Source organism: Serinus canaria, chromosome 19, assembly GCF_022539315.1.
Source record: "Serinus canaria isolate serCan28SL12 chromosome 19, serCan2020, whole genome shotgun sequence".
Lineage (NCBI taxonomy): Eukaryota > Metazoa > Chordata > Aves > Passeriformes > Fringillidae > Serinus > Serinus canaria.
The window spans coordinates 3,397,231-3,847,602 of record NC_066332.1 but is presented as its reverse complement, the minus strand read 5'-3'; the positions used below and the strand labels follow the sequence as shown (position 1 = coordinate 3,847,602).

Here is a 450,372-nt window from a genome sequence, read left to right as displayed (position 1 = left end):
AGTTGAGTGACTGTCACTCCTGCAGAATGTAATGGCTCAAAATGCCTCCTTGGGGGTGAAGTCAAGAATACTAAATGCTGCAGAAAACCATGGAGAACACCACAAGAAAATGGAGCTTAAGCCACAGCTTTTCATAGGAGGGATCTGATCCAGCATATCTTCTTGAGCTTGATAAGTGTCCTCTGGACCAGGAAAGGAGCTGTTCAGGATACATTTCTGCAGTGTGCCAGGCTTGGTTGGAGAATATTGTTTCTTCTGAAGGGGAGAATGAAGTAGGCACCAAGTCTGTGTTGTGTTGGCAGATTAAATTACAAATTCCTAAATATTTGATTGCATGTAATAGATTTTTAGGAGTTCAGCTAAAGGTGAAAATGCTTGAAGAAAGATAACCATGTCCACTGCTGCTTTCTCTCCATAGCTTATCCTTTCCTACACTGAACATGTTTCAAGTGACAAGTTCCAAGAAATCGTGGAATATCTCCAGAAGTGTGCTGAGGACTTCCAAGAAGCAACAAAACATGACACACGGAGGCAAATTTTTATTGGCCTCTTCCGAGTTTGTGATTATGGAAAGGTAGGCAAAGCAGCTCAGCCTCATTTCAATGTGGGCATGCTCCCAGTTTGGTATTTCTCTGGGTCACTGCTTGCTTTTTCTTTTCCTCAGCTCTAGATCCTCTCTTTGTGCTTGCTCAGCAGTATTTTAGAGAACAATAGCTGCTGCACTGTTGTTAAATTCATAGTTCTTAGACACAGAAACATCCAACAGTCTATTAACTGATGGCTAATTAGAAACTGAATTACCTAAACTGATGACTTGGGACTGAAGTTTGGTGATTCTGGAGAAGAAATTAACCATGGCCTTTAATTCTGAAAAATTACCTGCTTCCACAGCATGAATATTTGAGTGCTAATTTATCTATTCAGCCACATTTCAGCAAAGCTAATCTGATGTAGATTGACTTTAACAAATGTGCACATTATTTCAATAGTAACATATATTGCATTAATTATGTTGCAGTACTTAATAGATCTGAAGGGCTTCTATCAATAAATCTCATAGTTAAAATTTAAAATGCAAAATAATCCACTTTTACAGCCTCTCTGAGAACAGTGCTGTGAACTTCAGCCACAGTTTATGGACAGGAAATTAAAATACAGTAAGTCAGTTACAGAGCTGGAAATGAAACTCAAAAGCCATAATTTGGTTTTCAGCAGCTTTAAACTCTATCTATCATCCTCTCAGTACACCTGCATCTCCATTAAAAAGCAAACAAAAAAAGTGCTAGACTCATTAGAAAACCAGTAAATAGTAAGAACTGAAGAATCAATGGCATAAACTGTTGCTAAAAACTTGGGCTTCATCCAAAAAGTGTGGTACTTGTTATGAGTACTCTCGGTTTGGCAGTTGCTGGCTACTACAGAGCAAGCAGTTGCCCTAACCTTAGTTTTCTCCCCTACATAAATTTTATATTCCACCCAGCACTCCTCCAGCTATGCTTGCAGAGCCTACCCAGAATGAACCGTGCTCTACAATGTCATGCTAATAATGTCATTACTGCCAAGAGAAAGGAATTACAGGGCTCATTTCAACAGCAATAGTGTGTTGTAGAGAATAGCAGGCAAGCTGCTGTTTCAGGGATGAGGGAAGAAATGTGTCTGCTTCCCAGCTAGGAGACATTTGACTTTCCTAAGGCTCTGTCAAGAAGGGCTGTGATGGATCCTCCTGGCTTCAAGGATATAGAAACCTGATATCAAATCTTTGCCATGGCTTTCCAAAGGATCCCTTCTTTCCTTTCATGTTTTAAAGTGACTTTCTTCCTATTATTTCTGTGGCATTAACCACCAACTCCATGCTGCTAATCCCAGTGGAATCTCAGAGGCAAAGAGCCAGAAATACTAACACAACAGGAGTGAGCAGCTATCAGCAATGACGCCACTGCTGCAGAAAAAAAACTTGATCCGAGCACAGAGTTGTGGTTTCCAGGCTCCGAGGTAGCCCTGCCCTGCAAATTGAGTTCACTAAAGTGTCGTGTGGGCCACGCAGCTCTTTTAAACCTGGCCTGGTTTTTTTTGTAAAGTTCTACTGTACCCACAGGGGAGATAAAATGCAAAGTAATCCAAGGACTTCTACCACTTGAATGTGATCCATTACCTGTAGAGCCCATTCTACAAAGCACAGCAAAGCAGTTGTTTCAGTTCCTAATTTCCATTTGTTTGGTAGCAGGCAGTTATTCCAGTCTGCATGGTGAGTGTGGCTGGCTGCCTCAATGAGCTGCAATTAGGGCCAGGGAGCTGAGAAAGCAGTGTTTAAATTACAGTCAAATTAGAAGGTATCCACGTGATCATTATTATGATTTCAAATGCATCCAGAAGGATGGCAGCTCAGAAGGACAGCCTGGACTATCCACTGCAGCAGAAACCTCCCAAGACAATCCCAGAACACAGTTGGATCACTACTATAATACCCCAAAAGGCAATGGCTCTGTGAATTTTTAACTTATTGTCCATGTGCTCACTTGTATCAGTTTATTTTATAACTCTTCATTAATTTCCAGGGATGTTTTAAACAAAGGATTTTAAAATGAAATTTAATTTAGTCAGAGATTAGTTTTCAAGGCAATGTAGTTTGAGACACCCCTGATTATCTTTCTTGCCATACAGCAACAACAAAGTCTGCTTTCTCATGACCTTTTCTAAGTGTCTGTTCTACCCTCTTGCTCACTAACAAGCTCATTGTAGGGTTCAGGATACACACATCACATTTCCAGAAAAACAATCAAGTGGTTAAACACTGACCTATCCCTGATTAAATGGCAAGTCTGGTTTAGTCTGTGTTGCCAAAGGAATTACTCACAGGTCACAGAACATTGCTGAAAACAGCTGAGAATCATCACCTGCCAATATCTAGGTGACAAAAAAATTAGGTCAATGTGTTTCAACTCCCTGGGCACTGAAGCTGCCCCGAGTTTTGGGCAGTTGTACAAACACAGATGGTTTTCTGTTGTGGAGAGGAGAGGCTGTACCTGACCTGCTCACAAGGTGCAGCACGAAGGGCAGGTGGGCAGGAATCTGTCATCAGCCTCCTAAGTCACACACCAAGTGCAAAGAAAAGTCACCTTTTCTACTAAATTTAGGAACTGGGAAAAATAGCACAGCTGGGGAGAGGAGTTGGAAATGTTTCTTGTTAAAGTGCTCCTCTCTTCTGGAGGTGGCTGTACTGTGACATTTTCCTCCCAGGGTAAGTTGTAAGGAAAAGTGTCCTGAAATAACAGGAACCCCTGCTAAAATGGCAAATCTGTGCAAATTTGGAATGTTTAAATAATTAAATAAATCCCTATTAATATTTGACAATTTCAGCTATTTTATCTATTTTTATATATTTACCTATTTTTATATAAAAATAAATTTTTTTGATCCAAAGAACAAAATACTCTTCAAGAATTTGAGTTATCTAAATCCTCCAATTATATTATTTTAATTTGACAAAAAGGTAACTGAATCCCAAAACAACATTCTTATTTTCTTTTTAATAATACTTCATTCATCTATTCCCATTTTAATGAAATAAAATTATGCATTAGTACTTCAAAGTTTAGGGCAACCAGCAGATGATTGTGACGAGTTACAGCAGAGGAAATTTGAATGGAAAATTAGGTGTGTGCAATGGAAATAGTGAATGGAGGATCCAAATATTCCACAGTGATCTGGGAACACCTTTAAAACGTTGTGCATCTCCTAAATGGATCAGAGCACAATCTGATATATTCAAATAAAAGACAAATAACAAGAAGAAATATTTGCACAGGGGTGTGTAAGGTATGTTAATGCCAGGAGACTGGGAATCAGGGCCTACATCTTGTAAATTTAGGGACAGAATTCTGTGATGACATTTGTTGTTCCAAACCCACCCATAGCTGAAATTCAACCCTGACTTCCAGCATTTTTTTTACCAGCAGGAATTAAATTACCAGATACTGAAGCACTAAAATTGTACCAGATGGCTTCTTACATTTCAGTTCTGGTCCTTTCTGCAGAACTGGCAAAACTCCTTCCTTGTAGAGGAAGGTGCTGATGTACCAGCAAATGTGATGTGTTCACTTAGTTCCAGAGTTAACTTCACCAGTAGGTGAGGTGTGTATCTCTGTGTTGTTTCCATACCCTCTGTTTTTAACTATTGCTGCCAATAGTTACAGTTTCAGGTTATAAACAATGCAGTCATTTTGAGCTAATTTCCAGAAAAGAACAGCAAAGTTCTTCCTTTATTTCTTTAGTCTAAGGGCAGACAAAGTTCACAAGGAATTAAAAGCCTGGTGAAATTTACATTTTGCAGTTTTTAATCTATGAACAAAATGTGAAAAGGAAATCAATAATTCAGATGGAAAGGTACTCACTACAAATAATGAACTTAAGTAAATCTGATTCCTAATTAACTACTTTATTTCACTGATGGAAGGGAGATTACAAAGGTGGCAGGACTTAAATAATGACAACAGGAATACATCATAAAATGGAAAACTTGCAATCATTTAGGTTTGCTTTACTTTTTAAACCCCACAATTTCCTGATTGGAAATGACCCATTTCATTGCCTTTTCCTGGGTTTATCGTCTGTGTACACTCACCCTGAGCAACAAGGATTTAATAAACTCTGCACCTTCCTCTGCACTGGAACTGCTGATACCTCTCTCACCTCTGTGGTCAAATGTCTATGAATTTTTAAAGGAAATTAGGAAGGTTGTCATAATAGCTCAGTTGTTTAGACTAATTATGTTTCCAGGCCAATACATCACACTTCAAAGGAGATGAAGGGGCACAAAACCAAACTACAATGTGCAGTCACTAAGGTAACACAGCACAGCCCATAATACATGGAAATTCTTCCATGGTACTGTCAGGCAATCAATATCTGTCCTTAGAGTATGAAGTGTTGAAGCTTTGATCTTTACACTAAGAACTCCATTGGCAGAACAGCTACAATTATCTCACTGTAATTTGTCAAGGACATGGAAAAGGAAGAGCCTGCAAAGTAATATGTGTGGAGAGTTCCAGTTCAGCCCAGAAGAAATTTTTGCCTCCATGAAATAAATTAACTTCTTTGGAATTTGTAGTGATGTTCTGGTAATGGATAATTATCAGCCGCAGGTAATTCTTGGCTGATGGTGCCTTTGTAGTGCTGCAAATGTTGATGTAAGTCAAAGAACCACAGGAAAAACCCAATAATTTTAATCTTTTTGTCTAGGTTGGTGTCTTGGATAGACAAAAAATACTGGCCCTGCTGAGACACTTCTATGACAGAAGGTCCGTGACTCTTAAGTCGGAACTCTGGAACCCCAGAGAATGTGAGCACATGGGATGTTTCAGTTGTGGTTAAAACACTGGGAGTCCACACAAGGCTGGACGGTCCAGATATGTTTTATAATTGTTACCAGAAATGAACAGAGCCCAAAAAAGGGACCCAAATGACTGCTGTGACCTATACACCAGAATTTGCAAGCAGTTTTGGCAAACTGTGATGCAATGTTCAGAAATGCTTCAGCATCCAAAAGTTTTCCTTGCTACAAATTTCTGAAGTACTTTTTGGGAAATAGAATTAAAGAAAGACTCTTTCTGAAACAATTGTTCCTTCTTACTGGCTAATATCAGAAGTTAATTTTACATTTGCACTAAAATACCTCCAGAAATGGAGGGAATCATCTTCATGAAAGTAAAATATTTTAAAGATATCAGACATTAATTAATTGCTCAGATCAAATGCAAAGTGAATTCCATCTCTCCTTCTTAGTGTAGAGAATGATGAAATACTTATTTCAAAGGAAAAGTGGTGTAATACATAGCCAGAAGAGGAGATCTCTGCAGGCAAAGACATTATTCTGAAGTTTTTTGTTTGTATTTATTTGGCATTACCTTTTTTCTTTAAATTTTCTTATGCAATACTAGAGAATATAAAACCAGTAGACACTATCAGCTTACACATATCTTTTCTGTTTTAGGGCCAATAATTGAGCTGCAAGATATTAATCTTACAGATTTCTGGGGAAGCCTTGGTGACCAGGAAGTTTGTGAGGAACTCAGTGAAAGTTTGATCTTGTCTGAAACGGAAATTTCTGAGGGAGAGCTTTTAGGATATGAACCTGTAGATGATGATAGGCAAGAGTCTGACAGAACGAGCACCAGTGCTACTGAAGGAGTTGTTGAAGAAATGGGGATGAGTGAAACTGAGAGTGGAGGAATTTCCAAGGAAGAAACTGAAGCAGCAGAGCCAAGTGCTTCTGAAGTGAGCAAGGAAGGTGAGGATGCCATGTCAGCAGTGGAAAGCACTGGCCTTGAAGCTACTGATCTGGATGGAGAACTTAGTTCTGAAAAACCAGAGGAATCCATCCTGGGTAGTGACCCTGAGGCAGAAACAAAACCAGAAGAAGATTATACCTCAGACAGAGAACCTGGATCAGAAGGACAAGTTAGTCAAGAGGACAGTGGAGTTACAGGTACATCACCTGAAGCGACAAGCACAACCTCAGGAGAGGGAGCTGTGACAGACACGGATGTCACTGATTCCCAACAGGACACTTCAGCTGCAGAGGCTGTGAGAGAAACCTCTGCAAGCAATGCCAGCCAGTCTGACCAACAGACAGTCTCAGAGACAAGACTGCAGGATGAGAACCTTCTGCATGACATGGGTAAAGTACTTTCTTTTTTCTGACAGACCTTAATCATATTCTATGTATATGTTTAGATTGGTTTAACTACAGGGTGTTTTAAATCCATTTCAAAACCATGTGAGTGATTTCTGAGTAGAGAGGACCATAAGCTTTGCTATCTTCTCAGCATGGTGTTTTCTGCCAAGGTTTCAGAGCTTATTCCTCTCACAGGAGGTAGGTGAGTCACTTTGCTGGTGATCTGTATTCAAGGCCCTGAGCAGACCCTTTAATTCAAATAGGAACTTTGTGAAGCAGCAGCATTTTTATAATAAGGAGAAACTTTATGTTCTGTTTCACTCTGTAATATTACCATAGCAAGACAGGAACCTGAGCACATTAAATCTAGAAATTACTTGAATAACTTTTAGACTGTGACTGCCTATAGGGAGATGTCCTATGAGATCATCTAGCAGGAACCTTTTATTTTAATCTCTCATTGTGTTTCCAAAGGATGATCCTACTTCATTGTCTACAAAGGCCTTTGTTCTTGGAAGGCTGTGATCAGACAACTGTGTTTCAAAGAGGTATTTTCTTAAACATCCTAGAAGGGCCAACCCCTTGCTAGCACTCTGTGAGCACTCTTGTGTCTCACAGTTTAGAACCCTGCAAGAACTGGGTCTGCATTATCTGAACAACCCAGTGACAGGTTCATAATGTAAAGCTGATGGTACAGCCCCCTGGTACCTACAGCTTACTGTGGTAACTTCCAGTGCACAGCATTACACTGTCCTTCAGTCAGTCCTTGGATGTGCATCCTGTCTGTCTGGGGCAGCAGTCCCTCAGTGTGGTCTTTGTCTCAGACAGCCCCCTGCTGAGTAACAGCAATTCCAGCTCACCTGTAGTCAGGGTTTGACCTGGCTGTAGGATGGCATCCATGCCAGACTGGATCTGCAGAGCTACTATTAGAGCAGTATAAGCAGATTAAGGCCTTTACTCAGCATGGAGTCAGTCTGGATTCAGCTGTAATTTCCCTGGATAGGAAGTGCAGGATTGAGGGCTGTGTTGATAGCTGCCACGTGGTTGGCTTTAGGGCAGCATTTGGCTTCCTGTGACACACTGTGCTTTCTGCCTTTCAGACTCAGATCCCAGCGTGGCAAAAAGGTTTGCTGCAAGCTGCCTCACCCTGCCACAGTTTATACAGCTCATGGACAATTTTGTTGGTGAAGACATTTCTCTGCCTATTGTGAAGAGGCTTACTGCATTTATCAAAGGAGAATACAAACAGACAAAAGAGGAAAAAATGAAACAACGAGAAAAAGTAAATTTGATAGGTTTTGCTGATCCCATGTCCAAACAAAAACCAAGCAAATGCCCACAAACTCTTCGCAAAGTCAACTGTTAAGCTGGTGCTGGCAGAGCTCTCCACTTTCAGCCTTGCATCCCCTGCTCCTTCAGGAGACCTTTTACCCCTTTGTTTTCATACAGATGCTCCCTCCCTAGCCCTCAGCTCTGGAAGTGATGACAGACTCATCCTGTTAGAGGTTGTCTGTCTGTCCTAGAGCTGGACTCAGTGAGACAACAGTTGATAGCTAATTGTGAAAGAGCCCAAAACATTCCATTCTGCTTATTCACCTTTATAATAGCCAAGAACCTGATCTCTGACCTACTGCACTGGCATTACATAGGAGGTTGTGGATGTTTCGGGAGGATTTTAAAACAAGTGTGTTTGGGTTTGCTATGTGCATGGCTGGATGTGAATGTGCACAGGCTTATTTGGTTTTAAGTTACAAGGTGCTCTTGCCATGAGTTGTAAAAAAAATATTCTCCTTCCTCATGCCCAGCATCAGTGTGCCTCATATCACTTCAGGTCTGTTTTGTGGTGCATTTCTCTAGCCGTGTTTTCCTCAGACCTCCTTCTGGTTTCCCTCAGTGCTGCTGACCTAATTTGAATGAGATATTGGATCTGACGGCTCCATAGTCCTCACTGAACACAGCACACACTGCCAGTATTTTGGCCTTTGAGTGGGTTCCACTCCAGCCAGTTATCCCTCTATGCTGGGTTTAGAGGACAAATGGTAACGTGTGTTTGCTTGGAGCCCACACACTTCAGGGCAGCACCAGCAAAATCACAGTGTACAGGAATATGAACTGTCACATCTCTGGGTGTCACTGACAAGGCTGTGGTTAGCTCTTGCTGGGGAGACATTTGTGTTCTGGGAAATTTGCACTTACCTGAGCTGACATCACCTTAAATCCAGCACAGGCTTCATTTGTTCACCGTGAAATAACTCTCTGCAGTGCTGGTCCTACCTGGTAAACTGAACTGTCACCTGTGTTTAGTGTTTCTAAGTTATCTCCCAGGTTTAATGATTCATCTCTAGGTCTGAGCTGTGTATGTACAGATTTGGCCTGGCCCATAGGAATGATGTGACTGGCACATCCACACTTGTGTAGTGTCCCCATTTGTGTAGTGTTCAGCATCAGTGTCCAGGAGTTACCAAACACCATCTGCTCCTCTGTTGCAGGTTCACCGCATGTCTCACGTGGCCCAAAGGAAACAGCTTCTGGAGGCACTTTTTGAAAAGTGGGACAGCAAAGCATGTGGGTCTCTGGACCTGGAAGAGGTGATTGCTGCTCTGAGCAAATTCAAGGGACACATGGGAAAAGAGGCCTTGATGAAGGGTAAGGAAAAATCTCAGCTCTGGGAGAACAACACAGGAGGCCTTCAACCATTCAGTGACAGGGCTAATGAGGCTGCTGCAAGCACCAGTTTGGTTTTGCAAGCAGTCATAAGCATACACAGTATGAGGTGTAAAATGGGAAGGAACCCAGACCTATTTGTTAATGCATTGCTCTATCCCCTCCTCCTGTGCAAGATTCCCAGGCAGAGAAGTAGCCCAATGGTTTAATGACACTGGGATGAGTTGAAAAATTATTTCAGCTGTAACATGCAATATATACATGTGATATGGCAGTGAAAAAGCACACATAAAGCCTGAAGACATGTTTGCACTTTTAGTCCAGTCCACCTGTGTTATCCAGCTATTTTTAATAGATACATTTTGCTGTGCTTCTAGCAGCAATGTACCTCACAGGAGAGAACAGCTTTTTCCTTATAGATCTCAAATAGCCTGTAGTTATTCACACTGTCACACAGCTCTTATGAATTACAGAGCAGCTTTGAGTATCACTTCTCTGTTGGTTATTTCACTGCATAAACTTAGCACATTTGGTCCTTGATAGAAAAGACTTTAGTCCAGCAGAAGTGCTGCAGGTTCACCTGAACCTGTCTGGCAGCCTTATGCATATTAACATGTGGGCATAAGGTGCTCTGAAACACTGTATTAGCAGTTAAGAACATGTCTGCATGTGTGCTTGGGTGGACAGGTCTGTTTTTTTCATCTCCATGCTCATCTTCATATTGCTTGTTCTGCTGCAAATCACTAAAAATGGCTCACTTTGGCAACCACCAAAATCTCTTTATCCTTTAGCTCACTGAAGGCAGCTGGTGGGGTGGGGAGCAAACCAGTATGTCACTGTTAATAATCTCCAGGCTGTCCAGCCAGGAGAAACTGGCAGTTCACTGCTCTCTTGTATTCAAAGCATGCCAGAACATACCATGGAAATATGGAAGGACACAGTCCCTTCCATGAAGGGCTCATAAACTAAAGGACAAATAAATAGAAAGGGAGAATAGCAAAATCAATACCACCTAGCAGTAGCATGAATTATTTCTAGCAGCCTCAACCTAATCTCTCAAGGGTGTGTGACAAGCAGGTTTGAGGGAAGAGTTCAAGACATTGCACTTCTCCTGGATGGAAACACAGAGTAAAAAGTGAATAAAATTATTTGATTGTCCTTGCAAGTGAAAAGTGTAACATTAGATATAAAGGGGAAAATAATTCATTATGCTGTGGCTTAGTAGTGAAGAAAGTGATCATAGCACATTCAACTCCATGTCTATTTTTTTCTGCATCCCTTTCTTCAAAGTGAGGAAAAAGTGGAGGTAAAGATCCAAATATTCTATATGATCAAAAAAATTCTCTATCCTAGTTCTGTCAGAAAATCAGAAATTAAATTAGAATACTGAATGTTCCTTAGATGATGGGCTGGATAAGACAGCATTAAGCATTATGGCCCCACCGTGATTGAGACCAAGTTAGTACTTGGTACTTCTTCAGCTAAAATCGGTGATAATGATGATAAAATGGTTTGGATTGGAAGGCATCTGTAAAGATTATCTAGTCCAACACCCTGCCATGAGCAGGGACATCTTTGGGTCCAACAGGATTTTAAAACAGGATGCAGAAAGAATGATGGAAGCATCAGTCACAGGGACCGCGTGAACCCCGGGCTCCCGGAGCCAGGCAGCGCCTGCACGTTGCTCAGGCTGTGCAAGAGCACCCCCGTGAGCCCAGAGCCGGGGCTGGGCAGAGCCTGCGCCGCGCTGGGACAGCTCAGACATACCGGCTGCGGAGTCAAGCAGCACCAGGGCTGTGCGGGACTCTTTGGCATAGGAGGGAAGCAGGCATCTAGAGAAAGGGATGCTTCTAGTCTGGAAACTGGAGATTACCTGCTAGTGTGCACATTTCCATGTAGGAGACACCTAAAAGTGACCTTGAAGGTTAGGCTGGATGAACTCCACCCAAAGTCTGTTTAGGTCTTGTTTCATATTTTGCAAAACTGATCAACTAAATTTTCCCTTATTTTCTATTTTTTTTTTCCTACTAGCAAAGGAAGAGCTTTGCTCCCGATACCCACAGCTCAGTAAAGCGGGGAAGCTATCCCCAAAGGCATTCCAGATTTTCCTTGATTTAATTGCTTCCAAGTTCACTGGCAATGAGGATGAAACTATGGATAACTTGGTGAGTTTCCTGACCACAAGTGTGGAACAAAGTCACATCAAGAGCTTGCAAAGCTCAGCCAGGAGGAAATGGCTGCAGGATATCCAGAAAGCGGCTGAGACCTGTGGAACAAGCATGGAACCAGTGTACAAAGCAGTGATCAAGGCCCTGTCCCAGGTAGGCATCCTTGCTCTCCCAGTACTGAAGGAATCTCAGGGACAATTTTGTCTCACTTATGGAAGAGCTGATTCAGGGCAGAGCTGGAAATCCATAGTTGTAGTTTTGGTGCTTCTGAAATGAAACACACCAGAGTTGTTTTGGGGCAAAGATGGTTAATTTATAGTGGAAATAGTTTCATTTTTAATTTACAGCTGCAACTTTAGCTGTTTTTCTCACTATAAAAGACCTCCTCAAAGCCAAACTTCTCTCAGTGTAGCTAAAGTGCTCTTTCAGTATTGTCTAAGTTTGTAAATGTGGCAACTCTGGTATTTGTTTGGTTTTTTTCTTAAAGGAATCTCCTGTTGGAGAAGAAATCCATAGGACTTTTTATTAGGCACAAATTATAGTTAGGGATTATTTTTTCTATTTACTCCTCCCCATTAGCAACAGGAAAAAGGAAATCAGTTTCCCTTGCCAATCAAAATACCGAGTGTTTGTGCTTGTCACAGAGTGCACCGGGCAGAGACACAGCCACGTCATGGGGTTGGTGACACACAAACTCGGTGACCCAGAGCAGCATCTCAGCAAAAATTAAACAAGAGCTAAGTGCATTAATTAAGTGCCAGTGGCGAATGTACAGACTGTAATGGGGAACATTTGGTTGCTAGGACATGGAAGCCCATGGGGGTAACAAGACGGTCAGTGCATATATTGCCCTTTTGGAAGAGAACCAGCTCTCCCCAGAGCAGGGACAGGTTCTCCTGCGCTACATGGCCTGTACTGCTGACGATGCTCCCTACATCCTAAACAGAGTACTGCACAGAGAGATGAAAGGAATCAGGTAAGAAAAGCTGCAAATACCTGTTCCTTTTCCTCTAAACTGCTTGGAATGTATGGGGCAATGTTTGGGATGCTCTGGAAACTGAGGCTGATGGACTACTCCAGAGAGGAAATCTCCCAAAAGACTGTTGTGAAATGATCCAATATCCTATACATATTCCACAAGGTCTGCTTAGAACTGCTCTGTTTGGGATTTCCTTGGGGACATTAGCTCACAGTCTAATAAATCTCATCCTTTAGCAAATGTCTGTGGCATTGGGCCTACATTTTCTTCTTTAAAAATTAATTCCCTTATGCCAGTTTATATCCACAGGATATTTTTGAGAACAATGCCTTTCCTTCCCTAGTGTTTATGCTATAAACAGCTTTCATGCTTCTTCACTTGTCATTTCCAAAAGCCAGACATATTTGTCTGGCTTTAAACATTGCTGCCTCTAACCTATTAAATGTAACTGCTGCTTGCTTCTTGTATTTCTTTTCATTCCATTCATTAGCTGATGTTTTTAAAATGTCCTAAGGATGAAAAGTGCCTCTTTATTACCATTGCCTTTGGGATGCAAGTAGTAAATGTGGTATTGCTGAGTGTGGTCAGGGTATGGAGCTCACACCTTCCTTCTCTGATGCCAGAAAACAGGGAGGGATAGAAGCTGCAGTATTTACTGTTTCGCTAAAAGTTTTCTGCTCCTCCTGACAAATCTCGTCATAAAATTATATTTCAGCTTTGCAGCCATTGAGCAGGGAAAGCCAATCTATGTTCCAAGAGTTCAGCACCATGGAAACATTCACTTCTGGAGCTCTGACGACCCTGAGGAGGATAAGAAAGGTTCACTCCTGGTGCTGCCCCTGTATGATGCTCATTGGAGAGTTTTTGGCATTCTAGGACTTGACACTCTTCGGGACCAGAGTCATAAATCCATCTTTCTGACCCACGAGATCACTTTCTATGAGGTGGGCACCATCAGAAAGCAGTTTGTTACTCTAGCCTGCAAAAGAACTTGTGAATTTTACATGTTTGTTCTGGGTAAATGTAAGATGTACAACTAAAAATGTATCTGTGGGTCCCCTTCTGCAGTATATGGTGAAAGTGGTGTAAGGAGAGCACCTTATCCAAATCCTGCTGATTAGGATCTTATCTGAAATGTATTATGAGGTATCACTTCATCAATAATTTATTTAATCTTCTCCTGACTAGGATGTTAATTGACCTTTTGTGCAAAGTCCAAAGGTAGCAGCTTTTATTTCCTGAAGCTCTCAATCTCATATTTGTGTTCATTTCTAGAAAATGACACGAAACCTTACTTTTGTTTGGAATAATTAAAAGTGACAGCTCTCCGTATTTCTTTGGGATGTTCTTTGGGATCAGCCTCACTGTGGATGCATCATCTGGGCAGCAGGGAGCGCAGCAAGCCAACCTTACCGGTCCATTTGGCTATTTCCACTAAAAGTCAGCTCTGTCTGGTTAAGGACTTGGCTGTGACTGGGTACTGAGTACTTCAGGGCATCATTTGATAAGGGACATTTCACAGTCACTTTTCCGCTTTGCAAATTCTGATTAAAGCAATTTGTTACAACATGAACATTTCCCCAGCTTTTTTCTCCAAAATGTGTGAAATTGTCTGGCTCACTTGGAGGATTCTGCTTTCACAGGGAGTTTGCCATGCATTCAGCAAAGCCTACCACCACGTCTGCATGCGGGAAAATGTCCTGCAAGTGGCTGTCACTGCTCTGGACTGGTTGTATCCCAGGACACCCAGTATCCACGCTGTCACAATCTATCTGGTGGAGCCTGGCACAGATAAGGTACTGAAGAGAAAAAATCATCAGGGGCTCAAAGGCTGCTTTAGAGAGAAAATGCCATCTCCAGCTGCCTGTGTTTTTCCAGTGGTTTTATCATTAGAGCTGAAGCCTGCACAAGATTCTTGTGCTTGCTCATGCAACAAAAAGGCTACAAAGGTAGAGATGGAAGATTCCCTCGTAAAGGAGATTCCTCTTCATTCTTTTCATCTTCCCATGTAAAAGAATTCAAGGGCACTGCTAGGATAACTCTTTCTCCATATGAAAAGGGTGTGTTCTCCTACTTCAGTGCTCACTGCTGCATAGCAACCAATAGAGCAGAACCCCACACCCATCCATCCCTCCATCCATCCATCCATCCATCCATCCATCCATCCATCCATCCATCCATCCATCCATCCATTGCTTTCCTGTCTGGGACTTCCACAGGTAAATGCTTCTCTCTGGAGGTCCTCTGCATGTCAAAATTATGGTATTTTACAAGGACAAGAGAATGTTCCAGCTAATATATTAGCTCTTTCTTCTGAACTTATATCAGCAGCCAAGATATAGATACAGCTCAGGAAGTGACTGGTTCCCAATTAGCCAGCTTGTAAAGGCAGCCCCATCCCATGCAGGTCATGTTCCAGTTGTTCAGCAGGCACTCAGGCCCTGGGAAGCTTGTCACTTCATGTACCAGTGAGTTAAGAAGACAAAAAGTGTATGCAATATTTAGGACTGATCCCGTGTCATCCCAAAGTCTGTATGACATCTGCTGCAGTCATAATTCAGCTGCTTCCTCTGATAAGCATGGTTTATGTTGGCCGTGTTCTGTTGTCATTCCAGGCTCAGCACTGTTCCCTTGTTAGCTGCCTGATAGCCAGGTCATTCAGTCCCCTTTGTGCTTTTCATGTGTCAAGACACACTGACACAAACATGACATGAGAAAGGACTCAAGAGGATGGGAAAAAGAATGGAAACCTCTAGGCCTGTGGGTGTTCCTCAGTGCAGAGCCTGCGGTGGATTAAACAGTCTGGCTGAGGGAGGTCCAGGGCACATTCTTCATCCATCTCTGAGAATAAAACTTAGCAGTGTTGGGAGATGTCTTTAAACAATCTCATTGCTCTTGAATGTACATGTGAGTTTCCTACAAGAAATCATTTCCTCCCTCTCCAAGCTTCAAAATGTCTGCTCCTTTCTTGGATGCAGCTAAACCTTTCTTTTGTCTCTGGCAGAATTATGCTCTGTGCAAGATGATCACTACAGATAACACAGGACAAAAGGAAATCCACAGGTCTCCCATTGTTCTCCTCAGAGAGGAAAACCTCCTCAGGTAGGCTCCAGCACCTGCAATGGGACTGGTCCCCTCTGCTCCTTGACTCAACCTGCACCAGGCTGACCCACATTACATGAAGCCCCTGGTAGAGCAGCCCTGAGAGTGTCTGGCTGCAGCTCTCTCACCATCAAGGCTTCTGGTGTGTATGCACAGGGCACTGAACTGTGAAGGGCTGAGGTGTATTTTCTCTTTGACCGTAGGCTGCAAAAACTTCTGACAATGCTTACCAGCTGAGCTGCCAAGGTTTGCAGGACTGCAGCCTACACTGAACCATTTTGCTCTTTAGAATAATCTGTATTTTTTCCTGGCCATATTAGTCTCATTTCCTTCAATTCTCTGTTTCCTTCCACTGCCAAGATCCTTAGATTTGTCTTTTAAGCATATCATCCTTGTTGTCAAAGTTGCTTGAACAGCCACTTGCAGTTCCAGCAGCTGTTTTTACTTTTTATAAAACTGTCTAGAACAAACGTCAATGCAGTTAAAAACAGCAAACTGCTTTTAAAGCAAGATTTGTTAAATTCTCATGATTTTCAGCAATCACCTTGACTAAGTAACATCGTGTTCCAAATGCTATTTTTTCCTTTGTGTACATGCTTTGAATGATACTTAGAGCTGTGCAAATTTCAGTTCAAGGAAACAAACTATGATTTAGTAATGTAATACATTTATTTTAACAAAAAGAGACAAATGGCATCTTAAATACGCTAAGTAAATCACCAAAACAAACCAGGATTGTAAACCCTAGCACATTTCATTTCAGAGATTACCTGTTCAAGTGCACAGACAGTTCAGAGGTCACTCTCACTTCTATCTATGGAGAACACCACATTGCAGTGCCTCTCCATGACCTATCAAGACAAACTCTCGGTATATTTGATATCAGCATCGGCCAGCACAAGAAATTACCACCTCAGGAACAGAAAGACCTGCAGAAGATGCTAAAGATGGCTCAAGCTGCCTGCTCAGAGATCCTGTGGAGGTTTCTAGAGGAAAGAGAACCAACACAAGTGCTGGGTATTGTGCATACAGATGTGAGATAGCTTTTTGGGGTGAAATTAGGAATCTCAGTAAAATTATATTAAAAGTATCCTTCCTACAAGTATGGAAAGACAAATACAAATCCTTGGTATATATAAACTACTCCCAAGCAAGTCTCAGAGCTTAGCAGAGTAGAGTTAAAGAGAATGGGCAGATTTTAACTCTGGCTCACAGGGTACTTGGTGCTGAAATCAAAGGTGTGAAGCAGACACCTTGTTGCCCTCAGGGATCTAGCACATAGACTGTCAGTCAGTAATGTAAGTCCTGAGTAGCAGATGTTTCTGAGCAGCTTCTTGAGAGGTTTTGTTTTTGATTGCAGAGGCAGAACATGTAGCACATTTGAGGCATGCAGGGATTCTGTTCCACCGGTTCATGCTGCAGGAGCTGCGTGAGTGTGTCCTGAAACTCAGTGCTGAGAGCTTTGCTATAATAAACAGCTGGGTAGAACCCCCAGCTCTGGTACACGAGGTAGTTAAGGCTGTGCTGCTGCTTTTGCATCCAGACTGGAAGGACTCAGAGGAGATTGAGAGCTGGAGTCAGTGTAAACTGGTGAGAATTCAAATTGTTGAGAGTTTGTTTTCTATTCTTCCTCCTCCAAGAAGACGCAGTAGAATTTGCCAAGGGGGAAATGGCAGTGAATTAATTAATAGCCCACAGATTTCCTATATGGTTCTCATCTATTTTTTATTCTGTAAGCTCTTCACAAACACCCTAATCTTTTTGTTCTCTGCATTGCAGAAACTCGATGACAATTTGATTCAGGAGATTTATTGCTTTGATCCAACTGCTTCATCTGTGCAAGTTCAAGCAGAGCTGCTGCTGGACCTCATCACTGGTAAATATCATAAACTTATTGGGAGGTTACCAGGCACGGTTCAACAATGAAACTGTATCAATGGCAACGTTCAGCTGAGTGCTTTTAAGGGCCTTACTTCAGAAATTACTTTGATTTCACAATAGATTAAACAAAAGGTAACGGGTCCTCAATATCGGCAGTCTTTTGTGGTCAATAGAAATCAGCCTGTTAAATTTAGACTCAAAATTCACTGCCTTCAGGAATAGGGGAGCAGATCAGCTTTGAAACCTTCCAGAACAAGTGATCTCATTGTAAACCTCCCAATAAGCATGAAGAATGAGGGTTCTTTTGGCAAGTAGTATGTAAAGACATATGAAGAATGATGGTTCTTTTGGCAAGCAAGTCTGCTTCAGACCTCTGTGCCCTGCCCTAGGGACTGACCCATCTCCAAACAGGAACACACAGCGTGAGCCCTCCTCTTCATAAACACCATCTGCCAAGTGCTCAATGTACTCACGGGCCATAGACAGGAGCTCTTTGTCAGTCTGTCTTTTTCTCCTTTAATGAACGTGAGCCTGTTTTGGTGCCAGAGCAGTCAAGAGGCTGTTATTATTATTTGCAATATCTCTGTAAGAGAAATTACTTGTTCTTGTTGAGATCTCACTCTTCATGATCTAATACCAGTCTGAGAGGCCTGTTAAAAGCCAAATGTGGACAAGAGTTATTGCTTTAGCTGGGGATATTTATCAACAGTACCCTGCCTGCTGATAAAGAGTAAACACTTGAGGCAGTGATAGTTCCTTTTCATGTGTTCTCCTCATATATATTAAACTAATTCACTGGAAAGAACAAAACAGGCCTAGAGCATCCAGTTTTCTGACAGTTATGGATGCTGATGTAATTAGATTAAAGAATGTAGCTTTGGAAACTGCAGATGTGCTAGGAGAGGTTGGTTTCCCAGGATGGAACCTCTGCTGAGAGAGCAGTGTCATATCAGGGGTGTGAAAGCAGGTATAACTCACAGTTAGGGGAATTCCTTTAAAATGAACATCAGGTAATGTCCATATGTTCCAAATATAAGTGCTGGTTTAGCATTAAAATATAGCAGAACACCTTGTACAACAATCCACCCACCACAAAATAAGATAAATTATAGTGGAAAGTCAGCACTTGACAGGTCACTGTCACAACATAGCTGTGTGCTTTTCAAAGCATCTCCATTCTTGGAATTACTGGATTCAGGGTAAACTCTGCTGAGGGGATGATTTTCTGTTCTTGCAGCAACACTGCTCGTGGTTTTGACTTTCCCTGTTGTATTTCCAGCTGTTTTTTTGTTCCAGGTGTCCCTCAACCAGCAGCGTGGCAGCAGGACTCTGCTCCAGCCCAATACCTGTACCAGTGGCTTCAAACCTGCCTGGCACTCATGGAGATCACAAAGAGCCAACACACTGAACAAAACCATCCTTAGCCTCTTTTGGCGTCCAGTTCTACTGTGCCTCCAATTAAATCTCTTAATTTCCCATCTAACCCTTGTGATTCTGGTGTTTCACATCTTTTATTAAATTAACTGTTGATTTCCTATTTTTTATGCATAGGCACTAGTATTTGTTGTTAAAATTGCTTAAATCTGTTAGGATTATTAGTTAAAATGATAGGGAGCCTGTTAAGGATTACTAAGAAAAAGCAATAGGAACATTAAAAGAAAGAATTTTGCTAGCATAGCTACCAAATTTTACAGGCTTAATAACAGTTTTACGGGTTTTTAAAATTAATTCTGATGGGAAAACAAGAGGCAGGGACATCTTTATGGCTCCCATGTTACAAGGCTCATAAATGATACAGCATTAATTTCAAAGGTTCAGTCTCCTTAAAGGACCTTTTAGGAATAATTTAAAATAAAGACTGTTAATCAGCATTTTGTAACGCTCTTCTGAACACATTGCAGAACGCATAACACTATTAATATAATACAAAAAGCTTTCTTATTGGGAAAAAGCTTGAGATTACAGCAACTGCACTGTCTACAGTGAGATTTAATCTTTCCAATAAAGTCCCTTTTGGCAGAATCACTTTTTTAATAACATTTTGGGAAATTAAACTCCTCTTTCAGTCTTTAGCGGGAAACAAGCGACAGGTGGGTGATGGGGGGAGGTACCAGCGTGGCTCCTCAGCCTCGGCCCCAGGAGCGTCTCGGGGGCTTTTCCCCCTCAGGGCTTCTCCCTCCTCAGGACCTTTCCCGCTGCTGCCCTCAGGCGCCCCCGGCTCCCCGCGCTGCTGTCCTCAGGGAGCGCCCGCCATCTCCCTGACCTGATCAGCACTTTCGCCCCTCAACAACGAGCTGTTAAAAAAAAATCCCCTGCCGCCTCCAGCCCCCTCCGCCCGCTCTCCGCTTCTCTCCCGGAGCGGGACCGCGGCACGGTGCCGTGAGGGTCTCCGGGGCGGGCGGGGAAAGTGCGTGGGGAGGACTCGGCCGCGAGGAATCTGCGGCCGCGGATCGGCAGCGGCTGTGCGGAGGAGGCGGCCCGACAAGATGGCGGCGCTGGGCAAGCAGTGAGTGCCGGCAGGGCCGGGGCGGGCAGGACCCGCCGGGCCGGGCCGGGGGCAGCGCTCGGGGGGTTTTGGGGCCGGCGCTGAGGGCGGGGGTGAGCGCTGGAAAACTCATGCCCAGGGACTCGCTTGTCCCAGGTGTCCGCCGCGCGGCCTGGCTGTGTTGGCCTGACTTTAAAACTGTGTTTATTAAAAACAAGCAGAACTCAAGCAGCGGGCAGGCGCTTGAGGGTGCGGGGGTGTTTTTCACTCATACGGAGGAGAATCTCCTCAGTGTTCCCTCACACCTTCCACCCTCGGGCACCGGCCGGGGCTGTTGCTCGGCCTTCGCGGCCGGGTCAGGCGGAGCTGAGGGCGAGCTCAGGGCTCACGGAAGCAAACAGCGCTCCCAGGAATTGTGTGGTACCCCCAGAATGGGGGGTGTTCCAGTCGGTTCAGCCGTGCACCCATCCTGTGGCGAGCTACTGACTCAGTGATCTTGTGCTTTGCCATAGCACATATGGTTACATTGCCAGCAAAACATGAAATTACAGTACTGCAAACATAGGCATGGAATAGCGCTTGGTATGGACTGAGACTAAATCCCTGCAGATTAAACAGTATTTTCTTACTTCTCTGAGAGAGAAAAGAACTCTGGGCAGGAGCGATTTGTCTCCTAATTTAGGACAATCATCGCATCCAGAAACTTTGCATGGCAAAAGACAGCAGTAGCTCTGGGAGAAGCTGTCCGTTCGCTTTGCTGCAAAGGCTGCTCACATATAACTTCCATACATTATGTTGATCCTGACCTTTTACTTCTCAAATGATAAATAGCAGGTCTTTAGTTTGGAATGTGCTATATTGTAAGTGATGCTAAAGGTAACATTTTTTTTCCCCCCCTCTAGATATGGGCTTATTATGCCCAAAAAGTTGCCGCAGAAAAATCTTGTTTCAAAGAAGCTGTCGGTGTTTGCAGATGAGTCAGATGAAGAGGTCAGTTCAACAATTTTCTTGTGAAATTTGACCTGTATTCTGCAAATTTATTTGTGCCCCACCCTTAATGGCTGCATCAGGTTTTGGCAGTGTCATTAGGATATGTGTCAGCATTTTGGATTTGAGTGTGAAATATGATCTGTATTTTCTTTAGTACACATTACATGGAAGTGATGATTTTTTGTTACTTTCTGTCAACTCTTCCAGAAATTCAGCACATGTGACAGCCTGTTTGCCAGAGTTAACTGTAGCTTGTGAAGAGATTTGTTCGCTGTCACTGGTGAATGCCTGCAAATAGAAAAACCAGTAGTAATCAACAGGTCTCATATAATAATACCAAGTGTGATAGTTATGTGTGTTTTATCCTTTAGCTCATTCCACCCAAATTTGGTGTAATTTATTTTATGATGTTCATACTGGGAACAAAAGCAAAGTTGTACAACCCAGAAGTTCTGCAGCAAGGGAAGATGTATGATATTGTGTGAGAGTGTTCTTTTCTATAATCCTAATTTTTAATTTCTTTTAAAGTATTAGATTCAAAATACTCTCTCTGTACCTGCCCCAGCAGAGGGCACTGTGTGCTGTGTAAATCCCACCTGGATGTGCTGCTGGAAACAGGGGAAGTGCCCAGGAACAGGCTGGGGCCCTTACAGAACCCTATGCTACAAACATGTTCTTTCATCTCTAGAGCTTCACTCCGTGCTTGCTCTTTTGTGTGGTCGAGAAAAACAATGCTAATAAAGCATCAAATAATTTTGGTCGGTTTCTGACTCGCCAAAATATTTACTTATAAAATCTGTTTTTATTTTAATGAACTAGCAGTTGTTAATTTTATGTCACAGAAAGCCTGAATTTAGCAATTCCCAGACCATGTGTACCTGGTTCCATTAGAACCAGGTACACATGGGCTGAAATGTTGCTGTTGAAGGTCTGAGCTCACGATTTACAGGGCAGGAAAGGGCTGAGAACTTTTCTTGTGATGTCCACTCAACCCTCAACATGAAACTGCCTCAGTGCAGCTTACAGGACACAAATGTGTTTTAAATCCCTTCCCTCTCTTAGCCCCTCAGAGGTGCATCCCTCCACTGTGGCTCTAAAGAGAGGCTTTCCTTTAGGTACAGCTGCTGGAGATGGCAATGGAGCACTTCCCCTCTTAGATGGGATTTGGTGTCATTCTCTGCATTAAGGATATGACCCCACATTTTGCAGATCCCAGGAATAAACTTCATTTAATCTGTTGTTATTAAATGTTGTGTGGTAGGTTTGGGAACCTCCCTAGGGGATCTCTTGTATTTTTTCCCTTCTTCATTTTCTCTTAATATCTAAACATTGAAACAAAAGAATGAATGTTAGTAATTCTAGTAAAAATAATATATGATGTTGTCTGCCAGCTTTTAGCTTAGCATCTCAAGTATCCTCCCTTTCAGAAAGGCTGACAGATTCACTGTCAAAGTCTGTCATAAAAGCTCTTAAAAGTTGTTGTGCTCATCAGTATGGTACATACCCAGCAAAAAGTAATAATCTCATAACTGCCTTTATCAAAGAAGATTGTTTTTTTAAAAAAAATCAGAATTACTTTATTAGCTCAGTAATGATTTTGGAGCTTTTCAAGATAAGGAGCAGCATTTGGGAGGAGTTTCATTTCCTGTCTGCTGCCTTATCAGTCAGAACTACATCTCAAATGTCTGGAGATTATGTATTTTTAACTGAACTCTAATAAAGTTTGTGCTGGGAAATCTGCAGACCTGACTTGTCTGTGATTATATATTAGATACCAAACTTCTGCCCCCTTTTTTTTAACATTATGATGCATTTTTCACTCAGATTTTGCCTCTACTCTTGCTGAAGGAATTTGGATTTTTTTTCCTTGTAGTTAAGTACGTTAATGGCTGTTAGTTGCTGAAGATGGTCTTTGTGTTAGTTCATAAGAAACAGAGCATCTGGGATGGAAATTTTCTAGAATTTAGTGTTGACTGGGAAAAGGTGGCTTGTCTGTGTGATGTTCATTGTTCCTTTTTACTTTGGAGTTTAGTAGAAATTATCTCTGTGGTACAGCAGATAAAATTTCTGTTTTGTGATTGCACCAGAATTACCCAGTGTATGTTCCTGTACTGTACCAGTCTTTCAAAACTGATTTGTTAATACAGGATGAAAAAAATAACTGTAAATAGACCTCAGTAGGTGCTAAATTCGGGAGGGAAATTGTGAAACCAGCATGAAGAGTTCTGTGAATGTATCAGCTGGATTTGGTGGGTTTTTAGTGACCACCTACAAGACAAATGGAGTGTTTAAGCAGGCAGAAGCTGAAAATAAGCAGAAAGCTCTATCTTTTTGTAGGCTCAGATTTTTAGTTTTGCTTATGGATGCTTCCATTCCCTTTGCAACTTTTCAAAGGAAGAGTCTGACTAAAAGGATTTGCTGAATAATTGGTGTTGCAAAAACTCTGCTGACCAGAGTTTTTGCAACAGTTTGCATGCAAAGTAAGGCTAGGTAGACTAAAGGGGATCCTAGAAAAGAGTTTTCTGAGAAGGAGGAAGTGGAAAAGAATCAAGAATAATTCAGAGAAGTAAGGTGATGTTGCTATTTCTCATAATATGAATAGTAGGTTGTGTTATGGAATTACCAAGTAACTGGTTTAATCTAAACAAAAGGAAATTGTGTAGTTAAGGTGTGGAACTCCTTGCCACAGGATGTTGTGGCACGGCCAGAAATAGAAACGGATTCAGAAGTGGATTAGTCAAATTGAGGGATGCTCTTGGTGTCAAACAATGGTTCAGGTGCATCCTTCAGTTTAGGAAGTCCTTGATCTGGTTTCTGGAAACTAGGATGGAGTGCTGAGAAAAGCTAATTCTGAGTACATGACTTTTTTCATGTTCATTCTCTTGATCTTCTGCTGGTAGCCATGCCTCATATTATGTGTTAATCGAGAGGAATCTGTTGCCTGGTGTGATTTTTGTTTTTTAGCTCCATGAAGACTGGAGTCTCATGTGCAGGTTGTACTTGCATTGTACAGTTCTCTGTGAGGGCAGGCCATAAGGATTCACTCCTAAATCCATGTACTTGAGGGTGTAAGTGGCTCATTTTAGACTGAGAAGGAGCTAAAAAAATTGAGAGAACCATGAGAAATGTTAGCAGATTGGGGTAATTTTTTTTTTTTTTTAATAACCTTCAGTTGTGGACAAGCTGTCTTCCATGGTCTGGTAGCAGTGGTAGACTGGAGAGCCTCATTTTTCAGTTCCTTGATTTGCATGGATTCTATGTCCTTTCACAGGATAGGGTTAAAACGTTTTCTCCTTTCAGAAAATATTGAACTATAAGCTTTGTGCTTCAGAAGAATAGCTTGACTAGAGGGAGGGAAAAAGTATGAGACAGATTGCTGAGCTTATAGGGCCTTTAATAAATGGGCAGTTGATAAGTAAAACAATACAAAAGGACGGGAAGTTCTCATCTGTCAGAGCTCACAGCACAACAGGAAATTGTCCACCATAAACCATTGGGGAAGGTGTTTGTTTTCTCTAAACTTACTGCCAGTCTGGAGAAATGGCAGATGGACTTCTTTACCATCATATGTCCAGTAATGAGGATTATGTATTATATTAGTGTTTGCCTAATCTTTGTAGATCAGTGCATTTATATGTAGGCAGGCAAGGAATACATTCTAAGCAGGGTTTCAAATATTTTGGTGGAATAGAGCTTGTTCTGTAAATGTAACTGCAGAATCTGTTTTGTTTTTCACTGAGCCCCTGCTTTCTGGAATAGTGCAGGGGAGATTCTTCACTGTTGAGGTACCTTTTTGTTAAAACAGTGTAAGAGTTTCCCACAGAGGAAACCTTCAGGGTCGCCCCTAACGTATCAAACAAAGGACCATCTTCTTTCTCAAGAACCAGGAGGAAATGGAGGTTTTCTGTGTAATGCTGATGTGTATTCTATGCTAATTTAAAATGCCTGTTTATGGTTTATACTGACTCATTTATAGCCTTTTCAAAAGAAGGTGTATGTTATAAAATTAACTACCGCATTGTAAACTATTTCTGAATATTAGTTCTTCAGAACTTAATAGTTCTTCTTGAGAGTGTTGAAAGCAGAGGTAAACATGAGATGAATGAAGCCAGGATTCTTGTAGGTTTTAAACTAAATAATCCACTATCTACTTCTCCCAGTCAACCAACCAACCAACCAGCTACATAAATAAATAAGGGACTGTATCCAATTCTAGTCCAAATAATCAGCAACAACAAATTACCGAATCTCTTTGCCTTTTTAAAATGTGACACAGAGCATGTTTTAGTCAAAGTTGCAAAACTTGGGAAGTTGCCAAAATGCAAAAGGATTTTTCCTTCCTATTTCTGCTTTTTAAGATTAAGAGATATTTAACTACACAAACAAGGATACAAGTCCTTCCATTATAGTGGATCTGTTTAATAAACATTATCTATTATCTATGGGTTGAGAAAAGATAGATACGTAGTTTAGGTCAAAACTAATTTAAAGAAAAAAGTAAATAAAATGCAAAGCATTTTTGTAAAAGACAGTATGATTAGAAAACATATTTTCAGTAGGGATCTGTTTCTTCTTAGGAAAGATTAGTATTGCTATTTTGTAGCATGCTTATCTTGAAAAATTAAACAGTAACATTTGAAGTACATGCTGTTTAGCTGTGTTCTTATTTCTGAAAATAAACACATAATGATACAAATGAGACTTGAAATAAATACCAAATCCTTGCAGAATTTTGTATTTAACTATGAATACACTTTTTCTTTTTCATGTGATAGTCAGTATCTCTGCTTGTGACTGCTGCATCTCTGATGGACATGCAGAAGAATTCAGTATTTTCTGAATCACACTGTCTGTAAATGGACTATTATATATTTGTTTATTATAATGGTAGAAAGAATCTGTGACAATGTAATTGTTTTTGTTTTTGCAATGCATCCTTCCTACAGCCAACTGTTGGAGAAAGTCTTCAAAAAGAGGCATTGAAAAAGCAAGCAATGAAGCAGGTAAGGGACTATTTTTAATTTACTCTCAAAGTTCTGATAGGCAAATTTATACTATAGATTTATATTAAATTATAATATAGGAATCAAATATTTGAAAATAGTAAAGATTACATTATTATTATTTTGACATCTTTTCTTCTCCGTCTCCCTGTTTTTGTTTTAGACTAAACTGGAGATTCAGAAGGCCTTAGAAGAAGATGCTACAGTATATGAATATGACAGTATTTATGATGAAATGCAGCAGAAGAAGAAAGAAAGCAGTGCCAAAATGTTAGCGGGAAATGATGACAAAAAGGTCAGTACCTGAGAATGTATCCTGTCTGTTCAGCTCTGTCTGCTTGGGGTAACCAAGACTGGTTAATTTGTAAAAAGCATTGCTGGATTATCCTGGCAAGTGATACTTTCTTTGTTACTTATTCTAGATCATTTCAAGGCTCTTGTAAGGTTCTGGGGATCAAAACCTTAAAAGAAGGGCAAGGCTGTTACCGTTAGGAAGACAGAAGGATGAAAAATAAACATTTATTTTCATTTGGAGTAAAAATCCTCCTAGTCAAAGATGGGATGACTGTTTTGATTGAATACAGCAGCCTCTCTTGGTACTGGGAAGCCTGCTGTGTTAGGGGTCTGAGAGGAATGGCAGTTTGTTTTGGCTAGCTGTCAGTCAGAGGAAGAACGTTAGAGTAACTCCTGGCAGTTTTCTTCCATTACCAATTTAATTCAACATCTCCATCAATCCCAATTTGTGTTTTCTCAGCCACTACAATTACCCCTCAGCATGGTAACTTTTTTCCCTTCTACCTCAGCCCAGATACATCCACAATATCCTCAAAGCAGCCGAGATTAGGAAGAAGGAACAAGAAAGGCGAATGGAAAGAAAAATTCAGAAAGAGCGTGAAATGGAAGGAGGAGAGTTTGCACACAAAGAGGCTTTTGTGACTTCAGCCTATAAGAAGAAGCTGCAAGAAAGAGCTGAGGAGGAGGAGAGGGAAAGAAGAGAATCAGCTCTCGAGGGTGAGATTTATAGTGAAATAATTGTCCTGAAAATGGAGTAGGGCCTTGTACATGATGTACAATATATATTCCTCTGGTGGTCTCTGTGTGAGGGATGAGATAATTAAAATCAAAGAGGACCTGATCAGATCAGCCTCGGTCTGTTACTTTCCTTTGCATGTGTTACACATGTAACTGAGGAAGCTCCTCTGTTACTTGTCAGTACTGTTTGGGTTAGTGCGTTAATTTTTGAGGCAGGGTCTGTTATTGAAGGAAGATTTATAAGCCTGGGGTACAGTGATGTTTCCAGTGATTACCTCAGACATTCTGGCCAGGGTCAGGAGTAGATGGGAAGCACAGGATGTAGAATCATTAGATAGATTGGGCTGGAGGGGGACCTCTGAAGGTCACCTGTTCCAGCTGCCTGGTCCAAGCATGGTCTGCTGTGAGGCCAGATCAGGTTACTCTGAGGTTTTTCCACTTTGGATTTGAAAACCTCCAGGATGGAAATTGCAGTTGTGGTGGTGGGTACCAGTTGTGAGCTGTGTGTGACGAGTATTTGTGGCACAGTAAATCCAACCTCCCTTTCTTTCAGCATACCTGGATGTGACCAAACAGAGGGATCTCAGTGGATTCTACAGACATCTTTTAAACCAGCGTGTGGGGGAAGAAGAGATGCCTAAATGCAGCTTCCGTGAAGCCAGGTAGGATGTGATTCCAACAGGGTTTCAGGTAGGAAAACCAGCACCTGGCTATTTGTGGTTCTGTATTCACTGGAAGATTAGACAGAGCACTAAAGCAGTGATAAGGTAAACTGGTAATTTCATACAGCTGATCAACTGAATTATTTGGTAAATAACTAATGATCATCAGTGACACAGAAATGAAACAAGCAAGACAGGGATGCTCTCTGTAAGGTATCAAGAGGACAGTTATGATTGTGATCCTGCTTGGTATTATTCTAACCTACATTTTATTTGGTTTGCATAATATTTAGCCATCTGTATAAGTTACACATTTTGAATTATGAGGAAGACAAGAGGTAAAATAGTGAGCATAGCAGTAAGTCATAGGAAATGAATATGCTATGAATTTCCTGTAAAGAATGTGTCTCTTCACTTTGTACTTACTCCACATTTAGTTGCATAAAAACTAAATTGAGTGTTGATACTGTGGTAAAAGGAAATGAATCAACTAGTGGAAGTATTTTGAAATCTGAATATGTGAACATTCCAAAGCAAAGTGATGAGATGAGACTGAATTATTTAGTGTGTTTAACATGGTAACATTCTGCCTTGTGGATAAATGTGATGAAGGGGATATTTTCTGTATGCAGCAATTGATAATTTGAGACAATTAATTCAGGTTAAGCCTCGTTTGATAGAGTTTTAATGCATGGATGTCACTAGTTAAGTGTTTACTATCACAAATAAAATGCAGCTTTCATCAAGAGATCTTCTAGGTCTTAGATTGTATTGTTAGAAAGTAAATTCTTAGCCCAAGTGGAGAAAGTGATCACTGAAGTTTCTCAGCTGCCTGAAGGAAGGGAGTGTTCCATGAAGTCTTCAGGATGATGTAATTTTGTATTGTATAGAGAGCATTTGAAATGATGATTTTTAATCTTACAAATTAAGGAAACTTCCTTTAGTGGCACATACGATTAATCCAGGGGAAACAAATTGTCCTGTAGATGGTGTTTTCAGCAAGGCTTTCAAATAAACTCGGTGTATATTTTAATTTTGTTTTTATTCATGGTGATACAGCAGGGTACAGAGAGAAAACAACTCCATTTTTAGATCTCAGAAGTGTCCCTAAAGTGAGTCCCACCTTTGAGTTGGATTACTAAGTAAACTACCAAACTTTTAAGTGTAATTTTTAGTCGTTGTTCATAGGCTGTGCATGCCTTCAAGCATTCAGCAGACCCAGAATATCACTGGTGGTGTGCTGACTCATGAGAGAGCCCCACAGGCTGTTCCTGGAGCTGTGTGATTAAATGGAAGAGACGTGGCTTGTGTGAGTGAGCATGGATTTCCTCATCAGCCAGAAGAGAATGACAATGCATAACCCCTTCCATGAGTCAGCATTTTGCATGTAAGAATATTTGAGCTGTAAAAAGTTACTAATTTCTGTCTAGCCACAAGTAAGATCTTCAGAAGTACTGGATCAAAAAAAACCATGCTCCTCTCTCTGTCCCCAAAACACACAACCTGCTTCTTCTCTGGATAATTATTTGATGTGAATAGAGGACCAAACACATAGGAAAACATTTAACTTGCCAGCAGGCTTACACAGGAACACAAATCAGTGGTTTTTCCTTAGATGGAGGCTGCACATACTTTACCATAGTTATACTCTTTTAAATAAATTCCTCAGCTCACATTCACCAGTGAGACAGATATGGATACTTTGTGCTGGAATCCTGGAACCTGAGCAACAGACAGATTTGCTTTCTTAGACTTTTCAGCAGCATCTTTTGCCTAAGTCCTGACCAGAGGTCAGTTTGTAGAAAAGTCCAAGATTTCAGGCTTTTTAATGTTGTTATTCTTTTCTAATGTAAAAAATATAGGATAAAGGAAGAAAAACCTGACACTCAGGATGAACCCAATGAAAGGAACAAAAGCCCGTCAGAAAGACAAAGAGTGAAGCCCTCTAAGAAAGAAAATAATCCAGATGCTGATACCGACCTAGGAACTGATAGTAGTGATGATGACAATAGACACAAGCATAGTAAAGCAAATTTGAAAAAGAAGAAAAGAAGGGAGAACTCTGTGAGCAGTGAAGAGGAGGTTAAACATCACAAAAGCCAGAGGCATTCCAGGTCACCAAGTTCATCCAGTGTGGAGGAAGAGCCACGCACCAAAGCCCAAACAAGTCACCAGAGGGGAGAGAGCAGGCCAAGCAGAAGGGGAAGTGATGAACAGTACAGGGAAAAGGATTATGAGAGAAGTAGGACCCATGAAAAGGATCACCAGAGGGAAAGGGAAGAGCGACACAGGCATGGGGATCACAGTAATAGAGATCACTACAGGAGGAGGGAAGATCAAGATGATAAACAAAGGGGGAAGGAAAGGAAAGAGAGGGAGGGCCATGGCAGAGAATGGAGGAGGGCAAAGGAGAGAGAGGAGAAGGGCTCAGAGAAGGAACGAGAGAAAGAAAGAACCAGAAATGATAAAGATAGATATAATGACAGAGAAAAGGAGAGAGGAGAGAAATACAGAGAAAGGGAAGATCATGCAAAGGAGAGGAGAGAGAAATATGGCAGCGAGGAAAAGAAATACAGAGAGAGGAGAGAAGGTACTCCTACATCTTTGGAAAAAGATGGAGAGAGTGATTTGGGAAAAGAGAGAAAGGGAAAAGACAGAGAGGTGAATGAGAAGGGAAGCTCCAGTTCTGGAGTGTCTGAGCAGAAACGTAAAGCAGGAGAAGAAAGGGAGAAAGATGAGAAGGAACAAGCACAGAAAGCACCTGAGACCCTGAGCAAATTTGCCAAAAGGAGCAACGAGGAGACGGTGATGTCAGCACGGGACCGGTACCTGGCCCGGCAGATGGCCCGGGTCAGCACCAAACCCTACATCGAGAAGGAGGAGGATTGATGGCCCTGGGCTGGGCACAAACACCTGAGCTGTCAGCCAAGAGCAAAGGCCACTGCTCTGCAGATCCTTGTACAGAAAAGGTTATCCTACCTATTTATTCCTGGCTTTCCTTTGAGAAGTTGTGTGTCCCTTAAGAGAACAACTTTTGGGATGGATCAGTGGGACTCTTGACACACACCCTTAGTCTGTCTGTACAGGGGAAATGTTAAATGTGGCTGGCTGTCCACCCTGCCCTTCAGTAGCATGTCCTTGATACACGAAGATTTTGGACAGACCTGGGAGTGTTAAACAGTGTAAGGTGAGAATGCATCCCCCTGCTCCTTTCAGCAGCCAAAACAGTGAGCTCTGCTGAAACAAAAGTGTTCTCAGCCCTTAGGAGGGCTTGTTGCCCACTACTGCTCTCAAAAATAGGAAGCAAACCTGTAAAAGTGGGTGAAAAAGCAAGAAAACCAGCCTGAATAATGATCTAGGAGTTTTCTGTATGTAGAGTGGAGTTTTGTAAGATATATGCATATATTGAGGTATGAATTTTGTATTATGTATGGATTTTGGTCTGGGGACCTGATGTACAGAAACAGTTAATAAAGTGTAAGATACATATTCGATTAAATGTATAGGGGTTTTTTGTGTGTAGGTTATTTTACTGCATCTTTTTTGCATGGAATAAGGTAGGTGAGTCTGTTTTATGTATTACAGTTGTATCAGTTTGTTAAGTGATATTTTAGATTTGTCATATGAACCTTCTTTTCAAAGGTTCATATTCAAGAATAAAATTATCTTCCATCTAGGTAAGTAGGATGTCTGACAGTGGTCATAGCTTTTAGAATACATTTTCAACACTTTTATAATTGTTTTTTTGATTTTGTTTTGTTGTAAGTTTATCACTTTTATGCTAGAGTAAGGTGTACTTCTATATATAAAAAAAAAAAGGTTTTGAGATTGGTGTTTTCCTAATGATTTGTTCAGCAGACTGAGAAATGATACAAAGTGTGAGCTAAATTAAATGCAAATGCTGCCACTTTATAAAGGCTTGGAATGAGTTATGTCAGCTAATTAAGTAGTTAAGCACATACTCCAATGTGGAGCAGTTTGGTGTTGCTGTTCTGTGTAAACAACTGTAATGAGCTTTGGTTCTTCTGTTGGAATGGAATGAAAATGTTAAGCAGTGGGCCAGGGTTCAAACACTGAGGGAAATCCTCTGCTTTTTGTCAGAGGCCTTGCTGGCATTTTAAACTGGACTAGATATTCTGCTGTTACTTAATTCTTGAGATTTTTATCTTTGCTCTTCCCAGAAGAGAGAGGCACAAGAGATGTCTGCAGATGGTTTATGAATATTAAATTTATTACAGTAACAGTTTACAGTACAAGGCACATACTGATGACTTACAATCAGCTTGCAACACTTGTAACTAAACAGCTGCATAAATTAATACAGGTGCATCATGTACAAGTTGGAGGGAAAACTTAGTTCTGTACAGCTAAAACTCCAGTTTAATTCTCTTTAAAAGGCAAAGATGGTCCTGATTTACCAGGTTCATGACTTCCTTTTCACTGTTCAGAACAGAGGGTAGGATATACTCGTGGTAGATGAGTGGAAGGTGAGCTGAAGAGAAGGAATTTTTTTTGCCTCAAAACACTTTGTAACTGCAGTGCAGTTCATTTGGTATCAATATAAGAAGTTTTTTTACAAAACCACTGTTTAAGGTATGGCTACTTGCTGAGCTACCTGATAAATATTGGTTGCTTTACATGTTTTCACAACCACTCAGCTAAATAGAAATACTAAAAAATGAACTTGCCATAATAAAATATTTGAACCAGTACACCATGTAACAGAAAAGTAATGAGGACTAAACTGCCTTTCAATTTCAGCATTTATAGAATGAAAACATGGATGTATTTTATCTTTGTCTTATTCAGGGAAGAGAAAAGCCTTTTTAATCTACATTGCTTTTTTGTATCTTCAAATAATTCTAAGAATTTTCATCCTCTCTCAGTATCTCGGGACTCAGAGCACACTGGTCTCACATTTCAGCTGTTGCAGAGCTTGTGTTATTATCAGGGCTTCCTGGCTGACTTAGTTCACTAGAACATGTGATATTTCTTGGGAAATCTCTCTGAAACCTCCCAGCAAGCCAATGTCTATCCTATGTCTTAAAAATTACAATTTTATTTTGTTCACTAAACCCCTGTCTGAAGAGGAAAGAAACGGGGTAGGGTTCTCTCCTTTATTTCCCACACTTTGCTGTTGGATAGGTACAAATACCTCATTCATCTTACACTGACATTTCATGTGTTTTTTTCAGTTAATGAACTCAGAAAATTTAACTTTCGGAAGTGGCTTTCAAATACACTTGAGGCATAAGCTACAAAACTTTCACATGAGGAACTGTCCAGGAAGATTTATAGTGTTTTTCTAGTGGCAATTAAAGAACACAGTCCCTTTTTAAAAATAGTTCAGGAGTCTTCGTTCTGAAAGAACAGGCCTTGTCTCTCTTAAGTTATTTCCTCATTGGAAGTTGGGATTGAGACTTAGATGAACTCAAAAGTCATTATCCAAAGTGGAAGTGGAGGAGGCCTTTCTCCAGGTATGCAGAGGGGGAAAATTTTGGCAGAGGTGATGGAAATGTTTTCAGAATGCAAACACAGCATCCCTGCTTTCCTCTCACTTGGCAAGTGCTTCATACCCAGGTCAACACCAACAGGTTCCTTAATGCCCTGCTCTGGCTGCACAGAGAACCTTGGCAACTTTAGCAAAGGGATACAAAAGAGACTTTTATCCTCTATTTTATTTTACTTTCATCATAGTCTGTGTGCCAGAGTACAAATACAACACAAGTTTGTGCAGGAATGATGCCTTCCTGGGTTTGTCTGCACTCCCACTGCAGCAGAACTCGTGTCCTGCAGGGGCCAGGGCAGCTGCAGCCAGGCTGAAGGGCAGCTGCATTTGGGGAACACCTGTGTGCATGTCATGTGAAGAGCTTTGTATGGACATGGGAGTTAATTTGTGTGTCAGTGCCTTGAAATTTAATATAAAGTGTTCTGATGAGAATCAATCCTGCTGAACTCTACTCAGCTTCTTGCTAAGAAAAAAAAAAATTCCTCTCTTTTTCTTCTTCAGCTTGAAAACCCAGTGCAGTAGCTTAGAGTATGAGCTACTAAACTTTCAAAGTAGGTTTGGATAGTTGTAAATGTACTTTTGTCAGCCAGCCAAAAGGATTATTTTAAATTTTACTTCTGTACTAGGAAAGAGGAGGAAAACCCCACAGGCTGGCTCCAGCAAATTTTAGGTGCAAAATTAACTGTAAAAAAAAGGGAAGTGAAGCAGAGAAAGAGACCTTTAAGATTGTACTTTTTGGCACCAGAACTCAAAAAGATTCATTGTTGGTCTTTAGTTTCTGTGGTTCTGCCAGGATGATGATTGGTTATGGAAACAGTACAGTAAGTGCTGGCAGCTTAAGTGGCTTGTCAAGTAACTCACGATGAGTTTTTGTGGCTTGATTGGGTCTAAAGGAAAGTGAGGCCTAAAACATCACAAAAAATTATTTTTGTAATTTTCTTTATGCAAGAAACAGTAGAAATTGTTACCACTTACAAACCAGAGGAAATGAACATGAAGCCAGTGCTACCAGCTGAGCGTGCTGATGTGTGCAGAGCTGTGCTGCTCAGCATTTTTCCTCTCCCTCTGTCTACTCCACCACAAACCTAGGGAACTTCCTATTTTTGTTTTCCTCGTGTATAAACCCCTGTGTTACTCGAGTAATGTATGGCTATCAGAAATATTTGTGCATTTTCCCACGTAGTTGAAGCAAGTAGAGAACCTTAGAAGCGAATACGACATTGCCCGGTACGAACAATCACACGGAGGGAAGAGATACAGGAGCACTGCCACACACTGGGGGTCTACACCTAATCCTGCCGTGCCTTGCTCGTCCTGGAGGGGCTGCTGCAGGCACTCGGTGCCACTCCCGGAGCAGGGATGTTCCCTCGTGTTCCACAGTGAGTGCTCAGTTCAGCCCGCTTGGAAGTGCACAGTAGGTGTCATTGAATTGCTTGGATAAATGTGCTGGAGGCATCACCTTTCCCAATGGTGCCAGTGGTGCAGCCTCCGTGGAAAACTCTGTTTGTTGTCTCAGCTGGAAAGGAGGTTCTTTGGGGGAGAGGGGGGGAAAGTGACATTTTGTGATCCTCTTCCCTCCCCCAGAACCACATCAGCTTATACTGCGTTCATGCGGATGTCTCCAAAGGGAATTTCTGTAGCTGTTTCTGGAGTAATGCTTTTCAGAATACGCTGTGGGAAAGAAATCAGACATGGATTGATTTTAGAGGCAATACATCTCATGTCAGCCATTTAGAAAGAGATTAATAACAAAGTATGACTTTGAGTTACACCTCTTGAGCTACTTAAGAGTGTTTCAGGCCTCTGTTAGCACTATGAAGATGGAAAGTGCTATAGAAGGTCACAGCAGTATTTGTAAAATTATTTGTAACCTAATTGGAATCAAAGCTTGGCAGATGTCATATTAATGATTTAGGACTTTGCAGTTTTAGGACTTGGATACCCTGAGCCAACTAAATATATTCTTTATGAACTGGTATTTATTTAAAGTTAGAATAAATCGCAGTATTGTCATTACAGATTTATGGCAGAGAAATTTTAGTAAATGTGTGAAAGCAAAACAAGCTTTTCTTACAGATACACACCAGGAAATGAGCCTTTCACTGCCTCATTTGCTTGGCTGAGGGATTTTGAGTGTCTGGGGTGAATTTTAGGAAGACTCTCCAGTTCATCAGAGCTTAAAAAATTACTCGTTGTAACATTTTATAAGAAATTGTCAGCAGCCTCAGTAAGAACTGGGGAGATTTGTGAGAATTTGGGAACAGAACAGCCAGTCATGATATTTTTAGGAATCCCCTCCTTCCTAACAGTCAAAGAGAAGCAAGAGAACATCAGGGATACCTCCTTAAGTGTCCCTGGGGTGATGACCAAGCGATAGACCATGTAGATGGGAATGAAGATGATGGAGGAGGTTCCTATGCAGTAACCCACAACTGTGGTCCAGTAGGGATAATCATAATCAAAAAGCCTCAGCTCAGGAGGGCTGGACAGAAAGCTGCAAGTGACAAACTGAAAGAGAAAAAGGAGAAAGTGTGAATATGTGGATTTTCATGGCACGCACTTTGGGCAACTCTGTTAACACTGAAAAAAAATCCTAAATTACGTGAGTGTAGATTGAAAACAAATCAACATCAAATCATGAAACAAAGACCAAGAGGATCCTTCCCAAAACAGGTGCTCTCCATTCTACACTGCTCTTTGTCAGAACAGGAAAAGGAAAAAAAGTCAGCTTAGTTACTGCTGTTGGATCATATTCCTGAGCACATCATTCATGACTGAAAAATTCCTTAGGAAACAACAAACACTTTTAGTTGAATATTACAGGAATAATATCTGTGACTGTCCCAGGAAGGATCTCTGACAATTTTTTTTCCAGAGTATCATCAGAAGCTCGGGATTTACCAGCAAAACTTCCATACAGAAATGACATCCTACATCCTGAGCTTTCCTTATTTTAGGTGGGTTTCCACAGGGAATACAAATAGCTCTGCCTGGTAGCCACATCCCCAGAGCTCTGTGCCTCTCTATTTTGCTGGTTTAGGATTACAAAGAGGACAGAAGTATAAAAATTACTGTGGTATGACATTTTAATAATAAGACTTCTCTTTCTAGGGGTAATAAAATCAAAGTCTGTTAATTATGCCTTGATCATTACAAGTGTTTTGAATTCACTCTGTAGGTCTTAAATCTACATTCTGTGCTTCATAAACTCCATCTTGACCTGCTCTGCTCCCACTAAGGCCAGTCAGAATAAAAGATAGCATGGACTAATTTTGAATCAGGAAATGAACACTTTGTGTTCAAATGTTATTAATAACACTGCCAAGCCAAACACTGGGACAGTATTTCCAATTCTGAATTATAGATTTATAGTGGTTGCAATTAACTGCTGGAAATTTTAAGTGGAGTATTCTAAAGTTGTCCATCAGCAGTTGCTGAGACAGTGTATTTACTTATCTTAGTTCCTCCTCTGACAGTATGTTTCATCAGCTTTTATTGCTACATTTTTCTGAGGTAAACAGTGCAGGGGGGGAGTTACTCAGAATCCAGACTTATTCAGCTAATTCAACTGCAAAAATCCTTAAAATTGTGATTTGGTAACAAGACCTTGCAGCATTGTATTAGGTTTGTCATTAATTGAGCCTTTTTTGTTTAACAAAAATTGTTACTAAAGAACTTCACAAGAGAATTCTGGAATTAAGCTTTTAGAAGGAGCTGCATTATTCAGTGGTGATTTTCTTGGTGCTGGAAAGAAAACGCTCTAAAGAAAACTCACCAGAAGGAAAAGTGGACTAATTGCAACCCAGCAAACTCGCCAGTACCAGCCTGGGGCAGAGCCCAGCATTTCTTTCACGTCGTTGCAAAACTGGGTGATGCCTGTGGACACAAGTGGGAGAAGAGGGATGACAGCAGATCTAAGATTTTCTTAAGTAGATGCTCAACACTTTCTAATGCCCAGCAAGTAAATTCAGGAATCTATCCCAAAAGACCATTTTGTTCCTGTAACTCTTAATTTTACAAAATCCTTCATTATTCTAAATTATACCTCCTGTTACTTTTAGCTGTCTGTGTACTTCTCTCAGAGAGCAATTTACACTAATTCTCACTACTTTAGTTACCAGTGAGGCTGTAAAAAGCTTTTGTAAACTTTTTTCTGGGGACATGGGTGGTGTTGTCTGCAGAAACAGAGGCAATGCTGAGCTGCAGGAGCTCAGGAGTTTGGGTTCGGGTGTTTGAAGGTACCATAGAACCAGGACACAGCCACTGCCTCCAGGAACACGACGGTCAGGACAGCTGGACCCGTGGCATATTCCTCAAACAGCTTCACCACATATGCTCCTCCCTGGAAAAGAGATCAAGCTGTCAGTGTGCCCAGGATGCTGCCCTGCTGCTGGTTGGTGCTGCCTTTGGCTGGAGCAGAACATTCACAAGGGAGGAATTCACCCAGTTCTGTCACTTTGTGGCTGTTCCTACCAGGGAAACCTGGTGAGCTGCTCACCCTCTGTGGACACGCCTCACCTGGGGGCTGCCATGAAGAGAAGCTAAAATCTGCTGGCTCTTCTGACTGGATTTTAGTGAACAAAGGGGATTTTACAGGATGGCTTTTTGCATGCCCTCTTTCTCCACCAGGGATCATAGCTACTGAACAGCAAATAAATAAAATGTTTCTTTGCTTTCTTTCCATTTGGGATCTAGAACCACGGAGGAAGAGACCTCTTGCAGAGGAACTCAGAATCTTTGTACAGCAAACACTTCACATAAGAGGGAAGTTACACATAAGTGAGCAAGTGGAGTGAAACATGACAGGAAAGCCAAGTATTTCTTTATATTTCCCTTGTGATCATCACACTCATTATTCAAAAATTGCTTGTTGTGGGAATGAAATCCACAAGCCCCATGGGAACAATTTGATGTGACTAATGATGATTTCTGCCTTGAAACAGTGAGAAAGGGGCAGGAAATCCATTACTAGATTTTTTTAAAATTCAAAATACATTTTACACATTGTGAAGATTATAATAACTATTCCTGTTATTTTTAAACACAGAGATTTTGGGAATAAGAAATAAACCACATAAAAATGTGGCTGGTTGTCTACTGACTGATGATCAGCACCATTTATGATGTGTAGCACGTAATGAGTTGCAATAGGATCATTTTGCAACATATTTCCTAGTGAAATATCATTCAAATTTATTCCAAGTAATAGATTTCTAATGCATAGAGAAAACAGCTTGGAGGTTCAATCTGATTTCTTGAAACTCTCTTCAAAAAACCCTCTCCAAGGTGTCACTGGCAGGAAGCTGCCAGTGAGGGAGGCTGAGGGTGGGTGAAGTACTCACAAATGTCAGGGTTGCCAGCGACCCCAAAAAGCAAACGATGGTCAGACCAAGGACAAACAATTCCCTGCGTTTGCCCCAGACATGTGGGAATTCATCCAGGACTCCAGTAATCACTCCCTCTAGTCCTGCAAACTGAAAAGCATGGAAAAGTCACTGGGAAATAGAGGGCAGTGTTACCTGCTTAGAAGTATGTTTGAGTGCTTAAAGGAGCATTGCAGCATTGGTGCTTTGTTCTGTTGTAGAGTTGGTGTGGGGTTTTTAGACAAGTCTTTCCTTCTTACTTTCTAAAACTCTTTAGGGTGGGGATTTATTGTTCAGGTATCTGTGGGGTGCACTGTCATCCAAAGGCAGTCCTGTGCTACAGGCACCAGGATGTGGAGAAATCAGAGGTGGTTCAGTAGGACCAAGACTGGGAAATCAGCTGAGTTCAGCCCTGCTTGAAGGAGCTGATTCTCCACCTGTAAAACCAGACTCACACGACAATTTTTTAGTGTATCTCCAGTTCCCACCTTTTAAATCCTAATTGTGTGAAAAAACTCCAGATTTGTAAGTTTACAAGAAAGAAAGGACTCTGGAAGGCTGCATTCAAGCAGGAGAGTATAAATCTGGTGCTTTGCTTGTATTTCAGGGTCTTATTAATTGTGACAGCATGACAGTGACAGATCACTTGATTATATTCAAACCTATTCAGATAAAAATTGGAATAACAGTTGCTGTCTTACAGAAGGCAGCTGGCACTGCCAGTCCTGCTGCAAACCCCTCAGTGCCAGTGCAGAGTTTGTATTTCTGTTTCTGTGGTGCCTGAGGGGGCCAGGCTCTGTCCCCTGCTGGCTACTCACCGTGCTGTCCAAGCCCAGCGTGAGCAGCATGAGGAAGAAGATGATGGCAAAGAAGGTGGAAGCTGGCATGTTTGCAATGGCCTCTGCGTAGGTGATGAAGAGCAGGCTGGGTCCTGGAGCAGAGAGATGGGATCACTGTTAGGACAGGCTGTGCATGGTGTCTCCCAGGGAAAACTTCTCTCCCCAGGCTGCTTTGCCATGTGCAGTTACCACCATCTGTGAAACTGCAATCTGGCTTTTATACGTGGTATTTATAGGCTAATTTCTTTAGCTGTAACAGTGCCCAATAAAGTCAGCATCCTGAATAATATACTAAATATTTCTCATCACTTGGGCTGCTCTCAATCTAGAAGTACCTATACAAATATATTCTATCTTAGAAGCAGTTTGAGATGTTGAAATGTTAACCTACCTGTGTCTTTGGCAACCTCTGAGACATCTTCATTCCTCATCTCAGCCATGTACCCCAGCACGGTGAAGATGACAAACCCAGACACAAAGCTGGTCAAGCAGTTCACGGTGCTGGTGACCAGAGCATCTCTGCAACAGAAGACCTAACTCTCATCAGGGACCTAACTCTCATCTGCACCTGCTAGAAAGGGTTTACAACCTCTTGTTCCACAATCTAGACAGACTCCTAGAAAAACTAGGGGAATACAAGGAAAAAATGTGTAGCAGTTTTGAAAGAAAGAGGAAAAAACCCAACAACCCATGACTGCTTTTTCTTCTCAAATCCGTACAGGTGCTGTAACATCAGTCTGCCACTGGATTAATGCTGGCTGAATCCTGCTGTTTTAAAAGAATAGGAAATACTACATGGATATTAAAGAATTGAGAATTTTATTTTAGATGTTAGAAATAGATTTTTTTTCAGGTAACAAGGAAAAAACATAAATTGCCTTTCTGCTTGAGACTATGAAGTTATTTTTTAACTGACTACTGAGATTAAATAACTACAATGTGATGGCTTGGCAGGGGTTTAGTCCATTTTGTTGTGGCAGGTTTCTACATTTTAGACCTCTTCCTGTAAAATTAGTAAAAATTATCTTACTTTAAGGTAGGCAACAGAGGAGAGATGAATTAAATGTAACCTGCTTGAGATTGCAGGTACTCTGTTACATTTAATTCTGATTTCTATGTACACAGGTCTGACAATTTAGTGCCTGTTTCTTTTTCATAAATACCCACAGTTATATCTTTAAACTCAATTTTACTTATAGAATAAGGTAGAACTCACTGGTAGCAGTTGTTGTGGAATTTGTTGTAGCTGGAATAAGCCAACAGGACCCCAAACCCAGGTCCCAGGGAGAAAAAAATTTGAGCTGCTGCATCCACCCAAACCTGAAAAATATAGAAGGCCAAGAAAAAAAAATGCCATGAAACAGATTGAATGAGTTTGGCATATTCAGAATATCACTTAGGGCTACAAAAGGGTTTTTCACTGGTCTGCCTATGTCCTAGTCCTGGTCTAACAGACACTCTGTTGAGAGAGCTGTTGAAATATGAATGTTTGTTGTACAACTGTTGTGGCTGTTGTACTTGTGACAGCATCTTAGATTAATTCAGTCAATTGCCTGTAATCAATTTAACACAATTTTGCAGTGTATGGAAAACTTTATACTCATTATTTTGAAGTCTTCCAAATCTTCCTCCAAACTCTGTGTGCTGTGGAATAGCCCTGTGCTTGGCAATGTGTCCTCCAGGCTATGTAGACTTTTCCTAGATTTATGGAAATCCACTTGACTGTGTGGATGCAGTTCTGGTTCTTGGGGCTCAATTTAGCTTTGTTGTAGCTGTGACAGATGCAAGTGTGATGATCTTGTTATGAAAAGCTTGTTGTACTTGAAAAGTGGCCACAGCCCTAATGAGTAATGTTCTAAAGTACAATATCAGCTCTCTTTCTGAAGGTGAAAGTCCTCATTCATTTATTCTCTTTTGATTGAAACATGGAGTTCATTACAACTCATTTCTAATATTCTCTCCCATCGTGTGAGGCCATCCTGTATCACCCAGACAGAGCTCTGTCATCACCCAGCACACAGATTGCAATCTGCTGTCCTCACTCCAGATACATCCAATACAATATCAATGTCCTTTATTGCTTTTTCAGAAGATGTGGTTCCTTATTGGAGATGCTGCTTTATCAGAGACTGGTGTCTTTTCATTTCCTCTTCATTCAAAACTCTCCATATCAGCTGGGCAGCAGCAGACTTGCAAACACTGGAAATTTTTAATCTTCGTGTTTGTAGTGTTTATTGCATTGGGGTTTTTCCATCACCCTCCTCACAAGACACTTTCACAGGCAGTGGAGTGAGCACAGCCTTGAGCCTGATGGATTGCTTGTCATCCACGGAGTCAAGGCTGGATCAGACACTGGAGGGCCTGGGGTTTGTTGGTTAGCTCAGTCTGTCCTCATTCCTGCTGTCCTGTCAGATTTTGGTGGTGCATGCAGGCCTGACTGATTTATTCCTCCTCCACAGGCACTTACATGAGTTACTGGGCCAGGGTTTAGTTGGTATACATGGGCTCATCTGCCAAAGCTTGTTACAGGATGGAGGCAGAAGTTTCTGTTCCAGAACCTGCACTATTTAAATAGGGGCAGCTGTGGAATGTATAGAGCTGTACTCATCCCCTTAAGCCAAAAATCTGCAGCTCCACCACTTGTTAGGGTTTAATACACTTTTCTCAGTGTGACTCTCACAGGGGAAGGATTTTGTTGCAATGTAGGAGCACTCACAGCTTCTCTCTCAGTGTCAGCCTGGTCACCATTTTCCTGGTGAAAAAGTGTTTGTTTTCTTGTTTTCTTCTAATCAGATCACTCATTCTGTTCAGCCACTGTATGGGAGCTCTGCCTGTAGTTCAAGCTAAATTGAGGGTGGACTCTTTAAAATTCTTTATAATTATGGAAAGAGCATGGGCTTAGGCTTTTAGGTCCATGCTAAGATATCTGTTCAGTCATGCTCTGTGCATCTATGGTGATACATGGATAGGCTGAAAGCAAATCTCCCTTTTATAAAGTTCTTTACCTCAGTGGCCAGGAGTTTCTGCCAGTCAGGTTTCAAGTAGTAGAGGACACCTCTCCAAGCCCCAGGCAAAGTTGCACCTCTCACAAGCAGGATGAAGAGGATGATGTAAGGGAACGTGGCAGTCACCCAAACCACCTGTGGGGGAACATGGGGAGAGAATTTGCCAAAGTTAGCAGGGATAATAAAAATTAGTTCATCGTATTATATGTCTTAGCATTTATAGCATCTTCATGTGAGCTTCTCTGCAGGTCTGTAAACAGGCAGTTTGCACATCTGAACCCTTTCCCTGGCAGGGTTGGTCCTGCCCAGAGAACAGTGGTGTCACTTTTTGTTCTTTATTGCTTGGATAAGAGTAGCAGTCACTGTACAGCGAGTGCTCCCCAAATACATCATCTGCCCATAATCCTGTCATGAAAACAACCTGAGCTGATCCCCTGGCAGTTAACTGGCTCAGGTAGAACTGCCTCTAGACAAGCTGTGTGTCTTGCTTTTGCATTCACCTTGCCAGATGTTTTGACCCCTTTCCAGATGCTGAAGTACACAATGGTGAAGATGAGCAACAAGCAGAGGGTCAGCTGCCAGCTAATGCCCCCCAGGTCATCCAGCCCATTGGACCTGTGCACCTGCAGAACCTGGCGGCTGCAAGAGGAAAGAAAAACACAGTAGAGATACTTTTTAAACAAATGCTTACATTAAATATGCATTTAACACTCCCATACTGTGATCTGAGCATTACAAGGAAACTTGAGATCTTGATAAGCAGCCTTCAAAGTCATGACATTTTGGAATAATTTTATTTTACTTAAAAGTTTGATATTAACAGCACACCAGTGATGCTAAATGACAGCAGACAGCAACTGGGAAACTCCTAAAACACAGAGCACCCCCCATGCACCCTAAGCTTACACCTCCCTCCAAAAATCCAGTGATTTGAAGAGGGTGCCATCAACAATCAGCCCTGCTGCCCTCTGAGGAAAACCTTGCTGGTGTTCCAGCAGTCTGGCTACCACCACCGTCCTCACTTACATGCACTTACGTATAAAATTCTTCTGCAGGAGAGATGGAGTGCAGGGACCAGCTGACATTGTCCTTGCTGAAGTAGTTGGTGCAGTTTCCTGTGTTCCAGGGGTTTGTGCAGCTGGTCCAGGGCAGCTCCGCCGTGAAGGAGGAGATGAGGTAGTAAAAAGCCCAAGCCATGATGGTGTTGTAGTAGGAGGCTACGTAAAGATCTATGATACAAATGGCAAAGCCAATTCCTGGAGAGGCAGGCAAGAATTGCATTCAGTCAGTGTAAGTTTTAGGCAAAAAAAGAAGAGAAAAGGAATTGGTTATCACATCAACAACCATTTGTCTAAGGCAGCTCTGCAGGAGGAGCACACTCCCAAGTGTTTACAACACTGGCATCTCTTGTGACTTCAGAAATACTCTGATTCCAGCAAAGCATCCTTAATTGAGACAGAACATTCTTATAAAGAGATGTTTTCTATCTGTTCCTAAATTTCTGCAATTTAGAAATATGCATCTTGCAGTCTCAGTAAATATAAAGACAGGATCAGAGCTTCAGCACTGGGAACCAATGTAAGTGAGGATATGGAACAGTTCCTTTGATTCTTTATCATTTTAGGTTTGGTCAGCCTCTCTCTAATCAATTTGAGTTGCATACTGTATGTGTGTACAAGAGTCCACAGACATGTACAGATATACCTGGAGTTTTAGTAAAGCTTTCTTTATAAAGCCAAAATCTTGTGTAGAACAAGGCTTACTTGGCTTTATGAGATTTTCTTTTTTCCCCCCCCAAGATGCCACCTTTATAGGAAGATTTTCCAGTTATTCAGAAAGTTCAATTTCCCTTTATTACCTTTGAATATAGGACATATTTTTCTCCAAATGGAAATACAGCCATTCCTGTGGTATTGTCCTAGTGCTAATTCCATATAGAAGAGAGGAATCCCTCCAAAGAGGGCCATGATTGTGTAAGGAATAAGGAATGCTCCTGCAAGAGAGAAAGTAGATGATTGTAACTCTTCACAGACTTCTCCTCCAACATTACCAGCACTCCATAAACAGGAGTTCCTTTTATTTCACAGGGAAAATGCATATCCCCTCCCTAGCCAGCAAACCCCTGAGTTACTGTGGGATTTCTCATGAGAGTAACTACTCAGCAGTGTGAACATGAAGCATCACCCAGGCCAAATTTCTCACATTTCTTCAAAACAGGATTCACCAACACTCCACTGACTCTCACAGCTGTGAGATGGGCTACAGATAAAATTATAAAATAAATAATAAAATGCATTTATTACATCTGAGAAACGAAAGTCCTTTCTAAGATCTCCTTGATTAGATTTTAGATTTGTATTTTGTCTCTTATGTCAGTGAGTCAAAGACCCAGCCTTCCTCATGAGTTGGTTTAGACATGTTGGTTTATCAGATTTTAAAATACCCCTTGGGAAAGGGATTGAGGTGTTGGAGTGTAGGTAGGTACCTGGTTCTCAGCTTCTAGTTGTGCTGTGCTAAACAGCTTTTCTGTGATTATCCTATCCCAATATTTAGGTTTTTCAGTGAATAATTTCTCCTTGATCATTTGTTACATATGATATTTTAAAAGCCACTAAATCATCCATTTATAAACCAAGAAATTCAGCACTAAGGAACAATGAGCATGAGTGGACACTGACCTCCTCCATTCTGATAGCAGATATAAGGAAATCTCCACACATTTCCCAGATCCACTGCATATCCAATGACAGAGAGGAGAAAGTCAATTTTTTTACTCCAGGTCTCCCTGTCCTCCAGCTCCATCAGCTGCTGCTGAGCCTCGGCCCCGCAGGTGGTGGACGTGGTGGTGGTGGTGGTGGTGGTGGCTGCTGGGGCCGTGCCCTGGGCATCCTCCACCTCTCCATTGCAGGGAGCTGAGCTCTGAACCCCTGAATAACCATTGGAGATCTGAGCTGCCTCCCCTTTATCCCCCTGGCTCTGGTGGACTTTGTTGCCATCCTCCACCAGCCGTAGGGCAGATTTAGGGTTCCTGACCAGAAGTCCATTCTCTTTACAATCTTCTCCTTTGCTACAGTCTGAGGCATCTTTCTTGGAAGTCAGGGGCTCTGTCTCATTGCTTGTGGTCTTTTTTTCCATTTTTGCTGAGATTTGTTCTGGTCACTTGCAGATAGGCAGCACCACAGGGTCCCTTCGGGGTTTGTCTTCCCACACCTTTATTCCCAGCACTTTTAGAATTCCTCTTCCATACTTAAATCCATCAGATGGAAGGCACAAGCACCATCTAAGAAATGAGAAAGAGTTGAAAATCCATTACAAGCTTTACTGGTGTTGGTAATTTTCAAGTTACAGCCAGCAGATTCTGTGATTAAAATACAGAGGTAATTAACCATTACAGCATGCAGTGTGAATCATGGAGCAGATAATCTGGGATTTTGTCCAGAGAAAGGCAGGTAGAAATCATCCTCTTTGACAGCAGAACCTGGTGTACCTGGATCACACCCTCTCAGGAGGATCTGCTGGCATTGCTGGACACCTCACACCCAGTCACAGTCCTGCTGTCTTCTGGTATCACCTTCTCCTCTGAACACGGCTGGACTCCCAGTTGGCAAGCTGAGGGCAGAGCTTAGTGGGACTTTTATTTTCATTTTCCTAAGTTCATCCTGCAACTCATCCACTCATCTTGTGGCAATTTCTAGATTCACCCGGTATGAAGGGGAAAGAATTCATTAAACAAATATGAGATAACCATGATATAAAAATTACATTTCATAACCACCTTTCTTGAGAAATCCCAGTGTCTGCTTTGTTAAACAGCAGATGTGGAAGGCTTAAATGAAACTTTAGAAAAGTATTTAAATCTCAGTGGTTTTGCATCAACTAACTTTTGAGTTAGTCAATACCAATAACAAGAAGGAGAGGTCATAAACTTCAATTTGATTCTTCTCATTAAGATCTAATATGTGAGTCTAAAGGACAAAAATTATCCCAATTTTATCTGACTCCCTGGCAAATAAAGCATCTTTCATTCAGTTTGGATCTGCTGGTCCCAGTCCTGGGAAGGGTGGTGGGCACTGCTCCTGTGCTCCTGCCCCCTGCCAGCAAAAAAACCCCAGGCACTGGGAGGATCCCTGGCTTCTCTGCCCTCTTCTGATGTGCTAAAAACAGAATCCAAAGGAGATAAACCATCCTGAAATAAAGTGTAACACAATTAACTTTTCCTGCAGAACAAAGATAACAGAGAGGGAGTTGTGATTCTGTGAGCAGATCATGTTTTGTTTTCTGCTGATTTGTTCAGGTAAACACCCAGCTGCCTTTACCCAAGAAAACCTTGGAACAGGAGCTGATCCCCTGTGCTGTAAATTCCCCAGGGCAGTAACCCTGCTTTATTGCTAGCAAAGAGTCACACAAGCTACACCATGCCAAGATTAAATTTTTACAATTACATCTAATTTTTCCCTTTCAAAACATTTCATCATGGTAGTAAATATCATTGTCACATCCTAGCAGAAAAAAAAAAGCATTGCTTCACTTACAACTACAGGAAAAAACTAAAGCAAGAAGGGATATGATTTGCTTATTTCTAGAATTTGCTGATTATCAGAGCTATTAAAACTCAAGTTTTTCCCAGCTTTCCACCATTTGCAAAGACAGTTTGTTAAACATTTTCTAAACATTTCTCAATGCAAGTAGAAAGAGAAGGAAAGTTATTGAGCTGCAGAGCAAACAAGAGGATGGTTTTGAGATAAAAATCACTTGAAAATATTGCTTATAACTTTCAGAAATATTTGGTTCTTCAGGTTTGCCTTCTGTCTCTACCCAAATAGTCTTTTTTTCTGTCATACAGCGAGCACTGCATCATTAATGTGAATTCTTACAAGAGCAAGTGCTACACTGCTGTTAATTAACCATCCACAAAGACTGAAATATCTTCAAGTTCCAGAGAAAAACACCAGGGCAAAGAACAGGAGGTTCTCTTTTACCTGCAGGACTATAAAACCTGAATGCCTTTGCAGTCCAAAACCTTCCAAATGTCCCAAAAGAAGTTCTGGAGATGGAAACAGCCCTGGTGGCCACACAGAAATCCAAAGGAAGGCCAAAGCCAATCCTCCCTTTGAATAGAGCATGGCAAATACCAGGTGGGAATATGGAAAAGTAACCTGAGCCCTTCTGGACTTTACACCTCTCACTCATAAATGGGAACACAGTAAAGGGTGTTGATTTAACTGCATTATCTCATGGGACTAATTTTTCCATACCTGAGGCTTAAACTCTCACTGTGTTTGTAAAACTCTTTATTTCTGCATATTTGTAATGCTTTCTTTACTAAGGGGAGGTCAAGGAGTGTATTGTTGATATCCAAGATTTGTAACAACCAGGATTGTTGTCCATCCAGACCTAAACTCCTCCTGTTCTTCTGCACACCACAGGAAGAAAAAAAAAATCATATTATTTGAAATACTTTGGTTGAACTTTCTGTAGTTCAAGCCTCAAATATGCAAAATTACATGTGAATTTTCAGGGGCTCCAGCCGAAATCAGAACTATTTCTTTCTGAAAAGGAATTACAGCTTGTCAGCTGTCCTGGGAAATCTCTGGAGTGATGAAGTCCATGGCTACACAGTGGAATTCACAGGGGCATAGTTGGCACATGCAAGCAGAACAGTTTCAGATTATTTCATTACACCATAAAAAATTGTGGGAGAATGTACATTTTTCTTTGCTTTGCTACAAATCAAGAAAAAAAAGAAAACCTGAAGGCACTGTAAGCAGTACAAAAAGTGTCAAGATCTGCAGAGAGAGCTCTTGGGGTGGGAAATATGCCTGGACACCAGGGTAGATATCCAGGGGACAATGACCCCAATAGTGAAGGATTTTGCCCACCTCATCCTCCACAGATCCCCAATTCAGGTGAATGAATGATGACAGCAGTGATCTCAGAAATAACAATTTATTACCTGTTTTCAATCTGTGCTGTCGCAAAGGTTGCTGTTACATAACTGCACCTTGGCTCCTTATCAGCCCTAATTAGCTGCAGGAGAAAAAGAGATAAAAAAGGGAAGAAACCAGAGCTGTGTGCTTTCGTTTCCTTTTGATCTGTGCTTGGCAGACTTTGTGACTTTGTTCCTCTGGGAGGCCCTGGTGCCCTGAGCTGGGGTTGTTCTGCCGGGCAGCTCCCTCCAGGAGCACGTGGAATGTGCCAGCCCTGGGAATGTCACCCTCCCTGAGCAAAGAGTGACTAAAGAGGAGTGACCCTGGAGTCCTCCACAGCTCTCCCAGCTTTGTTGAAAACATTTGGATGGATAAGTGAAGACATGTGTTTCCACACATGTTGCTGCAGCCACCAACGCAGTTCACATCAGTCAAACATTAATTAAATTATATTTATTTATCTCCCGCATGGAGATGAGCTTGAACCAACACTGCAGAAGTAAAATCCCTGCATATTCCTTGATGCACAAATCCGGGTCTTTTGCCTGTCGCAGAGCAATCCTCGAGGAGCATCCCTGGCCTGGAGCCCGCTTCCTGCTGCTCCAGTGTTGGAGCATCTCCCGTTTATTTCTGGAAGCTCGCAGTGACCTCTCCTGGCAGTGTGGGAATCCCTCGCCTTTCATGCTCTGCCACAGAATAAACAACTCTTCCCAGCACCACAACAGCGGGATTTTCCTGCTCTAGGCACTTTTTAAAGGAGGAATTGGCTTTTAATATGTCTGGGAGAGCAAAGCGATGGGGTTGAGGTGCAGCAAAGAGCACATGCAGCAAGGGAGGCAAATCCGGAGTCACCGGGAGTTGCTGAGTTTGAGGTGGGGCTGCAGAGCCTTCCCCAGCCCTCACCCACCCCCTGTGCCTCCCATTTTAACCCTCACAGCTGCAAAATGTGTAGGTTTGTACAAATATCTCTTCACACCAATGATGTTCTCATTTCACGTGCTGATTCCATGGAAGTGGGGAAGCAGCACTCGCTGGGCTACAGGAAAACTCAGCTCCCACCTTCCCTCCCCCTGCTCCTCCATCCTCCTGCCTCCAGCCTTTCACATGCAGGCACTTGCAGGGAATTGAAGAGCTTTGAACCTGAAGAAAAGTCAGCCCAGGGTGTTGGCAAACAGAATCAAACGCTGGGATGATTCCTGTTAACTTGACCTAAATCTCACATTTATCACAAAGAATTTGAGATGGTTGAAGTTACAGCTGACTCACACGACACCTTGCAGCTCTCCCAGGCAGTTGAGCAGAAATGGAAAGAGTCCAAGGACATTACTTTTATCTCAAATATCAAGGAAGAAGTTTGTATGACAAGATAGAATCACTCACCCCAGGCAGGAGAGGGCTGTGCTGTTTGCCTGGACCTGTTCTCACCTCTGAGCCACAAATGAGCCAGAGAGGTTTCATGATTTTCCTCTGAGTTTGCACAGGTCAGGAGCAACCCTTAAATCAAAGTATCACAGAATAGATATCCCCATACTGTGAGGACTTGTTAAAAAATTTAAAATTTCAGCCAATTAAATTGCATTGCTCTCAATTATGGTGGATTTTACCTGCTGTGTGTACTACACAAGTCATATTTAGGTTCATAATGCTAAAAAGAAGTGGTGCCTTTTGGTGTTGAATGTGTTCAGTTTTACTGATTTCTTTAAAAAATGAGTACCCAAAATGTCCTTTCCTGTTAGCTCATTAGCAAGTGTGACAGTCTGTATTTCAGATTTCAAAACCTGATAATCGAAACTGCTTGGGAGCCACAGAATTGGGGCATTAGGTTGTAAAGCAGATCTAAGCTGATATCCAGACCATCCCTCCACAACTGAAAATTGATTTATTCAGGTGATTTTTTTTTAGAAATTCTTTCTAGTTGAAGAGAATCAAAATAAGGAGTGATCAAACCCCACTGAAATTAATGGTCCAGTGAATTGTAACAGGTTTGATCCCAGTGCCAATTTAAATGTTACAAAAGTTGGGTACTTTGGCACAGCACTGTGACCTGGGAGTGTTTTAAGAGGAATCTTTGAGCATGTAGGTGACAAAATGGACAAAATATTCTTTGTGTGGATATTTGCAGGGCTCCAAGGGCTCCCTAAAGTTCCTACTAAAGCAGAGTGAGCTCAGCAAGTCCTGCTGGTGAGACAATGGCCCTGAAAGCCCTCAAAGGCTGCTTCCCAAAGAGTGGCACAAGGAGAGGTTAACTCCTGTATTCCCAGAGAAGGCTGCACATGGGTGAGATGGGAAAAGAATTCCTCTGAAAGCAGCACTTTGGGGGAAATAGAAACCTGCACTGAGAGTTGTACATCACAATCTTGTCCCTGTCTCAGTCTGAAATTAAAAAGTCGTCGGGAAAGAGAGATTTTTACCTTTACAATTCTGTAGAGAAGACAGGCACTGTGCTGTAGTGGGAATACTGCCAAACTGGTGTCAGTCATTTAAAGAGCAGGGAGGAGGGGAAATGCATTTTTTTGGCTTGAGAGTGTCTGTGTGTAGTGCAAGGAAACAGATAAGCTTGGAGGGGATGATATTGCTTTTGTATTCTTCCTCCAAATATTTATATAAACTTGAAGGAAGGGTCATAAGACATCACTAAATAAATGGAGCACCATCTCTTGGTAACAGATGATGTTCCTCTGAAGGGGATTTGTTAATGGCTATCTCCAAATTACAGCCCTGAATTCAGGCTCCAAGTTCTACTCAAGTTCTGTATGAAACATTTATCCCACAGGCAGGGCTCAATGTGTTCTGTCAGTTCTACAAGATACAGAGCTGCAAACACACAGGCTGGGAAAAAGAGTTCAAACATGAGCACCAGGAAGGAGATCAAGACACAGAATTAATATTTCTTTAGGCTGTTACTAATGAAAACTCAGGTAATTATATTTCCATGGAAGAAAGCAGGAAGGAACTTTAACACACTGCAGGTTTCCGTGTGTGGGAATAATTTTGTGTTGTTATTAAATTCTAGTTTTGGGGTAGTTTTTCTTAATTTAACCATCTGAAATTCATTACACCCTGTCCAATTAGAAAATGCTCACAACAGTCACATGCTATATGAGAAGTTTGCAAAGTATTCCCCAAGAAAATGATGGTTAATTCACCATCAAAATCACCAGAAGATGCAGCCCAAGTGTTTGAGCCCTTCCCTGGTAAATGTCTACAACCCACACTAAAAAAATGCCACAACATTTTCAAGAATCCAAGTCCATTAAATGCTTGATCCCTTTTCCCCCAGGCTTTCTTAACATATCAAAACATGTTTTCCTTGCCTATTTATATATTCAGTTGCATTTCATTCCTTAATTAAACTCCATATTTCTTAGTGAACTAACCCAGCAAGCCAGTTGGTTTCAGTAAACGTGATTGACTATAAATATATATAGGACATACTCTTCAGATTTATTACTTGCAATAAATCTGCCCCATTGAGTTCAATAATTTACTGTGCTGGAACCATTTACCTTTTAAAATATAACTTAATATTGTTAATAAAGCTCACTTCACCCTTTCAAAATAAATAACAGCCTAAATTGCCTATTTCTTCTTCTTTTTCCTTTTTCTGCTGCTTTCCTTCATTTTTCCTTATAGTTTAATGCTTTTTTTTAAGCTTTAAATGACTTTACATCTGTAATGCAGTTATGTGGACTGCCAAAACTCTCAAGTTTAGATTGTCAGAACATGTTCTGCTACAGGCATTTGACTCCCAACATTCATAACTGCTGGACAAGTGCCTGAACATGACAAAGTATGGAACAGCAGGAAAGAAATAAAAGGCACTAAAAGTTTTAAAAACTCAAGGAAAACTAGAACTAAAATCAATGTATCTTTTTTTGCCCCCAAAGCTTTGTTAAATGAAAAATGTTTTAGAAATTGTCAAAGACCTTAAAGCTGATTTAAAAACAAACAAAACCCAGAGTACAGATTTTACCCTGTCTCTCACACTTCAGATTTTATAACAGAAATGCAACGAGGAGGGAAAGTTAATGAAACTCCAGCGTCTGCTGCTGCAGGGGGGCAGCTCTGAGGAGCAGCTGTCTCTGTGCCTGTCTGAATTTCATAAAAGTGCCTCAGCCATGGCTGTGTAAAGACAAAATGATCAAGTACCTGTGTGCGGGGTGGGTCCGACGCGCTGCCCTCGCAGAGATCCAGGCTCGAGTCCCCTTCAGCCACATTTACCTCAGCCTGTGGGCACCTCAGCATCCTGGGGAGCTTTTTGTACACCAGTCCCCCTCACATGGTCTGATTTCCAGATAATCTGCTGCCAAAGAGCTCTTTAAGAATTTTTGCGTCACTTTAGTCAAATAAACTTTATGTTTCACCAGGGCTGCAGCTCAGTTTTCCTCCTAGAGGTGGGTGGCTACATTTGCCTGCTCTGATCTGTGAGCAGCATCCAATGAAGGCAGAGGCAGAAGGAAGGGGAGCTTTCCTGGGAAGGGACAGCTTTGCTGGATGTTGTTATAAATATAAATAACAGGATGGGGATGAGGATGGACACAATGAAGTTTTGAGGGAGTCAGTGAATTATAAATTTGTGTAGATTACAGGGGGATAGGGAGGACTGGGACATTATCACAATAAAAGGGCTTGGAAAGAAAAATTTCTTTTCAATAATCCTGAATAGGTTCACTGTTTTAATAAAGAAATAAGGTTTAGTTTGGTTCTAAAGCTTGAAGCACAAATTCTTTACAAGTATTTTGCTCCACAAGTAATTTCCTTTCTTCCTCTTACTTCTCTAAATACCTCACTCCACTTCTAACACGTTTTTTTCTCCAGTGTTTTTCATCCAGGATTTCTTCATTCCTGCACTCCATGACTTGTTTATAAAAGGTCATAAATCACAGGTCAATGCCATAGTTTAGGGGGCAGATTGAGGGGAAAAAAAGGTGGAAAAGCAGAATAGGGGCAAGTAAGAATAGCTTTGCTGTAAGCAGTTGCCAGTTTTCAGAATCTTCTTCCAAACAATTGAAAAGAAAATAAACTGGACACTGAAGAGCTGTAATTTGCACTTTCCTCTGCTGTCCCTGGTCCCTGACAGAGCCGCGGCCGGGCAGGGCGAGGCTCCTGCACCATCTCAAGGAGAGCTCGGGCATTGCAGTTCCACACACGAGGGACGCTCTGAAATCAGCTTTGTTTCTCATTTACTGCCCTGGGCACTCTCTTAAGGCCGTTTCGTCAAATTGAGCTCTTTTCCCTTCGCTTGCTGTAGAAATTCATTGATCTTTTCATGCAAACAGCAATACTCACCTCCTGTCTGCTGGGCTGGATTTCCCTCCTGTGTCCTGCTTTCCAAAAGAATCAGGATCAGTGCTCACCTCCCCTTGGCTGCAGGCAGGAAAGCCCCCCAGTTCGTGTCCTTGCCGCTGATATTCCTCCACGACCTTCCCTCTGTTTTGTCCTGTTCCAGACGGTTTGCAAGGACAGATCCTGTCACGCCTCACCCACCAAACCTTTCTGGAGGTCACAGCACAGTGTTTAATGTGCAAATATCCAGCTGTGGGTCAGACCACAGCTGGAGAGCAGCAATTTTTCTTTCTTGGGAGGATGAGTGGCACAAGGAATCTGCACCTTTACTTTCCAAACAGATTTCCAGCTCACCACTGCTGGGAGACTGGAAGGGGTTTTCCACACTCACTTTTTCTATCTACTTACAAGAAATAAATTTTCTCTACTGAAAGCCCTTCTGCTCATTACATAATTATATCTTGGGTTTTAAAAAATTTTAGAGGGATCATGATCTTTGTCTGAGGTTTTTCTCCATCTCAGTCTCTGCTTAGAGTAGGTTCTTTTATGCCTTACCCAGGCCTTTTGGTTCAGGTGTTTTTTTCATTATCTTCTGCAGCAGTTATTGGGTTTGGTTTTGTTGTGCTGGGTTTTTTCATTTTAAATTTCTTGCCAAATGGTCTGGAGCCTTTGGGACATAATAGAAATAACAGACTGGAGATTTCAGGCCAAACTCTTTAACCTTGTAACACCTTATTTATCTCATAAGTGAAAAACTTTCAGGGGCTGTAACTCATGAAATCTGGGCATTGGTGGGTGAAACTCTGATGATTTAGGGAAAGTATGAAAAAAAAAAAAAAGAGTAAGAAAATGGACTTTACACAAGACACACAGACAAAGCAGCTGCAGATTCCAGCACAAGGATGGGAATCATCACTCAAATGACCTCATAAAAGTAGTACCAACTGTACTGTGAGATCAGCAATGGCTCTGCAAGTGGCTCTGATTCACTGCCAATAAAAGGGTTGGAACCATTTTCCAAAGAACACAAACCAAACAAATCCTGCAATATTTGTTTGTTCCCATCTTTCCTTAGTTAGCAATCAGACTACGTTTAGAAGATATTACAATTGGCTTTGGGATAAAAGAAATTCTGATTGCCCTTCCCTGCTATTTTCCACACTGCTGGGATGCACATCTGGCAGTGGGATGAGTTTTGGAGAGGTTTTGTTATTTCCACTACAACTGTTTGAAGAGCACATTCCAATGGGGAAATCTGATTCCTAGAACTCACAAACCACCACTACACATAACCTCTCCTCAGTTCCCTCATTAGGAATTGTTGTTATTTTCTGCCACTCAAATCTGAAAGAGTTGACTTTCATAATATTAACTGTCAATATTTATCACCTATCAGGGGAAGTCTTTGAATTCTCACATGAAAACTGCATGGTTTTGTTGACAAACTGGAAAAGGAAACTATTAAGTCAGCTGGTTCCTCAGCAATCTAAAGATCAAGCTTTGTAAAGGATATATATGTATGAACTAAGGGAGAAATCAGCATTGAAATATAGCAGGCACTAATTGTTTTTTTTTTATTCTAACCAAAGCATCTTTTTAGCAGTTGTATGTTAACTTTTTCATAGTCTGGATTTACAGTTCACAGAGCTTTCTTTGCTGAGTGACAACAAATCAGCAAACCAGGCTTATTCCCACATGACTTCCATTCCATCCCTTGGAAAGTTTAATTTTTTATCATCTCTGAACCATCTCCTTTGAACTGACAGGGGTTAAATGGCTTGTTCCTCCAGCACACCCTCAGGAGAATAAACAATTCATTGGGAGCAATCCCCGGCTGTGAAGTCTCTCCACACACCTGGGGAGAGACTGAGGCTCTCCTTGGATCCAGCTGTGCCTTGTGCTGTGCAGGACCCTGAGAATTCCTCATGGCAGCTCCATCCTCACCCAGCTGCCTCCAGCCTTATCTCAGGGCTGCTGATCTCATCAGTGAGCTCTCCCTCAGGACAGAAGGGCAGAGTGACCCAGTGAAAGTCACATCAGCAGGGAATCCTTTCATGGGGAATCATTTCACCCACATTTCAAACTGCAGGTTAAAAACAGCCACCTGTAAAGTGTTTATGGATAACAAGAGCCTGCAGGCACCAATCCTTACCAATGTTTCCATGGCTGTCCTCCCACAGGGAGAGGAATATCCTTGACTTGGTGGCACCAGCACAAACCTCAAAACACTTTGTTCAACTGCCTGCAGAGGAAAAACCACAGCTCTCACCTTGGTATCTGCATTCCCCCCCCTTCCCCTTTCCAATCCCTCCATGGAAAGAACTTGTAAAATCACAGGGCATGAAGGCAGAAGTGTTGCTGCCAGATTGGCTTCGTTCCCCATAATGTGTTTCAGCCATGTGGATTTTCTGTGCTTATTTGAAGGAAAGGAAAAAAAACCACAATACTATTGTATAAAGTGTACAGGGAAATATCTGGGCAAGAACTGGGGAGATAAGCACAGGCTGGACAATACTTTAAAATACTAAAACCAGCAAAAACTGGCTTGGAATCAGTTTTGAGTTTATCAAGCTCAATCCTCATAGGTGCTACCACCAGCAACAAAAATGTCAGTTAAACTCTGGAGAAAAAGTTAATTCTCCTTGGCTGATATCATACTCAGAGATAGCATAGAGGAAACAGAAGAAGTGGTGGTAAAGTCGTAAGTAGAAAAATCTTGAAGGACTAAAATTACTGACCTTTTGGAAGAGGAAAAAGCCCCCAATACAAGCCATGCATTAGTCATAATGAAAATATTGTGCATAGCACAGCTTTCCAAGAGATCTGGCTCCATGTCAGAGCCACCAGGGAGTACAAGAACTGTTTGCTTGCCTTCACTCAAGTGACAGCACCAAGTGGAGACTGTGCATGAGACCCCAAAAGGATCCCTGGAGGATCATCTGCTCCATCCCCCTGCCCAAAGAAGGATCAGCTCCACCAGTGCCATTTCTGACACTTCTGTACCAGGTCTGTGATGGAGGCACCACACCCTCCCTGCAGCTCACCAACATCTTCTGATTCCATCAGCTCCATGCACCTCTTTAAAAGAAGAAACCAGAACTGTCCCAGTCACTTTAGAAAGTGTTTATTCAAAAGCTTCATAGCACCATCTTGTTTTTTAAAACAACCAAATAAAATGCAGCAATTAAAACGTTTGTTTTTCTGTTGAGCATGACACTAACTCCACCTGTGAACATATTTATGGTTGTTCTTGCTAAAATAACTGAAAAATAGCGCTCCTGTGCACACAGACATAGCACTGGCCCCTGGGGGGGTTATCCAGTCCCAGCTCAATAATGGAAGAATAAAACCAAGTGGAACTGGATACCTCAAGGAAACCATTCCCCTTCCCCAATTCTGCTGGAAGTTAAAATTTTCTAAAGGTCATTTTTAGCAGTTTCAATTCATATGTCCCCTCCAAAACTTCAGCAAAGCTAAAACTGTAAATATATAAAATATTTTTGGGGAGTTCTTTTATAGGACAAGCCAGACCATAATTGGTTAATTATCTCAATATGTTTGCTCTAACAATCACCTGACTATTAATTCTAAAGGGCCTTAAATGCCCATTTTTTCCTAGGGAAAACATCAGTCAAGATAATTTTACTACGTTGATTCACATTAAAAATTCAGGGTAAAATCAAACTGCCATTGACAGCACTTATCATCTGCTTTCATTCTGAGGTTTTTTTCCTTTTCCCTTGTGAGTTTTGGAGCAGCCTGTCTGAGCTGGGATCAGTGAAGCGCTATTTCCCAAGGATCCTTAACTTACATTTCAGGAATAGGGACCAAGCCGAGGGCTCGGTCTCGTTATCGTTTGGCTATGGCTTCCGACCACTGGAATTTTCTATTGCAGCTACTTCTGATGGCCATGGGGAGGCAAATGCCCCGTGCTTCACTTGGCCAAAGCCCCCATGGGGTCCCAGGCTGGCAGCACAATGGGCTCCTGCTGCATCACAGCCAGGATCTCCTCGGGCACGTGCTTCTTGTCCACCACCACCTCGTACACGTACTCGGAGAACCAGTCATCGGTCATGATCAGGTAACCTGGGGGGGAAAAACAGCATCACAGCACAGAGCCACTGCAGGAAAGCAGCCACAGACAAGCCTCAGCTATGAGTGATGCATTAAACAGGGCCTGGTCATGCTGGTTATCTCTCAAAACACAGCAAAAAATATCTCGAGGAAGTTAACATACAGGGTGTACTTTGTGTGCACCTAAAGGTCAGGCAAGAAGCCCACCAGGAAAAACAAGAGCCAGAACATCCATAATTTATGTTTGCTCTGTTAAAATGGGCATTGAGACTATTCAAGGGAAATACAAAGCCTTTTAGACAGAATGTAACATTTGAATCTATTTGAGGCTTTAGATTTTTTTCAGGTGACTATCAACCTGTTCTAAGAAAACTTTCTTGGTTTAGTTTCTGCAGTAAGAGGCAGCCACTGCTTTCCTGAAAGTCATTTAAATCACACTAAGGCTGAAGCAAATCCTAATTGTCTCCCTTAATATGAAAATGACAGTGAACACCCCTTGAACTGAGAGTGAGAGAAGTCACTTCAGAGGTTTTAGCAGAGAGCTACCACTGGAACAAGCTATTCCAGGTGAAATGGGAATAAGAGTGGCTGTGAGAAAGGAAGCATTTAGGAGAGAGATGAGAAGGCTTTATGTAATAAAGTTCCTCGTGTCCTTATATTGTATCATCACACAATCAAATGAAACAAGAAAATGTCCAAAGAATATGGACAATAAATGCATCTATCTCCACCATCTTGTTTCTAAAGCAAGAGATCAGATAATCCCATAAATTAAAACCCCTATCAACTGTAACCCGAGCTAGAAGCCATTCTAGAAACACTGCCAAAGGGAGCTGCCTTGATTATCCTCTCTTCAGGATATGAGTTCTTGGGACACACAAAAACCTCTCACTCCCAAGAGCCAACAAGTAATTGCACCCTGAGAGGATTAATGAACTCTGCCTCTGACATCCTGTCCCTCGGAGCTGATTGGGATCGCGGTGTCTGAGCGGGGAGGAAGCGCCGAGCACGACTCCAGAACATGCAAATACCTCAGCTCTGGGGAGGTCTGGGCAGTGCAGACCCCCACCCACACCTGGGAAGCCCCTGAAAGTCCCCAGAGGGCCTTGGAGGAGCCACATTGTGCTTGTGCAGTAACTCCTGCCCAGCGCCTCTGTGCCAGGGCATTTTGGGATGAGATGCACAGACAGACACAGGGTGCCTACAGTTAAATCCTTGAAATGCCTTCCTGCAGGAGAGCAACAGCCAGTACAAAACATGAAAAGCCCAAAGGGTGCTGACTTCTAGCTGGAGATGCATCCCAAAAAAGCTCCTTTCATGCCAAAACAAGCAGATGGACCCCTCTCCACAGTGTGATTTAGTGCTCCCCTCTTCCTTGCTTTTAAAAAAAGATATCCGATGGGATAAGCTGGGTTCAAAGTTAGGTAATAACGTCCTGTGTGTCTCCAGAACAAAAGACTACACAGAATAATTAAACTTGCCTGTGTGGCTGAAAAAGAGCCAATAAAACAGAAAGGAAATATTTGATTGGGAAGTGATTTTTTTACCTCAGAAAACAAGCCATGTTTGTCAGCAGCTGTGTTCATTCCTTGAGGAAAAACACACAGGGTTCCAGAAACTCTTATACAACAGACAAATGTTATTACTAAATATTTAGGAGAGGCAAAGCTGGGGTTCCCTTTCTCCAGGAAAAGCAGTACCACAAGATTTCAGTTCTGCCCACTCTGAAGTGTGAACATATAACTGACTCCATCCCATAATTCCCAAACCAGGAGTCCCAATCTTTCCAGTCTTGCACCATTCCTGTCAAAGGAAACAGGTGGCACCTGGCACCCGGGACTGTACTTGGAAAAACAGGGAACCCCACATGAAAAAAGCCTGCTCTTTCCTCACAAAAAAAGTAATTTCTTTGCTCATTGTTTAATGGCTCAAGTGCAGTCCCTGGTGTTCTGCTGCAGGCTGGACCCTTGATCACCCTGTCCAAGAAGTCCTGGGAGTTGGGGCTTACTCCTGTCCCCACGCCCAGCTGGGCCCAGCTGGGATGTGCCAAGTTTAGCATCATTCTTGGCTGACTCTTCACTGATGTGGACTCTGATTTCTTGTGCTGGACTTACCCAAGCACAGCTTCCCAATTCCTTAACAAGGCAGATAAGATAAAAATCTTAACTCTTATCACAGTGAGACACAGACTCAGTGGCACTGCAAGACAACTCAGGCAAACTCTGAGCCCTCACCCTCCTACACAGCTACTACTGGACACTGCAGAGTGGAAAATCAGGGCAGGAAGGAGGAAAAACCCCATCAAGTTGAGTCACAGTCCCTGAAGGGATTTAAATGATGGGAAGATGTGACATTTGGGGACCATGGTTCAGTAGGCACTTGGCAGTGCTGGGTGAACAGTGGGACTCTTTTGGACCTTAAAAGGGTTTTTCCACCCTAAATGGTTCTGTGACTCTCAGTTACCTCTCCCAGTGTTTGGGAAGGAGCCCTGGAGGACATGTCCCATTGCCTTTTGCTCCAGAGCAGCTCACTTGGTCATACCCAAGAAAATCATTCAGGGATTCAGCTCCCTGGAAAAATAGCAGTCTGAAATAGAGGCAAGTTTCCTAATTCTGATGGGATTTTCTGTCAAGGCTCTTTTCCAGGGAACTCCCAGAGCAAAACAAAGCACAGTCAGGGAGCAAGACTTTCCAGAGAGCAGGGTGTCCCCTGGTACATAAGGCACATAAGGGACAGTGACTCACCCTGCAAAGTCCACACAGATGCCATGGGGACAAGATAGGGCAGGGTTTATTCAAGTCACTCTGGGCTCCTATTTTATTTATTTTATTTCAAAGGAACAAGCAGCTCCTCTTACACAGCTCTAGACCTCATTCTTGAGAGGTGAGTGTGGGTTTGGATGCTGCAGCACAGAAGTGCCACAGCTCAGTCCCAGCTCAGCAGGCACCACTTGCAGCAGTGTCAGGGTTCAGCTCCTGCCCTGAGCCATTGATGTTACCTCAGCATTGATTTGGCTTCTTAACTTAATCCAACATTCCAAAGAACATTTCACTGCTGTCATATTGCTGAGCCTTGAAGGCTGAACATCAACAGTTTCATTGTTCTGTGAAGTCTGAAGATTTTTATTGGAATACTTTGCTGTGAATGGATACAGTTAACTCAGAACAGAAACTACTGCAAGACCAAGAGGGCACAACATAAATTAAGACACTTCCAAGAATATTCTATGTTTTCCTCTGAGTTGTTCATGTTATTGAAAAGCTTATAAATAAGACCACATCCAAAAACAGAGTTCTCCAAAAATAGTCTATTCCCAGAAGAAAATCAAGACATCCTGGGAAAGTTCTGCCACACCAAATCTTACAAGCACAACATTTGGGATTAATGTGCAGCAGAAAAATGTGGTCAGCAGTGACTTATTCCTGGGGACAGAGTCTGGCCTGGCACACTCACCACTGAGGCTGTGCCATGGCTGAGCCCACGTCTGGCCTGTCTCACTCAGGAGATAATAAAAATTATGGAGTTCTCCTCCACTCCACATAGCAAAAGCTGCCTCATTGTCCTTGCCACATCCTTATTTCTAAACACTCAGCTTTCTGCTCTCATGACCATAAATTACCTTTATTGCCACGGTCTTCACCCCAGGAGTTTTCCACTCTCCATTTTTCAAATGCATCTTCTTGCCCTTCCTGTGCCAAAACAAGCCCATGACAGTCAGTGGTGAAGGAGAGGCCACACCTGAGCAGGCAACCCCTTCCAAATCCAAATCCAGCACCAGGAACACACAGAGCTCCACTCCTCAGAGTCCCAATGGCTTCTTGCTAATGGCTGGAGAAATGCCATTTTATAAAATACTCATCCTACCTACTTAGATAAAATATGGTGAAGAAGAGAGTCTGCAATCAATATTATATTACCAGGCAGCTGAAATTTAACTAAATTCTCATTTGGACTAAACTGACTCACAGAATCTAAGCTGCTGTCCCTGCCTCCCATCAGGGAGTGAGGGAAATTAAACACAGGATGCACAACTTGCCTGAACTGGGAGTCAGAGGAAAGGAGCAAGGAACTGTCAGAATTCAGAACAGCATTGGTAAGAGCAAGTGCAAATCCTGGAAGAATCCAGTTGAAGGACACAGCTTCAAGTCTGGTGCTGTGCAATTAAAATATTTTAATACAAAAAACTATCCTGAAAAACACCCCATAAATCCATTTTTAATACTGAATGGATTATTGTTGTAATGCTTCTTTTTCTGCCTTGAAAAGACAGAACAGTCCTTAAGATGGGACACTCGAGAGCTCCCAGACCAAGGATGTCAACTCTGGATGCTCTCAGAAATTGGGAAGAGCACATTCATGTACAGTAATTTTTTAACCAAAAGGTGCATTTAATCCAGATCAATTTCTGATGTTGTAAAATTGTAATATGATTGTTTTTAAATCTTCAAAGCCTTTTTATGAAAAAAGTAAATCTAAAATATTACATTTTACCACTCAGATTCTCAAAGCACATTCAGGTTAAGGTTTTTAAGTACCAACTACAAAGTTTTCCTTGTTTTTCAGTTAGATATTTCAGAGGTGTTTGGGCAATCTGATACACAGTGGAAACATTAAGAGCTCAGAATGCAGACAACAGGAAAAAATTGAGCTGTAAAAAGTAACTTGGAACATTCTTATGACTCAGCAGTTCCATCTCAAGTCTCAAAACTCCACAGCTCAAGCAAACTTATTCAGAGCTGTGCAAGCTGCTATTTCTCAAGCCAAGGTCAAGCTGGACAGGAAGAGATCACTTCAAAGAAACTTTAATAATGACAGCTTCTGGAAATAAATGGAAACATCAACTTTGCAGATAACCCCAAGCTGTAAGTTTTTGCATACTTCTTTTTACTTCATTATGTGCTTTGTTATAGTGCCAGGAGCAGATCTAGCTGTGGATTCATCTCAGCCTGCTGTTTGCCACAGAGCTATGCTGGACACCATTTCCCTTCCCTAATTAGAGGTCAGAGATCACATGCCAGGGAGCTGCAGGAGGTTAACCCTGCTGCAAAATGCCTCCTGCCAGCACTTTAACAGGAGCTTCAGGCTCTAAACCAGACTGGACTAACCGTGCAGTGGTTGTCCAATCCAAGTTAGTGGGTAAAAGGAAATAAGTCCTTTGAGATGTCTAAAATTCTTCTCTCCTTGTTAAACATTTATAGTTCTGAACACTCAGACAAAAACAAAGGGAATAAACAACCAGCCTTGTGCACCAGGGGGTTGTGGCACACTCTGAGTGAGCCCAAAGAACACAAAGAAGCTCCCAGGATATTCCAACACATCCCTGCCAGCACCAGAACTCCAGCAGGGAGACCCTACCTTCTCAGTGACAGCTGTCAGGACCATGGCATGGGTCATCAGGGACTCCCCAAAGATCAACCGTTCTGCTTTGTTCATGTTCTTGATGGAGACACCAAACACCAGCTCATGATTAAATCTAGCAGAAAGACAAATAAGCCACATGAGAAAGTCAGAACTCCCCCTGCATCCTAAGTCAGGGAATCAGGAGACTGCCCTGTGCCAGGAACATACGAGTTCAACCAATTTTAATGTCAGAATAAATGCAAAACCTGATCCCTTCAGGAGTTTCTCTCACCATATATTAGACATTTAAATAAGTAAGAATATCTAACAACTACTCAGAGTGCATCTATAAAGGATTCAGATAAAATTAACAAGTAGAAAATTCTGCTGCTGCTGAATTACTTAAATATACTCTTTTGGGGTATATAATCCAAAGTATGTAGAAAGGACTAAAGCACTGTTCATGTCCTCACTGAGGATCCCAAATGACAATCTGGTTTGATTCTCTACTCACATATTCAGGTCATTGATTCCCAGCTTGCCATAGAAGTGCTTTGCCACATCACAGCCAAACCACACAGCCTGCAAAGAGAAGGAAGGGTCATGTCTGGGCCAAATCCCAGGAGCTTTACATGGCATGGGCTGCACTGTGCCACCCACAAAGAGAAACCAAACCTCGCCATCCTTAATAGATGCTGCAGCCAATTTCTTCAGGACCTCCACAGGCTGGTTGTTGTAGAGAGTTTTCCTCCCTCCAGCCATGTTGCCCAGGTACTCCACTGTGTAGAGCCTGCCGTAGGGATTCTGGGGTCGAGGATCATTCACTAGACAAATCTGCCAAAAAACCAAGATGTCACAAAATAAGGTGCAACATAACTGAAATCCTTGAAGACTGAATCTAGAAGGATTTCAGGGAATGGCTTTTGTCCCAGCCAGCTGTCTATCCCATTAGCAAACAAGCCACTTGGCTGAAATAAGAGGTTTCTTAAGGTTGTGTTTGTTGGGGTTTTTCTGCTTTGTTTCACAAGTTCACCTCGTAACTGTGGCAGAGCAGCCCTGCGTGTTATTCCTTCTCTAATGTCTGCCTTATGACCTATTACAACTGATTAGATCACTGCATATTTTATCATTACAAAACCATCGTGGACTGCAACACAAGATCCCAGATAATTGAAGGGTAGAGCACAAACAGCACAACAGGGAGAATAAACACACTGACTTGGGCAAGCAGTGCCCATCCCAAGTGCTGCAGCTATAGGGGGGACAGATACTGGCAACAGTAGAAAATAAATGGCTTAGCAGCAAAAAAAAAAAAAGGCCTTGGAAAGTTTTCAGCATGCCCAACCTTGTCCTCCATGTTGAAGTAAGGCTTCACATGCTCGTTGTAGAATTGCACCGGGGTCATGGGGCCGTATTTGTGGTAGTTCTTCTCCTTGTCCCGGAACTCCCAGCAGAAAGTCTCTGGAGGGCTGCCCAGGCAAGTGCTCACTATTCTGAATACCTGCCCAGAGAAGCAAACAGCTATGAGCCTGCTGGAACATGCAGCTGTGCCTCTCCTACCACAGCAATGCCACTGGATTTCTCCATGTGAGAACCAGCTGGAGAAATGGGATCTTAACGGTCACTTTTGAACACACACACATCAATTATCTGCATGCAGCTCCTGAAATCTTGGTGTTTCAGCAGTTCAAAACCAATCTGAAAGGCCTGAGGAAAATCAACAGAGCTTCTTTCTCCACCCTCACACTCCATGTTCTCAAGTAAGCCACCAGGCAAAAGAGAAGCTTACTGATTCCAGGTTATCCTAGGAATGCAGCAGCCCAAAGCAAAAACAGGACACTTTCCAGCCTTGTTACAACATTTCATCAGTAATTCTGCAGCTCCTTCAACACTGCCAGAGAAACTTTATCAAATTGATTCTCTGAAGGCTTAAGAACAGCATCACCTGTTCCACCAGGTGGTTTGCCCCATGCAGAGACAAACCAGACCTTTTAATGTGGGCATTTTATCCCAGTGTTTCCCCTGTACTAATTCATTTTTTACTGTAATGTTCATTTCGATTTCAAAGATGGGCCTTTGCTTATTTTCAAAACCCCAGAATAATCTCCTCATCTCTTTCAATACATTTAACATCTGTTTAGGGCTGAGCTGGCAGGTTATGCAATTTAATTCCATCTCCCTGCCTGCTGCCTGTGACATCCTTTGCAGCTGGCAGCTATCTTTGGATTTTTAGCACAAAAAGTTGACCAGATTTCAAGTCATCAGCCTCCCTGTAGATCAGAATATAAAGCTGCACTTCAGAACCACTACTGTACTTTCTCACAGGGCTTATCAGAAAATGTGCCAACACAGGTAGTGTAACCACACAAGTGTCTTTAGAGATACAGAGCAGGACCTGCCACAGGTACTCTGGGGACGGGGAATTTAATCACAGTTAAACAGGTTTGAATCTGTTTTATTTCAGCTGACACTGATCTTCAGTCTGTCCATGTCCTGAGCACAAGTCTCTTTTAATAACCATCAGGTTATTTAAAATAGGAGAGGGAGTCAAATCTCAGCTGCACCTTCTGCACTGGGATCCAGCTCCTGTGGTCTGTGCCAGCCTTCCCAGCCTGGCAGTCTTCACACTTACACAGCAGAACAGACACAATACCGTGCCCAAAGCTGATTTAACTCTTTCTGGAGCTGAGCCATAAGAACTGGCTGTATGTTAATGTGCTCTTTGTGCTGGCAGCAAAAAGAATGCAATGCTCCTGCTAAATAAAGGTGTTCTTGCTCCAAGCAATTTAGGAAAACAGTGAAAAGTGAAAAGATTAATTACGGGTTGAAACAAGGGTGTGGGCATAAGGTTTCTACTGCAGGAACTCACACATTTCTCAAATATGGTAAAGAGCAAATATAAACCCCTGAACTACTATAAATATTTAATTTTGCACAGACTGCACAAAAGGTGCCATTTGCTGTGGCTACACCCACATTACCTCAGATAACTGCAAGCACTGAGAGATGAGGCCATGAACACAAAATAAGCCAGAAAAATGCCTAAAAGGAGAACAGCAACCAAATGGGCTCCAGCCAGAGGAAGGAAAATGATGGAGACAGAAGTCTCCAGTGAACAGAGGCACTGGAGCCTGGAATGGCCTCCCTCAATTGTTTTGCTACCACACCCAACATAGGCCCTCTCTTCATATCTCCCAAGCTTCCTCTACCAATAAATAAAATAAGCATATTTAAACTAAAAGGTGACTTACATTGCCCTAGTGACAGCTAGAAGGAAGATAAGGCAAAGATAGAGTGGCTTGTGCTAAACCCCAAAACTAATGAGGAGGGGAAAAGGAGGACACTCCTGATAAGGAAGAGTCTACAAACAGAACAGCAAAGGAAGAAAAATTCTATCACATGAACTGCACTGATTTCAGCTTCTGACCTGCTGTGCACTGGTTTGATAAGAATGTTTATACAGTTCTGGAGTGAATATTTAATCCCATGTTCACAACAATTGCCCCATTTCAGCTCGAGTGCTGCTCCCAGCAGGAGCAAACCAAGATTTTCTATGCAAACAGAACCTCCCAGAACAAAACCAAGCTCTGCTTTGCCACACAAATACAGAGGCAACACCACTCACACATCTAAACACATGCAAACCACTTTTACTACTGCAGCAGAAAATGCTGTGTTAACCTCAGAGAATTAAGCACAACCATCTACAGAACAGACAAACTGCAATCAGTAAAGAACCTTTCATGTCAGTTCCAGCATCTCTTGTCAGAGGGCAAGAGGCTCTAAATAAATGAGGAAACATTTAGCAGTGAACTGTGTGTCCATGCCCTAAGAATGACCATCTCTAGGAAACTTTTGATGTTTGCTGCAAAATCCCCCAAGGGCTTTTGGACACACACTGCATGTAAATTATATTAATTCACCTTTGAACTAAGTGCAAATTTGCAACATTTGCACAGCATTCTTAAGGCATGAATTTCATAAGAGATTTGATGAAACCCAAGGAACACAAATCAGTTTTCTTCTTTTACCCTAACCTTAAAATTCGATAAAAGGAAGCTATAGAATTTTACATGAAGTGCAAAGATGAATTTTCAAAACCCAAACCAACACATTACTATAGAACTAAAACTCTACAGAGATAGCCCAAGGTAGGTTCTGCCTAACAGTGATGTTGAGTGGATTGCAGAAAAAGCTAACAAACAACAAAACATTTGATTTCTTGACTCATCTAAAGACATACATTTAACCAAGGGGTCACTTGGCATTGTATGTTTGAGAAATAAATTAAATGCATACTTTTTTAAAGTGCATGGACTCGGTCACACTAAAATAGCCCCAAGTTTAAGTTATTTTTGGCAGTTTAAGAATCAAGTATGAGCAGCAGAGAATGAGAAAAATGATGTGTGTTTATGTGAGCAGGAGGAGGTTCAGGCACTGCAGACACAGTGACAGTGATGGAGTCAGTTCACAGCCAAACCCAGGCTGCAATTCATTCCTCTGCTGCCCCCCAGGATGAGCCCTCAGCTGGGCTCAGCCTTGTGCAGGCACCTCCCTTCTGTGGTTCTTTTCTGCTCTCTTGTGGGGAATCCTTGCACAACACTTGTGCTACAAGATTTGCATTCAAAGCCATCAGAATGCAAATTTCAACCTTTCCTGTTACTTCTAAGAGCCAGACAGGCCACTCTTTTGATCTCTCAAGGGACAAAATGCTGCTTTTCCTACAGCAAGGGGCAAATGTCTGTAATATCATTCTGAAAACTATGGATTCAAAATATTTGTCTGGAAGGATTAGAAAAACTCTAAATGAAGTAAGCAACAAGCCACTGCAAAACAAATTCACTTGGATAGCTCCACGAACACTTTGTAAAGCAACAAGAGGCACTTGTTTTGGCTGATCCAACAGCTACACAATGAAAGTAAGGAATCTCATCCATTCCAGACCTGTGTTCCAAAATTCATGTCACACCAGTTTATTTACCTCTTCTATCATCATGTCCATGGCAGCACAAATTTCTCCTTTGCTTCCTCCACTTTCCACCATATTTCTTAGCCTCAAACAGTATTCTCTCATCTGTTTAAAGAGAAAGTCACTTTGTTATAAGGGGTGTGAAAGGTGTCACCTGATCATTTTCAGGACTTCCTATCTGCTTGTTTCCAGCACCTCTTTTACTCTTCTCAACATGTTTTCAAAATGAAAATATCTTTCAAAAGCATCATTAGAGATTGAGTCATTACAAAATAACAAGATAATTGAATGCTGTTGAAGTAAAACACAACCAAAAAATTAACAAATAGTCACAATTCAATAACCATTTCCAAGCACTGATGTGAGGCTTGCAGCCATTAAGCTCTTAAAGCTTGATTTCCCTCAGTCCCACAAGTGATGCCACAACATCCACACACACCAGCACGTCTGTGACTCACAGCACACACTTTCTTCATACTGTCACATTTATTTTGCAATTCTAATGCATAATTGATCTCTTGGCTGATAAAAAGAAAGGGGCATTTCCCCACTGCATGCACAGGCTTCCCATTAGTGTCACCATCCATAAGGCCAGGAAGGTGATGGGGCTCCCTCAGGACCAGCTGCTTTGCCATGCTCAGGATTAGAGCAACATTAGCAACACTTAAAATGTCCAAGCTCATTCCACCACGTATTTTGCATTTTTTATGTCGATTTCAGCAGACAGTTTTCCCTGAGCATGCAGCATATGAACTGGAAAAAATGTAGCAAACTGTAAAAAATGTTTTAATTGCCTTTTTCATCTAGCTACCTACACCAGCCTCTTCCCAGGCTAATTCATTTCTGCAGTTCAGGGAGTGAGTTAACACCTTCCTTCAGACAAAGCTGTGCACTTCTATAACGAAACCTGATTTTCAACATGCAGTGTTTTTAAAATACATTTTTTTTCCTCCATCTTTTTCACCACATTTGGCAGTCATCTCTAGAAACCTTGGGACAGAGGGAGATGAGATACTGAAAGGGTGGGAAAGAGATACTTAGACACCATATGCTGGCTTTGCAGAAACAGATTTTAGCAGCCACATGTCAAGACATCTTTGGAAATCTGAGGATTAGGAATAACTGCTACTAAAACCACAAAAGGTACTTTCAAGCTACTGAAGCCTGACAATGGACATCTTCCATGATCTCACCTTCCCGCTCCATGTTTCAAGATTAACATCAGACTTTGCTGAGACTTTAGGCTGCTTGTAAATAAATTTAAGTTGCTGAGATGCACTTAACATTTTGGTCAGTAAGGATAAAGTGGCTAGGAACATTTAGAGCAGGTTCATTCCCATCCCCTCCCTTAAGTTTTATCATCTAAATAAATTTTACCTTATGATTCAAGATCTCATTCATCCTTCTGGTAGCCTCTGTGGTGTGAGACTCTGGGAAGTATTTCTTGGGGACAACACCATACTTCTCTAAAATAAATAAATCTACAGGTTAACAATTGGCTTTTTCACACAATAGATGCTCCTACTGCTCATACTCATAGGAAAGACAAAGATAGTTTGGGTTTGTGCAGAGATTATAACAGAAAGGCTCTTATTTAAAGGTTACAAGTACCCAAAGTTTACTTTTTAATTTGTGACTGAATCTTGACCTCTGAGCTGCATTCCACAGGGATCTCAGTAAGTGGAATCCCTGAACTACTCAGTATTATTTAACTCAACACTTAAACGTTCTGAATTAATTAGTGCTTTAGGAAGTTCTGCTCACCAGGAAAAAAAAAAAACAAAAAAATCTTGATTGCTTTAAAATTAATCTCCTGAAATACCTTCTAAAGAACTGGGCCTCCTGTGAATCACTCCATGTAAATTATCTAAGGTTAAAACTGACTTCCCAGTCTCCTTTCCTGCTCAACATTTATAAAACACCAGCAGCAGCTCATGGCTTCCTACATTAGAGTACCACTGACAGATCTCATCATGCAAGGCTCTGGATGTAACAGCAGCAGCCAAAATCTCTGCCCTGATTAAGTATTTATAGCAATGGGATGAGGAAAAAATGAACCTCCAGGCTTCAAAGAAACAAATTCCTTTTGTGATTCTAAATTTGTATTATTGCCTTGTTGATTTACAAAGGTGTCACATTGTTTCACAACACAAATGAGAGCAAGTGCTGGTGTAATTAAGTAACTCCAGCAGCGTGGGATCCCATTCCTCCTGGAGCTCTGTAAGACCAGCAGTGCCACATTCCACATCAATTCCTTCTCACTGATCTTTACACCAACTTCAGGCTGCAATTCCAAGCAGTTTTGCTTTGTAAACATACCCTGATCCAGCAGGGGCTTTTGCCTTACCATGTGCCCTAAAGACTGTACATGGCTATAAATAGATGAGGTTGAGTTGATGACTGAAGGAAAAGAGTGTTGAACCCAAGGGCTATCTAATTATTTGTTGATTATCTGAGCTTTTATCATCAACAGGACTATGCAAAAGTGATGCCAGACAAGAATTGAGCAAAATATTTATAATCTGGCCCCAAAATAGTCTTTGATTAAAAAAAAATGCAGTTAATGGCATCATGTGCCTTAGCCAATTCCCAGGTCTCAAGCTCAATTTTTTATTCGAATCCATTCCCTATTTCACAAAGCAGGCTGCAGTTTCAGAAAGGGCTCCTTGTGACCAGTTCTCTCACCAATAATGTTGACCAGCATATCCCACTGTCCACCATCATTCGTGGGGTTGGAGAGCAGGAATTGCACCAGTCTTCCTTCCACTGGCTCCTTCTTCTGAGCTGTTTCCACAAAGGCATTTAAAAAGTAGTAACAACGCTCAACCTGAAACACACAGATAAAACAACACCAACCCTTTTAAGTCTGATATATTATGCATTAATTAATTGCTGAGTATGCAGATCTTTGCAAACACAGAATAGATGAACCAACTTTCTGCTCATCCAATGATGTCCTCATTTTGCCATCTAGCATTCCAGGGGCTACCCTATAAAATGCTTTGTTAGGCCAAATATTTAGGAGTGACTTCACACAGAGCTTGAGGACAGGGGAACAGGAAGTGGGGAGCAGAAGATATGCAGTGAAGCCTGACCCAAACTAGCACTAGATTTGCTTGATTTCCCCTAGGGGGAGAGGCAGGCATACACCTCACAAGCACAACTGAAACCTCAGAGCTACAGTAGTGTTTCCCCTGAACTACCAACAAGTAACTGCTGAAATATATAGAACTCTTGAAAAAAAAGACTTCTACTACTCCAAAACATCAACATCTTGACAACTTTCTTCTCAAGCTAAAAGTCCCACTTTGCTTGACCACCTGCATTCAAAACACATTTTAAAGGAACGTTTGAAGTTTCTTCTCATACATGCTAAAACAATGCAGCCTAAAAGAAGCTCTGTCCCAACACTAACACCTGATTGCATAAGCAATCCTATAACAACCTACACGACTGTACCTTATCCCAGAAAAAGAGATAGGACTGGCTGAACTCAAACTCTTCAATGTTGTATTTCTTCATGAAAGGAAGACGCATTGCGTTGAGGCAGGAAAAGATCCAGCATCTCCCTGAGAGATCAAAGGAACACGAATTAAACTGGAACACCTGTGCTCAGGAGCTGCACAACAATTTCTTTTACCACGAGATTCATGACACAGTTCTGCCTCGAGCCTTTGGCCGGGCTTCTGCAACACCAAAAACCTCTGAAGGTGTTCTGAAGTCTTTCATTGCAAGCACATCTCTCAGTTACACCATGCAGACGGGAAAAGAGGCAAACGCTGCAGGTCTAACGAGTGTTATTAACTCAAGGGATGCTGTAGGAATTCCACTTTTCCCCGAAGCCCGGACAAAGGGCTCTGGAGCAGCAGCCGCTGCCAGGAGCGCAATCAGCGTTAGGAGTCAGCCCCCAAACACCGCCCCCGGCCCCGACCGCCCTCACCGGAGTTCTTCTGGTTGGTGACGGGCTTGCCCTCGGCGGGCACGGCGTGCTGGAACACCTGCACCGTGTCCTGCACCACCTGCCGCTGCAGGCACACCTCCAGCGGGTCGTTGCATGTCGCCACGTTCTGGGCCAGCAGGAACTGCGGCTCGGCCCGCAGCCGCCGAGTGAAGGCGACGGCCTTCTCCGTGCTCAGCCCTGCGGGACAGCGGGGCAGGGTCACGGCCGGGCACGGGCACCTCTGGGCGCGCACCCCGGTAACACACACACACCCCCACACCTCTTCCATCCGCCGCTAATAACGGTGAGGCTCCCGTCCCGTAACAATGGCCACGTTATCCCTGTCCATAGCCCCGGTAAGGTCCCGGAACACCTCGCTGCCCCCGGTAATTCCTACCCGCCCGACCTATTGCTGAGGTATCCATGAGTCTCCCACCCCCCGGTAAGGGCCGGTAACCCCCTCGTTATCCCGGTAATTTCCGTCCCCTGACCGACTGCTAAGGTACCGATGAGCCCCCCCCCACCAATGACAAGATTCCCCCCTCCCCGGTACCGCCCTCCATCGCTGAGGTACCGCTGTGCCCCCTTCGCCCGTACCCGCCCCTCACGGACGGACCCCCCGGCCCCCCCCTCACCGCGGGCGTTCATGGCGGCACCGGCAGCACGATCCCGAGGCGGAAGCGGCTCTTATAGCGCCGGCACCGGAAGCCGGAAGAGGGGCCCGGGGCCGCGGCCGGGGGCGAGGGGGGGAGCGGCGACGGGAGGGCGGACGGCGAGAGGCGAGGGACACGTTTAGGGCCGGTGGGACGACCCCTCACTCTGGCTCCTGACTTGGTGCCTGGCGGCGATCCCGAACAACGACCTCTCACACGGACCCTGGCAGCGACCCCTAAAAACGGCCCCTCACACGGACCCCTCTCGGCGGCCCCTCACAGGGACCCCCTCGCACAGATCCTCACACCGGCCCCTCACAGGGACCCCTCAAACGGACCCCTCACACCGGCCCCTCACAGGGACCCTTCACAGGGACCCCTCACTCGGACCCCTCACACAGATCCTCTCACCGGCCCCTTTTGTCAGCTCCTCACCGGGACCCCTCACACCCACACAACCCCCGCTCCAGAACCTTCCACACTGCCTGCAGTCCATGGTCTCCCCGCCCCGAGGAGGGTCAGTGCTGGGGGCTGCTTGTGGCACAAGGTCGTGTCGGTGCCAGGGGCACAGGCTGGGCTCTGCAGGGCTGGTGTCACCCTTGGTGAGTGGCACCCATCCGGAGCACCCCCATCCCGCTGTCCCCAGCTCTGTCCGTACAGTGTCACCCCCTGCACTGTGGCACATCAACAGGAGGGTTTGGGACAGCTCTCCACAGCTGGTGGTGTTGAGGCCAAGTGCCCAGGAACATGAGGTGGTACTGCTGTGGCACCTTGAGGAACCTCCCTGAGCACTGGTGAGTCACGGACCTGCTCTGGATCACACTCCAGATCAGGCTGCTGAATTTTCCTCTTGAGGAACTGCCCACTCCTCTGAGAAGAGCGCTGGTGCTTCACTGTCTCAAATTGATTTACAGCACGCAGTGTTTATTGACAGTATTAGTAATGAACTATTCCAAGGTATGATGAGTCCTCATCAGCTTGCCAGGACCTTGAGAAAAGTGCTTGAGTGGCACATTTGTTGGGGGAAGGGATGGATGGAGATGTTTTCCACCCATCATGGTGCTGGAGCAATCACACTGGAACTTCACTGTGTCATTGAGCGCTTGGGGCTGCCCCAAGCCCTGGTGAGCCACGGAGACAGAAAGTGCAGCAGCAGTGCTGAGTGCCAGGCAGTTTTTGCCCTGGCAAGAGAAGCTGAGATGCCCACAGGATCATTGGGAAGGAGCAGAGAGTTGGGTAATCACCACCCCAACACTCTGTGGAATGGCCTGCAGCACAGAAAGCAGCTGTCAGCCCAACACCTCCCTTTATTTGTGTGCATCAGCATCACAATGCAGTAGAGATTGCTCTGCAGACTGATCCACAAGCCCGACGGCACATGCATTCCTTGTTGGAATAAACTTGGAGAGCAAAAGCTGGCATCATCTCATGCAGCCCACCCTCCTCAATGGTGCTCCAAGGAAAGGTTCCCAGTGACCAGTTCTAACAGTTCTCACCCTCTAAGCAGCAGCTTAGAATCAATAGATGCAAAGAACCACTTATATTTTGAAAAAACATATAAACTTGATCCCAAAAAAACTGTTTCAGTGCTTTATCTCATCATCTCACACATGGCTTTTGTTGACCACTAGAAATGATGTTTTCCGGGTGTTCTTTACCTGCAGCAAAATGAACAGAAGAAACGAAAAATCACCTCCTAGAAAAAAAAAACCACAAGTAAGTTGAACTCATCTGGGCTGTGTTCAGCTCCAGAAAGCTGCCAGCAGGCTGAGGATATGACATTAGAGGTTTTTTCCCTTCCAGTGGTTACACACAGGGGTAGCCAGAGCCCTGAGATGGCCAGGGAAGGGCAGGATTTTTGTGTGTCCTGTCATGTTCCCAGGGACCCCTCTCTGCTGGGACAGGGCTGATGTTCACCAGCCAGAGCAAGAGCAGGGTGTGTTTATTATACTGATGAACTTCTTCAGGTTCTGCCAATTTTACAGAAGAAATTCATTTGGAATAAGTGTGAATAAGCAGTCAAATACTTACAGAGCCGTATCTTTTGGTTTCTTGAAGCACTGAAAAGAAAAGAAAAAAGCAGCCCTGTTATCATTCATGTTTCCTGGCTGTGGGGATATTGTTACAAATATTGCAAGTACATAATGCCTTCCACATGAAATATCTAATACTTGATTTATCTACTGGTAATTCTAAAGCAGGAGGTAGTTTGTAGCAGTTTTCTAAAAGAGAAAAGCAACATTATGAAATAGAATAGAAAAGGTAGAAATAAACAGGGCACTGCAGCAAACAATACTAATTTTTTCTATGAAACTAGAGCTTTCCATACCTTAAAAATTTTATCTTTTTGAGCCACGATTCCAAAAAGTATTGTGATTGTAACCACCACGGCAGCAGCAATAATAGCCTCCGTGGGAAAAACAGGTTTTTTATCTGTCAGGAAAGAAGAAGTTGGATATGAGAGAAATTTGTGCAGTAACATAACCCAGAACATTTCACAGGACTGTGGAAAGACATTTCTTTTCCCACAGCTGTCACTGCTGAGTTAACTGTTGCTCTCCCTGCTGTCCACAGACTGACTCTGTGTGTTAGTCCCTTGGAGAGAAAGGAGCTGAGCCTGTATTTTAGTGAACTGAAGAAGGACTGAAACATCAGCTCCTGAAGAAGAACCCCCAGGCACTGTTATGCTCAGAAATAAGGCAGTCCAGAGGTACCACTGACACAGGTAACATTGCTTCCCTCCCTGTGCCAAGAGGACAGAAATGAAAGGGGTCTGGACAGAGGTGATTTAGTGTCATCTGTCTGAGCCCTAAGCACCCAGCCCCTGGAGGGACCTCTGGAGCACAACTCGTGCCTTAAGCAGCTCTTTGGGCATGACAGAATCCTGTGGTCACAGTAAGATGCTTCAAGCAAGACCTGAGGTGCTTTAAACCACACTTGAGTGTGCCCTGTCAGTGTGGGAAGAGCATGCCCCAGGTCACACTTGCCAAATGCTTTTGAACAACAGGTAGAGCAGGAGAGGCCCTTCCTGGTGCTGTGGTCCCAGGCACAGGTGCAGGGAGAGCTCCTTGCTGTTGCTGTGCCCTCAGAAATTCATGCAGGGAATTTACCACACTCCACTTACACTGAGTAATAGAAATGGATCTTTGTCATTATAGAAGAGAACAGAGAGTTATTTGTAAAGCTTATTAATCAGCAGCAGCCTTGTTACCTTCAACAAAGAGGTGGAAATCCCTTGTCCCATTTCCCAGGCCTGATTCCACCACGCAGGTGTAGGTCCCATTGTCAGACTTCTCCACTTTTGTGATGGAGAGCTGAAAGACCTCACTGGTCTGGTACAGCTTGTGGCGACTTTGCTGCAGGGTCAAGATCTGGTTGTCCTTTAACCAGATGCTTTGGGCTTGAGGGTTGGCTTTGGAGTTGCACGTCAGAGTAACATCTTTCTCTTCTTCCACATGGAGGGTCTCCTCTCCACTCAGCTGGGGAGGGACTGTTCACCGGAATGCAGTTCAACATGTCATTAATAATGCTGCTCATAGAATCACCGAACCATTTAGGTTGGAAAAGCCTTCTCAAATTGAGTCCAGCCATTAACCCAGCACTGCCAGGGCCACCACAAAACCACGTCCCCATGTGCCACATCTACACATCTTTTAAATCCCTGCAGGGATGGTGTCTGCACTGCTGCTCTGGACGGCTTGTGCCAGGACTTGATGACCCTTTCAGTAAAGGAATTTTCCTTAATACCCAATCTAAGTTGCGTACAACTTGAGGCTATTTCCTCTTATCACTTTTTACTTGGGAGAAGAGACTGAAGCCACGTTGCTCCAGATGAATGCCCACATTTAACACAAAATAAGTGTTAAATAAGTGGGCATTTAATAAGTTAAATGCCCACATTTAACACAAAATAAGTTCCCTTCTCACATCCCTCGTGCTCCTTGTTCAGTGGTCTAACAGATCACAGCAGTGCAGCCTTTCCTGATCCCTGGGAATGAGGAGGGCAGTCAGTGGCAGAGACTGTCACTCCAGTATTTCCTCTGCCCTGACTTGTATCCTTGGGAAATAACCTAGGTGGAGGCAGGGACATATCCAGAGTATCTTTCTTAAGGGCCCACCCACTCCTATAAAAGAGCCCTTAGATCAGCCATAAGTACCACTGTGGGAAGGGAGTGTCTTATCACGTGAGTTATCTCCTCCTAAACGCATTTTTTCTCGGTGAAGACAGCGTACAAGGGTGCAAAACATCGCCCAGACAGAGCTGCTCGGCCCACGACTCCATCCCACCCCAGCCATTCCCCACAGGAATCCACCACGGCGACTCACACTGCACATCCAGGGTCACAGACACCTGCACAGCCTTGTCCCGTGCCAGCCTGCACGTGAAGGTGACTCCGTTGTCAGACTCGTTGACCGGGGATATGCAGATGTTGCTGATGTTCACTTTATTCCCATCTTTCAGATCCACTTGCCCAGTCCCGCGGTACCAGAGCAGCTCCTCGGCCTGGCTGCTGTTGTGCACGAGGCACGAGAGGGAGATAGCAGGGCTGAGCCCTGTAGACAGGGTGAAGTCAGCAGCATGGTTATTTACAGACAGCTCCAAACCTGCAGAAGAAGGAGGACAAGGACATTTAAGCATCCTAAGTCATACTCTTCCCACAAAAGCTGCCCTGCTCACTTCTCCAGGCCTCCACCTTGGAGGAGGGATGAGACTTTGAGGTTTCAATCTGTTTTCAGGTGCAATGCTAGTTTTTGAGACACGAACCTGTCTTCATCTCAAAGCTCCTTCCACAGTTATTTAAAATAAAAATCAGCCTTTTGCAGCTGACTGCCAGAACACCAAGGCTTGACCTGTGACAACAAAATGTCTGAAGCCAGGACTGACCGTGTGACACCCAGCAAAAGGTCACTCCCATCCCATCACCCTCCTGCTGCCAATCACTGCTGCAGCACCACTGTGCTCCCTGTTTTTGATGCTCTGTTTTTCAGTTGGAGCAGGATGCCCTTGGGAGTATAAATGAGTTAATCAGCCCCTCAGCTGTATCCTGGCTGTTGCAGAGCTGCAATTTGTCAAAGGTACAAACCTCAAGCCATCCTAAATGAACAACCAGTATGGGAAATAAATTATTGTAATGGGATGAAACCCGCTACTGCAGCCTGAGCCATAGAATAATGAATGAAAAATATAGCTCAGATTGTAAAGGTGTTAAGGTCCTGTGAATATAAAGAAGTCTGAAGGTCCTGTGAATATAAAGAAGTCTGAAGGTCCCTGTCTGAAGGTGTTCCCAGGTGGCCAAATCTATCACACTTATCACTGCTTAGAGCAGGTTTGGAAACTGTGGCCTCATTATCCCTGCTGCAATAATGCTGGAAAACACTGACATTTCCCCATTCCCTTCTCTGCTACTCTCAAATCAGAGGTCAGTTTCCAGACAGTCCTCTGGGGATGATCACCAGAGCACTCAAAATGCTGCTGTGGCACATCACCCAGCCCTGGGCAGTTTCAGTAATTGCTGTGATGGGGCTTGGACAAAGCCAGGATGGGTTTTTCCATTGCTTACCTGTGGCCACACATGCCAAGAAGGAAACAGCAAGGACGGGCGCTCCGTAGGGGATGGCAAGGCTGCGTCTCTGCACCATCTCGGGGCAGAGCTGGCTCTGTTGGAGAGAGGGTCACAGCACTGCTGCCTCTGCCCAGGGCTCGCAGGGGTTAATCCCTACAGCCATCAGACAACCTGGGGAGAACCCCCACAGCAGGCACAGGGTGACCAGGGAATAAACTGAGTCCATTGTTGCAGGGTGTTTTCCAGTTCAGAGCAGATTCAAAGGGGTTTTATGTCTCTAATCTCCATTATATGAGTTTGCTGTCCCTGATCACCTGTCAGTCTGGGGAACCCGTCTCTGGATCAGGTAGCACTGGACTTACCTTGGGAAGAGTCTCTGGAGAGGCTGCTTCTGCTGGGAAATGCACAGTTCTTTACCCTCCTTATTTATAGGGTCTGAATTTTAATATTTTATGGTTGTTCAGGAAGAAGTGAGTCTATAAAATGGGTTCAAGGCCTCGTTCAATTCCTGGATTTCTGAGCTCCCACAAGACTGAAGTATTTGCTGGGCTCTGCTGGCTGTTTTATGAGACTTTCTGAGGCAATGAGTAACTAATGAGAGAGTTCCTGCATCAGCCATAAAGACTTTCAGCCAAAAATAATACCTTTTTTCCCCCAGCTTTCTGTGTGTTCACAGCACTATTTTGAGCCACAGGGATTTTATCCTAGATTATCCTAGAGCAGGAGTAGACTCTGATTTGTCCCTTTCTGCCCAAGGCTCCATTGCCATGTCCTCCTTTGAGTGGAAAATGAGAAAATTCACTGATTCAGACTTTGAACTGCATGTTGACAGAGGAGAGAGCAGACATTGTCCTGCTCACCAGTGTGTACCCCAGGCTGCTCTTGTGCTTAGCTCACCCCTGGGCACCCCCCAGCACAGGGCAAGGGTGTTTGTCCCAGCTGTCCCCTCTGTTGGGACAGCTGTGTCCAGGGCACAACTGAAGCACTTGGCTATGTGGAAATCTGTCTGAGATTGCTGTTTGCACCTCAGCAGGGTGATGGTGACGTGGTCACAAAGCACGGGGTCCTTGCAGCTTTCAAACGTGTTGTCACTGCTGCCAGTGTCCTTGCAGGCACATCACTCATTAGGAATGGGCTCAGCAGAGCCATAAAGTGCATTTCATGAGCAGGAGTAGTCTGGGATGTGTCCTTGGTGTTTTCTTGGCCTGTGGACGCCGTGTCCCAGCTCAGTGACACAGAACTGGGCAGGGAGGGCTCCTGCTCTGGGGCTGCTGCCTGCACACACAGCACAGGAGCACACAGCACTGCTTATTTGTGGGGCTGTTGCAAACAAGGGTCACCTTTGAGTGTTTCTTAATAGAATTCTTTCTGTGTTTATGGGTTTACCCTTAAAACCAACAGGGAATCATTCTTGGTTAAAAAAGTATGTGTGTACAAAAGTCCCTTGAAGAGAGAGTTCTCAGTCCTCCTTCTAGAAAACTGTCCTGTCCTTGTAGAATTCAATTAAATATTGGCTTATGATTCAGTACAAATTTTAACCCAAATGCTCTTCCTAGGAGTAAAGTGATCCCTGTGGTTTGGAATTAAGCTGAGTTGAAATAGAGAGGGATTCAAAGGAATGGACTGGGAAATGGCTCATGTATTCCCACCACAAGGTGAGCCAAAGGCAGGAAAGTGAAATGTGTGCTCCCTCTGGTCACTGCACTGATTGACACTCTGGAGAAGAAGGAGGTGGTTTGGAGAAAGGATGTAGAGAAGGAAAGGGTGGAGTTTGGGCTTTTTAATGTAGAAATGACAGTAAGGGAGAAGATTGCCAGACAACAGCTGTTCTGGGGGGCTTTGTTATGATGTGAGACCCAGCACCAGCTGGGACCTGGGTCAGATTCTGTCCCAGCAGGTCCATGACAGGCAGAGGTGAGCTGAGGTTCATCTGGAGCAATGGCAGTGTCCTCTTTTGCAATGGGCTCAGGATCTGCTGAAGGAAGAGGGACTAGAAAATCAAGGTGTTACCTGGCCAGAGGCACTGCAAGGCAGCTGTTTAGACCAGGTACGAATTACTTTCGCAATGGCTTTTTACACTTTTCTTTTCATATAGGGTGTAATTAATCTTGTGGGTGTCTAATTACTGAGGTCTAGAGTTTTGTGAGTTCTCCACCTTTCCATTACGTTTTTTGGAGGGACATAAACCTCATGTTCCAGAATGCAAAGCAGCCACTAATGACTCAGACTGGGAGGAACCTCTTCAGGGAGGCAAGAACTCCATAACTCTCCACAGCAAAGGATCCAGCCCTCACATTTGAGGTACTTGGATCTGCACTGCCAAGGCTCGATTAGGGATTAGACAGACCATGGGCTAGAGTCAGTAATCCACCACACCAGTTTCTGCTTGTCATCCTTATGGCAACGTTGCACCAACAAACCCAGAATAAGACTGTTGTTAAATATGACTCTGAACAGCCTCAAAGGAATTAATTAATAAGCACCAGTCTATTCCTGGGTGTAATCCAAGCCTTAGAAACCTGAGCAGAGAAGATTTAGAACATGATAGAGATTGAGTAGGTTTTTTTCCATCAGATCTCTTAACCTCCAACTCCAAACTTCCCAGCAGCTGGGTTCTGTGTGGATCTCCTCAGTGCCTGCAAGAGCAGGGAGCACAATTCCTAATCCTCCACACTCTCACTGGCAGATGAGATCTTGAATTATCCTCAGCAGTTGTGAGGGTTGATGGTTGCTCCTGGAGTCAGGGGCATGACAGGATCTGCACAGACATGTGGAAACCCAGGATTGTATCTATGGTTTTGTCAAGCAAACAAAGGCTGTAACATGGCTGTAATCCTGCTCCAGAAAACATGATTCTGCAATAGTGCCTGGGGCTCTGCTCTAAGGCTGCTCCTGTCTTCCTACTTGTTGTGGTTCCCCACTTCTAATCCCATCTTAATATGTGGTGCTACATATTTTGCAACATTTCCATTATTGGAGGATGGCTGTAACACCAAATCCAGTGCCTCTCCTTGCCAGATAACTGGGCTGGAAACCAAGGCTGTCCGGGAATGCTGCTTGAACTTACTCAGCGCTCCTGTTCCCTCCCACAAAACCTATTCTTCCAATGTTTTTAAAACATTATGGAGGTGTGATGTACCCTGATTTCTCCCAGCCTAGATCCAGCATATTTCTCACTGGTGAGATGGACAGATCTCAGTATTTTTTTCATAATTTGTTAGTAAATCTATTTCCTGATGATCTTCATATAAAGGTTCACATGCTGTGTCACTGAACACAGAGGAATTATGAGTGAACTTTTTGGGAAGGAATAGGAATAACTAAAGAAACACTAAATCAATGAATATTTTGAAATTTTAAAATAAATTCAAATGGAAAATAAGTTTTAATGAAGAAACAGATCCTGGGATCAAAAAAGTGGAGGAGAAGCCCTCAGGAAGGTGAGGCTCCAGCACAAGTGTTGGACTTGGATGCCACCTGCTGGGTACCCACTCACGGAAGGGGAGCAAAGTCACCTGGGAGTGCTGGAAACCGGCTGAGATCCCTGTGATCACCTTGGCAGGAGCTCAAAGGCAGGAAATCCTGTAGAAAGCTGAACCACACTCATGACTGGGGAAGATGCTAAACCTGGTGCCTGCTTCATGCTGATGGCAAGTACAGGACACTCCTGAGCAGAATTCCCAGAGCTGCTTCTCTTTCAAGACTCTCTTCTGCTGTGGCTGCTCTACAGCTGAACCTTGGATATTTTTGTCTACCTAGGAACTTTCATCACCAGTGGGATTTCTTGGAAGTGCTCTCTGCTGGAAAACCAAGTGGTGATTTGATCCTGTGAAGTGCTGCCAAACAATATTAGCAGCTTTAACTTCCCTGCTGTGAGGTCATCCCTCACTCCCATTGCGAGGAATCTGCAAGAACTGAGCTGCTCCATCGTTCCAGTTCATGGGGGACCATTTGCTGCTGATCTACAGGAGAAAATCACATTCCTGCTCCGTGGTTGGAAGCACTGTGGAGTGTGGTGAGGCAAAAGCCCCAGCTCCTGAGTAATCACCTTATTGAGTGCCACAGCACTGGCAGAAGGCAGAGATGAGGAGGAGGAGGGAGAGGAAGAGGAAAGGGAGGAGGAAGAGAAGGAGGAGTCAAATCAGTCCCCAATCTGTGTATTTGCTCACTCAGGGATGTGGAAGTCAGAGCTCTGCTGGGCTGGCCTAAGGAAATGTGGAGAGTTTGTTGTTAGTGAGCAAATGAGCTGGTGAGTCATCAGCCTTTGCCACATGCTGCTTTTACAATTGGCCTGCTGGAGTTCCAGACAACTGGGCTTTTATCAGCTAAAAAGGGAAATGAGCTCAGTTACTCTGGGTAAATCCAGAGCAATCCATTTGTAGACTGAGGACTTAAAGCTATATAATAGTGATCGCTTCCAAGAGAGCCACAATCTCTCTTAATATTCCTTCTCCTTTTTGGTTTAAGAACATCCTGATGACCAAGGTCTTTCCCAGTTTAATTTTATCTGGGGTATCTTTTTGATGAATAACTCCAGTTTCTTGCTTGTTCCTCTCCTAATGATTGTGCAGGCCAGATGAGCCCCAAGAAAGAGAAGCCAATTTTCTCTCTTTCCTCAGGGCCCTTCTGATGCTGTACCATGCTTGGCTCACACACAAGTTTGCATCATCTGATCTCCTGCACAAAGGATGCTGGAATGCCATGAGATGAAGGAGTCATACCACTGATGGTTCCCCTGAAAATCAGTTTTATGTGCTAGACTTGGGGCTGGTGTCTGCAGCAGGAAATGCCAGAGCTGGGAAGCAGATGTGTACATGAGATACTACTGAAAAGTTAAACAGGAATTGGCAGGAAACTACTGTTGGAGATGGACACTTCCATTGTTTTATGGACTGCAAAGTGATGTTTGCAGAATAAGGTGTCCTGCCTTTAGTCCTTATCATCTCACCTGCCTCACAAAGGGAATTTGATGGAGGAAGCTCCAAAGTATTGTTTATATCTCCTCTTAGGCTCATGCCCGTGCAGTCACAGCCACATGCAATGCAAACATCGCACTGTTAGAATGTCTTCAATCCCCAGAGGTCCGAACTGAGCAGGCAGCTCGCTCAGGGCTGGGGAAGACGGAGGCACCAGGAGCAACACCTTGTGCTCCGTGACCCACAACTTGTCACCGTGCCCAGACTAAGTCCCGTCCTTCCTTCCCAGCTCCTGGTTTGTGTTCCGGCTTTATCCGCTGGAGAGGTGGGGCCTGCCGTGACCCCTCCAAGGCACCGGGGCATCCCCCGGTGCTGCTGTTTGTGCCCCTGAGCGCACTAACTCCGTGCTGGGCGATCCGCCTCTCCCGCAGCGGTGAGCGCAGTGGAACCGCTCATGCAGGGGCCTTCGTGAGGGCAAACAGCGAGCGCCAAGAGCGAGAGGCCGCATTGTCCTGAGGGAGGACGGAACCCCCCTGTCCTCGGAGCCCCCTGGAGCCCGAGTGACTCCGCTCCGTTCCGTTCCGTTCCCGCTGAGCCCCGCGCCGGGGCGGGACCAGAGCCCGCAGGGGGCGCCGCGGCGCACGGTAACACCCACCCCGTGACGTAACGCCCCCGCCGCCTTTCATTGGTCCCTCACGGCCCAGTCCGGGAGGCTCCTCCCCCGCGGCCGCCGCTGATTGGCGAGCACGGGGGCAGGTCCCGCCCCCCGGGGCAGCGCCACCGCCCCCTCGGCCCGGACCGGGAGCGGCGCCGCGGGACCGGGGCGTGCGCGGGGCCATGGCGAGCGCGACGCGGGAGCTGCGGGCGATGCCGCGGCTGCTGCCGCTCCTCTGCGCGCTGCTGCTGCCCTCGCTGCAGAGCCCGGCCCGCTCCCCCCACATCAAGAAAGCGGAGGCGGCGGCGGCGGCGCCCGGCGAGGCGCTGCGGTACCTGCACTCGGCCGAGCTGGGCGAGGCGCTGCGGGCGCTGGAGGCCACGGCCCCCCCGGGCCTGGTGCGGCTCTTCAGCATCGGGCAGTCGGTGGAGAAGCGGCCGCTGTGGGTGCTGCGCCTCACGGCCGGGCTGGGCCCCGAGCAGCCCGACGAGCCGCCCGGCGGCGCGGCCCTGCCCGGGCGGCCGCAGGTGAAGCTCGTGGGGAACATGCACGGGGACGAGCCGCTGGCGCGGCCGCTGCTGCTGCGCCTGGCCTGGGAGCTGGTGCTGGGCTGGGCCGGCGGCGACGAGCGCATCGTCCGCCTGCTCAACACCACCGACCTGTACCTGCTGCCCAGCCTCAACCCCGACGGCTTCGAACGCGCCCAGGAAGGCGATTGCGGCGGCGGCGGCGCCGAGGGCGGGCGGGAGAACAGCCGCGGCCGCGACCTCAACCGCAGCTTCCCCGACCAGTTCGGGGACGCCGAGCCCAACCTGGAGCCCGTGCCGGAGGTGAAGGCGCTCATCGACTGGATGCGCCGCAACAGGTGAGAGCGCTGCCCGCTCCCCTCTGCCCGGCGCGCCGCTCCGCGCCACGGGAGACCCTCGGGTTCGCTCCCCGAGGGTGTCAGCCAGCTTCCAGCCCTTCCCGGTGCTTCCCAGCAAGGCCCGGGGGGGAAGGAGAAGTAATTTCCCCACCTGTTTATCCCCAGCCCGCCTCCCTGCAGCCGGGACCGTCCTGGGCTGGGGAGAGCTTCGGTGGCCCCAGAGTTTGTGCAGCTGCCAGGGAGCTGCAGCAGCCCCGCGGGGCACAGCCCGTGTGTCCTGCACACACCCAGGTGTTCCGGCCTCCATGGTCATCTGCAGGTCTCCCATCTCGCTGGAAACTTCTCACCTGCTTGGCTGTGAGCTTGTCAGTGGGTCTTGCTCTTAGGGCCAATAATGCTTACTCCACAAGCTTTAGGGTACTGGAAATACTTGGGGTTAAGCATCTGTGTACGACCATGTTAACAAAGTTGTGTTGGACAGGGCTTCTTCCCCTCTTCTTTGTGTTGCATGGGAAATACCCTGGATTTAGCAATAATGCTCTGTGCAGCAGCATTTCCAAAGACAGGCCCTGTTTCTACAGCTGCCTTCCCCATGTGTTCAGTTGAAGCACGTGGGGCTGAGCCTCGAGCATCCCTGCTGACCCATTTGTCTCTCTCCATCCTAAGGGATAGCCCAGGGGGAAGCTGCTGTGCCTGGAGTGCAGCAGCCCAGGAGAGGAGATGGTGCCTTTAAAGCCCAGCTCTGGTGTGGGGGTCTGGGGCAGCCCCAGAAAATGCAGTGGCCAAGCTGGGCACTGATTCTTCATTTGTCATGTGTTCTTCAGAGAACTCTGTAAGGTCCAGACTACAAAGGTCAATGCAACCAACTGTGGGAAATTGTGCAGAGAAAGCAGCAATGCACTGCAGCAAACTGTGGCCCTCTTCCCAAAGTAGGGATAGAAAGAGATGAAGAGGGGGCTGACAGTGCACTCTAGGGCTGTTGGTTGACTCCAACCAACACACAAAACATTCAGCATCCTGTACTGTTTGCTCATGTGTAGGAAACAAAATTTATGTGAACAAATGATCTTCATAAAAACTTGGTGGATAGCAGTGCCCATGGGGATCGTGCTGCAGAGAAATTGCAAAAACTTCAGAAGTAACTTCTTGTCCTAAGAATCCTTTAGGAGAGCTCTGGTGCAGCACTTTGCACTAAAATCCTTCCAGAGTTGGTTCAGCTCGAAATTAATTACTGGGGAAACTCATGTGCATTCTTGATATAATTTTGGAAACTCCTTGAGCTTTTTTTATTTTTTTTCCTCTTAGTGTGTGAGGTGGGATTTGCTATCCCACCTATATTTGATGTCACTCTCAGCCAGGGTGAAACAGGAAGAAAGTGGTGCTTTGTGTGTCCCTCTGCCTGGCAGCACCAGTTAATACTGGTGTAATTGTTAGACTAACATAACTGCTGATAGAAAAATGAATGGGTAAACAGAACTGTTTGATTAAAAAGGGAGATAGTGGGTGTAATGCAATTTGTGTGCACTATTTTAAGCAAGGTAGAGGTATTGGTCACATTACCTCTGCTTGGAAACCAAATCCCATTTGAGCAAATGCACAGGAGAGTTCTTTTTCCCCACAGTGCTGTGTTTGGTGGGAAGAGGAGAACAGAGAAAATTACCTTTGGGATTCACTGAAATGCTTGTGCAGCCTGTGATCAGACTGAAGGGGGATGTGGGGCATGCCCTGCTATATTTTCTGACTTGAGATTTTAACAACTCTGTTTCACATCCAGATTTTATTTGTGAGTTAATTCTGTTGCACATACCACGTGTACTCAGAGCTTGACAAGAATAGTCTGTCACTGAGTCTGGGGGCTTGGTCTTAGGCTGCAGAAAAAAACCTGTTCCATCTCCAGAACTGATTCCACTTTCAGTATGTGCCTTTTGCCTCAAAAAGCAAAAAGTCCAAAACTGGGGACTCCAGAGAGTGTGATTTGGGTGGGGAAGCAGCAGAATAACTGGTTTGGTGGCTGTAGCCAACTTCCTGTTGCAATATTTCCAGTCTGACTTTTTGTCCCTTTCCTTCCCAACCCCAGGTTTCTGCTCTCTGGCAATCTCCATGGTGGCTCTGTGGTGGCAAGCTACCCCTACGATGACTCGCCCACACACAGGCTCACAGGAGTTTACAGTAAATCAGCTGATGATGAAGTCTTCAAATATTTGGCAAAAGCTTATGCTTCACATCACCCCATCATGAGAACTGGCAAACCCAACTGCCCTGGAGAGGAGGGAGAGACCTTCCCAGATGGCATCACAAATGGTGCCCAGTGGTATGATGTGGAAGGTAAGCTGTGCTCACCTGAGAACTCCCATCCAGACCAGTGGTGATTATCACAGAGGAGAGCACTGGGGGTTAAGTGATATTTTTAACTTTGAATGTGTTCTAGCAGCTTGAAATGGAGAGAGGTGGCATTGTGGGAACACCAGCTGATGAGTAACAGCTTGGGAGGTGTTTGTAGGGAAGAGATCACAGCAAACTGAAGGGTTCTTTCTGACCCTCTTATGTAGTGGAGAGTTGTCCTGCACGTGGGAGGCTTCATTTGCCAAATGAATTCTTGTAGGTCTCTTGACAGTTGCTAAATTTTGATACAGGAAAGAGGAAATGATTCTGAATGGTATTAAGCCAATACCAATGTTCTGTGAGGTCTTTTAACCTCTGAGCTTGTAATTTTGTGATTATAGAATAACCTGCTGTAAAACTGTGTGAAATTTAGATACATGTTCTGAGCTAACCAAGGAGTTCTTGCTGAAAATGGGGTTTGCATGGACTGCTCTACTCATAGACCTGTGTGGGAGGTGACAGCCTGCATGACCTGTTCTTATCCACCAGTGTGGGAGATCTAGAAGGGATCTGAGATTTGCCCTGCAGGAGCCTCTAGGAGAGCTCCTGACCCCTCCATTATGCAGCTGCACATGGAAGTGAGCTGAACAGGAGCAAATGACCTCCTGGTGCCACCACTCTGCCTGTGCAGATGGAGGTTTCAGGCCTGGCTCAGCCACACAGTGGGTTGCTGTGTGTGTGTTGGTTTGGTTGAAAATTTAAATAATAATTCATGTGAGGAGAAGCTCTCATGGGAAAGGGAGCTCCCAGGTAGGCCCATTGCTGTGGCTCCTTGGTGGATGTTGTACAGGCAGGGCAGGAACTTCTGTGGTGAGTACACAGCAAAAAAGTTGCAGAAATGATCTCAAGAAGTTGTGTTGCTATGCTGCTCTGCTTTTTTTCCCTTCTGCTGTGGCTGAGGGATGATGGCAGAAGTGCTGAGCTGGCAGTGACAGGCAATGCTGTTTATCCTTCAGAGCTTGCAGATGAATCATTTCTGGTAAGACAGTGTCTTTCTGGAGCATGGGCTTTGCAGCAGAGTCTTGTGTTAATTCTGCATGCAGCTTGCTTGGGAAAGCTGGAGAGGGATCCATTACAGGGCCTGAACACAACATCTCTGAGCTGGAAGAGGAAGGCTTGAATTTAAGCAGCGGTTGAATCATCCCCCAGGATTTCACTGGGCAAATAAGATGTCGTGTTCAAATAAGATGTGGTTTGATCTCTTTCTCTACCAGCTGTCTCCTTCCCTCTACCCTGCTGTTTGCAGGCTCAAGGTTCACTCTGCTGCTGTGAGAAGTCCAGCAGGAGGAAAGTTTGTGTAATCTGGTGACTTGGCTTGTGAGGGAACAGGATATCCTGGATGATCTGTGCTGCCTTGTTGTGGTGGCTGTTCTGGGCAAACACCTTGGATGGGAAGTTTCTTTACTGCAGCTCTGAGATCTTCTCTCCTTGTAATGAAGTGGGGTGGGTGTGCTTTGAAAGGAAAATTATTCCAGAGCTTTGGGTCTGTGTTCTCCTGACCCCAGAGAGCTGCATTTTTCACTGCAGGGATGACTTTTTCATCCTCCTGCTTGGCTGTGAGGCTGATTGGTGGCTGTGCACTGTGTGTGAACCTTTCAGGCTGTTTTTGCTTTGCCATCAGTACAAAGAAATGGCATCATTTTCTTTTCACAGGAAATAAAAGGTGTGAAGTGCAGACCAGATTGCTCTGTGCTGCTGTCACTGTGGTTTATGTCTATCCAATAGCCTCCAGCACCCAGTCTCTGCAGAATAAACCCTGTCTCTGTGACAAGCCACAGGCTGGGGCTCAGCACTGATGGCTGTAGGGCACTCATGGGCAGAGATTGCAGGGAGGATGCACTGACTGGACTCTGAGGGTGGAACAGGATGACAGCAGCAGTTCCCCCAGAGCCAAGGAATTCATGTAACATGTAACCTAGGGAGAGCATGGGTGAACTGACCAATACCATGCTTGTAATTTGATGTTGTGTCTGTTCACCCCTTTGGGGCTGTAGGTTTTAGTGTTTATTTTTAGTAGTGGATGAAGAGCAGGCAGAGGGGATTCAGTTGTAAGTGCTGTGACAGAAGCAGCAAAACCATCAGAGGCTGTTTTGAGTCATCTGAGTTACTCAGCTCTGTGCCAAGGACTGCAGAGGCTCGTGCTTGGATCAGGAGGCCTTTCCCAGGGATTGCAGAATTGAAATGTGTGGTGAAGTGAGGCTGGGGAAATCCCAGTCCCTGAGCTGAGCTCTAGAGGTAGATAACCAGAGTTCCTGCTTCTGTGAGCTGTGCAGGGCATGTGCTCGAGGCCTTCAGATCAGGTTGTGCCAAGAGAGACTCCTGCAGGCTCCAAGTGAACTAAAGCCAGGAAAAACAAAGAAATGAGAACACACTGTTTCAACAGGTGGAAATTTTCCTGCCACATTGTATCATGTGAAATCAAACATGCTGGAGAGCAAACTGCCACAGGATTCATTGTCCCACAGTTACCAATTCAATTTTATGCTGGTGCCAGACTCCATTAACTTCCATTTGAGTTTGCAAACAGCCTCTTACATGTGTCAGATGGAGGTGGCAAATACAAACCATGAGAGTAATTGCTGAGGTCAAGTGTGCACAGAGGAAGATGGATCTCTGCCAAACAGCTGAATTTGGCTCCTGCATTCCAGCTGCTGTAGATAAGCACAGTGGTGACTGGGATGCTTTTAGAGGCTATCTCTGGTGTGCATGCTCCTTCTCTTCCTTTTTAACCTTTGAGGGTTTTAACTACCAAGTGGCTGGTTCAGATCAAGGGAATACATGCAGTGTTGGGCTGGGGTATGGAGAGCAGTTGAGAAACCACTCTCAGCTCTGGGCAGGATGTGTTTTGCCTTTGTGTTGTTCAGAGATCTAGGTCAGAAACTAAATTCAGCATTGAGCATATTTTGTGGGCAGCCTTGGAAAGTTTGTTTTAGTATGCAGTCCCTTCCTAAAATATATTTTCTTGCTAGTTTGTCTCTCTCATGTCCAGGTGCTTGAGATGTTTCTGGTGTCTACTGGGCGGCACTTCTCAGGTTGAAAGTGGATTTTGGTTACCTGTGTGCTTACTGGGTTGTTTTGATTGTGGTTATCAGCCACATTGAGCTTCCAACCAACTTTTAGTGGCCTCCAGCTCGGTGCAGTTGAAATCACTGCTGAGAACAGTGTGGCATCACTGTGGTGGCCTCTGTTTCCTGGGCATGGCAGAGGGCACTTGCACAGAGTAAGCTCTTGTAGAAGCTCTCAGCCATGTCTTTCTGCACAATTTGCTGCACTTATGTGCTTGTATTTTCATGAAAGTCTTGCTTGCTGCAGTTCTTTTTCTTCTTGAGAGAAGTATTGGCTTGCTGGTTTGAGTGTCTTAAGGCCTCTTTTCACATCTGTCATGTGCTGCTGGGCAGTGCTGTGCTGGTGCAGCTCTTGGGGAGACTCTGCCCTTGTCTTTGAGAAAAGGCTGCTGGGCTTGGGTCATGCAGCTGCTGCAGTTGGAGGCCCCCAAACCTCACCTCCTTTGAGTTTTAATGATTGCAGACTAATGGACCAGAACATTCTTCTGCCTGCTTGGTGCTGCTGCTGGTGCTCACTCAGTCCCATGCTATGAGAGAATCAGTTCTGAGCAAAGTCAGCGACTTGTGCCACACATTGAATCATGTCTCCAGCTTGCTTGGTGCCATCTGCTCTCTCTGCAGAGCAGACATGGCTGTTTCTCTGCTTTAGCTTAGCTGCAGGTTCCTTATCTGCTGCTGTCTGTTCCAGTGAGAGCTGGAATTAGTTTTCTGCATAGTGCAGTTTGAAAATAGAGTCCTTCTTGGCTGGCCTGACAGGCTTCTCCTGGCATGTGGAGTATTTATGGTATCTGGGTCCTCAGGCTTGACTCTAGAGAGCTGCATTCTCCTGGTTTGAGCTTGGCAGGGAGCAGAGGCCCCTCTGTCAGTGTGAGCTCTGCAGTGTTTGTGCTGCTGGAGGCCTGGGATCCCTGCCTGAAGTGCAGTCCTGATGCTCAGGGAGTGGGTCAGAGCAGGAGAGAGGTTTGTTCTGAGCATTTCTGTGACCTACTGCCAGCCAGGGGATGACTTGCCGTGCCACTAAGCTGCTCACTGATAAAAAGGGGAGTGGTGCTTCATGGGGAGGCTGAAACTTTTCATAGTGTGGGCTAAAAGGCACCCCATGGTTAAAATGCTGAAGTAAATCCAAGTGGTTAACCCAGATATTACCCAAACAGAGTAGAAGCACTGTAGTCTGGCAGTTTTCTCCCTCAGGTGTGTATTCTCTGCTCCATGAATGCAGTGCCCTGCTCATGGCAGGCTGAGTGCAGATCTCTCTTTACCCCTCTGGGTCTCTGCATAGTCAGGGGAGACTGTGCAGATGGTATGTGGGAAAATACGTAATTCCACATGCTGTAAAATAACTGTCCTGCTCTGCAGCAGAACTGTGTGAAGGCCAAATATGTGCAGTGGATACAATCCAAATTTTCAAGAATGCAGTGTACTACTTTCTCCAAGAGACAGTTTTACCAGAATTGATGTAGCAAGCTCTAATTTAGTCCGTTGCTGCTCTATTATGGGTGAGCATCTGTCCTGAATTTGCTTGAATGGCAGATGAAGCACTAAATATGTTTCATAATGGCTCTGGTTTACGTTTTGGATGTTTTCAAGTGCATTAACGTCCTGCTAGGAGCAGATGGTTAGGGGCTGGCAAATCGTTTGGCTCGGCATGGTGTTTACTGGTGAGAGAGCAGCCTGCTGTGCCTGACTGTTCTGAGCCTGGTTACAGGAGCTGAATGAAGCTGAGGGTAGATCAGACCCACAGCCCTTGTTTTTCTAACCCCTTGAACTGAGTTTGAGAGTTAGAAAGTCCTCCAGCACGTTGTGGCCCCCTGTGCTGGACAGGAAAGTCTCTTTCCTGTTTTGATGTCAGCCCGTGCACAAGCTGCAGTGCTCTCCTGGCTGCAAGGGACATTTGATTAGTTACAATAAAAGGTCCATGTTCCCTTAGCAGCACACTCCCAGGAGAACTGGGAGGAACTGGGACATCTTTGTTGTGGTCCCATCCCACACATCTTCCCAGGGGCCTGTTCTAAATCCTACTTTGTGCTGTTAGTCCATCCCTGCTTTACCCAGCTGCAGTGGAGCTGTTGAATTCAGAGCAGTGGGCTGTGACCTTCTGGGCCACCCCCTCTGGTAGAAGCCTCTTCTGCTTGGTCAGGTGCTGCTGGTTTTCAGCTGTTCCTGCCCAGGCATTAACACAGCCCCTGCCAGTGCCAGGCAGTGCATTTGCATCAGGATATTGATCCATTCTGGCTGGTTAATTGGCCAGTGCCACGGAGGGTCCCTCACTTCAAGGGGCTTGTGAATGACTAGGAAACTGCTCAAAGGGAATGAGGTCTATTGGCAGAGCATTGATGCAGAGCTTCAGTGGGCCAAGCAAAGGGTGGGTACACAAAATCTGCATTTCTAACAGACCTTCCTGCTGGGGCTCTGCAGGCTGGTGCCATATCTGCCACAGCTCTCTGCTTTCTTTCTCCTAGATTTGACATCTGCCTCCTGTGGAGAAAATGCATTGCTGTTCCCTTAGAGAGGGACTTCTGAGGGTCAGTTCAAGTCCCTCAACTCATGCAGTAGAGACTGTGGCCCCCTGTGTCCAGGTGACCCTGGTAGGAGTCACTCTGTTGGTGTGGAGATTGCAGGTGCTGCAGTGCAGGTTGGGTTGGAGCTGTCTAGGAAGTGGTGGCCAAGAGTGTGACCCACCAGTCTGCCTGTGTTATAACTAAATAAGTTTGTGTAAGCCAGGAGACTTTGTCAGCATGCAAGAAACGTGGTGTGATGTGTCTTTCCTTACTGACACAACTGCCTGATTGGGTGGTGGGAGCAATCCTTTCATGTGGTCATCTGGCTACTGTCATGTGGTGGGGTTTAGCAGGGTGATTCTGACACCTGTTTCACAGACATGTGGTTTTCCTAAGAGGCTTTTGGGAGAACAGTTGTCCTTGAAACTGATTCCAGTGTGCAGATTTGAGCTGCCAGCTCCCAAATTGATCATCTGGTATTCTTTTCTATCAAAGGCCTCAAACTCATTTTGAGTGAAGTAACCTCTCTTGCAGGGAGACCTCACAAATCTTGAAGTAGCTTAGAATGCTCAGGGAAGGACTTGGCATTCTGGACTTGCTCAGAATCTGGTGTGTTTGCCCTGGCACTCTGGGTTTGTCATGTCTGGAAATGTAAAATGAACCTGTATGAATTCCCAAGAGCTGTGCTGATGAGTTCAGCTGGTGGAGCAGTGAGACAAAAGGAGTGTCACTTTGAGCTGGCTGTGGCTGATTTGAATGGCCCAGTGCTCCTGTTACAGCACAGGGTGTCATCGTAATGTGAGCTGACTTTTCTCCTTAGCTGCTCACTCTGGAGCTGGGGCAGCATCCTGGGGAGATGCTGTGTGGGGCTGAAGGACAAGGAGAAATAGCATCCTGTGGTGGGATGTGTGTGCATTGCTCTTGGGACATCTCTGCCTCCTTTTCTCAGGTGGGATGCAGGATTACAACTACGTGTGGGCCAACTGCTTTGAGATCACATTGGAGCTGTCCTGCTGCAAATACCCACCGACTTCTGAGCTTCCAAAGGAGTGGGAGAACAACCGGGAATCTCTCCTGGCTTTCATTGAGAAGGTAGTGAGGGCTGGGCTGGGTGTGGGGTGGCAGCTGTGAAACCTGTGCAGCCCATCCTGGGCTGGGAGCACCGTGTTCAGGTGCCCTCGGGGCTTTGTTTGCTGTGTGAGGTAATGCAGGTGCTGCAGCTTTATTTAGAGGTTGGTGACTACAAAGCTGCTGTGTTTCTCTGTGGTTCTGCCACAGCTCCCACATGCCCCACAATAGCAGAGCTTTGCTCTTGTGGGGTGCAGTGTTAGAGGGACTGATTGCTGCAGATCTCCCTAAGTCATGCGAAGTACTGGCTGGTCTCAGTGCCATGAATCTCCAGTGATGTTCACAAGCATCCACACTGCTGAGACCCTGGCTTGCAGAGCCCTCTGCCAGGCTGTCTCCAGATGCTGTGTATGAGTTGAGTAGGTGACAGCTTAGGCTGGGATCACAGGCAGCAGAATTTGGCCTGTAAAGATGCTATGTTCATATTGCAATTTGCCAATGTTGATGAATTAGGGAGTTTGTTAGGGAGGGTAAATTCAGAGATCCTGCTGCCTTCCCAGTCCATGCTGGCATTCCTGTCCTTGCTGCGTGGCTGAACACTGAGTCCTGAGCCCCCGGGTGCCTTTGCCTGGCAGCTGCCCTGCTCTGCTGCATTTGGGGAGGAGTGAGGGGGTATTGCTGCCTTAGGACACAGTTCCCCTGATGTTGCCTGTCTTCAGCCAGGCCCTGTCGTTGTTTTCCTCAGGTGCACATTGGTGTGAAGGGCTTTGTGAGGGATGCAGTCACAGGAGCTGGTCTGGACAATGCCACCATCGCTGTTGCCGGTATCGCTCATAACATCACAGCAGGGAGGTTTGGTGATTACCACCGGCTGCTGGTGCCTGGGACCTACAACGTGACTGCGTTTGTGATGGGGTAATGTCTCTGTGGCAGCCTGTGCCCACACTGCCAATTGCTCCTGTTCCTTCTACTGATTTTCCCCCCCAAAACACCTTATGTACTGAAAGGGCTTGGCTGGAAGCTGCAGCAGTAATTGGTTCCAGCTCAGAGTTGCAGCTGTGTTTGCTCCTGCAGCAGGATGCTGTTGAGTGCCCAGAATTTCTGTCAACTTTTGTTTGACTGCTTGTATCAAATTGCAACTTCTGTGCAAAGTGAGGAAGTGGAGTAGGGTAACCCCAACAGGAGTTTGTGTTGTCCCAAGCCTGGGTGTGGATGTGTAACTTGCTCCTTGGCTAGTGCTGTGATACACCTGGGGCTTGTTCCCTGCTGAGCCTATGGACTCTTGCAAGGACAGCAGTGGAGCTGGGTTTGGTGGCAGAGGGATGAGTCCCATCAGCTTAGTCCCTGTGAATCTCTCGGTCATTTACATCCCAGTGCATTTGGGCTGGGGGGGGGTAGGTTGGAGTGATGGAAGGACTGCAGGGAGTTTTGGCTTCTGCTCTTCAGAGCCTCCTTGCTGAAGCCAGTTGTTTATTCCACAGCTACACACCAGTGACCAAAGAGAACATCGAGGTGAAGGAGGGAGATGCAACAGAAGTGAACTTCTCCTTGCAGCCGACTGTGATGCCACCAGCTCCTAATGTCACCCAGCTCACGGCAGCTCCTGCCCCTGTCACTGCCATCACCCCCACCCCTGTGCAGGCTGAGACCCCAAAGCCAACCCCTGTCCATGAACCCATCCAGCCCGTGGACTTCCGGCACCACCACTTCTCGGACATGGAGATCTTCCTGCGGCGCTACGCCAACGAGTACCCCAGCATCACCCGCCTCTACTCCGTGGGCAAGTCCGTGGAGCTGCGGGAGCTCTACGTCATGGAGATCTCTGACAACCCTGGTGTCCACGAAGCAGGTGATGTGGGAAATCCTCTTTTGCAAGGCACAAATGCAAGTGACCCTTTACACTGGGAGAAGCAGAGCTGGCGCCTCTCCTGAGAGACTGAGCTGCTCCTTGTAGTATTCTTGATAAAAAGTGTGAGTGCAGTAGGTGTTAGAGCATTGCTGGCGACATCTGTGCTGGTCATGGAGCTCTAGAGAAGAAGGACAAAGAGACTTCCATGAGATATTGTTCTTTTTGGGGTTGTGGGAGCAGAAATGTGAGTTTTAGGTAAATGCCCTCAGGCAAAGCTTGCAAGAGCAATGCTTAGGGTGGTGAGGTGTCTCCAAGCTGTAACATAGTGGTTATAATTGTTTCTGTGGTGTAACCATGTGTCTGCAGGTGAGCCAGAGTTCAAGTACATTGGTAACATGCACGGGAATGAAGTTGTGGGGCGAGAGCTTCTCCTGAACCTCATCGAGTACCTCTGCAAGAACTTTGGCACAGATCCTGAAGTGACTGACTTGGTCCAGAGCACACGGATCCACATCATGCCATCCATGAACCCTGATGGCTATGAGAAGTCCCAGGAAGGTATTGCTGTCTGTGCCAAAATCTGTGGGGTTCCAAGCTCTCAGAACAAGCCTTTGGGTTCATGGGATCCCTGGGAAATCTGGGAGCCTTGCTGGAGCAGGAGTGATCTCCACACAGGGAGGCTGGGAAGGGACTTGGTGTGTGCTGTGGGATGAGTGGGTGGACCCTGATTGATGGATGCTGGAAGCTGTTGGGGAGAGCTTTTCTATTTCAGCAGTGCTGTGAGCTGCCCCTGTTTGGGTCCCCTGATGGTTTGTGGCTAATCCAGGGCTTTCTTTGAAAAAAGACATTTCTTTGAGACAGCTCTTGCTTGCTGTGTTTTGGTCCATTCTCTTAGTAAATGCAGTGTGGGAGCCAGGCTGTCTGCAGAGCACTTGTCCAAGGATAACACAGACTTTTACCATGAGGTTGAAACTGGCAAAAACATCCTTCAGGGAAGTCTTAGAACTACGTGGCTCTTGCAGATTGGCAGAACAGAGCCTGTCCAGAATCACTTTCTGGAAGCAGAGCTCTGCTTGGGTCTAACAAAGAACTTGTCTGGCTGGTTTGAGAAGGTGAGCTCTGAGGTTTCTGTGGTCGTGACATCCGGCTGCAGAGATTGTTCATGGTTCAGTGCCTTTCTGCTGCTCTGACTGCCCTGAGAGCCTGAGCAAACACCCACTGGAAGGGCCCCCAGGCATTGCTGCACAGAGCAGGCCACTTCTGGGGAAGGCCTGGGTGCCCCGGGGTGCAGGGGGCCAGCACTGCTGTGCTCTCTGCTCTCTTCACCAACTACTACTTGTAAACTCTGTAGTAAGAGGTTGAAGCCTCTTCACAGGACATGGGTTTGAACTTGTGTTTCATTTTCAGGAGACAAAGGAGGTACTGTTGGCAGAAACAACAGCAACAACTATGACCTGAACAGGAACTTTCCAGATCAGTTTGTCCATGTGACAGACCCTCCCCAGCCAGAAACTCGTGCTGTCATGGCCTGGCTCCAGTCTTACCCGTTTGTGCTCTCAGCAAACCTGCATGGAGGTACAGCATCCAAACCAAGCTCCTTCCTCTGTGCTGGGCTTGTGGGAGTTGCAGGGATGTCTCCAGGGTGTTCTAGGTGTGCACTGGGGAGCTCTTGTGCTGCAAGATGGAGCAGAAACAGGAAACAGAGTGTGAAAAATCCTGTGCTCAAACATATTTGTAGGGAGTTGAGGTGGCTGCTGGGAAGATCCCAACCACTTCTCTGAAGGGAGCATCTGGGAGATGGGGATGGACTCTCTTGTCAGCAGTTGCTCAGCAGATGGTCTGGGAATGGGATATAGAGCTGTGGCTGTTAAGGGCTTTACAGCATTTATAGAGTGAATGCAGTCCTGAGGGTTCCCTGCCTTGAATCGCATGGTGGAACTATGAAATTTGCAGTAATTTAATTATCCTTTTGGAGTATTCTAAATTAAATCTCTGTTATTATAGCTTAGTCCCTAGACAGTTTGTCTGCTGGCTTGTAGCTGTGGTAACTTGCAGGTGGATGCTTTGTTGCCATTGTGTTTGGTTTGTAGAGCAGAAGTGTCATGTGTGGGTGCGAGGGGGCTGGCAGGTCTCCAGCTGCAGTGGTGTCTGGGGTTTTGTGGTGCTATTAGTACAGCTTCCTTGGGGAAACCTTCAGCAATAAACTCCAGAAAGCTGAAAAACTGCAACATTTGGGTCAAAAGCACCATGCATGTTCTGGGAAATTCTTCCCCTTGCTTCCACTTTTCTGTGAAAGCAATTATTATGTGGTTGTGTTCAGCCCTCCTTCATATAAGAGCCAAAGCTTTGATGTTGTTGTGGCTTTGGTTCTCCTTCCTGACTAGGTGTGGTGTTATCTCTTCCTGTGCTTCTGTCTCTTCTATCCACTGGGCTTAATGCTTTGTTCAATGCCAAGTCTTGAGAAACAGAAGGCTTGGCACTTGCTGGAGAAAAATTTCCACTGTTATGCTGAGGGATCACTGGGCAAGCACCCAAGAATGAGCCAAAGCTTGCTTTGCCTGCAGGTTCCCTGGTGGTTAATTACCCCTTCGATGACGATGAGCAAGGAATAGCCATATACAGTAAATCCCCAGATGATGCTGTGTTCCAGAAGCTGGCACTTGCCTACTCCAAGGTAAAGCTCTAACAGGAAAATAGCACATCCTGCTAGGTTGACTTCTGGAAACTCCTTTTCAGTTTCCAGGGAGCCTCCTGAGCAGCTGGTAGAGGTGGGTGCAGGCACTGTGGCTGAGCCCCTGGTGTTGCAGGCACAGCAGGAGGATCCTACAGGAGGCTCCCATTCCATGAGTGATGCCCAGCATGCACTGTCTGCAGGCACTGAGGGAGGACAGCTCTGTGCAGGCACTTTGAAGGGTGGTGGAAAATGCTGCTCATGGGCTGGGAGGAGAGAGCAAGGATATCTGGGCTGGGATTGGGTGTGGGTGCAGTCAGTGCACACACATCTGAGTTTGGTAACCCTGAATGTGTGACTAAGGGTAGAACAAGAGTGCCTGTGGAGTGCAGGCTCACCTTCAAATGTTGCATCTTGTTTTACAGGAAAATGCAAAGATGTACCAGGGAAGCCCTTGTAAGGATATGTACCCCACTGAGTACTTCCCACATGGCATCACTAACGGGGCTCAATGGTACAACGTTCCAGGTAAAGCACACCTGAAATCTCCTGCACTGTTTGTCTTCAACTTAATGCATGTGCAGCTTAAATAATTTAGTCTGATCAGTCAGGAACTCTGCACTGGTCAGCTCAGATTAATGGGACTCAGGTTTCTTTTATAACCTCTTAAATAATGTACCCTAATAAAGTTGTTCCCAGGGGAAGGAATTTATAGTGTAGTTTCTCTGGCTATTAGCAAAATGGCTTCATAAAATTTTACAGCACTTTATTAGCATGAAAGGTATTTACAAGAAGGAAGGTTATTTGTCTGCTCTTTTGGCATCCCTTTGAAGCTTAAATCCTGCCCTGTGTAAAAGCCTTTTCCCTTCAAGTCTGTACTTCATCTTTCTCAGGTATCTTGACTTTTTTTTATTTTTTTAAGCTGTGGTACTTCAGAAGTCAAAACTTCTTTTACATTCTTGTTGTAGGTGGGATGCAAGACTGGAATTACTTACATACAAACTGCTTTGAAGTGACCATTGAGCTGGGCTGTGTGAAATACCCAAAGGCTGAGGAGCTGCCAAAGTACTGGGCACAGAACCGGCGCTCACTGCTGCAGTTCATCAAACAGGTGAGGTGCCTTGACCTCAGGCCAGGCCAGCTCCCTCTGAGGTTTGCTTTAGACAAGTCAGAATGAACAGGGTGATCTGGCCACCTTTCCTGGCTGCTTCCTGACCAGCCTGGCTACCTGCTCTACAGAAATCACCCCATCAGAGCCTGTCTCAACTGCTCTCTCTTCTCAACATACCAAAAATCTGTATGGAAGTAGCATCCAGAGGATGCAGGGTGGGGGCTTTTTATGTACCACTACCTTGGGTTTCCTGAGGCTGGAATGTCCCTCATATTCTCTTCCTGACTAAGTGGGGCTGGTGCTCACACCTGGGGTGTGCAAACAAAGGTGTGGAGCAGAATGCCATGCTGACACCCTGAGCCAAACAATTGCTCATTGTACTCATCACGTGATCTTTGTCCACGCCAGCTGCTTGCCAGTCCAACCTGAACCCTTTTGGAACACCTTGCTCCTCTGGGAATGCTGAAAATGTGAGGGGTGGGAGGCAGAGTGGGGGCTGGCACTCAGCAGAGCTCCTTTGTGCAGGTTCACCAGGGTGTCTGGGGCTTTGTGCTGGATGCTGTGGACAAGAGGGGCATCCTCAATGCCACCATCAGTGTGGCTGACATCAACCACCCAGTGACCACCTTCAAGGATGGAGACTTCTGGCGCCTGCTGGTCCCAGGGACCTACAAAATCACAGCATCTGCCCGAGGGTGAGCAAGCCCCAGACAAGGAGCAAACAGCTGCATGACTGACTTCCCACTCAGGAGTATTCCAGCACCTCTGCCTGCCTACAGCCCATGTAGGCATGGGTGTTTCTCCTGCCCTCTGGCCTGTGCAGAGATAGCAGTGTGAGACTGCTGTGGTGTCAGACTGCTCACCTGGCTCTGGGATACAATCCCAGTCCTCCCTTGATAGTGGATAACTTGGTGTCTTTAGGGGAAATTCTTTTCCAGGCAGCTGCCCATAGAAGAGACTTGATCACTTCAGTGCTGCCAAAATTCTGTGTTAAAGCAGCCTGACTTGTTCTCTTGCCAGTCTGCCATGTAACCCTGCCACACCTGAGCCAAAAGCAGCTCAATGCCATGTTGGAGCCTGAGTTGTTCCCTGTCCTCCTGCCATTCCCACATCCCTTTGAGCTGTTCTTGCTCCTCATTTCTGTGCTTTTTCACTGTGGGCAGGGGAGCAGTAGCAGTCCCTTGTGGGTGTGTAGTCAGGAATGAGGCTGGCTTGTTCAAGGTTTCAAATGCCTGATGTTTTCTTGTACCTTCTCCTCCCTGGGCAGGTATGATCCACTCAGTAAGATGGTGGAAGTTGACAGCAAAGGTGGGGTGCAGGTCAACTTCACTCTTTCACGGACAGACAGCAAAGTGGAAGAGGGGAAGGTGCTGGTCTTGAATACCCCAGACACCAGCAACCCCAACGAGAAGGAGTTTGAGACCCTGATCAAAGATCTCTCTGCTGAGAATGGTCTGGAGCGGCTCCTGCTCACCTCCTCCAGGGATGTGACTCCGTACAGATACCGGCCCTACAAGGACCTCTCTGAGTTCCTCCGCGGCCTCTACCTCAACTACCCACACATCACAAACCTCACCAGGTGAAAACAGAGCAGCCTGGGCTGGGGATGTTGTGAAGTTGTTAGTCATGAACACAGTGCAGAGATGGGGAGCACGCTCCTCTCTTCTCTGTGCTCTCTGAGCTGGAGGGACCCCATGTGTAAGGACATGGTAGCAGAGCAATGGCTGCTGCGCCTCAAAGGTGCATCCATGTGCTGTTCCCTGACTTAGTTCCCCAGAGATGCTTGGGACTGGTGATATTCCCAGCACTGATATCCCAGATTTCTGCAAATATCTCTGTTCATTACTGTTTTGTCTGTTCTTTAAACCCTTTCTGAAATCCACCCTGCTGAAGAGTCCCCAGCAAAAATGACCAGATATGACTTACAAATCTCAGATGGCCTTTTTTTCATTGTCTGCCTCCAGATTGTATTTCAGTAGTGCAAGACACTTTTGTGTGAGCTTGCCCTGGGCCAAGGTCTGTGCCCTCCTGCAGAAGACCAGCTGCTGCCATCCTCTGCTTTCCTTTGTGACCTGTAACGCTTACCCTCTGTCAGCTTTAGAAAGCACAAATCCCTTTGTCCCAGGGCCTCATTTGCTTGTTGTAACCAGGCACAATGTGCTCATGTGCTGTCCCTGCTGGTGCCAAGGCTGCTTTGCTGATCTGTAGCCTCTATTGTCCCTTCAGTTGCATCAGCCATGAGCCTGTTCCTGCTTTCATTGCACTCAGTTTGCCAACTTAGCAGCATGGCTGTAGCAACAGCTCCTGCATTACTGGGAACAGGCCTCTTTTGTCCTACTTTATAAATTAGTTTGATGTCCAAATGTATCCTGCTCTGAAAGGAAAAAAGAAACAAAACAAAAGCCACCACTGGCAGGACAGAGGATCCAACAGTTCCACATTTATTGTGATCTCATAGGCTGTATGGAGATGTATGGAGCATTGGATATTCTGTGCATCTGGACCTAAATACACCCTTACCCAGATGCTGGTGTTCAAACTGATGTTCAGAGTGAATTCTGTTCAGTGCTGCTGCAAATCTGCCCCCCAGTCTGCTTGTGTTTCTCTTGCCTTTGCGGCCCCCGCTGGAGGCTGGCAGCACTTCCTTTCCACACTGGGATTTCTCCATGGGGTCAGGCTGGAGTTGCAGCTCTCTTGCTGAGCTGACACTCCCATTTCCTATCTCTTGGCAGTTTGGGTCAGAGTGTGGAGTTCCGCCAGATCTGGTCCCTTGAAATCTCCAACAAGCCCAACGAGTCCGAGCCCGAGGAGCCCAAGATCCGCTTTGTTGCTGGGATTCACGGAAACGCTCCCGTTGGGACAGAGCTGCTCCTGACACTGGCAGAATTCCTTTGCATGAACTACAAGAAGAATGATGCTATCACAAAGGTGAGAGGCCAATCCAAAGACCTCCTTGGAGCCTTCCAGCTGTAGCCCAAGATGGCAATGCTCACTGGGGGAGACTCCTTCTGCCAAAACTGGTGTGGGGCTTGCTGTGGTTCCGTGTGTAACAGGGAGGTGTGTGACCCACAGGATGAGAACCTCAAACTGCAGCTCCTAGCTTAAGATCCAGGGCAATTAACCCTACTAATTGCACTTTGTGCTGTTTCTCCTTTTGCTCAGCTGATTGACCGGACACGGATTGTGATTGTGCCTTCCCTGAACCCAGACGGACGCGAGATCGCGCAGGAGAGAGGCTGCACCTCAAAGATCGGCCAGACCAACGCTCATGGCAGAGATCTGGACACAGATTTCACAAGTAAAACAACTGCCCCATGGTTGGCTGGAGTCACTGGGTTACAGGGTCTGCCTGTAAAGAAGGCAGTGCTCCAGGCAGCACAGCTGCTGGGAAGCTTCCAGAGCTCGGATCCTCTTTACAGACAGCAATTTGCAGTCTCTTATGTACAAGAGACAAAGCAGAGTTATTTAGGAGTAGGAGAGGTCAGATAATACCTGATGTATTCTTATTCTTAATGGATTTCTTTCATCTCTGAAAAACTGCCCTCTGTTCATGCTCCCCAGGAAGAGTCTCCTTTTTCCATGTTTTTCTGGTTTCCATGCAACTGTATCCATAGCACTGTATCAGCCCACCCTTCCTGAGGAGGAAATGTTCTCTGCCCAAGTTTGGCTGGGATCATCCTAACTCATTCCTTAAGAAAATGTCAATTCTGTGAAAACACACATGAAATACCTTCTGCAACACAAAAGGAAATAGCTTGGGGAATTTGTGGTGCTGCACATTTGTTTAGCTTTGCAGATGAATCCCCCCCCCATGCATAGTGTGCACTGGGTGCTTTACTTGATTGGTCAGCTGCACCTGCTGAGATCTAACAGAGGCCATCTTATACCTACAGCAGACCTAATTTCAGACATATAGGATGTACTTCTGGCTTCTCAAGCAGCAGAGGTAACTGTTCTTAGTTCCCTTTTCTATTTGTTGTTCTGATTTATAGGCAATTACACCCGGTACTCAGCGGCACGAGAGCCTGAGACCAAAGCCATCGTGGAGAACTTGATCCTGAAGCATGATTTCAGCCTCTCTGTTGCTCTGGATGGAGGATCTCTGCTTGTCACTTACCCCTATGACAAGCCAACACAGTCAGGTGTGACCAACTGCCTGGGTCCCCTCAGGCTGTCTCTGCAGAGGTTCATGTGACCACGTGCTGTAAGGGCTTTTTGTGCTCCTGGTGTTCTGTAGCCTCCTTTGTGTTCAGCTCTTTGTGTGTGGAGTTGACAGTCTCTAAGTAAATCTATAAAACCTCACAGGGTTCAGCTAGGGATCAGAACATTTACAATTTCTATACCTACAGCAGTATCTCAACCTTTTCTTTGCCAGAACCAGTATAAAGTCTGCTTTTGATACTGCCCCTTAATGTTAGAGGAAATAGGAATGCTCTGAAACAGTATGTGTCTCTGTTTAGTACAGGATCAGGGGGTTAAAATGGGAATCTTTCCCATGCAGGGAACAAGAGTTGCATGCTCAAAGTCTCACTTTTCCTGTTGCAGTGGAGAACAAAGAAACACTAAAGCATTTGGCATCTGTGTATGCAAACAACCACCCAGTGATGCATTTGGGCCAGCCAGGCTGTCCAAATAAGTCAGGTATGTTTGGTTGAATCCTTTAACCCCCTGTCAGCTTGTGGCAGACTCTGCCAGGCAGGCTCTGGCTGACAGCTGTGTTTTTGCTCTCACAGATGAGACAATTCCTGGTGGAGTGATCCGGGGCTCGGAGTGGCACAGTCACCTGGGAAGTATGAAGGTACTGCTGCATGGCACAGGGCTTCTCGTCTCTGCTAAACCACCAATAAAAAGCATATTTGTCCTGATGTCTGGGCAAAGCTTCTCCCCCTTCAGCTGCACTTTGCAAAGCTTTTTTTTATTACCTCTTTCCTTGTAACTGTGGTTTTGTTTTTGCAGGATTTCAGCGTGACATTTGGTCAGTGTCCTGAGATCACTGTTTATACCGGCTGCTGCTACTTCCCCAGTGCTGGACAGCTTCCTGGCCTGTGGGCAGACCACAGGAAATCTCTCCTTAGCATGCTTGTGGAGGTGAGCTGCAGTCTGTGGGAGGAAATTCTGGCAGGGAGTGAAGTGGTGGGGAGGGGGGAGAGGAAGAGAACAGCATGGAGAGTCTTTGTGGTTTGGTTGGTGCTGTGTAATTACAGATGTTCATGACTTAGGCCTTATGAGGAAGGCAGCAAGTGACCAGGGCATGTGTTGACACAAGAGTTAAACATCTGCTGTGTTGCCTTGCACTGTTATTTATTGTGAGGGTCAGGGATGGCAGGTGGGCTGTATTTTAGAGATCTCGTTTTAGTTACAAATGCACTGTAAGCTTGGATCTGAATGTGAAGTGTTTTAAATGCTTTGTTTCAGGTCCACAAGGGAGTGCATGGCATTGTCCAAGACAAGAGTGGCAGGGCAATTTCTAAAGCTGCCATTGTTCTGAATGAAGGCTTGAGGGTGTACACTAAGGAAGGTGGCTATTTCCACGTGCTCCTGGCTCCAGGTTTTCACAGCATTGATGCAACAGCCAGTGGGTACCAGCAGAAACATGTCAAGGTACATGAATGTCCATGTTGGAGATGTTCCCCCATTCCCTTTCACATAAAATCTTCCCTGTTTGGGCTCTGCCTGGCTGTGCCTGTGTTTAGCTGCTGATTAGGTGCCATCAGGAACTGTTTTCTGCTTTGACAGAATGGATGGAGAACAACTTTTCAGCACAGCAGGGTGGTTTTGGGAGTACCTTTTCTTTCCATGACACTTTTCTTTGATCAGGGCAGGACCAGGCAGATGACAAATGTCTCTCTTGTCTGGATCCCCAAGCTCTGAGATGATCTCACCTCTCATGTCTTTCTGCAGGTCTTTGTACGTGATGATGCACCCAGCTCTGTGTTCATTGTGTTTGATACAGAAAACAGGATTTTTGGACTGCCAAGAGAGCTGGTTATAACTGTGGCAGGTACAGTGATGTTTTTTATCAAAGCTTTGAGCTTTGCTTTCTGAACCAGTTCATGCTGACAGAGACTCCACTGAACTGGGAAAGCAGTCTGCAGGCTTAAGCCATCTCCTGCTTTCCCTTCTGAAAGCACTCTTGTCCTTGGTTCTGCCTAGTAGGAGGGAGGGAGGAAGTAGAGTGTTTTGCAGGGGTTTGGAGGGTCCAAAATATACTGAGGTATCTGGAATGGGGAGAGCTTGTGTGCATAGGAGATCTTGCTGCTTCAAGGCTTTTTTAGGTGTTGTGACATCAGATAAGCGTGAAGAGATTATTTTATTTTCTCAAGGTGGCAGCTGCTGGGGAGGGGTGTGTGGGAGTTTAGACCCAGTGGTCTGTAGTGGAGCTTGGGGATAATCTCCTAGATTTCAAACTGAAAATGGAGTGTGTCCTGTTCTTGGAGCAGCTCTCCTCTCCTCCATGGCCTAGGAGGAAGGAGCAGGGTCACAATGAAGTGAAGAAGGTGGTTGTGACTGCAGGAGGGAGGAGAGATGCTGGCAGGTCAGGGAGTTTCTGGCATGGTATTGTAATTCAAGAGCCCTGATGAAGGCAGGAATGATGCATCTGACTCCATGTTCTCAGAAGGCTAATTTATTGCTTTATTATACTATATTATATTAAAGAATGCTATACTAAAGAATACAGAGAAGATACTTAATGCTAAAAAGATAATAATGAAACTCGTGACTCTTTCTAGAGTCCCGACACAGCTTGGCCAATGAGTTAAAACAACTCACACTGGAATCCAATCAGGCAATCACCTCTGAGTACACAGTTTCTAAACACATTTTACATGAGCACAACACAGGAGAAGCAAATAAGATAAGAATTTTTTTCCTTTTCTTTGAAGTTTCTCTTGCTGCCTTTCAGCTTCTCAGGAGGAAAACTGGGCGAAAGAATTTTTCAGAGAATGTGAATGCCACAGCGTGGGGGAACGTGGCATTAACTTTGGTGTCCTCTCTCTGGCAGGTGCCAGCATGTCTGCCCTGGTGCTCACTGCCTGTATCATCTGGTGTGTGTGTTCCATCAAGTCCAACAGACACAAGGATGGCTTCCACCGCCTCCGGCAGCACCACGACGACTACGAGGACGAAATCCGCATGATGTCCACTGGCTCCAAGAAATCCCTCCTGAGCCACGAGTTCCAGGATGAAACAGACACTGAGGAAGAAACACTGTACTCCAGCAAACACTGACACCTCCAGAGCAGGAGAGGAGGTTCCCATGGACCAGACCTGGTGGTGGGGGGGCGATCCCTGTGGTTCAGTTTTGAAATGTTAGCTTCAGGATGTGTCCTCCAGAGGGGTGGGTGGCAGCTCCCAGCTTCCCTCTGTTTACCCTGTTCCTGTGTACTCAGTGGGTGTTGGAGGCTGTTTCTGAGATAGGGACGTGGTTTGTTACATTTTTGGGTCAAGATCTGGAGGTTTATATGATGTGGTTTGAAAGGCAGCTTTAATAGAGTGGCCAGCAGAGCTCTTAGCATTTCCCCAGCATCTCAGCACAGGGAGCAGATGGTGGGGAAGTGCCCCAAGACCTGCACAGGGTCGTGGTCATAACACTCCAAAAAAGGTCTCTCTACCTGTTTTGATTTCATGTTTTCCACTACACGCTTGGGGGAAGCCAGGTCCTTCATGTAACTCCACATTCTGCAGAGCAGCCCTCAGAAAAAACCCAAAAAAAGCCTTTGGTTCTCAGCTGTTCCCTTGGAGCTTTTCCCACCATGGGTTGCTGTGGCTTGCTGTGACCTGCAGTGGTTGTGGAGCACCTCTAATGTGTCACTACTTTCAGGGAGTGACTTGGCCTCCTAAAGGCTGGGGGAGATGACATTGCTCTTGATGTGAGCTGGAGAGAGTCAGAGCTCCAGTGAGCCCTGACAGAGCTCCACTGCCTGCCAGCTCTGCCATGCTGCTGTTCCTCACTTCTGGGGAGCAAAGAAACTTTATCCCCATCACCCTGGTTGTGTTTTGTTTGTGTCATAGCTTGGCTTTGGGGTCTCATGTTCATGTTCCAATAGCTCAGTGCCTGAAAGAGCAGCTGGAAGGTTGTTCTAAGCAAATTGATTCACTCATCTGTAGAAAACCTGATCAATTTTGCTCAAATCCACCACTATTCAGGAGGAAACAGTGAAATTTGACCACTGCTTTGTATTTTAGCATTACTGGAGCAGCAGGGAGAGGTCATGGGAGTATCCATGGCTCAACTTAGGTGCTAAATTCTGAAGAAAACCTGCACCATTTGCCACTGTCCACCTAATACCATTTAATCACTGAGCTCTGGTGATGGCAGGCAGCAAATTTTCTGCTGGCTTGGCTCTGTTTGCTCCTGCAGCACCCCTGGAGTGTGGAGCAGGAGCTCCACCTGTGTGTGTGGCTGCAGCTGTGGTGCAGGGAGTGAGGAAGGGCTGAACTGTGCTGAGGGAGAAGGGAAAAGCAGCCAGATTCTGTTCTGTAGCACTTGGCAGGAGGTTGGAAAGAGGAGCTGCAGCACACATCCCTAAGACATGTGGGATTTGTGGGGAATAGAAGGGGTGTCCGGAAGGAAAGAATGGTTGAAATGCTTGATTTCCAAAGCCTTTATGTATCTCTGATGTTCCTGTGCTTTCTGCAGAAGCAGAAGGCTGGGGTTAGAATAGGCACTTACTTTCTTTCTCTTTTTCTTTTTTAATTCTTGCCCCACTGACCTGATTTCTGGGGTGCAGGAGCCTTAGGCCTTGAGTTTGCCCTGAGCTGCTCTGTCCTCCAGAGGGCTGGGGATGTCCACTGGTGAAACCTGCACGTGGTGTCTGTGGGTGGAGGGGTTACACCCAAAAATCTAATGGGGTCTGCTCTGCAGGGCTCTGACTGGTCTCCTCGGGGGGAACAGCCCCACTCGAGTCCCATGGGCCATGTCACCTGGGGCAGAAGCTGTTCCTCACCCCTGCCTGTGGAAATGCCCTTCCAGAGCCACGTGGCTGCAGCTGTGCTGCCGTGGTCATCATCTTATCTGGTTCTGTGCAGGGACAGAGAGAGAATCCTCTGACACCTTCCCTGTTCCACAGGGAATTCCATTGCAGGAAACACAAGGTGTGGCTGGGGAGGTGTTCTGGGAACAGGGAGATGATGATGCTGAGCACTCCCTGTGCTCCTGTCCCACATCTGCTGTGACAGAACTGCTCTGGTTGCCTTGTGCAGGAGCCATGAACATCTCTGTGCCCGTTCCCAGCTCACTGTGCTGAGCAAGGAATGGGGTTTGGTCCCTTTTTGTCCCTTTTCCACCTGTAATGGGCTGCAGGACACCAGCACACAGTAGCATTAATCCTGCCTCATCTCTGAACTGTTCCTCCTTTAACAAGAGACACAGTAGATTTTATTTAAAGTCGAGTTTGCAAATTGCTCTTAGGGCTGTGTTTGGGCTTTGTTTGCTCTGGCAGCAGGTAATGGACAGAGCTGGCCCTGCTTTGTCCCTGTAGCAATAAGTCCTGTTAGGAACTGGCCCTTTCCCTCAGAATGCATTTCAGAATTAGCTGTGGGAGTAGGTGTGTATATTTAAGGTGAGTGGATTTGAGATATTTTGCAAACGTGTGAGACTTTTCTACGCAGCAGGACCAAGGGAGGTGCCTCGCTCTGGCTCCAGATCCGCGCTTGGAGCTTGGCCAGCCCTGGGGCTGCTCCTGGGCACTTTGGGAAGGCAGGAGCGGCTCCCGTGCCCTAGGTCCGTCTGTCTGTCCGTCCATCCAGCCGCGCCCCGGGCCGAGAGGAGCCGGTCCCCGCGGGCACCGTCCCTGTCGCTGTCGCTCCGTGCACTTGTGCCTTCAGATAAATAAATGTAATTTTCAAAGGGACTTGAATCTCCGTTCCGGGCAGCGGGAGGGGAGGGGGCGGCGCGGGGCTGGGCCTGGCTCTGCCCTCGGCCGCCGCCGCCTGTTTTTTACCTGTATACCGAGATCAATAATCTGTATAAAACTATTTTGATGTCCACGTGCGTTCTCTCGTTCTTCCTTACAACGGGGCGGGGGGGAGCGGGACTGGAGGAGCGGCATTGGGATGGGGATGGGGGCTGGAGGAGCGGCATTGGGATGGGGATGGGGGCTGGAGGAGCGGCATTGGGGTGGGGATCTGGGCTGGAGGAGCGGCATTGGGGTGGGGATCGGGTCTGGGTCGGGGCTGGAGGAGCGGCTTTGGGATGGGGATCGGGTCGGGGTCGGGGCTGGAGGAGCGGGATCAGGACGGGGACCGGCAACGGCGCTTCCCCGCCCGGCCGCTGCGCGGCGCTGCCGCGGGAGGCCCGGCCGGCCCGGCCTGCCCCGCTCCCCCCGGCCGCTCTGCCCCGCCCGGCCCGCGCTGACGTTGGACAACAAAGATGGCGGCGGGGAGCAGCAACTACTGGGAAGGCGAGTGGGGCGGGGGGCGGCGGGCACGGGGCGGCTGCGGGGCCCTGGGGCACGGCCCGGGCACGGCAGGGCGGGACCGCCGCTAGGACCTCTCTGCTCTCTCCCGGGCGGGCGCGGGCGGTGCCGGCCTGTCAGCCATGAGGCGCCGGTGCCTGCTGAATGAAGCCCGCGGCCCCGCCGGACGCTCCCGGGCTGCGGGTGAGGGGCTGTGGGTCCCCAGCCGCGCCCTCCCATCGGCCTGGGGGCTGCCCCGCCACGAGGGTCCCCTCTCCCTGTGGGTTTCTCTTGCTGTGGGAGCGGGAGCCGCGGAAGTGCGGGGTCCCCGGGCCGGTCCGTGACTGTCCCCCGGGCCGTGCAGATCTGCGGAAGCAGGCGAGGCAGCTGGAGAACGAGCTGGACCTGAAGCTGGTCTCCTTCAGCAAGCTCTGCACCAGCTACAGCAGCTCCCGAGACGGAAGACGCGACAGGTATAGGTACTAGCCCGTTTCTTTATGTTTTAAACGCTGCCTGTGGTGCTTGGTGGGGTTTGCTGAGTGCTGCTCCCACCTGTGGCTCTCAAGGCTTGGCTTCTTGGGGAGCTTTCAGCGCTTCTTGCTGCTGGCTTTAATCTAGATGTGATGTTGGTGTGTGAGTCAGGCTGTGGGTGACAGGTCACTGGGCAAAGATGGATTTTGTTCTGTGTGGGATCATCGAGCTTGTTACGCTGGCTTAATTCTGAGTTTTTCTTGTATTAAACTAAGAGGAGGTTTTCAGGGACTTCAGTATTAGGGGAATTTAGCTTTACACCTCCCCGGTGGGCTGGTGTGCTGTTTGTCAGCTCTTCCCTGCAGTTTCACAGCAGGAATTATCAACCTCTTTTTCCATTTGCAACCTTTTCTTTGCTTATTAACTATGCCCGTTGTGGGTGTTGCTGCTTTAGGTATGTGTGTTGATATTCTAAATAAATATAATAAATAATAAATTTTATATAAACAAATAAAATTTCTATTTTATTTCATTTAATAAATGAATCCATTTTGTACCTCTCCCTCAGTTTACAGTTCTGGAAGCCTGAGAGCACCTCAGCAATGATCATGTTACTCTTGAGCAGCCCTACTTTCACTTTTGTTTCTGTCTCTGTGCTGTTACTTGCCATGTAGTCCAATTGTTTTCATTATTTTTGCTGTCCTGTGCCAAACCTACTTCTCTCACTCAAGGCAGAGTACCAGAGCCATGAGTAGTCTCTGAGGGCTGTAAGTTGTCAGTTCTGCAGGCTCACAGTTCTGAGATGTGACTTTCCCTTGTGGTTTCAGTTTTTAAGCAAGTAGGGAAGATGTGTGAAACTAATTGTGATAAATGGTGTGGTCTGTGTTGCTCTGTAGGACAGTGATTGCTTAATAGGTCACAGGTTGTCCTAACACTGTGTTATTAAGGTGTGATTATGTTGCTGGAGTAACATGCTAAGAGTGCAGTGCTCTCTCCTGCCAGTAAATAAATAAATCAAGATTAAAAGCTGGGGAGAGGAGGACACTGGTACCAGGTGTGTGGTGTCAGGCATTTCTTCCCAGGAGAGGTGATATTTATTTCCTGCAGGTGATACTGTGTCTTCTGTTCAGATAGGAGTTAAAGCCATGCATAGTAAGAAAGTGTAATTTTTCAGAGCTTATTTAATCTCTAGCAAACCTGGGTATAGTGGAGCTTTCCAGCCCCTGTAATTCTGGCACTCATGAAATGATGCAACTTTTCAGTAACTGCTCTTCCTCTTCTCCTTAGCTCTGACACAACTCCTCTGTTAAATGGATCAAGCCAGGACAGAATGTTTGAGACCATGGCTGTGGAGATTGAGCAACTTCTGGGAAAGGTAACTTGAGTTACTTTGGGTTGATTTCAGCATTTAGGCAGTATCCCAGTCTGGATTTCTGTGACGGATAGTAGGAAATCCCAGTGTGGGTATTAAACAAGGTATGCATGTCTAGCTGCCTCCTTCAGCTTGTGCATTGTAATTTTTGTGCAAGAATAAGCCATTTCTCATTTTCTGGGGTGTTTTTCCTCCTGCAGCTGACTGGGATAAATGACAAGATGGCAGAGTACACCAACAGTGCGGGCGTGCCGTCGCTGAACGCGGCGCTGATGCACACGCTGCAGCGCCACAGGGACATCCTGCAGGTAACCAAGGGGCCTCCTCCCTGCCTTGGTGTTCTTTCTTTGGCTAAAATAATAATTATTATTATCTCTGCTGGTATCACAGCACACTGGAGTGTCTCACCAGGAGGTGGGAATGCCACTGATTCCATCTCGTTTCTCTCCAGGCACCCGCTGAACTTTTGAGTTGAAGTAAATTGTGCTTTTTATGTCATGTTGGTGACTAGAACTTAGCTGAGAAAGAACAATAAAGGGTGCTGCCTTGTGTGGGTGGGTTTTATATAGCAAAAGGGGAAATGTAATGAATTACCTTGTCTGTGTGGCTTGTCATGTAACAATGTGCAAGGGAACATCACACTTCAGAAAACATGATTGTAAAAGCTCCTAAACTTCTCAAGGGAGATGAAGGAAATGTGATGGTTAAAGCTACCCTTCAGTGCTATAAATGAACCATGTTTTCATGATATAGTTCTGTTAAAATGCATGTTTTATTTGGCTGGTAGTGTACAGTTTGATTTCTGTTTGGTATCTGTGCAATCCATACACAGTGTGAAAAGCAGTAGCACTTGTATGAATGGTTACAGTGGTTTTGGTGCACACCTGCTGCCAGTTAAATTGTGTTTTGAGAAGTACCACCTGCCTGAAATGGTTTAAAATGTAAAATTGCATCTTAAAAATAGCAGTCATCGTTACTGTTTAGAAAAGATTTTTTTTTATTAATCTGGTGTAACAACAGAATAAACTCAAGAACGTCTTCACCACACCAAAGAAGCAAGTTTTATTAGGGCTTCTGATGAGAAATGTCAACACAAAACAATTCATCAGAAAGGTGAGGGTATCTGAAACTGGGAGAAGGAATTGCAGTGGATTTCCCTCCCCAGCTGTAGCTGCAGCAATCTAATTTAGCAGCTACTCTTAAGAGCAGTGAATTTTAAGAATACTTTGGGTTAACTTCCAACATTTTTGCTGTTAAGTTCCTGGGTTGATCTTGCACTTTGTATTAGAGAACAATTGACAATTTTAAAGGTGGCTGGATCTCCTGTAGGTGTGTTGTGTTGCTCAGTTGACCTCAGGACCCTAATTTTGGGATAACTGTTTGTTATTACAGGATTACACACACGAATTCCACAAAACCAAAGCAAACTTCTTGGCAATACGGGAAAGGGAGAATCTGTTGGGATCAGTACGGAAAGACATCGAGTAAGTTGTGTTGGCACAGCAAAGGTGTGGGACTGTCCTCAGAGGGAGAAGGTGCAGAGAATGCTTGGCATAGCTCACTTGTCTGTGCTCTGAATAAAGCAAAAGAAGCTCCTTGAGTTCCCAGTTCTCAGGGAGGTTCTGTTCTGTTGGATTTTAGGTCGTATAAAAGCGGCTCTGGCGTGAACAACAGGAGAACAGAGCTGTTCCTGAAGGAGCACGAGCACCTCCGCAAGTAGGTGTTGTTTCCTCTTTACTGCCTGGCTTCTCTGGGGGTGAAACATCTGAATTTCACTCAGCTGGTTCAATGTTTATGGCTTGTGCTGAGTGTGAGCAGTGTGGGGTGGATGATACTCATGGTAGTGTCAGTGATTGGGGCTTTAGGATCTTGTCAGTGCCAGTTTTGTGTTGTCTTTTGCAAGTCACTTGTGACTCAGACCTCCTCCTCCTCCCAAGGGAGTGGATGCCTTTCACTCTGACTGGGGTAAAGCTTAAGAAACTAAATAGAAACTCTCATGATTTGGCTGGGTTTTCTCCTTTTGTCTCTAGACAAAAAGTGATGGAAGAGATTAATTCCTAAATTACCTATGCACTTAAATATTTGCAAATTGATTCTAGGTTAGCAGATAACAAGCCAAATAGAAAGCACTTTGTTGTTATTCCTGTTGCAAAGAGGGCATTAAGTTCTGAGCAGCTGCTTTGTGTGTCCTTGTTCAGCAAAAACAGCACAGGTGAGAGCAAAGAACTGGAGGATTTGTGGTTTTTAGAGAGTCAGGAGATAGTTCTGGTCTTCCTGCCTCTCTCCTTGCCTGTAGTTGTGCTAAATCTCAGGCTCACACGAGAGGGCAGGCTTGCATTTTAAAAAAACAAATAAATAAATAATTACATGTGGCTTTCTTATGTTTAAGCTTATAGCCAAAACAGCACAAGAAACTTCTACAGGAAATTAAATCAATTTTTTTTTCAGTTGTGGCTTATTGCCACTTCATCCTCAGTTTTCTGTAATATATTTAAAACTTAATTGACTGCAAGCTTGAATTAGCACTTCTGTTAATCATGATCTTGAAATAGAATGGTTGAATATTTCTGGAGTTGTAAAATACCCTTCTAAGAAACTGATACTGGCCTGAGTCTATTCCTTTGAAAAGTTTGCAAAAATTAAGAGCAGAAAACTTACAGTATTTTGTAAACACTTTCTGGCAGATGTCTTCAGAATTTGAGCCAAACATTTATTGAAGCATTGATTATTTGTTTTTTTAAATATGCTAAACTCTGCAGTATGTGTATGGGATTAAAATGCATGAAAAATAAAGTTAAGGCAGTTTTAGAAATAGTTTAAAACCATCTGGGTGATTATTTGAAAATGTTAAGACTTGAAAAAACCCCACCATAACACTGAGGAAAAGAAAACCAGAAATAAGTGTGAGTTGGGGATCTTTAGTAAACAGGGCCAAAACTAATCATGGAATACTCTGCAAGGTGGAGATAACTGTAAGGGCTGTGAAGAAATCCAGTGTAAAAGGAGAAGACAACATTGGCAAGAAATCAAAGCTTGCAAAACTTTTGAATTGAGAATCAGCTCAGAAAAAGATACTGGCAGAGGAAATTATTAGAGAGTTTCAACATATTTGTCTTCAGAGAAAGCAGTTAATGAGCTATTCATGCCAAAAAGCTGTAAAAGCTAAGAAAAGGTCCCAAGAAATCACCGGGAGCTGGCAAATTACACCAAATATGCTCCTAGGATAAATTGACAAGCTTTGTGTGAGTCACGATGCTGAATATTTGTAGTGCAGTAAATCCTGGTGCCAGACTAATTGACAGAAGTAGATGATGAATATATTTACATGAAGACACAGGAGTAAAAATCCAAATGTTTTCAGTGGAGTGAAATCTATGAAAAGAGCTTGAAAAACCGTCACAGACAGGCATATCAACTTTACAATGTATTATTATATTCTCCAAAGCAGTGTAATAATGCCACAGGAATTACATATTCATGTCAGATATTGGAGCATTCACTTGGTCTTGACCCTGCCTAATTTATTATATTAAGTACTTCAACCTATTACATATTTATTGCATGTTCTGATAGCAGAATGTGTGAGCTGCTGCCCCAGTGCTGAGTGCCAGACTCTTCTGTCAGCCTTTTCCTTCATGCACAACCATGTGGGACAGGATAAATGCAAACTGGGCTTTGCTCTGGGCTGTGTTTTCCATGAATGCTCTTCAGAAAGCTGCAGGCTGGGATTGTTTGTGGGGTGTCTCACTGGGGAGCAGCAGGAGAGACAAGAAACTTCTGCTTTTTGCCTAAATCTGCCTCTTTCATTTTTGTGTCACATGGTGAACACCACAAAGAATATCCTCTTAATGCTACACATGTAGGTGATCCTAAAAAAGGAGAGGAAATGAGAAATCTGTGAGTACCAGATGCTGATGAATCAAAGGTTCCAACACACATTAGGCAGCAGGGAATGACAAAAAGCACTAGGCAAACCCTGCCAGTGCCTGGCTCTCCATTAAGCCATGAGGATCCTGGATCCATTTGACCTCCCTTTCCCAGGGAGGGGCTGGCTGCTGTGTCAGTGCTGCTGGCAGCACTGGGATTTCCACCTTGCAATCCCAGTGGAGCTGGGGCAGCCCTTGGGCAGGGGGCACAGGGGGCCCTGTGCTGCTGCACCCCACCCCAGGGAGGGTGAGACAAAATACATCATGTTCTTCTCCCTTCAAAAGCTTCACTGTTGCTCAGTCCATTTTATCAATCAGCTTTTTGTTGGGAAAGGAGGTTTTGTGGAAGTTCTGCTGGCTGGACATAGGAGGCATGAAGTTTCCAAGTCACTCAGTTTCCTGTCTGAGTTCTGGACAGGTAATTCAAGAACAGCTTTACCAACCTCTGGAGAGATGAACAATAACACCTAATTTTTTAAATAAAAAATAAACCCCTGTTAATAAAAATAAGGTTGGCAGACAGATGTTGGTGAGTATTGATAGCCTGTTAATATTTTTACCTGATACCTCAGATTTCTTGGCATGTCAGATGCTTAAAGAAATACCCAATCTAGCGTGGTCATGTTTGCTGTTCATTTTTGAAATCTTCTTTTCCTGGGGCTGTGCCATTCCCTAAAGGTATTTTATCTTCTCTGTTTGTGTGCTTTTGGCCAGGGGTACAAACAAGTCATCCTTTTTCTTCTAATGCTGTTTTCCATCTAAAGAAAACAATTTTGATGAATAGATCTAGCTTAGCATTTTAAAAACTGCTCTGAAAAGTGCTGCCTCAGAGGAAACAATTCTGTTAACTTAGAGTCTGCCCTGAGAAATTCTGCAGTTATTGATGAGTTATAGTCTAAGTCAGCAAAGAAGGAACTAATGTCCTTGATTAAATTTGCAATATTGTGTGTGTATGCAAGTGAAAATCTCCCTTGTGTTGTAGGTGAGTGATAGCAGGGGGTACTGATGAGCTTGTATAAAAATTGATGAAATCTTCAGAAGTTTAGATTGAAATTACTGGTGTTATTACCCCTGATCAATTCCTTGTAAAACTGGGTGAAAACACACCAATTCTGTCATTGTGGGGCAACTGTGTGATTATTACTTTTATTACTCAGCTCCAGCACTCAGAAATTAGTCATTTATCCCTTTCTAAAAGAAGTGGCTGGTGGTGAAGCAGGTGCCTGTGTGGTGCAGATATCATTAGCTGTGGTTTTAATTGTTGTCAGGTGACTGCATGGTTCTGCTGAGTGTTGCTATGCAGTCTGTGAATCTATCCAGGGAAAATTTTTATAAATCCTCTAAGTTGGAGTCTCGTGTGTGAGTGGTGCAGGTAGGTGAGGTGAACCTGCTGTAAGAGTTCAGACCCCCCTGTGTGTCTCAAAATGTTCAAAACTGGCACACAGAGGGCCAGGGTGCCAGAGTAGGTGAGTAAGGAACTTTGATTTTAAGGAAGAAAAAGAGGAGAGCAAACAAATCAGGACATGTGCTGCATGGGAAAGAGAAAAGAGGAATAAGAGACGTGAGCAAGAGGAATAATAAGAACCTGCAGCAGTTGTGTAATGGTGCTAATTAATAATACATACCTGAGATGATGAGGAGAAATTAATGTTTGTGCAGTGCTTCATGTATGTGGAGTACTCTGGAGTAGTAAACACTTTTATTGCTTTCATTATGGCATTTTGTTATCAGCAGAGCTATTTCAAATTCCCTGCTGTTGTTTGGGCAGAAATGGGCACATTGAGTAGAGAGTAATCACCAGGAAAACTGCTTCCAAACTTTGGTGGTGGTACAGGCAATATCTTAATGGAGGGAGTGACTTAGTGACTGTTTTTTCTCTAAATATTGTCTTTCCTGACAAATTTTCACTTCAGCACTGATTTACAGAGAGAAATCAGCTCAACAAAATGCAGAGACACCTTGCAGGGTTTTTGTTTACAGGTGATTTGATCTTCTGGGAGAAAGCTGTCAGTTTCCTACCTTAACAGAATTTCTTTTTCCTGTGTTAGTCCCTGTTCTCTGTTCTGCATGCCCTGGTTTCCATTCACTTTGCTGCTTGGGTTCCTGTGGATTTCAGTGGACCTTCAGGGTTGGATTAAGACCAGAGAACTGTGGTTGCCTCCCTTCCCATCCCCTCCCTCATTTCCAGTTGCAGAGGACACACAGCTGCCTGGGCAGTGACTGCTCCAGCTGACACACAGTTCAGCACTGCATCTCCTTCACCTTCTCTTGGAAACAGGGAATGCAGCAGAACCAGCTAATTCACCAATTCCTTTTTCCATTCCAAGGTGCTTGGGGAAGCAGCAGGGAGGGAGGAATGTGATGAGCGCTTCCCTGGGTGCCTGCTGCTTGCCTGCTCTGCTGCCTCAGAACTGCTGAGCTCCACTTTAGTCAGGCCCAGTAAGGGCTTTCTTTTTTTTTTTTTTTTTTTTAATTACCAAACTTGCCTCTTAATCTTAAACTGATTTTTTGTTTGTGCCAGAGCAGAATGCAGTGTTCTTGTGGTTCCATTCTCTTAATTTGAATGCAGATTTTAACTGAAGCAGCACTTGGGAATGAATAATCTTTGCTCTGTAGCAGTTAAAAAACCCAACCAGCTCTGCCCTGGGAGGACAGAGGAGCTGTGCATGGCCCTGCTTTGGAGGGTGCTGGGCAGGGCTGGAGAGGGGCTGCAGCACTTTGCCCATTGAACTGGAAGTTACAGTGCAAGGAAGGATTGGGAATCTAGGTTAAAACATCTCTCTGCTGGCCATTAATTGCAAGAGCTCTGCCAATGGTGTGCTGCTGTTTTCCCAAACACTGTTGGCTTGTTTTCTTTGTTTCTGGAATAAGTTTGAGAAATTGCTGCATTAAAAGCATGTGCCAGTGCTGGATGGCTGTGGTAATCACCTCACTGCCTTAGCACTGAATAACTCAGGCTTTGGGGCAGGGCTCTGTGCTCTGTCTGAGCAGCAGCACAAAGAAAATGCTTTTCAAAGAAGGGATTTGAGCAAAGGAGGATTTTTGGTGTTGCAAAGGCTTACTTAAGGATGCACAACAGCTTGTCCTGTAATCCTGTTTCAAAATACAATTCTGGTCTGTCTTTCTGCTCTGTCTCCTATTCTGTTGTTGCAGAGTTTTCCTGATTGCATCAGTGATTCTTTAGCCTTATCTCTGTCTGGGCTTGAATGGGTTTTATCTCCCAGGCTGCTGGCAGAACCTCTGTCTCCTGAAAACTCCTGGCAGAGGGAGAGGCCAGTCTGGAAGTGGCTGGATCAGCTTCCCCTGTCACAGTCCCAGACTGAGAATGACACTTGGGCACATCATCTACTCAACTGCAGCACCAGACTGAGAATAATTTGCTGGTTCTTATTTAATAGTAAATAATGTTCAAAGAGGGAGACAATTCATGTCTTCTGGGAAAGGAGAAACTTCACTATACATAATTATATGACTGTATGAGCAAGTTATTGAAGTAGTTTAATGAGAATTTGGGGAGGTTCAAAGCTTCCAGGCAATGAAGGAAGATGCTCTCTTGGGTATTATTATTATTTATAAATAACTTAATAAAAGATCATGAAAATCAGCCAAGCAATTCAGGATTTAAGAGGTTTTTTTCCTCTAAAAATAGTTTGAGCTTCATTAAGGTAAAATCAACTATTTCTTTTAATCTTCCTGTGCTGTATTTAGGACTTATAAAAACCTCTACCCCAAACCACTAAACCAGAGCTTCTCTGTCTCAGTGTTGGTTTGCATGCTTTCCTGATAGCTGGATTGCTTTAACAATACCGTAATCAGTAATTTCCCTGACACTGATGGCTGTTGTGATATTTTTATACCTCAATATGTCTGAAGGGATGGGGACACCAAATGAGGAAAAAACCATCAAACCCACCAGACACAGCACAAAACTTAGTTTGGGAATTTCCTGTGTTATTTCCAGTACAAAACTGAATTATTCAGGTGACAAAGGATGTAGCCACATTGACAATAGGAGCTTCAAGCTCATTGTTTGCCTTTCATCTGTATAAAAAGTGAAGGTTTATGGATGAAATTCCATGTACCCCAGGGAAAGTGGCTGTGGAAGCTCCTTTAGGTCTTTGTGAATGTCTGCAGGAGCTAAAGAGCAAACCCTCACAGAATAAAAGATTGCCTGAATGTATAATGGGGAAAAAAAAGTTGCTCTTGGTTCTGGACTTCCCCTTAGAAACAGCACTTTGGTCTTAATCTGGGGAAAGGGAAGGGTATAAAACCACACTTCAAACTTCAGGGCTCTGTGGTTTCTTCTCAAGATTTTGTTCCTTTCAGAAATAAACAAGTCACTGATGCATGTTTTATTTGTTTTTAGCTTTCCTTTCAACGTTGTTTCTTAACTAGGACAGCTTCCCCCCTCTAAGGTCTGTATTGAAATTAGGGCTTTCAGGAGTGCTGCAATCCTTCCTGCATGGGTTGGTTCTGAAAAGCAGGTGCAGCTTTTCAACAGAATCAACAATTGTGGAGTTTTATAGAATTCCTTTTGTGCAATCTCAGAATCACTTTTATATTCTAATGCAGCATGTCATTTTTTTGTCAGTGTGGCTGTGCACTTCATTATTCTTTAGGGCCAGAAGTGCTTGCTCATTATTTGCTATTGGAACCTCCAGTAAAAACAAGCTGTTGAACTCAATTTGATGTGTTTGGATATGTTAAATAGTGATTATTTCCATTTTCTCATATACAGAGTGTATCTCTGGAAAGTTACCACACTACTGCATAAATGTCAGTCTTGAGTTTTTATTTAATTTCAGCCTCTCCTAATGCATCAGAATTAGGTTCTCATTCTTGCCTGCTGAATGATTGCTGTGCAGATTCCTTTGTGTTCCATCCAATCCATGATGCTAAGCAGAACTAGATCCAAATTACCCTCAAAGCATCCCTATTTTATCCTAATAATAGAGTTCTGTTTAGAACTTTTCAAGGACTTCAGTTCTGTTGTGATTTGAAAGATGTAGAGTGTTTTCCTCTCACTTGAGAGACTTGTTTATATCAAGTCTAGTTGCACTTCTGGAAGAATGCATCCTGTTCAGTCTCAGATAAAAAGCCCTGAGAACCCTGGGAAATTGGGTCAGAAGAAAAATGCTGAGATCTTTACCCATTAATGAATTGCATCCTGGGTTTGGCTTGTGGATGGTTGAAATGTAGTGTGCACTTTACATTTTGAACCACAAGTGTTTGTTATGTTGCATAGTTAACTACGCAGCTTGAAGAATCATTTTCTGCAACTTAATTAACAGGCAGGTAGAGAGTTGTAAATCAGGTACCTCAGCCAAGTCCTGCATGAAAGCTGCATGAAGGGCTTCTCCCAAAAACCCTCAAAACCACAGCAGGTGAAAATGCAGTCAGGGAGCAGATCACATGTCTGTCAGTGTGGATTTTAGGGTTTCATACTACACTGAAGCTGGGTTGTCATCCTAAGGATAACTCTCACTTCATTTCTGTGTTAGCTGGACTGGAAATTAAAAAGATATTAATTATGAAGGTTTTTATGTGATGGGTCTCTTGCAGAAGACATTCCCCTTGTGTTTTCCTGGTTACTTAGGAATGTGTGAACAGTAGAATGGCTCTTTAGCTTTGCCAAGCTTTAGTCAAAAAACACTGAGCTAGAAAAGTGATACAATCTATTTTGTTACAGCACAGATTACAAACAGCTTGTGTTTGTTGTAAGCTGAGCATCCCCTGTCTGTGTGTGCCCAACAAATCAGCCGTGACAGGTTATCCTGGGAGAGCTCCATTGCAGCCAGGGCAGTGCAGATAGCAGAGCCTGTGCTGCTTGCTTGTGAGGGGCTTTCCCTTTGCTTCAAGGTCCCATCCAAATTCCATCTTCTAAACCAGGGGAATAATGCAGGCAGCCCTGCCCTGGCTGCTGGCAGAGCGTGCAGATGTAAAATTTGAGGAAATGCCGATGGAGTCCATTAGGAAGTTACTGGAATTGTTCTGACAGTTGTGGTTGCTGATAATGACTTACAGTAAGGCCTGCCCTCCTCACTTATTTCACTTTGTTCCTATGGGTAATATGGAGCAATTATAGGGGAGGGTCAGGCTCTCCAAGAACTTCTCCCACCACCCTGCTGGTGCCATCCTGGCACTGGTTTGTGCTCAACCAACTGCTGCTCTTCGTGTGGGCAGCAGGAGCTGTTCTCATTTTTGAAGTTTTTACCTGAGTTCTTTGGGTAAACTGGGCACTGCAGGTTATTGAGAAGCTCTTACTCCCTTATAGATTTGCTCTAAGGGAAGAAGTATTGCTGCTGCTCACCCCCTTGGGGCTCTCAGGCACTTTCCCAGTCATCTGCATGCCAAAGAGCTTTCTTGGCTAACTCCTCTTTTAGAGAAACAGTTCTTCCACTCTGATAATTCCCACACAACTCCATGGAGTTCAGTGGAGGTGCAGGCTATACCCTTTGGAAATCCAGGAGAAACAGCTGTTGCTGTCAGACCTGTGAAGGTGGATCCCTGCTTTAAGGGAGAAAATCCCTTGGTACTTGTTTGCCTCCTTTTAACTGAGTTAGAACAACTAATCTTTGTATTAGGTATGTGTTTACAGGTGTTAGCTGCAAAGAAAGTGCTTTTCTTAGTGTATCTAAACTCCAAATGGCTGGAGTTGATGAACAGTTGAGGTATTTACTTAGTGATGTAGCTAGAAGTTATATTTTTAGCTGAATTTGTGTTACAGGATTGCAGTTGGAGGGAGGAGGTTTCACCAGATTATTTTCCTGGAAATCCTTTGGCAGATTCTTCCCTAGAGTGAAAAGAGATGCCTTCTGTGTATTTTTTGCCCTCATGTACAATTTCTTTCCATCTGGAAAGAAATTCAGCACCAGCCAATGTTGGTTTACTCTTGCCTAGAGCAATGGGTTCTGTTCCAGTGCCTTTCATTCTAGATTTAACAAATTGCTTGCATTGATGAAAAGCAACATGATATTGTGCTTTTTTCTTTTCCAATTCTGCAACTATTCCTCATTCTTACCAAAAGTGATTTCTGAGATGTGCAGAAATAAGCTTACTGAGGTGTTCAGAGATGGTAGGTGTGATGGTGTTGAGCAAATTTATACATTGATTAATGCTCACATTTGCTCTGGGTTTTGTGTTTGATTGTTGCCTTCTGCAACACTCAGTGTGACAAAATTGCATTTCCTTGGCATCCTGATGTGTGCTTGAGTTAACACTCAAAGAAAAACAACAAAAGAGCAGTTTGGGTCAGCATTGGAACCTTTATTTGCTCTTGGAGTGGTTTCTGTGGGGAAACTGTTCATCCCTGAAAATGCTTCATGCCTTTGTTTTTAACCAGATTTTCTCATGCTGGAAGTGGAAGATGTATGCTTCCTGGTCAAATATATTGCTCTTAGTCAATAAATACACTTTTAAACCAATTCTTGTCTTCTTTAGCAACTTTGAAACTAAATTGAATCAAACTTAGGACAAGTGTTATGAAATCTGGAATATCTTGTTATCACAGGGAGGGGAAAAAAGTGTTCTGCTTTACATTCTTCTACTTAAGTTTTTAAAGAGCTTAATGATTTTATGAATTTTTAATATGATCAGGAATGTTGATGGCAAGCAGAAAAAATGAGTTAGAGATGTTTGGTGGTTTTTTGTGTGTGTGTGCACAGTGTTTTTTTCTTTGTTATTCTGTTATTATGATGATGGAAATAACTGAGTGTATAAATCAGATTTGCCTCATACCTGTATATTTGGATTAGAGTGTGTTTTGCAGGATTTGCATTCCTGGAAGCTCCACATTGCCTGGTGATCCAGGACTGTGAAAGTCTGAAAGATTTATTGGAGGCAGTTTGAGAGAGCAGACACTTAGTGATTTATCTTGCAGTTAGAGAAAGAACAAAGTAAAATTATTATTTCTGTAGTTCTTCTTTCTGAAAGGAAGAAAATAGTTATCAGGTGCTATATTAGTTTATTCTTCAGGGTTTTCCCTATCCCTTTTAAATTATTCTATGTGATAATATTGCCCTTAATTTCATCTGAAAGGTTTAAAGCATGTTGTGAGATGTGTGCAGATGAGTTTTACTGCTCTACCCTATTCCTCTCACTTGGTTTGGGTATAAACAGAAAAATCTGTGGATATGGGAGAAGCCCAGTCCTCAGTTAAGTATTCACCTGTATTAATGAATTTTATTGAAATACAGACCCAGAGATTTGCCTTACAAACAATATAAAATGCTTGCTTTTAGCTCTAAAAGCCTGATATTGTGAGCAGGACTCTTTTCTGTCATGAGGGGCATATTTCACTTAATTTCTCCTTCAGATTAATTTACCTGTCTGCATATTGAAAGGACAAGCTGTGCCATTTTCTGCAGACAGCAGTTGCACAGAGGCCTGGGTGTTTCATATGCATGGCTGCTGCTGCTGGGCTTGTGCCATTCCTTACAGGAGGTGATTGCCTCAGCAGCTTCCAGCCTTTCTTTCCTGTAGTATTTTTAAAAAGCTTTGTCTGTCTGGACAGGTGAAAATGCAGAGTTTATTGAAACAGATGGCAAGTCAGATTAATAATGCCCAGAACCATCTTTTGCTTGGATGTTCATAAGGAAATGTCCACTGGATTTGTTGTCTTTGCTTAGACAGCAGAAGAACAAAGTCAATAGATTTTAATTTAAGAGCTTCTTTTTGTAGTGTTTTGAATATGTAAGTTAAGCACAATTGCCTCGTTCAATGTTAGTTTTTTATTCTGGGAAATGAACATTATTTTTAATTGTGAGAACAGCTTCTATTTGTGGAGAACAGGTTATTAATAGTCAGAGATCTGCAAACTTCCCTTGTGTCTCTGGGCCCTGTTGTACTTTGTGTTCTTGATCTTCCTTAAATCTGACTTATTTTTATGGTTATGAGCTGTAAAATGAATGAAACAGATGCTTCTGTTTGGGTGTCACTGTGAGTGAACTTTACAATCTGTATTTGCCAAGGAATCCAAACCTGCACAGCAGAATCCCTGCAATGTTCCTGCTCACAGTGCCTGCCTTTACCAGAGTGCCAGGGAATGTCGTGGCCATTGCTGTGGAGTTTGTTCCCCTTGCAAGGAGAGATGAGTCTGGAAATCCTCTCAAGAGCTGATTCTTCTTGGGCTGGGAAGAGCACACTGGAAGCTGAGCTAATAAATCTGTGCTTCCTTTACTCTGCCCTCACCTACACATCTTCATCCTGAAAAAAAATTCCTGAGTATCTCATCCTTTTAAATGTTTGGGGTGACTCCACATCAGTTGAGGAACATTTGATCTTGAGGTTCAGATGCCTGCTAAATGCCCTGTGTTGGCATTTGCAGCTCATGCCTGTGTGTGCTGGTGTTCAGAACTGGTTTTATACATTTTATGACTTTCTATCATCATTTTACAGGTAGCCACATTGCCAGAGTTTATTTTTGTGTGTGTAGGAACATACATACACACAGAAAAATAAAGCAGTGTCATGTAATCGGAAGCTTTTAAGTCAATTTTTGTGTTTATGTGTCTGACTAAGGAATAAAACTGCTCATCTACAGCTTTCTCTAGCATAAAAAGCAGTGAGTGTCCCTGCTGCAAACTGGCAAGCCTAATTTGGGTGCTCTAAAAGCCTTGGAGGACATCCTAGTTCACTTGAGGTCTGTAAAAGTGTTCAGCTTCTCTGTCATCTTCAGTTCATCAGCATAAAAATTCTATCATTTCATCAGTTAAATGGACAAAGAGCTGGTAATGATTTTTCTAAGGTAGGTTTTTTAATAGGGCTGTTGTAACATTTTCTTCCACAGAATTTTTTTAAGTGTAACCTTGTTACCAGCAAGGTTTTTAATACCTTTTCATTGATAATTTTTTTTTAAATAATGGAACCTTTTCTAAAATGATTCATTCTTGTGCACTGCTCTTGCTTTTAAGGCTGTTTTCTAATGGTTTTGCAGTTTATTCTGATTATGCCCTGCCCACATAACACACTTGTCTGTTAGAGACTATCTATGAAAGGCACATTCTCAGCTGGATTGTGTCTCTGGGAGACTCAGTGATTACAGAAATCTTTAATGCATTGCTTCCCTGTTCTGCCTGCCTTGGGGACATGGGGAGATGCTGTGAGACTGTTCTGTGCACACAGCTAGGGTGTTTCCCTCCTCTGTGCCAGTGTAATAAACACCACACAGTGAATAAAACTGGTTTTATTTGCTTAAACCAACGTGCTCACAGCTGATGTGAATCTTAGAGAGTGTGGCTCTGTTTGCCGCCCCAGTCGAGTCCCTGGCAGCTTAAAATTGAGCAAAATATTTTTAGTGCTCTGCTCTGTGTCTGTATTTCAAGCAATGGACAGCCTGAAATAGCAACCTTGGTGTTTTCAGTTCTCTTCACAGAGAAATAAAGTCATTGTGTTTGCCTCTCCCCCTCCCCAGCAGGTCACACACGTGGCCCAGCACGCTCCTCCAGCTGGAGCTGTGGGGGGATCTCCAGAATTCCTGTGGGAAGGAGAAAAGTTCCAAATCAGGCAGCTCAGGCTGAGTCAGAGGCAGAGCTGTGCTGCTCTGGGGGCTGGCAAAACACTTGGAATGAGGAGGGTGCAGGATGGAGGTGGCCATGCCCTGCTGGCATCTTGGAGTGTGGAAGCAATCAATTCTGATTTACTACTGAAAGCAGTAGCCAGTACAACACAAAACTACTTTTCTGTCAGGCTGATTTCCTCCTCACACTGCAAACTCAATTTTTTTTTACTGCTATTCTCCAAGAATTTTTGTGAATCTGTGGGATAAACAGAGCAGCTGTAGGGGTGCACTGGTGTTTCTGCACTGTGGGAATGATGCAGGCACCTGTTCCATGGCAGGAGATATTGATTGCTGTGACCAGAGGGGGTTTTGTGACATTTCACAGCTGCCTGCAAGGCAGTGAAAACCCTGTGTGAAAGTTGAGTACAGAAAAGGAGAAATAGCTGCACTCTTCCAAGGATCTTGTTGCTCTCTTTAATGGTGTGTGTTGGGTTTTTAAATGAAATGTCTTCTCTGTGCTGTGCTGGAGGCTGCCCTTTCCCAGGGAGGCTGGATCAATGTGTGGCAGGCAGGGCAGGGCCACTGTCACCAGGGCTGGCTGTGACACATGGGCTGTGCTGTGTTCCATCAGCTCAGCTCTCATCCAGCTGCTGTTCCACAGGACTCTGCCAGCATGGACCAGTGTTTGGGGAGCTAATCCTGAGCAGGGCTCTGAGATGGACCCAATCTCAGCTTCTTAATCATTAATGGTATTTTTTGAAGGGGTGGGCAGGATTAAAATCAATAAAATTAGCTACTCCTTTCTCTAATATTCCTTTCCAAACAGTCCTCCATAAATCACAGTGCCAATTCCTCTTTTCTTGTCCTCTCAGTGTTTTATGTGTTCTCCTGAGCAGCTGCTCTTGCTGTTCTGCTCCAGAGGAGACTCCAGTGCATCTTCTCCAAACTCTATATAAACCAAACTTATGTAGTAGCAAAATGTGATAACATCCAGAAATAAAGCATTCTAAGAGCAAATTTATTAGGATGATGATGGGGATCATTGATTAGTGATCTAAAGTAGTACTTAGTGCTTGTTACTTTCTTTAACTTGTTTTTTTTTTTCTTTTGGCTTTCAGCTCAGATCGACTGATAGAAGAAACAATAAGGTAGGAATGAATGTAAAAATTTTCCTTATTTTCCATACAATCAGCAGTTCCATTAAATTGTGTCTAAATATATCAGTCACTATATTTATACCCTAACTGTATTGTTTCCAGCTCCTTGGCAGTATTGCAATGAATTGTTGGTGGCTTTGCTTTGGGTTTTTCCTATTCAATATTGACATTAGAATGTTGCTTAAATATTTTATTCACCCTAGCTTAGAAAATTTGGGTTTCTGCTCAAAGGTGAATCACCTTTGGAGCAGAGTGAATCTGAGCTGTTGAGGGCTATTCCAGTAGTCAAGATGTTTCTTCTCACGGTGACATTCCTCTAAAACCTGATTTCTGTAACTTTTCAATGTATTCAGAATATTCAGCACCCAGTGTGCAGCTGATACAGGTAAGGGCTTTTACCTCAACTGCTTGAGAGGTTATTGCTGCTGTACATTTATTTATCTTTTGGGGTTCTTACATTGTTTGGATACTTAAATGATACCTTCTCTAACTGATTTAGACATTTTAGAACTGGAGCAACACAAATTTTATTATCTGTGACCTTTCCTTTGGCAGACCAATAACTCAAACTGTAACAATGCCCAATTTAATGATTTTAAATTTTAAATTATTTCTTTAAAACAAAACAGAAAAAAACCAAAAGGTAAGAAAGCAAGTAAGACATGCTTCTAGACAATGCATTTACTGACATAGATGACCAAGAAGAATAATTAGAGGTGCAGCAAGGCTGTGTCCATTAAGGGCTGGCTGGTTAAGTACACACAGTGGACTCAGGATAATTAACATGGAGGAAGAATGTGTTAAACCACATCAGTGTGCAGTGATGAACCAGAAGTGATCAGTGCAATAATACCTGAAAATGTGGTGCAGTTTCACCACAGCCTCACAGAAATTTTCTCCAGCTTAGCCCAGCTGTATTTGTTTTGGGTTCTAGTCCTTTCCTCAGTAAAGACCTCTCCTTTATTGCCATGCTTGTAACCCTGTTTTTCCATCTCAAAAATGCTCAGTGCTTGGTGAATTTCTTCTTTGCTGCCACTCCAAGTAAGCAACATTAAGCAGCATATGGTGATTTATTACTCTTAATATCCTGCAAAATTACATGTAATTACTTGTAGTTGTGTCATTGGCCTGGCATCTGGACTGTGTGTCATCAGAGGAGCTCAGAGCTCTCAACCTTGCACAATTTGTTATCTGGAGTAAATTCTTGCTTGAGTTGTTGCCAAAAATGTTTTAGAGTTTTTTGGTACAAAAAGAGCTGGTTTGGTAATGATATGGAGTAGGAAATGTAATTCCCCTTATATCTGAGTTGAATTCTGCCTCTGTTAAAACCAGGGTGAATTTTTTGTTGAACTCTTTTTTTCCTTGTGGTCCCCAGTAATGGCAAGTGTTTGGGTGGGACATTAATTGATGGCAAATCCTGCTGCCTTCCCAGTGAAGTTACCAGATGGGAGTTCACCCAACTCACCAATTGTTTTATCTATTGTAACCCAAATAAAAGAGGGAATTGTGCAGAAGAAGCTGTTTGAGGACAGATTCCTTGAGATGCAATTAGCTTCTTCTGGCTACTGCTCTGTCTTCAAGGTTTACATCTGCTGCAGTTCATTACTCATTTTTTAATTAAGCCAGTCAGGAAATCACCTTTTATTTCCTTCACACTTTTATTTCCTCAGGCTTTGTTACTAAGCACTGATTCCCAGCACTGGACAGCACATTTTTGAGTCTGCAGAGGCTTTTGTTGATGAGCTACAGCCACTAATTGTGAGCCCTTGCTCTGATTTTCTGTCAGGAGAAGTGAGGAGTCTGACTCTTGCTCTCCACAGAGCAAACATCCATGCCAGGGAATGCATGGGCACCTGAGCTGAAATGATTCAGTAACCAAAGCACTGAGCAGAGCTGTCACTCCAGATGTGTCATTATTACTAAACTTTTAATCAATTTTTAAATGAATTACATGCCATGGGTTCTTACTGCAGCATATTTCTCTCCAGAAGCGAGTGGGATGTGATACTTTGTACTGCAGTTCTTTTGGAACAGCCTTCACTTCTCTTGGCCAGATTTAAATATAAGCAGAGATTTTGCTTAATATGTTTGGAGTTCTCAGGTTTTCATTTTCAAACATTATCGCTTCTCCAAAATAGCAGACCATTTATTTCTTGTTTTCTAACAACTTGTGTTTTTATGTTGGCTCAGTTGGAATATTTGTTATAGTTTTGCCTGCACAGTGTGACAAGTTCTTAGGATTTTATTGTAATTCTCTTTCTGAGGGCTGATCCATCAATGTTTGTATATGAGCAGATTGGACTGAAGCCAGACCAAAGCCATAAATTTCATCTTTAAAAAATGGTCTCCTTATGTATTTGGTCTATCTCTTTAGGTAATAATTAGGATTTAATAAAAGTGAAAAACTCAGCTGCACTGAGTGTTGACTTTTTAAAGGCATGAGCCATGTTTTGAGAATTCTCTCATTTCACAACCACCTTGCCAGAGTGTCCAGGCAAAATCACTTGCATTCCTGGAGAAATGGAGAACTGTTTCTTCTGTTTTCATCTTAGGCTTCATCAAAGGAAACAATGGAATAAATAAAGGAATATATAAAGCAGTTTGCCAGGGTGTGAGTGTAGGTATGCATTGATGCACACTCATATGTGTATATTTGGAGATACAAATATAGAAATGTATCTCCAGACAAAGAATAAGTGATGCAATCAGAATTTTTACCAATTTAAACCTAGAGCTTTCATTTCTATGCACAGTCACAGAGTCCATTCCCTAATCATAGACCTTGTCATGAATTTCAATGAGCAAGTATGATTCATGGCATGCAGAGTGAAGCAGGAGTTCCAGTAATACGTGAATTATTTGATTTTAAATCACACAAGTTCTTTCTTTAGAGTTTTGTTTCAGTTCCCCAGCAGTGTAGAACTGATGTGTCTCAATAGGTGAAGCCAGGAGTTGATTTTTTGGTACATTTCCCTCAGTGACACTGGATGGATGTGGCTGCAGTGTGGGGTGAAATAACAGCTTAAACACTGATTTAACTCAAAACTCTTTGCTTCTAAGTCAGGCAGCATTAAAAGTGTATTTCTGCATGTTAGACTTGTCTATCTGGGGTAATGCCTGGAAGTGTTTATTACCCTGAGGGTTTTATGCCAGTGAAAAGAGCAGACTGAGTACAAATATCAGTTGGGTTTGCTTTGGAGGGAGGTTTGGCTGCTCACATACCCACGGCACTGCTGAGCAATCAAGGGCAAACTTGGAATGTGGCAGAACTTTTGAGGGAAATATGACTGCAAGCACAGGAATTTGAGATTCTCCTGCTGCTCTGGGGAAGAGGTAGGTGGGTGTTTTATGGCTGTGACCTTGGGCTTAGCTGGGAGAGATTTCTCCAGTAGTGCAGCAATGCTGAGCATTGTGCTCGAGCAGGGCTTTAATATTAAATATAGAGAGCAGGCCAGAGACCATCTGGTTTTAGAAACTTGGTTTACACCCAGCTCTGGTAGTTCCAGCCAGTGCAGCACTGAGAATAGTTCCTGCTGCCTTCCAAGGGAAATGTGGAATTGGGGTCATCTCTGTTCCAGTAAGAAATGTTTCAGCTTTTGATGGGAAAGGTCCACATGAGTTCTGGAACAGCAGAACCAGGTCCTGCAGATCTGGGGTTGGGCTGGGAGTGACTCAATGGGGCCAGTCTTGTGAATGGCAAGAACTGGATCCATTTTTTAAAATATGCATTTGTCAGTGAGGCAATGGCAGCAGCCATTCAATGAACATATGTCAGGGATGGGAATGAAACCAAGATTGTCTGACAGAGGATATGAGGAAGCTGCAGTGCCCAAGATACAAAACCAATCTCTGGACTGGTCCCCAGGAACTCTGCTTTCTGCTTCTTAGATTTAATAATCTCCTTTGCAGATCTGAAGGCTTAGTTAAACCAGCTCAAGGGTTGAATAATCAAATTATATGTGAACAACATTGCTTTTTGCTTGAATTTTGATTTGTTAATAGTAGCTGGAATCCAGTTAAACTCTTGTTCATGAATATCACAATTACATTTCATTACTAGACCATATCATATTAAAAATGGTAATTACCCCAGGTTTTTTTCCTTCAGAGCTCTCCAATAAAACCCAGCCCTTTGAGCTAAATTCTTGAAAATACTGGATAAAAAAAAATTAAATTGGTTTCAATCTCTTAACCCTTTACATCCTGCCTTTTTATGTGAAATGGACAGTTTCACTCCCCAGATGTTAAAGCAGGAACCTTATGTTCTCTGAATAATTATTTCTAAAGGCATTTTGGAGGTGGCTCAGGAGCACTTTATATCCTGGCAATCATTTTGTGTTTTCACTTCTGTAAATGAATGGATGTTTTAATGAGTCATTGGATGCATCTTACAAAAATATGGGACTTAATTCAGAAGTTCTTTAAGAAACACTGTATTAAAAACTCATCTGGACAAATATCAAGTCAGTGTGGGGGTGGGTGATAGGAATCTGGAGGCCACTGAACAAACTTTCCTGTGTGCAGATAGGAATTATTTTTTTTCTAACTTGATTCTTAGTAATTCAAAATTCCCTGAGTGCTTTTCTTAACAGCAACTTTTCAGTGGTTTTGTGAGTTTGTAGTTTTGGGTCTTTTTTTTGCTTTAGAGGACTAAAATACCTGCATTGAAAAATTGTATGTTTGTATCAGGTAAAAGCAGCATTTCACATTTTCCTACCTCTGAAATGACAGCTTTAGTTTCCTTTTATATTTTTCTGTTGTGTTTTTCCACTTAACTTCTACTCCTCCAGAACATTTCCCCTCCATATTTAAGGCTCATAAACTCATCCAAGAACTTATTTTAATCATTGTTATTCCTGTAGATGAATTCAACAGCAGTAGAGGTGACTTTTTTGAGTTATTATGAAGCCTTGTTGTATTTCTGTCCTGCTTTATGTGTTCTTGAAACACATGCCAGCAAGGAGATCAGTATTTGCCATATTTTTCTTTCTCAGGCACTGTCTTCAAGCTTTGTCAAGTGAACAATTCTTTATAATCTTCATTTAATATCTTGGTTTTAAGAGGAGAGTTGCTTTTTTTCTGACCTCCAAAACGTTTTAAATTTGAAATGGGAAATTCAGTTTTGTATTGGTAAAGAAATTAAAAAAAAATGAAAACTTATATACCATGGGGAATATTCTTAATTAGGACCAGATCTCAGAAAGTGATTTTTTTCTGTGCTGTGATGGAAGCATCATTTGGGATGAAACAAACTTCTAAATTTAAAGCTTAAGCCATGAGAGCATAATTCTTATGTTGCTTATAAGGTAACACCAGTTTTCATTGGGGCTGGAGGAGGAAAGTCAAACCCTGCCTGTTTCAAGAAACCTCAGTGTTTCACACTTTTAACAGCTTATATAAAACTGAAACCATTTAACTGTAAAAGAAAGAGATTAATGGAAAAATTGTGATTTCATTCATGTTGCTTCACCCCATTCATTGTCCTCTGAGGAAGCATTGCCTGCTTGTTCTCCTCTTGTGTGAGCTGTGGATTATTCTTAGCACCAACAACTTGATCCTCTTTCTTTCCCCAGCATTGCCATGGCAACAAAAGAAAATATGACTTCTCAGAGAGGGATGTTGAAGTCAATACAAAGCAAGATGAATACCTTGGCAAGTATCCTTTTTCCTGAAAATTGGTGCTGCCTGTGCCTAAGAAGAGTTGTGGTACAATATTTCACTCTGTCATCAGCAGTGCCAGTGGCTCTGTGACCTGTGCTGTCAGCAGTGACAAACAGGCCAGGATTTTATCAGGCTCACCTGATAACCTGACTGAAGCATTTTAATGGTAAATGTGGTGGATAAGTTGGTTTTGGTCAAATTTGGGCACTGCATTATAAATTAACAGAGTTTCATTTTCAGGTAGAGGCCTGCAGCAGCATTTCATGGCCTTCCCTGCTGTGTGCTATTCTAGAAGTAGTTTCATTTCAGGTCCTGCTTTTTGCTTTCAAAACAGCTGAAGCTTGTTGTGGTTTACAGCTAAGAGTAGTCAGGGCCTGAGCATCCTCTTGTCTGTCACACTCTTGTAAGGTTTTGGCTTGTTGGTTTCTCTGCATGTTCTGTCTCAGGGCTGAAGATTGTGCCACGCTGTCAGGTCAGGCAGGTTTGTGGTTTTCCCACTTATTCCTTCCCTTCTGTCAATGGACAGTGTCAGCACTGTTTGGTCAGACACATGACATCCTGGAAAGATGCATCTTGGTAACCCAGAAATTTCATTACAGTTCTTAGCAGCTGGCAAGAACATTCCAATAAAATCTCAGTAGGCTTTGGCCTTAAAAAGATTCTCGATTCCAAAGGCATGAAGCTCTGATTGTCTTGTTGGCAGTTGTATTTTGTACATTAAGAGATAGATTTACACCCTGGTGGTTTTACAGAGCTTGCACAGTGTGTGGGTCATGCAATGTGCAGGATTTTCTCAGTCAAATGCCTTTGGTTGTTCTCTTCACCAGTAACAGAATCCCACTGAAAAAATTGCACAAGTGTTTTATGTAACCGCCCTTTTTTTTTTTTTTTCATTTTCATTTAAACACAATTAATAAAAGTAACTAAGCCTCACATACTGGAGATTAAAATGCTGGTAATTGAGGTGATCAGGTGGTGAATTCTGTGGGAGCTCTGTCTGGGCTGTTCCCTTCTCTCTGCTGGTCTGCAGTCAGTGCAGTTGCAATCCTGCTCCCTGTCCACCAGCCTTTACTGCTCCTGCTTCCTCCAGCTTGGGAGTAGTTCCAGTGTTGGCATTCCCCATCCAGCCTTTGGGGCTTGTTGGTGGATCCCTGTTTGTGCTGTGACCTTGACTCAGAGCCTTCCAGACCGTTTTCCAGCAGTGAACAGCCTGATCCAAAGGATCAACCTCCGGAAGCGACGGGATTCCCTCATCCTGGGCGGCGTCATCGGCGTCTGCACCATCCTGCTGCTCCTCTACGCCTTCCATTGATGGCTGCTTCCCCCCTGGACTCTGCCAAACCTCATCACCACCTTCCCTCCTCCCAGCCAAGGAAAAGGGACTTGGGGGAAGCATCAGACTTCCACAGCCTGCTCGTGGCTGGGGCTGTCAGCATGATGTCTGGAGCTTCTCATGGTAGACACTGACACTGGGCTCGGGCTGAAGCTGCAGTGTTTCTCCTCCCCTGCTGTTCACCTTCCTTTGGGTTAAATTTGGTGGGATTTGTTTGTCTTTTATTCCCTTTCTCACTGCAAGGTAAGTGCCCATGGGATGCTTAACCAGAACTGGGGGAACAGTTCCAGTGCTCAGCAGTGCTGGGGAGGTTTGGTGCTGGCTAGGGAGTGGGAGAGGATTAAGTTTGCCTTGTGTGGAAGCTCAGCAGGAAGGCTTTTCCCTCTAATCCCAGCCCAGTACTGAATTTCACCCTGAGAGATGAATATTGCAGCTTTAAGCCTTCAGGTTGCTTTACTACTAAATACATGTTCTGTAATTCTTCTTATCTCCTGGTTGAGATTCTAGTTATTTCTGCATAATTCGTGCTGTGAAAACTGTGCTTCACACAAATTCCTCAAAGTTCCCAAAAAAAAGGGTTTCTGTTCACTTTTTGCACAGAACATGAATATGAAAGTACCCTCTGAGGGACATCATAAGATTTCTTTTGGCTTTAAAGGGACTGACAAAGTCCCACTGTGTAAAAAGGGAGCACAGTGTCCCAGCAGCTATTTACTCAAGTGTTCAGTCATCTGAAAAGTGACCAAACATGAGTTCACCTGAAGGAATCTTTTGGGTGCAAATACTTTCATTTTGGCTGGCATCATAACGATCTTTATAAAGACACAAGAAGCAGTTTACAAAGCCTATACTGTAATTTAGGGGAAGTTATTCTGATAGTGCAGGTAAGAAGGATATGATCTAAACTGTTGATTGGAAATGAAAATGATGATGGTTATAGCTGAGGCAAAGGTTTTGGACATAACTCCTCCTAGCAAAGAGCTGACTGTATGAATAGTGAAACAAGTGTTATTTACCATTATCTGCCAGGGAAAAAAACTTTTTCTTGGTCTGGACAGGCAAAAAGAACCCTGTTGTTTGTCTGTAAACAAAGCTGACATCTGCAGTGGCTTTGATGCTGCAGCTTCCCAGATTACAGCTTTTTCTGCTCTTTCAAAAGCACTTTTCCATCTGTCATATCATAACCCAATAAATTCAAGCCTTGGCACTGAAATACCTTTCTAAGAACTTGATTAACTCTTTTCACAATCCACTTAGAGTGCTCCTAACAGATTCCATGTATTCCATCACCCCCAAATGTCACAGAGTCCCCAGGTTCTCCTCTGGAGCAGAGTCCAGCGGGATGGACACAATTTTTTACTCCATTTTGTAGTGCCTGTGAGTTGGAGGGAATAGAGACTTGTGTAGTGTGCAAACCCACACTGTTACACCCAAAATGTCTGGATTTAAAGGCTTCTTTGCAGACTTAATAACCCTGTGCTAAAAAGTCAACAAGGGCTTCTAATCAGCCATCCTGCCGTTGGGATTTGGAAACATTTGGAATTAAGATGTGTAAAACTGTGGGGCTTGTGTTTGAAATAAAGGGTGATTATTTGGTTGATTTGGGAATGTTCCCATTTGCAGATGAAGTGTTTATTAAGGGGGTTTATGAAAAAGCTTGATGGATGAAGGAGGGTTATTAATGGATCTGTGTGTTGGGAGATCAAACTTCTCCCTGTTGCCTTTTCTTTGATTCCTCCTCCACCCTAAGGGACCCTGATCAGCACTTGTGCATCTGTTTAGGATTTGTAGGATTTGGTTGCTCTATAGTTGGCAATATAAGATCTGCAGTACCATAAATAAATTCATTTATTTAATCTTATAACAAGTCTTTTTATTGGACTTAACTGATTATTTGGTGCATATATTTAATCTTATTGTGAAAAAGCTGCTATGAAAAATATGTAGATTATAATAAATATGTAAACATAATTGATTTTTCATGTTATGAAAATGTTATGGAGGAACTGATATATTTTAGTATAAAATAATGGAAATATGCTGAATTATCTCTGATAAAGCTTTACTGGAAACGGTTTCGGTGTTGGCAGCCCCTCCATGGTTTTTGTTTGTGCTGGTTTTGAGTCAGTTTTGTGTTGAAAAATACATTTAATTATCTTTGGAGTTTTCCCTTCATCATCATCTGGCAGAGTGAGCGGGTGTCGTGCTGTGCTCCCTGGAGGGATGTGTTTGCATCTGGCCCAGGGAAAGACTTCCAAATTCAGGAGAATCAGCCTCATAATTCATCTCTAACAGCCTGGACCTGTGGTCAGAAAAATGGACTGGAAAATGAACCCAGTGGATTGTAGCATTCTGCCTCAAATCCCAAAATACAGGTTTGTGTGTCTCCTGTTGCTAAATGTGTTCTTGGAGTTTTTCATTCTGTGTGGTTCCTCCTGCTCTGAGGAAAAAAGATGTGGTTAAAGAATTCTCATTCCTGCAATTCCTGCCAAAGTGGTGGTTTCCTAACTCAACCCAACAGAAGTGTGCTAAGAAAATCATTGCTGAGCACTGAAATGAAGGGGGAAATCCAGGGTGTTTTATAGGAAGTGTTTCACACACACACAGACTCTCTTTTTCAATTTCTGCTTCATTCTTCCTAGCAGATAAGCAGCTTCTCCAAACCTGGCCAGGCACAAAGGATCGTGTTGGTGACATTGATGCCACACTTCACACAGTGGGAATATTTTTATCCCTGTTCTTTAGATTATTTTTTACCTGTTCATCAGATCTTCAGTCTCTGCTTGCTGCAGCAGAGCAGTGTCATTTGGGCAACACCCAGACCTGTGTCCTCAGCTGTAGCTTCTCCCTGGGGCACTGCCAGGGCTTTGACCTTCCCAGGCAACATTTTTTTCTTAACCAGTATTGATTTCAGGAGTTTTGCATATCAAAGTGAGGTATAAATTACTGCTGGATTACTGAGTAATCCACAAGAATTTTCATTTGTAGTTCCCAAGTCCTTTTGTTGCGTTAAGATTAATGTGAGAAGAGTCAGTTCCTTGCTGGATGTTGAAAATGAAAGAGCAAAAGTAGATTTTTAGGTGATGTGAAAGTGTCAGGTGAAATGTTCACTGCTGTCCTGCTGTGTCCCCTGAGGTGCTGCTTTCCCAGAGCTGCTGCACAGGGAGCTGAGGCTGCTCCACCCTTTCTGGTGGTGCAGCTCATTTAGTCACAACTATAAATGAGAGTTTTAACTCTCTAAATGTAGCAACTTGTTTCCCAAGGTCACTTGAGACATAACCTTTTCCTGTTTTTACTGGTTTTGTCCCAAAGCTTTCATTTGAGACAGGAAGGAGAGGGCAACAGCTGTCAGTGCAGAAGGAGGAAATGGTTCTGGAATTCCTTATAGCAGAATTGGGTTGTGGAATGTGCAGGACAGGAGAGGCACAGTGATCCACAGCTGAGCCAGGTTACATCTCCAGTGCCCTCTGTGCCCTGCACCTCTCCTGGCACTGCACATTTGAACCAGTTTCAACCAGAACTCAACCATGTTTGAGTTCTGATACAGAAGCAGCTGTTGGTCTGTGTGCTACTGAGTGAGGAAAGCAGTTAAACAAACTCTACACCCCAAACAAAGCCCTTTCTCACAAAACATCCCATACCTTGTAAATGAGTTTCTGATTGCACTTTCTGATTTTTTTTCTTTTCATACACGTTCTTGAAACTTCTATTGTAACTGTAATTATTTTTGTTCTCACCTATTGTGCATTCTCTGTATGTATTACATTTTAAAAAAGGCTTTGATATGTAATTTAATAATAAATTAGAATTCTAAGCAGGTGCTTGGTTCTTTTTCCCCTCAACAATCTTTGCCTACCTAAACTTCAGGGAAGATGCAGAGGGGATTCATCCCACCCCTTTAGAATTATCCCTGGACATACAAATCTGTGTATTCTCAGGTTTTGTATCAAATATCAGATGTGATGGAACCTTTCCTGACCCAAAATGGTTTGAGGGGCTGTGTTTCTCCTGCCTGGGAGGGAGCTGATTATACTTGTGGTGGTTTTCCCTGGATTTATTTTTTTGGTTTCTTCACCAGGTGGAACAGGGATGGTTTTCTTTAGAGGTAAGTGTTAAAAAGAAGATCTCTCTCTGGGAATTTCTGTTTTCAGGACAGAGGGGACTCTGTTACCCTGAGGTTACAGAGTCCAAGCCAAGCAGCATTGTGCCTGAAGGATCCACCTGTGCCTGCTGCTTTTGCAATCAATGCTCAATCTTTCAGTGCCACTCCAAATTTGTATTCTCAGAGCAGCAGGGCTGCCTGGTGTTGTGATACCTGGGAGTGAGGAGAGGGATTTCTCCTTGCAGAGCTGTCGTGCTGTGCCTGTAAACGCTGCCTTAAAGCAGGGATACATCTCTGTATCCTTAATGCCTGCTAAATATTCAGGAATGACCAGATGCTCTCCCAAGGGAATGCTTTGACTGTATGGCTCAAGCTAAAGGAGAAACTTCAAAAAAACTCCTGCAAATGGAGAGGCAGTTCTGGTTCCAGACAGTGGAAGTGCAGTGAGTTTTTCCAGTTGCGGCGCTGGTAATAAGTGGTGCATAAAATTCCATCTTCGTTTGGATTAGAAAATAAATTATTAATGGCACTGAATCCTTTTTTCCTGCTCCCTGTACAGTCAATAATTTATTGTGGCACAGGCATAGGATATATATTTTTAACCATCCGCCTCCCAGAGTGGTGTTGTTCGTGTTGGGAAGTGCTGTCCTTGCTGGCAGGCTGGGCGCAGTGGCTGTTTCCTGCATTATGGATGAGCAGTTCCCCAGCAGCTTTCCTGCTGAAAGGGAGCCGAGCCCTCCATTAGAAATTCACACCAGTGCCTTTGTTCCCTCCCTTTCACCCAACGTGGGCGGTGTACAGCGCCGTGAACTCGATTTTGGAGTGTTTTAATAGAAAACCTCAATGTTTACAGTTGGTGTTGCCTTTTCCCTTTTATCCACCATCTCCAGGTAGAAAATCTGTGCTGCCAGCGCCGTGCCTTGGCAGCTGGGCTGTGCTCATTAACACTCGGAGCCGGCTGTCGCCTTCATCCTCCCCTTGCTGCCAGGCGTGTGCTGCAGCTCTGCCCTGCTCCATCCCCGCCTGGCGCAGCCCTTCCCGTGTTCTTTGTTCCTAATGGGACCCTGAGGCTTTGCTAACCCAGATTCCAGAGCGCTCCGAGCGAGGCAGGAGGAGCCTGGCTGGAAATCAGAGCCTCTGCCCCCCTGGTGCAGCCTTTGCCATCCTCTCCTCGCGGGTTGTTTTCTGGTTGTCTTGGTTTTGGCACCCCGTGGATTTGGAGAGGTCTCCTGCCATCGGGGCTGTTCAGATCTTACATCTTGTGTTGCTTTGCTCACTGCACTGCCCATCCAATTCTCCCTTCATTCCTGTTCAGCTTCATGTAGACATTTCAAAGACAGTTCTCATTTTTTTGGATTTCTTTTTTTTTTTGGTTTCATAATTTTCCTTTCTTTCTTAAAAATGCACCCTTTGAGCTCCAGAAGGGTTGTCCAGGGTGATTGGAGCTTATCAACCAAAGGCAAACCTGAAGGAAATTCACTGATAACCACTGAGGTGCACAAGCACAGCGTGGGGCTCTCCCCCAAATGCTGCAAGCAGGGAGGGTTTCAATGGTTTATTTCTTCTCTTATCTCCCTTGCCCAGACCCCTCTGTCTGATGCAGAGTTCTTGGAAGTGGGGACAATATTCTTCATCCTTTGTCTTCCTAAAGCTGCACTGAAAATAGCAGCTCCTCTCTGCAGGTTGCAAAGCCCCATTGAGCTGCCAGCTGTACAGTGGAAACTTCCCCAAGATGTTCATGGTGCCTGTGCCTGGGCATGTCATCTGCTACAGAGCCTCCTGCTCCAGGGCTGTGCTGAGCTGGCTTCTTCCAGGGTGAAATGCTGCTGAAACCTCAGGTTTTTAAAGGGAGCCTTTTCTAAAGACTCTGCAGGATGCTCAGGAATGTTGCAGGTGTAAAAAGAAATCGTGAGTAGCTGGGAAAGTGCTGATCAGGTGGGCACACAAACCACAATTTATTACATTAAAAAGTGACTGGACCCTGCAAGGACTTTGTTCCCACTGGAAATTGGTGGGATCCTTTGTGTGTCCCCCACTTTAAGTGTCAGGGGAGGCTGGAATGACCCTGGGGCTTGGTCAGAACAACACCCAAGTGCAGGAGGGGGGACATGTGGATATTTCCCTGCTGTGCTGTAAATGCAGTTTCCTCTAGGTCAGGCATGTATCACCAGGGCTAAATTTACTTCAAAATATTACTGAGGTGGGGAGGTTTGTGACTCAGGTCTATAAAAGCATGCACTGCTTATGTAAAGAAAGAAGTTTGGAAAGAGGCAGGAGGGGGCTCAGGCTCCAGCAGGGACCACTGCTGGTGTGTGTCTGCCCTCTCTGCACAAATAGGTCTTTGTACTGGGAGCAACTGCACCTCCAGCCTGTGTGTTCCTGGCAGCAGGGTCTGCTGGCCAGCTCTTCCTGTGTTTCCAAACATTTCAGCAAATGTAAATAATTGCCAAGCCTACGCTTTGGCTTAGATGAAATTGTGTTAAAATAAAAACCAACAAACACAGTGGGATGAGCAGTTCTTGTAATAGTTCAGGGTGAGTTCAGATCGAGTTGTGCCACCCTGGGAGGGCTAAGGAGGGATTCTGTTGGGGGGATTTAGGAATTTGGATCCTTTCCATTCACTCAGGTGCATGTGTGTGTGTTTGGTCTGGGAAAACCTGAGTTCCTGGAGTCAGCTTTGCCAGGGCAGGCAGGGTTGGCCATCCTGCAGCACCACCAGCATCCTCAGGTCTAACCACAGCCACATCCCAGGGGAATGAGCCTCTCCCACTCCTCCTGAGGAAATGGGGCTCCTTACCTCAGCAGCCAAGCTCCTTCTGCAGTCGTGGTGCCCCTGGGAGGTGAGTGCTGGTGGTCTGGGAGTTCTGGGCAGGGGAAGAAGAGCTGTTAACTCATTTTTTAGGACAATTCAGCTTATACCCACTATGGTTTGCAGTCAAAAATCAAGGTAGAAATAGAGCATTGCTTTAAAGACAGGAGCTCCTTTCATTTTCCTGCTGTTTGCTGCATACCTGGGCCAGCTGCTCCAGACCAGTGAGGAATTACAGCACAGGGTGTCAGGGACTGGCTTATTTGTCTGCCCATCTGGGGCTGATGAAATGATCCATCTGCATTGATCCTTGCTGGGAAGGAGGATAAAGCAAGGGCTTTATGAAATTGTACCTGAGATCAAATAATTGGAAGAAAAGGCTTGGGAATCCTCAGGCTGTAATTAAACATTTCCAGGAGGCAGCGAGGTGCAGTGAGCTCAGCAGAAGGAGCATTTTGCTGGGAAGTCTTTGCTTTGCTTCATGCTGTGTGCTATTAAAGCAAACAACTTCACAAGCCTCAGAAGCACTGGCAGCTCTTGACCAAGAATAGCATCTCACATCACAGCTAAGCTGGAAACAATGAGGGCCAGCAGTTGTCAGTTGGTTGGGCTTTTTTAGCCCATAAACGAGGTAGCTGAGCTCATGGAGAAATCCCCATTTCTCTATTTTAGGTGTTCTAAGAGGTGTCACCTTCTGAGGATCCAGCAATAAAGCAGAAGCCCTGATTTAAAGCAGATCTGCTGGTGCAATTCCCACTTACCTGGGCACGCCAGGCTCACCTCCAACACACAAATCCCAAATCCTCACCACCTAACCCAAGCTTGTGCAAGGTCTACCAAACTTGTCTGACTAAAGAATTCCTCTGAGATGTGACAGAAACATCCACCATGTGGGATCATGTGGAATCCCCAGCCCTGGGAGGCTCAAAGGCACAAGGATGTGGCACCTGGGGACGTGGTGAGCATGGCAGTGCTGGGTTTGATGATCTCAGAGGGGTTGGATGATCTCAGATGGGTTGGGTTTGATGATCTCAGAGGGGCTGGATGGTCCCAGAGGGGTTTTCCAGCCCCACTGATTCCATGCTGAGCTGGATTCCTGGTCCAGGGGCTCAGGGGGGATGTGGAGCTGTGGCTGTGTCACTCCCACTGTGTTTGCAGGGCAGCAGAGACAGCTTTGGACTGGCTGCAATGTGCAGAGCTGCAGAACAGCTCCTGTCTGCAGAGGGGAGGCTGGATCTGGGTAGGGAAATGGGGAGATGGAGCCTTTCAGCACCCTCACAAAGACAAATTCATTTTTTCTCTGCTCTTTTGTTGTTGTCTACCAGGAGTGTGTTTGGTGAGCTGCTTCAAATATTGATGTCCACAATATACCCAAATTTAATATTTTTCAAATCTTTGCAGCTAAGAAGCTGTTCTGTGAGCAGGGAGAATTTGGGGTGCAATCTTTTCTTTTTGGGCCCATGCTGGGGGCTGCACCTCTGCACACCAGGGCCAGGATGTTCATGTGCTGCTCATCACAAAGTCTCTCTGCAGCCCTGAGCTCTCCCCGTGTGGCTGCTGAGCCCAGGGCTCCATCACCTCCCAAATGACTTCCTGAGAGGCTTTGGAGAGCCCAAGGAATCCCTGAGCTGCTCATTCTCAACAGCAGCCAGCATTAGGAGCCAGAGAGAAAATGGAAATGTACTCCCTGTGTTTTTAATTCCTTGCTCCTGACTGGAACAAAGTCATGGAAGCCAGTTGAGGAACTGGTGGCCAATTTTCTGTCCTTTGCCTGAACCCCAAATTCATGCAAATTTATCAGAGAAGAGAAACCCTGGGAGGTGAAGGGAGAGCCCAGAGTGCTCAGCAGAGAACGTATGCAACGTGGAAATTGGACATGAACCTCTTGCTGTTCCTGTGTGAATCTATTATACATGAGCCCATCAGAGCAGGGTATTAATAAAACAGGAGCTGAAGAACTCAGCACTGCCTTGTTCCAGTGAAACATCAGAGCCCAGGCTGGCCTTTGAAGTCTGGGGCTGCAGCTGGTGGCATGGTCAGGCTGCTGGGGGGGAATCTCACCACTGAGGGGAATCTCTCCATAGCCTGGGGGTTTCTGTGTGGTTCAAATCCTCCTCCTCCTCCTCCTCCTCCTCCTCCAGGACAAAGCCATCCCTTTTTTTTTCTTTCTTTTTTTTTTCAGCTCAGTCTTCTGGCTTGCTGAATGCTTTCAGCAATGCACAAAGAAGGTTGAAGATGCTTTAAAGCAGCCTCAGACTCCTGGGCTGGGATGCAAGTGGCATCTGCTCCTTCAAGGTTGTCCCCACCAAGAGCCCTCGGTGCCTTTTGTTGCTCACAGGTAGCACCAACCCAAACCCTCTTTGCTTTGCTGAATCACAGGGAGTGACTTTCACTGGGCTTTCTAAACATCCACACTTTGTGTCTCCAGCAGGACAGATAAATGTGGCTCTTCAGAGGTGCCCTGCAAGCCCAGCTGTGCAGACAGTGATGCCTCTGGCTCTGCTGGGTGGGGAGATGCTGTGGCTGAGTGACAGAGGCTTTGTGCAAAGCCAGCCTTGGTGTGAAACAGGAGGAGCTGAAGTGTGGTGTCAGCTGGGACCTGTGTGGCTGTGAGTAATTAACCCTGGCTGATGGCCCTGAGAGCTTTGAGCAGCTGCTCTCTGAGATGTGAAGCTGAACCTCAGGAGCCCTGGTTTGGGTGTTACTGGTTTAGGTGCTGTTACAAGGGGAGGGTTTGCCTCTACCTATTATTTGCAACCCACTGCACCCAAAATACCAACTGGTTGCTCTCAGAGTGTGAAGCAATCACTGAATGAATAGCTTGGATTATTTCTTTTCTCATTTAGACAGAAAAAAAACAGTTCAGCTTTGACCATGCATGTTACATTTTAATTTTTTTTTCTCATGCCAAGAAATACAAAGAAAGTATATAAGATATACCATACCATCCTGCAGAAAAAGAAACATTTGTCAGCAAAGAGAAGCACCCAGCTGCAATTCCTGGTGCATTCATGCTGTGTGTGAGCTGTGGCTCTCCCAGTGGGGGGATGGACCCTGCACTTCCATGCCAAGGATCAAATCCTGGCACCTTCTAAGGGCTCCCAGGTGGTGTCAGGGCTGCCTTACAGGTGAATCCTGCGTTCCCTTTCTGATGTTTCTTATCCTGGATGGGTATTTATAGGTTGGAATTTTGCTACCTACTGGTGTCAGCAAATGCTTTACAAATATTCCCAGTTTGAAAAGGCTGCTATCCCCCCACACCCCCTTGGACTGGGCCCAAGCAGGGGAGTTTTTCACTCCAAACCTATCTGTTTTTTGCCAAAATTAAAGGGCTGTATACTGAAAGGAAAACGAGCTTAAATCGGAATAATTTCAGCTCGAAGGGCAGCCCTGGCTGCGGTTCTGTGTCAGTAACAAAGCAGGGCAGGGGTGGGGCCAGCCCGGCGGGAGCCTTCCCGCAGCCTCTCCCTGGGCTCGGAGTGAACAGAAACGGAGATTCCATTGCAGGGGAAAGGCAGGATCTGCTCCCCTTGTCTGCATGGAGAAATCTGTGCGGGCTGGAGCGGGGTCAGAGCTCCCTGAGCCCCCCCCGAGCCCAGAGATGAGATCTCATTGCAGCAGGACCTGTCCGGGTGACAGGAGGGACAGAGGGAGGGACAGAGAGCTCTGAGGCTCAGGAGAGCTCTGGGATGGGGATGCTGGGGGGACAGCGTGGTAAAACCAGCAAAGAGCAGGGAGAGGTGAAATACCAGCCAGAAAAAGCAAATCCATCCCTAACACAGCAAATTTGGGGGCGGGGATGCTGAGGGGACAGCGTGGTAAAACCAGCAAAGAGCAGGGACAGAGCAGGAAACTGGGACAGGGTGAAAGACCAGCCAGAAAAAGCAAACCCATCCCTAACACAGCCAGCTTTGAAGTCCTTTGGTGGCTTTCTTTCCCCTGGTGGGGCTCAGATCCCTTTGGTGCCTGCAGGGTGCTGCTGTGACCCCACTGACTTGGGCCAGACCTTCTCTGACCCTGGGTCACTGCAGCTGCTCCAAAACCAAGCCAAGTTTGTTGCTGGTTCAGCTTAAAGCTTTAATCCAGCCTTGATGCAGCCAGCAGCCTCTCTGTGGCACCCCACAGAGCCCAGCTCTGCCCCAAACCCTGGCAGAGAAGCCCAGGGAGGTGCCAGCAGCCCCAGCTCTGCTGGGAGAATCCTTCCCGTGGATTTCCATCCCACCAGGGTTTCCATCCCACATTTGTCGATGGTAACTCCTACTCCAGTTTACATTTAGAGACATTTCCCACCTTATCCATCCCTTCAGAGCTCTCCTCCTACCGGCTCAGTTTCCCTGGCAGGTAGGGCTGGGTTGTCACCGTGCTCTCACCCTTCCTTCACCAGGGGGGGAGGAGCTGGCCAGGATTTTGTGCCTGTTTTAGTTGCAAACACAGAGAATTCCGATGGGTGTGCTCAGAGGAGGCTGCAGCAGGTGGCAGAGATCTGGGGGATAAGGAACAGGGCTGCTGGGTGGGACTGGAGAGGGAAGGGCTCCTGGCACAGCTTTTGTGCTTGCCCTCTCGTGTGCTAAAGGCTGAGGTCAGGAGAGTTCCCTGGGGGATGCAGTCAAGCCTGTGCCTGGCGGCCTCAGGGTGAAGATCTGCCATCATCACCCTCCCTGTAACCCTGCCCAGGTGAGTGTGTGCCAAGGGCTGGGGGCTCTGCAGCCTCCTCCTTCACAAACAGGAGCAAATTCCACCCCAAAAGAGCCAAAGAGGGAGCTGGGCTGGGAAGGAACCCTGGGGGATGGGGAGAGCAAAGTGGCAAAAACTTTGCAAAACAGGCTGCAAAAAATGTGGAGAAGTTGGTGGGGGAGCAGGGCAAGGGACTTTGTGGGTGTCCCTGGAGAGTTCATTCCTCCAGCACTGCAGAGGCAGCTTACAAGCAGAGTAAATATTTTGTCAGGGATGACTGTAGAGGCTTTCCTCTGGATTTAAATGCAGGATAAGGAAAAAAAAAATCCTGAGTTCAAGGGTGCAGTACAATTCAGGAAGATTTTAGAATGAAAGGGATTCAAGTGTCTTAGCTCTTCTTTTTTGTTGGACTTAATAGTGAGGTGAGAAGCATCACCTGAGCTGTCCAATGAGACAGGAGGCACAAAGAAATCATCACCCCGGGGTTTTTGGGGAAATCTTCTGTCTTCTCCTGCATCCAAGGGAATCCTGGTACCTCCACTGCTCTGTGCTGCCCTGGCCTGGGATTCTCCTGGCAGGAGCAGTGCAGCTGCCTCACAAACCCCCTCCCTCCTCTGGCTGCAGGAATCCCATCTGGAACCACAGTGGGGCACAGTTTGTTTAGATCCCACTGAAAAAAAAAAAAAAAACAGATTCCAAGGAAATCTGTGCTCATACATGGTTGTGTTAAGGAGGAGGAAGAAAAGAAGAGAAAAGAAGAGAAAAGAAGAGAAAAGAAGAGAAGAGAAAAGAAGAGAAAAGAAGAGAAAAGAAGAGAAAAGGGGATTGGTTTGGGAGCTGCTCAGTGCCTGAGCATTTGCCATCCCTGCAATTAGAGCAGTAATGTGAGCCCACCTCGTGGGGGGTGGCAGGGTTCAATCCTTCGGATGCAGAGAAGCACTTTAGATGAAAGGCTTTATATAATGATAAAAGAGCATTTAAATCCTTACTTAATAAACGCTCAGGGCTCTCAAGTCCTAGAACTGCCTCCAGCACTTTTCCCTGAAAAAGGGCCCTTCCTGCCCAAGGAGGAGCTTCCTGGGCTTTCCCATCAGCTGAATTCCAGCAGCTCCAAGGGCAAAGGGCAGGAAATCAGGGACAGGCAGCACTGCCCTTATGTAGCTCCAAAAAACCTCCACGTGTTCCCCCGCAAGCAACCTTTGAGTCCAAGTGTTAAAGAAGGAAACGTTTGGGGGAGTTGATGGGATTTCAATAGCCATAAAATGAAAGTTTGAACATCCAAGGGAGGGTTTCTGAAGGGCTCAGGAGGAAAAGAGGCAGTTCCTGGACAGAGGATGGAGGAGGGAGCTCCCACCCAGCAATGCTCAGCAGTCCCTGTTTGCTGAACTCACAAAAGATAAATTGCAAAAGAAAAGTTGCAGATTTGGTCCATTTTAGATGCCAGCAGTTTGAGATGGAGTGCTGGCAAAGGGGTGGATGGGAATGGAGCCCAAGAAAGTGCTGTAGTGATGTGCTATTGCTGTGAGCCCCTGGCATCCCTTGCAGTGGAGAAAAACATGTTGACAGCGTGTCTGGGGGATTTGGCTTTCTCACCCCCTGGATTCAAACAACATCTAGTGGAAAAAACCACTTGAAAGAGGAGCAATCAAAAAGGTGACAGGAGAATTTTCACAGAGATGCCCGTGGCTTTGCACATTAGCTACTACAGAGTAACTACAGGATTTACACCCCACCCCTACCCTGTGCTAATCCATGTGCCCACTCAGAGCCCGGGGCAGGAGTCAGTGCCAAGCAGTTACCATGTTGTGAGGTTTCTTTTGGTAGATTCTCCATGCAGACAAGCCCTGGGAAGCATTGAATTTGGTCTAAATTTGGGGTGTTTTTCAGGAGATTGGTGTTAGGAAGCAGAGGTGCCCTGCAGGACAACATTTCTCAGTCAGTCTCTGCTCTCAGGTCACAGGTTTTCAGCTGGACACAACAGAAAGGTCAGGCAGTGCAGCTCTTGGTCATGTGTCCCCAAAGTTTGGATCAAAGAGACTCAGGGAGCCAATGGACGTGGCCAGAAGTCACAAAGCCTGGCTGAAACAACAGGCAATGGAGCTTTGCATAGTCTGGGTGGGTGGGGAGAGGGCCAAGCCCAGGGAGTCCCCACAGCAGTGAGGGGAGAGCGGGCAGGAGAAGGGCTGGGGCTGGATGGAGCCTCCAGGGGCATTGGCTCCCACAGGGATGGGCTGAGGGAGCCAGGTGCTGTGGAAGACATGGCAGGGCCTGTGGTGCCTACAGACAGAGTGGGAGGAGCAGAGTCTGTTTTCTTGTTGTGGGAAATACAAAACGTTAAAAAATAATACAACGACTGGCAGAACTGCCCCCAGGCAGCTCCGGGGACGCCAGAGATTTTCAGAGCTGTGTGAGAAGAGCTGTGTGAGGGGTGCAAGGAGAGGAGCAGGAGTCTAAAACTCCTTCATGCCCCTGAAAATCTCCTGGAAGGCCCTAAGCTGAAGCCCCAGAGGGTTGGGGGGGGTGAGCACTGGCAGTGGTGGGGGCTGGATCACGCTGAAGCCTCTGTGTGCCGTGGCATCGGGGTGTGAGTGGGTAGAAGGGGCTCTCCGTGCCTTGGTGCTGCTGCTGGGCATTAACCAGGCTCTTGTCTCAGTGCCAGGGGTGCTAACCTCCCTTTGGGTGCACAGAGAAAGGTGTGGGTTCACAGGGAACGCCTGATTTTGCCTTCCTTTAAAAAGCCCACCATGGGATTGGGGTGAGGAGGAGTCCGGGGTTCTCATGCAGCAACATCCTCCTCTGCCAGCTCTGAGATCTGCCCTAAGTGATAAAAGAGCTCGTAGGAACAGACATGGAGAACATTCCCAAAGGCATGCAAATGGTCATTGTCTCTTTTTTTTTTCTTTTTTTTTTTTTTTTTCATCAAAAATACAAAAGCACCCACCACATCCTCCAGCTCTGGCGGCTGCGTTTCGTTCGGAGCAGAGCCGTGGTCCTGCTGCAGCTCTGCTCTCCCTCCTCCTCCCTGGAACAGCTCTCAGCTCCTGATGGCAGTTTGAGCTTTGTTTCTGTTGTTTTGTTTTGTTTTGTTTTTGTAGAGACAGAGAATTTGACGATTTAAAAACCAACGACCCCCCAAAAATCCAGTGACTTGTGCCAAAATTCTCGGGAGGACTCCCTAAAAACGTCCCGTTCTCGCCTTGTGTCTTCCTTCCAAAACCAGCTTCCTTCTGGAGACTCTCTCCTCCTCTTGCACTTTAGTTGTCTCCCCACTCCGTGAGTTCTGCTGGAGGGGAATGAGGTAGTGGATCTCCCCCTTCTCCTCTCCTCTCCTCAGTGGCCTCTCCCATTGCTCCTCAGGGTGATTTTGATCCCGTCCCTGGCCCAGGCTCATTCCCAGGAGGCGGTGAATTGAAGCATGCGTTCCTTCCGACGGCGCTCCAGAGCAGACTGTCTAGGGCTGCCCACCTACACTGTGACAATTTTTTGTTTTGTTGCAAGGCTGAAAGTAAAAACCCCAAAAGGAAAGTTGTCTTCCTCCTCTTCAAGGTATTTGCATGCTGAAACGTCTTCTAGGAAGCTGTAAAAGAAAGAGTGGCTTAGGGCAGCTTGCAGCAGGCAGCAGATGTTCCCCTTATGCTCCTTTGGGTGTTTCTGAGGTCCCTGTCTGCCTGAGCTGGGCTGATCATGCTGGTTTAGCAGCTGGGATTGTGTTTGGGAGGTTCCCAAGACATTTTGGGGTTGTATTTCTGGACAGGTTGATTTTTATCCTGAAACCTTTCTGTTTTTACGGCACTCCACTCTTCTAAACCCAACCACAGGCTTTGCTAGGGCAGGACCTTTCACCAGGGAGACCTTGTGTGGTCACCAGGGCACTTTGGACAGCACAGGGAGCGCTTTCCATGCTGGCCATTTGGGCAATGTGTGTTTCTACTGGGAGGAGCCCATTCTCTGAGGTGTTTTTTACATGTTTGAACAGCTGGTGATGGTCAAACCAAGCTGGAGTCAGCGCCCTCCCACTGCACTCGGGCTGGGAATGAGGGGCAGGTCTATCCTATACCCTGGGCTGGAGATGGGAGCCAGGTGAGGCTCCTGCTGGAGCTGGGCTGAGGGAAGGAGAGGGAAGGGTTACCTCTGATGCTGAGTGAAATGTAGAGCACGATGATGATGGTCCCCAGCACGATGGAGACGATGCTGAGCAGCCTGGCCATGCGTCCCAGCCGCCGGGCGCCGTCCGTGTCCCCCTGCTGGCCGCTGTTCCTCGACTGGGGAGACACCAAAAGAGTCCCTTGAAAGGGGCAGCAGCTCCTGGGGAGACTCCCTGGCTGTAGAACCCCAAACTGAGCCCCCTTTTCTTTCCTACCCCTTTATTAATTGGCAATCACTTGGTTCCCGAGCAAAAAGTGAGGATTCCTGGTGAGGGGGAAGCATCACTGCTGGGGGCAGGGCCTCCTGATCCTGCTGGAAAGGATCTCCTGGGCATCCTGCCCGTGGCTGGGGCAGCACCCAGCACTTAGCAGAAGGGCAGCTGTGAGAGGACTTGCGGTGGAATTACTCACCGTGCGTCAGCATTTGCTGCCAGCCCGGCTCGTGGGACCAAAAACCTGCCCAGATTTGTGCAGTGCCCTTCTGCCACCCCCAAACCCCACTGGGAAGGGGGTCTGGGGGGAGGAAAAGGGGGTCAGGGGTTTTAAGGCCCGTTGGTAACATTTTCACCTGGTTGGGAAAGCTTGGAATGAGGGGAAAGGGAAGCAAGGTGGGATAGGGGGAGAAGGGAGCCCAGCATCCTTGATCCAGTGGAGGAGTTGGGCAAAAACCCCCCTGAACTTCTCTGGGAGTGGGGTTTTATTGATGATTTAACTGCTTTGAAGCAGATATTCCTCCTTTGGGGCTGCTTTCATGTATTTAACACTGTAACATGGGTAAAAGGCTTCTTCCCCTGGCCAGTCCATCTCCAGCCAAGCTGCCTTGCAGGAGAACAAGGAGGTCTGGGGCAAACTGTGGGGCAGCAGCTCCCACAGCCCTGTGCTGTGTGACAGCTCCTCCCTTTGGAGCATGGCTGCTGAAACTGGGGAAATTCTCAGTTAAAAAAACCCCAAGGGTACTAGTTAAAATGAGTTAGAGGTGGAAGTGGATTAAAACAATCCCAGTTTGAAAAATGTGTATCTCAGAAATAGCTGTGATAGAAAGGATCCCCTGCCTCATGTTAAAAAAAATAATAATAATAAGAGCAGGGAGGCCTAGGCCAGCTCCAGCAATAATCATGAGACATCACAGAGAATCTGAACCAATACTTGATGTTGCTGCCCCATTTCCCATTCATCCTGCTTTAATTCCACTGCCTCTTGGCAGCTCCAAAACATCCCCAGCCCAGGCTGTGCACGGGCAGCTGCTCCGTAGGAAAAACGCAGCTTTGGAGGTTTCCATGTGCTCCTCTGAGTTTGTATCACCACGAAAAGAACACAGCAGAGCCTCAAACAGGGGGGTGGCTGCTTCCTCTGCCCCCCTGCCCACGTCCTGCCCCACTCAGGAGCTGCCCTGGGCATGGCTGTCCCCAGCAGGGACACAGGAGTGCTCAGGACCTCGCTCCTCCTGGTCTCACCAGCAGGTTTGCCAGACCCACTCTGAAAGCAACGGGATGCAGCCAAGAGCTATTTTCATCCCAGAACAGGAGGTGACAAAATGAAGCCTCATGGGTTGGTGGTGAGAGATGGGGAGGATGCAGGAGCCCAGGGATCGACAGGATCCCTGCCCTGCTCACTGACAGCTCCAGCTCTGGGGATTTGGGTTTCCAGGCTCTGGTTTTTGTAACAAGTGGAATATTTTGGCAGGGTGTGGGTTAGATTGCAGTGAAATACGCAGTTTTAGCTGTCTTCCAGGCAAAATACATAGGCTGAGGGATTCAATGTATTTATCACTACAGCTTCTGGAAGTGTTTCCTGCTCATTTATCCTCAACAATTATGAGAAACACATCAGCATTGGCATGGGGTGTTTAGCAAGAATTTGGTACTGTACATATATTATTAACCAGTGTGGAATACTGTGATTATAGCTCTCTAGTATCACTAATCCCCTGTTTTGCTTTCCACACAAAAACATTAACATCTTGTTTATTAATCGAGGCTCACCAAGGCAGAACATCTCCGAAAAGCTCGAGGGCTCTGGGGGAGTGAGTCACTGTGGGAGTGCCAAGGGACTCCCTGCTCCAGCCCAGAGCTGGAAAATCTGCAGGACCTGGGGGGTGGGTGCTGTTCTGCTGCCCCAGTGGGCCAGGTAAGGCTGGGTGACTCAGGAGTTATTAATTGTACCTGTTTCCCACTGCTGTCTGTTCCAGTTACTGCCCAAAATGGGTTTTTTCCCTAAGTGGCCTTGTTGCAAATGAAGGCAATTACTTTCCTGTGCTAGTCCCAGGGATGGGGAAGACAAATCATCCCATCCTCTTTCCTGCAATCTTTCCCAATTTATGAACTGGCTTTGGATGCTCTCTGCTGCCGTCCACCAATTACCCAGAATAAATCATTCATCCTGGACACTTGGTGTTTTTGTTGAAGGAAACATTCCAAGAGAGGTATCAGTCAACTCCAGAGTGAGGCAGGTGACTGTGATGGGTGAGGACAGTCTGACTTCTCCCACAGCTTTTAGCAATGACAGAATTTATTTTGGATACCAAGTGCTGTGCAGAACTGCCCTTGATGTTACTACGTGGTGGTTCTGGCTGGATTTTTTAAATTTTCCTTCATTTATTTGGAGTTTTGGGCTCTGGGATGTGGCTCCTTTGCTTCTTCCCCTGAAGTGGCTGCACTTTGGTGGGAAGAGGAAAGGATTCAGAGCAGGAATGCAGTGTGGGTGTGTGCCCTGCACTCTTAGGAGATGGATCCCAGGGGATGGACCATCCTTGTCCACCAGTCCCACTCTCTCTCTTGGGGAGTGACCTGAATCCTTTAGAACAGCCAGATCATCACTTGGTGAGAAAAACACATCCAAGAGTCCGTGGAGAAGCCTCCAGGTAATTAATTTCCATGAAACCAGTGTTAGCAGGAACAGGCTGGGGCTGGGGCTAGAGCAGGGGTTTTTTCCACCTCTGGCCATAGGCCCTGCTGGGATCTGAGAGCAGCTTTTGGAAAATGAATTATGAGACACTAAGCTCAAAAGCATTCATTTACTTTCCTCTCTGGACACTGCTCATTACCCAGGAAAAAAAAAGAAAAAAGCTTTCATGTGCAAAAGCTTTGACTCGGGAAAGAAAAGCACAATTGCAGAGCTAAAGGAATGTCAGCACATTGTGGAAAGGTCCTCCTGCTTCCCCAGGCGATGGGAATCACAAAAACCTGGCTCCTGCTCAGATCTGGGCATGATCAGGCACACCTGGGCTTTACTCTGAGGGAAGACCTGAGCCTGGGGGGTCACTGGGAGCTCAGTTCCTCCCTGCTGTAAGCAGGTGAAACATCAACCCCTGCCTGGGAGCTGTTCCTGCTGGCAGGAGGACCCAGGCAGATGTTCCCTGGCTCCTCAGGGAGGGAGGGAGGATGGATCACTCCTCATCCTCAGCCAGGTCCCTGGCTGGCAGGTGGGTGTGTGGAGGAGGGGATGGTGCAGGCAGGGCCAGGACTAGAAAGGGCTGGAATAATTAATTAAACCACAGGACAGGGAGTGCAGGGGCCACTGTGCAGGGGCCAGAGGATGTGCACTGGCTACTGATGTGCTGTGTGTGCCATTAACCTTGTCCTGGAGAACAAGCTCAGCTGAATGCACCTTCTGCCCCCCCTTCCCCAGCTCTGGATGAGCCCTGGGCAGTGCTGCCAGTAGCCTTGGAAGCAAAGGCCAGCCCAGTAATCTCATTGCCTTGCTGCTCCTGCCTCCCCTTGGGTGTGACAGCCACCACACCCCAGTCCCTCTCAGCCTGGCAGGAAGAAATAGCTCCTGCTCTTTTTCCACTGTTAACTCTTCTTCTGGTGTGGCCCAAGGCACACCCCCACCCCCCTGGAGGCTCTGACGCCTGCAAGGGACAGTGTGAGGATCTATTTTGCATGAAGGCTAATGTGGCTGGCAAATCCCCGTGAGAGCCCTTGTTTATTACCATGGCTGTGCAATACCCAGCTGCTTTCCCTCTCCTTGCAGTGCAAAGCCAGACAAGGCTGGCTGGCTTCCCTGGCTGCTGCCTAAACAGGCTGTGCCACACAACTGTACTACGCAGATGACAGCTGGCACTGGCAGAAACGATGATTCCTCCTCAAAATGGAAATTGGTCTCCCTAGAGGGCTTTTTGTGGCAAGTGACCGTGCCTGCCTTCAAGTTGTTGGTGGTTTTGGGGGGGAAGTGCTGGCTGCAGGTGCCCCTCAGTGCATTTCTGTGTGGTAAGCAGGTAATGGAGCTGATTTTCAAAGGAAGGATTCGCCTTTGTTGCAAATCAAAGGCATGGAAGGTGCTGGGTGTGTACAAGAGAGCAGCATCTGCTGGGGAAGGGGGTGGCTCTGCTTGTAGGGCTGTGCTGGCTGAGCCACCTGTACCCGAGATGGGTGGGAGGCCGGGCTGGCTTCATTCTCCCCTGCTCGGCTCTCGGTGTATTTGCTGAGCTGTGGGGGATGTTTAATGGAGGAAAATTGCTTCTCCAGGGCCACTAAAGGAGCTGCAGGCGCAGCCTGTCCCTTTGAAGTGCCTGAGGCCAGCCAGCAGCCTCCAGCCAGGGTCTCCCCAGTGCTGCAGGGCTGGGCTCGGAGGGGCGGAGGGAGATCCCTGGTCAGGGCTTCGCCCCGCAGCTCCTTCCCGGGGAATCCCGCCGAGTGCTGGACCGCTGCCTGGGGACAGGGACCGCGCTTCCCGGAGCCGCCGCGCTTCCCGGAGCCCTGCCCTGGAATCCCACCCCCTCTCCATCTCCATCTCCATCCCGCCGCCTCCCCGCATCTCCATCCCGCCGCCTCCTTTTCCATCTCCATCTCCATCCCGCCGCCTCCCCGAGCGCTGCCCCGGGCTCGGCGCCGCTCCCCGCCCGCCTCCGCCCGCCCGCACCCCCCGGCCCCGCACCGGAGCGCGTTGCGGGAGCCGAGCAGGGCGGCACAGCCCGGCCGAGCCCCGGCAGAGCGCGGCGGGAGCGGAGCGGCTCCTCCCGGCCCGCCGCGCCCCGGTGCCGGGGGTGCAGCACCGCGGACAGCTCCGGGGCGGCCGTCGGGGCGGCGGCGGGGGAAGCCGGAGGAAGCCGGAGGCGAACCGGGCGGGCCCGTGCGCCCGGCGGGTCCCGCACTCACCATGATGGAGAAGACGAGAGCCACGATGTTAATGGGCCAGACGGGGCAGAAGCAGGAGAAGATGGCGAGCACCAGGTAGTCCCGAGGGCGGCCCTGCTCCGGGGCCGCCGTGCTGGTGGCCGTGGACGAGGCTCTGCCCAGGCTCAGCCGGGACGGCGACAGCGGCGGCGCCTCCAGGTGCCCGACCGACACCGACTTGTAGCCAAGCCCGTGCCCGTTGCGCTCCGTCTCGCCGGGCAAGGCTGCCGTGAAGGATTTGGAGCCGCGGAGGCCCTTCTCCTCCCGGCCCTCCGTCGCCGACAGCAGCTTCTCTGTCTCCTGGAAGCGGGTGGGCAGCGCCGTGCCCGAGCCCGGGCCCGCGCCCCCGGGCGCGGAGCCGGTGCTGGCCATGGCCCGGCGGAGCGGGCTCCGGCAGCGCCCCGCCGCCGCCGCTCTGCGCTCGGGGCCCGCCGCCCCGCGGGAGGCCGAGCCGGGCTGGCCCCTCCTCCGGCTCGGCCCCCGGGGCAGGATCGGGGCCGCGGACCGCCCCCGGGGTGTCCCCGACCCCCCCTCTCCTCGCCCCCTTACCGCGCTCGGCCTCCGCCCGCCCCGGTGCGTGCGGCGCCGCGGCCCCCGGGGATGCTGGCGGGGATGCGGCGGGGCGGAGCGCAGCGCTGGGAGAGCCGGGGAGTCCCCGCCGCCTTCAGCCCGGCCCAGCCCAAGGCTCTGTCCCGCCCCACCGACCCCCAGCTCTTCCCAGGGGCTCGCACGGGCTCTGCTCCGCTGCAGCGGTACGTGAGAGCCCAGCCCCGACCGGGCTCCGCCCGTGCCCGCGGGGCTCGGGGCCGCCTCCAGCTCCGGAGGCGCGGGGGATGCCGAGGGCAGCGCCGTGCGGGGCACACACAGCCCTTCTGTCCCCTGTCCCTGCTGGCTGCCAGCCTTTCCCCAGGCAGGCGGGGGACGTGCGACACGGAGCAGACCCACGAGCCCCTCATCGCTGCGGAGAGGGGCTGGAGCTGCCCTGGGTCTGGGCAGGGCTGCCCGGAGGGGTCTGGGCAGGGTGTGGGTGCCCGTGGCACCTCTGGCTCCAGTCGCTCTGGGAAAGCATCGTCCCCGGGCACAGGGTTGGGCGAGGCTCTGGGCACGCCGTGCTGAGCTCGCCCTGCCCTCACTGTGCGTGGGTGTCCATGGTGACACCACAGCTGAGGGACAGGGACACCAGATCAGTGGCATACCACGTCCCTACACAGGACCTGCAGAGCAGAAAGGGTGCTGGTGCAGTGTGAGTTACATCTTCTCCATCCTTGGGAGCAGGGATGATGTGAGGGGCTGGAGGGAGGGCTAAAACAACTCTCAGAGCCTGGATGTCCAGAAATAATCGATGTTTTCCACCTATTGTGTATTATGCTTCAGTTCCAAATTTGCCAGGGGTTTCCCTGACAGTGAGTGCCACCTATGGGGCACACCCAGCACCTTCTGCCTCCTCGAGAGGTGCCCGAAGAGCCTCCTGCCAGCCAGGACCTGCTGCCCGGAGCCTTACCCCATCCCAGAGCCTCCAAACAGAATTAGGAGCCCCAGTTTGTGAATGTGGATCTGAGAGCAGTGGGGTGACCCTGCTCGGGGAGGAGGGGGGATCTCACGGGGTTTTGCTTCCCTTCCACTCCTGCCTCTGGGACCATCTGTTTCCATCTGCCTCCCTTGGGCTGACCACCAAAGCTGGTGTGGGAAAAACAGGGAGATGCAAATTCGGGATGGGGGGAGAAGGGTTCCTTCCTGAGTTAGGGAGTCACTGAAATATTCTTTGCATGCTGCATTGCTGGGCTCTCACTCCCTGTGTGATGGCTGCTGACAGGGCAGGGCAGGGCCATGCTCTGCTTCAGGGAGAGCCCGAGCAGGGAGAGCCACCCAGAGCTGTAGGGAGAAGCAGGATTCCTTCAGAGGATGTGGCTGCAGGCCTTCTTCTGGTGAGGGGAGCACCTGTCAGGGGCTGAAGCCAGTGCCTCACACCATCAGCACTTCAAAGAGGCTCCTTTGCTGAGCAAAGAGCTCTCTCTCCTGGCTGCCACCAGTTTTCCTCTGCTACTGGATCAGCTCCCCTGTCCCACCAGGGATTAAGGAAGGAGGAGGAGATCCAGGTACTCAACAGTAGGAGGTTGGGATGGTTGTGTCCCTGGGCAGGGAGAGAGCTCAGACTGCCCCTGGAATGTTGGTAGCACTGGGATGGGTGGGAACAGAGGGGCTGGAGGGGCTCTGCAGGGCTCAGCACTGTGGGAATCACACAGTGCAAAATGTCCTGTCCAAAAACCTGCCAGCTGTGGTGTGTGTGGGTGTAAATCCCTGCCTGGTTCCTGCAGCAATTCCAGTTTGCTGAGCCTTGGGCAGGAGGGAGCCCTCACAGCTGGTCCACCCCCTCTAAGCCAGAGGGAAGGGACAAAAGGAACCTTTTCAGTAAATTCCCCCTTCCTCCCCTCCACGGGACTTGGCCAGGAGAGTGCTGTTGGCCCGTCCCGACAGAGCCACTTCCCTGGGATCAGAAGGAAACCGCAATTGGACGGGTGGGTTTATCAAAGCCGACATCTGTCTCCCCTCCCGGCCTCGCAAATCTGCCAGGCACAAACGTCTGTACCAATGAGCTTAGCATCAAAAGTGCCAGGGCAGTAACCTTTGCCTGCTCCTGCTCCCCTCCTTCACCGGCGGCAGCCAGAGCCACCCGCCAGCCGGGGGCTTTAGCGTGATCCCCACGGCCCATCTGTCCATCCCACACATATTAACAGCCACTGCCCTGCTTCTGGGTTTGTAACTCTTTTTTCTCGCAGAGCAAGCAAGAGAGAATAAATAACAGCGGCGATCAGCAGCAGTGAGACTTCGAACACAGAGCTGGCACTTCCAGAGGACTTCCCACCTTTCCGCAGTTTTCCCGCAGAGGGGAGACGCTCAGCAGGGTCCTGTACAGCGTGTCGGGGGCTCTCGGAGCAGTCCCCTCCCGCTCCCCCCATGCGTGCCACGGCTCCGTTACCTTCCCGCGCCGCCCTGCAGGTCAGTGCGTGGGGAGGCACTGCTGCTGTCCCCAGCCCTGGCAGTAGCCCAGCTGCCAGGGGACAGCCCCGGCCAGGGGCTCTTGCAGGCTGCCCGTGAATCGCGGCTGGCCGGCGCCGAGGGGCGCGGGGTGCGGGATCCCGCCGGAGCAACAGGCGGGGCTGGGCACGGGCCGATTCTCCTTGGGGCTCTCGTAGTGATGGAGCCGCCTCTGAGGGGAAAACGCAGCGCTGAGAGGGGACGGAGGGCACCGTGTCCCTGCAGAAACGGGCTCCCAGGGCAGCTGGGGGCGGCTGCCCTTCAGCCCCGACTCCTGCGCAGGGACCCCGGCCCGGGCGCGGCACTCGGAGTGGGCGCAGGGCCAGCAGCAGCCGGCGCCGTGCAGGGACAGCGACAGGGACGTGATCCGATTGATGGCTCGCCGGAGGGTTGCGATTTTAGAGAGCCTTTTGCCACCGAGGTCGTGCTTGAGGGCCAGCCGCAGGGCGTTGAAGGCTTGGTTGTAGTCCAGAATCCTCTTACGCTCTCTGACGTTGGCAGCCATCCTCCTGGCCTTGGAGCGCACCGGCCTGCTCCTCTTCCTCACCTTCATCCCTTCCGTGTCCCCCGGGCTGGCGTCTGCTTCCCTGCCGTGGGACACCCACAAACCCTGCCTGTAGCACTCCTGGGGTGCGTCCCTGGCGTCCAGCTCCTCCTCGGAGCTGTCGGGCTCTGGTCCCCCTTTCCCCACGGCTGCTCCGGCCATGGCAGCGGCGAGGGGGAGCGGGAGAGGCGCTGCTGTGATCCTGCCTCCTGGGAGGTGCGGTGACACTCCTCCAGGGCCAGGCGGCCGCCTCTAAAAACCTTCAGCAGGGCTCGTCACGTGGCTGCCCCGACCCACCTCACCTGCCGCAGGTGAGGCACAGGGAGAGAGCCCTGCCTGCCCCCTGCTCTGAGCGTGAGGCACCAGTGCTGGGATGCTCACAGGTCCCTGAGGAAAGCACCTCCCACCAAGCACACCTTGCTTCAGGGTCTGCTGAGAGTTTGGACGCTGCAGGAGTTCCCCCGTGCTGCTCTGCCCTCTCCTCTGCTGGGCAGGCTGGTGGCTCACCCTAGGACAGGTCATGCCAGGGCTCTCCGTGGTGCTGAGGCAGAGAGAGCCCTGAGGGGAATCACCACCCTGGCTTTTCCTTCCCCCCGCTCACGGGTCCTGAGCACCTCTGTTATTTCTCAGCTAAGGGGAACTGAAGCACGACATGGTGCCATTGCTGAGGGAAGCAGCAAGTCTTGTGCTTGGGTACAGAAGACACAGTGCTGGTGAGCTGAGAGCATCCCTGGGGACAGGGGAGGTGGGTCCTGAGCAGGAGCAGAGGAGGTCTGAGGTGGGTCCTGAGCAGGAGCAGACCGCTGCAGGAATGTGCAGGCTTGGCACGCCTCTGCCCTGCGGAACAGGAAGCAGGAATGTGGCAGGGGGGATCGGGGCAGGTGATAAAAGAGCTAAAGTGCTACCTGCCTCCAGAGCCTTCCTGTCCCTTCCCAGCTGCCTGGGGGCAGAGCTGTCTGGGCCGGCGCTCCCGGGCCTGCCCGGCACTTAACTTGGGGAAGATGGTGCTGAAAGCAGCTCCTTGTTTCCTGCATCCCGAGCTGGTGGGATGAGGGGCTGGCCAGGTGCAGCAGGTCCGGAGGCCATGGGCAGGGCCAGTCCCCAACCTCTGAGCAGTGGGGGCAGCCACGTGCGTTTGCACATCATCTCATTAGCGAGCAGTTGCTAAATGCCTTCCTGTGGGAGGGGTAATGCTTTGAAAAATGGCCCAGGAGTGGTTCTGACAAATTGTTGGGGTGTCTGGTGCAAAAGCAGAGCCCTGGGAGAATGTGCCCCTCCCTCCTTGATCCATCCCTTCCTATCTGATCATCCCAGCTCATGTTTGATCAATAGCCACAGTTAGTGGGGGGTTATTTGTCTATTGCCCTTCTCCTCTCCTGGCTCTTTGAAGCTGGAGCTAATTTAGGTGCCTCTGCTCCAGGAACCCAATAAATCAGGAGCCAGGGCCTCAGGGACAGGGGAGGATGAGGCAGCAGGACTTCAAAGGCAGGTGAAGCTTGCAAATATCTTTGAGCACCCACCTGTGCTCACTATGACCCCCTTGCTCTCCCCAGCTTCCCTCTCACCTCCCAGTCTTTCTCTGCCAGGAATGGAGGCTCCCCAACCACTGACCTACCCAGTGAGCTCAGCTCAGGAGCCAGGGGGTCTTTGGAATACTTGAGGGCCAGCAGGACATAGGTGTCAGACCCACCTAGAGATGTGCCTGTCTAAAAGCCAGCTAAGCAGGACAGATCCCTGCCACGGGGATGTTTTGGCTGGTGCTGGAGGTCAGGAGGGGCAGCCCAGAGCAGACACAGAGGTGGCTGAGCTGGGCACAAAGCCAGTCCCAGCTGGGTGGTGCCTGGGCAGGGGCAGCAATCCCAAAGCTGTCCCCATCCCACCCACAGCCCCTGGGAGATCCTTTGGAAGCACTGCCAGGAATTCTGGGTCTCTGGGCAGCACTGGCTGCAGGGATGCAGCCCCAGCTCTCGGAAGGGGGCAAGGCCAGACCATAAATCACAGGGCATCTGATGCCACCTGCCACCTGTAATTAGCACATCCCGCTGGGCCATCCCCACCTCGTCCTGGGCGCTTCCGACCCAGGTGCCCATTACAGGGTGGGAGGTCAGCAGGAACGCCCACCCAGCCCTGCTCCCCCGGCCCCTGCTGATTTATCACCGTGTGCTGGAGAGATTTATGGGCTGAGATGGGGAGCCAGAAACGTGTTGTGAGGCTCTGCTGGGCCCGTCTGCCTGACAGATGATGAAAGAGCAGTAATTATCTGTCGCCACACATAGATCAGGCCATTCATGGCCCTCCCCAGCCTCCAAGAAGGGGTTTGGCCCTCGGGGACTCCCCATGTCCCAGCCTGTATCACTCTGGACTGGAGCACTGCTGAGTGCCCGTTGTCACAGCTCTCTCGGGTCCCACAGCCCAAAGGTGTGATTTGGGTGTGCTCCTGCAAGGAGCCCTGGCCTGGCTGCCACATCCATCCAGCACCCCCAAACTGCTCATGCTTCCAGGTAGAGCTGCAGGAGCCACCTGGGAGCACAGCCCTCACTGGAGGTCAAACCCCAATGGCCTGGGGGGGCTGCCTAACTCCTGGCACTGTCCCAGCACGTTCCATCCTCCTTGGGAAGGCTGCACCAGGAGGAATGGATGTGCCAGAGCAAAGCCGGGGAAGGATGAGAGGCGGGACAGGCGTGCAGGGAGGTGCCCATTCCTGGTGACAGGGGAAGGAGGAGGTGGCTCTTGTGACACTGCTGGGCCCGCGGGTGAATAAACAGGGTGCTTTGTTCCTGCTGGGGCACGGCCAGGTGGCACATGGGACACGGGCTGGTGAGTCATCCATGCCCAGGCAGCCACCCTGCAGGGCACAGGAGGAGGCAGGAACAGGCACTGAGAGGCCTGGAGGCGCCTGTGGGTGAGATCCTTGCTCCAGCACCAGGGAACAGCCCTGCCCTGGCACAGGTCAGGAAGCCACATCCTGTGGGGCAGGAGTGAGCCATGGGCACGTGCTTAAACACAGCACATGTGGCAGGCAGTGGGCAAAAGGCTTACTTGGGCCTCCACAGAACCCCAAAGTCATTCCAGGTGGAAAAGCTCTCTAATTGAATCCAAACATCAACCCAGCACTGCTTTGTTACCATTAAACCATTAAATGCCACATCCATGTTATTTGAGCATTTCCATCACTTTCCTGAGCAGCCTGTTCCAAGGTCTGACCATCCTTTCAGTGAAGACATTTCCTAATATCCAATTTAAGCCTTGAGGCCATTTCCTCCTGTCCTGTCCCTTGTTCCTTGGGAGTAGAGACAAACCCCCACCAGGTTTCACCCTCCTTGCAGGGAGCTGTAGGCTTTCATTGCCCACCATAGGGGCCTGTGCCTGCTGCTCCGTGTGCCAGGAATGGCTCATCCATCCTGAGACCAGCAGGGCTGGCCTCAGAGTTTCACTGGCCAGAGGATGATGAGGATGGGACACACAGAGCCCTGCAGTGAAGACAAGGGCATGTGGCAGCTGTGGAAGGCACAGGAGCCCCTCCATGTCACAAAAGCCTTTAAGGCTCAGTTGTTCCTAGCTCGGGGATCTCCCGGAGCACGAGGGATGGATTCTGGCATTAATTATCATCTTGTTACTGCCCTGAGCTGCCGGCACCGGGCATTCCCTCTCCCCCATCCCGTGCCGGCAGCTCCTCGGAGAGGGCAGTGGGAGACTGTGAGCTGCAGGAGAGCAGCGCCCGCACCCCGCTGGTGTCCCCATCCCGTCCCCGTCCCCATCCCATCCCAACCCATCCCTTCCCCATCCCATCCCCTCCGCAGGTCCCTGCCCGCTCCCGCCTTGGGCCGCAGCCGGGGCCGAGCCGGGGGGCGGTGGCAGCGCTGCCCCCGCCCCGGCGGGGCCGTGCCGTGCCGAGCCGAGGCGGGGCGGGCCGGGGGCGGGCACCGACGTCAGGCCCCGCGGCGGCGGCGGGGGGCGGAAGGCGGCGGTGCCGGGGGTGGGGGGAACGCCCGGCTTCGGGGCGGGGGATGGCGGCGGGCGAGGCGGCCCGGGCGGACTTCGCTCGGCACTGGCAGGCGCAGTTCCCGGGGGAGCCGGCGCCCCGCATGGAGCTGGGCTCGGTGCGGGCCATGGAGCGGGAGCTGGAGCGCTGCCGCCGCCACCTGCGCCGCCTGCAGCGGGCGCTGGCCGAGGAGCGCTTCAAGGTGGGATACCTGGAGGCGGCGCTGGCCCGGGCCCCGCCGCCGCCGCCGCCCGCCGCCCCCCGGCCCGCCGGCAGCTCTCCGGAGGGCGGCAGCGCCGGCAGCTCCGACGCGGAGGACGCTTCCTCGGCAGGTGGGTGAGGGGGAGCTGTCCCCACCCCGCGCCCCAGGGGACCGGGGTGTCCCCAGCCGTCTCCGCCGCACGGTCAAGGGCGAATGGACGCAGCCGAGGGCATCCCCCGTCCGGCGCTCCCGTGCCGTGCCCGTGGCACCGTGCCGTGCCCAGGATAAAGGCTATCCCGAGCCCCTGTGCCATCCCTGGCACCCGGCTGGTGCGGCCCGTGCTGTGACTCGGCATGGAGCCCCAGCGTGTCCCCAGCACGCAGCCAGGAGCGCCCCATGCCGAAACGTGGTAGAGAACGCCCAAATCCTTTTGCCATCCCCATGGAAGAGCTAACGCCGGCCCTTGTGCGGCCCCTGACCAACCACTAAGGTCACCTCAAGCCCCTGTCTCCTCCGTGTCCCACTCCCAGGGACATCCCATGCCAAGGCCCCGTCCTTGGGTGTGTGAGGAGGGAGGGTGGCTGGCAAGTCCCCTGCAGCTGGCTCTGGCCGGTCCCCTGCAGCTCTCGGTGATGGCCCAGTGGCCCACGAGCCACCTCTGGGGCTGGGACATTGCACAGGAGTCATTTCCTCCCGGCGGCGTGACCTGGCTCACGGGAACACCTCTGCTCAGGTGACACCCTGTGACCTCCTGTGGGGAAGTCCTGGAGGCTCTGAAGCAGAAGCATGCCGGGGTGGTGACATGTCCCGGGGCGTTTTTCTAGGTGGATTGAGGACAATGTTATTTCGCAAGTGTCTGGCTGTGTGGTGGCACTGAAGGCACAGCCAGCTAGTGCTGTCAGCCGTCACACTGTCCTACTTCCAGCGGCCTGGAAGTTGTTATTGCATCAGCATTAAACCCGGTTCAAACACAGTCCTGGCAGCTAGGGAATGTCACTTTTAATGCTGCTAATTCCACAGCTGATTTGAGTTAATTTTGTTCTTGCTCGATTGTTTGGGGTGGTGGTTTCCCCCTGAGGCTGTATCGTGCTGGTTTAAGATTGCCTGGAGAGTAAGTGCTCTGATGTCAAATTATGCTTAATATTTAGTTCATTTATATTTATTGCATTAGTCTGCAGCGCTGGAGGAAGTTTCCACTTCACCTTCCTGAGCTGCCTGGAGGTGAAATGCCCAAAGGACGTGGCTGCTCTCAGTGTTGTCACCGTGCTGTGCCAGGCTGCATGTGTGAGTGTTTGTCCCGCTCTCCAGTCAGCCATGAGAGCCTGTGCCCAGGAACAAGCACCTCGGGAATGCTGCCTCCAAAGGGCTGCTCCAAGCCCCTCTCCAACTCCCAGCAGCAGGCACGGGCTGTGGTTCTTGGAGAGCTGCTCTGTGGCTGAAGTGGCTCGAGTGCATCAGAGCAACCAAGCACAAATCCCTCTGATTTACACTCAGACCTGTGCTTTGTTCATGTCTGGGTTATGCTCCTGGGTGCTTCCAAAGCCAGGATGGTGCAAGGCTGCTCTCAGGTTGGTGGGTGATGTTAAAGGGCGCCCCCGAAGCACAGCACAAGCCCCTGAGGGTCCTGGCTTCACAACTTGGAGGGGTCCAGCCCTGCACCACCCTTTGCAGCTGGTGGGGGTGAATCTTTTGACAAGACTTTGAAGTCCAAAGTTGCATCAGCTGTGGTTGAATGTGGCCTCTTCCTCCTCCCCTAAATGGATCTTCCTCAGGGTCAGCAGCTCCAGCTCTCATCAGAGGAGGAAGCATCCCCTCTGCTGAGTGCCTGGCTCCCTGCCCCGTGACACGGCTGGGCTCTGCACGGAGGGCTGGGCTCAGCCCTCCCCAGCCTTGTCCCGAGCCTGTCCTGAGCCTTTCCCAGGCATCAGCATTTTCTTTGTTGGACGTTATAAGGGCTCCTGTGTGCACTGCCTGGGCTGACATTTAAGAGCAGAATTTGAGAGTGCAGTAAGAGGTGTGCAGTTATTGCCTGGATCCCCCTTTCACGGACAGTTGGTTAACCCAGTGCTCCTGTTGTTTTCTTCTCACTTCTCTATGTTTCAGATGCAATTGAAAATTCATGATTGTGGTGCTGGTTGTTTTTCCTGCCAGCACTCTGGTGGTGTGTAACCCTATTAGTGCTGCTCTGCCTGGGTCCCTCAGTATTTTAATGTGAATTTTGGAGCTTAGTGCTGCTGTGGCTGTGGCTGAACGCAGTCAGTCCCCAGCTGTATCAGCCTTGGGAAGCACCCTCTGGACAGCAAGTGAAGGAGTGTTGAATATCATCTTTATGGGAATTACCAGGGAAACACAGTGTTTTCCTTTAAGTAGCTTGTGATTAATCTGATTTAAAGGGAGGAAATGTGCAAGATGCCCGTCTGGGGCTGTAGCACCAGAGCGGCGCGTGTGACAGCCAGATACACGATCCTGGCATCTGAGATAACGCCTGTGCCAGCTCTCCTGGGACCAACAAAATCTGAGCCTCAGCGAGCAGATGGCTCAAAACGAAGCGTGGAAAGGGCTGAAATTCCCCTCATCTTGGCCATCACCTGTCCCTGTGGCTAAACACACAGCTGGCCCCGCAGCTGAGTATGTGTGCTGCCGGGCTGAGCCGGGGTGCAGCGGGCTGGGGCTGGCTGCTGCTTCCATCTCCTGTTTGCCATGGAAGGGATGGAGGGCTGTGGGCTGGTGGCAGCCTGGAGAGGGTGAGCTGAGCAGGAGGAGGTGCTGGTGGCTGAGAGGAGGACACGGTGATGCTCGGTGGAGATGCTCTGTGCCCCTCAGCCAGGTAGCACAGAGGTGGAAGCAGCTCGGTGCTGGTTTCCTTGCTTTGTCCTTGGGAAGCAGGGAAAGAGGCTGGCTTTGCCATGGAGCTGAAGCTCCTCTGGAAGGCTGTGGGATCCCTTGAGCTGCCCTGTGCAGTGCCCTACACCGCAGAAATGTGAGCTCTAGGGTGGGGAGTGTTGGCATAGCTGGAATAGTCCACGATGGCACGAGCTGGTGGATCTGGTTACAGCAGGATGCTGAGGCTGTGAGATGTGCTGTAAGTGAATCCCCAGCCCTCTGTTTAGCTGGAATTAGTTTCTCTCAAGGAAAGATTCTGGAGTCACGTGGGCTCTTCTCCTCACTCTGCTGCACTGCCTTCACTGGTACCTTGGGAAGGGGAAGGGAGCTGCCAGCAGCAGCAGCAGGGTCCTGCCTTGGAGGGCAGTGAGCACAGAAAGGCAGCGGTGTCAGGGTGTGCAGCAGAGGGCTGAAGTGAGAAAGGGACCCTGGGGCATCTGGAGTTCCTGTGGCATTGGCCACCTCACTCCTGCATGCCCAGATGGGGGCTGGATTGGCATGGGTGTCATGCTGAGGGCTCCTGGCATGATTTGAGTTGTCATGGCTTGTTCTTGTTACTCCGTCCCTGCTTCCAGCTTGTGCTGCTGCTGCTGCAAAAGTGGCACCTCTGTCTGTCCCAGAAAAACTCCCTGCAGCTGTGGAGGTGATGGGGCAGCTCTGTCCTCCTGTCCCAAGCTGCACTTAGACCCTGCTTGTTCCTCATCCCTTTCTTGGAATATTCTGCAGAAGCAGAATGGAAAACAATGAGCAAAGTCCAGAGCTTGTCCTGGTGCATCTCAGTCTGCCTGGGGCAGGTCATGGTGTGAAGAGGGGAAGAAATGGTGGTTCCACAGCCCAAGGAAGGTGGAATGTTGCATGGTCTGTGCATCCATCTCCCCTCCTTTAGCACCTGGATGGAATCTTGGTGCCAAATCAGGGAGGTGCATTGGGGACAGTTGTGTCTCCCCAAGAACCCATCTACCACCTCTGTATCCTTGTATTTAGTTTCTAAATTTTTACTTTGTTGTATTTCCCCATTGTCAGAAAGTGCTTGTTTGGCTCTGAAGAGGCTGGAAGTTCCTCCTCTGGCCAGGGCAGGCCAGGCAGAGTCTCAGTGTTTAATTTTGACTGCTCAGGCAAGGACAAAACCCCAGAGTGTGTGTGTGTGTGAGTGGGTGTGTGTGCCTGCTGGGGACCTTTGAACTGTCTCCATCTGCTCTGGGGCCCGACAGCATTTGGGGGGGTGATTTCTCTCCACAAACACCCCTGGTGGCATTGTGACAGCAGCCCCTGAGTGATGGCAGGCTGCTTCCTCAGAGAGTGATGCTGCCTGAGATGGGGACTGCAGGGTTAACTCTGGAACAGGTTGTCACTGTTAAAGAAGATCGTAAATAAATGTAAAGTTTATGAGGCTGAAAAGCCTTTGAGTAGAAGAGTTGAAGTTTAAAGCTTGAAGTGAGAGCAGCAAGTGCTGCTTATTGGAGTGATGGGCAAATAGTGAAGGGCTTGTAAAGGAGCTGCAAGAGCAGAGGGGAGACCTGTGATCAGCTCTGTGGGCACCAGCGTGGCAGCAGCTGCATCTTCTGGCTGGGGAAACAGCCCTTCCAGGTGCCAGGGCCCTGCAGAGAAGCAGGATGGGTGCACAGAGGGCTGGGGGTCCCTGTCTGTCTCACTGGGCAGGTGTACTCCCCTGGCATGGCAGCGGTGTTGATATAGAGATGCCAACATTCCCCCCTGGAGGAGGTGGGTCTGGATGCAGCACCCCTGTGCATGCCTGTGTTCTGTCAGCTTGGCACAGCCTCACTGCCTGGGTTTTGGCCCCCAGAATTTGGGGCAGAGCCCTGAACTCCCTCAGCTTGGCAGCATTCAGGGCTGGGCAGTGGGGCTGGGGATGGAGTTTGCCCTTCAGTGCCAGCAGTGCCACGGGCTGTGCCCACCATGGGGACAGCACGGAGGTGGCCCCCAGGCTCACAGTGGCTGGCTGTGGGTGATCAGTAGCCCCAGGTAGAAGCAATGGCAGCAGCAGGGCAGGCAAGAAATCCTCATTAGGTGGCTGGATAGAGCCAGAAGTGCCCTGCGGGGCCTGCATACATTTGCATTGTAAGGCTATTGAAATCTGGTTGGGGTTTGTTTTCTTTCTGTTTCCCTGGGAAGACACTTCTGTGCAGCAGGGCTCTTTGTTCCTTGGGTTCCTCCTCCCCTCCTGCCCACAGTTGGGATCCCAGTGCATGGCTCTGCTGTGTCTTCTGCTGGGTGCTGTCTGCTGTGGCAGTGATCACAGGGAGAAGCTTTGCTCTGTGCTGGCAGGGAATTCATATTCTCTTGGATTAGAGGAAGGAGCCTGGGTTGGCCAGGGCAGCTCACTCAGCGTCCATCCACCCCAGAAAGTGGCACCTGTGCCCCCTTGGTTCGTGGCATTGCTGGATTTTCCTCCCACTGAGGTCACCTGGAGCAGTGGCTGGGAGCCAGCCCGAGGGAACACAGAGAACTCACCCCATCCCCAAGAGACATCTTGGAGCAGGCTTGGCTTTCCCACCCCAAACGACTTGATCAGTGTTTGCTAAGCAGGATAACTGGTGTGTGTGGATCAGGAGCAGCAGCACTTCTTGGCTCCCTTGGCTGTAGCTGACTCACTGGCCAGCCTAAGCAGAATCCCAGAGGACTCCTGCAGATTTGCCCCCAGATAAGTCCCAGCTGTAAAGTTCAGGGATTGTTTGGAGATCTGGCAGGTAGGGAGACCTTTGTGCTGGGATGGGGCTTTCTGCCACGGACAATTTTTTGTTCCGTGGGTGATTTTTGTTCTGAGGCTGTGAACCAACACCTCCTCCTCCTCTTCCTCCACAGCTCCTGTGCTGGGGAGCAAACCTGGCCCAGCCACCTCAGCACCAGGGCTGGGGGGAGAGGAGCAGCTGGGGGCTGTGGCAGACACAGCCACAGCTGCCTCCCTCTCGGTGCAATAGCCAGGCCAGGACTTCACCTGAAGTAAAAGGTTTTTTCTGACCAGCCACCACCTTTCATTCCTTCTCCATCTGGTATTTTGAGAGGCTGGGGCAGTGCTGCTGTGGCTGTTTCTGCCCTCCTCCCCATGCTTGCTTGGCTCTGGCACCCTGCCTGGCAGTGCCCTGAGGGCAGGATGCTCCAAGTGACCTCCCTGTTCCCCAGGCATCTCTCAGCTGTGCCCCAGTGAGCACAGACCTCAGGGTTTTAATTCCACTGGGAAGTGATACAGGAAGAGAAGTTCAGTGCTGGACTGAGGGCCCACTGTGCTCCTTGGCAGGGAGGCTGGAAACATTTTCATTTATTCCTCTCTTCCCTCTCTGCAGCCTCTGGCAAGGGGAGAGCTGCTGCTCTGCACCAGTGAGGGATCTGGTGAGAGCCCAGCAGAGCAGGAGCTGGGGGAGCTGGGGGAGCCAGGCTCTCCTCTGGCATCTCCCACCTCAGCCCCAGGCTCTGCAGCTGGAGGGTCTGGCTGTGTTCCTGCCGTGGCTCCAGCAGGTTTTCCCTCTCCCAAACCAAAGCACTCTGGCTGCTCTTCCAGTCCTTAACTTCTTTAGCCACTTGCATGGTGCTCCCCAACCTCAGTCTCCCATTCCACTCTTCCCATGGGAAAACACCCCCAGTGCTGGAGGGGCAGGTGGCTCTGGGGCTGCTCTCTGGGTGCCACCAGCCCTGGGTGCCCACCAGCAGCCCTTGCCCAGCTCTGGGCAAGCCCTGGGGCTCCTGCAGCTCCTGTGGCTGCGACTGGAGGACTCTTGCACAAGAGCCCAGAAATAGCGACGCGTGGGCTGGCGGGCAGGGGCTGGGCAGATGCCAGGCAGACAGCCAGACACCAGGCAGGCTGTGCAGGGCTGGCTGCTGCTGGGGAGGAATGGTGGAGCTCAGCTTCTCCCAGCTCTTGCTGCAGGGATGCTCCCAGCTGGAGCTGGGGGCGGGTGGCGGGGGTTGAGAACATGGTTGGCAGCATCTCCTCACCCAGGACTGGGCTCTGTCACCGAGGGCTGGTGGGTGCCAGGGTGGGGTGGGTGCTCCCCCCCAGCCACAGGGAGAGGAGGGAGGTTCAGCCACTTTGCAGGTTTTGAGGCTTTGTTGTTGTTGTTGTTTTTGCAAGGTGAAAAGAATATGAAAACCAAAGTAAAAATACAGCCCAGGAGTTTGGTGGGGCTGGTTGGTGTGGGCTGTGCAAGCCTGGGTTAGTGGTGCAGCACAGGGTGGCCCTGGCTTGGCCTTCCCAGGACACTCACCCAGCTGTGGGGAACTTGCCTGCCTGGTTTCTCCTGGCCGTGGCACTGCCAGGACCTGCTGTCAGGTGTCAGGCTGGGGGTGGTCAGCCTGGGCAAGGCTCCAGGAGCTCTGGCAGCTGATCCAAGTGCTCAGCTCATGGCCTGTGTTGGATAAAGAGGCAGATGTGCCAAGGGGGCATGGAGAGGCTGGTGCCGTGGGAGGGAGAGGCCAGGAAGTGTGTCTGGCTGAGGGAAAAATGTGGAAAAGCCCCTCCCTGCCTGTATGCAGGGAGCTGTGCATGGAAAATCTGCTGCCTGCTGCCCCCACGGCTCTGCAGCCATCCTGCTGAGGATGAGCAGCTGCATCTTGTGCTGGTGCTGCTGCAGGGCTCCCCAGGGCATCAGCGGACTGTGGTTTCCTGCCATGAACAAGGTTGATGCTCTCAGCTGAACCACCATCACCTTCCTGGCTGAGCCTCGGGCTCTGGGGGTGCAGGGGTGTGGGGTTTGCTGTAGAGTGTGAAGGAAACTCTCCATCCATTAAGGGGCAAAGTGAGGGCATGCTCAGCTTGAGCCAAAGCAGGAGTGAATGGGGGAGTCGGTGGGGGATGGACAGCAGCAAAGGCTGTCACATGGTGGCCACCCTTGGGCACTGCCTGTGCTCATGCCTTGGGGACAAGGGGAGTCTCAGCTCCCCAGAGTACGTGGGATGGGGCAGGGGGAGGTGGGAAATGGCACCCTGTGCCCCTGACTCACAGCCCGTGGGTGCAGGAGGCTCCCGATGTCCCTGCCATGCCAGGGCTGGATGCAGCCCCCAGGCAGGCAGGGCTGTGCTGGGGGCAGCAGTGGATCCTCATCCTGGATGCCAGGTGCCAGTGGCTCCCTGTGCTCCAGCCATGCTGAACCACAGCTCGGGCATTGCTGTGCTCCTCCAAAATGCTGCGTCCGAATCTGCCACGGACACTCCTGGGAGTGGCAATCAGGTGGTGGCAGTGCCCTGGCAGGGTCCCCTCAGGTCTCCCAACCGCGTCCTGGCACTTCACGCTCCGCCTTCCCCGTGTGCCCGGCAGAGCGTTATCCCTCCTGCCCGGCTCCATCTGGCCGCGGTGCCGCTCCCGGTCCTTGCCCACACCGAGCCCCGCGGGCAGGAGGGGCCGAGGCCGCTGCCCGGGGATGGTGCCCGCCCTGCCGGGACCGGGTCGGGGCAGCGGTGCCGGCACAGCCTGAACCAGGGCACTCTTTGCACTTGAACGCTTGGCTGGCGCCCTGACATATTGGGGTTGATGACTCTGGCACTTTGTATTTCCTTTGGCTACATGCAGCCGGGGAGGGCGGTTTAACCCCTGCCTGGCCACGTCCTGCTCTGCCAGCCCCGGTTGTGTGGGGCAGGGCCGCTCCCGGCTCCTGCAGGCCCTGGTTCTCAGAACCAGGGGGAGCAGGGCTTGGAAGAGCCTGTGTCCTTCAGCCGTAGGTGTTGGAGGGGCTGGGGAGGTTTTGCTGTGAATTGAGCACAGGATCCCCAGGTCACAGCAAGGAGGTGAGACTCTGCTGGAAGAGGTGATGGTGCCAGCTCCCCCTTTTCCTCCTGCTCTCCTTGGGGTGGCCGGGGGTGCAGCCGCACGCGCTGCTGTGCCACCACCATCCTCTCCTTGTCCTCCTCCTCCTCCTCGCCGGTCCCCAGACCCCTGCGGAGGGTCGGCGTGGCTGCGTGCGGGGGGACGCTGAGCTCGGCTCCCCCCGGCGAGGCAGGGGCGGGAGGCGGGACGCGCTGCCATTGCCAGGCTGCACCTCCTTCCCTGGGCACCCTTGGCAGAAGCGCAGCCGTGTGCCCGGGCAGGAGGCCGTGTCCGGCTCTGCCATCCAGCCCCCGCCTGGGCCCGCGGCCCCCGCCTCCCGCCCGCGCCCGCCGCCTTTGTTGTGCGATGAGAGCGGGCTGAGCGCCGGCACAGCCCTCCGAGCATGGAGCCGCTGAGCCACCGCGGCCTGCCTCGCCTCTCCTGGATCGACACTCTCTACAGCAGTACGTGGCCTGGGCTGCCGGGGGGGCGCGGGGGGCGAGGGGCTGGGTGGCCCCTACCTGTTGTGTAACGCTGCGGCGCGCCGGGCAGGGATGCTGTGCTGTCCCGGGCGGAGCCGAGCCCGGGCAGGGGCTGGCGATGCTGGCAGGGGGTTGTGCTCCCCTCCGGGAGCATCCCGCATGCCCTGGTGGCAGGGCGGCGCTGGCCGGGGTCGGTGTGGCGTCCCCCAAGCTGCGGGGGCTGCATGAGCAGGGTGGGTGGCGGTGGCCCCGGCGCGGGGGGCTCGCTGAGGCTGGAGCAGGTCGTTCCTGACAGCCGGCGCTGCCCGCGGGGGGCTTTGGGGATGGGGATGGTTTTTGGCCCCAGGTCCCATCGCCGTCCCTGCGCGGCGGTGGAAGGGCACCTCTCCCTCCCTGCCTCCCTCCCTCAGCCGTGGTGCTCGCAGCGAGCTCCAGGCGCGGTGCCGGTGCTGTGGCAACGCGGTGTCGGTACCGGGGGCTGGCAGCCGGCGGGGCCGGGGGCGTCCTGCAGCAGCCTGGGGGATGCGAACCCCCCGATCCGATCCCACGGACGGGCGGCAGGGAGGAGGGAGCCCCGGAGCCGGTCCTGGTCTCTCGGCAGATGTCTGGGATGGGGCCAGGGGATGAGGGGGCTCGGTCACAGGGTCCCCGTTGTTATTTTGGGGCAGCGTTGAGCTGCGGGGGCGTCCCGGGCTGGGGTTCGGGGTGCAGTGTTGGGCTCGGAGCCTGGTGCTGGTGGGGCAGCGAGGTTTGGCACGGGTGCGTGGGAAGGTGGGATGCTCCGGAGCATGCTCCATGCATGGATCTGGCATCTGTCATGCCCTAGAGGGAGCAGGGGCCGCCAAGGGGCACATTGGGTAGGGCTGAGCCCCCTCCCCCGGTTTTCCAGCCCAAAGCCTCTGATGTCCACAGCCAGAGGCCACATCCAGCAGCAGCAGCCCCGGGGGCTGGGGTGGCTGTGCGGGCGTTTGGGCTGGAGCCCAGGGGCCACATCCAGCCCCAACCTCTACACCCACCTTCCCATGGCTCTGCCATCCCAAATCCTGCTCCAGCTGCCCTCCCCAAGGCGTGGGGGAGGCTGCTTGGCATGCCCATGTTTTGGGGGATGCAGGGCAGGGTCCAGCCTTCATCATCACACTGGGCAAGGCAGTGATGGTGTGGAGAGGGTGCTGTTGTGTTGAGCCTCCCTTTAGCAGAGGCCCACGGAGCAGGTCCGAGGCCAGCTCACACATCTGTGTTGTCATGGTGAATTTTCACCCAGGCACAGGGAAACCGTGGCGTTTCCCCAAAATTTCACAAGCTCTGTATGGATGTTGGGCTTTTCTTGGAAGTAGGATGGATTGGGTGAGCATTGGGCTGTGCCCACACACTGACAGGGTGTTGGGGAACAGCACGTGTCCAGCTGGAATTGCCATCCTGAGCTGCTGTGACTGTGCTCTGTCTGGGCTGGGCAGGAGCCAGCTGCTGCCCTTGGCTGAGCTCCCTCATAGGGAACATCCTGCTGGCAGTAGCCTGGGTCAGCCTGGGAAGATGTGGCAGAGCAAAAACATTTTCCTGGGGAAAATAATCCCTCATGGGGATGTGTTCCTGTTGCTGTCACCCTGCTGGGGCCATGTGCCAGCTCACAGTGCCTCTGCCCTGATGGGTGTCAGCATCCCTTGGTGCAGCGTGGGCTTGGGTCCAGCTCAGGGCTCTGGGGCTGTCTGTGGGCTTGGGGCTACATGGCTGTTTCAGGTTGGGGTGTCCTTGCCCCCCCAGAGTGGCTCCCCTGGGCCAGGCTTCCTCCCTGCCCTCCATCTCCCATGCCTGGGGTGCAGCAGGAGGATTTTCACTGCTGCTAAAAATCAGGAGCAAAAATAGCATTGGGTTTTGGCACGGGCACAGAACAGGCTGCAGGGGCAATGCAGCTGTGGGGGAGGAGGGAGGGAGATGCTGGGTTTGGGCTGCCTGGGTGGCACAAGCACCCCACAGGCAGGGAGACACAGGGGACAACCTCTCTGTGTCCCCTCGCCCATCAGTGACTCCCTTGCCTGTCCTGGCTGCTTGGTGGTGCTTGGTCCCCTCCCTGTCGCAGCTTCTGGGGTTGTTGGGGTGGTTCCTGTGCCCAGGCTCCACATGAGGCCCCTCAAATTCTGCACAGCCTCGGGTGGCACAGCTGGAGCCGTGGGGACATGGCTCTGTCCTGGGGACAGCACAGGGTCCCTCTCCTTGGGTGCCTGTTGGGCAGTGCCTGTAGATCTCATCCCCAGGTCTGGTCTGGGGCTGGGGTGTCAGTCTGCTCCAACTGCTACCAACAGAGCCAGGTCATTCCTGCATCCCTGCAGGCCAGGCCCTTCCCTCTCCATGCCACCTTCCCTGCACTGCTGCAGGTGTCACCTCCCAGGGTCCCCAGCTGCCTTATTAACGCTGTGTTCCTCATTACTTGGATGCTGATGAGCCCCACCTGGGTTGCCAGCACTGCCACAGTGACAGTGCCACTCTGGGTGTCCCTGTGGTTAGGCCTGGAGCTGCAGACCTTGGCCATGGTGGAGGGAAGGCAGTGGTGCCTGATGGTCTCTGAGCTGCTGGGGACAATCACCTTTGGTCCCTCTCTGCTACCTTGGCTCCCCCTTAGACCCCACCTGGTGGGAAATAGAGCTTGGGGGAGAGTTTTGGGTTTCTCTGGGACATTCCCAGCCTGGAGACAGTCCCTGGTGGAGGGCAGCTCTGTGAGGTGGTGTCCTGGGGAGTGGCCACCATGGGTGACACCAGTGCTAATGAGCCATGTGCTGCCATGCTCCGGGGTGATGCTGGAAGCAGCACAGCTGAGATCTGTCCAGGAGAGACGATGGACACCCACCATGAGGAGGCAGAGCAGGTTAGAGCCAGGGATCCTTTTTCCCTGGAAGCTGAGGACCAGGGGATGTTGTGGGAGGGCCAATGCAGTGAGCTCCTGGGTTGAAGGTGGGCCACTGAGAGATTGTTATCAGCTAATTGCTAAAGAAATGAGGTCTGAGAGGGGCTGTGGTATGCATCTGGCCCATGTCACAGCTCTCCTCCAACCCCTCTCAGGTGCAGAATGGGACTCCCCATCCTCCCCACTGGCACTGGCATGGCTCCTGGCCTGAGCACTCTTTGCAGCACTCTTTGATTTAAAGATTTATCCACTTTCCCTAGGAAGCAGGATGTAATATTAATGTACTGAATGGTGTTGGTGGGAGCCAGGGGAGTCCTTGTCCAGGATGGCCAGGGCCGTGGGGACCTGGAGTGGCAGCGGTGTGGGGTTTGGTCTGGGGTGGCTGCTCTGACCCCAGTGCATCCCGTTGTAGCCAGGTTATCAGCTGGGGTCTTAGCTGGGGTCTCTCCAGTGTCTGTGTCCAGGAAGCCTGTGGGGATATGGCTTCCAGGGATCCATGGGGCTGCTGGAAGGGAGGGGAGTGAGAGGGTGAGGTTGGATGAGCCCCCTCCCTCTTTGGGAGCTGCCGAGGGGCTCCTGGCTGCTAGCTTGGGGTGGGGGGTGCTGGGTGCACCCCACGGCTGCCCCTGCCGCAGCCGGGCTCCCTTCCCCCTCCCCTTTGTCAGCATCTCGGGGCTGCTGCAGCCACCTCTTCCCGCCGCCACCGAGCCGCTGCCGTTCCCATGGTAACAGGTTCGGATGTACCCCGGGCCCCCGCTGCGCCCTAGGGCCCCACTGCAGACCCCCCCACACACCTCCCACCTGGGGCTCTGTCTCCCCAAAATGCCTTCCCCTGGGCTTTGGGTGATGGGGGACTGTGGGTCAGCGTGGGGCACCCAGAAATGGGTGCTGTTATGGAGGGGGGGGCCCTCATCCTGCACTGGGAATGAGCCCCCCTCCGTCCCCCATCGGGGAGGGAATGGAGCCCTTCTGCCGCGGGGGTGGCACTGCCCTCCGAGCTGTGCATCCTGGCATTTCCAGTTCCGAGGAGTGTGGGCATGGGCAAGCGAGGAGGACGGCGGCCGTGGCTGCCAGCCCAGCTCGTCTGTCCCCGGGGATGGCACAGGGATGGTGGCCGGCGGGCAGGCAGGGCACAGCCACTTGCATGGGGCTGGAGCGTCTGGCAGAGCAGCTGTCCCTGCGCAGACGAGGCCGTCGGGCCTCTCGGTTCCGTTAATTATTCAAATATAGGGAAGTGTGTCGAGCAGAGGATGCCTGCGGGGCCGAGGATGCTCGCTGTGATGTGTGATGTCTTCTTGCCTGCTTGGCTGAGCAGGCAGCAGGGCTGGCCTGGGCTGGCCGTGAGTGGCCCTGGGACGCGGGGTCAGCTGCCCGTGGGTAACCAGAGGCTGCGCTGGGTGGCCTCGGTGCCACACGGTGTCCCTGAGCCGTGCCTGGATGCTCACGGCCACCCTCTCTCACCCCGGCAGACTTCAACTATGGTGCGGACGAGTACGACGCCGAGGGCAACGAGGAGCCCAAGGCGCTGCCGGAGGGCTCGGAAACCATGCCCTACATCGATGAGTCGCCCACCATGTCCCCCCAGCTCAGCGCCCGCGGCCAGGAGAGCGGGGACGGTGTGTCACCCACGCCCACCGACAGCCTCGGCACAGGGGTAGGTGCTGGGGATCGGGACTCTGGGTGTCCGGCTCGGCTGCCAGCGGTGTTTGTGGTGCTCTGACCTGGGGAACTGTGCCCGACAGCCCAATTTCTGCCGTCCGTGGCAGTCTGGGCTCTGGGGAACGGCAGTTCAGGGGATGCCGTGCCCGTGGGACGCGCTGTGTCCCTGCCCCGCCGTGCCACGCCGGTGGCAGAGCCGGGAGGGGATGGGATGGGCTGGCCGGGAAGCGGGTCCCGGGGCGGGCGTGCTTGAAAGTGGGGAGTTGCCGGGTCCCCAGCTCCCGGAGCCCTTGGGGACAGGGCGCAGCGGCTCCGCCGGGCTGCCGGCTCCATCTAGTGGCACTCGGGCACCAGCAGGGGTGGGGACACAAGGTGCCCCCCCTCGCTCTGCACAGCTTAAATGTAACCCCTGCTGTTCGCAGCGCATCCTCGGGAAGCGCTCTGGTTTTCCAAAAGAGTAGGAACGCCCGGAGAACTGCGGGGGGCGGGATCCAAAGGGAAAAAAGTGGGTTTTTTCCAGAATGAAAGTTTCCATAGAACCCAGGAGCGGTGGGGTCCAGACAGGTGCCTTGGGGTTAGTGCAGGGAGCAACCGCACGGCCCCGGGCTGGGAGATCCCCCGGCGCTGCCGCTGCCCGGGCCGGGAAAAGTGAAGTTTTATTTTTGTCATGGAAAGAGTTAAGCTCCTGACCCGGATGCTGAGGCAGAAGAGGGAGAGGTGTGGCTTCCTCCCCAGGGTCGCCCTGCGCAGCATCGTCGTCCCAGCGCCCCTGGGGAGGGAGAGCAGGGTGCTGGCCTCTGCCACCGCATCTCGGGGCTGTCTCGAAACCACTCGGGCTTCGGGCTCCCTGTCCCCCCAGCACAGCCCTTCGACCTGACACAGCCCTGACACTCGGTGCTGGGGCTGTGAGTGCTGGGCTCTGACCCCGAGGCCAGCAGGGACAGCAGAGGGTGGCTCTGGGGGACAGGGCTGGGGGGAGATGCTGGCAGAGGGGTGTCTCTGAGGGCTGGTGGGGCACGCTGGGTCTGGGCACAGGCAGGGACGATGACTTGGTTGTGACAAACAGGATTGGGAAGTGTTGGAGCCCGGTGCCAGCTCTACCTCCCTCTCTTTATCTGGAGCTGCTTGTGCTGGGGCTTGGCAGAGCTCCCTCCAACACCAGCACAGTGTGTCCAGCCCTGCCAGGGGCACAGGCTCATGCTTGTGTGGCTGGTGGCACAGGGTGCCAGGTTCAGCCCACTGCTCTCCTCCAGTGAGGCAGGACTGGTGGCACTGCTTTTGAGAGGGCTGGTTTGAGGAGGTTTCTGGTGGGGCACCTCATCTTTGCAGGCTCCTGGGGCAGCTGTAACCATGTCTGGGGCCTGTGACTGCTGTGTGCAGACACATCTTAACCCTTCCCATCCCACTGTGGGATGTGGTCGTGGTGTGGAGTTGGTTTCCCAGCCCGTGCTTGGGTGCTGCTGGGTTTGGCACTGTGGGCAGCATTCCCCTGGACAGGGACCATTCTCCACTCTGGGGACCTGGCCACGTTGGGCAGGGTTGCAGTGCAAAGGCTGAACTGTTGCATGGTCGCAGAGCTTGACATGGGCTCTGGAAAGTCCCTGTGTCCCTGCCCACATCTCACAGCAGGAGTTTGTTGCAGTCTCGGATGGGTGCAGGGAGAAGAGATGGCTCCTGTGGGCAGAGCACATGCAGCCACTGGTTCCCCTTTTGCTTCTGAGGAGCCCGGGAGAAACTGCTGAAGCAGCTCTTGCATTAGTGTCCCCTCCTCCAGCCTGCTCTTGCCGAGTTTGCCAAGGTCCTCAGTGTCCCTCACAAGCACCGCAGCAGTGCTGCTGTCCCCATGTCCCGCTGCCCCGGGGCTCAGCTCTGAGGTGCCAGCCGGTCCCTGCGGGATGTGCGGCAGGTCTGTGTGAACACACACGGCTCTGTGACACTGCCCCAGGTCCCCTCTGGGGCACAGAGAGCTCTGGTACCTTCTGGGAGTGCACAGCCGGGTCCCCGTGTGGCACCTGGTGATGCTGCTGCCCTCCACTTCTCGCTGGCGGCAATCCCCACGGTCCGGCTGTGCCTTCCCTCGGGACACGGGGGTCCAGAGGGCTACAACAGAAGGGATGCTCTCCCACTGCCGGGGGGCAGCGCGGGGGGCCTGCCAGGGGACCCCTCCCCACGGCTCTTGCCGGACACACCTCGGCAAAGCCAGCCGGGGAAGGCGGCAGCCGCTCGCCCCAGCCTTGACCACGGGCGGGCTGCGGCGGCGGAGCAGCCCCACCTCCGTAGTCGGAGAGCATTTCCTGTAGGAGCGCGCAGGGCGGAGCGGCGGGGCCGGCTGGGGCTGGGGCGCGGGCAGCGAGCGGCCCCTGCAGCGCCCGCGGCCCCGGGGCCGAGCGGAGCCGGCCGGGAGCGGGGCTGGCCCTGCGCTCGCAGCGCTGCCGAGCCCGGAGCCGCCGCCGCCGCCGCTCAGCAGCCGCGCCGGGAGCGCCCGGGCCGGCGGGGACTGGGAGGCCGGAGCTGGGTCAGGCTGGAGCAGCACCGGGGATCCCATAATGGCTCCTTTCATCCCGCGCTGGTGGCCGGCGTCCAGAGCTGAGTCAGGCTGGGACAGCTCGGCCGCCTGAGCCTCTTGCCTGGAGCCTTGTGGGGTCCCCTCTGCGCCCCGCTGCCCGGCCGGCCATGGAGGAGGAAGAGGAGGCCATAGGGTACCTGGATAAAGTGCTGGAGGATGAAGATGACTCTGAGCCAGGAACCCCCACCAGCCCCGTGTCTCCGTTTTCGGCCGGCGACAAGGTGGGCAGCGGGGGGACCCTGCCCCAGTGCTGGGCAGTGGGTGTGGGGACAAGGGGCATCTCGCTGGGGCTGGTGATGCCCGGGTGTTGGAACAGCTCCTGGGGCGATGCGGTGGGTGCTGGCGGGGGGCAGAGCTGGGAGCAGCGGGAGCATCACTGCGGCCCCACCACACCCCCAGGATTGCCTGTGCCAGGGGCACGGAGCAGGGCTGTGCCAGACTCCAGATGTGGAGGGCTCAGAGTGGGGTGGCCACCCAGCTGTCCTTCCAGGGGGGAGTAGAGCCACACGTGCTGCGGGGTGGGGACTGCGGGGCTCAGCTGAGCTGGCACCGGATGCTCAGGAAGGGGCTCGTTTTACACTCTGACCACTGCTCGGCTATTGGCCGATTCCCTCATTTGGCCACCAAAAACCCCTAAACAGTCCCAAAACAGAGCTGGGGGCGGGCCAGGGGAGACCCCTGTGCTGGCAGGTGCAGCTCAGCATCCTTCTCATGCCCACCCTCATGCCAGGGTGCCTGGGTGCTGGAAGAGGGCTCTGGCCCTGCTCTTCCTGGGGTTTCCTGCATGGGGCAGCCACAAGGCCCTGACTAAGAGTCACCGCTCTGGGTCACAGGGGTCTGGTTGACATTGTCCCCGTGGGGTGCGTGGGCCCCGAGTGTGGGTGGGCCCCTTATCTGCTGAGCTCCTGCGCAGGGCCCAGGCTGGGGAAGCAGGAAGAGCCCATGACTAATCTGTGGCAAAGAGCCCACGAGCTCCTAGTGAATAAAAGTGGCCCCCCCGTGCACCCTCCTGCTGCTCTGTCACCATGGCCCAGCCTGAATGGGGCAGCCTGGCAGGGTGGACACTCTGTTGTCACAGCAGCACCCAGGGCTGGGTGATGGACACTAGAGTGGGGCAGAGGGATGCTGATCCTCAGCCATGCCCGCCTTGGGGCTGTGCCACGTCCCCTGGCACAACAGCCAGGGCTGGCATGGACAGAGTGAGACACGACCAGTGTCCCCCCCAAACCATCCTGAATGGCCCAGAGTGATGCCCCCATGGCTCTGCTTGGGGGGCATCACCCTGTGTGGGTGGCAAAGCCTGGTCCTCAATTGTGCTTTTTAAGAGGAGAGGCCAAGGTGTGACCAAGGATGGTCCAGGGGCTGGGGTGTCCATGCCTGGGCACTGGCAGAGCCTCCCTGAGGGTCCCAGAGTCCCCCCAGCCCAGCCATCTTCCTGACCCTGAGGTCACACCACAGGAACATCTGTGCTGCAGCAGACCTGGGTGCTGGGATATGCCCAGTGCCACTGGGCAGTGCCCGCTGGGGTGGCACTTCCCAAGGGAAACCTCAGCCGAGGGAAAGGGTGGTGCCACATCACGTGGGAGCCCCATCCAGGGCCAAGCATGATTTCACTGGGCGTCTCTGGACTCTGCCCTGGGAGAGTCCTGCCATGCCGAGCGCCATCCTGGAGCGCTGCCAACGGCACCGGGCTCGTGGCCAGCCCAGAGCAGGGAGGGGACAGGAGCCAGCACAGCTCGTGTCTTTCCCAGCTGGCTCCAGACGGGCTCTGCTGCCCATTGGGCACATGCCCATGCCTTGCCACGGAGCTTCCCCGACACTGGCAGGGATTTGTGCCCATGTGAGGATGCCAGGAATGGGCTGGTGGCATGGTGGGTCTCCTCCTGTGCCACTTGCTGGCTTAGCCAGGCTTGCTGTGTTCTGCAGGGCGAGCGGGATGCTGGCAAAGGCCTGGAGATGCGGAAGTTGGTGCTCTCCGGTTTCCTGGCCAGCGAGGAGATCTACATCAACCAGCTGGAGGCCCTCTTGTTGGTGAGCACAGCCCCCAGCCTGGACAGCCCCTCCAGGGATGGATGGATGGATGGATGGATGGATGGATGGATGGATGGATGGATGGATGGATGGATGGATGGATGGATGGATGGATGGATGGATGGATGGATGGATGGATGGATGGATGGATGGATGGATGGATGGATGGATGGATGGATGGATGGATGGATGGATGGATGGATGGATGGATGGATGGATGGATGGATGGATGGATGGATGGATGGATGGATGGATGGATGGACGGACGGACGGACGGACGGACGGAGTAATTTTTTCCAGGGTGGCTTCCCCAAACCATGTCAGCTTGAGTGGGGAGCAAAGCTCCAGAAGCCACAGCAGGGCCAGCTTTGCTTTGTCTACCCCCATCTCACCTCCCCTGCTGCCCATGTCCCTGTTGGGGACATACTTATAGCCCTGCTTCCTCCTGTGGACTTGCTGACCTTCATGGCGAGACGCTGTTGCACAACACGGGGTCACCGCCGCTGCGGGGAAGTCCGAGGATGCACGAGCCTGGAGTGCCCCTGGTCCAGCTGCCAGCCTTGGTCCATCTGCCCCAGGCAGCCATCGCTGCCTGCTCAGATCCTCCTCATCCTCAGTGTTCTCCTCTTAGCCCTCATCTCAAACTCTCCCTTCTTTGGCAGCCCATGAAGCCACTGAAGGCCACAGCCACCACGTCGCAGCCTGTCCTCACCCTCCAGCAGATCGAGACCATTTTCTACAAGATCCAGGATATCTATGAGATCCACAAGGAGTTCTACGACAGCCTGTGCCCGAAGGTGCAGCAGTGGGACAGCAATGTCACCATGGGCCACCTCTTCCAGAAGCTGGTATGCACCTTCCTTGGGTCTTGCTCTACTTGGAAGAGGAGAAGGGCTGGAGTTGTGACGAGTTTGGAGTTGTGATGCCCGCAGGGGCTGTGCCCATGGATGCCATGACCGTGCTGGGGAGAGGAGAAGGAGAGGCCAGGTTGAAGGGCTGTAGCTTCAGCTTCTGCTGTCCAGGCACTTGTTATCTCTCTGCTGGATTTTGGAGGTTTATGGAAGCACAGGCTGGGCAGGAGCTCCACCATCCTGCCCTGAGCAGGAGCCAAGCTTGTGACCCCAGCTGGCTGAGTGTCCTGCCAGGAGGGGACAACTCTGGGCAGTGTCACCTCAAGGGCTGCCTGACCCCTTGGGTGCTGTGGGGGGCTTCAGCACCCTGCTGGTGCCTGGCTAACCCCCACTCCCCACAGGCCAGCCAGCTGGGGGTCTACAAAGCCTTTGTGGATAACTACAAAATCGCATTGGAGACGGCAGAGAAGTGCAGCCAGAGCAACTACCAGTTCCAGAAGATCTCGGAGGTAAGCTGGGACGGGGCTGTGCCAGTGGGACAGGGCTGTGCCTGGGCTGTCCCTGCACAGGGCAGAGAACACTGTCCTCGTGGCTGAGCTGACCATGTCTGTCCCGTGGAATTGCTCTCCATGCCCTGGGGACTTGCAGGGACTGTCCCCAAGGGCTGGGCCACTGGGGGCTCTGCTGGAGGGCCATGGTCTTTTGGGCATTGCAGGAGGTTGTCCCCACCTTGTGCAAGCTCAGGTTGGGCTCAGCCTGTGCTGTCACCACCCCATGCAGTGCTGGGCACCTGTGGCTCATCTCCTGCTGCCTGGAGCTCCGTACCTGGATCCCCTTCAGAAATGGGGACCTCCATGGCTACAGCCTGTGTTCCCTGGTCCTGTTCAGCTTGGCGGCATCACCACCATGTCCCAGCTGCTGGGCACAGCCAGAGCTGCTCCCAGCCAGGCAGGAACCCACACTCCTTCACCCACACCCATGTGTGGCCTCCAGCACGGCCAGGCTGGGGCCAGGGGGAGATACCAGGGTACAGGAAGGGTTGGGGGGACCCCATGACCTTGAGCCATGACCTTCCCCCCACCCCAGCCCCCACGGGCTGTGCTGATGGGCCTTTCCCTCCCTAGGAGCTGAAGGTGAAGGGCCCCAAGGACTCCAAGGAGAGCCACACGTCCGTCACCATGGAGGGTACGGCGCGGGGAGGGGGACGCAGCCTTTTGTGTGCGCGGGTGAATTACCGAGCCCTTTGTGTGCCTGGAGCCGGCAGGGAGGGAGGGTGAGGGGGTCGCGGCTCTTTAGGATGCGAGGGGCGTGCGGCAGCCCCCCAGCCCCTGCCCAGCGCTCCTCCCCGCCCGCGGCGGTGCCGGGAGCCGTGCGGAGCGGCCGGAGCTGTGCCGCAGCCGGGCTGAGCTGCTGCGATGGCTGCGCGGGCGCGGGGCTGCCATGGAAATCCTCGTCATTGTCCGGCCCTGCTGTAACTGCACCTACGGTGAGGCGAGGGGGGCGGCTCCGCTTTTGGGGGCCGGTAGGGAGCGATGCCGCGGGGTCTGTGCCGGGGGGTGGAGGCTGCAGCCGTGCTTTGCAGGCTGAAGTTGGGAGCGTCTTTGTTCCAGGCTCGGTTGAATCATCTTGGCTCCGGCACACGCAGCCACGCGCTCGCTGTCCCCTCCGGGCATGGCTCGTGCCACTGATGGGACAGAGGGAGCTGGGATGGGCAGGGGGATCCTGAGTTAGGGGACCCCCTCGTGCCGGGCTGTGCTGCGTGGATGGTGGTGGGGAGGGGTCCCCATTTGCCCCAGCATAGTAGGGCTGGAATGTCCAGCTCTCCACGGCTAGGAGAGGCACCGTGCATCCCTGCCTCTGCTGCCCGTGGGTCCCAGGCTGGCAGGACTGTGGGCACAAGGAGCCCCTTGCTCCTCTGTCGTGCTGAGGGGTGCTGGGACCACCCCTCCAGGGGCTCCCCGGAGCTTTGCATGTTCCTGTGGTGATGGCAGCAGGAGGGTCCATCCTTCCTGGGGGTCTAGGATGGTGGAAAAGGGGGGGCACCCTGCCTGTCACCTTTATCCCAGGGCAGGGTTCTGGCTGGCTGTCACAGGGAGCAGGGCTCTTGTTTTAGCCTCTGGCATGGAGTTGTAGGGGTGCAGCCTCTGGTTGGGGTTCATCACCTCCTGAACAGAGACTCCCCCTGCTCACCCTGTCTCAGGACTGGGGGCCATGAGATCCCACCCGCTGGGATCACAGGGATTGGAACCCAGGCTGAGGAGGTGGCAGCTTTCCCTTCTCTCCCATGGCTCAAAATCTGGCTGCTCTTGGCCCTGGCAGTTTGGGGAAGTGCTCCAAAGTGAAGGGAAACCCCAGAGGCATCTGCCTGGCTGGAAGCAGCCAGGGGAGACATGAATGTGGCCAGGCACGGGGAGCAGCACTGTGAGTGGGCTCTGTGCCTTTGCCTGCCCAAAGAGGTGGGAGAAGGGTCTGTCTGCTTCCACAGAAATGTGCCTTTGAAGAGCCTCTGGGGCTGTTTCCTGCTGGGAGGGTGTGTGCCAGGAGAAAGGGGTTGTCTGTACCCTCTGTGTGTGTTGTGTGGTTGTGTGTGAGGCAGCTGTGCCCTGGGTGGAGCCTCACAGGCAGTCAGGGGGGCTGCAGGCAGGGACAGGGGGCAGGGGTGTGGGGCTGAACCCTTGGACCCGGTGTTCTCTGTAGCTGGGGGCTTTGCTGCTGCTGGAGCAGCCTGGGCCCCCTTTGCAGCCAGGGCTGGTGCAGAGGGAGGGGAGGTGCAGAGGGGTGGGTACAGAGTGTCCTGTGGGGTGGCAGAGCTTGGTGAGAGACAGGACCCAGTGCTGAGCAAAAAGGGAAACTGAAAAAGCTGCCGAGGGTGAGGAACGGCTCTTCCGCTCCGCAGCCACCGCACAGCAAGTGTGGGTGCAGCCCTCCCAGGGAGGCCCTGCCCTCCAGAGGGCTGTCCCAGCCCTGTGCTGCTGCAGGTGTGGTGGGATATCCTGTCCCCACCGCCCACAACTGCACACCAGCCTGGCTGTGGCTCCTGGTGCCCCCAGCACAGCAGGACACGGGGCTGTGGCAGTGCTGCCTCCCCCCTTCTCTTGGCACTACCACGATTGTCCAGCTGTGCAGGACAGATCTCAGATGCTTGCCCAGGGCTCTGTGCAGGCCAGGGGGGATTTCTGGGCTCCCCTCCTTGCCCCTGTGCTCTCTGTGACAGGTGGGAGAGGGGCACAGGGGGCTGCTGACACTTTGTCTCTCCCCTCAGCGCTGCTGTACAAACCCATCGACCGGGTGACACGGAGCACCCTCGTCCTGCACGTGAGTGTGACACCAGAACCACGGGGGTGGTGGTGGGCTCTGTCTCTGCTGCTCCTGGGGATCTGCAGCTGTGGGGAGTGCTGATCTCCAGCCTGGATGATTTCAAGCTGCTCACCTATGCCTGTCTCCTTCCAGGACCTACTCAAGCACACCCCAGCTGACCACCCTGACTACCCGCTGCTCCAGGACGCCCTCCGCATCTCCCAGAACTTCCTCTCCAGCATCAATGAGGACATCGACCCCCGGAGGACAGCGGTCACCACCCCCAAGGGCGAGGTGAGCCTGTGGGGTGGGCAGTGCCTGGGCGCAGGGTGGGGGCTGGTGTCTCTGCCCTGAAGAGTTCCTTAGTGCCTGGGCAGGAGTTGGAGAGGCTCCTCCAGATACAGTTCCAGGTACAAGGTTAGGGCTCTCCCTGGTCCTTGCTGCTTGCTGGTGCCTTTTTAAGCATAGAGGACATGGACCTTCCCATGCTCCTGGTGGCTGAGCCACAGAGAGGGGCAGGCTTGTCAGCCTTTCCCCATGGATTGCTGGCCTTTGCTTCCTGCCTGCTCTCACAGAAGCCCCTCTGACCCACAGACCCGGCAGCTGGTCAAGGATGGCTTCTTGGTGGAGCTGTCGGAGGGCTCGCGGAAGCTGCGGCACGTCTTCCTTTTCACCGACGTGCTGCTCTGTGCCAAGCTGAAGAAGACAGCAGTGGGGTAAGGAGGGCACTGGGCGCTGTGCCACAAAAACCCCCTGTCCCTCGGTGGTGTGGGATGTGCCAGGGAGGGGGTCAGGCGTCAGTCAGCACCCGTGCCCTGGCTGCAGGAAGCACCAGCAGTACGACTGCAAGTGGTACGTGCCCCTGGCCGACCTGGTGTTCCCCTCGCCGGAGGAGTCGGAGCACTGCCCGCAGGTCCACGTCATCCCCGACCACGAGCTGGAGGACATGAAGATGAAGATCTCAGCCATCAAGAGCGAGGTGCAGAAGGAGGTGAGAGAAGGGTGTGGGTCTTGCTCTTGGGGTGGGTGCCTTGCTCTGGATCAGGGATGGGTCCTGGGGGACAGGGGCGCCTCTGAAAGGTCCTCTCTGCTCCCGTCTGCAGAAAGCCAACAAGGGGCAGAGCCGCGCCATCGAGCGCCTCAAGAAGAAGATGTTTGAGAACGAATTCTGGCTGCTCCTCAACTCCCCTGCCATTCCCTTCCGCATCCACAACCGCAATGGGAAGGTGAGGAGGGCGGGCTGGGACTGGGCTCAGCCCTGGCTGCACGCAGCCTGCCACATCTCCCTCTCTTACAGAGCTACCTCTTCCTGCTCTCCTCCGACTACGAGCGGTCCGAGTGGAGGGAGGCCATCCAGAGACTGCAGAAAAAGGGTAAGTCTGGGGCTGCTGAGGCCCTCTTGGGGCTCCTGGTCACCCCAGAAGTCCTATAGGATCCCAGCCTGGTGCTCTCCAGTCCATGACCAGCACATTGGCTGTGTCCCTCTGAAGTTTCCATCCTCTCCCAGACCTCCAGGCCTTTGTCCTGAGCTCAGTGGAGCTGCAGGTGCTCACAGGATCCTGCTTCAAGCTGCGCACTGTCCACAACATCCCAGTCACCAGCAACAAGGACGGTGAGTGCCCGCTGGGTCCTGCTTTGCTCGGGAGGATGCCGGGCAGAAGCTGGTACCAGAGCTGGAGCGGGGACTCTGCTGTGCAGGGGACAGCTTCCCACCAGGTGGCACTGCTGGAGCAGCGTCGGGCTCCCCGGCAGAGCAATCCCGGCTGCAGCACGGGGCTGCTTTTGGCCTCTCCAGCCCACACCATGGGCTGGGCAGGAGCAGTGTGCCCAGGGTGAGATCCAGCCAGCCCTACTGGGAACCTCCCCCAGGGCTGTCCAGCAGCAGGAGAACTTGGGATGTCTGTCAATGGGACATACAGGACTTAGGGATGTCCCTCCAGGGGCTTGGAGGATTTGGGTGTCACTGCAGGCACCTTGCTGTGGCAAAGGTGGCAAAGGCTGCCTTGAGGATGGCCAACCACAGGCCCTGACACAGCCTCTGCTCTCCTGCCACAGATGACGAGTCCCCAGGGCTTTATGGGTTCCTGCACGTCATCGTCCACTCTGCCAAGGGCTTCAAGCAGTCAGCCAGTAAGTGTGGGTGCCCACCCTGCTTGGAGGGGCCAGTGGGCTTGGAAGAGTTGGGGTCCAGCACGTGGCCCTGCTCTGCCCTCCGTGGTCCCCTGGGAGATGGCAAGGGTGTTTTTGGGGTGCTGAACCATGTCTGCTCCCCCAGATCTCTACTGCACACTGGAGGTGGACTCCTTTGGCTACTTTGTCAGCAAAGCCAAGACCAGGGTGTTCCGGGACACCACGGAGCCGCAGTGGAATGAGGTGAGGGAGGGTGGCATGCAGGGAGGGGCTGTGCTCTCCATTTCCCTTCAACCCCAGTTTTGGAGCTGCTCTGGGGTGCTGGGGTTGAGCCACCCTCCCTCCACACCCCAGGAGTTTGAGATCGAGCTGGAGGGCTCCCAGTCCCTGCGCATCCTCTGCTACGAGAAGTGCTATGACAAGACCAAACTCAACAAGGACAACAACGAAATCGTGGACAAGATCATGGGCAAGGGGCAGATCCAGGTATGCACTGGGGCTTTTGGGCATCCTCTCACCTGAAGGAGGACTCCTTAGGGCCTGGCACCTGGGCTGGGAGGGTTGTCCTGGAGTGATGCCTGGGGTGGGCAGCTCTGCTTTTGGGAGTGAGGTACAGCAATTGTGGGGTTGAAGGCAGTGAGGTGTGTGATGGTCCTGGGGCACAGTGGCTGCAGGAGAAGGTGGGACAAAGTGAGAGGGGCCTTTGTGGAGGTGGCAAAGCCAGACCTTCCCTGCAGAAGTGCATCCACCTCCAGCTGGGCTGGAAGTGTTTCTGTTCTGCTGCTCTCCATGCTGTGGCCCCAGGGGGCTGCAGGGAGGGGTTGGCAGCTGCCCCAGGGAGGGCTCTGCATGTGCAGCCCCCCGTCCCTCCTGTGTCCCCCTCTGCCACCATCTGCCTTCCCTGTGCCTCCATCAGCTGCTGTTATGGCAACGGGGGTTTCCAGGGCAATGGCTGAGCCGCCTCTGATTGGTGGTTGCCAGGCAGGGAGGATGGAGGCCTGGGCTGCCCTGAGATGCTCCCAGGTGAAAAGACTGGGAGGATGGAGTGGGGGGCAGGCAACCCCCAGACCTCACATTCCCCCTGCAGACACCTTGGCCAGGCTGCAGGGAAGCACAGGGCAGGGGAACACAGTTTGGGCTGGGGGTGTGTCTGTGTTTTCCTGGTGGGCAGCCCAGCCTGGCTGCCTTCCTGGCTGTGCTGGGGACAGGGTCACGCCTGGGACCCAGCCCTGGACCCAGGGCCACTTCAAAGGGCCCCTTGTGGCTGCCTGCTCCGTGGGAAAGCAACTGAGGGCAGGTCCCAGGGGAGCAGAGAGCAGCAGGGAAGTGCTGCAGGGAAGGGGATGCTGTGGGGAAACAGCACTGGAGGGCACACAGAGTGTGAGGTGGGGGCTCATCTTCACCAGTGGCTTGTCCATACCTGAAATCACCCCTCTGTTGCCCTCTCCCCCAGGAAGCAGTGCTGTGGGGCTGGCATTGGGCCAAGTGGGAAGGCCAGGGCAGGGAAGGGGCTCGGTGTCCCGCGGGGATCAGTCCAGCTGCACTCTCGGAAATAGCCTGGATCAACAAACATGAGTCATGCTGGGAGATGCGGGGGTCGGGACAGGGACAGCACAGCCCGTACCCGCTGTGCAAGAGTTGTGGGGGAAGAGCAGGAAAGAGAGAAGGCCCTGGGGCTGCTTATCCCAAGGAGGGTCTCGATGGGTGGATGGAAGACCCACAGGGTTGGGCCTGTCCTGGTGTCCCCCAGAGCCACAGCTCAGCCTCTTCCCCAGGGGTGGGCTTGGTGACAGGGCAGGACAGCTGTGAGCAGGATGGGCAGTGCTGCTGCTGGGGCTGTGGGCTCTAGACAAGCCCCAGAGCTGCCCCCCTGCCTTGTCCCTGAGCCATTCAGGCAGAGATGCTGCCCTGGATGTTCCTCATCCTGGCTGGTCCCTGGGCTCGTCATGAGTTGCTGCTGGTTCCACATAGCAGCACTGGCTGCTCAGTGGAAAGGTGTGACTCCTGGTTGGCACTCACCCTGTTTTGTCGTTATTAACCCCATTTTCTAAAGCTGGAATATGCTGTGGTCAGAATAGGGCTGCCCTGTTTGGCTTGTGTCCCCATGAGGGTCCTGTGTCCCCTGCACTGCAGGGCTCAGCCCTGCTCTGAGCTGTCCCAGTTGCTCCCAGCAGCTGGGCTGTGTGTGCTGGGTGCTGGCAGGGGTGTGTGCTGCTGTGCCAGGATGGCAGATGGATGTTGTGGTGGGCAGTGCACGCTGTACTTGTGCCCACATTGCAGAGGACAGAGGCTGGATGTGGCCCCCAGCCCTGGAGGAGACAGGCAGTGGGTGCATAAAGGAGGTCTCAGGACCCCCTTCCTCAGCCCATTTGATGCCCGGGGGAATGTGTCTGTTGAAGCAGAGCCTGTGTTGTCATAGGCACGGTGCCTGCTGTACCCTCAGGGGATAGCTGCCTGTCTGTCTGTCTGTCCCCTTCCCTGGGCTGGCAGAGTCCCTGGCGCAGGAGATTTGTGATGTTGGAACACCCCTGACCTGCAGGGAGCCATAGTGACCCGTGGGGACTCCAGGGGCTGCTGAGGGATGGACTGGGGGGCAGTCAAGTGCCCCCAAGCCTGCACCTCAGCATGTCCCTCAGCAGGAGGGACCCTTCCAGGGCTTCCCTGCCCCCCTGCCAGTGGGGCTGACTAGGGCCAGGGTACACAGAGGGGGCACATGGGGGTACCCAGCTGTCCCTAGGCGTGACAACAGACCCCCAGAAGCCTCCTCCTGATCTCAGCAAGCGCAGGAGAGCCAGCCTGGCTCCTGCGGGGAGCCGGGAATGCTGCAGCCGCCAGCGGCGGTGCCTCGGGGGCCACGGCTGCCGCTGGCGCTGCGAGGCGGAAAACAGCAGAGGGATAACAACAGCGGATAACGGCAGAGGGATAACAACAGCGGATAACGGCAGGGGGATAACGGCGGCGGGGAGCCCGGGCAGCCCCCCCAGCGCTCCCCAGCGGCGGCGGGCGGCAGGGCGAGGGTTAAACGCGTGGGGGCCGCCGGGGGGGGGGGGGGGCTGCCTTTGAGTCACTTCCTCGCAGGGGGAGGGAGGTTTTTGGGGCTGCCTCGCCGCCTCGCCAGCCCGGCTCACACCCTGAAGATGAGCCCCGGCCGCTCGCCGCCCCGCCGCCCCAGCGGGGCTCCCCTCGCCGGTCCCCGCTGACCTCTCGCCGCCGGCAGGAGGGATGCGGATGCTGCGCTAACCCAGCCGCGGGCACCCCCGTGTCGCCTGCCCGGAGCCGAAGCGGTCGTCGCGATGACGGAGGTGTTGGTGCAGCCGGAGGGCGGCCCCGGCCCCGGCCCCGAGCGCGGCGTGGAGGAGCCCGAGGGGAAGCGAGCCCCGAACACGGGCGCCCGGCTCTGGGGCAGGGTGCGCAGCAAACTGCTCCGGCAAAAGGTGCTCCGGGTGCGGGGGGCGGCTGCAGGGGACAGTGCTGGGCTCTGGGCTGGCTCCGCCGGGCTCTGCTCGGCGTGGTGACCCGTGGTTTTGTGGGGTGGGGGGCGCTGAAATGCGGGGCTGTGTTGTTTGTGTGGAGAGTGAGTGCTGCAGGGTCTGTACACGGAGCCGGGAGATGTTTGGGTGCTTTGGGAGCTCTTAGATGCACTTGGCAGCCTGCGAGGTGTTTGTTTTGCTCCTTCCCTCTCCCTCTGTGCGCTGGCAGGCTCCGGGAAGCTGAGCTGTTTGCACCGGGGGGTCCTGCAGAGGCAGGGCAGGGAGCCCCTGCCCGGCCCTGGAGCTTGCCCAGGGGGCAGTGATGCTCCTGGGCTGGCTGGGACCGGCTTCCCGGGGTGCCACAGCACCCGGTGCCTGCACCCCCCTCTTGCAAGCCGGGTCGATCCAGGCTTTCCCAGCTCGCAGCTGTGTCGCAGCCACATCAGCCAGTGCTGCCCGTCTTTGTGGGAACACCGAGTGCGGGGATGTGCGGCAGAGGTGACAGAGGAGGGGGACAGCACCCTCGCAGGCTGTCCCAAAAGCCCCACGGGGGGACTCTGGGGGTTTCCCTCGGTGGAGTCCCCGTGCCCGGGGAGCAGGGGCTGCCTGGCCCGTGGGGGCTCGGTTTGGCGGCTGTGACGCAGCTGCATTAACCTCGATTCTGTGCCGAGCCCAGGGGATTAAGGGGCAGCAGGGCTCTCTGGGGAGGCTGCCCGGCAGCTGTTGCTGGGTCACGACATGAAGGGGTTTCATTTCCCGTGCCCGTGCTGGCTGCTGCCTTCCCTGGGGCTGCAGGGAAGGATGTGACCCTGGCAGGTTTGTGCAGGGTCCTGGTGGGTTCTGGGTGCTGCTGCTGCTGCTCCTCGGGTCACTCCCAGTCAGGGCTGTGGATTGCTGCTTTTTGGGGGGCTGTGCTTGGCCACTGGCAGCGTTTGCTGGTGTGGGGGCTGCCCTGTCCCACGGTGCTGGGGGCTCAGGGACTGTCTGTTCCCTGGCATGGAGGTCTGGTGAGGGATCTGCTTGCCAGGGCAGCCACGGGAGGCCAGGCTGGGGAATCTGTGGGTGCCACACTGATGGGAAGCAGTGCTGGCTGCAGCAACTCCTCTGGAATCCTGCTCCCCAGGGCCCTGGCAGAGATGACCTCAAAGCCTGAGTCACTGGTTTGCTTCCAATTGCTTCACCCAAGGCTGAGGTGGGGTGACCTCATGGGCCTGAGATGTGAGGAGGGGACATGCCCAGCCTGACAGTCCCTGCCCCACCACAGCATCCCAGTGTTGGGGCCCTGGGGAACCACCCTGAGGATTTGGAGCCCTACCAGCTCCTCACCTTGGAGCTCTGTGCACCCAGACCTGCCTGGGTCTGTCACAGTGCCACGACCTGGACGTGTCTTGAGAACAAAATTCCAGGATGTGGCCTCATCACCTCAAGCCTGGAGCTGTCCCATGGACAAGACAATCAGAAGGAAGGGAGGATCAGCACCAGCAGGACCTCTCCACAACACACAGAGTGCTGCAGGACTGCCAGGATTCTCATTGCCTGTTCCTCCACAACCTGGGGCCTTGTCTTACAAACAAACAGCTTTGGATAATTTGGGAACCCGGGATGATGGCACATCCCTGTGGCAACAAACAGAGGGTGTTTCACCTCACCATGGATGAGAGCAGCACCACAGTGAATGCTGACCTGGACATGGATAACACCATGGCTGAGAGTCCCTGAGATGCAGGAGGGAGCAGCCTGGAGACGTGCTGGTGACCTGGCTGAGATGTTTCCCCAGGCACAGAGGGGTGTTTGAAGCCATCTGATCTTCCAAAGAGGAGCTGACATCTCATCCTGCACAATGCTGGCTCGAAGGCTGTTCCCCAGGGCTCCTAGCCCAGGAGATCCCCATTGACCTGGGATGTCCCTGCATCCTGCTGGAGCAAGGCAGCTCTGTTCAGAGGACAAGGAGATGGTGCTGGGAGCTGGGACAGGGTGTTTGCCTGTGTGGGCAGGAGCTGCCTCTGGCTCTGTGGGTGGATGCTCCCATCCATCCTCCCACGCCTGGAGATGAAGTGTTGGACGTGGCTTTGCTTAAACTGGGGAGTGGCAGCATCATCTGCTGCTGCTGCTGCAGGAGGGTTAGAGAGCACCAGGGCCAGGCCAGAGCAGTGCACAGGGACCTGCCCTAGCTGCAGGGGGGCTCAGGCCCATGGTGCCAGCAGAACTAGCCCAAATTTGAGCCCTGCTGGCTGTTGTGGGATAGTTGTGCCCATGCAGGGAGAAGGGGCTGCAGGGGAGTGACGTGCTCAGGGTAAGGTCTGCAGCACTGGCAGCAGCCAACCTGGCTTTAATAAAAGCTTTCTTCAGAGCTCTGCTAAAGCCCTTCCAGATGTGAGCTGCCAGAGGGACCTGAGGGGTGGGGAAGGGGAAGGCATGCATGGTGGCTGCAGTTAAAATTGTGTTGCAGAGCAGACAGGCTCCTGACCTGGCTGGGAGATGAAGGGGCTTCATGGGACAGGGATGTGTGGGGAAAGGGTGAAAGTGTCTGGGACAGTGGTGTTGGTGTGGTGGCTTCATGGCAGTGCCGTGGGGGATGCAGCCCTGTGGGGGAGCACACAGGAGCTGGAGCAGCAGGACTGGGCTTGGCTGTGGTCTGGCTGCAGTCTCATGATCCCAGTGTCCAGACCTGCTGCAGGGTCCCATGGGAGCCCAGGGCAGCTGCAGCTTTCCTCCTCCTCCTCCTCCTCCTCCTCCTGCTCTCCAGCAGCTGCAGGGCTGGCACAGAGGGAGCAGCGTGGCACTCACTGGGCTCTTCCATGTGCTGGGCTGGAGCACAGGGAGGGCTCCATGTCAGGAGCCCATCCTGGGCCATGCTGGAGACAGCAGCATTTCTGCCTTGCTGGGAACCACAGTTTTCCCATGGCTGAGGAGCTGCTCGAGCTCACAGGGCTGGGCATTTGGCAATGCCACTGTGCTGGATCTGTGCCAAGAGCCAGGGCAGCTCGAGGTTGTCCTTGGGACTGTGGGGTCTCGGTGTGCAAGAAGGGACGTGAGGGACCCCACAGTGCCCCCCCATCAAGACATGCAGTGACTTTGTAGGCAGGGGAACAGCAGCTCCGTGGCTGGAGCAGCAGCTCTGGACATCTTTACACTTGCCCAGAGCATCTCCTGACCCAGCAGCTGCAGGAAGCTCCTGTGTCCTTGCAGAGTGACCCCACATGCCTGGTGCAAGTGTGCCCTGGCAGCTGTGTGTCCCCAGCCCTGGGAGCCCCCACCAGCTCCCATATCCCATCCCCTTCCCCAAGGGGACATTAGGGCTGGGCTGCCCGCCCCGTGCATTACAGGGATCAATAGCGCTGGATCAATACCACCAGCTGGGGACCAAAAAGCCCCAAAAGGCAACTGCACCCACCTCTGCACAGCCCTGGGGCCTGGAACCCACCACGGCACGTGCCAGGGCCTTGGGAATGCCAGCACCTCTCGCTGCACCCAGGCGCCAGGGCAGCGTCACCGAGTCCCCCGCTAGCCCCAAAGCCAGAAATAGCAGAGCCTGTCATTCCCAGGGGTTATAAATAGCCTTGGCTATGGGGAGATGTTGTTTTTCTGCATGGAAAACGCTGCCCTAGTTCTGTTTCATCAATCTGCCGCCAGAAATAGTCCTACTTTCTTGGAAGTTTCTTGCTTCTTGGGTGTGGGTTAAAGCACTGCCTTGCAGGGGTTCTGGAGAGAGGGCAGAACAGGGGGGCTGAGCCCACCTGGCTTCGGGGCACAGCCAGAGGGACCCCAGACCCCAAGGGGAACCTCTCCATCCTCTGGTCATGAGCAGCATGGTGCCCAGGAAAAGCATATCCTGTATTCTACACCATCTGCAGATCAGGGGCTCTGGGGGCCACCAGGTTGGGAGGACAGCAGGGCTGGCATGAGGCTGTGTCCCCACAGAACTCACAGACCATCTCTCCCCACAGCTGGACCCACAGGCCGTGCAGACGAAGAACTGGCACATGGATGTGATTGAGATGAATGGAGTAAGTGGGGTGGGGGACCCACAGCCCCTCGCTGTGAATGCAGCCCCTTCTTGCCTTCAGGCCAGCCAGGACTCACCCCCTGTCTCCCACAGATCAAGGTGGAGTTTTCCATGAAGTTCACAAGCAGGGACATGAGCCTGAAGAGGACCCCCTCTAAAAAGCAGACCGGTGTCTTCGGGGTGAAAATCAGTGTTGTGACAAAGTAAATGCAGGGCTGTGGGGCTGAGCTGCTCTGGGTGTGGGGTTGCACTGCGTCTCCTTGCTCCCACCAGCACTGGGGAGCTTGGCCTTTTCTCTCTGCTTGGGATTTTCCTGTTCCCTTTGCCATTCCCATCCTCCCCTCCTGCATGCAGGGCTGGGCATTGGGTTGGCAGGGCTGGGCTGGCTGCCAGGGTTCCCCTGGGAGTCTTTGATGACAGCTCTGCTTCCCGAGCCAGGCGCGAGCGCTCCAAGGTGCCTTACATCGTGCGCCAGTGCGTCGAGGAGGTGGAGAAGAGGGGCATCGAAGAGGTTGGCATCTACAGGATCTCTGGAGTGGCCACTGACATCCAGGCATTGAAAGCTGTCTTTGATGCGAGTGAGTGTCCCTGGGAGCTTGGTGTTCTGAGATTCCCCCCAGCCCTCTGCAAGTCCAGGTTTGGTTATTGCGCTGCACTTGTGCCAGGTGTGCCACTCTGCATAGGAAGGGGCAGGGGGTGAGGAGAGACAAAAACACCCAGAGATCCCAGCCTGTTTGTGCCTCTGAGCTGCTGCCTCTCCTGGCTGGCTCCTGGGAGACACTGAGTCAGGGAAATGTTGCAAATGGATTTGCAAATCATTGTGTGTCCTGTTGCCCAGCCAGGCAGGAACCACTGGGCTTTTCCCAGCCTCAGCCTGGCTGATGGGGCAGTGAACCCAGCAGTGCTGTCCCTGCCCTGCAGCTGGCAGCCTGTCTGGGTAGCTGGAGTGACACAGAGGGTGGAGACCCAGAGGGCATCGGGAGGGCAGGAGGCGTCACATGTGGGTGCTCTCTGGACAGATAACAAGGACATCCTGGTGATGCTGAGTGACATGGACATCAATGCCATCGCTGGCACGCTGAAGCTGTACTTCCGTGAGCTGCCCGAGCCCCTCCTCACTGACAGGCTCTACCCTGCCTTCATGGAGGGCATCGGTAATGGCTCGGGGATGGGAAGGGGATGATGCACTAACCCTGTTTGGCATTGCTTGCTCTGGGATGGGAGACTCCCAAGGGTCCTTCCCAGCTGGGCCCACTGGGTCCTGGATGTTTTTGCTGGTTCCAGGCCAGCTCAGAACTGGTGGTGCTGTTCTCCAGTGCTCACACAGTGGCTGCTGGGAGGTATCTGGCTGGGGTGGGTCCTCCTGCAGCAGACACTGTTCTGAGCCCTCTCCCTCTTTGCCTCCAGCCCTCTCGGATCCTGCTGCCAAGGAGAACTGCATGATGCACCTTCTCCGCTCGCTGCCTGACCCCAACCTCATCACATTCCTTTTCCTGCTGGAGCACTTGAAAAGGTAATGGCTCAGGGGCTGCCTGGGATGGGTGGGAGGTGCAGGACAGGTCTGTCTCACTGCTTTGCTGTGGGGATGGGACATGAACAGAGTTAGAGCTGCTGTTTGATTCCTGTGGTGCCTGCACAGCTCCAGGGTGATCCCAGACTGGAGGCAGATGGTGCTGTGCTGGTGCAGAGCAGGGCAACAGCCAGGGCCAGCAACAGCAGCTTGGGGCAGACATGGAGTGGTCCTTTCCCAGCCCTTCCAAGAGGGTACAGCTCTAGGTGTGTCCCACCTGCCCTGTCTCTCTGGACTCTGGCATATTCCCCAGGCTGCAGCTTGTTCAGACTATTCTCTGATATCAGTATTGGCTTTCCACATCTTCTCTCCTTGGACCCTGTAGGATGCTGGGGGTTCATGGAGCCATTCTGCCCCTCCAGAGCAGCCTCTGGTGTCCCAGGACCACCGGCTGTGGTGCCAGCAGGGTCTGGGCTGTGCCTGGCCAGTGATCCAGGTCAGCTCTGCAGGGAGCACACGGCCTCTGCAAACACGGAACACTTGGCTGCTGCAGCCGGCGTGCAGCTGGTTGGATGAGCTCTGCAGGGAGCAGCTGGCCTCAGCACAGGGCAGGAATGAATTGGGAGCTCTGCAGTGTCCCCCTTAGCTGGAAAACAGTTCTGTGTCCCTTCCCACCAGTCCAGTTTTGTCCTTGCAAAACAAGATGCAGCAATCCCTGTCACCTGTCAGCAGCGGGTGGCCAAGAACCAAGGACACTCAGCTCTGTGGAAATGCCCCAGAACTGCAGGTGACACCTCATATCAGCTATCCCAGGGTGAGTGCAGCAGTTTGTGGGTTTGACAGGCTTTTCTTGGCCCAGATGAGGTGCATCCAAACCTGGGAACTCAGGGACTGGGGGTCCCTGGGGGCCCAAAACCCAGGGAAGGTACGGGGCTGTGGAAGGGCAGCAGAGCAGAACACAGAGCCTGGCAAGAGCTGGGGCTCATGGCTCATGTTACTTGCATCATGAAAGTTTTTTTCTGTTCCTCTGGTTTGGCTAAAACCAAACAGAAAAAGTGATTGATGCTGGGGGATGGAGAAGGAAAAATCCATTTCCATCCTGAGAACCGGGCACAGCCAGTTCCCACATCTGCTCCCCTGGCCGGGGCTCAAGCGAGCAGCCTGTGCCGGGGAGCACAGCTGCCTCCTAACATGGCAATGTTGCGGTCCTGCTTCCCTCCACGCTGGCAGGGCTCCCATAGGGCTGTCGGGGCAGGGAGCCTCGAGGGGAGTGGGTGCAGGGGCCAGGGGCTGGTGCAGGGCTCCCCATACCCTGCGGGCACGGGAAGGGTGGAGGCCCCGCAGTGCAGAAGTCAGGGCTTGGTTGCTGCCACATCACACCCAGGGCTCCCGGCCAGGCCCGGCAGCTCCAGCAGAGGCCGTGAAGGGGGCAGAGCTCCTTGCCCTGCACCTGGGTTTTCTGAGGGCTACAGAGGGCAGTGGAATGCTGGAGGTGCCCCGCTGCTGCTGGGAGAAGGGAGAGCAGCCCTCGGCGTCCACATCACCCCATGGCTCCCCACACCTGAACATCGTTAGGGGCTGACACTGCCTCTCTCCTTGTACCCCACAGGGTGGCTGAAAAGGAACCTATCAACAAAATGTCTCTCCACAATCTGGCCACAGTTTTTGGGCCGACACTTCTGAGACCCTCAGAGGGGGAGAGCAAGGCGCACCTCACCTTGGCCTCTGACATCTGGTCCCACGATGTGATGGCCCAGGTAAGAGCTGGGTACTGGAGGGGTTCACCTGCCTGTCTGGGTAGATTTGTTACTTCTTGCTGGATGGGACAAGCTGGGAGGTGGCAGCTCTTTCCCCTTCTGTATAGTAACACCCCCCATTTACCTTCTACAGGTCCAGGTCCTTCTCTACTACCTGCAGCACCCTCCCATCTCCTTCAGCGAGCTCAAACGCAACACACTTTACTTCTCCACGGACGTGTAGCCTGCAGGCAGAAGGCACCAGCTGCAAACACTCCAGCTCCCTGCTGGGGGACACAGACTAGACCACAGCCCCCGAGGGAGACCAGCCCAGACCCAGGACGGTGCTGCCTGCAGCTCCTGTACAATCATGTTCCAGTGGCCCGGTCCCAGCAGGTGCCAGGCCCTCTCTGTAAAGTAGTCGTGTCTTATGTCCCTTCTTGTGTTCAAGGATTGTTTTTATGTATATTTGCTCAACGGAAGAGGTAGTGACTGACAAGGGCTGTGGACACAGGCTTCCCCCTTGGCTAGTTTTCTCCTGGACTCCTTCCCGCCTGCTCACTCCTACCAGGCACCCCCTGCCTGAAGCCTGCAGTGCCCCACGAGTGCCTGTTTGCTGCCCAGCTCCCTGCCCACGCCTGCATGTGCAGCACTGGCTCGCTCCGAGGCTGGGAGCTCACGGGCCTCCCTCCCTGGTGACGGTGACAACCAGCTCTGCTTTGGCTTCGCTGCCTGCGCAAACGTTGGACCCTGTGCCTGGATCCTGCTCTGCTCTGAGCAAACTGCGACCACGAGGGCAGAGGAGCAGGGTGCTGCTTCCTCCCTGCCACAGCTCCTCTGGGTGTTTTCAGGCCAGTCCCCTCTCCTGCCCCAGCCCTGTGCTTTGCCTGTGTGTGTGTGGCGTGGTGGTTCCTCCCCTCGCTGGATTTCGCCTCTGAGTAGCATTATGGGGTAACCCCTCACACAAGGCTGGAGCCAGAGGTGCTGTGCTGGTCTCGATCCACAGCAGGCTGAAAGGATGGCCAGCCAGAGGCAAGTTTGCTTTCTGCACCATGGGCTTGACCCCACGTCTGCTCTGGCACTGATGTGGTCGCAAATTTCCCCAATTTGGAAATTTGGTGGGGAACAGGGTATCTGCTGTATGGTTCTATCTGTGCCATAGCAAGGCACTCACACCCCGCCAGCCCAGCACTGCCATGAGCACTGCATGCACCCTGTGGCACAACCTGCTGGGGCACCAGCATCCCTCCCATGGCTATGGGGACAAGGAGATTTTGTATCCCTTCCTTTGCCTTCCCTGCTGCACTGAGCACATGGGCCTGCCTCAGTGACAGCCTGGCTGCCAGAGGCAAGTGCTCTGCAGCAGCTGGATGGTCACCCAGCCTGGGAACCAGCACAGAAGGATGGGAGGAGGAAAGCTTTCGTGGCCCTTGTGACTAAAGGCAGAAATGCTTTGTTGTGTCATTCTCCCAGAGTGGTTGCTGCTGGATTAGCCGTGCCCAGCCAGCTCAGGTCTGTTTGTTAGTGGCTCCAGTGACCCCTCCCAAGCTGATGGCTGGAGCTGTCACACCATGTCCCAAGCCAGGACAGGCTGCCCCAGTGCCCGGCTCCCGGGATGTCCCCCCATGCTCCCACATCAGTGTTGGTACCCGTTGGAACACAAAACCTTTCGCTCTGTGAGCTGAGTCCGTGTTCTTGTGGGAAAAGCCCCCCCATGTCCCCGACTGCGTTGGCCCTGTGCTCTCCTGTGCCAAATGGAGATGGATGAGAAGTGACCAAGCCTGTCCCCCACAGCAGCGTTGCCTTTACCCTCCCAGCTAATGGACTGTTCCAGGTAGAGCCCAGCCACCGATGCACCAGGTATGTCCTCAGCCCCCTCCCTGGGGAAGGCAGCACCTGCCAGCCCTGCACCAGCAAAGCAACTAAGGAGGGGAGGTCTCAGTCCCCCTCCAAAGGGCTCACACTCCAGACCCTGCTCCTCTTGACTACCAGCTAAACAGAAGGGAAACAGCATTGCAGAAAATAACCAGGCGTCTGTCTTGGCCCTGGACCCAGTAAGGAGGCCGAGCTTTAGATCTGACTGCACAACAGATCCCTGTGTGTCTGATTTGTTACACGTGTCCAAGTCTCTGTCCACGACACTGTCATTCCAGATGGAGACTCTGTACAGCCAAATCTCCCCCTGTGACAGTGGCTGGAGGCCCGGTCCCCACAGCCCAGCACAACAGGCTGTGGCTGTCCCCATGACTGGCTTTTGCTTGTCCCTACAGGAAGGAAAAGAGGGGGGTAGACTCTTGCAGCTACAGGTAGAATAGAACTGTTAATTAATATTTGACTTTCAAAAGTTGTTAAGGATATATTTTTGTTTGTGTTCTGTTTAAATTTCTGTAGATTATAAACTTTAAATGGCTGTAAAACCTCGTGAGGAGAAAAAAAATGTTAATAAAAATGCAAAGCCCCGATATTTGCACAAAAGAAGCCCTGTGGTGTTGCTGTTTGCACTAACTGATCACCTTAGCATCACAGCTGCTTCTTTCTGTCGTGGAATTCTTGCTTCTTGCACTTCAAGTCAGTGGTATAAGAACAGGCATTGTGCCAGGCAATCTTTGAAGAGACTTCTTATGGTTTGGGCTACATCCTTGCATTTTGGAGGAAAAAACCCTGGACTGTCTGGAGCCAGGCTGTTTAATCAGCCTAGAATTACTCAAGCTTAAAATTCAGCTGACTTGCACAGCTTCTGGCCTGAGGATATTGAACAGGCACAGCAAGGGACATCAGGAGATCTGGAAACCTCATCTGATAAATCACATGGTGCTTGCTGTCTCCTCACTTCTTTCCATGTGGGAATGGGAGCCAATGTACCTCCAAACTGACCACTGAATCAGCCAAAACACACTGTTGCTCTTCCAGGTCAACAAGGGATGTCACTGTTCTGGGATGTCCAACTGTGGATGCAAAGGAGGGGAGGTGAGTGGGAGAATCCCTATTAGTTGTGTGCACTGCATCTGAAATGCCACTGCCTCAAAAAGATTAGAGGGAGTGTTTGCCTTTATGGAGTGGCTCAATTAAGGCTCTCTGAGCCTTAAAAAGTCCTTAAAAATGACTCTCTGAGGTCTGAGAACAGAGCTTGGTTAGAAGAGCAGGAGGGCAGACAGAACACCAATCAGAGAGGCAGCAGCTCCTTGAGCTAACGAACAGATGTTTTGATTTCAGCACCAATTTTGGGCTCAGAAAAAACTGAGCTGAGAAAAAACACTCACTTCTCCCTGTGTAAGTAACACTGGGGCACTTGGAGGTGGCACAGGGATGTGATGGGAAGCAGGCTGTGTGCTGAGTGAGTGCCCAGTTATCTGTCAAACACTGGTTTATTCTCACAGCTTTGCTTTCCAAGTCTCACTATCAAACTGCTGGAACTAATGGAGTGAGCCTGGGGCGGTTAAAGCAGTAGCAAGATTGCACTCTCACAGTGAGGTTAAATCAGGCTAGCCAAGTGGCTACAGAGAATTATACTTCAGCAACAACCTCTTTTTTTCCCTTAAACTCTTTTGTTCATCTGCCAGTAACCACACAGCTCTAAGGCTAAGGATTCCTTTCTGCTTTTCCCTTTAAAACACGGTAAAGAAATCTGGCGCTCAACTCTGTACTTGAAATAAGACAAGTTGTACAGATGGTGGTTTGTCTTCAGATGGTATTTTAAGAAAAGCCTGGAACAAGCTTATTTCTCCACAGAATCTTACCTCTCCCCAACAGAGTAGCAAGCTGCAAACTGGTGACTGTTAAAACACTTGCAGCACCTTCAAATATGTGATAACCTAAATCGCTGCATTTCTCTTCGAAGATTGTCCTCCTGCTTTTTTTTTGATGCCAGCAACAGACTTAATCAAAATCAGCCCCAAAGGATCGAAAGAGCTCAGAGTCCAGGCATGTTTCCTGGAAACTGACAGTCAGCTGATCTGTCCTGGAGATGCTGCTCTGTGCCTGGCTCCATCCTCCCATGCTCCCGCAAGCCTGCCTGCAGCAGCTCGCCAGGGCTCGCAGCCAGGTTGCTGTTAGTCATTCACAAAGTGGTCAGCGCCACCCTGACTCCAGAGGCAGTGGAAAGGTAAGCCTGATGGTTGTGCCGTGGTGCAGGCTCTCAGCAGCAGCACTGGAACAGGCACTGTTGCTCCTGGCTGTTACCGGAGGTAGTAATCGACTGCAGCAGAGAAAGCGGCGAATCCTCCGCAGCCGATCACCCCGGCCTTCAGCCCAGCTGCAAGGCAAGGGTGGGAAACCATGAGACAAAGCAGGGAAAATATTCTTCTTCCCAGTAACTTGTGGTGGCTCAGAGCTCACAGCAGCAGGAACCTGCCCTCCCAGGGGACCCTGGCACTGTCCTTGCCTGATGTACAACCCCTCGGGGCCAGAGGAGAACCCTCCCGTGGCCACTGCTGATTTTACCATGCTCTCACCTGAGCCCTGCAAGTGGCTTGGTGGGGCTAGGGAGGGAGAGGAAGAGCAGCCACTGCTCTGACAGCTCTAAGAGGATTAGGTCTGGGACAAACACAACTTAACAAGCTCAATTAGAAGCACTTTCAAGAGCTTTCTTTTCATTTATGCTTCTTAAAACAGGACTGTTTTTTTCTTAAGGTGAGTGAGAGAAGTTTGATATTTCTGATGAGCAGAACAGCCCTCTCCTACTTGGGCATTTTCCCAGATGTTACCACTAAAGGAAAGTCTCTACTAGTGCTGCTGGACTAAAACCTCTCTTCTCGTTCACATGTAAGTAGAATTGTCTGTTTGAACTGATACATGAGAAAGGAGAAAACCATTTTACACATGGTACAAAAGAAGAGAGTTCTTTAGTTCTAATTTCAAGGAGAGTAGCAGAGACAGTGAAATGGCAGATGTGCAGAGCTCAGTTAACACAAGAGCTTCTGTATGTATTTTTGACTCTCTCCCATGACACCACTAAAGAGTGTAGAGAGCCACCACCATCTCCAGACTTTTCTTTCAAGTGAATTTTGCTGATTTTCCTCTATGACCAACCCTTCCTTATCCCCACTTATTCTTGGAGCTGACAGCTCTGCCAGTCCAGAGCACACTCTCACGCTGGCCTCACCACAGCCCCATGCAAAGAGGTTTGTGCTGTGTGTGCTGCACTGAGAACACCACGTGATGCATAACCAAACTGAATCTTATCACAGAAACAGCTCCCAGCAGGCACCACCAACCTCTGAAGCCGATGGCTCCTCCCGTGATGCAGCCGCTGATAACGCTGTTCTTCCAGTCTGACTTCCCACGATACTGTGGAGGTACAAATCAGAGCCAGCAAGGAAATATGGAACAAACACTCAGCATCTGTGCTAACAGCAAGAAAGGTTAAACGACCTTCCATCCCCTTCTCAGCTGAGGGTGTTCTTCCCTCTGCTCTCAGCAGATGGCCCTGCACTCCCAGACTTGCAGGGCAGGCAAGGGAAGAAGGAGAAGGTAACTGGGAGAAGTGAGACAAATCCATGTGGTGCAATGCAGTGCTGGGGGAAGGATCCTCAGGTGAGCCAGGACAGAACACAGCCATGAGTCTAAAAGTGCAACAACCACATGAGAGCAGCCCTGAGCCTGGCCATGCAGCTGGTCCTTGGCACAGTGAGAGTCACAGCACCTGCTGACAAAGGTGGACTATTTCCATAGCCAGGACACGCTGGATTTTCACCATTGAACAGATCTCTTTGCTCTGCTCTGTTGTGCAAGCAGATAAACTTTTCTTCCAGATGAGTTAGGAAGTAATTGTGCCTTTCAATTAAAAGGCAGGACTCAAATTCATAACAGGGTAATTTTCCTATTTAAAAATAAAACAGATGATAGATTTACTAGCAAGCTGCAAAAGGTCATTTCTTACTGTAGAGGCCAGATGAAAATTGGCCTGTTACTCAAGAACTTTCATCAAATGATCCCTTTCTGCATATGGAATTTTTAGACACTCAAATTACCATGTTGCAACTCACAGTTTGACATTTTACACAAGGCCTCGTAGCTAGGGTTTTAAAAAGTAATGCCTATGCTTGCAATACATTTAGGACTTAAAACTGAAAAGGACTTTGCTACTGCAGAAAAGTTCTTCATTCTGTCAGAGAACAGCAGCTCTGAAGACAGCTTTCAAAGCTGAAAAGCTTTCATGGCCAAGAAGAACAAAGCAGCCCTATTGCAAAGAGGATACATGTACTTATTTGGATTTAGTAAAAGATTTTAAAGGGTACCAGAAAACACTTCTTAATGGTTGAGAAGCTCTCACTTACAGATTCTACCATGCATTCCGTGCAGGAGAACATGGCGCCCACGATGGCAAAGTTCTTGGCGTAGGAGATGCCTCGCTGCCCCATGTCCTTGAGCACCTCTTTGGCCGTGGGCGTGCGGTAGGGATCCTTGGGATCAAACCCCACGTTGGTGTCAATGCCAGCTGTGAAGATACCGAACGCACCTCCCAGAACAAACCCTGTGGAAGATAAACAATGAAATTAACTTGGCTGGGCGGGAGCAGGACATTCCCTGGAGGCAATGGAGCGGCTCTGCCCCTGCTGTCTGTGGCAGGGCAGGAATCTCTTGGTGCAATGGACACCCGTGACAGCCCGTGCTGCGTGAGGAAAGGCCATGAGCATCTGAGCCTCTCCAGGGAAGGCGGACACAGATCCCTGCCTGCGACATGTGACAGACACTGGAGGAGGCTTAGGAGGAAAACCAAACAGGGGGACTGCAGCCTCTTCTCCACCCGCCCCTCTCCCGACGCCACAGGGACCCCCGAACGACCCCACAGCCGCCGCACCTCCCACGCAGGCCAGCGCCGCCTTGAAGGGGCAGCTCTCCATGACCCGCTCCACCATCTTCTGCTCCTCGCTCTTGGGCGGGCAGGGGATTCCGCCGAGGGTGGCGGGGTCCCAGACGCGGGGCTGCCGCTTGTCGCCCACGAGGTGCTGCAGCAGGAGGCTGTACTGCAGCGGCTGCGGCTGCGGCGGCGGCGCCGGCTCTCCCGGCGCTGAGGGCGGCGGGGCCGCCATGATGGGCATGCACACCCACGGCCGCTCGGCGCCGCGTCCGGGCCCGCTCGAGCCGCCACGGAAGGGGCGCACGGGAGTTGTAGTTCAGCGGCGGGGAGAAGCCGAGTGCGCACCACTGCGCTTTGACTACACCTCCCAGTCTGCCCCGCGCCGACGCCTCCGGGATGAACTACCACTCCCGGCACGTTCGGCGGCGCGCCGCGGGGATTGGCCGTCGCGGGCAGCCAGGGGACTACATTACCCGGTGTGCCGCACAGCAGCCCCCTGGTGGCCGGTACGGCCGGTGCAGGTGAGGTGAGGGCTCCGGCTGCGGAGCATCCCCGAGCGCGGCGGCGGCGGCGGCGGCTGCAGGTGAGCGCGGGGAGGTGAGGGCAGAGCGGGGGCACCGGCTGGGCTGGCGAGAACCGCAGCCTCGCGCCGGGCATCCCGGTGCTGGGGGAGCGCTGAGGTGCCGCAGTGCGGGACCACTGTGTCCTGGCTGAGGTGCGGGGAGCGGGTGAGGTGTCGCGGTGTCGCCGCCGTGTCCCCGCATCCTCCCCGCCGCCGACTCCGGCCCCGCGCCAGTGCCTGAGGGCAACAGGTCCCGCACGGGGCGGGCGCTGCTCGTGCCCGCAGCGTCCCGCCGGAGCCGGGCTGGGACTCGGAGGGGCAGCGGGGCTCCCACAGCCCATGAAGGGCTCTGAGGGCAGCGGGGGTCCCGGGGGGCTCGGAGGGGCAGCGGGGCTCCCGCAGCCCCCGGGGGGGGCTCGGAGGGGCAGCGGGGCTCCCGCAGCCCCCGGGGGGGGGCTCGGAGGGGCAGCGGGGCTCCCGCAGCCCCCGGGGGGGGGCTCGGAGGGGCAGCGGGGCTCCCGCAGCCCCCGGGGGGGGCTCGGAGGGGCCGCGGGGCTCCCGCAGCCCCCGGGGGGGGGCTCGGAGGGGCAGCGGGGCTCCCGCAGCCCCCGGGGGGGGCTGCACGGCCCGAGGCACCTGAGCCTGGCCAAGGTGTCCCCGCGGTGCCACGGGCACGCCGGAGCACCGGGACACCCCGGACTGCTCCCTGGGGACAGCTCGGTCCTCTCTGGCGTGGGGCAGCAGTGTTGCTTCAGGACATGTGTAGCTCTAAAGGGCCCTGAGAATATCCACAGTGTTCCATCACAAAATGCGAACTGGGCTCGTGTGGAATTATGCACAACCTTAGCTCTGGGGAGCTGTTCTGTTTGGTGATAAGGTGAGAAATGTTGCTTTCCCTGGGGAACAAGGTGCATTAAGAAAACCCCTACGTTTTCCTTCATGCGTTGCTTTTTCTTCACCTGTTTTACTTTCTTGTTCGTGTGGATTAGAAACCAGTTTTCATCTTCACAAGTGACAATAGGTGTGCCTTAAAAATACCTTTCTTCTTATTGGATATTTTTCTATTTTAAGTTACTCATAGGTTTTACAATCTATAAGAAATAGTTGTCTTGGATTCAATAGGAAGCATGGAATTATTGTATTTCAGTAATTGAAAATTACTTTCAAAATTAAGTAAATGATGCATTAGTGTGAAATCTTCCTAATACCCTGAAACACGACTTTTAGAGGTCCTAATGTAATAAATTTTCTTTTCTATTTTGGTTCTTTTTTCTCTGTCCTGCTTATGTCTTAGTGTAGGTAGGCTCAAATAACGATTTACATGGATCATTTTATCACTTCAAATACTTCATTAGACGAAGTTCAACAACTTTCTTCTAAATCCCACTGCCCTCTACTGGCTGCACCAGCAGGGACCACCCGCCCGCTGCTATTCCCTCTTTTTCTTTTTTCTTTCTTTCTTTTTTTTTTTTTTTTTTTTTTTGTCGTTGGGGCTTTTTAAACTATGGATTTTTGTTGTTTGTTTGGGATTGTTTGGGGGTTTCCCCCCTTTTTTATTTTAAGGTCAAATCCCATGGAAGAGCACGTGGTTAAAATCTACTACAGCAGGATCTTGAGGTTGCTGGCAGGATGGTCTCCCTAAGGAACTCTCAACTTAAGATTTCAATCTTCTTGAGCCAAAATAACCTTGCTGGGCTGAAGTCTCACAGCAAAGTCTAATTTTCAAAGGCCTAAAGGGAAAAAACCATATATGTTGGATTGGGATTTTCAGCACTGAGAGTTTATATGTATAGTTGAAATATTGCTTTGACTTTCTTTCCTCTTTCCCTGAGTTCTGGAGAAAATGCTGGGTTACTATTTGTTTGTAAATAAAATATTTAAGCAAGAATTTTGTAAATATGGTTCTATAAAATACACTTATTTATGGATATTAATGTGTGATTATATGCTATTTTTCCCTTAGATATTTAATAATTTTCTCCTCTTCCCATTCTGTTCCACATATGAACAAATTCCGGTGCCTGAGAATTTGAATAATCTCATCTGCCTGAACAGATTTTTCGTGTGGGTGAAATCAGATGGAGGATTAAGGATTTGAGAGGGACTATGAGAGTTCAACATCTTTGATAAACAAGTTGTTTAAACGGAACTTTCAGCTGTTTCTTGTTTCCAAGCCTGTGAACCTCCATCACTGCAGAGTGATGGTGCATCCGACCCTCCTCCTTCTCCCTGACTAAGCCACTCCTTTATCCCGGAGCTGTTCAGTCCAGTGCAGGAGCTCAGGTTATTTTTAACCTTGCCTGGTCCCACGAAATGAAACATTCTGAATTCGGCTGAGTGTGACGGCAGCAGCGGGCACAGATGATCCCGAGCTATTCTGCAGCTCCCGGGAGCTCGGTGTCTGTTTCAGCAGAGGGCAGCACACGGTGACACCGAATAATTGCGTTTAACTTGACCTTTGCAGTGACTCAGTGACTCCCACGCTTCAGTCTTCTCCAGACAGGATAAATCTTGGAAATAATGAGGGGTTTGTCAGGAATCCTGGTTTTGCATATGTCTTGGTTGTAGAGTTCTCAGGTTTTGAATAGACTCTAGCAGTGCTATTAAAAAATTAAAATAAGTTTTCACAGTCCTCAACTTTCAGTTTGTCAAACTGCCAGTGCTTTCTGAAGTTTTTCAGCTGGGCAAGAAGTGACTGAAGGTGGAAGTCAGCAAGAATTAGATCAAATCCATTCTTTTTCACTCATTCCTACCTGTGGGCACTTTTTTCCCTTATCAAGAACTGTCATGTTGTAGGGGTGGATGAGAAGAAGAGATAAATTAATGGGTATTTTAATGAAAAAAGGATAAGCTTTTAATCACCACAAGCAGAAGAAAGTGGGGCTGCTCTGCAGGTGGTCTCATGCTGATCTCACCTGTTGGGTACAAAGAGGTTTCCAGTGGCTGCAAAAGGGAAGGTGTGGGACCTGCTGGGCTTTGTTTCCACCCTGTGGAATTCTCATCTATACATTAAATTGAATCCTTTCCTACTTCTCATTGACCTTGTGAATGTAGTCTTTTTTTTGTCTTTTTTTTCTTTAAAGGACTTTAGGTTGGAAAGTGCATTGGAGAAGTGAAGTGCTTTGTGAAATAAATCTAATTTCAGTGAAGGAAAGCTGCTTCAGCTTCTGTACTTTCCTTGGCTTTTGAGTTGAACAAATTTATTTGGTTGAGAGTGCAGCTGGGTTTTTTTTTCCTCTGAAGTAGCTCTCAGTGTTGGAGAATACTGTGTCACTTCCATGGCAAACAGCTAAAGTACTAAGAAGAAGGTTAGATTATAGACAGGTGACAGGTCTACTGGAGTTAAAACTCAAAAGGTATCCTGACTTACTGATTTTCCAATTTTTTTTTGCTTTAAGTCAATATAAAATAGGCTGCAGAGAGAGATCTTGGACTAAAATCTTCTTTTAGGATCAGCAGACTCGTTCCTTGTGACTGTGCTCTCTAGCCCAGAGAGAAGGAACAGGATGTGGCTTTTCAAGATGAGTGTTTGATCCTGTCTGCTCTCCCTAACGTTTTAGATCTCAAAGTCTGTACCCCTTTTGAAAATAAGGTGGTTTCTTTGTGTTTGTTCCACTTCAGCAAGGTACTCCTCCTCATCTTCACAGTTTTCCCAATATTACACATATTTTTTGTTTTCACCTATAAAATTTAAAACACACTTGGGTGGTCTAAAAAAAGTTTCAGGCATCATCATCTCCCAGGGCTTTCAGCTGTTGCTATAGAAGCCTAAATTCTCTTTGAGAGACCTTTCCAGTAGAAAGAAGTTAATACCTCAGGAAAGTTGTCATGGAAATATGCAGCAAAAAGAGAAAGGAAATCTCAGTTTGATGACTGTTACACAGGCTCAGCCAGCCTGGTGAAGTGGCTCCCTATCTGGAGATCTGCTTCTGCAGATTCTCTGGGTTGTGTTCCAGTGGATTGGAAAGCTGTGGACTCAAACCTAAAGAAACAAATGATTTAACGTTTATATAATCAAACATACCTCTTCAACTCAGAGAGCTTTATCCAGATTTGAGTTTCCAGGCTATAGCAGACCAGGAGATTGCCAGCAGCCTGGCCCTAATGGGGGATGGAGCTGGGGCACAGCTATTTCTTATATTTCTGGTAATGCCCACTCTGAAAGGATTTATTGAAGTACCACAATTTTGAAATAAGGCTTTCAGAACCGATTTTTAAATTGACAAACTAAAATTAGTTTATTCTGCAGGCTTCAGTGTCATTCCAGATTTGAACAGGAGCCCTTTGTGTCCAGCTAAATGATGGGATAAGCAGATCCCTCCCCAGAAATTTCTTATACCATCACCAAGCCTGGTTGGCTCCCTGGTTTCAAGCTTTTTGTGCCTCTCTTACTAAAACCTTCTGATATCTAATGAATGTGATTATGAGTGAGCTGCCTTTAAATATCTATTACCAGAGTCACCATGGTAACTGCTGTAAGAATTTCTTGCTGGTAAAAGGTTTCCAGCTCCCCGAGATACGGCAGGGCAAAATGCTTAGGCTGTTGTTTTCACGGTTTGAATGAGATCAAAGAGGACAAAATAACATATTCCTGATTTTTGATAGCAGTGGATGGTAGTGGAACTGAAAGGAATAAGATTTATACTGGAGCCAGTCCTCAGATCAGGGAATAGAAGACAGGTCCACAGGCTTTCCTTGGACAGCAGGCTCCTGCTGGAATCAAAGATGTCACTCCCTCTGGCTGAGCCAACACTTGGTCTTTCTTTCAACACTGTCAGCAAGTGAACTAATTAACCCTAATGAAGGATGCAAAATTGTGATATTCCACCTGCCACAGGAGCAGGAAGAGTTGCTGAGTGAGTCAGTGGGGAGTAGAAAGAATTGACCTGGGTTGTTTGTTCTCTCTTCATTTCATGGTGGTCTCAAACTGCTCCGTTTTCCTCTTGACCTTCAGCTGCTCTGTACCAGGGCAGTGGTGTTAGCTGGGCAATATTCAGAGTGACTTCCCTGCTCATTTCCAAATCTTCCTCTTCCCTTCTTTCACATCTGCTTTCTCTCCCGAGTTCCTGTTGTGTGGCAAATCAATCCCTTGCTCTGTAATGACAGTTGTTTCTATAGGCTTCCACATGACAGAGTCACTAATGTCCCTCATGCAAACTGTCACCTCAGGGGGTTGTTTTGCTTTCATTTATTTATTTACTTATGGTAAACAGGTCACAAACTCCATAGGGCACTTCTTCCTTTCATGCAATCTCTTCTCTTGCTTCATTGCCCTCCTACTGTAGTATCTGCTGGAGATTTTAATTTATCACTTGCTTTTATAGAAACATGGAAAACTGAGCACCTATTCCTGCTGTTTTCCCACTTCATTGCCTGTGCCTCCTGCTTCTGGGCATTTAGGGCTTTTGGTAAGGTGGCCTTTTGCTCTGGTGTGAGCTGTTTGGTGTGGCTGTGCTGCAGGAGATAAGGAGACCTTGAGGAGAGGAGCAGTTTGCATCCTCGTTGTGTGGGGGGACAACTGGCACAGCAGAGCCAGCACGAGTGGCACTGAGCACGTTTGATGGGAAGATTGTGCCTGCAGGATGAGCTCATGCTGGTGGAGTGTTCATATTTGTCCTTACCTGCCCTGTAGGCAACGTGAGCCACATGCCAAGACCTTTTTGGCTGAGTTTAAGGATGCTTCTAATTCATTTTAGTTATAAGGTTTACTGAGTGCCAGATTTGCACTGAGGGTTTAAAATCTGAAGGGATTATGATTGCCAACCAAGAGATGCAAGAAAATACTTTTGTAAGAAGTCTTGAAAGCAGAACCTGGCTCTCAGAATGGAATTTGCCTGCATTATACCACTACTTGTTTCTTAATTGTTCTTCTGTAGCATTGTGGTTAATGCTGGGAGGGTCTCAGTGTTTGGGCACTTCAAATTTCAGCTGCATGGTTCCATTTCTCAAGCCTGCTAAGCTGATTTAAAAGTTTAAGCAGTAGCAAACATGTTTGTTCCTACAAGCTGTCTAGAAGAAAGGAATCATTGAACTTTAATTTAGATTCTCTCTTTTTTCTAAATTTGATTACATCATCAAAGCCAAATTTCTATGCTGAATTTCTGGGTGCCTCTGCGTAACGGTGTGCATGTCTGTCAAAACTGCTGATTTAGATGGGAGTTAAAAACAATGAGCACTGTAGACCCTTGCTAATTTGTAATATTTATTCAGTAATTTAGGTGCTTTCATTTCCTGACCTCTAAAATAGATGAGTTATTAAGCTACTGCAATGATCAACCGATACTGATGGAGTGTCTGTAAAAGATGCAGAGAGGAAACACGAGGTGGGCACTCCAAGGCATTGCTGTGTGGGGAATCAAATCTTGCCAAGAGCCTTTTTTCTGCTCTCTTGATCTGCATTAGAGGGCTCGTTCCTCTCCTCGTGCTTCTGAGTTCCCTCTGTGGGTTTGTCCTGGTTGGGTTCCCGCTGGGCTCTCCGGGATGCTCCCCGTGGGTCGGGAGGATCCCACAGCTCCGCTCCCGTTCCGCCTGTCGGCACTTCCAGCGGGAATCCCTCGGAGACAAAGCCCACACCTCCGGTCTCTCATTTGCATCCCCCTGAAACGCACGGAGAAGTTCAAAGCACTGGGACATCGCTCCGGAATCCCGTCGGGGTTTTTAATTCCAAGGCAGCCTCCAGCACACATCTGCAGAGCTTCGTTTTGCCGTGCAGCTCTGCATTGGCAGCGATTTAATGGAATGTTTTCCTGTTCCGGGCTCCTTGGAGTTTCTAACCTGTTGGAATTCCTCTCCCGTTAGGTGATAGAATGCCAGCTCTTCCAGCATGAGATCCCTCTGGGACAATAAGTAAAGGGAGCAAGTAGGGTTGTGCAGGATTTTGCCGGGATAGGTAGTAAAAACTTGCTGTGCTGCTTGAATATGGTAATTCTCTATGAATTGTTAATGAGTGCCACATTATAACCTATATAGCAGAAAACTAACAGCGAGGAATAATAAAATAGAAAGTTACTGCCTTTCCCTTAAGCCTTTCTTGCTTTTAATCACTGAAATTAAAAAAAAAAACAGTAAGTAAAAAAGAACAGTATAAGTCTTATTGTCCTCTTTCAGGGAAGAGCACTCAGTATTGCCTTCTTTGCATGTTCAAATTTATCCACATTTTGAATAACAGGCTGACTGCAGGAAAGCTGTCCTTGCTTGTTGATGATGCCTAAGAAAGTAGAGATGTTTGAAAATTGCAAATAATAAACTTTGCATAAATGCATGGAAAAGCAATCAGTGATTTTTATTTTAAGTATATGAAATATGATGAGTGTTTCTTTGCTACATAGATTTCCTTTCTCATTTTGCCTTTTTCTGTGGGTTGGCTTTTTTTGGGGGGTAGATAAATGTTTGTTAACTCTTGAGTGTTCTACTCAGAAATTACAGAAATCTGAAAAATGCTGGCACATCTTACAGACTTACTTTTGAAACAGGCAGTTTCCTAATTCTATTTTTGACTGACTCAGTGGCTGTTCCCTTGGAAATTCTCAAGTTGTTGTCTGGTCTTCTGAAATTTTGGCAATAGGCACCAGAGGAAGCTGTTTTTCTTGTCTCCTGTAGCACTCCATGTTCCATAAAACATTATCTGCCTTTTTTCACCCCAATTTAACTATTCTAGTCTCTTCCAGCAACAGGCATTTTCTCCACTTGCAGGTCAAAGCTGGTAGCCACAGGCTGAGCCCCTCAGGTGTTGGGTAGTTACATAAAACTGTGAGTAGTCTCTTAAGAACAGGGAAGGAAAAATAAATCCTAGTTCTCCAAGCCAGCTCACACAGCTTGCTTGTGCTGGTGGAGCCTTTTTGGCAGCAGTTTCAGGAGTTCCATCCACCCATTTGATCAGCAGCATCTTGTTGACTGAGCAGCAGTTGTTTTTGTCAAAATGGAAAGTGGTGCCCCATGATTCAATCTGCAAACGTCCACCAGCAGTGTGAACTTCCTGACATCTGCACTGCAACTGAGAAAATAAAGTTTGGATCAGTTATGTCCAAAAGGGAAAAAGCACAGAGTTAATGCTGTCCCAAAGCCATGGCCCGACTCCACTAATATCCACTGTCTGATGCAGGCTTGCCTTTGTAATTGCTTTTGGTTTTCCAACTCCAGACAGCAATGTCCCCAGCCTTACAGCTGAATTAGAGACTTGCTTTAAAAAGACATTGTTATTGACATAATAGCCTTGTTTATGGAATTTCTCTCCTTTGTAATTAAGATTGTTTCATGCACAAAAGCAGTTAAATATGGCATAAATATCTGTAAATGCAAAGATATTTTAAATCTTGTTCCTTGTGTGAGCCTTTTTTCCACAATATGCATTTGCTTCTCAAATGAGCTGTGCCACCCAAAATTCTGCCCTTTGCCCATTTCATTAAGTTCTCATCCATACTTGTTCTTGTGGAATTGTACCATTAATGCAGCACAAAGCCTATAAATTCCTCAAATGCAGTATTTTTAAGGTGTATTAATGGTGAGGTTTGATCTTATTCTCTCATACCTTGTAGGGAAGTTGTGGGAGCAAGAGCATTGAGCAGAATGCAGGCAATATGTTCAGTGTTATTTTGTCTGTCAACCAATTTTACCAGCTGGGTGAGAACCTGGCAGATACTTGAAAAAAGTTTATATTGCTACTTGAAATTGTTTTCTCACCCTGGCTGTGTGAAAGTAATTATGGTTAAGGCCCTGGCTTTCTTTCAGCCTGGCCAACTCATTTTAGCTGTTTGTTTCTGGACTGTTTTTTCATTTAGCAGAAAGGCAATTTATCAATTCAGAAAGCTTTATGCTGAATAACTCTTTGGTCTAAGTAAAGAGATCAGGTAATTATAGTCATAAGGGCTACCAGAAAACCTCTAAATAAACAAATACACTGTCTGGTCTCCTTGGGTTTGGGGAAATTCTCCACCACTATTCCAGGCTGTCTCCCCAAGCTGAGGCATGTAAATGTTGTGACTGTCTCCTTACAGCCAAGCATTTCATTTTTAGATTTTGGTCAAGTTATATTTATCAAATGTATCCCAAAGATATTTGAGAGTGCAATACAGGAGCTCATCTTGCCTCCCCACTCCCTCATCTTAGTTCTGTATTTCTCTTGGCTGGAAGATAGGAAAACCTATCAAGCTGCCAACACTGCTCTCCCTCTGAGCCCAAACAAACTCACCAGCAGTGGCAGAGGGGCAGAATGCTGCTGTCCAAAAAGGATTTGGTTTCTTCAGCCAAAGAATCTTCTCAGCAAGGTGTCTGCACCTGATATCCCTCTCATTGGAGAGCTTGGGGTCCAAGTACCTGCAGCTGTTTGCCCTGAGCTGGTATTTTTGAGCTGCATCTGTTGAGTTGTGAAGGTGGGACATGAACAGAGCAGAGGCGTGAGCTGCAGTCCCTCCCCTGGGTACCCAAGTGACCTCATTGCCTATGCCTGCATCACGTGTGGGGTCACTTCCTCAGGGAGGAGGATCTCTGCATTCAGATCAAGTATCTACAGCAGCTTCCTCCTTATCTGAGCTGTGAATCATCTCAAGAACTCTGAATGTTGTATAAAAATACAGAACAGGTAAGTTCTACCTGTGGTCACACAGCCCGACCTTGGATATTGGAGAAACTGTCAAAGTGGGCTGGGTAGGAGGATTGGTACATTGTGGATGTTGGCAAAGCTGGAATAGCACCTGACTGAATTTAGGGACTTAGAACTAATGTCTGCTTGAGACCTGCCAAGCACAGAGCTTTATCCTGTGCCAAATAAGTCATGGTGTGCTCTTTTGTCTTGTTCTAGCATTTTAAGATAAGGCGAGAGCTTGTTACTCTTAAGAATATCAGAAAGTTGGATCCCAAATCCAAAATCTTCAGAGGAGATTTGGCTTGGACTCCATCTGTTTTTAAGGTTTGGTTACTCTATGATAACAGTAGTGGTGCCAAGACTGAGCTAAAACATAAATTTACTCTTGGCATAACATCAGCTTCCTTCAGGCCCCTTTGGCACCTCGAGTAAAGAGGGTACAATAAGGTTGGACTGTTCAGATTCTTCAACATCTACTAGAAACATCTACTGTAGTAGCAACATTACTTAAGTACCAGCTTCACACTGTTGAGAGGGAGAATTCCTGATCTGTAGGAATTCTTTAGTCAGGGAGACCAGAGGGTGATCAGACCCTCTCTAGAATTGGACAAAAAGTCCTCTTTAAAACATGTTCATTTTCTGTTTGAAATTTGGAATTGATGTCTTTTCATCCTCTCTGTCTCTTTCAAATTGATACTATCTCTGCTTGCTTTAACTCTGTTAAGACCTCTGGCTTTTTTCTTCCTGTTTTCAATCATGAAATTCTTTCAAAAATCTTAAGGAAGAGGTTAACGTTCTCAAGCATTTGTTCGCTCTTGTCCTTTGTTTGCTCTTTTCTAAATAAAGAACGGATTGACCCTTCTTGGGCAGCTCGACTCACTCAGGACTGATTCTGGTTAGTTTTGTAAAAGCTTCTGTCTTAGGGCACCTTCCTTCCCTACACTTGCTTTTCCACTTTGTTGAAGCAATGATGGAGGCAAGGGAAATGTCATAAGGTGTCCTGGCTGAGATTGCTGGCACTCTGGGGGATGTATTATTGTGGAATAGAAAAGCTTCTGAAAGCTGCTTCTGTGTTTTCCTCTGAAAATGCCTTTTTCTATGCCACCTCCTTGCCCTTTCTCTGTGGTATGTGCTGCATGTTTTTGCTTAATTGGATCATCCAGACCAGTTTGTGGTTTATGCTCTGCCCAGTGTCCAGTCCTGCAGTTGGGGATGATGGGACCCTGAAAGAAACTCTTCTTCTGCTTTAAGGACTGAAGCACCTCACTGTTCTGGACCTAGGCTACAAATTGCTTTCTTGCATAAATCCTCCTTGCTTTGATGAAAATATAATATTTGTCATTCCCCTGAGTAAGCGAGTGCCTGTGTGTGTGCTGAGTGCCGAGGCGCCGGTGGAGCCAGCTCCCTTCCGTGTGTGAATCATTTCTCAAGCAGCTCTCTGTGTCTCTCTGCAATGTGGTTTTCCTCTCAGGGAAGCACTCAAGCCCTGAATTTTCAGTCTGGTTTGCACATGCTGTCAGAAGCCAGTGGGAGCCACTTTTCTTTTTAACGCAGAAAAGAGGACAAGCTTTTACTGTAAGTATTTTATTGTCTTTTATTTCTTTTATGATGGGAACTGTATTATCTCTAGAAGGATTCTTGGGCCAGTAATGTATTTATGGAGTGAATAAACCTGCTTTGCTCAACAGCACTTTTTTCACAGTATCTCAATGTAAAACTAAATTGAATTAATCAAAAATAGGGTAAACAAGGCTGTGTTAGCTGAAAATGGGCTGGGGGTGGTGTAAAAGCCATTGCAACCACAGAAAAAAAATCCCCTCATGAGAGCTGGCTACTGTATTTTCCTCCTGCTCAGCTACATTGATTTAGTGACAGAAGGGGTGAAGCTGTTTCTGTTCCTGCTTTTTCCTCTGGCAATTTACGGTTGTTCCCCGACAGTGAATCGAAGCAGGAGCACGAGCAGAGTTTCCTCTGCTGCTGCATGTGCACACAGTCCAGTGAAGGAAGGGCAGAAGGGAACGGGCTGCTGAGCCAGGAGCTTTGGCAGCTCCTGTCTGTGGGAGCAGGGAGAGCACTGGGGGCACTCCAGCAGGAACCTCTTACAGCCAGGGCTGGTCAGCTTCTTAGCAGGACCCTTTCATTACAGCACCTCAACTGTTGTCTTTAAAATTGTACTGGGGATGAAGATTGGTCATGGAAACAATTGAAATAATAACAGCATTTATAGAGCAGGTAATATGGCAAAGTTGTTAATTAAGCTCTGTGTGTGTAGCAGTAAAGGATTAGTGGTAGAACTGGTTTGAATACAGGGATTCTCTACCTTTTTCTCTTCTGTACAGTTCTAGAAATCCCCTACTGATCCTTTCTGGTTTGCATGTTTCTCTCTAAATGCAAGTGTTCTTTGCCTCTGTAACCTCGGTAGGAGGGAGGATACCTGGTTTGCTCAAACTGTGTTTTTTCTGCACAATTTCTGTAACTACCACGGAAATTCCTCATCCTAACATGCACTTGGCTATGTGCTACCCCTTCCCTTTTTTGTGCAGTTCTAAACTAATTTCATTTCATTGTGCAGCCCACCAAGATGGGCCATTCAGTCCATCAGTGGCCTCCAGTCACAGCTGCAAACTGTTGCTTTGGTCTGTTCTGTTCCTGTTTGTTATGAATATTTTTAAAATGCAGAAGTCCTCTGGTTTCTCCTGCAGCTTTGGAGTTATGTCCTCCTCTTTGCAAGGAGCCCTTTCTGTCAGAAGTTCACACTGTCTCTCATAAACGCTCAGAAGTTCCCAGTTTATGAACTTCAAGTGAGCTATTTTGCTCTTTAATGGGAGATAAATATCTCCTTAAGGGATAGCTTCCAGATCTCAATTATTTCTCTGCACTGTGATGGATGGAAAACGGGAGTCAGGGAAACATCCCAGCATGTGGCAATCTGTGAGGCTGCTCGCTTGCGTGCTGTGTGACAGATGTTGATTTATCTAATTTTTGCTTTTTTTTTCCTGTGGGGTTCCTTTCCAAGGCAAACGAATGAGTCCATCTTCGTAAATATCCTATTTAGTGAGCAATTATTATCCCATTTTTACAAGTGGAAAAACTAAGGCGTGGGAAGGTTACATGGCTGAGGGGGTATGATGATTCTGTGCTGAAGCTGATGATGGAATCAGGTGAAATTCCATGGAATGCGTTGCCTCTGGTATCATCCTTCCATGCTCTGAGGGGACAGGGAAGCTGCCATTCTCTGTACCAGTATGCACCAGTCAGGATGACCATGTAGCCACATGCTGTGCGTCTCTGCTGTTCCAAAAAAACATCATCATTCCTTTTCTTTCTTGTAGTTGTACCCTCTATGCTACAGAAAAATGTAATGACAGGTAATTATCAGGCAAACCACTTGTAATTATTCTTAATTTCTTCAGCAATTATATAGCTCTTGCTCTATCTGAAATGAAACCTTCTTCTCTTCCTTCTTGTGGGTTGGCAAAACATGAAGTGGCCGAATGTGTCACTTGCTTTGTGCTGTATTCACTGGGACAGTAGTTCAAAGAACACGGATTAATGAGCAATAGCTGCCTTGAAATGGCTCTAAAACATTTTTGTTCTCAACCTGAACGTACTGAACATGAATTAAACCCATCTATTGAGGACAGAGTCATATTGGGGAGAGCCCAGAGTGACCTAATTCCTCACGATTATAACATGGTTGTAACTTCAAAAAGGGAGTTTGGAGTCAATGCATCATTTTTAGCCTTCCTGAATCTTCCTGTGCATCCTTCAGTAACTCGATGTTTGTGATTCAGAATTGCCACATCATGTAGAAAATTAGAGCTGGGTCGGGAGTTTTGCTTTTATCCTCTCATTTATAAGGTCAGGGGTCATAAGGAGGTAGCAGCATTTCTCTTGTGAGCTGTGTAATGGTGACTGGTTAGATAATCAGTGTGAGGAAGGAGGAGGAGATGGAGAATCCATGTACAAACTGTGTGATTCAATACAGGACAAGGGCAAGCATGTTCCCAGACATCTCCCAGTACAGCTTTGGCTCAGTTTTCCAGCATCAGTCACTGTGCTGGATGACAGCAACAATATCTGTGTTTTCCTGTCTCATAAATGGCCAGCAGCATGGAACAAGGACAAGGGAAATGCAGCTGAACCAATTTCTTATCCATGTGCACACATGAGGATTTTATTGTGATTTCTGCATTTTTCTCATGTGATCTAACAATGAGTGAAAGGCTGACAAATCCAAAACTCCAGGGAGAGCTTCTGTGGAGGAGGGTGGGCAGAGGGTTTTGCAGTGCTCTCCATGCCTGAAAAAGTCATCAGTGACTCTAATGGTTGCTGTGGGAAGAGGATTTTATTTTGAATGATGCTGAGACATGGAGTTTTGCAGTTGCTGGCCTGGCCTCTGGCAGCCTTTTGGGGATGGTTTTGGAGGCTGGAAATCTGTCACATGGGGCTGCCTGGACCTGTCCTTGCCTGGGCCATCTCTGATCTTTGGACATCCGTGGAACCCTTCAGTACATTTGTGTGCTGCTTAATAAATACCAGTTGTAGGGAATTCTTGAAAACACATAAAGGAAATAAGCAAGAAAAGCCTTAACACAAAAATGTGAGCTGCTCACTTACCACTGTAACCACATATAAACTTTGTCTTTGGGAAGTTCAAGGGAGTTTCCATTATCTGTTTGCATTCTGACACCATGGGGGGGAAGGAAAGGAGCTGGCTCTGCAATAAATGCTTATAGAGGAGAGGTAGAGCTGTATCCCCTGGAAAGAAAATTCTCATCTGATGCCACATTGAAAGTGCTCTTTTGATGTTGAAGAGCTCTACAGAAGAATCATTAAAACAAAAATGCAAAGCAAGCTTCAACCCAACAGAGTGACTGAATGGGTGACCTTGGGAATGTCTGTATCCTCATTTCTGTATAGTTCTGTGTCTAAAATTTAACTGCATTTTTAACTCCTTGCAAGATCACTTCAATTCTACAGCTGCCTAGCTGTTTTATTATAGTACTATTTTCTTCACTATTACAAGTTGAAAAATAATAATAATAGCACTAAACCCATCTTTCTTGAGGCATGAGTAAAACCAGCAGAATCTGCCCTGCTGTCTGGACATGAAAATTTCCAAGTGATGTCTTGTCTCCTGGTCCTCTACCAGCAAACCACGAAAATTCAGCTGCAAATGAGATTGGAAAGAGAGTCTGCTGAGGTAGACCAGAGGAAACTGTGAAGTGTCTGGGGTCAGGTTTATAATTGATTCTTTTTGGACAGCAAAAGCAAGAGGAGCCTTAGAGATGAGATGAGGTTTTGAGAAATGGGCTTTTTTTTTTTTTTTTTTTTTTTTTTTTTTTTGTCTGGGTTATGTTTGGGTGGAAGCAAGTGGTCTGGCTTGTTTTTTTTGTTGGTTTTTTTTTTTGTTTTTTTTTTGTTTTTTTTTTTTGGTGGGCTTTTTCATCCAAATCTAATTAAACTAAGCTTTGTACCAGCAAGAATCCAGCAAGTGACTGCTTGGAGGAGTGATGGAGGAAGGTTGCACTGAGAGCCTCAAATACACCAAAACCAAGGTAACAGGAATTACAGCAAAGAAGAATGGATAGATACAGAAATTGTACTGAGATAAAAGGAACAGAGGCCTGAGGAAAGCTGTTAAAGGTGACCAAAGGACTAATAGTACTTTGTTTTTATTTTTTAGCCTGATCTTATTTCCAAATGGATTTTTCTCCATGCCATCTATCTCCACATTACCAATTACTGTATTTGGACTATCAGCTTCCCTGGTTTGATTCCTAATATCAGTTAAGAAATCAAGATGAGTCATATGGAAGCATCTGTCAAGCCTAAAAATTGTTGTTTAAAGTTAATTGATGTGAAAGGCAGAAAAGAATTCTATTTTAGCCCAGCTGTCTATCCTGCCATACAGCTTCCTACGTGCCACTAGAAAATGCTTTACAGTTTACTGAACTTGTTAGATATTTCTATGTTCCAGTTGATAGTTTCTCTGAAAATAGCAGAAGCTGATTAGAGGGAAAATAGTAGAAGCATGATGCAGATTTTGCAAAAAAAAAAAAAAAGAAAAAGAAAATCGTGCTTTGAATTCATGAGTGTGTCTAATGAAGCTTCTGGTATCGTCTGACCTTTGGATGTAATGAAAAGTTACTGAATTACAGGAAAATGGCACTGGGGGCTGTGGGGTTTGACCCACCAAAGTCACACCTGTGTCCTTTGAGGGCCTTAGCTGTAGAGTTGGGACTTTGGCCTCATCCTTCAGGACTGCTGGGCATTCCCAGGTCCTGGTGAAGCTGAATGTACCATCTGGCACATTCTTCTCCAGATTAGTAATGAGCTTTCATAATTCTTTATTTCATTCCTTTTCCCAAAGCATCTTGTGCATGACTCTGCTTAAATTTGAGTGTCCTGCTGAGTCCTGACACACAGACATGTGCCCCAAAACCTAAATTGTACAACAGTTATAGGTGGGGCACAGCTGCTTTCCATCCCCCAACAGGGTTTTTCCTGGGTAATTTCATTTCTGCAGATATGCTAATAAATTTTATTTATTTAATAGTGCAACTCCTAGGTTTCTTGACTGTGAAATAATATTGCTTATCATCACTCAAATCAACCTATCTATTCTCTTCAGTTCTTCAGAATAAAATAGCCTTTAATAGTCAGCAGAATGTGTGTCCTAGAAGTTTATTCCCCAGAACTGGTGAATTCCTCTTTTGATCCACAGCCAAGTCTAAAGATCCTGGAGCCCTGGTGTTGTTTCTGCTGATGCTGAGTGCCTGTGAGTTAGGATAAATTCTTAATCCAGTTTTTCTAGCCATAAAATGGGAACCATTCTAGGCTGGTTCTAAAGACTTTTATTAATAAATGCATGTGGACTGACTAATAAAGAAATGTCTGGGTCCTCAGCCTTTAATAAAACAGTAAAATTTCAAGTGAAATGGACTGCAGAACTTCTGCCAACTGCCAAAATAGTCCTCATCAACATATTCCAAACATCCTTTAAAAATACCAGTAAGAAAGGATGAACTGTATAGCATGGCCTGAATTTTTAAAGGCTGATGCCTGCAGGGAATTCTGAGGATTACTGAGAGAAGAAGCTCTGTCAGGACCAGCTTTACATTTTTGGTAAACCTGATTATCCTCTGCAGTACCTGTTTCAAAGGAGGGGTGTATTCAGGGGTGTATTCTTTTACACCACTTTTAGGTGTAAAAGATTTTAAAAAGCCCAACCCCAAACCCCTGCAGTCTGGAAGTGCCTGGCAATAGAATCAGTTTTGCTGAAGTTACATCTTGCTGAGTCCTCATTTATTTCAGCATGGGGTTGCTTCCTTATTTTCAGAGTCCAACTCCAAGCAGGACATGCTGCAGGGATTTAGTCTGGCCAACTGAGTGCCCTGCTCTGGCTGATGCCAAAGAAAGACTTTGAATTTCAGGATGGCAGTAATTCTGTTTGCTTCCTAAGGAAAATTCCCTGTGAAATGTGCAAAAATGAAGAATAAAAACACAGAGCTGCAGGCATTGCTTAAAGCAAGTCATTTTCCCACGAGAATCAGCCCTCATCTGAAATTTATTGACACAGAATGGGTGTAAAACAAGTGATTTTTGTCCCTGTGTTTTCAGGAGCAGCTTGGTTGTGTCTCTCGTGGAAAGTTGCTTCTCTTTCAGGTCTCCCAGGGGATAGCCTACAGATCAAATCAATCTCCCTGGGGTCCTTGTGGAAGGCTGATATTTAGTGAAAATACAGCAGAGTTACTTCTAAGACACAAGAAGATAAGAGCTTTTAATAAATGTGCTGTTTCTACATCAGGATAAGAGAAACCTCCTTGCCAGTGCTGGGTGTCCTGGTTGCTGCCTGGCTGCAGGCATTTGGGGTAGCTGAGTTAATATTTGGGTTCACTGCTACCATGAGCTCCTTCCATGAGCAATTTCTTGATGCTGAACTCCAGGGTTTTCCATTGTCCCCACTGCTCACACCTTCCATGGAGCTTTTTTGTTTTGCTTGTTTCTTTGTAATGCAATAAATTGCATTTGGAGGAGGGGGAAAGCTGATGGTGACTCTGAGAATGGATTTTCTGCTCTCATCAAGGAACAGCAGGACTTTTTTTTTTTTTTTCACCTTTTTTTAAGTACTTTCATTTTGCACTACTGAAGCAGTACTTCTAATAACTCAAATATGTGTCACCTGCTTAGGAATGAAAGCAGCTTAGGATGTGCAACCTGGCTTGATGCTTTGAAGTACATATAAGGCTTGTGGAAAGTCCTGGAATCCCACTTCAGAGATGGAAATCTTTATCTACAAGGCAAATTCAGGTTAGCCAAATACCTGAGAAGTCTTAACTCCATCTTTTACAAATGCCAGTTCTCCTATAAATACATGGAAAGCTAATAATAAACACTAATAAATCCAGGTATTTCTTCTCAATTTTGGTTTCATCTGCTTGGTGCAGTAAAATGTTATTGAATCCGCATGACAAATAATTCAGCTCTCTTTACGTAAGAAGCCAGTTTGCCTTAGGCTACTGGCTGGATTTCTTGAGTTGTGGTTTGTTTTTTTTTCTATAAGTACCTCTTCCTTTTACTCCTCAGATCATGGTCTAATGAGCATATCACTCCAGTGCAATTTGAAAATGTCATGGATGACTCAAAATTAAATTCCTTTGGATATCAAGAAAGCATCTGTACAGCTTAAGGCAGGAAAATATGAGGTACAGTTATGAAGAAAACCAGAGGGTATAATAAAGCAGTGTGTGTGCAACCACTGGATCTGCAAAAACCCAAAATCTGCATAATTTGGAGATCTAATCAGCAAGAGAGTTTGCATGTGTAGTTGCCTGTTCACCCATATAAATACAGTGAATGTTAAAAGGATTAAGAGCCTGTAAAAAGATAAGTTTTTAAATATTGTAAGCACCAAAGCTTGCTAAGGTGGATCATGAGCTGTGGGAATGCTAAATAATATCATCTATTGTAATATAGTTTACATATCTGTCAGGGCTTTAAAACAGTGATCAGCATAATCATCACCAAAGGCTCTTAATGAGATCAGTGGATGGCTCCTCACTGGATGTGTTAAGAATTTTAATGGGGTAATGCCTATACTTAGCAACAACTACAACTTTTTAATTCCTTTATTTAGGAGCTGATAGGGAACTGCTGTGGACAGAGCAGACAGCTCCCCCTGCAAGAGGCACCAAGGACAAATAGAGGGAATGTCACTTGCTGGCTTTGTTCTCTGTGAACAGCAGCTGAGCACTTGACATTGCCTTCACCGTGCAGAAGCACTCCCTAAACAGACCGAGGTGGCACCTGCAAGGTGCTGTCACTGTCAAATCCACCCTGGCCCCAGACAGAGCTGTGCCCTGGGAGTTCAGTGAATGCTCTCATTTATGAATGTGAAATCAGGTACAAAGCAAATTATGAGATGTAAAATGTGACCAGAGCCCCTCCTGACTCAGCCAGGAATAAATTGCTTCAGTGTCTCTGTCAAGGTGTTGCTGTCCAAGCTCACTTTCCCTCTGAGCACATTGCCAGGCACTGGGCACCCACTCTGTGGGTGAGGGGCTTGCCTAAACTTTGAATATGAAGAAAAACAAATAGCAAATTCTTAGTTTAACTAATAGTTACAAATATAAATAAATTCAAAGACATTTATGAATGAATTTCCAGCATTCCATCCTGTGCCTGTGGATATTCTGGTTACCTGTTTAACAGACAAGTTACCCTCTGCCTACACAAGGCTGAGGCACAGCTACATCCTGTGTCTATTTTGGAAAATGAAGAAAAGTGTTGCTCATACAAAGTGGGGGAGGACAGGAGATATCAGGCCACGTCCCCTCCCTTACATTCCCAGCCCAGCAGGCTCATGGGACTTGGAAAAAATATCCAAATAATTCTTTTATTCTGCTCATGGTGTGGATTGGGCAGTGGCTGGTGAAAATGTATGGGTTTAGATCTCCAGGAGGGGAGGGAGCTGTTTAACTGGCAGCTGTCAGCCTGCTGAGGGAAACAGGCTGGTTGTTCCTGCTGGCAGCTGAAATGACTTCAGCTACATCCAAAAAAAGGAAATCATGTCTGTTTGCTCGTTCCTGGCAGGATTTCTCTCTTGCATAAGCTTATCTCTGAGGAATAGTGGATCTGGATCTTTGTTTGCAAAGAAGTTGGTGTTTTGGTTTTTTTTTTACTATGTTTTGTGAGTCTTGGTATTGTGGAACATCTTTTTATCACTGTGGCAACATCAACTGCTGCTCCTCTAGAAGACTCTGATAAGTTAAAGATATATTTTCCACCCATCTGAGGAAACTTACTTCTCATGTGACTTTCTAAAAGTGAGTGTTATTTCAGTTGAAGATGCTGGATCTAATGGTAAAATAAGTAATTTTCTTTTTTTCTCAAGGTGGCTTTAAATTGCTGTGGGCTTCAATGTTCTCAGTTACTCTTTCATTGTGCTTCAGTATTCGCAGGTGTCCTGCTGTGCCTGAGGGAGGTTTTGGGACTTAAACAGTCCCCAGAAAAGTTAAAGTTCCTTCTGTGGTTGATATGAAAAGTAAAAGTGGCTGTAGCCTGCTCTGAAGGCTTCTCTAGGCTCAGTGTTGATGTTTGTGAGAGAGGGGATCAAATTTAGCATGGCCTTTTCAGCCGTTTAAACTCATGCCAGATATCTCTCTTGCCTTTCAGGTCACATAAAGATAAGTTATATTCTTGTATGAGTGCATAAATACATATAAACTTTTTTTTTTAGAGTCTGTAGACTGAATTACTTGGGAAGAAAATGAAGAGTAGTGCCAGGCCTTGGAGTGCAATAGCAAAGCAAGGGAGCCATGGAGTTGACAGAGGGAAACCTCTTTCCAGCACCTCCACAGGAATGAAGACATCCAAATCCTCCACTTCCCTTGCCTTTGAATCCCGGCTCAGCAAGGTACTCATCCTTAGGGACTGTTCAAGTATTCCAGTCCTGATCCAGGTTAAAGCTTTGGTTTAGTCCTCAAACTACTGCACCCACTGTGTTAAGTGGAGGGAGATTTAAATTGTGTTGTATATTAGATTAATACACATTTCTCAAAGTATTTATCATGTACTGTATCTGTACACTCTGTGTGTGAGGGAATTGCCTAAACTTTGAAGATGGGGAAAAACAAATGGCAAATTCTCCGTTCAGCTGATAGTTACACGTGTAAAGAAATTCAAAGAGATTTATTAATGAATTTCCAGCATTCCTAAAAACCTGGGGCTCATCCCTTCAAGGCAAAATATCTTAACAGAAGACATTGCAATACAACAAATGCGTTTTATGAATTCTATTTTTTTATACAGATATATTTTAAAAAATAACAGAAACTTCTGTCCAAGTAATGTTTTCAAGAAAATGGAGTAATACACCTGAAATGCTGCTGCATCTGCACCCTTGCAGCCAGCAAACAAAAATAACCTTGTCATCCAAATCCAGATCAAGGTTGTAACTTTCCAGTAATAAAGCTTAACGAACAGTACATAGCAGGGTACAGTATTTAGATCTCCTCTTGATTAAAACTTCATTAATTGTCACAGTTTTTCAAGGAAAGGATTAATTTATTGAACTTGCTGTGCAGACTCCTAGATGCATTTACCAACAGGGTATTTCAGTGCTCCAGGCAAGTTGTGCTGTGTGGCTGAGCAGCATCTCTGAAGCAATGCTACTGAGGACACTAATCAGAAAATCTGATATGATTGATTTGTTAAATTTAGTGTTAATTGTGGAGAGATTTCTTCCTAATGACAGCTAATGCCTTCAAATTGTGTCCAGCTGCAAATGCAAAATCATCAAAGTGGCTTCCTTGAAGGAAGGGAATAGAAAAGGTACTGTAGTTGCTGCTGTAGGAAAGAGCACATTGAAGAAATTATTTCAGAGAGACTGCAGAACTCTCTAAAGGTCAGAAAGTCGGGTTGTTCCATTCTCCTCCTAAGAGTGAGCGGACAAAACCTCTGCCAGAAGGCAAAATGTTCGTTGTTTGGTATCCTGGAGCACCATCAACACTTCAGCTATTGAAACTTATGGGCTCAGAGGGTCAAGGAAACCACAGACTCTGAGTCAGAGGAGGAGATGAAAGGGAGAAGGAATGAGAGTTGAAAGATTTCATTTTGCTTAAATGTTTCACATTCAGGAACTACTAAATAGGGGCAGTGCTTGTTGTGAGCTCTCTTTTCTCTTAACCCAGCAGAGGCATTCTGCCTGTGCTCCAGGGATCCCCTGGTGGCACTGGACAACTTCAAAGGAAGTGGATTTTCATTTGAGAAAACACTTTAGGTGTCCACAAACTCAAAAGTATAGGAAAACTACTGCTCTAGGGAGACTCTCCAAAGCTTTGGTCTTAAAATACTTACAGTATTTTTCCTGAAATAAATTAGAGACTGTTACTAGAGGCACACAAATGGAAATCAGCTGACCAAAGTTCTGAGATAAACTGTAACTTCTGCTTGCTGAAGCAAGATCATTTCAGTGTTTCTCTTTGAATCTTGTGCTTGTGTTCCATGGGTTTCTTGAGTAGGCACTTTGAGTAGACTTGTGTCACCAGAAATTTCCTTCCCAAAATGTTGTCAGAGTGCCAGTAGACCACTCCTGCCAACTGTTTTCTCCTTGCCTTTCAATTATATGCCTTTTTGAACATTCTTTCCCATTTTTATTCATTGTTGGAAAAGGGTTTGATCTCTTAACCCACTTCACAAAAACCTAGAATGGAACGCAAATACAAAAATTACATACTCCAGTTATAAAGGCAATATTCCCATGGGGCTACTTTATGGAAATGTTAATTTTACCCAAGGAATCTTGCATTTTGAACTGACTAAAGGGAATATTCAGGGTCCTGACCTGTTCCCCACTCTGTGTCACAGCTGAAGCGGGCGAGCAGCGAGGACATGCTCACCAAACCTGGGCCAGCAGCAGCTTCAGGAGTCTCCAGGCTGAAGAAGACAATCACAGCAGGAGCCATTTCAGAGCTTGCTGAGAGTCGGCTGAAGCCCACCACAGGTAGGCACAAAGCTGCTGTGACCCGTGCTGTGAGTGTCAAGGTCCCAGCAGTGTCCCCCTTGCAGCACAGCCGTGTGGCAGTCACGGGACGCTGTGCCTTGCATCCTGCACCCCAAGAGCCAGGGACACGAAGTGACAAGGGATGAGCTGGCTGGTTTTAGGAGCCGGGGCAACCCCAGCAGCCAGGCGGTGGCGCCGGTGGCCCGCGGCTCCGGGCCGGGCTGTACCCAGCCAGGGACCCAGCCCCCGGCTCCAGAGCAGGACAGCATCACCGTCTGAAGTTTTCCTCATTTATCAATAGCATTCTCTCTTCTCTCTCTACTGAGTGAGCAGAGCTGTTTGCCCGCTGCTCCTGGGACACGGCAGAGGTGTGAGAACAAAGAGCCAGCCCTGGGCATCCCCATGTGCAGCCTGTGCTGCTCCTGAGCTAGCCCGGGGCGCGCTCTCCCCAGCAGCCTCAGCCCCATCCGCTTGTTCCCATAGGTTACAAACCTAAGCCTGTTTCGAAAGGCAGCGACACCATCTGCATACCAAGAGCTTCGGTGTAAACGCTCTGCTTTCCCCTAGGAGCTCAGCAAATGCTTGCTTTTGTCTGCTCCCTGGTGGCATTTCCAAGGGAATGTGAGCTCTTATTAAATTTGACCATGACCTCCCTATTTGTCGCAGCCTCTGCAGGTTTTGACTGTGTGACAGAACAATGTTACTAACCAGAGAGAGATTTCTGTTAAAAAAAAAAGAAATATAAAAACCTTTATATACCCTTGGAAGAAGATGATGTGCCTTGTAACAGCACAAATGTTTCATAGTAACCCAAAGACAGATCCAATTCTGCTGTTAATCAGTGTGTAAATCCTCAAATTTAATAGTGACTAGCTGTATCCAAAGGAATTTGGGATTCACAAGCCAATAAAGAGGCATGATGCTTAGGAGGAGCCAGGCAGGGAGATGAAAACCTGTACAGATGATGCAGCACAGGATCCTGGGAATGCAGCCAGGGAAACAGCACTGCAGGGAGTCCAGAATGGAATATGTCTGTTAGACACCAAAACACAAGCATGGAATAGAGAGCCCTCTTCTGCATGCAGCTAAAATAACTGGGATTGGAGGAAGGAGATTTATGATGATGACTACTTTAAATACAAAGCTGAAATGGTTTATGGAGGTCAAGTTACATCTGGGTATTGCTTTGTCACTTTAAATCACATCATTGGATATAACCTCATATATTGCTTTGCATCTGCATTTGTAGAAGCATGAATGGGAATATTAATGCTAAAGGAAAAGAGAATAAATGTATAGAAAAACACTAAGAATGTATGTGCTACCCCTCTAAAATAGTTTTTAACCTAGAGAGAGCTGTCCCAGCTCTTACAGGGACTGTTTTAAGTGTGTATACACTGTCTTGCATGTCTGTTTTTACAGCAGTTCCATAATCCAAAAGGGTGTTTGAAAATGCTGAGAAAGTGTCATTGTCAGGGCCACTGGAAGGTACTTGATCTTATTGAGCAAGAGAGAGCTTTGTCACACTGAAAAAGAAAATACCAGTAGTCCCACTAAAATGGTGTATTGTTGCTAAGAGAACTAACAGTGAGCATGACAGAGGGCACAGCATGTTCTAGGGAACAGAAGTAGGAAAGGAGAGAACGTTTTCAGCTGCTGTATTTTTTGCAATGGCATCCCAGATAGTCTGACTGTGATCAAGATGCAAAGCTGGCTGTGGAGCTAATCCAAATGAGAAGGTTCCAGTAGCTGGGAAATGCAGATGTTTGTATACGTAGCCAAATGTGTAAATCTAGAAATTTATTCCAAAATCACTTTCTTTTGTTTCTTTGATGGCCTTCATCTGTTCTGTGTTTTCCTTTAATGTCTTGACTGCAGGCATTATCTCTCCCCCTTGTTTGGGCTTTTTTTGTCTGTTACTCAAGTGAGTGGTTTGAGTATTTTACTGAAATGATATTTTATTAGTTCCAGCCACACTCTGATGGTACACAGTTGTATAATAGTCCTGTGTGAGAGAATTTAAAGAGAAAAAGGTATGGAAATGGCAAAGCTTAGGTTTCTTTCCTCTTTGGGTGTGACTGTCCACCATCTGTGTGTTGACCTTGAGCAGTAAGACATGTTCCAAATGCTGCAGACAATAAATAATTGACCTAAAGATTGGTTGTTCAAATAGGGTTGTTTCTATGCTGCCCTTGGTGGAGTTTCAGTTATTTATTCCAGCCTTTTATTGATGGAACTACCCCTGCCTGCCCTGTTGGGAGCTGACACAGTAAATCATAAGCAACTTAAAGGAGGATGAGGCCAAGCCCATGTATCCATCCTTGGCAAGTGCAGTTGAGCAAATGGAGCTGGAGACTGATTCTGGCTGGGAGTTCTGTGCTGTGCTGATGGGTTTTGTAACTCCTTGGCACTTTTGAAATCCCAGGCAGTGGGAAATGACGCACAGTGAGAAATAAATGTGTTGTATTCAGCTTCCTTATCCTCAGTGTGATGTCTTCCCATGTACTGTCCTGAAATAGCTGTTTGGGTTTGCTAAAATCAAGCCTACAGAACTGTGGCATTGTTTTTAATGTCTCAGTAGATGAAAAAGGGCTGGAAAATTGTAAAACATGAGCAAGAGTTCACTAATCTTGGAACACATTGATTTTAATGCATGTACTTATAAAGCCATCCAGTCTTTGAAGCCATATAGCAAAGAAATGATTGTAAAATGGATAAATAGAGAAGTTTGTATATTAATGAGACACCAGGACTCTCTTCCCCTAAGGTTCAGGATTGTAGAAAATCAATGACTTCAGATTCTGCTCCTTTGAGGTCTGCAAGCCAAATGACCTTAAAAAATGCAATTTCACAGAGAATTTCAAAGCTTCTTATGTGATCATATACCTCTCAGGAAGAGCATTGCATGCCAGGACTGGTATGCAAATAGAAAATTTGAGGTTCAGGCAGATGAAATTACTTTTTCAATGGAGCCTGGAAGTCATTCCAAATCCTTGCTCTGAGTTCTGTCATTCAGTCCATACAAACTCCCAGTTCAAGCATTTTCTGAGAACTTCCCTGGAGGCTGCCTAGTTTAATCATGTTCCTGTGCTGCTTTGATGTGATTTCAGTGGCAGCTGCTATTATCTGTCAGGTTGGACAGGAACAAAAAAGAGTCTGGACATCAGAAAGGAGAGAGAGCCAGGATGTGGTCATGGCACAGTCCAGTCACACATCATCCTAAAGCTCTGAGACTATTTCAGCCATTCTCATTTCTCACAAATATATTGATTTTTATATCAAGTGCTGCCAGCTCCAATATGAGGTATCAGTTATCCCTGAAATGTAATTAAGAGATAGCTGTACTTTTGCTCAGGCTGCTTCATCAGCTTGTTTTTTATAGCTAAATAAAGGCTAAATCTCTTTAGACATGATTTGCCTCAGAAACAATAGGAAACTGTCAATAATAATGTTATTATCACCTACCTTAGCATTTATAAAAATTCTGGTTAATTTACTGACAAGCTCAAGTTCTCTCTAAAGGCCAAAGCAGGAGACAGGTGCTACATCTTTGGGGGCTGGGAGAAGCCAAGATGCCAGCAGGACTGTGAGGGGTGGCCTGCTGTGTCGCCCCCTGCTCCAGCAGAAATTACCATTTATTATTATGCATAAAATGGCAAAGTCAATACTTGGCAGGAATTTTCAGCCAAAATTACAAAAACCTGTTGCTTTCTGTGTGTTCCTGCTGAGTTGATCCACATCCAAGGCTGGAGATGGTGCCAATCCAGGAGCATAGAGGAGGGAAGCTCAAAGATATTAAGAGTTTCAATTATCTCCTCAGCATCTCGTGTCAAGGCTCTGAACTCTGCAGGTTACCTGGACAAAAGCTGCTAATCCCAGAATGGAAAGTTGCCAGCATTGGAAATGAAGCTGCTCTGCAACACAGGCTGTTGTAATAAACCCAGCAAATTAAATAGGGAAACAAAAATACCAAGAGATTTGGCATAATCAGGGAAAACTATAGAAGGGCCTGAGGCTTATATTCTGTTGTGGCACAGTTTGGGTTGAACAATTTTCAGCTCCAGTAAGGAGGGGCTCTGTTTTGATGAGTTTTTCTGTGATTTGTCATTCACATTCCTGCCCAATAATCAGAGTTAATGTCCCAGTGACTAAATGTGGTACCTGTGTATCTTCAATTCCTTCCCAGTGCTGGCAGAGCACATACCATTACTCCATTTGTCCATCATTGTTTTTTCATGTAGTTTATGTGAAAAGTCTTGATTTCTCTCTGAAACAGCTGCTTGCAGCTATTCTGTGTAGATAGTGCTGGTATTGAGAAAAGAAAGGCTTTAACTAAATGAGGCCAACTGGTCCCTGCCAGCTCTGGTGTTAGTGGGAAAGCTTGAGTATCACTGGTGAGACTTGTTCACCTGTGGCTGATTCCAGAGGGGAGACTGGTGTGTGGTTTTATTGCACATAGCACTCATTAGATATGCTTCTTTCCCAGCAAAATTGAAAATGTGCCATGCTACAGATTTCAGAGATTGCTGCATGCTCATAGAATTGTCATTTTCAGCTTGCTATTTGATAGTAGTGTAGGGACTCTATCAAATTTAATGTCTTCTCTCAGCTAACTTCTCTTATGTGATGTGGGATAAAAATTTAGGTTAATGTGAAGCTAATCCAGACCAGAAGCTTTCCCTCCATGGTCAGAAAATTCAAGAAAGTAACTTTTTATTTAAAAGCTTTCTTTAAAAAAGAAAAAATCCTTAGGGAAAAAGAAATCTAACTGACAATTTAGCAGTTCATAAGATGCTAATGCACCCCAATTAAGACAGGAAAAAGGAAAGTGATTTCTATTGAAGGACAGCTCTCTGACCTTGGGGCCCTTTTACTCTGCCATACATCAGCTTTTGACAGCGCCTGCTTTTTGTGATCTGTCACATCAAAGCACTGCTATAGGTTTGGGAGAGGTTGCTGCACTTTGCATTCAGGCTCGTTACTGTCTCGTTTTCCTTGTGAACGATACAGCCAAGTGTGAGGGTCACTAATGAGATCGGTATGTTCTGTTCCACCAGGCTCCACTGTAACCGAGTGGCTGAGCTCATCTGGGCTTTCCCAGGAGCTCTAAATGTGCTGCAAAACCTCATCTGGAAAGCTACTTGCATTTTGTTCCTCCTTCCAGGTACAAGACACAGCTCTTGCATAATTATTCTTTCCTACAAAGAAATTCTAGCTCCAAAAGTGGTATAAAAAGGAAAGGAAGACTCAAGATATTGCTTTGTCAGGCTGTCATTCAAATTGGCAAGAAGTGCTGCTGGAATTTAGCATGCAAAGCAGTGGAAATGTCTGCATTTACATCCAGAGCTCCCCATGCAGCTGGATATGCATATTGACATCTACACATACCTATAAATATCTGCAAGGATGTTTAACATATTGCTACAGCCGTGAACCTGAACCTCCCTGGCATTCCTTAGCAAAATGTTTCCTTTATGTGTGATTTCCCCAGGTGTCAAGTAGTCAGACTGAGTTTCAGCACCAGTTTTTTTTCACCCACTGTCTTCTGAAGGGAAAGCACAAGATTGGAGGGAGATCAAATTTGACATTCCAGATTTAGATTATGGCTGCTACTTGTCAGGTTTCTCTTACTCCTTCTTACAAGGAATTTTTTTCCTTGGCACAGCCTGCAAATACAGTTGTTGATTGCTGATGCCTGTGCTGAAAATATTCTTGTATTATATTTATTGCTGTGTTGTTTTTCATGTTCTTTGGAGCTTTGCTCTTTCCCTCTGTAAGCCATAGGCAGTTGTGCATCCTGGAATGGCTGGGAGTGGGGGCTGCTTCACATGACTGTTCTCCAGGCATCTTTTTCCTCTTTGTTTCTTCTTTGATAACTGGCAGTGTAGTGAGACCAATGCCTTTAGAGGCTGTCTGGTAGGATTTCTGATACCTGATCCTGTTATGGATAACAGGCTTTTTGAGAGGCATTCACAGGCTGGCTGCAGTCATCTTACATTATTAAACAAGTAGGAATTAACTTCTGCTGACAACACTGTCTGCAGAATGTACCTTTTTCTTGCTGTCCTAATCTACTGCCGAATTTACATTTCCTGTGCTGAATCTCTGTTAACACATTCTGAGATTCTGCATTCAGCTTCTTGTTAAAACCACCTGTGAAAGAGAGACCCTTTTCTCTGGGTGTTCCCCTGAGAATGACTTTGTTGGCACAAGTGAGCCCCTCTGGGACCTGAGCCAGTTCAGAGGATCCAGAGTGTGGTAGGGATACTGAAATGCTGAGTCTTGAAGGCTGCAGTGACTTAACTCATTAAATTGTTGACAGTTAATTGGCTCAAGGCAACGTGTATAGGGAGGATTCCATTACAGCTGTAAGGGAACTGTGGTGATCCCAAAAGCCTTCCTAGGGACGCTTAAACAGAGAGGGGAGCATGCCTGGATGCTCCAAGAATAGCACAAATCTGGGATCTCCCAGCTTGTTTTCATTTCTTTCCAGGCTTCTTTACTGAAGTTCAGCAAAGTCAACACAACCCTGCTCTGACTACCTGCCCTAGGTTAATTATCAGCTTTCCTTCAGCTGGTTTGAAGAGAAATGATCCTTAACACAAATTCTCTGGGCCTAAATCTATTGCAGCCAGAATGCCTTGGCAGAGGGCCACTGTGTTTGCACTTAAAGAATGGGAGGGAGAAGGAAAGGAACGCAAAGTTGGCCTGGTCTGACAAGTATGCAGATCAGGGGAGGGCTTGGCATTCCTTGTAGTGGTTTTTTTTTTTTTTTTTCACTGTTTTTTTTTTCAGGAGCTTTTGGCTTACATTAGATTTTAATATTGTAGAGCAAGAGGGGAGGGATTGACAGCTCCATCTCAGATGGGTTTCTGGAAGGCTGTCCTTCTGTGCCATGAACTGTGACCTCACCAAGTATCTTCATTACAAAAAATCTGTTTCTAGCATGGTTAAAAAAAGCTTTGGTTCACCTGGGGTGCAGCTCTAGATGTTATATTTCTAATCCTTTGAGGCCCACTGCTGGGAATGATGCACAGATTCTGAAGATTTATTTTCCCTGCTACCTATGTACTTGGTGCTCATAAATCTTCAGCATTTATGGAAGAAGGAGAGTGTGATAGTGTGAATTCTGGTGTTCATGATAGCCACACTTAGGGTCCATTCTGTTTAGTCCAGCATGAGTATCTGTAAATCCTTTAAACCTCAGCCTTCTGGAGAGACTGTCAGCTGCCCGGCCACTGCAAATCTGAGATTTGGTAGCATCTTCACACTCGTTCTCATGAGCTTGGATTACAATTTGAACAGAAATTCCATTCATTCATTTGCTGTGTTGTAAGTAGGATGCAAAGAAAGTTATGCCTGGCAAGCAAGTCCTATCATTTGACTAGGGAGTTGAAAGAATTTTGTACATCACACCTTCAATAATTAACTCCCATTCTCACTATATAGGAAAAGAGTGTTTGTGAAGTTTTATTGGCAGCTCAAGAAAGAGCAAGGGGATGAGTCAAACTTCATGCTTAGGAAGAGACCAGCTAATCTGCTTTGTAGAGCTGAAATGCATTCATTTATTTTTATACCTTTATTACTGAAGAGGAAGGGAAAGTAAAGTAAAATGTTCAGATAACAAATAGTTGCCTAAAGATTAAGCCATGCATCTGTTGTGATTTGTTACCTGGTCTCCATCTCATGGTTGCTGTTACTCCTTTTTCCTCAGCTTGAGCTGCAAGATCCATAAGCAGTAATCTCTTATCTATACCTTCTGCTCTACCTGTATTTAAAAATTTGTGCTTTACCTTGTATTTTGGACTGGGCTAGAAGTCTTTGGCCTGACATCATTCTCCCTATCATGGTGTTAGAATGTTCTGACTTACATTTCGTGCCACTGTCAAAAATAACAGATTGGTTCTTCCAGTCCTGACTCTTCTACAGTGCTCAGATTTCAGGTGTGTTTGCTCTGAGTCAGTGATTACATTTTATAATTGCTCCAGGCCTGCACCAGTGCTGCACTGGGACCTTGTTACACTATTCCCTTTTGTGATCACAGAAATAGAAAGCAAGTGATGAAGTAATAAATGCTCAGCTTCAGGATTTATCAGCCCAACAGACTCTCACAGCTCATGCAGCCCCTCAGGTGAGTCCTGTTGAAGGAAAGCAGAAGTCACTCTTTAGCCTATAGTGGAAGAAAATCTCTGTGGGAGATACATTTCAACAGCAGTTGGAGGAAGTTTGCATCTGTACCTTGGAAAGAGCAGGCTGAGTACCCACCATAGTAAGATACAAGACTTAAGAGATCATAAGATGACTTTTAGAGAAAGAATGTACTGTCACTGATTCCTTTTTGATGGCTTATTCATTAAACAAAGCGTTTTGTGTTTGACATGTCATGAGACAGAAGCAGACAGGAGTTGTTTAATGTCATCCAGATATAGACAGCTGTGTGAAAACTTTTCACTTCATCTCTAAAGTGTCAGAGGAAGAACAATGGAAAGCTGAAGACTGACAATGAACTCATCCTATTGTACTGAAATATTAGCAAAATTCTGGTTCTATTATATTGAATGGTCTCCAGATACTTTATCTGAAGTGATGGATTCACAACTAGATAGATTAATTCTCCATGTATAATTTTCAGGCTGTTTTGAGCCTAGGAGACACACTAGTTTATTATTTCTGAATTTGTTTTTAACTCTCTTGTTGAAACCAAGATTCAAGAGGATTCTGTGAATTATCTACATAATGGAAACTGATCACTGGAGTCATTCAGCATCCTTGTTTCCCATGTACATCAGGGCTCCATTAGTGTGGAGCATCTTGATTTTTTTGGAAAGATGTGCTGTTGGTGAGGGTCTGGATGGGCCTGTCTTATGCAGCTGCTCTTGCAGTGCCAGTCACAGGCAAAAATATTGATGATAGAAATATAGTGAGAAATCTGCTCCAGTTTGTGGCTGCAGGTCTAAATGTGCTAGTGGCTGTCAGGTTGGATTGTTGTTCTATTAGCATAAGGGGAAATTTGAAAATCACTGTAATAGACTTTTAGGAATAAAATACCACATCCTGAACTCAATAAAGAGAAATGGATTTTAATGGTATTCATTGAATGCTGTATATTGTTCAGTATAATAGGTATGTGAGCCTGCTGTGCTGTTCTCAGCACCAGTGGAGGCTGAGAGGAGCTGGGGGTGCTCGGCTGACCCAGGAATAGCCCCAGAGGATATCAGAACAGATCTGATGGATGGGACTTGTCAGAAAGGGCTCATGCTCACAATCATGATGAGGTTTTCAGAGGAATCCAGTCTCCATTTCAGCATCCCTTGGGTATCTATGTTTTCACGAGACACTGAGCTTCTCTGAAATTGGGTCCCCTCATTTTTGTGACGGTTCGGAGATGCCCTTGCCCAGACATGTCAGTGCTGTGCTCAGCAGTGTAGTTAGATCTATGGGCAGGGTCTGTTTGCTCCATGCTAAGCATGCTTTGGGTGGTGGAACTGGGGAAAAATTAATGTTGGCTTTGCTTTGGAGACATTTGGCTGCTCAGGTCTCTGCTGAGAGTCTCTCTGCCCTCCGTCCCCCCCAGCCGCTTTTCAGCGTTTAGCTTAGAATCACCGTGATGTACCGCCCGGAACGGGCTCTCTGCTGTTCTCCCTGTCCGCCTCGGCCGTTCCAGGGCAGGGAGGCTCCGCTTCGGGCGGTGCTGGAGCATCGAGGCCGTGCCGGGAGCACCGCTCCCTCTCGGAGCCCGCGGCCCCGCGGCCCGGCCGGAGCTGCAGCTCCCGCGGCGGCCGCTGGGTGTCCCCCGGCGCTGCCCCGCTCGCTGCCGCCCAGCCCGGCCGGGAGCGGGGCTGGCTGAGGGAGGAGGCGGCGCCGCAGCCGCCTCGGCGGGGGCCGCAGCGCGGCTCGGCCGCCAGCAGCTCGGAGCGCGCTGCCTGCCGCTCCCCGCCGGGGCTGCCTGAGCCGGGCACGGCGAGAGGCGGCTCTGCGCCGGCACCGGGCATGAGCGGGGCTCCGGCGGCCTGAGGGGGCTCGGGAGGAGCCGGGAGGCCAGAGGAGATGGGCAACCAGCCGGGCAGAGCGGAGGAGCACGAGCAAGGTGTGTGTGAGCGGCGGGGCGGCGGCACCGCGGGGATGGCGTTTTGTTCGCGGGGGCTCAGCCGACACGGGGCTGTTGTCACAGCGAAAGCTGGTGGCTTCCAACCTGCCGGGGACACTGCTGCTGTTTGCCTTGTAAATGAGCTTTATTGCCGCTCCGTACCTGAGATCACAGCACCGTCCTCACGGGAGCTTTTCTGAAAGGAATCCTTCGGAGCAGAACGCCTGCAAGGGTGGGACCCTGTTCGCTGACAGATTTTTTTCTTTTTCTTGGCAGAGTCTGCATGATGCAGCTAAAAAGTTACAAAGCCGATGTAGTGATGTGCATAGAACTTGTCAGGATCTGCAGCTTGGCTGTGTTAGCCTTCACCATTGTTCGTGGCCTGAGGCCTGAAATTTTCCAGGCCTTAGAATTTAAAATGATGCCTTTGTGGAAGGTCTCCCACCATTGTCCTTTCAGAAGTGTAGCTCCGCATGTTAATCAGGAGCAGATTTCATAGAAAGCTGAGAGCTGGTATCAGGTAGATCGCATTCCCCGTGTGCCAAATGTCTGCACCGTACACCAGCACTGCTGCTAATTTGTTCCTGATGCCGTAGAGCTGTTTCGCTTGCCTTCTGATTTATTTTGCTTGTTTCTCAAATGCTGAGTGAGGGGGGAAACTCGTAGGTCCACTATTTTCTGCTGCTTATTTCTCAGTTTCTTTCCGATTTTAGAACCCTCTAACACACGTAAAATCGCAATCAGTTGTATTTCCTCGCACTCTGTTTCTTGCTGTTGCCATGGGAATTTCATTCACAAAAACCCATTAAAGTTGTTATTGCTTAGCAGGGGTTTCTATGACTTCGGGTCGATACGTAGGTATTGTTCTAAGAGCAAATACAAATGTACCTGATCTCTGGAATTGTTAGCAGGGCTGCATTGCTGCTCGGGGATCTCACGACAGATCTGCCAGCGAGTGCTGGAACAGCAGCGAGGTGTAGTGAGAACTCTCTAGCACTATGTTAATCATCGGGCTAATGAAGAACACAAAAGCTGCCAGTATCCAGTCACCAGAAGAAATGCTGCCCTAAGGGAAAGTTAAACTTTAGGCTGGAGATTGTGGCTGCCTACATCCCCAGCCCCTGAAATCCTCTGGCCGCTGCCGGCCAGCGAAGTTTTGCTGGAGCTGAAAGTGTCATTTAGGAGGAGTAGTACTGATAATAAACTAAGGGAGAACTGGATAATGGCCCAGGGAGACACTGCTGACTTCTGATCAGTTGGAGCAAACGGACTCTGATTTTGCAGGGCCATTTTGAACAGCTTATTGCTGTTAACGCAGATGATAAATGAGTGTGCAGACCCCTTGTGGGTTTGAAAAATCTCTTTCATCCTTTGTTTTCTCTTGATTTATTTTTTTTATTGAAGAGGAAAGAGTTATACTTGTGTTGCACCTAAGCAGTTTTTAAACTATTCTCAGTTTTTAAGTGTAGGCTGTACTAGGTCTTGTTTGAAAGTCCTCACTGTTTATAAGGTATGAGTAGGACTAAAAACCAGAGTTTTGCATTGAACTATGTGTTCAAAACTCCAATGTTTAACCATGAAAAAGAGTCAGGAACATTCCTGCTGACAAAAAGCAAAAAATCTAACAACATAGTCCTTATTGTGTGTGAGAGCTCTGGCTTTGGAGCTCAGAGTTTGTGTTTTTGACAGCTGGATGCAAAAACCTGCTTCTCACATCAGAATGTGATACGTCGTGGTATCTCTGAGTTCTGTTTCTGCTTGAGTGAACTTAATTCAGCTCTTAATCAGGAGCACCAATATCTTGAACAACTGTGGTACTTTTAAGCTTGTGTTTTGGAATGAGCAGACTGAACCCCAGGAATGGGTTGCTTTATTGATCTAGCTCATAAGGCAGTTTTAGCAACAAACCCATTTGACCTGTTTCCCTGAGCATGACATTCAGGGTCATCTTGTCTACCTTCTTAGCAAACTTTATGGACATCTTATGGCTCATCTCTGTCTTTCACCCCAAACTTACCATCTTGGGGTGCTGGGGGCAGCTTTGCTCCTTCTCTTGCTGTCAGTGGGCACTGAAGCCTTTAAAAATCTGATACTGTTTTGATATAGGTTATCATTTCAAATAAAGTACTTATTTTCACATATTTACAAGAGTATTATGAACTGTAATGGGTTTTCCTATTAAGTGTAAATTCTGTGTGGGCTACTCAGTGCTGTCCAGGAACAGGAAGGAAATTATTGCCTCCAAGCTGAGCAGTTGAAAGTTAACACATTAATAGAGGAGAATCAAAGAACTGGGACTAACTGAGCAAGGGACTGTGGTGAGGAGAAGACAGGAAAGAAAAGCCACTGCTGGTGTCTGATGGGAATGTTTTGACCCGAAGACAAGACTCTAACAGCCCAGTATCATCTCAAATTAATCTCCATCTTCCTAAGAGTGTCTAACAAGGATTTAAGAGGATTGCTTGTAATAACATTAAATTCTATAGGCTTTTCCTGGCTTCTAATTTAGAACTTACTTTAGACAGCTTTTACAATCATTTTTGAGAACTTTGTGGTGTATGACCCAAGTTTGCATCACTTCTTTGCCAAAACTCTGCTCCTTGCAAGTCATTGGTTTTCCCAGTGCTTTGAATATTCATATTTTTAAAGCCAGTGGAGGTTTTAGAATGAAAACACCTATAAAGTACAGAAAATTATGTGAAAGGAGAGTGAATATTGCAGCAGTTTGTCAGCAGATTTAGTTTTCTGCTTTTGAAGCTGACTACCCAAGCTAAAGGAAACAGTGTATACAAACAGAGGCCAGAGCACCTGTGGAATAGCTGGAACATTTCCTGGGAGCTGTGTGGAAGAATCCAGAATTTTCCAGTGCACAGTATTTATTGGGAGAAAGCCTTCAAACACAATTTGCCTTGGAAACAGGGAGGCCTCCTGTTATTTCTGAACAGGAGCACTGATGTTCTTTGACACTGGTTGACACGGTGATGGGGGGGTTGTTTATCCTCTAAACATCTGCAGGTGATAGATGATGAATATCTTTGGGAAGAGGTGGGAGAAAATGACTCAATACCCACAAAAACTTTCCTGAAAGAATCGCTTGAATAGGAAATGTTAACTTCTCTTGTTGGAACAAGGTGACGGGTGGGGTTATCCAAGGGTTAGGCTTTTTTTGGGATTGTGTTTATTTGTAAAACATGCTTACATGGCTTGGATGAGAATATCAAGTGTCAGTGCATGCACTGAGTCAGTATTGATCTGTTTTCTTATGTCTGTTTTGTCCTGGCCCAGAGGTGGCTTCATTTGAGTTTGAGGAAGGGATTTTTCAGTGTAAAACATAGGAGACTTTCAAGATAAATGCTTTTGTAGAAATACATGTTCTTGTCATTTCTGTTCTTTGTTTTCAGGGTGTGTAGTCAGATCTTTTCTGGGTGCTCTCTTTATTCTCCCAAACATGGGAGCCGTTCATTTTAACTCTGTTGGATGTCAGAACACCATTTCTGCCAAGCAAGAGCTCGAGAGACCAGATGAGTTTAATGATGGTGTGGGGGGAAGGGAGGGAGGAGAGAGGGGCCAGCAAAGCTAATGAATCACATAACAGCTTTCATGGAAATACCGACTGCAAGTCATGTCCTCTTGCAGCTCGGGCAGCGAGCCACAGACCTTTTGTTCCCAGTGGAGCCAACAAACCACAATTTGCTCTCCACTGGATAGTTTAATTCCTTAGTCACCTCTTCCTCCCACAAGTCATTCTTGCATGGGGGGTTTACAAATGCTCTCATTTTTCAGAGTAGTAACACACTGCTGATTAAACTGGTATTGAAGAACTTTATTTCCCCCTGGAGAGTAATTTTTGCTTGACTTGAGCTTTTCTTCAAGGCCAGCTCTGTTGCTGGGTCTCGTGAGGTGACTTGACAGGGCTGACAGGATGAAATCATTTCAGAAGGACTGACAAACACATCAGTCAGTGGCAGTGTCCTCTCTGCTTCCAGAGCAGTGAAATGGGATCAGCCACTGTCACAGTTTGGACTGATCTAGAGGAATTCAGTCATGAGTGTGAGTAAGTTACCTCTGGAATTATCTGAGGCAGTGTTCAGTGATAATCTGAGGTCCCCTGATTCCAAGTTGAAAGGCTAATGAATGCTAAATTAGTGCAAAAGATCACCAATAAGCTCTCCTACTCTACAGGGCCTTCCCAGCAGTTTTCTGCCCTGGCTGGAACGATGTGCTGAGTGGGAGTGCTTTCTCCATGGGCAGGATGACAGCTTTTACAAGAACTTTTAGGGCATGGCAGGCAGCAGGATGTGGTTTATGCATTTTGTGTGAGAATTAATTTCCATCAGCAAAACAAAGCCATTTTTGGATAAAGGAGGGAGCTTCTGGGAATCCTGCTGAATGAGCTGGTCAGCAAGAACTTGTCCTGTGGGTCCACAGCTCTGCATTGTGCTTTTGCCCCAGTGCTGGTGGTGTTTTAGGACCTACCAGTGATAGATCTAACATGATAATAAATGCAAAAGCTAATTTTCTTGATGATTTTTTCATTAGTTTGGTTAATGTGCTTGACAGCTGCAGAGTGACAAGGGAACAGCCAGGGGATGGTTGTGGTTGTGTTGGTTCTGACACAGCCTTAAATTACTTGAAAGAGGGAAAAGGGTGGAAGGAGAAGGGAATAATCCTGGCCTTGGAGAAAGGGAGGTTTTTGCTTCTTTTTGTTTGGGATATATTTGGCTCCTCAAGATCTTGAAGTTGTAAAGCTGGCCAAAGAAACCTGAGCATGTATTGCCCCTTGGTCTTCTCACTGAAAGCTGCCAGAGCTCTGGAGGTACTGAGGAGTTTATTTGGAAGTACTGTGTCCTGGACCTTCTACCAATATTTCAGCAAAGTAATCTGTTTTATGTTTTTTCTCTTTTCAATTCCTCCCCAATTTTACTAATTTACTCTTCATAAAAGCTGATTTCCACAGGGAATGTAGCTTTCAAAACAACATGAGATTCTAAAACTGAGGCAAGAGTACTTCTCTGATTTTTGTTTGTACTGTATTGCTTGAGGAGAACTTAATTTGATTTTTCTGTGATTCTCAGAGACTGACAGTAGAAGATAGACAAATATTTGATATTTTCATTTATTTTCTATTACTTTTCCATTCTGTATCTCCAAGCAATTTGAGCATGATGATTGAAGATGATCTAAAACTGAGTTCTCTGATGATGGTAATGGACACTGTTAGATTTTCCATGCATCAACTTTTTTCTTCCTGTAATCCAAAGCAGGCATGTGTTCACAGATCTCTCTGGAATGTTCCATCTATTATATTTGATGAAATGTTTTTCCACAAGCATCAATAGGTATGGATTGCATGTTCTGGGGCAGAGCACTCTGCCCTTGTGTGCTGTGTGATCATGGGTCGGTTCTCTCAGGCTATAAATTACATCAGAGCTGCAGCTTCCTGCCCTTTTCATCAGGCTCTGGAGCACACAGCTAACAAGCTCTACATTTTTATCAGCAGCAAAATTTACATTTGAAGTTCTTACAGGCAAGTTTTATATTCATCACTGGAAAAAAGCACTCTTGGGAAAGCACAGGGCTAACATCAGTTTGCAGGGTTCAGTTCTGAGCATGTGTAAGGGATGTGTTGGCTGAAACAAGGACATATATTTTCCATTTGTTACCAGCTCTGTAGGTTTTGTATTTTGGTTGGAATTTATTCAGTTGCTTAGGAAAAATGTTAGGAGCAAAGCAAATATGTCCACATCCCATGAGCAGAGTTATGTTTCTCTCACATTCCTGTCCTGATGGATGCTTTGGTGCTAAGTGTTAAAAATCATTGCTACTCAGGCAAGTAAGAATTTTACCAGCAACTTAAATGAAATCATATTTATAATGTATGGAATGAAAATGGCTCTAGGGGCAGGGTGCAGTTAATCCTCTGACACATTTTACTTATGTTGGATGACTTTTCTTTCTTCCCCAACTGAATTAAGAAATCCCATCCTATGCTAAGGATAGAAATCTGTTTTAATTAGTCTGAAATATGTAGAACGCAAAAGTAGCTTCTTCCTTGCATCTGTATACAAAAGAATACAAAATATTCTTTTGTATTTTTCACACCCTAAAGGTCTTCTGAATTTTGCCATTGCAGCATTCATACTGAAGATGTAGAAATCCGTGTGATACCAAATAATTATGTTCATATAATCCCTTTTATAGGGGTTGTTTCCACAAGGGTGTGGATAATGATAAATTTGTTGGCAGGAACAGAGTTCTCTGCAATACAGGAAAGACTTTCAAAAGTATAACTGAATACTTACTCTCATAGACAAAAATGCTTATGATTCCTGAAATAAAACAGAGATAATTCCCTGTGCTTGTGCAGAACAGAACCAACTCAGCATGAGGTTCATTAGTCATAATTGACAGCTGGTAAGAGGGGATGAGATTCCATGAACAGGAGTCATTCCAGGACTGGTATTCTCTGCTGGGAAAGCTCCTCCAGAGTGCAGTAGCCCTGGTGTTGTCTGTCTGCAATAATGTGAAATAGTTGCTAAATTGCAGCCTGTTGCATTTTTCTTATTTAAGGCTAGATTGTCAAAATCCTGGGGATTTTTTCAGAAAATAAAAAGCATTTGAAAATTCTTTGACCAAAGGGAAGTGGTTCAAAGTCTTGTTCCCCAGAGCCTGTAGTGTCAGCTAGAATGCTGGGAGGGGATAAGGTGGTGGTATCATGTCCATCCCAGTCTGGAAACATTCCTTGAATGGGAAGAGTGTTCCAGAAAAGTGGTGCAATTCATTTAAACCTTCAAAGGCTTTTAAACCTTTGTCTGCTGGAAGGCTGTGTGCTCAGTACAGCCTGTGTTCAGCTGACTAGAGCAATGCACAGAAATATTTCAAGTCAGGCCTCCTAAAGTCCATGGCAGTAACTTTGCTCAACCCAAAGCCATGGGTCCAAATCTATTTTGCCACGAGGTGGGAGGCACAGAGCTCTGAATGTGTTTTTCCAGGCTTTTCCAGAGCAAAAGCTGATCAGGATGGAAGTGCCAGAAGGGAAAAGCCCCTCTTTGAGAGGCTGAGGATATTTCTACAATCCTTATCTTCTAGGTCTTGAGAAATGCTTTCATAAAACCTTGTTGAGTTTGAAGAATGGACTAATCATGTTAAGAATTACTCTCAGCCTCCTCCACACATAGTTTCTTTGAGGCTGCTTGGCTGTGGAAAATCTTTGACTGATCTTTTAATTAAAAGCTTTTTTTTTTCAAACCAAGGAGTTCAAGCTCTTCCTGCTTTGAAGTGGGCAATGTTTTATAGATAAATATCTCATTATGTTATGAGCTTTCTCCTCTCCCCTTCTGTCTCATTTCTTTTCCTGATGTGTCTCATCCTGTGTTGATAGTTCTGGTGATTTCAGCCCAGTTCCCAGTTTTGGCTGTTCCAGCTCTCTTAGCTCTGTGCTGGGCTGAGCTAAAGCTCTGGATGAGCTGTGGAGACTAAATTGGAGTCCTTTCCCCACCCCCTCACAGAAGCAGGCTGGAAATGACAATAAAACTGGGTTTATTATGTGGCCATCACATTTCAGTAAACAAAAGGCAGTTGTAACACCAGTGCAATGCAAACTGGTTATTAAGCATTAAGCAAACAATTTTAAAAAATAAGCTTCTAGCTTTTAAGTTCTGCCCTTTTAGGGAAGGAAGAAGAACCTCCTTTCATGTTTCCATTTGTGATCCCTTTCCCCCCCTGTCTTTCTGGATTAGCAGGGTTTGGGAATTCATGAGGACAGAAGTTCTTTGGGCTGAGTGTGGGGCAGCATTCCTGAGCTGGAGGGTTGGGATCATGGATTCCTGACCCAGAGCACCCCACAGCAGTGCTTGGAGAGGCATTTTCAGCTTCTTTTCCTTTGTGATGGCTCTGCTCCCTCAGTGGCAAGGACAAGGAATTAGAGCATTCTTTGCAAAGAAAGAGAAGTGTGATAAAGCCCCATGCAGGTGTCTCTGTCAGTTCCATGGTTCAGTCCATGGCATGGCCTCCTGAACAGCCAAACAGGCTGAGTAAATTACCTGCTAATTGGGAAAGTGTTGGATATTAAGCATTTCCCCTCTTATAATCTGTTTGGTTATCCTTTGTGCTTGTGGAGAGATAGCAGATTTTGATGCTTAGAGGAGTGATCCACAGCACCTGACATGTCTGGAAGGAGCAGGGTTCTCACTGTTCCTTCCAGCTGGATTCTTGGACCAGGAGGTTTTAGGACAGTCCTTCACTGACTTGAGCCACAGATCACATTCAGTTGTGACAGCCACTGTGCATGGAGGAGCACATGTACTGACAGCCACTAAGTGAGCTGGTATGGTTAGATTTAGGGTTGGTTAATTTTGTTTGCTTTTTAATTTCCTGTACGTCTCAAAACACTCAGCACTGGTATTTTTTATTCATTATAATTGTATTTTCCAGAATGGAAGTACAGCTGTTTTATCACCACTGTTAACCCAGCAATGGCTGAGTGAAGGACTTCTGGGCTAGATTAGCTGGGAAGCTGCTTTCTGAGCTGAGGAGAAGTATCTCCTGTCTGCAAGCTAGAATCCAGGAAAACCCTGGGATTCTTAGTGTAGCTGGTGGTAATTTATCTTTGGAATATTCCTAGTACAGCCATAGGAATTGAAAAATTATTTCTCTGCTTTATCTTCAAGCAAATCCCTGCTTTTTCTGAGCAGCACATTCTGAGGGATGTGTTATTTACTCCAAGGATGTTCCCCACAGCAGTTGCTAAAAACCTTCTGGAAAGCAGAAGCCTCAGGTCTAACAGGTAGGAAAACAAAGGAAACTCCAGACTTACCAACCATATCAAACAAAAAATCCTTTGTATCAGTGAAACAGCAGTGATTTTGTCCATCTTCACAGAAAAATTAATATTTATGGATTTTCTTTTTTAACAGTTGTCTAAAAAACTACCTGAATAGAGTTTAGCTTAAAATAGATTTAGCTGTAGGTATGAGATGATTATACCTGATCCTATCTTGTTTTTACAGGTGCATAGGCAGGAAATGTTCCAGAACAAACAAAATCAGGAAGTGTCATAGTACACAGAAATCCCAATAATTTTGGCATGCTTATGTCACAATATATAGAGTTAAGCCCCCCTTAAGGAATATAAAAATTATGTATTTTTTAATAATGAGCTGTGATGGTTGTGGAAATTACAAATTTGCATTAAAACCAGCAAATAGGGGTACTTCATTTTAAAAAGGGAGAATTCTCTATTTCTGTAGCTTTCACCAGATTAATTTTGAGATAATGCTACACATTGAAAGTTTTAGTCATTCTTTTGTGGGTGCTAGTCAAGGGGGTATAACTTGGAGTTGACTAAAGTTTTTGGCAGGCCCAGTGGTATTAACAGTTCCAAAAAAAGTAGTGTTGAGTTTACCATAGGGATATTCCAGCAAGTGTAGGATATAGAATTTCCCTGAACATTTGCTTTGGATGGCTCAGTGTTTGTTATGCCAGGTTGCTGGGTACTCCAGAAATCCAAAGCAGCTCAGGGGTAGATTCCACCCCAATTCTGACCTGCACCAGTGTTGGTAATTCCATGGGGTTGTGTCCCTTTTTTGGGGGGTGAATACAGCAGCACCTCTTGCTGCCAGAACCTTATGGAGCAGTGGAGCCCCTTGGGTGCTCCTTGACTCTTGAGCAGATTAGAAAGAGAAGTTTGTGTTTGTGGCAGCAAAGACTGGGCATGCACAGAGCAGTTCTTGTCTCTCAGCTCAGCCAGTTCACTTTCCTGATGGATCTTTGGGAGCAAAAGTGGCCTCCTACAGTAGAGCCTGCTCTGCTTTTGTACTTCTGCACTTTTACTCAAAACAGGGATATCCAAGCTTGAGTTTTCATTTTCAGTTTAAAAACTTTCAGGAAATTCAAGTAAACAGCATGAAAAATGTTAAGAGGGACTCTTTTGTTGGACACTGGCAAGTCTCTCAGGGTAAAGAGATTTTAACTACTCTTGCTGTTATTCAGAGAGGAATTGTCTGTGAACAGGCCCATAAAGAGCAGGAAAAGTCAGCTGAAATTCACAATGAGACTTTGTGAACTGGGTTTTGATCAGATCTCCTCTCATTTACCTTCTGAATGCGACCTTGTTTCCACTGTAATAGAATTGAGCTGTGACAAAGTGAAATTGAAATTCAGTTCTTGTGGCTGTGCTGAGCTTGGAACCACCAGATACTGAGTAGGGTTCATCTTTTTCTATTTTCACTTTAACACTTTTCTGGAAGAATTAAATGTGACTTTCTCTGCAAGGAGAAAACGACAGAGCTATTGATCAGGTGAATCCAACAAGCTGAATATAGAATGTGTGTGATCATTCCTTAATGGTGCAGCAGACATTTTTCTCTTTTAAAACCACTATAAAACTTACTGGGGCCTTTTCTAGATGCTAAAATTTGAACTAAATGGTGATGCTTCGACTATAAGGTCATCTCTACTATTGGGTTACATTCCTGCCATGGGAGAGTCTCTGCTGGTGGCCACCCTTGAAAAGAATGTCCAACCAATAGTTCATCTGCAGATTTAAACCACTGGCAAGTAGTTGTGTCATGACTTTGTCTTTAAGTTACCAAAAGTACCTTTTCTTGGGTGCTTTTTGCACTCCAGATCTCTAGATTAGTATTTCTAACTAAAAAAATCAGCCAACCTTTACCAAATGTTCAGTTCAAATGTCAGGGGTCTCTGGTCTTAAATTAGGAATCATTCAGATCAAGATGCTTATTGCTGTCTTTTCTTTTTCTTTGCTAGTGTAGCTTTTTCAGTACAGACATATGTTGTTCCCTAGTACTTTGTAATATAATTTTTATTTCTCTTTGGTCTTACTCTTATCCTCCATCTCAAATATCAGTACCTGAGCTGCTTTCCTACACTCTCCACCATGATTACATAGATGAAAATCTTTGCATTAAACCTTTTAGCTCTTTCCTCCTGTTGCATATTGTGCCTGTTCTACAGACAATGCAATCAGGGAGGCCAGACAGTCCAACAGGCCATTAAATGATTCAGAAAAAAAGCTAATGTTTTAATTACTCCTAAGTGAGTAAAAGGCCTTATTGGAGCAGAAGCTTCTATATACAATTAGTGCTGGATTATCAAAACCACGTTTGTTGTTCTGGAGCCATCTCCTTGTCTTTTTGTAAAGCTAGGTGGAGTACAAGTGAACCTTCCCAAGGAGGTGCTGACCTGTGAAGGTGTTGGCTCTGTGACTAACCCTCTGCAAACAGACTGATTAATTCGGAAAAACCACGACTGGCCAAGCCTTGCTTTGCTTTGTTTGCTGCTGCATAAAGACCAGGTAGCAGAGAGCACTGTAGGACTTCCCTGAAAGAGATGGAAAATGGTGTGCTTCTCTGAGTTTTTGAGGATTATTTAAAGAAGTATCCAGTGCTGTTGTTATGGAAGAATGGAACCCGTTCAGCTCATTCCCTTTGTGTACCAAGCAGATCAAGCCATGATACTTTGCACAGTACAATGGTATCATTCTTTATCCTGACTTTTGCCTAAGCTGCTGGTGGAGCAGAAGTTTCAGCCATTTCACTCTCAAATATGAAGTTCTAAACAGCTCAAGCAGTTTTGAAAATATCAGTAGGTGCTGGGTGGTATCTCTTGCCACCTGCATCTCTTTGAAATTCCAGCCTTGTGAATCCACTCCCACTCACATTTCAGCTCCCAAGAAGCTCTCTGATTCAAATCTTCCTCGTGGCTTGATTTACTTGTGTGCATCCCTTCAGTATTTGTTACCAAGCTGTCTGACCATTCCCAGAGGTTTAGGGATAGGGGGATTAAGCAGTGTGGCAGAATGGGCAGGGATTTTGTCTCTGTAGGTGATGTATGAAGTAGCCCAGCAGTGCAGGTAAGGGCTGCTGTTCTATCTGCCCTACTTCTCAATGTTTGCTTTTCCTCATGCCACTGTGAAATGTGTCAGTGTGTTTCCTGTTAATTTGGATATCAGAAGGGGAGATCTCTGGTCAGCAGGGAAGTTGGTTTTTAACTGTTTCATTTGCTTTGAACAAAGGAGGGTGGAAAAGGCAGGAGAAAATAAAGTACTTTAAAGGAGTCAAGTGTACAGCAATCCTTCCTCTGTGCTGTACAGTCACCATTTCCCAAAGGACAGCCCTCACTGACTCTTAATCAGTCTCAGTATCAACCTCAGGATCAATGCTGGAACAGGGTGAAAGGGATCTGCCAAGTCCCCTGGGCTTTCACTTAAGCTTTGAGGTCTTAGTGGCTTATCTGCTTTTGAAAAATGGATTTTAAACACCAAGTTAATTAGGTTCTTGAAAACTTTACTCTGAGTTGACAAAAGAAGTCAGAAAACACGTCCAGGCTCCCTGTAACATGTGCTGGTTTATCAGAGTGAGTCAACCAAGAGTGTGGTTAGTGACTCCAAGCTAATGTCATCTTTTGTGTCTTGGCTGTGACTAAATTCACATTGATGATGTCATGAATCCCATATTAATCCATTGTGTTAAATCATTCATTGTGTAGCTGGAAATCAGCTAAAGGGTACTAGGGTGCTGGAGGAATTCTGAATGTAGCACAAAAAAGCTGATGATATCTGCCTTCTAACATTGGTTTGTAAATCTGTGAAGAAAGTCTGACTGTTCAGTTCAATGTCTGGTGGCACTTCAGGTGTCTTCAGACATCCCAGTTCCTCTGCCTCTGGAGCAAGGGACAAGTCTCCTACAGGTGCTGTCAAATCTTAGACTGCAGTGAAGGTATTTTAAATATACCTGAAGGTCATCTGAAATGGCACTAGGCAGCTGTGTTTTGGTGCCATAAACCAGGTGAAGATACTCCTGTGGGCCAGGTTTGTTTTACTGAGAAACTGAAAGTGGTGCCAGGACCTTACCCAGGCAAGGCTGAGCACAGGGTACCTGCCTGCCTCGCCTGGCTGTTGCTGTGTGTTCCTGGTGCTGCTCTGCATCCTCAGCACATCCTGGCAAAGCCTGAGGAAGTGCTCTCTGAAGTTACAGCCAGAGGATGAGCTGAAAGCCAGAATTGATAAGAAGGACATATTTCAGCAAAACCACAAGTGCTAAAGCACAGTAAAATTGTGTGGGGTGGTTTAATAATTCTTTTTATGTGCTGTACAAGTGTGGGCTGTTAATATTCCCTTTACTTAGCCATGCTGCTAAATGCTTCCAGCCCATTTGATTTATACTGACCTTTCCCTCAAAGAACCACTTTTCTATCTGAGGCTCAGGAGTTCTGTTCAGATGGGAAATTTTATTAAAACATCCTGGCATGTGAGGACAGAATTCCAGAATGACAGAACCACCTCTGTCTTCTGCTTCCAGAGAGGCTTTGAGTAGTTAGTCCTTAATTTCTTTCTGTAATCTCTTGTTGCACTGTCCTTCCTGAGGAGGATTTAGGGATGACAGACACGGGACAGTGAAATTGCTGATCTGTTGCAAAAGCAGGAGCTGGAATGAGAGAGCTTTAACATCCCTCATGAGAGGACAAACTTGTCTGCAGGCAACAGTTTGCCTTTCTGAAATGTATGACTGGAACATTGCAGCATGCTATGAATAGCTTTCTTTTAGTTCTTGTTAGTTATCCTGCCCTTGCAATTCAAAGAAGGTATCCATTGTTTCAAAACATCACACCAAAGCTGCATCTGTCTCCATGCTTTAGTCTTACATGACTGAAATGCTTTGTGGGTGATCAGTGCTTAAATTACATCGATGGTGCAGGAGGCTCAGTACCTACTGAAGCTATGGAACAGTGAATTACTGACGTGGAATTTTGAATATGTTGAAGGAAACAATGTGGTTTTGTTGTTGTTTGCTTAAGAGATGACAGGATGAAAATTGAGGAATAAGGTACTAAATGGAACATTCCCTGTTAACTCCATTGTGGAACAGCAGAAGGCCATGGCATTAACCTTTGGGTTATTAATATGTTGATGGAGGGAAGGATTAAGAAAAGGGCAGATTGTAGGACACAAATGGGACAAAGGCCAGAGGCAAATAATTTTGTATTGACTCCAGTTCTAAAAAATAGATTCAAGGCAGAAATTAGAACATTTTCAAAGATGATTATGTAGTCAAATGCTGTCACTTTCCAAGTGAGATTATTCCTCTGCTCTGGGACTGGGGAAGCAGGTGTTTGAACTGTTAGTATAATTAAGAGTCAAGTAAAATAAATGTAAATTCAAGGCTGGTGCTTTACTGCAGTGATATGTATTATCTCAGAGCACATGGAAAGTAAAGGCAGATAAATGTATTGAATCTTCATTCCATAATGTCACACGTGTTCCCCTGTGACTGATAAAAGGTTTGCCTCCTACTTCCCCTTACCCTGCTACCACTGTAATTGAATTGGATGTTACTTCTGAGCAGCAGTCCTGTGTGCCTCACCTTGGAGGATTAGGAAATGTTTTCCTCCGTTCCACAGTCCATTTTCTCCTGGTTATGGATGTCCCTATGGAAGGTGCTGAGAGCTCAGATCAGGAATGGATCATGATGGGGAAAAACTGAGGAGTAATCCTGATGCTTCTGCAAGAAACATTGTAGTTGTGTTGAAAATTGGATTAAAATGTCAAAAGATCATCTGAAGGGGTCAACTTTTATCTCATTAAAGTGATACTTTGGCTTTTGACACCAGTGGGAAGTCAGGGATTGCTCCCTGGCAGTAAGTGGTGCTTGGAAAGCTGCACAGCAGGGTATGAACCCTTGTCCTAATCCTGATTTAGTGTGACTTGGGTGAGGTGTTTCATTTCTCTCTGCTTCCCTGTCCTGTAGCTTAAACTAAATTATGTGTTTCAGAGGATTTGAGTTAAACAGCTGGTAATTTTTAAAGCACTTAGAGAATTATAAGTTCTGTCTGTTGTTATGGTTTAATGCCTCATACCTGGAAAGTACAGCTGAAAATGGAGAATTTCTTACTGGGCACCCAGGTGAGGAACACAGTGTGAGGTGACCTTCACTGAGATTCAGGGCTGGTTGTTTTTCTCTCCCCTGCTCAAAACCAGCAGCACTGGCCAGGCAGTGAAGATCTGTGTGATTCCAGCCGCTGAAAGCAGCAGCATAAATCAGGGCTGTGTTGGATGCAGCAGCCTGGTAGGCACGTGTCTGTCTGGAGTGTCCCATGGCCCATCACCAGACTGGGGGCCACTTAATCAGGTCACCAGGGGGTCTTGCACAGCCCTCAGTGCAACTCCTGCCTGTGGAGCCTCGGGCTGTGGCTTGGCAGTCAGTGGCAACCACTACACTGCTCAATTCCAAGGTCATTCAGAGGGGGTTGCCCATAAAATAGACTTTTAAGTAGTGTTTATACTTGATTTGGTGTTTTGTGATCAACATATGCACTTAGAACTTTTTTTTCTGGGGGGGGTCTCCTTGTGACTTTTTAGTATCATGTGGTGCTTTTGGGGAGTGGAATGAGGAAAATATGTGAGTCTTTCTATGTTGTGAAAAAACCAAGTTGGTTAATGGTTATTGATGGATAGCAAATGCCCTGTGATTTATGACAGAACAAGTCAGCAGAGCGTGGAGTCTTGCAAAACACAGGAGGCACCTTGAGTAAGCTCAAAGCCTGCACAGGTTGGCAAGCTGCTGGAGTACAGATAATCCCAGTTAAATATCATTAATTGTTATCCTTATGTATATGTCTTCCATTGCTCAGGATCATGTTGCAGTTGTCATCTGGTGGTGATTAGAAACATGCTGGCATCCCTACAGGTGCAGCATATCTCCTAGGAAAAGGTGGTGTCCTTAGTGCCAAGCAATTTGTACTAATGTGTAATTGCCTCATTATTTATTGCAATGTACAGAATACCACCCACTATTTATGGAATACTGCTTAGTCATGTACTGACCAGTTGACAGTCATGTTATTGAACCGGTTTGGGCATTAAAAAAGTTTCTCAGAGCACTTGCTTTTGTCATAAAATTTTGTGTGAAAGGTAGAAAACCCCTTCAGATTGAATAAAAGCCCAGGACACACAGAAGGTTTTAAATCACCCCTTAGGCTCCGTTCAAGAGCATCTCTGATCATTTGTAATGGGGATTTTACATCTTAAAACTGTAGTGTGGTTGCAGCTTGGGTGAAAACTGCTTCTGTGTGCTGGACACTCGTCCTGCTCCATTGTCAGGATGCATTCAAGTGCTTTCCCACCTGGGGTTCACCTGTGCCTCTCTCTGAGCAGGGAAGGGCTGTGCTGAGCTGGGATTTCCCTGCTGGAAGTCACATCACATCATGGTCCTTTCAATCTTCCTCCTGTCCTTCATCTCCTGGTGTTGGCTGCATGGGCACCACGAGCTTTGCTCATGTGCTGAGCTGACTCTGAGTAGGTTTTACGGGTGCCAGGTCCTGGTGGTTGGGTCGGGAATGGGATGATCCATGAGCCAGGGCTCTGGCCAGGAGAATTCCCATCTCCTTCTTGGTGCTTTCCACCGGAGATCCCAGGGCTGTGCTGTCCCCTCCAGCTGTAGGTGACTGAATGAAGCTGTGTGGGCCTGGCTGTCCCTGTATCTCTTCCCAAAAACACTGGAGCCTTTGTCTCTGGCCTCACCGTGCCCCTGCCATGACAGAGGCTCTCTGTGCTCTCCTGCCAGCGCTGCGCCGGCTTCAGGGGGCTTTTCTTCAGCTGCTCTTTGTCTGGGGTGTTTATTGTGCTGCTGCAGAGTGTGTGTGTGTTTGGGGGGGAGAGGAGGGGCTCCTGTTTGTGTGGGCTTTATAAACCCAGTGCATTCTTCAAAAGAGATGCTGAGCAAACGGGGTGGTGTTAATGTTAACCCTTCCATGCCCTGGTCTGCTGTGGCAAGGACAAGGCTGTGAGAGGGTGGTGAGGTTGCTGTGTAAGGCAGGGAGTCTGCCCCCCTTTGCTCCTAATGCTCTTTGATTTTATGTGGATGCTGCACGTGTGTGTCAGCAGAGAGCCTCCCGAATGTGGGGAGATGGAATTCATTCTAGGATTTCCCCCCGAGTCCTTCTGGAAGTTGTTTTTATTGCAAACACTGGCTCACTAGCCCTTTCTGTTTGCATATCTTGCTCTTGCATCCTGTTTATGTGGCTCCATTGGACAAGATCTCCTCATTGTGCCCTATCCCCACACTTTATGGTCCTGTCCTTTAGAGCTTTTTCTTTTGCATAAGGTCCTGAATTTTCAGGAGGATTTTCTTAAGTTCAGGGTGTTTTCAGTTACAGTGCCATGTCATACCTGCCCTTTGAACCAGCTTCTTTTCTTCAACTAGCTTGTTACAACTTCCATGGTTCAGATGGCTCTTATTGTTTCTTCAGTGCCTGGGGTCCTGTATTTCAAGAGAGCTTTGAAAGATGAAAATCAGCAACTCATAAACTTCATTTCCCTTGTAGTCACATAATGCTTTGCATTGTTGGTTGGTGGGGAAAAAACCCAACCAACAACTGAACAGAACAGCATCAACTCTCTAAGCTCCTTTTGCTCTTCTTCCATAAGAGGATGGGAATTTAGAACATGGAAAATCTCTCATCCATCTCTGCAAGAAGCTGCAGCAACACAATTGTCTTAGTGTTGGAAGTGCCAGAAGAGTTTTATATTTCACTGAATCTGTACTCAGCATAAATGTTTCAGTCCTTCTTTTGTGATGATCTGCTTGAGTATAATGCAAATAGTTTTGTGTGTGTGATAAAAATGCATTTTTATTTTTTCTTAAGTTACTTAACATTTCCTCAGAAATTATTAGGATTAGATCCAGCATTTTACAAAGTAGTGTGAAGAATTTTCACTTTCAAATAATTAATATCCTTATATCTTTACATCAATACAATTAATAAGGGGTTGTAGCTCATGTATTGCAGCATTTACATATTATATTACCACACTGGGAAAAAGTTTACCAGGCTGTGTTCCTTTGCAGGGGATGGGAAAGGAAGAAATGCAGAATAATAGAAGCCTTTGAAACATGAATCCACACAGTCAGTCATGACTAAACCTATTCAAACACTCAGGTGTTTTTTTCCAGGGCTGCTCTAGGCTCCAGCATTGTTGTGAAACTTGTTTTCTTCATGCACTAACTCCAATTTGCTTCATCCCTTGTTCCTCAAGGAGCAGTTTCGGCTGCGAAGCGCACGGGGATCCCAGCGCCCCGGGAATTGTCCTCATCCGTGTCCAGGGAGAGAGCTGTGCTGCGTGCTCAGGCCAACACCAGGAAAACACAGCCCAGCCCCACCTCTTCTGGTGCACCAACTCCTACCAAACACGTGCGCCCCACCAGCAAGTCCAAGCAAGAGAATGAAACTGGTGACAAGGCTGTTCTGGAATCTCAGGTTAAAGAGCTCCTGGCAGAAGCAAAGACAAAAGATTCAGAAATTACCAAACTTCGTTGTGAGTTGAAGAAATGCAAGGAGAAAGGGTCACTCAATGCTGAAGGAATGAGGGCTTCCAACCAAAATTTAGAAACAGTTTCGCCTGTTGACATAGATCCATTAATAAGGACCCTCCAGGAGAAAAACAGGACTTTCCAAAAAGAGCTTGCTAGCCTGGGAGAAGAAAACCGTGCTTTGAAAGAGAAATTGCTTTACCTGGAGAACTCCCCTCTCTCAGACACAACCACAAGCAGTGGAGGCGACAGCAGCCTCCCAACCCCAACTACCCAGGAGTCGAGTTTTGGGAGCCCATCCAAGAGTGTGTCCAGGGGTGAAGCAGAGGAGCACAGGCAGCACCTGAACGGGGCTGCCCTGCGCAATTCCGGCTCCTCCAGCAGCGATGTCACCAAGGCCTCCCTGTCACCTGATGCATCTGACTTCGAGCACATTGCAGATGTGCCTTCCAGGCCAGCATCTGCCAGCAGCAACCACTTCAAAGGCTCCAAGTGCTCCACTGCAGGAAGTTCTCCAAACAATATTAGCGACCTCTCTGTGGCATCTCTTACAGAGAGAATACAAAAGATGGAGGAGAATCACCACAGCACAGCAGAAGAGCTGCAGGCCACTTTGCAGGAGCTGTCAGATCAGCAGCAAATGGTGCAGGAGCTGACAACAGAAAATGAGAAGCTGGTGGAAGAGAAAGCTCTCCTGGAGACTTCCTTCCGTCAGCACAGAGACAGAGCCGAGCAGCTGAGCCAGGAAAATGAGAAGCTCATGACTCTCCTCCAAGAGCGATCCAAGAATGAAGCTCAAGAGGAGAAGGTCCTTGAACTGGAACAGAAATGTGCAGAAGTTCTTGAAAAAGCACAATTTGAAAGAGAGAAATTGCTCAACATTCAGCAGCAGTTAACCAGCAGCCTGCGAAGCTTAGAAAGGGAGCATCAGGATGCCCAGCAGGTGATAAAAAGCCTGAGAGAAGAAAATGAGAAGCTGCTTAAACTTCTAGAGGTGGAGCAGCAGAGCAACAGCACAGTGACAAAAAGTCTGGAGGACTGTAAAATTGCCTTGGAAGGTCTGAAAATTGAGAATGGCTCTCTCAAAACTCAGCTGGAGAATGAGAAACAAAAGGCTGCAGAAATCAACGTGATGGGCTGCACCTCTGACAACTCTGAGGTGCAGGAGATGCTCAAAGTAGCCCATGCAGAAAAGGCCCAGTTAGAAGCCTCTTGCACTGAGCTGAAACAAGAGCTGCTGAAGGCAAACAGTGAACTGAAGCACATTCAGGGTCTGCTGTCTAAGGTAAAACAGCTCTAAAATAAAGTGGTTGTTTCTGTCCTTTCACAAATAGGTTGGTCTTTACATTGACTGTAAGTTTCCAGGATTTAAATTGTATGATTATCTCTTAGTAGAAGCTGGAATTATATGATATTGTCTCAGTTTCTGCTGCTTTACACATATTTTCTCAGAAATAACTGTTGGCATATCTGTATTTATAAATTCCTGACTATTTTTTCCTAATACCTTCTGTAGAATTTGCTCTTTCAGTAGATAGAATTCTGTCTATCAGAATTGGAGCAGAGAGCAGATCAATAAAAAAGCAGTTTGATATGGTGTTAACAAATAGTGTAAATCACTTGCTAATCAGATGAAGAGAATGGCATAATTAGTTAGCTGTGAATATTAAATTCTGAGTAATGAATCCCAATTAATTAGCAGTGAAGTATAGGTGTCATTGGTCATGAGAACACAAGGACATGAATTAATGCTCAGGGAAGCTGATGGGGCAGCAACAAGTCACAGCAAAGTCAAGCTCCAGATGAGATAATTTTCATAAAATAAATATTTAAAAAAAAAAAAGCTCTGTTTTGGGTTAGGCAAAGTAACATTAAAAAAAATATTTTTAGAACAATTTACCTCATTTGTGAGTTCATAGCTTTGCTCCAAACAAGGTTAAGCAAGTTAGTGTCCCTGTTTTCTGTGTGATCCTGGCTGTTCAGAGGAGCTGCCATCATTCAGCAAGCGTTAATAAAGCACAAGCAGTGATTATGTCCCAGTGCTGCAGAAGGAGTGAAAGTGTGCAGTCTTTCCTGTATGGGGAAGGGAGCATGAGAAGAATGATAAAATTGGCTGCAGAGGAAGAGAGCCTTGCCAAAAAGCACCTCCATGGTTTGAGTGATTTAGAAAATCCAGATGTCCTTTCAGCTAAAATAGGTGACCACAGCAAATGGAGTTAGTAGAGGAAGCTTTCTTCCACTTTTCCCAAGTGCTTTCTGGAGCTGCAGATCGTGAAGAATAAATGAAAAACTGCTGAGTGCTCAGACTCTCTACCAAACTTTTTATTGCTTGGTTTGGAAACCACAGATTTCCCTCTTTTTACTCTTCCCTTCCCTGGAATTAAGCTGTTTTGAATCATTGGCTATTTGTGACACCCAAACAAGACCACAGACTTCTGTAAGGCTGCCCTGCAGTGAGGCTGTGCCAGTGCTGCTCACTGAATTGGCAGCCTGCACCTTTTCCATAGCTCGTTCCTAGTCAGAGAGCTCCCCCCAAACCTGGAAGCATTGATCAGTGGGCTGAGCCAGCAAACTGAAGTGCAGCAGATTCCCCCTTCAGCAATTCCAGATGTCCCATATTCAGAAATACAGTTATCTGCAGTAGCTGGCTCTGCTCTGTGTGTTTTCACAGCCCATTGAAAATGCACATGGTAGAAGCAGCAAATTGTTAATGTGGATGAACTGATCATCAGCCTGGCCCTAAGGCAGTGATATCACTTTCATAATGTTCTACAGAAATAGAAGTGGAGATTTCCGGGAAGATAATTCCTCTCCCTTCATTAACTGCAGAGACTGGTTTGGAATTGTGGTCATCATATAGAAAATTTCATTTCCTTTGCAGCATCTTGTATTATCTTTTTTGCCAGGAAAGCAAACTGACATTCATCTCACTTCTCTGCTTTCTGAGACTCTCATTTTCATTGAAAACTGGGTATACACAATGCTTAAATCCACAAGTAAATCTCTAATGAGTGAGATCTCCTAAGAAATAAGGACAAACTTGCACCTTTTTTCTTCCCTCCCAGGCTGAGAATGAGTATGGTCAGCTGAAGGAGGTGTGTGACCGACAGGCTGAGCAACTGAGCAGAACCAGCCAGAAGCTGCAGGAGAAGACATCAGAGAATGAAGCAGATATCAAAAACCTGAAGGAGACCATTTTTGAGTTGGAAGACCAGGTGGAACAGCATCGTGCTATAAAACTCCACAATAACCAGCTCATCAGTGACCTAGAAAGTAGGTGGAGCTGGAAAAGGGGACTGAAGTGAGCTAATTTGGGGGGCTCAGTTAGGGCTGCAATGGGGAGGAGAAGGAGGTTTGATCTTTACAAATATTCCAGTTTTGGATATTCCCTTCTGTTCATGCATTGAAGTACTATTTTAACAGAGAGTGCTGTAGATGGGACACTAGAGACAGTCTCCAAGCCTCATTCTTCAGTGAAGGAAGTATTACCTGTTCCAGAAATTGGAATTACTGGATTTCTATTTAAGAGTTTTTAGGGCAGAGCACTGGGAAGAGCAGTGGAGTCGAGGTTGCTGAGGATGGGGAGCTGCCACCTGGTGGAACCAGTGTCTGTTCCTCACATCAGTGATCCCTCAGGATCTGTGTGCTGAGCAAGTGAATCCATGTGGGATTGCTTAAATTTGTCTGGTTTAATACCTGAAAATAACAACATATTTTAGAGATGTTTGAGTACCAGATCTACTGTTGGTTCCATTCCTGATCATTGACAGTGTCTTCATTCAGTTTAGTCTATTTTGGTGGCATTACCAGAAGCAAAACCAAATCAGCTGCTCTGCCCTCCCATTCTCACTTTCACTGTTACCCTTATGTGTTTAATAATCTTTTCATGTCTTTTATCATTCCTAGGTAAAGCAATGAAGCTGGAAGAACAAAAACAAGATACAGAGAGGCAGCTGAAAGCTCTGACTAAGCAGATGAAGGTAAGGTTTAAGCTCCAAGACAAAACTAAGCTGAGTTTTTATTGCAATACTGGCATTGTGTTTTCCTAGAACAAGAGCAGAAATTCTTTCTGAACCTTGAAGTCTTCATTTTCTTCACTTTGGACTTCTTGGCAATATTGGAGTGGAAAGTTTAGCATGAGTTTCTTTGGCAATAATTTTGGTAGTGTAAAGAGTCAAGTGTTCAGTTTGACCCAGCACCACCTTAAAACTGGGGAGAAAATCCTGGTTGCTTGTGATCACTGCAATAGAGATCAATAACTGAGTGCTGAGCTCAAGTGGGTTCATTTTTACAGCAGTTTGGGGTTCTCGTTGCTCTTTGCAGGAGGACACAGAGGAGTGGAGGCGTTTCCAGGCTGACCTGCAGACTGCAGTGGTTGTAGCCAATGACATTAAGTGTGAAGCTCAGCAGGAGCTCCGTGTGGTGAAGAGAAAGCTGCAGGAGGAGGAGGAGAAGAGTGCCAGACTGCAGAAGGAGCTGGATGAAGTGAAGGGCAGCAACAGGTTGGTTGTTCACTATTTACCAAGGCCAAGACTTGCTCTGTGTGCCTGCTAACACGCATGCAAACAGTGCTTTGTCAGTAACTATTTGCTGGCTTGGATGTGCATCTTGTCTGTTTGTAACTCTTCTGGCAGATTTTGTTGTCTCTTATTCTAAGATGTTTCTGTTCTTTTTCTTTTTGGCAGTCTAGTTCTGTCAACTAAGCCATGAAGGTTTTAATCAGCAAATATTAAGTAGTAACAATTGCCAATATCCTCTGATAGCTTTGCTCTCAAAATGGTGATGCCTTTATAACTCTGTGCAGCTGTATTAAACCATCTGTGGAAAGATTGATTGGGTACTCCAGATACTCCAAAAGAGAACTTCTTAACCTGAGGGAAGTCAATGAAGAAAGACAAAGTAACACAAGCAGTCATCTGTTCATCAGAAATATGTGTAAATTAATTTTACTCCTCTAGATTTTGCCTTTTAATCTCTCTCCTGGTAAATTCATGGCCATTGGCAGAATGGCCACAGGAATAGGGGTAATCCTGTCATTTCTTTCAGGTGAAGTAACAGTCCTGCTCTGCATTGCACTTATTTGCTCACTGTTTTCCATTCAGGAGTTTCCACAGCAGCTGTACAGGAGATGGGACTAAAAATATGGGAGAGGTTTATTGTGGAGGTGTAGGGATCAGAATTCCTGGATTGAGCAAACAGAAAAACTTCTTTTCAGAAAATAAAGGAATGTTTTTAGGCTCCAGTTTCATTAACAGAATCCCAAGTGAATGCAAAGAAAAGCTGTTACAGACCATGTACTCAGACAAAATGATTACCAGACAGTACTTAAGGTTCTGGGCTCTGTTTCCATTTCTAATTTCTTCTTAATGAAATTTCTCTTGTTGAAAGCAGGTTTCCTATATGAGGGTGGGGAATCATATTCTTATAGCTTTCCCTCTGTATTATTTTGGCTTTTAAGATATATTTGATAGTACTTCAAATGAATAGAAGATGACCTGCTAATTTGCAAACTGAAATATTTATCTTTCATCTATAAGGAACATGATCGGCTCTTTGGTATAAGAAGCCTGAGCTGCAAATATTCCTTTTTAAATTGGAACCCCAGAATCCATACAGCTGTAGTTCCAGGAGGAACTGTTCAGACATGTATTTAATGAAGTCAGTTTTGGCTTTTGTGTCTCCCTCTGTGTCACACACACATGGATGTGTCTGTCTCTGTGTCATGTTGACTCTGTGTAGCTTGCTTTGAGTATTTCCTTGTTCATGGAGCCAGATGTGCTGTCTGCAGTGGGCAATATTGATTCTGTTTCAAAGGCAGGTAACAAAACCAAATTTTGCATCTGTCAGGATAATTAATTTGACTCTCAGAGTGTGCAAAATGTCTGAACTGAGTGGTATGGGGAACATAATGAAGCCTGTGGAAGTCCCTGTCTAAACAAACCAGTGATCAGCAGCTAAACACTGCAACTTTAAAGCTCTACTGACCTATGAAACTAATTCCTGAAGCTGCCAGAGCTCCTGCTGAGAGCCAGTTCTACACTTCAGATATTTTTCCATTCCTGATGTCTCTGTCTGCCCCAGCACCTCAGCTTCTTTCACCCAGGAAGTTCTGGGGGTATTCTCATCATCACTTTGTCAGCTTTCACAAATGCCACTGCTCAGAATCAGCAGCGGATTCTGGTGCCTGTGGTGATTCTGATGTGTGCTCAGCACTGGTGGAAGCAGTTTGTAGCATGATACTTTAACAGAGCCTATAAAGTATTCCTCATGTTTGCTAATGCTGAGCAGCTGCATGCTCAGCTGAATGTCTGACGGTCCCTAGTGAAAGTTTCTTGTCTGATTTTTAAGCTCTTATTGGAAAATGTACCTTCCAAAGAGCTTGCTACTCAAAGGTTTTTGGCAAAATCTCAGCCATCTCTTGAGGGTCATTAGACTCCACCTCATAAATTCATCTTGAAGCCAATTTATCTCCTACGACATCCTGCCATTTTAATGTTTGCCTGTGGCTGCCTGAGTTCCTGCCTCCAAGTTTGATTTCACCGTCACGTTCTTCTAATCAGACAAAAAGTCATTTTTGGTTTAGGAACAGCCCAAGAACTTGCAGAAAAAATCCTGATGAGGTCATCAGAGTTCAACTGAATGAAGGTAAGAGCCTCCCAAGGGCATCTTTAACACAGATTAAATGTCTAATTCTATGACTGAGAATGTTGGGGGGGAGGTTGGACAAGCATCAACCAAATGGAATAAGGGAAAAAGGAGTTAACATGTCCCAAGTTAGTACTGGTTGAAGCTAAAAATTGATTAACCCGTGCTTCAGGCAGTCTTCTATGATATTTTACACCCTAATTAATGTTATTTCTCTGCAGTAAAATGCAGAAGCTGACAGTCCACTGTTGTGTAGCTGTCTCCTCACAGATAGTGGAAATGGAAGTTAACCTCCAAGGATGGAGACTATTTTTCTAGACCAGACAGGATAAGATCCTGAATAAAACTTTCAAGGTTTTGCTTTGACTCTGGCTTCAAACTGTTAAAATTATTTTTGGCACTAAAGCATTTTGTGCCTCAAACTAAGAACATGAAGGGAATACAGTTGGGCCAGGAGTAGTACTTAGAGAAATTAAATCCGTAATTAAATGAGCGACTTCGTAGAATAATAGAAAAATTAACCAGATCTTCAAACGGAAGCCTAAACTGAAGGTTGTGATGCATCCCACTAATTTGCTTCTGTTTTTCCTCCTAAAGTCTCCAATGCCACAGCATGGCAGTGTCACATGCTTTTCTCCTGGAAATGAGCTTGTAGTCTGTGTATTAAACCCTGCTGTCAGTCTGTATGTGCTGATGTGCTGCTCATTTGTGCCTGTGTTTGCAGCTGTTCTGTCTCACAGAGGTTTGAGAGTTCACTCTGCTCTCACAGCAAGCAAAGGAGGATGGCAGAGCAGGGCTCTCAAAGCAGTGTTTTTTGCTCCTCAGAGTTGTTTGGTGTGGGGGTTTGGGTTTGTTGGGGAGTTCCTGGTGGGTTTTTTTATGTTGGATGAGGTTATTCCATCCCCTCTAGTGCAAGAACCCTGAAACTCTGGCTGAGGTAGAGCAGCTCAGCTGCCTGGATGGGTCTGTGTACCCCCTTTGGATGAATAGTCTGAAATGAGAGAGGAGAGGAAGGCCAGAAACCACCCCTGTCCTACACTGATTCCCTGGGTGTAAATAATTAATTTCTTCCCATCTGAGCAACACAGATTTATTCTGTGTTTTGTACTGTTGTTGCTCACCACGTCTCAAAGCCAAATTAGGTGGAGTACTAAGGTGCTCCTTTACCTGTCCCAGCCACCCCACTGGTTTTTCTGTGGCTCTCCCTAATTTAGAGATGATGGGATGATGAAAAATAGAGAGCTGTACCTCAGGGTGGGTATGGTGTGGCTTTCCATAACCTCCCCAACTGCTGTGTCTCTCCACAGGTGCCTGATCTCTGCCAGCTAACACAGCCCTGAAAGGAGGCACAACCAGGCCTGTGAGACACTGCTGGACTTGCCTTCAACTCCCAGCTGGAAAAGGGAAGTTTCAATACAAGAAAGCACCTCTGGTTTTTTTATTACCCTGCAAAATTCAAGTGTATTGCAAAGTGTGAATGCTCAGGTCCACCTCTTCCCCATGGGCAAGAGCCTCTCTCTTTGTTTCAGAAGGCTTCTCTCTTCAGAAGAGACCAGGAGGCAGAAGAAGTTCTGAATTACTCTAAAGCCAGCTAAGCCATAAGAAGTAATCACAGAGATTTGGGGATCTGAAATAACTGAGAGCTTTTTTTTTGGAGGGATGGGGCTGTTTTCCTCAAAACAGGAATACAAACATGCCATTTTAACCTTAAGCAAAAATTAAACTGAATGTGTATGTCTGATTTGTAAAATTTAATGGCATATACATAAATTCTCCATGTAATATTATATTCTATGATCTATCTCTGTGTGTCTAAACACGGATTTACTCAGTCATTCTCAGCTGCTCTGCTGGTTTGATTTCCACCCCTGCACTGACGAGGCACTCACCACTGGGTGGCACGGCCGACCCGGTGCTGCTGGGAAGGGACAACCACGGAGCGTGTCCTGCTGTGACCTTCCCGGGGAAAGTTCCCTGTGAGGTTTGTCCTCCTGGAAGAACTGCAGATGGAGAGAGAAGAAGGAAAAGAAACGAACATATCAAGCCCCTTGTAAACACCCTCTCAGTAAGGAGTTGTTCTCATGCCTTTAACTCAGGTGAAGTGTTTGATGATCAGGGAGAACTTGAAGTTCAGCTCTGCAGCTGGAGACACCTGGAGAAGAGCTTTCCATGGATGCTGAGGAAAAACTCAGAGATCACCATCTCTACCAGGAGATTCTCACTCTTTGTTCCAGGACTGGAATTCTGTGGTTTGGCTATGGGATTTCTGTCCTTTTCTTCTGGATGTGAAGACCTAGCAAGGGCCTGGTGTGGGAGCAGGCTGAGCTAGTGGAGAATTCCACAGGATGTCCTGGCTTTGGCATGGCCCCACCTTTGTGCCGTGCTGCTGGAGTGTTTGCCTATATGCACACTTGTGTTGCCTTTCTCTGCTGTGCTGGCAGCTGTTGAATGTTGGTTTTTATGTTTTAGAAATATACATTGAAGTGCCAAATAAATGTTTTAAGTGTTTGGAATTCTCTGCTGCCTGCCTTTGGCCTCTCTTCTATTCTGTGCAGCAGTAGCTGTGTGTCTCTTCTTTGTGTGCCTTGGAGTTCAGGAGGAGTCACAATGACAGGAACTGTGTCAAAGATGAGACTGGGGAGTCATTATTTCTGATAATGTGGTCCTGTGGTCTTAGGGCTCCTGTAACAGTCATCAGAGCAGTTTAGAAATTTTACAAACATGAGAAGGCTGAGTTTGCCAAAAATCTGAACGTCAAGCCCTGAAAGACTTGCACCTTGTTGTCAGTCAGTTGTCACATATTTCAAACTTAGAAAACAAGGAGACTCACTCTTGCTGTTAGAGAAAAGCTCTCTGCATCTATTTCTCTCACCAGTGAATGAATGAAACTCAGCAGTGGTTTTGTGAAAGGGACTGCACGTTTTAATTCCTTTGTGGCTCCAGTGCTCTGCTTCCTCCTGGAGCTGCTCCACTTCAGCCAGCTGCACGTGCAGCATTTTTCTGTGTGAACCATTCATTCTTGTTTCCAGGAAAGCATACTGCACTTGCTGACATTTTGTTCAAATCCCTCATTTTTGTAGCAGAGCTTGTGTAGTCTCTTGGATGGCATGAGATGTACTAAGCTGAAGAAATTCTGTGCATGAGGAGGAGTCATTTTTGGTTTGAAGTTATGGTTTATCACTAATCTTTCTAGTTTGTGTTCTCTACTGTCCTCCTGAATTAGCTCCTGGAAGTTAAGCTCTTGCTGTTCTGCTTCTCTCTTAAGAAGCCCATCTCTGTACACACACATGCATCTCCCTATCATACAGATTTTTCTTTTTAAGGTTAAGTGCTCACCAGTTTAATTTCTCCATAGCTTTTTGGCTGGCATATGTTGTTTTAGTTGAAGCAAGTGGCTCTCAGGACTGTTTTTCTTACCTTTTATGCCAAGGTTTGCAGCAAGGGAGGCCTTGATTTTCTCTTGTGATTGTGTTTAATCAAGGAGATTGTTTCAGGCTGCCTATTACAAATATACAGATGGAAGATTACAGGAAGCTTCCTTAAAAAAAAGGGAAACTGGTGGTAACTGCAGCACTTGAATCCTCATAATGACAGAATAATGAATTCTCAACTGGCTCTTCTATGGCACAGGGGCTGGTCTAGTTACTCTATTTAACATGTTTGCATCCTTCTGCAGTCAAAGGCCAGACTGAAAGTGTAATAGATTGCACTGGGTGGTTTGGGGTCTTGAGGCAGAAGTTTATCCTTCCTCCATACTTTGCAGGACTCTTTTAGCTTTTGTGGTTTGTGTAGCTCAGGTGCAGATTCTGTCATGTGCTGATTTGTTGTTCATGCTTTATGAACCACAGAACAAGAAGTCAAGGCTGGAACTTAAGGCTAGCAAAACACTGGCTCCCTCAGAGCCCAGTGAATCTCATCCAATCTGCCTTTCCTCCTTATTGGATTAAAGGAGAATGGAACTGAAATGGCTTTTTCTCCAGCCATCTGCCTCTGCAGGCTCCCCTGGCACACAAGGAGCTTGAATGAATTAAAGAAATAGCAAAGTCTGCTTAAAGACAGCACCTCCTTAAGCCCTGCCAGAAATAGAAACTTGAGTCACCCTTATTCTCTTATTCACTGACACCCTTTAGCCTTTTTCATTTTCTGATGGCTAAAGGGAAAGGCTCTGACTTCTATTTTTGGCTCACAGAAGTTGTTCAACCCCACAGGCACTGTCTGGATGGAGTCCTTCAGGCACCTTATGAAATAATTTCTGGTTTTGTGTTCATGTAGCTCTTGGTGTGTATCAAACACTGTAAATACAGGGAGGAGTGGTGATAGCTCAGGACCTGCTGCTCAGCAGCTCATGTGCAGGTTCTGAGCAGGTGGGAGAGGTACAAATAATCTCTTTTTACATTGCTAGACTTTATTGGCTTGCAGCTTTCCTAAACTAAAGCTAGATAATTGCACTCCAAATCTACCTGAGAAATACAGGTAAGTCACTGAGCAATATCATGTAAAATACTTGACTAGAAGCAACTTTCACTGGATTATATTTGATGTTTAACACAGCTCTGAGTCTTCCTGTATGAACTCCTGTAAGTCCAGCACCTGATCTTGACTTCAGAATTTCTTTTCAAAGGAGTAACTTCTTTATCCTTCCTGTTAAAATATGAAACATTTTCTATTTGCTTTGTCTGTCTTCATTCTAGCCATTGGATTTTGGCCTTCCTGTGTCTGCTAGGATGAAGCACTTAAGAGTTTATTCCCTGTATAAGTGCTTATGAATTGTGATTGAGGGTTCGTCTATTTAGCAGATGTCTCAGTTGATAAGTTTTAAGTGTTGAGTTTTTACTCTGAAGTGTATTTGTCTTTTGGTTATTTCCTCACTATAAACTGAGAGCCAAAGTAGCCCCTTGGCACCTCTGCTGTATTGAAAGCCCATCTTCAGGTAATTATTGATAATTATTAGAAGACTCATCAAACTGCTTTTTTTTTTTCCTATGAAAATCCCCCTTCTTGTGTGAGGCTTGGGAATGGGGATGAAATGGTTAACAATGCAAAAAAGTTTGTTAGACTCAGTGATTTAGTGTTTGCCAGGCACTGCAAGAAAAGGACCTGAATACTCTTAGAGTGGTCCATATTCTGGGCAATGCATTAAACCTGCTCATTGTTGGATCTACCTCACTATCAATGAAGACCTTTAATCTGTGCCTGCACTTCCTGTGGGCCCTGACTTTGCTGTGGTTTGTGCCTTGCAGGCTGGCAGCTGAAGAGGTGGATTCTCTGGAGTCAGACACAGCCAGCCGCTGGCAGGGGGTCTGCCTCAGCAGAGCATCTCCCACACCTCCAGAGTCTGCAGCCACTGTGAAGTCACTGATAAAGTCCTTTGACTTGGGATGCTCAGGTATTTTAAACATTGTACTTTGCAGTGAAAGAATTTCTAGCAGTGAGCAGGATCTGCTTCTTGCTTCTGGATGGGTGTTTTCTGTCAGTGCTTGGTGCATAAAGATGGAATGTCACTACACAGTGGTTCCCTGATATGAAAAGAGAGTGACAGATTTGAAATCCAGATGTTTCCATGGTTTTTCCATGTTTTTTCCTTGCAGGTAGCAGTGGACAAAATATCCCAGTTCACAAGGTGCCCAGGAGCCCTCTCAGTGGAATTCCAGTGAGGACAGCCCCAGCAGCTGCTGTTTCCCCAATGCAGGTACAAGGAGCTCTTCTGCCCTTGTAGATTCAAAAGAGGTGGACACAGTGCTGGCTCCAACATCTTCTGACAGGGGGAAGGGGAAGCTCATCTGTTTGTTTGCTGTGCAACATCAAATGCTGTGGTTCTAACAAAAAGGATCAAAGTGAGTTTGTCTGGACTTCAGCTTAGAGGTCTTGGTGGACGGAGGTGAACTCTGGAATACAGTTCTGAGCTTTTATCACCATGGACCAGAAAAGTGGTTTCAGTTATTGGGAGTGAGATAGAGGAAACATCACCCTGAACTAGGGAGCTGGCACATGAGCTGGGACACAAGGGATTGAAGTTTCCGAGATGTGTGCTCCCTGTTATCCGGTGAGGTCTGAGAACTGTGTATTAATGCCTGATGATGGTGGGGTATTCACTGAAAACTGCTGCTGGGGCTGCAGAGACAAGAATCCTCCTGACATATGACTCAGGGTGCTGGGAGCAGAGTCAGGGCTGGGAACAGGCATTCTTACTTTTGGTTTGTGGCTCTAAATTGTGTTTGGCAAGAGAAAAATCATGCAAATGGAAGTGTGAAGTAGCTGAGGAACCAATGTATTACCAGATAAAATTTTGTCACTTTGTCCTTCTATTTTTCACAGTTATTTACCCAGGTCTAGGTGCAGCTGATACCCTGCTGAAAGGTTTCTCTATCCCTCTACATGCTTTGTGCTCTTGAGAGAGCAGAAACTTCTTTGTGCTCACCTATTTAAGCATGATGGCCAATACTTCTTCAGTTACCTTTTGCACCTTTGTTTCACAGAGACATTCTGTGTATAACAATGCCAAGCCAGCCAGCAAGGGCATTGCCAGACATGCAGACCTGTCAGACCTCCCTCTGGCAGGTAAGTTGTGATAAATGTACAGACACTGCCTCTTTCTGTTAACTAAACTTGTTATTAACTGTTGGCCTCATCCTGAGCCATTTTTCCTCTTCTTACATGGTCAAAGGAAACATGGAAAGTGCCTCCAATATCTTTGTTTTACAGAGCTTATTAATTTTGTTGTGCTTCTATTCCCATCTTGATCATAACTAAAAAACAGCTGATTTATTGTGGTTTGCCAACACAAACTCCCCTTCTTTATTCTGAAGGATCCATGGCACCTCTCTAATCCACACTGTGGAACTGGAGAGGGCTGGATTTTGTTCAACATGTATGTCTCTGGAACAAGCCCAAAGCACTGTCTTCTGAGGGTTTATTTGTTTTTAAATTGAGCTTCATTTGAAATACATCAAACATTTCAGATCCTGATGTGACTGTTTTAGGAGCAGTCATATTTGGGCTGGAAATAGTTTGTTTTGAGAGTTCTCAAGAGATGAGTTTGTTTTCATTTCACACTTTGCTTTTGTTCTCTTGTCATTTAATATTCTTTCCTACCAGTGTTTGTTTCCCATTTTCTCTAGGCCCTTTATTTTGATTATCTGGTCCTGAGTGTAGTTGTTGCATTGTAACCAAAGTTAGTAACAACAGATTCTTGAATTTTTAGACAGATGAAATGTTATATTCCTGTAGGGAAAGTGCAGGAAGGGACAAAAAAAAAAAAGCCCCAACAATCAGTCACAACTTCTTGATGGCTAGACTGGATTTTCTGTAATGGTTTGCTAATACAGAAGAGAAATTAGAACCTGGCTAAGCAAGCAGAAGTGTCTGCTTCTGTCTAGGGAAATGGACAGGGTTTATTTACTTGTATCAGTTGGTTTCCAGGAAGTCTTGCATGAGTGTGTAGGTCCTAAACACAACAGAAGACCTTTTTAATCTCTACCAGTTTACTGTAGAGTGAAATAATCTATCAGCTATGTAATATGATGCCAGTCCTTAACAATAAATATCCCACTCTGAGCCATGGATAATTTCTGTTATTACCCATAGACAGTTCTGTGAAAATCTATTCAAATCAACAGATATTTTATAAGCCATTGTATGGTAAAAATTTATGGCTGCTTATCTAACAAGTTCCTGTATTTACAGCCTTTCTTTGTACCTGGATTTAATTTAGTTCCAATAATCCATAGCAAAGGCTTACTCACTGTAAAGTTGTAACAGCTCTGGTTCCAATCTAAATAATCCTAGAAGGCAGTTGATCCAAGCCCTATGCAAACAACACTGAATCAAAAATTATCCCCAAGGAAATTCAGAGTGAAGTAGTCTCCATAATAAAAATCTTCTGGCTGATTCCATCTGACCAGTGTCACAGCAGGGTTCTGTGATGTCCCTAATGTGACCCAAATGTTACATAGTTGGAGAGGAGCATGGATTACTTCACCCAGAGCTGCTCTTTGGCTGTGATCTTTGAGAGTCAGAGGTTTCCTGGCTCCATCTGGACTTTCAAGCACCCAGAAATAAATCAAAGAGAGCTGAAGCTGGGATAAGCAAGAATTCACACCTCAGTGATAGATGGCATTAATTGGTAATTATCATAGGGATGGAACTGAAGAATAGGTGAAAAAGTTGTGTTCCACATCCAGTAATTTCTGATAACATGATGTGCAGTCCTGGCTTGTTGCATCACCTCTTGCATTGATATGCAGTGATTTTCTGTTGACTCTATAACCATATATATAACAAATACATTACATAAATTACATAATATATGGAAGAAAAATACAGATGCATCTGCTGTGAATATATTGAGCCTTCTCCAAGTTATGTCAGACATCCTGAGGGGTAAGTGCCTTTCCCTGGGAGACAAGAGGCTTTCTTGCTACAAGTCTGCTGATGGCAGAAAAGAAATCATTGTACTAGGGCTGCTCAGTCATCTGGTGAAGATATCTGGTTCTCAGCTTTTGAACCTTGGAGACTGTAGATTTTGGTATTTCCCTTCATTCACCTGAGGCCCCTACCCCCCAGCAGGAGTATCAATCACAGGAAACCAGGCAGCCTGTACTGTTGAAATCATCAAAGCCATTCCTTGTTGTGGTCACCTCTAATCTGCTCAAGGTTTCCTAGCCCCATGTGTGTTTAATGAACAAATGAGTACATTTGTTTAGAATCAAAACAACAGACTACATATTGTGTGCTGGGGTGGCAGGACAGTGATTAATCAAATTCTTCAGGCTGCAAACTGACAGCTTTTTTTGATTTCCCACAGACCTTCTGAAGGGGAGGAATGAAGAGCTGAAACCAGACCATTACCTCCGCAAAAGCCCCTCCCTGGAATCCCTGAGCAAACCTCCCATGGCCTTCAGCAGCAGGATGCTTTCCTCTACCCCCAGCTGCTTGAAACCCCAAAGCAAACTCAGGTATCAGCCCAATTTCCTGGGAGAAACAGGGCAGTCCAACAGCATTACCTGGAGCCAAGATCAGTGTTTTAATCTGGAGGATTTAATCTGGAGGATCTCTTGTCTCCAGAGCAGACTCTGCTGGCTGATTTTTGGGAATTACCAGGCTCTCTTAGATCCAGATATGAAAATTCAGATTGTAATGATCACAGTTACCTGTCAAATGGGAAATGAGGATAGCAAGCTTTCAGGAGCCACTGAATTGTACACAAGAATTCCATCATGAGTACATGTGGTCAGCCCTCTTTATCTTACTGTCATTTTGCATGTTGTGGTGAGCTAAAAACCAGAGCCTCTGAGGGATGAAGGAAATTGGACACATAATTTTTTTCTCTCTTGAGAAAAAACATGCATTTTCCTCTGATCTCCACCATAATTTCCACCAGTAGAAGCTGTAGAGTGGAGACAATGTGGGTGTTTTGATTGTTGGCCTTTAAATGTTCTCAGCTTTCTGTTTTTTTCATTTTAAAGAGCATGTTTTGCAGCACCTCAGCTGGGTGTGAATTTATGGTTACAGATTCTTTAGGCAGTTTCTTTCCATTTTACACCTAAATCCTAGTTTCAACATATAAAATAAAGAGATTACTTGAAAATTGTATAAGCAAAACTGATGAAAATAATAGCAGAAATGTTTGGATAACACTCACCACTGCCTATCCCCAGGTTCTGTTTTTTCAGCTCTTCATGTGCAGTGACATCACCTTGTCTAAAGAAAAACACTAATTGCAAGCTCCAAAACCTAATTCAGTTTGGTTTATGTTCATGTTCTGTGCTGCCATTCTGCTTTGTCATACAGAAGTGAAAGAGATGTAAAAATTAAAGAGATTTCAAGTGTGTTTATTGTCTTATCCCTTCTTCCCTGGTTTAGTGTGGAGAGGAAGGACCCCCTGGCAGCCCTGGCCCGGGAGTATGGGGGTTCCAAGAGGAATGCTTTGTTGAAATGGTGCCAAAAGAAGACTGAAGGTTACCAGGTAAGAGAGTAGGTACCTTTTTACTTTAATCCCTTTCCTATAGTATGCAGTAAGAAGTCACTTCAAAGAAATATGAATAATATTGTATGTTGATTTTTCCATGTTTACTTTTATGGGTTGTTTCCATCCTCTTCATTCAGATTCTCCTGGCAGTGCTGCCCTTTTCACTGTTAGAAGTGTTCTCTGAGCATCAGCCTGTAGGTTTCTTTCTCTGATTTATATCCAAGTTGAACTAAATGTATTGATTTTAGAAAAAAAGGATGTGGCTTTGCAAATATGGAGGCCTGTGTGACATCTCAGGGTAGCTATTAAAGTCAGAAGAACCAAAGCACAATCACAATATTGATTTATGGTGAGAATTTTGCTTCTCTGTCTTCACTGCTTTGTTTAGAGGAATTCTCTTCTGGACATTCTTCCTCAGCCTCCCATTCCCATTGCACTCTCTGCTGTGCTTTCACTAACTCATCATGAACTTGCTTTTCCCAGCCCCTTGCACTCCCATGGTAAGGCTGATGTTGAGCTCCACAGGGAGTTTTTATCATTCTTGAGTACAAGACATGGAGTAAAGTCATCCTCCTTCCTGCCTCAGCCACTGCAAGGGTGGAATGAGGTAATGAGCTCCACAGAGCAGAGCCCTTCTTTTCCAGAGATAACACCCCCATCTGTGAGGCATCATCTGTGCAAATTCCAGGATAATCTGTCATGTCATTCCTCACATGAAGCCCAGAACCAGGGGAAGTTGGGATGCAAACTCTTTTCAGCCCTGTGACACAGCAGAATGAGAGCATTAAAAACTTGCTGCTTGGCTGCCTCGCTTCTCTTTTTGGTGGCAAAATGTGAGATAGCAATTCCTCATCTGGGCTGGGGGAAGAAGGGATTTCCTTCTGTTTAAATTATGGTTTCATGAAGCAGTATGAGCAAAGTGGATTGAAATATTTGATACTCTCAGTAGCAGCTACAATTCATGTCCCAGATTTCCTGAGGAAAGCTGCATGAGTGACCAAGGAAGGTATCTGGGGATGAGACCTAGGGACCAGCACACAAGATTCCACTTTTTAAATGCTTTATTCATCTAAAACTTATGCTGTAGATAGAAATTTTCATCCTGCTCCTGGCAAATATAGACTCACTTAGTTTAATTTAGTTTAAGATCAAGTCCAGCCATAAACTCTCCTTGCATGGACTAGAGTGGGAACATTCCCTGGCCTTGAACTTCAGCATGTTCCCCAGGAGGCAATCTCATAAAATAAACCAGGGACACTGAGGGGAGTTGGGGGAAGTGCAACACAAATTAGCAGTGGCCTGGAGGGTTTTGTTTGATTTTTAAAAAAAGAAATTGCATGAGTTTACAGTAACTGAAGGGAATAATGAAAGCATCTATGTTTCTGTAATTGGGTATGTCAATTCTAAGATCCTTATTTAAACAAGTGAAATGCTATCAAAAAGATATGCATACTGAGAAAAAATATTGAGAACATGAAAACAGAATCACTGGAGTGAAAATAAGTGGGAGTTCAGTTTAAGGACTAGGAGAAAAGCATATGAAAATGGGATTGCATAAACTGTGACATGATAGATCATATTATTTCAATTGTCATGTTTTGGTGCCCAGATGAATGTTATCTGGCATTTTGGCCATTGATTCTGAATAACTATGCAGGGGAGGTGCAAAAACCTCAGTAGCAACAAGAATTGTGGTGGAATCAGTCTTTGGACTCAGTGTCTTTGTGCAAAACTTTGGTGGAAAATCTCCACCTTAAAACCCAAATCTAATGTATGGTTCCCTATAAGATCTGTGCAGTGGCAGAGGCTCTCTGCTGCCAGATACACAATTCTGCTGTTCCTTCTGCCTCTCCAAGTTCGTTGACATCATGGTGTGTAATGTAGGGCCATGAGGTGACCAGGCTTGAGAAATGCTTTTGTGGCTCTGAAACTCATTTACCACAAATACTTTAAACCACAAAGCCTGCTGAGAGTAAGCTATTTGTGTTAAAATAGCTTTTTCTCTGTTGTCTTGTGGCTTTTTTTCATCTATTTAAAAAGATGATCCATCCTAGCAGCAGTGTGAAGCAGGAATTGGGTGCCTCTTTTCTAACAGGCTGGGTTCCTGTGAGCTGGAACTCCTGGAAGCTGCTGAGAGTCATTCTTGCTGCATTATCACCTCCCATAATCATGTCATTAGTGACCGTGGTGTCATTTAAGTACCCTGATTCTCTTTGCTCTCTGTGGAGACCATTTGTCAAGGGGCCAAACCTCTCTAGATTAAAGTCTATTGCTATTCACAGATGTATTGTGAAAACACAGAACTCTAAGAGGCACTTAACCCATGATCATTAGAATTGAGGATTATTGTTTCTGCCACACATGCTCTCTCTAGAGAGGAGAAGGAACTGCCACCATGTTAATGAATATGGAACTATTTTCATGCTCTTTTCAACTACTACACACCCTTCCTGTGGCCCAGAGGAAAAGAGGATCCGAGAGTGGCTCTTTCCTTCCTGCATTTTCATGGTTATTCTTTTATTCAAAGCGATGTTTGGTTTAACAGGACCTATTTTGCATCCACCACTTGTTGAAGACCCACCATCTCTTACAGTAAAACTCTGTGGTTGTTTTGAACAGAAGAATGCTAAATAGGAGCAGACAGGGAATGTCCTAGAAGTGAGAAAGGGAAATGGCAGCTGTACCTCTGGAAATGTTTGTATTTCATGTATTCTTGATCTGTGCTTTCAAGCCATTGCATGGGATCACCTCCCTGACTATGGCAGTGTCAGTGCCTCAGCTGTGGGTCAAGGCAGCTCTTCATGGAGCAGAGATACAAAAGGTTAGGCAGAAATATAAAGCTGTTGCAGTATTTTTGCTGTTTGTCAAGTAATTATAGAAGAGACTGCTCTACTGGTGGTTTGGCAGTGGATGTAATATAAAGCTCTTTATCCTTTGTGTTCAGTTTAAGCTCAGACTAATACCAGCTTTTTGTTTACAAATTTGTGGCTTTCTTTTTCTCACAGGAATTTGCATTTCTTTTCTCGTTGTGCTAGGCAGTGTTTCCTACAAATCCTCCTTGGTCTCAAGCCCTATTCCATCCTGTTAGCCCCTGTTTTTTCTGATGCTTTTTTTGCCTGGCTTGCTGGCTGGATGAGATCCAGCATGGATTTAAGTGTGACACAAAGATGGACATAACATTCCTTTGGTGAGGTGGTCATTCTCCTTTGGGAGAGGGACTCTGCTGGGACACACTGCCAGGTTGCAATTTTTGGACTGCAGATTTATCAACCTGGTGCATTCCTGGGGCTGCACTTTGTGAGGATCTGTTTTATAGGACATCCCAAAGCTCCTTCATGGACAGTTGTACTTTTAACACATCCATGTTTGAAGGTTTCTTCTTTATTCTGGAAAATAAGGGCTATTTTTAGAAACAAGAAGTCTGTTACTTCTTTGTACGTCATTAGTGTGAGCAGTTGACATTCTCTGTCTACTGAAGCAATAATCTTTTCTAATTGTCAGCTGAGCACTTTACCTCACTGGCATCATCTGGGACTGCAGAGCTGTGTAAATAATGTAAAATAAATAAATAAATAAATATGAAATATAAAAGCTACCACAGTCCTTAGGGTTGGTACTCAGACTGGCAGTTCCAGCAGAGTTGATTCTTCACCAGAATTAGAGCTGAATGGGATAAAACCCAGGATCAACCTCTGAACCTGGTCAGAATGTAATACCTGGGGCTTGGCTTGCTCAAACACTTCCTTTGACACATATATGATGGAGCTTAGTTTTAAAGCCTAGAGAATCCCAGCACAGCTGTGCCTTGTTCTGAGGAAATACAGGAGAGAACCCAGTGGTTTCTTAATCACTAGATGTGCACTCAGGATTGGTGTCTGGAATTAAAATGCAGCAGCCAAATCATGGCATGTGAGGAATAACCAGGTTGATTACCAATGTAGTCCCCCCTTCTCAGTGATGCCAGTGCACAAATGTGATTCCCCAGTGGAGCCAAATAACTTGAGCCAAGCTCTACCTTTTTTCACATAGAGGGCTTTATCCTTTAAACAAACACAAGTCTCTTGATTGGAGGGATAAAATAAATGCAGCTCTCTCAAGCGTAACTTTCTATCCTGCTGGGTCATTTTAAAAATAGCATTTACATTCTGTCCATCCCAAAGTCCAAGACACTTCCCTTGTGTTGCCTGGATGCACTGACAATCAGTGAGAACGCTGAATTGATTGGTCACCAGCTGGAACAGCTCCAGACTGGGAATTTAACTGGCAGGGAGCTGGCCCTGCTGCTGGTCCACCAGTAACCTTTGGTGGTGGGACCTCTGCCCACCTTGTTTCCATCCTCCACCCCGAGCCTGCAGCAGTCTGCAGCCTGCCCCTCCACCCAGGAATTCCAGGGCATGCCTAATCTCTGAATTCTCGAGACAGATAATTAGAAAGAGCTGTGGGAGCAGCCAGTGTGGTCATTAGCAATTCTGCACCAGGGCTCCAGGCAGGAAGTAGCTGTGCTGCTGTCTTGGACACAGAGTGGAGCTAATTCCTCCCCTCCTCTCTCCCTCCCCTCTTCCCCAGAGTATCTGTGTGGTCCTTGAGCATCTTCACTGCTGCAGCCTTGGGAATGAAGGGACCCAGCCCAGTCTGTTTCTTCTCTGTGGCATTCAGCACTGGTGTCATTTGTTGGAGCTGCTGGGAAAACTGATGGAAGTGGCAGTTGTGTGGCAAGCAGGGAGTTGCCTTTCAGCAAGGGAGCCTAACAAGGGGAATTCGGGCTGAAAAGAGACATGCAGAGCAAAACCCAGGACTGATCAATGTCTAATTGGATTATGACAAGAGGGAGAACTCCTTAGTCCCTGCTTTTGGGGTGTAATCTACCTCTGCAGACAGAAGTGACTCCTGCTCTGCCTTCTCACAGAATGTGACTGGTGGAAATTACAGAAATACCACTGACATTTGATAAATACCTCTTGTCACCATGACCTCATCTCTGAAATGACCCAGACACATCCATAAAATTGCTTCTGCCTAGACCAGCTCTCATTTGGTCCTGTATGTTTAACAACCAACCAGCTCCTTGTGAACTTGGTTTTATACATTTTCTGTCTCCCTTGTGCATAGCAATAAATTAAGACCCAAACTGAGGAATATGTACAAACCCCTGTAACTTTACTAACCTTTAGTGAGACCTTTGAAGTAGGTGACTTTTAGTAATGAGGATGTTGTCATGGGGTTACTTGCATTCAAAACAACTCAGATTATTTGTTAGGAAAGGTTCAAATTAATCCACTGTGTGTTATATGCTGTGCCAGCAGCTACTCTCAGCCTGTGTTCACTAGAACTTGTTTTCTTTATAAAAAGTCAGTCTTTATGGATAAAAATGCAAACAAAAGGAGCAGTAAAAGGCACCAGCAGAGCTGTTTGGCTCCTTAGGCAGGTTGGTTGCTCACTGCATGGTTGCAGGGATGGTTTCAGTGTCAGTAGAATCTTGCCTTGCAAGCAAAGGAAATAGGAGGCTACATAGTTACTTTATTACCTTAACTGTCTCCCATTTGCTACTGCTTTAATTTTTTATTGTCATGAAAACTTCAGCCATTTCAGCACCACCTCTCCCTTGTATCCACAATATCAGAACTAAGCTGCCTTGAAGAGTTCCTGAACCTCAGCAGGAAAGAGCTGAGTTTGAAGAGTGCACGGATTGTTTAGAATGGCTTTAGAATTTACTGTGAACAATGTCTGTAAGACAACTCCTGTCCAGATGAGCTTGTTATAAATACAGAATTTTAGAGAGGATCATTCGACCTATTCTTGCCAGTCTGCCATGGGTAGGAAAGTTAATATAAGATAATTTAATCTGCCTGACCTTTTGGTGTCTTCTCTGGTTTTTGAGGTGGAAATAGTTGGGAGCTGAAACATCTTTGTGTAGGATGCATAAAATCCTTTTTAAATTTTTTCATTTCCTCTATTTAAATGTCTCTGCTCTGTGTGAATTCTATAGCAAATTGGTGTTTGATGCTTTTGCAAAAAAAAAAAAAAAATACAGCCATAAATCCTCTAATATCTTGTCTTTGCTAAAGGGCTGATTAATTCACACTTACTGAAGCAAATGATGAATGGTAAACCCAAAGCAGCACCTGTGGCAGCAGTGGGAGAAAGGAGCAAACAGAACCTAAAAATGTGATGGGAAGCAGGGATTCTTTTTAAAAAGAAATGCAGTAAATGGCATGACTTTTAAAGAGCTGGCATCAGTTCCTTTTCAGTTCATAGTGCTGTTATGACATGATTTAACTGCATTTTCAGAGAGCATTTTGTGATCTGAGCTCTGCTGTTCCATGCATGTGTAATCAGCAATAAGATGCATGGCTAACTGACATGCTGAGAGAAGTATTAGGAATATGGATTATGGGATAAAAACACAACATTTTAAAGAAATTTAAAGCAATTCTTATGGAGACTGCAGTTGGCTGGGCCATTTGAACCAGGGATATTAATACAGGCTGGAGGATAGGAGGTCACCTGGCTTCCTTCCCAGTCCTGGCTGCCCACTTAATCTCTGTACAATACATTGCTGGTTTGATTTCTTTTAATCACAAGGCATTACTTCATTTTGTGTTCCATTTAAGAGAAAAAGATTGGTAAGAGAATTCAGAAAGCTTCCTGGTAGTAAATGGACTAAATGTGATGTACAAATCACTCCAGACTTGCAGCTCCCCATTGAAAATAGCTGTGTGCAGTTGTCAACTGGGTGTACCCTGCCATTACAGAAGAATCCAGTCAGCCTTTAATTTCAGGCATTCATGCCTTTCATCCCTGTTAACTGGACCTGACCACACTTCTCATTCACCCATAGTTCCAGCAGATTGCCCAGATGTTTCATATCTTTGCTGTAGCATTTCAGATGAACTGGAGTGTTTTGTTTGTTTAGAAGGCTGAAAGGAGCCATCATTCCCTCATGTTACTTCTTAGGAAGTGTTCAGAACTTGCCCAGTGAGAGCCTGAAGATTCCTTTGAATAGAACATCTTTGGCTGAACCCTGTTAACCTGGCCCCAGCCAGTTAGAGAGTAATAAATCAAATTAGAGCTGCAGTTTCGTGCAGCTGTTGTTAAAGATGGGTAGGTTTGGGTCCTCTTTGCAAGTTGCCTATTGAGGTACCCTGATCCATTTTGCTTTAGAGAGGTCAGAGTTCAGATGTGCAGAGCTGTGGCTTCTGTTCAGACATGTGTTTAAATATATCCCCATAAAACCACTGAGCTGTTCAACAGGAGCTGTGGGGGCCTGGGTAGTGATGAGCTGGAGGAAGCTGAGCCACCTGAGGGAAGCTGCTAATAAAAAGAAGGCAATTGAACAGATTCAATAAATTGAATCTATTTACTCAATAGATTTATTTTCAAGTATTTAATCTGATATTCTGCATGGGCTGAACCTCCATGATCAGCCACTCTGGCAGGTTTCTGGTGTGCCATTCCATACCAGTAGCTTGGGAGAGGCAGGAAGGGATGCTGGATGCTGAGAGAATGGAATAATGATGCACAGGTTGTATTTCTTGCAGGCTTTGTTCCTCAGAGTTCCAGGCTAGCTTCAAGCTGATTCATGTCTGTAATTGATAATTCTGGCTCTCAGGGAGAAAATTATGACTCAGAGCCATTGCTGTGGGCACAGTAACACGTGCATAGTGGGAATATCTTGTATCAGGATTTTAACCTACTCAGACTGTAATGAAGAGTGCATGATGTCATTTTTGCTTTTTGCTTGGAGTCAAAGATCGAGTGAAATCTAATGGGGTGGTGATTTTTTCCTCAGACAAACAAAGAATTGTTTTTGGTGAGAACAGATCACACAAATTTCCCTGGGTGTCTTTAGCAGGGCTCTCCAAGGGCTCTGTTATCTGCAGGAAAGGTCCTGTTCCTGGAATGGGGGGCTAAGGTCAATCACTTCCAGGTGGTTTGTGTCTTTTAGGCTTGACCTGACACTGATATCCTAGATTGTACATTTGTTATCCAAATAGCATTGCCTGGGTATTTTTTTTTTTTTTTAATTTTACTTTAATGCTCATGGAAACAGACCCTTCTGGCCACTCTGCTACTTTGATAGCTGTGCTCCCTGGTGTGCTTGCAGATCCCAGTCTCTGAACATTCCCAGTGCATGTAGAGGAGTTCAGTTGTGAGCTTGAAGAGAATGAAGTGTTTCCACTGATTGGTGACACTGCAGAAGTGCTGAGGACAGACCCTGGGCTGCCACTGACCACAGGATGTACTGTGGCAATATGACAGCAAATTTTTCCCCCTTTCCTGATAAATGCTGCAATTCAGTTTGATCTGAATCCCTACTCCATTTTCTCATTTCTCCCTGCACTCATTCTGATGGCTCAGAGCGTTTCCATCCTTTCTGGGTGTCTCATGAAAAGCCACGTGCAGTTTTCCAGAGCTTGGGGTGGGGGTTCTGCTGTGAGCACAGTGGGACACAGAAATCACCCTGCTGCAGCTTGGGGGTGTGCATTAACAGCCAGCATGGACACAAATAGCTCCCATATACTCAGGGACTGAACAGGGAGAGAGGTGTGGCAGCAAGACTGAGACAGGCTCTGCTGCCAAAATAATCAAGAGAAGGGAATAGTTTCCGAGGTGTTCATTCCCTAAATTGTTTTCCTTTTTTTTTTTATAATGGCTTCAGGGGAGCCAGAGATCTTCCGAGAAATCAGAGTTGTCTCTATTTTGACTTAATTCCTCTTGGTGTGGTGGAGTGGGGAGGTACTACAAATAAAGCTGCAGTGTAGCAAAACACAGATCACTTTTCATTTACCATGTCCTTATATCCCAAACTGAAAAGTATCTAACACAGAAGCCAAGATGAAGTGCCAGGGAGAGGGGTTTGTACTGTGTATGTAATGGAAATGCATTTGTTAAAGAAAAAAACCCTAAATTCATTGGTTCTTGTTAGATGTAGAATTGGAACTTAGTGGGCTTGAGTATGCCCAGGTATTTTTTATTGTACTGGAACTGAATAGTTGAGCTGAACCTTTGAATGTTCGTTTTGGGTTTGCATTTAGGACAAAAATTCAGATTTGAGTTCATTTTGGCAGTTGATTGTGGCAAACCACTTTGCAGCAGACTTCATCTGTGGCTCAAACATGGTTAGCAGAATCCCATCCTTGAACTTTTGCTTGTTTGTAAGACTTAGATCCAGAAGTTACTGAGGATGACTGGCTGGACAGCACTGTTGGGGAGGTGAGGATTTTTGGACCTAGTTTTGGTGTAGACATGAGCACTTCTCATGTGTAGATATTGTGATGTGGGAAGAGGAGAAGAGCATTAGGTTTATTTAAAATTACAAAGATAAATAAAATTATTAACTGATTCTGGGATAGTGAAATACTGTGTGAGGGAGCAGTTTTGTATCTCATATCTCTCATAGTAGCATCATGAAAATGAGGATAGAAACAACATTCCTACACAAACAAGCTTTCCCTTTTTATCTAGTCCTGTTGCACAACTAAGGCTCTGTTTGTTCCTGTTTCCATGGCCTTTGGGAAAGAGGAGGAACAACCTCCATTTTCCATTTCTATCCTCCAGTATAAAATGAGAATATTGGCATTTGCTGATAAGCTATTTGCTGATAAAACATATTGGCCTCAGTAAAAACACTTCTGTAACTTGGCAGTCAGTCCTTTCCCACTAACTGCAGATTGATAAATAGAAAGGAACTTGTTTGTCTGAAACTTCAAGAAAGCAGAATAATCCAGCTCAGCCAATTCCATACACACAAAGTTGGACTTACAACTAAAAAGTTGCAACTTTATGGAATAGGCAATGCCAAGGCAGCTTTCAAAGCAATTTTTTTTTCTTGTGGCAGTGTTCAGGCAATGCCTCATTTTTGTATTGTCTCCACTGACAGATGTTAATAGAGCCCAGTACAACGTGGTGGCTGGTGCAGTGTGGGGATGTCAGCTGCTTTCTGAGCCCATTAGAGTTGTAGATTTATTACAAAGTATTTTAACCTGAAATATTCTCTACTGCTTCAATTTGAGTCATGTTGGGTTATGGACATTTATTACTAACTGGAAATCCTGTCTGACTGGACCAAGTCCAGGTTGGATAACTAATCAGTGAGGCACCAGAAGCAAGGAGCACATGCTGAAATAATTCCTGTCTGGGTTTTAGTGTCTGCATCAGCTGTTGTATGAGAGATGCAGTAAAGGCCTTGTCTTTGGGGGAGTCTTGAAAGAAATGAGAAAACAGCTAACTAAAGAAAATGCAGGAGTGGGAAGTGTGAACTGAAGCTGAGCACACAGGAGGATGTGGCTGCTGAGGATGGTTGGAGGTGACTCCACACCTGCAGGAGTGTGGGAGAAGGTGCAGCCCCATCGTGTCCCAGAGCCTCTCTGCTCCAGCAGCTCTTGCTCTGTAGCAGTTCACTGTTCTGTTTTTAGCTGCTATTTGCAGCTACAGATGCTAGACTTGGCCATGGGAATTCCTGAGTGTGCTGGTATGGCCAGGCAGTGCAGACAGGAGCATCAGAAAGGTCACCTTGTTCACAGGAGCAGAACTGGGCCATGGGCCTGTTTTAACTGCAGCTGTGCCCCATGAGAGCATCCAGGGAAGAACCCCCAGTGCACTCTGCATCCCCAGAAATCTTGTGGTTTAAAGGAGTTCTTGTGGTTCTAAAGGAGTTAAAATACCACTTTCTGTTTCTGTAGTCACTGCAACCCCCATGGTTCTGGACCTCAGCTGTCATGAACAGGGAAACTGGGCTTGCTCTGTGCACCTGAGTGCAGCCTTGTAGTAAGAGGCTGGCAAGGAACAATCCAAGTGTCTAGAAACAAAGGAAGGAAGTTTATATTTGTCCATGTAAACTCCCAACTCTATTAGACTATTTTCTTCCAAATTTTTCTTCTTCACCTCCCTCCTTTTGGAGGTGCCAGTGGTGGGAGTGTCACCACAGATATTTCTAGCTCAGCTCTGGGGTTTTTGTTCCAGGGCTGCATAAAAACTATTGTTTGGAGACTTTTTTGTTGTTGTTGTGTAGCACTGTTCAAGGATGGCTTATGTTTTCTCTTACAGAATATTGACATTACCAATTTCAGCAGCAGCTGGAGTGATGGGCTGGCCTTCTGTGCTCTCCTGCACACATACTTGCCTGCACATATTCCTTACCAGGAGCTCAACAGCCAGGACAAAGTAAGTTGTGTTGTACATTTGCACAATTCACAGTGAACAGAATGGATGAAAAAGGGAAGGAAACCAACAGTGAACTCCCAGAGAGAAATGCAGGGACTGCTGGGTGATGAGTCAGTGACAAGTTGGCTAAATCCAGCCAGTGCTGCAAATAAACATGAAGACAGTTATCTATCACAGTAAGAATTATATTATGTACAAGAATGCCTTATATTAATGAAAACCTCTGCAGAAACCTTTCACTCATAGTAAAGACAGAACTTTAGTGGGTTTTTTCCCCAGTTGTAACCAGTTTCACAACAACCTATTTGTCAGAAACAGAGGTTGTCACTCAGGCAGAAGTAGATGAGCTGTTCAAAGACAAAGGACTTGTGAGTGAGTAAGATCAAAAAAGAGTGAGGCTCAAAAAACAGTCTGCAGGCAAGTGTGGAATCCAGGAGTTTAGTTTTCAAATACACCTGCTCATTTAAACTTACTGGGTAACCAGATGCAAGGAAAGGTTCAGGAATAGTGCTTTGATGTTAATCCTTTTGAACTTTATTTTTACAGAAGAGAAATCTGCTGTTGGCATTTCAAGCTGCTGAAAGTGTGGGCATCAAACCCAGTCTGGTGAGTAACCTTCGAGCAAGGGGACATTTGCTGCAAACACCATTCCAACACCTTTCCTTGTTGCCATGTGGCCAGTCAGTGACCTTGCACTCAAAATGTCACACAGTGCTGGGGAGGGCTGCACCACCATCAGGATGGTGTTAGGAGAGCTTCCAGAAAGAATTTGTAGAATCACAGAATAAATATAATTTGCAGGAGCTGCTGAAGGTCATCCAGTGTAGAAATGAGGGTATGGATTATGTCCTTCTTTTGGATGCCAGCTGCAGATTATGCATAATTTTATGGACAGACTTTCCATATTGCACCATGACATTAATGGTTGCACCGTTTTGTTTCCTTTTGTTTTAGTGCTTTAAGAAACAGAAAGACATTAAACTGTTCAAAAAAACTTTTCCAAAATTAACTATATGACAAGGGAGATGGAAGTTTAATCTGAAGGGAAAACTATTATGGGGTTCATGAGCTAGATTCAGAAGCAAAGAAGCATCAGCTTAAATGAAGTTGTATAGAGAACTGATCTTTGATTGCAGATGGAAGAAATACTTTAGATTGTAGAATGCATTAAGATATTTCAGAATTGCACTTGGCCAGTGGATCACCCCAGTGATTGCTGTGAGGTGCTCAGGAGTGGGAGCAGAAGTGTTGAGGGGGCTCAGAGGAGCCGTGCTGGGGTTGCCTGAGCGTGGTGCTGTGTCTGTGCAGGAGCTCAGCGAGATGATGTACACGGACCGGCCCGACTGGCAGAGCGTCATGCAGTACGTGGCCCAGATCTACAAGTACTTTGAGACCTGAGCTGCAGAGCAAGAGGTGGACACAAGTGGGGAAGAGAACAAAGAACGCTACAGATGCACTCGATCACTTTAAAAACCTGCTTGCTCCTCTTCCACAACCAAGCAAAGCTCTTAGTGTGAAAGGAGGCTCTTCCGTAGGTTTGATTCCATCTGGGACTGCAACCAAATAATTCCCTGTTGTCCACCTTTGCAAACCAAATCCATTGGTAAGTTTACTCCCACATGGAAATTGCAAAGCGTTTTCAAGCACACATGGGATATTTCTGAAGAGGATCCCTTGGGTTCACTACGTTTGCTTTGACAGGAGACCTGCCACACAATGAAGTTTTAAGTCAATGTGGACTATGCTGGCACTCAAGGGAGGCTGGGAGATTAATATTAATACAAAAGCTCACAAAAATGCTCTTCTTGCCAAAAGATGCTTAATTCATCCCAAGTACATGTTTTTTTCTTGCCTCCATGTATTTTATAAAACACCTTGACAGATGCACTCAAGTTGTAGACCCTTAACCTGAGTTACTCTCTCACATCTCACCCAGTAACTGCACTAATTTACTCACAGCATAACCAGCAGGATGGTAACAGGATTGTTTGTAACTCAGAAACCACCCTCTGTTCATCACCAGCTAGTGAAATAAGTCTGAAAGGTCCTGTTGGGTGCTGGGACTTCATTTCATCTCAAACAGAAATAATCTCTTTGAGGAAAAATAGGTTTATTACTCTAACTTCATTGCTTGATTACTCTGGGAAGCCAGAGCTTGGTTTCCTGGCTGACTGTGCAGGCACAGTTATCACAGGAACATTGCAAATGCAATTTAATAGCTTAAGCTTGAAAGGTGTCAGTAATCAGGTGAGCAATACAGTGACATCTCATCTTTTTTGTGGATTGAGCAGAGTAACTTCTTCCTTCTGTGCTGCTCCTGTAGCTGTGTCATTGCTGCCTAGAGGCAGGAATCTGGAGACAGCCTGTGCCCTGGGCCACGAAATACAGCCCATGGGGCACTGGTACATGCTTGGAAATGATGTCATGCTGTGAAGGAACACAGTCATATATCAGCACCAATGGAAGGTGCAGCTTCACTCCACAGATGACAAACAATGTAACTGGAACCAGTCTGTGCCAGGAGATCAGGCGCCAGGGAGCAGCTTCCCACCTCAGTAACACTGTTAGGAAAATGCCTGAGACACTGTGAAGTGTCCATTATTCTATTTCTCTCATTTCACCTGATGAAGTTAATTTTTGTATTTGTCTCCAAGGATCGAGCATCCAACAGCCTGGATTTGTTCTAGGAGCAGGTCTGGGAGAGCATGTAAAGGCTGCCTGGCTGCTGCAGGGCATGCTGGTAGGAGAAAGTTGGTGTTTAGTTACTGTGCTTAACCCTGATGCTTTGTGGACATTAGTCCTAGGGAGCTGGGGATCATTTCTCTCTTGCAAGAAACACTAGTGCTCACTGCTCCTGCCTCCTGGAAAAAAATGGAAACAACATATTTCACAGAACAAAACTGATTTCAGGCTTTCAAGGGCTTTGCAGGTGGCTGATCTCAGCCTCTGGTTCCCCATAGTGCTTTGTTGTTTGATTTGATTTTACTTTGTAATGCTATTTAATTAATAAACAACATATTTCAGACTTGGTGTTCTCACAGCAGAATACAGGATTCAGGAATAGATGGTCGAGCCCAGGGCCAGGGAGTGCTTTGGATTAAGAGGATACTGGAGGAAGGCAGTGCCTGTTCTGGGGGAGGAGAAAATCATCTCTTGCTCTTGGTTTTAGTCTGAAATTTATTCTAATCCATTGCCTTTGGGGAAGTCCAGTTCCAGTCTGTGGAGAGGCTGTGTGATAAAAATGGCCAGGGGAGAGCACTGACAGTGCCCCTGCATGCTGGCTGCCACCCTGCACTGTGAGTGCTGCCACAGGCAGGTCCTTGCAGGGGAGCCCTTTCTAGGTGGAATTCACTCTGGGACTTCTCAGCACACCCTGCTGTCCATAGAGAAGCCAAGATGAGTTGCTCTAAAATACAGGATAGGATGGAAGACGAAAACTCTGCTGAGCAGAGGCACTTGCACTGCAGAGCCCATTGCCTGGTGGATGCAGCAGCTCTTTTCCCTGGAGGTGTCCCCTGGCAGGGATCCCAATTCTCTCCAATGGGCTGGAGTTCAAAGCTGGAGTGAAGTCAGCTCAGAAAATTCCATATTCCTCAGTGGGCTTTGGATTGGGCACTTGCAGGAATGAGAAAAACACTTTTAATTCCCAGTGTGTGGTAAACATCTCAAAGTCAGAGTAAATGATGTAAGGAAAGGGAATTTTAACCCTGTGGTCACTGGAAGGGTGTGCAGTGTGGCTCAGTGTCCGTGGGGTGTGTGTCACCTCCTGTGTGAGCATCCTCTGCTCCCAGGGCTCTTCTGACACTGCTCTGTCTCTCCAGGCTCACTTTACCCTGACAGACCATTCTGTGGGATCCAGCAGCTTTTTTGGTTTTTTTTCGAAATGATTTTTGCAGAGCAATGTTTCTGTCATCTCTTTGCTGCTTCCTCTCATATGCCCCTCCCAGCAGCATAGTCCAAACACTAATTCTACCCAATTCTAGTGGTGTATTCCTAATTTTTTTATTTAGCTAGGAGTTACAACACAGAGTTGTAGTAGGGAAGAAGATGCTTAATTTTATCTTATCTTCAGTGTTGCTGTTCTGTCCTCCAACCTGCAAAACATCTTATTTTGATACTTTGAGAGATCGTTTTCCAGATTATTTTTTTAAATTGAGAATATTGTTTATTTGTTCATTTAACTGTTACAATATTGGGGGGGTTTCTTCCTTTTAAACCTTGCACAGTTACATTTCTAGATCTTGATTTTCACAAGTTGCTGTTGTTTTTTCACGCTGCCTTAAAATTTCAGTATGAATTTAAATTTACCCTATATGAGATGCTGCAGGCCTGGTTTTCAGAGACTTTACAGGCCCTTGTGAGACATCTCAGATTGGAGCTGCAAAATTTAAGTTCCAGCTGCCTTTAAAGTTAGGGAATTTAATTAAATTAAGCAAGAGGGTATGTGGGTAGTCTTTATAGAAGTTCTGAGAATTCTCTGAAAATGTCCTGAATGTGATGATATGACAGGGGTGGTGTTGAGCAGTAGGTTTGCCTGAACTGCCCAAATCCTTTCTGACTTTGCCTCTTAGGAGTAATGGCTCTTTCCCTGGTGTGCAGGCAGATAAATCTTGTCTTGCCCCTTGCTCCTTGAATTGTCACTCACAGGCACCAGCTGAGGAGTCTGTGGGACTGCAGGGAAGCAAACAGCTGATTTGGGATGAGCACAGCTGATTTGGGATGAGCAGGTGAGAAGAAGGGTTAGGAAGGGGGTGCCAGTGACATTCCCTGGAGGGATGTGGCCGTGTGTGTACTGTAGTGTAGAGAGGAGATTGGAGTGGGGAGGTGCAGTCCTGCTCCTGGGAATTCAGGTGAGGCAGAGAAGGTACAAATTGTTTTGTGGCTTGGGAAGGTACAGAGGAGTGAGCCTAGACTCAGCCCTGTGAGGAGGTTTTCTAGAAGGGCTGAGGAGCTTTTTCTGGAAGTTCCTGGTGAGACTGAGGGAGAGCCCGGAGTGTGAGGAGAGGGACAAGGGACAGACACACCTGGGGCTCTTTGTCACAAAGGACATCAAAGAGTCTGTGTAGGCTGTCAGCTTGAGGGGCATTCCTCCTAAGAGTGCAGCCTGGGGGTCTCAGCAGGTGAGGAGAGGACACAGCAGAGTTGGCTGCCTTTGCCAGGCTCCCCTTCCTGTGCCAGTCATGGCAACACAAAGGGGACAAAGACTTCCTGTTCTTCCTGCACTGCAGCAAGGCAGCTGTGCTAAGAAGAGGCATTTGGGCCTTATGCAGGGTCCCTTTGAGGTTTGGCAGTTTTCTTTCTGTGGTTGGAAGTTGTTTTTGACAGGTTTTCTCTCTTGTTTTGTACATGCAACCAGTTCTGTGTGAGTTTTCTCTCCAAACCAGCACAATTGGTTCTTCCCAGTTTGATTCCTGACCTGGAACTCTTCATAAATCCACTTTTGGCTTCCCTGACTTTCCCCCTTCCTTGGCAGTGACCACACAAGCCTGGGCTTGTTGGTTGTTCATACCTCCCTCATCCTGCTGTGCTGGGGGTACCAGCAGCAAGGATCTGACTGGGCCAGCTCTTGGCAAAGCTGAGCCTTGTGCATCTGATCACAGGCAGGGGCTGTATGGGATGAGATTATGCATTTTCCTGTCACAAGAGGGCTTTTTGCCTAAAAAGACTCAGGGCATGGAGCATTAAGACATTTTTAAACCCAGCAATAAGTTCTACTATGCTCAGCTGTGTTGGTTTGTACCAACTGCAGTGCCATCGACGCTCACTCACAGACACAGTGCAGAAGCAGCTTCTCACTGAACTGCAGGTAACTTTATTTTCTCAGCTGATGGTCTCTCCATTTTTGACTTGCACACATGCCATGTCCCATTGGGCAGTGCTGGACTCAATGTTTTTATTGATTGTTGGTCCAGGCTTGAGTTTGTCATATGGGATGATCACCTCTGACAGTTTTAGCTTTCCCTGTTGGGTACAGATGTTCCATCATAATCTAATTTATACAAAGAGCACATTAGAATGTACATACTAAGCATTGCAGATTTGGACATGCTAATATTTAAATATTAACATTATTAAAATGTATGATGCAAAATCTGTGTAATATTTCTAATAAATCTTTTTCTGTTTCTGAGGTTTGTTGAAATGTTTCAGTTACCTACATACAATACAAAATCCAAAGTATCTCTCATCCCTGGAAGTGTTCAAGGCCAGTTTGGAAGGTGAGATGACAACTCCCAGAATTCAAAGCACCTGGGAGGCAGTGACAGAACATTGCAGAGGGTGAGCAGTGTGTGCACAGTGCCAGAAACATCCCTTGGAGTCCTCTGGAGCCACCATCCCCTCTACCCACAGAGCTTTCAAAGGTGCTGAGATCAGATTCCAGAACAATTTCACAGAGGCTGCTTTTGTCTCACCAAGGTGGTGACAGCAATACCAGAACAATCCAGCTGCCAAGTAAGCAAAGAAAACTGAGATGATAAAAGAAATGGGCATTTAAAGCTCTTCAGGCCTCTCAGGTGTGTTTGTGTCCAGCTGGGCGGGTGAAACCCTGTGGGAAAAGTTGTCATTTACATAACCCAGGCTACTTTGCCTTTCCCCACCTCGGTATTGGGTTTCAGCCCTGGATTTTTAATGCTGGGCCTTAAATGATGCTCCCAGGCTCTGCTGTCTCTTTTCAGAGAGCACTCCTGGTGCTTTAATTCATTTGTGGGGAAAGCTGGATTCTCTGTGGACATGGCCGGAGAGTGAGAGCCATGGGCAGGTTTGGTTCAGCAAGAGACTGAAATCTAAAGCCAATATTTTCCCAGGGTGATTTGTGGGTGGTTGTAGGTGGGGTGAGAGGACAAGATCCAGGGCTGCTCAGTGTGCTTTCAGTGCCAAGTGACTCCTGGTGCTTGGAGAATGTGGATTGGCATGGAAAGAAGAATTCCCTTCCTGACTGGTGAAAGGTGGAAGCCAGAGCAGATGGAAGAGAAGCAAAAGCACTGTGAGTAGAATAAAGAGTCTTCCAGATGGGCTGCAAAGGTCAGAAGCAGGTGGTTGAAGCCTCACAGAATTATCCAGTTTAATACTGGAGGACTCTGGAGTAAATGTCACCCAGGAGAGTCAGGTGCTGGGGGAGTCACTGGTTTTATTGAGCTTAACAGGAAGAAAATGAGGCTGTAAAATGTCAGCGTGGGTAAATATTATTCACACATCCAGAAAGTGAACTGCTCTCCCCTTTTAAATGCACAGCAATGACCAAGGCTTCATCCTCAGCCCCTCAGCAAGAGTTTAAGCTGGTTAAAGAGAAAGTAACAAGATTAAGAGAATTAACATGGGAGCAAATGCTTTTCTTAACCTGCTCCACACAGCTGCACACCTTCTGTGCAAAGCTCCCGTTAAAACTTCTCTTGGCTTAAAAAAAAAAAAAAAAAAAGAATTCATAGCAGTTCAAACCTTTGTTCCACCTTGATGTGCTGTAACTTTTGCCTCCTCGGTCAGCTCATCCTTTGTCTCACAGGAAGCCACTCCCAGGCTCTAATCATGGAGACAAAGGAGCTCCCCAGGTGAGCGATTCCTCAGGACATTCCCAGCATTCTCCCAACAGGATGAAATTCCTGGGAAGTGAGGCTGCAACCATGACTCCTGGGTTTTTTTCATTTATAGAACATTTGTCGCTTTCCTTACCCAAATTTGAACTACAACCAGGGCAGGTCCAGGGAAAGCCATGAATGAAAGTGTTCAGCCCAGGCAACCCGAATGTGTCTGAATAAAAATAATTTATTCATAAATAAGAATCTCTGCACAGCTCAGCCCTGGAGAGCCCTTCTGGGAAGGGGAGAGTTCTGTCTGAGGCTTGCAGAGGGGTCAATATAAATAATAAATGATCTGCCATGGGATGGTGCAGGCCAGTTCTCCCCTTCAGCTTTGATTAGACATTGCTTTCAGAGGGACTGAGCTCAGAGAGTTTCTGATGGAGTCTTGCAAGGGTGAAATCCACAATAACCAAGTTCCTGGGCTTCAACAGCACCAGGTTTCATTTTGCAGTGGTTGTGGAGCGTGGATGAAACAAAACCCTCCTCTCTGATGGAGCAATCCAGCAGGGGCTGTGCAATAACGACCTTGGGGTTCAGACAGGCTGTGAGTGCAGATTCAGTATTTGCTGGCAGCTGCTGTGCACAGAAAGGTTGGTCCTGCCCCTGCATTTGCTCATTTGAATTTTTGTGTGTATTCTGCAGCTTCCCTTCACCACAGCTAAGCTGCTCTTTAACCCCTGGGTGACCTGCCTGGCCCTACTTGTGAAAGGAGCCTGATTTTTGAGGATCAAAAGTGGTTTTCAGAGCTCTGGCTGGGACCTGGAACACAAGAGGTTTCTAAGTCCTCTGACAGCCACAGATAATCTCAATAATAATAATAATAACAGATACTTATAAATCATGAGCTCATCTTGCACAGAGAAAGCCAGCTGAGGGATTTGAACTAAATCTTGCTTTTCTCTAGTATTTGAGCATAATTCCATATTCAGAGCAGTTGTGTTGTACCCATTCAAGACCTTTCACTGCATTCATTTGGAGCTCCAAATGTCACATCTGTATATGAACCTGAATTGCTTTAAAGGCTGGGGCTGAGGACTCATTTCCCTGATGTCAGGGAGCAGAACCACTTCTCCTTCTGCTGTGAAGTGTTGATTGGGAGTGAAGAGGACACTCAGCAAGTTCTGGGCATAGGAGCTCGTGAATGTTCTGCCCAGGAAGCAGCTCAGCCCTGAACGAAGCAATCACAGCTTGTTTGAATTGCAAAGGGCATCAGTGCCTGTCCAGCTTCTCCAGGGCTGATGTTGGCCTGGAAACACAACGCTTCCCATGGATTTCTCTGGCTGTACCAGCTCCACCAGCATAAGGGAGACACTGGGCCCAGTACCTGCTGGGAGCCCTGTGCAGGGCTGGGCACTGTGGGGACTGAGCAGCAGCTTTGCTTCACAAATCCTGCTGGAAGAGGCACTTGGCTTTCCACCCCAGAAGCTGGTTAGTACACAACACTAAACACAGAGAAAAAAATGAAAAGTTTCTTCAAAATCATGTTCTCATACCTTGGACTCGGCTCAGCCAAAATCCTTTTTAATTCAACCACTTTGGTGGAGCCGTTTATGGGTTTTTTTTTTTTTTTTCAGTCCTGTGGTGACTTCTTTGTTTTCTAATGAAACAATTTCTAAAGAATTCACACACCTGCATTGTTGTGAGATGAGTTCTTGCAGATAATTTAAAGCACAGTTTGAGATTCCGGGGTAATACACCCTTATTATCTGGCAATGACCCTGGGGACTAGGAAAATCCAAGTTTGTTCATCCACAGTTTACGATCTTAACCAAGTTTTTCTGTTTGGTTTTCCAAGGGTTTTGCCGAATGATTGAAATCTCCAGTATGGAAATAGCTTTCCCTGGAATTTCACTCTTTGTTTTCCATCTCTTCCAGCAAAATGCCTGCAGCCCTACAGTTACCAACCTCACCTTGGGCCATTCCTCTCCTCATCATTTAATTCAGGGCTCATCAGGAGCCTTTGATGTGCTAATGCTCAACACAATGTGGGCAATAAACATGCAGAGGTGCCTGCAAGTTATCCAAACCCATCCATTCCTTTCACCTGGCTTGGGCAGACCGAGCAGTTCAGCCTGTCGCTGGCAGCACCATTCCAAAGGCGGTTTTTGTACCTGCTCTGCGGTTTAGGGGTTGCGTTGTGTCTTGGGAATCCTTTCTTGGAGTCAGGCTCAGGACGGGCTCTGTCTTGTCCAGGAAAACAGCTCAGAAGTGCCAGTGGAGGCTTGAGTGGGGATGGGGATGGGGCTGGGGCGGCAGTGCCAGCGCTGCCAGGCTGGTGGCAGTGCCTCTGTCTCTCCTGATTTCCCATTCCCCCGTGTCGAGGGCAGTTTTGGGGTGGAGCTGCCCTCCATGGGAAGAGATGGGTGGCAGCTCCTCTGCTTGCAAAGCCACCAGAGGCAGCTCTGCCCGCTATTGCAGCACTCACAGGTCGGTGCAGGGCTGCCAAAGCCAATATGATGGTGTGCCTGAAGCAGCAAGACAGATGGACTTCTTGTATGGCATCCACCTTTATTTTTGATAGCCAGACGATATCTGTGTCCCTTTGCAGCAGAGATTCTCCCACTGCAATGCTTGTTCTTTACCTCTGTGGGCTTAGAGAGGAAAATTTGTTGTTGAGGCTGCTGAGGAGTGTCTGAGCTGGCAAATCTGGCTGCGAGACCAGCAAGAACATCTCCCTGGCTCGGGAGGTTTCTTGGTGCTCAGAGCCTTGTCCCGCGGGCTGGCCGGGCCCTGGCTGGGTATGTGTGCAGGGATGTGTTACTGGGGCTCCTCTCCAGCTCTTTGTGCCTGGGCCAAGAGCGCTGGAGGTGTGAAGGCACAGCTCGCTCGGGAAGTCCTCGGAGCAGCCGGAGCCTGCTCAGGAGAGATCACAGGGGCTGCAGGAAGAGCTCGGCCTCCGAAGCGGCAGCTCGGCTCCCCCGGGACGGCAGTGACAGAAGGAACAGCACGTACGAGGCTGGGGGGCTCCTGCCAAGGCGGGGGGACAGCGGCTGTGGCGGCCCCAGGGTGCCGCTCCCTTCTCCCAGCGCAGCTCCGAGCGCAACGTGGGATCCCTTTCAATCGGCTTCCCTCGGAACTAAGGAGCCCGGGCAGTTCTTGCACTTGAAAGCAGCAGATCGGGGCTGCTGCTGTTCCCTACGTGAGTGTTGGGAGGCGAATCCCTGGAGGGAAGTGGAATCCAGGAAAATAATAGTAGTGGTGATTCATGTACGTCTGACATCTGAGCATCCAGCAGGGCTCCACTGCTGCCATGGTGCTGTTGCACTCCAATTCTTGAATGGATTCATCGCCCATCGGGCTGCCGGCTCTGGGCCGTGTTTGCCTCCATGGTTCTGTGATTTCCTTGCTCCTTTTACAGATTCCAGAAGATAAATTTGCAGCCTCTCCCCTGTGGATCCCCCGGGAGCTGCAGGGTTTCTCAGTGCTCAGCTCGTTCTCCACAGCGCAGCACCTCAGCTGGTGTTTCATGGAGGGTTTGTGATGCCAGGTATTTAAAGAGGGCTCAAAGAGCACAGCTGGAGGGCAGGATCTGGGAATGGGCTCATCCTGGTTTTCCTGCCAGCAGGATTTAACCACTTTGGTAGAACAGAGCTGAGCACACTTGTCCTTGGCTCCCCTTGCAGGAGTTGTATTGGGAGTCAGCTCAGTTGCACCAGTTACTGCCAGAATAAACCACTGGACCTTGGCACTGATTCTGCTGCTTTGGAGAGCCACGAATCTCCCTGTAATTCAAAATCCACAATATTCACTGCCTCGCTACCTGTCTCACAGAGACCTTGCCCAAACAACCTATTCATCAGAACCTGAAATAATGGTTTCTCTGTTCGTGTCTGACTTGACAAACCACAATTTCCCTGAGCTCAGTCTGTAATAAGTGCTTCCATGATCATAAAAGCAGATCTTTCTCTAATAAAATGTGTCCTCTGCAGAAAGTTAATTCTGGTTTTGCTGAAGTGCTGTAAAGCAGCAATAGGTGGCTGTTGGCACATGTTCCTGCCCTGGGAAAACAATGTGTGCAAAAACCCTGATGTAAATCCATCCCTCTGGGGGGAAAATGCTTCTCTGTGATAGCTCACATGGTTATAACAGGCTTTGCACGGGGGAAACTGCACTCATCCCAAAATAATAAATAAACCAAACCAGTGTGGGCAAGTTCAGGATCCAGCCAGCTCTGATGGAGCAGCCAGACCCGGGGCTGTGAACCTTGAGCTCACCTCAAACTCTGCTGCTCCTTTCAGGGCACTTCCAGGCAAAAACTAAGGTTTGAATTCCCTGTTAATGCCATCACGGGATTGGTTCTTCCCTGTGACAGCAGAGTGCCTGGAATGCAAAGTGCAAAGGTGGTGGTGGGAGAGCAAAGGGCAGCGATGCTCCCTGTGCAGATCCCTCTGTGTGTCCCCATCAAATGAAATGTACCCCTGGCACAGCTTTCTTTCAGCATCCTGAGCTGTCCAACTGGATAAAAAAATACTTTGTTCAATGTAAATTAACAGTCCCCCTTTGTATCTGTCTGACCCAAAGCGTTGCTGGTCAACAGGAATGTTTCCATTTGCACTACACCCAAAGGAATCATTTCAATGCTATTTTTCCCATATGTTTTTTGCCCTGATTTAACTCTGGATCCTCAGAAAACATTCCCTTCCACAGGATTTAGTTTACAACTTTGTTTAAAAAAAAAAGTAAATCAATGGCAATATCTTTTACTTTCTGTTTGCTACAGGAAGGTTTATTTTCTTTAATTGTTTTAATTTTTTTTCCACTTCTACTATGGGCTATTTAGTGCTGCTGGATGCTTTGGCAGTGGTGTGAAGTTCAATCCTGTTCTGTGTTTTGATGCTGAACACAATATAAAGCATGAAACCTGCGATGAAAAGGTAACCAGTTATTAAATTATCTTCACCTTCCCTGCTGGTTTAAGATCCACCAGAGCAGACAACCCCTTCAGGTACAACTTTTTTTTAAGCTTCTTAGACTGAAACTAAACCACTTCAGCACTCTGAGTAACAGCGTTTGCTAATCTGTGGTATTTTGCCATTTCTTACATCAGGAAATGCCCCGCTGTGCCATAACCATACAGAGACCGAGCGCTGCCAGGATTTTGTGAAATCTCCTGCTTTGGGTCAGCGCTCTGCTGGTGGCGAATTTTATTTTCGGTGCAGCAACTCCGCTGTCCCGGAGCAGCAGCAGCATCCGGAGTCCTGGAGTTTGGGGACAGCGAGGGCAACTTTTTATTCCGAATTGTGCAAAATCCTCGGCGGAGCCGCACCGAGGGAGTCGGGGGAGCCGTGCCGGGGTGCGGGAGCGGGAGCGGCGCCGGGCGCTGCGGGGGCGCGGTGCCGGTGCCGCCGGGTCCCGGCCAATGGCTCCGCGCCGCGCACTCCCCGCCCCGCTCGCCCCATGAGCAGAAATAGCCCCGCCACGGCCGGCAGCGGCTTTTCCGCGGGGAGCGGGCGGCAGCGGCGGAGCATCCCCGGGCAGAGCAGCCCCGGGCGGAGCATCCCGGGCGGAGCAGCCCCGGGCGGAGCACTCCCGATGGCCCCGCGGCTGGCGGTGGCGGCGGGCGGGCGCTGAGCGGGACCCGCGGATGCCGGGCGGGGGCCGGGCGGTGCGGGCAGCGGGGGGCCGAGACCCGGGGCTCGCCGCGCCCCTCCGGCCCCCCAGGGCCGCGGGGAGCCCGGACATGGGCGTTCGGCTGCCCCGGGGCGTGTTGGTACCTGCGGGAGGGCGCCCGGCGGAAAGTCCCTTCTTCCCATGAGCAGCGCCTGCTCCCGGCGCTGGGCGCTCGCCATGGACACTATGAAAACCACCTACATCGTGCTGGAGCTCATCATCGCCGTGCTCTCCATCGCTGGCAACGTCCTGGTCTGCTGGGCTGTGGCCATCAACAGCACCTTGAAGAACGCCACCAACTATTTCCTGGTGTCGCTGGCCGTGGCCGATATCGCCGTGGGGTTGTTGGCCATCCCTTTCGCCATCACCATCAGCATCGGCTTCCAGGTGGATTTTCACAGCTGCCTCTTCTTCGCCTGCTTCGTGCTGGTGCTGACCCAAAGCTCCATTTTCAGCCTGCTGGCGGTGGCCATCGACAGGTACCTGGCTATCAAGATCCCACTGAGGTAAGAGTTGGAGTGGGAGCGGGCAGCCACATTCCCTGACAGCCCGGGTCTGATCTTCCTGCTCTTGGCGTGCAGGAGCTTCTAATCTCTAGTGCTACCCCAAAAGTTTTGCTGCTGACAGGTGGGGGAAATACCAGACTGTCACTCACTCTCTGCAGGAATGGGATCAGTGTCCTACTTTTGCTTCGGAATACACCTGGAAGTTCAGTTTCTTGAGGATGTTTGCCTTGGGAGGGTCAGGGGTTTCTCGGGCGGGCCCACAGTGGTGTAAGGCTGTGTTTGGGATGGTTGTGGCTCATCTGTGCAGGTATTTATACAGCCCCTGTATTGCGGTGTCCAGGCATCTCCCAGGTAATTAAACAGAGGAGCAGCCACTCTTTCTCCTATTTCCTACTGTGAAAGGAGAAAAGGGGAGCAGAAAGGTTCAAATGGCTGATTTAGAGTTTTACAGTTCAGTCTCATCCAAGTGCAGCATCCAAGACATGAATTGTTTTCCTTCTAATTAATGGGAATTGAATTAAAATGGGGAAAACTGTATGGAATAGAAGTTACAGGGGCCTCTCCAGTGGGCTGGTGCAGCAGCTTCCTTAAGCTGAAGTGCACCAAACCCCGGACTTTGCATTGTGAACCACCTGAGTTTGTTCATCTCAGTTACCTCCGTGACTCAGTTGTCCTTCCCTGGGAATAAGCTATTGATGGATCCTCCCGGGAGTGCAGGACAGCTCCAGGGACTGGCGGGGGGCAGAGGCTGTGGAACAGGGACCTCAGCTGAACTCCGCAAAGCCGCAGCTTCCCTGGATTCCGCTCGTCCCCGTGCACCAGCAATGAAGTCACCCTCAAACGACTTCGAAAGCGAAAACCCTTTCACCCTGTTCTGGCACCTTGCGTCTGAGACCTCGCAGAGGTTGAGCAAATATTAATTAGTCATCGGGCCGAGGAGGAGCAGCGTGGCTCTGTGGCTGTGTGTCATGCCAGCGCGGCGCGTGGAAATTCCGGGGGATGTCGCGCAAGCGGCCGCGGACCTGCAGCACAGCAGGGACGGGGACAGGGACAGGTTGTTTCCAGCAGCCCTGACCCTGTTTCTCACCCTCCCAGCCACCCAGCCGGGCTCACAGAGTCACCCTAGCTCCGGAAAATGCTGTGGTGTCTTTTCCATCCCTTCACTCGGGGCTTTCCCGGGCTGGTGGGGCAGCGGCACAGCAGCAGATACAGAAGCAGGTCAGATTTTTGAATTTCAGTTTAATCACACCCCTGGCCACAAGCTGTCAGGCAATAACTCTGTTTTTGTTCCATAAGCACTTTCTGCAGCTGAGGAAACTGTGGAGAGGGGTCTGTGCTCTGCTGGGAGCCGGGGGGAAGCAGAGGATCAGAAATGCTCTGAGGGATCGTTCCTGTGCTCCCAGAGGGAAGTGGCTTTGCCAACTGAAGAAACTTTCCAATATTTCCTCCACTCTTTTTCCCCCACTCCTGCTCTCAAGCAGGTTTGCTCGGCTCTCCATCAGGACAGCTCATTCCAGGGCAGTTTTGCCTTGCTTCAGGATTCTTTCCCAGCTTTGCTTTCCTCACCCCATCTCACTCCCAACCTTTTATTCCATTTGCACAAACATCTTTATTCCTATGAGTCCTTTCAAGCTGGACACAAATGGAGAGCAAGGAGTCCCATCTTAGGCTGGCTAAAGTGTGAAATTTGGATTTAACTCCATCTTGGCATTGAGGCCTCTTTCAGTGCTCTCAGAAGGGAGCAGCAAGTAAAAAACTCCTTCCAAAGGAGGGGGGGTTCTCCCTGTAAGGAGCAGGACAATGGACAGGCCACTCCTCGGTGACAGGAGATTTAGGGACTGATACTGAAAGGCTTTTTTTAGTTGTACAGCCAAGATCAAAAGGGGATAGAGGAGGTTATAAATCTACACAGGCAAAACCCTTCTGGACTGCACCCGGGTTTTCCCAGCAAGGCTTGGTTGGAGTTTTCTCTTCAGCACCTTTATTCCATGGTGCTGCTGGCAGGGAGGAGGAGGAACTTCTCCCACCACCCTCTCTGGGCAGGAGCACGTGCCATTTCTGGAAGCAGGGTTGTGCTGTGGGAACGGGAAGCTGATCATCAATTTCTAGGAATGGAGACTGTAGGAAAAGCTTTTCACATTTAAACACCAGTTCTGGAGGCCAGTGCAGAGGCTGATACCAGGCCATGAAGTACTAAATGTTTAAGAAAATGATTTGTGCCCAGCCCTGTCCAGTGATTACCATAAATAATGTGGTTGTTGCAGAGCAGATGAGTGTCCTTGTCACATCCAGTGCTCCATCAGCTTTCCCTGTGGAAAGCTCTGCAGGGACATTAAGGACTGGCTGTGCCACATTATTTAATACCCTTTCAGAGCTGTTTGAGAGGCTGGGCAGGCCTGTGGGCTGGGGTGCACAGCAGAACTTTGCATTACAGCCAGGCTAATAATGGATTTTTCAGCTCTGTGGCTGAACCAAGAAATCCCATGGGGAAGAGGAAAATTGTTTCAGTGAAACTGGAACAGGGATGTTGGGAGGTTTCAGTGAAGCAAAGTGATCCTGACCAACCTGGCAGATTTTGGGTTGAGTTGCCCAACCCTTCCGATGTGGCTGTGCTGCTCTTTGAGGTCAAGACCTCCTCACTGGGGAAGGAACTGACAACTTCTCATCTGGAGAACTACAGAACAAAAATCTTATTTTAAAAATGGTGGTTTAGAGCCCTCCCTCTTCTGGCTAAAAATATTTGCTGAATTTGACCCAAAGCCATGAATTCTTTGTGTCTCTCGAAACTCATATTTCACTTGTTTGCTTTTGATGAATTTTCTGTTTGTGGAGAAGCCCCCACCCACGCTGCCCATTCTGTGCAGCTGCAGCTCCCAGCCCTTCTCTGGCTCCCTTCTCCCTTGGCCATCACCAGGATGCAGCTCCTTGTCCCTGCACCCTCCTGGCTGCTGCCACCCCTGAGTGCCCATCCCTGTGCCCAGCTCCATCCCAGCTCTTCTCTGCCAGCCTCAACCCCCCAGCACTTCCTCCAAGCAGAATATCCCAGCCAGGGAATCGAGCATCTCTCAGCAGCAGCAAATCCATCCTGCAGAGAGCACTTGGCACAGAGGTTTTTGCTCTCTGGCTTCCTCCAGGGCTGGATTTCACCCCACAGTCCCGTAGCTGGGAGCCAAATAAGATTTGTAGGTGGAATAAAAGAGTTTCCTTTTATTTGCATTAACCCAAATCCTTTGGCATGGCGAAAAATTGTAGGTAGGGATGGATGCCTGGAACAAACGTGTCAGGAATTAGGGAGGGAGAAGAGAATCTGTATTTAGAGAGCAAAAGGAGAGTGAAACACTGAGTAACTGTGCACTGGTACCTCCTGCAGGACAGTGAATGTGGTGCTGCTGCCTGGCAAACACCTCAGCTGGCACCAGCCCTGGGAAAATGATCCCCAGTTCCCTGGGATTTGAGCTGATCTGCTGCTTGTCCTGGGTTTAGTTCTCTCCCATCTTCAGCTTTACTCCTTGCAGATGTGCAGGACTGATGTTCCAGGGAAGCTTTGCTATGAACTGGAATCCCAGCCACATCCTCTCCCTTTCTGCACATCTTTGAGCCCTTGCTGCCCCTCCTGCAGCCAGAGGATCCTCCTATGGGTTCCCAATCAGTTAATGGGATCAGGATCTGTTCATGGTGCTGCCCTGACCTGCCTCTGCTCCTGCCAGTGTCCCACAGGAGCTGCTGCCCCCCTTGGCTTTGACATGAGGAAGGCAGGAGTGCAGCTCCTTCCTGCTGGCCTCGTTAAAACAACAGATTACATTTGGGTTGTTGCTGTTTTCTCCTCATCCTTTCCAGAGGGGGCCTGGCTGATGCTGAGGCTCTGTGCTGCAGAGGAGGGGCTCCCTCTGAGATGTTCCCCTGCAGGGATTTGTTCCCAGATCCCTGTCAGATCCCAGCCTGCTGCTCAGCAAAGAAAACTGGTGGGGTTTGATGTCAAGTGGGACTGGAGCCACTGGGGAGCTGAGAAAATCCTCTTGGTGTTCACCTGCCACTCTGTGAGTGCCATCAGCACACAGAGCTGCTCCTCCTCCCTGTGCCTTGCCTCATTTCCTCCTGTCCTTGCACTGCCCTTCATCTGAACCCCTGGTGAGTTCTGCTGCTCCCCTGTGGCTCCCATGCTGTGCCCACTCCTGAGCATCCCAATTCTGCTTCCAGAGCCTCCCCACCCCCAGGATGCTGTGACTCCTTGGTTACTGAGGAGTCCTTGGCACTGAGTTACAAACTGAAGTGCCACAAACCCAGCAGGGGCAGGAGGGCTGGGGTGTTCACTTGAGCAGTGGAGCTGTCACATCTTTAGGGAACTTTGTGGCAGCCAAGCTGGGCCCAGGGGACATGGGAGACTCTCCTAGGGCTGCCACTTGCTTGAGCCTTTGGGTGCAGCCAAAACACAACAACAAAATCAACAACATGTGCCCTTGTGGCAATAAAGTAGAGAGGGGAAATCACAGCTATTTTTAGCTGTGAGCAGCCTGGTTTCCTTAAAATGCATGTCCCAGATTTTTATATCTTTTCCGCACCTCCGAGGCCACTTCCCTCCCAAAAAAACAAAAGTCCTGACAGGAAAAGGAATTGGGACCTCAGTGGGACCTCTGCCCCCTCTGCAGAAGCTGGGGGACAGCAAGGATGCCAGAGAGCATCAGGGATGTCAGGGCTGGCTCCAGGCTGTTGGCTGAGGGCACTGATCTCCAGGCTGAGGCAGACCCAGATTTTTGGATTTAGAAGGTTTTTACTCTGTTTTGGCCAGCTCAGTCTGTAAAAAAACACAGGTTAATTTTAAGATTTTTTTTTAAAAAAAAGGAACTTCTGAAATCCAGCAGAATTTTGCTCCAGAAGATCTTTTGACCTCCCCCTGCAAAAAATACACAAAACCGAAATGTTTTGTCAGAAACTGTTTTATCTTGAAGTTGCAAGTTTTTGCTTTGTTAATTATCAAGCTGCTGCTTGAGATTTTTATGAAATTTGCTGTTTGCCAGAGCAATGAGCACAGACCACAAAACCGAGTCTTTGAGGAGTGCTCTGCCCCAGCCCTGGGCTGCCCCAGGCAGTGACCATGCGGGGTTTGGGGACTCCTCTTACTGTATTTGATCCACAAGATGCCAGGAATTGGTGACTCCAGCTGTGCCTACAGATGTGTCAGTCCTCAGGCTTGCAGAAAGGACTGAGTTTAGGGAATTTGTGCAATCCAAAGAGAGGATTAACTCCTAATCCAATGGATGACATCAGGCCTGGGCAGGAGCCACAAATAACCTGGGAGTGCATCAGTGGGGGTGTGTCCCTGTGGGTGTCCCTGCTCTGCCACCCTGCAGTGCCCTGTGGGCACTGGTGTCACTGGGACCAGAGCTGCTGGGGACAAGGTACAGAGCACAGACAGGAGCAGCTCTTGGCCATGTCCCCCTTTCCCACTGCTCAAACTTTCCACAGGATTGTGCCTCTTGTGCTGGCACAGGCTGGGGGCTCTGTCCAGCCTGGAAGTGCCCAGGAAGGGAGGAAGGACGGGCTGGGCTCCTGGGGCTCCTGGGGCTCCTGGGATGGGCTGGGTGGGCTTGGGGCTTCTGCAGCCAGGGCAGCTGAGCAGCAGCCCGGTGGGGCAGCGCTTTGGAAACTTTGGGAAGGGGGTTGCAGCCCTTTCATTGCAGGAGAGATCCAGCAGGGATCTGCCATCCCCCCTTATCTGCTAGCGCCGTCAGCCGGCGCTGGGAGGGGCAGCGGGCAGCGCCGTGTGGGACCCGGGATCGCTCCCAAACAGCTGCCCCTGACCCCAGCCCCTATCTCCCCTCTGCCCCGCACCTTTAACTCAGCCCCTGGTGCTGCACAGCCAGGCCTGGCCCTTGGGGAGCCTCGGGAGGACAGAAACCCCCAGGCCCAGGCCCCAGCAGGCTGATAGGGCTGATAAGGCTGGGCCGCAGAGCCCCGGGGGGCTGAGGAGGAGCTCAGGCCTCAAACAGGGGAGAACCGTGGGGCCGTGCTCTAGGGCAGACCCAGGAACACAAAGCACCGGGAGCACGCTGGTCCCACACCAGGATCACACCAGTATGGCATGCTGATTCCTCACCAGTGTCACCCCAGTGTCACCCCAGTCCCACTCCTGCAGGCACAGGGCCGTTTTGGGGCAGCTGCTGCTGTTTGGCTGCCGGGGGCTGCCGGAGCGTGGGAGCAGCGCGCAGGGCGAGGGGCTGAGCTCATTTCCTTCCTGTGCTCCGGGGCTCTCTGGCCTCTCTTTGCCCCAGCTCGGCCTGGCCCAGCCCGCTGACACCTCCGGGGTCTGAGCGTGGCTTTCAGCCGCTTTTTCTCACCCTGCCGAGCAGCGAGCAGGGGCAGATCTCACCTGCAAACCCCTCGGGCCCGCTCTGGTAGTGCAGGGCTGCGAGCCCCCCGCAGCATCCCCGGCTGCAGATTCCCGAGTGACCCCCCAGATTACCCGGCCGTGTGCCTTTGCAGGTTTTATATCTCCCGTGTTCCTCCCTCCCACATCGCTGCGCAGCCCCGTGGCTGTCCCCTGTCCCCAGGCGGGGGCTGTCCCTCTGTCCCTCTCCCGGCTCTGTCGCCAGCCGGGGAGGGAGGGCTCACAGGAGGGGTGAGGGCATGGATGAGAATATCCCGGGCAGGTTTTAAACCTGCAGGTGTTTGACAGCCCCGGCTCGTGGCTGGGGACACAGGGACCAGGGAGGGGACACTCCCGTCCACCCGAGAGGGCTGGGGGTGCCCGTCCCTCTGCTCCTCCTGCTCCTGACCCGTGAGCTCACCTGAGCCGGGCTGGTGGGTGACAGACAGTGTGACACTGTGGCAGTATGACTGTGGCAGTGTGACAGTGTGGCAGTGCGACAGTGTGACAGTGTGGCTGTGTGACACTGAGACAGTGTGACACTGACACTGTGACTGTGACACTGTGACACTGGCAGTGTGGCAGTCCCTCCCAGCGGAAGGCCGGCAGTGCTGCTGCTGTCCCCGCACAATGGGGACAGATGCAGGAGGAAGTGATTTGTCAGCCCGGGACAGGGACACTCACAGATGTCCCACTTCCCCAGCTGACAGCATCACCACTGAGCACAGCTCTGGCCGCCAACTCCTTCCTGCTTCAACAGCACAGCTTTTTCTTTTTCTTTTATTTTTGTTCTCCTTGTTTCTTTTTCATTTCTTTTTCTTTCCCCCCCTCCTCTCTAAGGTGCAATTTATGATTCATTTCAAATGTCCTGCCAGGACATTTCAGCTGCTGTGTGATCTCCATTCTGTGGCTGTGCATGGAGCACAGAGGCAGCAATGGTGCTTATTTTGTTATAGCTAAAAAAAAATAATAAAAAAAGAGCAAGATGCAAAGTACAGCTGTGAGGAGGTGACAAGGACACAATGCTTGGCAGCAGAGCTGCTCTCACCCCTTGTGAATGGAGGTGTCTGTGCATTTCCCTTCACACTTAAAATAGAAATACATGAATTGTCACTGGCTGTTTGTACCAGAGCACCTGCCTGGTCCCAGCTCTGCAGCCTCCATCTGCTCCTCTCCCTGCATCCAGCAGCCTGGGCACGGGGCAGGGTGGGGAGGGAGCTGGGGAGCACAAGCCTTGTGTGGGTTTGGAGTTGAAGCTCTGGAATTGTTCATCAGAGGCTGATCCTGCTCTGGAGGCAGTGGGAGAACCCAAAGTCCCTGAGCAGGCTCTGCTCTGGCCCAGGGACACCAGGGCCAGTCCAGGGCTGGGTGGCACCCCCAGGCTGTGATGTGGGACAGGCAAGGCTCTCTTGCTCCTGCTCTCTGACACACATCATGTGGCCATAACCCTGTTCCAGTGTTTCCTCCAGCTGCCCCAAGCCCTTCACCCAAAAGCTGAACTTCTCCTGCTGTGCTTTCCTTGTCTGGCAGAGCTCAGGGGCAGCAGGGCTGGGCTGAGCTCCCCGGGGTCCAGCAGGGGCTGGTGGCAGATGCCAGGGACGTGCAGGACATGACTCAGTTCCTGCCTTTGGGAGCCAAACTCCTGCCAGGCCGGGCTGGCAGTGTGTCCTTCTCTGTGCCAGCTGTGCTCAGCACCAGCCTGGGCACCTTGGCTGCTTCCCAGCCCCAGGAAATGGCAGCAGAAATGCAAAAATCCCATCCCCAACCATCCTCCAACACACAGAGCGAGGCTTCCAACCAGAACTGGCTCTTCTGGTGTTTGCTGTGAGCTCTCCCAGGAAAACTCTGGGCTTTGGAGGGCCCACAGGGATGCTGCTGTGGGAGGGCCACCAGGAGCAGGGGACACCTGTCCAGCCCCAGCTGCCCATGGGGACACTGCAAGAGCTGAGCTGTGCCTCAAGCAGCCCCTTGTGCTCCTGCAGTGACACTGGTGGCCAGTGCTCAGCTCCTTCCATCAGGACAGGAGCCTGACTCACCCCACCACGGCCTCCCAGGGCTCCTTTGGGAGGGCAGGGGTGGGAGCTGGGGTAATTAAAGCCTTCAAGCTGACTGCACCAGTAAAGACACTTTAGAAGGAACTAACACATTGCCAGGTTATTTAATTCCAATTAATCATTTTAAAATCTTCAGCTGTTACTTACATTAAGGCAACATTTGATGCCTCCAGGGGGGAAGTGTAGAGGTGGTTCAATATGTTTTATACATTAGTTGAGCAGACTTAGGTGAGTAAATTTACTTTAATGGGCTTTTTTTTTTTTTTTTTGTCTAATAATATTAAGTCTAAAAGAGAATGAAGGAGGTGTTTGCTGGAGAATTCTGAGCTGTGAAAATCTGTTGGTTCCTCACTGTCTGACCCTGTTTTGTGGAGCTTAGGGAAGAGCTTGTGAGACTCCTCATACCTGGGTCTGGTGACACTCATTAATTTATTCTTTTAAGCTTGTACTTAACCTGTGTTGACTTAAGGGCAACACAGGCAGGGTCCCACCAAATAAGTGTATGAAGGTAATTAATGAACAACTCTAGGACTTCAGGCTATTCTCAGTTTCACCTTGGGCTCTTCTGGCTGGCCACAGCTGTGACCATCAGCTGGATGGAGAGATGGGGGGAGGCCTTTGCCATGCAAATTCTGGGGAAATGAAGAACTAATCTGAGCAGGGCAGTTGTTCCCTGTGAAAAACCATCTCCACCTCTATCCTGAGCCTCCAGCCCTCCCCACTGCTCAGCTCTGGCTCTTGCAGGCTGGAAGCCCAGGATGTTTTCACATCTTCTCTCAGGAGATGTAAAAATGCACGTGCCACGTCCCTCTGCGGCTCTGCTGGGAGGAGCCAGCAGCTCTAAAATAAACAGGCCACCAGGACAGCCACTGGAACATCCAGTGGCTTCTTGACTGGTCTTGTAAACCTTCAAGCCAAGCCTTATCTTAGAAGAGTTCAGGAGAAGAGCAGATGGAAGAAGCCTTATGTGGGGCCAAGTGTTTCCAGCAAGAGGCAGCACCAAATGTCACCAGCCTGGGACCTCAGCATGGTCATGGTGGCTCCTCCTGCTCCTGAGCTCATAAACCCCTCCATTCCTTCAGTTTCTGCTTCTGGACAATGGTCCTTTGGCATTTCCAGTCTCACCATGGTAGTTTTTGGGATGGAGCACCTGGAGAGATCCTCTGAGCAGGGTAAGCCCGAGGCAGAGCTGCAGTGTTCCCTTTCCACTGCAGAGCTGAGACAGCAGCAGCTCCTGGTGCCTCTGCAGCACTGACTGAGCTTGGCCAGGGCTGTAGCTCAAGACTCACACTTTGCCAAGAGATTGGATTTCTGTCAACTTCTCAAATCTCAATGATTTCAGGTCCCACAAGCCCAGACCAGCTCCAGCTTCTGAAAACTCAATGTGGGGTCTCAAAAGCAACTGGCTTGGCCTCACTGATTTCCTGTTTGAGAACTTCTCATCTTCTAAGTATTGGAACTTATTAATAATGAGAGAAAAATGCAGGTGAAGCCCCTCAGTGGCTGGATCTACCCTTCAGACACCAACTCATGGACTGTGTCCACAATTCAGCAGCACCTAAATGTGGCTGCTGCTCCTGCATCCTCCCAGCCAGCCCAGCTGATGCCTGAAGAAGGAGCTGAGGGCTCCCCCAGCCCCTCTTTGACCCCCACTGTGCCCCCATTCTCGCAGGAGGAGCAGGAGCTCACTCACACGAGGCAGTGCAGTGATTCACAGGCACAGCTGCAGTTCTGTGGGAATAAAACCCTCCCCTGCCTCACGGCCGGAAGAAAATCAGAACAAACGTTCTTAGGAAAGGAGGAGCAGGGCAGCCAAGCCAGAGTAAACAAGCACTGAGAGAAGGGTGTGGGAAGGAGGGGACGTGTGGCAGCCAGCAGGCTCTGCCTGGCTGTGGAGAGGACAGGAATGGGTTTCTCATGTTGTCTTCTGGCACTTGCAGGTTCTTCCTATCTCCAGACAGGGATCTGACTGATGCTTTGATTTTGGCAGCTGCTCTGGTTGCTCCCAAACCAGACTTTTGACTTTTGCTGCCTCAGGTTCCAGCTCTGCTTGTATCTCTGAGCATCTGAAGGCTGGAGGGGCCATGAAAGGACTCAGTGGGATGAGGAAGGTGTGGGGCAGCACCAGGCTCAGCACTGCACCAACCTGTCCCTGGGCCACAGCAGAGCTTCTTCATAACCCCCGTGGGACTGCAAGGCAGAGCTGGGCACGAGCACTGCCCCAGCTGGACGGGGTCAGCCCAGGAACTGGCCCAGCAGCTGCCCCAGCGTGCCCAGCAGTGGCTGCTCCAAGCCAGAGAGCATCAGCCACAGGGAGCCTCCCTGTCCGTGCCCTGCTGGCAGTTGGTGGTTTAGGATCACGCAGTGATAAAGCTTTTTTTAAGCCTCCAAGTCCCTTCCCTCCCCTTGCAGGGGGTTTGTGGGCTGGGGCAGTGCCTGGCGCCTCTCAGGAATAGTAAATGAGTCACGTCCCCAAACCACAGCGTGTGGGTGGAGACACAGGTGAGAGGTTTTGCCCCTCGGGCGATCAGAGAGGTGAGGCCCCCTCGTGGGTGTGGCTTTTGTCTCATTAACCAAAACACTGATGCCTTTAACTGCAGGGAAGTCACCGGTGCTCGTTTATGTAACATTTGCTGTGGTTTTGTCCCGGGGGCTGCAGGTACAACAGCCTGGTGACCGGCAAGAGGGCGAGGGGACTCATCGCAGTGCTGTGGCTGCTGTCCTTTGGGATTGGACTGACCCCTCTGATGGGCTGGAACAAAGCCATGAGTGGCTGTCCCAACACCACCAACGAGACAGGGACAGAGCCCCAGGGCTGCTTCATCTCGTGCCTCTTTGAGAACGTGGTGACCATGAGCTACATGGTCTACTTCAACTTCTTCGGCTGCGTGCTGCTCCCGCTCGTCATCATGCTGGGGATCTACATCAAGATATTCATGGTGGCCTGCAAGCAGCTGCATCAGATCGAGCTGATGGGCAACTCCAGGACCACCCTGCAGAAGGAGGTCCACGCAGCCAAGTCTCTGGCCATCATCGTGGGCCTTTTTGCCTTCTGCTGGCTGCCCCTGCACATCTTGAACTGCATCACGCACTTCCACGAGGACTTCTCCAGCTCCAAGCCCGAGTGGGTGATGTACGTGGCCATCATCCTGTCCCACGCCAACTCCGTCATCAACCCCATCATCTACGCCTACAGGATCCGGGATTTCCGCTGCACCTTCCGCAAGATCCTCTCCAAGATCCTCTGCAAGGCCGACGACCTCCCCAAGTGTCCCTCGGAGCACAACCAGCACCTGACTGCCATCAACATCAGCTCCCCCGCGGCCTCGGTGACCGTCTGAGCCCAGCCCTGCCCACCCTGGCACTGCCCTGCCCTGTCAGCGGGGCCACGAGGGCTCAGACATGACCACTATGGACTCGTGCAGCTCTGGTTTTATTTTTATTTTTGTAATTAATGTCGTGCCTGGTAGAGGAGTGACCTGAGCGGGGACACTGAGTGCAGCTCACCCCTGGGGGTGTGACAGCTGTGATCCCGTTGTGTTTCCTTTCCAGGTGTTTCCTTTCCAGGCTGGACACTGACTGGGGAAGACTCACCTGCTGGGGGGTGTTTCCCCAATTGTGCTGCTCACATCAAGTCATAGGATCTTTATTTTAATTATTATTATTATTATTTTTTAATATTTGGATTCATTTAGGAGTAATAATTTTGTGTCTGTTTTTTGAGTTGTTCTCCAAGTTCATACTTGACAGCACTTTGGTAATACCCAAATTATTCCATCAATTGTTTGATGCAGCTTGTATTCTCTGATGGGAAAAAGTCTTACTTAGCCCAGTTGCTGGTGTGAAACTGAATCTGTGTTCCAGGCACTGAGGGGAGGGACTGTGAGGATGGGAAAACCAGGTCAGAACTGGCCAGCCCAGCATGGAAACCCCATTTCCTGAAAGATTTGAGAAAAGACTTGACCAAGGTTTTAGAGCAGAGGTTTTACTGCCTTTAAATCACTTTGGTTCACAGGGCTGTCAGCCCAGTGCTTCAGGTTTGCTTCCAGATCTGTTTGCAGTTATCAAAATGCAGGAGGCAGAAGTGCCCCAATGGTCCTGGCTGGTCTGAGCCAGAGCCACCAAGGCCAGTGTCACTCTGCCTTGGGGACACGAGCCCCACAATTGGGTTTTTGCTCTGCCAGCCCTGTAGAGCCTCCACAAGTGCAGGTTTTAGCTGTGAGAGGTGGATGCTGCAGCTCACCTGACTCCTAAAGCTTGGTCTGGCTGGGGCACACTGCAGCCCTCAAACCCCCAGAAGCTGTGAATGCTTTTTCCCCCCCAGTAGTAATTTTCATATTTTTATCCCTGGAAAATTGTACTTGAATCACACAGAAATCAACTCTATACTTTTTAAATTCTGTTGCACTAAAAGGGGGGTACAAGACCCCAAGAGTTTCATTTCTCTGGCATATATAATGACAAATATGGTGTAAAATTAATTGAAAAGCTGAAGAAATCTTGTTCCTGCAGCATCTCCTCTGCCAGCTGGCAAGAGCTGCAGGCAGCAGCTGCAGGAATGACTCTGGGCCCACCAAGCACAGGGAATGGTTCCCTGGGAGTGCTGGATTTCACTGCCATTGGAGCAGCTCAGCCCCAGACCTGGGTGAAATCACCAGAGAGCTCTGGATGGCTTTGCAGTGTTTACACAATGTCCAAATTTAGCTACAGCTCAGTGTCTCAGCTCTGGGCACTTCCAGCACGAGTCTGAGCAGTTCAAGTCCCTGTCCCAGGTGCTTCTCCTTTACCAGCCCCACTCAGCTTTGCTGCACCTGCCTTGGCCAGGGCCCAGCTGAGCCAGGGCCACCTCCTGCCATCTGGGCAGGGCCTGCCTCTCTCCTCCCTCCATCCCTTCCCTTCTGGGTTATCCTTGGCCCTGTTCCTCCTGCTAATCAGGGCTGGAAAGCAGCAGGGTTTCACCTGCAGCCCTGGCAGTGCTGCCAAGTGGTTGCAGGCCACATTTATCCTCACAACAAAGGATGGAATCTCTCCCTTTGGCTGCCTGGAACCGACCCAAACTCTCACAGCAGCAACAGAGGGAAACTCTCAGTGCTGTAACACCCAGAGAGAAGGTCCCAGAACACTTGTGCACATGTGAGAGCTTCCAGTGCAGCTCAGCATCCACCACTGCTCCCTTCCCATGCCTCTCATGAGCCAGAATTCCTGCAGGTGGATTGGAGCATCCTTAGTCCAGCTGTGCCTTTGGGCTGTCGGGCATTAACTCTGGCCAGGCCAAGGTCACTGGGTACATGAAGTGCCTTTGTGGATCTGAGCCAAACATATTTCCAGGCAAAATAAAAATAGGACACCTCCCTTGCCCCCCTCAATAAAAAGCTCATTTCTCATAAAAATGTGAAGCAAAAGCAGCAGAGGAACTTTCTGTGCCAGTGCAGCTGTGGCCATTGAGCTGTCCCTGCTCTGCTGTACATGGATGGAAGTGTTCTCCTCATGTTGCTGAGATTTTGTATTTGCAGGAACTGTTAATTTTCATCCAAAATGCTTCATTTACCACCCACACCACCTGGCTCAGCCTGTGCCCCATTTTTTCTGGTGGTTGATTCAGCAGGAGAGGCCACACTGCCCTCAGGGAGCAGAGAGCATGGACAGGGAATCACAGCTGGAAGGAGCTGGCTCCCAGGGAAGCAGCCTGGAGGTGCTCAGGGTGTCTGAAAATATTTGATTTAAAGCACAGCAACCACAGTGATCCTGTTCCAGTGAAAGCACAGAGCTGTCACCAGTCTCAGGGTGCTGAGGGGTCCCTGCCCTAGTCCCTGGACCAGGTTTGCCACTGAAAAATCAGAAATTGCTCTGAGCTGCCACCTGCAAAGAGCCACAGTAGCTCTTTAATCTGTGGATCACTGAGACCTGCAGGACTGTTTGCATCCTCACATCACAATCATTACAGATTAGCTCAAACATCTTCAGAAATCCCAAAACCAGCATAAATAAATCAAACTGAAGTCAACACAGGCCTAATTAATTAATTTATCAGTGCCAGGGTGCTAATTAATGTCACACTTGGCTGCAGCACAGGAAGAACTCTACCAGCCTCAAGGAGCATTTGACAGCCTTGCAGATATTTAAAATGCCAGTTACACAGCCAGGAGTGATCCAACTTCTTCTCCTTCATCCTTCATCCTCTTCCTCAGCCAGGAGGATGTTTGTGAGCTGCTCCTCAGACACAGCCAGCTCCTGGCAGGCTCCCAAGGCCTGGCTGAGGTAGACAGCCAGGATGTGTTTGCACTGCAAAGTTAACAGCAGGAGCAAGGCTGGAGTGCCAGGCTCAGGAATCCATCTTGGCCAAAATGGGTTCAGTGAAGTGCTCAGCCCCCCAGGAACGTGGTTCCCTCCTGGCACAGGTGGTGCTCAGTGTCCCCAGCTCTGCCACCAGGACAGTGCCATGCAGGGAGCTGGCACACAGCTCCTGGCACCCTCCCCACCACTGCTGACCACCAAAAGCCCTCCCTGCACCCAAAATCTGGGGCTCCCAGGGGCCACACAGTGGTCAGGCTCCACACTCGTGTTTGGGGGGAAATTTGGGGTTCAAGAGGCAGGGCAGAGCCTTGTCCCCTCCCCATGGCAGCCCCAGGCTGAGGTACAGAACTCACCAGAAGGCTCTCACTCTTCTGCAGCACAGAAAACCCAAAGGCAGGGCAGGTGCAGAAGTGGCAGGAGCTGTAGCAGGTGTAGAGTTTGCCTGAGCTCCCAAGGACCTGAAACAGCGGCAGATGAGGAGTTAGGGGCAGGATCACTTTAATTTCTCTCACTCAGGTTGGGTCTGCACTGCCCCAGCAAAGAGGGGGAGATGTCACAGCACAGAAGTGTCCCCAAGCACTGCAGTGACCCACCTAAGCTTGAAGCTCCTCAGGTTTCTCATGCTCTCTACAAGCTCCTCTCCCTGCAGGTGAGGGTGTCCTGTACCTGTGCTTGCAGTAGATCCCAGCCCCAGGCACCAGGAGAGGGGTGGTGGCACCACTCCCTGAGCTCCATCGAGTGCCAGCCCCTCCTGTGAGCTCCTTCCCAGCCCTGGCAGGCTCAGAGGTGGAAATGACAGAGACTCTTGTCACACACAGTCCAGGTGTGACCCCCAAAGCCACCAGACAGGAGAGAGCAGCACTGAGCACTTGCAGGGAGGCCTGTCCTTTCCCAGCCACTGAAGGCTGTTCTGCTCTCAGAACCAGCTGCAGCTACTGGAATCCAGATTGGCCTGAATAAACAAAGCTGAAGTCTCCAGAGAAGCCTCCCTGCTCCATCTCTGCTTTGGGAACAGCACTGCCTGCTTTTCCCACATGCTGTTCCCTGCAAGGCTGGTACTGAGGCACCAGGGTGAGCAAACAGGTGAGGGAAGCATTTTTTTCCAGCATGGAGCAACCTGTGAGCTGCTGGAGCTGACTTCAGGGTTCAGGAAAGCCAGCCTGGGGATTATTTTATTTCTCTTTTGGTCTCTTCAAGATTGGAAAATAGCTTTGAGGAAACTACTTTAAGGGCCCAACCTATGGGAAGGATCTGCAGGAGCAGAGCACACTTGCACAGGGCCCAGGCCCAGCCCTCTCCTGGCTGGGTTTGTGGCACACACAGCCCCAGATCCAAAGAGAAACACAAAAAGTGAAAAGGCAGTGGAACTCTGCAGAGTGCTGCTCCCCTCCAGGACATCCCTGGCATCCCAAGCCCCTCCAGAGGAACATTGTCCCTCCCTGTCCAAAGCTGCACTTCCAAGAGGAGCCTTCCCCTGTCCCCTGGAGCTCCCCCTGCCCCCTCTGCCCAACAGGGAACACCCAGAAGTTTAGGCTCTCCCACAGAAATGCCAATGCCTCAAAGTCCCCCTCACTCCCAGCAGATCCAGCACACAAAACTCACATTCCCATTTCAAAGTAAACCTTTTTTTTTTTTTCTTTTTTTCCAGTCTGGCCTTTACCCTGGGTTCTCCTTTTACTGCAGGCTGAGTTTGTTTCACTTGTGATAAGTTTGTTTTCCTGCAGCCCCTTTGATTGCTTTTTCCAAGATGAAGGATTCTGATGGTGCCATCCCTTCAGAAGTGTTTTCCTTTGGGGAGGGGGGGAGCCACAGACAGACACTGCCACATTTGGGCTGAGCTCAGCATTCCCCCATCCTGACCTAGATGTCAGGAACACAGCCTCTGCCTAATAAAGCAAAATCTAAAATCCAAAGACTGGGAGAAAAAGGTGCCTCTGTTCCTGACCAGCTGCAGCCCAGCCAAGCACTGGGGTGCTCCCCTGGCCCTGAGGTGAAATTTCCTTCTGCTGTCCTCATCCCTGGGCCTCAAGGAGGAAAAATCCCCCTGGAGGTGTCCCTGCCAGCATGTGGGGGCACAGGAGGGTCAGCTGAGGCCCCAGCACAGGGACAGACAGACAGACAGCACCACAGCCTGTGCCAGGGCCTGCTGCTCAAACCCTTCACTGTGGGGCATCTGCCACACAGTTCTGGGAAATGGATGAAAAAAGACAAAATAAAAAAGAACTGAAAGTGCAGGATGTGAGCAGTGCAGGTGCCAGCTGGCAGGGCTGAAGCACTGCCCTGCTTCACTGCCACAGCAGTGCCTCTGCCACTGGGGGAGAGCTCAAGGGTGCCCCAAATGCTGCCAGGCCAACACTGCCCCATCCAGCACAGCTCCACCACAGCCAGCCCCACCATCCCTGCAGCAGGCAGGATTCACCCCCAGCTCTGCAGGGCAGGTGTCATCCAAGCTCTCCTGGGATGATTTCAGCTCTGAGGCACCCAGCCCTGGCACACTCCATCAGTGCTACTCCTGTTAATCAGAAGGGCATTAAGGGACAAATCACAGCTCTCATTTGACTGAGGGCTCCTTCTTCTCCCATTTCAGCTCCTGAGGGCAAGGGCTGCCCACACTACAGGGCCTGTCTGAGCAGAGCCTTCCTCCCCTGAAGCAGGACCTGAGATGTGCTGGCTGATATGGAATTATCAGCAGCTCAGATTTGGCTGTAATGACCCAAAGGAGTTTCACAACAGAACCAGCCCCATGGCCTCAAAGAGCTTTCCAGAGCCAGCTGCAAGTGGAAGCACCACCTCACATTCCAGCTGAACCACATCTGGGTGCAAATGGCAGGGCTGACTTTGTGGGGGATAATTAGCAGGGATGATTGTGCAGTGTCCAGGCAGCCATGGATGCCCCTCTCTCCAGGAGCACAGCTGGGGGACATTCCCACACATTCCTACCCAGGAATGAAGAGCCAGTGGCTGCAGTGCAGTGTCCCACCCAGGGGCTGGGTTTCTATGACCCCAGATGGGTTCCTGTCACTGCTCCAGCCCCAGGGTAGACTCTGCTCTTTGTTTCTGCATCTCAGACGGCTGTGATGAAGGAGAATTTCACAATGGCACCAACCTCCCACCCCCAGAGAAAATATCTCTTCAGATTCCTCTGTTAATGAACTCATCAGCAATCAAGCTCCACAGAAGAGGAATGCAGCTGGAGGCACACAGGAATCTCCTTCCTGGAGGTTTGTCCTGCATTAACTCCCTTACCCTCCTGGCCAGGGGTTCCTTCTCCACAGGGAAACCAGAGGCTCCCTCTCCCTGCAGAGGCAGAAGAGCAGTTCTGACACTTGTTCCTTTCAGTGTGCACCAACTGGGCCCTTTATTAATATCAGATTATTAATTGATGCCCAGCAAAGCTCTGCCTTAGCCTGCAGGGCCTGACAAAGGGAATGTGACCATTCTCTGCCCAGAGACATTTTCAGACAAGCAACAGTAAAAAAGGGAAAGCCTTTGAGCATTCAGTTGATCAGGAAGGCAGCTGCTGTCTGAGGGTGCTGGAAGCTTCCTAGGCTTTACCAAACATCCACAGGCAAGCCCTCAACTGCAATCCAAGGCTGTTCTTGAGCCCTGGTTATGATTCATGTCCCCCTGGAGGGGCTGTGTCCTCTCCATGGCCCCAGAAGTGATAAAGGCTCCATGTGCAAACCAAGCAGGGCAAGCTCTGAACACGTGAGAAGGGTTTGTGCCAGCCCAGGCCAGATTTCACAGCCCTTTTCTCACCCTACAGGACCCCAAAGCACCTTCAGGGGAGGAGAAAAGGTCTTTTGCAGAGGGGATACTTGGAAATGTTCCTCTCGGGTGCCAGCTCCTCCTGTGAGGGGCTGAGCAAAGACATTTTCACTTCTCTAGTGTGTGAACAGCACAAAACCAGGCCCAGCCCTGGAGGAGCTGTGCTGCCTGAGGGGTTGGGAGTGATGAGGAGAAGGGATTGGTGCTTTTTGACCAAAATCTTTGGGGCACAGAGCAGCCAGGGCACAGCCATGGGCTGGATGCTGCTGGTCAATGGCTCACAGCATGGATAGTCCCAAAAGAGATGCTACCAGTGCTGGGGGACCACAAGACAAGGAATTGTGCACAGTACAGGAAGGTGAGAATGAAGTACCAATGGCTCCTCTCCCCACTCCCACCCGGTGCTGTAACTGATCTCAGGGCTGAGGTGAGCTCTTCTCCCCAAAATGCCTTTTCATGGGGAGGTTTCTGTGATTCACAGCCTTGAATACACTGAGCCAGAGTGAAACCCAGGGGTTTGGCCTGCACTGCTCCCTCCCAGGCAGCAAGGATCTCCTGCCAAGCAGAGGTCATGACAGGAAAGAAACAGAGTTATGGCAGGTAATGATGAGTTGTGTACAACTGGTCAAGAGAAGAACTTCCTCTGCAGGATAGGATGGGAGTAATAAAGCAAAATTAGCAATCCCTGGAAAACTTCCTCCTGACTGTGATGCCCACAAACACATAAATTGTCTCTGGTTGGCAGGGAGCCACAGAGAAAATGGTTCTGAACCGTGCTGCTCTAATTCCAGCCTGTGGCTGCTGCTCTCCAGTGTCACTTCAGGAGGTTGTAAAACACTGGTGACCTCCCTGTGTTTATCCATGCTCTGCACATCAGGAAAACACTGTCACAGATGCCAGCTGGAAACCATCAGAAAGGAAGAGCCAAGAGAAGCATGTACCTGGTAGAGAATCCTTCCACTGGGGGACCTGACCCGGGTGACAGAACGCTGATCCACCAAATCCAGAGCTGGCACTGCAGCTGGGCCAAAAATGAACTTCAGCCTGGAAGAGAACGTGTCTCTAGTTAGGTCACAGCACAAAGGGAGACACCCTGGCTCAGCCTCAGGGCACAGAGGCAGCCCTGAAAGGAGCCCTTTGCAAAGGTAAGACATTTTCCCTTGCTGCAGCAACTGGAAATGTCCTATGAGCACAAAGAACCAGGGATTTTAGTGGAGCACACAGAGCCAGACTTGGCAGTGCTCAGGGCAAAAGGGGCTCGTGCTCTGGGACCCCTCAACTCTACAGCCAGGCTGTCCTGGACTCTCCCTCAATCTCTGCCCTGGACTGATCAGTTGGTCCTGAATCCCACCTCCAGGCATGGAGGACACAGCTCCCTGGAGAAAGGGGAGTGCAAGGATAGGGAGTCCATAGTTTCAGGAGCAACAGGAACTGGGGTTCCTTCCTCATCCCCTGGAGATCAGTTCAAACCTTGGGGAGTGAGTGAGTCATCTTATAGTGATTACATCTCCTCCATCAGAGTCACAACTGAGGGATAAATTATCCTTTCTCTGCCCACCAAACTGCATCAGGAGGAAGCTGGAGAACATCAGGGAGTTACTAAAGACACTCCACTGCACATGGAGTGGAGTTTTACATCAGTGACCCAGCTAGGAGCAGGGCTCAGAGACAGCCAAGTTATCCTAGACAAACACCCAGGGGCAGCACGTGCCTGACGTCCCTGCACTCTCCCTAAAAACCCTTTCCCTTTCAGGGATGCACAGCATTTATGGATGAGGGAGTCCCTGGGATGAGGATCACTGCACATCCCAAAGGGGGATTTTGTCTCCTGCTGCTGCTATGCAGGGCTATAGGATAAAGTGTGTGTTAAATATGGACATCTGCACCTTCAGCCCATTGTCCAGACAGCTGTGGGCTCCAAAGTCATTCTAGACCAGTAAATCCAGCTGCTCTGAGTGTTTCCAAAGAGCTCAGGGGCAACTCAGTTAACTTCACAGACCTTTCACCGGCTGAGAAAAATCTGTGTAGTCTAGATTGGTTCCAAGGGTAAACAACAAGGAAATGAGCAGTGATGAAGAGATAGCACCAAACAGAGCAGGAGACCAAGAGAAAGGGGAAAGTTTCCAAGTGCAGGGAGGACAGAGCAAGGCAGAGCCCAGCAAGGCTGAGTCAAGCTGACTGATAAGCAGCCAAGCAGACAGATTCCAGGAAGACCAAAACTTGCACAAACTCAAGGCAAGAAGGGCTGGCTCCATCTGAGGAGGTGGGTGGGGAACGTAAGACATTCCTTCATGATTAGGTTTGGGACTAGAAGGGGGCTGAGTTCAGTGAGTTTCAGGAACTCTTTTCAAATCTAGGGAATTCTTTTCTTGTGTATATAATTTGATCATTTCAACAGGAAATGCCCACAGGAAATTCAAGGACTTTGGAGATTTGAAAGAGATTGGGAAATAAAATCAGGATACTTCTGAGCTGCTGGATGCAGGGAATTGATGAAAATCTTGCTGCCAAGACTTATCACCATTATTAAACTTAACAAGGGAATTTCTCTCATCTTTTCTTTTCTGAGGAGAAGGAAACAAAAGCTTTCAAATCCGATCCCACCTTTCAAAAGCCACTGTGGTCCCAGGAGAGGGAGGCAGCACACCTTTCCCAGGTGTTGTGTCAGATAACTTTAACACAAAGGCATCAGGGCCTGGAGGGTTCCTGGTGATCTCATCCCCCAGCAGGCAGGAACACAAGGTTAAAGATAAATCTGAGAATTCTCTTTCACTGTGACAATGCCCCTTCTCCACCTTCAACACCAACTGGTGAGGGCTGAAGCTGTGAAACTTGGATCTCTTAGGTCACTGCTGGGAAGGATGAAAGTATTCACAGGGTGACAAAGCTGACCTGAGACCGCCCCCAAACAGAAGAAAACTCTCAGTCTCCAAGTTAACATTTCCCTGGAGCAGGGTGATGCTCAGGACACCTCTCCCTCTCCATCACACGTGCCCATGACTCAAATAGCAGGAGTGAGCTCAGGGTGCTCACAGGGGCAGGAAGGCAGAGGGATGAATCACCCTGGAACACAACCCACTCCCACAGCAAACTCCTTCCAGAGCTGAGGCTGGACCCAGAGCTCAGGTTAAATATCCTGGGTTTAAATTAGAGCAAGTTATCACAGGAGATACAGTGATAATTTTGTGAATCTCTGGAAAAAAAACCCTTCAGAACCTTCAGTTGCAAAAACCACCAGCATTTCTGTGTCTCAGCAGCACTGGGTCAAACACAGGGGAAAACCAGGATGAGAGCTGACCACCAACTGCCCCAGCAACAGCAGGACACTGGGGCAGGAACTGAAGCAGAAGACACTCACCCCAGCAGCAGGTCATCAGGAACTGCAAAAGAAAGAAAAGGAAATGTGATTTTGCAGAATTTCACATCACAGGGGGGTCACTGTCCCCCCAAGGTACCCCCAGGGGCCACACAGGACTGCAGAACTCTCAACATCCTCTCTAGCCACCAAAAAAACAAGGAGCAGCAAAATGATCCATGATGGCAGTGCTGGGGAACTTATCAAGCACAGCAATCACAGCCACAGGGATTCATTTTAAAAAGAAAAGCAGAAGCCCAAATGTACTTTATTTTACAACACCCTACTTTTAAAAGCTCCCAATAAAATGCAGGAGGCCTCAGCATCTTACTCTGTCACTTTAAGAAGCTGGTTAAAAAAAAATATATATATTGTTTTCCCTGAAACTCTCCTGGCATGGGTTGAGAAGTCAGGCCTCACAACTTTAAAAATGTTGTTCTTTTCCCAGCACAGTCTTGCAGGGTTTATGGCTTTTACTGCAGCCCACTGAAACATTGTGTTTTCATTTATTGGAATGTCTCCTTAAAATGGAAAGTTACACTCCAGCAAATTGTGTTTGTTGGAGCTGACAGCTCAGGCTCTGCTTGTCCACTCTGATCTTTCTGTTATCACCCAGGGGACACAATGTACTCTGCCTCCATATCCCACTGGAAGATCTGGATTTTTGACTTTAAAATAATTTTCTTCCGACAATTCAAAACACTCTCTCTGACCCGCACTGTTGGTTTGAATGTTCCAGCTTTATTGGAGTTTAATTCTGCAAAGGGATCAATCAGTTTGTCTCCAGTCTGTCTCAATGTGTGCTTTAGTACCACTCTGCTGCTGTAAGAAGGACATTTTTAAAGGGATGTGAACTTCTTTTTTTTGCTTAGTGTACATCAGGATTTGTAAAGCTCTTTTAAAAGTTCATATGTAGATTTTGGATCTACTTTAACCTGACAGAAGCCATAGTCTATGTGTGCCAAAAAGATGTCACTGGGGTCACTCTGACAGTCTCTGCCCATTCCTCACTTCCACATAGTGCTCAAGACAGATTCATCTGAATTCTTATTTGTTTGGGCTTTGTGCAGTTAAAAATATTCAGCAGACCTTTCCTTGGGAAGAGCCATTCTGTCCAGCTCATCCAGCAAACACAAACACGAATATTCTCTCAGCACAGATCCAGCAAAGGTAATTATTCTTAACTAGCTGCTGGAATTGGCCAGGATTTCAGTGCTGGCTGGCGCTCCTGCCACTGAAACCTTGGAAGTTGTTCCTCGCCCTGGGATCAGCAGCACACCCCCTCTGTCGGTCAGCCAGGACACGGCTTTGGGAAATTCCCCTTTCCAACCCATGATGGGATTGGTGGCTCTGTGCACCACCAGTGCAGAGGGCACAGCAGAATTCCTGCCCGGAGCATTAATTTATCATCCCTCAGGTGTGACCGTGGGCACCAGGAGCTCTAAGAAGCAGCAGAACCCCTAAATCTCACACTACAGAGTCCAAACTGGAGTGGTTTTTGAATATGACTTGGAGGAGGGGCTGCTCCTCATTATCTGTGCTTCACACCTGTCTGCTGTCACAAAAAGGGACATCGAGGTCCCTGAGACAGCAGGGTCAGGTGGGAAGGGGAGGCACGGGGCCCTCATCAGCGCTGTGTGAGGTGCGGGTGCTGCGTGACTAGTTTAAAAGAAAAAAGGTTTTATTCTGTGTTTTCTAGCTTATATACTCTTAACAAAGCATAATTTTAAGTCATTAACTGTATTACAATAACTTAGTATATTCATTAGTGCAAAGTAATTAGTGTTAATTATCAAAAGTTTTACAGAAATTTAATAAGGCACATATACACATTTACTTGTGCACCTAGTTTAGCTTACAAAAATTTTCATGTCTTTTTTAATCTGTTTTTATACTAACTGCTTTGTCTTCTTCTTTGTTATTGATATTCTCGAAAATCATCAATTGTTATTTCTTCCATTAACTCAGCTTTGTTTGCAGGTGAGCTGTCAAGCCCGGGGTGTGACAGGCCCCGTGCCTGGCCACTCCTGTGGCATCCCCCACGTACCCTGCGAGGTCTCCTGAAAAGCCTTTTTAATCTCCCTCAAGAGCTCTTCTGCCACTGCTGGCAAGGTGCTGCTGTCCATCCCACAGGCACGGGCTCATCCCTGCAAAGGAGACAGTGGGAAATCCTTGGAGTCACCATGGACACTGAGCATCAGGGGGGCCATCTGGGCACCCCATCCCAACCAAGGAAGGGCATCCTTTAAGATGTTTTAAAACAACTCCTAAGATGTTTTTTTTTACACGTTCTGGGAACGGGATTCCCCAGAGACACACGGGTGTCTCGGAGATGCCCCCACACAAGCACAGATCCCGTGGGAAGCACCGCTCGCTGCCCACAGGATGCTCCTCACGCCAGGGGCACTCCCTGGCCGAGCAGAGTCCGGTGCAGCCCCTGACACCCTCCGCAGGTATTCACACACACGGATCAGATCCCCTTGTGCCGCCCCGGCTCCCTCAACCTTGCCCGGGTGCTGCTCCAGCCCCTTCCCCATCTCCGTCCCCCGCTCGTGTCCTGAGGAGCCCGGCACGGCCGGGGCGCTGCGGGCGCTGCTCACCAGGGCGGGCAGAGCGGCGGGACCCGCTCCCGCCCCGCTGGCGGGGCTGTTCCCGAGCACGGCCCGAACCCGATCCCGATCCTACTCCAGTTCCCCGTCCCGGTGCCGCTCCGGGACTGACGTCACGACACCGCCCCGTTCCCGCGCTGACGTCACGAGCGACGCGCGCGCTCTTAAAGGGACCGCTCGGGATGGCGGCGGTGGCGGTCGCGCTTCCGCGGGCGCTGTCCCGGCTGTGCCACCGGCGCTGCCCCGCCCTGCCCCGGCCCGCCTGGACAGGGGGACACCGGGGACACCGCGGGAACAGCGGCACCGCCACCGCAGGGCGGCCGCGATGGGCACGGCCGGCCGGCGCTGCGCTGGCCTTCCTGGGAGGTGAGAGGGGCGGCGGGCACGGGCGGCGCGCAGCCGGCACCGGGCACCCACCGCGCTGTCCCCGCAGGGTTCTTCTCCCTGTTCCCGCGGGATGCCGAGGAGGACGGCGAGGAGGCCATCGTCATGCTGCTGAAGAGAGCCAAGGTGAGGCGCGGGCGCTGCGGGCACTGTGCGGGCGCTCCCGGCTCTGCGGGCGCTGCGGGCACTGTGCGGGCACTGTCGGCTCTGCGGGCGCTGTGCGGGCGCTCCCGGCGCTGACCGATCCCGCTGTCCCCGCAGCTCAGCATCATGAAGGGGGAGCTGCCCGAGGCCGAGCAGCTCCTGCACCAGGCCCTGCGGCAGGCGCACCAGCAGGAGAACAGGCAGGCCATCATCTACGCCTACAGCATGGTGAGAGCCGGGCTTGGGGCACAGCGGTGCCAGAGGGAGAAGGAAAAGCGGCTGAGGCTCGTCCGCATCGCCTTGGTGGAGCTTGAGCACTGTTTGTCTTTTCCAGATGGGGAACGTGGCCTACATGCAGGGACAGCTGGACAATGTGAGTAACTCTGGGTTTTCCCAATGAATTTTTAGAGGTTGACATCTTGTGCACGGTCTCAAAGGTGTGGGGTGCTGGCACAAGCTGCAGACGCAGAGCTGTGGGGCAGAGATGTCCCAGTGCAAAACAGAATTATCTAACTCAGGGCTGCAGTCCCACGAGCACACCCAGTTATGAAGGATGCTCTCACAGGTAAATGTTGAGCTCCAACATGGTGTGGAGGGGAAGGAATACTTCTTTCTGTGAAATGCTGCAGTTGAGCACAGTGGTAGCTCCTCCAAAGAGAATCTGGGAAAGCCCTGAGCTCACAGGCAGGTTAAAGGCCTGGCTGCTGCAGCAGCGCTCAAAGAGAAACTGAAAGGAGCCACTGGTTCAGTACCACTGGGCTCTGCTCAGCCTTTCACTTCTAACTGCTCTTGGTGTAGTGTAAATGCAACAAATGTGAGCCAGGTCCCTCTGTGCAGCTTGCCTCTATTTTGTTTTAAATGCCATCATTTCTCAGTGTCTTCTTCAAAATTCTTGTTTCAGGCAGAGAAGCTCTACAAAGCAACGATGAGCTATATGCTTGCAGGGGACACAAAGGAGGTATGTTCTGAGACAGGCTCCCAGTGGTGCCCTTCTCTTGACCTTATTTCTTGCGCTGTAATGCCTCTTACTGGAAATTGGCAATATTTAATGGGTGGCAGCACTGGAGGCAACAAGTTGGGGTTTTGAGGTCTAAATTCTGTGACAAAGTAATGTTTCTGTTGGGGAGGTACAAGAAGAGTAACAGTTGCATTGTGTGTCCTCCTGGCAGGATGACAATGCCGTCCTTGAGGTGTCCCTCAAGCTGGCCAGTATCTACGCTGCTCAGAAACAGTGAGTTCCCAGCTGGAGGTGTCACCTGCCTTCACCTCAGCCTTGCAGTGCTGCTGGGGTGGCCAAGCAGAGGCTCTTCAATGAGGGATCCTTCAGTGCATCCTTTGCACTTTGCAGGCACAAATTAGCAGTAGCTGGCTACCAGTTCTGCATCCTGACCTTAGAGGAGAAGATTGCCAAGCAGAAGGACTTGCCTGAGGATGTCTTATCAGGTGGGCAGCCTTGTCTGCCAAAGGCTTCTCATCTTTTCTCCATTTCCCTGTCCTTGATGTTGTTTCTGTATTCCTAAGCACCATCTTCATGTCAATCCATTCTCTTCCCACTGCCTGAGTTTCCTGCTGTGGTAGGATGGGGGTTCATGTTGGATCCTGTGGCAGTGATCACTTCACTCCTCTCTGTTTGCAGCTGAAGAAAAGGCCAACACCCAGCTCCTGCTTGGGATGAGCCTGGACTCCTACGGCCGCTACCTCCTGAACATCAACGAGCTCCCAGCAGCACAGAAAATGTATGAGAAGGCTCTGAAGATATCAAATGATGTTCAGGGAGAGACTCATCCACAGGTGATTTGTACAGCAGTAGGGCTCCAGGGAAGGAAAGGCTGATCTGGAGGGAATGAGGCAGCCTTGGAGCATTCTGCTGCCATCAGACATCAGCACTACCTGAGGCTGTTTTCCTGCCAGGAAGGACGAGCATGCAAATACAGAAATAACAGGACACTTCCTTACTGAACGCTTCTCTGGGAAATACTATTTTAACTGGTGTGGCAGGGGATGAATGTGGTGCTTCTGCTGCCTCAGACTGCTCCACAAGCTTCCCTTTTCCTTCCTGGTGCAGAGTGTGGTGCTGCTGAATGACCTGGCCACGGTGCTGGACGCTCAGGGATGCTACGAGGAGGCGCTCGCCTACAGCAGGAGGGCAGCAGAGCTGGCAAGGGACACACAGCACCCTGAGGAGCACATGGTGCTCAACAACCTGGCAGCAATCCTCATGCACAAAGGTCAGTGAATACTTGCCCAGCCTGGCACTGAGCTGGTGTTGGCTGCAGAGATCTGGATCTGTGTTGTAGGGCTGAACTACATTGCTGGTTTGGGGTAGTTAGTTTTAGTTTAAGCAGTAGGTCTGACTTTGAATTGCTTTCACAAAATGACCCAAAAGGTTGCCAGGGGATCTTGTTTCCCATGTCCTTTGTTTCCAGTAACTTTTCCAAAAGGACAGAAGACTTGCATGAGATTTGTTTCTGTGAGATTTTAATGCTGAAGCAGCACCAGGTCCCATCATCACTCTGCTCTCCAGCTCTCATAGTTGGCAACCTGGCAGGATGTTTTCTGAGCCTCCCTAGATCTTGATGTGTTCCAGGCAGTCCTTGTCCTTTGCACGTCATCAGCATCAGGAGGGGGCTCTGGAAATGGCTGATGGAACTGGGTAGGCAAGCCTTTTTTCCCCTCTTGCTACAGAAGATTTCCTGCAAGCAAAACAAGTGTACAAAGAAGCTCTCAAGCAGGCACAGCAGAAGGGAGATGCTGCTTCTGTCCAGCATATCCAGGAGGAACTAGCTGAGCTGGCCAAGAGGAGAAAGGGCTCCAAATAAATTTGGCCACAGAGTCCAACCTTGAGGTGACTGAAGGCAGCAAGGGTTGCTCAGCACAGGCAGCCTGGGAGCAGCTCGGTGCAATTCTCCAGAGAAACAGCAATGAGGAGTTCCAGGACTGCTTAAGAGGAGGGGCTGCCACTGCCTAACAGCCCAAAATAAAGGTGTGAAATCTTAACTGTGTGAATTTGTGGTGTAGTCTGTGGTTTGACTGACCTGCTGTGCAAAGTGATTTAATTTTGGCTGCCTAAGTGCAAGTCTGGTCTGGTATTAATACTGTGTTAGAGTCAGTTTGCTACTCCTGCCTGCCCACAGAAGTGTTCATGGCTGTCCTAGAGCAAGTCTTGAAAATGAACAGGCAGGAATTGTCTCACTCTTTACATGTTGCACAGCACAGCAGGGGCTGTACTTTTATCAGTGCTGCAGTTCAGTGTGTTTGAACTGCAGCAGAGCATCTCCCAGGCTGTGCCTGCCCTGCAACAGAGCTGCAGCTCCCTGTCCTGGTCCAACAGCTTGCCTGAAGATCAAATGTATTTCTTCATTTAGCATCCAAAGATAGAACTTGTCCTCTCAGAGGAGGGGTGAGGCTGTTAGCACACAGAGCTGCTGTCAGAAAGAAAACACTTGGCTGCAGTGGAGAGCACATGGAGTGCTAGAGTTGTCTTCTCTCTTGGATAGGTCAGTGCTTGAATGCTGAGGCTTCCTGTTGGAAAAGATGCTGTGTACAAACCCAGCTTTGTCAGCTACGTGCCTTCATGGGAATCAAGTATGAACAGCTGCTTTAGACAACAGAATTTCTCAGTGCTGCCCTGCCAGGAAGCCTGATGTTAAAGAAAAAGGAGAATTAAACCAGAAATCACCAAATCCATATTTAGTTAAGATAGCAGAACTAATTCTGTCACTATTTTAACCTCTCAGTTGTCAGAACTGCAGCTGGTTGGTACAACCCTCAATGTAATTACATCACTATTAATTTACTTACAGTAGCTGCTTCATCTCTCAACTCTGAGCTAAGAGGAGGAGGCACACAGGTTTTCTAGAGCAGAAGTTCATTGATGCTGGAAAACTTTAGTCACATACAGAGCTTTGTTCTCAGCAAGCTAGGAAATAAAAATAGGGCTGTACTGACAGAAAAGCTCTGGCATATTAGAGCCAACCTTCCCTCAAGTGCTGGGTTTGGGGTTTGAAGTAGCAGAGCTTGGAGGGCAGCAGTGTCACCTGGAACCCTGCAGCACCCTGGGAGCAGGGTCTTGCCTGATGCTGCAAAACAAAAGGGAGACACAGGAAAAGCAAGTGGAGAACTGATCCCCTTTATTGATTGGTCTGAATCCAGAAGTCACTGTCTAGTGAAGACATTGTGTGGAAATTATGATGCATGGGTTTTTCAAGTCTTAAATGATTTCATATCAGAATCACGAACCATATCAAGATGAAAGCATTGTGAAAGCGCTGATCAGAAATCAGGTAAAAATTTGTAGTAAACTACACTTTGTAAACATGACTTACAAACACCTTCCTGTTTGAAACAGGGCAGATGTAATTCCATACTTGAAGATTACTGGAATTGTGGTAAACCCTAACTTAGGCTCTGGAGAGGTTTTTACACTGGAGAAGTTAAAACTCGGATAACAAACAAAAAAAAGCAGCAACATTTTATGTGCAAATGCCACTCAAACTGTATCTTAGGAGATTGTGACTATCCTACTTTGGATATCTTGCTGCTGCTGCAGCAGTAATATGAAGTTTTGCAATGAACATGCTATACTTACTGTACAGGTAGCAAAGACATTTGTCTGTACATGCCTCTTTCACATTGTATTTGTTACACTAAGAAAGTGAGAACAAGTGAGTTTAAGAATGGAACTTAACTCTCCACTCCAAATTTAAATCTACAAAAAGGGCAGATCAACTCGTTTTCCAGTATATGTTGCTGTGGGAACCAAAAGAGAAAGTTAAAATAAGAGCACTGATCTACAAACAGGATGAAAACTTCACTGCTTCAAGCCGGAAGGGTAAAGGAGGGGAGGATGAGAGGAATCTTTCTCAGAGAAAGACTGAGAGGAGATTTAAGACTGCCAACGGATCTACTGTGATACAGTATTTTAAAAAAGTAGCAAAATAGTTCTGTATTTCCAACAGTGTCAAGTTTCCAAATGAGTTCCTTTGGAATTTTGTTTCCCACACTTGGGGCAAAAAGGCTTTTCTTAAAGGACTGAAAATAAATTTGCTATTGATAAATAGTTCTGTGCTTCTTCCTGTTTGTAAGTGGACCAAGACAGTCCATGGGCTGCAGAGCTCACACAACTCAAGGTTACACACTGCATTACACCTTCCATACAACGCATCACAAATACAGCAGAACCCAAAATATTTCTCACTGGAAATAACTCCAAGGCAACGGCCCTGTTGATCAATGAGATGCAAAAGCAGTTTGGAATCTGACAGACCACGCCACCCCCCAGCTCAGTGCTATCTGTGAATCAGTCCTTCCACCCCGGAAGATGTGAATTCTCTTCCTGAGGTCAGTGCAGCATAAAATGAAGATGCTTTTGGAGATGGATGTCAGGACAGCCTGTGCCATCACTGCCCAGATGGATGGATGTGTACATGAGCTACAAGCACACCATAGCAAGCATTGATAGATGAACAATTAAGGAGACTCTCCTAGTACCATATACAATTTAAAAATAAAAATCACCCTAACAAGTATTGCACACTTCAGGAGTTAAGCCAAGCATTTGTAAGGACTTCCACCAAAAGCTTGCTTAGAGGGACAGGGACTGTGACGCAGACTTCAAAATAATTATTACATAAAGATTTTAAAATCAGATTGGAGGAAGGAAAAAAAAAAATCACAGTACCTATTTCAAACTGGTTGTAACAGAAGCCAAGTAGTTGACTCGTGTGTTGCTCAATTATTCTATAAAAGCACTTTGTTTTATTTCAACTTGGGATGTGGAGCTTTTTCTTCTTAAAGGATTTATCAACCCACCCAGAGCCTCTGTTCAGAAAAGCCATTTGCTGTGGTTAAATATGACAGGAAAATTTAGTAGCCTGTTTTGACTGCATACAATGCAGAAACAGAGAACACTAAGAATAGGCTTTTAGGGCACAGTTAAAATTCCCAGTGTGCATAACAGTGAGGTATGCCTCCAGAAGCTGTTCTTTTTTTGTTTCTTTAACCTTTTAAAAATGAACCATAACATACCCATGCAATAATATTTCTGCAGTGTTGCTAAACAAAACCAACTGCACCAAAAATTTACAATGTGGCAGAATTTCAAATTCCAAAGAAATATATCATCTCATTCCAGCGAACTGGAGTTATGTTAATGTACAGAATTCACTAAGGGGTCAGTCTTAAAAATCAACATTTTCACAAGAGCTTGAACACCACTGAGAAAGTGTGTCTAGGGAAAAAAAAAATATATAAAAGCACAATGCCTGCAGGAAGTGGCACGGCATTAAATGGGCAATGATGGTTGGGAGGTTGGGGTTCTGGTTAGGTCAGGCTGAGAGGGAGGCTAGGGTTATGAAGAGTATTCTACACTGGAGAAAATGCTTAAAAAAAATTACAAAATGACCCCCAAAGTTTAGGCAATGATTTGAACATAAGTACACCAGATACTATAGCAAGGGAAAAAACACTGCAAAAAGTACTCTCTATTTACAGAAGAATGATTTAAAAGACATTATGGTTTTCTTTACAAATAGATGTAGAGCAGGAATAGTCCACATTTTTAAAAACTCTTTACATATTTATCTTTAGTAAGTCAACCTTCTCGACCACAATGCTCCAACACACAGCCTGTGCAGAAGGCATTTCACGGACTCTCCAGCAATTCTTCATTGTGTGGCCCTTGCTCTCTTGGAAAGTCTCTGTGGGCACAAGTCAAAAATAGATTTCTCTTTTTGACCCGCAAATTAAAAAAAAAAAAAAAATCTGCATAGTTCAGTCATCACTGTCAGACAGAGTCTCATATTGTGCTGAAAGCAGTGGTGCAGGCTCTCGCTCCCAGATCCTGTTCTGTGGGTGAGTGGTTGCTTGGCTCATGGACGGGGGGGCACAGGCGATGGAGGTCGGGGGGGTGCTGCTCAGCATCCTCATGGTCAGAGGGTTGTATGGAAACTGGGTGGAACCTGCACCAAAAGGCAAAAACATGAGCTGTTCTGAGAGATCTGTGTTGGCCTGGGTTGTGACAATTAGCAGAAAATCCACTGCAGAAAGCCCCCACATGCTGGGAGCTTCTGGCCAATATCCAGCATTACAGTGCGACATCTGAGACTGCAAACAAATTTGAAAGAAGCCCCTTGCTCACCTGTTGATGAAGGCCTGTCTTCCCAGGCCCACACTGGAGTCTGTCTGTGGTAGTCCCCTTCTGAATGTACAGATGAGACAGAAGAAGGTCTTTCAGTTCCCAAATATCCCTGCCCAGGAATTGGAGACTTTGACTTCCTACTGTTTGACTTGCCGATGAGCTTCTGCTTGCTGACTGCCCCACCTGGCAACAGAAGGGACAGATTTCACCAACCACATTTTAGCCTCTGTGTGTTTGTTTCTAGAAATTATCAGGCAGCACTGAGAAGCTTTAGGTATCCAATACACCCTGTTCTCCTTTCCCTGTTCCATCAGTGTTGCTGGAAAAGCCAGGACAATAAATGCAAACACCACCTCTGCCAATTACAGAGGAAAGACAGTGATTTTCAGTGATACCACGTTATTCAAACCCTTGATTGATTTATTTTCTTTAAGGCCCTGGGATATTTGGGAGCTGCAATACCTGAATTTGGAGATGGATTGGCTTCTTCCCTCCGTGTCTCGTTAGTGGCCGGTACCGCGGTGCCGGAGCTGCCCGGAGCCACGGCGAGAGGCTGGGACATGACAACCCCGTGTTCCTCACTCTTGTCATCAAAGTTTCCCATCAGTGCTTTCCTAATAATGTCTTCCAGACCCAGATTACTGGCAGGATCTGCAAAGGAGTGACCCCTAGAACTGACTGCACCTGGGAGAGAAGAGAAAACACAGGGAAAGGTGGGAAGGGAGGCAAAAAGTGTATCTTGGAGAAATTACAAAGGGGTGTGGGGAAAAGATTTGGTCATTTTGCTTTTCCTTATGGTGAAGGAAAATAAGTTTTCATGTAGGATATTAGCTTTTAAATTTGCAGCATTTTCTCTTTTACTGGACTCCCCAAAGAGTATAAATTTAAGATGTTAAAGACATTACATTATGGAACATATGTTCTTTTATTGAAGAACTTACCTGAGGTAGTGACTGCTGGCAAATTGAATATTTCAGTCCCTGGCTGAGCAGTTGCTGCAATTAAAACACAAGATTTCACTGAATTTTTCAGAACTGATGATCACTAAGTGATCAGCAGTAGCCCTACTGCACAAAAAAAAAAGCAAAAATATAGTTCTAGCATCATATTTCACAATGTCAGTGTTCACTACTGACATTGTGGGATACAATTCTAATTGTATTAAAATGCTGTTAAAAAGACATAATCATAAGGGCCAAGAAAACACAAACTATTTAGTTTCAAGACACCTTTCCAAATAGGAAAAGGTGTAGTATTTATACAAAGCAAATTACAGACAGTTAGTTAATGTCAGATTTTAACAACTCTCTCATTAATTATGTGGTTTTCACCTCTTAAATTAAGTGTCAAAATGATGTGACAGTCCTACATACAACAGTATATTAAAAAACCCTAACCTTCTAGTTCTATGGTCATAAATTATTTATGTGTTTTATATTAATAGATTTATATTAATTTGTATTATTTGATCACATTTAGGTCAGGACATCTGCAGGTGGAAGTCACATGAAGCTTAAGCTGGAAAAATTGAGTGAAAAGGCAAGTCCTGCATACCCATGTCAGAGTCACCTCCACCAGATGAGTTCAGCTTTCGAAATATCTCCTGTTTCTTGGATTTTACCATTGGTGAAGTGTTCTCAAGTTTGGTGAAAAACGAAGGCAGGTAACTGATACTGCCTGGAGAGCGAGAGTCAGTCCTGCCAAGACCAACACGTGTCAAAGAGACAGAACTTGTAAATGCACATTTAAATCTTCCCAAAAGCAGTCAAGCATCTTCCCACCAACAGTCATATGAACACTGGGGGGGCTCAATAATAACTGAGTTTGCTTAAACAGCAGCAATCTGACAAATAAACTTGAATTAAAAAACCAAACAACTTGTACGTAAATTAAAAAGATTTTACTTCATTTTTAGATTACTTGTACGTAATCTAAAAATGAAGTAAAAAATAATCTAGATTTCTTAGCTTAAGATCCTTACATTTCTAAAAAGTGCAACATCCCTTGCCATGTTCTTGGACATCCCTTTGCATCTACCTAACATCTGTCATGGACTGTGACAGCCCTGCAGCAACTGCAGAGTGGAAAACCCCAAGAAAATTAGAACCAGTTTCACCAGGATGAGGGTTAAATAAGTACTTTGGGTGCTCTTCCTTCCTCAGCAGGGCACAACAGGAGCACCCATTCCAGTGTGCATCTCCCACACGTTTGCAGACACCAGCACTGCCAGGGAGCCTGTGAAGGTGCTGTGCAGTTTGGTGGTGCAGATCTGACAGACTGGGACAGGGCTGCCCCATCCATGGACACCCCACTTCCCTCCTCCTGGAACCTCCTTAGCTTAGTGATATTTCAAGTGATTAACTGTTTCAGCACCATTGCTGGAAGCCTGAGTTCCTCTACCAGGACAGTATCCAGGAATCCAACCAGGCAGAGAAGAGTGAATGATTTAAAATAAAAACTGTGACCTTTCTCAAAACTCACTTCAATTTTACAGAACTGGCAACCACGAGGAGTTTCACTCTAACATTCTCTCAGCTGTGACACAGAACACTCTGCTTTCACCAAGAAACTTAAGACAGAGCACCAACATGTGACCTTTCCCTCAGCCTTCCCAAAGCACCTCCCAAATTGCAAATTTTGGATGTTAGTGCAGAAGGATTGACAGTGATTAACAATTTGCCTGTGGCACCAGAGGAAAGGCAGTTGAACTGCTCTTTAATAGACACAGTTTGCAGCACAAAGATTCAGAACTATGTTTTCAAAAGTCAGTTTTACACCTACCTCTGTTCAGTAGGCTCAGTTCTTTGGGAAAGCAAAAGAACATTTTCTTGTTTCTCATGTACAACCGGGACCTGAGGTGGCGAGATTGGCTCGTAGGGCTCTGAGGGGACATGACTCCTCTCTGGAGATTTTCCAGGCCTACATCCACAATTCAGAGAACAGATAATTACTCTCAATGCATGTACAGCAGTAGTTAATGTAACTTTACAGTTCCTACATAACTGCTTACATGTAGTTATATGTTACATGCTTTAGTGATCTTGGTGATCTTAAAAAGATGACAATGCATTGTCCACAACAACTCTGGTAAGTTTTAAGTTATTACATGTTTTCAGCTGTCTAAAGACTGGAAATTAGGAGAAGTAGCAAAGGGAAAACAGTTATAAGTTAAGTTATGGAGCCAAGCAATTGATAAAAGAGCAGGAGACAGACTTTGCCTAAAAATAAGACTGAAAGGTGCCTTTACTTCCAATCTCCACCAAGATTATTGCACTATTTTATATCAATATCATATCTGGGCATCAATTAAACTTGCAGTTAGACTGGATCCCTGCATTACCTTCCCCTGGCCTTGTCAGAGAGGTTCTCAGGGGACACTCTGGCCCCTGGCCGCTGGTGGTGCACGGGCTGTGGCTGCGCCTCGGGGCTGTAGCGGCTCGAGGTCTTTGCCCGGCCAGAAACAGGCGCTGGAGCAGGGGTGGAATTCTGGAATGTAGTGGTGGGAGGCTGCAAAGAGGCCTGAGAAGCTGCTTGGTTTCTAGCAAAGTCTTGTGTGATAATTTGCTGGATGTCACCAAAAGAAATAGAAAAGAGATCTCGGTCAGACATTGGCCACAGTGTAGGTACTCATGAACTAAATGAGCCTGATGGTAACAAATGAGGTTACAAATTCAGATACAATATTTTGTAATAATCTCAAATAAAAGGCACAATTATGAAACCTACACAGATGTGATCAGCAAGGGTGATGAGCCGGTGGGTCCTGGGCACGTGTGCCATCCCTTCTGCCTGGGAGGAGGGAGGTGGAGGTTGCTGGGGTGAGGGGGGCTCCTGTTGTGTCCTGTAGCGGTGAATGGGGCCCTCGTACGGCCTGTTGGGGTCAGCTGCTTGGAACAGAAAAGGTCACTCTGGTAAGCTTCAAGGTTTGAAACTTCTGTGCTTACAAATCTAAAAAAGGTGACTGTGAGAATATTTCCACATGCAGATGAACTTACTCTCTGCCTGGCTTGGTTTGGGTGTCTCTTGTTGATAGGGCTGTAGCTTCTCTTGAGCAGGTACAGGTGAATTTGCAGGGCTGATCACCTCAATGGCATCTCCAGGAGCTTCATACCGGTGTGAGGACACTGAATATCAAGCAAAGGTTGTGGAATAAAATGTAAATATGACAAAAAATTTTTGTTGCCTATACTTAGCAACACCAGTGCTTCCAGTAAAATGGCACCAGTGAATGAAAGTCAAAACACTGTTGCCTTCTCATGATAACCATGGTGATACAAATACTTCCAAGAAACAGTGCTCTAACATAAACCAAGTAATTTTCAGTTTTCTGACTTCTGAAAAGGTTACTCTTATGATCCTGCATTCATGCTGTAGCATGGAATCTGAATAAAGCAAACAACTCTGATTTTGCAAGAGTAACTATATGGAAAAACTGTATTTGTTTATCAAGTGCTTCTGCTTTGCAGAGCTGAATATTTTATCATTAAACATCTGAATCATTTCACATCATTTCCCTAAAGGTTAAGACAGACAGCAAAGAAGTAGAGAGTTACTAAGATACGTACAACTACTGGAAGAATCTGAACTTTGAGAGCCCCTATCTCGAGCATCCTTGTCTGAAGCAATCTGGCGAGTGATGATCACATCTATGAAGTTAGCAGCAGTAATTGTGGTCTTTCCTCGAGTTCTCAGCTCTTCCTCGTACCTGGATTTAGGAGGAGGTCCTTTCTCTTTACCAGCCTCTGAATAGACTACTGATGAAGTCTGTCCCTGGGACTTGCCACCAGAGTAATTGGCAGATGTGTAAGGGCACTGCACAGGCCTCTTTTCTACCTCCAGGGTCTTCTGCTCCATCTGCTGCTGGTCAGTCACCACAGCTGACCTGCGGCCCATGTTCTCTTCTATCCTGGTTCCTTCGTGCTTGCTCTCCTTTGCTTTGGCAACTTCCATCTGAGGAGCAGAGGCTGCAGCATCCACGAGTGCTGCCAGGGCATCAGCAGCCGTGTTGTAACGGGAAGCTGGCAAGCCTTGAGTGATAGAGGGAGCTCCAGGGGTGAGCTGCCTGTGGGCAAACATTGAAGAGCCTCAATTACATCACATGGAAAGAACTAAAGCCATGAATGCAATAAAGCAAAGCTTTTCCGACACTAATTTCTACCCAAAATGCACTGATGAAAATGCTCTGATATATCCAATAATCCACTATATTTCTTATAGTGAAATATCCTTAACCCTGAATGCACTTTTTAATCAGCTGAAATATTAGAACAGATATCTGTGCCACATTAACTTCTAAAACATACATGATACGTAGCTGAGCAGCAGGATCCAAAGGTGTGATTACACTTGTCCCATTGGTTCCTTGGAATATACTTGGCCTTTGTTGCAGAATGTTTTCCTGGCTTCTGACAGAGGGGGATGGGGACCGCACGTATCCGTGACTGCCGGGTCTGCCAGGCTGCTCTGCACCTGCAGGACAGAGTGGAGGGGAATAAACCAAAATAAATGATTACTCTTACAACAGTGTAACACTGGAAATCAATGCTGCCCCCTCCACATCCCTTCCCAGCTGTCTCCACCACTCTGGATACTCTTGTAACAATGTGTGAAACAATGCTGCCTCCTCTACATCCCTTCCCAGCTGTCTCCAGGAGGATATCACTCTGGATGTGATAGTATGTATTAAAGATTTAAACTTGGTCACAATGCTCTAAATTATTTGCAAGCTGTGCCAGTGACAACTAGGATTCACTCCTCTTTAGGTGCTACATTGTTTTGAGAGAAAGTTGCAGAAGACAGGAACCTGCCTGAAGTGCAGAGTAAAAGCAAACTGTAAATGGTGTTTGCTAACAGTGACTACATAAAATGAACAGTTACAGAGTACAAGACAAGTGATCCAAGTGTGTCCATTGCCCTCACCTGGTCGGAGATAAAGCTCAGCAGGGACTGAGGTGATTCTCTCCCTCTCTCGTTCTCGTTCTCTTTCCCGCTCTCGTTCACGTTCCCTCTCCCTTTCCCGTTCCTTCTCCCGTTCCCTTTCCCGTTCCCTTTCAGCATTTGAAGCTGCCAGGTGTGTGGGGTGTCCTGGAAGGTCCATAAGGTAAAATGAAGGAGTAAAAATATTTACTTAAGTGAAGCATGGCAATGTAAACACTTGCCTGTATATTTTGCCATACACTTGCAGCAAAATTTCCCAAATACATTTTAATCCCACTCAAGACTATTCACTTATCTAGAAAGACAAAAGCTTAATACAGTGACAGTGGAAGGCTCAAAAGCCTTTTACTAAAGTGGTTGCTATACAGTTAGAAACAACACAGCTTCTAGACCCCAAATTCTACCCTTCAACACATGTAAAATAGGGTTAGTGAATTATAATCAAATTACTCCAAATAAAGACCTGACAGAATGAGGCAAATTCAGAATTTGACAGTGCTTCTACTGTAACTACACAGGATATCATCAAAACCCCTTTGCTATCCAAGTGAGAAGTGTATGCAAAAAGCATCTCCTGAGAAAACAGCAAAAGATGGCATTAATGAAAGCTGAAATAAAGATGGTCAATTCTCTCAGCATGTCAGACAATTAAAGCCATCACCAAGCCATGAGAGCTCCTACCTGGTGACAGAGAAGCAGGGTTGTAAGGCCTGGGAGGGAAAGTAAGCTGGGTGCCAGGGATATATGTGATTCTCTCCATGGGTGGGGTGCTGGTTCCTGCAGGATGAGGCACTAAGATAGTGGGGGCCATATTGTTCAGGTCAATGATTCCTGCCAGGAGATGACACATGTGAGAATGGCCATTCCAGGACATGGTCTACACAGTCAGCAATGAATGTTTGGTGGAGAGAATACAAGAATAAGGCAAGTGTAGAGCTATATTCCAGCTGGTTATACTCTCTTAAATCTGGCAATGAGGAATTTAGGAACATACAAAGTCAGAATTTGCATTTGTAGCACTCCCTTTCATTGCCCTTTGGGGAAATGCACTTCACTTCTATTCAAAAATCCCATCTTTTAGAAATTTTGGGTATTACCCAAAAAATAAAACAATCAGCATTGTTATCACAAACATTACACTTCTGTAATTTTATATTATTTTTGAAGAAGTAATAATTTTGATATAATTCTCTTTTCTGAAGTTGATGGTGAGCTAAATATGGTTCTGATCATCAATTAAAACAAGTAGAAAACAACCTGGCTCTTGAACACCAGTAACTCTCAGAGACTTCCCCCTAAAAATATTGATTATAGAGGTGGTTTTCCTTTCCTCAAAAGGCAGTTTCCAAATGAGCTGTCAGACATCCAAGATCACTACAGGATGAACACATTTATACACACAGCCTTGTATGAGTACATCCAAACCACAGCTGGCAGAGCCAAACACACTTTTAAGAGGATTCTAGCAAGAGAGGCAGGCCCACCTCGTGCTCCTGCATAAGGGAGTGCCAAAGTTTGCTCCCTGGGGGACAATCCCCTGGTGACATCGGGCCGGAGGTTGACTTGCATCTGCTGGGAGGTGATGTAGTCGTTGAGGATGGTCTGGCGCGTGTTCTCCATGGCGTACAGCTGGTACTGGCTGGGGTACCCCGGCGTGGGGGACAGCTGCCTTTGGAACAGGTAAGCAGCAGCAGCTGAGGGTGAAAGGAGGGAAAAGGAGGCATTTAGGAAGCAGGATGATTCTGGATTAAATAAAACGTTCAGGTGTTGTCATGGACGTATTTAATGAAAAATCCTTTTGCTAGGATCTTTTCTCCTGAGAAGCTGAGAAGCCTCAGAAAGGAAATGGAAACAATAATTCTCTGCTGCTGTGGAATGCAACAGGTGCATCTTTGATTGGTCTCATGAGGTTGTTTTTAATTAATGGCCAATCCAAGTCCAGCTGTCTCGGACTCTCTGGTCAGTCACAAGTTTTTATTACCATTCCTTTCCTTCCTTTATAACCTTCTGATGAAATCCTTTCTTCTATTCTTTTAGTATAGTTTTAATATATAATTTTCTTTTAATATAATATATATCATAAAATAATAAATCAGCCTTCTGAAACATGGAGTCAAGATTCTCATCTCTTCCCTCATCCTGGGACCCCTGTGAACACCACCACAAGGTGTTTGTAAAGCTTCAATGAGAGGAGCTGTCAAGTCTCTCTAGTTGGTGGCAAATGAATGAAAATAGCATTTTAATACTGGTGTTTTACTATTTCTGCACTGCATGCACACTGAAAGTGCTAAACGATCCAGACTGGAGAGATGACTTTAACAGAACTATAAATCCTGAAATTCTGAAAATGTAAAAGGCTGAAATACCTAAAGAACTTAGAAAATACCTCACAGAAGTAAACTGAGGCATAGGTTAAAAGGAAGTCACTGTATTTAATATCACCTAATAATCCTTCAGTGAAAATAATCAGTCTTGAACAGAGGACTTATATAGAATATATGTCTACATATAATTATGTAGAATTACACTTTAATTCTCTAGCCTCTTCCACATCCTTCTTTGCAAAGCTTTCCTGAAAGCTTTTAATACATTCCATGAATACTTTTCTATAAATACTGTGAACTGTTTAACAAAACAGAAGCAAATTTCAGGCAGCTCTGAAGGCAAGTTACAGCATTATACAATACTAATTTACTAAGTGTCTTGGTTAGATATTAAACTGATATCCAACAATAGCAATAAATACATATAACCTTATATATAACCTTATAACCTTACTTATAACCTTATAAATGATATATGGCCACTGATAACTGCCTTATAAAGGTATCCTTTCTGTGCATCAAAGCTCACAGTATTTCTAAAACTAAAAGAAAGCCAACACAAATGTATTTACCAGGATCCAGAGCCCTGTGAAATGGCATAGCAGGATCTAAATGGGGAGGGAGGTGACCCCTGTAGACTTCAGGAGTTGCTCCTCTGTGGTGAGGGTCAAAAGGACTGTGAGCCACTACAGGATCAACCCCTGGGACTGGGGATTTTGCTGGCACACTCTCTCTCTGTGTTGGAGTGAGTGTGTTCTTCCTTTCATGATTTGCTGACTTCCCAGAGGATACTCCAGCTAAAAGCAATGAAAAACTCAAGTTAATAAAATGCCTATTTCTCTGTTGAAAATTTAACTGTAAAAATACACTGGTTCCCAAGGAACATTTTCAATGACTGCAATACAACAAAGCACAGAGAATATTTTATATCACAAAACACTTCTGCTGAAAGAACTCTACTTTAAGATTATTTACACTAAAACATCTTCCTCATCTAGACAAAATCAGGAATAGGTTCTGGCCTTAAAATATTATCCTTGCAGGTATCACTTTCAATGTGATACATAATCAAATGCAAATTGAGACTGAATTGTGTTTCTATTTCCCTCTTCTATTATGGCATATTTTGATTTTCCTATTTCAATTAACAGCTTACAGCCTTCTAAAATTCATTCTAGAAAACTTCCAAATTGAGACAAGCCACTAGAATAAAATAAAGAAGAATGGAGTACATAAAAAATTCAAATAATAAAACTTTTTTGTCTTATCTGTGGAGAGGAATGACATACCCTCACTAACTCTATTCATCATAGGTGAACTCCTGGACATTGGACTCTGATAGTTCACAGGTGTCCTCCGAGCATTTGTATCATCATAAATCCCAGGGCTCAGCTGTGATTTGGGAGTTTCATGAAGGGTTGACCTGAGAACAGAGGGACCAGAGCTGACTACGGACGTGTGACGGGACCGCACGGCATCCCCGGTCTTCACATCTTCGTATTTTCCTCGCTCCACCACCTTCACGTTTTCTGGCACCATTTCCAGCTGAGGCATTCCCCGGGGCAGCTTGCTTGGTCCAGTGATTAAAGATTTTACATTGTGTTTGATGGCAGACTGGCCAGAGTTGCTTTCATATTTTATGGGTGTGCCCTGAAGAGGAGGAAAAGTTCAGGTTAAAGTCACGTTGTGGAAAAAACTCGCACAGCCTGAGCTGATTGACTCCTGTGTGAGTGTAACAGTGCCTTCTGTATCTACCTGAGATATGGAGCCTTCTATGATTGGCCTGCTTGTCTGCACCATTTCAGGAGTCTTGCGACTCTCTTGGCTTAAGAGGTCCTGCCTGGGGATCTCATGGATGGAGCGACCCATCTCCTTTATGGTGGTGACCCCATCGTAGGGTTTGCCCTTGGTGATGGCTCCTTCAAACGTCCTGATGGGAGGTGACTCTCTCTTGATCTGCTTGGGGTACTTCAAACCCTCTTCAAAACTTTCAGCTGTTGCTCTTGGTGTGCCTTTTATAGAAAGAAAGGGTTACATGACTGGTATTAATAGCTGCTAAGTCTCCTTTTTCATAAGCAGAGTAACTAATTACATATAACAGTGAAACTTTGGTTTGCTGTAGTCTGTGGTAAGGTACTCAAAGTCTAAAAAAATCATCACAAAAATAATATTGAAAAATATGTGACAGAAAACCTCCTGTGTTATTTCAGATGCTGAAACAAAAGAAATAAATGCATCTGCAGAGTTGTTAGCCTTCATTAAAGTGCTAATTAAAAAATATTCATATTAGAAAGTCTATTTTCCAATAATAAATAAAATCTGTCTTTACAGACTAACTTTGAGCACAGCAAATCAAAAAGCTGCTGATTTATGCTCTGAAAACTTTTCATAAAATAAGTTCCACCTTTAACACAGCTCTCACAGTTAATAAGAACTTTAAGGTTCAGAAATCCAGATTTTTGAGGCTTAATTAATGCTCCCCTTTCTTAGGGAGCATTACCTCTGCAATACCTCACCTTGCATTATGGAGCCAGACAAGACTGTTCTCTCCTTTAGTTCAGCGTGTGGGCTACCCCGAGGCAGCGCTCGGCAGATTAAACCTAAAATTAAAATGAAAGTAATTTAGGGAATTAAACAAGTGCTAAAAAAAATCCAACCTCCAAACCAGCAAACCCCCTCCTTCTCACACATGAGAGATGGTATCTGCACCCTGGCAGTGCCCAGAGGGCCAAGCCTCAGTATGCCAGGCATTGCAGCAACATGTTATAAACACCTCCTGCCCTAAAAAAACAATCTTTCAGTTCAAGTATTTGTGCTATTGCATAGTTGCAAGTTTTAACATATTTAGAAAACAGGAGATGTTTTTTATAATTAAGCTTAACCTTTGTTTCAAAAGCAGTCACTGCTTTTCTCACACTCCACTTTCCTTGCCTAGAAAGAAAGGTGTTAATGGTGGGAAGTGGAACCAAGAAAAAAAAAATCCAAAATATGTCTCAGCATGCTCCAAATTATCAAAGTTCATACTGAATCACTGGGGAAGAGATGAATTTACTGTGTCTACAGTAAGAATCTAAACAAAGTGCTCAAAACACTTATAATTTTTCACAGTGTGAAGACAGAAAATGTGTCACTGATGAGACAAAGCAGTACCAGAGCAGCAACTTAGAGGCAACACTGAATTTCTGTGTGCAGCCTACAAACCTCACATTCACCCTGTTCCATCTGATGGACGTGTCCACAAAATAGTCTCCAAGGGCTACCCAAAAATGGGACAAAATGCTTTTAAGGAGCCAGGCTCCATGGCTGAGGCAGGAAACATTTTCTTGCATTTGTATTTTTACAAAACAATCAGCAAAGTTATATAATGACCTGCCTTGGCCTCTGCAGGTTTTGTTTGATTACAGTTTACTAAAACACCACAGCACTGGGGATGCCCTGAAGCAGGATCCTGCAGTTCAAAGAGGTTTTCTGCAGGAATGCAAAAGGTCAGGGCAGTGTGATACCAATATTTAACTTAAGGGTGTGGCAGAGGCTGTGCTGGTGTGACCCAGTGTTTGAGCTCCACAGGACACTGGGACTGTGGAGAGCCAGGAACATCTGTCAGATGTGCTGACAGCAGGAAATGCCACCTCCAGTAGCAGCAACTGTGGTAAAACAGAAAACTGGGATCTAGTCCAGTCCTGTTTCCAACTGCAGTATTATTGCATGGATTTGGTCATTAGTGTGATTTAAATCTAACTTCTCTGTTAGTCTGCACCCTAAAAAAACTCTAAATGCTTTTACATCAATGCATAAAAGATAAAACACTCTGCAAGCAGCTGTCTTTACCTTCCAGTGGTGCAGACCCTGGAGACTCCCTCAGTGACATCCCCTGCTTTATATTTCCTTCCATTGTGTCATAGGTTCTCTTTAAACCAATTTCATGAGCAGTTCTGGGACTCCTTGTTCCTTCACGGACATTTTTAATGGCTGGTAAAATGTCCAAGAGTGTGGTCAGGAAATGTGGCAACAAAAAAGGACACATGAATATTACATTAATGAGACCACAGGCCATTAATATTTAAACAATACAACTTCAATATAATATTGTAACATTAAATATCAATCTTAAAAGATACTTTAGAGTTTGTCAAAAAGTTACTTGTTAAGTTACTCATTTATCAATATTTCAATTGAAGTTTAAAGTTACATGATACATTTATTTTTATTTTAATACAGGTCATTTTAAACCTGGTTATTTACCCTTTCACAATACAATTCAATAAATGGCAAAGAAATAGCTGAACTATATTTTTAACATGCATCTGCTTGTAAGCAGAAACACTCAGCTATGAGTTATCAAAGCAGGACCTGACTTTGTTCAGGTAGAATACACAAATACTCACCATCATAAGACAGAATATGCCCACTTTTGCCTTCATAAATGACATGGCCCTTGGCTGAGGCCTCCTCCCTGCACTTCTCTGGGCTGCTGTCCTCGGTGGCCAGGCGAGTGATGGTTCCCTTCAGCAGGGCATCGGCGGCGATGCCGGGCTGGGCCAGAGCTGGGGTACCCTGTGAGCAAACCCAGCACAGCAATCAGTTCACAGCCTCTGAGTCTTTAGGGAACAGGCAGGAGTGAAGGGGAAATACAACAAAACCAAAAGAACTTTTTAGGGCTATAAAACCAACTAATGTATCAAGTATGGCTTAAACTGCTGCCTCTCTTATAGACACTTAACCTAAATATGAGTGAGATTATTTCTGCTACCTTGTTAAACAATATTACCAGTGTATTTCACAACATGCAACATTTAACCTATAAATACCATTTGGGGAGAAGATAACATATACCACATGGTGCCATTAGGTTTTATTTCTGTCCAAAGCAATGAAACCTCCCCTTCTCATCTCAAAGCAAAATTGAGGCAATTGTTCTCTGTACAAAGGATGCCAAACCAACCAAAACACCAGCATTTAAAATGGTAGGACAAAAGGCCTGAATTTCCCTTCTTGGATTTAAATAGAACCTGCACAAGACTGGTTACACTTGGTTTGAATATTTGAACTCAGGTGTGATGCAATTTTCAGGAAAGTTCCCCTCAGTTATGTTTACCAAAGGCTCTGGTATTACTTAAAAGGCTTGAAAACTCATATATATGAAGATGAAATCATGGTAATGCTGACTTCAGCAATAGTGGGGTTTGAACATCTGATTGGATTGAAAGTTCTTTTCCCAAGGCAGTTCCTACCCAGTGATAATAATTTACTTTTTCAGACATGCAAATACATTCACAATGATAGTCTGAAGATGAAGATCTGTTTTGCTACAGCCTTCCCAGCAGTGAAAGGTAAAATACCTGAGTTATGGAGCCTCTCAAAGAAGGAATGGTCTCAACTGAAACTTTATTGGTTGGAGTTCCTCGTGTTATACTCCCCTCCTGTATTGTTGTGGTACCTAAATTGAAATAAAGACATCCTGATATATAAGAGAATAAAAAAAATCCACTCCATTTAAAATAATTAAAAATTCTATTGAGAACTGGTAGTATACATTAAAATACAGGGAAAATTTCAATTTAACAGCTGGCATATGAGGTAGTTAGGCTACTTCCTCTTTTAACATAGCCTTTTACAGACTATAAGTCTTTTATAGCATTAACTCAGAGCAGTTAATTTATTTTGTTTCGATGGATTTGCTGTAGTGAGCAGCTTTATTTTGAAATTGGCATGGCCCATAACAAATATTTTTAAGTTAGCCATGCAGACAGGAGGAGCCAGCTACAAATACACATGCCTTGGAAAACAGGGAACAAATTAATCCTGTAATCTTATGACACTTATATAATCATAGAATACTTTAAAATAACATTCAGAAGTTAATTCTCTTGGTTTTCTCAGGCTCTGACAAGAGTTTTTTAATCTGTGTGACTTTCTTTACCTCGGACCACACTTTCATGTTGTGCCCTGACTAGGAGTCCCTCAGGTTGGGAATTCTGGCTTCTGGGTGAGAATTCTTCTTGTTTGATATAGGGCAGAGAAGCTATTGAGGAGAAGAAAGAGAAAAAGGTTGAGGTTTTTTAATTTCCTCTAATTATGAATCATTAAATAGACTGTATAAAACATGTCAGCTTTTCTTTCCTTACCAGATTTGGCTGACTCTTGCTGTCTTGGCAGCCCAAGGGATATAGAACCCACTGATGGCTTTGCAGTTTCTTGGGCATAGGAAGCTTGACTGTGGGATGTTAAATAAGTGCCAGGTGTTCCCTGAAACAACAAATAGATGTTAATTCTTGTGTCTGGAATGAGGACTCACATCTCTCTTTAAAAGAGAATGCTAAAACTATTGTGATCCCATCTGGAAATGCTACAGTGCCCCACTGCCATGTCCCAAATCACAGACCAGCAGGAGTGGAGTGTCACTGGTAGTCTGGAGATGCAGGTCACCTAAACTGGATGTCCATGCCCTTAATGTGAGTAAATGTTCAATTTCTAAAGCTCCTTTGGACTTTTAGAATGATATGTACAGGTAGGTTTTAAGGGTTAATGCTGTGACTCCATAACACAGTACAAGAAGTTGAAGATTGGAGAAAGGGCAAAAAAAGTTGACATAAGACAGATTTTCAAATAATAATTCTCTTACTTGTGAGATCGAGCCTCCCATGATGAAGGAAGGTTTTTCTGATGGCACACTGGTTTTGGAGGAGGGAATGAGAGGTGGTGGTGGTCTGGTGGGTCTGGTTGTGGGCAGGCGAACTCCTTCAGGAATATTGGTTATCACCTGGTGAGGGGCTGGCTGGAGAACTTGAGGGGAAAAATTGTACATTAAACACTGCAGTGTGAACAGAAATAGCACAGTACAGCCTCACTGGGCTAGAAAAACAGTGAGCACCTATTCACATGCACACAGAGAAAATTATCTTTCTTCTATTGACTCCCAAAGTGCTTAGAGAATAATTTGATGCTCCAAATCTTTACCTGGAGGGACACTGTAGCGAGCTGCATTCATCTCAGGCTGGGGAGAGGCTTTATTGACTTCTCTTGGAGATAACCTGTAGGGTGAGGCTGACCTTGTGGCTGGATTTTGCACTTGTGCTTCCTGTTCTATTCTCTTGACCTCAGCATAAGGCATATAGGCCACTGGTTTTCCTGGGAGGGTTGAAGTAATCAGAAAGAGAAGAATCCTGAGTTAAAAATCGGAGTCAAAAGGTCCAATTCACAGCACAATTTTAAAGAAGGGACTTCTCCAATGCCAGACACACCCATCAGGTACAAACAGTGCAATTAAAAAGAAGTATTAATGTGTTCCCCCAAACTTTTGTGCCCTATTTCAGAGCTCAGTGTCCATGTATGAGCACAGTTAAGATGAATGTTTTACTGCATGGAGTACACACTTCCACCCACACCTTAAGCTTCTGGAAGGGCTCCCCTAGAGCCCTTCTCACCCCAATGTTCCATCCTTCTCTGTAGGAACAACTCATTTTTGGGTTTGACCCAAGTGGAACCAGTTTTCTGCCTTTTTATATAAAGGGGCTACAAGGCAGCTCTTCAACAGTAAGAGCAGCAGAGGGGGCAGGGTCCCTTCCAGCAAGTTCATTATCAGTTCCTTATCACACTAAACTGTCACTCTCCAATGAGGCAGCAGTGTAACACACAGACACAAGGCACAGCTGAGGGAACACCAACCTTCCCACTCCACACTGGGGCTCTTGGAGGTGCCACAGGGGCTCACAGCGCTCCGATATTCCATGTCCAGCTGCTCCTGGCGCTGCCGCTGCTCCTCCAGCAGCGCTGACTCGTGCATGGCCTTGATGTGCCTCTGGTAGAGAGCATAACCACTGACTGGGGTGCCCACGGGGACAGAGCAGGGGCTGCAGGAAACCTGGGGACAGCAAGGGGACAATGCCAGGGACAGCCCCACAGGCACTTCCTGGAGGAGCTGTGGAGCTCAGCTACCCCCTGCAGTCTGGGTGTTTCAAAAGGTTCACACCTGGTTTTAAGCTACTTGGTTGTAATTAACCTACTTTCCCCCTGAAAAATACAATAATAAAGCAAATAATATTTTTTTCATTTGTTCAACAAAATTTTCCTGACTAGATATAGGGGTAACAAACACTCCTTCAAACAGCACTGAAAACTGCCCATACCATAGGTGGGATGACAGCAGCTCGGTGGTGAAGCTGTTGCAGATCCATCTGCCCTTGCTTTATCGTGGATGATACCAGGATTGACCCAGTGGGATTTAACAGTGAGGGCTTTGACTCTCTGCTGAAGATACTGGAAAAAGAGATAGAAGGGAAAAATACCACCAAAAGGAACAAGATTATACATCTTAAAAACTTAACAGCACAACTCTTAAATTCAAAAAATCAACACAATTATCAAGCTGGACAAAGAGCTGAAAAGTCAGAACCATGTTGTGTTTTGTCCCACAGCATATATGGTAGAAGAGGCAACACATGTTGCTATATTTTCATAATACAAAGAAATACCAAAATATCAGCTCAGAATCTCCCACATGAGAAATTTATGTGTGCAGTACTTACATCAATGCAACCTTCTTTGTAGAGAGTGCTTTGGAAAAACACAAAGGATAGGAAGGACTACATGTATTTAGTCCATAGAAAATTAACAGTGGTCTACAACAAAATTATTTCACATGGAGGGCTGACATTAGTGGAAAGATGATGTTTGAAGAGGCAAGGAAGTGCACAAACACCATCACCTGCACTCTCCAAAGCCCACATGCACTCCATGACAGTGGATACTTTTGACATTTAAACATCTATCCCTGGCACTGTGTGTATATTAAACCACTGAGAGGGAGGGGGCCACTGGCTCCAGTGCCACGCTGGGGTGACACAGGAACTGCACCAACAGAACACTGAAATCCCTTCAAATACCCTCAGTGGTGTCAGGCACTCCCAAAAGAGAAACAGCTCCAGAGACTGTCCATCCTACTCACCCCTGTCTGTCAGGTTCTCCATCAACTTCCTCATCAGCACTGCAGGTGGCACTGGAGTCATTATCTGAATGGGACTCTGGTCTGGCTGCAGTAACTTGCTGGGACAGGCTGTAGTCCATTTCCTCTGGTTCTGACTTTTCCTTGGGTTTCTCCATCTCTCTCTCTTTGGTATCACTCTCTATTTTCACTTGAATATTCTCCGGTAGCCTCATTTCAGTCTCTACAGGTTCTACTTTGGTATGAACTGGAAGAGTAATCACAGGCTTAGCTTCAGCTGAATGGCTTCTACTGTCCACCTCCATAGGCTCCTCAGCCTCAGTGTTTATTTCTTCCTTGACCTGTGGCTCAGGGTTCTGAGTTTCAGCTGTTGTTACACTTTGGGCTGGTAAGGAGGGAGATGTGCTGGTTGCAGGTTTAATGGCAGATTCCTGCTCTGCTGGGGCCTCAGTGGTTACTTTTGGAGCAGCAGGCTCAGATGGAGTTTCTTCAGTTGGTTTAGCAGGTTCTGCTGGAGTTGGAGATGGAGCACTTTCTGTATCAGAACTATTTTCAGCACCTGGGGAAAAAAATGTTTTGCCATGAAGGTTCAATCAATAAAATCTGATAAATTGGGTGCAATAAGGATCCATCAATCTCAACCATCCATCTGCAATAACAATTTTGATTTATTACAGAAATGGACAATTGGCTGAATTACAGAAACACTGTAACTAAAAAATACCAACTACTCAAACCCCAAAACTTAGTCATCTTCTCTCATTCATTATGAATTCTATTGCCTTTTGCTCCACAAAAGACCAGCCAAGATTGACTGATGTTGAGTGTCTATAAATAAGCAGTTGCAACCAACAAATATATATTAAAAAAACCACACACACACACAAAAATACCACTTGAATTTGCTTGTCTGAAGCTTTACTGAGACTACCAACTACCAAAGGTTACATTTATTCAATTTGACTTGTTTCAGCACTCCAGATGACAGCATAATCAAAGCATCTCAAAATACTAAGCAGCAAACATCTTTAGGCTGCTAAATTCTAAAGATGCTGCATCTCCTTGAGTGAGTTCAAACTGCTGAAACTCAACTGAAAGAGCATTTGAACAACACCACCATGAAGTGGAACACAGCTTTCTGAGCATATGATTAGCACAAACCATAGGCTCCTTTCTGTGCACACACCAGTTTCCTTCCCAGGAAAGTTACCTTCACTGTCTTCTGGGTTCTCTTCTTCATTAGATGCTTCAATGTCCTCATCCTCCTGAGCTGACACAGTGGAAGCCACGCTCTCACACTGGGACACATCTCGCTCCTCTCGGGGCCTTCGTGAGGACTGAGGAAGACACAGCATTGACAATGTACTGAAAATTCACCATTCTGCCTTTTACCACATGCCCATTTACCAATCTGAGGTTGAAATGAAGGACAGAGACTCTCTATTTAGCACAGTCATTCACAAGGGGACACCTTTCCAACTTCAGCCCAACTTTTGCTGCTCCTGACCAAAACCAAGTTTGGGAACAAATCACAGTCCCACAGCATGTTTGGGGGACAACAGAACAACTGCAGCAAACAGACCCTGATGTTCTTCACCTCAGTGAGAGTAGTACTGCAGCTTAGAGGGTTCCAACACACAGCATTCTACTATCAATGTCCCCAAACCTTCAGTTCCTGGACTTCTACCACCTCTCCTGCTCTGCTTGGTAAGGTCAGTGCCTTCTGTGTTTCAAGGAGCTGTTGTACACCTACAGCTGCTCATGCACTGGTGAGGAACGTGGCTTTCAGAGTACTGAAGAACTCTTCAGGCTCAAGTGTTTTACCTAGCACAAAACCTTCTCTTGCGTTTTAAAGCAAGAAGTGGTTATTGTCACAGGTCAGTGAGTACCAGACACCCTTGCTAAGAGATTCATGTCACAACACAAAAACAAGTAGAAAAGGAAATCAGTGGAGATTGCAAAACAGCCTTAGTGAAGTGTGATGCATGGCTTCAGAAAGATCCAAGTTTTCTCCTGCAAAATATTCAATGTCCACAGCACTCACCTTCTGTTTGTGCTGTTGGAGGAGACTGTCCAGGTTGTGTCTCCTTTTGTAGTTGAAGTAGAAGTTCTTACACTGAGCTTCACTTTTTGTCCCAACCATTTTGGCAATCGCTGCCCAGTTTCGCCCGTGTTCCACTAGACCTGATCAGACATAAAAGAACCAATATTTACTGTGATCAATAACTCAGCTATCCAAACCTCAATAAATGGAACAACAACACCTACAGGAAGGTAAGATAGAGAAATACTGCTGTCCAAACAGTTCTAAGTAACCCAGAGGAAAAGAGTCAACATAAGTCTCATAAGATGATTTTGTCTGTTAAAGCTGCTTGCTCTTTCTCTTTTTACAAGAAAACCAACAGCAATTTTCAAATCAGCATCATGTTGGCAAAAGTCACAGTAAATATATTCAGTGATTCAGTAAATCCTTGAAATTTTGTAAATGCAAATATCCAGAAGAAGTTAAAGGCTTTACAAGGTTTACCTTTCTTAGCAACTTCCATTTCTTCTTCTGTCCAGCGGGATGTCTCCACAGGCTCTGTAGAGGCTGAAATAGAAACAAAGACACTGAGCAGAGAAAAGACCAGGATTCGTTATCATGGCACCAATTATGCATCCCATAGTCCAGAAATCTATTTACATTATGGCTTGCTCAGGCCACTGGGGAAAGCTCTCTTGTCAGAAGGAAGCAGTCAATCTCCATTAAAGCAAGTCAGAGATACAGAAGGAACCACCAAAAGCTCAGCAGAGAAAACTGTTCAAAACAATTCTGCCTACAAAACTGGGATTAATTCTCTGTCAAGGAAGATTTGTAAGTAACTTAGATGCATTTATCACTAAAATTTTATTTAAAATGTCAGTAATTACCATCAGCTAGTAAGAGCAGCAATCCAACATGCTCTAAGCTAGTTCAGTGGTGTCTCACTGCTGGAATGGTTATTTATTGGTTAGTGAGTGTCAAGAAATCTGCTATCTGCTGTTCCTGTATTAACTGAGAGTCCAACGGGATAAATGGACAAAAGCAAAGAAAACAAAAAACCCCAGTAAGTAAAAGTAAGCAGGAAGCTAAGTATGATACAATACAAAGTGCTTTTCATTCACTCCTCTGGATTTTGTATCATCCTATTTAAATTTCTGAACAGCACTGAGCTGCACCAGCCTCCATCTATTTCCTTTCTATAAAATCTGCCATTACACACAGCATGTAACAAAGACCCTGCAACAGCTTCCATTACCAAATCACAAAAGTAGGACACTAAAGTATCTGATTCACTGAACAACTATTTTGGATTCTTCAGAAAACCCTGCAAAAATGGTGCAAAAATAAAACAAAAGCAGAACCCATTATTGCTTCAGACTTATAAAACCCCACTGCATCAATGGAGCAGGAATATTTCTCACAATCTCTGTTGTTTACAGTTGTACAAGGCCTGACATGCCCACTTGCTCTGCTCCTTATAGGCAGAACAGCTGAGGAACAGAAGAGCAGTTACAGGCTCTAGAATAGCAGCAGCCTGTAACTACCCAGCTACTCTGCACACCCAGACACACTCACTCACAATCTCACACACTCGTGCACACTCTTGCATGCTACTCACACTTGCTCACACCCTTGCACACTTGCTCACACTCTTGCACGCTCAAGTCACACCCTTGCACACTCGCGCACACACACGTTCACTCTGGTATTTCTGCATGAACACAAAGTAGGTCAGCCTTTTCCAAAATACACTCAGAGACTGCGTCATCTTTTTTAACCATACCAGCCAAGTAAGTAACATTTCATTTTTAACAAAGCCTCTTGCCATCTAATGCAGAAACAACAACTTGCCAAGATCTATTTCAGCTTATGAAACTCCCTGAAGTACTCAAATATCAGGCCAGTTATTTAACAGCATCTTCCCTGAGCTGCAGCCTGTAAGTGAATCTGTGTCACGGGCACCTGGATCTCTGCAGCCCCATCACGGACCTGCCCAGGGAGACAAGGTGCCACCACACAAGGGCTGAACTGCCTTTTCTCCCCTCACCTCATTCTAACAGTCAGCTGACTGCACATGCACTATTCACGAAGTTACACTTGTGAAGCTTAGCACTTCCACACGGTCACAAAATTATAAGCAGGGCTAAGAATAAATCTGGAATATTAAACAAGAAAACAGAAGTGCGCTGCATGCCTGGAAACAGGCCCGTGTCAGTGAGGAGCCATGACCAGCTGGGTCCCTGGGAGGGCTGTAAATGCTACTCACAAGGTTCTGGTGGGGGTGGCAGAGGTGGTGGTGGCTCTTCAGTGGCTGCAGCTGCAGCAGCATTTGCTTGTGCAGCTTCATTTGTCATTGATCTGGTGATTCTGCCCTTACGCCGACCCTGGCTGTTGGCGGTTTTTCGGCCCCGAGGAGCTGCCTGCTCCCTTTCCTCTGTTTCCTCTGGTGCAACTTCAGTTTTGTCCTTTTCTTTGGTATTCTCTCTGGGAATAGGTAAAATATAATTCAGTCACATTCAGAGAGCCATTGTGAGCAGATATTCCTGAATATCAACAGACAAAAAAACCTCCAAACCTCATAAAAAAACTCCAGGAACTCAAAAGATGCCTTTAGTGAAACAGAATTCACTTATTGCCCACAACTTCCAGTTGCCAAACAGTAACACAGATTTTGTCAACTTCAAAGAAAATATGAACACTCCATGTGTGACAGAACATATGAGAAAAGCCCAAACCAGCAAGATATGGAAATCGTTACATGTGCAAAATAATAATTCCATTACTTTTTCCATTGATCTGATTAGCTCAACAAGAAATTTGTATGTCCAAAAAAAATTGTTTCATACACAAAAGGAATACTTTTCAGTTCAGAATTCACTGGCAGGCTAATGCAAATCCTGTTCTGATCTTTGCCAAAACCTGCAATCTAGGGTGAATTCATGCATTTCAGCACATACACACTTACTTAGATTCCTCCTTCTCATCCTTCTCCTCCTCATCTTTCTTTTCCTCCTCTTTTTTTTCTGATTTGTCCGATTTTTCCTCTTCTACCTTTTCTTCTACCTTTTCTTCCTGAGAAGGACGAGCAATCTGTTGCTGAAATGAAATAGCATTTAGATGATAACTTGATCACACAAAGGTGCAGCATCTTGTCCTCAGAGCAGCACAAGAACTGATGCTTCCTTACTTCTCACCTGATAATATTTGAAGTTACAGGCACTGCACAGTGGTCAGCATAGAACAGAATAACTCTGCTTTGTATCATATAAATTCCCTGGAAGTACAGGAGGTTTCTGCAGCATGAGCACGGAGGTGATTGTGTACAATCACACACTGGCTGCTGTGTGTCCAACTAAAAATGAACAGCTACATTTTAAAAGTGCTTAGGGAGGTTTGACTTATGGAGTGAGGGTGTTGCTCCTCTCAAATTTTATTTTTAACTTTGTGTATTTTATAGTGAAACATGATCTTACAACTGGGGAACAGAAGGTCTTGTAGCATGAAAGTTATCAGCAGCTCCAAGTGGCTTTCTTTCTCAGAACTGTCACTAGTATTTAAGAAATACAATTGTTAATAAAATTGGGTTGGGAATGTTTGACTTAAATTTCCAGTGAGTTTACAGAAAAAATTATTAAAAGAACCAACAAAAACTGTTTTCTCTGCTGAGATGACAGTTTTACAAGCACCGTGTCTCAAACAGATACCCAGAGTACATTTGGCAATTCATGGAAACACAAGGACAGAGAACGACAAGACAAGAACAGAGAATTACAAGGTTGCTGTTCTAGCACTTCATGAACTCAGATTTTACAGTCTACTAAAAATTCCTCAAAATAGGACTTTCTTTTTCACAGAGAAAGCAACCTCCCTATGAGTGCAGCAGCAGGTGTCACTGTTTCACTAACTAAACTGAGTCTGGAAATAGTCACAAACTGACTTGGTTTTGACATTTTAACAATGTGAACTGGAGCAAAAACCCTAAACACTAACCACTATCATCTTGCTGCAAATTATTAGCAATTAAGGTGCTGGTTATTGATTATGCAGAGACTTCCTTCAAGCAAGATGTCAGAGATGTGCTAAGATAAATTATTTCCACCTTGCTAGACAGATTGACCTGAAAACAAGGAGTTAAAGTGCACTAAAAAAAAATTAAAGAAAATTATTTTACATCTAATCTATTTAGAAAACAGTTGTTGAAAATCCTGTTTTACCAGGCCAACTTAACATCACTTGGTTCTCTTCTCATCTCTTGGTTGTTACCCAGTAACTTTATTTAAGGTGCATAATCAATGCATAAACACAAACCTTGAAGGAGTCGAAGCCTCGGTCAGTGACGTTCCTGCACATTCATCTGCTGATTGAAACTTTTACTGTCCACTCAAGGGGATGGGCTGGAGCTCAAGGCACGGCTCAAAAGGGCAAAACCCACCCAGAAGCAACATCACAGAGCTCCTTAGCAGAGGCTGCCTGACCCAGCAACGTGTTTATTCCAGGAAATGGTGTCATTCTGCCACTTAAGCTGCCTGCAGCAGTGCTGCCCCTCTCACACAGCACCTTCTAATCTCCCCAGAGTCACCAGAGGTGATCCCCGTCACACACAGGCGGTGAATTTCTGTCTGCTCACATCACTGGCTCCCACCTGCTGCCAGCCACACACACTGCAGGGACACAGCCAGCACTGAGCACTGCTTGGCCACCACAGTCATTTAAAACTTCACTTAAGGAAGTTCTTTCAACGAGTTATCTAAGGAAATTCTCTGTAATCATAGAATCACAGGATGGTTTGGGTTTGAAGGGACCTTGATGATCATCCAATACCAAACCCCCTGCCATGGGCAGGGACATCTCCCACCAGACTACGTTGCTCCAAGACCTGTCCTGAACACTTCCAGAGACAGGCAAGTTAAAGCACCATACAGCCATGGCTTTCTCTCAATTCTGTGTTAAAAATTTGCTCTACATTTGACAAGCTTTGGTTTAAGACATTTGTTCAGTTGCCTCTGTGACACTCTGGAACAGTTCAGGCAGAATTTTATAAAAAACCCTTTCTAGACCTATTTGAGGACAAACACACATCAGAATTTTAGTAGCCTTGCACCTCTTCAGATCCTTGATCCAGCACTCAGTCTCTCTCATGTGGAAGCCCCCACACTGAAACCTGAGCCAAGCTGTGCTCACTGCATTCTCTGAAGGACTCCAACGTCCTTACCAGGATTAATATCTCCTCTGCTGCAATATTCCACTTGCTTGCCTTCTAATTTACAAAAATATATGAACTATTAAGAGTTTAAGCTGAAGCACCTGTTATTGGCCTAAGCCCATCCTGGAGCACCTCATAAATCTTACATGACTTGTGTTTGCCAATCAGCAAGAAAGTTTCAAGTTGCTACTGAGAGATATGAAAAATATCAGCTTGAAACAAAGCTGGGGCACAGGAGGGGGAAGGGGTGAGCTGCTTTCTGCAACTGTCAGATAAAAGTTCTGGCAAGCCAGGCAGTTCAACCCTCTCAAGTTCTTTTTTACTAGCTGTTATAGATGCTGCTAATTAATCATTAATAAAATTATAAATACATATATGATTTTTTGCACCATGTAGTTCTTTTCTATTAACATGCTAACTGCAATACTTCTGAATTTAAACTTCCAGAAGTGGTAACATTTCCCTTTTAGAGTGCTGAGAGTATTTCCTTGAGTTGGCAAGTCCGGCTCAACCCTCTCCAGAGCTAAAAACCTGGCACTTTCTTGCATCCTTCACAGAGCACACATTAAGCCTGGCCAGCAGTTGCCCAAAGTTTAGGGATCTGCTGTAGCACTTAGAGAAGATCAACAACCAGCAATTACTGAGTATAACTCTGCTACAATTCCAAGAGCAAGTAATCTGAGCTGAACAAACCTTCAGTGCTCCAACTGATGTATTCAGTTACTCACATATAAATCAGCACTCACAGGAGCAGTCACAAAGTCAGGCAGAGCACCTTGAGCTGAGTTCACCATGAAAATCCATGCCCTTGTGTCTAAAGCTGGAATTAAAATCTTTCTGTTCTATATACATTATCCAAGGTAAGCAAGCATTTATGGGTAGAAAAGTCCATGCAAATTTTGAATTCTAACAGTTCCAATATTCTGAAGTTTAACAATGTGGAAAAGACATTTAAATACACAGTAATGACTTTCTAAATATCTCAAAATCTCCAGTTCCACTGCACTAGGCTGAGCCAGTTCTGTCTCCTCACCCTTCAGAACAGCACTCAGCAAGGGCACCCCTCAACATGAGACACTTCCCATGGCCACACCAGCCTCATCTTACAATGGCACAAGGAGCTGAGCCCTCCAAATGGCAGCACTACCTCTGCTAAGTGTCCACAGTGACTATCCACATTTATTTCCATCTTTTCATCTGCCACACACCCAGACTTGAACTGCAATCGTTCCCCAGCCAATACTCCAACAGCAATAACCCTTCCTATTAAAAAGGATTATCAGACTTAGAAATTCTTTCAGAAGTCCTGGCAAAATTGAAGTTATTTCCAGTGATTTTTCCCATCAGAGCAGAAGCTCTGTGAAATCCTGTGCACCATGACAATGACCTTATCCTAAGCAATCCATCATTTGTGGGGTACAGACAAGGTGCTCTGCCATGACAGGACTCCTCTGGCAGAACACCAGCCCATAATTCCAAAGATTTAAGCACAACAGCACCACAGAAGCACAACCCCATGGCTGTTTCTACTGAACAGGATCCACTTCTCAGTTGAAGCTGTTTTAAAACAATTTCATATTAAAAATATACTTTTACTGGGACTCCTAGAGAATGTTCAGTATTTGTGTATGTCAGTGCAATATTTACTGCATTTACTGCTGGCAGAGCAGAGTTGTGCAGTCCCAGAGTTTCAGGGTTATTTTCTTTCCCAATACCCACATTAACCCTGCTAGCCCAGCACACGTATTTATAAGCTTTTGGTACATAAAATGTTGTTCTTTTTCTCTCTGAAGACTTCCAAAGGAACACTTCCTGAATCAGCAGGATTTTTTATTCACATGCATTAAATTGGTCTCTTTCTTCTGGCTCTGGAGTTCTACTTTGACTTTGAGCCTAACCACCAAATAAAGATCACTATTAATTTCTGCTTTTTGACAAACACTGACATTATGAGCTGATTATATATTTTCCACTTCAAGTCACATGCTAAACCTAATTTCTCTTGGCTCCAACACAGGATTTAGTGATGGATTCAACCTCAATATCTGTAGCAGAGTCCTCAAAGAAAATGAATTTTTACATTAAAACAAGTAAGAAATGTGCAAAGAAAGAAGATAGTTCAGAGAATTAGAACCAAACTAATCAACAACACCCTTGAGGTCAGGATCACTTAAATTTTAAAAGGGCAACAATACAGTAAAGGAAAAATAATTATTTCCCCCCCATGCTTACAATATGTTGCCATCTCAGATAATGAAACAGTTGTAAATATGAAGGAATAAAATAGCAATACCCAAGTGATGAATAAATTCAATGTACCTGGTTTCTTCCTCTGCGTTTGCCATAATTCCTTCGCACAAGGGCTTTATAATTTTCATTTTTCTTGGTCAAATAATAATATAATACACAGTCAGGAACATTCTAAAGTGAAAAAAGCAGGAGAAATCAGGGTTTAATCTTAATGAAAAGACAGGAGCTTTTAATTTCTCCAAACACTTAAAACTATTTAGCCCCCTGACTAAAGTAAAAAAGCTTCTATTTATTTTTATATTGGAAAGTTAGGGATGCCACCCTAAGTTCTGTTTATGTTAAAAATGTCTTACCTTTCGTTCCAAGTAGGAAGCAATTAGACCAAAGTTCTTGGGATGTTGGACAAACCTTCAACAAATCAGAAATTATGTCAGTTTAACATAATCCATGATCAAACAAGAAAAGAATCTTGCAAACAATCTGTTCCATCAGCAAGCCCTTCATTTACACAAGTGAAATTAGCCTAAAAAGCCCAGTTTTCAGATTGTGTAAATTTAGAACTGAGCACTTAAAATGGAATTCCTTATCTACAGTTCTCATTTTAATCTCAGCACAGACTTTTGAGAAAATTTTGTATTTAAGGACTAAATGCATGTGAGCACACCCAGATGAAAAATAAGTCTAAAACTTTTGCAATATTCATGACAGCCAATTAAGAACATTTTCAAACACTATTGCACAAAGGCTTCAGCATTCCTGATTTTGCTTTATGGGGTTGGGCATTTAACAGTTATTCTGTCATTTCAAGGCAATAGAAAGAAAAGATAAGAAAGGCCATTACTTTTCCTTAAAAATCTCCTTCTCATGGTCTGTCCAGACATTCATGAACTGCCTGTCTTTATAAACTTTCATGGGATCCTCCATCAGGCCGTTCATGTTGATGAACTTCACCCTTCTCTGCTCTGCATCGAACATCATGGGAGGGATGACAGAGAGCTGGCGCATTTGCTTCTCATTATTCTGCAGAACAAAAGACAAAGTAAAGAACACCCAAAATGCCGCTACTGATGTTTACAGTTCTTGAATTACACAGCTCTTAAAGCTCCACATTCACAAGCAGCTTGGAAGTTTCTTTTTATATACAGCCCTTGCAGAAGTTGTCACTATCGCAATGAACGCTTATGGGCAGCTAAAGGAAATAGTGTCACAACTGGTGAAACACCAAAATGATGGAGGCTTTGAGAAGAGGAAGAGTTTTCACATGTGTGTTACAGCTGTAAAAAACTAGGTTGCAGCAAGCCTGCAATGAACAGCCACATGAGAAAAATCTAGGGCAGATACAATTAGAAAGCAAAACCCTCAAAAGAAAAGTGTTTGTAAGATCTGCTTCAAGCCACACTTCACACAGATTCTCTTAAAGAGAGAAGAGCTTTCTCCTCTCAATGAAACAAACCCTCTACAATACACCTTGCACTGCCAGTGAAAGGATATTTATGGGCTGTGCTTCTACAGCAAAGCACAGCCACCAGCTCACCTCCTGCTCAGAGAGCCCATCGATGATTTCTGAAATCTCGTGCTCACTTCTGGCAATGGTTGCTGAAAGGCCAGCCCCTCTTTGGCCAACTCTGAAATGAGGGGAAAACAGAAGGAAAAAGGACAAAGTGGAAATCAGCTCTATCTGCAGGTTTTGTACACCACAACAACCTCCAAAATTCCCTATAATGCTGTTAGCAGTCTCTCAAATCAGCTAGGACTGTTTTTTCTCAAGGAGAGTCAGAGCACAAACTCTGTCATGTCCTGCTTGGCTTTACAGTGAGTTTGCAAAGCTCAGCAGAAAGGGCACAAAAAGAGATGTTGCAACCAATTCCACTGCAAAGTAGGTGCTTCAGATAAATGAATTACCTTCTGCTGAGCATGAGAAATGTTCATCAGTGGCACAAAAATTATCCCCTTAATTAGTACAATTGATAAACCTTGAAAGAGCCTTTTTTCGTTTTTTAAGGCAACTACACTAAATTTGCCTTTTATCAGTTTGGTCAAGTTACTAATACAGCACTGAGATTTGTAATAACAAAATAAAATTTTCCACTTGTGAATAGATGGGGAGAGCTGTAATTTGGAAGGATTTTTCACCTTGTGATGTTTACTCTTAGGAACATCATAAAAATAAAAACAACATAAAAATATACTACAGCATGTGGGTCAAAAAGCATTTCAGAGGTAAAAATCACTACTAAATGGAGAGACAAAATACCTCAAAGATTTTACTGAATTCACCCATTTGCACCAAATCTGAGTAAAAAACCCTTGCATGGCTTAGAGCACAGCTATAGACAGAGAGGCCATTATTTTACAGAATGTAAATATAATGTAAAGAGATGACCCTTCCCCAAGTAGTTTGCAACGACAAAGACATGAAATATTCTTGATGTGAAACTTCTTATGTCTGAGTGCTGTTCCCATTCTAACACTTTACTTTCTTCTTTTCTTGATTCCAAAAAATCTTGCAGCCTTCACAGTGTATTGCAAACTCTCTGCTTTCCCCATGTTTTATGACAAAAAGGTGATGCAGACAGATGGTTACAAGAGATGAGATTAAGTCTTTATGGGGCTTGAACTCTCCAAGGTGTATTGAAATGATTTCAAACATCAGATAAACAGATTTCAACACAACTGAATCAAACTTGACCTAATTCTAATTTAAATCCTATCTCTCTACCTACAGCTCTGCAAGGTGAACTCTCAAGTGAACTGCACTTCATTCCTTTTAAGATTCCTTGTAGTTTCCATCTAACAAATGTCTGATAGATTAAAATTAAATAATAGGGCCTTAATTGTCACACCTTGAATATTTTAAAATGTAAAACTGTCTGGAATAAAATTATCTGGCAAGTACAATAAAAGATCAGTCAAACTGTTAATTAAGAAGATAAATGGTTTTTAAGTGTGGAGGCTAATGAATACAGGGATTATGAAACACAGGAGTAACACAGAAGGTGACAGAAAACTAGCAGTGTAAATTAGGGTGTGTGCCCAGAATGAACAGGCTCATGGGAAGCTGATGCTCCAGCTGTCTTCAGAACTCCACAAACCCCTTTCTGAGCAGCTTAACTCTCCTCATCTCACTGACACCACAACCTCAGCAGCCTTTGCTAATTAGCCCTTTTCCTGTGCTCCTTTTGGAAAATGGGGTTTGACAGCAGATCTGAAAAGGGACATGGGAAAGGAACCCTGTGGACATCACCACAGCAGCCTGAGAGGACACCAAGGGGTGAGGCTGGCACTGCTGCCACACTGCAGGGGAGGGACAGCAAAGGGGACATAGGTGACAGTGGACAGATAAAGTCATGGAGATCCTTAGGATGGGAAGTGAAACTTGAGCTCAATGCCATGGAAAACACAGCGAACAAAGGGAAGAACTTTTCACTTTATACTCTGTGACACACCAATATTCTTTTTAAAGCAATAAAGTCATGAACATAAACTTAATAATTAAAATTAACTAATTTTATTATAAATCATTTTATAACTTAAGACTGAAGAGATATTTTGCAGGAATGTTTCAAATCTCCAGTAATACCTTTGGAATCTTTCTTGCTGTTCTCTTTGCTTCCTGATTTCTGGGAATTGTTTCTCATAGTACTCCCGTGTTTTGCTCTCCTTGGCTTTCCTGCGTGGATTATTTTCTATCCTGTCCACTTTCTTCTCCCATGCCTCCATCAGCTGATCATAACGTTGACAGATTTTCTGCTCCTGTTAAATTCCAAAAGCAAGCCTTGAACTAAGCAAAATACACCAAGTGATCAGTACATGTCACACGGGCAAGCCTCTGGAATGCACAGATTTTTCCTGCTCCAGTCCATGCCATGCTGAAGATGACTTATATCAAACTTCCAGCACAGAGAAAGTGAGGAAGTGGATACAAAAATGGAGATTTTTAATATTATACATGATTTCTTTGCTTTACACATCCTATTGGTATTTGGTAATTGGCATTACTGCCTCCCAGAAATATCCCACAATTGTTTCAGCTTAAGGTCTTCTTTTTCTGTCAATATATTTGGGAATGCAAGACAAGGGTCCAGACAGAAAACCAGCCACACGCTCCTTTTAGAAAACCAAGGTGCTCTTACCCGTTGTTTTCTTGCATGGTTCCTTCTTTTAAAGAATAGGATCAGCTTTTTCCTCATCACCTGGTTTCTGGAAAACAAAATAAGGGGGAAAAAGTGAAGTATATAAAAATCAAGCACTTCAAAACTACTCAACAAAGCCCATCTCAATTCCAGATGTCAGATCTTTATTATAACAGTTTCAGGGTAAAAAATAGGGAAAATTCCTAATGAAGTTGAGATACCTAAATCACCTAATACTGTATTTTTTCAGAGAGGAGATTCTTGAAGATGGCTGGAATAAGAAATTGAGACACAGAAAGTTCCAATTTCAAGGCAGGTGCTCTCCTTAACCACAAGAGATAATATGTTAAAATGAAAAAAAAATGGTTTAAGCTATTATGCTTTTATGGGGGAAAAGTCTTTGCAATTCAGCCCTCAAGCTAAGTTTTCCAATACATTATTCAAGAAATAAGTACTTTGGAAGTGCTATACAAATCTATTTGATAGAGTGGAGCAAGAATTACTTTTTTTAAGAGAAGTTTTTAAACGACAGCCAACTTAATGTTTATTATTTATTTTTATCTTTAAATGAAGATGGAAAGCCAGAGCTTCCCTCCACCTTCAGCACATATAATGCAAACCTTGCAGAACTGATTTACAACAACGAAATCAGAAAGTTACATGGACTGGAAGCTTTTAATTATGGTTTAAACTGATACATCCTATTTGGAGATGATAGCAATGAAAAATGTCAGGGCATGTTCAAGTCCAGATCCCCTGAGTGGGACAGTGAGAGGGAATTAAAGCACTCACGTTTTGATGTTTTCATGGTAGACCTTGGTGTCTGAGGGCTGGTTGTAAAGTGGCTGCAATTTGGGATGAGAAAGGAACACTTAGCACTTTGCAATGCATGGAACTGTAAATGTGTATGCACCACATTTAACAACATTTTAGTATTCTGAGAACTGTGCACTCAATCTGAGATGCAGCAGAGCTGAAGGGACTACAAGAAATTCAGCACAAAGCACAAATTTCATTACTTAAAATTGGATTATCACTACTCCTGCATATAATAGTACTTCATTTCTTCATACTTCAAACTGTTCTCTCAAACAGATTAAAATCTACTTTAAAAATCACACTTACATGGCCAATGAACTCACTCAAGCCCCAACTCACCAGTGCATTCAGACACACATTTCTTCTATGCATACTCACAGAACTACAGCTGTTCAGCACAACAGAATTACAGCAACTGGCAACACAGAAAACAGTACAAAAGAAAAAAAAACAGAATTCGACAACTTACCAATTCAACTTTTGGACCAAGACCTTCAAAAATCTTGTGAGCTTCTTCTGCTTTTTTCTGCAAATAAGATTTTTTTGGTATAGTCTGAGTAAATCCTCTGAAGTTCATGTCAAATGTGGATCTGAACTCTATGTTCTCTGCTAAACCCCTGCCTGAACACACGAGATCCTTCTTAACCTACTTCTGCAATGTTGCCTCAGCAAATAAAGAAACCTGTACTTGAATTGTTTAGTAGTGACTCTGATCTCCCAGTCTGGAAGCTGATAGAGCATAAAAACAGAAATTGACCTCTGCAGTTCCAAAAAACTGTGCATTTCATAATAGAGCAAATAATTATAAAGAGGAAGAAAGGTGTCCAGTAAAATAAAGTATAAATAGCTTTGAAAAATGGAATTAAGAGACTAAAATTCTCCAATTGCCAAATCTGGGAGTGTGAATCCATGAGTACATAAACACACAAACTGTGTCAAAGGTCCTTCACTCACACCAAGTAAAAACCACAAAATAATTCTGACCCCTCCTTGCATGCTTGAATTCTTGGGACACAGTTGTACTGTACAAAATCTAGCATTGTTTTGCAGGGGTTTTTTAACTCCTCAAAAAAACCCCAATCTATTGTAATAGAAGTTAGCTGTTCCTCTAAACTACAGAACAAAATTGGGAAATTAAACAAACATATACCACTCTCATAGAAGATCACAATACTTTCAAAACCCCAGATATCTGACTCCCTAATCTCAAACTATCATGGGAAAAAAAGGCAGGAAGCATTTTTGCTGTTACTGTTGGCAATATTACTGAGCTCCTGAACTTTTCTCAGCACTTAAACAACACAAGCTCATAATTCACCCATATATTACTACTTAGGATTTGGATAAATGAACAGATATGAAGTGCCAGAAGTCAGAGTTTATAAAGAAGGCACAAAATCCTACAACATATGCAGTTTTTTCTCTTCAGCACATTTAAAAGTAGAGGCTTCAGCCAAGTTTGTCAGCTCATGTGAGGAACAGGGAATTCAAGATGAATTTCTGAGGCATTTTTCATATAACACACTTAAGAGAATATATAGGAGTGTTTATATATATCTATAATTCTTGCATCTCAGCACAAGGATGAGACCCACAGCTCAGAGTGCTTAGGAGATTGAAGGAAGATTCCCATGATTGAGAATAAAAACGTCATTAAAATGTCTTTCATTTAAAGAGCCAAATGAATAGCAAAAGAGGGGTGGGTAAATCAGTAAAAGAGAAAAATTTGCCCTATGGAAGTACATGAATGTGAGCACAGAGGCAGGGAGAGGCCCTGGGTGAGGTGCAGAGGACTCACCCGATTCTCATCGTAAATGATCTGGACGATGCTGCGGTGCTTCTGCTCCACGGGAGGAGGGGACACCGGCCTCTCCGGCTCGGGAGGCTTAGCAGCTTCTTCTTCAAGTTGTTGCTAAGAGACCAAAGAAAGAAAATCAGCCATCCATGTTCCCCCCACCAGTAATTAGTCACCAGAGATAAAATACGCAGCTGATCAGTCAGCACTACCTCTTATTTTGCTTTGCACTGACAAGGAATGAATGAAATGGTTTTAAGGCCCACAGGGACAATAAGATTATTTTTTGTACTATTGGTAACTCAAATTACCTGTTTACAAAACTCACCTGCCTTGAATCAGACTTGTTTCAGCTTGACAGTTAAAGCCACTGTCACTTTGTAATTGATCATTATTTAACTTTAAACAAAAGTATCAACTTTGGAGAACAGTTACATCAGAGCCGCCTTCTCACAGTGGAAATAAACCAGAGCTGCCTTTCTGCACTGTAGATGTTCAAGTGTCACCATAACTGCTGTCTTATGGCTTCAAAAGGTACAAAAGTCCTTCTAACACGCCACAGAGAACATCATTCTAAAGGTACTTCACAGCAAAAATAAACCACTCCACATGCATTAAATTTCCAAGACTGTTACAATACCAAACAAGCACAGAAAAAAACCAAAAGCAAAAAACCCACCCTGCACTCCTTCCCTAGCTAACTACTACCTTTCCTGCTAAATCTACTGCTGTGGTTTACTTTCACATCAAATAAATCTGGTTCAGTGACATCTTCATTTTTAAAATATCCTTCACCTGTGCCTGCCACAAGCAAAGAATTTCTGACACCAGGGGTCCATCCTGCTTTACAGTCCTGACTAGAATGTGCTACATTGCTGTGCAAGAATTCCCTAAAATTTTAGCAGAACGCCCTAAGACCTAGGCTCAATTATTTCAACATCAACTTTGTAGTTTTTTTTAAATCAAATCACAGACAAATGTGCACAAATGACCCTTCATAGATGAGTTGCACAGCACTTGCTGATTTTGTGGAAAAGTGCACAGAGAGATAAGCATCATTCCCACACAAACAGATACTCAGTGACATCCTTTTTTGTTTTTCTGCTGGAGGTCACTTTACAGCTCATTAAAATTCAGACGTAATTAAACTCTTCCAGACCATATATTGTCTGTTTGTTATCCTGGACCTACCAGTTAACAAATCCTACAGTGAAACTCTCATTTCCTCCAGAGTTCCAACTAAAAAAGAGTAAAGCTGGCACTTTTTCTATCTGGATCTTTGAAAGTCAGAAAAGGAAAAGGAACCGAGGACTTTGTTTTTGTCAATGACTAACAGATGCCTCGATTGAAGGGTGGGTTTACTTGGCCACAACAGCTACTGGGAAAGCAACAACTTCTGCCAGCAAACACTTCCTTTGCTTCCAGTGGCTGAAGTGCAGATCTCTGATGCAAAGCATGGCCAGGGCCATGCAAAAACAAAGTGATATTTCCTTCTTTATTTCTCTGCTCTCTGTGTTTATTTGCACCCCTCCTACTGCACTTTCCCCCAAGGCTGGCCTTTGCTCCAGATGTGAGGACCTCTTGCCCTCGGGAAAGCAGATGATCCAGGGGCTTTTGTACAAGCTCTGGTTTTGAAGATGCATGTTAGGGATTCTCCCCTTGCACAGACTGCAAAAGAAGAAAGATGATCCTCCCCTCGGCCAGCAGGCAGCTCTGAAGCTGAAATTACAGTCACAGTGCCCTTGTTTCACAGCAGATCAAATATAAACCCATCTACTGCTGCTGTTCCTACGTGGCTTTCTCCTGCTTTCAAAAATGTTTAAAACTGCATCCAACTTATTCAAAATAAAATCACACATATAACTCTTCCTTTACAACTTCTTCATCTGATTCATGTACCGAAAAATTCACCATCACCAAATAAGGTTTTTCCACACCTCTTTCACTGGCAGAAAACAAGAGCAGTGCCTGCTGTGCTTACTTGCTTTTTCTTCAGTTTCAGGATTTGCTGCTCCACTTTTGCAATTTCGCGATCGACACGGTCCATGCTCTGGATCAATTCTTCCTTTGACAGCTTGGAAGGTGAAGCATTTTGGTCCTCCCCACAAGGCTGACCAGAAATTGGAGAAGATGGTCCCTCATGCTTTCCTCCAAAAGCTGGGTCCTTCCATGAGGACAGGAGATGGGGGGAGATAGGAAATCAGTCATAACTTGGGAATGAGTGCCCAGTAACCAAACACCCAGGAATCAACAACAATTTTCAGTTATCTTTATTTCTGTTGAAAGGTCAATTAAAGTTTTCATAATGCTCTAAATCTTTTATGACACTGTAATGTCAAAGTTTTTTTTTAAAATATCATACTGCAATATTTACCTTGAAAGCAAAATAAGACCCTAACAACTTCCTTTTAAAATAGATCTTCATAAATGTGAACAGTAATTTTAATTTTAAAAGGGAGAGTTACTTGAGAGCCACTCCTCAATACTCTGCACCTACACTGAGGAGGATATTCTTGAAGATAATCATGACCAGCCTGGTAAAGCACATCTGGAGTTAGTTGTGATTATAAATGTGAAGATCTCTTGAATATAGCTCTAATATTCAATATCTAAAATAGAAAATACCCCCTCCAAACTAGATTGTCCTAGATTTAGCCAAAATGAGACAGTGACGAGTATAATAAGTGTTATGTAAATAAGCAGATTCATTTCAAATGCTTAGGAGGGAAAAGGGGGTGGAAGGAAGTACTTTGACTATTCAGTCCCAATGTTAATTACAGAAAAAAATGGACTTGCATGGATTTGCCAGCAGCTTTCAGCTGAAAAGCAGAAATATTTCATGCACTATGCTACAATCATTTTACAACTGAGGTTTGAGTGACTTAAGAGAGTAGTGGCAACTCAGAATTCCACTCTATTTACTGTGTTTGAGTCAGACTGTGTAAGAGAGTAACACTGACTCATGATCACAGCTTCTGATAATGTGTAAAAGTAAATTTTTGGGATTAAAGAAAAAACCTAAACAAACAAAAAAATTACCTAACAGAAAAAAATCTGATTAGCTCACTGCAACACAGAAAGTTAGAGCTCCAGCACTGTAACAGCAAATGGCTTTACCTTCTTAATATCTGCAGACCTCAACCCTTCCTGCAGAGGATGCACTAAAGGCAAGACAGTGGCTGCACTGACACGCTGGAAATGGGAATCAGACACTTGCTCAAGACGTGGTCGCTTAGATTCCAGAGAATCATGATCAGTCTGAGATGGGCCTGGATGGAACTGCTGTTCATATCCAGTTCTCCTTTCCTGAGGCCTACACAGAAGAGATTAACTGTTAAAATATACATTTTTGATATGAGAAGAATCTTCAACGCTTTTTAATTTTCAAGGAGATGTCATTTGGTGAAGCTCCTTCTAAACAGTAAAGCAGATAAATGTTTTTAAATTTTAATTCAAAAATACAACAGTTAAAATCCATTGGAAGAGAGAAAGTGAACTTGAATCTCAAATTAAAGGCACTCCTATCATTACACAACCTTAAAGAAACTCAGCTCTGCTACAAGGATATTGTTCAAATCAAAGCTCTGATTCAAACTATAAACACACCAAAAATCCCTGAGAAAAACACAGTACTATATTTCACTGAAGATGGCCACAACAGCTCCATTATTGAATTTTTGCAGCCAAATAATTTTTAAATATACACAGAACACTTGAGATGAGCCATGAGTCTGTTTGGAACTTGATCTCTACTAAAATGCTACTCTGTGACAGAAGCAGTCATTGATTCAATCTGTGAGTCATTTAAAGACTCCTCCTTCTCAGAAAAATGCTCAACAGTTATCACTTGCTCCTCCCAGTGCAGTGCACAGGATGTCCATAAAAGACCCTCATATGCTTCAACATCTTCCTATGAAGTGCCACTGAAGAGATGACAGCAGCAGTTTCCTGCAGTTTGCCAGAACTACCAAATAAGCTTTTACAAATTTACAGTCTGGGGGGGAGTGTGATTTACTACTGCTATAAACTCAATTTTGAGAACTCTAAAAGCTGCTGTGATTCTCAGCACTAAAACAGAGCCTTACTGACATTCTGCTGACACAAGATGAAGGCTATATGGGAGCCCCAGATTTCACTATCATCAAGTTATTTCTGGGAATATCCTAATGAGATTTTAAGCCAGACCAGTATTTACATAACATTCATCATGGGTATTTGTTCAGAACCAGATCGGTCAGTTACAGCCAAAATAAACCTCCAGCAGTAATCCTGCATATAAAGTTGCTCCTAGCAGATATACCCACTAAGAGTCCAAGGCAAAAGAAGGTTTGTACGACCAGTAAGTGCAAGAAAACAAGAGGTTGTTACAGGCCCTGACACTTACTTATGACTGTACAGCAGCAGCCTAACACACTAAAGAATTGAGGGCATAAATCATATTTTAATCTCTTCCCTAAAGAGAAGCATCTTCCTGCTAATTTACTACAATCCAGTTAATATTATTCTGATCTGCAGTGGGATTTTAATCTCTGAGTTTGATGTTCAGAGAACGTTCAGTGCTGACATTGTCTGGAAACCTTCTTGAACCTCCCAGCAGTGATGCACACTGATCATCCCCCATGCAGTGACCCGTTTCACTGGGAAGGAAGATATTGGCAAACTGAAAGTAAACTCCAGCATCTGATTGCCTGCTGCTGTCCACTCTGCGTGTCCTCAGGTAACCCCAGAGCAGCTGCAGGCACGAGATTGGAGCTCCCACCCTTCCAAGTCAGCCTCCTCACCTGTCAGAGCCTGGGTGGAACTCGGAGAGCAGCGAGGGCCGGCGCCGGAGCTGCTGCTGCTGCTGCTGCTGCAGGAGCTGCGTGGCCTGGCTGACCTCCAGGTGAGAGGAGCGATAGTCGGGAACAGCAAATTCCTGAGGGGAACACCTCTGGTGTTAACACGATCAAAAGCATTCACTGACCACGATCATTTCCAAAGATATTGAACACAGAGTGGCACCAGATTGAGAAAGTCTTATTCCGGCTCAAAAACTGTTTGCAAATGGCAGTTCCGAGATTTAAATAAACTTTAGAGAGACTAAATATTTATACTGGGAATTCCACCTAATTTATTAGCAACTTCTAACAAAACACAGATGAGTCAGCAGCAAGCAGATGAATAGCCTTTAAAAAACATCCTTTAAAATCAGTCTTGCACATCCAACTGCAAAGTGGTAAAATGAGAGCAACCTCGAGGCAATTTCTTTTGTTACCACCTCAAGACATTTTTATATCAGACATTATTAATCAGGACTAAGAGTCACACAAGATGCACCTTCCAGTTGCTACATTTACAATCAAAGTGAAGTACAAGATTATTTATTTATATTTTTGTCAGATCAACTACTTGCTCTTAAAAATTATATGCAGCTGGCACTGACTGAAGAGAAGCTCTACAAGACATGTAATAGATCATTACCCATGAGATGCAGTTTTCATAAATTATCTAAAAATAAACACAGAACAAGCCAAAAAGCTTCAGTTTTTGAATTTCTTTTGATAACATGGAAGTAGAAGAAAATACCATCCAAAGTATCTGCAGCAAGAGGAGAATGTAATGAAAATTAGGGAAACCTGAACTGTTGTAAAGCCAACAGCTGGTCCTCCACAGCACAGGGCACAGGATGGCAGAATAAAAGCTTGGCAGAAATGAGCAAGTTGGATATTCTTAGAAATCCTTTACTCCCATTCTGGCCAGCAGAACTCAGCTGGCAGCACTGGTACAGCTGCTTCAGGAAAAAAAATCAGTGTAACACAAGTTTTTACACATTCTCCACCTTGCACAGAATTTCGACAAGTACCACACTTAACTTACAGAGATTCTAGCCCAATACTGCAACAGAAGATTAGGAACACAACCCCTGCTGAATTTATTCAAACCATGAGAAACCAATGATAAACCCAGGACATTTCTATTAATAAAGGGCCAGGAGGGCAAAGTAAAACAGCAGAAGCCACCCACCAGTATTTAACCAAGCAGACTGGCAGCAGCTCTACCACAGGCACATGGATGTGTTTTCAAATGCCAACGAGTTGTGTGATCTTGGTTTAAAACCCAGAATTAATCCCTTTTTGGCAGGGCAAGCCCTTGAAGTGCAGGCTGGCTGCAGCCCAGGCCCTGGGGTGTCCCTTACCTGCTGGTGGCGGGTGCTGGGGAAGGTGTACTGCACAGAGTGGGGCGGGTACCGGCTCTGCTCCGTGCTGAAAGCTCCTTGGTTCGGAGGGTAGCCTGAACTTGACATTATCAGGGAAGGAGTCTCCACAAAACTGTGAGATCAAGACCAGCAAGCAATCATGTTTCTAGGAAACCGCCTAAAGGGAAAAAGATCGCTGATAAGCACTGAAGTACCAGATGTACTCACAATACATTGCAGCCATAGTCACCTAAGCAAAACAACCATTACCAGTAAAAGCTTTTTCCTGATGTATTTATTTAATAGGTTACTCCAGTCTGAAACATGTTAACGGGTCTTAAATAGGCTCAAAATGAGACGTGTCAGCATTGTCTACACAAAGATTTGAGGATTATATTGTCAGAATACATCCTTTTACTAGTTGACTTCGAATTTGATAAGAAAAGTAGGTCACTTTAAATAAATTTTAAAGAGCTTATAAGTCTATCGCTGGATTCTGCATTTACAGTAAGTTTCCTTAGCACAACATGAAGTTCCCTTTTGTTTCTTCTACAAAGTTTTTGGATTTCATGAACTGTTGCTGACTTTCAGATCCAGGTAGTCTTAGGGCTGCACTCAGTGTCACCTACAGTCCACTAAATCCCAGTGCTTTAGTCAGGCCCTGAATGCCATCACCAACCATCCAGCAGCAGCTTAACTCAAGCAGTCAGTAAAAAAGGCACTCACAAAGCAGAAAACCAGCTCTGCTTCAAATGCCAGCATAGTTTGGCTCCTACAGGATGCCAAAAACTGAATATGCTACAGTCCTGCTTAGTTGACAATCAATGGCTACTTTGCCTCTACTGCATTCTCCAGCTGCAGATGGAGAGCAAACACTGAGCTGCAAACTGATTGGGGAAAGATTTTAAATACTGCAGAAACCCAGACAAGCTCCCTAGCAAAGTCTGAGCATGCCTGAGGCTGGGTATAGCTCCAGCTGCTGAAGATCCAAATAAACTGATTCAATCCTGCTCCCCCATCAGTGTTTTGTGTGGGTAAATTATGGCTCTAAGCAAAAAAGTGGGACATGAATATATTTTAAACAGAAAATATTTTTCTCTGATAGCTCAAAAGATGCAATTCCAGGAGTCTGGGTATTAAATTCAGAATTCTATCAGATGTAGAGCAAATTCTCAACCTGTTGCCCAGAGCCCAGCAGACACATCAGACCTTCAAATAAACTGTTGATCTCTGCCTCAATGGCTACATTTCACAGCACATTAATCCACAGCATTTCACAGACATCACCTATAAACTGCATTTTCCATTATCAGTCAATAGGCAAAACCAGCTCAGCAAACAGCAAGCTATACAAACAGATCTTAAAGTATATCTGACATATTTTATCATTTCTGTTCTGGTCAGAGGATATTTCCTCCTTAACTCTCCATCAAACAAAGCTTTACATGTTGGACTACCAGAATAATGAGACAAATTTATATTTACCTCTTAAACCTGATTTTCAGCTATGAAAAATCAAAGAAAAAGGCAACAGTTTCTCTTTCAAAGCAACACTACAGTTCACTAGTAGTGTGCTTCATAGTAGCTATACATCTATTATAGTACCTATAATTCATATCCAAGTGACAAGCTGTAACAGAATGCTTCACCATTAACATTTATTATACTTCATCATTCACACTGCATTCACTGGAGTACAGCTTTACCTACTATGTGATGGTCTAATGGCTCTGAGTCATATGATTTCCATTTAATCAAGGCACAGTGTCACAAAGCCAGCAGGTTGTGAGAGCAGAGAGCTGTCCCTGAGCACTCCACAGCACCCCTAAAGCCCAGCCCCAGCCAAAAGAAAACCTCTGGTTTGCCTTTCTTACGTGGACTTTCACAGGAATGAAAGCTCTGGCACAGAGCTGTCAGCTCCATCCAATGTTTGCTGATGGGATAACTCCTCCTGTCACAGGCTGGGGCACATTCATCAATAATGAACTGACTCCATGGTATAAAGATGCTCAAACACTTTAAGGTTATGGAAATACAAATCTCAGTTTGATGAATTGCTGATGCCCCAACCTGTGCTCCCTCAGCAGTTTCATGTGCAGAGATCTGAAGAATCTGGGAATGCAGAGGGGATCAGGAAAAAAGTCACACACAAATATAGGTCAACCACTGCATGACTCAAGGTCATTCCCAGTTTCTCTCAGTCAAGCTACATCTGCTCCTTATTCCCACAATATTCAGTTAACCCCCAAGTTGATCATTAACCCAGGTGCTGAAGGTTCAAGCCACATTCACTTTCTATGATGCTATAAAAGCCATTTCTCCATTCACAAGGACTTCAGTGGACATAGTGTTAGGTTGGTGTTATCTTGAAATCTTTCACAACCTACTGCAGTGAGAGCACCTGACCATCTCTCCAGATTCTGCACTGGACATGGAAAGATGAGAGACAGGGCATGGAGTGCAAGAATGAGCATCCTGCATCCATCCAAAAATGTCAACCTAAACCCCCTGATAACTACAATATTTTACATAATAAATAGGACAACACTGAATCTGATGACTTTCTTACTGAAAACTGCAAGTGTGATCATGTTCATAGTGGAATTTTTTTAAAAGGGGAATAAATGAAAGCTGCCAGCAGAGGAAGGCAACAAGGAGCATTAGAGATTACAATCATGGTAAATATGAGAGGTGAGAACCACAGAGAGGAAAAAAACCCCATGAAGTTATCAGAGGTGGGGGACCATTCTTCCTCCTCCCTGAGGGAACTGGCAAAACAGCAGCAGAGATAAGGGGGTAACAGCAGAGGAAAACATGTGGTCACATATTGGCAATTACAAGGTGGGGAGGGAACTAAAGGATGGGGATCCTGCATGGGATCTCATTTCTTTCAAGATAAAATCAACCCTGGAGTACAAACACGTAAAATGACACTGAAATACAACATTCCCTCCCTCTAAGCCTCCTTTTCCTGCTAGACACATCCACATGCCTGCACACTCTCCTGATCTGACCCCTCATCTCCCAGGCTCCTACAGCATGAGCTTGTTTATCCTCTCTGCTGGGAGGGGAGGGATTTTTTCCCGATTTTTGCCAGAATTACCACTGATATTCTGCTCATTTCTCCCTGTCTGCAGTTGTGGATGGAGGTGCTTGACTTCAACTCTTATTTCTCTGCAGGCAACCTCTGACCTGTCAGCCAAAAGCATCTGACTCTCTCTCTTCAGCATCTGCTCACACATTTGCAGCAGACACAGATTATTCTTCATCAATCCAGTTCCTGGGTAGTGAGGGCAGTGCCAGCTTCCTGCTGTAACCTCTCCAATTTCCATACATCCAGATTATGTTTAAATACAGCCATCCTTTTGCATAAAACTGTAACTGTGTGTGCAGACTGTAAACAACCTCATCCGGGCTTTCCTCCCTGCTGTATCCTTTCATTAGTCATGACAAACCTCCTCTTGCTCTACCCAAAGCCAACCAGAATCCTCCTGGAAAGTTCCTCACTATTTATTAACTCTCTCTGCCTCTCTGATCCTTGCACTGCTTTCCTCTCCCCTGCCAGAACAGAGGCCGCTCATCTTCATTTTCAGCACCCCTGATAAATTACAACACCAGAAATCAGATTCCAACCCTGCTCAATGACAGCAAGATTCTATTTTTCAGACAAGTATTTTTGTACCTTTTCATATTATTCTGCAAATTTCAGAGGTTAAATATATAAACGTTTAAAAGAGCTGTTACAGACCTTGGAATTCTGCCTCGTGTCTCACAAAGATAAAGTTAGGTCATGAATACTTTCATACAGCTGCCAACCAGGCTGGCAAATTGTCTGTCTCATCAAATATCGACAATTAGAAGGGGAAGAAAGAAATATTTCTTGTTTTGCAGTTCAGAAGCCAGAAATTGTGCTATAATGTCCCATTTCACTGACACTCCCAGACTCTACAGCAAAACAGGAAACCCAGTAGCATCAAATGGATAATATAAAAAAAAAATAAATTATAGGAGCAAAGAATCAAAAAAGAAGCAGTTAAGGGAAGATACCTGGGGGAGAAAAAGCAATGACAAGAGTAATGGATTCAGGAACAGTGAAGAGATACTTGGCCTTGTGTTAATTTGTGCTTCTCGGGCACGGAAATGATTTAACAATGTTTATTTCTAAAGGTATGATGATATTTCTGTCTTTGGCCAGCTCAAACTACTGAACAGATCCTACTCAGAATTCCCTTAAAAGCTACTGTTCACACTTACATTCACCATATGCAGGGAATTTAGAGTAAGTTCAAAATAATTTGGAACGGAATATTATAATGGCAACAATCATGGCGTAATTTCAGCTTGATCTCCAGAACTCAAAATGCTTCAGAAGCAGAAGTACAAACTATCTTCAGCAGACATGTGGGAAAATGAGTCACAGAAAGGTTAAAAAATCTATCAAAGACTCCCCAGGAAATAGTCAAAGCCTGAATCAGAAATAAGACTCGATTCTTGCAGCACTTTGAAGGCGCTGCCTGAGTGAAGCACTTCTTCACTTGGAAAAACACAGCAGGTTAAAAACTGGGACTATTTTTAGCAGGGCAGTTCCCCAAACCCCTTCACTGTGTGGCCACACAGACCTGACAGCAGCTGTCCCAGGGCAGGGCAGTCACCTGCTCCACTTGCAGAATATCCTGTCTCCAACTCTTACCTTCATGGACAAAAGACCAGTCTCGTGGGTAAACTCGGTTTTCCTTCAGCTATCCAAAACAAGCTGACATTTCTGCATTTAGAGTAATTTTCGTGCCATCTTGAAGTGCTTAACCAACATTTACTAATTAAATTTCACATCCTTTTGGGAACTTTCCTCATCTTTTTTTGAGCAAACTAAGTGTGATATAAAGAGTGCAAAGAATGAGATTACAGTCTACCCCGAGTTGGGGGATTTTGTTTTTAAATCAGCAGATTTAGTAAATTGAGCTCTGATGTAACTAACCCATGGCAGAGCAAGGGAGGCTCTGCGTTGCACAGGGGATCTACAATGAATCACAAAATGAATTCAGGGATATTTATTCAAAGTTTACTCTGGCAAGAGAATGAAGAGTGAAGGGAGTGTTTCAGCAGTTGGTTTGAAAGGCCTTATCCAAGGCATGACAACAAAACTTGTGAATAATTATTTCTGTGACTTCACTTCATCAAAAGGTAATGAAGCTACCTCATGGAAAAAACCAAAATCAGGCTGTATTTATGGACCAGCCTATTAAATCACACTGATCAGTCTTCATGAATTACAGACCCTTCAAGACACAATGCTTCAAATGGCATAAAACAAATCTAAATTCCAAGTCAAGGGAAAAAAAACCCTTCAGTGTATTGCTAGCTTTGCAAAACAAATCTTCCCAGTAGTATTTTGTTTTACCAGGTAATTATTAACCTGCTCAGACATCCAAACAAAAATATCAACTCTGCATCCTGGGAATTTGCCATACACCAGAAAACACTAATATGCCCATTCAAGACAGGTTGCTAAAAATAGTTCAATGAGTCCAATCCCATAAAAAAAGTTATTTATTTGAATTACTGGACACAGTACAAGGCTAAGATCATCTCCCATCTGAAATCCCTGTGCTCAGAACATTACCAGTAGGGCTGCAAGATCACACAGCCTTAACAGTCTAGAAAGTCTTCCCTACAAAAGCCCCAAACACTGCCAGAGCACTCATCAGTCCTTCAGTCACTCCTCAGTGTCCACTCATCAGCAAAGTCAAATGACATTTATGCAGATGGCAAAATAGATGGAATGGGATGTGAGCTACAAAATCAACAGATAGGACAATCCTGAAAGGTAGAAGGTTTTCTTTCAAGAACCTACCAGAAGGTTGATGCCTGAGCAGATTTAAGATAATTCTGGGCTTTAAAACTGAAGGACCTGTATTCCAGCTACAATGGCCAAGCTTACAGATGAGATGTACTACAAAGTATGAAAATCTGCAGGGCATATCCTCCAAAAGATGAAAAATTCTTTGTGTGCTACAAGCAAAAAAAAAAAAAAAAATGTTCAAAGGTCAAAACTAAAATTAAAGACAACTTGAGTAATGGTTATTTAAATATGCCCCAGAGTACTGTGCTTCCCATTTCTGCAGAACACAGGCGTCATCCCCAAAGCTCAGGGCCTCTTCCACACTTTTTCTAATCTTTCTTTCACTCTTTTTTCACTCAGTTTTATGCTGCAGAAGACTCAAAAGCTTGTAGTCAAAGCACAAGGACATATGCTGTTGGAATGAACAGAAACAATGAATGTACTTTCTCCAAGTTGAGAACAACTCACTGCTGAATTTTCCAAGACAATTCCACATGTGCAAATGTCTTTTCTTCTTCTGTGACAGACAGAACCATAAATTCCCAAATACACCATAAATTCCCAAGAACTTTAATCTCATTCAGTTGCATTCCCTCTACTCACAAAGTTATTGATGGAAAAATCATTATTTCTATCCCTTCTAGAAATACAGTAAAAAAGTTACATCTGTAAGGTTGTGTTTTACTACCAACACTGAACAACACTCTCCCCATTAATTATTAACATCATATAAATCAAGCAACTGGAGTATTTGAAAAATAGATGCTAAGAAAAGCCCAAACATCTGAATTCAACTCTTTTCACACCCTGGTTTTTTCCTTAATGTACAATATAATCTTATTTCTGAACATCCAAAGCTCTGCAGTGCCTGACATATTCTCCATGACACATGGTAAACTTTAATTTAGCCAATTACAGACGTGACACAAGTTAAGGAGCATTACAGCTGTCAATTCAAGATGTCACACTCACTCTATACTAGGAAGACTTTTCCATCTCCATCAAGTGAGCCAAAAAATTAAAATAGGTTTTTATACTCCATATTTTAATAGGAAAAGATTCCCCAGGTAACCAGCTGCTTAAAGTACTTCAAGTAAGTTTTTGAGCACTAAATATTAAATAAATGTTAAAGAGTCATTCAAAGCAATTTTTGTTGCCATTCCAAAGGTGAAAACTGGTTGCATCCTTACACATGTAATTTACATCCAAACTCTCGCCAAATCTCAGGATCACATTGTTATACTTCATCTTTAAATAACAGTTTATTTCTCGCTCTCTCTTCTGCTACAAATACAAACAGAATTTCCGCTCACCAAAATGGGGTTGATCAAATTCAGCTGACAAGATACTCCTCTCCTGGAAATTCTATTTTAATCCCTCCTGTAATTGATGATCTCAAAGAAAAGTTGCTAATACACGATTTCAGGTCCCAGGCCATACACAAGTTTGCTGCATTATAGAGGGGAAATAACAGGAAAAACTAAGATCACATCTACATATTTGGAAATTTCTGATCAACTACCCATTGGCCTACCAAAAAAAAAAAATAAAAATAGAGGGGTGCTGAGCACATCCACTTCCAATAAGAGTCCAGATCTCCAGCATCCACTCAGCAGCTACCACCTAACACCCTGGGATACAGAGAATCCCTGAGGGAGGAAAGCTCCTCCTGGATTTTCATGGAGGAACAGCTCTTACACCCTGCCACGAAGCTTATCCAGATCTCTTCTGCCAAGGAGGGTCACAAGAACACCAAAACCAGCCAAAAGAGGTAGGAGGAAGTCCTCCCTTCACAAATGGAAATTAAGGATGTAGACATTTCCTTGACTAAAAATACCACAGAGTGATGACTTAAAACTGAGAAGGGTACAAACATTACAGGGTTTTCTTGTTTTAAAAGTATGTCATAGAAACAAAGATAGCTTCTTTCCTAAAAACATTTTCCAAGGAACACCAGATTCCTGGTTGTCCCAATATGGTAAATGGCACACAGTTAATTCACACCATGAAAAACTTTCATGAGCCAAGGATCCCAAATCTTCAGAACTAAATGTCCAAAGCAAACCCTACAGAGCCCAAACACTGCACAGGGAAGGACTCACATTCCCAAGAGGAAACATCTTTTTTCTGAGGTGACTCCAGCAGTTCCCAAATCCCAGACATCTCTCTCACCCCTTTTGAAGGGCCCTATCCCTGCCACAGGGTAATTCCACTGATTCTGAAACATCAACTGGAGCATTCAAACTTCACCCTGAAAACTGCAATGTGAAACAGAAACCAGCCCAGGCATCCTCCAGTGCAGCAGGCAAGAGGCTCAAGAGGTGCTACACAAACCACAGTGATAAGAACTGCAAAAAACCTTCCTCAGCAACTCATCCTCACTCACAAGAGTCCAACAATTCACTGAGGCTTGCTCCATTTCACCTCCTCCCTCACATTTCACCTGTGACTTAGAAATAACCACATCTCAAACTTCATATGCATCACACACTATGCAAAAAATATTCTCTCAGAACAACCATTTTTCTTCTCCTTTTTTGGTCTGAAAGTGTAGACAGCTCAAGAACAGCTCCTACACATGAATTTATTCCTTCACTGTTAATCCACCTGCAGGTAAAATTCCTTTTGACATCACCTAACAGCCAAGAAATTCTGAGGCCACAGTTTCAAGTTTTCAGGATCTTTTTGTAGTTCACTGATTATCAAAAATGGATCTGCAGTGACAGCTTTTAAAAACAGCTTTGGTTTGGAAAAGGAAATATGACTTGACTAGTCCATACTGACTAAATCCACAAACTATGATGGATTGTAAGAAAAATCACTTCTAAAGAAAGGGTCAGGGCAAACCAAGTATCAGCCTCATAATTCCCCTCAGCTGACTGGGTTCAGATAAAATCAAGTCTAGATTTTAACTAAAAAGTACAGAAAGGCTAAAATAACATATTTTTTTAAACTGTATCTAAGAAAAATTACTTGGTCCATTCTGATACTCCACAGGAAATGCACCTGGGCATTCTGGAAACAAAGTTTATTGCTACTACATTTAGGATTACATTTAAGATACTGTATTTCACAGGAAAAGCAACAATATATAAAGATATACCTCCAGTTGGGACTGGTACAACTGCCTCCAAGTCATAGAAAAAGGCAGGGAATGAAAGAGATCTCAAACAATGAGTGGTATAAATAATCCTTTAGATCTGGAGTAACAAAACTCAAAACCAACCCAGAACTTCAAGGTTCTAGATATGCTTAAGTCTGATCTTTGAGACCACAGAGAAACATCAGCACCTATGCAAATAATGGCTAGAATGGAATAAGTGAGTGACATTTATTATTCCAGGTTCTGGATACAACATTCCAAGACAGCTAAACCATGAAGTTAGAATGATTATATGGGGGCATATAATCATTCACCCCTTCTCTGCAAATCCAGCATTTCAGACAGAATTAAAACAGAACAAGAGTTGAAAAAAATTAACCTGATGAGACAAAACTCTATAGGGTATATACAATTTTTTGACTTACAATAATTCATCATTTTACCCCAAAATACTACTAATGAGGTGAAAAGTGCAGCTGATCTGAAATCATATACCTGCCTCGTTTGCTGAGCAGCACTTGAACTTGTCATGAACTTGTGTGTTAACTCTGTAACACTGACAAACAGGACAGGAATCAGTCGGGTTTGCAGCTGATTTATATTCACATTTGTTAGCTGTGTTCCCTGAAACGTGAACACATTTTAATCCCTCCAGGAGAGAATTTGCTCTTGCAGGCAGCCCCAGGCTGTGCCCAGGAAGCCCAGCAGAGTTTCAGTGGAGCTCTGTGTCCCACAGCCAGGGAATGCTCTGGGCTGTTTGCAGCTCCCACAGGACAAGAGCTCTCTGACATGGTGAGGACACAAAGGAGAATTACCCAAATGTCCTTTCCCTGCAGCACGAGACACAAGCAAGTGAAGCATATTTTACACTTAACATCATCCCCTCTCATTTATAGGTGTCCTTTTCCCCAACACCTTTGTGACTGTATTTTCATTTTCAGATTTACCCAAGAGCAGAGACTCAACATGCACAGAATTTTTAAATCCTGGCCAACAGTTTGTCCAGGTAATCTGTCTGCATGAAACAGTCATTCTACATTTTTTTACTGCTGAAAGTTACGAACAATAGGATTTTTCAGAGGTCTGATGCATCTTTGTACCAAGAGAGTATCTTAAATTTTGCAATAACCTTTGCAATCCTAAGGAGGTAAAGTTGCTGACTTCAAAACCACACAGACCAACATCTTCCTCGAGCCTGAAGGAAAAAAAGAAGGTCTATCAAGACAGTCTGGGAGGGGCAACACTGTGAGTGGTTTAGATGGAGGGCTGGGCAAGGACATGGGAATATCTCTTGGGATACTGGGAAGAAACACAGCTCCAAGGTAAGACTGAGCCCTCTGTCTCACTCAGCTCACTGAGCAGAGCCCCAGCAGGCCCAGGCTGTCATTCAACAGAGGGTGGGAAAGCACTGAAGCAGCATGGAAAGGAAAGGGAACCTCACAGAAGTTCATTACTGGAGGGAGAATCACTGAAGGAGAGAGACACTGAAATGGAAGATACACTCAGCACTGTCCTGGCTATTTGCATGATTTACAAGTCTCACGAAGTAAATATTTACACATAGCAGTCCTGCATAGGTCAGAATTTTTATCTGGACCAGTTGCAGTGGGGAGGGAAGGTACCATGTTCAGTTAATAGCCCAACATTGAAACACAGATTCAGATTTGACTAAAGAACATAAATGACTTGAAGAGTTCAAGCCTGGCATCCAGGAAACGTTTGCTTGCCTTATGAAACCACTGTCTGGTTACAGGTCTGTTCTTGAGATTGTTCTGTGCTGCACTGCACCTGCACGAGGACTAGACCCCTTCCAGCTCCAACAATTGTTAAAACCTTCAGCATAAGTCACTACACACACCAGAACTCTAAACAGTATTTTCAATCAGCCAAGAAAGCCTTCCTTTAAATCATTTTGTAGGCAAAAGGCCATATAGAGGAATAAAACATTTCACCAGAACTTTTGCAGAGAGCTTTGAAAGAGTATAAATTTCTTATTTATAAGAAATATTGTTCTCTACTACAGAAGGTTTTTTTCAGTTGCTTTCATGCATTTAACAGCAGCTGAAGCAGAGGCAGCTTCCCTTCCCTGTGAGCATCTCTCATTCATGCTACAACTGAGAAATGAAACAGCTCAGAAGATGCAGTCAGAGGAGCACAAGGGCTGTGGAAAGGGACTTGAGGGAGGAATTGGAAAGGAGCTTTAGGGTCTGTCCCTACTTCTACCACAGTTTTTGAGAGAGTTTTGTAGATCCTTTTAGATCACAATGGAAAACATGTCTGCCCCAAAAGAGCAACTAAAACGAGTGGTTGTAGGAGACAAAGTATATTCAAAACAAAACAGCAGCAGCACAATGTAGCAAAATGAATATATTCTGATTCTGTGCATGTCATTTCAGTCTAGAGAGTTACTTTTAATTGATGGCTGCAATGATTAAGAAACTAGAGAGAAGCAACACATGTGGAAGCAAACACTTGTAACATCCTCTCCACATGTTAAAAAGCACAAATTATAACTCCTAGAAAGAAGATTCCAAAACACTGCTCTTCCCACATTTCAGCAACAAGTTTAGGTATTTTAGTGACCAACATCAAGCAGTGTATTTCAAACAAATTACCCTGCACATAAATCACAAAAGAACTCTCTTTCTCCAGCAGCCCATACCATATCACAAAGAAAAGCGATGTAAAGAAAAAATTAACCACGCTTTCACAAAAAAGGGTCACTGCAGTTGGCTTCTTCCCCCTGAACTTTTGAATCCCTGAGCTAAGCACGAAGCTCTTTCATCCCCCAACACAAGACATCACATTTCAGCTAACTAGAAATCCACTTCAAATATTCCAGACTTCCTTTCCAAATGTCAAGGTTGTTTAGTTAATCAGGAATAACAACATTCTGCGGAATAAAATTCCAGTGCAAAACTGCAACAGAGCTGGACGGTCCTTGTGTGCAGTGACATAATTGTGTCCACTTCTTCAGGCACTGACACTGTGCCATCCCACTTACCACCACCAGCTTTTGTTATAATTGCTCTGCATTTTACCTCTCAAATCATCCTGCCTAGGATAAAAATCTTTGAGTTCAAACAGTTCATAACTATAGTGCTGTATGAAAATTAATAAAAGAATACTGCCACAAAAATCAGGAATAGACATCCCCACTGCAGTAAGTTGTCCCAGGTTACACCAATATTTAGAGTCATGAAAAGGTAGCAGACTTGTTAAAACCATATCTGTGAAACACGAAGAAGCAGATTTTGGTCAACAGATTGTTCACAATATCTACTCGCTTACTTGAGCCTGTCTGCCACTGACAGTTCATACATCCACCTCGAATCCTGCCTAACTGCAACCAACTTGATACACACAGCTTTTCTAAGTACAGAAAAAATCAGCAAGCACGAAGTTCTTTACCATCAAGTCAGAATAATTCTAGCAAAAGCCACATCCATTGTACCCTGCAGCAGCCCGGAGATGACAGAAGCCGGGGATGTTTACAGGTCCCATATGAATAATTCAGCGTCAGCATCAGCAACAACTCCCCGGCACTGACAGCGATGCTCGCCCGACACGGAGCTGTGGCCGCAGAACATCCTCAGGAACCACCGCGCTCCTGGCCGAGCCTCCAAGGGAACGATTTTGAAGAACTGACCCTTCTTTTAATTTTTTTTCTTTTTTAACTTCCACTCCTCCTACCCACAGCGCAAGGATGAACACCCAGCACGGAGATGCTCTGGGATTTCTGCAAAAACTTCCCAGCGAGGGCAAACGCTCGGTGCCCCGCCATCCCCCCGCGCACCCTCAGCGTCAATGGGGGAGAGCCCCGCGGGCACCGGGCACCCCCCGCCCCTGATCCGCCAACCCACCGCACCCCCGGCGGCTGCCCCACGGGCACCCCCTGGCTCCAGCGCCCTCCCCCCGGAGACCACAGGGCTCCATCCCCGTGAGGAGGGAGGAGGAGGACAGGATGGCCGGGCCCCCGCCTCTTCCCCCTCCTCCCCCTCCTCCTCCTCCTCACAGCGGAGGCGCTCAGCCCGCTGCCCCCGCGCCGCCCCGCCGGGCTCCCCGCGCTTACCGAGGCGCGGCACGGGGGCGGCCCGGGCGGCGGGAGTCGGCGGGTCCCGGCGGGGCTGGGCGGGCGCGGCGTCTCACCTCACCCTCAGCGCCGCCGCCGCCGCCATCTTGCCTCCCCTCCCCCGGCCCCGCGCGCTCCGCCCCCTCCCGCCAGGTCCTGCCAGATACCGAACAAGCCGCGGCTCCGCAACTCGGTACCTTTCACCGGCCACGGTGGCTCTCCCTTTCTCAGACTGTACCGCTATGTGGTGAGGCACAGGCAGCAACAGGCTGAGAGGAGCCACCGGAGAGCGCGGCGGTGGGAAGGCGGGGTGCTATGCCCCTTCCAGGACCGCTGGCCGGTGCGGCGGGGAGGGGCTCCTTCCCCCTCCCGCTGAGGGCCGGGGGGGGCGCGGCCGCCATGAGGCGAACGGGGCCGGGCCCGTGAGGGGTTCCCGGGGCTTGGACCGCCAGGGAGCCACAGCGCCCCGCTGGCCCCCACCGGACCGATGTAAATTGATAATAACCCATAAGGGGCCCGGGCCGCGGCTGTGCCGATGAACGTGGCCTCAGGAGCCCCTCACGGGAGCATGGTCCGGAGTCCGTCCCGTCCCGCAGGGCTCTTCCCGCCCCGTCCGCGGTGCTTCCCGCGCTGTCCCTGAGGTCGGGCCCGAGTCCCGGCGACGAATGACTTCCGAAAATGTGAGGGAGGTTTAAATCTCTTTAAATGTCTGTTCATTCCTCTCCTAGAATGAGGAGTGTGTAACTCGTTCCCTGCGTTCTCAGGAGTTTCAAATCTGCACGGCGTCGTACGTGCAAATGTGCAACTCAGGGTGCGCTAAAATCACAAATGAATCTCTGATCAGGTTTACTATGTGAAAGACATAGCATTAGGCAAGGTTAGATTACTTCATGGTCACAATTTCCATTAAATAGAGAAGTCGTGCCCACATCTGCAGGATGGGTGCCCACACAATTACTGGTTCAGACGAAAAAAGCCGGAGCTCACCCTGTGGCAAGCAGGATCGCTCAGCAAACACGTGTTGTACCAAGGGCTGGGTTATTACAGTGGTTAGAAGTGCCACGCTATGGTGACACGGCACATCTCCGGGCTGATGTTCACAGTCTCTAATGCCAACACAAGCCGATGACTCTTGCTTGGAATCACTTGGAAGTTAAAGGTGTCCAAATAAGAGCCAGGGGAGACCAGTCAGGCATACACCTGCCGAGGTCTGAACTGCTCCTCAGAACTCTTCTAAATTGTATTCACCTTTTATGCTTTAACCCACCCAGCTCCCACACTCCACCATTGCTCTGTGCACTTGTCTTCCATATTGCCTGTTAGGAAAAGCAAAGTATCCACGCCATCGTGTGTGGATTGACTGTTTCATGTTTATTTTAATGCTTCCTGTCTCCTTCTGCTCTGCAGCTTTCTCCCGTGGTTGGCTTCACTTCCCAACCATACCCAAAAGTTTCCCCCGTTTGCAGCCACACTGCGGATAGCCCACAGAACATGTCTGAAGACAAGCTCCTCCTGCCTTTGAGCTTATCCCTGCCCACAGCAGGGATAAAAGGTATCACACGCTGAACAGCTCGACTTTTTCGCTATTAATCACTGTAGAGGCACCGGCAGGGTCAATACGGTTTGGCCCAGGGGCACAGCCGGTGTTCAGCGCACACCCTCACCCGCTCTCGGCTGAGACCCGCCAGGCATGGACAGGGCAGGGTCCCGCTCCTCACGGGCGGCCCTGGGGCAGCAGGAACGGGACACGTTTCCCCGTAGTGGCATGGCCCGAGCCCCGTTTCCGCGGCAGCGGCCGAGCGGCCCCGCCCCGAGGCGGGGACGGGAGGGCCCTGGGGAGGGTGGGACCCTTTCGTGCGGCGGAACCTTCGTGCGGCGGCTGGCGTTTCCCGGCGGCCCGGCGGCGGCGCTGAGCGGTCGCCATGGCAGCAGGCCCGTGGTGCTGGGGGACGCCGGCGGCGCTCGCGGCGCTGCTGCTGCTGCTGCTGCTGCTGCTCGGGGGCGCGCGCCGCCTGCGCCGGGGCCGCGCCGGGTCCCGCGGGCGCGCGCGGGGCGGGGGCGCGCAGGGCGGGCGCGCGCTGGTGCTGACGGCGCACCCCGATGACGAGGCCATGTTCTTCGCCCCCGCCCTGCTCGGCCTGCGCAGCGCCGGGGCCGCCCCCGCCGTGCTCTGCTGCTCCGCAGGTGAGCGGGGACCACCCACGCACCCACACCCCACCCCTATCCCCGCCAACCCCCGGGCCACGGGAAGGCCGCCGCGATGGCTCTCCACGTGTGTGGCCTCGCGCCGTGACGCGGGGTGCAAGGTCCCCGGCTGCCGGGAAACTGAGGCACGGTGCTGCCATCGCCCGCCCTTGGCCGTCCCTCGCCTCCCCTCTCCTTTCCAAGAGCGCGTCGTGACGGAACGGAGGGAACGTGCTCAAATTGAAAGTTGCGAAGCTGAGGCACTTTCAGGCTGCGTGGCGGTCAGTGAGCTGTCAAAGGTGCTGTTCAGCACGGCCTTTTGGCATCTCCCTGTAATTCTGTTGTCTTGCAGAAGACTTGTTTGGATGGCCCAGTTTTAATGTCGCGATACATCCACTGTAACACATCTAAAGCAGCACTTGCGTTGCAATTCGATCATGGAACAATAGCCCGGAAGGGAATGCGAGGCCGGGCTGTCCATCAGTGCTGACCTGGAGGCAGCAGCGATGTGTCTTCATTTGCTGCAGACAAATGTTTGTTCTCCAGGATGTCCGGGGAGGTGCCTCAGCCTGTGGGGTCTGCGTCGGTGCTGCTTTAGCTTTCCCTCAGATCACTTTTTCCTGAGTCACTGGTGTAATTTAAGCTTGTTTGTTTATTTTTCATGCCTGACAGGAACGTGGAAATCAGAGTGTCCCTTTGTAACAGCCTCTTACATATTTTAGGACTGTTATCTGCCTCTTCTGCCTTATCTTCTCCAGACTAAACAACCTGATTACTTGCAGTCTTCCCTCATAGATCATGTTTTCTAAAGCTCTAATCATTCTCATCACTCTCCCTTGGACTCTTCCTTTGGTTCATGTAATTTTTGGAAGGGCAGTGATGACAAGCTGGAAGCTGCTGGGGCTGAATAGAGTGGAGAAATTCTTACAGGCTCCACTGTTTGCCCAGAACAAGAACTTTTCATAGCACATGACACTTTTGTGTTCTCCTCATGATCTGTTGAAGCTCCAGCTTTTTCTGCAGAACTCATACGTGAGCAGTTATTCCACTTTTCAAGTTTCTGCATAAGAAACAACCTCGTTTGAGTTGATCTTTCAGACCATATTGCAGTACCAGAATTCTTACACTGAGAGATGCTTAGCTTTGGGAAAGAGCCCTCTGTGCCTTTGGCAGCTCCAGCCAGTTCACTGCCAACATTTCTGTCATTTCCAAAGCTTCCTGTCCTTCCAGACCACCCAGGTGAGAAGACAGGGATTGAACTATTGAAGTCCAGTGGTTTGGTGGCTTCACTGGTGGCTCTGCACCTCCCATTCAAGATTTAGTGCAGAGCTTTCATTGTCCCTGCTGAGGGACAGAGAGGTCTGTGCATCCCATTTGGCTTCTCCACAGCTGTGGGGAGATGACTGAAGCGCAACTCTGCCATTTCAGTTTTGGGGACTAATACACTGCTGCTGGTAGAGAACTTTCCAAGGAAGTGTTGTGTTTCTGTTTATTTTGTTGAATTTTCCTTTCTCTTTACTCCTGATTCAGAGGCATGACATGTTCAGTGTGTTTGCTGTTTCCTTCTAGGTACTTTCTCTCTTGTAAGGAAATGTAGGGGAGAGCACCTTTATGAGCGAAGAGATTTTTATTTTAAAAGCCTCTGATTAGTCTTGTGGGTGATTCAGATGGTTCATCCTCTCATTGTCTGAGTGATTGATGATGACAAGTGAGTTGATCAAAGGCACTGCAAATTGTTAACGCTGAGACAAAATCATTACTTAAAAACCATTGTACTTGCAGTTTTCAGTTATCAATCAATTTGACTTAGAAATGAGTTAGAATTACAGCACTGGGAAAAGAAATCAGTCTTTGACACACTGAATAATCTTAGATTGAATTAATAACTCAGTCTAAATGTGCTTTGCTCTCTGTAGTAGCTGGCTCTGTTGTGAGTGCTCCATGGATGAGGTCCAGCAGCATCAGCTATTCAGCTGGGTTTGCTCTCAACAGCTGCCCATTCTTTCTGGTGAGCACTGACATCCTCCTGATGTCCTGACACATTTCTGCAGCTGTGGAGCTGTTTCTTTGAGTTCAGCAGAAGTCAGGGATTTTGAGAGCAGTGGGAGTGTTTGGATAAAGCATCACCTGCAGTCTGCTGTGACACTGCACTGCAGCAAAAGCTGTTATCTCCCAGCTCTGGTAATGGCCTGGTAAAAAGCACTCTGAAATGAACCCTTGTGTACTCACTCAGTCATTCCAGACAAGCTGCACCCTTCAGTTCACTCTGCTGGAGCTGGAGCTTGCAATCCAGGGTTCATCCCACAGTCAGTCACTGTCAGTCTCCCAAAGTCATTCAGTCACAGGCTGTGGGAAGAGGCTTTTTTTCCTTCTAGTTACTCTTTCCCCCTTTGAAAATTGTACAAAGCTTGCTAGTGATGGCTCAGATTGCAACAGTGCTCCAGAGAAATGCTAGATTTAGATGACTCACACCCACAACAATAAAAAGTTCTGGTGTAATTCAAGACAGCTGACTACAGACTTGAATCACATATTAATACTCAACTGTATTTTTTTCATTTTATTACTTCAAAGTTAAAATTGAGTTGCAAGTATTGCCCTGCATAGAGCAACATTCTGGAAGGGGCATCACAGCTCTGGCAGGGACTTTGCATGGCTGATGCCAAGAAAAAATAAGGGAATGTCAGGGCAAGATGAGAGGAAAATAATTCAGAGAAGAAAGAGCCAATGTTTTAAGATGATGAATCCCATTTCCCTATTAGTTGTTGAGCTCTGTTACAGCTTTTCCCAACTGCCTTTATCTTGATTAGGTTTTCTCTCTTCTTTTGCCCCTCTAAGTATTTGCAGTCTTGCCATATCAGTTCTGCCTTAATTTCCTCTGTGAGTGGAACAAGGAAGAAGATGCTGAGCTGTTTGGACCCCTTGATCTGAACCTAACCTGAGTTAGATGGTGTTGCTGTGTTTGCTGTTTTCAGGAAATTATTACAATCAAGGAGAGATTCGTAAGAAAGAGCTGGAACAGAGTTGTTATGTGCTGGGGATTCCTGCTTCTGATGTCACAGTCATTGATCACAGGTAACTGCTTTTCCTTTCCAGTAGAATTCCAGTTTTAAAGGGGTTGAAGTTCACTTTAACATTCAGGAGAGCCGACTGTGTTGTTCTAAAAAGCCTTGACGAATCTCAAGAAAGACAATATTAGATATTTTTGTTAATTCTTCTCATAAATCTAATTAATTCAGTAGACAATTCTTTTGCATTATGGGGATCACAATTCCTAGGTGAAGCTCTGTTCATTTGCAATAATGATGACCACACTTGCTGAGATCTGGCACAGTGTGTCTGGGCAGCATGATCACATTTTATTGTACAACAACAGTAGACAGACAGAAATTCTCTGGATTGCCTGGGGCAGGTTTGTCTGTAGGTGGTCTTTGCAGAGTTAGTGTGGAATTCTGTTATATTTACAGTCTGCTTTAGTCCTGGCTAAAGACAAAAGTGAATTGCAGTACTAAAGACAGTCCACAGTAACATGACAGTAAGATTCTTCAGAATAAGCCATGCAAGATCTGTTTTTCTAAGGTGTGGTGTTGTTTCAGCTGTGTGTAGCTGCTGCAGAGGGTGGCAAAACTGACACTTCTCTCTGCAGGAACTCTCCTCTGGGAGGGTGATTTAACACTTTGAATCAGTGAAACTTGGAACTAATGTTGTAGAAGCCTCTCAAATTGCCCAATCACTGTCTGTGTATAAGATCTGAATGCGACACTGATTGCTAGGAAACATGATACAAGTGGTTTTTTCACTTGTAAACAGCTATCACCCAGCTCATAAAGAATATTTCTGTTTATGAAGAAATAATAGCAACATATTGATTTAAAGCCACTCCAGCTAGAACAGAGTTGAAAAAAACTCTGGCTCCAGGCAGGCCCTTTTCCCATGACCATATTTTCCCTTGAGCTAAGGCAGCAGAAACCACAGTCCAGAATATGAATCTTTTTGAGTTCTTTGCTTTTTTTAGCTTTAGCCTTCTCTCCAAGTTTTCAGCTTGCTGAGGAAAACAGCATAAAAGTTGTTTTTCCTTTGGAATGAAAAGAGATGTTTCCGTTCACTTCTCATGAGCTGGCTTTGGGTAACTGCAAGTTCTGTAGTACAAGCATATGACAATGCCCAAAACATTCTGGGGAGGAATAAGGAAAAAGCTGCTCAGCTTTACTAAGCATAAAGTCTGCTCAATGAACCATCTTTGACATTAAAGCCCTGAAGCCACTTGGCCTTTTATCCTCTAAAGCAATGTGAGGTTGGCTGGTGAGTGATGCAAGTTCTGATGCTGCTCAGTCACCCCACACACACAGCCCAGGGAGCTGCTTGTTGTAAGTCAGTCTTTAAAAGGTGAGGGCCTTTTCAGAGGAATCTCCTGGCTGATGCTTCTTTCTTACTTTATTATTATTGCACACATTTCTGTCCTGATCTGTGCTCTCCCTCTGTGAAGGCAGTGCCTGAAATGACAGAGCCATCCCATAGCTCAGAGCTGGGCTGGAATGTACATTGTTGCTCCAAGAAGCAGGCTTAGCTTTGAGGTCTTTATCTCTGAGTTAGATTGCTATGAGATAACCATCAAACCCTTCAACTTTGTTGTGCATTCAGGGAGTAAATGAAGTGAAGTTCTTGATGAATTTTGCTCTGAGCTTGTTTACACAGCAAAGTGTGTTTGCAGTGCATTATTTACTGTGCCATTGCTCACCATGTGGATGCTCTTCATGAAAAACATCTGTGGATCAGGTGTTAGCAAACTGGTAGAGGATCAGGATTAAATTCTAGACCACGCTGAATTTCTAGTGTAGCTGATTTCTAGACACTGTTTTCCAGTGATTTAGACAAAACACTAGGACTCAGAGTTCTTTAAACTTAGTCCACGTTCTTGGATTCACTAAGGTCAACAGTTTTCCTGTGTCTCTTAAGACTTATGTAATTTACAGGTTATACACAAATATTTGCTGGTATGGCATTGTGTGGAACTTGCTAAAGTAATTCATTTTTTACCACTAGATTTCAATGTAAATTCATGCCTACAGAATACAGCTCAGGAGGCTGTTCCTCCTTAGCCTTTTAAGATCAGAGCCCTTTGGCTCTTTTGTTCCACGGTGAACTCTTCAGAAGATGATTTGCCATCAATGTAAAGAAGGAGAACATTGCTCTGGGAGAGCTGCTGGCCTGCTGCCCATCTCCCATTGCTTACACAAACACTGCATGCTTTACATTAGCCAAGCTGCAGCTTTGTGTTTTGGTAAGGAAAGCCCAAAGGATTGCAAGGTCTGGATCTGCTCCAGCCATTGTAGTGTGGAGCTGAGTCATGCTGCTTCCTCTTTCTTTGTGTGAACTACAAGTGAGTGAGTAGAATTTGCAAGATGTAAAAGGGGAAATAGATTTTCAAAGCCAGGTGATTGACTTGCTCTGTCATCTCTCTGGGCAGGCAGGTATAAAATCAACATGACATTTGGGACTGTGTGTGAACTTGTGAAGAGAAAGCTTCAGTCAGCCTATGATGAAATCTGTGCTAATCACCAAATCCTTCTTAAGCAGTGTCTTGCCTTAAACAGTGCCTCTCTCAATTATATCCAGGATTCCCACCAGGACCAGTTCAGTCTCTATCACACAACTGCTCTGCCTGGATCCTTCAGGAGCTGTGTTTTATGTTGCCATTGTGTTTGTTATCTCACTTAAAGACAGCAAATCTGCACAAATATGGCCCCAAACTGTACCCACATTTCAGCCCTAGAGATCTGAGATCACCACACATTTCCTGCAGAAAAGTTCTTTTCTCTGTGGGGCATGTCCAGGAGTGGGAAGGGCAGGAATGTCTGGGCATGAACACACGTTCCAGACTAATTTAGATTTGAGCTCTGGACTCTTCCAGCTTGTGACTAGTACAGGTCAGGCACCAGATTTGCAGAGGTGTTCCCTGAGCTGCCATGTCATTATCACAGCTCCCACACTACCCCAACCAGCTGCATTTAGGGGACAAAAGTTCCACAATCTACTTTTGTTACCATTGCCACACAAGGCTTAACACTTGGAGCAGCCCAGTTCAGAACTTGGGCTTGTGTTGTTCAAAATTAATTTCTGGCTGTCACAATTATTCCTGCTGCTGGGTAAGGGAGGAGTAGCAAGAGAGTGAATTCTGAAACTCATGTAAGATAAAAGTCACTTCATTAATTATATAAATGTTAATGTAAACTCTGTGCTTTTGGTGTATTTTTATCATCTTATGTGCTTCAACAGCAGATTTTCCTGTGAGTGAAGCTCCCATTTACAGTGGGCACATCTGCCAATGCTCTGGCTGTCTATTAGTCTGAAACATTGCACATAAAGAGGAGATGATTTCTGATCTGCCTTCTTTTTCTGAAGAGAAGCAGATAAAAGGAAGCCCAAATTATTATTTTTTTCTAATGTGTGTTTTGGGTTCATGGAAAGATAAATATCAGATGTTTTACTGTGGATTCTGAAGCTTTTGTGCATAGTTGTTCTGGACAGAAAGTAAAACTGACTATTAGCATCTTTAATATGACAGAAAATATTTGGCCCAAGTTTGCGCTGCAAAGAAAATAATAGCTGAGATCTGTGTAAACTGGAAAATTTTCCATTCACAGTCGGACGCTTACGGCAAACAATGTTACATCTTTTTCCAAGTTTCCATGGAAATTGCACTCCCTTTGCTTTTTAATTATTATTATTTCACTGAAGTCCAAAAGGGCTCTGATCAGACTCTGCACAGCAGAGAGGACATCTGCCCTTGCACTATCACAGGCTATTTTTATGAGGCTGCAGAGAGACTCAAATTATTTTTTTTTACATTTTTTATGTAATAATTCTGTGCTGTTGGATTCTTTTTTTCCTCCTTTAAGATAAATAGGCTTTATTGCACTTCCTCATATTTAACTTCTAACAAACTTCCTTCCATGACCTCTCCGTGACAGAGAATTGAGTCTGTAAGGTCATGGGAAAAATATATCCTTAAGTAAATAGTGTGTGTGTCTGGTTGTGGTGATCACAAAGATACAAAAACACTCAGGCCCTTCAGTGGAAATCTGAGCTCTTTTCAAAATTAGAATTTAGAAGCACAATCATTAAGTCCATCCCCTTGATCCAGTTTGGATTTTCTGTCCTTGGGTTTATTGATGGGGGATTCTGAATGCACAGAACTGTGAGACTCTAAAAAATGTGTTCATCTTACTTATTATGTGCTTCTATCACAAAGGTGATATTATTCCCTAATATTTCTTCTTTCCTGTTCTATTGTTTCATATTTTGGGATCAGTAGTTAATAGTTTTAATTCTGCTGGAGTAATTGTGGTAATGAGCTACATTTTGTCTTCCTAAGTTCCCCATGGTATCATAATTTGACATTTTATTTTATTGCTAATTCTAAAAAGCTGATCTGTATGCTGATTAAAATTGCTGCCATGCTTTATTCTGGAAGAGCTGCATATTTCAGGAGTGAGTGATGGGATTTTCTTAATCTTCCTTATCCCAGCAATGCTGTAAAGGCCTTTTTTTTTGTTCAGAATTTTCTGTAATTAAGAACGACATCTGTGGGACCAGAAATCTGACATGTAAATTGATCACATGCTCAGTGTGTATTGCAGGGAAATCAACCTACATCCCTTGAATCAGCCACACACGCTCCAAATCATCCTGAACTCTTAACAAGCTTCATCATGACAAGAAGGCACTTTGTCAGTCAGGTGGGGATCTTGATATTTATCAGTCTGTAGCCAAATTTCATTTGTTTAGTGTAATTCTGGAAATGTAAATTGTTTTCTTTCTGAGAAGACAATAAAAGATTTGGCCACCTATTTATATTTACATTTCTAAATAGATCATTTTTTCAAAATGCTTTCCTACGTGGCAGTTCCTGCTGGCATTTTAGGACCTCAGAACACTTTATAAAAAGGATTATATCAAAGTCTGCCTTCAGGCATCTGCTTTTATAAGTGTTGCTCTATGCAATAATTTAAGAGGAAATTCTTCTGGGGGTTGAACTGTCTCACAGCCCTCCAGGAAAGCTGCTTTCTGAAACAAAGCCCTGTATTGCACTAAGTTAGGTTTAGCTATTTTGTCCTGAGTTAGATATTTTTGTCAATTAGGAAATCTGCCATTTTTTTCCCCCTTGGGCTGCCATGAACCAGGTCCTTCCTCAGCTTTCCAGCAAAAGGAACTTCCTGCTGTCCACCAAGGGAAAGATGGACAAAGGAAAACGATCCTTTCAGTGCCAGAGGGCCCTGGATTCCCTCAGCAATGGTACCTTTGGAGACACTCAAGGATTCTCCCTCAGATGTCACCAGGGACCTGTCCCAGCCCATCTGTGAAGTCAGAGCAGAGATTGATTGAGGGGAAGAGCCTGGCCAGAGAAGCCAAGGGCTCCGAATAAATGCAGGGGGAAATGAAGGAGTACAGCTAGAGGAGAAAATGGTTTATGGAAATCAAATCAAAATACTCTGCACTGAAATGTATACTTTTAGTTCTCAAGATGATTTTAGCAGAATAAAAACTATGAAATACTGATCTCAAAACATGAAAGATGAGAAGAGGGATCCCAGCCATCCCCTGAAGCTGATGAAAGTTTGATTTGACTGAAAAACCATCAACATTGCTGAGCTTATGGTAAGAAAAGAAATAAAGCTGTGCATAATGGCTGCATTTCAGGAGTCTGGGGCTGAAGACAGGGACATGCAGGAGAACAGGAAAATCCATTATGAGGATTTTTTTTCTTTTGTTCATGCTTAGTTCATTCAGAGTTGCCTTTTACTATTCTTTCATGAATGATTTTTGAATGTCCTCAACATACATTAAAGACAGGCATCATCTTCAGAGCAAAGAAAGCTCCAAGGAGCCATCCTGGATTTGCAGATGGTTCTTGTCCCAGCTTTGCTGTCTCCTGGGAACACAGATTTCCTGGCTGGGAGCCATTCTGTCACTAGAACACTTGTGTCCAAGCAGAAGGAAGTGTCTTTGAGTTTGCTGATTTCCTGTTAAAACATTTTGAGTGGACTTTCTTCATGCTTCCAGGAAGCTATAGAAAGATACAGTCTTTAGATTAAAGCTATTTTCAACAGTTATACCCAGGAGTCCCCTTTTAAGCACAGCAAACTACAACAACCTCTTTATTTTGCTGGTTACATGTAGAACAATTCAGTGTGTTTTGCCAACACAGACCCTGAGGAACTAATGAAGAATGACAGGCACTTTCCTTTTGCTTCTGAAGGTTCCCTGCTTTGATAGCCCAGCAACATCTCTGTTAGTCCCTCATTTGAACCTGAAGCTGTTAATTAAAGGCAGACACAGATCTTTTTTCAGAGAAATGCTTAACTCTCACCCTTAAAGAGTAACAATTGTATCAAATAATCACAGCAATTTAAAAAGGAGGAACAAACAGAAAAAAATCTATCAGGGATTCTGCTTAAGCTTTTGAATCTCTGCATTCCTCCAAGTTTACTCAGGGAAAATATATTCCTATTTCTGCTGGGAATGCTCTTAAAGCCTTCTCACAATAATGGTTCAGGCATTAACACCTTGATCACAAGAACTGTGTGGTTTCTTTGTGGATTCTCATCATCTTATTTTCACTGTAGCTACAGTAGAAAATGTAAGTACCTCAGTTAATGTAAATCTGTGAGATCTGAGGCTGTGACATGCTTTGGAAATATCATCCTTTGCATCTGCAATGGATGCATTTTCTGCAGGTAATTACTGTATTGGAAAGCAGAGGAAGGGATTTGCAGTCTCTCTTGGGCAAACTCCTCCTTGGGATCCAGTCTAAAGAATTTCAGTTCCATCACTTCCAGTGGGGATTGGCCATTGACTTCAGCACACACAGGAATTGTCACTGAAACAGTCAACAAGAGAAGACAAAGTCTTATTGAAAAAAAAAATAAATGTTGGTATGGGGAAAGTTGGAGAGGGAACTGTACAATGGGTGTTGTGTAAAATGTGTTTTCTCTTAATGACCTTCCAGTTCAGATTGGCTCTGTTTACATACAAATCAAAAACTGGTTTGTCTCCCTGCCAGCACAGCAAAGCTCAGTCTGGGCTCTGAGTTTCCAGCTGTGTCTTTGCCTCTGACATCCTCCCAGTAATAAAAGTTGTGTGGCTGGGATTTGGCTGGAGTTGCAGATGATGTGTGAGCCAGAACTGAGTTCAGCCTTCTCTTCCTCTGCAAGACAATAGAAGTTAAAGCTTGTTTGTGTCAATAAAAAAAGCATGTACAACTCCTAAGCCCTCAGGGAGTAGATATGATGAATAAGATGCTCTTTTTCCATAATCATGTTTCTACCCCTGACCAATGTTAGTAGTAAGTCTGTGGGAACTCAGACTTTTGTCTTCCTCATTTCCAAGCAGAAGCTGTTGTGGAGTTCACCTGAGAAGATGCAGCATCCAGAGAACAGATATAGTTACAACAACCTTTGCAGTGTTCCCTAATCCAGGTTTTCTGTTCTTCACTTCAAACTCCCTGGAGGGTACAGTGTATAAAGTGCTGTCTTTACTCTGTAAGCCTTAACTGCCTCCCTGCAGAGAGTGACAAAGTGGCAGAGACAGGGACCTCTTCTCAGGTGAAGTGGCATTGCTTGCATGCCTTGTAGTTGTCAATTTCCAGTTTCCTTCTTTTTTCAAAAGCTGTTGTAGGAAATTCTGGAGTCATTCCAGGTCCTGGGTTCTGTCTGGATGTAGGCAAAGCTCTCTCAGTTCATACAGGAGCAACAAGTGTTTAAATTATTCAGTGCAGGGTCTTTCTTACAGCAACTGAAAGCTCTGGCTGCAGTCAGCAATTCCACTTGCAGGTTGCACATTGGTCACCTCGTTGTAAAATACCCATTTGTAAAGCTCTACAGCAGTTGTTAATCTCCACTCTTGTGTTAATAAAACCCTCTTTGACACATGACTGAAAACTCCTCCAGCTGACAGTGTCAGTGTGAGCCAGCAAAGGTGCTCTCAGCAGTCTGGAATCTGAGGCTCCCCAGCTGCTCCTACCTGACTGCAGTGGGTTCTGCTCTGCAGCAGCAGCATGATCCAGAGCTGCCTTTGGAAGCATCCTACAGCCAAAGGATTCCCATTTGTATATTCTTGGCTGAGTTTGTTGTGACATGCCCTGTTATTTTTGCATTCTGGGTGCATTCTGAAGCTCCCCCAGGCATCCCTTCAAATGAAACATTGCATCACTGAGGAAGTGAAGCCATTACAAGGGAGCACTTTCACCAGACACTTGGAGCAGACACAATCAGCTCTCATCTTCCAGAAAAGGACTTGCAAGTTGACATTGCAAAATTTGGGAAGAACAATGGTCTTTTCTTGAGTGGTTTGATGCAGTTTTTAAAAAAGCAGAGCTGTGCTGTTGTTATTTTGCCACATGAACATCATGAACAAAGGTTTTATATCTGCATAGAAGAAATGTTACAAACAGAGCAGTTGGAGCACAGAGCTTCAAAATCCTTTGGAAGGAAGAGAATAAGTTCTCTGCTGAAGTCTGCTAAGGGCTCTGACCTTCTCTGGGTCTTACTTTCATCCTGCAATAACCCTCCCTGTTTGCAGAGCTGTGGAGATGGAGCAGTTGCTATTTCCATGCTCTTCTCATGGTGTGAGATGCTGTATGAGTGTTGAGGATTATTATTAGAGCTTTCCTTGCTAGTCAAAGGGTTAATTTCGAGATCTGATTTAGGTTTGGCACAGGAGGAGGGGAGACAGAGGATTTTGTTCTGCAGGAAACTAGGTCAGCAGGTTTTTATTATCGTGCTCCACAGCCCAATGTGGTTTGCATTTAGGAATGAACTGGGCTGATGTTGTGGATGGTCCCTTTTCCCTTCCCAGGACTCAGCCTCAGCTGCTGCTCCATGCATTGCAGCTTTCCCAAATGGAGTGAAAGGGAATACTCAGCTGAGGAAGCTCAGGCCATTGTGAGTTTGTCAGTTATCTTTTCAGAGCTGTCTCTCATGAGTGCTCCGGAACACAGGATGAGGTCCAAGATGTTTTGGGGAGGAAGAACAATAGCACTGGAATATTTTCAGTCACTGGAGTGCATTGGAATCACAGAGGTCTCCATTGCTTTCGCACCCCATGGACTGCTGATTGTTCTCACAGCCTGTGGCATTGTTTGGTTTTTGTTTGGATCTGGTCAGGCTCTGATCTTGGTCCTGCCAGTGTAAATTTGGAGTAATTCCCTTTCTCTCTGTGAAGATCCTGCTGTGTGGTCCTGCAGATAACCCCTTAGGTGGGGAGTTTTCCATTGTAGCTTCTGGATCATCATGACTGAGTAAAGACTTGAATAATCCAAAATCTTTGTCATATCTCCCAGCTTTCTTGGCTGTATCTCCTGTTGTGTAATCTCTTCCCAGGTAACTGAGAATACCTGTCTGTTCTTTACCTCTGCCTGTTGAAGACCAAATTGTGGCAGACATCACCTATATTGGACAATTCAGGCTGCCTTTCTTTACAGATTATTTTCACTTTACTGAATGATGAAAATCCAAGTAGTTACAACTGCAAAAAATATTCCACATTGTTTTTATTGTAAAGATCAGATGAGGGTGGTGGAGCTTAAAAAGATTTAAGGTGGATCTTAAAAAGACATTACCAAAAAGATTGGTAATGCCTAGGAAAATTTCTGAGTAATAGGATTTAAGGCTGAGCATCTATTTTCAGTTTTATGCTCTTGTTGTTTTATAGACTTTCATGTGAGTTAATGGCTTTTCAGCATAATAAAACCATCTAATTCTGTCCTGTTCTACTCTTTATTCAGTTCTGGCATCAAGAAACCCAGACATTTTTGCAAACCGAGTTTGGCTTTTAAGGCTGAACAAGGAAAATACAGGCAATACTGAGAAGAGCAGACAGCAGTAGGTTTGCCAGCAGTTCCTGGAAATAATGGAGTTTCACAACCATTGCCTGCAGATTGGACATTTAAGGAGGAAAAAAATCCTTGTGGCTTGCATGGGTAGAATAATGAGAATGCAAAGTCTGTTGAGAAAGTTTATTATGGTAAAAATTCAGGTGCCATTCTTGGGTTTAAGCCAAAGAGTAGCATATCAAATGCCTCAGAATGATGACAGCACAGAAATAACACAGGTCAGAAAATTGCATATGGTTCTCTCCTGCATTGCATTTCATGCAGTGGTGGGCTATGCATTTTTATTGTCCAATTTTGAATATCTGTGTAACAGTTTCAGCTGCAAGAAATGTGCTCACAGAATCATGTTTAAAATGTGAACATGTTAAAGAGGGATGAAGAAAGGAGGTGTTTCTGCAATACCCTTGTGCTCTTCCCCTGCTGTGACTGAGAGCCAAGAAAACGCCAGTGTGTGTCAGAGTGAGAGGCAGTAACAAGACTTGTAGCAGGCAGACACGTCCACACAATAAACAGCAGAGCTGAGGCAGCATTCTCAAAATTGCCTCCTGCATAATGAAACAGAGGAGTTGTGGCAGAATCTCCGCAGCTTCATTCAGAGTTGGCAAATTATTTCATTCAAATTTGCAGCAGCTCGGGAAATGTCATTGTGCTGCTGGAAGACTTGGGTTGTGTTTCCTATTCCTAAATTGAACTAAGTTCAATTGAGCTCTCAGCTCAAGAAATGAGAGATGAAAAGACTCTTTCTCCTCTGCAGTGGCTCTCCAGAATGTATATTATATCTCTTGAGGCTGTCAGCCATGTGAAGCCTTCAGGATGTGACTCATAGGATAAATAAGTTTGGTCATTCTTGCTGTGAATAGAAAAAGGTAAAATCTTGTATTTTTATGAAAGCTTTTTCTTCCCTACATGAATTCAGAAAACATCCCAAGTTGTTAACATGCTGGAGCTGTCACTGAAAATCCAGTAGCTTCAGGGTTGAACAGAGCTGTTAATAGAGCTCAGTGATGCCATGTGTGTGAAACGTGTGCTGCTGAATATTTGTGCTCTTTCAAACGGATGAGCTCGAGTTCCCAGCCTGCAAACGAGGTGGTAATGCAGAGGAGCAGCTCCTGTGTGTCAGCAAGGGAGCAGATGCTGCCAGGAGAGCAGGGGATAAACAGATGCCCAGTGATGCTGGTGGAGGGAAGGAGCAGTTTGTGCTGTTTGGGAGCCCTGCTGCAGGGAGGATGCAGCCTGCAGATTTAAGTAGGTTATGATGTTCTCCCCTATGGCTGGGGCTGGAGGCATGGCCAGTTAACTGCAGAGTGTCACTTTGTGGTACAAACATCAAAAAATCATCTTTCAGAGAGCCATGGCTCCAAATGGGTGCATTCCTTTTTTTGTTTTTAAATGTAACCCTATCTTTACCAATTAAAGGAACTATTCAATGGTTAGAATAAGATCTCTGAGCTATGAGCACAGATCTTGTTTATCCCTTTTGTGGGATAAAATATATTTAGCCTTGCTGGATTTGTAGTTACTATTCCTCTCCTTTGATAGCTGTTTACAGCTGGGAGCAGGGTGACAAGAATGGTGCTCTTTGTTCTGCAGGAAGCAGGGAGCTGTGCCAGATATCCTGGATCTGTTTCCCAAACTCAGGTAACCTTCTCCTGGGGCATTCCCAGTACCAGGAGAGAAGGAACAGCAGTAGTCTTCAAGATGGCTGCTTACTGCCAGTCTTTTCAGAGAATGGGAATCAGCTGATTAATTTTATTGGCAACTTATTGCAAGCAAAAGGTGCCAGGCTGGATGCTCTGGTGACTGGCAAAGGCCCCTCACAGTAGCTCACACCAGGATGTGTTTGTGCTCTTCATCATTCCTGCAAGTTGATTACTTGTATCTGCAAGAAGATTACTGCCCACTGTAAAACAACTTCTGGCCTCTTTCCTTGGATGCCAACAAAAAGATTAATTAGAACTGGGCTGAAAATGTGTTAGTATTTAAGATGTATTCTCCTGTGCTGCCTCATCTCTTATTCCACCCCAATCCATTACATGTTGTGCTCAGGGTCCTTGTGCAGCTTTTGCTGTTCAGTGCCCTCTGTACCTGCAGGGAGGTGGGGAAGGACTTTCTGTCTCCATCCTCATGCTCCTTATTCCAGGAGAATGTGTGAGCCTGGCAGGAGCAATCTGGAGCCAGCACAGGATGTTGGACATAAGACACACTCAACACCCCTCCTACAGTGGCTCACTGTGGGGCCACCACACAGCTCACAGGTGCTCTCTGCTTCCACAGCAGCTCTAAGACTGAAGTAATTTCCAGACAGACTTGGCAGTTGGACTTTCCCAGTGATCTGTATAAAGCAGAAGTGTCTTGGGAGGTTTCCCAGTGGCACCATCCTGCTTTTGGTGTTTACAGCTACAGTAACTAACTTCTGACATTTATCCCCAGCTGGTGCTCTGGTTGCTGAGCTGGTGCCTGTTTGCACATGGGGCCTTCTGATAAGGCAGGCATTTGACCTTTCTATTCTTAACCCATTAACATTTAGAAGAGTTGCTCTCCTCACCTCTGGGGCTGTGTTCCTCCCCCCAGCCCCCCTGTTCCTGCCAGATAAGATTACTCCTGGGTTATGTATTGATCTAAAAGCAGAGTGCCAAATGCAGCCCACACCAGTTCAAGGGCAAACACTGAACTCACTGAGTCCCCATGCTCAGCTCACTCGTGGGAAGGAGGTGACCAGAGGCTCTTTTTGCCCTCTCAGCAGAACCTGGGACAAGCACAGGGCTCTCAGTTCTTTTCTGTACCATTAAACCACCAGCAGCAGGACCAGCCCAGTTTGCTGAGGCTGCACCTTGGTGCTCTTTCCTCTCCTCCCTCTGCCTGTGGACAGAGGGATGGGTTGGAGGGTCCTTCATGGGATTATCACACACTCATTTGCTGGAGGCAGAGTATTCAGGAATCTGAGTGTGCAGATGAGAGCCAGGGGTCCTTTGTCTGAAGCCAAGCCCAGCTCAAGGAGTGCTGCCCTGTGTCACCTCACCTGTGCATGTGTGTTTCCCAGGTTTTGAACATCAGACAGGAGTAAGGAGCTGTTATTGCCTCTTCAGGTGTTGTTTGAGATTCTCTTGTTCTAGTTCAGTATCTTGGTGTAAAATACTTGGAAAACTGCCACCAGAATGTTGAAAGAAGTGGAAACCAGGCCTAATAATGGATGTTTAAAATGCTTGAGCTGTTTGCTTTATCCATGAGATGACTCGATGGTTGTGCAGGAGGACCAACACCAGGAAGAGATTTGGTGGGTGGGGTCTGTTGAGCTGTTCCACACATTTTGTATGAGAATAATGACCATAGTGGTCCTGCTGGCTTTAAAAGCCTCTGGCACTGGTAATAACTACAATCAGTCACAAGAATTCATTAGCTGACAAGCCTGATTTTGCCCTGTAAAACCAAAAGCCACTGGAGCAGCATGGATCAAAATATATTGCAATTATTAATATTTTATTATGTTAAATTAAATGGTTTAAAGTTAACCATTATAATTTAATGTGCATTTATGACCATCTGTTCTAAGAACTCAGATTCATGTATTCTTAACATGATAACTGACATGAAATTTAAGAGGCAGGCACTTTGCTTTTTCCTGACACTGTTTAAGAGAAAGTAAAACCACAGAATGGATGGAGTCTTCTCTCTTAGCACTAGACTATTTTAGAGTGAGAGACTCCTTTTGAGTTGTCTTATCAGACACTCAGTAATTCAGAGCTGAGAAGCTCATTCAAAACTGAAGGAGGAAATCCTTTTTCTTCTTGTGGTCTGTGAATAAAAATAGATGTGAAAGTCTGTTCTACTAATTTTTTAGATGCCTCACCAGCATGTGTGATCCAAAACCAACTGCTTTATCTCCTTAACTACAGTTAATATTATCTTTGTTTACTGCATGTGTTAGTTTTTAATACTGTGTTTTGATAAGCTTTTCCATTATTTCTAGAAATTCTGATATAATTTACCCAGTTGTTTGGAAACAATTATAAAATACTGTTATGATTTGGAGCTCCAGCTTCCATCTCAACTCAAAATTGCACAAACCATGACTAAAAGTTAATTTAGTGAGGAGAAATGCATCACTCCATCCCTATTAATACAACAAACTGGAGAAATTAAATTTAATCCTTGGAGAGAGAGTTGTTTTAGAAAGAACTAAATCACTTATTTAGTGAGTGGGTTGACACCCACCTGTCCTAGGCTGCAGGAAGAGGTGGGCAGGAATGTTGCTGGCTTGGCCCTCACCACAGCCTGGTTTGAATTTTCTGTGTGGCACTGTCACTGTTGTGGTGTCACCAACACCCCCTGGCCCTTGGAGCAGCTGAACTGGCAGGGACAAGGCCCAAGGTTGGGAATGCTCCTGCCAATTCTTTGAGTCCTGATTTACAGGCCTGTTTTCCTTTTTTTTTTTTTTTTTTCCCAATTCAAATGTTCCATGAAGTAAATTTTATATCACTGACTCAGAGCAAGAGAAAATTTCAGATTTTTATGATAAAATATTAGATGTCTGGGCAAGCCTTCAACTGAAAATGGTTTTTTGGCTTATCCAGCATGCTGTACTTGCTGAGATGGGAGTGTGTGAACCTCTAGTTATGATTAAAACACCAAAAGCATGAATGTAGGTAGCAATAAAGTATTATGTAGGACAAGATTCATCATTTTTGTGACTTTGTTTAAAGAAAGCCCAGATGTGGGAGCAGGTACCTACTGAATCAATCATTTTCTAAGCCACAGATGACCAGAAAATTAATTAAAAAGAAAGTATATGAAGAGGTATTAGAAAAATAAACCTGCAGAATTTAATGTTAAAACACTGTTGCCCAAGGTCTTTAAGGTGATCTGCATGAACAGTAATTGTAATTTATTTGGGGATGTTTAACCCTCAGGATGTGCATTCAGGAGATTGTTCAGTGGTTTCAGGGACTGGATTGCTCCAGTCTGCTTCTGCTGCAGAGTTTGTGTCAGGAAACAGAATTTCTGCCTTTGACTGCAGCCCTGCCAGGATTTTCCTGAGGGTATGGGATGGGTGAGGGTGTGGGGAGGATGAGGGTGTGGGATGGGTGAGGGTGTGGGGAGGATGAAGGTGTGGGATGGGTGAGGGTGGGAGCTGCTCAGTGCTGAAGCAGCAAGACAGCTTTTCTCACAAGAACTGATAATGCCATTAGAGTGCAGATCTCTGCACCTCCCTTCTTTGTGAGCTTTATACATATTCTGTGTAGTCTTGTGTGTCTGAAACATGCTCAGAAAATGTTCATTTTTATGTTATGTTAGCAACAGGTGACCAGAGACGTGAATTACTTCAGAATACTTGGACTTACAGAACAGCACCAGGGTCAAGGTATTTCCTAACAGCTCAATAGAATCTCCTTTAGTAATACCTAATAAACTTCCCTGGCTTCCTGGCCTATTTCCAGTCCTTGTCCTTACCCCTAATCCATGTCAGAAGTTGTGTTTCCATTTTGACTCAGGGATTGCCCAGCAGGACATTTGTCTCAGCACACAGGGACAGCTGTGTTGACAGTCTCAGTGGCCTCGGGGCATTACAGGCTCTCTGTAATCAGATGAGACCTGAACATGCTTCAGTGCCTTCCAGTGAACTGAAACAACCTTGGTCTGCTTGGGATGATGAAGGAAGTGACCACATTTAGGGGTTTGGCTGTTGCTTTGTGAGACCTTCTAAAAGATCCATAAACTGCAGAACCAAGTGAAGGTCCAGGAGCCAGTGAACTGCAGCAGTTCATCATGCAGCATGAAGAAAGGATGGTTTGGTGTTGGAGAAATAAGTACAAGAAATGCAGAGGATTCAAAGTTAACTGGTAGTTATGTTAAGTGATTTTTTATGTAATATCTGTGCCCTAGATCCCTATCCAGTGTTAACCATTGTGCATAGCTATTTTCCAAAATGTTTCTTTTTCTTCACTTGTACTGTGTGGCAGAGATAAATATGCAGCTCTTTCTGTTTGAAGAATCCTAGGAGTTACTGGTAACAACAGCAGGTAAAAGTTAGACAGAAATGGCATTTTTCAACTGCTGGCACACCATTTAACATGCACTTTGCATAGCATAACAATGACCAAATAAATCCCTGTTGAACACTGGCCAAGAAAATCCATCAGCATGTTTTATTCATGTGGTGTGACAGTGCAGTTAAGTCTGTATTGATTCTGTTTATTTCAATTTAGAGAACATCTCCACTGAGCATTCCATGTAATTATTATACAGACAAGGAGCAACATCTAGAGCTGACAGCCAAGCATATAAATACAAATCTTTTGCAAAACATTCTGTCATGCTGCTTCTGCAAGGAGAACAGGTCAGACTTAAGCAGAAGCAGATTCTGCTGTCAGGATTTTTGCTGAAATTGCCTTTCCTCCAGCTCTGTTATGATTATATCAGGGCACTATTTGTTTCAGTCTCCCAGATGATCTCCACAGCTGCATTATTGTACTGAGAGAGAGAAAATCAGGGCTTAAGCACCGAGTAGATAAAACATGCACCTTACATTGTAACTAACAGTAAAATCCTCTATATTGACACAGTGTAAATAAGAGTTTATAACCTGCTGCTTCCTGAGACCCCAGGGAGTGTGTGGGTGTGAACAGATACGGATCCATGGTACGGAGTGCACTGAGTGCTGCAGGTGACTTGCTTGTCCCAGGGAGGTGCACAATCAGAATTGGTTGAATGCTTAGGCAGGCCAAAGGTTGTGAACGTGAGGCACGAGCTTGAGGAAGTCCATTCAAGGAGGGAGCCTACAGTAATTAGCTCTCCACTTGTTGCAATTGTTTCCTTCTTAGGATGATTAAGTCACTCTGATCTGGTCAGCCCAGGTCAGCCACAATGTTACCAAGACAACGAAGTAACCTGGTCACTGCCCTTGAGGCTTGCACAGCCCCTGAAGTGGCTCACAGATCCCTGCTCCTGCTTTGCCCTGATGCTAGAAAGGTGATGTGGTGGGACACAACCTCAGCTCCTTTTGCAAACAAACTCTTCATACAGCTGAGTGTTGTTCAAGCTCCTCAGCAATGGGTGAGATACTCAAAACTGAACTGGACACACTCCATCCATAACAGTGTCCCATTGAAGCATCCCTCTGTAACAGTCCCAGTTCCTGCCTGCCAAGAATTTGCTTAACATCTACTGTTACACTGGAAGGGGTGGGGGAAGGAGAGCCCTTGCTATCATTAAAAAGGAAAAAGAAAAAAAGTCTAATCAAATAAATCCCTGTAGTTCATTTCCTCTTACGAGCTCTGTGCTCTGTAATTATATTACCAAAGAAGTCTTTCTTCTCTGAGTTCACGTGAAACCTTAATGGTTTTATTCCCCTTGGCCCCAGTTCAGTCAGCAGGCATAAAATGACAAAGTTTTTCAGTTCCAGTGTAAAATTGAATTAGAAGATGGTGGGTGTGGTACTTCAGATAAGAGCAAACTATTAAAAAGAATCAATTCCTTAAAGGACACTTGCTGGGTTGGGAGTACATTTAACATAACCCCACTACCAAGTAGGAATTTTGTTTAAGAGAACCCAGCCCCACCAATAGAGTGCCAGAATGCCCAACTCACAGCAACTGTCAATAGAATAACATGTTCTGTTAGCAGGTAAGTGATGCTGGCAAATGGTTAAACACTTTCAGGTACTTTCATATCATGAGTAAAAATGTGTAAAAGATACTCAGTATATCAAAGAATTCAGTGAATTTTACTTGTTTGCTCATAGAGTTTTACTGTTGCTGTTGGTGGAGATACTGAAGCCAATTTTGAAGACTTTAGGTAATTTGTTCTGAAGGAAATGCTGTTCAGGTGATGCAACACAGCTTTTTAAAAAGGAGAAAACAGAACTTGATGAACCAAATAGGAAGTGAATGTTTTCATTTGTTGCACATCCACCTTTTTCCTAATGTGTACTAGATTAGCAAATGTGGATGGTGTTTTATGATTTCAGTCTTACTGCATCAGGAGAAGGGAAATTAACTCTTTGCTGGACATCATTGAGCATCTTTTGCCTCTTGTAGCTTCTTAAATCCATTTTAGTTAAAATGAAAAAAGTATTTTTACTGCCATGCAGGGAACTGAAATGCCTTTTTAGCAACTGAAATATGATTTGGGTGAATATTTTGTTACCTGATCCTTCTGTGCCAAGTGAAGCATCAAATGGAAACATTTTGATTGCTGTTCCATGCCAAGTCATGCCCCCTCTTCTAACCAGTCACATATTAACTCAATCTCATTGTACCTGCAGACTCCTTGTACAGTAATTTCAGGGTTTCTCATTTCAGTGTTGCAGTCTGTTTCTCTGCAATTGCCATTTCCACTGAAATAATTCATTACACATCCTCCCCTCCATGCACATACATTCTCCATTTTTTATATGTGACTGTAAGCATAACAAATCTTGTCTGAGTTCCATGGCATTTTCTCATCTTTAATTGTTAATAATTAACTGAATTTTGTTAAATGTAGAAGGGCTCAGTCTCTTTTAGGATGAAGGATGGATGTTTTCCTATCAATCAGTTTTTAAATCTGAGCACTGAAAAGTCTGACAAACAATGCTTGAAAGAAGCAAATTTTGTTCCTGTTTTGGGGTACAAAATGGCAGGTGATAAAAGGGGGCAATTCAGAATTGAAGTTGGTTGAATTCTTCATTAAATCCGTTCTACTTCCTGTCATTACATTGCATCAGCAAGATTTAAACCCTTCATTTTGGAGAAGGGTCACATCTGTAATAAATTATGGTCTCCATTATTTAAACAGTAGCATTGTTATAAATATTTTCTTCCTGTATTTCTGTTTCATTAGCCAAATACTCAGCATTTCTCTTCTTCTTGTAAGTAGCCACACGATGGGCTGCCAAGGCTGGTTTATCATTTGCCTTGGGAAAGGCACTGTATTATATTGCAAGATAAAAACATTTGCAGGCAGAGGTTTGACCCGTGGGGGAGAGAGGTGAAGGCTTTGCAGGATTGGTGCCAGGAGACTGAGGCTTGGAGGAGAACTCCCACAGCTGCTGTCACCAGTGAGGGTCAGAGAGCTGCAAGAGCCTGTTCCTGCAGAAATGAGACTGAGCCACTGATTTAAACTGAAATTTAGGAGTGTCAAGATTTTTATCCAGACCTAAATTTCCTTTCTATTTTTTGGTGAAGCTTTTATGTTTGGATGTAGGGATAACTGGATGAACCTGTGAAAGGCAGTTCTCTGAAAAGCAGTGTCAAGAGCTGTATCTGCAGGGCCCATTCTTGTGACAAGGAACTTGTCATCATAGCAAAGAAGAGGAAATCCACACAAACTCTTACTGAGAGTAGCAAGGTTTTACTGGAGAATACAATATTTTAGGGCACGACATGAGTTTTTACCTAAAAGGAAGAACAGCCAAGAGTATTGACACAAGGAGTCATCCAGGGCTGTGTCATGCAGAGCACAATTAGGTGATGCAGAGGTCACACTTTGGCCCCTGGCAAGTTTTGGGGATATGTTTAAGCAGCTCCTTTGATGTTGGTGGTAATGGTGGATCATTTGCAACTGTAAATATGTTTTCTGCTCAGTCCAAGTGCCCAGGAATATAGAAGGCTCTGCAGAGCACCGGTGAGAGGCCTGTTGAGGATTTGGTTGATGTTTGCCCCAGGCAGTGAAGCATATTCCTGCAGTGTGTGTGGGTGCTGCAGCCGAGCCAGGCTCAGGGCTCCGGTCCAGGCTCTGCCCCTGACTCAGCTCTGCTGCCTCGGGCTCTCTGGGGAGAGTTACCTGAGCTCTTAATTCTCTCATTAGAAAATGTGGAGGTTATTATTCACTCACTTCCCCATACCAGCCTCGCAGGGGTGTGAGTTAATGAACATCTGTTAACGTGTGGAAATGAATGCTGTGGAAGTGCCAGAGCAGTAGCAGCGCTCACGCAGCGCGTTGGGAATCTGCAGCTTTTTCCTTCGGGATTGTGCTGTAAGACTAAATCACCATTTTAGCAAGGCACCTGTGGGGCACAGCATCCCTGTCTCCACATCCTCCTCTGTGCCTTGGTGAATGCTCCCGAGCCCAAGGCTGGGACAGTTCTGTGCCACTCTGGGAGTTCTGTGCAACCTCGTGTAACCCAGGTACGTGCAGCTCATGGCACACAGCTCTTGACGAGTGCCCAGCTCCAGTTCATTATCCTCACTCATCTGCCACTCATTAAGGAAAGAAAAGAGATACTGTTTGCAAAAATCGGATTTGTTACTCGGTGTGCAGCAAACCAGTAATGGCACACTCGAGACAAACACTGATTATTTATTTCAGAGCTGCCAAGCCTGGGTGTGCCAGGTGGAACTCCACAAATCAACCAGCAGAACTCTTTACTATTTACACATTTTAGCAAGCAAAGGGATTTTTACATATTCCACACTTTGCAACAATTCAGTTCCCTTCCTTAAAGCTTCCTGACTTCTCTCTCCCCTCACTGGATGCTCAGTGCGTTGATGTCGGGAGGACCAAGCCCCGCTCGCCGCCCCGGTGCCCTTCCCTTCTCCGGGGCGCTGCGGGCGGGCCCCGCAGCTCGCAAGAGCGAATGGCTGCCAGCCTTTGGCAGTGCCGGCCGGTCCTAGAAATCCGGCTGGCTGCTGGAGCGGCTGCCAGGAGCCTCCCTCGGGCCGTCATGTGAGCAGTGTAAACAGCCCGGCCGGGCGAGTGGGCGGCTCGGCGCTCGCCAGTGGGGCAGAGTTCAGTGCCTGCGGCGGGGTTACTGCCGAGCGCCCGCGTTGCCATAGCGAGCATTGCATAACGCTGGCAGCGGCCCCGGCCACAAAGGGCCCCGCGTTCCTTCTGCTCGGCTTGTTCATTGTTGCCGAGGCCCACTTTGCTGTCGCAAATGGAGTTCCAGGCATAGTTCCTGGCCGGGCTGCTGTGGGAGGTTTCACCGGGAGCAAGGAGAGAGAGGAGCTTGCTGATGGAGCTCTGCAACTGGGGTGCTCTTAGTGCCTGCAGACTTGTTTCGTTTGCATGAGCAGAAACTTTGCATGCCGGTAAAGTCTGTGGGAGTGAGAGAGGGGTTTGACTTCCTGATACATTGTCTTCTAAAAGGAAGTGATTTGGTGTAGGACTGAAATTTGCACGCAGCTGGAGAGCCCAGGGCATCAGAATGTCAGCATTATGTGGGTACAGCAGGACTGCAAGAATTAATGCTCCCATATCATTGCATTGGTCAAATGGATTGCAGGAGATGGGAGTTTGTGGGAGGCTGAGAAGTCAGGAAACTTTTTTGGATAGAATTGGTAGGGGGAAGTTGGAACGTTGCAACATGGGAAGCTGCATTTGGAATCAGGCCATCATCCTCTGGAGAGCTCTGCTGAAGTTGCATCTGCATTTACATAAGTTTTGGCATGAGAAATCAATGTCCGTGAAGCGACTATTCTGTGCTTTCCCTTTCCAGATGATTAATTAAAGTGGCTGAAGCATTGATTTGGCTACAAGCTGTCTCCTGAGGTTTCTGACTGTAGTATTTTTGTTATGTGGGATAGACCAAGGTCTATCTCTTTGGCTGGAGTGATTATGTTTTTGGCTCTCCTGCTTTTTGAGGGTCTGGCCATTGAGCCAGAGGCAAAGTCCTGTTTGACTTCCGTGGGCCAGAATCAGAACTGCAGTTTGCCTACACAGTGTGGTGTGTTTATCGTTCCAAGAGCAAACAGATTTAATATTAAGGTTGTGCTGAAGGGTCACCAGGTTTATTTGGCATATGAAGGTTGTGGTATTTCAGTCATTTGCCTCTGAAAGATTTTACTGGCTGCTGTGAGAGACTTTTTGTTCCTTCCCCTTGGGTTTGTACCTTTTCCACTGTGAGGTCCTGGGCATGTTAGGATGCATGTGTGACCTTTTGTGTGGCAGAACTACAGAGCAAAACTAGCTAAGAACAACAGGGTATTGCCTTCTACCTGTGCTTTTCTGACAGGACAGTGAGACTACTGGCCCAGTTTGGAACTGGGATCTGTCCTTGAGCCAGTGGTGCCAGGACCCATGTGAGCTGGACATGGCTTCTTGGTCAATAGCTTAACACACCCTGTCCCAAACTCTGCCCCACTGAGCTGTTTCTTTCTTCAAGCATTTTACAAAACAAAATAAACTAAGGAAGGAGTGAAGTCCTGTGGTCTGCTCCTCAGAGACTCCTGGTTTTGCTGGTGGTTTGTATTTCAGTTTAAAAACATCAGTGGTGATTGTGGAATTGCTGGGCTTTTTGTTCTCAGTCAGGGCAACTTAGACTGTCAGGGCCCAGATGAATTCCGAGGCACTGTGGCAAAGCCAACAATAATAATGAGGAATGATCTGGGAGCTATTCTGGACATTCCTGATCACTTCATCTGGGCCTGGTGATGCTCTTTCCTCACAGTGCTGATGGTGCTTTGGGCTGGGTCCTTCCCCTGTGACTCTCTGAAATACCAGAGTGACCAGAGACATCCCAAAGGGTACATAATGGAGCCCAGGGAGTTTGTAGAGACCAGTCCACCTTTTTTGGGATCATGTCAGTCTGTCTCTCCCCTGGGAGCGGACACAGACAAGAGCAGATGGTTCTGAGAGTGTGCTCTGAAACTCCCAAAGGCCACCAGCTGCTGCAGTCCATGTCTGCTGTCCAGGCTTTCCACTGAGCATTTCCACCCACCTTGCTGGCCTTAGGAAGGAGCTGAACTGAAAAGCTGCTGCTTTGCCCAGGAGCTGTCCCTCCTGGAAGTGGTGTCCCTCAGCTGCAGCATCGTGAGGTGACACCTACATGACCAAAGCGAGGTGCCCAGTAGGTGACACACCCAGCCCCTGTCACCTGCCTTGGCAAACGGGGTCTCCATTGTTGGGATGACATTTGGCCCAAATGTCTCAGCTCTCTTATCTGCTTTGGAGAATTTTGAACTGGATATATTACTGTGTTTTCTGCTAAAAAGAACAGGTTCCCAGGAGCATTCCTGGTATTTGCAGTAGAAATCAAAGCAGTTTGTGATTCCTTGATTTGAGACACCATTTACTCTTTGGCACCAGCCTCTAAGGAAGTCCTGACTGCTTGAAATGTTATCCTTGTTGCAGAGCTCCTCAGCTCCAAATGGACAGAACTGTTCACTATACTCTTAATTTTGGAGTTTTATGCAGTATTTTGTATATTTTGGGCTAGACCTTCAAGTCAAGACCAAGGTGTTGAATTTGATTCAATACCCCATGGGAAGTCAGTCCAAGGAGTAAAGGACAGGTTTGTGGGGTTCCCAGTACCCAGGATTACTGAGAAACATCTTAGATTTCCATCTAGAAATCAGAGAACAGACAGAATACTTTCTTTAGAAGGATCCCAAACTTCTTTACATAGGGGTAAACATGTAATTATTTCCATTTCACTGGTGTGAAGAGCTGAAGATAAAAATACTGTGACTAAATACCAATTCAGAAATAATTGAGTTGAATTTTGTTTCTTGTCTTACACAGCAGGGCCTGATGCCCTCTCCAAACTATTTTTTTTAAGTTACTTTTTAAAATTAGCTTTAGCCATCATAGCTTCTCTGTATTTCTGGTCTTGAAAAGAACCATCAATTGTTTTTGTTTGAAGACATTGAATATGAACTTGTTCCTACAGAGCTTTGTGCTGTAATTTATCAACAAGGCACTGAGGCACAGACGTCAAATGAATACCAGATTTCAAATTATGATAAGCAATTGTGTCATCCCTGTGAATAGACATTAGTCTCTGCTGAGAAATCATCAATAATTCATTAAAAAAATAAATTAGTACATGGCCGTTCGGATAGGTCTTTGCAAACAATCAGTCCTGTGTTCTGTCATAATTCCTGTGGATTTAAACCCAAAGGATGCTTATTTTTTAAAGAGAAACACATGATCATGCCCAAGTCAAAAAAATGTGTTCCCTCAGGACCTAATTACTCTTTGTCTTTGGGGAGGGATGGAGGAAGCTGGAGTGTCACCTGTCAGAGCCGTGGGTTTGTCCCTGGGAACATGCAGAGCTCTCCCAGAGTATTTTACTGTTAATATTCCAGTCATTACATCTTTCCCACTTCCTTTACCCTCTACCTACACCAAACCCTAAGATTATTATTTCCAATCTTAAAATACAACTCTCAGAATAATCAGTATTTCTTTACTATGAGGAGAGGGAGGATGCTGCTGGTTTAAAAATTTCTTGAGCTTCCCAGTCGTAGGTGGCTTTTCATTTGACAGTTGGCATCCTGCTCCAGTCCATTTCTCTCCCAAATTGGAGGTTGTTACATTCCAATAAGCACACAGCATCTGTTCTCTGTAGAACATGATGTTGCAAGATGCTGATCATTTATCTAAGTGGGCTATTTTCAATTGAATCAGAGATGTACATGCAGCCTAACAGCAATAATTCCCTCCTGTCTGTAATTGCCCATTATAGGAAGAGGAATTTATAAATAGTTATAAAAGTCAGGATTTAGAGGCTGTGCTTCAAGAGCCTGGGCTAGCCAGACTTAGCTTATCTTAGCATAATCTCAAAAATAAAATTCCCTGCTCTACTTTGGAGAGCATGAAATAATTTCTGTTTACACATTTTTTTCAATTACTTTGAAGCTGTGATATAAAGGTCACTGATTGCCTCTAGTCATCACATGGCTTTTTCACTAATTGTGCACTCACCTCATTTTGTTCTGTGGGATCTTTTGCTTCTTGATCCAGTTTCATTGCCCAGATGTTCATTTCATACAGTTATAACTTTATACAAAGGGCATCTTCTGTTCCAACAAACACTTTGTGGTCATTGTTCCCAGCTGGGAGCCTCGTGCACAGCAGCTCACCTGCTTCCACCATCAGCCCACTGACCTTTGGGCTGGTTTAATGGAAAATCAGGCACTGGGGATAAGGAGAAGTCATGCCAAAAAGTTTCCTTGTCCCTAGCCTTGGACTGATTAAGGTTGTGCAGGATTAAAAGGCAATAAGAAATGAGAAAGCTCTTTCATTCTGACCCTTTTGGTGTGTAGTGGGATGGAAAATCACATGGGCACCTTGAAAGTTTGGCACTGGTATCTTGGAATGTGTACATGGAGATCTTAACATCTCCAAGAAGTCACTCTGTTGCCTGCTCCCTGTAAAAGCCACCCACAAAGGTTTCATGTCAGGGCAGAGAGGTCCCTGCTGGTCCCCATGGGTGACTCTGGGGTGTCCAGAGCCCCCAGGGCCTGGGGATTTCCCAGCTCACAGAGGGTCAGGTCTCAAGGTTATCCCACAGCCCAATTGCTGTTTTGGAGCCACGTGGCCATCACACAGACCAGCTGCTGGGTTTAACTTAACCTTTAGAGCAGTCATGAGAGCTTAGTTCATGAGCAGAATAAATTACATGGAAGGCTTCAAGAGAGGATTGTCCATCTGAACACCCTGGCTGCTCTGAAAGCTCTGTGGAAGGTGAGCAGTGGAAAATTGGACAGAGATTGAACGGTCTATCATGTAAGGAAGGTATAATTTGGCAATATGTGTCTGTGAAGGCTTTGAAATCTCTACCTTGGCCAAAAGTGACCTCCCAAATGACAGGAATCTGGTCATCCTGAGCACAAATGTTCCTAGAAAGATGAGCCTACAAAACTGCTGGCTGCTGGCAGGGCCAGCAGGGCTGGCAAAGTGCACAGTGTTCCAGGCTGAGGTGGGAGAGCAGCTCTAGCCCAGGCAGGCAGAGGAGAGCCCTGGAGAGGATTGATGATGATTTTGGGCATCTCTCATTCTCAGCTGTGAGGCTGCTGGGCCAAACCTGCACAAGGTGGGATGGTGCCTCATGCTGGTGTGATTTGCTGTGGGCACTTACAGATCCCCACAAGGGAGCTCCAGGACATCCAGGACATCCACTGCCTCCTTCCTGGGCAAACCTTGGGAAGGGCAGCTGCAAATGGCAGTGTCTGCTCTGCTCAGTTTGGCAGGGAGGAAAGCAAAGAGTGAGGTGGAGAAAACCAGGGGTCCTGGATGAGTACACAGGAAGGTGCAGGATTTTGTTTTCTGAACATGATGTTTCCTGTGACTGCTGACATCAGTGAGCAGAGACAGACTCTTTTCCACACTGCAGCATAATTCTCCATTTCTTTTCTTGAGGCTGCACATCCCCTGGCACAGCTGTAAATTCTCTGTACAGTGCACAACATGGGTTTCACTGAAAATTCCTGGGAAAACAACTCTTCTGGAGCCTTATTCCATTAAAAATATTTTTTTCCTCCTATTCATCTCCCCATTTTTCCCTGCATCCAAGCAGCCACCTGCATTCAATATCACACACGTGGAATCCCATAAACATCCCCTCCAGACCATAATAGTTTGATGGAAATATGGCCAAGTGCCCAAAGCCCTGTGCCCTTCCCACAGCCCCCTCCAGCAGCAGGACCTGGGAGCCTCGGTGCAGGATTTATGTCTTGGTGTGTGGCAGTGACTGACAGCAGCAACGAGGAGCTCTGTGGGGCAGAGGACAGGGAGGGGAAGGTGTCTCCTGGGACCAGCTCCAGTGTGCTCCAGGGAATGTGCTAATTTTCACTCCTTTATAGTCCTTCATCTCAGCCCTTCGACCTTGAGCTCAGAGGCATTATCAGCCTTAGCCAGAAAGGCAGTGAGCAGTTAACCACTGAAATGCTGAATGTTTCTCATACAAGGTCCTGAAGGTAAAAGCAATGAATGCAGCTTATTTTAATAGTGCAGCACCTCGGGGAACTGTACAGGTTTGGGCAGAACCTATTTATGATATTAGGAAAAATATTTTTTTCAGGAATTATTTTGTGAGCAGTTTTTGAAGTTTGATGTCCCATCAGAGTTCCCTGGGCATGTGGAGACCTCGTGTGAGCCTGTCCTGAGTGCATGGCTGTGTTTGAACTCAGTTCTCTTCATCACCTTTTCATCCTTATTGTACCCAATTACTGATATCCAGAGCACAGGCAGAAAATTGCTGCTCTCATGTTTTCTGTGGGTCCCTTACTATCACGGGAACACATTTCCAATTTCATAAAGTATTCTGTGAACTCTGACCATGAAAGAAAAGTCACTTCCTGGAGCAGTCTAGATGAATGTATTTATTGCTGAATGAATGTAGTTCTGCTGACTCCCTGGGTGCCTCTGGGTTTCTCAGTTAGCTGTGTGTAAGTTTTTGTGTTTGCAGAATGAGCTGGGAATGCTTCCATGGGCCATCGTGGCTATTAATGAGTTAGGAATGTGCTTCTGTGCATGTGTCTCTTGTTTGGCAAGATCAGCTTCTCTTCTGTACCTGACAAATATGATGCAAGAAAAATATTTGCTTTTCCTTGCTGGCAGTAAGTGGTCTCTCTGTGACCAGCAGTAACTGGGTAGAAGCAGAATTTTGGGTAGAATATTCCTGCTCAATCAGTTCAGTGTTGATGGAGTTAATTTGCTCATGCCTTCAGATTGTTTTGTTTCCAGGGATTCTAAACCGTTGCCTCCAGCTGTTCATTTCCATTGACGAGGATGATCTTTATCTGTCTAAACTAGTTAAAACCTGCTCCACTACCCAGCAGCCTTTTTGGAAACAGCCCAATAAAGCTGAGTGCTGTGGCTATGACACCAAAGCCTCCTGGACACCATAAATTCCAAGCCCTACTTTTTTTTCCTGACCTCTCACTGTTGGAGCACCCTTCCTGTTTTAATGGGACTCTTCACTTCCTCCATTTAAGCCCTGTCCAAAAAGGGGAATGATATTTGCACTGCAAATGATTGGTGGAAGAATCCCTGTTGGATAATTTGCTGCTTTAATATTACCAGGTTAAGGCTTGACAGACCTGGAAGGAATCATTCAAACAACTGAAGCACAGTCACACTTGCACTTGGACTCAGTCTGGTTGTTTCTTGAGATGTTTTAGGTGAATCATATTTATAAATGTGCTCAGTTGAAGGCTTGTTGTGACATGCTGGGACTGGTGATATCTTCAGAGTCACCTGGGCCACTTAGTCCTCAAACAGGAGGTGTGAAAGTTTGTGTGAAAGATTCAGGTTTGTTAAGCTGATGAGGCAGCCACCAGATGCACCAGGGCATCCCTCCAGGGCTGAAATTCAGGTGTCTGGTGTCCATCAGGCAGAGGTGCTGTCTGTCCCAGAGGGAATTGCCAACAACACAAAACTTTCTGTTGCTGTAGTGCTGCTAGAGGAGCCAGAGCTGGAATGTGCAGCCTGGTGCAGGAACTCCTTCCCTTGTGCTGGGGTTTCTAATTCACATTATTTGGGCCTGAGCTGAACAGGAAAATGTAACACAACAAAAAATCTAATGGTCAGTTTGGACATAAAGCTCTTCCTTCCACTCCAACTACTGTTAACAGCAGTGGGAAAATCTGTGGCCAGAAGACACAGGCTGAGGTTTATTTTTATTTTGGGGTGTGCCAAGGAGACTTTCCTTGTCATTTTGTTGCAGATGTTGCTGTCCCTGCAGGCAAGGAGGGAGCAAGGCCTGAGCAGGGCTGGGATGTGGCCCCTGCTCTCTGCTGCAAACAGCTGGAGAGGTTCAGCTCCAGCCCCTGGCTCTGGGGGAGAATTTTGTGTAGTCATTTTGCTGTGTAGTCATTTTGCTGCTCAACCACCTCACAGTGATTATCAGACTTCCAGAGCAGGGAAAAGGTCTGAGAAAAAGACCAGTTGAACGTGTCATTATTGGGTTTAGCAGCTGTGTGTTATCCTATTGTTACTAATAACCTTTGCAGCTCTGTGAGCAGTGTTTTCTTGGCATCATTCAAACATAATGACTGGGGGGTCACATTCAGCTCTCAGTTGTGTAAATATGGAATGTTCTCTTGGCTGTCTGGTGCTATTTTGCATTTGGCTCATGGTCCCTGCCCCTAGAGTCCTGCAATCCAAAATACCCAGGCAGGGAGTTCAGTCACAGTGTGCTCTGCATACCAGCTGGGTATGCAGAGCACAAAATAAACACATGAACAGCTACTATCAAATCCAAGCCATATAATTACAACTCTGCTGTCCTCTGGTTGTGGTTAGTGGATTATTCCTGAATAAATGACAGCTGGAGTTTGCTTGGTACCTTCCCAATGTAATTCACCAGTAGATTATGATTGGGAAGTCTTTCAGAAAAATGTGTTTTTAAAGGGGTTTTAAATTTGTTTGGGATAAATCAAGAAAAAGAATTTACAAAATAGATGTTGCTTGAAGTAAAGCAGTCACAAAATCTGCCTTGATGGTAAGAGGAAAGGGAAACCTTGACAAATCCAAGAGGAGGGTGTTGGAACTGCTCTTTCTCTGTCAACCCTCCAGTATCCAAGCTTGTAAGACTCTTAAGCTGGTTTTATATGGTAAATAAATTTATCTTGATTTCATTCTGTGATTAAGATGATCTCTCTGTTCCAGAGTGGTCTTTACAAAGTTCTCAGCAGTGAAGTGACTGATGGCCCTTCTCATTTCCAGAGATCTTCCTGATGATCCTGCTGTGGAGTGGGACACACAGCTCCTGGCCACCCTTGTCCTGGAGCACATAGAAGCCAAGAACATCAACCTGGTAATGTGACACTTTCTGCAGCACAGGCAATTGCCACATTACTCCTGAGCCAGGGTTCTGGGCTTTGCCTTTCCCTCTGGAAGCTTTCTTTGGAGTCTCTAAGGTTAGGATGTATCTTCTCTCTCAGGAGAGCTTTCTTTGCTTCCCACTGAAAAACAAACAATGGACAAATTTCACTTTTCTAACTCTTCAAATGGTTTCTGTATTTTAAAGTAACCATGTTGTGATGGAGAGAGCCAAATTGGGCTTTAGACTTAGATTTAGGCTTAGATTTGAAGCCCATTGGCAGATGTGTGTTAGAGGGCTTGATTAGCAGGGTAATAGGTCAGGATTGAAGGATATTAAACTGGGGAGATTTCCTGGCACTGGAATAGTTTGGGGTTTTTTTTCCCACAGAACAGGAATAAGGGTCTGAGCATGGCAAGGGTTGTGTTCTGTTCTTCTCTGTTGAACCCTGCTTTGATCAGGCATGGCACTGTCACACACTGATTAGCAGCAAAATCATGAAACTCTCAAGGCCTTTCAGCACTTCACAAAACAAGAAACCACATCTCCTGCAGCATGAAAGCCCCTCAAGCACAAAACCAGCATCATGCATCCAACTTTGTATTGATTCTGAGGCTAATTTTCCATGAAATTCATTGCTGTGCACAGAGACAAATGCAGTTTTCCTGAACTCCTTTTGTGCCTTTTGGCCCCCTGAATGGATAGGTTTTAATCTAACCTGAAAGCTCCAAACACAGGAGGATTTGTACTGCATGTTTGTGACTCTCAGGGGTGCAGGGACAAGTGCACCAAAACCCCAGAAGAAATTCTGAAAACACCAGACCTCCTCTGGATGGTGAGGAAGGATTAGATCTTTGTCTCAGGGAAAGTTAAACTCCAGCTGTTTGTGCTGGGTGAGGCTGGAGTCTGCCACTGACAGGGCTGAGCTGAGCAGGGAAGTGTGGGGTTTGCAGAGCAGGAAATGTGGGGTTTGCAGAGCAGGAAACATTCCTGGGCATGGTGTGGCCCTGCCAGGATGGGAGCCCCTGCATTGCCATCAGCTCTTCCCTGAGCAGCACTGAGCACAAAACACTGCAGCAGGACACGGCAGCAGCACCAGGGGCAGCTGGAGCAGCTCCTCAGGGCTGCTGCTAATGAACTGCTCTGGAATTGTTCATTATTTGAAGGGTCCCACGCAATCACACAGGTCTCAGCTGTTTGCTGTAATACCATTCATTTAGGAGCAGACTGAATTTGCCAACAACAGTGAGAGAATACCTAAGTACCTTTGTTGAACATTCTGCAGTTTAAAACTTCAGAGCTTGCTCTCTGTGATATCTCTGCTGTTCTAACCCAACAGCCTTGCCTTGAAAGGTAAACTGAGTCCTTTTATCACTAATGTTGAAATTGATAAAATTGGCTGAACATCTTAAAAGAGCCTTGAAAAAACCAAAAACTAACAGAGTTTCAGACCAGCTCAGTGCAGTCAGCATGACTGGAGGGTGTCTATTGTAGCTATCCCAGTGGGAAAACTTTCCCCAGTCCTCCCAGTAGTCACAGCATCGACAGTGGTATCTTTATTATCTTTATTTTCAGAACATGCTGTGTGCCATCTGGCAGTGGAGCAGGGGCTGCAGTTCCAGCATGCCTGAAAGGAAGGATTGCAAGGCAAGGAGTCCCTCATGTTCTGTGTAGTTTCCTTCCATGACATGGTTACTCATTTGTTCAATTGCCCTGGAAGTCCAGGAGTAGCTCAATCTTTTTGGGAGCTACAGGGACATATTTCATCCAAGCTCTACATTAAATAGTGCAGACACAGAAATTAATGGTTGGTGTACTCAAAGCCAAAACTAATTTATAGACTTTGGGAATTATTTCCTGCCTGCTGGATTTCCAAGCAAAAGCCAGTGCTGCAGGGAGAGGCAGCCAAGGCTGCTCTGTCTTGATCCAGATTAGAAAGTGTTTGGTGTGTAAAAAAGAAGTTACACAGTATTGTGTGAGCTCTAAGCAGGCTCTTGTTGCTCCTAAATCAGACACAAAACACATCTCCAAACTCAGAAGGGACTCAGAGGGAGTTGGTGTCTCCCTGGGCTCTGGGAGTGCAAGGAGAGATGCTCAGGGAAGGCCATGAGAAATGGAGTTGCTTGCTGTGGCATTTTAAGGGATGGCCCTTGTTAAAAATCAGAGACCTCTGTGTCTCCACAGCAGATGTGTGCTGTGTTTGAAGCACTGTGTGACACCAGAGAGAGGAGGAGAACCTCAGCTTTGAGGTGTGAGGAGGGATCATGGACTCCAGAGCTCTCAGGAGTTTTCTCTTCTGCTGGCAATTGAGTAATTTCCTCTGTGCTCTCCCCTCTCCGGAAGGGATTTCTGGACCTGTTTGTCTTGGCTGCTGCTCTGGCTTCCACCAGTGAAAGCTCCATTTCCTGAATACCAAGGTCACCCAGAAGAAAAGCCAGCAACAGCAGCAGCTCCCATTTCAGAACAGGTGTGGGGAGGGAACTCCCTCTTGCCCTAAAGATTTCATTGAGCAATAATTTCCACATGAAGTATATTTACTATCCCAGCCTTTTGCTCCCAGAACTGGCTAAGCCTGTTTTTAAGCCAGACACTTTCAAGATGTTCAGGTTTTCTCATCCTGTCCTGATTGTTTGCTTGATTTCATCATCAGCCTGGTTCAGGTTGGGAGTTAAAATCCAGCACAGCAGGAGCTGCACTGTGTGGAAGGAGCAAATGCTCCCGTGTGAAAATATCTTCGGCATGTGAGAAAGAAATTCAAATTCCTTATCAATGAAATGAATCCCTGAAGCCAGAGGAATTGATTTACATGTGATTGCTGCCTGCTTTAAGTCATGAACAGCCCAGTGGTGCTGTGGAATCAGAGCCCTGTTAGATGACTTATATAGATATTTAGATGATATATGGTATATTTAGGGTGGAACATCCCTGCTGTCCCAGAGCCAGATGTGTGCTGAGAGGGATCAGACACAGCAATGCCACCTTGGCCAAGCCACTGTGCAGAGACCTTGAGAATTGTACTGAAAAATTCCTTTATTTAAAGAGACAGGCAATTCAGTAAACAATAACAGTAAACTGGACTACAGCAATTGCAAATGTGCTCTCTGTAGTCTCTTCAGCTGGTTCAGACGTTACATAAGCTCAGCAGCTTCTATTTCAAAACAGATGTGGAGAAGGAAAACCTCCAAAGGTGTTTCTGAACAGATAATTCCCATGTCAAGAATATTTCCTAACCCAGCCTTGTTGCTCCCACAGTTGGCCCGAGCCAGTTTTGTAAAAACAATGATTAGTTTATTTAGTCTGCTCACTGAAGTCTCTTATCTCAGTCTTCTGGTTTGTTCTCTTGTAACCTCCACAGAAGAAAAAATGTGTGTTTTGGCTTGTCTGGGGTTTTTAGTTTGATTTCCTAAGGAAACAGGAATAATGCAATTGTATTTATATGTATGTCCACATGCATGTTTCAAAAGACTTTAGAGCCCTTTGACTAATTTCAACCATGTTTGACAGCAGGGTGCTGCTCTTAAAAATGTTCTGTTTATACAGGTTACATGAAAATCAGGGAGCAGGCAGAAGAGACAAAGCCTCTCTCTGTCCCCGTTGAGTAAAAATGTTTAGTGCAAGTCCAGCCCTTATCAGACTCACACTGTTATTCACCTGAATAGGAATTTATTCTGCCTGCAGTGAGTGGAGGATGTTGTCATCTTAGGGAAGTACCACTCTAAGTAGGAGTGACTTCAGAGTGTGTTTTTTTCTTATCTGTAAAGTCCAGGGTGCTGTGCTCACCCTGAGCTGTGCTCAATTTCATGATGAGCTCCTCCACAAGCTGATATGCACAGGGAGGGCTCAGCCCTGCACAGCTCTCTGCCAGTGCTGATGTGCAAGGTTAAACACATCCTTCTTCTCCTTATAAAATAGGGATTGACCAAAAAATGCTTCTTTGTATGTGAATGAAACCAATTTTGGTCCCACCAGTTCCTGCCAGCAAAGAGCAACCTGGGGCTTGCTGGCCACTGGGCAAAGTGGAGTCTGACTGTGGGCTTGTCCTGGCTGGGTGGGTGGGTGGGTTTATAAGCAGGCTTGTGTGAAGTTTGTGGGGTTTGAAGTATTTCTTATCACTGCCTTTGTGTTTCCTCTCCCTCCTGACTCAATATCCCCTGGCTGGGAGGGCCTCTCCTGCTGGAGGAGCAGGTTGCAGGATGGGCACGGTGGCTTTTGATCTTCCCCTGATCTCTAACCCAGTGCTCCAGGCCCTGCATATAAAATAGATCTTGGGAAGGGAGGTGCTGTGAGTGAGCAGGGCTGCAGCATTTCCTTCCCTGAAGAGAGAACAAGCTGGCACGGAAGCAAACACTGCCTGAAACGTGGGAGTTGATGATTTCTTCCTGCTCCCAGAGAAGGGAGCTGTGGAGAGCTATGCTGCTGGGCCTCTCCCAGAGCAAGCACTGAGCTCTGCACTGTCCAGGGACTGTCCCTTTCACTCCCTGCAAAGAGGATGGCACATTCCCTGGCCACTCCACACTCTGTGCTGCCACTTTGGCTGCCTGGTTGGACCTGGGAGCCTTTAAGTGCCCATTGCACAACCCCACAGAGGGAGGAGTCCCCAGGGTGATGCCTCAGCCCTGGCACTCTGTTGGTGGGTCTGAGGGCAGGGAGCCATGGGTGTTTTGGGCTCTGGACAGTGCCTGGGCAGTGCTCTGTGTGCCCACATTACTTCTGCATTTTGGAGTTCCCATTTCTTCCTGCAGAGAAACAATTAACAATACAATCTAATTCAGTGAAAATCCTGATTTGGTTGTACAAAAGTGCATTCAGATTATTTTAAAAGGCTTCTTCTCCTATCAGAACCAGGACAGTCAGACATGTTTGTGTGGCTCATGTTGCAGCAATGTCCTGATTCAAACCATAGCTTCACACTGTCATCCACAGGCACTGGAGGATGTTCTCAGGTCCAGGAGAGAGTGATTCATAGAGCTGGACCTCTCGGGTCAGGAACACATTTGCAACAGATCACTCTGAAAGTGACCTTTTGCCCTGGTAATAAGTAACAAGTGCATCCTGCCAGTGGGGACACGATCTTTGTCATCTTTCTGTTGTTCAGGCTGTTGGGCTGTGCAGTCATCTGGTTCCAGAGTGCCTTGTTTGTTTGGTTGTGTTTCTGTGGCATGAGGAGTTCACACACAAGGCCTCATTGTGCAACACATAAACAACTCATTAGACACAACGGGCTGGGACAGGGCTTGGATGTCAAATCTGGGAACTGCACAGGCTCCTCCTCCTGCTCCTAAATGCCTCTTGTGTGTGTGTTTATTGCAGGTGCTGACGTTTGATGCAGGAGGAGTGAGTGGCCATGCCAACCACATCTCTCTCTACACTGCTGTCAGGTACAGTGTCTGCAGACTTCTCTGGGCTGGGCTGGTGCTGCTGTGGAAGCAGAACCAGGGCAGTGTTCACTTCACTGAACTCAGTGCCAGGCTGTGGAAAATGACACGGTCTGGAGAAACTGCCACAGCTCTGGAAATAACTTACAGCATCTTTCAGTGTTCCATCAGCTGGGACCTTGCCAGTCTCCCTTTCACTGGGCCCTCTTTGCTTTTCCTGTTCTTGATCCCACTAAAATATACCACAGATCACTTTGCACTCTGCTTTGAGGAGAGTGTGAATACCTGATGGCTGAGCTGGTGGCAGGTGGGTTTTGAAACATTCTTCACCAGAGGATATTGCCATCTTGTCCAAGTACCTGAATTTACCTCTCTGCACAAGAACATTGCTCTTTCACTGGAGCTGTCCCTCTTTACCACTTCTAGGAATAGTCTGTTAGTTCCTTCACCATTTTACTCCTTACATGATGGCAGCCTCTGTCTCTGTGCTGTGAGTTAATAGACAGAAATCCCATTATTAAAATCACTCAGATTTTGCTGGCAAGACAGCCACTGTATTTTACTTTAACCCTCTGCTCATTCAGACCTTTCTGTGTCCTAGAGAGATTTCCTCCAGAGCTGCCCCTGCCTTTCCCAGGCATGAGAAGAACTCTCTGCAAGTACAGCTTTGTATTTATAGCACCCATTTGTTTTCTGAATCATCTGTGCAATTCAAATAAACAAATTCTTCTGGCTGTCCTTGCTGACAACATCACAGTGATTTGCCTTTCTCACTTGCCTAGAGAGAGTTGCAGTGCCACAGAACCCACACTGGGACCTTCAGCTCCTCTGGGATGATGCTGAGAGCTTTGATGGCTGGAATTCAGTGTTAGAGAGGGATCATGGCTTTTCCCAGCAAGTTCTGAAATTGCCTAACAGAGGAGAGGGGGTGGGGGTTAAAGCAAGCAGTGCTTTATTTAGGCTGGGTGGGGAGGTGGTTTCAGACACAAGCTTGAGGAGTGAGCAGGGGTTGAGCAGAGGCTGAACACTGAGAGCAGAGGTTGGGCAAAGGCTGAGCAATGAGAGCAGAGGTTGATGACCAATGCTCACACCATTGTCATAGAGGGCCTAAAGAGCTTCCAGCTGCCTGGACCTCTGCTTGCTCTCTCAACTGCTCTATGACCTACAAAGAGGAATAAAGGCAGGTTGTTAGGTGTCCTCCTCCATCCTGAAGAGCTCATAGGAAAACAAGTTAGCAGCTGAGTTATATTTGAGAAATTTAAGGAAAACTCTTGATTTTGATCCCAGTTCTACTCTTGTCTTACTTTGTGGCTGTGCAGAAATCACTTTTCCACCTTCATGCTTTATGTTTCCTGTGTGTGCAGTGGGGATCTAACCCTCTTGTCTCAGAGCATGTCACCAGGAAATGCTCATTGTCTACAATTCCCTTGAACCCAGAGCTTTGCACTGGTCCTCAGCTGAGCAGAACACTGGGCTGATGAGATCCATGCTGATAGGGACACCAGAGCACGAGCAGTTCTCATTAACTAAGGGCTGCTTTGTGTCTTGTCTCCCTTCCAGTCCTGAATCAGCAGAATTAATCATGGTAGCCCCATCATCTGCATGTGGCAGGAGTGATGCCGTGGCTGCTGAAAGGTTAAGTTTATTTTTAGTGGCTTGCTTGCCCTCATTATTTTTCAGTTTGTGTTATGGAGGAAGTAGAGCGTGACTGTATCACTCCTGACTCTCAGTGCCCTGATGAGTTCTCACATGTTGGCCAGCACAGGCAGCTCTGGGAGCATAAACTGAGGCTTCTCCTGTGCCCCTGTGCCAGCAGAGCTCTGTAGAGCAGCAGTGGCTGCCCCTGGGGCCCCAGTGCTACATGGCAAGAGAAAGGCAAATGACCTGTCCCCTCCAGGTATCATCTGCAATGTATTTATTAACCTTCTTTAAACAAGTCCTGCAGGGTTCTGCCTCCACTGTGAAAACTGGAGGAAAGGATGAAGCAGGGAGCTGGTGCAGTGATCCTCAGCTCTTTTGGATGCTCCCAAAGTCTGGGAGACAGGCTTGTGTCCACTTCCATGAGATTACTTTCTGCAAGAACGGGGCTGGAATGGGCTCTGTGACCCCTCCCACAACTCCTCACTTCAGGAGGTGCCAATTATTGAACAGCTTCAAAAGGAATAAAACAGTTCAGGAAATGGTCATAGTTGAGCAGATGTATTGTCTGCTAAGGGCAGACAATATAAATATTCTTTCCAGTGTCTGGAACAGAGGTTATGTTCAAAGGAGCAGGAGCTACTCAGAAGAAATGAGCTCTTTCCCTTGCAGCAGCCTTCCTCCTGACAGCTTGCCGGAGTCCAGCTGCTGCTGTGTGCCTGCCTGGCCTTCAGATCTGGGAGGAACTGGGAAATGCCAGGGTTCAAGGGTGGATTTGTTCTTCTGCAAGGCAAAAATAAGAAAAAACAGGATGGGAGAGGAACACAAATTACTATTTGATTTCAGTCTCCCCTGGGAGCATTTCAGTTCTGGCTTCCATTCAGAAAAAAAGCCCAACCCAAACCCAAGAAAAACCCTCTGCAGCAGAGCAGGGAGAACTGGAAGCAATCTTCTGTAGCTTGATTTGGCAAATCATCCTCTTTTTATCCCCCAAAACAGGAGCTTTCCCTGTGGCCATGGGAGGTTGGATCCTTTACACTCATCCTCAAGGAAGAGCAGGTTTTGAGTGACATCCAGGTCACTTTATCCCCTCAGCATTTGGCCAGTCACTAGGCACTGTGGTAATGAGCTTGGTAATTACTCTGTGGCAGGAACATTGGAGAACCTCTCTTTCCTGCACTCTGAAATGACAGTGCCTGCACTGAGATCACATGTAATATCAAGGTGGTTGAGTTTTGCATGAGTCACTGTGCATTTTGATTTTAAAGAACCCCTCTTGCCCAGGAGCCTGGAAAATAGGGGGCTGTTGGGTTTGTTGTTTGCTTGCTTAGGATGGAGAGGAATCATCTTTGTGAGGAGGAGGAGGGAGGACTGTACCACTTGTTTTCTTTAGTGAGCTATCAAATCCATTTTATCCCAGCTAGAACAGAAAAGAATAGTCTTGTCTGCTTAGGGCAGAGCAAACTGAGTGGAAAATAGGAGCTGCTATATTTAACCACTGTGCATTATGTTGTTATAGCAACTGCATCCATAAAACTTCTATCAATGATGCCATATAAAAAGCTACATCAAGGAATCATTAGCTGAGCCTATTCTCGTCAATTCCATTTGGAAAAACACCTCCCAGTCCTGCAGGATGTTTGTGAACATTCACCAGCTCTGTGGCAGGTTGTAAATGAGGCTGTGCAGAGATAATGTTTGGGAGCTTTATCACTCAGCAGGATGCAGCCTGAGTGCCACCAATGCCTTGTGGCATTGCCATGTCCCAGCCTGGCCACTGAATGGATGCCCCACTCCTGGATGCTATGGACATTGTGCAGAGGGCTGCACTGAGGCTCCCTGGAAGGGGAGGGCTGGGTAAATGCCAGCTGCAAATCCATGGAAACAAAGAGGAGCAGTGTCCAGCCAGTCCCAGTGATGGGAGCCATTCTCAGAGGCCACCAACTGCATCCCACCCCAACAAAGCACAGTTCTGCTGTGAGCTTCTGTGGAATTTCCCAGGCCAGGTCTTAAAGGACAGGGAGGAAGCTGGGTTTGGGTGATTAGCTTGATAACAGTGAATGATAGCCCATTTGTCATTTTTATTTGGTGTCTTCTTATACTGTGGGGCTGGAAGATCTCTCCCTTCTTTCAGCAGCTACAGCCCATGCATTTCTCACTTCTTTTACTGATCTTAAATGTCCTGGGGGAGCTTATGAGTGATGGCTGTGGTTACAGCCAGACTGTCCCCATAAGGCTAAGACAGATTTGTACTCTGCTGTCTGTCCTTGAGACTTCCCCTCAAAGCTCTCTGCCCTGGCATATATCCCATAGCTGGGTGTGTAGTTCTAGATTTTATCTCATTCCTTTATCCCTTTCCCTCATTCCTTCATTTGACCAAGTTCATTCATCCCAGTGCCCTTCCATGACACTTGAGAGCCATCAGGATTAAAGCTGAGCATGGAGCACCAGCTCAGAAGGGATTCCCCCTAAAGAAGATTTTTTTCCAAAGAAGCAGCCTCAGGGGGTGTCCTTCCCTGTGTCACAGTGAGGGGAGCAGTGACACTGCACATTCCTCTCCCAGACAGTGCAAGGCCCAAAGCACAGAGCCAGGACAGCTCTGTAGCTGGAACATCTCTGCATTGCCACTGGCAGAACCATCTTCTGCCACTGCCCCACGTGTGAGCACAGAGAGCCTGAGCAGTGTTGTACAAAGTGCTGCTCCATGGTGTAGTTCAGGGTGCATGGAAATGGAGCCAGAAAATCCAGCTAGGGAGAGAGGAGGCATTCCAGAGAGCAAACATCCAACATCTGGCAAGTATATCCTTCTAATGGCTCTGTGATTCCTAGGAGACTGCCTGTTCTTCCTCCTTCACATCTGTTTCATCAGATTAATTGGGCAGATTAGAGGTTGGGATCCTAAATGGAGCCCCAGTGCAGCTTTAAGACATCCATTCTTTGCCATACTCTTCAAAACTGTATTTCCCCAGTGCTCCACAGCAGCCAGCAGTCAGTTCAGTGAAGGGTTTTGCCTCTGGCTTGGGAAACTATTTGAAGAGTGAAGTCATTGAATTCAGTGAACAACTTCTCATCAAACAGAACATCACCCAAGCTGTAACACACCCTCGTGGACATGAGCCCCAGAGGAGTTCTGTGCTCCCCAGGACTGAGGTTTCAGCTCCATCTTGACTTGTTCCTTCTTGGAACAGCTTGGGAGGTTTCAGTGGCAGTGCCACAGAGGAGCTGACCCACTCACACCTTTCCTGAGGATGCCTGAGTGAAGACAGGGAATCTGAGAGCCAGCTCAGTCCTGCAGTTTGCAGGGTGAGGGCATTGGGCCATTTCAGTGTTTCTGCTGAGCAGATGGAGCTGGTGGCTGCAGAGCCTTCAAAGCAGCTGGGCCTTGAGGGAGGAGCTGGGGCTGAGATCTTGCAGGGCAGAAATGGTTGGAGCCTTTGGATGTCTCATAGCCTTCCCAAATTCTTCACTGCAGAGGGTCTCTCATGTGGACCTGAACCTACCGCAGGCATTGCAGGGAAAGGTGCCCTGTAACCACCAGGCTCTGGCACCTGGGCAGTGGGTGGGATTGAGCCACCTTAGGTCACTTTGTGTTTAAAAAGGATTATAAAAAGTCTCTCCGGGAAGAAAAAACAAAACACCCACATGGAAAAATCTCCTGAAAAAGAGCCTGTGTTTTACTTTTTGAGATTTTATGCCAAACTCTTTCATTTCAACCAAACCACAGCAAGTCCAATCTGTAAAACAACATTCCCAAAATGGCAACAACTGAGAGCTGCAACCTCTCCCCTACTTGGAAGTGTCCCATGGAGACACTCCAGCAGGGTGGAGATGGGAGTGAGAAGATGGATTTGGGAGAGGATTGGCTCATTTTGTGAACGTGTGCAGGAGGTAGAGCTTCGTGTTTCTCTCTCTCTCTGCAACCACAGAGAAATACAAATGAGCAAGGCTGCAATTCCTCTGCACACAGAGCTGGGTGGAGCCCGTTCCCAGGGCTCTGCACTGAGCCTTGCTGAGAATTGAAGCACTTGGACTGGGACAAAAAGGATGAGGAGAGATGCAGTTTCTTCATGCCTATTCTTCCAGATGAGTGACAGGTCTGCTGGCAGCAGCTTTGAGGACCTTTCAGTAACCAAACAGAGTTTGTGTCTCCCTGAACCTTTACACAAGCACAAACTCCTTCATTTACTGCTGAATCACACTTTTCTTCCCTGCTGAGGATGCTCCCTGCTCCTGCTGAATCGTTTCCATATGATCTGGATCTCTCACTCCTGTTTCTAGTGACAGGAGTGGTTATTATTAGTTCCCTCTTGGAGCAGCTCAGGGCTTTGAAGGTGCCTCCATGGCAGAGCAGCACACCCAGAACAGACACTGGGCTTTCAGAGTTTGCCAAATTTCACAACCACTCACTGCTTTATCTCTCCAAGCTTATTCTAAAAGTTTCCCACCCTACTAACTGTACCAAGTGCTGAATCATTTCTTTGGGTGGCCAGATTCCACTTGTGGGGGAAGAAACCTCTGGCAGAAGAACTGAGCAGGTATTCATGGAGATATTTAAATTCCAAGGCTACATTTAACAGTCTTTGTCAGAGCAGTAAGGCTTGAGTATTGGGGCAGGAGGTGGCCAAGTCACTATTCCAAGGTTATTGTTTAGCAGGAAATGGTATTGCTTTGGCTCTGGAGCAGAGGACACCACTGGCAGGAGAATCTGTTTAAATATGTTTTCTGATTGCTGTTTGAGTTCTGTCATGACCTGCATTTCTGGCTTGACTTCTGCTTTGTATTGCATTGGGTATTCATCACTCCATGCTTCCTATTTTGTCTAGGCCTGTGTAGCTAATCCTTTTCCTTGAACTTAACCAACAGCCAGAGATAATCCTAGTTTGAAAGTGACTGGAGAAACACAGCAGTTTACATATAATGCATGTTTTATCCTGGCTGATTTACACATGAACTGGCACATTGTCCTTTGTCAGATACACCACTATTAGGTGATAACAATCTCTTTAAATATTACACAGGGTTAAATAACTTTTTTTTATTATTATTTCCTTTCTCCTTTTGGCAAATGTTCCATTGTTTGGATGTCATTTTCTCCTGAAGAGCAGGACTGGGTGTGGGACAGCCCTGAGTGCCATCTGCTGGAGACCTGCTGCTTCCCAGCCCTGCCGTGGGCCAAATCCAGGGTGGCTCCAAAGCCATGAGCAGGAAAAACAAGAGAATTTAGAAAGGAATTGAAATGAACACCCCCTGATGCCCTCACCATCCCAGGGCCATTTGCTTACGCTTCCTGATGGAAGTGCCACCACCATTCACATCTCCCATCCTTGGTCCTCCTATTCTGTTTTGCTGCAGAGACTTCCCAGGACAAAGTCATGAAGGGATCAAAGTCTTGGTGAGCAAAAAGATGTCCCAGTGCCAGCCTGGATTAGAAAAAAAGAGCTGGTGCCCAAAGAGGAGCAGCTGCTGAGACAATGTCCCTGGCCAGCAGAGCCTGGGCTGCAAGCAGCCAGAGGTGATCCTGGGGGTGAACAGCCTTTGGCAGCCTCTTGGGTTTCCCTTGGGAAGTCTGAGAGTGAATTTGATTTCTGGAGCTTATTTGTGGTGTGTCCCAGCAGGCAGGATGAGGGAAGGAATGGCAGAATAGTGTGGGGAACAAGGCTTAGCCCTGCCTGAGGTGCAGCCAGTGTGGGCTCCTGAAGTTTCTCACAAGATTGGCCATTGTCACTGGGTGTTAAATGAAAAGGTTTGGTTTAATGTGCAGGGTTTTATTCCTGTAAAATCAGGGCTTGAGTAGTTCCATGGAGTAGTGACCCATTGTATCTCTTCTTTCACAGGTACCTGCATTCAGAGGGGAAGTTACCTGAAGGTAGGAGTCCATCACCTCCCCTCCCACCCCACATCCCCACCCTGCAGTCCTTGACATCCCTGTTGTGTCCAGGGTTCCAGCTGCCCAGCTCACCCCTGCACTGCAGATGAAACCCACAGCTGAACTTCTATCTTCCTGCAATTTTTTACCAGTTCAGGCTTCTGTACGGTCACTTTTCAGTCCCTTGGGGTTGTCCTGCCTCAGTGGTGTGATGCAGTGTCTGGCCTGTGCCTCTTGGGTGAGTTTGAGTGCTCTTTCCAGGTCCCTCAGCTTAGTCATAGAGTCTTTGGTCACATCCTGCTTGCAAGCCTTTTTCCTTTTCTGTGACACAAGCCTCAGAAACGATTACCCACTTAGCCAAAAATATTTGCATGTAGCAAGTTAAGCTTCCACCAAACTGCTCAGAAAGAAATCTGAAATCTGCAGTGGCACAACAAACTGTAGTGGCTGCTTCCACCTATGAGTAAGAATCTCTGAGAAATTCTCTGTACAAGTAGGGAAAGGAAAGAAACAAAATACAGCAGGAGGTAGCTCCAGACCCCTTTTCTAGAGTAGAGCTGCAGCCCTTATCTCTAGCAAACAGGGCCTGCCCAGGGACAAATGTGTGGACCTTTTTTAAGCACAAAGCTGTCACTCAGCTGTTTGGACAGAGCTTAGGAAGGTGGCTCAGCCAGGCCCACCCAGTCAACCTCCTGCTCCCTCAGCAGCCATCCAGGCTGTGTTCCTTTAATGCTAATTCCCAAATCATTGTAGGATTTGAATGAGTCACAGCAAATCAGTTTTAATTCTCTGCTAGCAGGAAGTTGCAGGCCTAATGAGACAGCATGAGCCAAGATGGCAGAATGCCTTTAAGCTGAGCTCTGACTCCAGTCCCTTCATTCCCCAGTTCATGAAAGAGGAGTATTAGTGCCAGCTTCATTCCTGGGATCTTTCCTTTGTTCAGCCTTGGGCTGCAGCACAGCTCTGTGTGCAGCACAAAGGACAAGGGCCTGCAGTGGTTGATGTCACTGCTGGCTGTCAGGCCCCATCTACACTGAGCCACTTTCATGTGCTGCTCATGCAGGTTTCACTCTGGTCCTGAATATGGGCTGTGCCTCAAATCCATTCAGGTTTGAAACAGACCCACATACAGAGAACATTTCCATTTCTCCAGCAGCATCAAGAGGCTGCTGGAGCTCTGTGCAAGCTTTGCTGCTCTGATTACATCACATCTGACATGACCTACAAACACCAAAGGAACGGGGAGCTCCCATGCTGCTGCTTATGCTAAGCCTTTCCAAATATAGTTCCAGTCTCATTGAAATTCCCAGTATTTATAATTTGATCTGGCAGGCGTGCAGTGCTGTGCACCAGAGGGGCTTAATGAAACAAGGGTGATGCTGGGATTGAGGCTGTCTGGATGGAGCTGAAAGGCATGTTCAGGCCATGGAAAAGTGCTGTGCTGCTGTTGGGAAGAGGGAGCTGTTTGTGGGTGAGCCTGTGTAAGCCCATGTGATCAGGGAATCCACAGAAAATCTCCCCTGCAAATGCAAAAGCCAGCTAAGCCTTGCATTGCCTCAGTGATATGCAAATGAGCACCCTAAATATCCTGCTTTGCTTTCTAATGCCTTTAGCCAGCACAAACACAACAGGCTTTTTATAATCTGTAATCAAGTTCTCCAGCCCAGGCACAAGCACTTGTTTCAAGAAGCCAAGACAACTGCTGGACGTGCTCCCACCCCTGCCACTGGCCCCTTCCAGCTACACCCAGTGCTCTTCCAGAAGAACCTGTGCCTCCTTCCATCAGGAGCAGTGCAGGCCTGCAGCACACACAGTGCTCACTCAGAAGCTCATTCTAGGCATCCTTGCTGCCTGAGTGATTTGGAAGTGGAAAGCCAAGCTGAGCAGGCTGCAGGCTTCACACACTTCTATTCTCAGCCTAATCCATGAGCTATATTGATCCTGCCCTTTCTGCCAACCTGGAGAGGTTGCATTACACTGCTAATCCCATCCTGCCCAGGTCACAGGCACAGCAGGCTCTGAAAAGCTTCACCTGCTGGTGTCACAGGACTCCTCAATGGCAGCACTGCTCTCACCCTGCTTGGCAGGGAGCAGCCTGTTTCTCTGAACCCTTTTTCATCTCTCCCTGGACTGTACATTCCTTCCCTGCTTCATTTCATCTTACACTGCCATGCAGAGCAGGCTTTGCTGTCAGCACATGGAAATCCTGGTTGGATCAGTGACACAGAGGGCTCTCACAGTGCCCTTCTTTTTGGGGAGCTGGATGTCACCACTTCACCTGATCTGACCGAGGAGGCCCCAGCAGGTCAGAGCCATCCACGCTGAAATCACTTGCCATGGTTTTGAGTCCTTATTGCTGAGCTTTGGGGAACAAAAGGGTGCAATTGCTGCATGAATTAATATTTTTCAGGGAAAAAAATTGAGGGAAGAGAAAGCACATTTGGTTAGAAAGAGAGCCCAAGCTTCAGAGAGTGGTGCCAGGCCTCTCTTCCCATCACTGTGAGTAGGAATAGATGTGGCATGGCCAGAGTCCATTAAAGCCATCCAGGAAAGGAAAGATCATTGTCCCGTGTTTGAAAAGCAGACAGGTGCCACTGGGAATGCTGACAGCAGCACTGTTCTGATTCTTCCTCTGAAACTACCCCAGCAGCATCCCAGAGGATCTCAGCAGAAGAAGGGGAAGAATGGTTCCCCCACTCACAGCGCATCACAGATTTCCTTCCACGTTTGCTATGTGCAAACAAGAAATGTCCCCAAGCGGGATTAAAGGAGTGTCAGGGCCCTTCTGTGAGCGACTGCAGCACCTGTGCCTGCAGAGCATCCCCAGGGAGAGCAGCTGGGGCCGACGGCAGCCGAGCAGCTCTGCCTGCCCCGTGTCCCGGCGGGCTGGGGGCTCAGCTTGGCGCTCAGGAAGTGTGCGGGCCGTGCCGCTCCCAAACCCCGCATTCCCGCACGTCCCGGGGCGCTCAGCATCGCCCAGCGCTGCTCCGTGACCCTGCGGAGGCACTGGGGACACGGCATCGGGGACAGGAGGGGCTGAAGGCAGCGCTCCGAAGGGATGCGGGTCCCGCTCCCGGGTCCCCTCCCGGCCGGCGGACGCCGCCACCTCCCGGCGGCTCCCGAGCAGCGCCCGCCGCTCCCAGCGCGGATTCTCCGCCGCTCCGCACCGGGTGGAAGCACCGGGGATTGCCCTTGAGGGCTCGACCCCTACCCCTTGCTGCCCACAGCAGGAGGAAATCACTGCTGTGATGCTCTGTGTGACCTGCTGGGAGTCAGCTCCCAGTGTCCCGTGTCTCCTCAATGGAAAGGGAGCATGGCCCTGGAGCCCTCTGTGGTGCTGAAATGAAGAGTTAGCCAGTTAACTTTGGAGAGTGGGAGAGGCTGTTGAAAAGTTGGAACAACACCCTTGGAGAAAAGAAAAGAAAGAAAGGAATTGAAAGATCCTGGTGATGTGCCAGAGGGAGTCCATGAGAGCTTTGTTCTGTCTCTTCTGTGTAATTTCACTGTTTCAGGGCTCACTGAAGGAAATCTCTTCGCAAATCGAATTGCATCTCTGCCCACCTGTGTAAACTGTGACTTTGGCCTCTTCTGTCAAACTTTAATACAATGTGGGAAGTGTGGAACATAATCACAGCAGCTGCCAAGCCAAGGAAATCCCAAAGCAGCTCCCTTGAGAGCTAGAGGCTCTTAACAGGACCATCAGTAGCTCTGAACTCATCAGTGAAGACAATTTAGCCGTGGAAAAAAAAAAAAAAACAGCAATTAACTTTTGAGTTCAAAGGGATCTTTGAAATAGAAAAAAAAAAAAAAAACCTTCAACATCAGCAGAATCTTGAACTATGTTACCTTCATTGCTTCATCACAAACATCTGAACAATAAATTCAGGAACTCTGTTAAAGTGTTACTGCCTGCCTGAGTTAATATTTTATTCCTGAGGCTTGTAAATATTTATTCTGTAGCTAAGAACTGGAGTAGAAAGATGGAATTTCATTTTGGTAGCTGAACCAGAAACTACTCTTTTAAAATTCCATTATATGATACAGTGTCAGCATTCAGAGAATCATCTGCACCTATTTTTTTGAGCCTAATTATGCAGGAAGTATTTAAAACCACCCAGTTTTTGGGATATTCAAAGCTAGCTTTTCTTTCCACAGGCTATTACAGAACAAGAACCAGTACAAAGGGTCACATACAGAATAACAGCTGATACAAAAGGTCTGATGTGCAGATTTTGCAGGGTCACATACAGAATAACAGCTGATACAAAAGGTCAGATGTGCATTTTTTTGTGCACTGGGCACAAAAAAATCCTGGCGGGAGCATCAGAAGTTGTTCCCCTTTTACACAAAAAGGATTCCCAAGGCCAGCAGCACAGGGAAGCTGCAAGGAGCTACTGAGCCTGGAGAAAAGGGTACCTTACAAAAATTGTTGCTGGTTTGAAATATTTATTCTCTTTCTGTGTGTAGGGTGCCGTGTGCTCGTGCTGGAATCAGTAAATCTCTTCAGGAAATACATTTCCTTCCTGGATGTCCTCATTTCCTGCCTCCTGCCCAGGGATGAACTCTTCGTCCTCACAGAGGAGGAGACTGAACAAGCCAAGGTGAGATGAGTGGCACCTGCCTAACCTGTTTGAGTGGCTCATCCTCATTGTGAGCATTTTAGTCACAAGTGTCACATTCCCAGGGGATGCCAGAAGTAGTGTCATCCATGGGTTAGAAATGTCACTGAGGAATGTCTGCAGTGATTTTAGACACATGGACAAGCCAGGTTACCTCATGTCCTGTGTGACAGGACAGGGCTGAGCAGATTTGCAGCTCAGACAATCACAGGGCACTGAGTTTTACACTCCCCAGGATGTAGGATGCATTTCATAGGAAACTGGATCCAGCACAGTATTCTGAACATGTGAGTGGCCTGTGAAAGCCTGGCATGCCAGGAACAGCATCCTTGATCACAGCTCTCACTAAGGATGGAGACAGCCTGTGAACTTGTGGTCCAAAGCTCTTCACAAGTTCCCTTTACTGTACATTTTTAAACTATTTTAATGCATAGGATCTCACACATTTAATCCACAGTTCCCTATATCAGAATCTGATTAGCAGCATGAAAATATTTACCCAGCAAACAGTGCTGTTAATTCACAAATTACAGTTTTCCTGCTTCTGAGGCTGTTAAGAGTTACTTATGGAAACAGCTTGGATAAAGGTGGTGTTCATTATTCCCATGTATTTTTGTTCCTGAAATCTGACCTTTCTAGGCTGGTGCACTATAAATAGACTCAGTTGCAGCTGGCAGTGCGTGGTCAGAAGGAGCAGAGATGTTCCCAGACACACTTGTCAGGCTCCTGCTTCCCAGCATGTGAACACTTCCCCAGGCCCGAGATCACATGGGGAGGAGGAGTTAGAAGTGACACATGAAGTGTCCTTTGGAGCAGGACCCTCTGAGCATCAGGCAGCACAACACAGCCTCAGGGGCAGAGCTTAGGCAGCTTCCCTGCCTCTCCCTGCTCACTGAAAACAGGCTGTCCTATAAATGGGCACTGAGCCCCCCAGCAGGAGCAGGGAAGTGCCCCCACAGCAGCTCTGGAAGGTTCTGTCATGCTCTGTGCCCTGTTTCTCCTAGAGAGCCATGCGGTGCCATCGCAGCCAGCTCCTCTGGTTCCGCCAGCTCTACCTGCTCTTCTCCCGGTACCTGGTGCTCAACTCCCTGCGCCTGCTCTGACAGGACACCACCCCAGGAACAAGGAATGAGCAAAACCATGACTGCCCCAGGCCCAGGACTCAAGAAAGCTCCTGTGTAAGGTGCTCAGCAGGATGGGGTGCTCTTTGTGTGGCATTCTGCACACTACAAAACCCAGGCTGGGTGAACCTCCTTCTATGCCTGATACATTGAGAACAGGGCTAAAGCCTGAGAGCAGGCTATAGCTACTCTATTTTCTCATCATAGAAGCTTAAATAAGATGAGAAATTTGGATTAACTTTAATTGGGAGCCAAGCTCTGGAGGATTCTGCATTGGAGAAAATATGGCACAAACTGTTTCCCCGAGAAGATAGAGCTGCAAGGACTGCTTGGCAACTCTCAAATCTCCCTTGGTGCTTTTCTAAGATCCAGCTATCAGGAGTAACTTCAAAGCTCATGCTGTCTCCACAGATACCACAACCACAACACCTTTGTTATTCAGTCAAAACTTTAAAAAGCCAAAGCTATTGAATAAAACCAGAAATCATGCAATTTTTTCCAATTGCACTAATGTTTGCTGTTGCTTCTTTTATACACATTGTGTTGCAGGCTCCACCTTCACTTTTACCTCCTGAAATATGAGCTTTTCTTCTTGATTCAGAACAGGGCTCAAGGTCAACTCACAAGAGTCTCAGCAGGACACAGGAATGAGGTGCAAGTGATTCTAATGAAATCTTTTGTATTGTGATTTAAACTTGAGCACAGCTAAAGGCAAAGTGCCAAAGCAGCAACCCTGGAGTGGTTTACAGAGCAGAGGCAGTCTGAAAACTGAATGTCACAAAGGAATGAGACAATCAGCATAGAAAGATTTATTCAAGAAACAGAGAACAGGTAACAGTAATTAGAGATTGATTTCACCAACCACCACCCAGGAAAGCCCAGACTGCAGTTCCATGGCAGTGCTCCCAAGGCTGCTAGGAGAGTGTGTCAGGGTTTTGACATGTCTCTGATGGTCTTATGTTCCCTCACTGCTTTCTCCCACTCCTTGCCATTGATATCCTCTGTGATAATGGTCTGCACGGTGCCATCATCCAGACAGTGGGGAGCAATTCCTGAAAAAAAACAGAGTACACAGAAACCTACTTTTCATAAAATGTGGGAGATGCCTGCTCCATTCCATGGCTGGGGCATCTCAGGGAATTGTAAATGCTATTGCTGTAAGGCTGAGGAGCCTGGATGAGAAATCTGTCACAGGAAGAAGGTAAGACTGTTTTTTATGGAGGAGCTGCAGGTTCAGACTGCAGTTCCTTTAGGAACAAACTCTTAGGACACATGCTGCTCACTGCTGTCATGTCAGCGTCCAGTGGAATCTTTATCCAAGGTTTATTGGAGGTTAACTCTGGTTAGCACAGCTTGCTTTTTACCTACCATAACCATCAGGGTTGGAACGAGGAGTATAAAAGCTCTGAACACCACAGGTCTTGCAGAACGTGTGCTGGGCACTGTGTGTGTTGAAGGTGTATGTTGTCAAATTGTCAGCACCCTAGGCAAAGGAAAAGCACTCTAAGTTTTCCATGGAAATAGATGGATTCGTTACTTTGGAAAGATACAATGTAGAAATGTACAATTTAAAATGCCACCTTCCTGTATTGGCTTGAGATACAGAGCTGTGCACTCCTGCTCCTTTCCTGAACCCCTGTTTTGTATGGACACGTGTCCATAACAGTCAGGCCTGGGAACTGCAAGAGCTCTAAACAAGATGCACTAACACAACCACCCCAGACAGCTTCAAATGCAGCCATTTCCCCCAGCCAGCCAAACTCAGGGCAGAGAACTGCTTGTTCTTGGCTCTGTGAGGGTAACATTGCTCATGCCCATGGCCATGCTCTTATTGAGTTCTCACTCTACCTTCAGCAGCTTGAAACGCGACGCTGGCACAATGAAGTGTCGGTTCTGTTTCTTTGTGCAAATGCTGCAACTGTAAAAGAAAGGACAGATCTTTCTAGAAGTGAACAGGTTGTAGAGCAGCAATCTGACCTCTTGACAACAGAAATCCCACTGACAGCTAGAATGGCTCAGAGGTAAGCGGCAAAAGTGGATTTGTGGTGTCAGTAGTGTTTGTCAAGCACACCCATGAACAGACTGACCCTACACAGGTACCCCAATAAGATATTCTCACACACAACTCTTGAGGACAAACTCTAGCCCTGAGAAATCCACTTAATGGTTCACAGCACATTTGGGCAACTTTGCCAACATTTATTACCTTGCAAACAAGAAAGTAAAGTTCAGAAGTTCACCCATGAGCTGGAAGCAAAGGAGTGGCAGGCAAAGAGGGCTCACTACTGAAACCAGAGAGTGTTTTAGTTTGAGGCACATGTGGTCAGAGCTGTAATGTCACTTGAGAAGAACAAGTTAAAAAAAGACCAATGTGCTTTGAGCCCCCTGCATGAGAGGAAACAGAAAGCAGATGGCTGAGCACCTGGACTCATTAGATCTCTCCTGACACTCTGTGTGAGCCTGGCTGAGACATGAAGTCCTGCCCAAAGCAGCACCTGAAATCACCAACACTGATCTCATAGTGGATCAGGACATAACTAGGGGTAAATCCTGTGGAAACAGCTCAGAGGGTGTTCTGCAGCTGTCTCATCTTTAGCTCTAAGGTTGGAAAAGCAGAGAGCTGACATCCATCTCTGGGAACAGGGAACAAACCAACTCACTTGCAGTTGAACACGTGCAGATCTGCTGAAGCCCAGACCTCGAAGCGGACAGCTCCACAGTGACAGCCTCCTGTGTGCTTCACCAAACCCCTGTATTCACTGCAGAGACACACAGCAGAGCTTTTGGGATCCTCCTCTCTTGGTTTTTGCCCAAGAGAACAGTAAGGCTGTACATGACATTTATGTATTCATTACTCAGTTCTGTCTTGAGCTGTTGCAGAACACCAAGAAATATATCCACTCAAATGTATTTAATAACATGTGTCAGAATGAGGTGGAGGATGGCTTTTGTCCTCTGCAGCAATTGCTTTTGGGGTTTAATTAAAATGGTGATAAGGAAAGAAGAGCACCACTTTGAGGACTCTGTACAACACAGCTCCCCATCACACTCCAGGTCACAGTGCTGAACCTACAGCTGTGTCCATACACAACCCTACACAGAAACCAGGCTATCACCTCAAAACAGACTGCTTGGAACTGAGAACTGAATTTCCCCACAATTTTCCCCAGAGTTTCTCCAACACCATTAATATTCCTCCATTTAAGAGCTGGGGAAAGCAGAGATTTGTGGATTCTACATAATATTTGAAATGTCTTTTATTTTGGGTTGTAATTGCAAAGGAATTTTATGACCAAGGAATTTCTGAGCCTGTGCTTCTCCCCCTCCCCGAGCCGCCTCCACAGCAGCTGGGCAGTCACCGTGCGGGTCAATCGCTAAATGCAAAGGAAAAAACCATTTTCTTTCCAGATTTTGCCTCCCACGGACAGCTTCTGATGTGCCGTGCTCTGCACAGAGCGAACAGAAGTGGGTGGAGATTTAGCAGCTGAGCCTGGCGGAGCCCCCAAGGGCATTTTCGATGGGGAGTCGTAAAACACGGGCAGCTTTAGCACAGAAAGCCACTTTTTCTTTTTCTTTTTTTTTTTTTTTTTTTTTTCCCCCGTGGTGCGTGCGCCCCCTCCCCATCCCACCCCCGGCGCCCCTTCTGGGCATCTCTCGGGACCCGCGGTGCAGGGAGCGCTGCCGGGAGCGCGCAGCCCCGGCCCCGTTACTCACTACGCGTCCAGCAGCAGCCGCGCCGCCTCCTCGCAGCTCAGCCGGTGCCGCTCCTGGAAGGCGGCCCAGCGCCCGCTCTGCGCCCCCAGATCGATGACGCCGGGCGCGGGGGGCTTCGCCTTGGCCCCGGCCGGGCTTCCCTCCGCATTCCTGCTCCGGACCCGGCGCGTCCCGCCCGCGGCCGAGCTGCCCCTCCGGGAGCGCCGCGCGCCGCCCGCCGCGCCGCGCCCCATGCGCCGCCTCCGCCTGCGCCACCGGGGGGCGCCCCCGCGACGCGCACGGCCCGGGGGGCGGAACGGCGGCACCGGGGGGACGGGGGTGCTGAGGGGACACGGGAGGGGGGAACGGGAGGGGAAACAGGAGGGGCTGAGGGGACACGGGAGGGGAAACAGGAGGGGCTGAGGGGACACGGGAGAGCTGAGGGGACACGGTGGAACCGGCAGGGACATAGCGAGACCGGGCGGCGGGGGGACACGGCGGCTCCGAGAGGGGCTGGGGTACAACGAGGGGAACGCGCAGTGAAGAATCTTTTCTGACATCCACCCTAAAGCTCCCCTGGCACACATGTCCTCTCATCCTTCCTTGTTACCCGGTGAAGAGAGCGATGCCAGCCCACCACAGCCTCCCGTCAGGGGGCTGTAGAGAGGGACGAGATCCCCCCTGAGCTCCCTTTGCTCCAGGCTGGGCCCCCCCAGCTCCCTCAGCCCCTCCTGGGGCTCCAGCCCCTTCCCAGCTCCCTTCCCTTCTCTGGACACGCTCCAGCCCCCAGTGTCCCTCGTGCTGGCATTGGAACAGGCTGTCCAGGGAAGGGCTTGAGCCACCAGCCCTGGGAGGGTTCAAGAAACTGCTGGATGTGGCACCTGGGGACACGCTTCAGTGGTTGGCTTGGGGACAAGGTTCAGTGGTGGCCTTGGCAGTGCTGGGTTAACAGTTGCCCTTTATTACCTTCAAAGTTCTTTCCAGCCTGAAGGATTCTCTGATTTTCTGATTCCAGGGCTGAGGCCAGGCATGCCCGAGGTTCCCCCTCATTCTGAGCAAGATGCCTCACATGTTCACGGATGGGAAGGTGCTCAGCAGACCCGAGTACTGCTGGAATTGTGGTGTTTCACTTCTCTGCTATGAACAGCCCTCATTTAGACACAGCATTGCTGTGACAGCACAGGATGTGTTTAGGCCTTCCTGAGGTTTGAAGTCATTGTGGCAGCTTTGCAGAGAAATTAACAGGATTCCCACTTAGCTTTTCACTAATTCTGTTACCAAAGTCTTGAAAATAAGAGAGTACATACCTTAAAAAGAAAAAAAAAACAAAAAAAAAAAGCAAAAAAAAAGCCAACCAAACCAAAAAACCCCAAAACCAAAACAATCAAGCAAATAACAACAACAACAAAACAGGAAAATGTGAAATCACCCCTTTAGTGGTAAATGTCTTAAAAAAGGTTATTCTTGAACACTGAAATCCAGTGCTGTTTCTCAATGCTGGGAAAAGTACAAAACTTGGAGGTGTCCAAGTCATACTCAGTTGGGGAAAAAAATAATCACTCCAAAGACAAACCCTTGTGTCCAGTGTTGCAAGACTGGAACCTTCTTTTGTTTGACATATAATCAAGAATTTGTTGTCAACAGAACTTAATGTCTTGTTCTTTCCAAGAAGGGGAAAGATGTAAACAAGTGAGCTGAGTCTTGAGAGGCAAAGAGGCACCAAAGGGTTCAGTGGTAGCCAGGAACATGGCAAAGCAGGAGGGCAGTGATGAATAAACATCCATCAGCACTCAGTCTGGAAAAGAGCTTTAAAAACACGTGACTCTGGTGTTCAGGCTGCCTCCTGAGATGGCACATGCCAGGATTTAAGAATCCTGTTGCTCAGCAGCTCTCTGATGATAGGAAAGGGCACGGAGTTACAGTTTCCTATTATCCCTTATGGGAAGCTCTGCTCCGGTTACTCACTAGATACACCCTGTGTGACAAATTCACATGGAGCTCCTGATCTGAGCCACTCCCAGACCTTTGGTCAAACCAGATTACATGTCAGTCACCTCGTATTTTGGGAGGAAAAAGTCACTGGGGTGAAACTGGGAAGGCACTGAAACCCAGCCCGTGCTGGCTGCAGCAGGGATTCATCTCCCCTCGGGCATGGCCAGCATCACTCACGGTCTGTCCTGTCCCAAAACCACTGAGCTCAGCACACTGAAAGCCAGAGGGTAATTTTTGGAGCTCATTTTAGAGGCTTGTTATGTCAGTTCACACAAATGACCCTCTGTAAGTCAGGAGACACCAGCACTCAAAAAAACAGCTCCAGGAGAAAACTGGAGTGAGTTTGTCTATGTGATATCTGCAAATCTGTCACTCTCCATGCCTCTCCACAACTAGTTCACTTTATTTTAAATGCAGAAGCTGTTTTGAGAAGCTAAATTCTGTTCCCCTGTGATATCTCAGAATAAAGAACTGGAGGACAAAAATGGAAGTGCAAAATGCCATAGTAAATAAATTGTTTCTCTTTTTTCATTCGCTTCATATTTCATCTCGAAGGACTCAGAACACAAAACTGAGTCTCACATAAATAATCAATTCCACAGCTTTTCAGTGGAACTTGGGATGATGATAAATGTCACAGACATTCTGAGCTGAAAGCCCTAAATTTCAGTCAATTTCAGTCAAATTTCAGTCAAATGTTGTATTCTCAGTATACCTGGGCAGCACCTTCCCAGTGCCCAGAGTTACCAGCTCTCATTTCACTGCTTCCAGAGCTGATGCAATGTTTGCCAGGCTTTAGGAGAGGCCAACAGCTTGATGAAAAATGCATTTGCTGTTAAGCTTGAGAGGCAAAATGGAAAAGGAAGAAATATCCAGACAGATGACGGGACAAGAGGAAAAGTCCAGTAAATTGCAGTTGGTTCTGTGTAGGTGTCTTGTGATGCTGAAAGGCCAGCAGCAGCTGACGTGTTCAGTGGTAAAGTACAAAGGGGCTTTTCTGTGCCATCTCAGCTCTGCTTGTATAACAATGACTCAGCTCTGCAGCCCTGGCTCGCAGCCAGCATCGAAATTCTGCCTGTGAGAGCATTTTTATCCCCAAAGCAGCACTGAAAGCAGCTACATGTTTGTGGGTGAAAGAGAATTAGGAACTGTGGATGTTTTTTATATCTCACAAGCAAGGAACTAGGTGTTCTGTACAGCTGACAGCACACTTTAAAAAACAGAGGTGGTTCAAAGTACGTGGTTTGTTCAGGGGGGAAAATGGCTGTGCTTGGGGTTTAGTCTGCCTGCGGCGGAGGGGGAAACATTCCAGACGTTTTCCGCACCATCAAAGGACCCGAGCTGGATCTGAAAACAAAATGCAGGAGGTGACACCCCCGGGCTGCTCAGAACGACCTTGGCGGTGTTTGTTTTTGTTCCCTGTTACAGAGTTTCTGTGGAACACACTAACAATGATTAACAGTGGTTTAGGACTCATTTCTTCTGCCTGTTTCTTCGGCCATTTTTTCTTCTGTCTGCCTGTTTCCCAAGGAACCTCTGTGCTGTTTTCTGGAAAACCTCACCCCAGAAAGCAGAAGCTGAATGTGCTCAGAGGCAGCAGAGGAGCTGAACAAAGCAGCTCCCTCCCTGCACTGCAGCTTGGATGGGATCCAAACCATTCCCGGGCAGGAGGCAGAGGTGCAGACAAGGAGCTGCAGAACAGACCTAGTTATTAGTTAAAGCTGTTGCTTTCACTGGCACACCACACAGGCACAAACCTGTGATTTCAGCCCTTTACAAAATCCCCTTTGGACGTCTCCCACCAGCAGAGCTGTCACATGTCCCTCTGGGTCACCCAGAGCTGCCCAAGCCTGTTTATCGTGGCAGCACAGATCTGAAAGCTGAATCCCATGTGTCCTACAAAGCTAAAATACACTTTAGACAGACAGGGAGACAGAGGAGTATCACTAATTTTCATCCTTTTACTACCAATCTTTGTGTTTCTTAAAATTCGTTTTTCTTCTTTCAGCTCCTGAAGTCGGTGGCTTCTTAAAAACTTTGTTTAGTGAATTTATTTTTAGCATAAAGCTATAAAAACAAAACCGAGGGAGTTGACTTTTTTTGGTAATCTCAGAATATCACAGTCAATCTCACAGTACTTTGAATTCTGACTCACTGTTTGTGTAACCCTCCAGGCTGGCAGCTTGGGGACAAGCAGTGACATGCCACGGGTCTGTTTGTCTCGTGGCTGGAACTTGAGCCAAGCCTGGACCTTCCTGCACTGCTACAGGGAGACAAAATATAATTATACTGCATCATATACAGTGAAAGGCAAGTGTGAGTGATGTTATGAGATAGGAATATGTATATAAATATATATATTTTTTTTTCCTGTGGCAAGCAGCCCTATTTTTGTCTGAACAAAGAACAGTAACTGGACTTGCCATACACCCTGTGATGGCCTGGCTGGCTGTCCCAAGCTAAACCTGGTAGCTAAAGATAAACAGATTGCCTCATGTAAAAGTGATACCTCGTTGCTAGGACATTAGCCTACATAAAAACCAGACCCAGCTTGTGTTCCAGAATGTACAGATTCCTTGGAAACATTTCCCTGACCCCAGATTCTTCTCTCCTGAAAGTAGGTTGCTCTGTACCACTGCCCAGTGACCCACTTCTGAAAAGAAATGTCTGTTCCCAACTGCAGGCCCCGTGCCCTGGCAAAGGCTGTGGCCACCTGTGGTCAGAGCAGTCACAAGATACAGATTTCTGGGGTTTTCAGCTTTCCATTTATTTATATACAGTTCAGAGTCAGCTGCTCAATTTCTATTCACCAAGAGCCACCAGAGGCAGAGTGGAATGTTTGTTAAATGCATGTGCTCTGTACAGCCACACCATAGATTTAGCCATATTTAGGGGGAAAAAAAAACCAAACAAAAAAACCCCAAAAAACAAGAGAGGGCTCCTGTGCTTTCTGGTTTACACAAAAAGGAAAGAAAAATTACAGAAATTCCTCCTTCTCTATCTAGAGGAACATTAAAAAGAGAAATATGCACCCTAAAATCCTTAATAAATATGTGATGTGCTTTAAGACTGCCCAGGCTTTACATTAATCTCCAGCTTTACAAATGTGGCCTTTCATATTTGTAAATATTAGTCACTCATGGCCTTTCCTCTGGGAAGAGTGCCTGGGATGTGCAGGGAGCCCAAGGCAGCCTTGGAGCAAACCTTCAGCCACCTTGGCACCCTCAAACAAAACCCGTGCTGGAAACGCTGAGCAGAGCTGGCAGCACAGAGCAAACCTCAGGACATTGCCCAGCTCTGCCTTTTGTCCTAAATTTATGTAGCCAAAATAACATTTCCAAGGTTGGTTATTGTTATGGAGCTGTCTGAACTTTCCATTTATCATTTTTCCCTCTTCCTGTTTCTGCATTTTTGAGTAATTATTGGTAGGATGATTTATTTCCTTTTTACCGTAAACCAGGAGGTGCAAGAAACCCTGTTAGGAGAAAGGAAAGCAAAAGGATTTTGTAGTTGGGGTTTGTTTTTTTGGGGGGTGTTTTGTGGTTTTGTGTTTTTCTCTGAGTTTGAGGTGTTTTTAGGGGAAAATAGAGCAGTTTTGTAGTGAATCTTGCCAGCCAGACACGTGCTGATGCTTTGTGAGTGGAGGATTTAACAAGGTCATCTGGCCTCACTGAAGGAGCAGCAGATAAAGCTGCTGAAAAAACAAAAAATCCATCTTAGATTTTGTGCACTCCATTTTTAATACGATACAAACTGAGTTCAGAGCCAGTCTGAAAGGTATAATGAAGTTTAATTAACCCGAGGCACGTTTCCACATCAATTCACAGACAGTACTGCTTCATAACCGATCAAAGCTTCCTGTTCTGGAGGCGAGTAAACAACCATTTGAATTTCAAATGTCAGCATTTCATCCCAGGGCTTGTTTTGCAGGCTCACACCAAGAGCATTACCTGCTCAGCCAGCTCCAGCCCGTTCCAGGGCAGCTCTGGAGCTGGGCCGCGTGACGGGGCCTGCTCGTGTCACATCCCACAGCCACCAACCCTCCTGCTCGCCGTAATCCTGGATTATGCTGGTTTTTCCAACCCTGCTAACTCAGTTCTGCTTTTCCTCACAGCTTTATAGGCCAGGAGCAGCCCTACGACCCGTCCTGGGCTTTTCCATGGAAAAAAAAAGCCGTTTTTTCCTCCATCCTGGGCAAAAGGCTGGCCAGAGGCCCCAGTGGGTCATAAAACACTGGCACCAAGGGTCACCCCCCTCTTTTAGAGCACTTCTCCCCCAAGTCCGTGCTAGGCTGTTCCCTGAGCACTGCTGGGGTTCAGGCAGGAGTTTAAGAAGCCTCAGTATTGTTTCTATCACCATCACTAATCCCGATCCCCTCCATAATCCCCCTCACGGCCCCGGCTCCCCCCTCCGCCCGAAATCTGCCCCGCTAGGCGGCTCCGCCTCAGCAACAGCGTGACCTCACCGCGGGCCAATCAGCGCCGAGCAGTGCCGAACCTTCCAGAGCTTTCCCTGCCCCCGCCGCCCCCGCCCCTCGCCAACTGCCCCTGCCCGAGCAGCCAATCAGCGCCCGCCCTACGGCCCTCCCCACCAATCACCGCCAGACTTCCCGGTCTTTCCACCAACGCCTGGTCGCAGCGCCGGAGCGAAAAACGGTCCCAGATCCATCCGCGCCCTCAGAAATTTGCCGATTTTTTAGGGTCTGATCCCCCTCGCTGAAACTCTGGGACCCCTTTGCCTGCGGAAGAGGGATTGGAGCGGGGAAAAGGCGAGTGCGCGCCACAACAGGGGTCTTTTCCCGGGGACTACTTTGGGAGGCGGAGGGACACCTTAGTTTTGGTGGGCGGGGCCTGCGTGTTCAGAACCCCTATAAATAAGGGCGGGTGTGCGTCACTCGGCAGATCCGAGGTTTTGCGCCGTTGGTAACTTTTTGCCGATTTATCGCTCAGGGCCGCAGACGTGAGTGCGCTGAGGGGAGTTGGGGGTGCGGGGAGGGGGAGCCGGGCCCGGTGGTCTGAACAGGATCGTGCCGGGCGCTAGCGGGTGGTTTGCAGCAGGGTACCGGAGGGAGCCTCTGGCGGAGTTGTGCAGCGTTGTGTAGCGCTCCGAACCGCGCCGGTGAAAGCTGGGCCGGGAGGTGGTGGGGGGGGGGGGGGGGGTAATCAGGCTGATGCGTGGCCGGGGAGGAGGCCTCGCTGCGGGAAAGATGGCGCGGGCCGGGCCGTCCGTGCCGGAAGGGGGCTGTGAGTCACTACCGGGGCGGGGGAGCGGCGGCGCTGCCGCAGGGCGGGTCCGTGGGGCGGGCCGAGCGCTCCCTTGGTGCCGCACTGCGGGCGGCTCGGGGCTCCGCTGTCGTAGCGCTGCCCTCGGGCGGGCCGTGGGGGTCCGGTGCTGCCCTGCTTGGGGGTAAGGGGGATCTGGGGGCTTCGGTGCCGCTTTGCTGCGGGCACAAAGGAGGGGCGGCCTGGGGGGGCGGTCCTGTAATGATAGTAAGCTCTTAAAGGAACTTAGCAGACTTTGCGTCAAAACCAGGTTTAGTTTGTCAAACTGGAAAACTATTTTTTAAATTCACATTTTTTACAACCGAAATTAAAAAAAAAATTACTGATAGGATCTAGCAACGTTAATACGTTTGTTTAGGATATATTGAAGGCTTTATTTGATGAAGTGGCCATAGCTGAAACATTTGTATGTCTTGCAGGTCAACATGCAGATCTTTGTGAAGACCCTGACTGGCAAGACCATCACTCTGGAGGTTGAGCCCAGTGACACCATCGAGAATGTGAAGGCCAAGATCCAGGACAAAGAGGGTATCCCTCCCGACCAGCAGAGGTTGATCTTCGCTGGCAAGCAGCTGGAAGATGGGCGCACCCTGTCTGACTACAACATCCAGAAAGAGTCAACTCTGCACCTGGTGCTGCGCCTCAGGGGTGGGATGCAGATCTTTGTGAAGACCCTGACTGGCAAGACCATCACTCTGGAGGTTGAGCCCAGTGACACCATCGAGAATGTGAAGGCCAAGATCCAGGACAAGGAGGGTATCCCTCCCGACCAGCAGAGGCTGATCTTTGCTGGCAAGCAGCTGGAGGATGGGCGCACCCTGTCAGATTACAACATCCAGAAGGAATCCACCCTGCACCTGGTGCTGCGCCTCAGGGGGGGCTGTTAAGTTCTTGTGCATCTTGCTTGACACCAGGGTTGCCAGTGGCACTTGTGTTTGCACTGTAGTTCTTCAATGTCTTAATATTAAGTTAATGCAAGGTTAATGCAAGCTTGAGTAACTGCTGAACAACTGTCTGTTGAAATGCTAATAAAGTTTTCTGTTGCACATTACACCTTGTAGTCTGTCTCAGTTCAAGCAGGTGAAACGTGTATTAAGTGAAATGCTTTGGCTTCTTGCCATGGTAGCTTAAGCCTCTTTGCATGTCTGATGAGGACCAACCTTGTGGTTAAAATGGATCTGGATTAAAATCTTAATGAAGTGCTAATAATACCATGTTGTTTTTTCTTCCTATATTTTAGCAGCCCTCTGCTTCCAGGTGGGATATAAGGGCCCCACAAAAGGGGGTGGTGGTCCTTGCATGTTGGGTTTTGCTGTGGGTGATGGGCTTGTGGTGTGTTTGAAATGAGTTATTTGTGCTGGGGGTGGGTGTGAGGGCTGCCAGGGACTGCCCCTGCTCTGAGGGGATTGAGAGGATGGGGGTGTTGGTTTGGGGAGTACTGGCTGCAGTGGGAACTGTGTGCTGGGTGGGAAGGTGAGACCTGAAATGGCAGTGGGTGACTGAGCAGTGTAAGAACTGCCTCGTTTGAGTTCTGCGCAAGGGAGGGAGTTCCCACTAAAGTCTGGCTTAGCTGGGTTTGGGTTAAGGGAATGAACTGGGGTGGGGTTGGGCTGGGTTGGTTCAGCTGCAGTGGTGAGTGTTCACAAGGGGATGCAGTACTCCTCTGCCCTTCCCAAAAACACCCCCAGACTGTGGGGGTCCCTCTGTGTCATCGGCTGTTGGGGTCTGGCAGCTCTCACCCTGAGATGGGGCACAGCCTGTGCTCCTGCCCTGCCCCAAACCTGTGTCAGGTACTGCCTTGGTCCCCTCCTACCCCTGGAGTGCTGCTGTGGATGTTGGTTTGTTCCTTCTGGATTTCATCACTGAGCATCTGTGGTAAGTGCTGCACTTGATGGGGAATAAAACCAAAAATTTACTGTTTTCATAGAAAACTGCAAGCTGTGAGTTCAGTGTGGGTTTGAGGGTCACATCCACAATCAGATTTTTTTTCAAGGGTAGGGCTTGCCTTTCTGCCTTTGAAAGTCCCTTTCTGTCCCTCTTGTGGTAGGGACAGAAAATGTTTACAGAACTTTGTACTTCTGCTGAGCTAGCAGAAGTACAAAGTTCTGTAAACATTTTCTGTCCCTACCACAAGAGACTTCCTTAGCTTGAGTTTTCCTGCAGTTGCTGTTTTGCTTTTTTCCTTTTTGCTGTTTAACCCCCTGGCAGGGTACCCTGAGAGGCTCTGCAGGCATTTCCTGTGGGGGCCTGAAGGGCCATAAAGGAAATAATTTGGGGCAACCACCTCGGGGTGGCCCTGGCTGTACAGGGTGACCTCCAAATGTCCCTTCCAGCCCCAAGTATTCCTGGGCTGGGCGTTTTCAGCCCTGCCTGGAGTCCCTGAGAAGTTCACAGCCCCACAGGAATAAACAGGAACAAAGTGATCTTCCTGCTGGGGTTTGGGGTGGGCCCTGCATAAACTGACATTCTGTGGGAAATAGAGTGGTAGAAAAACTTCTAAATGTGATAGGAGGTTTGTGTAGCATCTGTAACATCTGTGCTGTCTCACCCCTCAAATGAGACTAAAAATACAGTTTTTAAAATGCCTCTCAGTTGCCCCGTTTCTAAGTCAAAAAAGAACTTAGCCCAACAACATTCCTGACCTTCCTGCTGGGGTTTGGGGTAGTTTAGGGATAAACTGACATTCCTGCCCTTCCTGCTGGGGTTTGGGGTAGTTTAGGGATAAACTGACATTCCTGCCCTTCCTGCTGGGGTTCGGGGTAGTTTAGGGATAAACTGACATTCCTGCCCTTCCTGCTGGGGTTTGGGGTAGTTTAGGGATAAACTGACATTCCTGCCCTTCCTGCTGGGGTTTGGGGTAGTTTAGGGATAAACTGACATTCCTGACCTTCCTGCTGGGGTTTGGGGTGCCCTGCAGGGACAGGGCCCCCCGGGGAGGTGACAGGAGGGGTCTGCCCAGGTCCCTCTGCTCTGGTTTTTGGCCTGAGCCAAGCTGGTGTTGAACTGTGGCCTCCACTGGTACCTGGGGAGCTCCAGGAAATGACTGCAAGGATTTCTTTGTTAATGAGGAAAAAATCCTTGCAATTTAAGTAAATTAAGGAAATGGATATGAATCACAAGGAAATGTGAATATGAATTTGTATAGCATGCAGTGTTTACACCAAAGTTGTTAGCCTAAAACAAAGTAAGATGTCAGGCAATACAAATTATTGATATTATTAAAATACTCTTTTTTTTTATTCCTACAATCTAGTGGTACCTCAAAAGTCTGCTTAGAGACAACTATTCATAACTAAAATAATAATTCAATATGTTTTAGCCTAAATCTCTATGCTATTAGAATAATCTTAGTGCTCCCATATTTACAACAAATTCTGGTAACATCTTTAAATCCTGCTGTAATCTGAGTTTTGTGACTGGCCTTTGAGGATTTTTCTTATTGCTTCAGTTAATTTCTAGTCTGTTCTCCCTTTAAAAAAATTAAAACCCCAAAAAGACAAAAAATAAAAAACAGCCAAGATTTTGGGGTTTTATCTTCTGTGCTTTCAAAAAATTACTTATACCTATAAAAAGAGAAATGAAAGAACCCATTATGCTGGGTTTGGATACATTTGGGGTTTTCTCCTTTCTCAGCTGCCCCATAACACAATCCCATAGGATTGGGAATATTGGGAATAAATCCCTCAATATCTCTGCAGCCTTGCCCCAAAGCAACCAGGGGTGTTTTTAAAGATTTTTGCCCAATTTGGCTGTTTGAAAAGCAGCAGGAATTCGGTGGCCACAGGATGTCACTGTTCCTCCACAAAC

General features: G+C 46.8%; 19 protein-coding genes and 1 long non-coding RNA gene across 47 annotated transcripts; 11 read left to right on the top strand and 9 right to left on the bottom strand.

Moving 5' to 3' along the window:
• Positions 1-6,198: 6,198 nt before the first annotated feature.
• EFCAB5 (EF-hand calcium binding domain 5) lies at positions 6,199-18,950 on the top strand. Its single transcript, XM_030233734.2, has 12 exons — positions 6,199-6,676; positions 7,774-7,955; positions 9,163-9,319; positions 11,369-11,658; positions 12,309-12,481; positions 13,200-13,428; positions 14,128-14,280; positions 15,489-15,586; positions 16,350-16,603; positions 16,947-17,176; positions 17,366-17,462; positions 18,764-18,950. The coding sequence occupies exons 1-12, from the start codon at positions 6,199-6,201 to the stop codon at positions 18,889-18,891; spliced, it is 2,469 nt and encodes an 822-aa protein (XP_030089594.2). The 3' UTR covers positions 18,892-18,950.
• A 903-nt stretch (positions 18,951-19,853) lies between these two features.
• On the top strand, positions 19,854-31,142 carry NSRP1 (nuclear speckle splicing regulatory protein 1). The gene is made up of 7 exons (XM_009094760.4): positions 19,854-19,973; positions 20,855-20,942; positions 25,889-25,945; positions 26,109-26,240; positions 26,749-26,956; positions 27,531-27,639; positions 29,502-31,142. The coding sequence occupies exons 1-7, from the start codon at positions 19,954-19,956 to the stop codon at positions 30,526-30,528; spliced, it is 1,641 nt and encodes a 546-aa protein (XP_009093008.3). The 5' UTR covers positions 19,854-19,953; the 3' UTR covers positions 30,529-31,142.
• Positions 31,143-31,849: 707 nt separating this feature from the next.
• SLC6A4 (solute carrier family 6 member 4) lies at positions 31,850-52,737 on the bottom strand. Of its 2 annotated transcripts, XM_018919435.3 has the most exons (15): positions 52,432-52,737; positions 45,843-46,046; positions 45,034-45,635; positions 44,214-44,348; positions 43,392-43,611; positions 42,856-42,994; positions 42,356-42,490; positions 40,567-40,670; positions 39,742-39,869; positions 39,330-39,442; positions 38,491-38,622; positions 37,391-37,490; positions 36,924-37,024; positions 35,489-35,656; positions 31,850-34,819 (listed from the first exon to the last, which is right to left on the bottom strand). In XM_018919435.3, the coding sequence occupies exons 3-15, from the start codon at positions 45,488-45,490 to the stop codon at positions 34,745-34,747; spliced, it is 2,007 nt and encodes a 668-aa protein (XP_018774980.3). In that variant the 5' UTR covers positions 45,491-45,635; positions 45,843-46,046; positions 52,432-52,737; the 3' UTR covers positions 31,850-34,744. The 2 variants fall into 2 exon arrangements, with proteins under 2 accessions (XP_018774980.3, XP_009093009.3); XM_009094761.4 differs by lacking the exon at positions 45,843-46,046.
• A 3,939-nt stretch (positions 52,738-56,676) lies between these two features.
• On the bottom strand, positions 56,677-72,626 carry BLMH (bleomycin hydrolase). Its single transcript, XM_030232579.2, has 12 exons — positions 72,527-72,626; positions 71,892-72,089; positions 71,411-71,520; positions 70,637-70,778; positions 69,329-69,417; positions 67,964-68,056; positions 64,328-64,483; positions 63,658-63,816; positions 63,497-63,564; positions 62,998-63,115; positions 61,262-61,331; positions 56,677-57,654 (listed from the first exon to the last, which is right to left on the bottom strand). Exons 1-12 carry the CDS (start codon positions 72,537-72,539, stop codon positions 57,503-57,505), a joined length of 1,368 nt encoding a protein of 455 aa, XP_030088439.2. The 5' UTR covers positions 72,540-72,626; the 3' UTR covers positions 56,677-57,502.
• A 1,849-nt stretch (positions 72,627-74,475) lies between these two features.
• TMIGD1 (transmembrane and immunoglobulin domain containing 1) lies at positions 74,476-78,184 on the bottom strand. Its single transcript, XM_009094762.4, has 5 exons — positions 78,106-78,184; positions 76,871-77,149; positions 75,756-76,034; positions 74,874-74,977; positions 74,476-74,604 (listed from the first exon to the last, which is right to left on the bottom strand). The coding sequence occupies exons 1-5, from the start codon at positions 78,182-78,184 to the stop codon at positions 74,572-74,574; spliced, it is 774 nt and encodes a 257-aa protein (XP_009093010.1). The 3' UTR covers positions 74,476-74,571.
• A 5,646-nt stretch (positions 78,185-83,830) lies between these two features.
• Positions 83,831-109,178, top strand: CPD (carboxypeptidase D). Its single transcript, XM_018919437.3, has 21 exons — positions 83,831-84,544; positions 86,622-86,869; positions 93,439-93,581; positions 94,303-94,472; positions 95,039-95,406; positions 95,773-95,964; positions 96,814-96,981; positions 97,971-98,080; positions 98,503-98,605; positions 99,046-99,188; positions 99,714-99,883; positions 100,456-100,767; positions 101,921-102,116; positions 102,351-102,486; positions 103,181-103,330; positions 103,734-103,829; positions 103,922-103,986; positions 104,145-104,276; positions 104,604-104,789; positions 105,090-105,189; positions 106,192-109,178. The coding sequence occupies exons 1-21, from the start codon at positions 83,862-83,864 to the stop codon at positions 106,416-106,418; spliced, it is 4,098 nt and encodes a 1,365-aa protein (XP_018774982.3). The 5' UTR covers positions 83,831-83,861; the 3' UTR covers positions 106,419-109,178.
• Positions 109,179-109,518: 340 nt separating this feature from the next.
• On the top strand, positions 109,519-136,078 carry GOSR1 (golgi SNAP receptor complex member 1). 2 transcript variants are annotated; one of them, XM_009094766.4, is made up of 9 exons: positions 109,519-109,591; positions 109,950-110,064; positions 111,344-111,431; positions 111,629-111,736; positions 112,821-112,912; positions 113,070-113,144; positions 126,971-127,000; positions 132,583-132,665; positions 133,858-136,078. In XM_009094766.4, exons 1-9 carry the CDS (start codon positions 109,561-109,563, stop codon positions 133,980-133,982), a joined length of 747 nt encoding a protein of 248 aa, XP_009093014.1. In that variant the 5' UTR covers positions 109,519-109,560; the 3' UTR covers positions 133,983-136,078. The 2 variants fall into 2 exon arrangements, with proteins under 2 accessions (XP_009093014.1, XP_009093015.1); XM_009094767.4 differs by having other exon boundaries at positions 109,544-109,591; positions 109,950-110,058.
• A 1,896-nt stretch (positions 136,079-137,974) lies between these two features.
• Positions 137,975-143,481, top strand: LOC127060280 (uncharacterized). 3 transcript variants are annotated; one of them, XR_007779163.1, is made up of 4 exons: positions 137,975-140,945; positions 141,587-141,872; positions 143,097-143,252; positions 143,343-143,465. It is a non-coding gene; the product is annotated as an uncharacterized LOC127060280 (long non-coding RNA). The 3 variants fall into 3 exon arrangements; XR_007779162.1 differs by having other exon boundaries at positions 137,975-141,872; positions 143,346-143,481; XR_007779161.1 differs by having other exon boundaries at positions 137,975-141,872.
• Positions 143,482-149,028: 5,547 nt separating this feature from the next.
• Positions 149,029-155,219, bottom strand: TRARG1 (trafficking regulator of GLUT4 (SLC2A4) 1). The gene is made up of 3 exons (XM_030233034.2): positions 154,830-155,219; positions 149,718-149,850; positions 149,029-149,165 (listed from the first exon to the last, which is right to left on the bottom strand). Exons 1-3 carry the CDS (start codon positions 155,217-155,219, stop codon positions 149,158-149,160), a joined length of 531 nt encoding a protein of 176 aa, XP_030088894.1. The 3' UTR covers positions 149,029-149,157.
• A 2,375-nt stretch (positions 155,220-157,594) lies between these two features.
• Positions 157,595-158,633, bottom strand: BHLHA9 (basic helix-loop-helix family member a9). The gene has a single exon (XM_030232988.2). It carries the CDS (start codon positions 158,587-158,589, stop codon positions 157,846-157,848), a length of 744 nt encoding a protein of 247 aa, XP_030088848.1. The 5' UTR covers positions 158,590-158,633; the 3' UTR covers positions 157,595-157,845.
• A 17,473-nt stretch (positions 158,634-176,106) lies between these two features.
• Positions 176,107-200,361, top strand: ABR (ABR activator of RhoGEF and GTPase). 4 transcript variants are annotated; one of them, XM_050981821.1, is made up of 22 exons: positions 176,107-176,281; positions 180,785-180,883; positions 181,546-181,731; positions 182,136-182,243; positions 182,859-182,919; positions 184,997-185,049; positions 185,185-185,325; positions 185,626-185,747; positions 185,857-186,022; positions 186,135-186,257; positions 186,329-186,404; positions 186,539-186,643; positions 187,087-187,161; positions 187,307-187,404; positions 187,516-187,647; positions 194,579-194,638; positions 194,731-194,840; positions 195,076-195,215; positions 195,657-195,791; positions 196,045-196,150; positions 197,757-197,904; positions 198,038-200,361. In XM_050981821.1, exons 1-22 carry the CDS (start codon positions 176,174-176,176, stop codon positions 198,125-198,127), a joined length of 2,442 nt encoding a protein of 813 aa, XP_050837778.1. In that variant the 5' UTR covers positions 176,107-176,173; the 3' UTR covers positions 198,128-200,361. The 4 variants fall into 4 exon arrangements, with proteins under 4 accessions (XP_050837778.1, XP_009093016.2, XP_030086974.1 ...); XM_009094768.4 differs by having other exon boundaries at positions 180,779-180,883; XM_030231114.2 differs by lacking the exon at positions 176,107-176,281 and adding an exon at positions 178,745-179,073 and having other exon boundaries at positions 180,779-180,883.
• Positions 200,362-201,553: 1,192 nt separating this feature from the next.
• On the bottom strand, positions 201,554-204,951 carry TIMM22 (translocase of inner mitochondrial membrane 22). Its single transcript, XM_009094772.4, has 4 exons — positions 204,683-204,951; positions 204,159-204,355; positions 203,097-203,169; positions 201,554-202,135 (listed from the first exon to the last, which is right to left on the bottom strand). The coding sequence occupies exons 1-4, from the start codon at positions 204,921-204,923 to the stop codon at positions 202,059-202,061; spliced, it is 588 nt and encodes a 195-aa protein (XP_009093020.2). The 5' UTR covers positions 204,924-204,951; the 3' UTR covers positions 201,554-202,058.
• A 198-nt stretch (positions 204,952-205,149) lies between these two features.
• Positions 205,150-290,151, top strand: SPECC1 (sperm antigen with calponin homology and coiled-coil domains 1). Of its 7 annotated transcripts, XM_018919439.3 has the most exons (16): positions 214,730-214,821; positions 216,296-216,399; positions 225,569-225,745; positions 227,698-227,833; positions 255,973-257,531; positions 259,312-259,519; positions 260,153-260,226; positions 260,570-260,748; positions 268,132-268,277; positions 268,480-268,580; positions 269,368-269,449; positions 271,695-271,845; positions 272,753-272,855; positions 283,905-284,021; positions 284,568-284,627; positions 285,330-290,151. In XM_018919439.3, the coding sequence occupies exons 3-16, from the start codon at positions 225,599-225,601 to the stop codon at positions 285,417-285,419; spliced, it is 3,153 nt and encodes a 1,050-aa protein (XP_018774984.2). In that variant the 5' UTR covers positions 214,730-214,821; positions 216,296-216,399; positions 225,569-225,598; the 3' UTR covers positions 285,420-290,151. The 7 variants fall into 7 exon arrangements, with proteins under 7 accessions (XP_050837751.1, XP_018774985.2, XP_018774984.2 ...); XM_050981794.1 differs by lacking the exons at positions 214,730-214,821; positions 216,296-216,399 and adding an exon at positions 205,150-205,265; XM_018919440.3 differs by lacking the exon at positions 216,296-216,399 and having other exon boundaries at positions 214,714-214,821.
• A 7,035-nt stretch (positions 290,152-297,186) lies between these two features.
• Positions 297,187-311,991, top strand: ADORA2B (adenosine A2b receptor). The gene is made up of 2 exons (XM_009094773.4): positions 297,187-297,714; positions 308,792-311,991. Exons 1-2 carry the CDS (start codon positions 297,350-297,352, stop codon positions 309,471-309,473), a joined length of 1,047 nt encoding a protein of 348 aa, XP_009093021.3. The 5' UTR covers positions 297,187-297,349; the 3' UTR covers positions 309,474-311,991.
• A 151-nt stretch (positions 311,992-312,142) lies between these two features.
• On the bottom strand, positions 312,143-322,310 carry ZSWIM7 (zinc finger SWIM-type containing 7). The gene is made up of 6 exons (XM_009094775.4): positions 322,150-322,310; positions 321,597-321,696; positions 319,553-319,574; positions 317,136-317,238; positions 312,780-312,884; positions 312,143-312,414 (listed from the first exon to the last, which is right to left on the bottom strand). The coding sequence occupies exons 2-6, from the start codon at positions 321,673-321,675 to the stop codon at positions 312,298-312,300; spliced, it is 426 nt and encodes a 141-aa protein (XP_009093023.1). The 5' UTR covers positions 321,676-321,696; positions 322,150-322,310; the 3' UTR covers positions 312,143-312,297.
• A 23-nt stretch (positions 322,311-322,333) lies between these two features.
• Positions 322,334-325,688, top strand: TTC19 (tetratricopeptide repeat domain 19). 2 transcript variants are annotated; one of them, XM_050981869.1, is made up of 10 exons: positions 322,334-322,524; positions 322,592-322,668; positions 322,804-322,914; positions 323,021-323,059; positions 323,588-323,644; positions 323,856-323,917; positions 324,035-324,129; positions 324,323-324,477; positions 324,752-324,914; positions 325,375-325,688. In XM_050981869.1, exons 1-10 carry the CDS (start codon positions 322,341-322,343, stop codon positions 325,503-325,505), a joined length of 1,074 nt encoding a protein of 357 aa, XP_050837826.1. In that variant the 5' UTR covers positions 322,334-322,340; the 3' UTR covers positions 325,506-325,688. The 2 variants fall into 2 exon arrangements, with proteins under 2 accessions (XP_050837826.1, XP_030086592.2); XM_030230732.2 differs by having other exon boundaries at positions 325,372-325,688.
• Positions 325,689-326,794: 1,106 nt separating this feature from the next.
• On the bottom strand, positions 326,795-382,579 carry NCOR1 (nuclear receptor corepressor 1). 5 transcript variants are annotated; one of them, XM_030230728.2, is made up of 47 exons: positions 382,516-382,579; positions 369,425-369,602; positions 368,031-368,164; positions 366,367-366,562; positions 365,231-365,413; positions 363,253-363,366; positions 361,924-361,980; positions 361,428-361,480; positions 360,636-360,702; positions 360,083-360,255; positions 358,037-358,127; positions 357,344-357,522; positions 356,856-356,910; positions 356,572-356,673; positions 352,015-352,145; positions 351,316-351,533; positions 349,554-349,616; positions 349,071-349,210; positions 348,237-348,363; positions 347,030-347,585; positions 346,212-346,341; positions 345,751-345,946; positions 345,043-345,213; positions 344,708-344,868; positions 344,211-344,331; positions 344,006-344,107; positions 343,425-343,522; positions 342,471-342,639; positions 341,914-342,054; positions 340,602-340,685; positions 339,841-340,097; positions 339,375-339,735; positions 338,658-338,882; positions 337,246-337,455; positions 336,443-336,592; positions 335,744-335,908; positions 335,128-335,293; positions 334,390-334,886; positions 333,820-333,948; positions 333,551-333,711; positions 333,165-333,388; positions 332,606-332,743; positions 331,379-331,521; positions 330,766-330,819; positions 330,287-330,508; positions 329,825-330,007; positions 326,795-329,645 (listed from the first exon to the last, which is right to left on the bottom strand). In XM_030230728.2, the coding sequence occupies exons 2-47, from the start codon at positions 369,530-369,532 to the stop codon at positions 329,458-329,460; spliced, it is 7,593 nt and encodes a 2,530-aa protein (XP_030086588.1). In that variant the 5' UTR covers positions 369,533-369,602; positions 382,516-382,579; the 3' UTR covers positions 326,795-329,457. The 5 variants fall into 5 exon arrangements, with proteins under 5 accessions (XP_030086588.1, XP_030086589.1, XP_030086590.1 ...); XM_030230729.2 differs by having other exon boundaries at positions 382,439-382,565; XM_030230730.2 differs by having other exon boundaries at positions 382,521-382,537.
• Positions 382,580-382,778: 199 nt separating this feature from the next.
• On the top strand, positions 382,779-436,105 carry PIGL (phosphatidylinositol glycan anchor biosynthesis class L). 10 transcript variants are annotated; one of them, XM_050981875.1, is made up of 9 exons: positions 382,779-383,118; positions 387,598-387,697; positions 402,807-402,873; positions 416,883-416,973; positions 418,555-418,626; positions 422,290-422,357; positions 429,827-429,858; positions 430,011-430,096; positions 431,513-431,977. In XM_050981875.1, exons 1-9 carry the CDS (start codon positions 383,104-383,106, stop codon positions 431,711-431,713), a joined length of 732 nt encoding a protein of 243 aa, XP_050837832.1. In that variant the 5' UTR covers positions 382,779-383,103; the 3' UTR covers positions 431,714-431,977. The 10 variants fall into 10 exon arrangements, 9 of the variants coding, with proteins under 9 accessions (XP_050837832.1, XP_050837827.1, XP_050837834.1 ...); XR_007779152.1 differs by lacking the exons at positions 382,779-383,118; positions 402,807-402,873; positions 431,513-431,977 and adding exons at positions 383,839-384,622; positions 434,326-434,459; positions 435,482-436,105; XM_050981873.1 differs by lacking the exon at positions 382,779-383,118 and adding an exon at positions 384,645-386,630.
• Positions 436,106-436,384: 279 nt separating this feature from the next.
• CENPV (centromere protein V) lies at positions 436,385-439,560 on the bottom strand. Its single transcript, XM_030232108.2, has 5 exons — positions 439,313-439,560; positions 438,259-438,357; positions 437,447-437,516; positions 436,967-437,081; positions 436,385-436,650 (listed from the first exon to the last, which is right to left on the bottom strand). The coding sequence occupies exons 1-5, from the start codon at positions 439,543-439,545 to the stop codon at positions 436,526-436,528; spliced, it is 642 nt and encodes a 213-aa protein (XP_030087968.2). The 5' UTR covers positions 439,546-439,560; the 3' UTR covers positions 436,385-436,525.
• Positions 439,561-446,105: 6,545 nt separating this feature from the next.
• On the top strand, positions 446,106-447,616 carry UBB (ubiquitin B). The gene is made up of 2 exons (XM_009094781.4): positions 446,106-446,242; positions 446,985-447,616. The coding sequence occupies exon 2, from the start codon at positions 446,991-446,993 to the stop codon at positions 447,450-447,452; it is 462 nt and encodes a 153-aa protein (XP_009093029.1). The 5' UTR covers positions 446,106-446,242; positions 446,985-446,990; the 3' UTR covers positions 447,453-447,616.
• The last annotated feature ends 2,756 nt before the right edge of the window (positions 447,617-450,372 follow it).

Bases quoted from the DNA above. Each gene is read 5' to 3' on its own strand.
- BHLHA9 (XM_030232988.2), bottom strand. From the start codon at position 158,589: ATGGCCGGAGCAGCCGTGGGGAAAGGGGGACCAGAGCCCGACAGCTCC.
- TRARG1 (XM_030233034.2), bottom strand. From the start codon at position 155,219: ATGGCCAGCACCGGCTCCGCGCCCGGGGGCGCGGGCCCGGGCTCGGGC. The intron at 149,851-154,829 runs GTGAGTGCGGGA...GTGTCTCCCCAG, and splicing joins CTCTCGTCTTCTCCATCATG to TCGAGGAACAGCGGCCAGCA.
- NSRP1 (XM_009094760.4), top strand. From the start codon at position 19,954: ATGGCGGCGCTGGGCAAGCA. The intron at 20,943-25,888 runs GTCAGTTCAACA...TCCTTCCTACAG, and splicing joins CAGATGAGTCAGATGAAGAG to CCAACTGTTGGAGAAAGTCT. The intron at 27,640-29,501 runs GTAGGATGTGAT...TAAAAAATATAG, and splicing joins TGCAGCTTCCGTGAAGCCAG to GATAAAGGAAGAAAAACCTG.
- NCOR1 (XM_030230728.2), bottom strand. From the start codon at position 369,532: ATGTCAAGTTCAGGCTACCCTCCGAACCAAGGAGCTTTCAGCACGGAG. The intron at 348,364-349,070 runs GTGAGTGCTGTG...TGTCTTCCTCAG, and splicing joins TCCAACAGCACAAACAGAAG to TCCTCACGAAGGCCCCGAGA. The intron at 344,332-344,707 runs GTAAGAGAATTA...TTGTTGTTTCAG, and splicing joins TGGGAGGCTCGATCTCACAA to GGAACACCTGGCACTTATTT.
- GOSR1 (XM_009094766.4), top strand. From the start codon at position 109,561: ATGGCGGCGGGGAGCAGCAACTACTGGGAAG. The intron at 113,145-126,970 runs GTAGGTGTTGTT...TTTGGCTTTCAG, and splicing joins GAGCACGAGCACCTCCGCAA to CTCAGATCGACTGATAGAAG. The intron at 127,001-132,582 runs GTAGGAATGAAT...TTCTTTCCCCAG, and splicing joins CTGATAGAAGAAACAATAAG to CATTGCCATGGCAACAAAAG.
- TIMM22 (XM_009094772.4), bottom strand. From the start codon at position 204,923: ATGCCCATCATGGCGGCCCCGCCGCCCTCAGCGCCGGGAGAGCCGGCG. The intron at 203,170-204,158 runs GTAAGTGAGAGC...GTACCTCCACAG, and splicing joins CGGAATGCATGGTAGAATCT to TATCGTGGGAAGTCAGACTG. The intron at 202,136-203,096 runs GTTGGTGGTGCC...CTTGCCTTGCAG, and splicing joins AGGAGCCATCGGCTTCAGAG to CTGGGCTGAAGGCCGGGGTG.
- ADORA2B (XM_009094773.4), top strand. From the start codon at position 297,350: ATGAGCAGCGCCTGCTCCCGGCGCTGGGCGCTCGCCATGGACACTATG. The intron at 297,715-308,791 runs GTAAGAGTTGGA...CGGGGGCTGCAG, and splicing joins GCTATCAAGATCCCACTGAG to GTACAACAGCCTGGTGACCG.
- UBB (XM_009094781.4), top strand. From the start codon at position 446,991: ATGCAGATCTTTGTGAAGACCCTGACTGGCAAGACCATCACTCTGGAG.
- SLC6A4 (XM_018919435.3), bottom strand. From the start codon at position 45,490: ATGGAAAAAAAGACCACAAGCAATGAGACAGAGCCCCTGACTTCCAAG. The intron at 39,870-40,566 runs GTGAGTTCTACC...CTTCTGTTGCAG, and splicing joins TTCCACAACAACTGCTACCA to AGATGCTCTGGTCACCAGCA. The intron at 37,491-38,490 runs GTGAGTACTTCA...TCTCTTTTCCAG, and splicing joins CGCTGGCAACCCTGACATTT to GGAGGAGCATATGTGGTGAA.
- EFCAB5 (XM_030233734.2), top strand. From the start codon at position 6,199: ATGGGGATGAGTGAAACTGAGAGTGGAGGAATTTCCAAGGAAGAAACT. The intron at 6,677-7,773 runs GTAAAGTACTTT...TCTGCCTTTCAG, and splicing joins GAACCTTCTGCATGACATGG to ACTCAGATCCCAGCGTGGCA. The intron at 17,463-18,763 runs GTAAATATCATA...TTTTTGTTCCAG, and splicing joins GCTGCTGGACCTCATCACTG to GTGTCCCTCAACCAGCAGCG.
- CPD (XM_018919437.3), top strand. From the start codon at position 83,862: ATGGCGAGCGCGACGCGGGAGCTGCGGGCGATGCCGCGGCTGCTGCCG. The intron at 99,189-99,713 runs GTGAGGTGCCTT...TCCTTTGTGCAG, and splicing joins TGCTGCAGTTCATCAAACAG to GTTCACCAGGGTGTCTGGGG. The intron at 105,190-106,191 runs GTACAGTGATGT...TCTCTCTGGCAG, and splicing joins GCTGGTTATAACTGTGGCAG to GTGCCAGCATGTCTGCCCTG.
- ZSWIM7 (XM_009094775.4), bottom strand. From the start codon at position 321,675: ATGGACAGCAGCACCTTGCCAGCAGTGGCAGAAGAGCTCTTGAGGGAG. The intron at 317,239-319,552 runs GTGAGTGTCTTC...GTTCTCTTCCAG, and splicing joins CCTGATGACCTGCTGCTGGG to GCTGAAGTTCATTTTTGGCC. The intron at 312,415-312,779 runs GTGAGTTCTGTA...TTAACTTTGCAG, and splicing joins AGAAGAGTGAGAGCCTTCTG to TGCAAACACATCCTGGCTGT.
- CENPV (XM_030232108.2), bottom strand. From the start codon at position 439,545: ATGGGGCGCGGCGCGGCGGGCGGCGCGCGGCGCTCCCGGAGGGGCAGC. The intron at 437,517-438,258 runs GTGAGTTGGTTT...TTTCTTTTACAG, and splicing joins CTGCACGTGTTCAACTGCAA to TTGCAGCATTTGCACAAAGA. The intron at 436,651-436,966 runs GTAGGTAAAAAG...GTTTTTTTTCAG, and splicing joins TTCCAACCCTGATGGTTATG to GAATTGCTCCCCACTGTCTG.
- TMIGD1 (XM_009094762.4), bottom strand. From the start codon at position 78,184: ATGGTGCAGAGACGCAGCCTTGCCATCCCCTACGGAGCGCCCGTCCTT. The intron at 76,035-76,870 runs GTGAGTCGCCGT...TCCGGTGAACAG, and splicing joins TGTGACCCTGGATGTGCAGT to TCCCTCCCCAGCTGAGTGGA. The intron at 74,605-74,873 runs GTATGGAAAGCT...TTTTCTTTTCAG, and splicing joins AAAAAGATAAAATTTTTAAG to TGCTTCAAGAAACCAAAAGA.
- BLMH (XM_030232579.2), bottom strand. The intron at 70,779-71,410 runs GTACAGTCGTGT...TGTGTGTTTCAG, and splicing joins ATCTCTTTTTCTGGGATAAG to GTTGAGCGTTGTTACTACTT. The intron at 57,655-61,261 runs GTAATTTATGGT...TTTCCCCCCCAG, and splicing joins TGAAGACCGTGGCAATAAAG to GTTACCTGATCATGACCGAT.
- SPECC1 (XM_050981794.1), top strand. From the start codon at position 225,599: ATGAAGAGTAGTGCCAGGCCTTGGAGTGCAATAGCAAAGCAAGGGAGC. The intron at 225,746-227,697 runs GTACTCATCCTT...TCTGTGTCACAG, and splicing joins TTGAATCCCGGCTCAGCAAG to CTGAAGCGGGCGAGCAGCGA. The intron at 271,846-272,752 runs GTATCAGCCCAA...TCCCTGGTTTAG, and splicing joins AAACCCCAAAGCAAACTCAG to TGTGGAGAGGAAGGACCCCC.
- TTC19 (XM_030230732.2), top strand. From the start codon at position 322,341: ATGGCGGCGGTGGCGGTCGCGCTTCCGCGGGCGCTGTCCCGGCTGTGC. The intron at 322,915-323,020 runs GTGAGAGCCGGG...TGTCTTTTCCAG, and splicing joins TCATCTACGCCTACAGCATG to ATGGGGAACGTGGCCTACAT. The intron at 324,478-324,751 runs GTGATTTGTACA...TTCCTGGTGCAG, and splicing joins AGGGAGAGACTCATCCACAG to AGTGTGGTGCTGCTGAATGA.
- PIGL (XM_050981870.1), top strand. From the start codon at position 384,361: ATGGCAGCAGGCCCGTGGTGCTGGGGGACGCCGGCGGCGCTCGCGGCG. The intron at 387,698-416,882 runs GTAACTGCTTTT...TCTCATTTCCAG, and splicing joins GTCACAGTCATTGATCACAG to AGATCTTCCTGATGATCCTG. The intron at 418,627-422,289 runs GCAAGGAGTCCC...TGTTTATTGCAG, and splicing joins CTGAAAGGAAGGATTGCAAG to GTGCTGACGTTTGATGCAGG.
- ABR (XM_030231114.2), top strand. From the start codon at position 178,960: ATGGAGGAGGAAGAGGAGGCCATAGGGTACCTGGATAAAGTGCTGGAG. The intron at 185,326-185,625 runs GTGAGCCTGTGG...TCTGACCCACAG, and splicing joins TCACCACCCCCAAGGGCGAG to ACCCGGCAGCTGGTCAAGGA. The intron at 194,841-195,075 runs GTAAATGCAGGG...TTCCCGAGCCAG, and splicing joins AAAATCAGTGTTGTGACAAA to GCGCGAGCGCTCCAAGGTGC.